Source organism: Oncorhynchus keta, chromosome 14 (genome assembly GCF_023373465.1).
Source record: "Oncorhynchus keta strain PuntledgeMale-10-30-2019 chromosome 14, Oket_V2, whole genome shotgun sequence".
Taxonomy (NCBI): Eukaryota; Metazoa; Chordata; class Actinopteri; order Salmoniformes; family Salmonidae; genus Oncorhynchus; species Oncorhynchus keta.
This window is the reverse complement of record NC_068434.1, coordinates 51,430,466-51,988,854: the sequence shown is the minus strand read 5'-3', so window position 1 is coordinate 51,988,854 and position 558,389 is coordinate 51,430,466. Positions and strand designations below refer to the sequence as shown.

At 42.6% G+C, this 558,389-nt stretch overlaps 9 protein-coding genes across 15 annotated transcripts; 2 read left to right on the top strand and 7 right to left on the bottom strand.

The window, feature by feature from the left end:
- Positions 1–37,760: 37,760 nt before the first annotated feature.
- On the bottom strand, positions 37,761–111,137 carry ogdha (oxoglutarate dehydrogenase a). Of its 2 annotated transcripts, none has more exons than XM_035786422.2 (23): positions 111,019–111,137; positions 95,655–96,039; positions 80,753–80,929; positions 79,877–79,970; positions 65,600–65,715; positions 65,302–65,456; positions 54,461–54,607; positions 54,265–54,355; positions 53,943–54,122; positions 53,516–53,644; positions 53,191–53,370; positions 51,552–51,704; positions 51,353–51,455; positions 51,141–51,269; positions 50,790–50,940; positions 50,484–50,611; positions 49,925–50,103; positions 44,634–44,705; positions 40,431–40,556; positions 40,275–40,347; positions 39,996–40,159; positions 39,639–39,793; positions 37,761–39,541 (listed from the first exon to the last, which is right to left on the bottom strand). In XM_035786422.2, the coding sequence occupies exons 2-23, from the start codon at positions 95,877–95,879 to the stop codon at positions 39,421–39,423; spliced, it is 3,048 nt and encodes a 1,015-aa protein (XP_035642315.1). In that variant the 5' UTR covers positions 95,880–96,039; positions 111,019–111,137; the 3' UTR covers positions 37,761–39,420. The 2 variants fall into 2 exon arrangements, with proteins under 2 accessions (XP_035642315.1, XP_035642314.1); XM_035786421.2 differs by lacking the exon at positions 79,877–79,970 and adding an exon at positions 79,562–79,664.
- Positions 111,138–119,411: 8,274 nt separating this feature from the next.
- Positions 119,412–197,305, bottom strand: adam9 (ADAM metallopeptidase domain 9). 2 transcript variants are annotated; one of them, XM_035786419.2, is made up of 23 exons: positions 196,649–197,257; positions 186,609–186,712; positions 182,788–182,846; positions 171,757–171,835; positions 156,496–156,572; positions 148,452–148,668; positions 148,288–148,353; positions 145,020–145,091; positions 142,995–143,164; positions 142,531–142,612; positions 135,372–135,505; positions 134,946–135,117; positions 133,949–134,041; positions 129,282–129,477; positions 128,960–129,065; positions 128,646–128,829; positions 128,285–128,365; positions 128,084–128,189; positions 127,582–127,723; positions 126,219–126,297; positions 123,444–123,473; positions 122,124–122,191; positions 119,412–122,029 (listed from the first exon to the last, which is right to left on the bottom strand). In XM_035786419.2, exons 1-23 carry the CDS (start codon positions 196,731–196,733, stop codon positions 121,969–121,971), a joined length of 2,463 nt encoding a protein of 820 aa, XP_035642312.1. In that variant the 5' UTR covers positions 196,734–197,257; the 3' UTR covers positions 119,412–121,968. The 2 variants fall into 2 exon arrangements, with proteins under 2 accessions (XP_035642312.1, XP_035642313.1); XM_035786420.2 differs by lacking the exon at positions 123,444–123,473 and having other exon boundaries at positions 196,649–197,305.
- A 13,607-nt stretch (positions 197,306–210,912) lies between these two features.
- On the top strand, positions 210,913–218,389 carry nudt18 (nudix (nucleoside diphosphate linked moiety X)-type motif 18). 3 transcript variants are annotated; one of them, XM_035786417.2, is made up of 4 exons: positions 210,913–211,080; positions 213,784–213,967; positions 216,422–216,635; positions 216,969–218,389. In XM_035786417.2, the coding sequence occupies exons 2-4, from the start codon at positions 213,818–213,820 to the stop codon at positions 217,568–217,570; spliced, it is 966 nt and encodes a 321-aa protein (XP_035642310.1). In that variant the 5' UTR covers positions 210,913–211,080; positions 213,784–213,817; the 3' UTR covers positions 217,571–218,389. The 3 variants fall into 3 exon arrangements, with proteins under 3 accessions (XP_035642310.1, XP_035642311.1, XP_052318605.1); XM_052462645.1 differs by lacking the exon at positions 210,913–211,080 and adding an exon at positions 216,267–216,317 and having other exon boundaries at positions 213,831–213,967; XM_035786418.2 differs by lacking the exon at positions 213,784–213,967 and having other exon boundaries at positions 210,920–211,080.
- On the bottom strand, positions 218,297–231,655 carry fhip2b (FHF complex subunit HOOK interacting protein 2B). 2 transcript variants are annotated; one of them, XM_035786416.2, is made up of 18 exons: positions 231,468–231,638; positions 230,704–230,959; positions 230,441–230,519; positions 230,077–230,246; positions 229,885–229,989; positions 228,457–228,576; positions 227,997–228,212; positions 227,688–227,884; positions 224,160–224,277; positions 223,981–224,057; positions 222,721–222,913; positions 222,334–222,506; positions 221,958–222,098; positions 221,673–221,763; positions 221,431–221,574; positions 221,047–221,187; positions 220,845–220,945; positions 218,297–219,263 (listed from the first exon to the last, which is right to left on the bottom strand). In XM_035786416.2, the coding sequence occupies exons 2-18, from the start codon at positions 230,734–230,736 to the stop codon at positions 219,137–219,139; spliced, it is 2,226 nt and encodes a 741-aa protein (XP_035642309.1). In that variant the 5' UTR covers positions 230,737–230,959; positions 231,468–231,638; the 3' UTR covers positions 218,297–219,136. The 2 variants fall into 2 exon arrangements, with proteins under 2 accessions (XP_035642309.1, XP_035642307.1); XM_035786414.2 differs by lacking the exon at positions 230,704–230,959 and having other exon boundaries at positions 231,468–231,655.
- An 878-nt stretch (positions 231,656–232,533) lies between these two features.
- Positions 232,534–355,803, bottom strand: si:dkey-220o5.5 (actin filament-associated protein 1-like 2). The gene is made up of 16 exons (XM_035786407.2): positions 355,385–355,803; positions 303,574–303,702; positions 281,929–282,012; positions 281,710–281,792; positions 266,969–267,065; positions 266,291–266,502; positions 264,993–265,169; positions 264,339–264,425; positions 264,109–264,199; positions 248,317–248,528; positions 246,253–246,362; positions 245,917–246,037; positions 245,432–245,522; positions 234,536–234,702; positions 233,500–233,610; positions 232,534–233,338 (listed from the first exon to the last, which is right to left on the bottom strand). Exons 1-16 carry the CDS (start codon positions 355,398–355,400, stop codon positions 233,312–233,314), a joined length of 1,815 nt encoding a protein of 604 aa, XP_035642300.1. The 5' UTR covers positions 355,401–355,803; the 3' UTR covers positions 232,534–233,311.
- A 978-nt stretch (positions 355,804–356,781) lies between these two features.
- On the bottom strand, positions 356,782–449,667 carry LOC118393595 (dematin-like). Its single transcript, XM_052460765.1, has 17 exons — positions 449,411–449,667; positions 441,496–441,633; positions 398,562–398,614; positions 396,442–396,522; positions 395,932–396,087; positions 395,101–395,145; positions 386,615–386,759; positions 386,457–386,501; positions 386,151–386,300; positions 384,903–385,042; positions 384,662–384,767; positions 378,629–378,693; positions 377,609–377,657; positions 360,970–361,085; positions 360,830–360,895; positions 360,380–360,460; positions 356,782–359,575 (listed from the first exon to the last, which is right to left on the bottom strand). The coding sequence occupies exons 2-17, from the start codon at positions 441,569–441,571 to the stop codon at positions 359,462–359,464; spliced, it is 1,488 nt and encodes a 495-aa protein (XP_052316725.1). The 5' UTR covers positions 441,572–441,633; positions 449,411–449,667; the 3' UTR covers positions 356,782–359,461.
- Positions 449,668–492,289: 42,622 nt separating this feature from the next.
- rsph14 (radial spoke head 14 homolog) lies at positions 492,290–512,464 on the bottom strand. 2 transcript variants are annotated; one of them, XM_052462644.1, is made up of 7 exons: positions 512,336–512,464; positions 511,791–511,992; positions 511,141–511,243; positions 510,194–510,312; positions 509,136–509,361; positions 508,646–508,782; positions 492,290–494,903 (listed from the first exon to the last, which is right to left on the bottom strand). In XM_052462644.1, exons 2-7 carry the CDS (start codon positions 511,987–511,989, stop codon positions 494,665–494,667), a joined length of 1,023 nt encoding a protein of 340 aa, XP_052318604.1. In that variant the 5' UTR covers positions 511,990–511,992; positions 512,336–512,464; the 3' UTR covers positions 492,290–494,664. The 2 variants fall into 2 exon arrangements, with proteins under 2 accessions (XP_052318604.1, XP_035642298.1); XM_035786405.2 differs by lacking the exon at positions 512,336–512,464 and having other exon boundaries at positions 511,791–512,125.
- A 1,899-nt stretch (positions 512,465–514,363) lies between these two features.
- dok2 (docking protein 2) lies at positions 514,364–534,498 on the top strand. The gene is made up of 5 exons (XM_035786404.2): positions 514,364–514,522; positions 520,711–521,019; positions 521,746–521,857; positions 532,490–532,665; positions 533,076–534,498. Exons 1-5 carry the CDS (start codon positions 514,463–514,465, stop codon positions 534,066–534,068), a joined length of 1,650 nt encoding a protein of 549 aa, XP_035642297.1. The 5' UTR covers positions 514,364–514,462; the 3' UTR covers positions 534,069–534,498.
- Positions 534,499–536,602: 2,104 nt separating this feature from the next.
- LOC118393591 (kazal-type serine protease inhibitor domain-containing protein 1-like) lies at positions 536,603–557,497 on the bottom strand. Its single transcript, XM_035786403.2, has 4 exons — positions 557,401–557,497; positions 538,272–538,432; positions 537,876–538,023; positions 536,603–537,742 (listed from the first exon to the last, which is right to left on the bottom strand). The coding sequence occupies exons 2-4, from the start codon at positions 538,377–538,379 to the stop codon at positions 537,654–537,656; spliced, it is 345 nt and encodes a 114-aa protein (XP_035642296.1). The 5' UTR covers positions 538,380–538,432; positions 557,401–557,497; the 3' UTR covers positions 536,603–537,653.
- Positions 557,498–558,389: the final 892 nt, after the last annotated feature.

The window sequence follows — 558,389 nt, the reverse complement described above, 5'->3', positions numbered from 1 at the left end:
CCAAACAAGGGCACTGCGTTCATCCACCTCTGGCCTGCTCGCCTCCCTACCACTGAGGAAGTACAGTTCCCGCTCAGCCCAGTCAAAACTGTTCGCTGCTCTGGCTCCCCAATGGTGGAACACACCCCCTCACGACGCCAGGACAGCGGAGTCAATCACCACCTTCCGGAGACACCTGAAACCCCACCTCTTTAAGGAATACCTAGGATAGGATAAAGTAATCCTTCTCACCCCCCTTAAAAGATTTAGATGCACTATTGTAAAGTGGCTGTTCCACTGGATGTCATAAGGTGAATGCACCAATTTGTAAGTCGCTCTGGATAAGAGCGTCTGCTAAATGACTTAAATGTAAATGTAAATGTAAACAAATAGTGTAAGACAACATCCAGTAGAAAACATTGCTACAGCAGACGGCCACATTTGAAATATTTTAACTTGGCGCCAAGTCCCGTCTATTTGTAGCGCTGAATGTAATTTGCCGTCGTTCTCTCACTGAAAACAACGACATTCGGTTTTATCGTTTACTTCGTGGCATCTGAACGCAGTAGTCATGTGGTCACCATAGCAACGTATACCATCGTGCTGGCTTGCTTTTGCTGTCAAAATACTTTTGCTTTCTTGTTCCGCTATGCTGACTGATATGACGGTTTTTGCGTCCCTCGTCTAAATGCAGTATAAAATACAGAAACCAAAAGAACTGGGGCGTTTTCATTACGCCGAATCTTCTGCAAAACATTTCTTAAACGGAAGCAAATGGGGCGGGACCGACCTGAATTTGTCCAATATAAACTATCGTTTTGTTCTGTTTGCTTCCGGTTGGTTGGGAACGGTAAACGGTTTTCGCAATGAATACGCCCCTGACTGGGAGGAGAGAGAGAGCGCGTACTATGGTGTGATCAAAATACGATATGATATGAGTAGCCTGCTTATGTACATTTCTGGACCTTGTAAACTCTCGAGAATAGACCAATAACTGATCCAAATGGTTGGATAATCAGGCATAGGATGGTTGCTATTCCCTGTGTAAGGCTCCATTCTTGTGTATTTTATTTTATTCCTCGTGTTACTATTTTTTTTCTTATTTTAAACTGCATTGTAGAGAATGGCTCATAAGCAAGCATTTCATGGTAAAGTCTACAGTTGTATTAGGCGCATATGACAAATACAATTTAATTTGATTTTATGCAATTATTTCAGCATTCACAAAGGATGCTTGAGCGGTTATTGTCTTGCTCTTCACTGAATCAGAGGGCTAATATCAGTACTATGCATGCCAGTCTCTCTTGGCAAAAAGTAAAGGTGACTGACTGCAGCACTTTTTGTTTTAATATAAGAAGCAAATGTGTTAAATTCTAAATTGTTTCCATAGTCACAGTACACACACACTTACCCCACCAGCTATGTGTGACATTTTACATATATGTAGTTCTGTCCTTAATCTGTTCTTGTCTATTAATTATGTAATGTTTCATGTTCTGTTTGGACCCAAGGAAGAGTAGCTGCTGCAATCGTCACAGCTAACAGTGATCGTAATAATACATTTTTTTTTTAAATAGCGGATCTTTGCGTGCCCAACTGCTGTAGAGCAGAGGAATGCACAGAACTGCCATTTCATATTCAAACGTTTTTTCTTGTACTTTATCAGGTAAATATTTATAGCCCGTAATATTTAGCTAATGAGTGGCCTAATATTTAGCTTGATTTCCTGAAATCCCAGGAAAAACTATAGGCTACAAAATCTATAGGAGATACATGTTTTATAAGATGCCTAATAGGTTTGCTCTTACTAATTGCTGAATGTAAAATAGGCCTTTAAACCAAATGAACTGTCAGGGAAAGTTACGGAGAGAGTGCATCACTGGCTGCCAGTGGCGATAGCATTGTTGCACTGATGTATTATGGAAATAACTTGCAAGCCACTTGAGCAATGAGGCAAGCAATGACATGATGTAAAAGATGCGCAGGCTAAACAGCGTTTGTTGTTGAATAGCCTATCGACATTTAATTTAAATACAAGTTTCTATATTATATTTATGATTAGTCTACATGTAGCCTATATTGAAGTATGATTTGCAGTTGTCACTATGACAATGACCACACCCTGAAGAACTGAATGGTCTGTGTTACCACCTTAATAATAGGCCTATTGGCGTGCAGTAGGACTCTTTGATTAGTTGATTGACAGGTGTAGGCTACTGTTGAACGATAAGCTTTCCTCTAGTGTGGATGCTCGCCAATGTTTTATAGTTATGTATAATGCAGAAACTTGGTAATTAACTACAATGACCATAGTCCATTGCGCCTTATCTACTTTGAAGAACTAGTCAAATGATTTCGTCAGACAACTCTGCAGCATGCTTAGGCATGCTAGCCTAGCTAAATAGGATGCCAAAAGATGGTACAGTATGGGGAGCACAGATATTTATAATGAGGGATATCTGGAGAAAATCGGATCTCTCTGAAATTAAAATGTATGGCCAGTCAAATGTATGGCCAGTCAAATATATTTTTAGCCAACCCTCCCTAAAACTCTTGAAAAAAAAAAACAAGTGACTCTGTAACGGTTTTCGTTGGTGGAAGGAGAAGAGCGTGGTAAGTGTCCATGTTAAATTTATTCAATAACTGAACACTGAAACACACCGTAAACAAAAGCACAACAGAAACAGTCTTGTCTGTTAGAGAGACAGAAAACAATTACCCACAACCCATAGTTGAAAAACAGGCTGCCTAAGTATGGTTCTCAATCAGAGACAACGATTGCCAGCTGCCTCTGATTGGGAACCATACCAGGCCAAACACATAGAAATAGAAAACATAGAATGCCCACTCCAACTCACGCCCTGACCAAACTAAAATAGAGACATAAAAAAGGAACTAAGGTCAGGACGTGACAGACTCTCCCCTATACCCAAATGAATAATTAAAACATAAAGTGGATAGCAGAGAACATGCCTACAGTTTAACCTAACTCCTAGGACATTCCAGAGCTTTAGATATGCAGTTTTATAAATTATTTTTTGTTTTGAATTCATTACATACAGTGGCAACCCGTCATTCAGGGTGGGTCTGTTCACCTGTTTTGAGCCCCACATGTTTAGCAAAAAATATATACAATACCAGTTTGGACACACCTACTCATTCAAGGGTTTTTCTTTATTTTTACGATTTTCTACATTGTAAAATAATAGTGAAGACATCAAATCTATGAAATAACACATGTGGAATCATGTAGTAACCAAAAAAGTGTTAATCAAAATATATTTTATATTTGAGATTCTTCAAAGTAGCCACCCTTTGCCTTGATGACAGCTTTGCACACTATGTATTCTCTCAACCATCTTCATGAGGTAGTCACCTTGAATGCGTTTCAATTAACAGGTGTGCCTTGTTAAAAGTTAATTGTGGGAATTCTTTCCTTCTTATTGCATTTGAGCCAATTAGTTGTGTTGTGACAAGGTAGGGTTGACATACAGAGGATAGCCCTATTTGGTAAAAACAGCTCAAATAAGCAAAGAGACATGACAGTCCATCACTACTTTAAGACATGAAGGTCAGTCAATCCAGAAAATTTCAAGAACTTTGAAGGTTTCTTCAAGTGCAGTCACAAAAACCATCAAGCGCTATGATGATACTGGCTCTCATGAGGACTGCCACAGGAAAGGAAGACTCAAGAGTTACCTCTGCTGCAGAGGATAAGTTCATTCGAGTTACCAGCCTCAGAAATTGCAGCCCAAATAAATGCTCCACAGAGTTCAAGTAACAGACACATCTCAACATCAACTGTTAAGAGGAGACTGCATGAATCAGGCTTTCATGGTCGAATTTACAAGCATTACGCTACACCCGCAATAACATCTGTTAAATATGTGTATGGGACCAATACAATTTGATTTGATTATATTATATATTTTTTTATTTGGAATTGCTACAAAGAAACTTTGCTGGTGACATTGTTAGTGATTTATTTAGAATTCAAGGCACACTTAGCTACCGCATCATTCTGCAGTGATATGCCATCCCATCTGGGACAATATATATTTTTTCAACAATGACCCAACACACCTCTAGGCTGTGTAAGGGCTGTTTGACCAAGAAGGAGAGTGATGGAGTGCTGCAGTAGATGACCTGTCCTCCACAATCACCCGACCTCAACCCAATTGAGGTGGTTTGGGATGAGTTGGACTGCAGAGTGAAGGAAAAGCAGCCAAAAAGTGCTTAGCATATGTGACTCGTTTCAGGAAACTAGGCGTATGTCGCGATGCACTACTTCACAGGAGAGCCAATTAGACGTAAACTTGTATTTTATTTTATTCTAAATACGTTTTTTGGCAGATATGCCTTCTAGAACATGTAAACTTTCATGTGCCTCAATAGCAAACTTGTATGACATCTGTAAATACGATTAAAATTGTTAAATCATGAGACTAGTTGGTTTAGCCACAGAAAAAACAGCAACCTTTCATGATTGATCTGAGTTAATGAGTGGGTTGGATATGACAAGAGATGAGTACGGATTAGTTTGCCATATAGCACACTTCTGTCTATTTTAGCTGGTCACTATGTGTAGGTAATCCTGTCGAATGCAGCTTTTAAAAATATATACTGCATATATAGTGTTGCTCTCCACTTTCTGGAGGACAGACTTTTGAAATCAGTGGAATTATGAGTGTTATGAATGATGAATAGTAGTATGATTTAGTATGATAGCTAAGAGGATGGAGAAAACACCTGTCTCCGGATTACATCTTCAAACTAAGGGCAACCATGGCATCTGTGACAGGGATAAGCTATCAGAACTCAGGATAAGACCCAGATGCAGACAGCTAGAGTCACCGATGTTTATTGAACCAAACAGGGGGCAGGCAAAAGACGGGTCAAGGGCAGGCAGAGGTCCGTAATCCAGGGCAGTCAGTAAGGTACAGAATGGCAGGCAGACTCGGGGTCAGGGCAGGCAGAGGTTCGTGATCGGATCAGAGTCAGGCAGGTACAGAATGGCAGGCAGGCTCAGGGTCAGGGCAGGCAGAATGGTCAGAACCGGGGAAACTAGAAAACAGAAACTTGAGAAAACAGGAAGAAGGGAAAGCACACTGGTAAGACCTGACAAGACAAGACAAACTGGCAACAGACAAACAGAGAACACAGGTATGATGCACAGGGGATAATAGGGAAGATGGGTGACACCTGGAGGGGGGTGGAGACAAGCACAAAGACTGGTGAAACTGATCAGGGTGTGACAGAAGCGTCCAGATAGTCTAGCAAGATACATTTTCAGATATTACACGTTTCTAATTTCGACAGAAAGTCATTTCAAGTTAAAGTGTATTAATAGGTAGCAGGCTAACGTTAGCTGGCTGGCTTGCTAGCTAACATTACGTGTATGATCTTATTATTTGTATCTCAGAGCCATTTGCTTTGCTAGTTATAGCCTAATGTTAGTTTGCTAACATCAAACCTGGTTTGTCAGCTACCTGCGGATTCATGCAGGGTAGTAACATCATGAGTTGGGATTATGGTTCATTGTTTAGCTAGCTAGCTAGTATCCATTTCGATAGAATGTAGCTGTGACAAATGTATCTGGTAAATTCGCTATGGCTATCTACTCTGATTTCAGAGCACGGGAAAGATAGTCTAGAATCTAGCAGCAACGACAGAGCCGAAAATGTCCTCGGCTGTTGTGGTGTCCATCATTGGCACCAACTCAAGAAACTCTTCAGTAACAGTCAATGTCTCATCAACTCCTCGAATAAATATGGCCAGTTGGGCCACGTCTGTGATGTCAGTGCTCTCGTCAATTGCCACGGAAAATGCAATAAATGACTTGACTCTCTGTTTCAATTGACTGTCTAAATCTGCCGATAGTTCCGAAATCCTCTCTGCTATAGTATTCCTCGTCAGGCTAATATTGGCAAAAGCTTGTCGCTTCTCGGGACATACAAGTTCAGCCGCCTTCATCATGCATCGTTTAACAAAGTCACCGTCGGAATACGGCTTCGATGCTAATGCTATTTCGCTAGCAATTAGGTAGCTGGCTTTTACCGCTGCTTCACTGACTTCTCGGCTCTGGATGAAAGTTGACTGCTGTTTCCTCAGACCCGCCAGCAATTCGTTAATCTTATCTCTTCTCAGTTGTCCTTGCAAGCCGTCATATTTTTCGCTGTGATGAGTCTCGTAGTGGCGTCGAATATTATATTCCTTCAATACCGAAACTTGTTGCAAACACACCAAGCACAAAGGTTTTCTGTGCATCTCTGTAAATAAATAGGACGTGGTCCATTTTTCTTTGAAAATTCTACACTCCTTATCTACTTTTCTCCGTTTGGATAACGACATTTTGGCTAATGAGGGTGTAGCGGAGAGGTAGAGACCAAGGTATTAACAACGTCGTAACAAGCAGCAGATGGCGCATTGATACCGTCTGCTGTTTTCAGTCTGTCTCAGTGATGCGGCTTGTCTTCTACTCTGATGGAAAGAGTGCGCCCCTTAGCGGATAATCCATGAATTGCAGCGAATTAAAAATATGAATTCCATGTCTTTTATGCATTTTTTCCACTTTCAAATTATCCTGCGGGCCTGATCGAACCTCCTTGGGGGCCGGTTCCGGCCCGCGGGCCGTATGTTTGACACCCCTGGTCTAGATAGTTACATTTTCAAATATTACACGTTTCTAATTTTAACAGAAAGTCATTTTCATTTCAAGTTAAAATCGACTGTTAGCTAGCTAGCTAACGTTACGTGTATGATCTTATTATTAGTATATCAGAGCCTTTTGCGTTGCTATTTATAGCCTAATATTAGCTAGCTAACATTGAACCTGGTTGGTTAGCTACCTGCAGATTCATGCAGGGTAGTAACGTCATGAGTTGGGAGGATGGTTCATTCTTTACATAGCTAGCTAGCTATAGGTCTTAACAAAAGACTCCACTATGCAAGTAACCATTTCAATAGAATGTCACTGCTACAACTGTTGATATAAGTAGCTGGTAAATTCACTCTGGCTATCAACTCCTATTTCAGAGAACTCAAATCTGAGTGTGCCAGAGCGCAGAATAACTGAAAAATTGACAAACACCCGGTGAATATGGCCGGTGTCAGTAAACGTTGCCAAAAATGGTAAATTGTTGCCAGCAGCTCAGTTGCAGTAATCATCCCTCTGGATAACATAAACACAGCCTAACCAGCTCTGCTAGGGTGAGTAAAATGGTCAGTGAGCTGTTCTCTAATTTGTGGCTGGAAGTAGCTAGCAAGCTAGCCAGTTAGCTTGGATGCTTGACTGCTGTTGTTAGGATAGAAAGCTTCAAGAGATTGGTGGGGCTAAAGCTTAAGAGGGTGTGAATGATGCTGAATGGGTGTAGACAAAGAAGAGCTCTCCAGTAGGTACCAAAATATTCAAAAGCCATTTTCTCAAATCTGAGGTTGAAAGTTTATCAACTTTCAAAGCACAATAGCTTTCCCATTGTTCCGCAAATGCAGTGTATGATATACCATTTTGTAGCTCTGTGCCTCTGCTTTTATCAAATGTAAAAAACACAATTTCAAATGTTGTTACATAAGGCTGAATCAAGGCGGCCGGGCACATATGTGGAAAATCAAGACTGTTGGAAAAGCATTCCAGGTGAAGCTGGTTGAGAGAAGGCCAAGTGTGTACAAAGCTGTCATCAAGGCAAAGGCTGACTGCTTTGAAGCATATCAAATATAAACTATATTTTGATTTGTTTAACAGTTTTTTGGTTACTACATGATTCCATATGTGTTGCTTCATAGTTTTGATTTCTTCGCTATTAGTCTACAATGTAGAAAATAGTAAAAATAAAGAACAATTTGAATGGTGTGTCCAAACTTTTGACTGGTACTGTAGGTATTCATACCCCTGAGTCAATACTTTGTAGAAGCACCTGTGGCGGGTGATTACAGCTCTGAGTCTTTCTTGGTAAGTCTCTAAGAGCTTTGCACACCTGGATTGCACAATTCTGTTGCGGTCTGAAATACAGTACCGGTTAAAATTGTTAAACAAATCCAAATGTATTTTATATTCTTGAAAGTAGCCACCCTTTGCCTTGATGACAGCTTTGCACACTCTTGGCATTCTCTCAACCAGCTTCATGAGGAATGCTTTTCCAACAGTCTTGAAGGAGTTCCCACATATGCTGAGCACTTGTTGGCTGCTTTTCCTTCCCTTTGCGGTCCAACTCATCCCAAACCATCTCAATTGGGTTGAGGTTCAGTGATTGTGATTGTGGAGGCCAGGTTATCTGATGCAGCACTCCGTCACTCTCCTTCTTGGTCAAATAACTGTTACACAGCCTGTAGGTGTGTTTTGGGTCATTGTCCTTTTGAAAAACAAATAATATACCTACTAAGTGCAAACCAGATGGGATGGCGTATCGCTAAAGAATGCTGTGGTAGCCATGCTGGTTAAGTGTGACTTGAATTCTAAATAAATCACTGACTGTGTCATGAGCAAAGCCCCCCCACACCATCACACCTCCTCCTCCATGCTTCATGGTGGGAAGCACACATGCGGAGATCATCTGTTCACCAACTCTGCGTCTTACAAAGACGCGGCGGTTGGAACCAAAAATCTCAAATTTGGACTCATCAGACCAAAGTACAGATTTTCACCGGTCTAATGTCCATTGCTCGTGTTTCTTGGCCCAAGCAAGTCTCTTTTTATTATTGTTGTCCTTTAGTAGTGGTTTCTTTGCAGCAAATCGACCATGAAGGCCTGATGATTCACGCAGTCTCCTTTGAACAGTTGAAGTTGAGATGCATCTGTTACTTGAACTCTGTGAAGCATTTATTTTGGCTGCAATCTGAGGTGCAGTTAACTCTAATGAACTTGTCCTCTTAAGCAGTGGTTACTCTGGGTCTTCCTTTCCTGTGGCACTCCTCATGAGAGCCAGTTTTATCACAGCGCTTGATGGTTTTTGCAACTGCACTTGAAGAAACTTTCAGTTCTTGACATTTTACAAATTGACAGACCTAATTTTCTTAAAGTAATTATGGACTGTCGTTTCTCTTTGCATATTTGAGCTGTTCTTGCCATAATATGATCCAAGATGGCGTAGCAGTCTTGTCTTGTCCCCTGTAAATATAGTTTTTTTTCCCTCGTCTTTTTTTGTATATATTTTGTATATATTTTAATTTCACTTTCCATATACGGACTGAATATACTCTCTTGCACCCCATCTCACCCAATGTGTTGTGGATCTGCTATTTTTATACTTTTGAACCGGAACCCCCATGAGAAGCTAGCCAGCTAACTAGCTACTAGCGAGTAGTCAGTTAGCCACTGCTAGCGGTCTTCCGCGGTTAACTCTGACACCAGCCAGCGTCAGCTCGATCAATACCTGCCAGTCTGCACAGCGCGATATCAACTCAGAGCAATATCTGACTGCTTTTTCTCTACCACGTCTCCGGATTCCTACCACAAGCTCTGAACCTTTACACCGGATCATCGTAGCTAGCTAGCTGCAATCCGAGTGGCTACTCCTAGATAGCGTCTATGTCCCGAAGCAAGTACCAGTTAGCCTTGAGCTAGCCTCGAGCTGGGCCCATCTCCTGGTTAGCCGAAGAGTTCCACCAGCCAATTCTTGGGCTACAATACCTCTTTTGCCAATTGACCCTTTACTGCCAACACGGAGCCTCGCCGATCCATCACGACTGGTCTGCCGACGTAATTGTCCGAAGTGGTTTCAAAAGGCTCTTCTGTTGCAATGTCGACAGAGGCCCACCTGCTAGCCCGCTAACTGTCTGAATCGCAGTGTCTCCAGCTCGCCTAGAGTAGTAGCGACTACTCAATCGGCTCCCTGACTCATCTATTGCTACTCATTTGGACCCTATGATCAGTCGGCTACACATGCCTCTCCCTAATGTGCTTTGTCTATTGCTGTTTTGGTTAGTGATTATTGTCTTATTTCACTGTAGAGCCCCCCAGCCCTGCCCAATATGCCTTAGCCCTTTTGTTCCACCCCACACACATGCGGTGACCTCAGCTGGCTTAACTGGTGCCTCTAAAGGCAAAACCTCTCTCATCGTCACTCAAGGCCTAGGTTTACCTCCACTGTACTCACATCCTACCATACCCTTGTCTGTACATTACGCCTTGAATCTATTCTTCCACGCCCAGAAATCTGCCCCATTTACTCTCTGGTTCCGAACGCACTAGACGACCAGTTCTTATAGCCTTTAGCCGTACCCTTATCCTACTCCTCCTCTGTTCCTCTGGTGATGTAGAGGTTAACCCAATTACAACATTTTCCATCAAGACAGAACTGCCAAAGGGTGCGGAATTGCAATCTACTGTAGAGATAGCCTGCATAGTTCTGTCATACTATCCAGGTCTATGCCCAAACTGTTCGAGCATCTACTTTTAAAGATCCATCTCTCCAGATATAAGTCCCTCACTGTTGCCACTTGTTATAGACCCCCCTCAGCTACCAGCTGTGCCTTGGACATATTATGTGAGTTGATTGACGCCCATCTATCGTCAGAGTTCGTACTGCTAGGTGACCTAAATCGGGATATGCTTAACACCCCGGCCGTCCTACAATCTAAGGTAGATGCCCTCAATGCCCTCAATCTCACACAAATGATCAAGGAACCTACCAGGTACAACCCCAAATCTGTAAACATGGGCACCCTCATAGTTATCATCCTGACCAACTTTCCCTCTAAATACACCTCTGCAGTTTTCAACCAGGATCTCAGCGATCACTGCCTCATTGCCTGCGTCCATTATGGGTCCGCGGTCAAACGACCAACCCTCATCACTGTCAAACGTTCCCTGAAACACTTTGACCTCATCCCGTCAGTAGAGGATGTCTGGTTGCGCTTTAAAAGTGCTTTCCTCCCATTTTAAATAAGCATGCCCCATTCACAAAATGTAAAACTAAGAACAGTTATAGCCCTTGGTTCACCCCAGACTTGACTGCCCTTGACCAGCACAAAAACATCCTGTGGCATTCTGCTTTAGCATCGAATAGCCCCCGCGATATGCAACTTTTCAGGGAAGTCAGGAACCAATATACACTGTCAGGTAGGAAAGCTAAGGCTAGCTTTTTCAAACAGAAATTTGCATCCTGTAGCACTAACTCCAAAAATGTTGGGACACTGTAAAGTTCATGGAGAATAAGAGCACCATAAGAGCAATAACAGCTGTCCACTGCACTGAGGCTTGGAAACACTGTCACCTCTGATAAATCTATATATATCAATGATGTTGCTCTTGCTGCTGGTGATTCTCTAATCCACCTCTACGCAGACAACACCATTCTGTATACATCCCCAGTGTATAAATAAACTAGGGATAATGAGGAAGATGGGCGACACCTGGAGGGGGGTGGAGACGAGCACAAAGACAAGTGAAACAGACAAGGTGTGACGATCATCTTATTTGCTGTCTGAGAAAAAAATGCTTTTTATAAACATATTTAATGCAATTCTACATACTTTTACATGACTGGAGACAAGCAGAATCATTTTTAAAACCACAACAGAGCATGACAATAAATGAGCGCATGTTGCAGCACTGGAGACACTGGTGTTGATTTCTATTGTTAAAAAAGAGGATAGTCTAAGTTTGGAACAGAGCTAAAGTTGTCTATCAACTTTAAAAATTGAACACAACAGAACCAGTTACAACTGAAGTATCTGATCATCAATGAAAAAATGTGGTCCTTCTGTAGCTCAGTTGGTAGAGCATGGCGCTTGTAACGCCAGGGTAGTGGGTTCGATTCCCGGGACCACCCATACGTAGAATGTATGCACACATGACTGTAAGTTGCTTTGGATAAAAAGCGTCTGCTAAATGGCATATATAATGAATTTGAGAAAAAGCCATTCTTTGTTTAATAAAGCAACCACAAATCATCAGGTATGCACTTGTATCTTTGTTTAAGTTGGGAAACTATAATTTTCTAATTTAGTATTTTTTATTCTATGATATTGTTGTTACAAAATAGATTTGAGTTTACTGTGATTAGGGCATGGGAATATAAGAGCATATGCCAAGCTAAATTAACAAACTAGGCATGCATAGCTCACCACATGATCCTCAAAACCTAAGACTGGCCGAACCTGTTTCTAAAAGTGAATTCAAAAGCACTGTATAGCCTAATAAGGCATTTTTCGTTTAATGATTATTTAATTCTAAGTAATAACGTTTTAACATTTTATTTTATACATCCTAAATGCTACATTTATAGGCATGTTGTTGAAGTGCTGTTGTTGATGTGTTGCTGAAATGCTGAGCGTTCCTGCCAGCCTGTAGCGTGTCACAAATGCTTCACAATTGATTTATTAAATGGCAGGCTATAGCCTGGAATAATAATAATGTAGCCAATATAATTAATAATAATAATAATATAGTAATATAATTCATTTTCATTCCTTAAGCCACCTGTTTTGCTCCTGACTGATTTAGAGTTAGTATGTTGTTTAAACCCTAACCCTAACCCTAACCCTAACCCTAATAACCTGTTGAAATGTGGAATGTCAGTTGACAGTGACAGAATCATTACTTCCCAAGCAAAGTAAATGTTTTGCCTCCTCATCTATATAGCTCAGCCTCTGAATGTCATAGAGATAAACCAAATGTATCCCATATGCATCGATTCTTTCCCTGGCATTTCACAGCTTATTTCTAGCATTGCGGACTAAAGATTTGTTGTAGATCGCTTTAATTAATCAGGTCCATTCAAATGTTTTCACAATCTTAAGTTAACAAAGGGTAGGCCTATGCCTTTAGCCATTTTCTTTAACAAGAGCCACAATACCCACAATACCCCCTCAATTCGAGCCCTGGTTTTAACTAAACACACCAAGCTCTTCACTGACACAGATATTTAAGGAGTGAATGATGACAAAATCTATGGATAGTTGACTATAATTTTGTCTGTAAAACAGTAGGTCTACCTCTTATTTCTTGAATAGGAAGAAATAGGCTCCAACACAAAGCCCTCTTGTTGTTAGTAGCCTGAAGTCAAATTAAAATGAAGACTTTTTCAATGAATTAGGTCTTCTCCAATTAGCCTACTTTCAGCACCCATGCGCTGTCCATCTCTGCGACTGTCGCTTCATAGTAATGTATGTAAATGACTGAAATATGGCTGATTGTGAGGTCAATAACTCTGATAAATAGCTTCATTATGGGCAACGAAACATAGTTTTTATTCAAATCAATTATAGCAATAACAAGCTTACCTCCGGTCCTCCTTCTTATCTTCACTCTCTCCCTTTCAAGCTGAATAACACATTTGGTTTTTACTGACAATTGAGATGTACAAACTCTGGCATAAGGGGACGACAAGTGTATAAGAAGCGATCCGTAATTTCGATGAAGACATTAATGAGCAAGCAACGATGTACGTAATCAATAGAACTATTAATTCAGCACTTTTGAAATGTACAGCGACATAATTCAGAACATGGGCCATTCTAACAGTGTAAAAGTTAGAACCATAGGATAAATAAATGGGGCATATAAACAGACAATGAAAGCTCTTACAATATTCGACGATTACATTTCTCTAAAACAGGTTATAGGCTAACAGTAGGCGAAATTAAGAGATGAAAATATACCAAATTATTAGGGTGAGGCACATTGAACGCTGCTTAGGTCTTTTGCGTGTCAAAAAAGATACACGTCAAATAACACAATTCTATTATAGAATGTTGTCTGTCTTGAATTTGCACGTGCAAGTCAAGCACCACCAATATTATCAGTAGCACTGTCAAAGCTGTACAAAAAAGGAGCCAACAAGCACACAACCGGCCACAAACGATGTGTTTACAAAACCTTGTTGGTGAAAATAGACCAAATTATTAGGGTGAGGCACATGCGCAAATAACAGCTTACTATACAATATACATTTAGTATTACTTTCTTAGCTACAGTATACATGTATACATGTATCCCTTGCATATTACATAATTTATGCAGCAGCATACAATACATTTTTGGACTCACTTTGTCAAGCCCCTCTCAGTCTATTGCGGACAGTCTGAGCACTGATGGAGGGATTATGCATTCCTGGTGTAACTCGGGCAGTTGTTGTTGCCATCCTGTACCTGTCCCGCAGGTGTGATGTTCGGATGCACCGATCCTGTGCATGTGTTGTTACACGTGGTCTGCCACTGCAAAGACAATCTTCTGTCTGTCCTGTTAAGGCACGTTCATGCAGATGAACAGGGACCCTGGCCATCTTTCTTTTGGTGTTTTTCAGAGTCAGTAGAAAGGCCTTTTTAGTGTTCTAGATTTTCGTAACTATGACCTTAATTGTTAGTGTCTTAATGCAACCGCTAAGTCAGATTTCAAAATGCTTTACGGCGAAAAAACACTTTGCGATTATGTTAGGTCAACTCATAGCCACAGAAACCCATACAGCCCGAACAAGGAGAGGTGTCACCAAAGTCAGAAATAGCTTTAAAATGAATCACTTACCTTTGATGATCTTCATCTGGTGGCACTCCCAGGTCTCCATGTTAGACAATAAATGTTTGTTTTGTTCGATACTGTCCCTCTTTATGACCAAAATCTCCTTTTTATTTGCGTGTTTTGTCCAGTAATCTGAATGCAAAAGGCGCTAATTCCGGATGAAAAGTTTTTTTAAAGTTAGTAGAAACATGCCAAACGATGTTAAAAATCAATCCTCTGGTTGTTTTTGTCATAAATAATAAATAATATTTAAACCAGACAAAAGCTTCGTCAATAGGAAAGGAGAAACAAGAAAGGCGCATTCACGATCAGATACATGGCTGATGAATGGAAATTTCCACTGGCCACTGATTGAAAGTGGTGTATCTCCCTCACTTTTCAGAGTAAAAGCCTGAAACAATGCCTAAAACTGGTCACATGTTGAGGAAGCTATAAGAGCTCGTGAACAGTCTTTGTAAGGTGGTTAGGCTTTCAATGGAAAAACAGCCTTTCAAAATAATAGTACTTCCTGGTTGGATTTTCCTCGGGTTTTCGCCTGCCATATCAGTTATTTTATACTCACAGACATTATTTTAACAGTTTTGGAAACTTTAGAGTGTTTTCCATCCATATCTACTAATTATATGCATATCCTATCTTCTGGACCTGAGTAGCAGGCAGTTTAATTTGGACACACTTTTCATCCAAAATTCAGAATGCTGCCCCCTACCCTAGTGAAGTTAACATCTCATAAGGTGCCTTGTTAAGGCTGCTGCGCATTTTCATGAGGACAAGAGGCAAGCATTCCACCCAGCTCATTTTTTGTGGAATGGCAGGCATTTGCAAGCCCCCCCTTTGATCATTTGATTAGCCCTCTCTGTAATCTTGTTACTCTGCCGGTGATAGAGGGACACAAACTTCTGGTCAACACCCATCAATTTGGCCACTTGGGCAACCACATCTCCTGTGAAATGGGTGCCATTGTCTTCAGACAAAACCAAACCTGGGTATGATTTCTCTGACTAGCAATTTTGCAACTGTTCGCGTATCACAGGAAATGCTTCCACCCACCTGATGAATCTGTCAATTATCACCAGGCAGTATCTCTTTCTTTCTTTTCGCTCTACCATGTCTATGAAATCCATAGCAAGGTGGACAAAAGGTACTTTTGGTGTGGGGAACTTCGCTGGTTGCAGTGGAGTTCCCTTGTCAATGTTATATAATAAACATGTCGCACAACGGTAAATTAACTGTTTTTTTTGTGTGTTTTTTTTTACCCCTTTTTCTCCCCAATTTCATGGTATCCAATTGTTAGTGGCTACTATCTCGTCTCATCGCTACAACTCTACAGGCTCGGAAGAGACGAAGGTTGAAAGTCATGCGTCCTCCGATACACAACCCAACCAAGTCGCACTGCTTCTTAACACAGCACGCATCCAACCGGGAAGCCAGCCGCACCAGTGTGTCGGAGGAAACACCATGCACCTGGCAACCTTGGTTAGCGCGCACTCCGCCCGGCCCGCCACAGGAGTCGCTGGTGCGCGATAAGACAAGGATATCCCTACCGGCCAAGCCCTCCCTAATGACGCTAGGACAATTGTGCGTCGCCTCACGGACCTCCCGGAAGGAGCCAATCGGCAAACAGTAAAGATCATGGTGGAGGGTAAAAATGGTTTACCTGTCAAAACATGTAACCATAATCCAGACTTAGGGCAAAGACCATTCATTGTGTAACAATGAGCATTTGGATTGCAATCAGAGGAAGATCGTCAAAAGTAAACTATTTATTTTATTGCAGTTTGTGATTTTGTTACACCTGTGCTGGTTGAAATAGTTGTTTTTTATGGGGCTCCTATCCTCAGATTATCGCATCATATTCTTTCGCAGTAAATGCTTCTTTAAATCTGCTCATTGTTACACAATGAATGGTCTTTGGTTTGATAAAATCCATTTTTATAGCCTAACGCGAAACATTTTGTGAACCGCTTGTGACGTGAATTCCGTCTCATTCCATTTTCGGCGACACATTCGATGTAAATACACACTAAACGTGACTTTTCCAGTCATGTTTGGTTTCATTGCAATCAACTGGTTTGTTTGTAACACAGCCAAACCTGATGGGTTATTTCGCGGGACGTATTGACTGAAAGAAACCGATTTGAAGAGAACAAGTAATGACATCATTGTGCACCAATGATAAGACCGCTGTTTCGTTGATTGACTGTATTTTAACCCAATGACCACTGATCGTCTTGAAATATAGCTGGGTAGATAGGCAATGAGCTGAGGTAAACGGCAATATGTAATGTTTATGTGTTGGAAGACCAACCCATGTAGTAGTAAACTCCGGCGTAAAGAGGTTAATTTGCCATTGAAGATTCATACCGGAAGGAGCCACGCATGTTACGCACAGCTTTGTGTTGGTAAAGCGCATCTTCAGCTGTTTATATATCAATCAGTATGGCGACTAAGTCGGGGAAAGCTAAATCTAAGTCTAGATATACAGATGTACACACAATTTTAGAAGAAATTGATCGGGAAAGTGAGACAGAGATTGTTGGAGGACGATTCATTCAGCAATTCCCAAATGGAGGAATATTTTTTTAACGGAGAGGACATCGTTTTGAACTGGTAAGTTCTTCTCATGCTAATGCCGTTGTTTGAAATGAATAATATAAAATATTATTTGTGAAATGAAATAGCCTATTTGAGGCTGTTGAGGGGAGGGCAGAGTGAAATGGCCAAAGTGAAATGGAGACAGTAGATACAGCTGGTCTGTTGTAATATAATAAATACAGTAGATCTAGCTGGTCTGTCATAATATAAAATAGACAGTAGATCTAGCTGGTCTGTCATAATATAAATGAGACAGTAGATCTAGCAGGTCTATAATAATATATTCAACCTTATGTTCCCTGTACTCTATATATACAGTATCTGTTTATTATACCTGTTGATACAGGGCTCATAAGTGAAACTATTCTAACTGAACATTTTCTTTCACAGTGACACTGCCCCCGAATGGGAGCCCCCAGTGCCAGGGTGTCCATCCCCCACTGAAGCTGGTTCATCCAGCTCCTGCCACAAGTGGTGTTCATCTGCCCAAATGTATTTCTGCAGGCATGGATGTGCCTCAGGGCCAAAAGGGCACAGCTGTGTTCTTTGCAAAATGAAGTCCCCCATCACCTGCACCATATGCTTGGTGACCCTCTGCTTTAAAGTCGAAAGAGACAGCCATCATCAGCACAATATTGTGTAGAGGACTGAGGGTCTTCCAAATATTGAAAGTGTTATTTTGTAAATGTATATATATATTTTTCATGTGCACACCTTATCTCTGCTGTCACATCTAACCTGCATTGATATTTGGTTTTAATTCAGAAGAGAGAACTGAATCCAGCTTCACACAGATGTGAGCTGGCGAAGGGTACCATGAGTTCTATGGTACTTTCAAGACAACTGGGAACTCTGAAGAATACGAGGTCAAATCATGACATCAGTGAGCTTCAGGTTGGAAAGTCGGAGCTCTAGAAAGAGGCCCGAGTTCCCGAGTTGGAATTCTAAGTTGGATCACCATTCAAAAAAATAATCCCAGTCGGAGCTCGTTTTTTCCCCCTGAGTTTCCAGTTTCCTTGAATGCACCGAAGTCAGAAGTCTGAGATTTCCAAGTTCCCAGTTCAGAGTTCCCAGTTGTTTTGAACACCTCATTAATGCTCAGCGGGAGACAGAAGGGTATTCCCTTTAATCAGAAACCAAAACTCCTCTGTAGTGACCCGTGAATGTGTTGTCTGCAGCATTCGGTCACATGACAGCTCGAGCAACTGTTCGATTTCACGGACCTGCGTGTCAACTGAGCCAGGATCACAGTCAAACGGATTGGGAAGTAAGTCCCAACCCAGCTAGCACAGTGGATCTGGGCCAATTTTGGCTGAGAGTCAGACTCGGTCGACGTCATGTGGCCCGAGTCTGGGCTGCCTTCGGCAATATTACTTACAATATGGCTCGGATGCGTGGATTGAGCTGGGGCCCATTCCGGTGTGAGTTATCTGGCCCAGATGTATTACTTGGGGCTCGGGCCAATTGGGGCTACTCTCTGGCAGATGATTACGCGGGGTGCTTGATAATTAACATTTCATTATTTATTTTTTCCATATTTTCTCATTGTTTCTGTGATCAAAAAATACAATTAACATTTAAATGAAATTATTTTAGAGTCCTGTAGTATTTTAGTATTTTGATAATTTATGCAAGGCAATTGATAAGTATTAAAAACTTTGGGGATGGAGCCTCCTGAGTGGCTCAGCGGTCTAAGACACTGTTTCACTGTGCAAACTGCGTTGCTACAGATGCAGATTCGAGACCCGTGCTGGCCTTGCCCAGGAGACCCATGAGGCGACGCACAATTGGCCCACCACAGTCCGAGTTAGGGGAGGGTTTGGCCGGCCGGGATGTCCTTGTCACAACGCGCTGTAGCAACTCCTGTGGCAAGCCAGGCCCATGCACAGAGTCACGGTCAACAAGTGTATGGTGTTTCCTCCCACACAAAATGTTTTTTTATGGAGGGGTATAATTTGTATGTAGAAAATGTATAATAGTAATATTTAAAATTACTAAATCGGGTCATTTTAATGACATTTTTTAGAATTTGCATCAGGCTGCTTGTTACGGATACAAGTATCCTGTGTGTGTATCCTGTGTGTGTGTTTCTTTTCTCTCTTTCTCCCCTCACAGGTGAAAATCATCACTCCCCAATCAGTCACCAATCATCAGTCAGAAGACACACCTCCTCCTGTTTCCTACCCAATCACCATTCCTTTCCCTTTGTTTAAAAACCCTGTCAGTTGTTTGCTGTGGAGCTCAATCTCTCTGTAAATGCCATGTCTGTAGAAAGTCTCAGTCCCCGACCGCAGTTATGAACCGTTAATTTTCGAGGGGTTGGTGTCCCTAACGAATGACGATGCGTCTCAGCGTCCGGTTAACATCCTTAGAGATACTGGTGCGGCGCAGTCGTTTATATTGTCTGATGTGTTGCCCTTATCTGACGATACATACTGTGGTTCCAGTGTGTTAGTGCAGGGTATTGAAATGGGTTTTGTCCCAGTGCCATTGCACTTCGTGAAAGTACACCCTGAGTTAATCAGTGGAATATTCAGAGTGGGGGTACGTCCTATGTTGCCAGTGAAAGGTGTGACCTTTATAATGGGTAACGATATTGCCGGAGGAAAGGTAGTATCCGTATTGGAAGTATTGGATAAAAGTGACCACTCTCTCTCGAATGATCTGGCGCAGAGTTATCCACATGTGTTCCCCGCTTGTGCTGTCACTCGTGCTCAGGCACGACAAGAAAGTGACGTGATAGATTTGTCGAACACTGTTCTGTTCAAAGAGGTTGATCAAGAGGATGGATTGTGTGATACCTCTGAGAAGCTGATCACCTCTGACAAACAGTCCAGGAAAGAATCAAAGAACGTTGAACTTATTGCTGACCAATCACTCGTGAGCAGCTGATTGCTAACCAAAAGGTTGACAACAAGCTTGATAAATGTTTTTCTAGTGTTGTCTCATTGGAAGATGTGAAGAAGAAGAACGTGGCTTAGGTCATTGATGGTAATCTCCTCATGCGTAAATGGAAATCCCATGTTGATGCGTGTGGAGATTGGAATACTGTCTATCAAATAGTGATTCCTACAGCCTTTCGACAAAATGTGTTATCCCTTGCTCATGATCACCAGTGGTCTGGTCTTTTAGGAATCACAAAGACTTATGATCGGATCCTTCGAAATTTCTTTTGGCCGGGTTTAAAACCAGATGTGGCTTAGTTCTGTCGGACATGCCACAAATGTCAGATAAAAGGAAAACCAAATCAGGTTATTCCTCCCGCTCCTCTTTGTCCCATACCTGTCATAGGTGAACCATTCCAGCATGTGGTGGTTGATTGTGTCGGACCGTTACCGAAGACAAAATCGGGTAACCAGTTTTTGTTAACGATTATGTGTATGGCTACAAGATACCCCGAGGCCATTCCTCTGCGAAGGATTACAGCCCCGGTAGTAAGTAAAGCCTTAATAAAATTATTCACGACATTCGGGTCACCTAAGGTGGTACAAAGCGATCAAGGTACCAATTTCCTATCCAAGCTCTTCAAGCAGGTGTTAAAATCCTTGTCAATTACGCACCGTGTGTCAAGAGCCTATCACCCAGAGTCTTAGGGTGCGCTTGAAAGATGGCATCAGACACTGAAGTTTATAAAAATATATATATTTTGTATTTCACCTTTATTTAACCAGGTAGGCTAGTTGAGAACAAGTTCTCATTTGCAACTGCGACCTGGCCAAGATAAAGCATAGCAGAGTGAACAGACAACACAGAGTTACACATGGAGTAAACAATTAACAAGTCAATAATACAGTAGAAAAAAGGAGAGTCTATATACATTGTGTGCGATAGGCATGAGGAGGTAGGCGAATAATTACAATTTTGCAGATTAACACTGGAGTGATAAATGATCAGATGGTCATGTACAGGTAGAGATATTGGTGTGCAAAAGAGCAGAAAATAAAATAAATAAAAACAGTATGGGGATGAGGTAGGTAAAAATGGGTGGGCTATTTACCGATAGACTATGTACAGCGGCAGCGATCGGTTAGCTGCTCAGATAGCAGATGTTTGAAGTTGGTGAGGGAGATAAAAGTCTCCAACTTCAGCGATTTTTGCAATTCTTTCCAGTCACAGGCAGCAGAGAACTGGAACGAAAGGCGGCCAAATGAGGTGTTGGCTTTAGGGATGATCAGTGAGATACACCTGCTGGAGCGCGTGTTACGGGTGGGTGTTGCCATCGTGACCAGTGAACTGAGATAAGGCGGAGCTTTACCTAGCATGGACTTGTAGATGACCTGGAGCCAGTGGGTCTGGCGACGAATATGTAGCGAGGGCCAGCCGACTAGAGCATACAGGTCGCAGTGGTGGGTGGTATAAGGTGCTTTAGTGACAAAACGGAAGGCACTGTGATAAACTGCATCCAGTTTGCTGAGTAGAGTGTTGGAAGCAATTTTGTAGATGACATCGCCGAAGTCGAGGATCGGTAGGATAGTCAGTTTTACTAGGGTAAGTTTGGTGGCGTGAGTGAAGGAGGCTTTGTTGCGGAATAGAAAGCCGACTCTTGATTTGATTTTCGATTGGAGATGTTTGATATGAGTCTGGAAGGAGAGTTTACAGTCTAGCCAGACACCTAGGTACTTATAGATGTCCACATATTCAAGGTCGGAACCATCTAGGGTGGTGATGCTGGTCAGGCGTGCGGGTGCAGGCAACGAACGGTTGAAAAGCATGCATTTGGTTTTACTAGCGTTTAAGAGCAGTTGGAGGCCACGGAAGGAGTGTTGTATGGCATTGAAGCTCGTTTGGAGGTTAGATAGCACAGTGTCCAAGGACGGGCCGGAATTATATAGAATGGTGTCGTCTGCGTAGAGGTGGATCAGGGAATCGCCCGCAGCAAGAGCAACATCATTGATATATACAGAGAAAAGAGTCGGCCCGAGAATTGAACCGTGTGGCACCCCCATAGAGACTGCCAGAGGACCGGACAGCATGCCCTCCGATTTGACACACTGAACTCTGTCTGCAAAGTAATTGGTGAACCAGGCAAGGCAGTCATCCGAAAAACCGAGGCTTCTGAGTCTGCTGATAAGAATATGGTGATTGACAGAGTCGAAAGCCTTGGCAAGGTCAATGAAGACTGCTGCACAGTACTGTCTTTTATCGATGGCGGTTATGATATCGTTTAGTACCTTGAGCGTGGCTGTTGGCCGAGGTTGGAGTAGCCAGGCGGAAGGCATGGCCAGCCGTTGAGATATGCTTGTTGAAGTTTTCGATAATCATGGGTTTATCGGTGGTGACCGTGTTACCTAGCCTCAGTGCAGTGGGCAGCTGGGAGGAGGTGCTCTTGTTCTCCATGGACTTCACAGTGTCCCAGAACTTTTTGGAGTTGGAGCTACAGGATGCAAACTTCTGCCTGAAGAAGCTGGCCTTAGCTTTCCTGACTGACTGCGTGTATTGGTTCCCGACTTCCCTGAACAGTTGCATATCGCGGGGACTATTCAATGCTATTGCAGTCCGCCACAGGATGTTTTTGTGCTGGTCGAGGGCAGTCAGGTCTGGAGTGAACCAAGGGCTATATCTGTTCTTAGTTCTGCATTTTTTGAACGGAGCATGCTTATCTAAAATGGTGAGGAAGTTACTTTTAAAGAATGACCAGGCATCCTCAACTGACGGGATGAGGTCAATGGCGAGTATTATCCATGTAAAAAAAAACTGGCTGGCTGTGCAGAAGGTAAAGCCGCTAGCAGTGGCTGACAATGACTAAATAGCTTGTAGCTGGTTAGCTTCTGGAGGTTCTTGAGTGTGTTCTAAAAATAAAAAATAATAGCGATTCCATATCACATTGGGTGAGGCAGGTTACCGGAAGGTATAATCGAATTAAAAATCGAAACGAGATTGAAAGTAAATATGGGTCCAGTGAGTGGTTGGGCTGGCTGGGGACGCGGCGATTCAGACAGTTAGCAGGCCTGTGCTAACAAGCTAACAGTTAGTAGGCCGGGGCTGAGCAAGGTAGCAGTTAGCGGACCGGGGCTAAACAAGCTAGCAGTTAGCAGGCCGAATTAGCAAGCAAGCAGATAGCAAGGGCTAGAAAGTTAGTCTTTGGGGGCCGTCGCGATGGGGTGAGTCTGTTTATGCTTCTTCATGCGGTGACATCGATAGACCGGTCGTGGGTCCGGATATTGTTGCCCAGGAGTATGCTTCGGTGGTAGCACAGGAGCTTTGGCCGGGCTAGCTTCAAGCTAAGTGGATGGAAACACTAGCCAGGAGTAATCATCCGGGGTTGCGGTTAGCTAGTTAGCTAGTTGTGAAGATCCAGCTGAAAATGTTCCGTTTGCGGTGGGAATCGGGGGATAAAAAAATAAAAAAAGAATAGGTCCGTTATGCTCTGGTTAGAGTTGCGTTGTTCGAACTGGCGAGAGCTTTCCGAGCTAAAGATTAGCTGATGACCAGTTACCTGATGACCGCTAGCAATGGTTTGCTGGTAGTTAGCTGGCTAGCTTCAGTTGAGGGGTTCCGGATCCGAAGTAAATATAAGTACTTTAGAAAAAAAAGCAGATCCTCGCTACATTGGGTGAGGCGGGTTGCAGGAGAGTATTTCGAAGTTGAGGTTTAGCAAAATGTTTTAAAAGATATGCGAAGAAAAATATGTAAAAAAACTATATATACACAAGGGACACGACACGACAAGACGTCCGACTGCTACGCCATCTTGGAAGATCAGAGTCTATACTACATAAATATTGTTTGGAATCTGAGAAAGATTGGGATGAGGGTGTTCCTCTAGTTTTGTTTGCTGCTCGTGAAACTGTGCAGGAGTCCCTAGGTTTCAGCCCGGCTGAACTAGTGTTTGGTCACACAGTGAGAGGACCAATGAAAGTCCTTAAAGAACAGTTCTTGTCCCAAGAGTTGTGTACAGGAGACGAGAATGTGTTGGACTACGTTAGTCGCTTTATTGAGCACCTACACCAAGCTTGTGCTCTCGCAAAGGAAGCTCTGTCTTCCTCACAGAGGAGCATGAAAAGACATTATGATAAAGAGGCTGTTTCTCGTCCACTACAGCCAGGTGACCAAGTACTGGTGTTATTACCTGTTCTAGGATCTTCACTGTCAGCTCATTTCTCTGGTCCTTATTTAATTGAAAAGAAAATAAGTGAAACTGACTATGTGCTTCAAACTCCTGATAGACAACGCCAATCTCAAGTGAGTCACATTAACATGTTGAAAGCTTACCACACCCGACCCATCACACAGTTAGAGAGTTCAAAAACAGAGGAAGGTACTGCTGTCTCCTCTGCTACTACTGCTATCATAGTGGACTGTCATATTGATGATGTTGATGGATTGGAGTTGCGCAATACTCAGCAGCAGTGTGTTAGATTGCCCAACTCAGAAATGCTGCTGTCTATCCAACGGACAGGCCGACGATATTGTGAGGCTACTACACAGTTTTCCATGTCTCTTTAATGACGTTCCTCCTCGCACAAACGTGTTGGAACATGACATTAATGTTGGAAATGCTACACCTATCAAGCAACACCCATATCGTATCAATGCTTCCAAGAGGAAGATAATGAGGGATGAGGTGAGATATTTGTTGGAGAATGACCTGGCTAAACCAAGTTCAAGCCCTTGGAGTTCTCCTTGCATTCTGGTTCCTAAACCTGATGGTACGTCCAGGTTATGTACGGATTATCGAAAGGTAAATTCTGTCACAATGCCAGATTCGTACCCGTTACCCAGACTGGACGACTATATCGACACTATTGGTGCTGCTAAGTATGTAACTAAGTTGGACCTCTTAAAAGGTTACTGGCAGGTTCCGTTAATTTCACGTGCTTCTGAGATTTCTGCCTTTGTGACCCCAGACAACTTCCTACAGTACTCAGTCATGGCTTTTGGGATGCGAAATGCACCAGCCACTTTCCAACGACTGGTTAACTCCGTATTAGCTGGCGTTCCTAATTGTAGTGCACACCTTGATGACCTAGTGATTTATTCGTCTGAGTGGTCAGATCATGTTGACTCTCTAAGGGTAGTATGTGAACGGTTGGCAGCTGCTTCTCTAACCCTGAACTTGGCAAAGTGCGAGTTTGGGAAGGCTACTGTTACCTATCTCGGTAAAGAGGTTGGCCATGGACAGGTGCGCCCTGTTGATGCCAAGGTCTTGGCTATAACTGCATTCCCTGCACCTACCACCAGACAAGAGCTACGCCGCTTTTTAGGGATGGTTGGCTACTACCGTAGCTTCTGTAAAAATGTATCTGCTGTAGTTGCTCCATTGACCGATTTGCTCAGTCCGGCTAGATCATTTGTATGGTCCCCTGATTGTAAGAGAGCTTTTGAATCTGCGAAAGCACTCTTATGTAGTACCCCTGTACTTGCTGCTCCGGATTTTGAACAACCATTCAAACTTGAGGTAGATGCTAGTGCCAGAGGTGCTGGTGCTGTTCTACTGCAGCAGGACAAGAGTGGAGTGGATCATCCTGTTTGTTATTTTTCCCGTAAATTTAATAAATGTCCAACCAACTATGCGACAACAAGAAGCTCTTGCTTTGTTGTTGGCTCTGCAGTACTTTGAAGTATATATTGGTTCCAGTGCCCTACCAGCAAATCATCACTCCCCAATCAGTCACCAATCATCAATCAGAAGACACACCTCCTCCTGTTTCCTACCCAATCACTGTTCCTTTCCCTTTGTTCAAAAACCCTGTCAGTTGTTTGCTGTGGAGCTCAATCTCTCTGTAAATGCCATGTCTGTAGATCGCTCTGTTTTACTCTTTATGTATTGAGCTGTTAGTGAGGTTATGGTTTGGTTATGGTTTGGTTATTGTGTTTGTTTGCTGGTGGGAAAAGGGGGAACCAAGACAAGTCGCCCATGGGCATACACTACCCGTAAGTAAACATTGTTAAATACCCTAGTTAGAACTGGGCGGACCACCCACTGTATTTTTGGTTAGTTAGTTACGCGTTGTTGAAATAGTCTAGTCTAGCTTAGGGGTGTTTTTGAATACGTATTATTTATTTCCTTGGGTCCAGCTCAGCCCCCTTTCCTGCTCCCCCCATTACCGTGTGTTTTCCAATAAACCCAGAGTTTGACGGTAGATTTCAGTAGTCGTGGTTATTTCATTCTCACTTTTACTTTGTCATTATTATAAATTGCATGAGTTATGTTACGGGTCTCATTACCATCCCCCCTAGACTGTCAGACCAAAAGGGATTCGTAACACCGCTGCTGGGGAGATTCTGGTAAGATGCCGGAAATGTCGGCTGAATTCCGGTAGACCAAAACAGCCTGATGTACTTGGGCCGATTCTGGGCAGTCATTCATTTTGATTCCGGGCCGAGTCTGACACCCGATTCCGGGCAGATTCAATCAGTTCCGGCCCCCCTAAAGAGGGCCGCTTCTGGGCCGATTCCTCATTGCTAGCTGGGAAAGTGCTCTTCCAGGTGTTGTAGATGAGCAGTCACCACTCATGTGGGACAATAACAGCTGTTTTCTGTGCACAGCCTAGGGAAGGGGGCATGGTTTGCTTTGGAAAGACTCTCCAATAAGAATTCTTTCCTCTGATCTGAATCCACTGATTCGCTACTCATCTAAAGAATGTTTTTGTATTTCCCCTGCATGCTTGTGTTCGGTTCATTAAGTTTACCAAATTACATAGGCAAGGAGACACATTTTCTTACACAGAAAGTCAACCAAGTCTTTAAAAAAATATCCACTGTGAATGACAACAGTTCCTCTCTCAATGCTAAAAATCTTTCCAACACTCACCCTCAATAACCACCCAACCTCGGTGTAAAATAGAACATTTTCATGCTCTGATCCCATTTCTCCACATAGTTTTGCCAACAGGCGTTTGCTCAGTGGATGTGGTTTGATGTAGTTAACAATCGAAGTTGCCTACTGCAGCATATCTCAGAGTTCTGTGCTCAGTTCTTTTGCTGCCAGTTGCTCTACGTGTATCATATAATGCGTCCTTATGGCAGAGGGAGACACATTCATAACTAGAGTGCAGAGGCCTGCCCGCCGTCCCGCCATAGATGGAGCATCTGTGCAAAAGCCCACCATTCGATCCCATGGAATCAGTTTTCCGTCAATATGGCCACGCAGCACACAAAACATCCCCTGTGCCTTTTCATGCTCGGGAATCGTGAGACAGACCAATTATCTCCTCGTGAATTTTCGTGATTTTGGAAATTCTCCCGCGACCCCATTTTCACATCAAGCGACCCTGACCCCTAGTTTGGGAACAGCTGTGTTAACCACTATTATTGAACACGGAATGAGTTCATGCAACTTATTATGCAATTTGTGCAGCACATTTTTATTCCAGAACTTATTTAGACTTGCCATAACAAAGAAATTGAATAATTATTGACTCAAGACATTATAGCTTTTCATGTTTTATTACTTTCTAAAATGTTCTACGAACAAAATTCCACTTGGTATTTTCCACTTGGGTATTGTGTTGATCAGTGACACATATTCTCAAATCAATACATTTTAAATGGCTGTAATACAACAAAATGTGGAAAAAGTTAAGGGTGTGAATACTTTCTAGAGGCACTGTAAATGGATACATGTGGCATTCCGGCAACTTTGAGAAAAATACTTTGTGTGTTTGTTGTTCACATGCGTATCTATCTGCCTTCTCATTGGCTAGAATGGCCCCACCTGATCCTGCCTGCCTTCGATCATTGACGACATGTATTTCTATAGTTAGAGCAGTCACTTGGTTATCTTGTCAATATAATAGATTATCTTTGACTGAACTGAAAAGCAGAAGGGAATGACATGACTACTTTAGGCAGCCCACCTTCCACTGATTCATGAAAGCTGAGTTAGCCAGCCCACTTTTAAGGGTGGTAATAGGACTCCTCAATAAGTCCCAATGTAACGTTAAAGATTTTATTAATGGAATATGGACATCAATACAATGCTATTTGTTTTTCTTATAGAGTATGGAGGTGCCTAAATAACAGAAGGATTAACTTGACATGATTTCAATGGTCGAAATGGAATGAAATGCAAATCAGAGGTCGCTGACATTTTCACCCAAACACTGTAATAAAGTCTTGGGTGAGCTTGCTGCAAAACATGCCAATTCCCTTGTTTGTGTAGTGGCTTCCGACAACCCATTGCCCTCAGTCAAAATTAAAATCCCTGATTGCAGTCGTTCATTTGCTCTTGGGAACTCACTGAAACGCACAAGAGACTGGCGCTTATTTGAACGAGGTGGTGAGGTGGCATCATTTGAAACAGATAGGCATGTTTTGCTTTGAGTGATTTTAAAAATATATATATTTAAGGTTGTTGCCACTATAAAAACACAATTATCTGTAGGAGAATGACAGCATATCATAGCATTCATAATGGGTCCAGACTCAGAGCTCACCATGGGTTTATTCTGCAGACCACCACCCTGATAATATTCTATACTCAAGCACCATCTAGTGGTCAGTTAACAGACATATCTTGTCTTGGATGGTCTTTAATTCATCTGAGACCTCAAGAGCACAGCCCTTTTAGGTGTGAATAGTTCTCTGCCCGTAGTACAATGTCTGTTAGCAGGCCTATAATTGGCAATTATATACAGATATAGCATTTCTACAGACCAGTCCTATTAATACGATTGAATTGGTAGGGACCAAATAAACAATATTTACTGTAAATCAGGTATTTAGTTTATTTTATCATATCAATAGCTGTGTTCATATTTTTCATCAGTTCCAACACATTTATGACACCGTTTACATTTTTTTTGTTTTGTTGTTGCCTGAATTAAGGTGTGATAACGGGGATATTGACATATTCATTGAAAAATACGTGATCAATGTGGGCAACATGATATCATTGTGTCGATTATCCTTTTCTTTTTATTCTCCCATAGAAATTACAATGAATAATGTTAATGAATTGATTGAATGAATGTTGAAGAAACTTGGGCAATTACCGAGTTTATAAAAGAGATAGACAAACAGGCAGGCTTTGTGCACGAAGCCCACAATTATGCACCTTTCAATAATTATTTCCAGATCTTTATCGAAATCCCAAGGTGGAATGTACAAGAAATGCAGCTAGGCCAACTGAACGTGTAGTTGATAAACTCTGAAAAATCAAGTGAATAAATGGCACTCTGGCTCTACCGGTGCCCTGATGGATGTTCCATTGATGTTAGAAGTCGTTATAAACTGTAACGGTCTGCGTGTAGTGGGTGAGGAGTCAGGCGCAGGAAGCAGAGAGTTCAGGGGAGTGCTATTTTAATGCACAGATAAACGGCGAACATAAGCCAACCCTCACGAAAACACAGGGCGTGATGAACAAACAAATGCCCCAAACAGGGGGACTTAAACTGTCCGGAAAAACCCACAAAATGGGAAAACACAACCCATAGACGTGCACACAAGTACACCAAACAGACGGTCACAATAATTAATCCCGCACAAGGAACCAGGCGGGGCGGGCCGGGCCGGCTGACTAATAAAGCCTTACTACTAACTACCTAACTCAAAACAGGTGCACTCAATAAACACATAAGGAGGGTGAGGAAATAATCAGTGGCAGCTAGTAGGCCGGGGACGACGACCGCCGAGCGCCACCCGAACGGAAAGGGGAGTGTCCTTCGGTCGGAGTCGTGACATAAACTCTGTGGTTTGAGCCCAGAACGCTGATTGGCTGAAATCAGTTTTATATCAGACCTATACCACAGGTATGACCCAATTCTTTTTTTTTTTTTACTGTTCTAATTACATTGGTAACAACTTGACAATAGCAACAAGGCACCTACCTAGAGGTTTTGTGGTTTATGGCCAATATACAACGGCTAATGGGGAGGCTGTATCCAGGCACTCTGCATTGTGCATAAGAACAGCCCTTAACTGTGTTATATTGGCCATATACCAGACCTCCTCGGGCCTTATTGCTTAATTATACCACCCTGCTTTTAGTGATCTGCCCTCCTCTGTGCCCCGGTGGGTCAAGACGAGAGTGCCCCACGTGGTTGCGTGCAGTACAACGGAACTGTAAGCTACTCCAGTGGTTAGGCCTATATCTGTTTGCAACAATTCCGAACAATTCCGGTTCCGGGTTGAAGCGAGCGGTCGCATTCGCACTTCGCTCTGCAGGTTGTATAACTTTTTCATTACATTTCATTATAGTACAACGGTTGATTTGTCTAATCTTAGCAATTCTTCTTAGCTAGCTACATAGCTGTCCTTGTATCAGAGATAATTGCATAATTATCGTATTTCGTCGCCCTAACGTAGCCTTCACTGCTATTCGCCCAGGAGCTAGCAAGCGCTAGCTAACGCACACAGATTAGCATCACTGTAGTGCTATTCACTCAACTCAACGACTTGATTAGTCTAGTGTTAGCTAGCTACATAGCTGTCTTTGTTTCCAAGATAATTGTGTAGTTTAGTGTGTGTAGCCTTGGAGTGATTATCTTAATTCACTGAGGTTCGCTAGCCAGCTATTTGTCGTCCTTACGTAGGAGACTCTGCTAGCTAGCCAACAGCTAACAGCTAACAGCTAGCCAACGTCTACTGTTTCGAATTCAATCACCGGTCAGGTAGTGTCACATTTTCATTTCATTTCATTACAGTACAACGGTTTGATTTGTTTGATCGTAGCTAGCTACATAGCCGTCTTTGTTTCAAAGATAATTGTGTAGTCTAGAGCGATTTCCTAGGTTAGCTAGCCAGCTATTGTCGTTCTTTTAACGCAACGTAACGTAAACAACACTGCTAGCTAGCCAGCTAGCCCCCCGTATAGTAGCACTGTAGAAACTATTACACTCAACGGAACGACTTGATTAGTGTAGTGTCAACAACGCAGCCACTGCCAGCTAGCCTACTTTAGCAGTACTGTATCATTTTAATCATTTTAGTCAATAAGATTCTTGCTACGTAAGCTTAACTTTCTGAACATTCGTGACGTGTAGTCCACTTGTCATTCCAATCTCCTTGCATTAGCGTAGCCTTTTCTGTAGCCTGTCAACTATGTGTCTGTCTATCCCTGTTCTCTCCTCTCTGCACAGACCATACAAACGCTCCACACCGCGTGGCCGCGACCACCCTAATCTGGTGGTCCCAGCGCGTACGACCCACGTGGAGTTCCAGGTCTCCGGTAGCCTCTGGAACTGCCGATCTGCGGCCAACAAGGCAGAGTTCATCTCAGCCTATGCCTCCCTCCAGTCCCTTGACTTCTTGGCACTGACGGAAACATGGATCACCACAGATAACACTGCTACTCCTACTGCTCTCTCCTCGTCCACCCACGTGTTCTCGCACACCCCGAGAGCTTCTGGTCAGCGGGGTGGTGGCACCGGGATCCTCATCTCTCCCAAGTGGTCTTTCTCTCTTTCTCCCCTTACCCATCTGTCTATCGCCTCCTTTGAATTCCATGCTGTCACAGTTACCAGCCCTTTCAAGCTTAACATCCTTATCATTTATCGCCCTCCAGGTTCCTCGGAGAGTTCATCAATGAGCTTGATGCCTTGATAAGCTCCATTCCTGAGGACGGCTCACCTCTCACAGTTCTGGGCGACTTTAACCTCCCCACGTCTACCTTTGACTCATTCCTCTCTGCCTCCTTCTTTCCACTCCTCTCCTCTTTGACCTCACCCTCTCACCTTCCCCCTACTCACAAGGCAGGCAATACGCTTGACCTCATCTTTACTAGATGCTGTTCTTCCACTAACCTCATTGCAACTCCTCCAAGTCTCCGACCACTACCTTGTATCCTTTTCCCTCTCGCTCTCATCCAACACTTCCCACACTGCCCCTACTCGGATGGTATCGCGCCGTCCCAACCTTCGCTCTCTCTCCCCGCTACTCTCTCCTCTTCCATCCTATCATCTCTTCCCTCTGCTCAAACTTTCTCCAACCTATCTCCTGATTCTGCCTCCTCAACCCTCCTCTCCTCCCTTACTGCATCCTTTGACTCCCTATGTCCCCTATCCTCCAGGCCGGCTCGGTCCTCCCCCACCCGCTCCGTGGCTCGACGACTCCTTGCGAGCTCACAGAACAGGGCTCCGGGCAGCCGAGCGGAAATGGAGGAAAACTCGCCTCCCTGCGGACCTGGCATCCTTTCACTCCCTCCTCTCTACATTTTCCTCCTCTGTCTCTGCTGCTAAAGCCACTTTCTACCATTCTAAATTCCAAGCATCTGCCTCTAACCCTAGGAAGCTCTTTGCCACCTTCTCCTCCCTCCTGAATCCTCCCCCCTCCTCCCTCTCTGCAGATGACTTCGTCAACCATTTTGAAAAGAAGGTCGACGACATCCGATCCTCGTTTGCTAAGTCAAACGACACCGCTGGTTCTGCTCACACTGCCCTACCCTATGCTCTGACCTCTTTCTCCCCTCTCTCTCCAGATGAAATCTCGCGTCTTGTGACGGCCGGCCGCCCAACAACCTGCCCGCTTGACCCTATCCCCTCCTCTCTTCTCCAGACCATTTCCGGAGACCTTCTCCCTTACCTCACCTCGCTCATCAACTCATCCCTGACCGCTGGCTACGTCCCTCCCGTCTTCAAGAGAGCGAGAGTTGCACCCCTTCTGAAAAAACCTACACTCGATCCCTCCGATGTCAACAACTACAGACCAGTATCCCTTCTCTCTTTTCTCTCCAAACTCTTGAGCGTGCCGTCCTTGGCCAGCTCTACCGCTATCTCTCTCAGAATGACCTTCTTGATCCAAATCAGTCAGGTTTCAAGACTAGTCATTCAACTGAGACTGCTCTTCTCTGTATCACGGAGGCGCTCCGCACTGCTAAAGCTAACTCTCTCTCCTCTGCTCTCATCCTTCTAGACCTATCGGCTGCCTTCGATACTGTGAACCATCAGATCCTCCTCTCCACCCTCTCCGAGTTGGGCATCTCCGGCGCGGCCCACGCTTGGATTGCGTCCTACCTGACAGGTTGCTCCTACCAGGTGGCGTGGCGAGAATCTGTCTCCTCACCACGCGCTCTCACCACTGGTGTCCCCCAGGGCTCTGTTCTAGGCCCTCTCTTATTCTCGCTATACACCAAGTCACTTGGCTCTGTCATAACCTCACATGGTCTCTCCTATCATTGCTATGCAGACGACACACAATTAATCTTCTCCTTTCCCCCTTCTGATGACCAGGTGGCGAATCGCATCTCTGCATGTCTGGCAGACATATCAGTGTGGATGACGGATCACCACCTCAAGCTGAACCTCAGCAAGACGGAGCTCCTCTTCCTCCCGGGGAAGGACTGCCCGTTCCATGATCTCGCCATCACGGTTGACAACTCCATTGTGTCCTCCTCCCAGAGCGCTAAGAACCTTGGCGTGATCCTGGACAACACCCTGACGTTCTCAACTAACATCAAGGCGGTGTCCCGTTCCTGTAGGTTCATGCTCTACAACATCCGCAGAGTACGACCCTGCCTCACACAGGAAGCGGCGCAGGTCCTAATCCAGGCACTTGTCATCTCCCGTCTTGATTACTGCAACTCGCTGTTGGCTGGGCTCCCTGCCTGTGCCATTAAACCCCTACAACTCATCCAGAACGCCGCAGCCCGTCTGGTGTTCAACCTTCCCAAGTTCTCTCACGTCACCCCGCTCCTCCGCTCTCTCCACTGGCTTCCAGTTGAAGCTCGCATCCGCTACAAGACCATGGTGCTTGCCTACGGAGCTGTGAGGGGAACGGCACCTCAGTACCTCCAGGCTCTGATCAGGCCCTACACCCAAACAAGGGCACTGCGTTCATCCACCTCTGGCCTGCTCGCCTCCCTACCACTGAGGAAGTACAGTTCCCGCTCAGCCCAGTCAAAACTGTTCGCTGCTCTGGCCCCCCAATGGTGGAACAAACTCCCTCACGACGCCAGGACAGCGGAGTCAATCACCACCTTCCGGAGACACCTGAAACCCCACCTCTTCAAGGAATACCTAGGATAGGGTAAGTAAGGGTAAGTAATCCTCCCCCCCCCCCAAAAAAAGATTTAGATGCAAGTGGCTGTTCCACTGGATGTCATAAGGTGTATGCACCAATTTGTAAGTCGCTCTGGATAAGAGCGTCTGCTAAATGACTTAAATGTAAATGATTTATTTAATTTGATAATTATATGGAGAGTTGAACAAATGTCTCTTTAATATACTATACTACCTAAACAATCAAATACTATTCTCAGTTAACACAGTGATGGCTTTTGATGTTGTTTTCCCTTGTTATCGACCCTGAGAGAACCTATTCCTTTGGCTTAAAATAAATTGAGGTGGGCCTATCACGCTGGCCAGGACAAATGATTAATGTATACTTTAGAAGTGTCTCATCTAGAGGTCGACCGATTAATCGGAATGGCCGATTATATTAGAGCCTATTTCAAGTTTTCAGAACAATTGGAAATCGGTATTTTTGGGCGCTGATTTGTAATAAAAATTATTATTATTTTTATTTAACTAGGCAAGTCAGTGAAGAACACATTCTTATGTTCAATTACGGCCTAGGAACGGTGGGTTAACTGGCTTGTTCAGGGGAAGAACGACAGATTTTTACCTTGTCAGCTCGGGGGATCCAGACCTGCCTCTCTCTTGTTGCACTCCACGAGGAGACTGCCTGTTACACGAATGCAGTAAGCCAAGATAAGTTGCTAGATAGCATTAAACGTATCTTGTAAAAAACAATCAATCATAATCACTAGTTAACTACACATGGTTGATGATATTACTAGATATTATCTAGCGTGTCCTGCGTTGCATATAATCTGACTAAGCATACAAGTATCTAAGTATCTGACTGAGTGGTGGTAGGCAGAAGCAGGCACGTAAACAATCAACTCCCGAGATGAGGCTTGTATAACCGAAGTGAAATGGCTAGCTAGTTAGCACGCGCTAATTGTCGGTGTGTTGCTGGTTCGAGCGAGGAGAGGGACGGAAGCTATACTGTTACACTGGCAATACTTAAGTGCCTATAAGAACATCCAATAGTCAAAGGTTAATGAAATACAAATGGTATAGAGGGAAATAGTCCTATAATTCCTATAATAACTACAACCCAAAACTTCTTACCTGGGAATATTGAAGACTCATGTTAAAAGGAACCACCAGCTTTCATATGTTCTCATGTTCTGAGCAAGGAACTCAAACGTTAGATTTCTTACATAGCACATATCGCACCTTTACTTTCTTCTCCAACTCTTTGTTTTTGCATTATTTAAACCAAATTGAACGTTTCATTATTCACTTAGGCTAAATTGATTTTATTGATGTATTATATTAAGTTAAAATAAGTGTTCATTCAGTATTGTTGTAATTGTCATTATTACAAAAAAAAAAAAAAAATCAGCCGATTAATCGGCATCGCCTTTTTTGGGACTCCAATAATCGGTATCGGTATTGAAAAATCATAATCGGTATTGAAAAATCATAATCGGTTGACCTCTAGTCTCATCTATCTCAGAAGTTAGAACTAGCCATAGACAGGAGTCCTTAATAATAATCAGTATATTTACTTCACAAACACTAATTATACTAGTTGACTGCACAAAGCATGGACACATAGAAGACACTCTGCAGTGGTTTGGAACAGGTATGGGAGCTGAACACCAGGGCCCAGAACCCTTTACTATAGGATATTACACATACTGACTACCAACATTTAAAAAAAGTGTTTCATTTAGTCCTAGTTGGGCATTACCAATGGAATGATAAGTATTATTATTATACACTGCTCAAAAAAATAAAGGGAACACTAAAATAACACATCCTAGATCTGAATGAATGAAATATTCTTATTAAATACTTTTTTCTTTACATAGTTGAATGTGCTGACAACAAAATCACACAAAAATTATCAATGGAAATCAAATTTATCAACACATGGAGATCTGGATTTGGAGTCACACTCAAAATGAAAGTGGAAAACTACATTACAGGCTGATCCAACTTTGATGTAATGTCCTTAAAACAAGTCAAAATGAGGCTCAGTAGTGTGTGTGGCCTCCACGTGCCTGTATGACCTCCCTACAATGCTTGGGCATGCTCCTGATGAGGTGGCGGATGGTCTCCTGAGGGATCTCCTCCCAGACCTGGACTAAAGCATCCGCCAACTCCTGGACAGTCTGTGGTGCAACATGGCGTAGGTGGATGGAGCGAGCGGGCCAGTCCATAGCATCAATGCCTTCCTCTTGCAGGTACTGCTGACACACTCCAGCCACATGAGGTCTAGCATTAAGAGGAACCTAGGGCCAACCGCACCAGCATATGGTCTCACAAGGGGTCTGAGGATCTCATCTCGGTACCTAATGGCAGTCAGGCTACCTCTGGCGAGAGCTTGGAGGGCTGTGCGGCCCCCCAAAGAAATGCCACCCTCGTGTAGTCTGTTTCTGACCATTTGAGCAGACACATGCACATTTGTGGCCTGCTGGCGGTCATTTTGCAGGGCTCTGGCAGTGCTCCTCCTTGCACAAAGGCAGAGATAGCGGTCCTGGTGCTGGGTTATTGCCCTCCTACGGCCTCCTACATGTTTCCTGATGTACTGGCCTGTCTCCTGGTAGCGCCTCCATGCTCTGGACACTACGCTGACAGACACAGCAAACCTTGCCACAGCTCGCATTGATGTGCCATCCTGGATGAGCTGCACTACCTGAGCCACTTGTGTGGGTTGTAGACTCCGTCTCATGCTACCACTAGAGTGAAAGCACCGCCAGCATTCAAAAGTGACCAAAACATCAGCCAGGAAGCATAGGAACTGAGAAGTGGTCTGTGGTCACCACCTGCAGAACCACTCCTTTATTGGGGGTGTCTTGCTAATTGCCTATAATTTCCAACTGTTGTCTATTCCATTTGCACAACAGCATGTGAAATTTGTCAATCAGTGTTGCTTCCTACGTGGACAGTTTGATTTCACAGAAGTGTGATTGACTTGGAGTTACATTGTGTTGTTTAAGTGTTCCCTTTATTTTTTTGAGCAGTGTATATACAGTGCCTTCAGAAAGTATTTCCATTCATAACAGTAGAAAAGGGCTGTTCCATGACGCCAGATCATGTCTCACGGGGGGTGGGCCAGTGACTTAGTTTAATGAAAGAGAATTTAATTCCCTTTAAAGTTTAACATCCTTACATAATTTCACAAATAGTTTCATCTTTACTCATTTTTATACAATAATTAGATGCAAACCCCATATTTGAGGATTGTACATTTCAGAGATATAGTCGTGCGTTTCCTGTCCTCTCTGAGGTCACCAAATGAAACACACTCCTCATACCCATCCCTTAAGTGTCCACAGACCATTCCCACCTTCTCGCAAGTGGACATTTTGTATCAAATCCTCATTTTGGGGATTTAGGAGTTTGCCATGTGAAATCCTATGTTCTCTCTATGTGTATATTTCTGCATGGCCAGGAGATTCCTCCAGGAATTTACAACCAGAGATAACAGAACCTGGGTGTAGGAGAGAGGGGGAAGCCACTAGCTATACCCAAAAAGGGCCACGTCATGACAATGATCAACAGATCATCTAGGTTTAATTGCTGCAAAGAAATGTATAGCCATCAATTGGAAAGCCTCAATAACTGGAGAACTGAACTATCTAGCTACTGTACATACTGTTGGATTTTGTATATTCTAAAGTTAAACTAAATCTGGAAGCGTTTAATGAAATTTGGAAACCATATGTTGATATCACCTTGGGTAATGTGTTGTATAGTGGGCGTTTCGTTTTGTTTGTGAGGTGCAATGTAAAAACAAAACACTAATTGTAAAAAAAATGTATTAAACCATTCACTGATTTGGGAAGATAGTCTTTATTGAATGAAGCAAAAATAATTAAATGGAAAGAATCTTAATCCACTATATGAAAATAAATAAATCATTTGCTTTCTCGTGGAGCCATCCAAACAAAAGGTGATGTCCTGTTTTTTTAATTAGCTATGCAGCTAAAAAGACTCCTCTGGCAATTCATTCATACACCCTCAAAATAATGCTAAATGCTTTAAAACAAATTTGGCACAGGGGTTGCAAGAGGAAAATGAGTACATGAATTGTTGAGAGACATCTAGAGGTGCCAGGTCTAGTTTATGTCATCTGGATGAGATCAGTGTTTAGCTAGAGTCATGAGAAGACTACATGTAGGGGGGGGGGAAAATCAGCTCCAACCTGCTTGCCCTGTTCTGCAGTAGGACAACAGAGCTAGGGGCCATGTATCTAAAGACAGAAGTTGCCCTGACATTGCTATATGAACAATCCTTTACAAACTTCTCCTATGTGGATTTATATACAAGTGCAAACATGGAACTCATTTGACCAGTTCGACACTCATATATAAATGCAAATATGGTACCAACTCATCTCACTGGTTCATCACTCCAATTTCCCTTATCTAAGTCTCAGCCTCTTTCGTGAGAAATGGTGCAAGATGGATAAAAGAGCATTTGTCATGTTAAATGTACTAGTATTTCACTGAAGACAATGTGACAGTGAAAATATTTCCCATTTCCCGCATTCAATACCTCATATTTTAATAGCCATTACAAGAATGAGAAAGTTGATTTGAAAGGCAAAAAAACCTAACACACATACAATCAATAAACAGACAAATGTAAAGCAGTTGCAGATGGTGATGTCAGTAGCACTCACCAAGGAGATAGATAGCCCTGGAGAAGAGAGACAGAGGGGTAGAGACCAAGACAAGTTCATCCCTGCAGTGTGCTCAGAGCAGAGAACAGGAGGGGGGCACCTGGTTCTCCTCGAAATTATGTGGTCTGATCGTTGACATTGAACTAACCGTTGTGTGTTTTGCCAAATACCAGCAGTACATATCTTAAACTGGTTGCAACAGTTGCCCCGTCCTTTGGCTATGTAAGGAGACCTGCGATGAAACATGTAAGGAGACGCTTTTCAAAAGGATAGCAACAGAATGAAACACACAGAAAAATATATAAAGCTTTATAAACAATGTGCTTTGGTTACACACACACACACAGAGGGCTTAAGCAAAACCCAACACAAGAAGGTTATAGTGTTGGTGAGTGGAGTGTTACCCAGACAAATACAGGTAGAGAAAATAAAAACCAAGCTAAGGATCACTGACTGTACAAAGGTTCTCTTTCCTGACCCCTGACTGGCTGGCTGGCTGGTTGTCTACTGCTAAATGTAAGGTCTTGAGGCATGTGTCTGATGAAGGTGGGCTAGGGCACGCTGAGACAGGACCAGGGGGAGTCGATGAGGGAGGGCCTGGGTAGGGGAAGATAGCAATGACTTAAATGAACAGGACTGTTGCCTTTGTGGGCAAGAGACAGAGACACCCACCAGGAGAGTAGGCTTGCTCTAAGCTCCAAGTCCAGGGGGTATGTGGGCATATGGGACGGAGGAGGAGGGGCCTCTGGGTTGCAGTGGAGGTTGAAGGCTAACCCTTATCCTGGGACAGAGGAAGCGGGAAGAAAGAGTTACATCTGGTCCTTGAAGGCGTCCAGATCGAAGGCAGTGTCCAGGAAATTCTTCAGCTCCACCAGGTGGGCCTTCTTGTTTCCTGTGGCTGGGGCCGCAGCAGGAGGGCGACCAGCATACCTGAACACACACGTAATGGGAGAGAGTTTAATAAGAGTTTAACTAAACACAGACACACTTAGGAGTGAGGATAAGAGCAGATGAAGGGTTTGTTTACCAGACTGGCTTGGCACGATCGATGGTGGTGCGCATGCGGGGTTTGACGTAGTCATAGTAGCCCTGGTTCTTATGCTCCTCTTGGCACCACACCAGGTCGGCATTGGGGTACTTCTCGCTCTCAGCCTTCACCAGGTCGAAGGGGAAGGGGGACAGCTGCAAATTGAGAGACCACGTCATGTCATGAAGAAGAGTAAGGTAGCTCGGAAAGCCAAAGGGAGCACCAGTGGGGTTAGGGTGCTGTACACATAGAGAATGTGTCAAACGCGTTAGGTCAGGCAAAAGTTTGGCTAAGCATTTTTCTAGTGCATACCGCTCTGTGTGGGAGCCCTGAGGTGTTGAGTGTGTGTGTAGCTACCTGCTCCATGCGAGCAATGGCGACCGTGTCCTCCATGCCGTGGGCCTTGCGTTCCTTGGTGAGTTCGTAGTACACCTTCCCTGTGCAGAAAACGATGCGCTTCACCCCGGCTGGGTTCTGGGCCACTGGGCCATTATCTGGGATCAGGCGCTGGAAGTCTGTGCCTGGAGCACAGCAGGAAGACACAGCAACACTCACCCACTGCCAGACATACAGAGGGCATATACACCAGCACTGTCCTTCACAGACATACACACGCCCACACACACACAGTCTTACCTGGCAGCATCTCGTCAAAGTTGGACCTCGCCTCGGGGTGGCGCAGCAGGGATTTGGGGGTGAAAACGATGAGCTAGGAAAAGAGGACAGATCAGAGGACAATGAGCTGTAATAAGCAGCTTTAGGGTAAAAATTTTGTTATTGACGGGGACTCACAGGCTTCCTGAAGGGCGCCAGAATCTGCCTCCTCAGCACGTGGAAGAAGTTGCCAGGGTTCGAACAGTTGACCACAATCCAGTTGCAGTCGTGGAGCTGGCGAATGGCAAAGTCTTCTGTGATGATCTGGTGGAGAGGAGGAGGTTGAGAAGAAAGGGTAAGGACTAAGGCTGTTACGGTGATTCCACGTTACCCGTGAGTCACGGTAACTAGGCTTCTCAAAAACTGTGCTTTGATGCCGCTGATGGTCATTAGTAGCTTACCAAACTTGCTAACGGCCAGTCGCTAATGCTGGTACTCAGCACTATTGTCTATCTAATCACTAAGCTGCAAATACCAAATCAAACACTTCATGAGACTCCTGGCATTGAGTTTGAGTGGAATAGGATCACCTGTTGCGCAGCGAGAGCGAGCTCCTCATAGCTGGTTGACACATGGAATAAAATAAGTGTTCCTGTTAGGCAACATTTGTACAGGCAATGCTATGCAATTGCATGATAAAACAGAGTTGACGACCTCTATTAAAAAGAGGAGGAACCCATCAACTAGGCCTACTATATTTATTTCTCAACTTTTCATATATTATTTCACATTTACTTTGCTTTTCAACTGGAGTAGCCTACATGGCTGCCATGAAAATGAACTGCGGAGAAAAGCTTTCTTCAAATACTATTCAAGTGCATATGGATGATGTCTTTTTACCCTGTCCCTGTGCCAACAGGTGCATGATAATGGCCCATTCTAAATCAAAAACTAATTTCACACAGTGCTTTCGGAAAGTATTCAGACCCTTCATTTTTTCCACATTGTTAGTTTACAGCCTTATTCTAAAATAGATTAAATATATATTTTTTACTCAATCTACACACAATACCTCAATGACAAAGTGAAGAGTTTATTTTTACATTTGCAAATGTTTAAAATGAAAGAGTGTTCTTTGCTATGACACACGAAATTGAGCTCAGGTGCAACCTGTTTCCATTTATCATCCTTGAGATGTTTCTTGGACACCTATGGTAAATTCAATTGATTGGACATGATTTGTAAAGGCACACACCTGTCTATACATGGTCCCACAGTTGACAGTGCACGTCAGAGCAAAAACCAAGCCATGAGGTCGAAGGAATTGTCAGTAGAGATCCTTGACAATATTGTGTCAAGGTACAGATCTGGGGAAGGGTACCAAAACATTTCTGCAGCATTGAAGGTCCCCAAGAACACAGTGGCCTCCATAATTCTTAAATGGAAGAAGTTTGGAACCACCAAGACTCTTCCTAGAGCTGGCCGCCCGGCCAAACTGAGCAATCGGGGGAGAAGGGCCTTGGTCAGGGAGGTGACCAAGAACCCAATGTTCACACCCTGAAAGAGCTCCAGAGTTCCTCTGTGGGATGGGAGAACCTTCCAGAGGAACAACCATCTCTGCAGCACTCTACCAATCAGGCCTTATGGTAGAGCGGCCAGACGGAGGCCACACTTCAGTAAAAGGCACATAACAGCCAGCTTGGAGTTTGCCAAAAGGCACCTAAAGGACTCTGACCATGAGAAACAAATTTCTCCGGTCTAATGAAACCAAGATTTAACTCTTTTGCCTGAATACCAAGCGTCATGTCTGGAGGAAACCTGGCACCATCCCTACAGTGAAGCATGGTAGTGGCAGCATCATGCCATGGGGATGTTTTTCAGCAGCAGGGACACTAGTCAGGATCGAGGGAAAGATGAACGGAGTAAAGTACAGAGATCCTTGATGAAAACCTGCTCCAAAGTACTCATGACCTCAGACTGGGGCAAAGCTTCAACTTCCAACAGGACAACGACCCTAAGCACACAACCAAAACAACGCAGGAGTGGCTTCGGGACACATCTCTGAATGTCCTTGAGTGGCCCAACCAGAGCCCGGACTTGAACCTGATCAAACATCTCTAGAGACCTGAAAATAGCTGTGCTGCAACACTCCCCATCCAACTTGACAAACCTTGAGAGGATCTGCAGTGAAAAATGAAACTCCCCAAAACACAAGTGTGCCAAGCTTGTAGTGTCATACCCAAGAAGACTCGTGGCTGTAATCATTGCTTCAACAAAGTACTGAGTAAAGGGTCTGAATACTTATGTAAATGTGAGTTTTTTAAAAATTTGGAATAAAATCGCAAAGAAAATCTAAACACCTGTTTTGGCTTTGTCATTATGGGTTATTGGGTGTAAGAACAAACAATACAATCGATTTTAGAATAAGGCTGTAACATAACAAAATGTGGAAAAGGTCAAGGGGTCTGAATATTTTCCAAATGCACTGTAAAGGCGAGATTAAATTGAGAATAATCTTAATGGTGAGAATATTAGAACATGTGAATGTTTTCCAGTGTTTGCAGTCTAAGACTAGCTAAAATCAGGCATCATGTAGCCTAGCCCATAAGGCCTGTGTGTGTTGCTAAGGTTTGCATCACAACTGAAGTGGCTAAATAAGTCCAAACGTAGCCTATAGGCCCAAGACACCTGGAACACAGTTGGAGAGCCCATAGCCTACAGTAACTAGCTCACGTCAGAAGTAGATGTTAATTTATGTTTCTAAAATGTCAAAATTCAACGTTATTGAAAACATCAACGTTTAAGGTTAAGTTTAGACATTAATGCCACATTTTTAAGGTTAGGGATATGTTTAGGCATTAACTCAGAAGGGTTTAGTTAAGGCTTAAGGTTTAGGATAAGTTTAAAACAAAAATCTCAAAAACAACTTATAACCTTTGGAGGCAGATGCTTCCAGTGGCATTAAGTCTGAATGGTCAAGGTAAGGGTTAAGGATTGGGATAGGCTTAAAACAAACATGGAAAGGTGGCATCCTATGAAGGTGCCACACTGAAAGTCACTGAGCTCTTCAACAAGGCCATTCTACTGCCAATGTTTGTCTGTGAAAATTGCATGGCTGTGTGCTCGATTTTATACAACTGTCAGCAACGGGTGTCTGAAATAGCAGAATCCACTAATTTGAAGGGGTGTCTACATACTTTTGTATTAATAGTGAATATTAGTAGGCTATATGTAAAGACCAGATTAAATTGAGAATAGTCAGTGAAAATATTATCAAGTGCTTGTCAAATTGTGAATGATTGTGTTTGTGCAGCCCGCACAAGAAACAGAGCAGAGCGCTTGTCATTCATGACTCTTTTCAAATCATCATTAGTCGCAAAATATCCTTTCTATTATATTCAGCTCATGTTCAATTGTATTGGTCTTACTATAAAATAATAACACGGGAATTAAGCAAATAATACCTGCTAAATGAACTAGTGTAGCCAACATATTATAATGTTTCTTTACAACTGCCTAAAATAATGGAGTTATTGTGATAGTGTAGGCTATATTAAATTGATTTATTAGACTTAAAAAATGTAGATGTTGAAAAAGGTACGCATCAGTGGCTTATAGGCTATAGTGGGAAGCTGGAAATGCTAAATGTGTTTTTATGTTCATTAATGGTCAATTACCGTGAGACTGGTATTTATTTGCATGACAATCACAGACTGACAAAATTTCAGAACCTCTACAGTCCTAGCAAGGACCAGTTCGGTTTCATCTCACATTAAGTACCATGCCACTGAAGCTTTGGGGGTGTTTAAATTTGAATTTCACATTCTGTTTATGTCTATATTGTACCCCCTCAGTAGATGTGACCGACGTATACATTTGCTAGTACACAGTGTGCCGGAGACACTTCAACCATCTGTTTCCGTTGCAAAATTACCTTAATGTTACCCTAGAGCAGTGGTATACAAAGTCTTGGTCACGACCCCCCCCCCAAAATATAGTAATAATAATTTTAAAAAAAAATACACATTCCATGGGAAAATATACAAATGTTTTTGAACAGAATCTGAAAAATATAATTTTATTGAGTAAATGTATTTATTGGATTATTTTCATGTTGATAAGAGATGAACATGCAATAAATCGAAGGCTATTTGTTGATGTAAAAATAGAAATGTATAGATTTTAAGGTTGTGTCATTATATATGGGTTGGGAGAATTTCTTGGGGAAAAAATGTGGTCCCTGCTGAAAAAGTTTGAATACCACCACCGTAGACATAGATTCCACTCTATTTGGAAGAAAATGTCAAGATATGTCAATGTCAGGCATGAACTAGAATACATGAACAGCCCTTTGGGTACAAAAGGCAGTGCAGAATGATTAGAAGTGAGGGTTTGACCTACCGGGAGCACGTCAGGATCATCGTTGCACATCTGGAGAAATCTCTCTGGACGAGCAGAGGAGTGTTCTGGGCCCTGTGGAGGAGAGTAGTGAGGTCACTAGGGCTGGCACAGAAAATCAACGATTATGGAAGCATAAAATAACCGTCATATTAACAATGTTTTTAATCAACTATTTTCAAGTACAGTACCAGTCAAAAGTTTGGACATCTACTCATTCAAGGGTTTTTCTTTTTCTTTTTTACTAATTTCTACAATTGTATAATAATAGTGAAGACATCAAAACGATGAAATAACACATATGGAATCATGTAGTAACCAAAAAAGTGCTAAACAAATCCAAATATATTTAAGATTCTTCAAAGTAGCCACCCTTTGCCTTGACAGCTTTGCACACGCTTGGCATTCTCAACCAGCTTCACCTGGAATGCTTTTCAAAAAGTCTTGAAGGTTCCCACATATGCTGAGCACAAACCATCTCAGTTGGATTGAGGTCGGGTGATTGTGGAGGCTAGGTCATCAGATCCAACACTCCATCACCGTCCTTCTTGGTCAAATAGCCCTTACACAGCCTGGATTTGTGTTGGGTCATTGTACTGCTGAAAAACAAATGATAGTCCTACTAAGCCCAAACCAGATGGGATGGCATATCACTGCAGAATGCTGGTTAAGTGTGCCTTGATTTCTAAATAAATCACTGACAGTGTCACCAGCAAAGCACCCCCACACCATTACACCACCTCCTCCATGCTTCACAGTGGGAACCACACATGCAGAGATCATCCGAACCAAAAACCTGTAATTTGGACTCATCAGACCAAAGAATTTCCACTGGTCAAATGTCCATTGCTGGTGTTTCTTGGCTCAAGCAAGTCTCTTATTATTGGTGTCCTTTAGTAGTGTTTTCTTTGGAGCAATTCAACCATGAATGCCTGATTCATGCAGTCTCCTCTGAACGGTTGACATTGAGATGTGCCTATTACTTCAACTCTGTAAAGCATTTATTTGGGCTGCAATTTCTGAGGCTGGTAACTCTAATGAACTTATCCTCTGCAGCAGAGGTAACTCCGGGTCTTCCTTTCCTGTGGAGGTCCTCATGAGAGCCAGTTTCAATATAGCGCTTGATGGTTTTTGCGACTGCACTTGAAGAAACTTTCAAAGTTCTTGAATTTTTCCGGATTGACTGACCTTCATGTCTTAACCTCTCTGAGCACGGAACACGCTGGCGGGCTGAAATTCCACAACATACGGTGATCGCTACATAAATAGTCATATACATTCATGAAAATACAAGTGTCTCACATGTATCGAAAGCCTAGAATCTTACTAATCCAACTGTGTTGTCAGATTTAAAAAAAGGATTTACTGCGAAAGAATACGATGCGATTATCTGAGCATAGAGCCCCATAAAAAACAACTATTTCAACCAGCACGGGCGTAACATAATCACAAACTGCATTCAAATAAATTGTTTACCTTTGACGATCTTCGTCTGTTTGCAATTCCAATGCTCATTGTTACACAATGAATTATCTTTTGTTTGATAAAATCAGTTTTTATAGCCTAACATGAAACATTTTGTGAACCGCTTGTGTCGTGAATTCCGTCTCATTCCATTTGACGACACATTCCAGGTAAATAACCCACACAGAACGTGACTTTTCCAGTCATGTTTGGTTTCACTGCAATCAACTGGTTTGTTTGTAAACACAATCAAACCAGATGGGTTATTTTGAGGGACGTATTGACTGAAAGAAACCGATTTGAAGACAACAAGTCATGACATCATTGTGCACCAATGATTTGCCCGCTGTTTCGTTGATTGACTGTATTTTAACCCAATGACCACTGATCGTCTTGAAATCTATCTGGGTAGATAGGCAATGAGCTGAGGTAAACAGCAATAGGTCATGTTTATGTGTTGCAAGACCAACCCATGTAGTAAGCTCCAGAGTAAAGAGAGTCATTCGCTATTGAAGTTTCATACCGGAAGGAGAAACACATATTACGCACTGCATTGTTTGGTAAACTCACAGATTCAGCTGTTTATATAGCAATCAGTATGGCGACTAAGTAAGGGAAAGCTAAATCTAGATACACAGATGTACACACAATTTCAGAATAAATTGATTGGGAAAGTGAGACAGAGATTGTTGTAGGACGATTCATTTAGCGATTGTGGAGGAATATTTTTTTTGAACGGGAGAGGACATCGTTTTGGACTGGTAAGTTCTTATCATGCTAATGCCCTTGTTTGGAATTAATAATATAAAATATGTTATTTTTTATTTATTTTTAGAAGCAATATATAAATATATAAAATATATAATGTAATGAAATGTGAGATGCGTGTGTCTGCCGCCCCACCCCAACCCACATGAAATAGCCTATTTGAGGCTGTTGAGGGGAGGGCAGGCCCACAACAATGGCCAAAGTGAAATGGAAACAGTAGATACAGCTGGTCTGTTGTAATATAATAGAGACAGTAGATCTAGCAGGTCATAATAATATATTCAACCTTATGTTCCCTGTACTGTACTAATATACAGCAGAAAGAGTCCTTCTGTAGCTCAGTTGGTAGAGCATGGCGCTTGTAACGCCAGGGTAGTGGGTTCGATTCCCGGGACCACCCATACGTAGAATGTATGCACACATGACTGTAAGTCGCTTTGGATAAAAGCGTCTGCTAAATGGCATTTTTTATATATATATATATATATATATATATATATATATATATATATATATATATATATACACACACACATACATACATACATACATACATACATACATACATACATACATACACACATACATACATATATATATATTATACCTGTTGATACAGGGCTCATATGTGAAACTATTGTCGTGGAAATGTCCTGTATTTACCAAATCATGAGAGCAAACCACACACAAGTCAGAGTTATCATAAAGTCCATCTTTAATTATATGAGCTCCATCACAACCCTGTGACTCTCAGATCAATTCAGTGTCTATCAATGAATACTCTGAGAGTCCTTACACATTGCAACAGAGATCCTTTATAGCAAAGACACACATAGCCAGACAGCATTGGCTATAAATTATCGTTCAGATTTGTCTCCTAAACTATGTTCTTATCTCGCTCTCAGGACCATAAAACAAAACCTATCAACAGGCATATATCAAATGCACCCCTCTTTGACAAGATCACAGAAAATCAGTGACTGGCACACAGACATTGTGGAGCCAAGAGATAATTGATTTAAAAGATATGTTTACAGATGAAGACAAGCTTGACCCCTCCCCTCTCTGCGGCCCAAGTAACTCAATCCTGACAGAGAACAGATAACTGCAAATGGCCACCACTATAGTACAACAAGATACATTCTGATGAGAAGTAACTCATAAGCATATCATGAAAATAAAACATCTTATCTATGTTATCCAACTAATTCTGATTATTCCCCAACACTATTCTAACTGAACATTTTCTTTCACAGTGACACTGACTCCGAATGGCAGCCCCCAGGGCCAAGGTTTCCATCCCCCACTGAAGCTGGTTCATCCAGCTCCTGCCACAAGTGGTGTTCATCTTCCCAAATGTATCTCTGCAGGCATGGATGTGCCTCAGGGCCAAAAGGGCTCAGCATGGAGGCATTGCTGTGTTCTTTGCAAAATTAAGTCTCCCATCACCTGCGCCACATGCTTGGTGACCCTCTGCTTTACAGCAGAAAGAGACTGCTATGGCACCTGGCATCAGCAGCACAATATTGTGTAGAGTTTTGGCAAAGTGGGTGGGGTTAGATCCTTCTGTTTGGCCCTGTCCAGGGGTCTCATCGGATGGGGCCACAGTGTCTGCTGACCCCTCCTGTCTCAGCCTCTAGTATTTATGCTGCAGTAGTTTATGTGTCGGGGGGCTAGGGTCAGTTTGTTATATCTGGAGTACTTCGGTCTTATCCGGTGTCCTGTATGAATTTAAGTATGCTCTCTCGAATTCTCTCTTTCTCTCTCGGAGAACCTGAGCCCTAGGACCATGCGTCATGACTACCTGGCATGATGACTCCTTGCTGTCCCCAGTCCACCTGGCCTTGCTGCTGTTCCAGTTTCAACTGTTCTGCCTGCGGCTATGGAACCCTAAACTGTTCACTTTTACTCTTGCGGTGCTGTCCTGTTGCACCCTCTACAACCACTGTGATCTCCACCCGGCACAGCCAGATTTGATTTGAGGACTGAGGGTCTTCCAAATATTGAAAAGGTGTGTAAATTAGTTACCCATGTTATTTTGTATATATATATATATATCATCAACAATTTTTTCCCCCATTTTTTCCTTCATTTTTTCCCCCTCAATTATTTTGGGGGGTGTGTGTTAGAATACCATTTTGGTATTTTGTATGTAGTTATTTGTTTCAAAATGTATACCGTCACCAATTTGGCAACTTGGGTACATTTAGGCTACTTGGGTGGGACACCTGGGTGACTTCATGATAAATGTCATGTAGCACACTCATTTTGGAAGTTATCATTTTGAGAATTTGCACAAGTACTGTTGCCCTCTTATATTTTTCACTGAAATTGTCCCCATCATCCTATCTGAATGTTTGTTTTATCTTCTTCATTTGAAAGAGGATACAAAAATAAAAAAAACAAATGTTTATTTTTTCATTGTTTTATCTAAACCAGATCTATTGTTGTTATATTCTCCTACATTCAATTCACATTTACACACACTTCAGAGTGTTTTCTTTCAAATGGTACCAAGAATATGCATATCCTTGGTTCTGTGCCTGAGCTCCAGGTTGTTAGATTTGGGTATGTCTTCAGGCGGAAATTGCACAAAGTAGGGGGGTAGCTCTAAGAGGTTTTAAAGTAATGGACTGTCGTTTTGCTTTGCTTATTTGAGCTGTTCTTGTCATAATATGGACTTGGTCTTTTACCAAATAGGGCCATCTTCTGTATACCACCCCTACCTTGTCACAACACAAACGATTGGCTCAAAATTAAGAAATTCCTAAATTTAACTTTTAACAAGGCACACCTGTTAATTGAAATTACATTCCAGGTTGCAGAGCTGTCATCAAGACAAAGGGTGGCTACTTTGAAGAACCTCCAATATAGAATATATTTTACTACATGATTCTGTATGTGTTATTTCATAGTTTTGATGTCTTCACTATTATTGTACAGTTAATAAAAGAGTAAAAATAAAGAAAACCCTTAAATGAGCATGTAGTGTAAAGGAATGATTATGAACAATTGTTTGAAACGCCATCTCCGCCCTTCAACTGGTGCTATGGGGTACTCACCATGCCCTCCATGCCGTGGGGCAGCAGCAGGACTATGCCATTCTGGCGGACCCACTTGGCCTGGCCGGGGCAAATGAACTGGTCGATTATGCACTGGGCTGTGTTGTGGAAGTCTCCGAACTGAGCCTCCCACAGGACCAGGGCATTGGGACTGGCCATGGCAAAGCCCAGCTCGAAACCTGACAACAGAGACCGAGGGAAAGAAAGAAAGAGAGAACGAGAGAATGAGTGAGAAAGAGAGGTTCCTAACTCAGGACTCATTTGCCGAGATAGTCAGCGATCAAGGTTAAAATCTCTCCGGGTTGGTGTATCGTTGTGAATGTTGGTTGCTTGCGCTCTCGTCGCGGACAATTAGGTCGCTGTGTGTCTCCTTTCATACAAAATGACTGGTCGCTAGGTCCCCGGTTATCATGCCAAGTGTGAGTCCCCAGTTAGTAGCGGGTGGAGATAGTAGTAAGGGATTATTTGAATGAGAGTTCCTGTGATATTTCCCAGTTTCTCTGAATCTGTTTCCATAGTAAATGTTTTCACAGTAATTGTGAGGTGGAGAGTGACTGACCCAGCACGCCGTACTCCGACAGGGAGCTGTTGCAGACGGTGTAGGGGGCCTGGTTGGGGGCCACGTGGTTCATGGGGATGCAAACTCTCTTGTCCACGTTCTGGTCGTGCAGCACATGGTGTCGGTGACTGGCAGGGAGGGAAACACACAGCAGGGACAATGAGGGACAAGAGACAAGATCTGCATCCCAAATGGCAGCCTGTACCCTACTTTTGACCAGAGACCATCATTTGGGACACACTCAAGATGACATGCTCAAAAATGGAAACATTTTATTTGCCTGGGACTGAAAGTCCCTCTCGTCACCTGAAGGTGCCCCTCTCCACGTCCTGGCCACTGAGGCGAACGTGGATTCCCTCTTTGAGCAGAGAGCCAAAGGCCATGTATTCTCCCAGGGCCCAGTCCACCGTGCGGTTCTTGATCATCTCCCCTCGGGCCTTCAGGATACGGCTCAGACCTACGGAGGAGTGCAAACCAGACACTTGTCACCGGGTGAAAAATCTCACCGGGTGAGTCAATAAAAGAGCCATGTCTTCACTCTGCACTTTGGCTCTTTTGCTTTTGACTCTCCCGCCATCAGAGGATTTAAAAGTTAAAAGGCATAGAGATCCATAATATTATTATGTTCTTAATTCTATGGTTTAGAATAGGGTTCACCTCCATGGATGGTGAAGTCTTCGACTGGCACTGAGGAGGCCACCTGACCGATGTGGGTCAGCTCCTCCTCAGTCAGGCCAGTGGACGGGCAGGTCAGGCTCTTGGGCTGGCCATCCAGGTTGAAAAAACCTACACACACACACAGGTCCATTATTTACAACACACACACACGGCATTGTGTATGTGTGTCTGTGAGCTGTTAACCCACTCACCAGGCCAGGGAGAGTCCAGCCAGTGTTTGATGTGGAGGATCTTCTCATCCTTGGAGCGAACATGTGCCTCCTCACAGATCTTATCATACTTTGCAATCTCCTCCTGTAGAGAGAGGGAAGGTAGAAGTGGAGAGGGTGACTCCTCGGCTCTACTCTATGGAGAGTGTGAGAGATATGGTCGAAGTGGTTGAGCTCTGACCTCGTACTCCTGTCTCGTGACGACCCCCTCTGCAATAAGTTTCTCGCCATACTTCTGCATCACTCCCTTCTGCTTCTTGATCTGCTTGTACATCAGGGGCTGAGTGAACATGGGCTCGTCCATCTCGTTGTGTCCCAACCGCCGGTAGCACACCTGCCGACACACAAACATTGTTAATAAACACACACCCAGACAGACCTGCCAACCTGATCAACGCCGTGGCGGTACCCCCCACGACGGCATGCACGACACCCACACTGCCCAAATAATAGGCATTTTTTGGGCCTAATAAGGAGGTTGGCAGAAGACTGCCTCAGTAGGAATTGTAGGCTATAGACTTTATGGGTTCTTGATAATTAGTTGCTCTTCAGTAGCTAACTAGAAAACGGTTTACATGTACAAATCAGGGCTCTCACTAGGACTTTCTGGCAAGGTGGTGCTGATGTAGGACTAAGGTTGGGTAGAGGAGAGGTCCAGAGGGGGTTAGTCAACTGTAACGGCTATTTCCTGAAACCCAAGGTCTTAAATTATATCAAACAACGTAGCCAACACAGAAGACTTGTGTATGATCCTAAATTAAATTGAGGTGGTCTCAATGACACATTTTTCTAGGTTAAATGTAGGGGTAATGACTATTCTAATTAATAGGTGTCCATGTGGATAGTCTAGTATACTATGAAACAACTGAACTAGGCCCATTAACCTGTTTTAGATCTCCATCCCTGACCTAATCCATCAAGTTAGGTCTGACTATTGGCTACCATTCATTCAACATTTGTGAACGGACTAATATCACATCATTAGCAGTCTACTGTTGACATACAGATATATCAAGAGGACAGATCAAGAACTGATTAATTAACATTTGCCTACTAATCTTTAACAGTCCAATATAACTTTCTGTGGACACCGTGAGCGGAACAGGTCTCAGGGCGTGTCTGTTTTCATCCACGCAGTGACGCACACTGAACTACCGCAACAGCGCACATGTTTCCATGCCCGTAAATGAGCTCGCTCCTACTACCTGGCAAGAAAGTGTTCTCGTTTGGTGACTAAACACTGTAGCTAACTACCATGTCGTAATGACGCCTTAGTTAACCATTATTATTTCATAGTTAACACCTTATGTGCTTGACAAACACATACAATTTAGAAAAATGTATTTAGCAAACAGTCATTCTCCATTTTCCCCACCCTTTTCCCTCACACATCAGAGGTATCAGACGAAGTGAGGAACTGCCATCCAGTTCGAGGGAAGAAAATAGTACGAAGACGACGGGGGTCAGGCTGGAGCAGCTCAGCTCTAACTTCAGAATACCACAATGTCCCAACTAAAAACCTATTTTTGTGTATTTTAAATCAAACTTTGTCACATGCGCCGACGACAACAAGTGTATACCTTACAGTGAAATGCTTACTTACATTTGCTAACTTATTTTAGGATAGTTTTTCGTATCAGCATACTTTAACCTCAAATTACGTGCATGGTACACAAAATGCGTGCAAGTTGGCAGGTCTGCACACACAAACACAGCCCGTGATCTTGGGCCAGTTATTAATTTCCCCCCATGAATGGTTAAGGTTAGGATTGGGGGAAGGGAAGCTGATCCTAGATCTGTACCTAGGGAACTATACTCACCAGGTCCACCACCACGTCCTTGTGGAAGGTGGCTCTCCACTCGGCGGCCACGTTGCACACGTACACCACAGCCTCAGGGTCGTCAGCATTCACGTGGAAGATGGGAGCATTGACAACCCGGGCAACGTCAGTGGGGTACGGAGAGGAGCGCGCCATACGGGGGTCAGTGGTGAAGCCAATCTGGGGGAAGTTAGGGGTTGTGAGGGTTAGCACATCAGCCATTCACACAACCACTGGTTTTCTACCATGGCTGGAACAAAGATGATTTGTATCTTCTCCAGACCAGGTGTGGTCAGTTGTTAGATTGGCGTGTGTGTGCGCACACCTGGTTGTTGACAACCACATGCACCGTGCCGTGGGTGGAGTAGGACGGCAGGTCGCTGAGATGGAAGGTCTCGTACACAACGCCCTGACCGGCAAAGGCAGCATCACCGTGCATCAGGATGGACATCACCTGGAACATAAACAATCCAACGTCAAATGCAGAACACTTACAATACATTCTTGCTTGAGGTAATAACTCATAAAATAAAGTCAGATTGGTGAAAGCGATATGGTGGAAACCATAGTTCCACTTATCCGGTACAGATCAGTGTGTAAGTGAAGGGCAGAAAAAGGGATCGAACCGAAAGGGCGACTTTCTACAGTACACAAAAGGACTATGATCTCTGCAAGTACTCCTTTGTCACTTTGAGAAAAATAAATACGCCGGTATTCAAACCGTGTTCAAAACCAGCGGTGTCGGTCCATACCTTGTGTCCCTCGGTGTCTCCGCAGTAGAACTGCTCGGCCTTGGTCTTGCCCTGCACCACGGGGTCCACAGCCTCCAGATGGGAGGGGTTGGCCATAAGGGACAGAGTGATGTTGCGGTCCGTCACACGGTTGATCCTCCTGTGGTACATCCCCAGGTGGTACTTGACATCACCAGAGCCCTGCAACAACAACAGAGTCAAACATACTAGCAGTAGAATACCGCTAGGCATCTACAATAGAGCCACACATTCAGGCAATTCAATAGTTGTGTTCCAATTAGTGCAGTCAAGAATTGCAGTGGGTGGGCTAGATGGGACTCGCCTCATCAGCAGCCTCCAGCTTAGAGTCAAACTGGCAGAAGATCTGCTCCAGCTCCTTGCGGATGACGTTGGCCAGCACGTTCAGACGACCCCTAGGAGATTGTGAGCATGTGTCAGAGGACAGAAGGCTGAAAGTCAAACCATGTTGCAGAAACTCAAGCATCCCCTCACCTTGTGCTCCTTTTGTTATTACCCACCTGTGTGGCATGCCCATGACGACGTTCTCCACACCCTTCTCGCTGGACTTGTCGATGATAGTCTTGAGGGCGGGGATCAGAGACTCGCAGCCCTCCAGGCCGAAGCGCTTCTCTGACGACCACTTCCTCTGGAGGAACTCCTCGAACCTGCGGTACACAAAGCACGTCGTCATCACATGGCCATATCCCTTTGGAGAGAAGGACTCCAGAAATCTCCTATGATATTAGTTTGCAGGATTGGTCCAATGCAGGGCTCCAGAGAAGAAAAAAAGCACCTGGTGGCACTAACTTTTTGGTGGTGCCACCCCATGATTTGTTCACACCAAAAAAAATGATCTGTGGCGTGACGCAATAGAAAAATGTGTAATCATTTTATAAAGTCATTCACTGTGCTTTATTAGGGGTGGAAGACTTAAGATGCTATTCAAGAAATATGTTGTTTCATCTAACATGTCCATGCAGGAATACATGACCAACAATATTTTTATGTGCAACCTAATCCAGTGACTCGTATTTTGGATTGACAATTAGGCTATTGATATTACATTTTTTGTTCAATAACGATTAATTTGCCTACATCTTTATTTGCACTATTATCATAGGCTAATTGATTTGGGGCTAATTCACCTCCTGAGTAAGTAAAACTCAAAACACATTAGCTATATTGCTAACTCTAAACATAATACCCACTGCTGGTAGCCATGTATTAATAAAACAGTCAATTCAATATCCAAAAAAAAAAAAAACTTGGCTACTGCCCAATGACACCTGCACTCGCAAGGGCCGAATCAATTATCTTGCTTGTAAAATAGCTGCTAGAGCTCAATATTTAGAGTTGAGAAATAAAAATGATTGACAGAAAGTTGACTTTCCCATCATCAACATTGACAACAGTAGTTGCTTCTAGGGCTGCACAATGAATAGAATTGTAATCGAAATTGCAACATTGATGTGTGCTACTCTGTTCATTTTTTATAGTTTATTCCAGTCTCCACGTCTCTCAACTCAATTTCACTTTAAGGGGCTTTATTGGCACGGGAAACATATGTTTACATTGCAAAAGCAAGTGAAATGTATAATAAACAACAGTAAAATAAACAAATAATTAACAGTAAACATTACTCACAAACGTTCCAAAAGAATAAAGACATTTCAAATGCCATACAGTGTTGTAATGATGTGCAAATAGTGAAAGCACAAAATGGAAAATAAATAAACAAATATAGGTTGTGTTTACAATGGTGTTTGTTCTTCACTGGTTGCCCTTTTCTTGTGGCAGCAGTTCACATTTTGTTGCCATGATTGCACACTGGTATTTCACTCAATAGAAATGGGAGTTTATCAAAATGTGATTTTTTCTCGAAATCTTTGTGGATGTGTGTCGTCTGAGGGAAATATGTCTCTCTAATATGGTCAAACATTTGGCAGGAGATTTGTAAGTGCAGCTCAGTTTCCACCTCATTTTGTGTGCACATAGCCTGTCTTCCCTTGAGAGCCAGGTCTGCCTTTGGTGGCCTTTCTCAATTGCAAGTCTGTAAGTAGTGTCAAAGATCCCCATAATTATGGGTCAGTCACAGTGGTCAGGTATTCTGCCACTGTGTACTCTGTTTAGGGCCAAATAGCATTCTAGTTTGCTCAGTTATTTTGTAAATTCTTTCCAATGTGTCAAGTATTATAGAAAGCTGTCGATGACGTGGCAGGTGGCAGCGTGGTAGGCACAGCTTGTCCCATGAATTAATCACAAAAATTAAGGATTAAGTGATAACTACGAAACATTCTGTATAATATAGAGAATCAAACTATTTACTGATCAGCTAGAAAAAATAAATGGATATCGAAGTGAACACGAGGAGACCTTTCCTCGAGTTCTGCGAGCGAAACGGGAGGAAAGCCGCAGTCTAAAATTACGAACTTAAAATTGGAGGGGGACATTTTTATAACCATGTTTCCAGAAGATAGAGCATTGCTTACAAGCAAGCAGCTAAAAAAAAACAGATTTATTGCCTGGGCAACTGGGGGAGGCTGAGACCTTAAAAACAGGAATGGATTGCAGTAATACAATGGAAGAAATACGAGCGGAAAATAAGATATTGAAAACTACCGTGGACTCCCTAAAAGACACTACAGAGGCGCTACGGTATGATAAAACGAAAGCCGAATTACTTGATCTAAAGTGCAGAAGTATGAGAAATAATATTGTGATAATGGGAAAAAAGGAGGAAAAAGTCAGGGTGTTCATGAAACAATCTCAAGATGACAGACGAACAGGTGCAAACAACTGATTTTCAAAGAGCACACCAGTTGGTGGCAGAGTAGAGGGAAGGCCCCGTCCGATCGTAGCTATGCTAACCCACTACAAAAATAAATTTGCCTTGTTGCAACAGGGTAGAGAATTGAAAAACACCCCATTCTCTATTAATGAACCATTTCCTCATGAAATAGTGGAGAGACGACGTGCCCTGTACCCCACTTCAAAAGGCTCCGAGCAGAGAAGCAGTGGTTGTGAGTGATAGCTGTCTCCTGCGGAAGTAGTCCCCGATACATACAGTGGGGCAAAAACGTATTTAGTCAGCCACCAATTGTGCAAGTTCTCCCACTTAAAAAGATGAGGCCTGTAATTTTCATCATAAGTACACTTCAACTATGACAGACAAAATGAGAAAAAAAAAAATCCAGAAAATCACATTGTAGGAAAATAAGTATTTGGTCAATAACAAAAGTTTCTCAATACTTTGTTATATACCCTTTGTTGGCAATGACAGAGGTCAAACGTTTTCTGTAAGTCTTCACAAGGTATTCACACACTGCTGCTGGTATTTTGGCCCATTCCTCCATGCAGATCTCCTCTAGAGCAGTGATGTTTTGGGGCTGTTGCGGGGCAACACGGACTTTCAACTCCCTCCAAAGATTTTCTATGGGGTTGAGATCTGGAGACTGGCTAGACCACTCCAGGACCTTGAAATGCTTCTTACGAAGCCACTCCTTCGTTGCCCGGGCGGTGTGTTTGGGATCATTGTCATGCTGAAAGACCCAGCCACGTTTCATCTTCAATGCCCTTGCTGATGGGAGGTTTTCACTCAAAATCTCACGATACATGGCCCCATTAATTCTTTCCTTTACACGGATCAGTCGTTCTGGTCCCTTTGCAGAAAAACAGCCCCAAAGCATGATGTTTCCACCCCTATGCTTCACAGTAGGTATGGTGTTCTTTGGATGCAACTCAGCATTCTTTGTCCTCCAAACACAACAAGTTGAGTTTTTACCAAAAAGTTATTTTTGGTTTCATCTGACCATATGACATTCTCCCAATCTTCTTCTGGATCATCCAAATGCTCTCGAGCAAACTTCAGACGGGCTTGGACATGTACTGGCTTAAGCAAGGGGACATGTCTGGCACTGCAGCATTTGAGTTCCTGGCGGCGTAGTGTGTTACTGATGGTAGGCTTTGTTACTTTGGTCCCAGCTCTCTGCAGGTCATTCACTAGGTCCCCCCGTGTGGTTCTAGGACTTTTGCACACCGTTTTTGTGATCATTTTGACCCCACGGGGTGAGACCTCGCGTGGAGCCCCAGATCGAGGGAGATTATCAGTGGACTTGTATGTCTTCCATTTCCTAATAATTGCTCCCACAGTTGATTTCTTCAAACCAAGCTGCTTACCTATTGCAGATTCAGTCTTCCCAGCCTGGTGCAGGTCTACAATTTTGTTTCTGGTGTCCTTTGACAGCTCTTTGGTCTTGGCCATAGTGGAGTTTGGAGTGTGACTGTTTGAGGTTGTGGACAGGTGTCTTTTATACTGATAACAAGTTCAAACAGGTGCCATTAATTACAGGTAACGAGTGGAGGACAGAGGAGCCTCTTAAAGAAGAAGTTACAGGTCTGTGAGAGCCAGAAATCTTGCTTGTTTGTAGGTGACCAAATACTTATTTTCCACCATCATTTGCAAATAAATTCATTAAAAATCCTACAATGTGATTTTCTGGATTTTTTTTCTCCTTTTGTCTGTCATAGTTGAAGTGTACCTATGATGAAAATTACAGGCCTCTCATCTTTTTTAAGTGGGAGAACTTGCACAATTGGTGGCTGACTAAATACTTTTTTGCCCCACTGTACTTACACCACATTACACAGGACAAATATGGATTCAGAGTTATTTTTATACAAAAACACATTTTTTTGCATTAACAACTTTTTTGTTGTTTTTATTCATGCATTATGGAACCATGGACTTAAAACAAGGTTGGCTTTATGGTAATGCAGAATGGGTATGATGAACTTATCCTTTTTCTATTTTAGGCAATATGGAACTTTGGACTATATGGATGTAATATCAGGTTTCGATTTAGGGGAAGGCGAGGATGGGTAATGCATTTATGCATTTAATTTGAAGATTGTACATTAGAAATACCAAGGTACTTTGTTTGTTTAATATGATATGTCCTAATTGTAGAGGTCGGGTATATTATGACTTAAAAGCTGTTATATAGTGCGGCCCTTGTTTGCCGATGTGAATCGGAATGATTAGCTTTTAAGATAACATTTTATAAATACATGTATTATAGGGCTAGGATAAAGGATTATATAATTAAAAACCTGCATAGGTTCGCTATTAGAATAGGCCTACACAATCCTAAAATAATTGGTTGGGCCAGTACCCGAAAGGTTGCTAGATCGAATCTCTGAGCTAACAAGGTATAAATCTGCTGTTCCGCCCCTGAACAACCCACTGTTCCTAGGCCATCATTGGAAATAAGAATTTGTTCTTAACTGACTTGCCTAGTTAAAGGATTAAATAAATAATAATTAAAAAAATAAACATTAAAAAAATTATTCTCAATTTAAAAAAATATATAAAACAGATGACACAAACTGGATTTGTTATCCCTTTCTTGCCCTGCCTCCAGTCCACTTACTGATATCTGAACAAGAGAGCCTCATCGAAATTGTAGCAAGCGGTTCTGTGAAAACGGAATGAAATCAGAAGCCACTGGATTAGGCTGCGCTAAGAGTATTAAATTGCGCTGTTAAGACACTGATGCCCTTCGCAACCGCGTACCGATGTGAGAGTGGATTCTCGGCCTTCACTAGCATAAACTAAATAGACAGACAGACTGTGTGTGGGAAATTATTTAGGACTGAGACTCCAATACAACACAACATTGCAGAGTTATGTGCATCCTTTGAAGCACACCCTTCTCATTAGGTTATTCACAATTTTTGATGAACAAATAAGGTTTTATATGTAAGATGGTTAAATAAAGAGAAAAATTATTGATAAATATTATTTGTCACTTGCCATGAGCTGGGTTGTGACAAAAACCTCACATGCATTCTTATGTTGAATAAATGTATCGTATCGTGTGTGGCAGGCTTAGAATTACGGGGAATAAACAACATTTGAGAATGTGCTGACACTGGTACGCAGCTGGAGGTTGAATGTTTTAAGGGGTACGGGACTATAAACCATTTGGAAACCACTGCTCTAGGGCAGCAGTGTCTAGATGGAATTTGTATTCGTAGTCCTGACAACTGGACCTTTCATGGAACACCATTATTTTTGTCTTACTGAGATCTACTGTCAGGGCACAGGTCTGACAATCTGTGCAGAAGATCTAGGTGCTACTGTAGACCCTCCTTGGTTGGGGACAGACGCACCAGATTATCAGCAAACAGTAGACATTTGACTGCAGCTGGGTGCTGCAGACTGTTCTCTAGTGCCCTCGCCAATTCGTTGATATATGTTGAAGAGGGTTGGTTTTCACCTGCATCCCTGTCTCACCCCCTCGGCCATTTGGAATGAAAGTTATTTGTGGCAATTATAACCGCACACTTGTTGTTTGTGTACATAGATTTTGTACTGTGTTTTTCCCCCAACACCACTTTCTATCAATTTGTATAGCAGACCCTCATGCCAAATTGAGTCAAAATATTTTTAGAAATCAACAAAGCATGAGAAGACTTTGCCTTTGTTTTAGTTTTTGTTTGTCAATTATGGTGTGCAGGGTGAATACGTGGTCTGTCATACGGTAATTTGCAAAAAAGCCAATTTGACATTTGCTCACTACATTGTTTCTGCTGAGGAAATGTCTGCTGTTTATGATAATGCAGAGGATTTTCCCAAGGTTGCTGCTGATGCATTTCTCCCGGTAGTTATTGGGGTCGAATATGTCTCCACTTTTGTTGATTGGGGTGATCAGTCCTTGGTTCCAAATATTGGGGAAGATGCCAGAGCTGAGGATGATGTTAAATAGTTTAAGTATAGCCAATTGGAATTTGTGGTCTGTATATTTTATCATTTCATTTAGGATACCATCAACCCCACAGGCCTTTTGGGTTGGAGTGCTTTGTATTTTTTTTCCTGTAGTTCATGCAATGCAATTGGAGAATCCAGTGGGATCTGGTAGTTTTTAATAGTTGATTCTAAGATTTGTATTTGATCATGTTCATGTTTTTGCTGTTTGTTCTTTGTTATAGAGCCAAAAATATTGGAAAAGTGGTTTACCCATAGATCTCCATTTTGGATAGATAATTCTTTGTGTCGTTTGTCCAGGAAATTGTCAAGAAGGGATTGAATTTGTTGTTGCCGAATAGTTTGGTAGATTTCCACACTATTTTCCTTCTGTAGCTCAGTTGGTAGAGCATGGCGCTTGTAACGCCAGGGTAGTGGGTTCGATCCCCGGGACCACCCATACGTAGAATGTATGCACACATGACTGTAAGTCGCTTTGGATAAAAGCGTCTGCTAAATGGCATATATTATTATTATATATATTATAGCATTTTTTAATATTATTCAGCCTCATGATTGAGCACAGCTCTGTTCAAGTTGAGTGTGATTTTGCTGTGATCTGATAGGGGTGTCAGTGGCCTGACTGAACACTCTGAGAGACTCTGGGGTCACTGATAAAGTAGTCTACTGTACTACTGCCAAGCGATGAGCTATAGGTGTATCTACCATAGGAGTCCCCTCAAAGTTTACCATTGACTATGTACATGCCCAGCTTCCGACAGAGCTGCAGGAGTTGTGACCCGTTTTTATTGGTTATGTTGTCGTAGTTGTGTCTTGGGGGGAATATGGAAGAAGGAATGCTATCACCTCCATGTAGGTGTTTGTGTGTTGAGTTCCCTGAGCCTGGAAATTGTTGATCTCCCCGTCTCTTCACTGCTTTCCCCACACAGAGAATGAGAATGCAGGGTTCAGAAATATGTTGAAAGTGGTTCACTATTCCTTCCCGCACACATTTTGCCCAGACATAAATACCTGCTTTATACAAAAAACAAAATAACGACTTGAGAGTGAGTTGTCATAAACGAAGTCTGTTGCTCTAACAACAGACAGTTGGACGTCTAGAGCTACCTAACTGTAAAGGCTCATTTAATTTCGGCTGAGTGGGAGATAAAAAGCCATGTCCTTCAAACACGTCCCCATGAGAGTAGCCACACCAGTGAATCCAATCTCTCGCCTCCTAGCAAAGATCAGGAAGGTGGTAACCTTCTTTCATGAAAGCACAACTGATGCACATGTTTTCAAGACAAAACAGCAGATGGCGGAGCTGCCAAACCACAAACTAATCCAAAATGTCCCTACTAGATGGATTCAAGCGAGAGATACCTTGAGAGAAAGCCATGACATCATTTTCTGGAATGTTCCAAGCTGTTTAAAGGCACACTCAACTTAGTGTATGTAAACTTCTCACCCGCTGGAATTACAAGTGAAATAATCTGCCTGTAAATAATTTTGGGGAAAATGACTTGTGTCATGCACAAAGTAGATGTCCTAACAGACTTGCCAAAACTTTAGTTTGTTAACAAGAAATTTGTGGAGTGGTTGAAAAACGAGTTTTAATGACTCCAACCTAAGTGTTTGTAACCTTCCGACTTCAACTGTACACACACTATCTAACTAAACTCAGCAAAAACAGAAATGTCCTTTAACTGTCAACTGCGTTTATTTTCAGCAAACTTAACGTGTAAATATTTTTGGAGCATAACAAGATTCAACAACAGACAAACTGAACAAGTTCCAATAGTACCCGCAAAACATCAGTCTCAACGTTAACAGTGAAGAGGTGACTCTGGGATATTGCAAAGAAAACGCCATATATCAGACTGGCCAATAAAAATAAAAGATTAAGATGGGCAAAAGAACATAGACACTGGACAGAGGAACTCTGCCTAGGCGGCATCCAGGAATCGCCTCTTCACTGTTAACATGGAGACTGGTGTTTTGCGGGTACTATTTAATGAAACTGCCAGTTGAGGACTTGTGATCTGTTTCTCAAACTAGACACGCTAATATACTTGTCCTCTTGCTCAGTTGTGCCCCGGGGCCTCCCACTCTTTCTATTCTGGTTCAAGCCATTTTGCTCTGTTCTGTGAAGGGAGTAGTACAGAGCGTTGTACGAGATCTTCAGATTCTTGGCAATTTCTCGCATGGAATAGCCTTCATTTCTCAGAACAAGAATAGCCTGACGAGTTTCAGAAGATAGTTCTTTGTTTCTGGACATTTTGAGCCTGTAATCAAACCCACAAATTCTGATGCTCCAGATACTCAACTAGTCTAAAGAAGGCCAGTTTTATTAATTATTTAATCACATAAGTTTTCAGCTGTGCTAACATAATTGCAAAAGGGTTATCTAATGATCAATTAGCCTTTTAAAATGATAAACTTGGATTAGCTAACACTGGAACACAGGAGTGACAGTTGCTGATAATGGGCCTCTAGATATTGCTTTTATCTTTTTATCTTTATCTTTTTTCCCCCCATGCTTGTTCAATGAACCATAAACAATTAATGAACGGTCATTAAAATACTAACATCTTTACAGACAGTAGGCAATTAACCTTTTTGGGATAGGGGGCAGCATTTTCACTTTTGGATGAATAGCGTGCCCAGAGCGAATTTCTTCCTACTCTGTCCCAGATGCTAATATATGCATATTATTATTAGTATTTGATAGAAGACACTGAAGTTTCTAAAACTGTTTGAATGATGTGTGTGAGTATAACAGAACTCATACGGGAGGCGAAAACCTGAGAAAATCCAACCAGGAAGTGGGATATCGGTGGTTTGTAGTTTTCAAAGCTTTGCCTACCGAGTACACATTGAGATATGGATAAAGTTGCACTTCCTACAGCTTCCATTAGATGCCAACCATCTTTAGAAACTGGTTTGAGGATTCTACTATAAAGGAGGGGCACATGAGACCTCAGATTCTACTATAAAGGAGGGGCTCATAAGAGCTCTCGGTCTCATGACGCGCGCTCCCGACAGTTACCTCTCGTTCCAGTGCTTTTCTGAAGACAAAGGAATTCTCCGGTTGGAACATTGATGTTTTATGTTAAAAACATCCTAAAGATTGATTCCATACATCGTTTGACATGTTTCTAAAGGTCTGTAACGGAACTTTGTGAGTTTGTGTCTGGATAAGGGCCTAAGCCTCATAAAGATGGATTACTGGGCTGAACACGCTAACAACAAGTGGCTATTTGGACACGATGGAACAAATCAGTAATTTATTGTCGAACTGGGATTCCTGGGAGTGCCTTCTGATGATCATCAAAGGTAAGTGAATATTTATGGTGTTGTTTCTAACTGTTGATTCCAAAATGGCGGATATTCCTATGGCTGTTTTGGGTTTGGAGCGCCGTTCTCAGATCATGCTTTTTCCGTAAAGTTTTTTTAAAATCTGACAGTGGTTGCATTAAGGAGAAGTCTCTTTCATTATGTGAATAACACTTGTATCTTTTATCAATGTTTATTATGAATATTTCTGCAAAATCCCCGGATGTTTTGGAATCAAAACATTACTGCACGTGAGGCGCCAATATAAACAGATTCTTGGATATAAATATGCACATTATCGAACAAAACATACATGTATTGTGTAACGTGATGTCCTATGAGTGTCATCTGATGAAGATCATTAAAGGTTAGTGATTAATTTTAACTCTATTTCTGCTTTTTGTGACTCCTATCTTTGGCTGGAAAAATGGCTGTGTATTTTTTCGACTTGGCTATGACCTAACAATCATGTTTTGCTTTAGCTGTAAAGCATTTTTGAAAATCGGACACGACGGGTAGATAAAAAATATGTTTATTTTTCATTTGCTGTATTGGACTTGTTAATGTGTGAAAGTTACATATTTCTAATAAATATTTTTGAATTTTGCGAGCTGCCTTTTCAGCGGAATCTTGTCGAGGCCTGCGCTAAGAAAGGTTAAGGTCACAGTTCTGAAAATGTGGACACTAAAGAGGCCTTTCTACTGACTCTGAAAAACACCAAAAGAAAGATGCCCAGGGTCCCTGCTCATCCACGTGAATGTGCCCAAGGCACGCTGCAAGGAGGCATGAGGTACAGGATGGACACAACAACTGCCGAGTTACACCAGGAACGCACAATCCCTCCATCAGCGCTCAGACTGTTCGCAATAGGCTGACAGAGGCTGGACTGAGGGCTTGTAGGCCGGTTGTAAGGCAGGTCCTCAACAGGCAACAACGCCGCCTATGGGCACAAACACACCATCGCTGGACCAGACAGGACTGGCAAAAAGTGCTCTTCACCGACGGGTCGCAGTTGTCTCTCACCAGGGGTGATTGTAAGTGTTAATAAATGTTTTCACTTGCACAGCTAAGTCAAAGGGTCATAAAATGTGTCAAAATGGTCGCAGTCCAGAGCCCTGCAATGACTGAAATCTGGGCAAGCACTATGACAAGGTGGACTGTGAAAGCAATTTGTGACAACTGCTGACGTGAAAAGGACTTTATAAATGCATTTGATTAATTGATATTATTTGAGAGGTACGTGGGGGATGGAACTTTTTTGGGGGGCGTGGCTCTGACCTGGTGGAGCGAACCATGCGGGCCAGCAGGGTCCTCTTCTCCTCCAGGGTGAACTGCATGACGCCGGGCTTCTCAAACTTTTCCCGGATCCACTGGCACTGGTCTAGGTCATTGATGAACATGAACTCAACCCCAATGTGCTGGCAGTAGGCCATCTGAAAAAAATGGGACAGTGTGTCTTGTCACTGACCATGAAAATGAGCCTGAATGTACACTTTTCACTCGTTCAAGACAAACGATTGGCAAGAACCCAACTTCTTTGAGAGACAGACCGGTGTGTGCGGTTTAGTTTGGATACCTCCAGGCGGCGGATTATCTCCCTCAAGGGCAAGGCGGTCTCAGTGCCCCCGATAAAGGTGGTGGTAGGCAGGCGGAACACTTTGTCCAAATCCGACTCGTCCAGTCCATAAAAGCCTGTTCAGCACGCAGGGGCAGCAGACCATCCAGAAGGGCAGAGTGGCAGGAGGGAGGGGGTGGCGGGGGTTGAGGGGGGCAGATGCGGGGACAGTTAGCACAGAGGAGAAAACAAAGCAAACAGAAACACAGGGGAAAGAATGTAGGCCACAAAGACATTCCCCATGAAAGAAAACAAAACAACAAAACAAGCAGAGACATTAGGATGTAGGGAGAAAAAGGAGCGCAATGGATGAAAACACAGGAATATGTCATATGGTCGATGGCACCATAACAGCAACATGGAGGCAATGCAGCAAAATCAAATGTGGTGCAGCATCACAGGCAAACAAACAGGACAACGGTGGAGGCATGCAACATGAATGGATACACCGTGGATAGGAAAAGTAAATGAAGGGGTGAGACATGAGCAGAGGGGAGCAGTGGGTAAAAACAAGCACCGTATATTTGTGGGGTCCAAAAAAAGAAAAACAAGAAAATATCATTAGTGTCATTGAAACAAGAGTACTATTATCAATCTGATAAATGTTATCTATTCTAAAGTGGAATTATCAAGCAAACTGCCCTTCCTGAACTAAAGGAGGTGGCAGACAGATGCGTCATTGTGATCTTAACACAGATGTAAACAGTCACTATTCTGGTATTTACAAGGTATAGCAGAATGTACATGACTTAGGAAAAATAGAATTTAAATGATCAATGTTCTTCTACACTTTAAGATCCAGTGAATCACGTAGGCCTTTATGTGTCCTGAAAATAGTGGTAACTGTCATTTACATTTACAAAGCTAATTTCAAAATGGTGTTTCCGGTGATGAGTCTGAGCCCATGTCTATGGTTTCAGTGCTTCTCTGTTATATGGCCATGATTTCTGTTGATTTGCATTGAAAGCATATTAAAGAGAGGGTATGGAGTGGGTGATAGCATCTAAAATACGCAGATTGTCAATGAAGTAATGGAAGGCTACCCCAGTTTTAGGTCAGCAGATATCCACTTTAGGTTATGTTCTTCAAAGATATTAGCCTACCCTGGATTAGTACCTTCTCTCAGACACTTTGAAAATCTGTTATTAAAACACTCACCAGGCAAACAATAGCTGGTAGGGGAAACATGAATGTGTTAAAACTCTAACCAACAATGCAAGCGTGGGGGGAAAACACACCTAACCAGCCACACACACACACACACACACACACACACGTCAATGCCTGCTTAAAATGAACAATTTAGATTTACCCATATTTTTATGGGGACTAGATTCTCCAGGAGTTAAAAGCCAATTAAAGAGATCTTTTGAGGCAGTCAAGAAAGCATGAGATGTCATGAGCGGAATTTGTAGTGTGGCAGCTATGTGCCAGGAGGATAACTATAATTCAATTGATTGTTGTTTTATGGGAGAGGTGACTCTAAGTTAACCTGTTACTCCTACCCCCTACTTTTTCAAACATTGTCAAAAATCGCGCAACATTTCAGCGCCCTGCTACTCATGCCAGGAATATAGTATATGCATATGATTAGTATGTGTGGATAGAAAACACTCAGACGTTTATAAAACTGGTTAAATCACGGCTGTGACTATAACAGAACGTGCGTTTCATCAAAAAGTGCAGGAAAATCTGATCACTGAAAATGGAAAAATATATCCATGCGCCACTTCAACCGATTGATAAAGGTGATCCACATTACATGGGGCCGAGGTTGCAATACCTACAGCTTCCACACGATGTCAACAGTCTTGTCATTTGCCTAGGCTTTGTTTCTTGGTCAAACGAAGAAGAGACAGCCTATTTCTTCAGTTCTCCGACCGGATATTTTGGTTGAGATTTACCCGGACATTATTTCCAGACGTACAGCTATAGAATATACATCGCCTCGTGATCAATTTGATCGCTTATTAACGTTTACTAATACCTAAAGTTGCATAACAAAAGTATTTCAAAGTGTTTTGTGAAAGTTTATCGTCGTCTTTTTTAATTTAAAAAAATTACGTTACGTTATAAAACGCTATTTTTTTCGTTGATCACACAGTCTTCATAGATCGATATCTAGGCTATATATGGACCGATTTAATCGAAAAAAAGACCCAATAGTGATTATGGGACATCTAGGAGTGCCAACAAAGAAGATGGTCAAAGGTAATGAATGTTTTATATTTTATTTGTCCGGTTTGTGTAGCGTCGACTATGCTAATTATTTTGTTTACGTCCCCTGCGGGTCTTTTGGGGTGTTACATGCTATCAGATAATAGCTTCTAATGCTTTCTCCGAAAAGCATTTTAAAAATCGGACTTTTTGCCTGGATTCACAACGAGTGTAGCTTTAATTCAATACCCTGCATGTGTATTTTAATTAACTTTTGAGTTTTAACGAGTGCTATTAGCATTTAGCGTAGTGCATTTGCATTTCCAGATGTCTAGATGGGACACCTGCGTGTCAGTTAGGAGCAAGAAGTTAAAATGCTGGTGCCAAAAAAGGTAGTGAAATAGAAGTCAGGGCAATCTAAGATAAACAGAGACACTTCATCTGATTTGATTGCCTCAAAAAAAACAAGAGAAAAGCAACAATGTTGCAATCCCAAAATTAACAACTATGGAGTAGGCTAGTCGACGAGTCAATGGATGTGTGAGTATTGGTAATACAGGAAATGAGAGTTTAATAAATGTTAATAGCTCCAGCTAGAAAAGGTTGGCAGTAATAGGGATTATATTAAATAGAATAGAGAAGAGCTCAAAGAAAAGAGAAATGAAAAATGTGTGTGTGTGTTTGTTCATGTGTGTTACTGAAAGTGTGTGTGTCAACAATGGAGACTTGAGTGATAAAGAGTATCCACACAAAGAAGAATAAGTTGAATGACAGAACAAAGCTTCAAATGACTGGACATGAGGCAGGAAAAACTATGGGTATCCTAGAACGCTGAGACATCAGAAAAAAAACAGCAATTAGCTGACCTGACAAGTAGAGCTAGAGTTTCTCCAAGGACATGGAGAGCAGCTTCTTGCAGACTCTGCACACTCACTAGCAAATTCACTTCCAACACCAACACTGCCAGCCCACAAGGCAACAATATGGCTGTTCCTAAATGCCTCCTAAACGCCACAGACAGCAGCACACTGCAAGGAATACACACTCCCTCGCTACATAGTGGAGAGAGGTGGCTCCCCTATGACCAGGTCATTGCCATCACCAGCCTGACGGCACACGCCATCTAAATACATTGTGTATCATGGGGGTTCCATGGAAGCCATCGCCTCGCATTAGTCTGGACCCAAGAATCATGCAGGAGTGCAAAAGCATCTCAGAGGTGCACTCAGATGTGGGTGATGATTTTATCGTCACAGGGTGGCTGGTATCCTAGCGGTTAAGAGCGTTGGGCCAGTAACCAAAAGGACGCTGGTTCATTTCCCAGAGCCCACTAGCTGAAAAATGCCCTTGAGCAAGGCACTTAACCCTAATTACTCCTGTAAGTCACTTTGGATAAGAGTATCTGCTAAATTAATGAGATGTAAATATTCAAAACATTATTGAGGCAGAATCCTGCTTTTCTTCAGTATGTCATCTTACACCAAGCACAAGAAGTAAAGTACAAGAGCTTTAGTGTACATTTCCAAAAACAAAGCATCAACAGCATTTGGATGCATGTTATGAGTAAGGAGTTGATTATACATAGAAACAAAAATCTAAAAGGTAACATGTAAAGTGTTGGTCCCATGTTTCATGAGCTGATATGGAATAATCACAGACATTGTCTATACACACAAAAAGCCTATTTCACTCAAATGTTGTGAACCAATTTGTTTACATCCCCGTTAGTGAGCGTTTCTCTTTTGCCAAGATAATCCATCCACCTGACAGGTGTGGCATACCAAGAAGCTGATTAAACAGCATGATCATTACACAGGTGCAACTAGTGATGGGTACCAATATAGACCACTTTAAAATGTGCAGTTTTGTCACAACACAATGCCACAGATGTCCCAAGTTGAGGGAATGTGCAATTGGCATGCTAAATGCAGGAATGTCCACCAGAGCTGTTGCGAGAATTTAATGTTAATTTCTCTACCATGTGCTGCCTCCAATGTTGTTTTGGCAGTACGTCCAACCGGTGTCCACATACTTTTGTTAATGTATTGTAAATATACATTACACAATCTACATGATCCAAAGTATGTGGACACCTGCTCATCTAACATCTCATTCCAAAATCATGGGCATTAATATGCAGTTGGCCCCCCCTTTGCTGCTATAACAGCCTCCACTCTTCTGAGAAGGCTTTCCACTCGATGTTAGAACATTGCTACGGGAACTTGCTTCCATTCATCCACAAGAGCATTAGTGAGGTCAGGCACTGATGTTGGGCGATTAGAACTGGCTCACAGTCGGCAATTCATACCAAAGGCGTTGATGTCAGGGATCTGCCCAGGCCAGCCAAGCTCTTCCACACGGGTCTTCACAAAACATTTCAGTATGGACCTCGCTATGTGCACAGTCATGCAGAAACAGGAAAGAGCCTAATATATACACACACGGTCAAAGGTTTTATAACACCTACTCATTCAAGGGTTTTTCTTTATTTTTATTAAATTTCGACAATGTACAATAATAGCGGAGACAACAAAACTATGAAGTAACACACATGGAATCATGTAGTAACCAACATTTTTAAAAACAAATCTAAATATATTTTATATTTGAGATTCTTGAAATAGCCACCCCTTTGCAAACTCTTGGCATTCTCTCAACCAGCTTCACCTGGAATGCTTTTCAAACAGTCTTGAAGGAGTTCCCACATATGCTGAGCAATTGTTGGCTGCTTTTCCTTCACACTGCGGTCCAAATTATCCCAAACATCTCAATTTCGTTGAGGCCAGGGGATTGTAGAGGCCAGGTCATCTGATGCAGCACCCCATCACTCTCCTCATTGGTCAAATAGCCCTTACACAGCCTGGAGGTGTGTTGGGTCATTATCCTGTTGAAAAACAAATGATACTCCCCCTAAACGCAAACCAGATGGGATGGCGTATTGTTGCAGAATGCTGTGGTAGCCATGCTGGTTAAGTATGCATTGAATTCTAAATAAAATCAGAGTGTCACCCGCAAACCACCCCCACACCATAACACCCCCTCCGACATACTTTACAGTGGGAAATACACATGCGGATATCATCCGTTCACCCACACCATGTCTCACAAAGACACAGGAGTTGGAACCAAAAATCTCCAATTTGGACTCCAGACCAAAGGAAAAATTTAAACAGGTCAAATGTCCATTGCGTGTGTTTCTCGGCCCAAGCAAGGCTCTTCTTATTGGTGTCCTTAAGTAGTGGTTACTTTGCAGCAATTCGACCATGAAGGCCTGATTCACACAGTCTTCTCTGAACAGTTGATGTTGAGATGTGTCTGTTACTTGAACTCTTGTCAAGCATTTATTTGGGCTGCAATTTCTGAGGCTGGTAACTCTAATGAACTTATCCTCTGCAGCAGAGGTAATTCTGGGTCTTCCATTCCTGTGGCGGTCCTAATGAGAGCCAGTTTTATCATAGCGCTTGATGTTTCTTGCGACTGTACTTGAAGAAACTTTCAAAGTTAATGAAATGTTCCGTATTGACTGAATTTCATGGCTTAAAGTAATGATGGACTGTTGATTCTCTTTGCTTATTTGAGCTGTTCTTGCCATAATATGGACTTGGGCTTTTATACCAAAGAGACATCTTCTGTATACCACCCCTACCTTGTTATAACACTACTGATTGGCTCAAATGCATTGAGGAATGAAATTCCACAAATTAACTATTAATTACTACCTCATGAAGCTGGTTGAGAGAATGCCAAGAGTGTGCAATGCTGTCATCAAGGCAATTGGTGGCTATTAGAAGAACCTCAAAGATAAAATATATTTTGATTTGTTTAACACTTTTTTGGTTACTATATGATTCCATATGTATTATTTCATAGTTTATGTCTTCACTATTATTCTACAATGTTGAAAATAGTACAAATAAAGAAAAACCCTTGAATGAGCAGGTGTTCTAAAACTTTTGACCGGTAGTGAATATGCGCACACACACACACACACACACACACACACACACACACACACACACACACACACACACACACAGAGAAAAGTTTTAGAACACCTGAATACTTTCCAAAGGCACTATAATAAACAAACAAATAAATAAATAATAGTGCCTTCGAAAAGTATTCAGACGCATTGACTTATTCCACTTTGTTACGTTACAGCCGTATTCTAAAATTTATTAAAAGCTATCTACACACAATACCCCATAATAACAAAGCAAAAAGGTTGTTAGATTTGTTTTGCACATTTATTTAGAAAAACTGAAATACCTTATTTACGTAACTATTCAGGCCCTTTGCTATCAGACTTGAAATTGAGCTCAGGTGCATCCTGTTCTAATTGATCATCCTTGAGATGTTTCTACAATTTGATCGGAGTCCACCTGTGGTAAATTCAATTGATTGGACATGATTTGGTGGGGAAAAAAGTAAAGGGTTTTTAATACCTTCCGAATGCACTCCATCTATAATGCGTGGGAATATTTTTAAATGCTTGAGAAATATTTGGAACAGATTTCCTAAATAAACATTTGAGCTGATTTGCTGGTGTCTTTACAGTCTTGTGTCAAAACTATTTGAAATAATAATTGAATTTGTTTTTGCTTAAAACCGGTGGGGCAAAATAAAAATCACCCACAGGACACCAGATGGGGAAACCTGACCTAAGAATGGTGAAACAAACAAAAAAATATCCAGTCAGGGCAAAAACAGCTAGTTGATGTTATTTTGAAGGAGAATGGCAAGAATCGTGCAAGCTAACAGGGTGGTCACAAAGAGGCAAATAACGGCGCAGTACAACAGTGGTGTGCAGAACGGCATCTGGGAATGCACAACTCGTTGATCCTTGTCACAGATGGGCTATTCCCGCAGACGACCACACCTGATTATACTTTATCAGCGAAAAACAACAAATTAGTGGCTCCAGTTGGCACACGATCACGAGCACTGGACAATTGAGTCTTGGAAAAATATTGCCTGGCCCGACAAATCAAGGATCCTGTTGCGTCATGCTGATGGCAGAGTTAGGATTAGGCATAAGCAGCATGAGTCCATGGCCCCATCCTGCTGGTGTCAACAGTACAGGCTGGTGGCGGTGGTGTAATAGTGTGGGGAATGTTTTACCGGCACACGTTAGGTCCCTTGATACCAATTGAGCAATGTTTCCATGCCCCAAAGAATTCAGATGGGTTTACCTAATAAACAGACCACCGAGTGTATATATCTCCCAATGTTTGTCAGCCCTGAAATGTGATATGCAATCTGATTCTGAAACAGTTGTTTTACATTCAAATAAATGTATCATCATTTTTAAAAAACTGCAATCCAACTGGGACTTTCAGTGGTTGAAATATTCTGCCAGATAATGTAACCAAATTTCACCACCGTTTGAGAGGAATACGACGAGGTACTGTACCACTACACTAAACACTTTTGTAGTTTGAAATACGCTTATCTATTGCCTACTACTCCAACACTGTCTACTCAGCTAGATCTACAACAGGAAAGCACTAAAAGAGTACACTGACATATAGAGGAACCTATTCTCTTAAGATGGTCGTGTTCTCCGACACCCACACACTGGGGCTGCTAGAGAGAGGCTCTATCTTTCTCCTTTATTTCAGGGCAGCTGATGGCTTAGAATCCGATCATGTGATAAATAACCAAACATTCCAACGAGAACACTAGCAGTTGTTCATCAAGTGTATTCCATTGAAAAGCCAACAAAAAAAGATGTGAGAAAGATACAGCAAGAATTCCTACGCAAACAATACAAAAAGCAAATATTCAGGCACAGAGAAAGGGACAAAACTACAGGGAGACTTGTGTTGCCATACCTCCGACAGTTAGAATACTGAGACGGTCCTTGAACAATGCCAGGTCTGGAGGAGGCATCAGGGGGAGAGAAACCCGGAAAAGGTTAGTGACCCATGCCCCCATTCTCCATCATGGACATCAGGGTCATCTCTACCACTACTCAAACACATTGAAGGGGTCAGCAAACTAGAATCGAAGTGGAACTTTGGGTGGTTCTCGCAGACAATAAGAAGTCGTTCTCTCGAATTATACTCTCAGCGGAGCAGAGTTCTCGCCTACCACACTCAAGAGTAAATGGCACTACTGGCGCCGCTATTATCTCTTGCCGGTGATGTGTGTTCGTACGTAGCTAATATGACTTGGTACTATTTAATTGATTTCTTGCCGTAAACCCAGTAGGTGTGTTGGTAGTTTGTTAAACAAAATGGGATTTGCTACTAGCAAAATAAGCTAAGTATGCACATTTATGGAACATTACGACGCCAGCTAACTATGGCTAAAGTTAGCTAATGTGATTAAAAAAATATATACGGTGAGATGTAACCAACAACAAAGTAGGCCGCTAGCTAGCTTGCCAATACCAAGTTTACGTCCAGTCAGTTTTCCAAAATACTATAACTCGGAGCAACGAAATACGTCCATTCATGCGCTTCAAACTTGTTGAGAACGCTAAAGTACTGCCAAAGTAATTTCCTTAGTAGGAGACATTAGATTTTAGCATGTTGAATAACTCTGGGTACAGAGATGATTCCAACTTGTATTTACAACTCGTAAGCTAGTGAATGGTTTTCCAGACGGCCATAAGCTGATTTTGGCATTTTCCAACTAACTACATATAGCTAGCTAGCTATGCAGAGTGGATAACAAAGCAAACAAAGCAAAGTTAGCTTGAAAGACCATAGCTAGCTACCTAGTTATGGAAAACTGCTTGTGTGAATGTAACACAGAGATAGTTTGATAATGTTTCCACCGTCTCTGCATACCAGAGGCCACCATCGTGATTTCTGCAGCCAGGGACGGCAGAAACCACCTGGAACCCTCCCACCACACATGGTGGTGGGTTGGCGTTTACAAAGTAAAATTTCAGCTGCGCCCTCCGCTGCGAGCAAACACCTATGGCACTTTATGAAGAGAGGACGACAGTGGGGAAAGATAGGAGAGGTTGTGTCAAAGGGCAGTAGGCCGGATTCAAATTTATGCAGACACTATAGATGTGTGCCGGAGGAAGCGGTTTAGACCTCTAGACCACTGGCTTGTTCTTTTAACTTCGATTTGTTTGCGAGAATCCCCCCCCTCACAACGTCAATCACCACTGACTGACTGCTTCTGAACTCTAGCGACAGCGCAGCACCAACCACAACAAGGGTGGCAAACACAGCTTTAAGTGCAAATTACATCTAGAAAATGATGTACCTGCCTTGCTGCAGAATGCACAAACACAAACACCACACCCGGATCACAGCCAAACTGAAAAATGCCCCATGCAGACCGAGACGTGCTCTACTGGAACTAATAACCATCAGACATGCAGAAAGTATACAGATCTTGAGAGCACCACTAATTAGACTATTCAGTCACCAACAAGAAGAGGGGTACAAGGTTTAGGGGTATGCTGGTTCATAGAAATGTCCCTTCCCTCCCCTTTTTTCTTATAATCCAAGTTGAAGGTGATTTACCTTCCCAAACAGTTAATATCTTACTGTTAGGAGTCATACTGTAGCTGTTGTGAACAGTAAGAACTAAGGCCTAAAAGTTATAGTTGGCAGAAGAGACAACTCCTGTCCCCCTATACCATACTTCAGGAGGAAACTACAAATGCGTTGAATAGCTGTTAATTTTTACTGAGAAGTATATTAAAAGAGGGGATTTTTGGCCATACCCAAGAAAGGGTGCGAGTAATGTGAGGGAGAATGTGGTCCAGTCAAGCAAGATGGTTAGTAGATTTAGGAGATACGCCAGAAAATCTAGGAAAACTCCAAATATGTCCCGCCACTGATAGACAGTAGTGTAATGGGACACTTAAATCATGTCATTAAAACCAGTGATGCGACATTGGCTTCAAACTGGGGATGTAGCGGTGTCACTCAAGAAGGCTACTATGTATGTATGTATGTGAACTTAAACAGAGCACTCCAGAAAATATTGTTTGTAACAGCATTTAACTTTAATTTCAATTTGTGCTTGGCTGCCTGCAGACAGAGAAGTCATACAGTACAGATCTGTCCTATAAAGAAGTAGTACCTAAGAAACTGCTATTTGTATTGATGCTTTTTGGACTGTCACTTTGTCGTGGTAAGAGGGCTTGTGTACCTCAACGACCGCTCAGAGCTATGCCAGTGGGAGACAACTCCCGGTAGGTCCAGACAAACTGGACAGGTCTAGGGCGAGAGGTCAGACAAAGCACAGTCTTGATCATAGAGCATTGTCGAAAAATGATCAACTACCACTTCGGATAAGTTTTAATGTCACATTCACAAGTACAGTGAAATGCATTTCTTGCAAGCTCTAAACCCAACAAAGCAGTAATCAATATACTACTAAAAATAACATTGGGTGGAACAAAAACACACGAGAACTAAAAATAAGAACATGAGAAAGCAAGTAAGCTATATACAGGGTCAAATCCATTACCATATTTACCATGTGCAGGGATGCTGGAGTGCTAGAGTTAGATATGTATAGGGTTAAGGCTCCCTGCCTGTGCCATTAAACCCCTACAACTCATCCAGAACGCCGCAGCCCGTCTGGTGTTCAACCTTCCCAAGTTCTCTCACGTCACCCCGCTCCTCCGCTCTCTCCATTGGCTTCCAGTTGAAGCTCGCATCCGCTACAAGACCATGATGCTTGCCTACGGAGCTGTGAGGGGAACGGCACCTCAGTACCTCCAGGCTCTGATCAGGCCCTACACCCAAACAAGGGCACTGCGTTCATCCACCTCTGGCCTGCTCGCCTCCCTACCACTGAGGAAGTACAGTTCCCGCTCAGCCCATTCAAAACTGTTCGCTGCTCTGGCTCCCCAATGGTGGAACACACTCCCTCACGACGCCAGGACAGCGGAGTCAATCACCACCTTCCGGAGACACCTGAAACCCCACCTCTTTAAGGAATACCTAGGATAGGATAAAGTAATCCTTCTCACCCCCCCCCCTTAAAAGATTTAGATGCACTATTGTAAAGTGGCTGTTCCACTGGATGTCATAAGGTGAATGCACCAATTTGTAAGTCGCTCTGGATAAGAGCGTCTGCTAAATGACTTAAATGTAAATGTAAGGTGACACGGCATCAGGATATATGACAGAGTAGCAGCAGTGTATATGATGGTTGTATGTGAGTAGTGTGTGGAGTCAGTATACATGTACACTACATGAACAAAAGTATGTGGACACCTGCTCGTCGAACACCTCATTCCAAAATCATGGGCATTGATATGGAGTTGGTCCCCCCTTTGCTGATATAAAAGCCTCCACTCTCCTGGGAAGGCTTTCCACTAGATGTCAGAACATTGCTGCGTGGACTTGCTTCCATTCAGCCACAAGAGCATTAGTGAGGTCAGGCACTGCTGTTGGGCGATAAGGCCTGGCTCGCAGCCAGCATTCCAATTCATCCCAAAGGCCTTCGATGGGGTTGAGGTCAGGGCTCTGTGCAGGCCAGACAAGTTCTTCCACACCAATCTCAAAGCATTTCTGTATGGACCTCACTTTGTGCACAGGGGCATTGTCATGCAGAAACAGGAAAGGGCCTTCCCCAAACTGTTGCCACAAAGTTGGAAGCACAGAATTGTCTAGAATGTTATTGTATGCTATAGCATTACAATTTCACTTCACTGGAACTAAGGGGCCGAGCCCAAACAGCCCCAGACCATTATTCCTCCTCTACCAGACTTTACAGTTGACACTATGCATTTAGGCAAGTAGCGTTATCCATGCATTCGTCAAACCCAGATTCGGACCACGAGATGGTGAAGCGTGATTCATCACTCCAGAGAACGCGTTTCCACTGCTCTAGAGTCCAATAGAGATTAGCTTTACACCACTCCAGCCGACGCTTGGCTTTGTGCATGGTGATTTTAGGCTCGTGTGGGACTGCTTGGCCATGGAAACCCATTTCATGAAGCTCCCAACGAACAGTTGCTGTCGTTGCTCCAGAGGCAGTTTGGAACTCGGTATTGAGTCTAGCAGCAGAGGAGAGATTATTTTTTACACGCTCCAGCACTCTGTGGTCTCGTTCTGTGAGCTTGTGTGGCTTACCACTTTGCGGCTGAGCCGTTTTTGCTCCTCGAAATTTCCACTTCACAATAGCAGCACTTACAGTTGACTGGGGCAGCTCTAATATGACAGAAATTTGACAAACTGACTTGTCATCCTGTGATGATGCCATGTTGAAAGTTACTGAGCTCTTCAGTCAGGCCATTCTACTGGCAATGTTTGTCTATGAAGTTTACATGGCTGTGTGCTCGCTTTTATACACCCGTCAGCAACGGGTGTGGCTGAAATGTCCAAATCCACTCATTTGAAGGGGTGTTCACATAGTTTTGTATATATAGTGTGTGTGCATGTTATGTGTGTGAGCAAATTAATTGAGGGTGTGTGAGTTGAAGTATCAGTGTGTGAGTGGAGTGTGCAGAGTCCTTTGAGTGTGCATAGAGATGGTGCAAAAATATAAATAAAAGACAAGGGTCAACTCAGATCGTCCGTGTAGCCATTTTGTTAGCTGTTCAGCAGTCTTATGGCTTGGGGAACAAGACGCTGTTCAGCAGCCTGTTAGTGTCAGATTTGATGGAACGGTACAGCTTGCGGTACGGAAGCAGAGAGAACAGTCTATGGCTTGGGTGGCAGGAGTATTGAATTATTTTCCAGACCTTCCTGATATGGAGGTCTTGGATGGCAGGGAGCTTGGCCAAAGTGATGTACTGGCCTGCCGCACCACCCTTTGTAGTGCCATGAGATTGAGGGCGGTGCTGTTGCCACACCAAGCAGTGATGCAAACAGTCAAGATGCTCTCAATTGGTAGAACTTTTGAGGGCCCATTCCAAACATTTTCAACCTCCCAAGGAGTGTTTGTGGACCATTTTAAGTCCTTAGTGATTTGGACACCCGAGGCTCCCGAGTGGCGCAGCGGTCTAAGTCACTGCATCTCAGTGCAGAGGAGTCACTGCAGTCCCTGGTTTGAATCCAGGCTGCATTACATCCAGCCGTGATTGGGTGTCCCATAGGGCAGAGCGCACAAATGGCCCAGCATCGTCCGGGTAGTCATTGTATTTGTTCTTAACTGATTTGCCTAGACAAATACATTTTTATGAATAAAATGTACAAAAATAAACTTGAAGCTCTCGACCCGCTCCCCTCTCCTGCAGCCCCGTCAATGTGGAATAAGCAAAGTTTGGCCGGAGCTCACAAAACGGCGGCCATACAGTACGGCGACATCTTTATACAGAGGAAGGCCGGTATAGGCCATACAAAAACCACCATTTCATGCCAAACCGAGCTTGCTTAGCTACCCAGTCGACGGCGGATCTGTAGTGAGTGGCTCATTCTCCTCACTGAGTTTATCCGAGGATGTTATAATGTAAATGGGGACATGAGAGTCCAGACTGGAATCCATAATCCCCAGAGGATACAGCTGAGCAACATAACAGTGGCACAGCTGTCTTGGCTAATCATCCACCCAACGGTTTAAAAAATTACTACAAAAACCGAACCACGGATACTCCCATGGTGGACGCCCTATACTCCCAAGGTGGCAAAGAGATTTAAGTCAAGTAAGTCAAAAAGCATCAATGCAAATATGTGGCATTTCAGGAAAACAAGGGGCAAGGAGCCCTTTCAGGGACAAATGGGCACATGTTTACAGAGGTCAGTGTAGACTATACATAGACCAGCATGTCATGCCAAACAGATTGCTCAGCTACCCAGTCGCCAGGAAGATCTGTAGCAAGTGGCTCATTCTCCTCACCGAGTTTATCCGAGGACGTTATAATGTCATTGGGGACGTGAGAGTCCAGATCGGCATCCATAATCCCCAGAGGGTCCAGCTGAGCAACATGGTGCCCACGGATCTAAAGAAACAGGTCCGAGGGGAAATGGAACAAAACATCCGATAGGTGGGGATGAGAGGGGGGAGGGGTGTGAGTGTAGAGACATAGAAGTGTTGAAAGGGATTTGAAAGAAAAATAAAGAGAAGAGAAAAAGGAGGGAGGAAATGGGAAAGCAACATTAACACAAACAAGCTCATTATTGTCTCGCACAGCTGTGAGGGAACATTTCTCACCGACATTCTGAACCCCAGTTGGTACTGGGACATCATCAAAATTTATACAACTGATGCCAAGAGGATCGAGATCTGCGTTGTGATGGCCATTCAACTGGAAATAAGGTAACATTAGTCACATGGTAAAACAAGGTTTCAAACAAAACCACAACAATACAACAAAATAGAAATAGGAAACATTCAAGTGTACATTATAATAGGCATTTCAGTTAACATCATGAGGTCACAGTTCTTTATGGTATAAAAAGACATCTCACCTTTGTCCCAGCTTTTAAATGTCAACCATTTCAGCACAGGTACTGTATATCACTAAAATGTTAGTCCATTATCAGCATAGTTGGTATCATTAAGTCTGACGGTCAACTATGTGGAAATATTTAGCTATGCTCACAGACAACAAAGACTGTCTATTTTAAACCTCAAACTCAAAAAGGTAGAGATTACTCAAATAGCGAGGAGGCAATATGGGTTATTTTTTTTGACTACAATAGTTTACTAACAATAGGTTCTGTGTTCTTATATTGTGTGCCACCACTCTAGATGCAATTTACAATATATTTTGGTTAAACAGTCACAGCTTTCTGGCTGCTGAATGTTTTGTAATAGTAAAACTACTTGGCATGCTTACTTGTTGGCTCCCGAGTGGCGCAGCGGTCTAAGGCACGGCATCTCAGTGGTAGAGGCATCACTACAGACCCTGGTTCTATCCTGGGCTGTATCACAGCCAGGGTAGGCCATCATTGTAAACTAAGAATTTGTTCTTAACTGACTTGCCTAGTTAAATAAAAGGTTAAAATACTAAAACTTTAGACATGGTTATCCTTGTTTTCAAATGTTGTAGCTTTGTGAGAGTCAGTGGTGGCTGACTGGTCTGACCTGGTAGGCACGAATGAGGGATTGGACAGCCAGGTGATCCTCCACCAGCTTCTCCACGTTGGGCTGAGCCCCTGCCAAAGACTGGGCTTGAGGGAGACCGGCCAGGCTCAGAGGGCTCTGGTGGGCCATGCCCGGGGGAGCACCTGCATTGGCATTGCGAAAGAAAACGTCCCAAGACTGCAAGCAAGAAAGGAGGAGAAATATTGTTATGAAAGGAGATAGCCAACAAATCCATCTATGACAAATATACATTTTATAAGAAGGTATAGCTTCATGATCTTGAGCAATGCTAGAAATATTAAATAAAAGTAACCTTATGTTACAGTTTCCATTTTCCCTTTGTGATGAAAACAACCTGTGTGATCAGTCTTATGCCATTCAAAACAACAATGGACGGCAAATACCAACATTCCTGTCAGAGCTGTTCCCCAACTGATTTTGTCATTCTAAAAAATGTCAATCTCTTCTCATATTAAGCAGCCAACTCCTTCCTTGGGGAAAATCTACTTCAATGTTTTATGGTAAACTGACAAAACTAGTAAGGTCATCACTGATTCCACAATGTGAAAACCAAAATACAATGCCATTCTCTGAGATTAGTAATTGACTTCATACCAAAGGGATACTTGAAACTAACGCTAGTCACAAGATCCTTCATAGTAAACCTATATTTACATTTTAGAGATGCAGGAATGACAGTCCCCGCCCCGCACCTGAATTACCACACACCTGGTCAAAGATTTATACCAGTGCGATTAATGGTCAGCTGTGGTTGAAGTGATAGCATTTCAAGTGGAAAGATTCCCTGGGGGAATCGTATAGGGTCAGCGTCACAGCCTCAGCTTCAATCAGTATCCTACAGAAATTTCCTCTCAAGTGGCTTGAAAACATGATGAGCTGGAACCATGTAAGGGCTTTACAAGCTGTGCATGAATCAAACTGAATTAAGAGTTTTGAAGTTGGAGTCAAGAAAGTGGGTGGTGACATCACACACATTTGCCAACTTTGTGTTGAATCATTTACACTACCTAAGAGTGAAGAGAGCCAAGAGCTGCGACCCAACTGACACGTTCTTCCATATAGACTGCAATACTTTGATCAGGGCCCATAAAGGGATAGGGTGCCATTTGGAACACACACGTGATATTCATCTTCCTCAGATAATAGGCCAACTGACCATCCGCTATGCCCAATTCTATCGTTAAAACATTTGGCAGGTTTTTTCTGCGTAGAAAAGTATTGACAGGCAGCATAAGTGTTTTTCGGGCCACCTACGTCCACCCCCCAAAAAATGCAGACCTTTTCTCAAGACAAACCAGATAAAGGGTGCAGAAATTATAATTGACCTGTGTGTATGTGTATGTGTATATATATATATATATATATATATATATATATATATATATATATAAACATTTCCTCTCAAGTATATATATATATATTTTTTTCTTTTATTTTATTATTATTATTATTATTTTTTAAATAAGATATTTTAGAACCAAATAAAAGTTAGTCAGGGAGAATCTAATTCCAAAACTATGCATTCAGGATAAAACATGTTATGGCATGAGTCCCCAACTATACATTTCTCTCTCAGCCCCAGTGCTTGGAATTCACTTTAACCAACTGTCCTTTGGACAAGTAGGAACAATTTTTTTTTTTACTAGTCCAAAAGCTCTAGTCACTTGCCCCCTCCCCCACAAAAAAAATGGTCTGTAACATCTAGGGCTGTGGCGATTACAAAACGGTTCATTAACATAGACACATTTAGTATCTCTTGGCTTCCACACTGCCTACAAGCCATTTTAAAAAGTCTAATAAATCCATGTATTATAGCCTACACCTTCACAATCATTTACATTTACATTTAAGTCATTTAGCAGACGCTCTTATCCAGAGCGACTTACAAATTGGTGCATTCACCTTATGACATCCAGTAGAACAGTCACTTTACAATAGTCCATCTAAATCTTAAAGGGGGGTGAGAAGGATTACTTATCCTATCCTAGGTATTCCTTAAAGAGGTGGGGTTTCAGGTGTCTCCGGAAGGTGGTGATTGACTCCGCTGTCCTGGCGTCGTGAGGGAGTGTGTTCCACCATTGGGGAGCCAGAGCAGCGAACAGTTTTGACTGGGCTGAGCGGGAACTGTACTTCCTCAGTGGTAGGGAAGCGAGCAGGCCAGAGGTGGATGAACGCAGTGCCCTTGTTTGGGTGTAGGGCCTGATCAGAGCCTGGAGGTACTGAGGTGCCGTTCCCCTCACAGCTCCGTAGGCAAGCACCATGGTCTTGTGGCGGATGCAAGCTTCAACTGGAAGCCAGTGGAGAGAGCGGAGGAGCGGGGTGACGTGAGAGAACTTGGGAAGGTTGAACACCAGACGGGCTGCGGCGTTCTGGATGAGTTGTAGGGGTTTAATGGCACAGGCAGGGAGCCCAGCCAACAGCGAGTTGCAGTAATCCAGACGGGAGATGACAAGTGCCTGGATTAGGACCTGCGCAGCTTCCTGTGTGAGGCAGGGTCGTACTCTGCGGATGTTGTAGAGCATGAACCTACAGGAACGGGCCACCGCCTTGATGTTAGTTGAGAACGACAGGGTGTTGTCCAGGATCACGCCAAGGTTCTTAGCGCTCTGGGAGGAGGACACAATGGAGTTGTCAACCGTGATGGCGAGATCATGGAACGGGCAGTCCTTCCCGGGAGGAAGAGCAGCTCCGTCTTGCCGAGGTTCAGCTTGAGGTGGTGATCCGTCATCCACACTGATATGTCTGCCAGACATGCAGAGATGCGATTCGCCACCTGGTCATCAGAAGGGGGAAAGGAGAAGATTAATTGTGTGTCGTCTGCATAGCAATGATAGGAGAGACCATGTGAGGTTATGACAGAGCCAAGTGACTTGGTGTATAGCGAGAATAGGAGAGGGCCTAGAACAGAGCCCTGGGGACACCAGTGGTGAGAGCGCGTGGTGAGGAGACAGATTCTCGCCACGCCACCTGGTAGGAGCGACCTGTCAGGTAGGACGCAATCAAGCGTGGGCCGCGCCGGAGATGCCCAACCCGGAGAGGGTGGAGAGGAGGATCTGATGGTTCACAGTATCGAAGGCAGCCGATAGGTCTAGAAGGATGAGAGCAGAGGAGAGAGAGTTAGCTTTAGCAGTGCGGAGCGCCTCCGTGATACAGAGAAGAGCAGTCTCAGTTGAATGACTAGTCTTGAAACCTGACTGATTTGGATCAAGAAGGTCATTCAGAGAGAGATAGCGGGAGAGCTGGCCAAGGACGGCACGTTCAAGAGTTTTGGAGAGAAAAGAAAGAAGGGATACTGGTCTGTAGTTGTTGACATCGGAGGGATCGAGTGTAGGTTTTTTTTCAGAAGGGGTGCAACTCTCGCTCTCTTGAAGACGGAAGGGACGTAGCCAGCGGTCAGGGATGAGTTGATGAGCGAGGTGAGGTAAGGGAGAAGGTCTCCGGAAATGGTCTGGAGAAGAGAGGAGGGGATAGGGTCAAGCGGGCAGGTTGTTGGGCGGCCGGCCGTCACAAGACGCAAGATTTCATCTGGAGAGAGAGGGGAGAAAGAGGTCAGAGCACAGGGTAGGGCAGTGTGAGCAGAACCAGCGGTGTCGTTTGACTTAGCAAACGAGGATCGGATGTCGTCGACCTTCTTTTCAAAATGGTTGACGAAGTCATCTGCAGAGAGGGAGGAGGGGGGAGGGGGAGGAGGATTCAGGAGGGAGGAGAAGGTGGCAAAGAGCTTCCTAGGGTTAGAGGCAGATGCTTGGAATTTAGAGTGGTAGAAAATGGCTTTAGCAGCAGAGACAGAGGAGGAAAATGTAGAGAGGAGGGAGTGAAAGGATGCCAGGTCCGCAGGGAGGCGAGTTTTCCTCTATTTCCGCTCGGCTGCCCGGAGCCCTGTTCTGTGAGCTCGCAATGAGTCGTCGAGCCACGGGGCGGGAGGGGAGGACCGAGCCGGCCTGGAGGATAGGGGACATAGAGAGTCAAAGGATGCAGAAAGGGAGGAGAGGAGGGTTGAGGAGGCAGAATCAGGAGATAGGTTGGAGAAGGTTTGAGCAGAGGGAAGAGATGATAGGATGGAAGAGGAGAGAGTAGCGGGGGAGAGAGAGCGAAGGTTGGGACGGCGCGATGCCATCCGAGTAGGGGCAGTGTGGGAGGTGTTGGATGAGAGCGAGAGGGAAAAGGATACAAGGTAGTGGTCGGAGACTTGGAGGGGAGTTGCAATGAGGTTAGTGGAAGAACAGCATCTAGTAAAGATGAGGTCGAGCGTATTGCCTGCCTTGTGAGTAGGGGGGGGAAGGTGAGAGGGTGAGGTCAAAAGAGGAGAGGAGTGGAAAGAAGGAGGCAGAGAGGAATGAGTCAAAGGTAGACGTGGGGAGGTTAAAGTCTGTGAGAGGTGAGCCGTCCTCAGGAAAGGAGCTTATCAAGGCATCAAGCTCACTGATGAACTCTCCGAGGGAACCTGGAGGGCGATAAATGATAAGGATGTTAAGCTTGAAAGGGCTGGTAACTGTGACAGCATGGAATTCAAAGGAGGCAATAGACAGATGGGTAAGGGGAGAAAGAGAGAATGACCACTTGGGAGAGATGAGGATCCCGGTGCCACCACCCCGCTGACCAGGAGCTCTCGGGGTGTGCGAGAACACGTGGGCGGACGAAGAGAGAGCAGTAGGAGTAGCAGTGTTGTCTGTGGTGATCCATGTTTCCCTCAGTGCCAAGAAGTCGAGGGACTGGAGGGAGGCATAGGCTGAGATGAACTCTGCCTTGTTGGCCGCAGATCGGCAGTTCCAGAGGCTACCGGAGACCTGGAACTCCACATGGGTCGTGCGCGCTGGGACCACCAGATTAGGGTGGCCGCGGCCACGCGGTGTGGAGCGTTTGTATGGTCTGTGCAGAGAGGAGAGAACAGGGATAGACAGACACATAGTTGACAGGCTACAGAAGAGGCTACGCTAATGCAAAGGAGATTGGAATGACAAGTGGACTACACGTCTCGAATGTTCAGAAAGTTAAGCTTACGTAGCAAGAATCTTATTGACTAAAATGATTAAAATGATACAGTACTGCTGAAGTAGGCTAGCTGGCAGTGGCTGCCTTGTTGACTTTGTAGGCTAGCTGGCAGTGGCTGCGTTGTTGACACTACACTAACCAAGTCGTTCCGTTGAGTGTAATAGTTTCTGCAGTGCTGCTATTCGGGGGGCTAGCTGGCTAGCTAGCAGTGTTGTTTACGTTACGTTGCGTTAAAAGAACGACAATAGCTGGCTAGCTAACCTAGAAAATCGCTCTAGACTACACAATTATCTTTGATACAAAGACGGCTATGTAGCTAGCTATGTAGCTAGCTACGATCAAACAAATCAAACCGTTGTACTGTAATGAAATGAAATGAAAATGTGATACTACCTGTGAATGCGACCGGGTTGTTGAGTCCTATTCGGTAGACGTTGGCTAGCTGTTGGCTAGCTGTTGGCTAGCTAGCAGAGTCTCCTACGTTAAGGACGACAAATAGCTGGCTAGCTAACCTCAAAACAGTAGGCTAACTGCATATCGGTCTCTCACTGTGTGGTGACTTAAGTCCCTCTTTGCCATGCAAATGAACTGAATCCCAAAAACACATTTCCACTGCATTTCAGCCCTGTCCCAAAAGGACTAGCTGACATCATGTCAGTGATTCTCTCGTTAACACAGGTGTGAGTGTTGACGAGGACAAGGCTCTGTCATGCTGATTGAGTTTGAATAACAGACTGGAAGCTTCAAAAGGAGGGTGGTGCTTGGAATCATTGTTCTTCCTCTGTCAACAATAGGTACCTGCAAGGAAACACGTGCAGTCATCATTACTTTGCACAAAAAGGGCTTCACAGGCAAGGATATTTCTGCCAGTAAGATAGCACTTAAATTAACCAATTATTGGATCACCAAGAACTTCAAGGAGAGTGGTTCAATTGTTGTGAAGAAGGCTTCAGGGCGCCCAAGAAAGTCCAGCAAGCGCCAGGACCGTCTCCTAAAGTTGATTCAGCTGCAGATCGGGGCACCACCAGTACAGAGCTTGCTCAGGAATGGCAGCAGGCAGGCGTGAGAGCATCTGCATGCACAGTGAGGCGAAGAATCTTGGAGGATGGCCTGGTGTCAAGAAGGGCAGCAAAGAAGCCACTTCTCTCCAGGAAAAACATCAGGGACAGACTGATATTCTGCAAAAGGTACAGGGATTGGACTGCAGTCATTTTTTCTGATGAATCCCCTTTCCGATTGTTTGGGGAATCCGGAAAAAAACTTGTCCGGAGAAGACAAGGCGAGCGCTACCATCAGTCCTGTGTCATGCTTCTCAGCCAAGGGACTGGGCTCACTCACAATTTTGCCTAAGAACACAGCAATGAATAAAGAATGGTACCAACACATCCTCCGAGAGCAACTTCTCCCAACCATCCAGGAAGTTTGGTGATGAACAATGCCTTTTCCAGCATGATGGAGCACCTTGCCATACGGCAAAAGTGATAACTAAGTGGCTCAGGGAAAAAAACATCGATATTTTGGATCCATTCCCAGGAAACTCCCCAGAACTTAATCCCATTGAGAACTTGGTCAATCGTCAAGAAGAAGGTGGACAAACAAAACCCCACCAATTCTGACAAACTCAAAGCATTGATTATGCAAGAATGGGCTGCCATCAGTTACAATATGGCCTAGAAGTTCATTGACAACATGCCAGGGCAGATTGCAGAGGTCTTGAAAAAGAAGGGTCAACACTGCAAATATTGACTATTTGCATCAACTTCATGTTATTGTCAATAAAAGCCTTTGACACTTATGAAATGCTTGTAATTATACTTCAGTATTTGATAGTAACATCTGACAACAATATCTAAAAGACACTGACATGCTGACCAGACTGGACACTTCGCATGCGCGAGCATTGAAGAATAAATGTAGAAATCCATATTATTCAATTAATGCGCCAATGAGCGTCTTTATTGCCAAGGGCTAAAATAGGAAGATCTTCTATTTCTGACGCAGACCGCGCTGCAAGTCCTGCCTCTCCCATCTCCTCATTGGTTTATAGAAGCAGGTACCCTGATTGAAAGACAAACTGTTTTTCCAGTTGTCGTGGTAAACTTTTATGTAAATATGAAAGTATAGATGCCAATCACCATATAAGTTCAAAGACGAAAAAAGCCTGGAAGGAGGTGAGGGGACTAGAAACGATTTGGTTGACCATTATGTGTGGATTAATTGTCGGAGTAGAGGACCTTGTGCATTTCAGGTAAAACAACAACCTAATGTTTTTTCTCAGGACAATTTAGTTAGCAACAGCAAGCTAGCTAAATAGGACAAATTAGCTAGCATGTGCAAGCTAGCTAGCTAAATTGCCATACGCCACTGCCCAGGAGGAACCCTATGACAGCTTCCGGGGTATTGGTTGGAGGGGGGGGGGGGGCAGCATTTCGCTTAGTGTGATCAGTATCACATAGAGCCTATGTTACTGTGCATGGTATATGGTTGTCCTTGTTTGATAGGGCAATTGGACGTCTTTCAGTGATATTGCTAAACACACAAGCTGACACATTTCTCCAGGCTCTGAAAGACTACAACTGGGGTGGGGCGTTGCGTCAAGCTCTGGCCCCTTCCCCCCCCAAGGCAATTTTTTTTGAATGGGGGCGTACACTAACAATCTTTTGGGCAAAACTGAAACTGAGCAGACAATGGCTTCAAGTGATTCCTCTAAACAAGGGTTGACAGTGGTTATGATTATGCACATGGATGCATTCCAAAATCACGAAATTATAGGCATGACGCAAGAAAGGATTCCAAACAAACAATTATTGGCTATGCAGCAAGCTAAGTTTAGTAGCTAACAGTGAGTGAGGAGAAACAATACAACAATTTAACTGTTGTAAATCTCAAACTGATACTACTATAAAAAAGATATATATGCCTGTTAAACATGGCTTTAGCTAGATACTAACTACCTACTTACCTATGTACATTTTTAGGGTCTGTTCACTGTGCAAAGGTTCAGGTTATGCCATATTTCTTCCTATGAGGCTACATATTGTTCTAAATGCAATCTCTGTGCCTACGTACTTTCACTAGTCTACCCTAATGTTGTTATGCTTGCTCAGTCTTACAGACTACAACGTGTGGTGCATGGGATTCTTTCTGGAGTGGATTCTTGGGAGAGAAACAATTCCTTTTCCTGCATGTGTCATTGTAGCAAAACTGTATCCCGTGAACTGTATCCCTCTTGATGGACTGGACATGCTGGACTTCAAGCAGAAGATGACTCGAGAGGACCTGAATGTCAGCCTGATCATGACAACACTCCAACAACTTTACAAGTGTTCCCTGAACTTAATGTGTTTCTTTGGAAAAGCAATTTCATCATGACCACCTCTCCCCATCATCTGCTGATTGATGTTATCAGTTATCTTAGCTACAGCTGTGATTTAACACCAGATGTGATTTAACCAAAGATTTACTGGCGATGCAGTCTTGGTCCTCGGCGTAGACTGACGGATTACTTCATGAAGCAACAAAAAAGCTTTTTAATAATTGAGCATTTTCTAAAATTCAAAATGGACACCCTGCAACTGGACACGGACATTGAGACTCCAGTTTCCACTAATCGAAGACAAAGACTGCATCGCCAAGCAAAGGATGGTAGAAAATTATCTGTGCTACAACAAACAGGGCCTATCCTGTAACTCCCAGTATTTGAGTCATTAAATATTATACACTCCTGTATTTTAGATTGCCAAATCAACATTTGGATATATCTGAAACCAACATCTTGTTGATGGTACAGCTCACATAAATACACTGCTCCAAAAAAAATGAAGGGAACACTAAAATACCACATCCTAGATCTGAATGAATGAAATTCTTATTAAATACTTTTTTCTTTACATAGGCGAATGTGCTGACAACAAAATCACACAAAAATGATCAAATTTATCAACCCATGGAGGTCTGGATTTGGAGTCACACTGAAATTTAAAGTGGAAAACAACACTACAGGCTGATCCAACTTTGATGTAATTTCCTTAAAACAAGTCAAAATGAGGCTCAGTAGTGTGTGTGGCCTCCACGTGCCTGTATGACCTCCCTACGGCGCCTGGGCATGCTCCTGGTGAGGTGGCGGATGGTCTCCTGAGGGATCTCCTCCCAGACCTGGACTAAAGCATCCGCCAACTCCTGGGCAGTCTGTGTTGCAACGTGGCGTTGGTGGATGGAGCGAGACATGATATCCCAGGTGTGCTCAATTGGATTCAGATCTGGGGAACAGGCGGGCCAGTCCATAGCATCAATGTCTTCCTCTTGTAGGAACTGCTGACACACTCCAGCAACATGAGGTCTAGCATCGTCTTGCATTAGGAGGAACCCAGGGCCAACCGCGCCAGCATCATGGTCTCACAAGGGGTCTGAGGATCTCATCTCGGTACCTAATATGAGGATTATGTGTTATGCACTACAGCCCGTTACCATATATGTGATTGAATATTATCTGCTGTTGGCTTGTGTGGATGTATGTATGTGTTCTGCAACATAGCTGACTTGAAACATTGTCAACAGTTTCAGGGCCATGGGCCTTTCTCATGATGGAAAAATACAGAATAACATGAAGACAGGAACTGTGCAATGAGTTGGGGGGGCCACATTCAGAACGTAGTGTTGCGAGAACAAACGGTCTTTTGTTAGATAACAGGAGCCACGTGCGAGATAACAGTATCGAGCATGAGCGCATAGATATTCTTCACAGCAACAGTTACATCCATCAACTGAAGCGCTTAGGGTGCTGGGACCAGCCTCTGCGCCAACAATCAACAATAGGCTGGGTGAGTTTAAACCACGCCCAGTCTCTACTCTGACAGGCCTGCTCGGAAGCAGGAACTATTTCTGTCAGGGTATATTTATAATATCTTTGTCAAGAACATGTCTGTTTGCCCTGCGAGGTGGGACAGAGAGCCCGTATATACGAAACTTGCAAAAATTGCATTTACCACTTATTGCTTAGCTAATAAAAAACACATAGTATACAATCAGTGACTAAGTCATATTTGTCCTGATACCAGATTCGAATTGATGCAACTCCAACACTAATGGCAGTCAGGCTACCTCTGGCGAGCACATGGAGGGCTGTGCGGCCCCCCAAAGAAATGCCACTCCACACCATGACTGACCCACCGCCAAACCGGTCTTGCTGGAGGATGCTGCAGGCAGCAGAACGTTCTCCACAGCGTCTCCAGCCTCTGTCACATGTGCTCAGTGTGAACCTGCTTTCATCTGTGAAGAGCACAGGGCGCCAGTGGCGAATTTGCCAATCTTGGTGTTCTCTGGCAAATGCCAGGGCTGTAAGCACAACCCCCACCTGTGGACGTCGGGTCCTCATACCACCCTCATGGAGTCTGTTTCTGACCGTTTGAGCAGACACGTGCACATTTGTGGCCTGCTGGAGGTCATTTTGCAGTGCTCTGGCAGTGCTCCTCCTGCTCCTCCTTGCACAAAGGCAGAGGTAGTGGTCCTGCTGCTGGGTTGTTGCCCACCTACAGCCTCCTCCACGTCTCCTGATGTACTGGCCTGTCTCCTGGTAGCGCCTCCATGCTCTGGACACTACGCTGACAGACACAGCAAACCTTCTTGCCACAGCTCACATTGATGTGCCATCCTGGATGAGCTGCACTACCTAAGCCACTTGTGTGGGTTGTAGACTCCATCTCATGCTACCACTAGAGTGAAAGCACCGCCTGCATTCAAAAGTGACCAAACATCAGCCAGGAAGCATAGGAACTGAGAAGTGGTCCGTTGTCACCACCTGCAGAACCACTCCTTTATTGGGGGTCTTGCAATTGTAATTGCCTATAATTTCCATCTGTTGTCTATTCCATTTGCACAACAACATGTGAAATGTATTGTCAATCAGTGTTGCTTCCTAAGTGGACAGTTTGATTTCACAGAAGTGTGATTGACTTGGAGTTACATTGTGTTGTTTAAGTGTTGCCTTGATTATTTTGAGCAGTGTATATTCTGTCAATCGATAAAGGCAGACACATTGAGGTTTGATCGAAAATATCCATATTTATTTTATGGTCCTTTATCCAGCTTCGGTACAATGGCAATGGTGTTTGACTTGGTGGGCTGTAGAAGCCAAGTGCTTAGGGGGAATGGTCTTGTCCCGTCTGTGGTGTACAGCCAGCTGGATAAGACTGGCTTAAGTGGTGTAGGGCTCGTAGATCTTAACCACAAACTGTTTGGACCTCCCGCAGAAGATTCGCTGGTAATGCACGTCCACTGGAAAGACATGGTTGTGTTGGTACCGTTTTACACTTTTTGTGGAAGGGACGTAGGGCAACACACCATTGTTGGTAAAGGTGTCAACCGATTGGGAGACAGACTAGTGTTTAGGGACAATGAGGGACATTGGCAGCTACTTTTGAGAGGAAAGATCATTCAACAAAGTGAATGGGCTGGGGGGCTGCAGAAGGAGTGAAAAGTCTTAGTAGTGCAGTTCTTAAACAGTATGTATTTATTAACTTCTTCGATATAGGGGGCACTCTTAATTTTCAGATAAAAAAACGTTCCCGTTTTAAACAAGATATTTTGTCACGAAAAGATACGACTATGCATATAATTGACAGCTTTGGAAAGAAAACTCTGACGTTTCCAAAACGGCGAAGATATTACCTGTGAGTGCCACAGAACTGATGCTACAGGCGAAACCAAGATGAAATTTCAAACAGGAAATGCCCCAGATTTTGAAAGCTCTGTGTTCCAATGTCTCCTTATATGGCTGTGAATGCGCCAGGAATGAGCCTACACTTTCTGTAGTTTCCCCAAGGTGTCTGCAGCATTGTGACGTATTTGTAGGCATATCATTGGAAAATTGACCATAAGAGACTACATTTACCAGGTGCCCGCTTGGTGTCCGTCGAAATTATTGCGTAATTCTCCAGCTGCGTGCATTTTTCCATTTGCTTCAGAGGAGAAATCCAACTGCCACGAATGACTTATCATCGAATAGATATGTGAAAAACACCTTGAGGATTGATTCTAAACAACGTTTGCCATGTTTCTGTCGATATTATGGAGTTAATTTGGAAAAAAGTTTGGCGTTGTAATGACTGAATTTTCAGTTTTTTTTCTTAGCCAAACGTGATGAACAAAACGGAGTGATTTCTCCTACACAAATAATATTTTGGGAAAAACTGAACATTTGCTATCTAACTGAGAGTCTCCTCAGTTCTTCAAAGGTAAATTATTTTATTTGAATGCTTTTCTTGTTTTTGTGAAAATGTTGCCTGCTGAATGCTAGGCTTAATGCTATGCTAGCTATCAATACTCTTACACAAATGCTTATGGTTTGAAAAGCATATTTTGAAAATCTGAGATGACAGTGTTGTTAACAAAAGGCTAAGCTTGTGAGTGAATATATTTCTTTCATTTCATTTGCGACTTTCATTAATAGTTAATGTTGCGTTATGGTAACGAGCTTGAGGCTATGATTACGCTCCCGGATACGGGATTGCTCGACGCAAGAAGTTAACTTCTTAGAGATAGGGGGCAGCATTTCTACTTTTTGATAAATAGCGTGCACAATTTTAACTTCCTGCTGCTCATGCCAGGAATATATTATATGCATATGATTAGTAGGTGTGGATAGAAAACACTGAAGTTTCTAAAACTGGTTCAATCATGTCTGTGACTATAACAGAACTTTTGTAGCAGGCAAAACCCCAAGGAAAAACTGTTCAGAATAAAAAAAAAAACATGTTTTTTCCCCCCCCTGACAGTTCCCTCAATTGTCTTTGGCAAGGGAAATTAGATAGCACCCATTTTACAGTTCCTACGACTTCCACAGGATGTCAGTCTTTGGAATTGGGTTGAAGTTAATCATTGGTGAAACGAAGAAGAGGCACTTCCTGGAACAACGTTACACTTTTGATAGTTACGCAAGAGGGAAAAAGGAGCATGTTTTGTTTACTTTCTCTATCGAATACAGTTTGCCCCGTCTATAATTTGATCGATTATTAATGTTTAAAAATACCTAAAGTTGTATTACAAAAGTAGTTTGAAATATTTTGGCAAAGTTTATAGGCAACTTTTGAAATGTTTTGTAGTGATGTTGTGTTTTGGAAAGCTGTTTTTTTCCGGATCAAACCTGCTTTATGAAATGGACATTTTGGGTATACATGGACGGAATTAATTGGAAAAAAGGACCAATTTTGATGTTTATGGGACATATTGGAGTGCCAACAAAGAAGCTCGTCAAAGGTAATGCGTGTTTATATTTTATTTCAGCATTTTGTGTAGCGCTGGCTACGCTAATTCTTTTGTTTATAACTCGTTCAGGTGGTTCAAGGGGGGGGGGTGCATGCTATCAGATAATAGCTTCTCATGCTTTCGCCGAGAAGCATTTTTAAAATCTGACATGTTGGCTGGATTCACAACGAGTGTAGTTTTAATTGAGTACCCTGCATGTGTGATTTAATGAAAGTTAGAGTTTTATCGCGTTTTATTTGAATTTGGCGCTATGCATTTCCCGAGGCTATTGGCCACCTGACTATCCTTAAGAGGTTTTAATGACAAAAACGTAATGTTGCTAATTTAGTAGGGACTAAATGCCATGGCAGAGCCAGGGTAAAATTCACCTTTAACTAATTTCCTGCATGGTGATGTCACCATGGAACGCCAAAACTCCATTCCACCGAAGTAGGCTGAAATTTCAGGCCGTCTATTCGAACAGCTCTTACACTAAAATGGCATTATGTTCACAATTTTCCAGCATTATTCCAACCTCAGTGTGAAAATATATATTTTTTAAACCATGAAGTTCACTGACTGCACTGGGCCTTTAATATCAAACTTGTATGCCATCTGTACATACGAATAAAATGGTTACATTAAGAGCCTAGCTGGTTAGCCACAGAAAAAGTGAGCAGCCTTCCCGCTAGCCATGATTGGCTGAGATGAGTGGGCTGGATTGGTCTGCCACATAGCACGCATCCGTCTATTGGAGCTGGTCAGTATGTTTAGGTAATAGAGTCAAACGCAGCTTTAAAAAATATATATAATTCCACATTGTAAATCTGCATAAACCTAATGTCAAGTTAAAGTGTAATGTTAGCTAGCTACGGTTAGCTTGCTGGCTCGCTATCTAACGTTGTGTATGCTCTCCACTTTCTGGAGAACCGAGTTTTGAAAGTGGAATTCGAGTATTATAGCAAAGGAGATGGAAAAAACAACAGTCTGGATAACATCGTAAAACTAAGGCAACCATGCATGGCATCACACAGGAGAGGCGTCCAACCATGATGTATACTGGTAAGATTCAGATATTTCACATTTCTAATTTTGAAAGAAAGTGGTTTAATTTCAGGTGTACTGTTAACAAATTAACATTAGCTGGCTGGGTCGCTAGCTAACGTTATGTGTAATATCTTATTCTTTGCATCTCAGACACATTTGCTTCGCTAGTTATAGCTATAGAATCTGGTTGGTTAGCTACCTGTATTCATGCAGGGTAGTAACATCATGAGTTGTGATTATGGTCCATTGTTTAGCTAGCTAGCTACATATCTTAACTAATTTTGACAAAGTATTTTAATTTGAAGTTACAGTGTACTGTTAAGCTAGCTAGCTAACATTAGCTGGCTGGCTTGCTAACTAACGTTACGTCATGCATTGGGATTCATTGTTTACCTAGCTAGCTATCTAGCTAAATTTCTTAACAAAAGACTTGCGTCTTAGTGTGCCAGAGAGCAGAATAACTGATGCCTTTTTGAAAGCGCAACACCCGTTGAATATGTCTGGTGTCAGTGAACACCCCCCCCAGAAACAGAAAGATCTCACTCTGTAGGAGCTGAATGCCCTGAGAACACCCCACTCCTCTGGGGGTAAAGGGCCTTACCTTATGAACACTCTTGGGGTCCTCGAGCCACGAATAGTACATCTCCTCCACATAATTGGAGCTTGTTCCATTGAGGAAAGGCTCGGCAGCCACAGGCGCAGTGTAGCACCTAAATGGCTGAAAAGTCCTTGGTACGGCCACACGCCTCTGCTGTGAAAAGTTCTGAGCAGTCTGAGAGGCTGTCAGCGGCCGCAGCCGGGCAGCGCAAGTCCTTAAGCGATGCATCGCAGTCCTTTAACACACAACTCGCCTGTCTCTCCAAAACAATCACAGAGTGGGATGGAGACTCCTTTCACTTCAACCAAACTGCAGTCAAATAATCCTCAGGAAAACTTTTTCCAGGGGGCCTTTGGTTTTCACTTGTCAGCGGTGTTTGTTTCCTAACCTGCAAAAGATTGAGAGGTTGTGTGATTATATAGGCAATGTGTAATGAGTTAACAGAGTGAAAGGGACAGCTTGATGCATAAAAAAAAAACAGGGTAACGCAAACATATGTCACAGCCAGCACCTGCATATACACAGAGTAATGACAACTGTCAATATTAAATTGGTTTTAAAGGAATGAAAGTACTATTTAATGAGTGTCATCACTGATCCTCCAGGGATGTGAATACTGCATGCACAATGTTGAACTGTGTTATGTTTGCTTTACTGGTCAAAGAGATGACTGAGCGCTCTGGTTAATGCGAGTGTTGGCAATGTTAGTCTAGTATGTGTTTTGTAGCATCAGAATCGTCATTACTCATGACAACATACACAGGTTGGGCTCAACTATGCCGGTGCAGCTGGATGTGAACTGTTGGGCATTTGCAATAATACATGGCCAATTTAAGCAGTGAGTTGTGTAAAAATAGTAATATGCGGGTGGGCTATGAAGGACACAGGGATTCTTATGTTTATCCGATCGCTAAAGTGTGTTATTCTAGACAGAAACTGATATGTTTGTCTTATCATAAGCAGGATAAATTGATGGAAGGGTAATCAGTCAGTGTAAAATGAATCTGCCTGCTTATTTTCATCATAAAATTGAGGCAACTACTCCCACCTCAAATTAAATACAGGAACCTGCTCACATGAGTGACAAGCTAGCTGCATGCTTAGCTAGCTAGCTACTTCTTGACAAGTTAGATATCATGTTAGCTAGTATGGAAATAGCTGGAGAGAACGTTATGTGTAAACAAAAAAAGGTAGTTAAGAACCCATTTTAACAATATATATATATTCCTCTATCTACAAGAACATGTATCCCTTCCTGAAGCTACACCTATGTTTTGAGCATATCCATACTTGTAATCTAACATAGCAGGACCACTGTGAAGCAGGCGAGAATAACTAAGTACTTCTGGGTCATGGATTTTTAGATTCCTTCAGAATAAAATTCTTGACCTGTGTACATTGTAAATTAATAATTAGGGTGAAAATTATGGACAATGTGCACAATTATCGATATATGTTATACTAGTTTCATAGAGAATCATTTAAAGTATATTATAAGCGATAAAGATGTATTAACGTATTTGTTTTGGTGTGAAAATTTTGCATATAGGCTCTGTATTTAAATATAATTAAATACAAAAATTCAACAAAAAATAACTTGTTGATGCCTTTGAATTCATTTTTAGAAACACAGGTTTTGCCAGTCTGTGGCTTCAGGCTAATGCTAATGCGATGGTGCCTGGAGAGCCGGCCAGCAGCGGAGAATATCCTCTCCACACTTGCAGAGCCACTGGGGATGTGTAACACCATTTTTGCCAGTCTGGGCAAAGATTATTTTTCTATAGGTAGGCCTAAAAAAGATTTTTAGGCAAAATAACTCGATCAAAACAGAAAACTCCTTGAACGTGGGAATACGCCAGGCCTAATGGGCCAAAATCAATAATGGCCTATTGTATAGATAGAACAAAACGTTTGTTTATAAAAATCGTTGCTACAATGACAATTATCTACCCACCTAATTTATTTTAGCATGCGCAGGTACTAAGTACACCATCATACTTTGGGGATAAGTGTCTTTTCAGATCCCACAATGATTCTTTAGTTGTGGACACTCTTGCTCTTTGTCCTTAACTTTGTAAGGTCACCTTGATATAACACCTGTGTGTTTTATCAGTTTCTTTATGAAAATATTTAGCGAACTCCATGACTGTGGCTAAAGCAATCTAATTCCATCTGCATGCGTTTCCAACCCCTAGCTCTGCACAAGGTGAAGGTAAATTGGCAAAAATATTTACAATCTGACAGCTAAGATCGCTCAATTACAGTATGAAAAAAACACATTTAACTTGGAACAACTACCCCACCAAGTGTCCATTTAAAAACAACTAATGATGGAATTGAACTCACCCCTAGGTCCCTAGGTGGCCCATAAAGGGTGGGAAATCAGCTGAAAAGCAGTCATTTTGGCAAAATGGACTTTGAATATATGGTTTGTTGCTGTTGCATTTTATTGTGTTGTAACATGCGGTTGGCTACCTGCAAGGCCTGGGAAAGGATAAGATAGTTGGTTGTGGGTGATTGGTGTTGGCCTATGTATTATAGCCAAATTAAGAGTTTCTACTAGAGGTCGACCGATTAAATCGGAATGGCCGATTAATTAGGGACGATTTCAAGTTTTCATAACAATCGGAAATCGGTATTTTTGGAAACTGATTTGGCCGTTTGTTGTTTTTTTTACATCTGTATTTAACTAGGCAAGTCAGTTAAGAACACATTCTTATTTTCAATGACGGCCTAGGAACGGTGGGTTAACTGCCTCGTTCAGGGGCAGAACGACAGATTTCCAGACAGTCAGCCCGGGGGATTCAATCTTGCAACCTTACAGTTAACGAGTCCAACGCTCTAACCATCTGCCTCTCATTGCACTCCACGAGGAGACGGCTTATTGCATTCGCATAACAAGCAAAGGTAAGTTGCTAGCTAGCATTAAACTTATCTTATAAAAATCAATCAATCATAATCACTAGTTAAACTAGTGATATCGTCAACCATGTGTAGTATCTAGCGTGTCCTGCGTTGCATATAATTGATGTGGTGTGTATCGTTGCTCCAATGTGTACCTAACCATAAATATCAATGCCTTTAAAATCAATACACAGAAGTATATATTTTTAAACCTGCATATTTAGCTAAAAGAAATCAAGGTTAGCAGGCAATATAAACCAGGTGAAATTAATTATGACATAACATTGAAAGTTGTGCAATGTAACAGGAATATTTAGACTTATGGATGCCACCCGTTAGATAAAATACAGAACGGTTCTGTATTTCACTGAAAGAATAAACGTCTTGTTTTTGAGATGATAGTTTCCAGAATTGACCACATTAATGACCTAAGGCTTGTATTTATGTGTGTTATCATGTTATAACTAAGTCTATGATTTGATAGAGCAGTCTGACTGAGCGATGGAAGGCACCAGCAGGCCCGTCAGCATTCATTCAAACAGCACTTTTGTGCGTTTGCCAGCAGCTGTTTATGACTTCAAGCCTATCAACTCCCGAGATTAGGCTCGTTGTAACCGATGTGAAATGGCAAGCTAGTTAGCGAGGTCCACGCTAATAGCGTTTAAATCGTCACTCACTCAGAGAATTGGACTGGTTGTTCCCCTTGCTCTGCAAGGGTCGCGGCTTTTGTGTAGCGATGGGTAGTGCTGCTTCGAGGGTGGCTGTTGGTACACTGGCAATACCAAAGTGCCTATACGAACATCCAATAGTGAAAGGTTAATGAAATACAAATAGTAGAGAGAAATAGCCCAACCTAAAAACTTCTCACCTGGGAATATTGAAGGCTCATGTTAAAAGGAAACACCACTTTATATATGTTCTCATGTTCTGAGCAAGGAACTTAAACGTTAGCTTTCTTACATGGCACATATTGCACTTACTTTCTTCTCCAACACTTTGTTTTTGCATTATTTAAACCAAATTGAACAGGTTTCATTATTTATTTGAGGCTAAATTGATTTTATTGATGCATTATATTAAGTTAAATAAGTGTTCATTCAGTATTGTTGTAATTGTCATTATTACAAATAAATAAAATGTAATATTTTTTTTTAAATGAAATTGGCCGATTAATCTGTATCGGGTTTTTTTTGGTCCTCCAATAATCGGTATCGGCGTTGAAAAATCATAATTGGTCGACCTCTAGTTTCCACTCTATAAATTGATGCGTTTCGGTAAAAAAGTGTTTCTTAAACATACAAACAAAAATGTCTATACCTTTCAGCTCTTTAATACTAGGGTTGGGCATCGTAACACCATCAAGGGATTTACACTATTAACAGCTTAGTACACAAGGGGGCGCCCAAAAAATGCCAACAAGCCCGTTGGGCATCTATTACCAGAATGCTAACAAAATTAGCACAATAGTGAATTTCCAAGGAGGCTGTTAGTTTGATATGCTAACGAGGGAATCCAGCGCATAAAGTTATACCTATAAGTAGAAGCTATTTAAAATGTAATTTTTTGGTGATTTTGGACATTTACAAGCGAATGTGAATGAGAGATAATATGCAAACGAACAATGATTTGACGCATTAATGGCTATCCAGCAGCATGTCTACAACCTGTGTCTTTGTGGAGTCTGGAGTTGCTGGTAAGTGAATGAGCTTACGATGGAAAAGCATTTTTTTCCTAAATTGATGCATGGCTATCACATTTCTAATGTTTAGGCCTATCAAAGAAAGCTACATTTCCTAATGTTTTGCTTAAAGTTAATCTTGCAATTTACCTGAGAAAGATTTCTCGTGTTGCCAGACTATAACAGAAAAGTAGCTACACATCATTCAGAGCCCCGTCTGCTGATAGAATGCAATTTGTGAATTGTTGTGAATTGAGTTTAGAAGTACAACTGAAGCACAAACTTAGTCTGATGCCGAGCAGAAATTGCAAACATTTAAAATCAACATTTACAAAACTCAGCAAGACAATTCTGCATTAACACGACTCCACCCCACAGGGCCGACATCCCTGTTATTTACAAGAGGACGCGACGCAGGTACAGAGGACAAAGAGACAGATGCCTGGTCAGGACCTGGAGAAGGCGAGTGGGACAGCTGCCATTACAGTCAATACTACGCGCCAACGGGCAATCATTGGACAATAAATTAGACAAGGTACGAAAACGATTATCCTACCAATGGGACATCAAAAACTAATATCCTATGTGTCACGGAATCGTGGCTGAATGACAACATGGATATTCAGCTATCAGGAGACACTGCACCGGGAAGATAGAACAGCACACTCCGGTAAGACAGGGTGGGAGGGGGGTGGTCTGTGCATATTTGTAAACAACAGCTGGTGCACGAAATCTAAGGAAGTCTCTAGATGTTGCTCGCCTGAAGTAGAGTATATTGTGATAAATTGCCTAGAGAGTGCTCAGCTATACTTTTCGTGGCTGTTTATTTACCACCACAAATAGATGCTGGCACGAAGACTGCTTATTTCCTTATACAGCTGACTGAATGCAAACAGGAAACCACTCAGAGGCAGAGCTCCTAGTGGCCGGAGACTTTAATGCAGAGGAACTTAAATCAGTTCTACCAAATTTCCATAACATGTTAAATATGCAACCAGAGGGAAAAAAATTCTAGATCACCTGTACTCCACACAGAGATGCGTACAAAGCTCTTCCACACCCTCCATTTGGTAAATCCGACCACAACTCTATCCTCTATCCTAATCCTCCCGATTCCTGCTGACAAGCAAAAATGAAAGCAGGAAGCACCCGTGACTGTCTATAAAAAAAGTGGTCAGATGAAGCAGATGCTAAACGACGGGACTGTTTTGCCATCACAGACTGGAACATGTTCCGAGATTCTTCCGAGTACACCACATCAGTCACTGGCTTTATCAATAAATGCGTCGAGGACATCGTCCCCACAGTGACTGTACGTAAATACCCCAACCAAAAGCCATGGATTACAGTTATCATTCGGACTGAGCTAAAGGGTAGAGCTGCCGCTTTCAAGGTGAAGGACTCTTACCCGGAAGCTTACAAGAAATCCTTCTATGCCCTGCGACGAACCACCAAACAGGCAAAGCGTCAATACAGGGCTAAGATTGAATCATACTACACCGGCTCCGACGCTCGTCTTGTGGCAGGGCTTGCAAACTATTACATACTACAAAGGGAAGCATAGTCGAGAGCCGCCCAGTGACACGAGCCTACCAGATGAGCTAAATCACTTCTATGCTCGATTCGAGGCAAGCATGAGCATCAGCTGTTCCGAACGACTGTGTGATCACGCTCTCCATAGCTAACGTGAGTAAGACCTTAAAACAGATCAACATACACAAGGCTGCAGGGCCAGACTACCACGACGTGTGCTCCGGGCATGTGCTGACCAAATTGCAGGTGTCTTCACTGACATTTTCAACATGTCCCTGATTGAGTCTGTAATACCAACATGTTTCAAGCAGACCACCATAGTCCCTGTGCCCAGGAACACAAAGGTAACCTGCATAAATGACTACAGACCCGTAGCACTCACGTCCGTAGCCATGAAGTGCTTTGAAAGGCTGGTAATGGCTCACATCAACACCATTATCCCAGAAACCCTAGACCGCACCCCAAATTGCATTACAGCCAAACAGATGATGCAATCTCTTTTGCACTCCATACTGCCTTTTCCCACCTTGCCAAAAGGAACACTTACGTGAGAATGCTATTCATTGACTACAGCTCAGCGTTCAACACCATAGTGCCCGCAAAGTTCATCACTAAGCTAAGGATCCTGGGACTAAACACCTCCCTCTGCAACTGCAACTGGATCCTGGACTTCCTGACGGACCAACCCCAGGTGGTGAGGGTAGGTAGCAACACATCTGCCACGCTGATCCTCAACACTGGAGCGTGCTCAGTCCCCTTCTGTACTCCCTGTTCACCCACGACTGCATGGCCAGGGACAACCAACACCATCAAGTTAGCAGACGACACAGCAGTGGTAGGCCTAATCACCGACAATGAGACAACCTATAGGGAGGAAGTCAGAGACCTGGCCGGGTGGTGCCAGAATAACAACCTATCCCTCAATGTAACCAAGACTAAGGAGAGGATTGAAGACTACAGGAAAAGGAGGACCGAGCACACCCCCATTCTCATCAACGGGGCTGTAGTGGAGCAGGTTGACAGCTTCATGTTCCTTGGTGTCCACATCAACAACAAACTAGAATGATCAAAAAATACCAAGACAGTCGTGAAGAGGGCACGACAAAGCCTATTCCCCTCAGGAAAATAAAAAGATTTGGCATGGGACTTGAGATCCTCAAAACGTTTTACAGCTGCAACATCGAGAGCATGTTGCATCACTGCCTGGTATGGCAATTGCTCAGCCTCTGACCGCAAGGCACTATAGAGGGTAGTGCGTACGGCCCAGTGCGTCACTGGGGCTAAGCTGCCTGCCATCCAAGACCTCTACACCAGGCGGTGTCAGGGGAAGGCCCTATAAAAACCCAGCCATAGACTGTTCTCTACTACCGCATGGCAAGCGGTACCGGAATGCCAAGTCTAGGACAAAAAGGCTTCTCAACAGTTTTTACCCCCAAGTCATAAGACTCCTGAACAGGTAATCAAATGGCTACCTGGACTATTTGCATTGTGTTCACTGTAAGGTCTACCCGTTGTACTCGGCGCACGTGACAAATAGACATTGATAAGTTTAACTTGATATACATGGAGACTTGATCAAGCTAGACCGATTGACTACCTCCTTGTCTGAATCAAAATGTTTTAAAAAAGTATTGATAGGAGAGCATGCAATCTGATCATCATCTAATTGGCCTTCACATAACTCACAAGAAATTCCGTGCGGACGGGGATATCGGACATTTAAAGAAAGTCTACTGGAGGACAATTTATTCTTAACTAGGACAAAATCATTTATAACTGCATTTTTTTCAGTACAATATAAACTCAGCAAAAAATAAATGTCCCCTTTTCAGGACCGTGTCTTTCAAAGATAGTTTGTAAACATTCAAATAACTTTACAGATCTTCATTGCAAAGGGTTTTAAAACACTGTTTCCCATGCTTGTTCAATGAACCATAAACAATTAATGAACATGCACCTGTGGAACGGTCATTAAGACACCAACAGCTTACAGACTGTAGGCAATTAAGGTCTCAGTTATGAAAACATATGACACTAAAAGAGGCCTTTCTACTGTGCTCAGATCAGTGCTCAGATTGTCCACAATAGGCTGAGAGAGGCTGGACTGAGGGCTTGTAGGCCTGTTGTAAGGCAGGTCTTCACCAGACATCACCGGCAACAACGTCACCTATGGGATCAAACGCCAGACAAGACAGGCAAAAAGCACTTCACTGATGAGTTGTGGTTTTGTCTCGCCAGGGGTGATAGCCAGATTCGCGTTTATCATCGAAGGAATGAGCGTTACACCGAGGCCTGTACTCTGGAGCGGGATCGATTTGGAGGTGGAGGGTCTGTCATGGTCTGGGGTAGTGTGTCACAGCACCATTGGACTGATCTTGTTGTCATTGCAGGCAATCTCAACACTGTGCATTACAGGGAAGACATTCTCCTTCCTCATGTGGTACACTTCCTGCAGGCTCATCCTGACATGACCCTCCAGCATGACAATGCCACCAGCCATACTGCTCGTTCTGTGCGTGATTTCCTGCAAGACAGGAATGACAGTGTTCCGCCATGGCCAGTGAAGAGTCCGGATCTCAATCCCATTGAGCACGTCTGGGACCTGTTGGATCGGAGCGTGAGGGCTAGGGCCATTCCCCCCAGAAATATACGGGAACTTGCACATGCCTTGGTGGAAGAGTGGCGTAACATCTCACAGCAAGAACTGGCAAATCTGGTGCGATCCTTGAGGAGATGCACTGCAGTACTTAATGCAGCTGGTGGCCACACCAGATACTGACTGTTACCCCCCTTTGTTCAGGGACACATTACATTTCAGTTTGTCACATGTCTGTGCAACTTGTTAAATTGATATCTCAGTTGTTGAATCTTATGTTCATACAAATACTTACACATGATAAATTTGCTGAAAATAAATGCAGTTGACAGTGAGAGGATGTTACTTTTTGTTGCTGAGTTTAGGTTCAGCAAATCCCCTTGTTTGGGGGTACCTCTAAATGTACCTTCAGAGATCATTCAATTCAATATTCATCATATTACGTATTGGATCTTTAAAAAATACAACTTTTGCATTACCCTGCAGTTTACCTATAAAATGGTGAAGTAGACATACTTGGTATTCTTATCACAAAATATATAAATGAGCGCTCCACAATGAATTTCAATAAACAAGATCCTGCAACCATGGAGAGTTAAATACCTGTCTATTTATGGAAAAATTACACAGATTAACTCCTTAGTCATATCATAACTCGGATTACTCACTTATGGCGCTGCCTAATCCTGATGATTCGTTTTCCAATCACACGAGTAAAAAATATTTCGCTTCAACTGAGATGCTAAACCAGACAAGAGCGTGTCTATCTATAATGAATATGAAATGGGTGGGTTGAGATTATTAAATATAAAAGCAATAAACCTCAAAGCTTCACTTATACAAAAGTTTTACTTGAACCCAAAATGGTTCTCAAGTAGATAACTGAGAGAAATAATCCATTGTTTAAAAATTGCCCTTTCGTGCCACTTACCACGTCTCATTTTCGATTAATTGAAAATGAAACCTTTACAAAATCTCTCCTTTTCAAACAAGCATTGAAGAGCTGGTTACAATTTCACCCCCCTGAAAAGATAACAAATATTATAGTTGAACTGAAATGTGATGGTTGAAAAAAAACTATTTATGGAAAAGATGTTTGAAAAAACTGTTCTGTTTTTAAACGATATTGTAAATTGGAATGGTAGAGTTGTCTTTTATGGAGTTACCGGAATTGTATGTGAAGGTCGGCTCAATCCAAGATAATCAATTGATTAGAGGATTACTCGAAACATGGAGGAATTCGTGGCAGTGGGAGGATGTAGGGAACTGGTCTGTGTGTCCAATTCAAGGATCAAAACTGGCGGAAGAATACAAATAGCATAAATAGGACGGTTGAGGTGCAACACTAATAAAAATGATATTTTTATAACAAATGCACTTTCTCCAGCGGTGGAAAGCGGTCGGAGTTTCTCTGTTATTTGAGCGGTTCTTGCTATAATATGGACTTGGTCTTTAATCAAATTGGGCTCTCTTCTGTATTCCACCCCTACCCTACAACACAACTGATTGGCCCAACCACAATAAGGAAAGAAATTCCACAAATAACATTTAATAGAGAAATCAAAACAATGAAATGACATACGAATGAATCATGTAGTAATCAAAAAAAAAAAAAAGTGTTAAACAAATTAAAATATATTTTATTTGTGATTCTTTCAAGTAGCCACCCTTTGCCTTGATGACAGCTTAGCACACACTTGGCATTCTCTCAACCAGCCTCATGAAGTAGTCACCTGGAATGCATTTCAATTAACAAGTGTGCCTTGTTAAAAGTTAATTTGTGGAATTTCTTTCCTTCTTAATGCGTTTGAGCCCATCCGTTGTGTTGTGACAAAGTAGGGTTGGTATACAGAAGATGGTGCTATTTGGTAAAAGACCAAGTCCATGTTATGGCAGGAACAGCTCAAATAAGCAAAGAGGAATGACAGTCCATCATTACTTTGAGGCATGGTCAGTCAATGTGAAAGATGTCAAGAACTTTGAAAGTTTCTTCAAGTGCAGTCGCAAAAGCCATCAAACGCTAGCTATTATGAAACTGGGTCTCATGATGAAACTGGACCGCCACAGAAAAGACCCAGAGTTACCTCTGCTGCAGAGGATCAGGTCATTAGAGTTACCAGCCTCAGCCATTGCAACCCAAATAAATGCTTCAGAGTTCAACTAACAGACACATCTCAACATCAACTGTTCAGGGAGAATCTGTTCTTTGGTCTGATGATTCCAAATTTGAGATTTTTGGTTCCAACCGCCGTGTCTTTGTGAGATGCACCGTAGCTGAACAGGTGATCTTCGCATGTGTGGTTCCAACCATGAAGCATGGAGGAGGTGGTGTAATGGTGACACTGATTTATTTAGAATTCAAGGCACACTTAACCAGCCTGGATACCACAGCGATACGCCATCCTATCTGGTTTTTGCACTTGGTGGGACTATCATTTGGTTTTCAACAGGACAATGACCCGAAATACACCCCGAGGCTGTGTTAGGGCTATTTGACCAAGAAGAGTGATGGAGTGCTGCATCAGATGACCTGGTCTTCACAATCACCTGACCTCAAACCAATTGAGATGGTTTGGGATGAGTTGGACTGCAGAGGGAAGGAAAAGCAGCCAACAAGTGCTCAGCATGTGTGGGAACTCCTTCAAGACGGATGAAAACTGACTTCCTCATAAAGCTGGTTGAGAGGATGCCAAGAGTGTGCAAAGCTGTCAAGGCAAAGGGTGGCTACTTTGAAAACACTAAAATATATTTAGACGTGTTAAACACTTATGGGTTACTACAGGGATCCATGTGTTATTTCATAGTTTTGATGTCTTCACTATTATTCTACAATGTAAAAAATTGTTTAAAAAAAACAAACTCTTGAATGAACAGTTGTCTAAACTTTTGACTGCTATTGTATATTCATGTACTATTATAGACAATTGTATGCTGCTTTTGTTGTTAAGGGGAGTGAGGTGTTTCCACAAGTATAGGGTATAAAAGGATGTATCTGTTCCATTTGTATTTCTTTATATGTCCAATAAAAATATTAGGGATGCACGATAAAAATCGGTGAACATATTGGAATTGGCCGATAATAGCTAAAAATGCCAAAATCGGTATCGGCCGATGTTAAAAACAGATGTCCCAGCTGCCATGTGTATAACGTTGGTACATGACGTAATAACAGCACGTAAAATGTTGCATTGCATATGCAACACAGCATTCCTAACCAAGTCCACACAATGTCTGCTGTGTGGATCGAGCAGTCATTTGAAAAATAACATTTCAGCAAGACAACTCAAAGGCGAAATCCATTAAAGCCAACATAATGGAATTCATGCCCTTGACAATCGATCGTTCTCTGTCGTAGGTGATGTTGGTTTTCGCCAACTAGTCGAGCACCGGTACACACTACCAACTGGGCTATTTTTCAGATGTTGCCCTACCGGAGTTACACAGTAACAGTGTCACTGCTATTAGCTTCACAACATATATCCTACGGAACGCTGTTTGCGTCTTTGTGTGTCAAAAAAAATAAAGTAGCACTGTCAAAGTGGTGCAAAAACATCTGCAAACAAGCAAACACCGCCCACAAACCGCGTTGGTAATAAAGCATAATTTGTTCGACCGCAACTTCTGGGGTAGATATTTTTAGCTTGGTACCTAGCTAACACCAACACAACCAGCCTGAAAACAATGATCTAAAGAAACTGCAGTAATTTTCATTATTCTTAGCAATGATTTAGGAATCCCTGTGAGTAACTATTAGCTAGGTTGCCACTTATCGCTCACCTATTGAAATTTAACTTCAGTTCATGAAAATAAATAGCTGGCGGGCTACTTAACCCTGTTGCCCAAAGCTAATGTTATAAACAGCCAGCGAGCTTCATCTGGCTTACTGAGGGTCAATGAACCGAGTTAAGTGTTGTGAAGCTAGCCACAATGAGGAATTTGCGGTTAGCCTTCAAATGCAATTCTTGAGGTGGAGTAACTCTGCAAGATCACAGTCAAACCTGTTTTTTATTTTCTTTATGGGGGCATGTTTGTTAACAATACCACTGAAAATATAAAGGTCCAAGCTGATCATATACCATTTAACAGAGGCCAGTTCATGAAGGAAGGCTTGCTCATTAAAGTTTGACAAATCAGAACAGGTTGTTTCACTGAGCAGCCATTACAAACACAGGCTGTAAAACAGTGATCACTAAAGTCATTACAGAAAACACCAGACTGATTATTTGTGAGGATAACAGAGGTGAGTAGCCTTTTCTGAGTGTTTAGAGTCAACCAGTGCTCCAACCAGTGCTCCCGCACATTGGCTAACCGGGCTATCGGCAGTGTCCCACCACCCGCCAACCCCTCTTTTTACGCTACTGCTACTCTCTGTTCATCATATATGCATAGTCACATTAACCATACCTACATGCACATACTACCTCAATAAGCCTGACTAACCGGTGTCTGTATGTAGCCTTGCTACTGTTATTTTCAAATGTCTTTTTACTGTTGTTTTATTTCTTTACTTACACCCACACCCACCTTTTTGTCGCACATTTGGTTAGAGCCTGTAAGCATTTCACTGTAAGGTCTACACCTGTTTTATTCAGCACACGCGACAAATAAACTTTGATTTGATTGGTAATAATCTGAGAAATATTCAGGGAGTCCCATTGCTTTAAGACTTGGTCAGGTGGTTTAAGCATGTCCCAGTTTAAGTCACCAAGCAGGACAAATTCAGACTTCGTGTAAGGGGCCAGGATAGAGCTTTAGGGCAGATAGAGTACAGGCCAGTGCTGATGGAGGACGATAAGCACCCAGCAACAGATAAGTTATTTGAAAGTTTAATGCATAAAACCAGCTAATCACATTTTTAGTGTACAGACTTGGTTGAGACAACCGAGCACTGAAGGTGATCCTTGGTAAAGATTGCCACTCCCCAAACATTTGGAAGATCTGTCTTGCCGAAAAAGGTTATAACGTCAGAAAGGTTAACGTCAGTATTCAAAACACTCGTCTCAGTAATGACCAACACATCTGGATTGGAGCTGTGAACACACTTTCAATTGATCTATTTTAAGTAATAAGCTTCTAGTGTTAACGTGCAGGCCCAAAATGAAAAACATACGGAACATAGTGTAATACAAATGGGCTAAATAACAATGGGATTTAAAATGTATAATAATAGCAATATTATTATAAATTATGTTTTGTTATTTTAATTACTGTTAACATAACTCCAGTAATCTGTCATTTTAATGCTGTTAAAAAAATATGTCAATGTTATAATATTATTTGTGCTATTATGACTATTCACTATGATATTGTTAAACATTTCAAGTCTGCTAACATTTCCTAATAAAATGTTACGTCGGCCATTTGTATATATTTTTTAATCATCTTTGCGTGACTTATATTTTGAAGGGAAATCGCCAAGGTCAGCGCTTTATTCTTGCAAGGTCTTGCTATGACCTCTGAGAAGCCAGCAAGAATAAGCAAGTGTAGAATGACGCCTACGCAGAGTCCCTACTTCCGTTTTTCAGTGGAAACGGAAGTTGTAAAATACTTAGAGATATTAGAGAAATGAGATAGATATCACATTGGATGACAGGAGAAACATAACGCCTCAGCTAGCAGACTGTTGATCAATCGCGTTCACATTGTCATGCTGCGTCACTTGTTGATAAGAACATCGTCACGCACTCACTTCTCAAAGTCAGGCTATGGATCAAGAAACCTGCCCATTTTTCTCAAAAGTAGGTAATGTCACGTCCAATTGACTGCCATTCCCTCCTTGAACAAGAGCTCGCCAAGTCTCGGAATCTCCCAGAATGCACCACTCAGCCCGTGGCCGACGCATGGGCAAAGTAGACAACGGGGCGGGGGCTTGTATGATTAAAATTAAGTTTCCCTATCTCCTCAAATGTATCTCTGACAGCAACCCTGAAAACCGGATGTTAGCGCTTTTGTGGAGCCGCATAGGTTACCATACTTCAAACATTCTCCACTCCCCTTCATCGCCCAATGCGAACCCGCCCAAGTTCTTTTCTGAGGAGCCTACTGGTTCTCTAAACGAAATCCCGGTTAAAAATAGGACCAGACCATGTACCAGTCGTCCTGCAAAACGTCAATCACTTTATCCTTTAGACGTTGGTTTCCAAAAATATTTCTAGCTAACAAGCTAGAAACTGCTTTATTCTCACAACTGTTGGTCTGTAACTTCATATGAGTTATATAGTCTACTAGATAACTTGACTAAGCTATTAAACAAAGAGGAAGGACCTGCTTCAATTACATTCTCACTCACACCAGATAGCTAGCTTGCTAACTATCCAGCTACTACGCTAGCTAACCAACGTCGTTACCTAGCAAGGTTGTAGCCACTAACTATTAACGTTAGTTATCTACTATGACTGACCACAAAACATAACGTGTGAATGTTTCTAATTAAAAGATCCAACATTTTCCAATTGTAAAAAAATATGACTTTGCTAGGCTCTTTTGATTCGCTAGTTTAGCTAACGTTAGCTAGCCAACTCCTCGAGAAACGCTAACGTTAGTTAAGCTAACGTACTTTATGGCAATGACTGCCGGGCCGACAATGTTCCTCTTTCAAGCAACAAAAGCACTTAATTCAAATATCCAGACGTTTAAAGATTTAAATCACGGCTCACCAAGTCTGTTCTGCCGCGTTGCCCTCTGTCTTAATGGAAATGACAGCGAGTAGCCACACCAAAAGCAACTGCGGTGTGAGAGTCGAGACACCTATGTGAAGCTAGCCACAATGAGGATTGGCCACAGTTGTACAATTTGCGGTTTGCCTTCAAAATAAAAGTTCCTCAAAGAAAGTGATGCAAATGATTAGAAAAAGTGGAATCATTCCATATTTGGACTAGAATATGCTGAACAAGGTTGGAGTGTTATATAAATTCAACAAAATATAATTAGTTAATTTGACAAAAGAAATCACACTGTGGCTGTGACTTCAGATTTGCATTGTGGGCATACTATTTCATTTACATTACATTTACATTTAAGTCATTTAGCAGACGCTCTTATCCAGAGCGACTTACAAATTGGTGCATACACCTTATGACATCCAGTGGAACAGCCACTTGCATCTAAATCTTTTTTTTTTTTTGGGGGGGGGGGGGTGAGAAGGATTACTTACCCTTACTTACCCTATCCTAGGTATTCCTTGAAGAGGTGGGGTTTCAGGTGTCTCCGGAAGGTGGTGATTGACTCCGCTGTCCTGGCGTCGTGAGGGAGTTTGTTCCACCATTGGGGGGCCAGAGCAGCGAACAGTTTTGACTGGGCTGAGCGGGAACTGTACTTCCTCAGTGGTAGGGAGGCGAGCAGGCCAGAGGTGGATGAACGCAGTGCCCTTGTTTGGGTGTAGGGCCTGATCAGAGCCTGGAGGTACTGAGGTGCCGTTCCCCTCACAGCTCCGTAGGCAAGCACCATGGTCTTGTAGCGGATGCGAGCTTCAACTGGAAGCCAGTGGAGAGAGCGGAGGAGCGGGGTGACGTGAGAGAACTTGGGAAGGTTGAACACCAGACGGGCTGCGGCGTTCTGGATGAGTTGTAGGGGTTTAATGGCACAACAGCGAGTTGCAGTAATCCAGACGGGAGATGACAAGTGCCTGGATTAGGACCTGCGCCACTTCCTGTGTGAGGCAGGGTCGTACTCTGCGGATGTTGTAGAGCATGAACCTACAGGAACGGGCCACCGCCTTGATGTTAGTTGAGAACGACAGGGTGTTGTCCAGGATCACGCCAAGGTTCTTAGCGCTCTGGGAGGAGGACACAATGGAGTTGTCAACCGTGATGGCGAGATCATGAAACGGGCAGTCCTTCCCCGGGAGGAAGAGCAGCTCCGTCTTGCCGAGGTTCAGCTTGAGGTGGTGATCCGTCATCCACACTGATATGTCTGCCAGACATGCAGAGATGCGATTCGCCACCTGGTCATCAGAAGGGGGAAAGGAGAAGATTAATTGTGTGTCGTCTGCATAGCAATGATAGGAGAGACCATGTGAGGTTATGACAGAGCCAAGTGACTTGGTGTATAGCGAGAATAGGAGAGGGCCTAGAACAGAGCCCTGGGGGACACCAGTGGTGAGAGCGCGTGGTGAGGAGACAGATTCTCGCCACGCCACCTGGTAGGAGCGACCTGTCAGGTAGGACGCAATCCAAGCGTGGGCCGCGCCGGAGATGCCCAACTCGGAGAGGGTGGAGAGGAGGATCTGATGGTTCACAGTATCGAAGGCAGCCGATAGGTCTAGAAGGATGAGAGCAGAGGAGAGAGAGTTAGCTTTCGCAGTGCAGAGCGCCTCCGTGATACAGAGAAGAGCAGTCTCAGTTGAATGACTAGTCTTGAAACCTGACTGATTTGGATCAAGAAGGTCATTCAGAGAGAGATATAGCGGGAGAGCTGGCCAAGGACGGCACGTTCAAGAGTTTTGGAGAGAAAAGAAAGAAGGGATACTGGTCTGTAGTTGTTGACATCGGAGGGATTGAGTGTAGGTTTTTTCAGAAGGGGTGCAACTCTCGCTCTCTTGAGGACGGAACGGACGTAGCCAGCGGTCAGGGATGAGTTGATGAGCGAGGTGAGGTAGGGGAGAAGGTCTCCGGAAATGGTCTGGAGAAGAGAGGAGGGGATAGGGTCAAGCGGGCAGGTTGTTGGGCGGCCAGCCGTCACAAGACGCGAGATTTCATCTGGAGAGAGAGGGAGAAAGAGGTCAGAACACAGGGTAGGGCAGTGTGAGCAGAACCAGCGGTGCCGTTTGACTTAGCAAACGAGGATCGGATGTCGTCGACCTTCTTTTCAAAATGGTTGACGAAGTCATCTGCAGAGAGGGAGGAGGGGGGGGGAGGGGGAGGAGGATTCAGGAGTGAGGAGAAGGTGGCAAAGAGCTTCCTAGGGTTAGAGGCAGATGCTTGGAATTTAGAGTGGTAGAAAATGGCTTTAGCAGCAGAGACAGAGGAGGAGAATGTAGAGAGGAGGGAGTGAAAGGATGCCAGGTCCGCAGGGAGGCGAGTTTTCCTAATTTCCGCTCGGCTGCCCGGAGCCCTGTTCTGTGAGCTCGCAATGAGTCGTCGAGCCACGGGGCGGGAGGGGAGGACCGCGCCGGCCTGGAGGATAGGGGACATAGAGAGTCAAAGGATGCAAAAAGGGAGGAGAGGAGGGTTGAGGAGGCAGAATCAGGAGATAGGTTGGAGAAGGTATGAGCAGAGGGAAGAGATGATAGGATGGAAGAGGAGAGAGTAGCGGGGGAGAGAGAGCGAAGGTTGGGACGGCGCGATACCATCCGAGTAGGGGCCGTGCGGGAGGTGTTAGATGACAGCGAGAGGGAAAAGGATACAAGGTAGTGGTCGGAGACTTGGAGGGAGTTGCAATGAGGTTAGTGGAAGAACAGCATCTAGTAAAGATGAGGTCGAGCGTATTGCCTGCCTTGTGAGTAGGGGGGAAGGTGAGAGGGTGAGGTCAAAAGAGGAGAGGAGTGGAAAGAAGGAGTCAGAGAGGAATGAGTCAAAGGTAGACGTGGGGAGGTTAAAGTCGCCCAGCACTGTGAGAGGTGAGCCGTCCTCAGGAAAGGAGCTTATCAAGGTATCAAGCTCATTGATGAACTCTCCGAGGGAACCTGGAGGGCGATAAATGATAAGGATGTTAAGCTTGAAAGGGCTGGTAACTGTGACAGCATGGAATTCAAAGGAGGCGATAGACAGATGGGTGAGGGGAGAAAGAGAGAATGACCACTTGGGAGAGATGAGGATCCCAGTGCCACCACCCCGCTGACCAGAAGCTCTCGGGGTGTGCGAGAACACGTGGGCGGACGAAGAGAGAGCAGTAGGAGTAGCAGTGTTGTCTGTGGTGATCCATGTTTCCGTCAGTGCCAAGAAGTCGAGGGACTGGAGGGAGGCATAGGCTGAGATGAACTCTGCCTTGTTGGCCGCAGAACGGCAGTTCCAGAGGCTACCGGAGACCTGGAACTCCACATGGGTCGTGCGCGCTGGGACCACCAGATTAGGGTGGTCGCGGCCACGCGGTGTGGAGCGTTTGTATGGTCTGTGCAGAGAGGAGAGAACAGGGATAGACAGACACATAGTTGACAGGCTACAGAAGAGGCTACGCTAATGCAAAGGAGATTGGAATGACAAGTGGACTACACGTCTCGAATGTTCAGAAAGTTAAGCTTACGTAGCAAGAATCTTATTGACTAAAATGATTAAAATGATACAGTACTGCTGAAGTAGGCTAGCTGGCAGTAGCTGCGTTGTTGACACTACACTAATCAAGTCGTTCCGTTGAGTGTAATAGTTTCTGCAGTGCTGCTATTCGGGGCTAGCTGGCTAGCTAGCAGTGTTGTTTACGTTACGTTGCGTTAAAAGAACGACAATAGCTGGCTAGCTAACCTAGAAAATCGCTCTAGACTACACAATTATCTTTGATACAAAGACGGCTATGTAGCTAGCTATGTAGCTAGCTACGATCAAACAAATCAAACCGTTGTACTGTAATGAAATGAAATGAAAATGTGATACTACCTGTGACTGCGACCGGGTTGTTGAGTGCTATTCAGTAGACGTTGGCTAGCTGTTAGCTGTTAGCTGTTGGCTAGCTAGCAGAGTCTCCTACGTTAAGGACGACAAATAGCTGGCTAGCGAACCTCGGTAAATGTGTTATGCTATGAGACGCACGGTGTCCCCAGTACGCAGGCATAGCCCGGTGTGCTACATCGCAGCGCCTCGTATCGGCCGGGCTAGAGTGGGCATCGAGCCAGGACAAATGAAGCCGGCTCAGCGTATCTGGTCTCCAGTGCGTCTCCTCGGACCGGGGTATATGGCACCAGCCCTAAGCACGGTGTCCCCGGTTCGCCAGCACAGCCCAGTGCGGTCTGTTCCACCCCGCCGCACTTGCCGGGCTACAGGGTATCCAGCCAGGACAGGTTATTTTTTATTTTTTTACACCTTTATTTTATCTTTATTTAATTAGGCAAGTCAGTTAAGAACACATTCTTATTTTCAATGACGGCCTAGGAACGGTGGGTTAACTGCCTCGTTCAGGGACAGAAAGACAGATTTTCACCTTGTCAGCTCGGGGGATCCAATCTTGCAACCTTACAGTTAACTAGTCCAACGCAATAACGACCTGCCTCTCTCTCATTGCACTCCACAAGGAGACTGCCTGTTACGCAAATGCAGTAAGCCAAGGTAAGTTGCTAGCTAGCATTAAACTAATCTTTTAAAAAACAATCAATCATAATCACTAGTTAACGACACATTGTTGATGATATTTCTAGATATTATCTTGCGTGTCCTGTGTTGCATATAATCTGACTGAGCATACAAGCATACAAGTATCTAAGTATCTGACTGAGCGGTGGTAGGCAGAAGCAGCTGCGTAAACATTCATTCAAACAGCACTTTCAAACAGCACTTTCGTGCGTTTTGCCAGCAGTCTTCCTTGTGCTCAAGCATTGCACTGTTTATGACTTCAAACCTATCAACTCCAGAGATGAGGCTGGTGTGACCGAAGTGAAATGGCTGGCTAGTTAGCGCGCGCTAATAGCGCTTCAAACTTCACTCGCTCTGAGCCTTGGGGTGGTTGTTTCTCTTGCTCTGCATGGGTAACGCTGCTTCAATGTGGTGGCTGTTGTCGTTGTGTTGCTGGTTCGAGCCCAGGGAGGAGCGAGGAGAGGGACGGAAGCTATACTGTTACACTTATCTACTTGAGGCTAAATTGATTTCATTGATGTATTATATTAAGTTAAAATAAGTGTTAATTCAGTATTGTTGTAATTGTCATTATTACAAATACATATTTTATTTTAAAAACAACAACATTAAAATCGGCCGATTAATCGGTATTGAAAAATCATAATCGGTCGACTTCTAGTGTCAATCGTGGTTTTTACTCAGGCTACTGTAACAAGGCATTTGCCAGCATTACCGGCCTACTGCCTCTGCTCAGAGACCTACTAGGATTTCATGGAAATGGCTGTTCGAGCCCACTGCGCCACTCGGGAGGCCATCCATCCTGTTCTGATCTAATGAGACGGATGTAGGATTTTCTATGGCCTAGAATCGAGGCCTTTCCCAGTCATGAAGGACGAAGCTAGGCCCCTCTTGGTTCTCAATGGCGAAGAGTGAACTCAAGTTGGGGTTATATGTCAGATTCTCTTATACCACTTTGCCCAACATGTTATACCCCAGAGGTTGTAAATAAACCCTTATAAAGGTGATATAACTTGTATCGTTATTATAGGGCTATGAAACCCTTAGCTGAATGGCTTTAGACTGAGCATTTCTCAACATAGCCTTGTATAAAATGCATAATAAAGAAAACATTACCGACTACCACTCTATATTTTCAAGCATAGTGGTGGCTGCATCATGTTATGGATATGGTTGTAATCTTTAAGGAACTGGGAGTTTTTCAGGATAAAAAAGAAACGGAATGGAACTAAACACAGGCAAAATCCTAGAGGAAAACCTGGTTCAGTTTGCTTTCCACCAGACACTATGAGACAAATGAACCTAAAACACATGGCCAAATCTACACTGGAGTTGCATACCAAAAAGACAGTGAATATCCCGAGTGGCCGAGTTACAGTTTTGACTTTAATCTCCTTGAATATCTATGTCAAGACCTGAAAATGATTGTATAGCAATGATCAACAACACATTTGACAGAGCTTGAATAATTTTGAAAATAATAATGGTAAAATGTTTCGCAATCCAGGTGTGGAAAGCTCTTAGAGACTTATCCAGGAAGGCAGCTGTAATCACTGCCAAAGGTGCTTCTACAAAGTATTGACTCAGGGGTGTCAATACTTACACTACATTCCACAATCATGGGCATTAATATGGAGTTGGTCACCCCATTACTGCTATAACAGCCTCCACTCTCCTGGGAAGGCTTTCCACTAGTTGGAACATTTCTGCAGGGACTTGCTTCCATTCAGCCAAAAGAACATTAGTGGCACTGATGTTCGGCGATTAGGCCTGGCTCGCAGTTGGCATTCCAATTCATTCCAAAGGCCTTCGATGGGGTTGAGGTCAGGGCTCTGTGCAGGCCAGACAAGTTCTTCCACATCGATCTCAACAAACCATTTAGGTATGGACTTCGCTTTGTGCACAGAGGCATTGTCATGCTGAAACAGGAAAGGCCCTTCCCCAAACTGTTGCCACAAAGTTGGATGCACAGAATCGTCTAGAATGCCATTGTACGCTGAGGCGCTAAGATTTCCCTTCACTGGAACTAAGAGGCCTAGCCCGAACCATGAAAAACTGCACCCGGACCATCATTTCTCCTCCACCAAACTTTACAAGTTGGCACTACGCATTGGAGCAGAGTTCTCCTGGCATCCGCCAAACCCTGATTCGTCTGTCAGTCTACCAGATGGTGAAGCGTGATTCATCATTCAAAGAACGCGTTTCCACTGCTCCAGAGTCCAATGGCGGCAAGCTCAACACCACTCCAACTGACGTTTGGCATTGCGCATGGTGATCTTAGGCTTGCATGCCATGGAAACCCATTTCTTGAAGCTCCCGACAAACAGTTATAGTGCTGATGTTGCTTCCAGAGGCAGTTTGCAACTCGGAAGCGAGTGTTTTTTACGCGCTACAGCACCCGGCGGTCCTGTTCAGTGAGCTTGTGTGGCCTACAGTACCACTTCGCTGCTGAGCTGTTGTTACTCCTAGACGTTTCCACTTCACAATAACAGCAGTTATAGTTAACCGGGGCCGCTCTAGCAGGGCATAAATTTGACGAACTGACTTGTTGGAAAGGTGGCATCCTATGACGGTGCCAGGTTGAAAGTCACTGAGCTCTTCAGTAAGGCCATTCTTCTTGCAATGTTTGTCTATGGAGATTGCATGGCGGTGTGCTCGATTTTATACACCCGTCAGCAACGGCTGAACTAGCCAAATCCAGTAATTATTAGGGGTGTCCACATACTTATGTATTTAGACAGCTTCACTTTTTCCACATTTTGTTACGCTACAGCCTTGTTCTAAAATGTATCGTCCCCCCCATAAATCCACACAAAAATACCCCCATAATGACAAAGCAAAGAAATGTTTTTTAGACATTTTTTTCAAATGTTTATAAAAACATTTACATTTACATTTTACATTTAAGTCATTTAGCAGACAAAAAAACATCTGATAAACCATTTACAAAAGTATTCAGACCCTTTCCTTTGTACTTTGAACACCTTTGGCAGCGATTATAGCCTGGAGACTTTTTGTCCTTACGGAAGGTTATCCCATCTCCACAGAGGAACTCTGGAGCTCTTTCAAAGTGACCATTTGGGTTCTTGGTCACCTCCCTGACCAAGGCCCTTCTTCCCCGATTGTTCAGTTTGGCCGGGCGGCCAGCGTAAGGAAGTGTTGGTGGTTCCAAACTTCTTCCATTTAAGAATGATGGAGGCCACTGTGCTCTTGGGGACCTTCAAGGCTGCAGACATTTTTTGGTCCTCTTCCCCAGATCTGTGTCTCGACACAATCCTGTCTCGAAGCTCTACGGACAATTTCATCGTCCTCATTGCTTGGTTTTTGCTCTGACAACTGTGGGACCTTATATAGACAGCCTTTCCAAATCATGTCCAATCAATTGCATTTGACACAGATGGACTCTAATGAAGTTGTAGAAACATTAAGGATGTTCAATGGAAACAGGATGCACCTGAGCTCAATTTCGAGACTCATAGCAAAGGGTCTGAATACTTACATAAATATCATTTTTTATATATACACACATACATTTGCAAAAATATCAAAAACCTGTTTTCACTTTGTCATTATGGGGTATTGTGTAGATGGGTGAGAAAAACAGGTAATACATTTTGAATTCAGGCTGTAACAACATCATCTGGAATAAGGAGCATGAATACTTTCTTTAGGCACAGTATATGGGGAAATCTTGTTTGACGTTATCATGGAATAACCACACACATTCAGCGGTGTGAGAAGGCACAAGGGCCTTCTCAGTCATTAATATCATAGACATGCTTTTAGTACAAAGCTTAAAACACATAATGTTATACATTTAAATGATGGCTGCATTTATGTGAGTATGTGGATTTTTATTTCATATGCATTACAAAAAATCACCACCACCAATTAGTCCAATCAAGGCAGTCATGACTTTCTTTGAATCACAAAGTGTCAGACATTTTCACTATTGCCAGCTATATCACATCATCATAATCATATACAGAGAACCTGGAAGATTTAGGAAATGCAGTTCTATCAGGCCAATCAAATCATTTTCACATTATGCAAACATAAAACATGAAATGTCAACCACATACGTACATGATCCTCAAACAAACTTTTGTTAAAATTCTACTTCAGCATGTAGCCTACACATGACACATGACATTTGTTCTTGAAGAAGTCAGTCTTTATTGTGGCAAAGGAAGTTGGTTGTTGTATGCACCATTAAAGAGGTGGGAGGATTGCCATATTGCTATAGGATGCCTCAGTAACGTTTATGCAGGCAGTGTCTTTCAAATGTCTGAGACAGGATGCTTCTAAAGCCACTTGACCTGCCTCCTTCCCGTCATTGGAAAATCATCATGTCCGGATATAAGTAAACACATTTCAGAATGTTCACCAGTTTTCAATGCATAGGCCATTGACCTCGATATAGTTTCTCAAAATGCATACATGGCATGATCACATGAAAGGTTACATAGCCCTTAAATATTGACTTATTTTATGTAATATTTTTTTTCAAACAAATCAGGGATACAACAAAACCAGTCAAATAAAATGGACACACATTAAAGTGGCAAACAGCAGCTGAAACAATTAAGCGAACAATGGGTATATATAATTAATTCATAACTCAAAAAATGTGTGTAGCTTGGGTCTAAGGGAATTCCATAGCGACAGCTTGCGAGATAAGTCATGCACTAATGACGGTACCTGTTGGGGCTCCCAAGTGACGTAGCGGTCTTAGTACATTTTGGGGCTCCCGAGTGGCGCAGTGGTCTAAGCCACTGCATCTCAGTATGAGAGGTGTCACTACAGACCCTGGTTCGATTCCAGGCTGTATCGCAATCGGCCGTGATTGCGAGTCCCATAGGGCAGCGCACAATTGGCCCAGCATTGTCCGGGTTAGGGTTTGTCCAGGGTAGACCGTCATTGTAAATAAGAATTTGTTCTTAACTGTCTTGCCTAGTGATTGGTCACTGTTTGCATCGCAGAAAAGTGAATAAAATATTAAATCCAGTTTTTAGATGCTACCTCCCACCTCCTCAAATCAAAACCAATTCTGGATTCTATATTGTGTTCTCATTTTGCGTGAACACATGTCTGTGTTTCACACCTGTCTGTCAAGCTAATCAGCCACGGAATATAGGCACCCTGCGGGAAGTTGAGGAAATGTGCACGCACAAAGCGACAACAAAACATTGGCATCCATATTAGATTTTGATTTGGTGAGGGGGGTTAGCATCTAAAAATGCGATTTGATAGTTTCTTCACTGCTCGGCGATGCAAATGGCAACCTATGAATCAGACCCGTCTACCGATTATGGATGTCATTTCGGACGCCGTCACGCATGCTACTAGCATGTACGTTCATTGGACCATGGATTATCTCACAAGCTGTCGCAACGGAATGCCCTTAGACCCGGCTTATTAATCAAATTATTAATAAAGGTGTCTAAATTTGGGGAATCCATTGGGGGGTAATGGCTAAATTGGAAAATATAAGTATCCTATAAAATGTATTGAGTAGAAGAACTGTAACAAAGGGACAGGCTATGAATATCTGTATTGGGTCACCAAATGCAGAAACCATTTATCAGTCAAAAGGTCCAGGTATAATCTAGCTCATCATCCAATATATCCACGATATTGTCTTCATTTCCAAAAGGTGAAAAATTAAGATGGATATCCAGCATGGTTTTTAAGCTAAATTAACAGCAACATAAGATTAAGGTTGTAAGAGCAACATTATTGTACTGTATGGGACACACTTATAAGACAACTGATTCAAACCAGATTTAATACTGCAAAACTTTAAATATCTGAGGGTTATCAAGTGATGAAAGGCTGCATATTACCATTAACCAAGTGAAAATTAAAAAAAAGTTTTATGTTAAACTCATGTGGCCTGAATCTGATAAAAGCATCTGAGTCGTCAAAACTGTTTTCAGGGAATAAAGAACACAAATCATCATACAGTAGGACCAAAGAGAGGGTAAACTGCAGGCAGTATGATCCAAACCAGATACATTTCTGCAGTATCAGTTAAGCCGGCGCATGGATTACATTCCCACCAGCACCATCAAGTTTGTCTAAAATGTGAATTAAAATGTTTTACTTAACCAACACAAACTCCCCACTATGATCATCAAGGGCTTGTGTGTCATCATCTTGACATTCCTATGACAGTTGCTCAAGGTGAAGTGAAGTGTATGCAATTGGTAGTAGCGGTCTTATGTAGCCAAACATCATCTCTGCTTCTTGCAACAACAACAAAAAAGACACCTTGGAGTGGATCAGAAACTGGTCTGGTTCGTTTTACAACTCTGTATTGCAGGTGTGCCTCTTATGTCAAGTGACTGCATTTCCTGTGTGGATGTTGGCTGACCGTGTTTCCATGGGCTAGACTGGGGGTGGGGGCGCAGGTCTTTGAGGCACAAGTTGTGTTGCAGCAGGTGTTGGTCTAAGAGAAAAATAAACAAACATTTGTCAATTGAGGGCTGACACTTACATCATATAAAAAGGTAGGCCTAGTAAGTAGTAAGTACAATCTTTACTTTGAGTAGGGAGGAGGTGGTCTGACAGCATAAGACGGCACAGAGACGGTCCTGCTCGTCTGCACAACCTGCAATGAACAAATATCACTCTCAGTGGAAGGTAACACAAAAACAACTTCAGCATAACAATTGTGAGCCTATGTATCGGGTGCAGGTAATGGCAGCTGTGGGTGGGTGTGAGGGTTAGGAATCATAACTGAGGAAAGATTGTAAATGCAGGGATGAATACATGAGTAAACTCACTAAATAGTAGGATTCCCCAAACTAACATTCAATAAATGCAACATACCCTCAAAACACCTATTATTTGTCTATTTCAAGTTTACTAACATATTTGACTCTTATGTGAACAGAAAACTCCATTCCATCAAGATGAACAGAAAGTCTGCAATTGAAGTGAATAAATGTCTGTATCCTGCTTTGAATTTGCCCTGAAAATGTGCAGCTATTTTCCACAACAGACAGAAGAGGTGGTAGAGAGACAAAAGGTGACAGAACAGAAAACCAATAAACACAAAGCAACTTGCTGTGATCTTACCACCAAACCTGGGTCAAATATAAAAGTCAAATACTTCCAAATGAGGTGCGCTTGTTTTGGCTTTGACTGTACACTTTTGGGACTATTCCATTGGTATAATTGTACCAGGCAAACTAAATAATGTGCAGCTCAAGCACTTTAAATGATTTTTTATATATTTTTAAAGATGTTCTATATTTTATTATACAGAGGAGAGATAGTGGGAAAGATAGATGTAGTGTGTGTCACAAAGGCATTGTGCCAGATTTGAACCCATGCACATGTGCAAACAGGTGTTGGTGGCAGCGGCACTAACTGCTAGATCGCCCCAAACATGATAACTGAAAGTATTTTACATTTGTATGTGACCCAGGTCTGGTTACAACATTGATTAGTATGGGAGTAAATGACTAAGGTTAGGATAGAATAGGACAGCATGCGCCCTACAGCAGAACAGCGGCAATTCAAAACTCCTCAGTTGAAAAGGCTATACTGAGCCACGTTGCATTACTGCTGTGTTTCGGCCACTCCAGTGGGCTGAGAGAGAATCCTCTATTTAAGTTGGGTACAGTAGATGCCAAAACATTTAGCATGTATAGTTACATAAGCACATTCATCATTTTTAACTTTTCTATAGAAGAAAAGCCCAGAATAACACAGAAAGCCCAGAATATTCAAGTGGTGTTCAAATATTTGTGTTGTGTCTTATTCAGAGCCCCAATGATTGGTAGAAAAGAAGAATAAAAGGGAATACAGAAGCAATGCCCCACAGACCCTCTTAAGAGCAAATATGAGTATTTTACCTCCTCTGGTGGTAATAACTGAGCTTGGTGCTTTACATGGGGAAAGAAGAAGGAGCCTCGTCATTACCAAACAAAGAATCCATCAATACAGGTCTGCGTCACAAATGGCACCCCATTTAGTGCATAAAATTTGACCAGGGCCCATAGGACTCAACCAAAAGTTGTGTGTGTGTAGGGACCCTGATCAAAAGTAGTGCACTATGGGTACTATTTGGGACTCAGATTAGGTCTGACTTTCAAGACTCACATTGAGGGAGAGGTTGTTGTCCTGGCACCACACTGCCAGGTCTCTGACCTCCTCCCTGTAGGCTGATCGGTGATCAGGCCTACCACTGTTGTTGTTGGCAAACTTGGTTTTGGAGTGTGTGGCCACGCAGTCGTGGGTGAACAGGGAGTACAGGAAAAGACTAAGCACGCACCCGAGGGGCCCCCATGTTGAGGATAGCATAGCGTAGCAGATGTGTTGTTGCCTTCCCTTACCACCTGGGGGCAGCCTGGCAGGAAGTACAGGATCCAGTTGCAGAGGGAGGTGTTTAGTCTCAAGGTCCTTAGCTTAGTGATGAGATTTGAGGGCACTATGGTGTTGAATGCTGAGCTGTAGTCGACGAACAGCATTCTCACTTAGGCGTTCCTTTTGTCCAGATAGTAAAGGGCAGTGTGGTGTGCAATAGAGAATGCATCATCTGCGGACCGGTTGGAGCGGTATGCAAATTCTAGTGGGTCTAGGGTTTCTGGGATGATGGTGTTGATGTGAGCCATGACCAGCCTTTCAAACAATGTTGACCTGTTTAAAGGTCTTACATTGGCTACAGAGAGCATGATCACACAGTCATCCGGAACTGCTGGGGATCTCATGCTTGGTTCAGTGTTGCTTGCCCCGGAGCACAGAAGGCATTTAGCTTGTCTGGTAGGCTTGCATCACTGGGCAGCTCGCGGCTGGGTTTCCCTTTATAATCCGTAATAGTTTGCAAGCCCTGCCACATAAGACACGCATCAGAGGTGGTATAGTAGGATTCAATCTTCGTCCTGTATTGACGCTTTGCCTGTTTGATGGTTCTTTGTGGGGGCATAGCGGGATTTCTTATCAGCGCCCAGATTAGTGTCCCAGATTAGCGGCAGCTCTTGCCTTTAGCTTGGTGCGGATGTTGCCTGTAATCCATGGCTTCTGGTTGGGATATGTACGTACGGTCATTGTGGGGACGACATCGTCGATGCACTTATTGATGAAGCTGGTGACTGATGTGTTATACTCCTCAATGCCTCCCAATGAATCTCAGAATACATTCCAGTCCGTTCTACCAAAACAGTCCTGTAGTTTAGTGTCCGCATCATCTGACCGCTTCCGTATTGACCGAGTCACTGGTACTTTCTGCTTGAGTTTTTGTTGTAAGCAGGAATCAGGAGGATATAATTATGTTAAGATTTGCCAAATGGAGGGTGAGCAAGAGCTTTGTACGCATCTCCATGTACATATTTTCTCCTCTTGTTGCACGTGACATGCTGTTAGAAACGGATTGAGGTTTTCCTGCATTGAAGTCTTCAGCCACTAGGAGCGCCACTTCTGGGTGAGCATTCTCTTGTTAGCTTATGGCCTTATACAGCTCGTTGAGTACGGTCTTGGTGCCTGCATCAGTTTGTGGTGGTAAATAGCCAGCTATGAAAAATATATAAACTCTCTTAGTATATAGTGTGGTCTACAGTTTATCATGAGACTTCCTTAATATTAGAGATTGCGAACCAGCTGTTATTGACAAATAGACACAGACCACCCCTAGTCTTTCCAGAGGTAGCTGTTCTGTCTTGGCGATGCATGGAAAACCCAGCCAACTGTATATTATCCATGTCCTCACTCAGTCAAGACTTCTTGAAACATAAGATATTACAGTTATTAATGTCCCGTTCGTAGGATAGTCTCAAATGGAGCTCATGCAGTTTACTCTCCAGTGATTGCACGTTCACTGTTGGACAGTAGGTAAAGGCGGATTATCCACTCGCGGACAAATTCTCACCAAGCACCCAGATCTGCGGCCCGTGTATCGGCGTCTCCTCTTCATGTGAATGACGGGGATTTGGGCCTGGTCCAGAAGGAGCAGTAAACCTTTCACCTCTGATTCATTAATGGAACTGAGAGTCATGATCAAGGGCTAGCTCTAGTCCAACATTAGTTAAGCCAACGCTCTGAAGTTCAAAGACATTCAAAGTTCCTTCATAGAAGCCGCTCTCTCCGTAGGTATAATTCTGTGGGTCTAATTCAGACTTGGCATGTCATAACATCAAGATGCCCAGCGCTTCATACACAGAGCGCTCCTCGCCGGCAAAATTTCAGTCGCACCCTATGCAAAACACTTGTCTGTCCAATGCATGTACATAGCTTTCCCGCTCCATAGCAAGCTGATCTATCCATTGGTGAAATAATTTAATGTCGAACTAAGTGAACAAACAAAAAAATATTTAAAAAAGGAACGATATAAACATACTTTTTTGGTGTTTAAACCGTCTCAAAATGGAACAAAAAAAGATTGGTACTGTTCAGAACAAAATGATTGGGAAATTATTTTGGTTGCAACCTCTGCTTTTCAGACAACCTGGTGCAAAGCCTGTTTAATGTTTCTCAGTCAAAGACAGACAGATGATGAGATACAGGGCGAGAATCTACTAGACTCAACTCTGTCATTTATGGGTTAGAGAATTATTTTTTACATTTTTGTGGTTTTAAAGATTACATCCATGCCACCATGAAACTTTCATGGGGAAAGTTTGGTGACTGAGACTCACTCTGTCTTTGACAATGGTGTTGGGGTTGGCGCTCGGAGGAGGGCCCCGGCTAGTGTTGGGCTGAGGTCTGCTGTCGGCCCTGTGCACAGGAGGTAAAAAACAAACAAGTATTTCCTATTATCAAGTTTTGTGTTAATTTCAGATACAAATGCAAGATATAGATCTGCCATTCTCAGTAGCTAGGTTTCCATCTGATTGGCAACAGATTTTCATGCAAATATTCTGCAATCTGCATCAAGAAAATATGAGCATTTTCCCACCAGTGGTATGTTAACACTAAATAGACTTGTTGCGGATAAAAATCAGTGTGTGATGAAGAAGTTCACACATATTTTACTTTCACACTCAGGTTTTCTTGTACAGAATAAACATTTAAAGTTCAATGTGTTTCCATCGCGTTTTCAACTGTACTGTTAGTTTTGTAACAAAATCTATTGCGTTAAATAGCAAATGTGCCTACTCTGGTCTTGGCACCTGCGCTCTAGTCAACAGCTTGCAGATACAGTGCGGGTATGCTGTGAGGGTTGGCTAGTCTACATGACAAGATTATTACGGATAAGAGCGAGAATATTTTTATTTGTCAAACGGCAGTCAAGCATCGGTCACCATGTCACCAGTAGAAGAAACTTCAGAATTGTTGAAACCTGTAATCGTCAGAGCTAAATTCTACATATTGCATCTTTAAAGTAAGGCAAGGGCAATCATGAAATAAATATGGTGTATATGGCAAAAATTCTGAGTATAGAATAGAATAACATTTGGGACGCTGTTAATGGACTTTATAGGTTTAAATGAACGATTAGAATATTCCACCCTGAAACCATATAATTGTATGAAATTGATTAGGATCATAAAATTATTATTAATGATGTGTGTAGTTTTAGTCAGAATTAGGGTAAAACAACAATTGTACAAAATGTCTCTATAGTATCTTAAACACAGACTGTCTGGGCAAAATTCAGTGCTGACCTTGGCTAGGGGCCACAGAGATTTGGGAGAGGGCAGGGAGTACTTCTCACGGCCTCCCCAATCTTGGGGGAAGACAGGGAGTGCTTCTCACTGTCTCCATAATATATGTCGGCTGGGTAGGGAGACAGTATGTGCGTAGGATACCTTCTGTTTGTGTGTGAAAGTATGTGCGTAAGGAGCCAGTATAAAATGAATGGTTTTGTACAATGAACTGGCGCTCTCGTGAATATTTTTTTTTGCTATCATAGCTGGGCCTCCGTCTGTTTCAGTCAACCAGTATCTTACAAATCCCTGGGTCGCAGACTGAGTAGTTTAATTGAATTGGGTTATGAAAATTGAGAACATATTTCTCATAACAGACACAGACTAAGAAAAGTTGATGAAGTGGCCTCACTCGTAGCCCTGGGATCTTTTCCTCCTGCAGAAGCGCCTCTGCAGCTCATTCCTCCTGAAGAAGACGAAGAGGCCCAGCGCCATCAGAGGCAGTACCAGAAAGAAGAAAACCAGCAGCCCATCCCTTGTGGCGGTGTCCTTGTCTGTAGGGGGTAGGAACCAACCGTCAGGGGTAGGGACCAGCAGTCCCAGTCAACCTGTCTAACAATACTGTACTTGAATGTATCCTGGGAAATAACATAGACTGACAAGGTCTTGCATCTCAACTGGCTTCAAGTAGCGTCTTATTGTCCTCTGTGAAAAATCAATTTTTAATCTGGACAGGTAAGACTAAATGAGTAAATTCTCATAGGCCATATTGCTTACACCCATTTGGTATCCAAAACACACAGATGTCTTCAGATCATAGCAGGTAGATTAGGAGAAGAAGATTCTTCTTTGGACTATGATTCAGATGCGCCCATGGAGTCTGCTCTGAGAGGGCCTTTGTGCTGGTCACTCACCGTTCCACGTAGGGCCGCTGTCCACGCTGCCGCCGTAACCTTTAGCTTCGCAGTAGGGCGGTGCCCAGCCGTTCTCACAGTGGCAGTTCCTGTTGCTGTTACACACCTAAAAGCGGAAAAGGCAAGCGTATTAGACAAAGCCCAGACACCTGTAGGACACACCCCGGGAGACGATTAATTTAGTAGTAGTGAATGACCTACCCCGTGACTGTGGCATTTCTTCTGGATATCACAGTCGTAGTTGAGCACATCGGCGCTCCGACAGTCGTAATTCAAACAGACCTGTGGAGCGATAACGTGAGAAGTCGCTTAGCTAAACGCTCCTACGAGAATGGAGAACAGCGTACCTAATTCTGTACGCAGACGCAAATAACTGCAACTGGGCTTTGCAACTACTGTATCGCCTGGAAATGGTCTCTAACAAAGATAAGACTATGGAATTGAATGGAATTTATTTGGGCGAAAAAAATTATACAATGTACAATGGCTCCCCAGAGGATAGCTCCTAAAACCAACCCATTTCCAAAGTGGTCCTGCAACTGGTTCGACTGGCACCTCTTACCTTGTTCTCCCCACACTTGGTCCCCTCGTTCACCATGCCAGGGTCTGGAACGTCCGAACCCAGCAGAAAGTCAACACCCCAGCACTTGATTCCGGCGATGGGCGTCTGGATGATGGAGGGCTCTATGCCAAAGACGGTGACTGACTGGACGTTCTCACACTGTAGCTTCCCACACATTGCATTCCTATACAGAGTGACAGACAGGTGCACACACAAGTACACATTTTCCTCATGCCATCAACATACATGGTTGACAACTGTATTTGCTGCCAATTATACATTGACAAGAATGCAAGTCACAGAATTTGTCTGACCTGCTCTCACACTTCTTGTAGCCATTGTTCTGGTAGCCGCAGTTTCCAAAACGATCCCCCTTGGAGTTGACATCTTTGAAACACACCTCTGGGGCAGCCTTTGCCTCTGTACAACAAGTGGGAAATGGATGAATTTACAGTACAGTGTCCATTGATTTATTTGCACTGATTTGTCTATAAATATTGTACTACCAGGAGAAAGAGAGTAGGAACAGCAGGGAGAACAATTGTATCACTAGAGGGCACTCATAAGCAATTGTTCTGGACATTGTGATTTAGAAGGCAGCAGAATTCCTCTTATGCAGAGCAAAGGGGAACTCACTTGGGCCAAAGATTGCCCGGCATTGTCCATCATAGTGCTGGCACTTCCCATTGTAGCAGTAGGCCTTATCCACTTTGCAGGGGTGGCCATTCTGCTTGAAGACGTCGCTTGGACACAGTGCAGATGAGCCGTTGCAGTACTCCGAGAGGTCGCACTCATCATTGCTACCTCTACACACTGAGCCCCCTGGCAAATACTAAGAGAGTAAAGGCATCACATGAACAGTGTGAATATTATGAACAGTTCAAACTAACTTCAGTACTTTAGCTGGGCTTGACTGAGTTTGCCTGCTGCAATGAAAGTAAATGAAATGGTTGCAAAACTGCAAACCCAGCCTACAGTGCCATCAGAAAGTATTCACACCCCTTGACTTTCCCCACATTTTGTTGTGTTACAGCCTGAATTTTAAATTGATTAAATGTAGATTTGTGTCACTGATCTACACATAATACCCCACAATGTCAAAGGGGAAATGTGTTATTAGAAAGGTTTACAAATGATTAAAAATGAAAAGCTCAAATGTCTTGAGTCAATAAGTATTCAACCCCTTTCTTATGGCAAGCCTAAATAAGTTGAGTAAAAATGTGCATAAGAAGTCACATAATACGTTGCATGGACTCACTGTGTGCAATAATAGTGTTTAATTAACATGATTTTTAAATGACTACCCCATCTCTGTACCCCACACATACAACTATCTGTAATGTCCCTCAGTCAAGCAGTGAATTTCAAGCACAGATTCAAGACCAGGGAGGTTTTCTAATGGTTCGCATAGAAGGGCACCCATTGGTAAATGGGTAAAAAAACGAAGCCCTTTGCGCATGGTGAAGTTATTAATTACACTTTGTATGGTGTATCAATACACTCAGTCATTACAAAGATACAGGCTTCCTTCCTAACTCAGTTGCTGGAGAGGAAGGAAACCACTCAGGAATTTTACCATGAGGCGAATGGTGACGTAAAAACAGTTACCGAGTTTAATGGCTGTGATAGGAGAACACTGAGGATGAATCAACAACATTGTAGTAACTCCACAACATTAACCTAAATAACAGTGAAAAGAAGGAAGCCTGTACAGAATACAAGTATTCCAAAACATGAATCCTGTTTGCAATAAGGCACTAAAGTAATACTGAATTATTTTTAGCAAAGAAATTAACTGTTTCTCCTGAATATGAAGCATTATGCTTGGGGCAAATCCAATACAACACGTCACGGAGTACCAGCCTTCATATTTTCACGCCTGGTGTTGGCTGCATCATGTTATGGGTATGTTAGTCATCGGCAAGGACAAGGGAGTTTTTTTAATATACAAATAAACGGAACAGAGCTAAGCACAGGCAAAATCCTACAGGAAAACCTGGTTCAGTCTGCTTTCCAACAGACACTGGGAGACACATTCACCTTTCAGCATGACAATTACCCAAAACACAAGGCCAGATATTCACCCGGAGTTGCTTACCAAGACAACATTGAATGTTCCCGAGTGGCCTAGTTACAGTTTTGACTTAAATTGGCTTAAAAAAATCTATGGCAAGATTTGAAAATGGCAATGATCAACACCAACTTGAAAGAGCTTGAAGACTTTTTGAAAGAATAAATGGACAACTATTATAAACTCAGCAAAAAAAGAAACGTCCATTTTTCAGGACCCTGTCTTTCAAAGATAATTCGTAAAATCCGTACAAATCCAAATAACTTCACAGATCTTCATTGTAAAGGGTTTAAACACTGTTTCCCATGCCTGTTCAATTAACCATAAACAATTAATGAACATGCACCTGTGGAACGATTGTTAAGACACTAACAGCTTACAGACGGTAGGCAATTAAGGTCACAGTTATGAAAACTTAGGACATTAAAGAGGCCTTTCTACTGACTCTGAAAAACACCAAAAGAAAGATAACCAGGGTCCTTGCTCATCAGCGTGGACATGCCTTAGGCATGCTGCAAGGAGGCATGAGGACTGCAGATGTGGCCAGGGCAATTAATTGCAATGTCCGTACTGTGAGATGCCTAAGACCGCCTTACAGGGAGACAGGACGGATAGCTGATCATCCTCGCAGTGGCAGACCACGTGTAACAGCACCTGCACAGGATCGGTACATCCAAACATCACACCTGCGGGACAGGTACAGGATGGCAACAGCAACTGCCCGAGTTACACCAGGAACGCACAATCCCCTCCATCAGTGCTCAGACTGTCCGCAATAGGCTGAGAGAGGCTCGACTGAGGGCTTGTAGGCCTGTTGTAAGGCAGGTCCTCAACAGAAGTCATCGGCAACAACGTAGCCTACGGGCACAAACCCACCGTCGCTGGGCCAGACAGGACTGGCAAAAAGTGCTCTTCACTGACGAGTCGCGGTTTTGTCTCACCAGGTGTGATGGTCGAAGGAATGAGCGTTACACCGAGGCCGGTACTCTGGAGCAGGATCGATTTGGAGGCGGAGGGTCCGCCATGGTCTGGGGCGGTGTCTCACAGCATCTTTGTCATTGCAGGCAATCTCAACGCTGTGCATTACATGGAAGACAGCCTCCTCCCTCATGTGGTACTCATTCTGACATAACCCTCCAGCATGACAATGCCACCAGCCATACTGCTCGTTCTGTGCGTGATTTCCTGCAAGACAGGAACGTCAGTGTTCTGCCATGGCCAGCGAGGAGCCCGGATCTCAATCCCATTTAGCACGTCTGAGACCTGTTGGATCGGAGGGTGAGGGCTATGGCCATTCCCCCCCAGATGCTGACTGTTACTTTTGATTTTGACCCCCCCCCTTTGTTCAGGGACACATTATTCCATTTCTGCTTGTATCACGTCTGTGGAACTTGTTCAGTTTATGCCTCAGTTGCTGAATCTTATGTTCATACAAATATGTTAAGTTTGCTGAAAATAAATGCAGTTGACAGTGAGAGGACATTTATTTTTTTGTTTAGTTTACAATCCAGGTGTGCAAAGCTCTTAGAGACTTACCCAGAAAGACTCACAGCTGTAATCATCAAAGGTGATTCTAACATTTATTGACTCAGGGGGATGAATACTTACCTAATCTAGGTACAGGTGCATTCATGAAGTATTCAGACCCCTCCCCCCTTTCCACATTTTGTTACTAATAGCACTATTCAAAAAAATAAATACATCTACATTAAATCTACACACAATACCCCATAATTACAAAGCCATATTTACATAAGTACTCAGACCCTTTGCTATAAAATATGAAATTGAGCTCAGGTACATTCTGTTTCCATTGATCATCCTTGAGATGTTTCTACAACTTGTTTGGAGTCTACCTGTGGTAAATTCAATTGATTGGACATTATTTGGAAAGGCACACACTTGTCTATATAAGGTCCCACAGTTGACAGTGCATGTCGGAGCAAAAACCTAGCCAAAAACCTAGCCATAATGTCGAAGGAACTGTCCGTAGACAGGATTGTGTCGAGGCGGAGATCTGGGGAAGGGTACCGAAAAATGTCTGTAGCGTTGAAGGCCAAGAAAACAGTAGCCTCAATCATTCTTAAATGGAAGAAGTTTGGAACAGCCGAGACTCTTCCTAGAGCTGGTTGCCCGCCCAAACTGAGTAATCGGGGGAGAAGGGCCTTGGTCAGGAAGGTGAACAAGAACCCAATGGTCACTGACAGAGCTCCAGAATTCCTCTGTGGAGATGGGAGAACCTTAAAGAAGGACAACCATCTCTGCAGCACTCCACCAATCAAACATATATTTAATTAAGTCCTGAGCGCCCTGGAGCAGGTTCTCAGACTGGGGGGAAGAAGGTTCACCTTCCATCAGGCCAATGATCCTAAGCACACAGCCAAAACAACGTAGGAGTGGCTTCGGGACAAGTCTCTGAATTTCCTTGAGTGGCCCAGCCAGAGCCCGGACTTGAACCCGATCGAACATCTCTGGAGAGACCTGAAAATAGCTGTGCAGCGACGCTCACCATCCAACCTGACAGAACTTGAGAGGATCTGCAGAGAAGAATGGGAGAAACTCCCCAAATACAGGTGTGCTAAGCTTGTAGCGTCATACCCAAGAAGACTCAAGGGTGTAATTGTTGCCTAAGGTGCTTCAACAAAGTACTACTGGCTCTGAATACTTATGTAAATGTGATATTTCTTTTATACACACATATTATATATATATAAAAAATGTTTTTGCTCCATCATTATGGGATATTGTGTGTAGATTGATGAGGGAAAAATAAATGTAACCAATTACAGAAAAGCTTTAATGTAACAAAATGTGGAAAAGGTCAAGGGGTCTGAATACTTTCAGAATAAACTGTATATTAGTGTTTTATTTTCCGTAATTAAAAAGTTTGACATTTTCTTCCACTTTGACAGAGTATTTTGTGTAGATCGTAGACAGATAATTATAATTAAATCAATTTTAATCGCACTTTGTAACAACAAAAGGTGGAAAGTTCGAGAGGCATGAATACTTTTTGAAGGCACTGTATCTAGCAAATTAGGTAGACGAAAGCAAACGCTAAAAGTATTTGAAAAAAGCTTAATCGTATTTAATTATCGAAGTATCTGGTGAATATTGCTGCTGTTCAAACTCCTGTCCCTAAGTTGTAGTTCATGTAAAAAGAATCTGATGGTTGACTTGGTTTTTAATACCAAATAACATAGACAGCAGTGCTACACTAAACGGAAGTTACCTGACAATTTTTACAGCACTCTCCATAAGCACACTGTGCTCCACCCTTGAGCTTACAGGTCTTGGCTTCACAGCACGGATCCTTCTCACATTCCTGTAGGGGGAGAAACAAACACCATGAACAATCAGTGAGCAGGAGGCCACCATCACAGACTATTACGGCATTCTTCAAAAATACTGCTGTAGTCCGAAACGGCACCCTACTCCCTATATCAGGGATCGTCAACTGGCGACAGTAGTTCTGAATGGGGTTAAGGAGAAAAAGAGCTAAATGTGTCCTTAATTAGCTGGCTTGCTTAGCTAGCTAGCTTCTCTAGGCTACTCCAGTCAATTCAGGCACTGTTATATGGGATGGTAAATAACATTGTGGCTGCTACAAGTTAGCTAGTCTTGGCTGTAGCCGATTATCATCTCACTCTCTATGTCTCACTCTCTATATGTTTTTTAAAGTAGTCAAATGTCCCATATTCCTAGCACGCCTTGTGACTTTACAAACTTGTTGAATACATTATGCAGTATGTTTTGTTTGTGTTTTAGATGATGTTGTGACCAGTAGTAATTAATGGTAAATAATGTATTGTGTCATTTTTATTTTGCATAAGAATATATTTCTGAAAACTTCTATATTAATGTGAAAGATAATCATGAATGAATCTTGAATAATGATGAGTGAAAAAGTTTGAGGTCATACCACCAAGATATGCGAATCTCTAACCATTACCAATAACAGGGGAGGTTAGGATTTTTGGAGAGTATGATATTAATCCCTCTAACTTTCTCACTCATCATTCATGATTATCTGTAATTATGGTAGCACTTTAGAGCCCTGTCTATGGGCCTATCATCATATCAGGGTTGGAGTATATTCAATTTTAAATTTAGTCAATTCAGGAAGTAAATGGAAGTTACAATTCCTCTTTTTCAGTTTACTTCCTGAATGGACTTACCTGAAATGAAAATGATACCAACGTTGCACCATATCACTTTGTAACGGTCACCTTGTCTGAGCCACAGTCACACTCCTCTCCCATGTCCACCAGTTTGTTGCCACAGTAGGGGGCGCTGTAGCCCTCTTCCGGACGCGGGATGTTAAGCAGGCAGCTTCCCCCCGTGTTCAGGATCATCTTCTCAAAGTCGTCGGCGCTGCAGCTGCTGAAGTTCCGCGAGCCACTGAGAGGGAGTAAGAGACAGAAGAAGCTGGGTTAGTACCAGGATATGTGATGGTGTAGAGTGAAGCTTCCCCGAGACGACACTGATGCATTTTCCCCACTAATGGTTAAAGCTAGGATTGGGGCTGGGGAAGCTGATCCCAGATATGTTCTTTGGGTAAACTTTGCACCACAGCAATATTTGACCCTCCTTATGTAAGGACAGATCAGATGGGAAAAGTGGTGAAATTAGTCTGAGGGTCGAGGAAAACTCACGTGGCGCCCGAGTTCATAATACAACTGGTGACCCCGCAGTGGCAGTTACGCTCGTTGTCGTGGTTCATGCCCAGGTTGTGGCCCAGCTCGTGGGCCACGATGGACGCAAAGGACGGGATGTTGTTGTTGGTGAACTGAAGGCAGAGAAAGACAAAGAACACTCATTAGAAATCAAATGAGGGCTATAGGCTAAACAGCGTGGACACACAATTCATACATCCCAAATGGCACCCTATTCCCTATATAGTGCACTAAATTTGACCAGGCTCTGGTCAAAAGTAGTGCACTACATAGGGAAAAGGGTGCCATTTGCAACACACACCCTGCCCATCTTTACTCTAATCGCGTGTAAGACCAGTTCAACTTGACTTGGGTGTTTAAGGGCTGTCCACACCAAGGATGATAACTATAACAATAATGAGTGAACAAGAGTGTTCACACTACAGCGGTAACTACAAAAGCAGTTGAGAATGATAACAAGAGCCAATGTTTGGATCACTTTCAGAGAGATTCTTTCCCTGACCCTCCGACGATAAAACATTGACAACCAATCAAAAACGCATTCTATTGAAGTGTTCTTGGTTGTAGGTGCGCGAGGATGCTCGAAGAGGAGAGAGTGGAGTCAATAGTGGAGCTTTGATTCTTGCACGTTGACAGGTTAATATTTTTAGCACTAATAAACTTCTTAATTTGGCTACACAACTATAGCCTCTATCTTCCAGCGGTTACAGTGCGCAATAGACTAACGTAACCTCACCCCATTCCGTACAAATGTGCGTAACCCCGACATTCAAACGAGGCTGCATTGAAAACTAAATGGGACTGTAGTGACTGTGTTGGCATCAAAATCCGGGGTGTAAACTACGTTTCGATTCAGCGTTGATTGACATGGTAATGGACTAACAGTATTGGAGAAAAGATGAGAAAACTGACCCCTCTGACGCTGTACGTTACATTGTGACGTGTCACTACGTAACGTATAGCTTGCATTTGCAACTCATTATTTAAAATCCTCATCCCTACTCCGTTCTCGTGAAATTCCAGGAAAAGCTATAGGCTACAAAAGCCTTAGGACTTTTATTTCATGTATTTTTTATTCTAGTCCTAATAGCCTTCACATGGAGAGAAGCAGGCTTGCTGCTGTTAATTGCTGAATGTAGGCCAAATGAACTGTCGGGGATCACTTTTGGCAAGGGATAACATTTTTGCAATGGAAATGGTTGCACAGACAGAGATGAGCAGAGTGAAAAAGATCCAAACAAATTGACAACCAGCAGAAAAATAGAATAGAATCACTTGCAAACCACTTGAGCAACGAGGAAAGTAATAACGTTAAAAAAAGGTGGAGACTTTCTTATAGCGTGGATGCTTGCCAAAGTTTTATAGTTCAATTATACCTATCATCCTTAGTGTGGATGCTCGCCAACGTTTTATAGTTAAATTATACCTATCATCCTTAGTGTGGATGCTCGCCAACGTTTTATAGTTAAATTATACCTATCATCCTTAGTGTGGATGCTCGCCAACGTTTTATTGTTAAATTATACCTATCATTATAGTTATCATCCTTAGTGTGGATGCTCACCAACGTTTTATAGTTAAATTATACCTAATCATTATAGTTATCATCCTTAGTGTGGATGCTCACCAACGTTTTATAGTTAAATTATACCTAATCATTATAGTTATCATCCTTAGTGTGGATGCCTGCAAAAAATAAATGCATCAGTTTCTATATGATGAAAGGCTGTTTAGTATCTATCGAACAAGAAGCAACTACGCAGAGACATGCACGGAGTGTGAGGTGAGGATATTAAAGGAATACTACACTCAAAAACTATATCTGTTAGTATTTTGGTCATTAGTCCACTGTTAATGCAATCCCCCAAAATGTTGCATGTCAGCAGTTAAGATGGAGCACTTTCAGTACAAAGAAATAACAGGTATGATGATGTGTTTTACATGACATGATGCATTTGGGAGAGTAATCAGTGGAGTCCCAAGGGAGCAACTGTTAATTGGAAACACAACGACAAGGTTCCAGTTTAACAAACTTTACTATACCATATGAACACACTACAAGGTAGCCATCGCACTCCAGGCTAGGTCCATCAACAGCAAGACTTCCTGCGCAGGCGCACACTTGACAGAGTGATGGCACCATAATAACAGAAATATAGGGATACTTAAAACATGAACTAAACAATCTCCTACTTTTCTTTAAAGACAAATAAAACAACATAATTAAATGTCCAAGATTATTCAAGTTCCCCATTACAAATGGGTTGTGTGACAAAGTTTTTATTTGTTTTACTCAAGCTTCCACTTTCCATTACTGAGAGCTTGTAGTAGCACAAGACTGGATGCTCCTTTTTTAGTCAGACAGTGGTCGACCATAGCATCCGCTGGATTCTCTGTGCTTGAATAAGTTCCTTGATGCTGCTAATCTCAAGATTAAGTATTTTCTCTGTGACAGACTTGGTTAACTTCACAGCATCAAATAATGAGTAGTTGTCAGTGACACAAACTACAGGTAGAATGTGCCGTTTTGTCTCATCAGTGGTAAGCTCTGAGAAGAGAGCTGCAAGAAAGATAACATTGTCAATTCCATCCGCAAGAGCAAGAGTTTCTCCAGCAAGTGTGCTTCGGACAACCCTTCTTATCCTTATCCTGCCGTCAGGAAACAGCAGAGGGAACACCCCCCTATCCACATCGATGGAACAGTAGTGGAGAGGGTAGTAAGTTTTAAGTCCCTCGGCGTACACATCACAGACAAACTGAATTGGTCCACCCACACAGACAGCATCGTGAATAAGGCGCAGCAACCCTAACCCAACCTCAGGAGGCTGAAGAAATTCGGCTTGTCACCTAAAGCACTCACAAACTTCTACATGTAACAGAATAACTTTACGTCCCCTCGCCCATACCCGGGCGCGAACCAGGGACCCTCTGCACACATCGACAACAGTCACCCTCGAAGCATCGTTACCCATCGCTCCACAAAAGCCGCGGCCCTTGCAGAGCAAGGGGAACTACTACAAGGTCTCAGAGCAAGTGACATAACCGATTGAAACGCTATTTAGCGCACACCGCTAACTAAGCTAGCCGTTTCACATCCGTTACATACAGATGCACAATCGAGAGCATCCTGTCGGGCTGTATCACCGCCTGGTACGGCAACTGCTCCGCCCACAACCGTAAGGCTCTCCAAAGGGTAGTGAGGTCTGCACAACGCATCACCGGGGGAAAACTACCTGCCCTCCAGGACACCTACACCACCCGATGTCACAGGAAGGCCATAAAGATCATCAAGGACAACAACCACCCGAGCCACTGCCTGTTCACCCCGCTATCATCCAGAAGGCGAGGTCAGTACAGGTGCATCAAAGCTGGGACCGAGAGACTGAAAAACAGCTTCTATCTCAAGGCCATCAGTGTTAAACAGCCAACACTAACATTGAGTGGCTGCTGCCAACACACTGACTCAACTCCAGCCACTTTAATAATGGGAATTGATGGGAAATGATGTAAATATATCACTAGCCACTTTAAACAATGCTACCTAATATAATGTTACATACCCTACATTATTCATCTCATATGTATATGTATATACTGTACTCTATATCATCTACTGCATCTTTATGTAATACATGTATGACTAGCCACTTTAACTATGCCACTTTGTTTACATACTCATCTCATATGTATATACTGTACTCAATACCATCTACTGTATCTTGCCTATGCCGCTCTGTACCATCACTCATTCATATATCTTTATGCACATATTCTTTATCCCCTTACACTTGTGTCTATAAGGTAGTAGTTTTGGAATTGTTAGCTAGATTACTTGTTGGTTATTACTGCATTGTCGGAACTAGAAGCACAAGCATTTCGCTACACTCGCATTAACATCTGCTAACCATGTGTATGTGACAAATAAAATGTGATTTGATTTGACTGCCAAAAGAGGTGAGAATCTTCCTCCTTCACCCATTAACACTATTAGATGTCCACCTTGTGTGCCTCCATCTGTAAGGTTCCCTAGGGAAGCATCAATGAAGACAACTAGTTTCAAATAGTCACCTTTTCCAACAAGCTGAAACTTTAAAGTCACTTGTTGTAATTTCAGTTTACTAACAACTTTGTTTGTCTCGAATGGTTTGTACAGTGGCGTGTTTTGTGTTAGATGCCAAGTTGCAACCATCAAATATCAGGTCTACTCTGTCTAGCAACCTGTAGGACAATTTCTATCTTTGACCTAAATTGATCAGCTTCAATTCTACAGAGAGGGGAATTCCTTTGTACGGCTCTTGATGAATCTGTGGATGGGTTGAAGATTCTTGATATAGCTCTCCTGTTGCATCAGTATTGCTCCATTAACTGTAATAATCTCTATGCCAACACAACAAAAGTTATCATGCTCCTCACGGCCGACCTGGAAAACAGCTTTGAGGTGTGGAGTCACAGTTGTAGCAAAGGTCTGTGAGCCACCCCTGATAAAGTCATCAACATGACAGGCAAGTACTCCAGTCACATTGCAGTCTTGATCAAGCCAATAGAAGACAGCAGGATCCACTTGTGACATTTTCCCACCTCTATTCAGCATTGTTGCCTTGACTTTGTTGTACCAGTAGAGTGATGCATCTGCCAGGCCATACACACACTTGTTTAGTTTCCACAGTGTTCCTTCGCTCTTAGCTTCAGGCGGAGGTCGGATGTGAATGTCCCTTGACAGCTCTGTTCCCTGCAAAAATGCAGATTTGATGTCTATGGGAATTAAGTTTACATTTTTTTCTGGCAGATCACTGTCATCAGCAATCGGAGTGACTCTGAGGCGCATGTCGGTGACTCTTTTGGGAGCTCTTTAGCAGCCAGCTCCTCAAAACCTCTAGCCACTAGACGTGCTTTAGGCACTATTCCAGTTAAGGATTCTTTAAGGGTACACATCCACCTTGTTGAGACACATTTTTGGCCAATGTCTTTGACTTCCTCAAACACTCCAATTTTTCCTCCAATTACTAGCTTTGCTGAGTCAAATGACACGTCCTTTGTTTCAAGAACATCATCATTTGAATGTCATTCTGTTTTTCTCTATTTTAAATTGGTTCAATTCTGAGATTATCTACAAGTGACGGGTCAGCTGACCCTGTTGTACCAGAAAGTGTAGCTGGCTCAGAGTACTGCATGTTGTACCAGTTCTGGTGTTTTCCTTTTGCTTTTCCTGCTCGTCCAATGGCGGTTGCTGTATGTGGAATACCACTTTCTCTGTCCATGTATTTAACAGTTTGTCCAGTTTTCAGATTGGAACAACCATGTCTTAACACGTGGCTGTTGTTGAATGTTTTCCTCATTTGAACGCTCAACAATATTATCTGTGGCATGGTTGAAGTGCTCTGCTCCATTTCCTGTGGCAGTTTCAGTGTCCACATCATTGGACGCGACATCTGGTAGGTTTGTGTCTGTTACTGTGTCCTTTTTGTAATTTTCATTAGGAGACTGATTCTCAGCAACAGCCCCTCTATCTTGTTGATCATTTACTTTCCGCAATCTTGAGTGATGCACCCTGACAATGGTGCGTCCGTGCCTCACAAATATACCCACACCATCTTGGCCAATGACTACTCCCGGTCCTTTCCACTCGACAGTCAACTCGTTTGTACTACACTTGGTTTCCAGTTTCATACTTCTCATATTTACATGGGCTCTGTGTGATGTCTTTGTCTAAAATGTTTACACAATTGTGGCCTGAGGTAGTAAGTTCAAAAGTCACTGGTTGTTTAAACATCACTGCCTTGTCATTTTTTATGTCTAGTACAGCCAATCCGTTCTTGAGGGAAGCTTTGCATAATAGTAAGGGGATATCTGTAGGGACCACCTCTGTTTCAATGTGACACTTAGTCTGAACAATTTTTGCTGGTATGTTAGCTCTCTTGGTAGAATGGACGACTCCCCCATCTCCAAATTTGAAAGCTCTGTTGCTTGGTGTGTCAATCATATTGTGTACTTATTTCATATTTAGTTCACCGACATAGCTATCAAGCCATTTTGCACCACACACTGTCTGTGTACATGCATTATCAATCACAGCAGATTCTAAAGATTCAACTATAAAAATCTCAGTATCAGAAGCAGATTCGTTTGAAAACAGTGTAATGTTACACTGCTCTATCTCTTGTGTTTACACTGCTCTTCCTCTGTTAGTTTAACTTGTTCATTTTTATGAGGACAGTCTTTAAACCAATGATAAGGGCGTTCGACAAATAGCACATTTTGAGCTTCCATATTTGTCCAGCGGATTTGTGCCGGGCAATGGCGCCCTCTTCTGGTTGTCTTGAGAACGTGACTTGTTGGCGCCTTTTCTCTGCTGCTCGGTGTAATATGCTGCGTCACTCACTTGCATTCCATCTGTTATTGGCGCGACAGACGTCTTCACCTGATCCTAGAAACAATTTTTAGTGCCGACTGCATTGATGCAAAAGTCAGCACAGTACAGTCAAAGCCAACTGTTTGTCCCTACCATATAGACAGGCAGTATCTAGCAACTTGAAAGCTAACACCGCATCCGGGAGAACCATGTCGTACTTGCGCATCCTATTGTACCTCTGTTCGAAATAAAAGATGTAGTCCGTCATTGCAACCAAAATATCTCTCGTAACATTGTCAAAGTTTGAATATGCCTCGAAGGCACGGTCTTTCTCTTCTTTAAGAAATACAGAATCCAGTGCTCTGATCAAAGTTCCTATACCATCCTCCTTGTTCAAATCCTCAACGGATATTTCCAGTGCTGTATCTCTCGCTACTGATAATAACACCACAAGTGCTTGCTATTTCGCGTCCAGATTAGTAACCCGTGTCCAGATTCCAAGTAAATTTTTCTAACTTTCGTACGACCTCTTCTCGTCGAAGCGAGGTGGCACATTGTAGTTATTAGCCATCCTCCGCTACCAATGTTAACTCGAAATGACACAACGACAAGGTTCCAGTTTAACAAAGTTTACTATACCATATGAACACAATACAAGGTAGCCATCGCACTCCAGGCTAGGTCCATCAACAGCAAGACTTCCCGCGCAGGCGCACACTTGACAGAGTGATGGCACCATAATAACAGAAATATAGGGATACTTAAAACATGAACTTAACAGCAACTTACTGCGTTGATCCCTCCCCCGTGACTCCGCGAGCAGACAGTGCTGACAAAGGCCATCCCAGCAGTGCCCCCAAAGCTCTTCTTCCTGGAAAGACAGAAAATACAGAGAGACTATGTAGCGAGAGACATAATAAACCCAGTGAAAAATGACTATTTTGTCTCTCCTGGGCCCATGTTCATCAAGTGTCTCAGAGTAAGACTGCTGTTCTAGGATCAGGTTCCCCTGCCCATGTAATCTTACTTATTATGATCGTAAAGGCAAGACTGGTCCTAGATCAGCACTCTGACTCAGAGAAGCTGAATATGAACCCTGTATTCTATGAGGTTAAAGGATAACTACACTCAAAAAGGATTATTAACATTTTTTTTTTTTATGTCAGTAGTTAAGTTGAAGCACTTACAGTAGAGAGCAAAAACTATGATGATGTATAATGCCTCATATGATGCAAAACTGTACAGGGACTCACAGAATGAGCTGGGCGCTGTCGTGGCGTTGCCGTGGCACCAGCTCCTTCTCCCTCCACTGGACAAAGCGGCTGAGCACCTCCCCGGCGCTGCCCTCAATGCTGATGGGGTTCCCGCTGGTCCAGATGTCCAGGCCCACCAACACCACACGGATGTTTAGCTCCATGTACATCTGCATGTTACAGAGAAATGGGAAGAGTGTCACAAATTGAGGCAGATCTATAGACACATCTAGGGTGTCATTTTCGTGCAAAAAATACTGTGTCATGACGTGGCTCTCCCCCTCACCACCCCTCTCTCCCTCCCATATTCCTGGAGGAGACTCTCCTCAGGGCCAGGCAGTATAGAGAGAGAGTTTCACAGTAGAACAAAGGAACTTCTTCTACATCACAGAACTTGAGAACTGAACAAAATCCATGTTTTGGAGAATGTGTAAACGGTCGGTGGAGAAGACAGCTACGACCGGTCTGTTTTGTTTCATGTTGTGATCTCATGGAAAACGATACAGCTCATTACCATAACTCTGTTTATACAGGAGCCTCCGTTATGAGATTCGCATCTAATTATTGTATAAAATGAATGAGTAAAGATGAAACTATTTGTGAAATTATGTAACGTAATTTTAAAACGTTAATGTGAGAGAATTGTATTCCCTTTAAAGTTAACTAAGTCATTGGCCCGACCCATGAGCACAGACATTGATCTGGCGTCATGGGACAGCCCTTTTCTACTGTTTTCCGAATAAATCCTCTTTAGACCATGCGTACCTCGGTAAGCTGAGGGGCCAAAGGTTTGAGTAGAGACCACAAAAAACTTCAGTAGAAGCTAAGGTTGTAATGGTTGTTGAATTCCTAACCAAACCATGTGGAGCATTGGCTACACTGGTGGAAATGGTTAAACTCAGACTATTGATACCGACAGAATAAGAGCAAATCTTCAATACTAATTACTAGTCTGCAGCTTCGAACATCTATTCTATAAGAACATTTCTGAATGGGACTCTGAAGAATCCATTCTAACCACGAAAGACTTCTTGGAAGCAGATAGAGAGACGAGCGGATGAACTTTCCAACAGAAAGACGGACGATTCCAACAGAGATCTCTGACGACACACTGAGCGTAAATATATATTGATTGCAATGATTCCCGAATGAGTGAGCGTTCATGTGCAAAGAGTTAGCATTTCAATTTTTAATTATCAACTTTGTAGTGACTCGTCTTTCCCGCCCTTCTCAGTCCACACCCACTTCCCTTTGTCCATCAAGCCGTCATATCGGCTTAGCCCACTAGAGAACCACCCCTATCATTTCCTTTTAACTATATCTACTGTTTGTTTATGCATTTGTGTGATTATTTAGTTAGTAAATAAATTATTAAGACAATTTATGTATGGATGATTATATAGTAAAGGCTGGGTTCGTGCAGATAACCAACCATTTACGACGTTTGGAATGAGACCAACGTGAGGTAAAGAATAATTCATTAAATTACAAGACTAATTGATCAGATATTAAAATATCTGAAGTTATATTAGGAAAATTATAACTTTGTAATCTGAAGATTTTCCTTGGTCCCCCGACTTTCTAGTTAATTACATTTACATGATTAGTTTAATCACGTAATAATATTTGATAAAATAACAATCTTCACTGTAATGATGCCAAAGACATGACAACTGTTAACATTTATCTCGTAGTGTGATCAAGAATTAAAATGAGAATTTTTTTACTATACTAGCATTTATTAAACTTAAGTAAAAAAAAATAGATATCCCCTCTATATAATGCAGATTGTTAAAGAAAAGTTTCAATCACACAGCCAGATTATAATGAGGTTTATATTATGTTTTGCACTATGCACAATTCCTATCCAATATGAAACAATCTATGAAGAAATCATTGCTGTATATTCTTGGAATTGGCTTGTTTGGTATTGCAAACGTTGACTGCAACTCATACCATACTGTGTCGGAGGGTATTTGACCCTGATTGAGCACTTGTAGTATGCATACTTTTTTGTATACTTACACTGTCAACGTAGTTTGCAAGATGAATCATCTCTTCTCGCACTGCAGTCTCATTCCCGTGCATGTAGGTGAACTGTAGAGGGAAAGGACAGAAGTAAGCATTGGCTAGAGTTTCCTTTAGGCCTCATTCAAAACGTTTAAAACGGACTGGACCAAAAGTTCTTAAGCCCAATGGATATTTCAATTAGCCTGGGCATCATGTTTGTGCAATCATGCCACTCCTTGTCATATCTTTGGCATTTGGCATATGATAGCAAAAATAGGTCTGGTACTATAAAGCTAGAATTCACACAGGCCATCAAGAAATTCATTTAAGGGTTTTTCTTGATCAAAAAGGGGATTAGGTGGTGGACGTGGTAATGGGTGCGGTCGGCCAGTCGCTGCAACTGAATTTGCTCCGGGCCCTTGGCAAGAAAACTTAAGGCCCCCACCTTGGCGAAGTTGAGAAACGCTCACATTTTTAAGCCAATTCACTGAAATTTTACACATTTCTCCATGGAGCTGAGAAAATGTTGCCGTTTTAAAGCTAATTGCCTGTAATTCTACATATTGTGCCTTGGAGTCGAGAGAAAGATGTTATGCATGATGTCATGGCTAACGTTGTGTTCTGATGCGCAAACATTTTAAATTCTCCCCGGCTTTAATTTTGGTGATAGTTCTCAAATAAACTCTGCAAAAAAAGAAACGTCCTCACTGTCAACTGAGTTTATCTTCAGCAAACTTAACGTGTAAATATTTGTATGAACAAAACAAGATTCAGCAACTGAGGCATAAACTGAACAAGTTCAGTCCTCGTGGACTGCACCAGATTTGCCAGGTCTTGCTGTGAGATGTTACCCCACTCTTCCACCAAGGCACCAGCAAGTTCCCAGACATCTCTAGGGGGGAATGGCCCTAGCCCTCACCCTCCAATCCAACAGGTCCCAGACGTGCCAAATGGGATTGAGATCCGGGCTCTTCGATGGCCATGGCAGAACACTGACATTCCTGTCTTGCAGGAAATCACGCACAGAATGAGCAGTATGGTAGGTGGCATTGTCATGCTGGAGGGTCATGTCAGGATGAGCCTGCAGGAAGTGAACCACATGAGGGAGGAGGATGTCTTCCCTGTAACGCACAGCGTTGAGATTGCCTTCAATGACAACAAGCTCAGTCCGATGATACTGTGACACACTGCCCCAAACCATGACGGACTCTCCACCTCCAAATCGATCTCGCTCCAGAGTACAGGCCTCGGTATAACGCTCATTCCTTCGACGATAAGCGCAGCTCTGACCATCACCCTGGTGAGACAAAACCGCACTTTTTGACAGTTCTGTCTGGTCCAGCAACAGTGGGTTAGTGCCCATAGGCGATGTTGTTGCCGATAACTTCTGTTGAGGACCTGCCTTACAACAGGCCTACAAGCCCCCCGTCCAGCCTCTCTCAGCCTATTGCGGACAGTTTGAGCACTGATGGAGGGATTGTGCTTTCCTGGTACAACTCAGGCAGTTGTTGTTGCCATCCTGTACCTGTCCCGCAAGTGTGATGTTCGGATGTACCGATGCTGTGCAGGTGATGTTACACGTGGTCTGCCACTGCGAGGATGGTTCAGATGTCCGTCCTGTCTCCCTTTAGCACTGAATGGACATTGCAATGTATTGCCCTGGCCACATCTGCAGTCCTCATGCCTCCTTGCAGCATGCCTAAAGCACATTCACGCTGATGAGCAAGGACCCTGGTTATCTTTCTTGTGGTGTTTTTCAGAGTCAGTAGAAAGGCCTCTTTAATGTCCTAAGTTTTCATAACTGTGACCTTAATTGCCTACCATCTGTAAGCTGTTAGTGTCTTAACAATCGTTCCACAAGTGCATGTTCATTAATTGTTTATGGTTCATTGAACAAGCATGGGAAACAGTGTTTAAACCCTTTACAATGAAGATCTGTGAAGTTATTTGGATTTTTACTAATTATCTTTGAAAGTTAATTGTATATTTAAAAAAAATACAGATCTCATACTACCCCCTTCACAGAACAGAGCAAAATGGCTCTAACCAGATAAGAGGAGCCGTATCTCAGACTGGCCAATAAAAAGCGAAGATTAAAATGGGCAAAAGAACACAGACACTGGACAGAAGAACTCTGCCGAGAAGGCCAACATCCCGGAGTAACCTCTTCACTGTTAACATGGAGACTGGTGTTTTGCGGGTACTATTTAATGAAGCTGCCAGTTGAAGACTTGTGAGGTGTCTGTTTCTCAAACTATACACTAATGTACTTGTCCTCTTGCTCAGTTGTGCACCGGAGCCTCCCACTCCTCTTTCTATTCTGGTTAGATCCAGTTTGCGCTGCTCTTTGAAGGGAGTAGTACAGTACGAGATCTTCACTTCTTGGCAATTTCTTGCATGGAATAGCCTTCATTTTTCAGAACAAGAATAGAAGAACGAGTTACAGAAGGAAGTTATTTGTTTCGGGCCATTTTGAGCCTGTAATCGAAAACACAAATGCTGATGCTCCAGACTCTCAACTAGTCTAAAGGCCAGTTTTATTGCTTCTTTAATTAGGACAACAGTTTTCAGCAGAGCTACTATAAATGCAAATATTTTTTGTAATGCTCAATTAGCCTTTACATTTAAAAAAAAAACTTGGATTAGCTAACACAACGTGCCATTGGAACACAGGAGTGATGGTTGCTGATAAAGGCCCATGTACACCGATGTATATATTCCATTTAAAAAAATCAGCTGTTTCCAGCTACAATAGGCATTTACAACATTAACAATGTCTACACTGTATTTCTGATCAATTTGATGTTATTTTAATGGATTTTTTTTTTGCCTTTCTTTCAAAACAAGGACATTTCTAAGTGACCCCAAACTTTTGAACGGGGTAGGGTACATTATCTTACCAACATAATTTGTCAGATTTGAGTAGTTTAAGTTTACACTGAAATTGTTCTTCCATAAAAATAAAATACAAATACATTGTTTTGTTTTACACTGTATTGAGTAAGCCAGCCCAAAAAAACAAGTATGTGTAACTGCAGTCCAATACGGCGACCGAAGTTTGGGCGAGTGGGTGTATGGAAAGCGAATCAGCTAATTGGACAGATTTGTTGTCACTCAAGACTGTTTTGTGGTGTAAGATGTGGAATTTAAAAAAACACTTCAATCAAAACCGCTTTAAACACAACCACATCCACTGCTTTCCAAAATGTACTGTTGAGGGAAGAGATTTTAAATGATGTATAAAACACAGTCTAGGTTTATCAGTCGTTGGACATTCACTCACCCTCTCATGATCCACCACCAGGAGCAGCTCTACATAGTGTGGCTGGAGAAGCACTGCCCGCTTTCTCTGAAGGGAGAGAAAGCACATACAGTACCATAAGCAGAAAATCAGCACGAAGGCACAGGCACACTTAGCATGCACACATACACACTGTGGTAACTCACCCTGAGGAGGTGGCTGACAGGCTGTTTGTGTGTGTCAGAGTGGGTGTGATGCTCTGAGTGGTCCTGTTCAGATGGGGCTAGTTGTTCCGTGTGTGGAGTGCCACACACCAGCGGCTCCGACACCACGTCCTCCAGCCGGTACACTAGGTGCTTGAAGTCCGAGGAAGACACCAATGGCTCAATCCCATAGCTGGAGTTGTCCATGAGGAGCACCCCTCTGGAGGTTCAAACACAAAAGGCTGATCACACCAGAGTCATAAGGGGTCAATATTATTCATTATAAACTAAATGCTGATTGGTTAAAAGGCTGTGGGATATCAGATCGTATACCATGGGTATGACAAAACATGTACTTTTACTCTTCAAATGATGTTGGTAACAATATTATAATAGCAATAAGGCACCTCGGGGTTTGTGGTATATGGGCAATTTACAACGGCTAAGGACTGTTTCCAGGTACTCTGTGTTGCATCCTGCACAAGAACAGCCCTTGGCCGTGATATATTGCCCATATACCACACTCCCTCGGGTCTTATTGCTTAATTACACCATGGCATTGTTAAATACTAGTTTCTGATTGGCTTGAATGGCATTCGAGAGTGTCCATTTTTTTCCCCTATAATGCATGGTATATCAGCATGGTACAATTCAATGGCTATAGTTCATTGTTACATGTTCAATGTTTGAGCTGTTTTTGAATGCAAAAGTCCAAATGAAAACATTGGCATTGTTTAAGTAGATGTTCATAATAGCAAACAAGGACTGATATTTGGTTAGCAAAACTAGCAAGTATGTTTGTTTGGTTACCAGGGAAACTACTGCAGCTATATAGTAATCTCTCAAGCAACTTCAGTGGATGTTAACAAGTCTGGGTAGTCCCTCCCCGTTTCAGTTAGTTTAGTAGGGGAATGGCACATACATTTAGAACAGAATAATTGGCAGTTTTAAGAGGAAGGATGGTTCAGGGACAGGTTCTTTCCTAAAGATAATCAACTAACAGTCATTTAACTAAAATGCTAAATGTTCCACACCCACAAAACATTGCATGAACTGGCTTGTCCTTGCTGTGATACGAAAGCATGAAAGCATGATCATATGGTGTGTGGGACGTAGGTGAAAAAAGACAAAAACAAAACAGCTTGAAAACTGAGCCTGTTAATTACAATTTAGGCCAGGCACTACAAACTGAAATGACATTTTTGCCTCTACCTATACATTATGAGATTGGTTGGTATTCTGGTCCATTAATATTAGTATTTTCAAAAAAGTACACATTAAAAAAAGGTCAAACACTTGATGAAAATGTATATTTTCTTTAGTTAATCATACTATCACCAACATTGTAATGAATGTTAAACATTTTAAAATGGACATCAACTCAGCAAAAAAAGAAACGTTCCCTTTTCAGGATCCAGTCTTTCAAAGAATTCGTAAAAATCCAAATAACTTCAAAGATTCTTGAAATTTTCGGGACTGACTGACGTTCATGTCTTAAAAGTAGTGATGGACTGTCGTTTCTCTTTGCTTATTTGAGCTGTACTTGCATTAATATGGACTTGGTCCTAAACCAAATAGGGAGATATTCTGTATACCAACCCTACCTTGTCACAACACAACTGATTGGTTCAAACGCATTGAGGAAAGAAATTCCACAAATGAACTTAACAAGGCACACCTGTTAAATGAAATGCATTCCAGGTGACTACCACATGAAGCTGGTTGAGAGAAAGTCAAGAGTGTGCAAAGCTGTCATCAAGGCAAAGGGTGGCTACTTTGAAGAATCTCAAATATTTGATTTGATTTGTTTAACACTTTTTGGTTACTACAGGATTCCATGTGTTATTCTCATAGTATGATGTCTTCAATATTATTATTACACTAGAAAAAAGCCTTGAATGAGTAGGTGTGTCCAAGTTGCAACTGATGCACCTCACACACAAAAGTTTGGGGTCCTTGTTTTTGAAAGAAAAGCTATTTTTTTTGTAAATGACTATTGTAGCTGGAAACGGCACATTTTTTATTAAATATCTACATAGGAGTACAGAGGCTCATTACCAGCAACCATCACTCCTGTGTTCCAATGGCACGTTGTGCTAGCTAATCCAAGTTTATAATTTTAAAAGGCTAATTGATCATTAGAAAACCCTTTTGCAATTATGTTAGCACAGATGAAAACTGTTGTGCTGATTAAAGCAGCAATAAACGGGTCTTCTTTAGACTAGTTGAGTATCTGGAGCATCAGCATTTGTGTGTTCGATTACAGGCTCATAATGTCCAAAAGCAAAGACTTTCTTCTGAAACTCGTCAGTCTATTCTTGTTCTGAGAAATGAAGGCTATTCCAAGCGAGAAATTGCCAAGAAACTGAAGATCTCGTTCAACGCTCTGTACTACTCCCTTCACAGAACAGCGCAAACTGGCTCTAAACAGAATAGAAAGAGGAGTGGGAGGACTCGGTGTACAACTGAGCAAGAGGACAAGTACATTAGTGTCTAGTTTGAGAAACAGACACCTCACAAGTCACAGACGTTTTTTTGGTACCCTTTCCCAGACTTTCGCCTCGACACAATCCGGACTTGGAGCTCCAAGGACAATTCCTTTGACCTCATGGCTTGGTTTTTACTCTGACATGCATGGTCAACTGTGGGACCTTATACAGACAGCTGTGTACCTGTCCAATCAATTGACTGTACCACAGGTGAACTACAATCACGTTGTAGAAACATCAAGGATGACCAATGGAAACAGGATGCACAGGAGGTCAATTTCAAGTCTCATAGCAAAGGGTCTGAATACTTGTGTAAATAAGATATATTTTTACAACTGCTTTTGCTTCATCATTATGGGGTTTGAACCCCGCTCTCCGGTGGGGAGGCCTATTTGAGAGCACCTTGTTTTGCTACTAAACCACAGGCTTTGAACACCGTCCTGGTAATCTTGACAGCTTAAATCCCCCCAACCTCTCAAGTCCAGAGTGTTGTCACTTTATCATTTACATTTACATTTAAGTCATTTAGCAGACGCTCTTATCCAGAGCGACTTACAAATTGGTGCATTCATAACCGAACGCAAAAAAAAAAAGTATTTGTTATTGCAAACTTGCTGCAAACTACATTGAAAAATATAAGCAAAACATGCAACAATTTCAGTTCATATAAGAAAATCAATTGAAATAAATTCATATTCATAACACTATGGATTTCATGACTGGGAATACAGATATGCATCTGTTGGTCACAGATACCTTAAAAAAAAAAGGTGGTGTGACCTCATGCAGTGCAACATCGTCGCATATAGTTGATTATGGCCTGTGTAATGTTGTCCCACTCAGCTTCAAAGGCTGTGCAAAGTTGCTGTATATTGGCGGGAACTGGAACACTTTCGTACATGTCAAGCCAGAGCATCCCAAACATGCGCAGTGTGTGACATGTCTGGTGAGTATGCAGGCCATGAAAGAACAAACATTTTCAGCATCTAGGAATTGCGTACAAATCCTTGCAACATGGGGCTGTGCATCATCATGCTGCAACATGAGATGATGGCGGCGGATGAATGGCACAACAATGAGCCTCAGGATCTTGTCACGTTATCTCTGTGCATTAAGGCTGCTATTGATAAAATGCAAATTGTGTTTGCAATTGTTGTCCATGGCTTTTGACTGCCCCATACCATAACCCCACCACGGAGAACCCTGTTCACAACATTGACATCTGCAAAACGCTCACCCACATGACACCAGACACTATGTCTGTCTGCCATCTGCCCTGTACAGTTGAAACTGTGAATCATCCATGAAGCGCACACTTCTCCAGCATGCCAGTGGCAATCGAAGGTGAGCATTTGCTCACTGAAGTCGGTTACGACGCCGAACTGTAGTCAGGTCAAGACCCTGGTGAGGACGATGAGCCTGCAGATGAGCTTCCCTGCAATGGTTTCTGACAATGTCAGAAATTCTGAGGCAACAATATTTATTGCCACTAGTAGGAAACATATTACCAGAAGCCATTTCTTGTGATCACGAGTTTGAAAACCAGTAACTGTTAACGACCAGTCAGGTGGAGATGAAAAATCAAGAGGCTAGCAATGTCATGTTTTATGGGATAGAGTGCAACACTTTTTGTTGCTATATCAATCTGTCACCACCACTAACTGGCTAGCTGGTGTTAACATATTTCAAGTTTCAAATGTTATTAGTAGTATGTAAAGATACGCATGGTATACATCGTCCAACAAAATGCGTTTTTTCAGATTCCTCAACAACGCAACAAAATTATGGACAATAAAAATACAAAATGTTGCAAAATGTATGTGATAACCAGCTAACTAACTAATGATTTGCTTAAAACACTGATATTTGTAGGTGTTAAGTTGCTGTCTTTAAGCTAATACCAATAATATGCATGCCAATATGCTAGTGTCACTGTTCAGTAGCATGTTAGCTCGCACAACAGCTAAGGTAGCAACAATATGAGCTGACTTGACATCAAAGCAAACTTTCACTTTTGCAGATGGATACTCTCCCCCTACCCGTGGTGTTGGAAGAGGCTGTATTGGGAAGAGGATGCATCAACAGCCCGGAAAAAAGTTTGTGGTGCACTTACTCTTAACACTTTTTTGAGTGATACATTTGTACCGTCTCAAGCTTGATAAGGTAAGTAAATGCAAGTATCTCATAAATGTAGCCCATACATCCATTCTTTGTAACAATTAGATATTTTATTGCTTTAATTACACTAGTAGCTAGCGCATCTTGATCATGTGTTGTTCCTTCTCTCTTACTCGAAGCAATCAAGCCAAAAATTCAGATTGAGGCCTTCAATCAAACTGAGGACAGAAATGTGCGCACCAGGTCATGGCTTCTTGCATGCTTGGCTTTGAGATGTAAGTCAACAATACATTTTGGAAAAATAATATGAATGGCCATATTACGCATAACTCATTGTCAGGAAAAAGAGACAACTAGTAGACAACTGGCTCATAATGATGAGGTCCCCAGTCTAGACTGAAGATCATAGTTAGTTGATTTGTTTGAATCAATTGTGTTGAGGCTTGGCTGGAGAAAAATCTTGTATACTCTCTAGGAACAGTTGACCACACATTTAAAGGTAGATTTAGTAGGCCTATATCCCAGTTTATGCTAGGTACATTGTTTGTTTATATAGCATTCATACAAGGCAGAAAGATTGTTTCCTTGCTGAAAAATATGTAGAAAGCCAGTTTCAGTGAGAAGCATAGCAACATCAAGGCCCCGTTTTTCCAAAGCCAAACCCACCCATTATCTGCTGAGATGCAAAAATATAAAATGTTTTCAGTAACTGATTTCAGTACCCTAATGTTTTTTTCTGATTGTTTCTCAAGGACTTCAAAAGTTCACCCAAAAAGGCAATAGTTCTAAACTGGGTTTGATTTCTTTATCTCGTAAACATCCATTGGTTGAAAGCTCATTGCTCAGTTATCACTTAGAATGTTTAAAGGAACTACAGAATTTACATGAGCTAAGGTCAACGTTCCCAAAAAGTGGTGGGGAGAAGTCTACCGTCTCCAGAAGCGTCTTCACCATTAATTTTGTGTATTCAGGTTCACGTAAACATTTAGTATTGATAGTTACAACTGATTTCAGGATTGTATATCGATTCGCTCTCCTTAAATATTTGTCATCTAATATATTAGTTTGAGTCTCTAAATTGTTTACTCAAAATTTTCAGGGCATAAAAACTACAATCGGTGTCCTGAATTAGCCTAGTGTGCATGTGCGCCCAGCTAGATCTCGTTTTCCCCGGTTTTCCCCTGACTAAATTAGCTGGCAAGCTGAAAGTTTAAATCCTCATTGCCAAACTTAAAACTGCACCCTCAACTTCAAAACTCCTTTGCTAGTTATACAATCGTGTAAGTAAAACAATTGCTGGAAAGAAACTTAAATTATTTATTGAATAGTCATGAATGGTTCGAGCTATCTGTTGTGTCATAAGACAACAGTTGCTACTTAACGCAAATCCAAGTTCAGTGTTGAGATGCACTGGTGTCATCGGCGTAGGGTTAGCTGGGCGTTTCTGACTTGTCTTGGAACTGTGGCAACGGTCAGCCTCTCCCCCACTTGGCTCAATGGGACATGTAGTGATTTTGCCAACACAGCCAGATATGTACAATCTTGTACCCTTAAACTTTTTTAAACTGACTATCGTATTTGTTAATTAAATCATTGTTGATTAAATCATTAGTATAATGAGTCATTCAAGAATGGGTTGGGGTTCGTTCCTTGTTCCTTCTCAATCATTGGTGAAATTAGCATTCTGACAATATATTAAATTAAATTATTCAAAAACCTTTATTAATGCAATTGCAGACAGAAGTTGACAACAGGAACATACACATGTTTCCGAGTAAGTTATGAATAAAATAAAAGGTCAAGTTATTTTATTAAACCCGAAGTCCAGCCCTAGCGATGTCACTGTCTATGTCATTATATTTTACTCATGAGACCAAAACCATGGCTACTCAACACTAAAACTCTTGTTTATATAGCTATCTAAAAGCTTAGCAGTAAATGTCCAAGTTGATTTATAGTGGAATGTCTGAATAATCTCTTGTCTCTTACACTTCCCTGCAGAGTTCTGTCTTCAGTCACACATTTCTCAGAGGGGTCTCTTTATAGGAGGCAAAGAGACCATAAAAAAACTGTGGAACAATACTAAACCTCTATAATGAATATCTTTATTGTCAATCTGTAGTCTAGGACCCTGAGGACGGGGTCTTATAACCCCTCCCCTTCTATTAATACAACATAAGTTTAATCAATTATTATAATACATCAAACATATGGATAGCCCCTATCATGAACCCTAGGTGAACCTCTTTCAAATGTCACGAGTTAATTTACATGATAAAACTCTACAGAGAGCCAAAGACTACAATAAACGGCTAAATTACTTCAGTGAAAGGGTACACAGAGCTACTCCTCACCACTCTACGATGTTCACATTTCTCTCATGTAAATGTTTGCTCGTAAAAAGATCAAGCAAACAATTTATTTTGGAAGAATCCAGTCTTTGCTCTTTTCTTCATTAGCATGCTGATGATTTAAAGATTTATTTGTATCTGTTAAGACATTGAATACATGGATCCCGAGTGACCCTTCGGTCTAAGAAACTGCATCGCAGTGCTTGAGGCGTCACTACAGACACCTGGATTCGAACCAGGGTATCACAGCCTATTTCTCAGATGCTAGAATATGCATATAATTGACAGATTAGGATAGAACACACTCTAAAATTTCCAAAACTGTAAAAATATGTTATGTGGGTATAACAGAACTGATATAGCAGTCGAAAGCCTGAGGATAATCCAATCAGGAAGAGCCTCTTATTTTGAAAAGTCTATGTTCCTATGCGTGCCTGTCCTCCATTTAAAGGGATATCAACCAGATTCCCTTTTCTGTGGCTTCCCTAAGGTGTCAGTCTTGGCAACCTTGGTTAGCGCGCACTGTGCCCGGCCCGCCACTATTTTACCACTAACTAGCTACTTTCCATTTTTATATTGTCTTTGGTATTATTGTGTGTAGCTACATTTGCTAGCAAGCTAGTCACCTAGCCAGCCCATAGAGAGAGCATTGCAGATTTTGTAGTCAACCTGAGCTGCAGATTTCCACAATGATTTTCCATGTTGCTACCAACCTTATTATAAAACGGCAAAATGAAACTTTTGTTCAACACTCCTTCCGTGGTCTCCAACTGCTCTTAAACGCTAGTAAAATCAAATGCATGATTTTCATGCATTTGGCCAGGTCGCAGTTGTAAATGAGAACTTGTTCTCAACTAGCCTACCTGGTTAAATAAAGGTAAAATAAAAATAAATAAAATAAATTGTTAATACACAAAGTAACCAAAAACCTGATCTAATTGGCATATCCATAATGAGTTTGCAGCAAATTTTCAGCAAACAGAATGTTTGGCACAAATTTGCCGCAACAGTTTGCCACAAAACTCATATTTTTACATGCAAATTGGCAAAACATTGGCCAGAAACCTGTTTTTTTTTGGTAAGGGTTACCTTAGTCCAAAGCAGATACTCATGGCCACAGATGATCCCTCCACGCCCTCCACATAGCCCCGATAGTGACAGTGATCCTGCGGAAGGGATAAAAGAGAATGGCGGCTCAGTAATGTCTTAAAGAGTCAAACAACCACATGTATCAAGAGAGGCTATAGGGGAGATGCTAGAAGGCAAAGATGACACCCGGGCCCCTACATGAGGTAATGTCAACCTGGCAAGGCCATTGTCAGTGTTACAATTGGCTCAAATTGCATTGCAAGTTATATCATCGTGTTAGCCACAGTCAATGTAAGAGCCTAATTTCTTGTGACAGAAAATGTGAAATCTTTGGGTGAGGTGATGAATCTTTATTTGGTGCAGCGCCAGGCAAGCGCGTCACTCAATGTTGACGATTCAAGATGGGGCTTGACGTGGAGGTAGAGATTTGGTCCTGAGTTCATGTCGAGGTTTGCAAATAAATTATGAGGCCTACTTCTAACCCATGCACATATTGCAGAGCAATGTCCTTTCAAAGTTAGAAATTATTTTAAAAAGTCTACTGGAATGGTTTCACGTGAATTGACAGTGTTGTAGGGGTTAATAGAGGTCCAATTTAAATAACACCATTAAACATGTTTGGCGTTTGTCTGTAATCTCCCCCTGGCTATCTATAGGGAAATGCTGTGTCCTATCCCTTTAAGCATTCTTGGCAGCACCCTGCTCTCTTACAATAGCATTAGCTAATTGTCTTAGCCTTGATGCCCAACATGTAGAGAATTAGAACTCTGGGAGCTCACTGAAACAAAGTAAAGTAACAAAGGTTCAGAGAGTTTCCTCTGAGTATAGGGCAATCGGATGGTATGGTAGACCCATCAATAATTCTGTCCATATAATCTTAAAGGCAAAACGGATCCTAGATCTTATACAGACACTTTAGGGATATACACATGACCAAATGTATCAAGACACATTACAAAATCATGGGCATTAACATAGAGTTGGTCCCCCCTTTGCTGCTATAACAGCCTCCACTCTTCTGGAAAGGGCTTCCAATAGATATTGGAACATTGCATGGTTTCTAAGCTAATGGTGTTGATGTGAGCCATTACCAGCCTTGCAAAGCAATTCATGGCTTCGGACGTGAGTGCTACGGGTCTGTAGTCATTTTGGCAGGTTGCCTTTGTGTTCTTGGGCACAGGGACTATGGTGGTCTGCTTGACACATGTTGGTATTACAGACTTAATCAGGGACATGCTGAAAATGTCAGTGAAGACACTTGCCAGTTAGTCAGCACATGCCCGGAGCACACGTCCTGGTAAGCCGTCTGGCCCCGCAACCTTGTATGTGGACCTGTTTAAAGGTCTTACTCACGTCTGCTATGGAGAGCGTGATCACACAGTCGTTCGAAACAGCCGATTCTCTCATGCATGACTCAGTGTTGCTTGCCTCGAAGCATAGAAGTGATTTAGCTCATCTGGTAGGCTCGTGTCACTGGGCAGCTCGCGGCTGTTCTTCCCTTTGTAGTATGTAATACGACAAGCGTCGGAGCCGGTGTAGTATGATTCAATCTTAGCCCTGTATTGACGCTTTGCCTGTTTGATGGTTCATTGCAGGGCATAGCGGGATTTCTTGTAAGCTTCCGGGTTAGAGTCCCGCACCTTGAAAGCGGCAGCTCTACCCTTTAGCTCAGTGTGAATGGCTTCTGGTTGGGGTATTTACATACAGTCACTGTGGGGACAATGTCCTCGATGCACTTATTGGTAAAGCCAGAGACTGATGTGGTGTACTCCTCAATGCCATCGGAAGAGTCCCGGAACTTGTTCCAGTCTGTGATAGAAAAACAGTCCTGTAGTTTAGCATCTGCTTCATCAGATCATTTTTCTATAGACCGAGTTACTGGTGCTTCCTGCTTTAATTTTTGCTTGTAAGCAGGAATCAGGAGGATAGAGTTGTGGTTGGATTTACCAAATGGAGGGCAAGGGAGAGCTTTGTATGCGTCTCTGTGTGTGGAGTACAGGTGATCTAGAATTTCTCCCCCTCTGGTTGCACATTTAACATGTTGATAGAGATTTGGTAAAACTGATTTAAGTGAATAACTGATGAATTTACAAACGCTCAACATCCCGTTAAAATATGGTTGTGTCAGTAAAAAGCGTAATTCAATTGTTGCCAACATCAGTCACCAAAGCTCTGGATAACATGAAAACAGCCTAACCAGCTTTGCTGGTAAAATGGTCAGAGTGAGTTTCTCTCATTTGTGTCTGGAAGTAGCTAGCAAGCTAGCCTGTTAGCTTGGGTGCTTGACTGCCATTGTGAGGTCAGAACATTCGGATCAACCCTACTCATCGGCCAGAGTGTCCGGTGTGCATGCTCAACGCTCCGAGAGCGAAACGCTTTGAATTTACGAACGGACAATATGACAGCACAGTTGCAGTCACCAACGGTCTGGATAACATAACAGCCTAACCAGCTCTGTAAGGGCGAGTAATGTTAAATGTGAGCTGTTCGAGCATTTGCATCTGGAAGTAGCTAGCAGGTTAGCTTGGGTGCTGTTAGTACAGAACGCTCAGATAAACCTTTAAAAAGAAGGGTGGGGCTAAAACTTAAGAGGGTGTGAACGATGCTGAATGGGTGTAGACAAAGAAAGGCTCTCCAGTAGTAGTACCAAAACATTCAAAGGCCGTTTTCTCAAAAGTGAGTTTACAAGTTTATCAACTTTCAAACCAAAATTATCTTCCCATTGTTCCTCAACTGTAGTGTATGATATACAATTTCCTAGCTCTCTATCTACTGTTATCCAAAGTAAAAAACAATTTCAAATTTGGTTACATAACACCGATTTGAGCCGGATGGTCACATTTCTTACTTCCTGTGACTCGCTCGGTGTAAGGTTTGTTAAAATAACAAAACAATACGAAGGTTAACAAATCGAGCAGAATAGAGCAGAATTTTCCCTCTCAATTCTTTGACTTCATTTAAAAATGTTCTCATTTGTATCACATTTTCACTAACAAATGTTAGACTATTAAAAATATTGAGAGCTGAAATACTAGAATTAGGGTGCCCAATCAAAAACACATTTTTACCAATGGGTAAAATAATATGGTCGTTGTGTCAATAATCCTAAGACTCATGGTCCAAGCCTCATGTATTGAGCATAATCCGTATTTCAGAGGAAAAAAGGAATAATGCACCATGTCAGCTGTGTTGGATTCTGTGCAAGAATTAAAGGCTACCTGACAAGCTCACTTTCCCGTTACACTAATCGTTCTTCTTGAATCCGCAGGACAAACTATAAAAAGGTAAGATGGATATCGATTGAGACATTACATGTAGCATTTTAGTATATGCTTTTCATATTAGAAATTCCTGTAATTCTTAGATTTCTCACAAAAACAAGAGTATCTGAAATTTCAACGGAGCTCTGAGCGTATACCAAGCTTTTTAGTTAATTCAGCTCGTGTCATGCACATTTTTCGACCCACAAAAACAACTTTGACCACAAAATGTAAAATCCTCAAAAGTTGTTACAAGAAACTTGCACTGTCAGAGCTTGGTGTTTATTATTAGATGGTTAAGAAATTAGGTGACGAAATCTGACTTTTTGGATATAATGTTAATGATACAGTATGTTAGAGGAAGACCCCACTGAAAAATATATGAATAATCATATTTGACTTGGTAAAATGTATAACATAAGGAAGTGAAGTTACCACCAAAGTGTGTTTTCACCCACTCTGGGTAGACATCATACTACACTGACAGTATCCAACACAAACATCTATTTCTTGAACCTGATCAACCTTGTCCTACTATTTCGCCCCAGTTCCAGTGACGAGAAAATACACCCTTAAAATTCATGACTCTGGTTTGCTCGACAACTTCGAAATCACTCATTTTTGTGGCACAAAAAAAAGTCAGTCGTAGAGCAGGGAGGACATTGCTAATTTCCTATGTGCATAGTTATGGAATATGTGAACTATATCAAGGGAAGGGATCCAAGTTAAAGCATGACAGGAAAATCCCCTCTTTTCCAAACATCCTCCATTGACTTCTTCCCAGTAATACCAAAACAAAAAGTCCTCCAGCATGGCTGAGGAAAATGTATTGTATAATAAAAATAGTATATCAGAATATAGTAAGTATAGGCCAAGTATAGGCCACCACAGGAGTGTCATTTTTAAACTGCCAAAGTGAAAAGGTCCGTATTTAGCACTGTACCCCATTTGTCTAAATCTCTGCGCTTTGAGATGTTTAAACAGAAAAGACAACTGAAAAATATCCTAAAAAAAACTCTAGTCGTATGTTGCAACTGAGAATGTCACATTGCGCCATGGCCCTGCCCAGTGTCTGTGAGAGGGTTCTCCAGGTGTTGATAATAGGAACAGCCTTCTACAATAGACAGAATATGGCAATTTTTGTCATTCTAGGCTCTTGCTAACATTTTCACGACAGTCTGCACAATTAGATTATATCGCTCATCTCCCTTATGGCTCAGGAATCATAATTTGGTTGCATTTGAAATGTAGGCAATGGCATTCATGGAGGCATCAAACAGACCAGTTCCAACATAGGCTTGATGTAGAATTGAATGAGATTGGCAATACAAAAAAAATGATAGGCCATTTCTTGCCTCCTGCTGTGAACAAAGGAACATGTGAGACTCCCGATTGTCAATTACAATAACATTTGACTGACTTGATCACAACAGTACTGATTTTAATTAAAATATTTAAGTGTGTTTCCTGTTACTCAGCATTTGTCATTAGACAGCGATGTCACAACATGCCAGTACGACCATGAGCCTTTAATCCAGATCCACAAATCCCCCTTTCTGATAGGCTCCCTGGGGATCCTGAGTCAGACGACGGGGGATCATGACAACCGGACAGCACAGCCTTCTACAGTCCCACCCTCTAGGGGTCAAAACAAATGCCAAAGAGTCTACAAACGTCCTGCCCCCATCTCTGTAATGTCTTGTGATATACTGTTAGCATGGCAAGATTACCATCTCTGTGACCTTCTCAATGTAAAACAAATGCAGAAGATGGACGTCTTCACACACCACCCATATTTCATCTGTCTAGCCAAAAAGGAGAGAAAGTGCTGGGGATGGTCTAGTTCTATTCTATGTCCCTCCCCATCACTTCTTCAGTGTATTGATCAATAAAATAGACTACACATTTAAAACATTTAAAACATGTTTTATTTCAAATTAAATAGTTTAAAGGCATTCCTGACTGTACAGTAGGTCTGTATGCCAGACGGTTACATCATCTTCCCAGAACTGCTGCTCTTAGTCATGATTTTTGTGAGCTAAGTTTGGACTCATTATGAATATGCAGAGGGGGAAACCAGTGCTTAAAGTAAGAACGCGCTATATGCTTTCTTCTGCAAAATGCATACATTTCCACAAAACATAGCTGATACCAGTACTAAAATGTCAGCATCATACAGGAAGTAAAACAGAGTCAGCAGTAAATAGTGTGGAGGACAACTGAATGATGACGTGATGAATGTGTGCGTCTTTAACCCAACAACTCCCTTCCTCCATCACAATGGGAGTTGCTTCCGCCTGTTCTGGCTCCATCCAAACAGGAAATTAATAGTGTCGCACCAATATTACATTTTTGGCCGATACCGATATTTTCCTTGCCAAAAAAAAACAATAGCTATAACCGATATTTAAAATTTTAGTGGCTTTTAAAGCATTTTAGTACAGTTAAATAGTCACACACACACGGACGCAGCGGTCAAAGGCACAGCATCTCAGGGCAAGAGGTGTCACTATAGTCCCTGATTCGAATCCAGACTGTATCACATCTGGCTGTGATTGGGAGTCCCATAGGGCGGCAAAAAATTGGCCCAGCGTTGTCCAGGTTTGGCCGGGTTAGGCCATCACTGTAAATAAGAATTTGTTCTTAACTGACTTTCCTAGTTAGAGGTTAGACACACCATATTTACCAAAAAGTTATTTTGGCATTTACGTATGTCCCCATTTCTTTCACTTACTTGCTGTGCTGTTTCGTTGTTAATTTGTTCAGTCGTTTCATTCTCAATCAGGATTTCTATGGAACACCGTTTGGGTCTTTGCATGTCAAAAAAGATACATTAACAATAAGCTTGTTGACCAATCAGGACCGGAATATGACTGCACATAATTTAACACATTCATACATTGTTTACGTAGTTATTACACATTGATTACACTATCAATTGTATTTCAGGTGTCTCGCTGGTGCTGGTCATAAAAAGTTTGTTAGCTCATAGATGCAAAGAATGTTCTCCAAAAACATAGCAAAACGACATCTGTTTTAGTAGCTATATAGTTAGCTAGCTAACGATATAGCTAGGTGTCATCTAAAATAACCCTAATTTATAAGACAGTTCTTATTCGATTAATGGTGGTCGGACCCATCTAGTTGAAGGTAGCCACAATAAGGATTAGCCACAATAGTGGACTTTGCGGTTAGCCTTCAAAAAAAGTGTCATTGACAGATGCATACAAATAGTAGAATTAAGCAATAATTGAAAAGATCATGCTAAATGAGGTTGGAATGTTGTTACATAAAATCAACAAAAGGCAATTTGTTAATTTGACAAAAGTCTTGAAATCACACTGGATGTAATTATACTTTAGAATTTAATTGGGGGCATACTTATTTCACTGTACAGCCTTACCTATGGATTGTGTATCAATGACATGGGGTTTCAGTCTACTCAGTGACACCCAGAGAACATTGGCATCGTAGCTCTTATTGTGGGACTGAAACAACTGTTTATTGAGCTATATTTATTGTCAACCTATGTGTATTGAACACTATTCCAGAGGGAAAACAATACTGCATGGATATTTTGGAGTCCGATAACTCTGAGGATGTTGGGGAAAAATATCTTGGGTATTGAGTAGAGGTCGACCGATTATGATTTTTCAACGCCAATACCGATTATTGGAGGGCCCAAAAAAAAAGCTGATACCGATTAAAATTGGAAGATTTTTATATACATGTGTAATAATGGCAACAATACTGAATGAACACTAACATTAACTTAATACATAAATAAAACCAATTTAGTCTCAAATAAATAATGAAACATGTTCAATTTGGTTTAAATAATGCAAAAACACAATGTTGGAGAAGAAAGTAAAAGTGCAATATGTGCCATGTAAAAAAGCTAACGTTTAAGTTCCTTGCTCAGAACATAAGATATAAAAGCTGGTGGTTCCTTTTAACATGAGTCTTCAATATTCCCAGTTAAAAGGTTTTAGGTTGAAGTTATTATAGGACTATTTCTCTCTATACCATTTATATTTCACATACCTTTGACTATTGGATGTTCTTATAGGCACTATGGTATTGCCAGCCTAAATCTTGGGAGTTGATAGGCTTGAAGTCATAAACAGCGCTGCGCTTCAAGCATTGCAAAGCGCTGCTGGCAAACGCAGGAAAGTGCTGTTTGAATGAATGCTTACAAGCCTGCTGTTGCCTACCACCACTCAGTCAGACTGCTCTATTAAATATAATAGACTTAATTATAATATAATTAACACACAGAAATAGGAGCCTAGGTCATTAATATGGTCAAATCTGGAAACTATAATTTCGAAAACAAAACGTCTATTCTTTCAGTGAAATACGGAAATATTGCTGTTACATTGCACAACCTTCAATGTTATGTCATAATTATTTCAAATTCTGGCAAATTAATTACGGATTTTGTTAGGAAGAAATGGTCTCCACACAGTTCGTAACGAGCCAGGTGGCCCAAACTGCTGCATATATCCTGACTCTGCTTACACTGAACGCAAGAGAAGTGACACAATTTCCCTAGTCAATATTGCTTGCTAACATGAATTTATTTTAACTAAATATGCAGGTTTAAAAAATATATACTTCTGTGTATTGATTTTAAGAAAGGCATTGATGTTTATGGTTAGGTTACATCTGTGGGACGAATGTGTTTTTCGCGAATGCGCTTTTGTTAAATCATCACCCATTTGGCGAAGTAGGCTGTGATTCGATGATAAATTAACAGACACCTCATTGATTATATGCAACGCAGGACAAGCTAGTTAAACCAGTAATATCATCAACCATGTCTAGTTAACTAGTGATTATGTTAAGATTGATTGATTGTTTTTTTTATGAAAAGTTTAATGCTAGCTAGCAACTTACCTTGGCTCCTTGCTGCTATCGCGTAACAGGTGGTCAGCCTGCCACGCAGTCTCCTCGTGGATTGCAATGTAATCGGCATCCAAAAACGCAGATTACAGATTATGAAAATTTGAAATCCGCCCTAATTAAATCAGCTATGACGATTAATCGGTCGACCTCTAGTATTGAGTAGACTGTTACCCCATTTCATTGATCCCCAATCCTTTGGTAAAGCTGTACAATGTGAATGTCAATACACACAATAGGCTGACTGGGGAGGTGGTCATGCGAAAAGAGCTACAACGCTAATATTTGGGTAAACTCTTCAGTTGTGTTCTGTGGGTGTCACCGAGTAGACGGATACCCCATTTCATTGCTTCACATTCCAATCGTGTTTAACATTATCTAGTCTAAATATGGCATGATTCCACCAATTGTAACCTTCATCACTTTCAAAGAGGTACTTTAATTTTGAACGCAAACCACAAATTACCCTATTGTGCCTAATCCTTATTGTGGCTAGCTTCACGACACATAACCCGGTCAGGACGAGCCTCACAAGCAAGCTGCCTGCTTATAACATTGGCTTTGGGCAACAGGGTTAAGTAGCAGGCTAGCTATGTATTTTCATGAACTGAAGTTCATTTGGCGAACAACAAGTGGCTACCTAGATTCCTAAATCATTTCTAAGAATAATGAAAACGACTGCAGTTTCTACTGGGCATTGTTTTCAGGCTGGTTGTATTGATGCTAGCTCGGTACCAAGCTAAAGCTAGCTAGCTACTCCAGAAGTTGCGGACGAACAAATAATGCTTTATTACCAACGTGGTATTGTAAACACATAGCTCATGGCCGGTGTTAGCTTGTTTGAATAATGTTTTTTACAGCTTTGACAGTGCTACTGATAGTAGTGGTGGAGCTTGGCTTGCATGTGCAAATAGTGTTATTGCCAAATAGTGTCATTTGACGTGTATCTTTTTTGACACGCAAAGACCTAAACGGCGTTCCCATAGTATGTCGTGAAGCTAATAGCAGTGACACTATTACTGTAACTCCGGTAGGGCAACATCTGAAAAATAGCACACTTAGTAGTGTGTACTGGTGCCCGACCCCATTCACGAAAGCCAACTTCACCCACGACAGAGAACGGTTGATTGTCAAGGGCAATGAACCCATTATCTTGGTGTTAATGGATTTCGCCTTTGAGTTGTCTAGCTGAAATTCTTACTCTTTCAAATGACTGCTTGACTGCTTGATCCACACAGCAGACGTTGTTGGCTAGGTTAGGAATGCTGTGTGGCAGGTGTAGTGCAACATTTTACGTGGCATCATTACCTCATGTACCTACATTATATAGGTATGCACGTCAGCTTTGACATCGGCGTTAAACTAGACATCGGGACGATACCGATGCTGGCATTTTTAGCTAATATCGGCTGATTCCGATATACCGTGCATCCCTAGAAATGAACGCCAATTAATTAGTAGATAGAACTATTTCATTGTACCTTCACGATCCTGACAGCAGGGCTGTAACAGTCTTGTAGTGCACAGGAGACCCAAGTTCAACCCAGTCGGTCTCATACAAATAGGACATCCAATCAAAAAGACTAAGAATTCATTGTGGATGGTTGTACTGAAGTGACTGTTTTTATCGGATAGTATGATACTTTTAACATGAGTTTCTGTTTTAAAGAAACATAGTTATCCATTAAATCAAACAAAAACAGGTTGGGTAGAAGAGGCCATTTCCACAGCACATGTTTCTATACAAGGCAGTCGCAAATCAGTCAATAAAAAGCTATGAGAAAGAAGTGCATTTGAGAGATGTTAAATGGGTGATACATTGTCAGTGCCCTGTTGGGTTAGGTGATGAGCATACCGGTATTATCCTATATCCATGATATCACGATAAATGATAAATGATAGTCAGGTCCAAAATTATTGCCACCGATTATAAAGATGAACAAAAAAGATTGCATAAAATAAATAATTAAAATACTGAGCTAAAATGTATTTTTATTATACTAATACAATTGCTCATGAAAACAGAGCTCTTTGGCCATACATACCAGTGGTGGGTTTTGGGTTGAAAAAAATCCATACCTACTACAAAACATGGTGGTGGATATTTGATGTTATGGGGCTATTTGGCTTCCACTGGTCCTGGGGCCCTTGTTAAGGTCAACAATGGCCTCATTAACTTTTTCCAGTATCAGGACATTTTATCCAAAAACCTGGTTGCCTCTGCCAGGAGGCTGAAACTTGGCCACAAGTGGATCTTCCAGCAAGACAATAACCCCAAGCACACATCAGAATCCACAAAGAAATTATTAATTGACCACATAATCAGATTTCCCTTCAGTGGAACGAAGAAAAAACTCCAAAGACCATTATTCCCCCTCCACCAAACAATACAGTTGCCACTATGCATTGGGGCAGGTAGCGTTCTCATGGCATCTGCCAAACCCCGATTCAGACTGCCAGTTTGTGAAGCGTGATTAATCTCTCCAGAGAACCCGTTTCCACTGTATACCTCCACTACACTACTTTGATACACATCCATAGGGATTAAGAAGTGAGTATAAGCAAGGCCCACTGAATGAAATGTGGGTATACGGATTATACCTACGTCTACAACACTGGCCCTTGGCGTTTTACAAAAAGTGCACTCCTACATGAGTGCGCTGGTATTATGGTTTCTGTCCTTTCAGAATCAAAAACCTGTCACACACTGAAGGCCTATTGGTTCGCCACTGTGCAAACATGTCTATAATAACAGATAGGCTGTTAAGATATTCATGTTTCAAGTAAGGATTATATACATTATATATAGGTGCCTTCAGAAAGTATTCAGACATTCACTGTTAGCACATTTTGTTATGGTACAGCCTAACTCTAAAACAGATAAAACATTTAAAAATCCTGCGCAATCTGCACACAATACCCCACAATAACAAAGCAAAAATAGGTTGTTCAACATTTTTTCAAATGTATTAAACAGAAATACCTTATATAAATAAGTATTCAAACCCTTTGCTATGAGACTCGAAGTTGAGCTCAGGTTCATCCTGTTTCCATTGATCATCCTTTAGATGTTTCTACAACTTGGATTCCACCTGTGGTAAATTCAAATCAAATTTTATTTGTCACATACACATGGTTAGCAGACGTTAATGCAAGCGAAATGCTTGTGCTTCTAGTTCCGACCATGCAGTAATATCTAACCTAACAATTTCACCACAACTACCTTATACACACACAAGTGTAAAGGAATGAATAAGAATATGTACATAAAATATATATGAATGAGTGATTGCCGAACGGCATAGGCAAGATGCAGTAGATGGTATAGAGTACAGAATATACATACGAGATGAGTAATGTAGGGTATGGAAACATTATATAAAGTGGCATTGTTTAAAGTGGCTAGTGATACATTTATTACATCAATTTTCCATTATTAAAGTGGTATGTTGATCAGTATGGCTGCTGTCAACATAAGTCAGTATGCTGGCAGCAGCCACTCAATGTTAGTGGTTGCTGTTTAACAGTCTGATGGCCTTGAGATAGGAGCTGTTTTTCAGTCACTTAGTCCCCGCTTTGATGCACCTGTACTGACCTCGCCTTCTGGATGATAGGGGGGTGAACAGGCAGTGGCTCGGGTGGTTGTTATCCTTGATGATCTTTCTGGCCTTCCTGTGACATCGGGTGGTGTAAGTGTCCTGGAGGGCCGGTAGTTTGCCCCCAGTGATGCGTTGTGCAGACCTCACTACCCTCTTGAGAGCCTTACGGTTGTGGGCGGAGCAGTTGCTGTACCAGGCGGTGATACAGCCTGACAGGATGCTCTCGTTTGTGCATCTGTAGAAGTTTGTGAGTGTTTTTGGAGACAAAACAAATTTCTTCAGCCTCCTGAGGTTGAAGAGGCGCTGCTGCGCCTTCTTCACGATGCTGTCTGTGTGGGTGAACCAATTCAGTTTGTCCGTGATGTGTACGCCGAGGAACTTAAAACTTTCCACCCTCTCCACTACTGTCCCGTCGATGTGGATAGGGGGCTGCTCCCTTTGCCGTTTCCTGAAGTCCAAAACCATCTCCTTTGTTTTGTTGACATTGAGTGTGAGGTTATTTTCCTGACACCACACTCCGAGGGCCCTCACCTCCTCCCTGTAGGCCGTCTCGTCGTTGTTGGTAATCAAGCCTACCACTGAAGTGTCGTCTGCAAACGTAATGATTGAGTTGGAGGCGTGCATGCCCACGCAGTCGTGGGTGTACAGGGAGTGCAAGAGAGGGCTGAGAACGCACCCTTGTGGGGCCCCAGTGTTGAGGATCAGCGGGGTGGAGATGTTGTTACCTACCCTCACCACCTGGGGGCGGCCCGTCTGGAAGTCCAGGATCCAGCTGCACAGGGCGGGGTCGAGACCCAGGGTCTCGAGCTTAATGACGAGTTTGGAGGGTACTATGGTGTCAAATGCTGAGCTGTAGTCGATGAACAGCATTCTTACATAGGTATTTCTCTTGTCCAGATGGGTTAGGGCAGTGTGATTGCTATTGCGTCGTCTGTGGACCTACTGGGGCGGTAAGCAAAATGGAGTGGGTCTCGGATGTCAGGTAAGGCGGAGGTGATATGGTCCTTGACTAGTCTCTCACAGCACTTCATGATGACGGAAGTGAGTGCTACGGGGCGGTAGTCATTTAGCTCAGTTACCTTAGCTTTCTTGGGAACAGGCTTCAATAGGGCCACCATTGTTCATGTGTGGACAGGAGACTGGTATAAGGATTGATTGAATATGTCCGTAAACACACCAGCCAGCTGGTCTGCGCAAGCTCTGAGGACGCGGCTGGGGATGCCTTCTGGGCCTGCTGCCTTGCAAGGGTTAACATGTTTAAATGTTTTACTCACGTTGGCTGCAATGAAGGAGAGCCCACATGTTTTGGTAGCGGGCCGTGTCAGTGGCACTGTATTGTTCTCAATGCGAGCAAAGAAGTTGTTTAGTCTGTCTGGGAGCAAGACACCGTGGTCCGCAACGGGGCTGTTTTTTCTTTTGTAATCCATGATTGACTGTAGACCCTGCCACATACCTCTCGTGTCTGAGCCGTTGAATTGCGACTCTACTTTGTCTCTACACTGACGCTTAGCTTGTTTGATTGCCTTGCGGAGGGAATAACTATACTGTTTGTATTCGGTCATGTTTCCGGTCACCTTGCCCTGATTAACTTCATTGGGATAGGGGGCAGCATTTTCACTTTTGGATGAATAGCGTGCCCAGAGTGAACTGCCTCCTACTCAGTCCCAGATGCTAATATATGCATATTATTATTAGTATTGGATAGAAAAAAACTCTGAAGTTTCTAAAACTATTTGAATGATGTCTGTGAGTATAACAAAAAAACTCAAATGACAGGCAAAAACCTGGGAAAAAAATCAAAACAGGAAGTTGGGAAATCTGAGGTTTGTAGGTTTTGAACTCACTCCTATTGAATACACAGTGGGACATGGGTTATTTTGCACTTCCTAAGGCTTCCACTAAATGACAACCGTCTTTAGAACGTTGTTTGAAGCGGGGCCAGATGGGAGCTGTTTGACCAAGGGGTCTGCCTGCAGCCTCATTCTCAGTCACGCGCTTTCACTTGAGAGGTAGCTCTCGTTCCATTGCTTTTCTACAGACAATGGAATTCTCCGGTTGGAACGTTATTTAAGATTTATGATAGAAACATAGTAAAGATTGATTCTATACTTAGTTTGACAAGTTTCTTCGACCTGTAATATAACTTTTTGAATGTTTCGTCTGAATGTGGACCAGATCGCGCTTTTGGATTTGTTTACCAAACAAAAAAAGCTATTGGACATAAATGATGGACATTATTGAACAAAACAAGCATTAATTGTGGAACTGCGATTCCTGGAAGTGCATTCTGATGAAGATCAAAGGTAAGTGAATATTTATAATGCTTTTTATGAATCATGTTGACTACCCAACATGGTGGATATTTCTGTCAGGTTTGGGCTCTGAGCGCCGTTCTCAGATTATGCTTTTTCCGTAAAGTTTTTTTAAAATCTGACACAGCGGTTGCATTAAGGAGAAGTGTATCTCAAGTTCCATGTATAATAGTTGTATTTTCATCAACATTTATTATGAATATTTCTGTGAATTCATGTGGCTCCCTGCAATATCACTGCATGTTTTGGAACTACTGAACGTAACACGCGAATGTAAAATAAGATTTTTGGATATAAATATGAACTTTCCCAAACAAAACATACATGTATTGTGTAACATGAAGTCCTATGAGTGTCATCTGATGAAGATCAAAAGGTTAGTGATTAATTTTACCTTCATTTGTGCTTGACTCCTCTCTTTGGCTGAAAAAATGGCTGGGTATTTCTGTGAGTTGGTGTTGACCTACATAATCTACATAAACAGCTTTCGCTGTAAAGCATTTTTGAAATCAGACGCTGTAGCTGGATTAACGAGAATTTTATCTTTAAAATGGTGCCTAATACTTGTGTGTTTGAGAAATTTGATTCATGGGATTTCAGTTGATTTGTTTTTGGCGTCCTGCAATTTCATTGGTTGTAGGCGAGGGGTTCCGCGAGACAGGTTAAAAGCAGTGGTTCGCTCTTTCAGCTTTGAGCAAATGCTGCCATCAATCCACGGTTTCTGGTTGGGAAATATTCAAATAGACTGGACATGATTTGGATAAGGCACAAACATGTCTAAGTAGTTAAAACACTGTCAGTTACACTACAAACTTTAGGTCACACTATTACTGCCTGCAGATGATATTCCGCTGAAACTAGGCAGCACGCATGTGAATATATTTCACATGCTTTGCGATGGTGTAGGGTAATTTATGCATGATTTCACGATGTACTACATAATTGATCAGTTATAAGGCTTAAAAATCCTTCTTTAACTTGTCTCCTCCCCTTCATCTACACTCATTGAAGACAATTTAACAAGTGACATCAATAAGGGATCAGACTGACCAGATGAAAGCTATATAATGGAAAGAGCAGGTGCTCCTAATGTATACCACAATATTTAACAAGGGCATATCATTGATATGAAAATATGGATATCGCCAAGCCTTAGTACCCCTAGGTTATCTTAAATGGTCTTACCTGCATTGGAGGTCTGTTGGTTATTAGAGATCCATCCTTGGCATGTGTGTACACAGTGAAGTCCTCGGGGAGCAGTAGCCTTCAAAACAAAAACACACGCTGAAGTTACACCCTCAGTCAGGAATTACACATCAGAACATAAGTATCAGGGCCGGGCAAATAGTCAACATCATAAAGTCGGATTAAAAATGTATGGTAATTTTAAATGAAGTAAAATTGTGAGACTTGCTTTACCTGTTATATTTTGTTGTTGTGGTAGTTAAAGCAGTTAATATTTACTTGAACCCTCGACTTTATCCATATTTTGTTATGTTACAGCCTTATTCTAAAATGGATTCAAATGTTTTCCCCCCTCAATCTACACACAACACCCCATACAAAGCAAAAAAAAGTTGACATTTTTGAAAATGTATTAAAAGTTTTTAAAAAATGTAATATAACATTTACACAAGTATTCAGCCTTTTACTCAGTACTTTGCTGAAGCACCTTTGACAACGATTACAGTCTCAAGTATGACGCTACAAGCTTGGCACACCTGTACAGTCGTGGCCAAAAGTTAAGAATAACACAAATATTAATTTTGCTGCCTCAGTTTGTATGATGGCAATTTGCATATACTCTAGAATGTTATAAAAAGTGATCACATGAATTGCAATTAATTGCAAAGTCCCTCTTTGCCATGCAAATGAACTGAATCCCCCCAAAACATGTCCACTGCATTTCAGCCCTGCCACAAAAGGACCAGCTGACATCATGTCAGTGATTCTCTCGTTAACCCAGGTGTGAGTGTTGATAAGGACAAGGCTGGAGATCACTCAGTCATGCTGATTTAAGTCAAATAACCTCACAAGGAGGGTGGTGCTTGGAATCATTGTTCTTCCTCTGTCAACCATAGTTACCTAAAAAGGAAACATGTGCCATCATTTCTTTGCTCAAAATGGGCTTCACAGGCTTTTTTGGGCGCCCTGAGGCCATTTTCACATAATTGAACCACTCTTCTTGAAGTTCTTGACGAACTGATAAATGGTTCATTTAGGTGCAATCTTACTGGCAGCAATATGCCAGTAAGATTGCACCTGAATCAACCATTTATCGGTTCGTCAAGAACTTCAAAGGAGAGTGGTTCAATTGTTGTGAAGAAGGCCTCAGGGCGCCCAAAAAAGTCCAGTAAGCGCCAGGACCGTCTTCTAAAGTTGATTCAGCTGCGGGATCTGGGCACCACCTGTACAGAGCTTGCTCAGGAATGGCAGCAGGCAGGTCTGAGTGCATCTGCACAAACAGTGAGGCGAAGACTTTTGGAGGATGGCCTGGTGTCAAATAAGGGCAGCAAAGAAGCCACTTCTCTCCAGGAAAAACATCAGGGACGGACTGATATTCTACAAAAGGTACAGGGATTGGACTGCTGAGGACTGGGGTAAAGTCATTTTCTCTGATGAATCCCCTTACCGATTGTTTGGGGCATCTGGAAAAAAGCTTGTCCGGAGAAGACAAGGTGAGCGCTACCGTCAGTCCTGTGTCATGCCAACAGTAAAGCATCCTGAGACCATTCATGTGTGGGGTTGCTTCTCAGCCAAGGGAGTAGGCTCACTCACAATTTTGCCTAAAAACACAGCCATGAATAAAGAAGGGTACCGACACATCCTCCGAGAGCAACTTCTCCCAACCATCCAGGAACAGTTTGGTGACGAACAATGCCTTTTCCAGCATGATGGAGCACCTTGCCATAAGGCAACAGTGATAACTAAGTGGCTCGGGGAACAAAACATCGATATTTTGGGTCCATGGCCAGGAAACTCCCCAGACCTTAATCCCATTGAGAACTTGTGGTCAATCCTCAAGGCGGGTGGACAAACCAAAACCCACCAATTCTGACAAACTCCAAGCATGGATTGTGCAAGAATGGGCCAGCAGTTAATTGACAGCATGCCAGGGCGGATTGCAGAGGTCTTGAAAAAGAAGGGTCAACACTGCAAATATTGACTCTTTGCATCAACTTCATGTAATTGCCAATAAAAGCCTTTGACACATATGAAATGCTTGTAATTATACTTCAGTATTCCATAGTAACATCTGACAAAAATATCTAAAGACACTGAGGCAGCAGACTTGGTGAAAATTAATATTTGAGTCATTCTCAAAACGTTTGGCCACGACTGTATTTGGGGAGTTTCTCCCATATTTCTCTGTAGATCCTCTCAAGCTCTGTTAGATTGAATGGTGAGCGTCGCTGCACAGCTATTTTCAGGTCTCTCCAGAGATGTTCGATCGGGTTCATGTCCGGGCTGTGGCTGGGCCACTCAAGGACATTCAGAGACTTGTCCAGAAGCCATATAATGGACGACCAAAAGTCATCGGTTCTTGCAACGTATCGATTGGTTATCATTTTTTAAACATATATTTTTCCATATATGGACACATCCTATGTGTTTTAATCAAATCAAATATATTCACTGAGCTTGTCTGATTCTTTAAGCTCAGACTTGCGCTATATAAAATATATATATCTTTTAAAGACAGCAAGTGACTGACTATCACCCGTTGTCTGTCTCGCTCTCCTCCCTGCTCCAGCGATCACCACAGAACATCAAAGTGTTAAACGCGCTGTCCGTGTTGCTGAAGCTGGAACCTAATTACAGCCATTTGTGACTGAAAAGTTGTTACCGAAATCTCTAATTTGTTTGGAAAAATACTCCTTATTCTCTCAACTCTTGCCCAGTTTACGTGATACATGTATGCGTCTCATGCACGTGACCAAAGACATATAGCATGGGAATAGTATTACTAGAGAACGTTGGTAAGGTAATTATTAGGGATGCACAATGGGGTATCCGTCTACGGTGACACCCACAGAACACAACTGTGAAGAGTTTACCCAAATATTAGTATTGTAGCTCTTATTGCGGGACTGTGTGAAATCACCTTCCCAGTCAGCCCATTGTGTGTATTGACATTCATATTGCACTGTACTGATCAATTAAATGGGGGATCAGTCTACTCAATACCCAATATATTTTTTCCCAACGTCCTCAGAGTTATCAGATTCCAAAACATCCACGCAGTATTGTTTTTCCTTGGGAATAGTGTTCAATACACATAGGTTGACAATAAATGTGGATCAATTCACATTTGTTTCAGAGTCCCGCAATAAGAGTTACGACGCTAATGTTCTCTGGATGTCAGTGAGTAGCCTGATAGCTATGGATTGTTGATCAATGCCATGGGTTAAGTCTGTACAGTGAAATAAGTATGCCCCCAATGAAATTCTAAAGTATAATACATCCAGTATGATTTCAAAAGATAAGTCAAATGAACAAATTATTGTCTTTTGTTGATTTCATATAACAAAAGTCCAACCTCGTTTGGCATGATCGATTCAATTATGGCAATTATTTCACATTTTTATTTTGAAGGCTAACTGCAAAGTCCACTATTCTGGCTAATCCTTATAGTGGCAAGATCACATAGATGGGTCCGACCACCATTAATCAAATAAGAACTGTCGTATAAATTAAAGGTTATGTTAGATGACACCTAGTTATATAGTTAGCTAGCTAACTATAGCTACTGAAACAGATGTAATTTTGCTATGTTTTTGGGGAAGAACAATGTTTACATCCATGAGCTAGCTAGCTTTTTTTTAATGACCAGCACTGTTGGTGCGCGAGACAACTTTACCAGCATCATAGCATACGTATCAATGAATCGTTGTGACATATGAAATATGAGTGAGTGTAATCAATGTGTAATAAGTAAGTAAAAATGTATGAACGTGTTAAATTATTATGTGACCTGCAGTTATATTCAGGTCCTGATTGGTCAAATAGTGTTATTTGACGTGCATCTTTTTTGACACACAAAGACCCAAACGGTGTAGAAATCCTGGTTGAGAATGAAACGACTGAACAAATGAACAACGAAACAGCACAGCAAGTAAGTAAAATAAATAGGTTTTGATTATGTTTTACTGGTAATGGGGACATGCGTAAATGTCAACAAAATAACTTTTTGGTCAGTGTGGTGTGTGTAACCTTTATTTAACTAGGCAACTAGGTCAGTTAAGAACAAATTCTTATTTACAATGACGGCCTACCCCGGCCAAAACCAGACGACGCTGGGCCAATTGTCCTATGGGACTCCCAATCACGGCTGGATGCGATACAGCCTGGATTCGATTCAGAGACTGTAGTGACGCCTCTTGCCCTGGGATGCATTGCCTTAGACCGCTGCGTCCGTGTTAACTATTTAACTGTACTAGAATGCTTAAAAGGCCGCTAAAATTTAAAATATCGGTATCTGGGAGTTTTTGGGGCAAGGAAAATGTCGGAATCGGCCAAAAACATCATATCGGTGCATCACTAGTAATTATTACTCCAGAATGTCCGTATTCCCGAGGACGATCCGGACGGGATTCGTTTTTAAAAATAAATAAATTGACAGTTATGAAGGAAGCCTGGAGGTTTTTATTCTAGGCACGAAGATAGTATTTCAATATGTCCAGGTGATCAAGTTAAACAGTCTTGGTTCCCAAGTTTCTAAACCATATTTCCTGTAGTGTCACCGCAGTACGTCCTAAATGCCCTTCAAACAAAAAATTCAATTCAATTAATCAAAATAATTTATTGTTTTCTTGCACAAACCTCGAGCAACACCTGTCAAACTCAAGACATTTCTCTCAAAACAGAGATTTCGATTTGCACCGGATTTAATACTATCAAAGGACATTGGCGTTTTCCAAAAAACAGTAGGTTATTCTGTCTGGAATTGTTTCTCTCCTGCCATGTAAAAATGACTGACATGGCTTATTCGGACAGCACTAAAATTACTGATGTCGGATTTTGTGCTTGTGCACAGAATTACATTACCTGACCTCCCCCAGCACAACTCATCCCACCCGGATAAGGCACAACAGGGCCTGACCTATAGCCAGGACCGATCTTTGCCATTCTGCTGCCATGGGCAAGACCAAAAAATCCGGCCCTGTAATACTAGTGTATTTTAGACATATTTTCCAGACGTTGAAGTTAAGTTCAATTTAGGTTTTGAATTAAAGTTGAAAAGCTATTTTCCCTATGTTAAAAATATTTTTCACATGCTTAAAAATATATACTTTCTAGACACTGAAATCAGGTTAATTTTAGGTTCTAAATTAAATTTGAAAAGAAGTAATTTATAGAGGTCTATGTTTGGACCAAATCAAGGCTGTTCCAGACAGGACAACAGTCATTGTCCTGTTGGAAGGTGAACCTTTGCCCCAGTCTGAGGTCCTGAGCGCTCTGAAGCAGGTTTTCATCAAGGATCTCTCTATACTTTGCTCCGTTCATCTTGCCCTCAATTCTCACTAGTCTCCTCAGTCCCTGCCGCTGAAAAACATGCCCACGGCATAATGCTGCCACCACCATGCTTCACCGTAGGGATGTTGCCATGTTTCCTCCAGACGTGACGCTTGGCATTCAGGCCAAAGTTTCTCATGATCCGAGTCCTTTAGGTGCCTTTTGGCAAACTTCAAGTGGGCTGTCATGTGCCTTTTACTGAAGAATGGCATCCTTCTGGACACTGCCATAAATGCCTGATTGGTGGAGTGCTGCAGAGATGGTTGTCCTTCTGGAAGGTTCTCCCACCTCCACATAGGAACTTTTGAGCTCTGTCAGAGTGACCATTAGGTTCTTGGTCACCTCCCTGACCAAGATCACTCAGTTTGGCCAGGTGGCCAGCTCTAAGAAGAGTCTTGGTGGTTTCAAACTTCTTACATTTAAAGAATGATGGAGACCACTGTTTATGGAAACCTTCAATGCTGCAGACATTTTTTGACACAATCCTGTCTAGCTCTGTGGACAATTCCTTCAACCTCATGTCTCAGTTTTTGCTTTAACATGTACTGTCAATTGTGGGACCATATATAAACAGGTGTGCCTTTCCAAATCATGTCCAATCAATTGGATTTACCACAGGTGTACTTGAATCAAGTTGAACATCAAGGATGATCAATGGAAACTGGATGCACTTTAGTTCAATTTGAATCTCATAGCAAAGGGTCTGAATATGTAAACAAAAGGTATGATTTTTTATTTGAAATATATTTGTATATGTATATATATATATTTGATTTCTTTATATTAACTGTTACTCAGTAAAATCTTGGAAATGGTTGTTTATATTTTAGTTCAGTGTACTTTGGATGTGGGGCACATTATTAGAAATGACTACATTGACTACATGATTATACACTCTCCTACTAGAATACCACAGTATAAGCAGACTAATAATAGAGCACAGAAAACAATGAGGCATTGTTGTAGTTTTAAATAAGCTTTGAGTATTTAAAAAAAAAAAAACATATTTGGACGATAGCGGCATGTTCATGAAGTCCTCTCTGGGCTGGAGGGGAATAAGTGGGAAGAGGGATCCAATGACCGTAAAGGGGAACCCCTTCCCTTGGAGCACTTCTTAGGGGAACACAAAAGTCGTGAGACGGTCCTGCCAGTAGTGAGACAGGTTAGTTTTACCCCACTGATGATGTGTTGTTGCATTAGTAATAGTAAGGTAAGACTACCACATCGACATCATACATGAGTTCATGTGTGGTTCCCACCGTGAAGCATGGAGGTGGTGGTGTGATAGTGCTTGCTGGTGACATCGTCAGTGATTTATTTAGAATTCAAGGCACACTTAACAAGCATGGCTACCACAGCATTCTGCAGCGATATGCCATCCCATCTGGTTTGCGTTTAGTGGGACTATAATTTGTTTTTCAACCGGACAATGACCCAAAACACACCTCTAGACTGTGTAAGGGCTATTTGACCAAGGAGAGTGGAGTGTTGCATCAGATGACCTGGCCTCCACAATCACCAGACCTCAACCCAATTGAGATGGGTTGGAATGAGCTTGACTGCAGAGTAAAATAAAAGCAGCCAACAAGTGCTCAGCATATGGGAACTCCTTCAAGACTGTTGGAAAAGCATTCCAGGTGAAGCTGGTTGAGAAAATGACAGCTTTGAGCACTCTTGGCAAGACAAAGGGTGGCTACTGAAGAATCTCAAATATATTTTGATTTGTTTTAACACTTTTTTGGTTACTACATGATTCCATATGTGTCATTTCATAGTTTGGATGTCTTCACTATGATTCTACAATGTAGAAATAAAGAAAAATCCCTGAATGAGTAAGTGTGTCCCAACTTTTGACTGGTACTGTATATCTGCCGTTGATATGGCAATGTATTAGGATAGAGTACTTTGGAGCAGCCAGGAACGAGTCTTTGGTAATGGGACGAAGGGCACTCTTTGAAAACAAGAGAAGAACAAGCAAAACACAGGTACAAGCAAAATGCAGGTACAGTAATGCATGAGAATAATGAAAACAAATTTGGGGGAAAAAAACAAAAATATTTCAATGCACGCTCAGTAGACCCTTTAAAAACCATTTATTCATAGGCTACTTTTGGCTGATGACCAGGATAAAAAGACGCACCTATGTGATGCTGCTAAACCAGCCTTGATTAAGGGGAGGGTAGGCTGTGATTGGTTTTTAAATCAATATAAACAAAAATGGGGGGAAAGCAATCGTTTATCAATATTCAAAAAGGCACTCGCACATCTGAGCAATCTTTTTTTTTTTGGTTGAACAAGATGAAGGAAAAAGGAAACTGCACACTGCTCTTGATAGTATCTCTGATCTTTAATAAGCTTACGTTTCGGCCTTTATCCAGCTCTGATGAAGGCTGTGAGGCCAATACGTAAGCTTATTGAAGATCTGTGATACTATCAAGAGCAGCGTAATGTTTATCAATATGGAATTCACAGGCCCAAAAGGCACAGCTCTCCTTCCATGGGAACTGTGCATCATGGTTGGATAGGCTGCACTTCCTCGCTCAAAATCCATGTCATTATCAACTGCGTTACTGTTAAGACCTGTTTTTTGTGGCTCTACATTCGCACAGCCCTCCATGTGTTCGCCTTTTGCGCTCGTTTTTAAGGACACACGTCAAATATTGTCACACCTCCCACCTCGCAATAGCAGACAATTAGCATACGCTCTTTGGCAGGGTATTTTTTTTTATTAACAACAGAGCCTATAAGAACAGAACTATCATTTAACTGCATCTGTAACTTCTGGCCATGTCCTTGGCTGACAACATTTGAGCTGACAAACTTAGTCTCCTAAGCGAGTAGTGTTAACAACTGGAAAATTGTCAACTCTGCATTTCTCTGTCAAAGTGCACAATTTCAGAAAACCCTCAAGTTTGCCGTGGGGGCAGCTCTGCAAAAGACAAACTACAAGTGTACCTTTGGATTCCGATATCACTGTGAGGAAAGCATCACTGTAGCTTTAACAGACTGGTAGTAGAGCACTGTGCCTCTTAGCCACGCAGTGTGCAGGATAACATGGCATAATGGACCTAGCCACAGACCAGCCTAACACTAATTAATTTGGGGGCTGCTCCGAAACTTTTATAGATTGAACAGAAATGCTGCGGTGTATATTGAATTTCTTCATAAACCATTCCCTTCAAAAGGTCTAATGGGCTGCAGGCCGAGTTGCCAACGCGTAGGCCCTTGTACTCTGTCTGTCATTACTGCACCTTGACTTCTAAATAAGCTAGGTTGAGTTTAAATATTGCTAATACTAACTATGAGAGAAACACAACAGAACAGTGGCCGAGTGCCTCTGACCAGAATATCGTCTGCCAAATTCGGTTCATTTTCCAACAAATCCTACATGCAGGGGATTAGGGGCTAGAGGTAGATTTGAATTCAGTGTGTGATACTGCTATACTAAAACCCTGTCAATAATCATCAGCATGACTGTTGTTAAAGATACTTAAGGAACACCATTACATTTAATCACTTTAAATTAGATCCACAATTTCGACAAGTAGGCTTGTATACCGGGATATTTGGAAATAGCCACGGGAAGGTATTTTTAAAAAATAAATTGCAATATTTGTAGATACTTTAAGTAAATACCTGCAGTCAATTTGTGCAATATGTTAGGAGATAAAGTTGATTGCGTTCTTCATTTCACCTGTCACATAAGCTTCATAACGAAAAATCATTGGTACTCCCAGTCACGTGGTGTTTGTTAACAAGCACATAACGACGAGATCGGAGCCTTGTGAGTCACTCACTGTTGTGCAGCACTCACCAGGTGATAGTTAGAATATGGAATTCACAACTAAACGTTTGCCAGCTAGATATCTTATACCTATTAGGTTAACTGTCAAAAATGTGCTAACTGCTCTACAGTTGTGCATTTGGTTTGTTAATTTAGTAGCCAGATCGCGATCTAGCTAAGTGGTTAGCTTCTTCCAAAATCAAGCTTATTTTGGTAACAGTAAAGAATCCCATCCTGGATCAAGAGCCTTGCTGTCTAATATACTGCTCAAAAACATAAAGGGAACACTTAAATTATAGGCAATTAGCAAGACACCCACAATAAAGGAGTGGTTCTGCAGGTGGTGACTACAGACCACTTCTCAGGTCCTATGCTTCCTGGCTGATGTTTTGGTCACTTTTGAATGCTGGCGGTGTTTTCACTCTAGTGGTAGCATGAAACGGAGTCTAAAACCCAGACAAGTAGCTCAGGTTGTGCAGCTCATCCAGGATGGCACATCAATGCGAACTGCGGCAAGAAGGTTTGCTGTGTCTGTGAGCGTAGCGTCCAGAGCATGGAGGCGCTACCAGGAGACCAGGCCAGTACATCAGGAGACGTGGAGGAGGCCGGCCGTAGGAGGGCAACGACGTTCACAGGTGGGGGTTGTGCTTACAGCCCAACACCGTGCAGGACGTTTGGCATTTGCCAGAGAAAACCAAGATTGGCAAATTCGCCACTGGCGCCCTGTGCTCTTCACAGATGAAAGCAGGTTCACACTGAGCACGTGACAGATGTGACAGTCTGGAGACGCAAGGGAGAACGTCCTGCTGCCTGCAACATCCTCCAGCATGACCGGTTTGGCGGTGGGTCAGTCATGGTGTGGGGTTGCTTTTCTTTGGGGGGCCGCACAACCCTCCATGTGTTCGCCAGAGGTAGCCTGACTGCCATTAGGTACCGAGATGAGATCCTCAGACCCCTTGTGAGACCATATGCTGGTGCGGTTGGCCCTGGGTTCCTCCTAATGCAAGACAATGCTAGACCTCATGTGACTGGAGTGTGTCAGCAGTTCCTGCAAGAGGAAGGCATTGATGCTATGGACTGGCCCGCCCGTTACCCAGACCTGAATCCAATTGAGCACATCTGGGACATCATGTCTCGCTCCATCCACCAACGCCACGTTGCACCACAGACTGTCCAGGAGTTGGCGGATGCTTAAGTCCAGGTCTGGGAGGAGATCCCTCAGGAGACCATCCGCCACCTCATCAGGAGCATGCCCAGGCGTTGTAGGGAGGTCATACAGGCACGTGGAGGCCACACACACTACTGAGCCTCATTTGGACTTGTTTTAAGGACATTACATCAAAGTTGGATCAGCCTGTAGTGTGGTTTTCCACTTTAATTTTGAGTGTGACTCCAAATCCAGACCTCCATGGGTTGATAAATTTGATTTCCATTGATAATTTGTGTGATTTTGTTGTCAGCACATTCAACTATGTAAAGAAAAAAATGATTTAATAAGAATATTTCATTAATTCAGATCTAGGATGTGTTATTTTAGTGTTCCCTTTATTTTTTTGAGCAATGTATTTGTTTTGTACATGATGCAAACTGTGTGTAACATGTTTTATTTACTTGTATAACTTAATGATCTGGGATATCTGTCCTGCAAATACTTGGGTCAGAGGATGGATAAAATGTATGCAAAGTGCTTGTTAGTAGTTAGTTAACATTCTCCATTGGATGTGTACTTGTTAGCATTGCTAAGCTTTGGATTAGAGGATCAGTGGGGTTTGAAAATAGCGCCCCTTGTGTTCAGTGCCGGTATTAACGAATATCCCGTTATGGAGCAAGGTCGGTATGAAGGTATGACAGGCTTAGGCGGTATCCAGACTATCTACAAGAGAAGACAAAGGAGAACATGGGAGGGCAATACGTACTCATTCTTCTCCAGGACAACAACGTGCTCTTTTCCCATGGCACTGATGATATAGGACACCTGTAAAAGCAAAGACAACTGGAGTCATTTCAATGCTAGATTTGGATGGACAAACAAAGCGGAGTGGCAGGGTAACACAGTCATTGGGTGCATTCATTAGTGCACACAGTAGCAAAACATTTTGCAATGAGAAACACGCTGCAACAAAAACAAGCATTTCTTATCGAAAACGCTAGTTAGTACCTCCCTGTTTCAGGCAGTTTGCTTTCAATTGGTTCCTAGTGAATGAACCCAGTACTTCGGTGTGTAACCAACAGACCCCAGAGGAATGAAAGCAAGCAAGTAGTACTTGGATGCCTGTTGATGTATAAACATGGGCTATATGACTCACCAATCAAGGCAAACCAAATAAAAGCAAGACCAAAGCTATTTGTAGATGTCTTCAAGATGCTGTCATTGAAGCTGAGAAAATAGTAGGCAGCCAGTCAGTGCCCTCGGTCTGGAGTCAGAATTTCTTAATAGGTTAAATGCTGTCTAGCCTAAAAGGACATTGACAGTGCCTCAGAGGCACTGTGTGTTGTGAAACCCTGTGAAGAGACTAATTTTGACACAGTTATTCCAGTGAATCAGAATCGTCTCTTGGTTACAGATTAATCACTTTCATCGAGGCGCAAACCCTTGAGATGCATTTGAAGGCTGAAAACAGTAAACACTGGTCATCTTGAATGCTCCACCAACAATTTAATAGTTCTTGTTTTTTTGAAACAGTGTTTTGGTCAATAGACCTTCATCAGGGTTTACAGAGGCTGCGTCCCAAATGGCACCCCTTCCTCATTCCCTACATAGTGCACTACTTTAGACCAGGACCCATATGACTCCGGTAAAAAGTAGTGTACTATATAGGGAATAGGGTGTCATTTGGGAAGCAGCCTCAGAGGCATGACAGATGGTTGAACTGTGTAATTGTGCCACTAGTCTCTGACCTTTTAATCATGACATTAGGAGGCTGCAGAGAGGAAGACCAGTTGTAACTGGAGGCAGATTAGTTAGTTTAGTTCTGCTGATGCCAGTCAGCAAGCGTGTGTGCTTGTCTGAGTGAGTGAGTGAGTGAGTGAGTGAGTGAGTGAGTGAGTGAGTGAGTGAGTGAGTGAGTGAGTGAGTGAGTGAGAGAATTAGTGACAAAAACATATCTTTCCTTGTTGACAGAGGTAGATGATGAGGTTGGGGTAGGGCAGGGAGATAAGGCCGAAATATAGTATGGTATTTTTCAAATATGATGGTGTTTTATGTTTTTGATTAATAAAAGCTCTAAATTTGCTTTATGAGTAGTGCGTGACCCTACAGTGGCAACACATTCTAAATGATTTCAAATGGGTCTTTCTCCATTCGGATTGTTTTATACTGTTCAATTCAACTTCAACCTAAAATAATTTCCTGCATTTACATCCATTTCTGCACTCACTTGGAAACATTTCCACACTGCCACGATATGGGTAAAAATACTAGGCCTTAGTTTTAACCAAATGTTGCAATTGCGATTTAGATGAAAACACTTGGGTGAACTTATGTAATCATGGAAATAGAATGTTTATTTTAATTCTATAGTTAAAATATAAATAATGGTGGGCACTTTGATTAGTGTTGTTTGACATGACAACAAATGAAAATACCATGGACGAGTTATTGTGATAGGGTAGGATCCAAAGTGATGTTCAGTGTTTCCTAGGGGACCCTATAGATATTTGGCCAAATTAAATCTTTATTTACATAGCCAACATATTCATGCTTCGCCTATTCCTCTTTGATTTAGAAGATACTGTTGCACAAACAACATGCTGATTTAAGCCTCCACCAGTACTGGTATCAGGCTGTATTAGCTAGTTACGTTTGCTCTGACACAGTACTTTTATTAGCTAGTTAGCTAACTGGCGATTAGCATTAGTGGCTAACATGATTTAGCTTAACTTGCTAAGAAAATACAAACTTGTTGTTTGCAGGAGTTAGAAACACAATCTAATATTGTAATTATAGAATGCTTATGGATTTATATCGTCATCGACATTGTTGCATTGACCATGCAGAATGAAATAATGTGTCTCGTGGTCAAGCAACAACAAATGTGTGTGTGTGTGTGTGTGTGTGTGTGTGTGTGTGTGTGTGTGTGTGTGTGAGAGAGAGAGGACTCAAGTAGTGGAGTAAACTAACCATGGACGTTAGACACAGCGTATCACATTTAACAAACCAAACATTCAAATACCGTTATAGAAGGTGAAGTAAAAACCCAAATCGGTCTGTGCATAAATACCAGTATATAGTAAAATACAGTATACTGCCCAGCCCTAGGTTGGGTGTAGGGGACCAATAAAGACAGGGCCAGGTCTGCAGCTGTCAACTTGATTCACTGGCCTTGTATTTACTTGGAAAAATGTTCTTAACTGACTCGCCAGGTTAAAAAAAAAAATAAATATACATTTTTTTAAAAACTCGAGAAAACAGGAGAAAAAAAGCCCTTGTTTGTTTGTGCCATATAGCAGGTGTGACATGAGGTGGAGGCTAACCACAGGTGTTGGTGCTTTTTTAGACTCCTCCTACCCCCCCATAGTGTGTAGGCATCTGTTTCTCACAGATGGTTCCTGTGAAAAATCCACAGCACGGCTGGAGGGATAAGTTTTGGGATAGGCTAGAGGTGCTCTGGACTGGTGTTCTAGATGCTGTCAATTCCATTCCTTCAGCCATTTTGAGGCTGACTGACATTCCCCTAGCACTGTCGAGCACGTACCCCCTCCCCACCCCAGTGCCTTCTAGTCCCAGGATAACTGAGGCCAACACCCATCCATCCATCCACACACCACTGCCAAAAACAGATATTCACCCTCTCATCTTCAACCACCCAGGGTTTATGACTGCAATGCCTTGAGTTAGCAAATTCACCATATTTTAGGGAGTGGGAAGAGATAGACAAGATGACAGAGAGGGTAGAGAGAGAATGTGTCACAAGGCAGTAGGCCAGGTTCGAACCCATGCCGACCGCTAGAGGCTAGACCATCCAAACCATGCAAATGAATAAACTCCAGTCACTTATGTAAGGGTGCACATACACTACATTTGAGTCATTTTTAAGAGTGACTTACAGGAGGAACTAGGATTGAGGAACTAGGGTTAAGTGCCTTGCTCAAGGGCAGAGATTTTTCACTTAGTAGGATCGGCGATTCAAAGTCCATTGCAAGCGCAAAGATATGACAGAGCTCTTTTGTCTGAACACACCCTCAACTTTCACACTCCTTCATACGGAATTCTCACATTTCACCCACTCCTCAAAGTCACTACGAAAGGGGGGGAAGGGGGGCTGTCTGTTTGGAAGGCAACATGCTCCAACACGCTATCCAGGAAGGAAAAGCAGCTAAGAATACACAACCATAGTAAAAACTCTGGTTCATCTACTGTCTTGAGAGTCTAGAACATAAAACCGGCGACTCCCAGAATTCTCGAAGATGTGACATCACAGACAATCTACAAACAAAATGTGGAGGATGGCTTTTCACAGTACAAATACTGTAGAGTTCTTTCTTATGCAGAGTTTTCAGAGGTCAGAGTGAATAGGAAGTGGCAGCGGGCTACCTAGAAATATTACCACGCTGACATTTCCTGCCAGAGTTGTTAGAGAGCTGGAGAGGAGAGGGAGAGACAGGGATCCCAACACAGGGAGGGAAGTCAGGAGGAAACTAACTCACTATCAGCACCACACACACTGATAAACGCTGACAGCAAGGACTGAACAGCAGCAACAATGCTTTCTCTCTGTAATGTATTGCCGTGGTTTACCTGGTTAGAATCTGAACTATCCATGTCTCTCTTCTGCTTCCCAAAGCGCTTGGGTATGGTGACTTCATATGAGGAGAACTGCGAGGTCTGATGCGATGCTGACCCTACAAGAGGAATAACACCATTATGACTGTTATATTGTGCATAGTATTGCAATAGATCATCAACAGACAGTTAGTCATTTCAGAGGACCATAACAGTAGTCAAAGAGTAGTGTGGTATCAAAGCAGTGATACCTTAGATATACCACTACATTGCCAATGTGAGAAATATTTTTCAGTCTACGCTACTGTATATGGTCATGTTTATAGCAAATCATTTATTTTCATTCAACTGCTACGTGACCTACTGAGGCTATGTGAGTGAGAGGGAGAGACCACTGTTTCACTGGAGGCTTGAGATCAGGGCAAAGAGCAGGGAAAAATACAGGCATCTTCCATCCCCCTCACAGTCAGGAAAACTGCTCTCTGAAGATATGAGATAGAAGTGCTGATGATGCTAACCCCACACAGTCTCTCCGGCTGCCCGACGTCAAGCATACGTTTGGGCCTGGTTGCCAACACTGCGCTGGCTCACAGCCTGGCCCCTCCTGTGTGAGTGTCCTTCCCAAACACAAAAGGACAACTGACTCTTTTACTTCTTCTCACCTGAGCTGCCTTGTGGGGTGGCCTAGTCGTAGAACAAATAGTACTATAAATATTTGCTCAAACTTAACATCTAGCAAATTGATTAATTATTCTTTGAGTCGAAAAACAACAGATTATATAGTACGAAGATGTACCATGTCTGGTTTTGGGAAAATATTGGTAGATCGTCATCTTAGTTCGGGATGAGAGCAATCCTACACGGAGACACACTTTGTGAGAGATGGACAACAAACAATTACAATCTCTTCAAACAGTGGCCAAATAATTTCTGTTGTAGAGATTAGCAAGAAAATAGGCATTCTTTTGTTTATTCTGTCACCTGGCTTGTGGGGGTCATTGGTGTTTCCTGAAAGGCTAAATGGAAGGAAAATGCCACACAATCCCACAGGGCTACATGATGTACAGTAGAGTCCAAACACTCCGTTCAAGGAAAGGCTAAACTCACTGACGGGGAAAGATGTTTGTAATTAAACAGTGACTCATACATAAGCAGCTGAGCCCCTAGGACATGTTGCTCAGTTTACAAAAACACTGGTGGATAACAAATATGTGCATAGGGCCTACAAACATGAAATAGGGACTATTATCTGACATATCCTATTAGTTAATGTTAGGCCGAGATGCTGTTTTCCAAACTCTCCAGGTTATATGACAACATAAAAGACAGTGGGTTGTGTGTGAACAGCAGACAGGAATATGATGAGCCTGGTCAACAATAACATCACTGTCTCTTTGGTTCTTTTGTCTAGTAAAGGCCAATGGGTGTGTGGAGATGTAACTGTGTAGTGAAACTCCGCCTGTCACACTTTCCATGGAGTGTCACCTCGTTGCTTCGTGTGTTGAAGCAACGGGCCACGGTTCTGGTCTAGAATCACGGTTTTGACTGCTCCTACAGTCTTGCGTCGGTACTGCACTTTAACTGACGCCCAGTCTAGAAAAACAATTTCCATAGATAATTTATATTAAGATGGCATATAGGGAAGTCAGATAAACTTTCTTATGTATATTTTGTGCAGAAAGGTGATGACTAGATTTATTCCCCATCACTCACAGCCGAAGATATTAACATTTGATAATCAGCCCCAGGCTGTGTCACAACCAGCAGTGATCGGGAGTCCCATAGGCCCAGCGTCGTCCAGGTTAGGGGAGGGTTTGGTCATCAATGTAAATAAAGAAAGTTAACTGGCTTGACTAGTTAAATTAAATAGAAAGCCAATGTCTGCCATGTTTTTGGACAACGGAATGTTATCACTGTTCACGCTGCTCCCTGTGCGCATTGAGTGCTAGTGCATGTGAAGTTGTTTATATGCAACCCTGATATAGCCGGCCCCTGAATCGGCATACGCAATCGAGAGTAGACTACGTTGAAAACAATCTCCAGTTCTTTATACCTCAGTGGGTTGGAGGGGATGGTGAGGTCTGTGTTGACGAGTAAAAATGGCAACCTTGTCACATCCTGTTGGAGTGTACATCTGTGCTGGATTTTGAACAATCTACATCTCAATTACTCAACATCCTTACAGGTTTTGAAACGATCAAGTTGCCCAGACTGGTCTACTATGGTTGCATCTTGGACACACAAAAAAAAAAAACCAACCAAGGTCGATGTAACATACAGTAAGGCCTTTGTCCCTGCTCAACACACACTTACATAACCACAATATGCCACTAGGCTTGGTTTATTTGTCACAGAAAGGGGACCTTCACCATTAAATTAATTTGCCTGGCTACAGCCAAACTCTACGCCACACCCATGAACGTTAGTTTCTTCTCCACAATGAGTATTGATCTAGGTACCTCCGACCCTTCAAATGTGAACACGTTGGGGCCATCTGGTTGGTTCAGAAACTAATGGGTTAGGCCAGAACACGTGGGTAAAGCAATGGTTTGAAAATTTGTCATTGGCTTTCATACTCTGATTGGTTAGACAATCCAATCGCTGATTACTTTTTTTTTTATATACATCACCCCTCGTCACCACATACAACTTCAATGATGGCAGTCTAACACAGAACCCAAACCGGCTGCGCGTGTGCGCCATCGTCCATAAATTTATTTTGTCCCCCCACACCAAACGTGATCATGACACGCAGCTTAAAATATCAAAACAAACTCAACCAATTATATTCATTTGGGGACCGATCGAAAAGCATTAAACATTTATGGCAATTTAGCTAGTTAATTTGCACATGCTAGCTAATTTGTCCATTTTAGCTAGCTTGCTGTTGCTAGCTAATTTGTCCTGGGATATAAACATTGAGTTGTTATTTTACCTGAAATGCACAAGGTCCTCTACTCCGACAATTAATCCACACAAAAAACGGCCAACCAAATCATTTCTCGTCATCTCTCTTCCTTCTGTACTCTATATCATCGACTGCATCCTTATGTAATACATGTATCACTAGCCACTTTAACTATGCCACTTTGTTTCCATACTCATCTCATATGTATATACTGTACTCGATACCATCTACTGTATCTTGCCTATGCTGCTCTGTACCATCACTCATTCATATATCTTTATGTACATATTCTTTATCCCCTTACACTGTGTATAAGACAATAGTTTTGGAATTGTTAGTTAGATTACTTGTTGGTTATTACTGCATTGTCGGAACTAGAAGCACAAGCATTTCACTACACTCGCATTAACATCTGCTAACCATGTGTATGTGACAAATAACATTTGATTTGATTTCCAGGCCTTGACTCTTGACTTGATATTGCGATTGGCATCTTCCATAAATTAGGTGCATTACCGCCACTGACCTCATTCCTCTTTCAGTCACCCACGTGACTATAACCAATGAGATGGGACGTGGGTACCTGCTTCTAAAAACCAATGAGGAGATGGGAGAGGCAGGACTTGCAGAGCGATCTGCGTAAGAAGTAGAACTGATTCTATTTTAGCCCATGGCAATGCAGACGCTGGTTGGCGAGCACGAGCAGTGTGGGTGCAAAGCAAAAATTTAATGATATAGATTTCTAAATTGATTTTGCAAAGCGACGCGCGCAATGTAGTCAGCCTGTAAGACTAAAGTATGTAGCGAACGACAGAGCAGCGGAAGAATAAAGTGTGAGTCGTCAAGCTATAAATGAATTCCCTGCATCTAGGAAATTAACAACTGTATGGTAGGCCAATTAGCTCTCTATATCATCACAAACACTGTCCCTACACACCTCCAGTCCCTGCTCACTCCAGTGCCCATGCCATCTGTCCATCCAATGATATTATCTGATTTTATTGATAGTTTTTCCTGCGTCAGTGTTTCCTAAAAGTAATAGCTGAACACTCCCATGACCCACCACCACTTCCTGTTGAGGATGCGGACCCAAATGGCATCCCACTCCCTTTAAAGTACAATACTTTTGACCAGAGCCCTCTGGACCCTGGTCAAAAGTAGCACATTACATAGGGAATACAGGGCCATTTGGAACACGTCTCAATGGGCATAGTCGTGTCTGGCTTTGAAGCAAAAGTGGCATTAAGTCTGCAACAAATGAAATTGGCACATTTATGGTAGACAGATAACGGAGACAGATAATATTGAGACGGAATATAATATTGAGACGGATGTAGGCTAGACAGAAGATCCGATCTATTTGCTTACAGCTGCACTAGGTTCAGACAGGCCTCCTGTTTAGATTAAGACACTGCGGAGCTGGCACTAGACATGGCTCAGAAAACATACCTGAATTGTCCCATTATCCCCCAAAGATTGAACGACGGCAGTTTTCTGGAAAAACGAGCACTTTGTCATCATGCTAAGTAGCAGAATCCACAGCAGCCATTTTTGGAATGGCACTAGAACATAGCGTTGAACAACAAAAGGATAGTCAGCCAATCAAATCAATTTTATTTTGACATTTCCACAGATGTAGTCCGCACGGAGCCTGATTGGCTGACTATACTTTGTAGATCAACCCAATATGTTTTAGTGCGGGGGTCTTAAACATTTTCTTGCCCAGGGACCCCCTCTCCCTGGCAAACCAGCAACCACAATCATACATTAGTCAAAAAAAATAAAAATTCCACATCTTTTATCATCAGGTGAATGATAATAGCAAGGAGAAGTAATCAACATATTAAAATGAATAGATTTGGGGAAGTGTTGGGGAAGCTACTGTAAAAATATAGTTTAACAAGCTACCAATTACTTCACACTGGAAGAAGTTAAGCTACAATTAAGAAAATATACTCTTTTTTTTAAAGTAGTTCACTACATTAAACTGTTTTGTGATAAATTCTTAAATCTAAACGTGAAATATCAAAAAGACTATAAATTGCAATAACAGATCACACTGGAATAAGATGTTAAAATAGTGTAATTAAGCCTATTAAAACACAAACGGTTTCAAGTGACAATTATGCAGGTCTGAAGCAGTTTAAACAAAGGTTAGCCATGTGTTTGCAAAAATGTATGTCCAAGTCAAGAAAGCATACCAGCAGCACTTGCCACACTGGTAGCCTATTCGCAGGTGCTTTTTCAAAGCCTATATCAGATACTGCAGTGAGTAATTTTCTCAACATTATTGCAGAGAAGATATTCCATTTTCTACTGTAGGTATGGAATTCAAAATGTTTTAATTGAGTTGTTGCTAGCAATATTCATTAAAAAAAACATACACACATTTTCTTGTAGTCCCCTAGCCCCCGGTTAAATACCCCTGTTCTAGTGCCATTACAAAATGACTGCTGTGGAATCTGTTACTTAGCATGAGGATGAAAAGTAGGGTTGGGAGATATGGCCTGAAAATCCTCAACATTTCTTCCAATTTACGGGCAAATCACAATATATTTACAGTACCAGTCATTCAATTGTTTCTTTATTTTTACTATTTTATACATTGTATAACAATAGTGAAGACATCAAAACTATGACAAACACATACGGAATCATGTAGTAACCAAAAAAAATAAAGTGTTAACCAAATCAAAATATATATTATATTTGAAATTCTTCAAAGGAGTCACCCTTTGCACACTGTTATTTCATAGTTATGGCTTCACTATCATTCTACAATGTAGAAAATAGTAAAAATAAAGAACACAAGGATTTAAAACTTTTGACCAGCAGTGTGTGTGTGTATATAGAACCAGCATGGATTTAAGTATGAATTGGATTGAGCAATGAAAGCCCCACCTTTATTCCGTAGGCTTGGATCTGCACTATGCAGCTGTTGCAAGAGCACATTTTTCACTGGCTGTCCACTGTTTTCAAAAACAATGATTGATAGGCAGCTTAAACTTCTTGAATTCAACCCATTATTGGGTTCAAATACACATTTAGATTTGTGAACAGCCATCCACAACAACCACAATCCATAAGGCGCAAATAGCTAAATGAGAGAGCAGCAGAGTGATTCACATCAATGCGCTATGTAGATATCAATATTAAGTGATATCAGTATCGCCGTAGACTACACCATTGCAGTCATCCTTACCTCAGAGTTTATTGAAGTTGGATAATCTTTGGATGCCGACAGCAGTCGCAACTTTGGAAGACATAGCTTGGACTGTGGCCTAATAAAGCCTATAACTGTTATTTTCCCGCAATCCATCAAACCCATTTGGTGCGTCATCATAGTGGTCTCTGACTTGTGGTAAGACTTGCTCAGGTGGAACAAACTTAAACTTGCGCCTTTTTTCAATGCTGATTTGAATGTCATTGAGAAAACAGAATTTAAAAGTAATCCTCTAGTTTTTCAAAAGTATTTGTAATCTTATTACAATATTTTTTACTGGTAACATAGTTACCATTCTTTGGTAATCCGTTACTCCAACCCTGATGCTCCTAACAGTACTTAGTACCGCAATGCTGTGCTCAACAAGCTGAGCATTCATTTTCCAGAATCAAGGTTCATAGATACTCTCGTTTTAGTAGTATGCTCTGCACACAATGAGTTGTGTGACATAAAAAGGTATCGTTAGAAAGGTTAACTTCTATTTTACAGTAAAATAATGTCTCAATGTGCTTCAGTGTTCATATGACCGATTCTGTTAGACCAAACCTCAAATAGCAAGTTGAAACAGCTTGTCAGAGAGGAAGAATTCCTCTCATCATTGTTGTTGTGAGTGGCAAGGGCTTGGTGTGTGCATGTAAACAGAGAGGAAGAGGCAAAGCGAGAGGTTTCACTCTCCCTAAAATCTTTCCAAAACAATCCCAATGCATTTATATGGGTTTATTTTAGACCTAAGCTTGTCGCCTGCCTTAGGGACAACAATTCCCATTGTTAGGCCGGAGACATATGCATCTCATCCTAATATACAGATATCTCCTGTAAATGGGAAGGTACACACAGCACAGAATGAGCGAAGGAGATAAGACATCGTGCTTCTACACCTGCATTGCTTGCTGTTTGGGGTTTTAGGCTGGGTTTCTGTACAGCACTTTGAGATATCAGCTGATGTACGAAGGGCTATATAAATAAAATTTGATTGATTGATCATGAGTGAAAAAAATAAAACAATAACACTCTTGATTCTTACGACACAGGCATTTGGAATACCGTGAAAAAACAAATTCTAATGAATCTAAGTAATTCAATATAAATCACCCAGCCCTAACAAAGAGGGAAGTACATTTTTTTTTACAGTCTTTCAATCTTCTCTGTGTAACAGTTGAGTTAATGGGACATTTCAACGCCATTTCTCAACCCTGGATAGAGGTATGTTTTACGACCCATATCTCGCACCATTTCCACGGTGTGTTAATCTAAACAGGAGGCTTGTTCAACCCTAGTGCAGCTGTAAGCAAGTGGGTTGGATATGCTAGCTAGATGTAAGTCCTTACAAAAGGTGGTAAGATGGTTAAGTGTGTACACAACCCTGTCCAGTCCAACATAGCAAGCTTGGTAATATAGGCCTAAGTGCTGACAGTAGCCTACAGATTATTGAAAGTGGACTAATATCACACCTGACCAAGATACCTGTTGAAAATGTTCACTTGTGGGAGTTTGTTAGCTATATCAGGGGTCTTCAACCTTTTCTTGTCAAGGGACCCCCTCCCAGGCAAACCGGCAACTCAGGGACTGTATCACACTTCAGCAAAAACATGAAGTCTTGTCTATACAGGTGTATGACAATGGCAAGGAGAAGTAACTAACATTTTAAAAAAAATATATATATATATATATGGTAGACAGTTGGAGAAGCAGCTCTAAAAAAATATATACATAGTTAACCAAGCTACCAATTACTTTACACTGGAAGATACGCTACACTATATATAGTTTACTTAGTTTCTTTGAAAAGGTTGTTCACTACATCCAAACTACTTTCTGATAAATTATCATATCAAAATCTAAAATAAATTAAATAGACTATAAATTGCATTAATAGATCACTCTGGTGTCAGGTGTTAACAGAATGTGTAATTAAGCCTATTAAAACACAAACATGGGCAGGTCTGAAGCCAAAAAATAAAAAGGAAATTGCCTACTCACCCAGATCTTATTTTATCAAAACAAATAGCATGCAGTTCCAGTATTTAGCTACACCACAACATAACATGTATTAACTACTGAAAACCATTGCAAGATTTGAATTTAGTTCAACTAACACCAAGCTACTGCAAAGTGTAGTTATATTACAAGTTGAACTACATGCAGTTTACTACTATAACACCGGTAGACAGTTTATTTTGACTTCTCCCATAATTGGAATTGGAAGTGTAAACTAACATATCTTTCTAACTAATAGACTAACTCAAAACACATTTTCACTGAGAGCAGCCGTTTAAACAAAGGTTACCCATGTGTTGCCAAAAATGTATGTCCAAGTCAAGAAAGCTTACCAGCAGCCAGCAGCACTTGCCACACTGGTAGCCTATTCGCAGGTGCTTTTTCAAAGCCTATGTCAGATACTCCAGTGAGTAATTGGCTCTAATGAAGCTAATTTGGTAAATATTAAGAGTTGATAAATAAAGTTGACATTATTAGAAATAAGATCATCCTGTTTTCTACTGTATGTATGCAATTCAAAATGTTTTTTTTTTCTGTTATTGCTAGCGATATTCATAAAAACATTCAAATAAAATATTTTTTGCATACCCCCAGTTGAATACCCATGAGCGATGATTGGGTTTATGAGGTTTCAAAACTTTTGATAGCCTTGGGCTACTATAATTGTACCAATGACACATGGCAATACTCATAAGGCCTTGGTGGTTAATTAAGGTGTTACTAATATAAAACAGCAGTGTAGTTTAAAATAACTTGATTCAACTAATTCAGGACTTTTCTTTTAAAGGTGAAACACCAATTCCACTATTGTTGCTCACGCTCATGTTGTAACCAACACACTGGTCAAATAATGACGTCTAGGAAGTAGAAAGCTCATGGTAGCGGAGTTAGCACTTCTATTTACTAGACTGAGCCAACTACTTCCATTACTAGAGTGGGCCGTGTATCTGTCTGGATTGAGAAAACATTCAAAGCACGTGCAGTGATGTAGTTCAATTGTGTGCAACTGCAGCCCGCAATTCGGGGTGCTCCTGCATGTGGGCATTTATGAATCTGCAGGAACACCCCCTCGCGCATCCCATTGGTTCCTTCATAAACTCCCCGCCTCGTGCGCAACATCTTCATGCTTGTGTGACACTTTTGAATGTGGATCAAAAGGGAAGTAAAAAAAAAAAACATTCACCACCGCCTGACGTGTAACGGAGTCCTCTTTGCTAGCGAGTGGGAGCGATACCGATAGACAGCGTCTTTCGCTCCCGCCTTCACAGGACAACTGGAAAACAGTGCCCGAAAGGCGGAGACGAAGGTCACCCTCTTCCGGTCGCCCCCTGCCTCTCGCTAGTACAGCAGGCAGGGGGCAGGAGCGACACTGTGTGCTAGCTTACGGTGTCTCCCCCGCTTACCGCTAGCTACGCAGGTATACAGGACGCACGGGCCACACCATTTGTTAGCGACACGTGAGCTAGCTAGCAGTACTAGCACACAATGTTACCCTCGCTCCCCACCTGCTGTGTACCAGCGGTTGGCATCCAACATTATGGTGCATTAGCGTCATCTACTGTAGTGGAGCGTCCATGTACTGGTGTCATACAAGTTACCAATATTAGTATAAAGAGGGGTCCCAACAGATGCAGGAACGCCCCTAATAGCGGGCTGCAGTTGCACCCTTCTCATATAGTTAGCCAAATTCTGGAATCCCTCTTGCGACATAATAGTGGTCGTTACCACATTAACAAAGTAATAAACAACGACTATTACCCCTCTTAAAATTATGACCCAAAAGCAACATTTTATATAATATTTTTTACGATAGACAATTTGGACTTTGTGACTGTGCCATCGACTGGAAACCTAGAATATCCGAGAAGCAAAGCCGCTCGGGCTATGTTGTAGCCGTTACTCGCTTATAATGTAACGATCACTCACCCTCGTTGCAGTCGCCAAGCCCATTGAGTAAAGCGATGACACAAATTGCTTTAAAGCACGGATGGGACAATAATGGCATACCCATGTTTATCTAATTGTCAACAAAATATCGAAGTAGGGATCTTCTTATCCAGGCGTTGCCTTCCAAGCAATTACGAAGTGCCTTCTCCACATTCTGTAAAAATCCTTTAGACAATTACCTTGCCATATCGTAACAACTATTGCTAGCTCACCAACAAGCAACTGCTTTACCGCTGCTGGCTTTGGCTCTTTTCAGATGATAGATCTAGCAGGATCGCATGATCAGTGACTATAATAGTGAACAATAATGCAGATTTACTAATCTTTTTAAATGAGTTTAGTTTTCGATCAAATGAGTCCTAATGTCATATCCAGTAAACCCGAATAGAATGGATAAAACAGCGCATGCGTGTTGATGCGTCAGACTTTGTAGTGCGGTCGTCACTTGCTGCCAGGAAGTCATATCCCTCCCATTTTATAACCCATAACGCTGATCTCAAATGAAGACCAAAAAGTATTTTTGTTTTTCCTTGAAATTTTACGATATACAATTTGACTTTGTGGCTGTGTTATCTAGTGGAACTCCCTAGGCGCGTACCAACCAAAATAACATAGCTCGCCTGTGACAGTTGCATGCACTAAATTATGCACTCCTACGTGCATACTATAACTACTATTAAAGGTTTAGGTAACAGTGATCCTCCTGGAGTGTCGCTGGCACTTGATCGTTTTGATATAACCATCCTGAAAAACCATGTGTGTTGAATTTAGGCAATTAGAGAACTGATCAATAAGCCCAGTTTGTCTGGTGCGTTGCTTAGTTGGAAGAAAACTGCAATACCTGCGACACTCAAGGAACAGGGATGCCTACCACAGAAATATCTACGTGTTTAGTAGGACCAGTTCTTTATTCCTTGTCCCTTGAACTCAGCCAATGGCTGAGCAGAGCAGATGTCAGAGACATTTTGTGATTCTCCTGCCGGTTTCCACTAGATAACACAACCACAAAGTCATAATTGGCTACAGAAATGTACTGTTTGGTGAGGTTTAAAATCTGATTTTAAGGAGATCATTTGTAGAAATGGGCGGAGTTTAGCCATAATTATGACTTGTGGCAACGTTAACTCGTGACGTCCTTCTCTGCCTCCTTTTTTGTCTTTATTTATTAACAAACATCAACAAAACAAAAGAGGAATAGTCACATGCAAAAACGCATACATAACATTTGTCACATTGCCAGGAATCCTACACAAACAAATCATATTAATGAATAATACTACAGGTTGATTGCCTTGTTTTTCATTTTATTTAAACTAGTCCCATATTGTTTAAACTAATTTACAAAGTGAATCAGACCATTTACATTTGTGAATATGAAATATACCCATTATTATTAGCAGTTTAAATAAATATACATCCTTTATCAATATCAGAATTTCTGAAATAAATCATACCAAAACAATTAAATTGTATATGTTGTATAAGTTGTGTATATCGATCCAAAAATTCTACTATAAAATATAGAAATCACACAGTATCAAAATTCAGCTTGACTCTTTCCTAACAGGTTTCACAGGATACATTTTATGTAACATTTTAAATGAAACTTCCTTTACCTTGTTACTGATACAATATTTTTTAGGAATCTTCCATTCTTTAGTCAAGTGATTTTTTAATGTTTTATTTCATCTTTATTTAACCAGGTAGGCCAGTTGAGAACAAGTTCTCATTTACAACTGCGACCTGGCCAAGATAAAGCAAAGCAGTGCAACAAAAACAACACAGGGTTACACATGGGACAAACAAGCGTACAGTCAATAACACAATAGAAAAATCTGTATACAGTGTATGCAAATGAAGTAAGGAGGTAAGGCAATAAATAGACCAATAGTGGCAAAGTAATTACAATTTAGCAATTTACACTGGAGTGATATATATGCAGATGAGGATGTACAGGTAGAAATACTGGGTAGCAAAAGAGCAGAAAAACAAAAACAAATATGAGGATGAGGAAGATAGCTGGTTGGATGGGCTATTTATAGATGGGCTGTGTTCAGCTGCAGCGATCGGTAAGCTGCTCTGACAGCTGACGCTTAAAGTGAGGGAGGGAGATCTAATTCTCCAACTTCAGTGATTTTTGCAATTCGTTCCCGTCATTGGCAGCAGAGACCTGGAAAGAAATGCGGCCAAAAGAGGTGTTGGCTTTGGGGATGACCAGCAAAATATACCTACTGGAGCGTGTGTTACGGGTAGGTGTTGCTATGGTGACCAGTGAGCTGAGATAAGGCAGAGCTTTACCTAGCAAGGACTTATAGATGACCTGGAGCCAGTGGGTTTGGCGACGAATATGTAGCGAGGACCAGCCAACGAGAGCATACAGGTCTCAGTGGTGAGTAGTATATGGGGCTTTGGTGACAAAATGGATGGCACTGTGTTAGACTGCATGCAATTTGCTGAGTAAATTGACATCGCCGAAGTCAAGGATCAGTAGGATAGTCAGTTTTACAAGGGTATGTTTGGCAGCATGAGTGTTTCGAAATAGGAAGCCTATTCTGGAAGGAGAGTTTCCAGTCTAGCCAGACACCTTGGTATTTAGAGTTGTCCACATATTCTAAGTCAGAACCGTCCAGAGTAGTGAAGTAGTCGGGTGGGAGGGTGCGGGCAGCGAGCAGTTGAAAAGCATGCATTTAGTTTTACTAGCATTTAAGAGCAGTTGGAGGCCATGGAAGGAGTGTTGTATGACGTTGAAGCTCATTTGGAGATTTGTTAACACAGTGTCCAAAGAAGGGCCAGATGTATACAGAATGGTGTCGTCTGCGTAGAGGTGGATCAAAGAATCACCAGCAGCAAGAGCGACATCATTGATATATACAGAGAAGACAGTTGGCCCGAGAATTGAACCCTGTGGCACCCCCATAGAGACTGCCAGAGGTCCAGACAACAGGCCCTCCAATTTGACACACTGAACTCTATCTGAGAAGTAGTTGGTGAACCAGGTGAGGCCATCATTTGAGAAACCAAGGCTGTTGAGTCTGCCGATTAGAATACAGTGATTGACAGAGTCGAAAGCCTTTTCCAGGCCAATGAAGACTGCTGCACAGTACTGTCTTTTATCAATGGAGGTTATGATATCATTTAGGACCTTGGGTGTGGCTGAGGCACACCCGTGACCAGCTCAGAAACCAGATTGCATAGCGGAGAAGGTACGGTGGGATTTGAAATGGTCAGTGATCTGTTTGTTCACTTTGCTTTCGAAGATTTTAGAAGGGCAGGGCAGGATGGATATAGGTCTGTAACAGTTTGGGTCTAGAGTGTCACCCCCTTTGAAGAGGGGGATGACCGCAGCCGCTTTCCAATCTTCAGGAATCTCAGACGATACGAAAAAGAGGTTGACAGACTAGTAATAGGGGTTGCAACAATAGCGGCAGATAATTTTAGGAAGAGAGGGTCCAGATTGTCTGGGAATTAGTGCTGCAGGATGCAAATTTCTGTTTAAAAAAGCTTGTTTACAATGAGATATAAACCAACCTGGATAATCCTTCTGCTGTGGACAATAAAACACAACCACATAACCTAGCAAGCAGATGAAAATTAGGGTTGGGCGATATGGCCTAAAAATTATATCTCAATTTTTTCTCATTTATGGGCGATTCACAACTTAGATAAACCTTTAGCTTCGGACAATAAAACCTGAAATTATAATGAAATATCTCTCAGTAACCAGAGGTTACATTTATTTGTTTTCTCAATTGAGTACCACAGTATGAGTTATAATACCCATAAAACCAAATGGTTTTTTTTCACCATACATTTTTCCATCTGGGATTTTAGAACTACTTCATACCAGTGTTGCCAACTTAGCGACTTTGTCGCTATATTTATCGAGTATTCAGACCCCTCTAGCGACACATTTTCAAATAAATCAACTAGCGACAAATCTAGCCACTTTTTCGGGTGTTATTGGAGACTGAAGTGAAAGCACATATTTGTTTTACTCTTTTCAACGAGCAGCGGGTGTCAGTCCTCATGCAGCAGTCCCTCCCAGCTGCAGTCAGAGCAGGAGATGTTCACCCCTCCAGGTCCAGACTGCAAATGAATCGCGCATGCGGGAATCCGCTGATATGGCTGATCCCGCACTTACATTCAGGGCGGGATGTAAATTTAAAATGTTTGTCTAAAATAATTCACTGCACAAAAATAAATCAATGCATTTGACTCACACACCCTCAGTCACTTACTCACCTTGGCTCTCTGTGAGATAAGCTAAACATCTAGCTCATCATGTCTCAGTCTAAACTGTACACTCAAAAATACAGAAATGAGTGGGAATCAAACCCTGAATTCAACGGCTGGTTGAAGCCGTTTATTGGAGATGATACACGGGCATATTGCCTGTATTGTAAGGCTGATTTCTACGCCAAACCGACCGTGGACAATGTGTTTTCTGTCCAGATAAATATTGTGATACTGCATTGAAAAGACCTACCACTGACCAAATGTCTTTGTTTTCCAGTCCCAACCGGAGCGCATACTCAGACCAGCCGGTGCATGGACATCCTGTGCCAGTGTGATCCGAGCGCGAGCGTCCAGTTGTGGAGACTACAGCACATCGAGCCTATGGATTGACAGGTCAGTAACTCATCAAGTATGATACAATATTGTGTAAAACATTGAATTTGTAAATGCATCAACATTTTTACTTTATGTCCCCTTTTCGCAATGTTTTAGACATGAGGTGTAATATGCGGAACATCAGGCTCACACCACAAGAAGCAGTGCATGAGCAACTCCACCTTCAGCAAGGAGATCTGCTGGAAGTGGTGTACTCGCTCTCTCACTCTCGGGGTAAGACATAATTTAAAAACATCACAGTTAAAGTTAACTACATTACTTCAGTTGGCTGCTTTGAACAAAACTTGTATGTAATATAACCTATTATGGGAGCCTAGTGTGTGTGTATGAACTATGAAAACAGGTACTGACAGGAGGAGCAATATGAGTCTGGCAGAGATCATCACGCTGGATGGGGATGGTGATGGAGGCTTTGGTGGTTCACACAATAAAGAAGCAGTGTCCCTTCCAGTGAAGTGGAGCTGACCTTGGACCTGGTGCCAGTAAGGATGGTCTCCTTGATATAGAAATCCTTCAACTTCAATGCCTCTTCAATGTTAAGGTCCACCGCACCATCGGGAGACTTGTCGTCCACCACTGCTGTGATGCCCACTAGACCATCCGGTGAGGCAACCAGGATCCCAGACCCCATGACCCAAAGCCCTGACTCCTGCACATCCATTCCTGGAGTCATTTTGAATGCCTTAATGTCCTCCTCTTTGTTATCTGTGCCCCACTTTACAGACAACACCCCATCCAACAACTGTGATCTGAGAAACCTGTTTAGCAGTGGAGTAACGCGCTTGGCCCTAACCACTGCTCCATATTTGCTGGCCATCAACCTCCCTCTCCTCATGGTGTGCCAGTTGGGGTTGGTGTGCTCACCAACTGTTGCCTGCCGAATAGCCTCCTGCTGCTCCACCGACAGTGCCATGCCAGCCAGGATGCTCAAAGTGGTCGTTCTGGATCCAGTTCAAGGACATATGCCATTCCAGTTAACCTGGCCAGGAGACTGTTCCGTAGCCACTGAAGATCCTCCTCTGTGGGCTCTCGGGACAAGTCTTTGTAGTCTTCAGCCGGGTACAGCTCCTCCACGGACTGCTCCTGGTTGGGCACGGTTGCCTTCCTCACCCCGCATTCCACGTCCAATATTGTGAACTGCTGAAATATGTTGCATGGCTACACTTATGAGCTCCAGTGAGACATTTGCATGTGATAGAGAGAATCCCCTGGCCACCTATAGAGACCTGCCAAAAGGAAGGATGTTAAGTGCCTCATGCCTTTCAATGCATGACTTTGAACACCTTGAAATGCATCTAAAATCAAATCCAATTGAATTTTTCACATGCGCCGAATACAATCTTACCGTGAAATGCTAACTTACAAGCCCTTAGCCAACAATGCAGTTAAGAAAAATAGTTAAGAAAATATTTACTAAATAAACTAAAGTAAAAAAGTAACAATAAAATAACAATAATAACAGTACAGAGTCAATGTGCAGGGATACAGGTTAGTTGAAGTAATATGTACTATAGGTAGGGGTAAAGTGACTATGCATAGATAATAAACAGCGAGTACTGTCAAATTTTCTGAATGGTTCAGATAAACAAATGATCACTTAAATAAAAAAAAATCAACTTTATTTTATTCACTATTAAGAATAAGAAATATTGTTTAAAAAATGACCCAGAATCTCAATTCATGAGAAAGAAATGGAACAAGTCAAATCCACTAGATTCCTCAGTGTTCTAATTGATGAAAAGTTCACCTGGAAAGATCATATTCCATTTGTCTGCAGCAAAGTGATGAAATCTGTTTGGTATATTCAGAAATATTAGTGGGTTGGTTCATCAGGCTTGCTTCCTAATGTCATATATATATATATATATATATATATATATATATATATATATATGTAAACATTCATACACGTAGCTCATATAATATACAGCGCCAAGCCAAACCGCCTGACTCAAGTCATCTTACGTACCCCTGCTAAAACAGGAACTAGCTCACACAGCCAGCAATAAAACTACCCCCCTAAAACTACCCCCCCTCAGCTCTGTTGTCTCACCACCCCAGGAAACAAAGATCTTCCATCGCAAGAACACATACACCCAGCCATAAAACTGACCCCCCCTGCTCTCCTGTATCAGATTTCCTGACACACAAATACCTTCTTGAATGAACACACACACCTTACTCCCCCCTCTACTGGTCGGGTGCTCAGAACAAGAAGACTCTGATGTGCACAAATGGGGCTCCTGCTCTGGCAAGAGCAGGTCCGCCTTCCAACCCTTTCGGGACCAGTCAGAAGACCAACACGACAAGACTCCACCTACATATTCCATGTATAAAATCTGCTGTGACCAATGTCTAAGTCTCTTTTTCACCTGACTTCTTACCGAGTTATATGAACTAGATCCGTGCACGTAAAACTGCGGGACAAGATATCTTTTAACTCATTAAAACTGCCTTTTGTTACAACTGAAATCCACTCTGTCCAGCGCCCGTGATTTGGTCTCGACTCTCCAGTATTTAAACACTAACACTAACTCTATACTATAGCTTAATTTACCCACATCTCCGGGCCAGTAAATATGCCTCCAACCTATGCAAATTACTCATCATACAAATTAAATTTGCAAGGCTAGCCACCTCCTCTAATTACCTGGCTCCATCTGCACCTTTTTTTAAGAAACTCTATATCTGGTCTATTTACAACTTTAATGTACGCCAATGATGCACTTTCATCTACAAATACTCATACCTCCCAGAGTGTTTACCTAAACCCTGAAATGGATTCTTCCAGTTTAATTCTGAAATCCATCTATATCACAAGACAATGTGATAACCACCCTTTCCACTATCGCACCTCACATAGTCAATTATCTATCAGATATAGAGGTACCATACTCTGGAATTCTTATCTTCACATTGACAAAACATCATTCCTCAGTGTAACTTCAAGCGAAAACTGGGGGTCAGCCTGATAAACCAAACAACTCAATCTCCTCCATATAGCCCAACGCTCACGTCTACACACACATTTGATTGCTTATCGGTTCATTTGTACATTTATGATTAGTGGGTTTTGTTATGTGTTTTAACAAATCTTATTTATTTTTGCACTTACATACACATACACATACATCCAAAGTTCGGGGTCACTTGGAAATGTCCTTGTATTTTGAAAGAAGAGCACATTTTTTTTAAATACAGTGTAGACATGGTTAATGTTGTAAATTACTATTGTAGCTGGAAACGGCTGATTCTTTTAATGGAATATCTACATAGGTGTACATAGGACATTATCAGCAACCATCACTCCTGTGTTCCAATGGTACGCTGTGTTAGCTAATCCAAGTTTATAATTTTAAAAGGCTAATTGATCATTAGAAAACCCTTTTGCAATTATGTTAGCACAGCTGAAAACGGTTGTCCTGATTAAATAAGCAATAAAACTGGCCTTCTTTAGACTAGTTGAGTATCTGGAGCATCAGCATTTGTGGGTTTGATTACAGGCTCAAAATGGCCAGAAACAAAGAACTTTCTTCTGAAACTCATCAATCTATTTTTGTTCTGAGAAATGAAGGCTGTTCCATGAAAGAAATTGCCAAGAAACTGAAAGTTTCTTACAACGCTGTGTACTACTCCCTCCACAGAACAGAGCAAACGGTCTAATCAGAATATAGAGGATTGGGAGGCCTCGGTGCACAACTTGAGCAAGAGGACAAGTACATTAGAGTGCCTAGTTCGAGAAACAGACTCCTCACATGTCCTCAACTGGCAGCTTCATTAAATAGTACCCGCAAACACCAGTCAGTCTCAATGACAACAGTGAAGAGGTGACTCCGGGATGCTGGCCTCCTAGGCAGAGTTCCTCTGTCCAGTGTCTGTGTTCTTTTGCCCCTCTTAATCCTTTCTTTTTATTAGCCAATCTGAGATATAGCTTTTTCTTTGCCACTCTGCCTAGAAGGCCAGCTAGCAATGACATGCAGGAGCTTCCTTCAGGAATTTGTAGTCTTGCTGAAGTCTTCTCTTTTGCTAATTAGCATTTATTTTTTATTTTTAGTAAATTGACTATATTGATTAAAACTCACCTTGTCCGAGACAGAATTCGCATGGTTATCAATACGTCACGCCAAGGTAAGCCTACAACAAACACATACTTAGTTTGAAGTGTTTATAAAATTCACAATGTAAAGAATTATTGGTGAAAAATATTTATGGAACCATTTCCGTGTTTGACTGCTAGTGTTTATGGGTATTCTGACGTGTCCATGGCGGAGGACTTGGGCTCATAAAACAAGAGGTTAGCTCTAATTTTGAGTGACTTTTTGATTGGTTGTCATATGCATGCGATTCCTCATCAATTTGCTACGCCCCACGAGAGGTAAACAAGCCAACCTAAAGTTAGCTAGGACTAAGACATTAATGAGTGAGCTAAGACGGACGTAGTCAATATAACTACTTGTTCAGCTCAGAAATGTACAGCATCAGAATTCAGAACATGGGTCGTTCTTACATTATTATCCCTGTACACCACGTCAGAACCGTAGGATAAATAGAGAGGGCATATAAGCAGACAATGAAAGCTCTTATAATATTCAATGATGACATTTCTCTAAAACAGGCTAAAGGCTACATGTGCACCACCAAGTCAGAACAGTAGGCTAAGTTATGAAATTATAAGGGTGAGGCTAACAGCTTAGTACACAACTACTAATAGCTTACTACACAACAGACTTAGTATTATCTTATTAGCTACAGTATACTGTACTTATCTCCCTGGCATATTCCATAATTTATGTAGCAGCATACAAGACATTTTTGGACTCGCCATTGTTGTGCTCACTTGAACAGGAAGGTGGTGCGGCGGTCCTTGATGTCATCAAACTTTGTCATCAAAGTCTGGAATTCTCTGGATTTATGGTGCTTTCAAGACAACTGGGAACTCGGGGGGGGTTGATCTTCGAGGCTATTCCATGATCTTCGAGTCGGAGCTCTAGAAAGAGGCCTGAGTTCCCGACTTGGAATTCGATCACTGAAAACGTATTTTTGCAGTCAGAGCTCCCAGGTGACTTGAACTCACTGAAGTCAGAGATTTCCCAGTTCTGAGTTTCCAGTTGTTCTAAAAGCGGCAGAAGTCATGCTGGTTTGACAGCATGTCCAATGTATTCAACCTTTTCTGGCCCATGGTGTTGCATGTGAATGTTTATCCTTTTAAAGCTTGGAAATGAGACCCTTAAACCCAGACTTGGACCACACACCCTTTCCACTGAAGAGCAGGCTAGTGATAGCTTTGCAACACAGTTAGTTACTGATTCCTTCCAAACCACTCATTGTTAAATTTGAAATTTCCAACTTGTTGTGTAATGTTTATGTCTAATGGCTGATGAGCAATGATACGTTTATCTATAATTTCTCTTTATGTGACAAGGATTGAAAATGATTTTCCAATAGATTGTCAAATTGATTCACGATGATGGGTTGTCTAGCTTGCTAGCTAAGATTTTGAAAGTATGATGTTGACATGTTCAGTCAAATCAAAGCAACGGTAGATACGTGATTTGACGTCATTTCATCTGTGGCCATTGACTTTGAGCCTTCTTGGATGGGCACTTCTAATGTAACTCTATGGCAGCACCCAAGGGGCTTGAATTTTCGAGCTCTTCCCATATATTTGGCAGTGACGCTGTGTCCCTATGAGTGACAGAACACTGAGCCAATCACGGCGCAACGAGAGAAGATTACCAACCCCTACGCTCTGGTTTTTCCCCACCTGCCCTGAATGACGGGTCGCCACTGATGGTATGTACTATGACTGTATAGAATGGCACTGCAATGCATTCATGTAATGTTGGAATGGAAATTATAGTGATGACACACCAATGAATGATATACATTTTTGTATTTGTACAAATGTAATAAGTAAGAAGTGTTGGTTAGCATGAAATGTTTGCATGATAGGCCTATGAGACATTGAGTAGCCTAAATAAAGTCATACAACTGCATCATAAATGACTCGGTGACAGGCAGCATAAGATCTGAAAGAGGCACTACAGAAAGTACTTTTACTGGATTAAACTGTTAAATTCTGGGTTAAACTTGGAACATTATTATACTCAGAAGGATAGTGTCTAACAGTGAACGAGACTGGTTTTTACCTCAGAAGTTACTGGTTATCTGTAGGAGTCAGATGGCTTTGGAATGTGTAGCGGAGACGGGTGGAGATCTTAGAACCTAATAATGTCACTGATGGAGAGAGGGTAATGTATAACGTTTACATTATGTCAGGATATGTTATGGTTAGCCATCAGGGATCCTCTGGGAGGAGAAGAGACACAGTCTGGTATCAATAACCATGACAGCCTTGAGTTGGGGAGGAGTAAGCCCTTTGGGGGTCGAGGTCAGGTCTGATGAAGTGAGGAAGAACAGATATCACTAAGGTTGTGTCTAGCAACAGAGATGCATTGGCTGTACAGTTGTGGAGGAGGAGACTCAGCCTAGGAGAAAGGGTTAAATATCAGTGCTTGTCTGAAATGTTTTGTCTGAATGCAGCTGTATCGACCCTTTGGGAAGAATTAAACTTGGTTAAGCTTTCCTATAGTCTGTGGAGTCATTTACTCATAAAATTAGAACCTTACAAAACTAAGTGAACCCCACACATCGTTTTCTTATGTAAGAACTACTAGCATACTAATCAAACGTGCTTCAATATCTTTTATATTGTTACCAATTTCACATTTATTCTGAATGAGGATGGGAATTAAGAATCTATAGCAGTCAGCGTTCTAACATCTTTCTGTAGGGTTCAGGGCTCAAAATGAAAACCTGCCTTTCTGGCGAGTTTCAGCAAATTTGGAGAACTGCGTTCTTTGGTAAAATAATATTATTCATATACATTGGCACATGATGTTAAAAAGTTGTATCAGGCAACATTATTTGAGTGACAGAGAGAGTTACATGAGTAGCCACGTTGAGAAAGCATCCCTTACTACAGATCATAGTCCACTGTCTACTTTACTAGGGGCCATAGCGACTCATAGATAGTGTCTTCAAAGTGAAACACAATGTCTGACAAAAAGCTCTAGGTCTTTTAATGAGGTATTCATTATGTAATTTACAAATGCAAGCAAATTATATTGTTGGTAAACAATGTCTTAATGCCAGCATAACCTAGTGACATACACTGTATATACAAAACTGTGTGGACATCTCTTCAAATTAGTGGATTCGGCTACTTCAGCAACACTCATTGCTGACAGGTGTATAAACTACAGCACACAGCCATGCAATCTCCATAGACAAACATTGACAGTTGAATGGTCTTACTGAAGAGCTCAGGGACTTTCAACTTGGCACAGTCATAGGATTCCACGTTTCCAACAAGTCAGTTCGTCAACTTTCTGCCCTGCTAAAGCTGCCCCGGTCAACTATAAGTGCTGTTATTGTGAAGTGGAAATGTCTTGGAGTAACAACGGCTCAGCTGCGAAGTGGTAGGCCACACAAGCTCACAGAACGCAGAGTGCTGTAGCTCGTAGAAACCATCTGTCCTCGGTTGAAACACACTACTGAGTTCCAAACTGCCTCTGGAAGCAACATCGGCACAATAACTGTTCATAAGGAACTTCATGAAATGGGTTTCCATGGCCGAGCAGCAAGCCTAAAATCAACATGCGCAACGCCAAGTGTCGACTAGAGTGGTGTAAAGCTTGGCGTCATTAGACTATGAAGCAGTGGAAATGTGTTCTCGGGAGAGATCAATCACAATTCATGTACGTACATACCTACACATACACTACGGTCTCAAGACGCAGGCCTCCTAATTGTCCCTAGAATTTCTAAGCAAACAGCTAGAGGCAGGGCTTTCTGCTATAGAGCTCCCTTTTTATGGAATGGCCTGCCTACCCATGTGAGAGACGCAGACTCGGTATCAACCTTTAAGTCTTTACTAAAGACTCATCTCTTCAGTAGATCCTATGATTGAGTGTAGTCTGGCCCAGGAGTGTGAAGGTGAACGGAAAGGCCCTGGAGCAACGAAACCGCCCTTGCTGTCTCTGCCTGGCCGGTTCCCCTCTCTCCACTGGGATTCTCTGCCTCTAACCCTATTACAGGCGCTGAGTCACTGGCTTACTGGTGCTCTTCCATGCAGTCCATAGGAGGGGTGCGTCACTTGAGTGGGTTGACGTGATCTTCCTGTCCGGGTTGGAGCACCCCTCGGGTTCGTGCCGTGGGGGAGATCTTCATGGGCTATTCTCAGCCTTGTCTCAGGGTAGTAAGTTGGTGGTTTGAAAATATCCCTCTAGTGGTGTGGGGCGAGGTAGTACCTGCAAGAGGGTGTTGTGGATGACAATGGAAAATCTCAGAGACACAAGCCGTCCGCCACTGACATACAAGGTGTGCCACAAATGCGCTGGCTTGGCTACCTAGAACTTTTCATTCCACATTATTGATGGAAATTATATTTTTAATTACAGATGCACCCTTTATTACAGATGCACCCTGCATAAAGCAAGCTCAGCCCTATTTGTTCTATTGTCCAATTGCAGTTGTTGTGCAACCCCCTGCTCTTTTAGTCTCAAATTCATTCAACAATTACAAGATTGCTGTAGTTCGACAGGTCTTTCATCTGCCCTCGGGTTTCAAGTTGGAAAAACTCATAGCCCAGAGTGTTTTACAATGTTATGGTTGGAAAACTGTCCAATAGAGACCTTTCACTATTTACAGGAGTTCAGCTATCCATACATCAGAACCAGCATCATGCCACTATGAGGCTGAACAAGAATTGTTCCACTGCACCAGGTTACAGAGGGATGACACATTCACTCGACATCTAGACTGAGTACACTTTTAGTCATTCCATGTTTGCTTCATGCAATATCATCCTGTAAAATAAAGTAAATTTTTGACATGCTCTTGGTTTTCTTTACCTTTACATTAGTAAATGTTGGATTTACATTGACATTTTTTGTTGACTTATTCTTATTTCTTTTGGTTTTGTTGGTGATAGTCCTATTTTTTGGGCCAGACTATGATCTACTATTAATGTTTAGGGTATTTCGTGTACATGCATTGCCTAAATTAGTGCGGGAAAAACATGGGTGGTACAGTAGTAGCTAGCTACAATGCATGGATGACTCACAGTATTGCTATACTATGTAAACAGAGGAACTCGCAAGAAAGAAAAATGGTTAACTTCAGTGGGGTAAGGAAATGTTCAGCCTTAAATACATTTGATTAGCTAGCCGATTTTGAGTTTTGTTCGGCTTTCTATGGGCCGAACAATGCTAAATAACGTTAGCTATGCTAACTAACATTAGTTTCTACTTGGTAGCCACAAGATTGTAACGTTTCACAGGTTACAGTTGTCTAATATGTTACTCGTTTTAGCGTAGACGAGTTGTTATAACGTTTTGAAATGTGTGTGATGATTTATGCGCACTATGCATAATGTTAACTGCAAACGAAGTCGGAACTCCAAACGTTTGTGCTTGTTAGCTACTGTGTGAGTTATCCCGGAAGGGCTTGCTGGAACTGAAAGTGCTGGGGCGGTCCTTTGTAAAAACAATAGGTCATGATTCGTTGAAATCGAAACCGGGATATCCAACCAGTGTAGGGTGCCGCCTTGAAGTCTGAGGCACAGATTCAATATTAGCGTTTCTTGCAACACATCAAAGCCTCTCAACTAGTCAAGGACGTAAAGAGGCCGATGTTAGTAAGATTAGCTGAGCTCACCTGTCAAGTAAATACGCCAGCCGAGTCCGACGGTCAAAGTTGATGTCACTTCAGTGAAGGTAATTGGTATAAATACCACCAAATGTAATTTCTAATTGTTACTTTGGTAATGTCGAGACGTTAATTTGCACACCCATTCAACCGCGACATCAAAACAATGCTAAATGGCTGTCCTAGCTACAGTAGCGCACCAACGATATGTTTTTAAATATACCAGATAGGTACAATGTAGTGTTTTTATAGGGGCATCCATAATAATACGGCGCACCTGGAGAAATTAGGGTCACGTAACTTGCCCAAGCCGACAGTTTTGACCTTGTCACACGTGTATTCGAACCAGTGAACTTTAATTAGGACACTGGCCCACTGCGACAGGCTGGCTTACTTGCCGCCGTTAAAGCGATACTTGCATGCGAAAGTTTAGCCACTGAATATTAATTAACATGTCATTGGTAATATCTGTACAAGGAAAGATTTGTCAAAGGGTAAAATCTACTAAACTTAGTCCACTCTGTTAGCAACCGATTATAGTTTTGGAAACGGAACTGTATTGGCCAAAATCCATCTTCTCCTTTCCCACTGCCGGTCACTGGGCTTCCTCTTACCACCATATTTGGTAGTGAGTGGAAACGCCAACCGGATGCTTCACATTTATACATCCAGTGAAATGTCTCATTATAAACTGGGTGGTTCGAGCCCTGAATGCTGATTGGCCGACAGCCGTGGTATACCACGGGTATGACAAAACATGTATTTTTACTACTCTAATTACGTTGGTAACCAGTTTATATTAGCAATAAAGCATCTTGGGGTTTTGTGACATGGCCAATATACCACAGCTAAGGGCTGTATCCGTTGTGCGTAAGAACAGCCCTTTAGCCGTGATATATTGGCCATATATCAAACCCCCAAGGATGCCTTATTGCTTAATTGTTTGAAAGGGATAATCAACGAGGGGATATGCAGTCTATGGAAAATAATGAACTACATGGAAAGTGAGTTCTAAGACCCGCTGGCGGAGTGGAACTGACCTTCCATGGAGTTGCATTATTTTCCAGAGTACACATAGAGCCCCGAATTTATTATACCCTTTAATACCATGGCTATAATTTAACACATTTGCCAGTAGAAATGTGTTCAACATCCACTGAAGTACATAGCAAGTTTACTAGATGGCTAAAGTAGTCCCCATGGTAACCAAACAGACTTGCTAGTTGAGCTAACCAATCGATCAGTCCAAGCTTGCCACTGACAATCAAATTCAACAATGCTAATAATGTTTTCAATTAGACTTTTTCAAACGCCGCTCAAACAGAACATTAAGAATGAACTCTAGCCATTGAAGTATACAAATATAGTGTCTGTTATAGGATGTTATACCATGGCATTGTTGAATACTCATTTCTTATTGTCTTGAAGGGCATTCTAGAGCGTGCATTATTTCCCTATAACGCATGGTATATCGGCACAGCAGAATTCAATGGCTATAGTTCATTCTTACAACATTTTGTTTGAGCTGCTTTTTAAAGCAAGTCTAATTGAAAACATCGGTATTGTTGAATTAGATTTTCATAATAGCAAGCTAGGACTGATGGTTTGGTTAGCCCAACTAGCAAGTGTTTGGTTACCATGGCTACTACTGTAGCTATCTATTTAATTTGCCGGCTACTGCAGTGGATGTTGAACAGATTTCTAGCAGCAAATGTGTTTATCACTTTTATTCCATTGCTATAATTTATCAACAAGGGGCTATGCATTCTATGGAAAATAATGAACGATGTGGAAGGTGTGTTCCACAACGTGCTAGCTGATGTCAAAATTATTTCTCAACTCCTAATATTGAGCAAATTACTCATTGGAGCCAATTACTCACCGGAGCATCTGACATGAGCTTTGAAAAAGCACCCGCCGGTAGGCTATCAGTGTAGCAAGTGCTGCTGGTAAGCTTTCTTGACTTGGGCATGGTTTATAGATAGCGCCATGCCTCATTCATTAAACATTAGCTTACATTCTGTATCATCTGACTCTTTCTGCCAACTGACACACCTGTCACCAACCTAAACAAAAATGTACCTTTTTTTCTTGAGCTTACACCTGATCTTTCCATGAGACTGACCAGGTGAAAGCAATGATCCCTTTTTGATGTCGCTCATGAAATCCGCTTCAAATCAGTGTAGATGAACGGGAGGACAGGTAAAAAACGAATATTGAGACAATTGAGAATGTGGGTCATTGAGAATGGGGCAAGGAAAAATATTTAAAGTGCCTTTGAACGGGGTAGGGTAGTAGGTGCACGGTTTGAGTGTTGAACTAACGCTGCTGGGTTAAGTTTCCCTTGTATCATGAATGGTCCACCACCCAAAGGAAATCCAGCCATCTTGACAACTGTGGGAAGCATTGGGGTCAACATGGGCCAGCATCCCTGTGAAATGCTTTTGACACCTTGTAGAGTCCACGCCCCAGTGAGTTGAGGCTGTTCTGAGAGCAAAAGGGGGTGGGGGGGGTGCACAACTCAATATTATGGTGTTCCTTATGTTTGGTATGCTCAGTGTATGTCCTAATGTTACAATAATTCAGTGAAAAGCATTAGCTGACACACCCAAAAAATGTTTGGAGGTATTGATTAACAGAAGATAAACTGAAAATAAATGCTCCAAAAATGTTATGAATAAACTGACATTTTGAAACGGTGATTGAGATTTACCCATTAAATTGTTGGGAGCATAGATGGGATGTGCAACTTTCTATGCATCTCTTTGCAGGGACCAGGCTTGTCCTGTGGGGTCACCTGCAGTTATGAATGTGAACAATGATGTGGAAAAGCTTTTAAATGGTGAAGGACTAGAAGTGAACGACGAGTTCGATTCGGCACCCGCAGAGGTCCAAGCAGTTGCCTTGAGGAAAACGATAACCTACATCGTCAGCGCTGTCATCTTCAATGAAAAGGTAGTGAGCAATGAACTCTGTAAGGACAAGGGATTAATTCACCAAGCTAAAGAGCTAAATTAGTTAATTAGGTCACTTACTAACCTGACACGTTACTATTATATCATGCAGAAGTCCACATGGCCTAAGGACATTAGACTTCTGTGGCCTTTGTCTAAAATAAATGTACAGTAGGAATTGATACCCCTTGACTTAACACATTTTGTTGTTACAGCTTGAATTAAAAATTGATTTCTCACCCATCTACACACACAATACACCCAAATGACAGTGAAAACATGTTTAGAAATTAACACAGAATGAAATAATTGACATAAGTTTTGATTTGAGTTCACGCCCCTTTGCTATGACACTCCAAATTGAGCTCAGGTGCATCCATATTCCTTTGATCATCCTTGATGTCACACTAAACTTTGAGTCCACCTGTGCCAATTCAATTGTTTGGACATGATTTAGAAAGACACCTGTCTATATAAAGTCCCACAGTGCACATCAGAGCAGAAACTATACCATGAAGTCCAAGGAATTGTCCATAGATTTCAGAGAGAATTGTGATGAGGCATATCTGGGAAAGGGAATGTCGTGTCTTTACCATCATTCAATTTTAGACTTCGTTTTTATCAACGATTCTCTATAATTATTATTACGCGATCTAACTGATTAATCATGTAACTAAGAAGTCGGGGCACCAAGGAAAATATTCAGATTACAAGGTTATAATTTCCCAATAACCTTTCAGATATTTTCATATCTGATCAATAGTCTTCTGATGAATTATTTACGTTACCTCACGTTAGTCTCATTCCAAACGTCGTAAATTGTTGGTTATCTGCACAAACCCAGTCTTCACTGAGTCATCCATATATCAATTGTCTTAAATAATTTATTTATTACTAAAGTAATTCACAGAAATGCATAAACAAACAGTAAATATGGTTACAAGAAATGATAGGAGAATGTGCCCTAGTGGGCTAAACCGGCATCGCGGCTTGTTAGACAAAAGGGAAGTGGGGGTCGACCAATTATGGGGGGGAAGTGGGGGTCGAGTTAATTATAACAATTGAAATGCTAATCCTTTACACCTGAACACTCACTCACTCATTCGGGAACAATTGCAATCAATGTATACATTTACGCTCAGTGTGTCGTCTTGATCTTTGTTGAAAAGTTAGTTTCTCTCCTCTCTCTCTGTCATGGTTAGAGTGGGTTGTTCAGAGTGACATTCATACATTGTTATAGAATGGATGTTTCGGCGGTTGTCGTTCTTCGCGTTCAATGATACCGAATTCCTAGCTGCAGACAAGTAATTAATATCAAAGACTTGTTCTTATTCTGTTGGTATCGATAGTCTAAGAGTTTCACCACGTGGTATGGTTAAAATATTCAGCAATGGTCTGCAACCTTTGTCCCCTCGTAATGGAGGAAAACATGGCCTGATTAGAATTTCTCCAAGTTGGTTGTATTCAGAATTGCAGAAAAGGGCTGTCCCAGGATGCTTGACACTAAACTGGGCTCATGGGCGGTCCTTTGATTTAGTTAAGCTCAAAAGGGAATTGGAGTTTCCTTCATTACAGTCCAAAATCACATTACACAATTTTAAACAGTATCATACTCATTCATCTTATACAACAATTAGATGTAAACCTCATGAGGCTATTATATAAACATAGTTATGGTAATGTGGCCACAGTCTCCCATGAGCTTCCCCAAGTTGTAACAAACGGACTAGTTCGTAGCCGGATTCCTCACGATCTTTATTTTTTCTTTAAATTTTACCCCTTTTTCTCAACAATTTTTTTTTTTTTAGTAGCTACCATCTTGTCTCATCTCTACAACTTCCGTACGGGCTCGGGAGAGACGAAGGTTGAAAGTCATGCGTCCTCCGATACACAACCCAACCAAGCCGCACTGCTTCTTAACACAGCGCGCATCCAACCCGGAAGCCAGCCGCACCAATGTGTTGGAGGAAACACCTGGCAACCTTGGTTAGCGCGCACTGCACTCGGCCCACCACAGGTAAAATAACAACTCAATGTTTATCCCAGGACAAATTAGCTAGCAACAGCAAGCTAGCTAAATTTGACAAATTTAGCTAGCAAGTGCAAGCTAACTAGCCAAATTGCCATATGCTTTTTGACTTGTCCCCAAATTAATATAATTGGTTGAGTTTGTTTTGATATTTTAACCTGCGTGTCATGATCGCGTTTAGTGTGGGGGGGGGGGGGGGCAAAATGCACGATGCCACACAAATGTTTGTACATTTGAACAGAAGTAGAACCAATCTACCTTGTTTTATTAGAGCTCCCCATGGATTTAACATGCCCCCTCAGGAATGTAAGGTCTGCAAGGGGTAAGAATAGTTCCTGGTACTGTTTTAAAATTATTTTTTTAAAGACATCTCATTACACTTTTCATCAAAGTGCATCCTATTGTGTGTGTCACCTGTATTTGCAGAATGAGGTGCTCATGGTGCAGGAGGCCAAGGAGAATTGCTACAAACAGTGGTACCTTCCAGCTGGCCGTATGGAAGAGGGAGAGGGCATTGTGGAGGCCATGAGAAGGGAGGTGAAGGAAGAGGCTGGATTCGACTGCAAACCCATTACCCTGGTTCTGGTCCAAGAACAGGGGCCGCAGTGGATCCGATTTGTTTTCTTGGCGGAGATTACAGGTAAAACAGTTTATCCACGTATTTCAGCTTTTCATACAAATAGCAGGCTTGGTTGTGCTCAGCTTATATTCTTCAAGAATAAGTGGGTGGGTATATACACACACACACACACACCTTTCAGCCACACCTGTTGCAGGTGTATAAAACCAAGCACACAGCCATGCAATCTCCCTAGCCAAACATTGGCAGAATGGCCTTACTGAAGAGCTCAGTGACTTTCAACGTGACTTCCAACAAGTCAATGTCAAGTTTTGAACTTCTTGTATTTCTCAGGAGTCGGCAGCATTGATTAGTTACTTTTCACTGCTATTCCTGCATATTTTCCTCCCTTAGGAGGCTCCCTGAAGACGATGGCAGAGGCTGATGCAGAGTCTCTCCAGGCTCAGTGGTGGGACCAAGACTCCCCACTCACCTTGAGGGGTCGTGACATCCTCAGACTCATCGATACCGCCCTGAAATACAGAAAGAAGCCCTGGCATCCTGTGGCTCACCCTATAGACATGTGCTGCCATGTTGTTGTACAGCGACTTCTCCTCACTTTCAGCAGCTCTGATGGGGTGCTTTGGCTCCTTTTGGGCAACATTAAGGACCTGCACCTCCCTGTGGCAGTGTCTGTGAAAACCCACACAGTCACATGGGCGGCCAACACATTGGTACAAGAGGCCATGCCCTCCTCCTACTACGACCTCAACGTCAACACAAGGGGAATCCTGGGACTACAGCACAATGGAAGGGTCCCTGGGAAGACAGATGGACTCTGCTTCAACACAGTGGTGTCTTTGGAACACACTGGGGAGGGGCCACACACCAGTCAACCACCACTGATCGAGAGCCCTCGCTTTCAGTGGTACAAAGTGGAGAATCCTCAGCTAAGAGACAAGATTCAACAGAGAATAACTACTGGGTCCTTCCTTCCAGTGCATAGTCTCTACTAAGGAGGTGGTGAAATGACATTCCAAAAACAATACACTTTTTACTTGAAGATGATTTTGGGAATACGTGGGGCAAGTACCTGTCTATGAGCGGCCAAAAGACATGTACCTTACAACGTTTATAAAATTTGTACATCTTTTGTCATTTAGCAAACACTAATCCAGAGCGACTGACATAAGTGAGTACATTTGGACTTTTTCATACTGGTCCCCCATGGGAATCAACCCACAACCCTGGCGTTGCAACAGCCACACAGGACCACCATTCCGAAAACTGCTGGAAAAGATTGCAAAAGAAATTCAGAAATAATTTGTGAAAAATGGACTGTAATACAGAATAGGGTCTAACCTTTTGATCAAATGTTCAATCAAGTCTGCTATTCAAAAACTACATTCAGCTACCAATAATGATCTAGCTTCATATGATCCATTTTAGATAAGCTGCATGAAATCTAATACCCATGGCAGAAAAATCAAATTACTGTTATGACAGTTTGACTCAGCAATATGACTTTGTGGCTTCTGAAAGAGTACGAAGCAAAAATATTCTCTTCAGCCATCACATTGTAGGAGAGGGACGCAAACTTCAATGCAGATACTCTCAGCATTATATTTGGTTGCACTGCTGCTCATGTCGCCGAGTCTATTTAAAATTCAAGCTAAATACTTTGAGGCTCATCTCAATTGTTAAGTTGCATGATCATACTTTACAAAGGATTGTACAGAGACTGATGTTTAAAACAATGTATTGTGACCCTGGTCCCCATAAGACACCAGACATCACCTCAACACAGAAATAAAACGTGAGAAAAGGCAAGCACAGGTTAGTGTTTTTTGTCGTGAATCTTGTCTGGAAGCAACTCCAGAGTGGTTGCTAGCTGGCACAGCCACAAAGTACAAATCTTTTAAACCTAACCTTGTATTAAAACATTAGCTTTGGGGTATTAATTTATTTAGACTTTGTACCTGGCCCATCTAGCGGAAACCGCTCAGTTCTGCCTCCAGGATGGACTCATCGCCATGCAAACAGAAAGTATCAATAATTAAACTGGATGACGCACAGTTTTAGGTTGTTTCAACCAGTCTCACAGCCCAGATGATCATGTATCAAGCTTCATTAAGTGCTGACCCAGGATCAGTTTAGTCCATAATGAACATGATCCTACATAAGCACTGAATACCGGCTCAATCCTCATTCTAATACATGTTTTAATATCTCAAGAACCAGGGATAGCCTACAGCAATCTTATATATGCAACTGTTACAAAGACAAGATGAAACGCAACCTTTTACATTGATTTGACCTACTGCATACATTACTTCCAGGTATGATAATTTGCTTAAGATAGTCATTATGTAACATAAGCTAAACTCAAAGCAAAACATTTCAGCATTTACAATAAACTTAAAAGGAGATTAATTTTACATTTGCTTTTCTCCTAAGTACCAATGCTTCATCTTTGGAGAACAATTAATGCCCCTGTACCTCCGGTCATCTATGGCTTTGTTTACTCGTGTAAGCAGCTGTGACTGGTGTCGTCCGTCTGACTGAGTGTTCCGTTCAAGGATTCACAAGGTGTCAGTGTTCTGCAAGTTTGTGTTGTTGGCAGGAAGTTTGACAAAGGCAATGGCTGCCAGCTCCTTACAAAACTCCTCCAGGATGATCACTCCCTTAAGCAGGGGCATGTGATCCACTCTGGGGAGGCAAGATCCACACAAAATCATTGTAATTTCCTCAGTCTGCTTCTCAGGAGGGTGGTTTTTGTTATTAGGAAGAACACATGTATTGGTGTAGTGGCCGGTCAACGCACATGAATGGCATTTACACCTTTTTTATATTGCACAAGTGTTTTACGCACATATTGCATTGAAAATACAACTTCATTCAGCATGCATGGTGATCAGGTTAACCACTACATCACATTCAGGACGCACACACTTACCAAATAATTAATTTAAACTAATATATACAGTGTGTAGTCAGACCCCTTTTCCACATTGTTACATAAGCCTTATTCTAAAATTGATTTTTTTTGCGGAAAAAAAAGGTCCTCAATCTAAACACAATACCCCATAATGACGAAGCGAAAACAGGTTTAGACATTTGTAAATGTACTAAAAATAAAACTTATTCAGACCCTTTGTTACGAGACTCAATTGAGCTCGGGTGCTCCGAGAGAGGATTATGTTGAGGTACAGATCTGGGGAAGGGTACCAGAAACAAATTGTCTGTAGCATTGAAGGTCCCCAAGAACACAGCGGCCTCCATTAAATGGAAGAAGTTTGGAACCACCAAGACTCTGGCCAGCCCAGCTTAACTGAGCAATTGGGAGAAGGGCCTTGGTCAGGGAGGTGACCAAGAACTCGATGGTAACTCTGACAGAGGACAGAGTTCCTCTGTGGAGATGGGAGAACCTTCCAGAAGGACAAGCATCTCTGCAGCATTCCACCAATCAGGCTTTTATGGTAGAGGCGCCAGACAGAAGCCACGCCTCAGTAAAAAGGCACACGACAGCCTTTAGAGTTCGCCAAAAGACACTTAAAGGACTGACGATGAGAAACAAGATTCTCTGGCCTGAATGCCAATCGTCACATTTGGAAGAAACCAGGCACTGCTCACCTGGCCAATACCATCCCTACGGTGAAGTATGATGGTGGCAGCATCATGCTGTGTGGATGTATTTCAGCAGCAGGGACTAGGAGACTAGTCAGGATAGAGGGAAAGATGAACGGAGCAAAATACAGAGATCCTTGATGAAAACCTGCTCCAGTGTTCTCAGGACCTCAGAAGGGGGAAAACGTTCAGCTTCAAACAGGACAACGACCCTAAGCACAGAGAAAAGACAATGCAGGAGTAGCTTCGAGACAAGTCTCTGAATGTCCTTGGGTGGCACAGCCAAAGTCCGGACTTGAACATAGCTGTGTAGCAACACTCCCCATCCAACCTTACAGAGCTTGAGGATCTACTTTGAAAAATGGGAGAAACTCCCCAAATACAGTTGTGCCAAGCTTGTAGCGTCATACCCAAGAAGACTCGAGGCTGTAATCACTGCTTCAAAGTACTGAGTAAAGGGTCTGAATACTTACGTAAAATGTCAGTTTTTATAAATTAGAAAAAAGGTATAAAAAAAGTTTTTGCTTTGTCATTCATTGTGTGTAGATGAGGGAAAAAAAACATTTAAATTCATTTTCGAATAATGCTCTAATGTAACAATGTGGAAAAAGTTAAGGGGTCTGAATACTTAACAAATGCACTTGGTTTCTCTATGGCACTTACCCAGACTCCCCATCCAGGCCCATCAGCTGCCTTCGGACATGCACAAGCTTCTCTGTGAAGTTTGGGATCACCTCGATCCTCTGCATCAGTTCTCCTATCACCTGTCAAACCAGGAGAAACATAATTAGGAATGTATTTGTGAAAACTATAGCTCGGTAAAACATCAAAGACAAGGAAGGAGGTGAGTGTAGTGGTCACCCACCCTGATGAGCACAGAGAACAGGGAGCGGGCTCCAGGGGCCAGGATGATGTAGGGGTCCAGCAGGTACTCATGAAGGTGGGGGTGAGGGAACACGGCCAGCCTGGACAACACCGATGTCACCTGGAGGTTCAGCTCATAGGGCTAAGAGAGAGAGAGACACACACACACACACGTCACAAGTGAGGGGATGTTTGTGACTAAACACAGCACTCATGGTGGTCACTAATGTATTATGACTATGTAATAATTGTACCATATACAAAACACAGTTGTACTGAAAGTGTGTCATCTTGAGAGCTTGATTGCAGACATGCAAAACATTTTGGGATAGTATCAACAGTGGACCACTGAACAAAATACAAAAGTAAATCCCTTGAAGTCTACCTGCTCAAGGATCCGGCCTATTCTGTCAAACAGGACTTTGAGGAAGTGGCCTTCGAAAAAGTCAGAACTGGATACAGACAACTCGGTTGGTTTGCGGGACTCCGGCCAATCCCAATTGAGCAAGAATGCAGTGCACTCTTTAAACTAGGTGTAAAAAAAAAAAAAATGTGGATGTTTTGCATTAGATCTGAGACCTCAATTTATGCAATTATGCTACTCGTGGTAATGAGTTCTCCGCTCACCTGCTCATGAGCATCATGGACATAAGTTTCATATCGGGCACCTTGGACATGTTGAGAGGTTTTTGCTTCTTGAGGGACCAAACACAGAAAACTGCAAAACAAAACGACAGTGTAAAGTTTAAAAACTGTAAAGCGAGTTATAGCTGCTAAAATACAAAAAGTAGTTCCTTCATGACCCGAATGAGGGGATGAATGTTGTGCCTAGACTCAATTAACCACATGTAATAAAATTAACTGCATAGAGAAATGTATCCGTGTTCTATTTCATTCTGTGTTTAAAGGCACCTGTTTACAATGTCCAATGCTTGAGTTTGCCCACTGCAGCGATGTTCTCTGATGAGCTGTGGTCGATGCAGAAGATGCTCTGAGCTGTTGAATTCATCCTCGCCGTACATGTCAGTGAAGAAAGGGTCCTCCTCTAGTTCTCTGTTCAGGTACAGGGGGAACACAAAAAGATATGAATAGTATAGAAGCCATTCCTGAGTGGTATTGATGACTGTATACTCCATTTGGTCTGTCATGAACTATTCATAGTCATGATTAACCATGCAATTAACACAATTACAATGTTACAATGGCTCATAACAACCTTGATTTCTATTAGCCCCTACAGAGAGGTCATCTGTCCATTGGAGCTCTACCTCTGGATGAGTTAACTCACTCATTCTCCTCCACGGGATCTGTGTCAGTGAAATGCCTGGAATCATCCCCTCCCCCGAGAGTGCGTGTCACATAGCAGCGGTTCTCCAGGTTCCTCAGGACCAGGTTGAAGAGAATGTCCCCGTGAGGCTTCTGTAGGAGCTCTTCAAACAGGAGCAGAGTAGTGATACTGATCTAGGAGGCAGAGAGAAAGTACAGCACGTCACCAGCATTAACCAGAAATAACACGGGTACTTCCTTAGTGTTGTATGCCAAACGAAGAATAAGGGAATAAAAATAGTTTAACTATATTCATAGTAGCAACATGAGAGATGTGAACTCCAGTTGTCTCGTCTTTAGTCATGTTCAGCCTTTACTGAGGGCTACAGTAGCAGCACCGTCGGCTTACCTCATCGGAGATGTGGTCACAGTGCTCTATAAGTTGATAACGCAGCACATGACTCTCTGTGTCCAAGCGCTGCTCGCTCTGTGTTTGTCTGCCTAGGAGGAACGAGACCAGCTCTTCCACCATGGCAGGGGATTGGATGTGACGCACCGAGCAGCACAGCAGCGCAGTGTTCACCAGCACGCCCATCTCAGACCTAAAACACAAACCACTGTTTAATAATAGTCCATATGTCCCAGGTACAGTGCTTTCGGAAAGTATTCAGACCCATGGACTTTTTCCACATTTTGTTACAGCCTTATTCTAAAATGGATTAAATAATTTTCCCCCATCAATCGTCATACAATAAACAGAAATACCTTATTTACACAAGTATTCAGACCCTTTGCTATGAGACTCAAAATTGAGCTCAAGTGCATCCTGTTTCCATTGAACATCCCTGAGATTTTTCTACAACTTCATTGAGTCCACCTGTGGTAAATTCAATTGATTGGACATGATTTGGAAAGGCACACACCTATCTATATATGGTCCCACAGTTGTCACTACATGTCAGAGCAAAAACCAAGCCATGAAATCGAAGGAATTGTCCGTAGAGCTCTGAGACAGGATTGTGTCAAGGCACAGATCTGTGGAAGGGTACAAAATAAATTATACCGCATTGAAGGTCTCCAAAACCAGTGGCCTCCATTCTTAAATGGAATAAGTTTGAAACCACCAAGACAGTTCCTAGAGCTGGCCGCCCGGTCAAACTGAGCAATCGGGGGAACATGGCCTTGGCTGATGGTCACTCATTACAGTACTCCAGATTTCCTCTGGAGATGTGAGAAATTTCCAGAAGGACAACCATCTCTGCAGCACTCCACCAATCAGGCCTTTATGGTAGAGTGGACAGACAGAAGCCACACTAAAAGGCACATGACAGCCCGCTTGGAGTTTGCCAAAAGGCACCTAAAGACTCTCAGACCATGAGAAACAAGATTATCTGGTCTGATGAAACCAAGATTGAACAAAGTACTGAGTAAAGGGTCTCGATAGTTATGTCAATGTGATGTTTTTAAAAAAAAGAATAATTTGAGAAAAAATGTTTTTTTAAATTTGATATGTCATTATGGGGTATTGTGTGTAGACCCTATGTAATCCATTTTAGAATATGGCTGTAATGTAACAAAATGTGGAAAACGTGAAAGGTTTGAATACTTTCCAAATGCACTGTATATGTACAAAACCCCATTGGAGAAAATGTAAGTGGGGGTCACTTACATTTGGAGCAGCTCATGCTGTAGAACACCGACGAGCCAGCAATGGTGAATTTCTTTGGCTAATTTCACAGCGAGGCTCTACAAAAACAGCAAATATAATGCACTCGACATCCTCTCTTGGTGGAAATTCAATTAAATAGTCAAGTATTTCTGCTTTTTAATTATTATTTTATTTTTTACCTTTGGTGCCTCCCTCATCAGATGGTCAAGGAAGTCCAGCCAAGCGAAAAAGCTCTCCATGTGCTCACTACCAGGAAACGACTGGCTTTCCTGCATACCGCTCTGAGAGAATGGAACACTGCACAAGACATCAGGTCCATTACTAAATCAAAACCAGATGATAACTGTACAAGTAAGGTTGTAGGGCTTGCTTTATCTCTAAGTATTTTTGTGGTAATGGAAGAAGTTCAAAAGTTTTACTTAACTACTTTAAAACAAAGCAGTTACATAGTCAAAATTTGTAAAATAATTGGTCTGATTACTTTGATAGATGATAATCAACATTATTTTGGATTGTGGGGCAGTTAGACCATAAAAATGTCTAAACTTTGTTGTTGTTGCATTTGAAAACTGCAAGACAGGACAAAGTGATCTGTCAGAAGAATAAAAGGCAGGATCAAGTGGACAACACTTAGGAAAGCAAAGCAACTGAATCATTCATTATGTGAGTTTCAGATAAATAGATCCACGATTTACTTTTGTAAAATGTGTAATGAAAATTAAGTTTTAGTTTAATGATAATTTAATGAACGATTCATTTTTCTGAGTGACTTGTTTATTTTAGCAGTTTGTTTGACCTGTTGGCTGTAATGAATTCTACAGCATGATTAATATGCGCACCTCTGGTGTCTCTGGAGACGTATTCTGAACAACTGTCTGTCCTATATGAGTGCAGGTAAAATAGATCATGCTACAGACAGTAAAAAAAAAAAAAATTACCACATTTAGAACTGATAATTGATCACATGGTGCAAGATTTCATGTAATTAATTGATTATTGAACATTATGATGGACACAGCTTTGTAGAACCAAAACATAAACAGCCCATCTGCTCAACAAACTCAAGAACAAATCATTTGGGGTGCTGCAGTTCGAACGATAATGAACTTATCACCCATATGGTAGTCAAGCAATGCATTCCAAGTCATTCAAAATTTAGTCCGGTTGCGGTCACAACTAGACCTTGTTTAAAATGTACCAAGAAATAATCCTATTTGTATTAGATGTCGACCGATTAATCGGAATGGCCGATTAATTAGGGCCAATTTCAAGTTTTCATAACTAGTCCAAAGCTCAAACCACCTGCCTCACGAGGAGCCCGCCTGTTATGCGAATGCAGTAAGAAGCCAAGTTAAGTTGCTAGCTAGCATTAAACTTAATCAATCATGATCAATCATGGTTCATGATATTACTACACTGCTCAAAAAAATAACAGGAACACTAAAATAACACATCCTAGATCTGAATGAATGAAATATTCTTATTAAATACTTTTTTCTTTACATAGTTGAATGTGCTGACAACAAAATCACACAAAAATGATCAATGGAAATCAAATTTATCAACCCATGGAGGTCTGGATTTGGAGTCACACTCAAAATTAAAGTGGAAAACCACACTACAGGCTATTCCAACTTTGATGTAATGTCCTTAAAACAAGTCAAAATGAGGCTCAGTAGTGTGTGGCCTCCACGTGCCTGTATGACCTCCCTACAACGCCTGGGCATGCTCCTGATGGACAGTCTGTGGTGCAACGTGGCGTTGGTGGATGGAGCGAGACATGATGTCCCAGATGTGCTCAATTGGATTCAGGTCTGGCGAACGGGCGGGCCAGTCCATAACATCAATGCCTTCCTCTTGCAGGAACTGCTGACACACTCCAGCCACATGAGATCTAGCATCGTCTTGCATTAGGAGGAACCCAGGGCCAACCGCACCAGCATATGGTCGGTCTCACAAGGGGTCTGAGGATCTCATCCCGGTACCTAATGGCAGTCAGGCTACCTCTGGCGAGCACATGGAGGTGTGCGGCCCCTCCCACATGGAGCTGTGCGTGTTCTGACCGTGTTGTTTAAGTGTTCCCTTTATTTTTTTGAGCAGTGTAGTTTATCTAGCGTGTCCTACGTTGCATATAATCGATGCAGTGCCCATTCGTGAAAAAGGACTGTCGTTGCTCCAACGTGTACCTAACCATAAATAATGCCTTTCTTAAAATCATTACCCAGAACTATACATTTTTAAACCTGCATATTTAGCTAGAAGAAATCCAGGTTAGCAGGCAATATTAACCAGTTGAAATTGTGTCACTTCTCTTGCGTTCATTGCACGCAGTCAGGGTATATGCAACAGTTTGGGCCGTTTGGCTCATTGCTAACTAATTTGCCAGAATTTTACGTAATTATGACATAACATTGAAGGTTGTGCAATGTAACAGGAATATTTAGACTGATGGATGCCACCCGTTAGATAAAATATAGAACAGTCCCGTATTTCTTGTTTTCGAGATGATAGTTTCCAGATTCGACTATATTAATGACCTATGGCTCGCATTTCTGTGTGTTATTATGTTATAATTAAGTCTATGATTTGATAGAGCAGTCTGACTGAGCGATAGTAGGCACCAGCAGGCTCATAAGCATTTATTCAAACAGCACTATCGTGCGTTCTGCCAGCAGCTCAGCTGTTTATGACTTCAAGCCTATCAACTCCCGAGATTAGGCTGGTGTAACGCTGTGATGTGAAATGGCTAGTTAGCGGGGTGCGCGCTAATAGCGTTTCAAATGTCACTCGCTCCAAAACTTGGAGTAGTTGTTACCCTTGCTCTGCATGGGTAACGCTGCTTTGAGGGTGGCGGTTGTCGTTGTGTTCCTGGTTCGAGCCCAGGTAGGAGCGAGGAGAGGTACAGAAGCTATACTGTTACACTGGCAATACTAAAGTGCCTATAAGAACATCCAATAGTCAAAGTTAAATGAAATACAAATTGTATAGAGAGAAATAGCCCTATAATAACTATAACCTAAAACTTCTTACCTGGGAATATTGAAGACTCATGTTAAAAGCTTTCATATGTTCTCATGTTCTGAGCAAGGAACTTAAACGTTAGCTTTCTTACATGGCACATATTGCACTTACTTACTTCTCCAACACTTTGTTTTTGCATTATTTAAACCAAATTTAACGTGTTTCATTATTTATTTGAGGCTAAATTGATTTTATTAATGTATTATATTAAGTTAAAATAAGTGTTCATTCAGTATTGTTGTAATTGTCATTATTACAAATAAAAACATTTTTTTTTATTTTTATAATCGGCCGATTAATTGGCATCGGCTTTTTTTGTCCTCCAATAATTGGTATTGGCGTTAAATTGTTTAAAGCACACTCTTACAAGTTTCACAAATTACAGAGCCAATTGTGGTGAACTGAACGAGAGGCTTGTAGAATCAGGAGTATTTTGTGCTTCCAGCACATTGGGGCGGCAGCGTAGCCAAGTGGTTAGAGCGTTGGACTAGTAACCGGAAGGTTGCGAGTTCAAACCCCCGAGCTGACAAGGTACAAATCTGTCGTTCTGCCCCTGAACAGGCAGTTCCCAGGCAGTCATTGAAAATAAGAATATGTACTTGCCTGGTTAAATAAAGGTAAAATTAAAAATAAAAAAAATTGTTCGCCAGTAAGGGCTCATGCATGCTCTGGGCCACTAAACTCACTTCCAGTGGGTCTGGGGGAAACTGTGTATGTCTGCAGGCTCCAGCGTAGCCGGGAGCTGGCTGAAGAGCTCACACAACCTCTCAGCTAGTAGCTGACACAGTGGGGTGCTTTCAGCCAGGCACACTGCAGTATCTTCCTTTGGTATGCTGACAAGGAGCAGCAAGCTCTCAAAGGCTTTCAGTGCAACTCTGCTTTTCTGAACAAGGAGACAAAGAAAAACGTGGCAAATTATTGATAGCGTGTTCATTTACAAGCCTCAAATTCATGAATTATGTATTGGTTTGTAAAATAGTCCTTGCTGAACACACCTGGCTTCTGCTCAAGTGGACCAAGACATGGATGAGGCCTGCATTGGCTGGGAAAATAGTTGAGGGAGAGTCAGTGGGTGAGTGCTGTTGAGGACTGGAGGTGGAGGCAGGGTTGGAAGCTGTGGGGTAATTGGAAGACACAGTTTCTCCACTTCTCTCTTTTTCTGTATCCCCAGAGGTAGAAATAGACTTCTTGGAGTGATTATCCTTTTTAATCTACATGACAAGTAAAACAGTGTAAAAAATAAAAAAATATATCCATCATACATTGACATTACTTCAGATGATGCAATGAAATCAACTAGATCTAGTCAACTACTGTCAAACTAATGACGTGATAAAGTACTACTACCACTACTTTTAATTTTCGAACTTCTACCATTAGTACTACTATTCAGTATGCCCCTTGCCTACACATGTTTAGTGCTTGAAAATGCACGACCAAATAAAAAAGAAGTACCTCTAAAATGTAGTTGAGAACATACGGATCTCGTTTCACCCTGGAGCAAACAACAAACATAAACTGAGCCTCCTCTTTCTCAGTCTGCGATCCCGGAAGACCACACAGACGAACCAGCTTCTGTTGAGAAGAATGTCAGGAATTTTGGGAGGACAATTTTACAGTTAAGGAAAGCACATTTAAAATATCACTTTATCTTGATAAAGAGAACGATAGATAATAGTATTTCACAGAATAAGGTGGTAGCCATGCTGGTTAAGTGTGCCTTGAATTCTAAATAAATCACAGCCAGTGTCACCACCAAAGCACCCCATCACACCACCTCCTCCATGCTTCACGGTGGGAACTCTGCGTCTCACAAAGACACGGTGGTTGGAACCAAAAATGTCAAATTTGGACTCATCACACCACAGATTTCCACCGGTCTAATGTCCATTGCTTGTGCTTCTTGGCCCAAGCAAGTATCTCACTCTTATTGGAGTCCTTTAGTAGTAGTTTCTTTGAAGCAAATCAGCCATGAAGGCCTGATTCATGCAGTCTCCTTTGAACAGTTAATGTTGAGATGTGTCTGTTACTTGAACTCTGTGAAGCATTTATTTGGGCTGCAATTGCTGAGGCTGGTAACTCTAATGAACTTATCCTCTGCAGCAGAGGTAACTCCGGGTCTTCCTTTCCTGTGGCGGTCCTCATGAGAGCCAGTTTCATCATAGTGCTTGATGTTTTTGCAACTGCACTTGAAGAAACTTTCAATGTTCTTGAAATCGCCTAGATTGACTGACCTTCATGTCTTAAAATAATGATGGACTGTCGTTTCTCTTTGCTTATTTGAGCCGTTCTTGCCATAATATGGTCTTGGTATTTTACCAAATAGGGCTATCTTCTGTATACCACCCCTACCTTGTCACAACAACTGATTGGCTCAAACTCTAAGGAAAGAAAGAAATTCCACAAATGAACTTTTAACAAAGCACACCTGTTAATTGAATTGCATTCCAGGTGACTACCTCATGAAACTGGTTGAGTGAGAGAATGCCAAGAGAGTTCAAAGCTGGCTACTTTGAAGAATTTCAAATAAAATATATTTTGATCTGTTTAACATTTCTTTTGGTTACTACATGATGTCTTCACTATTATTCTACAATGTAGAAAACAGTAAACATAAATACAACTTTTGACTGGAACTGTATATAAATAAGGTATTTATTTTTAATACATAACCAAAAATGGCTAAAAACCTGTTTTCGCTTAGTTATTATGGGGTATTGTTCTGTAGATTGAAGGATTTTTTTTGTTTTTTGAATAAGACTAATGTAACAAAATGTGGAAAAATGGGTATGAATAGTTTCTGAATGCACTGTATATCAAATTTCCAACAGCCATAGACAACAACATAGTGACAAACAATAACCAGAACGAATGACTCCTTACCTGGACTGGCCTATACACATTGAGGATGTGAAGCATTGGCTTTTGGATTTGTACCAGGATCTTGGAGAAGAACACCAGGACCTGCTGGTTCATTCCTGGGGGGTACTGTTAGGACGAAGAGATCAGTGTCGAAGAGAGTGTTATCAAAACGTACCACACATGACAACATTTCACCTGCTGTGTGTGTGGTACCTGTGCTTTGCCTAGGGTGCAGAGGGTCTCCAGCAGTTTGTGCTGTAGGAGGTACTCCATACAAGGGCCCATCTCCTCCTGCCCCTGTTGGGCCTCTTCGTAAACTAAGATATCCAGCATCTGCTTCAATCGCCATGGGATGTCTGTCTGCTTTACAGGCCTCGTTTGACCTGGAAAAGCATCACAGTTGAATGCACTCTCAACCTAGGCCATTATGAACGCATGCCGAATATGACAGCAGTATTAAAAGGAAATCGACCTACTGCCGACAAGTTAGTTCGCAATGTAACTCAGGCCAAGTTTGCTTGGTGGCACATCTGGGGTATTCAACATTTTCTTAATTTCAACAGTGTCTCAATCTCACCAGTAGTTTCAATGTAATAATTGGTTATCCCTTTCCAGTGGTCCACAAAAGAGTCCAATAAATTTACTGACGGCTCCCTCTAGAAAATAGAAGATTGGAAACATGAGATGATTCAGCTCAAAGAATGTGCCTAAATACTAAATAATTATGTCCTATCCAGCACAAAACATATTCCATTGATCAGTTGCGCTTTGTCCTGTCTTGTATGAGCTCGTCACTCTACCCATCCCCCAAGAAAGTTGCCCACTGATGGAATGTGGTACCATATGTCTGTGGAATTCCACTTGAGCAAACATGGAGTCAGGTCAGTCCATAGAGAATGTTAGACGTCTCCAGTGGCCAAAAAGCCATAATAGCATGGCCAAAGCCAATGAGGGCTTCCACTATTTTAATGTCGTTAACTGGTTGTGACTTCCAACTTCATTGGCTGATCTCTCCTGGTGATTATGTTGGAGTCATGTCCAACCGGGTCATCAGCCAATCGTGAAGAAGAAAATTGCCTACTTGCTTTCACAGGCGCTATAATATCAGAGATACAAAGATGAGTAATCTATCTATCTCTACGGGATAGCTGGAAATCTTTATCAACAAACATTTCAGACGCCATGGCATATGTAGTTTTAAGGTAGCAAGTTAACTTTAGATACTTGCCGAATGATTAACACATATACACAACTTCATAATAACATTGGCATTGTTCAAAATGCATATTACACCAAATCAATTAATCTAGATAGCTTGCCACCATCTTGTTAGCTAGTATTGAATACTTGGCTAGCTAGCTAACGCGTTGGATTAGACTGCAACTTGTTATTTGGCGCTTCATTTAACTAAATGTTAGGCCTGTAAATAGTTAACTATTAGCCGCTAACTAACTTGTTTAGCCGTTGGCTAACTTTATATGGAACAAAGTCAAAGAAAAGTAAAGTTAGCTGCTGCTAGCCAATGAGCTTGCATCATACAGTATCTACCCAGCTAGTTAAATCCAGGAAGTGGAGTACGAAAACGCTTGTCAACCAATACTTACAGTCTCCAACGCCTGTTGAAAGAGATGTGTCAGTTTACTGAACATATCCATTATTTTCGTCGAATTAATAAAAAGTTTTACAAAATATGGTAAACATTTTCCCGTTTGCTAGCTCCAAATACGATATTGCCACAGATAGAACAACTAGCCAGACGTTTCACCGGATGTATAAATGTGAGGCATCCGGTTGGCGTTTCCACTCACCACCAAATATGGTAATGAGAGGAAGCCCAGTGGCGGGCAGTGGGAGATGTTTCCTGCCGACATTCTGCTCATTTTCTCTCCAATAATATATTTGATCTCAGTACAGTTCTCTCCCCAAAACTAAAATCTGTTACGAACATTGTGTACACAACAGTTGTTTAGACTTTACCCTTTGCCAAAGTTTAAACATTTATGCATTGTTTAGAAGGAGTGGAAGGGCATTTCAGTGTGGGCGTTCCCTAACGGAAATATGCAAATACATACTATAAAACACCAACAGGATCTCGCGAATGGCTCTGCTCACCTCCATGCTTGGTCTGCCCTCTAATGATTAATTTGCTCCCATTGGAAACGACAATGGGTTAGTTATAAAAAAAAATCTTTGATATAGCTGACCTGACTGAGATTCCCTAATAACACTCCACTTCCATACAGCTATGACTTTCTCATATCAGGTTAGAAGAACTGTTAAATGTTTATTTGCACTTGTATCGAAATGGCAGTCCTGACCCATGTTGTTGTTCTTGTCAGTCATTGGCTCGCCTTGACTAGGGGGGAATGTGTACTCCCAAAGGTATATTGCCAGCCTCAGAAGATGATTTCCAGACAAATCACACTTTCTTTTACCTGGCCTTAACACATTGTTAATCAGAATCATAATATACAGTGTTTACAGATGGTTTATACACACTTTTATTTCTCATGACCAGTTTACTATATGAAGTCATCTGATAGTCAACTAACTGATAACTGTTTTTTTTTATGATTGCATTCAACATGGAAAAACAAGCAACTACACTTCCACAATGTACATTTATCCAAAACATTTCCCCCCAGAAACACTTTATTGAGCAAACACAGATGTTTTAATTACTGTTTTATTACCACAGTTGTCAGTTTACAGCAAATAGTAGGCCAACCTAACATTTAATACACAAAGTCTTTATTAATAAAAACATGGGAACATTACAATAAATGTCACTGTATCACAACATATTTCAGGAATGTAAAACATCTCAGTGATACTAAGTACAAATATCATGGTAAAAACACTTTATAAAAAGATATCTGCAACTATGTTTAAATTATACCACAGAACTGTATACGGTGAACATGACTTCAATTCATATCCATATATAATGTATTTTTCATGACTTCAACATTGTGTATTTATTGTAACTCAATTAGTGATGAAAACAGTGCAAAGTTAAGTCTGATGAATTGCAATACATACATAGACAAATTAGACCATACAAACTGTTCTTTAAGAAATGAAAGACAGAAAAACAATGAAAGTGTTACACCTCAAACTGGGAGACATTCCTGAGTTCCTGAGTCAGGCTTTACACGGTTTTCAATTGAATTACCTTCACAGGAATCTCTTATTAATGCAGCTGTTTTAATGGAGAAACAAGCCTGTTTATCTAAGGGCCTGTTGCAAATGGCACCCTATTCCCTATATAGTGCACTACTTTTCACCAGACCCTTATGGGCTAAATAGAGAAAGGGGTGCCATTGGGGAAGCAAGTATAGTGTATTGTATTATCATCAAGATGGATGACATTTCTAATGACAAAAATGTTTGGTAGAAAATAGGAAATGTATACAAGATAATTGTTACCGAAACAGCTAGTAGAGTACTAAGTAGAAGGCATTGTCTCCCACTCCTACAAAAATAATGAGAAAAAAAGAACACATGGTACATTTAATTTAACAATTATACTTACTTATATTCCTTAATTTAATTGTATTGATATGATTATCTCATTGGGGCAGAGTGATGTTCATAATAGATTCCTTTTATCAGACCATTTAGGCCAAGACGTACCTTCTTTCTCTGAAACACCTTGCCATGCTCAATAAATAGGGCAGAAGGGGCTCTTTTCAGTGAGTTTTTAGCGGAGGCAGTCCTTCGCAGTAGTGGGGTAAAAAACCCACCCTGTGGAGACAAGGCCAATAAAATGAGCACAGACCTTAGAAAAGACCCATGGTGGCAGGAGCATGGGGGCCACAGTAGTCAACTTCACCACAACATCAAAGTGACCCAGCCAAGAGGATATAAAACACATACTCCAATACAATGACGTACTGGTAAGAAGAGTAGTAGCAGGTGATTCCCTTTTCTTCTTCCTGGAGCTTACCAAGTTCTGATATGCTGATTGGTATTGTTGAGTTGGATTTGTTTACAATGTGTCAAACAACTTTGGTCAGCCAACTTTGGTCACCCTTTCAAGCTCTGTAGGAAAATGATTTATTTGAGGCTAATGATTGCAAAGACCTCATCTTTGAACTGCCCCTATGGTCATTGTATCTAAAGAGGGGGATAGCCTATTTATGTGCACTGTATGCTAATTGCTTCTCAACACACAGGCATCTGTACAAACGAGGGGGAAAGGCATTTTACACAGACATTATGTTAATGTCAAGAATGGAATAAAGGGAGAAAATGTGTCCAACCTACAACAGGAGAGAAGATTAAAAATTTCCTTGAAGTTTCCCCCCTGATTTATTAACGAGTCACCTTAATAATTAGACAAATTCTGTTTGGATACCATGTCACATTATGAAGCCTTATGTATTTTCAGTTTAACACACCAGTGTTGTGTTGAGCATTCTGAACAGCAAGTGGCAGCATTGTGCCACAAAGCTTCTCAGAGAAGGAGTGCTGATCTCAGATTTAAAAAAAAAATCAATTCTAGATCAAAATGAACAAGATAACATGGACAGGTGAAAATGTGGGACCAGATCCTACATCAGCACTTCTAGTCTGAGACACTTTATGAATATGTGCCCTGGATATTTTCATGGATAAGACCTCTGGATGGTATAACAGGGTTGTGGGTGGCAGCGTAGAGTTGTGTTACCTGTGCCCGTTCTGTACAGAAGGCCAGAGACTGTCTGAAGGAGGTACATTTGGCGGTCTTCCCTGCAGTGATGAGGTTCATCTCTGACCCAGCTCTCAGCTGTACCCTTCTCTTCCCAGTCAAGTCCAGTTTCTGAACCCCCCGCTCCACCTCACACGATTTCCTACCTGTTACAGAGCAGTCACTGTCACAAATCTGGATTAAATACCTACGTTAAAGACTATATATATATATATATATATTTACTAACAATGAATGAAGTTAGTTATAGCACCAAATTTTAAGGTGGAACTCAACTTTGTCTCAAAGACTCGAATGATGGCAGTTTTGTTGAGAGGAAAACATGATATCATGTGTTTCTAAGAAGCCCTTACAAGGACCTTCTGCCATGAGGCGAGATCCTGCTGCCATGACCAAACCACCAGAAACGACGGCTTCGCATCAGCACTCTCCAAACTCCGAGCACATAGGATCATTTCCCTCCACAACTCCAAGAAGGAATCCAATCTCACTTCTTAATAGTGAGTAAGAACTGGAGTAACTGTGGCAGTACATTCCCTCTTGGCCTGCACACTCTTTTCAGCAGTTTTCACATGTCCCATGTCTTCAGTAGCCTTGTCCAAGATCTGTTTGTGCTACCATGTCAACTCCTTGTGATGTTTGGCCTGAAAGCACAAACAGATCTGGTAACAGGCTATATCTTCAGGCCTCAGCACTTCAATAACCCATAGCCCGGGGGTGTTATATGAATTAGTCCCAGACTTTTCTTCTTTAACTAAACTGCTCAAACTTAACAAAAACAGGGGGGTAGACCAGAGTAACCGTGTTCCCACCACTATAATTATAAAGTGCTATGCGTTTGTGTCTGTGTAGTGTTTTACATTGATGCAACAGCACGCAACTGCAACATAAAACTATGGGATGATGGAAAATTCTGTTCAGAGAATCTGTTATAACATATCATTATGTAGACACTTTTATAATGCAAGCCAGATGTAGTGGAATTGTTTCACTTAAAAGTCAAAAACTTTAATGCAGGAGAATGATAATAATATCCAAAGTTACATATTCTTCCCTAATCATATTCTTTGCACAGATTTGGGGAATAACCTCCATACAAACATATTTAATTTTCTATTTGGCTCCCGTTCAAAATAACAGATGGAGTGGCAAAGAGATTGGACAGAAATTGGTCTTAAAGTACATATTGATGTGAAATCTAGGCAAACCCTCGTCTCTTTGCATTTCGAATGTGGAATACAATATGTGTTCGGTACTAGCTAGTAGCCGGCTACCACCAAGTACTCTACCTTGCACGTTAGAGACTGCTGCCCTATGTACATAGAGTCATTGAACACTTGTTCACTTGAATAATGTTTGCATACTGTTTAACCTCTTGAACCTCTGGGGGCAGTATTTCATTTTTTGATGAAAAACGTTCCCGTTTTAAACAAGATATTTTGTCACGAAAAGATGCTCGACTATGCATATAATTGACAGCTTTGGAAGGAAAACACTCTGACGTTTCCAAAACTGCTAAGATATTGTCTGTGAGTGCCACAGAACTAATGCTACAGGCGAAACCAAGATGAAATTTCATACAGGAAGTGAGCCATATTTTGGAGGCGCTGTGTTCCAATGTCTCCTTATATGGCTGTGAATGCGCAAGGAATGAGCCTACACTTTCTGTCGTTTCCCCAAGGTGTTTGCAGCATTGTGACATATTTGTAGGCATATCATTGGAAAATTGACCATAAGAGACTACATTTTCCATGTGTCCGCTCGGTGTCCTCCGTCGAAACTATTTAGCATTTTTTGAAAATCTGAGATGACAGTGTTGTTAACAAAAGGCTAAGCTTGTGAGCCAATATATTTATTTAATTTAATTTGCAATTTTCATGAATAGTTAACGTTGCGTTATGGTAATGAGCTTGAGGTTATAATTACACTCCGGGATACGGCTTTTTTTCTTAGCCAAATGTGATGAACAAAACGGAGTGATTTCTCCTACACAAATAATCTTTTTGGAAAAACTGAACATTTGCTATCTAACTGAGAGTCTCCTCATTGAAAACATCTGAAGTTCTTCAAAGGTAAATTATTTTATTTGAATGCTTTTCTTGTTTTTGTGAAAATGTTGCCTGCTGAATGCTAGGCTTAATGCTATGCTAGCTATCAATACTCTTACACAAATGCTTGTGTAGCTATGGTTGAAAAGCATTTTTTGAAAATCTGAGATGACAGTGTTGTTAACAAAAGGCTAAGCTTGTGAGCCAATATATTTATTTCATTTCATTTGCGATTTTCATGAATAGTTAACGTTACGTTATGGTAATGAGCTTGAGGCTATAATTACGCTCCCGGATACGGGAGTGCTCGTCGCAACAGGTTAACCCACTTTATATGTAAAAACTGTATTCCAGTCAAACCTCAAACCTATACACATTTTCTATTCAGATACCATTCACTCTAGTCTGGAAGCTAATTTCCTGCAATTCTATCCATTTTGACATGGGGTTTTGTACTGTGTATTGAAATCCAATAAAATTGTATTGGTCACATACACATGGTTAGCAGATGTTAATGCGAGTGTAGCAAAATGCTTGTGCTTCTAGTTCCGACTATGCAGTAATATCTAACAAGTAATCTAAAAATTTCACAACAACTACCTTATGCACACAAGTGTAAAGGAATGAATAAGAATATGTACATATAAATATATGGATGAGCGATGGCTGAACGGCATAGGCAAGATGCAGTAGATGGTATAGAGTACAGTTGTCACGACTTCCGCCGAAGTTGGCTCCCCTGCCTGTTCAGGCGGTGCTCAGCGGTCGTCGTCACCGTCCTACTAGCCGCCACCGATCCCTTTTTCGTTTGTCTTATTAGTTTCACCTGTGTTTCTGTTGTTTGGTTTAATGAGCTTCCCTATATTTAGTAGGTAGACCCGCCCTTGTTTTGTGCGGGATTGTCTTTATGTTACGTGTGTGCATTTTAGGTAGAGGTGGATTTATTTTCTTAACTTGGCACCCTGTGTTTTTTGGGTTTTCACGTTGTATGTTCGCACCCTGTATTGTTGGGCTTATCATTCATCATCATTTTGTGTGCCGAAGTAAAGAGCACTTTTCCCCAGTGGAACTCTCTGCGTCTGATTCCTTCACCCACCTAGTCCCGTGTGACAGAATCCCGCACCGCATATGGAATCAGCAGGAGCAGCCGCACCTCCTCTCCCATCGATGGAGGAAAGGGTCCTCCATCATACCAGTGTTCTCCACAGGATTGGTTCTGCAATGGATCAAATGATGGAGAGGATGGATCGATGGGAGAGGAGTGGCCTTCCCACCTCATCTCCAGCACCCCCTGTTCCTGCTACCGCATCCGGATCCGGGGTTCTTCGGCTGGCGCTCTCACGGGAGTATGATGGAACGGCGGCGGGGTGTCAGTGTTTCCTCCTACAACTGGAAATTTACCTGGCGACCATTCGTCCTACTCCCTCCGGAGAGGAGAGCGTGAGCGCCCTCGTCTCCTGTCTGACTGGACGAGCCCTAGATTGGGCCAACGCAGTGTGGAATGGTCCAGACTCGGCGAGGGATCATTACCCAGAGTTCATTACCCAGAGTGAACGGCTGTTCCACCTGCCTCAGGAGACAAGGAGCGCGCAGGACTTTGCCCTGGAGTTCAGGACCTTGGCCGCAGGAGCAGGGTGGAACGACAGGACCTTGATAGACCATTGATAGACTTGATAGACCAGCCTCAGGGAGGACGTCTGCAGGGACCTGCAGGGACCTAGCATGTCGGGACACCACCCTCACGCTGAATGAGCTCATCGACATGGCCATCCGTCTGGACAACCTGCTGGCTACCCGCGGGCGTTCGGAACAGGTCCTGTCGTTTCCACCTCCCGGCCCTCCTGCTCCTATCCCTATGGATTTAGGAGGGGCGGCTTCGAGGGGTACCGGAGGAGGAGTGTCCTCCTGCACCAGTAGTGGTCGGCGAGGACACAGGGCCGACCGGTGCTGGAGGAACTCGTCTGGGAGTCGGGAGGGCAGGCGGAGCACTACTCGATCACCCCGGGTGAGTCAGCACCAGACTCACCCAGAGCTTCCTGTCGGTCATATGTATGTGTTAACCTCTTTCCCTGGGTTTTCTCCCTCTCTACAGCATAAGGCGCTAGTCGATTCAGGCGCAGCTGGGAATTTCTTGGATCGGGGGCTCGGGTTAAGGCTAGGGATTCCCCTTGTGTCGTTAGACCTACCTTTCCCTGTGTACTCCTTAGATAGCCGACCATTAGGGTCAGGAGTGGTCAGGGAGGCTCGGGTGCCGCTGGACATGGTAACGCAGGGGAGTCATAAGGAGCAGATTAGTCTGTTCCTTATCGATTCACCTGCGTTTCCAGTGGTGTTGGGAATTCCCTGGCCCGCTCAACACAATCCGGTGATTTCCTGGCGACAGGGGGCTCTTAAGGGGTGGTCAGAGGAGTGTTCAGGCAGGTGTATAGGAGTTGCCATTGGTGCGACTACGGTGGAGAGTCCAGACCAGGTTTCCACCGTGCGCATTCCCTCTGAATATGCTGATTTGGCTATCGCCTTCAGTAAAAAGAGGGCGACTCAATTACCACCCCATCGTCGAGGGGACTGCGTGATAGACCTCCTGGAGAACGCTGCACTTCCTAGGAGTCACATGTATCCATTGTCCAAATCAAATCAAATCAAATGTTATTTGTCACATACACATGGTTAGCAGATGTTAATGCGAGTGTAGCGAAATGCTTGTGCTTCTAGTTCCGACAATGCAGTAATAACCAACAAGGAATCTAACTAACAATTCCAAAACTACTGTCTTGTACACAGTTGGTGTAAGGGGATAAAGAATATGTACATAAGGATATATGAATGAGTGATGGTACAGAGCAGCATAGGCAAGATACAGTAGATGGTATCGAGTACAGTATATACATATGAGATGAGTATGTAAACAAAGTGGTATAGTTAAAGTGGCTAGTGATACATGTATTACATAAGGATGCAGTCGATGATATGGAGTACAGTATATACGTATGCATATGAGATTAATAATGTAGGGTAAGTAACATTATATAAGGTAGCGTTGTTTAAAGTGGCTAGTGATATATTTACATGATTTCCCATCAATTCCCATTATTAAAGTGGCTGGAGTTGAGTCAGTGTCAGTGTCAGTGTGTTGGCAGCAGCCACTCAATGTTAGTGGTGGCTGTTTAACAGTCTGATGGCCTTGAGATAGAAGCTGTTTTTCAGTCTCTCGGTCCCAGCTTTGATGCACCTGTACTGACCTCGCCTTCTGGATGATAGCGGGGTGAACAGGCAGTGGCTCGGGTGGTTGATGTCCTTGATGATCTTTATGGCCTTCCTGTAACATCGGGTGGTGTAGGTGTCCTGGAGGGCAGGTAGTTTGCCCCCGGTGATACGTTGTGCAGACCTCACTACCCTCTGGAGAGCCTTACGGTTGAGGGCGGAGCAGTTGCCGTACCAGGCGGTGATACAGCCCGCCAGGATGCTCTCGATTGTGCATCTGTAGAAGTCTGTGAGTGCTTTTGGTGACAAGCCAAATTTCTTCAGCCTCCTGAGGTTGAAGAGGCGCTGCTGTGCCTTCTTCACGATGCTGTCTGTGTGAGTGGACCAATTCAGTTTGTCTGTGATGTGTATGCCGAGGAACTTAAAACTTGCAACCCTCTCCACTACTGTTCCATCGATGTGGATAGGGGGGTGTTCCCTCTGCTGAAGTCCACAATCATCTCCTTAGTTTTGTTGACGTTGAGTGTGAGGTTATTTTCCTGACACCACACTCCGAGGGCCCTCACGTCCTCCCTGTAGGCCGTCTCGTCGTTGTTGGTAATCAAGCCTACCACTGTTGTGTCGTCCGCAAACTTGATGATTGAGTTGGAGGCGTGCGTGGCCACGCAGTCATGGGTGAACAGGGAGTACAGGAGAGGGCTCAGAACGCACCCTTGTGAGGCCCCAGTGTTGAGGATCAGCGGGGAGGAGATGTTGTTGCCTACCCTCACCACCTGGGGGCGGCCCGTCAGGAAGTCCAGTACCCAGTTGCACAGGGCGGGGGCGAGACCCAGGGATTCGAGCTTGATGACTAGCTTGGAGGGTACTATGGTGTTGAATGCCGAGCTGTGGTCGATGAACAGCATTCTCACATAGGTATTCCTCTTGTCCAGATGGGTGAGGGCAGTGTGCAGTGTGGTTGAGATTGCATCGTCTGTGGACCTATTTGGGCGGTAAGCAAATTGGAGTGGGTCTAGGGTGTCAGGAAGGGTGGAGGTGATATGGTCCTTGACTAGTCTCTCAAAGCACTTCATGATGACGGAAGTGAGTGCTACGGGGCGGTAGTCGTTTAGCTCAGTTACCTTAGCTTTCTTGGGAACAGGAACAATGGTGGCCCTCTTGAAGCATGTGGGAACAGCAGACTGGTATAGGGATTGATTGAATATGTCCGTAAACACACCGGCCAGCTGGTCTGCGCATGCTCTGAGGGCGCGGCTGGGGATGCCGTCTTGGCCTGCAGCTTGTTTGATAGCCTTGCGGAGGGAATAGCTGTAGTATTTGTATTCGGTCATGTTACCAGACACCTTGCCCTGATTAAAAGCAGTGGTTTGCACTTTCAGTTTCACGCGAATGCTGCCATCAATCCACGGTTTCTGGTTAGGGAATGTTTTAATCGTTGCTATGGGAACGGCATCTTCAACGCACGTTCTAATGAACTCGCACACCGAATCAGCGTATTCGTCAAGGAGGAGACAGTAGCTATGGAGACATATGTTGCTGAATCGCTGGGACAGGGGTACATTCGGCCCTCCGCATCACCCGTCTCCTCGAGCTTATTTTTTGTGAAGAAGAAGGAGGGAGGTCTGCGTCCGTGCATTGATTATCGAGGTCTAAATTCCATCACAGTGGGGTTTAGTTACCCACTACCTCTCATCGCTCCGGCGGTGGAATCATTTCACGGGGCGCGCTTCTTCACAAAACTGGACCTGAGGTGTGCGTATAATCTGGTGCGTATCCGGGGAGGAGATGAGTGGAAAACCGCATTTAGTTCTACATTATGAGTACCGCGTCATGCCATATGGGTTGAAAAATGCTCCAGCCGTCTTCCAATCCTTCGTAGATGAGATTCTCTGAGACCTGCCCGGGCAGGGAGTGGTAGTGTACATCGATGACATCTTGATCTATTCTGCCACACGCGTGGTGGCGCATGTGTCTCTGGTGCGTAAAGGTACTTGGGCGACTGCTGTAGCATGACCTGTATTGCAAGGCGAAGAAATGTGTGTTCTTCAAACAGGCCGTCTCCTTCCTGGATTATCGTATTTACACCTCCGGGTGGTGATGGAGGGTGACCGCGTTACAGCCGTGCGTAATTGGCCGACTACGACCACGGTGAAAGAGGTGCAGCGGTTTTTAGGGTTTGACAATTACTACCGGAGGTTTATCCGGGATTTTGGTCAGGTGGCTGCTCCCATTACCTCACTGCTGAAGGGAGGACCGGTGCGCTTGCGTTCAGTCGTCTGAAGGAGCTGTTCACCAATGCGCCCGTGTTGGCACATCCGGACCCCTCTTTAGCGTTCATAGTGGAGGTGGACGCGTCCGAGGCGGGGGTCGGGGCCGTGCTGTCCCAGGGCTCGGGTGTGCCACCCAAGCTCCGCCCCTGTGCCTTCTTTTCGAGGAAGCTCGATCCGGCGGAGCGGAACTATGACGTGGGGGACCGGGAGTTGTTAGCTGTAGTCAAGGCTCTGAAGGTGTGGAGACATTGGCTTGAGGGGGCGAAACACCCTTTTCTCATCTGGACTGACCATCGTAATCTCGAATATATCCGGGGAGCGAGGAGACTAAATCCGCGTCAAGCTAGATGGGCCATGTTTTTCACCCGGTTTCGGTTCACCATCTCGTACCGGCCAGGCTCCCAAAACACCAAAGCCGACGCGCTGTCCCGCCTCTATGATACCGAGGAGCGGTCCTTTGAGCCAACTCCGATTATTCCACCTTCATGTATCATGGCACCGGTAGTATGGGAGGTGGACGCGGAGATAGAGAGGGCCTCACGGTTAGAAGCGGACCCCCCTAACTGTCCAGCGGGGGCTCAGTACGTGCCGAGGGGGGTCCGGGATAAGCTAATCCGTTGGGCTCATACTCTCCCCTCCCGTTCCCCAATGGCCGTGGACACACTTATTGGTGGACTTTCTTACCGACCTTCCCCCGTCCCAGGGAAGTACTATGATCCTGGTCGTTGTCTATCTAAGTCCTGCCGTCTCATCCCGTTGCCCGGTCTCCCTACGGCCCTGCAGACTGCGGAGGCGGCCTTGTTTACCCATGTCTTCCGGCACTATGGGGTGCCTGAGGACATCGTTTCTGATCGGGCCCCCAATTCACATCCAGAGTTTGGAAGGGGTTTATGGAGAGACTGGGAGTCTCGGTCAGCTTGACCTCGGGTTTCCACTCCGGGAGTAATGGGCAGGTGGAGCGCGTAAACCAGGATGTGGGCAGGTTTCTGTGGTCATATATTGCCGGGACCGGTCTTGTGAGTGGGCGAGGTATGTTCCTTGGGCTGAGCTCGCTCAGAACTCCCTCCACCACTCCTCAACGAACATGTCCTATTTTGAGTGTGTGTTGGGTTACCAGTCGGTCCTGGCCCCATGGCATCAGAGCCAGACAGAGGCTCCTGCAGTAGAGGAATGGGTACAGCGCTCCAAGAATACCTGGAAAGCCGTCCAGGAATCGCTAAGGTTAGCGGGAGAACGGCAGAAGAGGAGCGCTGACCAGCACTGCAGTGAGGCCCCCGTGTTTGCACCGGGGGACAGGGTCTGGCTCTTGACCCAAAACCTGCACCTCCGCCTGCCCTGTCGGAACCTGGGGCCGCAGTGTGTGGGGCCGTTTAAAGTCCCGAGGAGAATAAACAAGGTGTGTTACAACTTCCTAGGTATTACTGTATTAACCCCTCGTTTCATGTTTCTCTCCTCAGGCCGGTGGTGGCTGGTCCCCTGCAGGAAGGTGAGGTGCCTGAGGTCTCTCCGCCCCCTCTGGACATCGAGGTGTCCCCGGCGTACACAGTACGTGGCATTCTGGACTCGAGACGCCGGGTGATAGTCGTTTAGCTCAGTTACCTTAGCTTTCTTGGGAACAGGAACAATGGTGGCCCTTTTGAAGCATGTGGGAACAGCAGACTGGGATAGGGATTGATTGAATATGTCCCTAACACACCAGCCAGCTGGTCTGCGCATGCTCTGAGGACGCAGCTAGGGATGCCGTCTGGGGCGGCAGCCTTGCGAGGGTTAACACGTTTAAATGTTTTACTCAAATACTGTATTCTCGACATTGCTCATTCTAATATTTCTGCATTGCATTTTAGTTACTGTTTATACACACCAAATATTATTTATTACTGGACACAGCTCAATCTATTATATCTACTACTGTACATATCATTCTTAGTATATCTTGTCTAAATTCATCCGGTGTATATACATATAGATTGCATTTGGATTTCTGTTACAGTGCTATTTGTGTTGTTAGTTGGATTCGTTCTGACATTTCTTGATTTCTTGTTGTGTTTTTTAATTTGTATTTTATTATTTGTGTACTTTTACTACATTGTTAGGAGCTAAGAATGTCACTGCATCTGCTATAACATCTGCTGAACTGTGTGTGTCACCAATACATTTTTATTTGATTTGACTATAGTCTAGTGCAGGGATGAGCAACTGGCGGCCCGCCCCCCTTTTGAAGGCCTTCAGGCGAGGTCTCAACTTACCCTTACCCAAGTTAGAATAGTAGAATACACAAGGTGCAATTTCAAAATTTGGTTGTGTATCATCAGTTTTTCTCTTGTTATGTCAGTCACTGATAGTCAGTCAATTAGCCCATGTCAGCAAACATTTTTTAGATTGCTAAATTAGTTTAGTGGCCAGCCACTGCAGCCCTTCATGATGAGTTCAGTTTTTTGTGGCCCCCAGCCCCATCAAAGTTGCCTATCCCTAGTCTAGTGCCTGATAAATTGCAGGATATGTCCAAATGGCAAAATCGAGAGCATCCTGACTGGTACGGCAATTGCTCTGCCTCTGACCGAGGCACTGCAGAGGGTAGTGCATCACTGGGGCTAAGCTGCCTGCCATCCAGGACCTCTCCACCAGGCGGTGTAAGAGGAAGGCCCTAAAAATTGTCGAAGGCCCCAGCCACCCAGTCATAGACTGTTTCTCTCTGCTACCGGATGGCATACCGGAGTGCCAAGTCTAGGACAAAAAGGCTTCTCAACAGTTTTTACCCCCAAGCAATAAGACTCCTGAACAGGTAAACCCTGACTATTTGCATTGTGTCCCCCCCAACCCCCCTCCCCCCAACCCTTCTTTTTACTCTGCTGCTACTCTCTGTTTATCATATATGCATAGTCACTTTAACTATACATTCATGTACATACTACCTCAATTGGGCCGACCAACCAGTGCTCCAGCACATTGGCTAACCGGGCTATGCATTGTGTCCCACCCACCACCCGCCAACCCCTCTTTTACGCTACTGCTACTCTCTGTTCATCATATATACATAGTCACTTTAACCATATCTACATGTACATACTACCTCAATCAGCCTGACTAACTGGGGTCTGTGTGTAGCCTCGCTACTTTTATAGCCTCGCTACTGTATATAGCCTGTCTTTTTACTGGTATTTTATTTATTTACTTACCTATTGTTCACCTAATACCTTTTTTGCACTATTGGTTAGAGCCTGTAAGTAAGCATTTCACTCTAAGGTCTACCTGTTGTATTCAGCGCACGTGACAAATAAACTTTGATTTGATTTGATATGTCTGTGGTGTCTCCTACAGAGGAACACCTGAAGGGGTGAACATTGAATCCGACTTACTGTGATTGTTAAAGATATCAGTGTTGCTGTAGTTGACTGAATCCTTCGATGACACTGAGTCTCCCCTGGCGACGTTATGGGAATTCTGGAACTGATGAGAGCAAAACAAAGGAAATCCATTGAAATATTAACAGCTAACAGTAGGTCCATCAAAGTCACACTGGCTTCTTTTGACTGTTCAAGTCTGAAGGTACAAATGCTCTCTTGACCCTGGACACACAATGTATTAGGCTGGAATTCAAACCAACAAAGAATAACGAACTGTGCACTACAATAGACTTCAAAGGCAATTTCCCAGACATTTGTGGAGATCGCTTTCATAAAATCAAGATTCAAGCATAAAGCACCTTTAAAAGTTAATTAACATTGGTTTGAATCCCAATCTCACAGAACCCAGGTGAAGAGAACGGTAGCAAAGGAGTTAAGTCAGAACAAAAAAATGTCCCTATACAACATAACCCCCCCACCCCGAGAATGGGCCGTACCATGTGCTCCAGTATGGCCGTGTTGGAGTAGATGGGTTGTGAGCGGCCGCTTCCACTGTGCTGGTGAAAGGGGTCATCTATGTACATGTTTGAGGTTGGGAACCTTTGCTCCTTCAAACCACTGATGGTTGGGGGAAAAAATGTAAAAACATTGTTCTAGGTCCGTATGTATCAAGTGTCTCAGAATAGGAGTGTTGATTTAGGATCAGTTTAGCTTTTTAGATCACAATTAATAAGATTAAATAGACCGGGGAGAGCTGATCCTAGATCAGCACTCCTACTCTGTTTTGTAGATCCAAACCAAGGGATCTAGTGATCATCAAAAACATTTATTACCTGAGGGCTCCAGCAGGCTTTGAGTCATATAGAGAGTCAGCCTGATCCTGGCTTACACTCCCGTCCTGTAGGAGCTGCAACCACTGCTCTTTCTCATCTGCACAGCTGGCCTGGACAGAGACATGGACGAACACAGAAAGAGAGGGATAGAGAGAAAGAAGACAGGAGAAGGGCCATTTCAACAACACACAATGCTCTATTCCAGGAATTAATTGGTGAATTTTGAATTTTGATTTTGGAGTTTTGACTTGTTTTATATTGAATATAAACCTGTGGGAAATAACTTGATCACCTTTGGTAGTCATCGCATAATAACAAGATTTTCTTTAAAGTTTTTGAAGTGTGAAATATCTTTCCACTATGATCTATAATAACTATAGTGATGTAAATGAATCGGCAGGTAGCCTAGCGGTTAAGAGTGTTGGGCCAATAACCGAAAGGTTGCTAGTTTGAATCCCTGAGCTGACTAGGTGAAACATGTGTTGATTTGCCCTTGAGCAAGGCACAACCCTAATTACTCCTGTTTCAACATACCCTAATTTCTCCTGTTTCAACACACCCAAATCTGCCGTTCGCAAATTGATTTTGTCCCCCCCAAGCTAAACGTCACGACACAACCAATTATATTAATTTGGGGACTGGTCGAAAAGCATTAAACGTTTATGGCAATTTAGCTAGCTAGCGTGCAGTTGGTAGCTAATTTATCCTATTTAGCTAGCTTGCTGTTGCTAGCTAATTTGTCCTGGGATATAAACATTAGGTTGTTATTTTACCTGAAATGCACAAGGTCCTCTACAATGACAATTAATCCACACATAAAATGGTCAACCAAATCGTTTCTAGTCATCTCTCCTCCTTCCAGGCTTTTTCTTCTTTGGACTTTATATGGCGATTGGCATCTAACTTTCATAGTTACCACGATGACCGACCAAACTCAGTTCATCTTTCAATCACCCATGTGGGTATAACCAATGAGAAGATGGCAAGTGAGTATCTGCTCCTATAATCCAATGAGGAGATGGGAGAGGCAGGACTTGCACCGCGTTCAGTGTCACAAATAGAAATTACTTATATTTTAGCGCTTGGCAATGCAGATGCTCATTGGCACGCGAGAGCAGTGTGGGTGCAATAATTGAATAACATGTATGTTTAAATTTATTTTGCATGCGTGCAACGTGAACGGTGTGGTCAGCATGTAAGTCGCTCTGGCTAACATGCTGACCAGACCGGACACGTCACGTGCGCGAGCGTTGCAAAATAAATGTAGAAATCCATGTTATTCAACTATTGCACCCACACGGCGCGCTAACGAGCATCTGCGACGCCAAGGGCTAAAATCAAACTCCTTTCTATTTCTGACGTAGGTCGTGCTGAAATTCCTGCCTCTCCCTTCTCCTCATTGGTTTATAGAAGCAGGTACCCACGTGCCATCTTCTCATTGGTTATACCCACGTGGGTGATTAAAAGACAAACTGTTTTGCCCGGTAGTCGTGGTAATACTATGAAAGTTTAGATGCTGATCACCATATAAGTTCAAAGATGAAGGAAGGAAGAGAGATGACTATAAACGATTCGGTTGGCCATTTTATGTGTGGATTAATTGTCATTGTAGAGGACCTTGTGCATTTCAGGTAAAATAACACAAATTACCTAGCAACAGCAAGCTAGCTAAATTGGACAAATTAGGTAGCAAGTGTAAGCTAACTAGCTAAATTGCCATACATGTTTATTGCTTTTCGACCTGTCCCCAAATAAATGTCATTGGTTCAGAGTTTGTTTTGATATTTTAACCTGCATGTCGTGATCGCGTTTGGTGTAAGTGGACAAAATTAATTTATGCACGATAGCACACGATGGCGCACGTGCGCATCCGGTTTAGGGTTCCGTGTAAGAGCATCTGCTAAATTACTATAAAATAAATATAATAAAGTCATAGTGATCCATGAACTATTCCTGACCCCGTTATTTCTGCATACAGTCTAGTCTGTCTATATCCTTACCAGGGAGAAAGGGTGATGTTGATCTGTCTGTACCTAGGGGGGACTTCACCCCCGGAGCCCTTACCTCCAGTACTGCCACCTGGTCTCCGTGTTGAACCACAGTGATGCGGTAGGCCTGAGGTGTGTCGGGGCCAGGTCGAACCTGGCAGCCTTTCAGCTGCACCGTGTACTGAGGGCACTCTTCACAGCCCTCGTCTCGGAACATTTTCAGCACCCCGCCCTGTACCTGGCACAACAGGCTCTGCCACTGGCAGTTCATCAGCACATTCAGGAACCCTGCAGCCCAAACAGGAATGGGGTCAAAGGTCACGAGAGTCTTGAGATCGTGCCAGACCAGGCTATCATCTAACTATTATGGTCAGGACTGTCTGGCACTAACACCTATGGTCAGAACTGTCTGGCACTAATGCCTATGGTCAGGACTGTCTGGCACTAACGCCTATGGTCAGGAGTTAGCAAGACAGCACAAACAGATCCAGCGCAGGCTACCAGACAGAGGGCGGAAAAAGAACACATGACAACAGAAATAAACTGTTTGGTGGAAAATTTCAACCTGGTCTGAGGTCAAACTCTTACACAAAGATGACAATATCATGAAGAGGTATGCATGTATGTGGTGTGACTTCCATCACCTTCTCTATCCCCAGTTATCTAATTGTACAATCAAGGCTACAAACAATAATAATAATATAATATATGCCATTTAGCTGACGCTTTTATCCAAAGCGACTTACAGTCATGTGTGCATACATTCTACGTATGGGTGGTCCCGGGAATCGAACCCACTACCCTGGCGTTACAAGCGCCATGCTCTACCAACTGAGCCACAGAAGGACCACAAGCTGGGCAGGGCCTATGGCTGTGTCTGAAATGGCTCCACATTCCTTATAGAGTCCCCTACTTGTCACACTGGTATAAAGGATTTGGAGACAGGCGCAGGAATACATAACAGGGGTTTTAATACACCCAAAACAAACACGTATACAGACCACTGGGATGTACCCAAACAAAAGAGCGAGGGTAAACCTCATAGAACGACACGAGACCCTTAATACACAAATGATGCAGCACAAAAGCTGATACAACTCACACGACCAACAGAAATGGGAAAAATAATTGACAATACAAGGGTGAACAAAAGGCACACTTATACAATTACTAATCAGGGGAGAATGGTTACCAGGTGTGCGTAATCAAACAGTTCAGTGACACCTAGAGGGCAGTGACATAGATCTCCGGAACTAGTGCACAGAATGAGCAGCAGTACCAGGGGGATCCGTGACACTACTGTTGACCAGGGCCCATGGGGCTCTGTTCAAAAGTAGTGCACTATGTAGGGAATAGAGTGTCACTTCAGACATAACCTATCCTCCAACTGCTCTTAAACGCTAGTAAAACCAAATGCATGCTTTTCAGCCGATCGCTGCCTGCACCCGCATGCCCGACTAGCATCACCACCCTGGATGGTTCCGACCTTGAATATGTGGACATCTATAAGTACATAGGTGTCTGGCTAGACTGCAAACTCTCCTTCCAGACTCATATCAAACATCTCCAATCGAAAATCAAATCAAGAGTCGGCTTTATATTCCGCAACAAAGCCTCCTTCACTCACGCCGCCAAGCTTACCCTAGTAAAACTGACTATACTACCAATCCTCGACTTCGGCGATGTCATCTACAAAATTTCTTCCAACACTCTACTCAGCAAACTGGATGCAGTTTATCACAGTGCCACCCGTTTTGTCACTAAAGCACCTTATACCACCCACCACTGCGACTTGTATGCTCCAGTCGGCTGGCCCTCGCTACATATTCGTCGCCAGACCCACTGGCTCCAGGTCATCTACAAGTCCATGCTAGGTAAAGCTCCGCCTTATCTCAGTTCACTGGTCACGATGGCAACACCCATCCATAGCACGCGCTCCAGCAGGTGGATCTCACTGATCATCCCTAAAGCCAACACCTCATTTGGCCGCCTTTCGTTCCAGTACTCTGCTGCCTGTGACTGGAACGAATTGCAAAAATCGCTGAAGTTGGAGACTTTCATCTCCCTCACCAACTTCAAACATCAGCTATCTGAGCAGCTAACCGATCGCTGCAGCTGTACATAGTCTATTGGTAAATAGCCCACCCATTTTCACTTACCTCATCCCCACACTGTTTTTATTTATTTACTTTTCTGCTCTTTTGCACACCAATGTCTCTACCTGTACATGACCATCTGATCACTCCAGTGTTAATCTGCAAAATTGTAATTATTCGCCTACCTCCTCATGCCTTTTGCACACAATGTATATAGACTCTCTTTTTTTCTACTGTGTTATTGACTTGTTAATTGTTTACTCCATGTGTAACTCTGTGTTGTCTGTTCACACTGCTATGCTTTATCTTGGCCAGGTCGCAGTTGCAAATGAGAACTTGTTCTCAACTAGCCTACCTGGTTAAATAAAGGTGAAATAAAAAAAATTAAAAAAAATTAAAATAAAAGTAATGTGTGCGCTGAGATTGAGTGTTTTAAGGGAGTGAGTGTTTTAATAAATAAACATAACGTAATACAAAACAAGACAACACACAGATATGACACTGGAACAGAAACAATGACGCCTGGGGAAGAAACCAAAGGGAGTGACATATATCAGAGTCCAGGTGTGTGATGACGCGCAGGTGCGTGTAATGATGGTGACAGGTGTGCGACATAACGAGCAGCCTGGTGACCTCGAGGCCGGAGAGGGAGCACACGTGACACCTATATCTAAAACCACCAAATTTGTACCCCGCAAAAACAGCAACAAAAAATATAATAATATAATTAAATATAATGTTGGCCTGGCACAGTTCATGGAGTTTGCTAACCTGTTGAGGACACCTCCAGACTCTAATGGTGCAAAAGGTGACAATCCAATTCCCCAGGAATCCCCTGTTCACAATGAGCCAGTATTACACCAACAATGTGCCTGTTATGACTTAAAGCTAGACCAAACAAGGTTAACAATACCACACTTCACCACAGCAGTGACGTGCGGTAAGGTCTGAAACCGGGTAGGCACTTTTGGTATTTATCGGTGTCATGCCGTTGGCTTGGGGGTAGGTTTATGACAGTCATAAATACCTCTTCCCCCCTTTTTCCTCTCTCTACCCTACTGATGTTACATTTGCAAAACCGTTGGTTAACATGGAGATTCTGGGAACCTCAGAAGGTGGGGGGAAATGAACTATATTCTGGTAATCCGACCAATTGAACATATGCGGTGGTACTTAATGAATATGATGTCAGTTCGGGTTGTCATCTGAGACATTCTCATCAATGATAATATGACAAACTCTACAGTGGAAAGTCTACACATCAGAGTTATCGGATTCATATGGAATTGTTGTTCAATTTCAATGTTTGAAATTCTTAATTATTCGTGATGGGATGAAATGTGATTTTAGCTTCTAAAATGTGAGATTTGGGTTTTCATAAGATAGGACTCTGCTCAATCAGTGGACCGCCCATGTGAAGGGACATGGACTATAAAACTTTTCAAATACGCCCTCCTCTCCCTTTCTATATAAGCCCTTGACGACAATATAACCTCCTGTTCCGAGGACGACGGTCCGATGTCAGAATGGTTCAGATAATGACTACAGAACAAAGCCAACATCAGCGTGAGCCTTGGTTGCAAATGGTATGAACTTTGAACTCTTATTCACTACAGAAGTGATACCTCCTCGCCAACCCCTTTTCTTTTGTGTAACAAGCTGTCATATTTGTTCCGCCTGCTAGGGACGTTTTCCTTCATAACGTAATTTGTAATCAAGTTATGATTTAATTATGAGCATGTGTAATTCTGTGTGATTAGTTAGGTATTTAGTAAATAAATAATTAAACCCAATTTTGTATTGCTGATTCAACTTGCTAGCCAGGGTTCGTGCAGATAACTAAGAATTTACAACTTTCAGATGAGACTGAATTAAGATGATGATTAATATTGACTGCTATTGATGTAAAATATTACTAGGTCTTTAAGAGTTTATTCGGAAGATAACAGCTCTATACATTTTATTTTGTGGTGCCAGACTCTCTAGTTAATTACATTTACATGATTAGCTCAATCAGGTAATATTAATTACGGAGAAATTATTTTATAGAATAGCACGTCATATCACTTAATCCGGCATAGCCCAAGACGCGACATCGGTTTGACACGATCACAAAGATAAGCTATAAAAATAGAGTCGCATGCTCTATATATAAACTCCAAGTCATTTATTGGGTAGATCACCAACGTTTCGGGAAATCACTATGCACAGTAATGCAGAAACGCTGCAAAAACATTGGTGATTTACCCAATAAATTACTGGGAGTTTATATATAGAGTATACAACTCTTTAATTTTTATAGCTTATAGTTTATTCAACGTTAGTCAGCACCTCTACATCATGTTATTTTCTCTGGGTGTGCGTCAGCTCATGTTTTTTATATGATCATAAAGATAACAAACAATCACAACCAACCATCAAACAGGAGCAAGCAGGCAGCGCAACCATTAGACACACATTCACAGGCCCTAATAGCTTGTGCCCCACGCAACTGCCATGCACGAACAGGTGACTTTCAACACCACAGATAGCGACCCAGATGCCAGCGAGTAGGCCGACTTTTAGTCGCAACATACGCAAAATTCCTAATAGTCAGCGCTACCATAGGCGGCTGAGCAAACGGAATCGCTGCATCACCACATTCAAAATAAGGGTGCAAACATATGTTTTTGCACCCTCACTTTTTTTTAACCAAAAAAGTATCATGATCCATTGTGTAATTTGACATTTTCAATTAATAGTAATGTTTTGAGCTTGTCTGTATTAAAATAGATATGTCCATTTTAGAAACGTAACAATCCAAATAACTTCACAGATCTTCATTGTAAAGGGTTTAAACACTGTTTCCCATGCTTGTTCAATGAACCATAAACAATTAATGAACATGCACCTGTGGAATGGTCGTTAAGACACTAACAGCTTACAGACGGTAGGCAATTAAGGTCACAGTTATGAAACTTAGGACACTAAAGAGGCTTTTCTACTGACTCTGAAAAACACCAAAATAAAGATGCCTGCTCTTCTGCGTGAACGTGCCTTAGGCATGCTGCAAGGAGGTATGAGGACTGCAGATGTGGCCAGGGCAATAAATTGCAATGTCCGTACTGTGAGACACCTAAGACAGCACTACAGGGAGACATCGGTACATCCGAACATCACACCTGCGGGACAGGTACAGGATGGCAACAACAACTGCCCGAGTTACACCAGAAATGCACAATCCCTCCATCAGTGCTCAGACTGTCCGCAATAGGCTGAGAGAGGCTGGACTGAGGGCTTGTAGGCTTATTGTAAGGAAGGTCCTCATCAGACATCACGTCAACAACGTTACCTATGGGCACAAACCCACCGTTGCTGGACCAGGCAGGACTGGCAAAAAGTGCTCTTCACTGACGAGTCGCGGTTTTGTCTCACCAGAGGTGATGGTCGGATTTGCGTTTATCGTCAAAGGAATCAGCGTCACACCGAGGCCTGTACTCTTGAACGGGATCGATTTGGAGGTGGAGGGTCCATCATGGTCTGGGGCGGTGTGTCACAGCATCATCGGACTGAGCTTATTGTCATTGCAGGCAATCTCAACACTGTGCGTTACAGGGAAGACATCCTCCTCCCTCATGTGGTTCATCCTGACAATGCCACCAGCCATACTGCTCGTTCTGTGCGTGATTTCCTGCAAGACAGGAATGTCAGTGTTCTGCCATGGCCAGCAACGAGCCCGGATCTCAATCCCATTGAGCACATCTGGGACCTGTTGGAATGGAGGGTGAGGGATAGGGCCATTCCCCCCAGAAATGTCCGGGAACTTGCATGTGCCTTGGTGGAAGAGTGGGGTAACATCTCACAGCCAGAACTGGCAAATCTGGTGCAGTCCATGAGGAGGAGATTACATATTATTTGAGCTGCATGCACTACGAGAACATGTTTTAACTTCCCTTTACCTTTTTAAACCATGGGCATGTGACAGTAGGCTTAATATTACATGACTCAATCTGTGAATTTGTCTTCTCCCCAAGCTGTTTTAACTCCATTTTTGCCATATATTTTCCCAACATCAATCGGTTAAATCACTTACAAGAACAAACCGTCTTGGCTGAGCCCCATATGCAAGCACAACTGTGGTCACTTTTTAAAATTTATTTAACTCAAAATGAAAAAGCACAGGGTATTTGTACCTTCATAAAACAGCTCTGCTTGGTAAGTAATATTGTCCAAATAAGCTATTTCTTCCCTCCTTGCATCACATATGTATGCTGTTGAGACAAGTTGTAAAAATGTTCAAACATGTCAGAGGTAGGGATGGGCATGAATCTTGACGGACGTCAAAACTCGATCTTTAACCAGAGATCATAAACATTTTTGGTGAATTGTGCATAGAAAACATTTGACATTTTTTTCTTGAAGTGTTCCATAGGCCTGCATTTACCAGACATAAGAATGAAACCAAGCCAAGCATCACGTAGTTATTTTCCCTAAATTCCCTTTCCCATCTGTCTCACTCAATTGGGTTCTGACTGCTCCCTCTACAAAAGCGTCCTGAGTGTGCACACAAGCTCCCATTAGGCCTACAGAAATACATGTCTATGAAAACATATCTAACTGATGGGATACACAAGCTACATTCCTTGCCAAATGATGACAGTTGTATCACATTCAAAATGTGTTCCAACAACGAGCTGTAGTTTTGGAATAATTGTGTCTCGTCTATTTTCCCGCTTAGGCTACTTTGCTACTCAGAATCATTAAGCCTACTCACCAAACAGATGTGGTAGCTGTAATACATCCCCATGCAATGTTCAATCTGGAATTGCCCATTTAGAAAATAACAGGAGGAATAAACTGTACCGAACATGTGTATATTAAAAAGAAGAAAGATTTTTGATTGTCACGCTGACATTTTTTTATTCAACTCGTCAAATTGAGTCCCGTTTCAAATGATCACTCTTTGAGAATAACTGTTCCAGGCATGAGATGAGCATCACTTCACACTGCCAACTTTTACAATTTGGAAAAATATTCTGTTCTATTTTATTTTGTTACATTACATAGTTTTTTTTACTATGAAATAGTTGTGTCTTGACTGTGATAAGGGCTCGGGAAATAAGAGTATTGTCTGCTAAAGCAAGCGCCACTACTGAGGTTACTGCCTTTTGAAGATTGTGTTCCACGATATAATATAACCAGTTTATATTACGGTTTCAATAAATCAATCTGAAATGGTACTTGTTTTTCTATTATACACTGCACAAAAAACCCTAACACCTAACCGTAACCCTAAAAACATGTAAAGTGTTGGTCCCATGTTTCATGAGCTGAAATAAAAGATCCCAGAAATGTTCCAAATGCACAAAAATATTATTTCTCTCAAATGTTGTGCACAAATGTGTTTACATCCCTGTTAGTGAACATTTCTCCTTTGCAAAATAATCCATCCACCTGACAGGTGTGACATATCAAGAAGCTGATAATGGGGACAGTCCCCAATTTTGGTGGCCTGTCCCCGGCTGGAGCTGTCCCCGGAAATGTCCCCGTTTTTAACTGTGCATTAACCTCTTGAAGCTAGGGGGCACTATTTTTATGTTTGGAAAAATAATGTTCCCAAAGTAAACAGCCTATTTCTCAGGACCAGATGCTAGAATACAGTGGGGCAAAAAAAGTATTTAGTCAGCCACCAATAGTGCAAGTTCTCCCACTTAAAAAGATGAGAGAGGCCTGTAATTTTCATCATAGGTACACTTCAACTATGACAGACACATTGAGGGAAAAAAAATCCAGAAAATCACATTGTAGGATTTTTAATGAATTTATTTGCAAATTATGGTGGAAAATAAGTATTTGGTCAATAACACAAGTTTATCTCAATACTTTGTTTATATACCCTTTGTTGGCAATGACAGAGGTCAAACGTTTTCTGTAAGTCTTCACAAGGTTTTCACACACTGTTGCTGGTATTTTGGCCCATTCCTCCATGCAGATCTCCTCTAGAGCAGTGATGTTTTGGGGCTGTTGCTGGGCAACGCGGACTTTCAACTCCCTCCAAAGATTTTCTATGGGGTTGAGATCTGTAGACTGGCTAGGCCACTCCAGGACCTTGAAATGCTTCTTACGAAGCCACTCCTTTGTTGCCCGGGCGGTGTGTTTGGGATCATTGTCATGCTGAAAGACCCAGCCACGTTTCATCTTCAATGCCCTTGCTGATGGAAGGAGGTTTTCACTCAAAATCTCACGATACATGGCCCCATTCATTATTTCCTTTACCCGTACGGATCAGTCATCCTGGTCCCTTTGCAGAAAAACAGCCCCAAAGCATGATGTTTCCACCCCTATGCTTCACAGTAGGTATGGTGTTCTTTGGATGCAACTCAGCATTCTTTGTCCTCCAAACACGACAAGTTGAATTTTTAACAAAAAGTTATATTTTGGTTTCATCTGACCATATGACATTCTCCCAATCTTCTTCTGGATCATCCAAATGCTCTCTAGCAAACTTCAGACGGGCCTGGACATGTACTGGTTTAAGCAGGGGACAAGTCTGGTACTGCAGGATTTGAGTCCCTGGCGGCGTAGTGTGTTACTGATGGTAGGCTTTGTTACTTTGGTCCCAGCTCTCTGCAGGTCATTCACTAGGTCCCCCCGTGTGGTTCTGGGAGTTTTGCTCACCGTTCTTGTGATCATTTTGACCCCACGGGGTGAGATCTTGCGTGGAGCCCTAGATCGAGGGAGATTATCAGTGGTCTTGTATGTCTTCCATTTCCTAATAATTGCTCCCACAGTTGATTTCTTCAAACCAAGCTGCGTACCTATTGCAGATTCAGTCTTCCGAGCCTGGTGCAGGTCTACAATTTTGTTTCTGGTGTCCTTTGACAACTCTTTGGTCTTGGCCATAGTGGAGTTTGGAGTGTGACTGTTTGAGGTTGTGGACAGGTGTCTTTTATACTGATAACAAGTTCAAACAGGTGCCATTAAAACAGGTAAGAGTGGAGGACAGAGGAGCCTCTTAACTTCTTGGATATAGGGAGATATTTTGTCACGAAAAGATGCTCGACTATGCATATAATTGACAGCTTTGGAAAGAAAACACTCTGACGTTTCCAAATCTGCAAAGATATTATCTGTGAGTGCCACAGAACTGATGCTACAGGCGAAACCAAGATGAAATTTCAAACAGGAAATGCCCCAGATTTTGAATGCGCAAGGAATGAGCCTACACTTTCTGTCGTTTCCCCAAGGTGTCTGCAGCATTGTGACGTATTTGTAGGCATATCATTGGAAGATTGACCATAAGAGACTACATTTACCAGATGCTCCGGTTGGTGTCCTCCGTTGCAATTATTGCGTAATCTCCAGCTGCGTGAATTTTACCATTTGCTTCAGAGGAGAAACCAAACTGCCACGAATGACTTATCATCGAATAGATATGTGAAAAACACCTTGAGGATTGATTCTAAACGTTTGCCATGTTTCTGTCGATATTATGGAGTTAATCTGGAAAAAAGTTCGGCATTGTAATGACTGAATTTTCTGTTTTTTTTCTTAGCCAAACGTGATGAACAAAACGGAGCGATTTCTCCTACACAAATAATCTTTTTGGAAAAACTGAACATTTGCTATCTAACTGAGAGTCTCCTCATTGAAAACATCCGGAGTTCTTCAAAGGTAAATGATTTTATTTGAATGCTTTTCTTGTTTTTGTGAAAATGTTGCCTGCTGAATGCTAGGCTTAATGCAATGCTAGCTATCAATACTCTTACACAAATGCTTGTGAAAATGGTTGAAAAGCATTTTTTGAAAATCTGAGATGACAGTGTTGTTAAAGAAGAAGTTACAGGTCTGTGAGAGCCAGAAATCTTGTTTGTTTGTAGGTGACCAAATACTTATTTTCCACCATAATTTGCAAATAAATTCATTAAAAATCCTACAATGTGATTTTCTGGATTTTCTTCATAGTCATAGTTGAAGTGTACCAATGATGAAAACTACAGGCCCCTCTCATCTTTTTAAGTGGGAGAACTTGCACAATTGGTGGCTGACAAACTGTTTTTCCCCACTGTAATTGACATATTAGGATAGAAAACACTCTAAAGTTTCCAAAACTGTCAAAATTTGGTCTGTGAGTTAAACAGAACTGATTTTGCAGGCTAAAACCTGAGGGAAATCCAATCAGGAAGTGCCCCTGTTTTTGAAACATCTCTGTTCTTAAGCATCCCTATTGCCCATTTAAAGGGATATCAACCAGATTCCTTTTTCTATGACTTCCCTAAGGTGTCAACAGCCTTTAGACATAGTTTCAGGCTTTTATTTTGAAGAATGAGCGTGAACGACCACATTGCGTAAGTGGATAGGTGGGGGCTCTCAGAGTGAGTTGTGCGCAAAAGAGAAAGTGAAAAGCCAACTGTCCCGGTTGATATATTATCGAATAGATATTTGAAAAACACCCTGAGGATTGATTATAAAAAACGTTTGACATTTTTCTGTGGACATTATGGATATAATTTGGAATTTTTGTCTGGGTTATAGTGACCGCTCTTTCCGGTGGATTCCTGGGCATAACGCACCAAACTAAGAGAGGTATTTGGATATAAAAAATATCTTTATGGAACAAAAGGAACATTTGTTGTCTAACTGGGAGTCTCGTGAGTGAAAACATCCGAAGATCATCAAAGGTAAACTATTCATTTGATTGCTTTTCTGATTTTCGGGACCAAGTTACCTGATGCTAAGTGTACTTATTGTTTTGTTGAGCGATCGATAAACTTACACAAACACTTGTATCGCTTTTGCTGTAAAGCATAATTTCAAAATCTGAGATGACAGGTGGATTAACAAAAGGCTAAGCTGTGTTTTGCAATATTGCACTTGTGATTTCATGAATATTAATATTTTCCACCTATATTATTTGACTGTGGCGCTATGCTATTCAGCGTTGCTGATGACAATTATACCGGATCCGGGATTGGTGGTTCAGAGAGGTTAAAAACAGACCGCAAAGTGAAATAATATTTTACGTGGCAAGAAAGACCGTGCAGCAGAGCCTACCGGTTGACGTCTCAATCACGTTGTGCTTGTGTTGCTCGCTATATCAGCTTCATTCACACTCTTCTTTTTCTACTAACTACTTGCTTGCGCTAGTTTTAGAGAAAGCTGCTGTGGAAAACGCATCCAGAAGCTAGCAAGTGTCAAGTGAAACCACAACATCACCACAAATGTCTTTTCTTGCCAGGTAAGTTACAATCGTTTGAGACACTAGCTACAGTAGTGATGTATATAATGTCACAATGTATTATATAGATAGATGATCTGCACTATAAGGTTTTAAATAGGCTATTATAGATAACCTAGCCATGTAGACTAGGTTAGCTAGCTACTGTGATGGTAGCTAGGTTATAAAACATTCACATGTAAACATTCAGCAGACGGGCTATTTTGAAAATATGATTATATTAAACTAATGCGATATATGAGAATATTTATTTGTAGATTACAATTTTAATAGTGTGAAAATGTATTTTGAAATTTTTATGGATTACATCGGCATAATGTTTTCTGTTAGAGAGTGGAAAGGAAGGAGAGGATGAAGACTGGATAGGAAGAACTGTGAAGGAGATATTTTCATTTTATTCATATTAATTTTAATTGAAACTGTATTTAACAAGGCAAGTCAGATAGAGGAGGAAATGTAAAGATATGATTACAGAGCCTGCCAATTTATTATTCCAAACAATGTTTTTGAGAGAAAATACAAAAATGAGGCAACCAATGGGAATCTGTTAACCAAAGTATTTTATCTAATAGTGTACTATTTATTATTAAAGATTGGAGAGGAAGGAGAAGATAGTGGAAAGGAAAAATTAAGGGAGTAAAAAGAGTGAAGCGATTAGAGTGTTGAAGAGTGAGGTGGAAAGGTAAAGAGAGAGAAGGAAGACGAGTGAAGAAAGAGAAGGAAGACGAGTGAAGAAAAGAGGAGAAAGATTTGAGGAGAAGAAAAAGGTAAGAGTGTATGGAGAGTGACTCAAGGAGAGTGAAGAAGAGCAGATGGAGGAGGTACAATGGCTCTTTCCAAGAAACGGAGATGACATTTTAAAGGCAACATGATGAGAGAATTTCCATTTATACACTCAGGTCAAGACAATAGAATGGTTCACTGCACCCTTTGTAATTCCATTTTTCAATTGGCAGCGGGGGAGGAACGACAGTGGTAGAACATCAACAGACGAAAAAGTATAAAGCCTCTCTGATTGCCCGTGTTAGTATGCCCTCTGTCACCACAATCTTCAAGGTAGAGCCTTTCCAAGAAGAATATGATTTAGCTGTGCAGGAGGGTGTCTTTGCATTCCACACTATGCGACACAATCATAGTTACAGATCTATGGACAGCAGAGCACAACTCACACGGAAGCTTTATGAGCCAAAGTCTACATGTGCTAGGACAAAATGTGAAACAAAACTGATTGATTTTGTTGAATTGAAAGGAGAAACAGCAGAGGAAATTGCAGCTGAGGTCCTGGTGGTCATCCAACATTTTTACCTGGAAAACAAAGTCGTGGCATTCTCTGCCGATAACACAAATACCAACTTTGGAGGACTGAATAGGCTGGGGAGGGTCAATGTCCATACCAAAGTTAAAAATGCTCTGCAGCGGGAGGTGATTGGCTTAGGTAGTCCTGCCCACAGCATTCATAACACGGCCAGAACAGCTTTGGATATGATTCCCCTTGATGTTGAGTACCTGCTCGCAAAGATATTTTCAGATTTTCATATTTTTACCGTCAGAGTAGAAAGACTGAAGAGCTTTTGTGAGTTTGTTGGCCAGGAGTCCCATAACATTTTAGGACACCGCAATGTTCACTGGCTGTCCATGAGCCCTGCTCTAGAAAGAGTACTGAAAATGTACGTGCCATTGAAATACTATTTTCTTTCTGAAGACAAAAGCCCTGTTGTCCAGCGAACAATGTTCGAAGATCCACTGACTGAACTTTGGCTGGCCTTTGTCCATGAAAACCTGACCGTATTCAGTGACACGATCAAGATGCTTGAAGGCCAGGACCGCTGTGCGGTGGAGTCAGCTGCAATTCTGGGAAACGTTGAGGCAAAATTTACTGCAAGACATGATGACAACTTCATTCCAGTGTTGGTCAGAGGACTTCTCAAAGAGCTAGAGGAAAATGGAAAGAGAGCTTTCTGAAAACATCCCAATCATTCTTCACTACGGCTGTGAAATTACTTGCAAGAATGGGGAAAGCACACAGATAATCTATGAGATTTACATTGTCTCCTTTAAAAAGGAAACCTCAGTGTGAAGAGATCCAGAAGGCAGCAGCCACACTGCAGAAAAAATGCTCCAATGTGACCATCAATGAGGATGCATTGTTTGATGAGGTTACTGGCCTGCAAGAGTTCTTAAAGGGGGGATCGCTTGAAGAATGGAAAACATCTGAGACACCGCTTAGTCAAAGATGGGGCAGGGTGGTTACCCACTTCAAAGAGAATGACATCCCACACACTAACCTGGCTAGATTAGCGTCTGTTGTCATGTGCTTACCTGGAAGTAATGCACCAGTCCAGAGAGTGTTCTCCCAAATGAATGATATATGGACAGCAGCAAGAAATAGGTTCACTGTTCCTACCATCAAGGCCATGCTTATTGTGAAGACAAACTCCAATCTCCCCTGCCAGGAGTTTATGGAGAAGCTGGCCAAAAACAGAGCAATCCTGAAGAAAATACATTCTTCTGAGAAATATACAGATTAGGTTGGTATAAATGTATTATATAGTTACCAATCTCATCATCATCTTATTTCTTTATTATTTTGTAAATTATTTCACAGATACTATTGTTTCTGTTTTTCCAATTTTGCTCATGCTCTCTTCTGCTCTTATTCTACCCAGACTACAGGACCACTGAATGGCTGTTCAGATTGGACAGTTCTGTCTTGTCTGTAGTGTTTCTGTAATATAGTTGTTTTCTCTGTCTATCACAGTGTGCCTGTTAGACTAAATACTTGCAACTGGAATTGTCCCCCTTTTTATTTCATAGTTATTAACATTAGATATTTGAATGATATATTGACCGCCGAACTGGAAATGTCCCCGGTTTTTAATTCCAGAAATCTGGTAAATGTATTGTTGAATGCTATTGGTAAGTTGTTCAAGTTGCAGTAACCGGCTTTTGTCCACCGCTTTTACTGGTGGAGAACAGCAGGCAGGGGAAGCTGTAGAGTCGGCTGCTAGCAGCGAAGCCACAGAGCCAGCTTATCCGTTGATACCACTCAGATTGAAATGATCGTGTATCTTCTGTCCCTTTCTTTGATGTAGGTCAGGTGTTGAACTTCCATCTCTTATCACACCCTGTTTCACTAGAAAATACAACTTTGAAAACGGTTTCAGATGCAATATGTTATCCATCCTGATCAGCTTACAGTACCATAGCTATCAGCAAAACTAACGTAACCGTCAAAAGGCAACAGATGACTTGTGATGTCCGTAGGCAGGAGCGAGCTCTGCCTATCCTCCTGCCTATCCCATTACTTTGTTCACACCAATACGCATGCATGCAATATGCGTGTATTATTTGAGTGCAATGAAAATTAATGAGACATATTGACACATGAGAAGGCAGCGAAGCTATCTGCCCGCCTTTAAGCATCCGTTGGTTGTCAGTATAAAGTAGACACACATGCGCAAGTCATGTCAATGCCTTGAATTGAGTTTGAAGGGCTGGAGAAAGTCACATGGCGAAGCACGGCAAATTTGGGATGTACTGTACACAACATGCAACGATTTCAACAATTTGAATGAGTTACAGTCAATTGAAATAAATTAGGTCCTAATCTATGGATTTCACATGACTGAGCAGGGGCATAGCCATGGGTTGGCTTGGGAGGGCATATGCCCACTCATTTGGGAGCCAGGCACACCCACTGGGGAGCCAGGCCCAGCCAATCAGAATGAGTTTTCCCCCATAAAAAGGGCTTTATTACAGACAGAAATACTCCTCAGTTTCATCAGCCGTCCGGGTGGCTGATCTCAGACGATCCCGCAGGTAAAGAAGCCGGATGTGGAGGTCCTGGGCTGGCGTGCTTACACATGGTCCGCGGTTGTGAGGCCGGTTGGACGTACTACAAAATTCTCTAAAACAACGTTGGAGGCGGCTTATGGTGGAGAAGTTAACATCAAATTCTCTGGCAACAGTTCTGGCGGACATTCCTGCAGTCAGCAACTGCATGCTCCCTCAAAACTTGAGACATCTGTGGCATTGTGTTGTGTGATAAACTGCACATTTTAGAGTGGCATTTTATTGTCCCCAACACAAGGTACAACTGTGTAATGATCGTGCTGTTTAATAATCTTCTTGATATGCTACACATGTCAGGTGGATGTATTATCTTGGCAAAGGAGAAATATTTGTGCACAAAATTTGAGAGAAATAAAGCTTTTTGTGCATATGGAACATTTCTGTGATCTTTTATTTCAGTTCATGAAACATGGGACTAACACTTTACATGATGCGCTTATAATTGTGTTCAGTATAGTTCAAAAATCGATATTATCATGCAGAAAAAACATACAATGATTATTGATAAAATGTATATTTACTTACTTTTCATTACAGTTATTTTTTCATTCATTTTCACATTTAATACTGACCGCACTTCACTGCTTCACAGAGTCCTCAGTGACTCATTCAGTCCCTACAAAGCAACTTAAGATGGAGCTATTGATAGTCTTTGAAACAGAGCAGCATTTGTTAATGTTGACAAATGGGGGAATTGGCTTACCTTTATCCTTTATTTCCACACTGCTGGGAGCAGAGGGCAGCGCCAACATTTTCTCTTCATCCGAGTCTGAAGTCTGAATGACTGTGCTTGACTGCGAGGGAAACAACACATGAAAGAGCAGCATTGAAAGAAAACCTGAGCCACCTTATTCAGTCAAATTGAGTTAATTTAATGTTAATGTTAACTAGGGGCAGGAGTAGCTTTAATTCTTATAGTGGCAGAAGACTTACCCTGCAAGAGTCCAGTCTGTCACATTTGAGTAACAAGGAGAACCTTTGGGACTCATAGTAGGAGGAGCCCTTCACCTCCTCAATGATCTAGGGGACCAGCCGGACAACCAGTAAGAATTGAAAACACATTACACACAACATTTTTTGGTGCAGTTTCCCAAACACAGATTAAGTCTAGTCCTGGGCTAAAAAGAAAGATTCATATTTTTAGCCCAGGACTAGACTTATTCTTACAGGACTATGCTTAATCTGTGTCCAGGAAACTGCCCCATAACACCTACAGCCATACCCCATAACAAACATACCCTATATCTCCCAATCCTACTGTCCATTTCTCCTATCCTGAAAATAACCTGTTAACAACCACCATTTATCTCAGATAGGCTAAGGCATGCCTGTTTGGACAATCATGGGTATTACACATCCAAAAAGGCATTTCCTCTTACCCCTCCCTTTGCTCTCTTTCAGTCAATTGCTGTGTCAAACCGTGGGACTATATTCGCTATGTCTGAGCCAGAACGGCCCATAGGGCAGGAGCCCTCTCCTGTTTCTATAGTATGAGGCAGTTTGATGTACATGTACACCCCTTGGACAGGACGCTAGTCTATCGCAGTCCTCTGTGGGACTATGCTGTAATGACAAACACCTCCAAACCTTCCTCCATTCCTCCGCCTGGTGGCAGCTCTGGAAGCCCATCACCACTGTGTCGGAACCAGTCACAACTTTGAGCTCGTGCTGCATCTTCTTGTTGTGCTTGGACTTGTAAACCACCTGGCAGCCCCGCAGGTCGAGCTCCAGCAGCGGGTAGAGGTCCTTGGCACATTTGTAGCACTGTGATTCAAAATAGGAAAAGGATACCTGAGCTTGTTGCAGGTGTGTGGGAGTAATTTGATGATATCTTCAAAGAAAAGGAAAACCCACACAACGCTCTTGCCAGTAACACTTTGTCTAACATTTGACTAATTTAGCAGCCACTCTTATCCAGAGTGACTTACAGGCACAATTAGGGTTAAGTGCCTTGCTCAAGGGAACATCGGCAGGTTTTTCACCTAGTCGGCTCTGGGATTCGCCCCAGCAACATTTTGGTTACTGACCCAACACCCTTAAGCACTAGGCTACCTGCCCCTCCATTTGTAGCACTAGAAGCAACTTGAAACAGTCAAATAGGACAAACAATTTATGGGTTATTCTGTAAATAAAAAGCATGAGCTGGCGCACACCCAGAGACAATGATTTAGTGTAGAGGTGCTGACTAATGGTGAATAAACTGTAAGCCATAAATTATTGGGTAAAAAACACCAACGTTACAGCATCAATGTGCCTTTTTCAGGGTAATGTCATGAATGCTTGAACCAAGTTATGTTATGTTGCAATTAGTGCAACCAATGACAATAGTGAGGGATGTGTCGTAATTGCTAGGTTGATCAGAATGAATTTTAGCGAAACTGTTAAAAGACAACAGTCCACAGCACATTGAATATTTTATGCCATTGTTATCATTAGTATTAGCATAACATCAGCATCAACATGCATCAATATTCATCGTTTCATTTAATTTCACCTATAAATTTAAATATTTCCAATTTAATTTAATGTTTGTGTAACAGTTAATCTTTTGGTTCAACCATAATGCATAATAAGCATCATGAACAGGGGGAACATAAGCTGTAGAAAGAATACATTAATTTACAAGACCTGTTCACAGAAAATATAATTGGTCATAAGAAGGGTCTGAGATCAGTCAATATTCAGAACACTAGGGGTCAATGTTTTTTTATTCTGTGAATACTACATAAAACAGAGCCATACAAACCCTTCCTTCCTTCCAGACATTTCAAGGTTAATGCATTTTTATGGCTATAGTAAGCTACATGGATGAAACATGTTCAAAACACATTTGTCGACACCGAGCAGATGATCGTACAGTGTTTTGTCCTTAGGAATGTGCTTACCAACAGCAGATTGTTGCGGATGAGAAAGAGTTGTTTGGTCCATTGGCCCAGCCATTTCTTCCTCCACAGGTAGCCACAGATGCGTGACTCAGAAGTAGGCCGCAGACAGGTCTGGGAGGCACTCCACTGGATGTAGTGGGCCCGGTCCTTCACAAACTCCTCATCTTCCTCACCGTATGACTCGTAGTGACTGCTGTCTGAGTCACCTTTGTCTGGAGAAAACACAGACACTCACGCGAGCACACATGTACACACAGATGATGCATTTTTATTTTTTTGACACACCTGTTTGACACCACTTTTCAGAATGTGGTAAAAAGACATACTCTGGGTTTTTACGTAGATTAAAATCCACAGTACACAACTGTGGAAGTTTGAAGGTTTGAGGATGAAAAATAGCACAAATACATGTATAACACATGAATGGAACTTTATGATGTAATTCTTTGCCTGTAGAAATGGCACAAGGTTACATCTATCCCATTGTGAAAGTAACCCAAGTTGCTGGCAATGGCTCTTGACAGAGAGAGAGAGAGAGAGAGAGAGAGAGAGAGAGAGAGAGAGAGAGAGAGAGAGAGAGAGAGAGAGAGAGAGAGAGAGAGAGGGAGAGGGAGAGGGAGAGAGAGAGAGAGAGAGAGAGAGAGAGAGAGAGAGAGAGAGAGAGACTGCTGTATCTACCTGTGGAGGGATTGTCTGGAACAAAAGGCTCAGCCTCCTCGTAGCAGTCCTCATCTAAACCTTCTGGAGGTTGGGGGGGTACCGCTGGCTCCTGGCTCTGAGTTAGGAACACAACTAGTGGTAATGACAGGGAGCCTTCATGACTCACAGGACTGTAGTAGGGCAGTGAGACATGACCTGATCCATGGCTACGTCCCAAATGGCACCCTATTCCCTATATAGTGCACTACTTTGGACCGGGGCCCATGGGTGGGGAAAAGGGTGCCATTTGAGACACAGACGAGATCTATCTGTGCTTCAATGCCTTCGCAATAGGGCTGTTGATTGGCCTACATTTTTAAACGTGTATTTTTCCATATATGTTTGAATAAAATCAACTATATGGAGGTTACTTTGCCTGATGCTTTAAGCACTGCACTTAAAAATCAAGACACACAAATAAATAAACAGGGAGCCAGAGATTAATATATCTTAACCAGAAGAAAAATATCTGTTCCCGACCCTCCTCCCGCTGCCTGCTGCTGCTAGCCTTCACAGATTCTGCCATTAACCTCCTGAAGTTGCCGGTAATAGGCTACACCAGCAGTAGGCAACCTTTTCCATTTGGAGTGCCAAGTTATGGTACCATTTCTACTAATCTGCGTGCCAGTTATGATTTTCATATGCACATTTTCGTGGAACAGTTTAATTTAATTTATAATAAAGTCTTCATATCTCAAAACCAATATCATGTGGTTTAATAAAAATGATATCTAAATGAAAATGATACAAATCTAAAAGTAACTTCTATTGCCATTGCCAATATGTAAAAATAGCCTACATAAAGCTAAAAAATAAAAACATTGCAGCCAGCAGGTAGAAAATATCCAGATAAAAATAAATATCTTATAAAATTACATAGGCTTATGCATAGCCTGTCTGCAAGGAACTTGAAATATTGTTTCAACTATTAACTTGGGTCTGGCCTGCTAGCAACATTGTATAAACTATTCTGGGCCTTTAGTGCTTGTGCCAGTGAGTTCCGGACAGACAGATACAGCTGTATGCTATTTATGCAAGGATAAAAAATAAATCAGGTAGGCCTTTTTTATGACATTACCAATGGATCAGAGCATGACATTTTTTCACCTTTCATGCTGAGTGGTTATTGAAAGTGAGAGAGCTGGATTTTTTTCTCTCAAATAGGCTACGTTGAGGAACTATGTAATTCTCAATGAATCTAAAAACAGACTGTTTACTTACTTCAGCGGTTGTTGATTACTTACATTACTTTGAGAAGCTAAGTTAAGACAATCAGAAATAGTATCAGATCCCCAAATGGGCTCATTTATAAGCCTACATTTGCGTGCAGGCCAGGTAGCCTAGACCTAGTTCTATGCGTAATGAGGAGCATGTCCTTACTCAAGATTGACAGCCAAACAAAAGACAATGGATAAATTGACAACTCGTAAATGGAATGAAATAAACCAAAACTTTTCCCTCACAAGTGTATCATAGGCTATGCGCTCTACAGACATGTCCAATCCTACAATGGCAATGGTAAGACTGTGTCGTGACTTTACTTTCATTAGTCTGATGAATTTACACTCGCAGCTGCAGCATGGCAATGTTCTGGTCTAGTCTGGGAGTTTATTTTATTTTCTTCACATTACATTACATTTAAGTCATTTAGCAGACGCTCTTATCCAGAGCGACTTACAACGTGTAGAGGTTCCAAGTTCCAACCATTTCCAACATGTAGCGACCACTCTACGCTTTTCTGGTGTAATGTTAATTTCCAATTGTTTTATGCACTCTCTGGAAATGGGCGGTTCTGTCAGGCTGACATGCTCTTTGAACTCACTCGAGGCGTGGCAACTTACTGTGCACAGTTTATAGAAGACAAATTATCTTATGGCTCCTAAAATCACATTCCTATATTAACATAAATACTTTCATAACTTGTTATATTTCATATACAACGTTAAGGATGGAAACTTGACAGATAAAGGGCATATACTTTTCAAGTTACAGTATATCCTTTATAACCTTTTTAATGACATCACAAAATAAAAACCAATATGACATTAGTTTTCTATAGATCATCTCTGACCATTCCCCACTTTCTTATGTTAGAAGACCTCTCTGGATCTTCTCTGCTATAATTTAGGACAGGTTGTGAGCTGTCAAACCCGGCCCAGTTCCCTCCTCCCCTCTTCTGTTGGTGAGAGAAGGTCTGGTTACTGTCATCCATTGCCAAGCTGATCTGACCCATTCTGATCCTCACAGGACAATCATGACAACTGTAATAATAATAAATTAAATGCGTGAAGAAATTACCGTAACCAAACAAACATTTTAGATGAGAAATGATGGTAATTATCGATAAATGTACTACTAGCGATACTGGTATGCCATCCCCGCGGACTCCGCAATGGATTAGTCCACTCAGACAGGCGTGAATCAGACAGGTGTCTCGTGCCATATTAAAAAATATATATATTTGCCACTGCTTGACTAAGAATCTTGGTGGGCCAACAACCTATCAACCAAACAATCGACCAGTCGACTAAATGGGGTCAGCCTTACTTCGCACGCTAATAGAATACATACAAGTAATTTCCAAAATAAAGGAAACACGTTGTCACGCCCTGGCCATAGAGAGGCTTGACTGATTTCTGTATTTTAACTGTAACTCAGAAAAATATTTGAAATGGTTGCATGTTGCATTTATATTTTTGTTCAGTATAGTTGAATCCATCTGCATTTCATACATGTATTCACAGGTAAATGCTAATTGAAGCTTTCTAAAATTATTAATATAATTCAAGTTTAAAATCAGAAAATGTATTTCATTTTTGATTTGCATATGATAGCCACATTTTTAAAATACAACATTATTGACACCTTGACACTGAAATGTTCCTGCTAATATTTATATTTTTGGAGGGAAAATATTTGCCTATAAATATTGATTTCATTCACATATCTCCATTTCCACCATGAATCGGAAACTGAGGAAACTCCTGGCTATTGCGGCAATCTATCAATTGTGGAACCTACAACGACGGCGCTCCATGTGGGTTCATCCCATCCTGATATCCCGTAGCCGGTATGGAGAATACCATCATCTGGTCCAGGAGCTGCGGTTTGACGATGTGTTGTTCCAGGGCTATTTCAGGCTTGATAAAGCCCAGTTTGATGACCTGCTATCCAGGATGGGACCTCGTAATGCAAGCACAGACACAAAATTTGCAAGAGCAGACACGACAATGGTGAGCTGAACATCTCGCCATTTGTCTGAGGTAAATATTGTCAGTCAATTCTAGAATCCTGACAAGTTATTATCAATTGATAAATATATAATGAGTGAGACAATACCCTCTATGAATAGATCAGAACAACAACAAAAAGCATTGTAATGCTATGTTTCATAGCCTACTTTGAACACATTCTTTATGGGAATTACAGTGCATTCGGAAACTATTCAGACCCCTTGACTTTTTCCACAATTTGTTATGTCACATCCTTGTTCTAAAATAGATTTAAATAAAAACAAGTCCTCATTAATTTACACAAAGCGAAAACAGGTTTTAAGATTTTTTTGAAAATGTATTGAAAATGAGAAACAGAAATACCTTATTTACATAATTATTCAGACCCTTTACCATGAGACTTTTCAGCGGCAGGGACTGGAAGACTCTTCAGGATTGGGGTAAAGATAAACGGAGCAAAGTACAGAGATCCTTGATGAAAACCTGCTCCCCTTGAGTGCTCAGGACCTCAGACTGGAGCAAAGTTTCACCTTCCAACAGGGCAACGACCCTAAGCACACAGCCAAGACAATGCAGGAGTGGCTTTGGGACAAGTCTCTGAATGTCCTTGAGTGTCCCAGCCAGAGCCCAGACTTGAACCCGATCTAACATTGCTGGAGAGACCTGAAAATAGCTGTGCAGCGACGTTTCCCATCCAACCTGACAGAGCTTGAGAAGACCTCCAGAGAAGAATGGGAGAAACTCCCCAAATACAGGTGTGCCAAGCCTGTAGCGTCATACCCAAGAAGACTCAAGGCTGTAATCGCTGCCAAAGGTGCTTCAACGAACATCCGCACTGAGCTAAAGGGTAGAGCTACCGCTTTCAAGGAGCGGGACTTTAACCCAGAAGTTTATAAGAAACCCCGCTATGCCCTCCAACAAACCATCAAACAGGTAAAGCGTCAATACAGGACCAAGATTGAATCGTACTACACCGGCTCAGATGCTCGTCGGATGTGGCAGGGCTTGCAAACCATTACAGACTACAAAGGGATGCACAGCCGCGAGCTGCCCAGTGACACAAGCCTATCAGACAAGCTAAATTACTTCTATGCTCGTTCCGAGGCAAGTAACGCTGAAACATGCATGACAGCATCAGCTGTTTTGGATGACTGTGTGATCCCGCTCTCCATAGCCAATTTCAGTAAGACCTTTAAACAGGTCAACATTCACAAGGCCGAAGAGCCAGACAGATTACCAGGACTTGTACTCCAAGCATGCGCTAACCAACTGGCAAGTGTCTTCACTGACATTTTCAACCTCTCCCTGTCTGAGTCTGTAATACCAACATGTTTCAAGCAGACCACCATAGTCCATTTGCCCAAGAACACGAAGGTAACCTGCCTAAATAACTACCAACCTGTAGTACTCACATCTGTAGCCATGAAGTACTTTGAAAGGCTGGTCACGGCCCACATCAACACCATTATCCCAGAAACCCTAGACCCACTCCAATTTGGATACCGCCCCAACAGATCCACAGATGAAGCAATCTCTTTTGCTCTCCACACTTCCCTTTCACACCTGGACAAAAGGAACACCTATGAGAGAATGCTATTCATTGACTACAGCTCAGTGTTCAACATCATAGTACCCTCAAAGCTCATCACTAAGCTAAGGACCCTGTGACTAAACACCTCCCTCTGCAACTGGATCCTGGACTTCCTGACGGGCCGCCCCCAGGTGGTAAGGGTAGGTAACATCACATCCGCCATGCAGATTCTCAAAACGGGGGCCCGTCAGGGGTGCGTGCTCAGTCCCCTCCTATACTCCCTGTTCACTCATGACTGGACTGCCAGGCACAACTCCAACACCATCATTAAATTCTTATGGCTGCAGGGGCAGTATTTTATATTTTTTTATTTCACCTTTATTTAACCAGGTAGGCTAGTTGAGAACAAGTTCTCATTTGCAACTGCGACCTGGCCAAGATAAAGCATAGCAGTGTGAACAGACAACACAGAGTTAAACATGGAGTAAACAATTAACAAGTCAATAACACAGTAGAAAAAAAGGGGGAGTCTATATACATTGTGTGCAAAAGGCATGAGGTAGGCGAATAATTACAATTTTGCAGATTAACACTGGAGTGATAAATGATCAGATGGTCATGTACAGGTAGAGATATTGGTGTGCAAAAGAGCAGAAAAGTAAATAAATAAAAACAGTATGGGGATGAGGTAGGTAAAAATGGGTGGGCTATTTGCCGATAGACTATGTACAGCTGCAGCGATCGGTTAGCTGCTCAGATAGCAGATGTTTGAAGTTGGTGAGGGAGTTAAAAGTCTCCAACTTCAGCGATTTTTGCAATTCGTTCCAGTCACAGGCAGCAGAGAACTGGAACGAAAGGCGGCCAAATGAGGTGTTGGCGTTAGGGATGATCAGTGAGATACACCTGCTGGAGTGCGTGCTACGGATGGGTGTTGCCATCGTGACCAGTGAACTGAGATAAGGCGGAGCTTTACCTAGCATGGACTTGTAGATGACCTGGAGCCAGTGGGTCTGGCGACGAATATGTAGCGAGGGCCAGCCGACTAGAGCATACAAGTCGCAGTGGTGGGTGGTATAAGGTGCTTTAGTGACAAAACGGATGGCACTGTGATAAACTGCATCCAGTTTGCTGAGTAGAGTGTTGGAAGCAATTTTGTAGATGACATCGCCGAAGTCGAGGATCGGTAGGATAGTCAGTTTTACTAGGGTAAGTTTGGCGGCGTGAGTGAAGGAGGCTTTGTTGCGGAATAGAAAGCCGACTCTTGATTTGATTTTCGATTGGAGATGTTTGATATGAGTCTGGAAGGAGAGTTTAGTCTAGCCAGACACCTAGGTACTTATAGATGTCCACATATTCAAGGTTGGAACCATCCAGGGTGGTGATGCTGGTCAGGCGTGCGGGTGCAGGCAGCGAACGGTTGAAAAGCATGCATTTGGTTTTACTAGCGTTTAAGAGCAGTTGGAGGCCATGGAAGAGGAGTGTTGTATGGCATTGAAGCTCGTTTGGAGGTTAGATAGCACAGTGTCCAAGGACGGGCCGGAAGTATATAGAATGGTGTCGTCTGCGTAGAGGTGGATCAGGGAATCGCCCGCAGCAAGAGCAACATCATTGATATATACAGAGAAAAGAGTCGGCCCGAGAATTGAACCGTGTGGCACCCCCATAGAGACTGCCAGAGGACCGGACAGCATGCCCTCTGATTTGACACACTGAACTCTGTCTGCAAAGTAATTGGTGAACCAGGCAAGGCAGTCATCCGAAAAACCGAGGCGACTGAGTCTGCCGATAAGAATATGGGGATTGACCGAGTCGAAAGCCTTGGCAAGGGTAGCTTGGATGAAAAGGTGCCCAGAGTAAACGGCCAGCTCCTCAGTCTCAGTTGCTAATATATGCATATTATTATTAGTATTGGATAGAAAACACTCTAAAGTTTCCAAAACTGTCAAAATATTGTCTGTGAGTATAACAGAACTAATATTGCAGGCGAAACCCTGAGTAAAATCAAACCAGGAAGTGGCTTGTATTTTGAAAACTCCATGTTCCATAGCCTGCCTTTGCTCCATTTCCTATCGCTTCCTCAAGGTGTCAACAGTCTTCAGACATAGTTTCACGCTTTCATTTTGATAAAATGAGCGAGAACGATAACATCGCGTCATTGTATGGCCGGGTGCCAGCAGCGTTTTGTATGCATAACAGAGTTTTGGCTGCCATTGCCTTTCCCTCTCCTACTGATAAAGACAGTTGCGGTTGATATTTAATCGATTACATATTTTAAAAACAACCTGAGGATTGATTATAAAAAACATTTGACAGGTTTCTGTGGACATTACGGAAACTATTTGGAATTTGTCTGCGTTGTCGTGACCGCTCTTTCCTGTGGATTTCTGAACATAACGCGGCAAACAAACGGAGGTATTTTGGATATAAAAATCATCTTTATGGAACAAAAAGAACATTTATTGTGTAACTGGGAGTCTCGTGAGGGAAAACGATTAATTTGATTGCTTTTCTGATTTTCGTGGCCATGCTACTTCATGCTAAGTGTACATAATGTTTTGTCGGGTGATTCGTAAACTTACGCAAACGCTTGGATTGCTTTCGCTGTAAAGCATATTGTCTAAATCTGACACGACAGGTGGATTAACAAAAGGCTACGCTGTGTTTTCCTATATTGCACTTGTGATTTCATGAATATAAATATTTTTAGTAATATTGTTTGAATGTGGCGCTCTGCAATTCAGCGGTTGTTGATGACAATTATCCCGTTAACGGGATTGCAGCCATAACAAGTTAAGTTTGCTGATGACACAACAGTGGTAGGCCTGTGATCACCGACAACCTTGAGACAGCCTTGGAGGAGGTCAGACACCTGGCCGTGTGGTGCCAGGACAACAACCTCTCCCTCAACGTGATCAAGACAAAGGAGATGTTTGTGGACTACTGAAAAAGGAGGACTGAGCAAGGCCCCATTTTCATCTATGGGGCTGTAGTGGAGCAGGCTGAGAGCTTCAAGTTCCTTGGTGTCCACATCACCAACAAACTGTCATGCTCCAAGCACACTAAGACAGTTGCGAAGGGGCCACTACAAAACCTATTCCCCCTCAGGAGACTGAAAAGATTTGGCATGGGTCCTCAGATTCTCAAAAAGTTCTACAGCGGCACCATCTAGAGCATCCTGACTGGTTGCATTACTGCTTGTTATGGCAATTGCTTGGCCTCTGACCGCAAGGCACTACAGAGGACAGTGCGTAGGGGCCAGTACATCACTGGGGCCAAGCTTCTTGACATCCAGGATCTCTATACCATGCGGTGTCAGAGGAAGGCCCTAAAAATTGTCAAAGACTCCAGCCACCCTAGTCATAGACTGTTCTATCTCCTACCACACGGCATGCAATACCGGAGCGCCAAGTCTAGGTCCAAAAGGCTTCTCAACAGGTGCTACTCTCAAGCCATACGACTCATGAACACCTGAACATCTAATCAAATGGCTACCCAGACTATTTGCATTGCCCCCCCCCCCTCTTTTACACTGCTGCTATTCTCTGTTTATTATCTATGCATAGTCACTTTAACTCGACCTACATGTACAGGAAGGAGTCTATAGATATAGGATATTTTGCCTTTAAATGATTGTGCTGTAGCACAAAGTGTTTCCACTTCATTCAGCTGAGCTCTAAACCTCCTCTTGGAAGTAAATGAGGAAATTAAATGTAAATGTAATTTGAAATGTAATTTGAAGATATAAAAAAAAATCTTGGCACATTGAATTCACTGCAGAGCTCTTGAAAGGATTTCAGTGTAGTGGTTTTCTGACGAAATAGGTCTGAAAAGGTCCTGATTCCTAGAGTATGCCAAAGATTAAAGTTGGCATCATTCAGGGCTTTTGGCAAGTCTGGGTTGCATACTATAGGTGAGTGAGAACATATTTGGGAGGAAATGCCCAGGTATTTCTTACAGTCCCTCCATGCTAGTAGGGTGCTGTAAATCACAAAGGTGTTGGCTATGTTGCCCACTTCACTAGTTATTAATGAATATAATTGAGTTTAGGAGCAATGAACCACGGGATTGGGCTTCTATCTGAATCCACGTTGAGTCTTTTTGTGATCCATGTTAGCATGTTGCGGATTTGGGCAGACCAGTAGTACAATTGAAGGGAGGGAAGGGCAAGACCACCCTTAGATTCAGGTTTTGAAAGAGTGGAGAACTTGATCCTAGGTTTTTTATTGCCCCATATAAATTTGTCTGATGCTTTGGTTAGTTGTTTTGAAAAAGGAAATCGGGAGATAGCATGGGAGCATCTGAAATAAATAGTTCAATCTAGGGAGGATGTTCATATGGATGACATTAATTCTTCCGACTAAGCTAATTGGGAGGGAGATCCAGGTTTGGAGATCGTTCTTGATTCGATCCAGGAGTGGAAGATAATTTTCCTTGAAAAGGCTATTCAGATCTGGTGTTGAAACCCCTGTGTTTTCCATTGGAATGGACAGTGTGTCTTCATAGAGCTAGTGAGTGTAAGATTGAGAGGGCAAACAGTGGATTTCTTCAAAGTTATCTTATATTCTGAAAACTTAGCATACTGAGCAATTGTGTCTAAAATGGGAGGGATTTCTCAGGGTTGGATATGTAGAGCAAGACATCATCCGCATAGAGAGAAATCTGCAGAAACACCCATAATACTTGGATTGCTCCTTATCAACTCTGACAGAGGCTCCACCCCCAACAAGTAGAGCAGGGGGGACAGCGAGCACCCTTGTCTTGTGCCCAGTCCCAAAGGGAACCTGTCAGAGTTCAGGGCGTTAATAGTCACCATGGCACTTGGATGAGAGTTAGGGACTTAATCCATTTAATAAAGTTTGGGCCCATTTTGAACTTTTCTAAGACTGAGAACAGAAAGCTCCACTCCAACGCCTTCTCAGCATCCAGGGAAGCCAGCAGGACAGGGCTCTTCTGTGCGTTTACTTGATCAATAATATCAAAAAGACGGAGAATGTTATCAGAAGAGTACCTGTCTCTAATAAATACAGTTTGGTCTGCTTTTATTATTTTGGGAAGAAGAGTGTTGGCGAGCAATTTGGTAATTATTTTGTAGTCGAAATTCAACAAGCTTATGGGCCCGGAAGGACGAGCAGGATAGAGGGTCCTTTTTTGAGCAACACTGTAATGTGAGCTGTGTGCATAGAGTCTGGGAGAGCTCCGTTTTTGCAAAAATCATCCAGCATTGGCATGAAAATAGGGCTAAGCTGGTGCCAAAAAGCTTTGTAAAACTCTCTGGGGAATCCATCTGGGCCTGGGGACTCACTAGGTGGCATGGAGGTAATTGCCTCCAGGATTTCCTCAGGAGTGAAGGGGGAGTTGAGATCTTCTTGGTCGGTCTCTGATAGTTTAGGTAGCGAGATTCCCTCTAAGATGGAATGGTGTTCTGCCTCCGTATGTTTTCTCTCAGAAGTATATAGTTTGCAGTAAAAATCATGAAAAGTTCAATTGATCTTTTTTGGGTCATGTGACCTCGTCCTCTGCTGTTCGGATAGCCATGATTGTATGTTCTGACTGCTCTTTTTTTAAATTGGTAAGCAAGCAATTTACACGGCATATTGCTAAACTCATGGTATTTCAGTTTAGTAAAGAATTGTTTTTTTTTTATCTCCCGATTATAGTCCAAGTTCAGTTTGGCTTTGGCTGCTTTAAGTTGACTCTAGGAGGTGCTCTCTGGGGATAGTTTATTTACCTTTTTACAGAGTTCCAGCTCCCTCTCAAGATCTAGCATGTGTGCTTCCATTGCTTTTTTCTTAGAGGAAGCATATACAATTAGATTACCTCTTAGTATGGCTTTGGCAGCTTCTCACATTGTGGCCGGAGAAACAGGAGAGTCTTTGTTGTCTTGTGTGTAGTTGTCTATCCATGTAGTTACCAATGTATGGAACGCTTCATTTGATAACATGGAGGTGTTGAATTTCCAGCTCGTTGACCTCTGAATATTTTTGCAGAGGTCAAAGCGGAGGTGGACAAAGGCGTGATCTGAAAGTGCTATGGGTTCGATTGTACACGTGGCTGAATTTTTGAAAATCTTTGGGATAAAAATGTAATCTATACGGGAGTAGGTGTTATGGACATTAGAGTAGTATGTATATTCCATAGATGAGCTATTCGTCTCTCTCCAGATATCTATCAGTCCCATCTCTTTAGTAAGAGAGTTCAACATCTTTGCAGATCTAGGATTTGTGGAGGGGATTTGAGATTATTTGTCCAGGTTTGGGTTGAGGGTACAATTAATATCTCCAGCCAGCACTCCAAAGGAAACACAATGCTCATTGAGCAGGGATATCATTTTTTACATGAAAGCAGTAGTATCTGTGTTAGGGGCATATATGTTTAAGATAGTAATTGGTTGCCCATACAGTGACCCAGTTATCAAAATAAATCACCCCTCCGGATCAGAAATGTTTTGGTAAATTATGAATGGAACATTCTTATGGATAAGTATGGCTGTACCTCTACTGTTTGACTTGAAAGATGAGAAATACACCTGTCCCACCCAAGCTCTGCGGAGTTTGGCATGTTCGGCATCACAGAGGTAATAGTGCAATGTCTGTTTTTACCTTTTTTAGAGCACATAGTATCTTTTTCTGTTTTATTGCATGACCTAGACCATGGCAGATCCATGTCAGTAGATTTAAGGTACTAGTCATCATAATCAAACAGTAATCGAACTCTAGTGCAAGTCATCTCTGGGTAAAGGTGGATAATAGTTACAGCTGCTATCACATAAAATTAAAATAAATGGTGTACATAAAAGAACCATCTCTGAACAGCCCAGCCGAGTTCCCAAACAACTCGACACATCCCGTTGGATCTATTACCCCCACGCTCAGTCTCAATTCTGTGTTCCGAATTACCAAAAGAAACCGAGAACAGTTAGCAACGCACAACATCTCCCCCTCCCCACCAAAGAAATGCCTCATCCTCTCCGCCCCGCATTTGAGTGACAACGTAGCCCCCGCCCAGACCACATTAAAAACAAGGAAGAAAATAAAAATCAATAGCCCAGCCTACATATACCTCCTCCAAAGGACATAGGGCTAATCGTTTGGACCAAATAAAACAGAAATGTTGGGGCAAATCCTGAAGAGGGATCTATAGGATAAGTTGTTCGTTTTTATTAAAACGTAATATCAACAGGATAAGGCCATAGGCATAAAATTGACACATTGAGCTTCTCGTTAGGTCTGTAAATGTGTCGTAATCGACAGCCTATGAATGGTAGAGGCTTATGTGAAAATGATAACTACAAATAATAATATTAATAATAATAAAAAATGGGAAATAAAAGTAGGCTGAAACGTTAGTAGGCCTAGGTTAGGCTATAGAGCCTATCCCTCTCAGCTAAAAGAAAATAAATATAAATTAGAAGGATATAATGACATCTTTGGATGGTCTTTGGATGGCGGCTATTTGTTTGTCTTACCTCCTTTAGTAATAACAGTAATCGCTTTTAGTCATTGGTCCATTTCTCAGTGACCAGGATTGTCCTTCAAAAAACGTTTTGCCTCTTCGGGAGTTTTGAAGTGTCGCAGGGCTCCTTGGTGAAGAATCCTGAGCTCGTTTGGGTATTTGAATCCCCTAAATATTTCTTCACCTCGTCAAACTCTCTGCGCTTTTGGCGTATTCCAGCTGACAGGTCCTGGTGTAAAGTGAGTTTGGCATTTCCCACTGTAATGGTGTTGATTTTCGCCACCTGTAGGACTCGTTCCTTGTCGGTGAATCTCAGGAAACGTATGGTGATTGGGCGCGGTGGTTGTCTGGCTGCTTGGTGGGGGCCTCAGTGCTCAATGGGCCTGTCGGTGGACAGGTGGAGCCACTCGGGAAGTTTGTCTTGCAGGTAGTGGGTCAGTGGCATGTTTTCCCTCTTATTTTTCACCCATATTTAACAGAACACAATTACGACAGAGTGTGAGTTTGGCATTTGTTGGGCCCACTTAACACGGAAGCCTGCCGCACCAATGTGTCGGAGGAAACACCATACACCTGGTGACTGTGTCAGCATGCACTGTGTCAGGCCTGCCACAGGAGTCGCTAGTCGCTAGTGCGCGATGGGACAAGGGGAGGCCAAATGGGGATAGGGGAGGCCAAAGGGGGTACATCAGCTTTAATATTGCAGGTAGAATGTAGCTTCCATCAATATAATTGTCTGCATCACTTCCAATCCCCCATATATCTTTTTGCAATTACGTTCCTATAGTGTTTGAGGAACTTGTTTGCTGGCCTCATAAATGCTAGCTAATATTTCGCTACGAAAGTGAAAGAGAGTCTTAAGTGGATTTGCGAGAGAATTATGGGCAGAGTTTGATGGTAAACACAGCAGCCTCCTATGGGTTCTTCAAAAGTGCTATTTCTCTTGGGGTTCTGGTCCGACTTCCTGCCTGTGTGTGTGTGCATTAGTGTGTCTGTGAGTGCGTGCGTCCACAGAGCGGAAGGCTACCGCTGAGCTCATGGTCTCCGGGGGGTTCTGACTCAGACCGTCGGACTTCCTCCTCTCTTCTTCTGTGTGGGTATTCTATCACTCCATCTCGTAGACAAATGTAATTGCGACATGAACATCCACTTCCTCTACTCTGGCTCCATCTCCACCAATGGCATCATTGATGAAGAGGAGATGGCCTCTCGCATAAACAGAGCATTTCCTCTTTCGCTGATACTACCCCTGGTTCCCTCAACTGTTCATTCCCACTTTGATCCTCAGCATAAACCCTGATTATGAATCCCCATGCTGGGATTCTCTGTGAACCTGTCAATAGGCCGGAGGAGGCCGTAGGAACAGAGTTCCATACAGCAGAGGAGAAGGGAGGCTCAGTTTACAGTGTCTGAGCTGATTATCTCTGGAGTAGGCTACACCCTTTTTGTTGTCTATTTTGGGTTGCTCCCCCTGCCAACTTGAAAAAGCCCCCGTTTGAGGCAGTAGCGTGCCCTCTGACCTTTTGTACTCCTCAACCCTCGACGAGACATGCCTGGACCTCACCAAACCTCAGCCGGGCCAGGGACTCTCTCATTAGCAGCCCACATCACAGACTGCCACCCCCTTCCTCCCCCTCGTTCCCCTCATGCCCCTCAGCTACTAATGCTGCATGGCCTAGCACTTTCCCTTGTCATTATGTTCACTTGCTCTAGCAAAGGCCCTGTAAAGAAATGCTGTCACTGGATCTTTACCTCCCTGCTGCAACTTTCTCTCCCAGTCATCTGAAGAGGAGCACAGGACCCAGAGTATCTTCGTCCCACCTGAATTTACTCCCAACATTCAAAAATGTCTGCCGCGTCACATAATCAAAACGGTTAACTTGTGCTGCAGATATTTTTTTGTGACACAATAACAGTTCTCTGAATTTAGAAAGCAACCTATTCTTACAATGTCACACAGGCATGTGTTTCCCTTTTAGTTGAAATATTTTATAAAGCAGGCCAAATGAGTCCTGTGAATGTTCGTCTCACATTCTTGTGTGATAAAAGCACACTACATTGTACCTGAGGCAGCTAATTACAACATCTTAGGACTCCAACAACAAGACACCCCTTTTCACATATCTGTCCCAACACAGTTGAGCAGCCCTATGCACACATGACTGTAAGTCGCTTTGGATAAAAGCGTCTGCTAAATGGCATATATATATATATTAAATGGCCAAATGTCCAGTTGATTTCAAATGCAATGGAAAAAAATATCACAAAACCAAAGATACACATCCTCAACTATAATGTATCACATATACCAAAAATACCCTGGCAACTGTGTAGCTCTGGCCAAGCTCATTAGTGCACGTTTTTGTTTTGAATCCAGTCACTAAACAAATTGGTGAATCATTTTGTCTATGGAGTTCAATACAGGGAGTTAGTGGAGGAATGTGCACTAACGCCCTGGACCAAAGCTAGCAACAGCCATGGCAGGTGTTATGATAAGCACTTACCCCTTTCCGTAGCCATTCGGTAGAGGCAGAGGACAAGGTCTCCTCGGCTGAGTCCGGGTCTGGTCCTGACTGGAACAGACCAACTGGGGGTAAAGGTCACAGCCAGGTCACAGGTTAAATGTCAGATATCACAGGAAATTGCACCTGTATCACCTCCACCTCAATAAAACAGTGACAAAATCAAATGCACATACTGAGGAGAGAAATGCATTCATGTACCTGTGCCTGACAGCTGGGTTTCCCTGAGATCATTGCTTGGGGACCCTGATGGACAGCTCATGATCATATACTCAGCATCCTCAACTGGAACACAGGAATACAGACACACAAAATATCTCAATGGATGGGTCATCAGATCTAAGTCCTACTTCTGGTCAGATGTTTCCAAAATATGTCAGTATCCAGAATTCCAGCTATTCAAGACTCTATTTGACAGTTTGTTCATAGTTTTTGGGCCATATACTGAACAAATGTATGGTGCATCCTTATTAACCTTGTGTAGCACCATGTGATAAATCATCCACATATTTTTATTCTTCGGGCAAACATGGGCCTGTCTCTTAAAATGATAAAACAGACATATGTTGCATCCCAAACAGCACCCTATTTGCTTTATAGTGCACTATTTTTGACCAGAGCCCTATGTGCCCTATATAGTTCCTATGTGCAGGGGGCCAAAAGTAGTGCACCATAAAGGGAATAGGGTGCCATTTGGGATGCAACCATGGTCCACGGAGTTTAGTTTAGATGACTGCACTCAGGCAGATTCATCTGCTGGCCAGAGATGAGAGGCTAGGTCCCAGACACACTTCCCATGATTCTGCATGGGAGCTGGAAAAGACTTGGAGCGTCAGGAATCCTGCTGGTTGCGCTACAAGAAGCGTGCTCTGTCATCCATGGCCCAGATTTCCTTCCACACCGACATAGTGGCCAGCAGATTAACAGAGACACAGCAGTACTTTACAAGGACAGCGGAATCTCCTATTAAATTAAGCAGATATCTGAACTATGTTGTCATTACAGCCACTTCCAGATACAACAGTGTGTTTATTGAATGGTCAGATGCATGATGATTGCATTCTAATTAGCATCAGCGTAGGTAAAGGTAGCAAGAGTGGCAACAACAGTAGAATAGTAGTTAGTATTGTTTTGTTAAAAGGGCGGTTAACTAACATTTGCTGTTGGGCAACACAGAAAGATTGGCTACTCCTGGAATCAACCATAAAACACTGCCCAAGGTCGAGTTAGCTGGAGAGGCGTTGTTGATGGCCTATGCTCCACATGGGACAATGAACCTACATGTAAAGTGCCAAGTGAAAGTCTACACACCCCTTGCACAGTCTTCACATTTTCTGCCTTAAAATATTATCTAAAAAGTATAGTTTTTTTTCTACAGATCTTCACAACGGTCGGTAAAAAATATAGACATGTACTTTTCTTAAATGTAGTTTTGTGATTGACTTAAACAAGAAAATTGCATTTGAAAAAGGTCAAGTATTTGCTATGAGCCAATGGGGTAACTTAGGTAACCACAGGTTGTTTTCCCCACAGGCTATTGAGCCCCACCGTGGACACGTCAAAATTCCCATAAAACCTAGCGGTCAAACACAGAAATGGTTCCAATCGTTTTTTCACCATTCATTGTATCCATTGTGGATTAGAAACACTTTAAACATTGTTATGAATTTTATATTAGAATATATAATGTGCAAAAACTCATATCATATCTCATTAACCCAGCATCAATAACCCAGCAACCAGCATAAATAGCCCAGCAGTTTTTAAAGAAAGCAATCCAACTAAGTGACCCAATATCTGCAACCCAGCAGTTTGGTCAACCAAACAACCCAGCATTATTAATGTAATATGGAGTGAATGCAATGTTGTTAATCCTTTTTTATTTTCAATGATCGTGCTGGCAGCATCATGTTATGGGTATGCTTGTCACTGGCAAGGACTGGGGAGTTTGTTATGCTTAAAAGAAACATGCCCAGGTAAAAAGTTACAGGAAAACCCACATCAGTATTCTGAAAACCTAACCCTGGGATAGGGATTTATTTTTTCCATGGGACAATAACACATATGTTTATGCAAACGAAACACCAGAATGGCTTTGCAAGAGGTGTTGAATGTTCCTGACAGTCTCAGCCCTGACTTAAAACTGCTTTAAAAAATCAAAGGCAAGGTGTAATATTGCTGTTCATTAGTGATTCCCAACCAAATTTTACGGAGCTTGAGCAATTTGACGAAAAAGTTTTGTTGCCTTAAGAGTTGTGCAAAATTGGTAGAATCGTATTCCAAATGATTCACAGTTTTAATGTACGGAAACCCTTAAGGGACAACTAGAAAACAATTATTAAGGTCGTTATCCTATGGTTGACCCAACTGAAACTTAAGAGAGTGAGTGCATTCCTGGGTTTCTGTTAATTAAAACGGTCCCGTCAATAATATAATAATATTTGCCATTTAGCAGACGCTTTTATCCAAAGCGACTTACAGTCATGTGTGCATACATTCTACGTATGGGTGGTCCCAGGAATCGAACCCACTACCCTGGCGTTACAAGCGCCATGCTCTACCAACTGTGCTACAGAAGGACCAGTGGTGATCGATAATGTTGAGGGGTCAAAAGTTATCTGGGAGTGTGTTAGTAAGTTAGAATGAACTTTTCACCTTACTTTGTCCCGGTCGAGAGGAGGGGATTCTGTTAAAGCAGTGAAATTACGTCATGATCTGTATATAAGATGCTGCACGTGTTTAAGTGGTAGCGCGCTCCGAGAATAAATTCTATTACCTATTATTTAAAGACTGGTCTGCGTCTATTTTATGCAAACAAGAAATCTTACAAATTCTCATAAAATAGAGTAAGGGCTTTCAATTGATGAAAGCACATTGGCATATTTAAATTATAATAACTAAACATTTTGTCATGGTTCCACCTGTCACCAGAGGGCGGGATAGACCGTCCTAGAGACATTAATGACACTCAGGTGTTGTCACGCCCTGGTCGAAGTATTTTGTGTTTATCTTCATGTATTGGGTCAGGCCAGGGTGTGGCATGGGGTTTTTGTATTGTGGTGTGTTTTGTCTTGGGGTTTTGGTGTGTATGTATTGGGATTGTAGCTAGTGGGGTGATCTAGCAAAGTCTATGGCTGTCTGGAGTGGTTCTCAATTAGAGGCAGGTGTTTATCGTTGTCTCTGATTGGGAACCATATTAAGGCAGCCATATTCTTTGCGTTTGTCGTGGGTGATTGTCCTTAGTGTCCTTAGTGTCCCTGTTTCGGTTTTCGTTACGTTCTTTGTTTTGTAGTGTTTGTGTTTTAGATTCGTGTTACGTTTTTTGTTCATTAAACATGGATCGCAATCTACACGCTGCAGTTTGGTCCGACTCTCCTTCACCACACCTAGAAAACCGTCACAGAATCACCCACCACAACCGGACCAAGCAGCGTGTCAACAGGCAGGAGCCGCAGGAGAGGCAACAGAGGCAGCAGCAGCAGGAGCAACAGCAACTACAGTGGGAGAGGCTGCACTACTTGGAGAAATGGACTTGGGAGGAGATTCTAGACGGGAAAGGACCCTGGGAACAGCCTGGAGATTATTGTCGCCCCAAAGCCGAGCTGGAGGCAGCAAAAGCAGAGAGGCGGCATTATGAGGAGCTAGCACGGCAGAGCGGATGGAAGCCAAAAAATGTCTTGGGGGGGTGGTGCTCAGGGAGAGTGTGGCAGAGACAGGAGTCAGACCTGAGCCAACTCTCCCTGTTTATCGTGAGGAGCCAAGGAGGAGACCAGAACCGGTGTTGGAGGTGAGCGAAGCAGAGACTGTGAATGAGTTTATGGGGAAATTGGAGGAGAGAGAAATGAGGGAGTTGCTGTGTTGGTACTTTTTGCATGGAATTCGCCCGACGGAACGTGTCGGGGATTTGATGGCACCTGGGTCAACGCTCCATACTCGTCCTGAGGTGCGTGTTAGTCGGCTGGTGAAGTTGGTGCCAGCCTCACGCATCAGGCCTCCTGTGCACATCCTTAGCCTTGCACGTCCTGTGCCAACACTGCTCTCAAGATCTCCAGTACGCCTTCACGGTCTAGCCCATCCTGTGCCACCTCCACACACCAGCCCTCCGGTAGCAGCTCCCCGCACCAGGCTTCCTGTGCGTGTCCTCGGCCCAGTACCACCAGTGCCAGCACCACGCATCAGGCCTACAGTGCGCCTCGCCTCTCCTGCGCTGCCGGAGCCTCCCGCCTGTTCAGCGCTATCAGAGCCTTTCTCCTCTCCTGCGCTGCCGGAGCCTCCCGCCTGTTCAGCGCTATCAGAGCCTTTCTCCTGTCCTGCGCTACCGGAGTCTCCCGCCTGTTCAGCGCAGCTAGAGCCTTCTTCCTCTACAGCGCTGCTGGAGTCTCCAGTCTGCATGAAGCAGCCAGAGCTGTCAGTCTGCAAGGAGATGTCAGTCTGCAAGGAGTTGCCAGTCTGCAAGGAGCTGCCAGTCTGCAAGGAGCTGTCAGTCTGTAAGAAGCCGCCAGAGCTGTCAGTCCACATGGAGCAGCCAGAGATGTCAGTCTGCATGGATCAGCCAGAGATGTCAGTCTGCATGGAGCAGCCAGAGCTGTCAGTCTGCATGAAGCAGCCAGAGCTGTAAGTCTGCAAGGAGCTGTCAGTCTGCAAGGAGCTGTCAGTCTGCAAGGAGCTGCCAGTCTGCAAGGAGCTGTCAGTCTGCAAGGAGCTGTCAGTCTGCAAGGAGCTGTCAGTCTGTAAGGAGCTGCCAGTCTGTAAGAAGCCGCCAGAGCTGTCAGCCCACATGGAGCAGGCAGAGATGTCAGTCTGCATGGATCAGCCAGATATGTCAGTCTGCATGGAACAGCCAGAGCTGTCAGTCTGCATGAAGCAGCCAGAGCTGTCAGTCTGCAAGGAGCTGTCAGTCTGCAAGGAGCTGCCAGTCTGCAAGGAGCTGCCAGTCTGCAAGGAGCTGTCAGTCTGCAAGGAGCTGCCAGTCTGCAAGGAGCTGCCAGTCTGCAAGGAGCTGTCAGTCTGTAAGGAGCTGTCAGTCTGCAAGGAGCTGCCAGTCTGTAAGAAGCCACCAGAGCTGTCAGCCCACATGGAGCAGCCAGATATGTCAGTCTGCATGGATCAGCCAGAGATGTGAGTCTGCATGGAGCAGTCAGAGCTGTCAGTCTGCATGAAGCAGCCAGAGCTGTCAGTCTGCATGAAGCAGCCAGAGCTGTCAGTCTGCAAGGAGCTGCCAGTCTGCAAGGAGCTGCCAGTCTGCAAGGAGCTGTCAGTCTGCAAGGAGCTGCCAGTCTGCAAGGAGCTGTCAGTCTGCAAGGAGCTGTCAGTCTGTAAGAAGCCGCCAGAGCTGTCAGCCCACATGGAGCAGCCAGAGATGTCAGTCTGCATGGATCAGCCAGATATGTCAGTCTGCATGGAACAGCCAGAGCTGTCAGTCTGCATGAAGCAGCCAGAGCTGTCAGTCTGCAAGGAGCTGTCAGTCTGCAAGGAGCTGCCAGTCTGCAAGGAGCTGCCAGTCTGCAAGGAGCTGTCAGTCTGCAAGGAGCTGCCAGTCTGCAAGGAGCTGCCAGTCTGCAAGGAGCTGTCAGTCTGTAAGGAGCTGTCAGTCTGCAAGGAGCTGCCAGTCTGTAAGAAGCCACCAGAGCTGTCAGCCCACATGGAGCAGCCAGATATGTCAGTCTGCATGGATCAGCCAGAGATGTGAGTCTGCATGGAGCAGCCAGAGATGTCAGTCTGCATGAAGCAGCCAGAGCTGTCAGTCTGCATGAAGCAGCCAGAGCTGTCAGTCTGCAAGGAGCTGCCAGTCTGCAAGGAGCTGCCAGTCTGCAAGGAGCTGTCAGTCTGCAAGGAGCTGCCAGTCTGCAAGGAGCTGTCAGTCTGCAAGGAGTTGTCAGTCTGCAAGGAGCTGCCAGTCTGTAAGAAGCCGCCAGAGTTGTCAGCCCACATGGAGCAGCCAGAGATGTCAGTCTGCATGGATCAGCCAGAGATGTCAGTCTGCATGGAGCAGCCAGAGCTGTCAGTCTGCATGAAGCAGCCAGAGCTGTCAGTCTGCAAGGAGCTGCCAGTCTGCAAGGAGCTGTCAGTCTGCAAGGAGCTGTCAGTCTGCAAGGAGCTGCCAGTCTGCAAGGAGCTGTCAGTCTCCAAGGAGCTGTTAGTCTGTAAGGAGCTGTCAGTCTGCAAGGAGCTGCAAGTCTGTAAGAAGCCGCCAGAGCTGTCAGCCCACATGGAGCAGTCAGAGATGTCAGTCTGCATGGATCAGCCAGAGCTGTCAGTCTGCATGGAGCAGCCAGAGCTGTCAGTCTGCAAGGAGCTGCCAGTCTGCAAGGAGCTGCCAGTCTGCAAGGAGCTGTCAGTCTGCAAGGAGCTGCCAGTCTGCATGAAGCAGCCAGAGATGTCATTCTGCAAGGAGCTGTCACTCTGCAAGGAGCGGTTAGTCTGTAAGGAGCTGTCAGTCTGCAAGGTGCTGCCAGTCTGTAAGAAGCCGCCAGAGCTGTCAGCCCACATGGAGCAGCCAGAGCCACCAATCAGCGTGGAGCAGCCAGAGCCGCCAGTCAGCGTGGAGCAGCCAGAGCCGACAGTCAGCATGGAGCAGCCAGATCTTTCAGTCTGCCCAGCGCCACCAGTGCCGCCAGTCTGCCCAGCGCCGCCAGTCTGCCCAGCACCGCCAGTCTGCCCAGCACCGCCAGTATGCCCAGCGCCGCCAGTGCCCCCAGTCTGCCCAGCGCCGCCAGTCTGCCCAGCGCCGCCAGTGCCCCCAGTCTGCCCAGCGCCGCCAGTACCGCCAGTCTGCCCAGTGCCGCCAGTGCCCCCAGTCTGCCCAGCGCCGCCAGTACCGCCAGTCTGCCCAGCGCCGCCAGTCTGCCCAGCGCCGCCAGTACCACCAGTCTGCCCAGCGCTGCCAGAACTGCCAGTCGGCCAGGATCCGCCAGTCTGCCAGGATCCGCCAGTCTGCCAGGATCCGCCAGAACTGCCAGTCAGCCAGGATCCGCCAGTCAGCCAGGATCTGCCTGTCAGCCAGGATCCGCCAGTCAGCCAGGATCTACCAGTCAGCCAGGATCCGCCAGTCAGCCAGAATCTTCCAGATCTGCCAGTCAACCAGAATCTTCCAGAACTGCCAGTCGGCCAGGATCTGCCAGTCGGCCAGGATCCGCCAGTCAGCCAGAATCCGCCAGATCTGCCAGTCAGCCAGGATCTGCTGAGAACACCAGCCAGCCAGGATCTGGTAGATCTATCTACCTGCCTGAGCGTCCTCTCACTCCTGAGCTTCCTCTTACTCCTGAGCTTCCTCTTACTCCTGAGCTTCCTCTCACTCCCGAGCTTTCTCTCACTCCCGAGCTTTCTCTCAGTCCCGAGCTGCCTCAGTCCCGAGCTGTCCTTCAGTCCCGATCTGTTCCTCAGTCCAGTGGGGTTCTGGGTGAGGACTACTAGGCCATGGTCGGCGGCGAGGGTGGACTATCCAGGGACGCAAGGAGAGGGGACTAAGACATTAACTGAGTGGGGTCCACGTCCCGCGCCGGAGCCGCTACCATGGACAGACGCCCACCCGGACCCTCCCTATTGTTTTGAGGTGCGTTCGGGAGTCCGCACCTTAGGGGGGGGGGGGGTTCTGTCACGCCCTGGTCGAAGTATTTTGTGTTTATCTTCATGTATTGGGTCAGGCCAGGGTGTGGCATGGGGTTTTTGTATTGTGGTGTGTTTTGTCTTGGGGTTTTGGTGTGTATGTATTGGGATTGTAGCTAGTGGGGTGATCTAGCAAAGTCTATGGCTGTCTGGAGTGGTTCTCAATCAGAGGCAGGTGTTTATCGTTGTCTCTGATTGGGAACCATATTAAGGCAGCCATATTCTTTGCGTTTGTCGTGGGTGATTGTCCTCAGTGTCCTTATTCCTGTCTATGTTAGTTTTCACTAGTATAGGCTGTTTCGGTTTTCGTTACGTTCTTTGTTTTGTAGTGTTTGTGTTTTAGATTCGTGTTACGTTTTTTGTTCATTAAACATGGATCGCAATCTACACGCTGCAGTTTGGTCCGACTCTCCTTCACCGCACCTAGAAAACCGTTACAGGTGTGTCCTATTTACTCATTATGATTTCCCTGTTAGAAGAGGTGTGTTTTCTATTGTCCTTTGCAGAAGCTTGAATTGTTCACCGTGCATTGTTGTTTCCTGGGGGAGTTTGAGACTTAGTGTTTGTTGTTTTTTCAAGTGTACTGTGATCCTGTGGCTAACGTTTCTCAGTAAAGTATTACGTTTATCCTTAACCACTGATTCCTCGTCTGGTCTCTTCTCTGCACCTGGGTCCAACCTCACCACGTCACAGCAAGCTTCTGCCTCAACATGGACCCAGCAGAGATCACCCACATTCAGAATGCTACAACCCACCAAGGAGCACTGCTGGGGTGGCAGCAAGAACAACTCTCCCAAATATCAGAGACCCTCCGGGAACTTACAGATTCCCTCCAACCAAGGCCCAACCCCAACACAAGGAGGAGCCAATGCCCAAGTCTCATCACCCAGTGCTACAGGCGTCACCATAGTTCCTCCAGGGAACCTGCACCGGGACCCAAGATCCCAGCCCCTGAGCCGTATGACGGCCACCCAGGAGGATGCAAGTGATTCCGCCTACAGTCCTCCTTGTTCCACACCGATCATGCCATGATCGACTACATCATCTCTCTACTCTTGGGCAAGGCCCTAGCGTGGGCAATGGTGGTGTGGGAGCAGCCACCATCCTGCAGCTCCATATTATCCTTCACTACCGAGTTGCGACAAGTTTTCAATCACCCAGTTAGTGGAAGAGAAATGGCAAACAGACTGTTCAACCTCCGCCAAAGGGTCAGACCAGTCTTCAATCATTGAGTTCTGCACCCTTGCCGACGAGAGTGGGTGGAATACTGAAACACTGGTCACAGCTTTCCACCAGGGTCTGTCTAACTCCATCAAGGATGAACTGGCCGCTCGGGAACTGGGAGAGGACCTCGAGTCCCTGATAACGCTAGCCATCAGGGTTGACAACCGCATCCGAGAATGTGTGAGACAACGCCTTTTTGACACCACCACCGTATCCCGGTTTCCGGAGCACCCCAAACTTAGCACACATCTGAGCCCACAGGAACGTGACAGGTGAATGCGCGACGGCTGCTGCCTCTACTGCGGAGGGCTCGGCCATCTCCGTTCTACATGCCCAGAGTTGACGGGAAATGCCGGGGCTCGCTAGGACAAGGGGAGACCCTGACGAGCTATGCAGTTGCACCCCAGCTACCCGGTCAATGTCTGACACTACCCGCAACCCTCCATTTGGACAACCGTCAGCACCACATTCAATCCTTCATGGACTCCGGGGCCATGGATAATTTCATTGACCAAGACATCGCCAAAGAATTACAAATTCCCTGCATGAAATGTCCCATCCCACTGCAGATTCAAGCCCTCGATAGACGCCCCATCGGCTCTGGCCAGGTGGAATATCAGACCAAGGCCATTCTACTGCAGGTTGGAGTGAACCACTCAGAGACTTATTTTTTTTGGATCATTGCTCCTGAGAACCCCCTTATCCTAGGGTACCCCTGGCTAGTGCTACATAATCCACTATTCTCCTGGTCCACGGGACACCTACTAGACTGGGGTAAGAACTGCCAGACTAAATGCCTAAGACCCCCACCAAGAGCCTCGTGGTGTTCCCCGGCATCCATTGAAGACCAAGATTTTTCCGCTTTCCCTCCCAAGTATTTCGACCTCCGGTAAGAGTCAATCTGCCACCCTCCCTCCTCATCGTCCATAAGACTGCGCCATGGAACTTCTACCCGACAACTACGTTCGGGGGTCGCTGGAGGCAGGTTTAATTCCCTCCTCTACATCCCCAGCTGGTTCTTAGTGGGAAAGAAGGATGGAGGTCTGTGTCCCTATACTGATTACAGAGGGCTGAACAAGATCACGATTACGAATCGTTACCCCCTAATTCCTGATGTCCGCCGCCTTGGAATTGGCCCATGGTGCCGAATTCTTCACCAAACTGGACCTCCGCAATGCTTACAATCTGGTGAGATTCAAGGAGCGAGATGAATGCAATTCTGCCTTTTACACCCCGAGTGGCCACTATGAGTATTTAGTCATGCCCTTTGGATTATCGAACTAGCTGGCAGTCTTCCAAGCATTGGTCACACTTAGGGATATGTTGAATCGGTTAGTCTTTGTTTTACCTCAACGACATCCTGATCTTCTCCAAGATCCTTCTGGAACACATCCTGCATGTCTGCCAAGTCCTGAGAGGCCTCCTGCAGAGTCAACTATACATAAAGATAGAGAAGTGTGAGTCCTGTGTATCCCAAGTTTCTATCCTGGGCCACATTATCTCTGCCACCGGTATCCAAATGGACCCCGTAAAGGTGAGGTGTTAGTGTCGGGCACAGGAGTGGAGCAAGGAGGATCGCGCTCTGATCCAGGTGCTTCAACATCGTAAAATGAACGCCCCGTTTCAGCCTCTTGTTCAACTTTGGTGCGGTGGCAGCGTGTCTCACGGCCCTAACTCGCAAGTCCCAGAACCGTTTGTGCTGGACCCCCGAGGCTGACAGAGCATTCGGGGAGCTCTAGGTACGTTTCCTCTCCGGACCATCCGGATCCTACCCATCTCTTCGTGGTAGAGGTGGACGCCTCACCTCAGAGCATGGGCGGTCCTTTCACAGTGGAATGAAGGGGACAAGAAACTGCACGCATGTGCATTTCTCTCCAAGCGGTTCTCAACAGTGGAATGCAACTATGATGTAGGCTACCGGGAGCTCTTGGCAGTTAAGTGGCCCTTGAGGGGTGGGAGACACTGGTTGGAGGGGGCACCTCATCCTTTCGTATTCTGGACGGACCATAAAAACTTCAAGATGGCATAGCTGTGCAAACGTTGTTTGCTGTTCTCCCGTGTAAATGTTGTATTTATTGTCTTTTAAAAATATATTTCAATTTATTTTCATGTTTTTTTTATTTGCTAAATTGGCCTATCTATTGCCTTACCTCCTCACGCCATTTGCACACACTGTATATAGACTTCTTTCCTATTGTGGTATTGACTGTACGTTTTTTCATTACATGTGTAACTCTGTGTTGTTGTTTGTGTCGCACCGCTTTGCTTTATCTTGGCCAGGTCACAGTTGTAAATGAGAACTTGTTATCAACTGGCCTACCTGGTTGAATAAAGGTGTTATAAAAAAAAATTAAAAATAAAAAAGAAGCTTAGAGGTTGATAAAATAAAACCCTAACCTTTGAAGATCTTCTTCTGTTGGCACTCCAAAAGGTCCCAGCTACATCACACATGGTCCTTTTGTTCGATAAAGACCTTCTTTTATAACCCCCAAAAACTCAGTTTAGCTGGTGCGCTTCATTCAATAATCCACCGGTTTCCCTCCTTCAAAATGCATACAAATAAACCAATAAACCAATTACCAATAAACTTATCCAAACAAGTCAAAAAACGTTTATAATCAAACCTCAGCTACCCTACTAAATATATAAACAACACAATTTAAGACGGACAATCGTTATTGTCTTTACCCGAGATAAACAACAAAGAACATCTCATCCACGAGCATGAAAACACTACAACCAAAATGGGAGCCACTTAGAAAAACTACAAATTGTAGCTCATTTTTCCAAAAACAAGCCTGAAACTCTTTCTAAAGACTGTTCACATCTAGTGGAAGCCCTAGGAACTGCAATCTGGGAGGATTTAGCCTCATAATAAACATGTTAGACATTGAAAATAGTGGTAGGCTGAATTATTTTTTTGGCATGGTTTGTCCTCGGGGTTTCGCCTGCCATATCAGTTCTGATATACTCACAGACATTATTTTAACATGTTTAGAGTGTTTTCTATTCAAATCTACCAATTATATGCATATCCTAGCTTCTGGGCCTGAGTAACAGGCAGCTTACTTTGGGCACACTTTCCACCGGATGTCAAAATACTGCCCCCTAGCCCAAAGAGGTTAATGAAGCTGCCAGTTGAGGCCTTGTGAGACGTATGTTTCTCAAACTAGACACTCTAATGCACTTGTCCTCTTGCTCAGTCATGCACCGGGGCCTCTCACTCCTCTTTCTATTCTGGTTAGAGCCAGTTAGTGCTGTTCTGTGAAGGGAGTAGTACACAGTGTTGTACAAGATCTTCAGTTTCTTGGCAATTTCTCGCATGGAATAGCCTTCATTTCTCAGAACAAGAATAGACTGATGAGTTCCAGAAGAAGGTTATTTGTTTCTGGTCATTTTGAGCCTATAATCGAACACACAAACACTGATGCTCCAGATCTCAACTAGTATAAAGAAGGCCAGTTGAATTGCTTCTTTAAGCAGCACAGCCATTTTCAGCTGTGCTAATATAATTGCAAAAGGGGTTTCTAATGATCAATTAGCCTTTTAAAATGATAAACTTGGATTAGCTAATACAACGTGCCATTGGAACACAGGAGTGATGGTTGCTGATAATGGGCCTCTGTACACCTATGTAGATATTCCATTAAAAATCAGCCGTGTCGAGCTACAATATTAACTGAACAATGTCTACACTGTATTTCTGATCAATTTGATGTTACTGAAATAGACAACAAAATGTGCTTTTCTTTAAAAATAACGACATTTCTAAGTGACCCCAAACTTTTGAACAGTAGTGTACATATCGTTAGCAGATGTTAATGCGAGTGTAGCGAAATGCTTGTGCTTCTAGTTCCGCCAGTGCAGGAATATCTAACAAGTAATCTAACAATTTCCCAAACAACTACCTAATACTCACAAATCTAAAGGGATGGAATAAGAAAATATGGATATATGGATGTGCAATGGCCGAGCGCCATAGTCAAGATGCAATAGATGGTATAAGATGCAGTACATACAGTTGAAGTTGGAAGTTTACATACACCTTAACCAAATACATTTAAACTCACTTTTTCACAATTTGTGACATTTAATCCTAGTAAAAATTGAGGTCAGGGCTTTGTGATGGCCACTCCAATACCTTGACTTTGTTGTCATTAAGCCATTTTGCCACAACTTTGGAAGTATGCTTGGGGTCATTGTCCATTTGGAAGACCCATTTGCGACCAAGCTTTAACTTCCCGACTGATGTCTTGAGATGTTGCTTCAATATATCCACATAATTTTCGTTCCTCATGATGCCATTTATTTTTTGAAGTGCACCAGCCCCTCCTGCAGCAAAGCACCCCCACAACATGATGCTGCCACCTCTGTGCTTCATGGTTGGGATGGTGTTCTTCGGCTTGTAATCCTCTCCCTTTTCCTCCAAACATAACGATGGTCATTATGGCCAAACAGTTCTATTTTTGTTTCATCAGACCAGAGGACATTTCTCCAAAAAGTACGATCTTTGTCCGGCTAATTAATGGTGGTTTTGGAGCAGTGGCTTCTTCCTTGCTGAGCGGCCTCTCAGGTTATGTTGATATTGGACTCGTTTTACTGTGGATATAGATACTTTTGTACCTGTTTCCTCCAGCATCTTCACAAAGTCCTTTGCTGTTGTTCTAGGATTGATTTGCACTTTTTGTGGAGGTCTATAATTTTTTATCTGAGGTCTTGGCTGATTTCATTTGATTTTCCCATGATGTCAAGCAAAGAGGCACTGCGTTTGAAGGTAGGCCTTGAAATACATTCACAGGTACACACCTCCAATTGACAATTAGCCTATCAGAAGCTTCTAAAGCCATGACATCAATTTCTGAAATTGTCCAAGCTGTTTAAAGGCAGTCAACTTAGTGTATGTAAACTTCTGACCCACTGTAATTGTGATACAGTGAATTATAAGTGAAATAATCTGTCTGTAAACAATTGTTTGAAAATGACTTCCTAACCGACTTGCAAAAACTATAGTTTGTTAACAAGATATTTGTGGAGTGGTTGAAAAACTAGTTTTAATAACTCCAACCTAGTGTATGTAAACTTCCAACTTCAACTGTATGTCTTTGCTTATTTTGTAAACGTTTTTTATTATGTTTACATTTACATTTAAGTCATTTAGCAGACGCTCTTATCCAGAGCGACTTACAAATTGGTGCATTCACCTTATGACATCCAGTGGAACAGCCACTTTACAATAGTGCATCTAAATATTTTAAGGGGGGTGAGAAGGATTACTTTATCCTATCCTAGGTATTCCTTAAAGAGGTGGGGTTTCAGGTGTCTCCGGAAGGTGGTGATTGACTCCGCTGTCCTGGCGTCGTGAGGGAGTTTGTTCCACCATTGGGGGGCCAGAGCAGCAAACAGTTTTGACTGGGCTGAGGGGGAACTGTACTTCCTCAGTGGTAGGGAGGCGAGCAGGCCAGAGGTGGATGAACGCAGTGCCCTTGTTTGGGTGTAGGGCCTGATCAGAGCCTGGAGGTACTGAGGTGCCGTTCCCCTCACAGCTCCGTAGGCAAGCACCATGGTCTTGTAGCGGATGCGAGCTTCAACTGGAAGCCAGTGGAGAGAGCGGAGGAGCGGGGTGACGTGAGAGAACTTGGGAAGGTTGAACACCAGACGGGCTGCGGCGTTCTGGATGAGTTGTAGGGTTTAATGGCACAGGCAGGGAGCCCAGCCAACAGCGAGTTGCAGTAATCCAGACGGGAGATGACAAGTGCCTGGATTAGGACCTGCGCCGCTTCCTGTGTGAGGCAGGGTCGTACTCTGCGGATGTTGTAGAGCATGAACCTACAGGAACGGGCCACCGCCTTGATGTTAGTTGAGAACGACAGGGTGTTGTCCAGGATCACGCCAAGGTTCTTAGCGCTCTGGGAGGAGGACACAATGGAGTTGTCAACCGTGATGGCGAGATCATGGAACGGGCAGTCCTTCCCGGGAGGAAGAGCAGCTCCGTCTTGCCGAGGTTCAGCTTGAGGTGGTGATCCGTCATCCACACTGATATGTCTGCCAGACATGCAGAGATGCGATTTGCCACCTGGTCATCAGAAGGGGAAAGGAGAAGATTAATTGTGTGTCGTCTGCATAGCAATGATAGGAGAGACCATGTGAGGTTATGACAGAGCCAAGTGACTTGGTGTATAGCGAGAATAGGAGAGGGCCTAGAACAGAGCCCTGGGGGACACCAGTGGTGAGAGCGCGTGGTGAGGAGACAGATTCTCGCCACGCCACCTGGTAGGAGCGACCTGTCAGGTAGGACGCAATCCAAGCGTGGGCCGCACCGGAGATGCCCAACTCGGAGAGGGTGGAGAGGAGGATCTGATGGTTCACAGTATCGAAGGCAGCCGATAGGTCTAGAAGGATGAGAGCAGAGGAGAGAGAGTTAGCTTTAGCAGTGCGGAGCGCCTCCGTGATACAGAGAAGAGCAGTCTCAGTTGAATGACTAGTCTTGAAACCTGACTGATTTGGATCAAGAAGGTCATTCTGAGAGAGATAGCGGGAGAGCTGGCCAAGGACGGCACGTTCAAGAGTTTTGGAGAGAAAAGAAAGAAGGGATACTGGTCTGTAGTTGTTGACATCGGAGGGATCGAGTGTAGGTTTTTTCAGAAGGGGTGCAACTCTCGCTCTCTTGAAGACGGAAGGGACGTAGCCAGCGGTCAGGGATGAGTTGATGAGCGAGGTGAGGTAAGGGAGACGGTCTCCGGAAATGGTCTGGAGAAGAGAGGAGGGGATAGGGTCGAGCGGGCAGGTAGTTGGGCGGCCGGCCGTCACAAGACGCGAGATTTCATTTGGAGAGAGAGGGGAGAAAGAGGTCAGAGCACAGGGTAGGGCAGTGTGAGCAGAACCAGCGGTGTCGTTTGACTTAGCAAACGAGGATCGGATGTCGTCGACCTTCTTTTCAAAATGGTTGACGAAGTCATCTGCAGAGAGGGAGGAGGGGGGAGGGGGAGGAGGATTCAGGAGGCAGGAGAAGGTGGCAAAGAGCTTCCTAGGGTTAGAGGCAGATGCTTGGAATTTAGAGTGGTAGAAAGTGGCTTTAGCAGCAGAGACAGAGGAGGAAAATGTAGAGAGGAGGGAGTGAAAGGATGCCAGGTCCGCAGGGAGGCGAGTTTTCCTCCATTTCCGCTCGGCTGCCCGGAGCCCTGTTCTGTGAGCTCGCAATGAGTCGTCGAGCCACGGAGCGGGAGGGGAGGACCGAGCCGGCCTGGAAGATAGGGGACATAGAGAGTCAAAGGATGCAGAAAGGGAGGAGAGGAGGGTTGAGGAGGCAGAATCAGGAGATAGGTTTGAGCAGAGGGAAGAGATGATAGGATGGAAGAGGAGAGAGTAGCGGGGGACAGAGAGCGAAGGTTGGGACAGCGCGATACCATCCGAGTAGGGGCAGTGTGGGAAGTGTTGGATGAGAGCGAGAGGGAAAAGGATACAAGGTAGTGGTCGGAGACTTGGAGGGGAGTTGCAATGAGGTTAGTGGAAGAACAGCATCTAGTAAAGATGAGGTCGAGCGTATTGCATGCCTTGTGAGTAGGGGGGGGGAGGTGCGAGGGTGAGGTCAAAAGAGGAGAGGAGTGGAAAGAAGGAGGCAGAGAGGAATGAGTCAAAGGTAGACGTGGGGAGGTTAAAGTCGCCCAGAACTGTGCGAGGTGAGCCGTCCTCAGGAAAGGAGCTTATCAAGGCATCAAGCTCATTGATGAACTCTCCGAGGGGACCTGGAGGGCGATAAATGATAAGGATGTTAAGCTTGAAAGGGCTGGTAACTGTGACAGCATGGAATTCAAAGGAGGCGATAGACAGATGGGTAAGGGGAGAAAGAGAGAATGACCACTTGGGAGAGATGAGGATCCCGGTGCCACCACCCCGCTGACCAGAAGCTCTCGGGGTGTGCGAGAACACGTGGGCGGACGAAGAGAGAGCAGTAGTAGTAGTAGCAGTGTTATCTGTGGTGATCCATGTTTCCGTCAGTGCCAAGAAGTCGAGGGACTGGAGGGAGGCATAGGCTGAGATGAACTCTGCCTTGTTGGCCGCAGATCGGCAGTTCCAGAGGCTACCGGAGACCTGGAACTCCACGTAGGTCGTGCGCGCTGGGACCACCAGATTAGGGTGACCGCGGCCACGCGGTGTGGAGCGTTTGTATGGTCTGTGCAGAGAGGAGAGAACAGGGATAGACAGACACATAGTTGACAGGCTACAGAAGAGGCTACGCTAATGCAAGGAGATTGGAATGACAAGTGGACTACACGTCTCGAATGTTCAGAAAGTTAAGCTTACGTAGCAAGAATCTTATTGACTAAAATGATTAAAATGATACAGTACTGCTGAAGTAGGCTAGCTGGCAGTGGCTGCGTTGTTGACTTTGTAGGCTAGCTGGCAGTGGTTGCGTTGTTGACACTACACTAATCAAGTCGTTCCGTTGAGTGTAATAGTTTCTACAGTGCTGCTATTCGGGGGCTAGCTGGCTAGCTAGCAGTGTTGATTACGTTATGTTGCGTTAAAAGAACGACAATAGCTGGCTAGCTAACCTAGAAAATCGCTCTAGACTACACAATTATCTTTGATACAAAGACGGCTATGTAGCTAGCTATGTAGCTAGCTACGATCAAACAAATCAAACCGTTGTGCTGTAATGAAATGAAATGAAAATGTGATACTACCTGTGGAGCGAAGCGGAATGCGACCGGGTTGTTGAGTGCGGAAGTTCTATTCGCTAGCTGTTGGCTAGCTAGCAGTGTCTCCTACGTTAAGGACGACAAATAGCTGGCTAGCTAACCTCGGTAAATTAAGATAATCACTCTAAGACTACACACTCTAAACTACACAATTATCTTGGATACAAAGACAGCAAAGACAACTATGTAGCTAGCTAACACTACACTAATCAAGTCGTTCAGTTGAGTGTAATAGTTTCTACAGTGCTGCTATTCGGTAGACGGTGGACGTTTGCTAGCTGGCTAGCTGCTGGGCAGATAGCAGTGTAGACTACGTTAGGACGACGAAATACGATAATTATGCAATTATCTTTGATACAAAGACGGCTATGTAGCTAGCTAAGAAGAAATTGCTAAGATTAGACAAATCAAAACGTTTATTTCATTAGCTGTTGTATTTACAATTTGACTTTTGAACACTTGTTTTTTTTACCCCTTTTTCTCCCCAATTGGTAGTAGTTACTGTCTTGTCTCATCGCTGCAACTCCTGTACGGACTCGGGAGATGCGAAGGTCGAGAGCCTTGCGTCCTCCGAAACACAACCCAACCAAGCCACACTGCTTCTTGACACAACGCGCATCCAACCCAGAAGCACCAATGTGTCGGAGGAAACACCGTACACCCAGCGACGTGGTCAGCGTGCACTGCGCTCAGCCCGCCTCAGGAGTCACTAGTGCACGATGAGATAAGGATATCCCTGCCGGCCAAACCCTCCCTAACCCGGACGACGCTGGGCCAATTGTGCGTCGGCCCATGGGCCTCCCTGTTGCGGCCAGGTGCGGTGGAGCCTGGGCTCAAACTCAGAATCTCTGGTGGCACAGCAAGCACTGCGATGCAGTGCCTTAGACCACTGCGCCACCCTGGAGGCTACTTGTTTTTCTTTTGGATAAACAAAAGCATGTTAATTAAAACTTCTTAGGGCTGCAATCCCGTTAACGGGGTTGATATGACAACAGCCAGTGAAAGTGCAGAGCGTCAAATTCAAACAAGAAATCTCATAATTAAAATTCCTCAAACATACATGTATCTTATACCATTTTAAAAGTAATCTTGTTGTTAATCCCACCAAAGTCTCAGATTTCAAATAGGCTTTACAGCGAAAGCACCACAAATGATTATGTTAGGTCACCGCCAAGTCACAGAAATATTCAGCCATTTTTCCAGACACAAAAAGCACAAATAGAGATACATTTAATCACTAACCTTTGATGATCTTCATCAGATAACAGTCATAGGACTTCATGTTACACAATACATGTTTGTTTTGTTCGATAAAGTGCATATTTATATTTAAAAAATCTCTCAGTGTACATTGGCAGGTTATGTTCACTAGTTCCAAAAACATTCGGTGATATTGCAGAGAGCCACATCAATTTACAGAAATACTCATTATAAATGTTGATGAAAATACAAGTGTTAGACATGGAAATATAGATAATGCCTTAATCCTTAATGCAACTGCTGTGTCAGATTTCAAAAAAGCTTTACGGAAAAAGCAAACCATGCAATTATCTGAGAACGGCGCTCAGAAAACAAATAGATATATCCGCCATGTTGGAGTCAACAGAAATCAGAAATAACATTATCAATATTCACTTACCTTTGATGATCTTCATCAGAATGCACTCCCAGGAATCCCAGTTCCACATTAAATGTTTGATATGTTCGATAATGTCCATCATTTATATCCAATTAGTTACTTTTGTTAGCGCGTTTGGTAAACAAATCCAAAGTCACGAAGCGCGTTCCCTAGCTGCAGAAGAAATGTCAAAAAGTTCCGTTACTATCCGTAGAAACATGTCAAACGATGTATGGAATCAATCTTTAGGATGTTCTTAACATAACACTTCAATAATATTCCAACCGAAGAATTCCTTTGTCTTCAGAAAAGTAAAGGAGCGCGAGCTACCTCTCATGTGAAATGCGTGTGACCAGCACGTGACTGCTGGCAGACCTCTAACTCAATCTTCTCTCATTCTCTCCCCCTTCAGAGTAGAATCCTCAAACAAGTTTCTAAATACGGTTGACATCTAGTGGAAGCCTTAGGAAGTGCAACATAACCAATGTGTATATTCAATAGGGGCTGAGTTGAAAATCGACCAACCTCAGATTTCCCACTTCCTGTTTGGATTTCTTGTCAGGTTTTTGCCTGCCATATGAGTTATGTTATACTCACAGACATCATTGAAACAGTTTTAGAAACTCTGAGTGTTTTCTATCCAATACTAATAATAATATGCATATATTAGCAACTGGGACTGAGGAGCAGGCAGTTTACTCTGGGCACCTCTGGGCACCTTTTCATCCAAGCTACTCAATACTGCCCCTGCAGCCATAAGAAAGGGAGAGGGGAGCTGGGGCAAAGGCAAGATGTGAGTATCAGGATAACTACATAAAGCCAAAGATAGTGGATCAATTAAGATACTTTAGTTCACTCAGGCCGTTTACCATTGCCGATTTAAAGGGGTGGCTCTCCCATAGACACCAATGTGATAGCAGCTGCATCTGGTCTACTTACACTAAACACAAATATAAATGCAACATGTAAAGTGTTAGTCTCATGTTACATGAGATGAAATCAAAGATCCCAGGAATTGTCCATACGCACAAAAAGCTTATTTCTCTCAAATTTTGTGCTCACATTTGTTTCTATCCCTGTCAATGAGCATTTCTCCTTTGCCAATACAATCGCTCCACCTGACAGGTGTGGCATATCAAGAATCTGATTAAACAGCATGATCATTACACAGTTGCACCTTGTGCTAGGGACAATAAAAAAACATCATAAAATGTGTAGTTTTGTCACACAACACAATAGCACGTATGTCTCAACTGTAAAATCTTTGAAGTTGTTGCATGATGTATTTATATTGTTGTTCAGGGAAAGGGAAAGGGAGATATCTAGTCAGTTTTACAACTGAATGCATTAAACTGAAATGTGTCTTCCACATTTAACCCAACCCCTCTGAATCAGAGAGGTACGGAGGGCTGCCTTAATTGACATCCACGTCTTCAGCGCCCAGGGAAAAGGACAGCAGGGGTTTAGTCTAGATTACATTTCTAAAAAGTAGGCACATGTTTAGTAGGACACAACTTTGCAATTGTTATCATGTCATCAAATTTACCTAAGACAGATGGCAATGTTGTCATTTGCTAGAAAAGTTTGTCAAAAATAGCTAGCAATGCTAACATTAGGTAGCTAAAATCCAGTGGTCTTCCGTCAATCTTAGCTAGCTACCTAACATTACACAGCATCTAAAGTCAATCTGGCAACAACAAAATGATGACAAAAGGTTTTCCTACACTCTTAGAAAAGAAGGCTCCATCTAGATCCTAAAATGGTTCATTGGCTGTCCCCATAGGAGAACCCTTTCCACAGAGGGGTCTACATGGAACCCAAAAGGGTTCTACCTGGAACCAAAAATGGTTCTCCTATGGGGACAGTCGGAGAACCCTTTTTTAAAGAGTGTACAAATTATTTGCCTCATTTTTAAATGTAATTGTACTTTCAAACCACTGTTAATGCACTTTTGATTAAATCAGCACTCCTTCAAAATGCATTGAATAGAATGCTTGATCAATCGGACTTGCTCCTCGGATAAGGGTTTGCTTGTTCTTGAGAATAGCCAAAGCTATTAGTCAGTACATCATTCAAATAGTCAGCTTGCTAGCTAGATAGTTGGCTGTGCTAGAAATTATATAATCATGCCAGCTAATTGTTTCAATGCACCTTCCAAATGTGAAATTATAAGACAAAAGGACACTTATATTGAAAAGGCTGTTCCTTTATGTCCTCTTTATTTTGAAGGTTGCTAGCTAGCTAGCTAATCTCGTTCCCAGAGACTTCCGCCCAAATACGTTGTGCGCAATAGCCTGTGGAGGAGGTTACTAGCTAACAAACTGTTTGCGAGGGAACGCAAAACATATTGTGCAGGAACGTAAAGCATGTTACGAGGGAATGCAAAGCATTTCACGAGGGAACGCTAAATAATCAGCTATTTTTTGTTGTGTCCCTTCAGATGTTCTGTAGTAATGGCTGCCAAAGGTCACCAAGTATTCTCTGGGGTGTGAAGACATATGCAATAAAGACATCTTCTGTCTTTTTTAGTTAATTTGGAAGATATTTTTCACTTGAAAATGTGGAGTAGGTTGTGTAGATCTACAGGGGAAAAAATCAAATTGAATCTCCTTTTAAACTTTATTTTAAGGCTCCAAAATGTGAAGGGGTGTGTGTAAGCTCACTAGGTACTGTAAATAAGTAACAACAACAGTGTCCTACCAGGGGTGTCTTGCAGCTTGGATAGCAGCTCTGAGATAGACTTCTTTTGGGCCTGAGCGATGTAGCTGAGGTTCTCACTGTCCAGCACCACCAGGAAGGAGTGCAGATCTGTGATCAGACGGTTCAGCACTGCGGACACAATAAGGGTGTATTCATTAGTGCACAGGAAAACGTTTTGCAATGAAAATTATTGTTTATTGTTGGACAAGTTCATGTTAGTCCCTCCCCATTTCGTCTGTTTGCTTCCATTTGGTTCCTAGTTTTTACACCCCAGACGTCAACAATGGCTCAATCCCAAAACTCCCCCTTAGCCCTCCCCCTCTGGTTTGTGGGCCGCATCGAGTCGGAGTGGTGTTCCAATTCAACTTTGATCGAGGAGTAGTGCCATTTCAGCCCTCTAGTTGGCCCTCCAAACCAAGCAAATCGAGATGCAGACTTCCTATCGAGTGGTTATCAAAACACCCATGATGCTCTACGACCTAAGATTCTATAGTTGCTTCAGGAAGATGGATGACAAAATTAGGATGGAAGAAAATGTAAGTAAGTATAAATTCATAACAAATCATGTACAAAAAAATAATACAGTTAAGAGGAATATGTTAGTTAATGTAAAGACAAATGATTCTCCATATTGTTTGGTAATAAAGTTAATTTACGAAAATAGCTATTTAACAAGCAAGCTAACTAGCTAACGTTTGCCAACTAGCTACCGGTATACATTTATCTTTAAACAGTTGAAGTTGGAAGTTTACATAAACCAAATACATTTAAACTCAGTTTTTCACAATTCCTGACGTTTAATCCTATTAAAGATTCCCAGTCTTAGGTCAGTTAGGATCACCACTTTATTTTAAGAATGTGAACTGTCAGAATAATAGTAGAGAAAGTGATTTATTTCAGCTTTAATTTCTTTCATCACATTCCCAGTGGGTCAAAAGTTTACATACACTCAATTCGCATTTGGTTTGTAGGCCTCCTTGCTCGCACACGGTTTTTCAGTTCTGCCCACAAATGTTCTATAGGATTGAGGTCAGGGCTTTGTGATGGCCTCTCCAATACATTGACTTTGTTGTTCTTAAGCCATTTTGCCCCAACTTTGGAAGTATGCTTGGGGTCATTGTCCATTTGGAAGACCCCATTTGCGACCAAGCTTTAACTTCCTGACTGGTGTCTTGAGATGTTTCTTCAATATATCCAGATAATTTTTTATTCCTCATGATGTCATCTATTTTGTGAAGTGCACCAGTCTCTCCTGCAGCAAAGCACCCCCACAACATAATGCTGCCATCCCCGTGCTTCACGGTTGGGATGGTGTTCTTCTGCTTGCAAGCCTCCCCTTTTTCCTCCAAACATAACGACGATCATTATGGCCAAATAGTTATATTTTTGCTTCTCAGACCAGAGGATATTTCCCCAAAAAGTATGATCTTTGTCCCCATGTGCAGTTGCAAACCGTAAACTGATTTTTTTTAATGGTGGTTTTGGAGCAGTGGCTTCTTCCTTGCTGAGCGGCCTCTCAGGTTATGTTGGTATAGGACTTGTTTTACTGTGGATATAGATACTTCTGTACCTGTTTCCTCCAGCATCTTCACAAGGTCCTTTGCTGTTGTTCTGGGATTGATTTGCACTTTTCGCACCAAAGTACGTTCATCTCTAGGAGACAGAACGCGTCTCCTTCCTGAGCGGTATGACGGCTGCTTGGTCCCATGGTGTTTGTACTTGCGTACTATTGTTTGTACAGATGAACATGGTACCTTCAGGCGTTTGGAAATTGCTCCCAAGGATGAACCAGACTTGTGGAGATCTACAATTTTTTTTCTGAGGTCTTGGCTGATTTCATTTGATTTTCCCATGATGTCAAGCAAAGAGTCACTGAGTTTGAAGGTAGGCCTTGAAATACATTCACAGGTACACACCTCCAATTGACAAAAAATAATGTCAATTAGCCTATCAGAAGCTTCTAAAGCCATGACATCATTTTCTGGACTTGTCCAAGCTGTTTAAAGCCAGTCAACTTAGTGTATGTAAACGACTGACCCACTGGAATTGTGATGCAATGAATTAGTTAAAGTTAAATAATGTTTGTAAAAAATTGTTGGAGAAATTACTTGTGTCATGCACAAAGTAGATGTCCTAACCGACTTTGCTAACAAGAAATGTGTGGAGTGGTTGAAAAATACGTTTTAATGACTCCAACCTAAGTGTATGTAAACTTCCGACTTCAACTGTATGTGGGCGTTTGACATTTGTATGAATTGTAAATGGTCTTATTTCACGTTTTACTGACTCCCGAGCAAATCAGCAAACCAGGCTGTCATCTTGTGAAACCAGTGGATTCAAATATCCTAGCTAGTTAGCTAACTAAAGCATCTACTACAAATGAAATGTACAATTTTGTTCTTTGTTGTAGTAATGTAACGTTAATTGAAGATATTTGCCAATGCAGCTAACATAACAGTTCCTAACTCTTGTTTATTGTGGAGGATAAAAATGCCTGTATGCTTTGGACCCTAAAATATTTGGTATAAATATTGTTCTAGCTACAATTATTCTCCTGGTAATGACTGAGTGAAGGAAATGCGGCTGTTACATGTCAAACTGTTATGGAGTGAAAGTACTGCTTCCGTAGGCTACTACTCCACATGAACCACAGGCAGAGGATGGGTACATTACAGGCACATTGTTGTTCTGCTGTTCTCATTTGTTACTCATATGTTAAGTATGTATTTGTTGCATGAGAAATATAAAGGAAATATATTACTGCCTCCAGTACAGGCATTGAGAAAAACACAAGGCTCGTTGTCAAAGAATTGTGTGGTATCTGTTGGAAGTTTCTGATGTGCGGGAGTGATGTAGCGATGTCCCATTCCCTAGGCCAGGGGTTCCCAAACTTTTTTGGCCTCCGACCCCATTTTGATATATGAAAATTCTCAGGACCCCAACCATGTGAAAATTACATAATTAACAGCCAATGTTTACTTTTTTATTTGGGGCTATGGCAGTCAATTGAAAAACATTCTAACAGTATTTCAGATTTACTCAACTCACCATCACATACTTTTAATGTGGGGCTATAACAGTCAATTTCAAATTAGTCTGACATAATGTCCCTTATCTCACCACCACTAATGAGACGAGTGTGCTTAATGCATGACGCGTACTAGCTTCTCAAAGTCAGGGGGCATGGTCGACAGTACATACCTCATCTCTGCTTTCACATCCATATTTTATCGATATTTGGTTTTAATGCAGACGAGAGCACTGAATCCAGCTTTACACAGATATGAGCTGGCAAAGGTTACCATGAGTTTTAATGCTCAGATGGAGACAGCAGGGTATTCCCAAGCCTCGGCGTGCATCTTGGTCAGCGTGAAATAGAATATTGTCTTGCTCTGAGCCTAAATTTCCACATAGTTTTGTGAGCAGGTGTGCGGGCAGTGGATTTGCAATCAAGTTACCTGCTGCTGTATATTTTATCTCAGAGTTCTGTGCTCCACTCTGTTGCAGGCATTTTCTCTCAGTGTATCATACAATGCGTCCATATGGCAGAGGGAGACACATTCATAACTTGAGTGCAGAGGCCTGTATGCCGTCCCAACATATGTGCAAAAGCCCACTATTCGATCCCATGGAATCTGTTTTTTGTTAATATAGCCACACAGCACACTGAACATCCCCTGTGCCGTTTAATGCTTGGGAATCGTGAGACAGAACAATTTGTTCTCGGGAATAGCATCCCCCGACATGTATAGCTAGCCCTCACTAACCCCCCCCCCATATGCACTGAGGTTGTCTGATGCTTTAAGCAAACTGTTTGATTCAATATTTAAGACACACAAAAGACTCAAGAAAGAGCTTGATAGTCACACTATGCAAAAAAAATGACAGTGAGTGCCTGTGTGACAGGCGCAAGTTGTCTCGCACTCCTCCCTACTGCAGGGAAAAGGCACCCCAGCACAACAAGTGTTAATGGCGCTGTCCGTGCTGAAGCTGCAGCATCATTTTAGCTAAGTAGTTTCTTACTTGTTTCTGACTGAAAATTTCCGTTAACGAAATTACTAATTTGTTTAGGAAGAACATTCCCTATTCCCTCAACCCTTGCTATTTTTATGTGAAACATGTAAGCATCACATGTGACCAATAGGGCCTGACCTATAGCCTATCATAATCACATCAATAAATTGGTTATAACAAACTCCGAACACAGTCATGTCGACAGCAAAATGGAAGAGGAGGACGTGAAAAAAAAACTTGAAACGGGCGAATATTTATTGGTTGCTTAGGAGGGAAAGGGGAAGTCAGATCTGTGGAAGACATTTGAATTAGTTGTGTAAACTACTGGAGATGAAGAAAAATAAGGGTATAGGAGCACGCGTTGCATGAGTATTATGTGTGCCAAACAGTTGTTGTTAGATTACATTATAATATTTTTCTGACCATTTGGAACAGTGTAAACAACACTAAATAAATAAGTGTCCTAAAGAGTATTTTCTAATGGAAAAATATATAAAGTCTTCATTAAGGCAGACTAAGAACACGTTTGCGGTTTGTTTATTGTTTAGGCTAATTATTCAAAGCTACCTTTTGTTATTTCATTTTAAACCTAAAACACTTGATTGCATTTCAAAGCATGAATGTATGTGATTGCATGAACAAATTAATGATTGATTGATTGATTGATACAATAGCCTATAATGAAATATAGGCCAAAGTAAGTTACAGTATTAAGACTTTGCAGGATGCACTCTTAGGCCTACAGCTTGTTGGTGGTGATACAAGGCTACTATACAAAGACTTACTTTTATAAAGATGACAATAATAATAATTGTAACAATAACAATAACAATAAGAAGGAGATCAAGAAAAAGTAGGGTATAGGAGCGAGAGCTGTGTGCATATTATGTGACAAACAGGTGCTATTAGATCCCAATATTACTTTTCTGCCTGTTTGGAGCAGTGTGAACAACACTAAACAAATTACAAGTAATGTATCTGTTCTAACAAGAAAACAAGTTGTAACGCCTTTATTACAGCATAGCAAATATTTAAAACAGACAAATCTGTGAAATTGCTTTATCCAATATATTTGCCATTGTATGGGGAATGGTGCTCATGGAATCATTAGGCTTTTAAGCAAATACTCAAGCAGGCAACAGAAGCAACTTCTGTCTTATTTCTATGGATATATACATTGCATTCGGAAAGTATTCAGACCCCTTGACTTTTTCCACATTTTGTTAGGTTACAGCCTTATTCTAAAATCATAAATCTACACACAATACCCCATAATGACAAAGCGAGAACACATCTCAGTATTCAGTATTCAGACCCTTTGCTATGAGACACAAAATTGAGGTCAGGTGCACCCTTTTTCCATTGATTCCATTGATCATCCTTGAGATGATTGGAGTCCACCTGTGGTAAATTCAATTGATTGGACATGATTTGGAAAGGCACACACCTGTCTATATAACATCCCACAGTTGACAGTGCATGTCAGAGCAAAAGCCGAGCCATGAGGTTGAAGGAATTGTCTGTAGAGCTCCGAGACAGGATTATGTCGAGGCACAGATCTGGGGAAGGGTACCAAAAAATGTCTGCAGCATTGAAGGTCCCCAAGAACACAGTGGCCTTCATTCTTAAATGGAAGACTCTACCAAGAGCTGGCCGCCCAGCCAAACTGAGCAATCGGGGGAGAAGTGCCCGATAGTCACTCTGACAGAGCTCCAGAGTTCCTCTGTGGAGATGGGAGAACCTTCCAGAAGGACAAAAGGTACTGCAGTGTGTTAAACCACTGCGCCAGTTGGGAGCCCAATGTGTATTGTATGTTGACTTTGACATGTTGTGGCTTTCGAGTGCCTTGTTTTCTATTCATACACATATTTCATTAGGGATTAGATATACACACACACTACTGTTCAAAAGTATGGGGTCACTTAGACATTTCCTTGTTGTTGAAGGAAAAGCACATTTTTTTGTCCATTAAAATAACATCAAATTGATCAGAAATACAGTGAGACATTGTTAATGTAAATTACTATTTTAGCTGGAAACGGCAGATTATTTATGGCATATCTACATAGGCATACAGAGGCCCATTATCAGCAACCATCACTCCTGTGTTCCAATGGCACGTTGTTAGCTAATCCTAGTTTATAATTTTAAAAGGCTAATTGATCATTAGAAAACCCTTTTGCAATTATGTTAGCACAGCTGAAAACTGTTGTCCTGATTAAAGAAGTAATAAAACTGGCCTTCTTTAGACTACTTGAGTATCTGGAGCATCAGAATTTGTGGGTTCGATAACAGGCTCAAAATGGCCAGAAACAAAGACCTCTCCTGAAACTCGTCAGTCTATTCTTGTTCTGAGCAATGAAGGCTATTCCATGCAAGAAATTGCCAAGAAACTGAAGATCTCATACAACTCTGTGTGCTACTCCCTTCACAGAACAGTGCAAACGGTCTCTAACCAGAATAGAAAGAGGAGTCGGAGGCCCCGGTGCACAACTTAGCAAGAGGACAAGTACGTTAGTGTCCAGTTTGAGAAACAGACGCCTCACAAGTCCTCAACTGGCAGCTTCATTAATTAGTACCCGCAAAACCCCAGTCTCAACGACAGTAGTGAAGTTATATGATTAGTGAGAATTAGGTAGACTTATAGGATTATTGTTCAACCCCTATGAATTAAACTTGAATATGACAACTTTCAGGATGAATCAAACCACTATTTTTTATCCATGATATTGTCACGTTCTGACCTTTATTTCCTTTGTTTTGTATTTATTTAGTATGGTCAGGACGTGAGTTGGGTGGGCAGTCTATGTTTTGATTTTCTATGATTTGGGATTTCTATGTTTTGGCCTAGTATGGTTCTCAATCAGAGGCAGGTGTCATTAGTTGTCTCTGATTGAGTAGCCTGGGTTGCACTGTTTGTTTGTGGGTGATTGTCTATGTTAGTGGCTTGTGTCAGCACAGGTCTCATTTGTAGCTTCACGGTCATCATTGGTTTATTGTTTTTTGTATAGTGTTACAGTGTTCAGTGTTTTCTTTATTCAAATTCACCATGAACACATACCACACCGCATTTTGGTCCTCTGATCCTTCTCAACTCTCCTCTTCAGATGAAGAGGAGGAAGACCGTGACAGATATAGACTGACCATGTGAAAGCTATGACCCCTTATTGATGTCACCTGCTAAATCGGTGTAGATGAAGGGGAGGAGACGGGTTAAAGAAGCATTTTTAATCCTTGAGACAATTGAGACATGGATTGTGTATGTGTGCAGTTCAGAGGGTGAATGGGCAAGACAAAAGATTTAAGTGTCTTTGAACGGGGTATGGTAGTAGGTGCCTGTGTGTTTCAAGAATGGTCCACTTCCCAAAGGACATCCAGCCAACTTGGCACAACTGTGGGAAGCATTGGAGTCAACATGGGCCAGCATTCGTGTGGAACACTATTGACACCTTGTAGAATCCATGCACAACGAATTGAGGCTGATCTGAGGGAAAAGGGGGGTGCAACTCAATATTAGGATGCTGTTCCTAATGTTTTGTACACTCAGTGTATTTCGTGCATAAAGGCTCTCCAAACCAGTTTTTGAAATGATTCATACATGCTTTCCTAACCCAAATATTTGCCTAAATAATCTACAAGATCAGAATGTTTTTTATTTACGCCTTTCCTACGCACTTACGCCTTCCTTCGCACTTATCTACGCCTTTCCTACGCACTTCTCAGACTTACCTTAAGCAGGTGCGTAACGAGCTTTGCAGGCATGGTTCGCTTGCCTGCACTGAATAACTCAACTGATGAAAATCATCCCACTTGCTGGCCAACAAATTTTATTTTTCAATCAATAGGTTATTCAGTACATTTATCTAAAGCCATCCCTTCGAATTTGGTGCATCTTTTAATTTGAATGTTCTCGACTGACTCACTAGAATATAGGGAGAGAACGATTCAGAATACTAGGGATCAATTAAAGAAAACCATGTAAATACATGCATATCCGTAAACTTTCCAGCACCAATTGGTAGATTTAAAAAATACTCTGATCTTGCATATTATTTATTGTTAAGAATTTATTGATGAATAATCTTTTTTTTTAACGGTTTGGAGAGCCTTAACAAACTAAATACAATGGGGAATAAAAAATACGGTGGTTTGATTCATCTTGAAAGTGGGACGATGCACTATTGGCCTAGCGTCGTCCGGGTTCGGGAGGATTTATCCTTGTCTTGTCGCGCACCAGCGCGACAAGTGGCGGGCCGCTAACCAAGGTCGCCAGGTGCACGGTGTTTCCTCCGACACATTGGTGCGGCTGGCTTCCGGTTTGGATGCGAGCTGTGTTAAGAAGCAGTGCGGCATGGTTGGGTTGTGTTTCGGAGGATGCATGGCTTTCGACCTTTGTCTCTCCCGAGCCCGTACGGGAGTTGAAGCGATGAGACAAGATAGTAACTACTAATAATTGGATACTATGAAATTGGGGAGAAAAAGGGGGTAACATTTTTTTTTTAAAGAAAGTTGCCTTATTCAATTGTTCAATCCATGAAATATTGGAAGGTGAGAAAAGTGTACAAAATCTACCCTAATAATCCTCACTAAACATGGAACTGTGATGACAATGTAAAGTTGTCTTTAACCGTGTGCAGGCTCCAGGTTTAAACTGATATGTATGGCCTGCATTCCATAATGATTCAAATAGGCTACATGTCCCAAAGTATTGCACAACTTGTAATACGTTAGCCTAATATGATCCACTATTGCTAGCGATCCTCAGGAACAACTACATGAACGTGACAGAGAAAAGAACAGTGAACTAACAATGTAATTGAATAATGCAAAATCTAAGGAAACTAACACTAAAGTGACAGTTCTATAACTGATAGTTGTTAATATTTAACAATACATATTGTTAAAAGTAATACAGTGAAAAGTCCGGGCAAATAATTCAACTGTTCAAGAAATCATAAATCAACTTGGTAGTGTCATGACTGTCGTATAAGGATCAAATGGTTCAGATTAGCTTGGCAAGGGTTGACAATAACCAGAACCTCTCCCACCCGCAAAGCAGGGGAGGAGGGAACTGCCGGGTTGACAGCTCACAATCAGTTGTAAATTAAGTAGCAGAGGACTCTCTCTTTTACCCTCCAGTATTGGATAAAGGAATGTCCTTTGTCTCCAGAGACTTTTTCCCGCACAAAACTCTAACGTCCAAAAAGTGAATACCGGAACAATATTTCTAACATAATGTGGGGAATGGTCCGTGGGAACTTCGTTTGATGTCATTAAAAACTGTATGGACTAAATACTGTAACTTGGAAAGTATATCCACTTTATCTGTCAAGTTTCCATCCAATACGTTGTGCATATAATAAAAAATATTAAATGCGATTTTAAGATGTATAAGATCATCTATCTCCTATAAACTGTGAATAAGTAAGTAGCCATGCCCCGAGTGAGGTCGGACAGCATGTCAGACAGACGGAGCCATCCCCTTTGGCCAGAATGCATAAAAAGCCTTGGTAACGAGAATAACATTACACCAGAAAAGCGTGGAGCGGTCGATACACATCTGAAATGGTTGGAACTTTGAATCTCAACAAGGGGTGGAGAAAATGAACTCACCTATCAGACCAGGACATCGCCAGTCTGCAGCTGTGCGTGTAAAGTGGTTCAAACTCTGATTATCCACATAGGTGGAGAAAGGAGAGAACTCCCCTCTCAGACAATCGCTGGTACGGCTAAGAAGTTCTGCGGAAACCAATGGAGACCGGACAACTAAGGATATTCAAATCAAATCAAACTTTATTTATCACATGCCGAATACAAGTGTAGACTTTACCGTGAAATGCTTACTTACAAACCCTTAACCAACAGTACAGTTCAAGAAGAAAATATTTACCAAGTACTAAAATAAAAAGTAATAATAAAAGTAACACAATAAGAATAACGAGGCTATGTACAGAGGGCACCGGTACCGAGTTAGTGTGCGAGCATAGTTGAGGTAATCTGTACATGTAGGTGGGGACAAAGTGACTATGCATGGGTAACAAACAAACAGCGAGTTGCAGCAGTGAACAAAAGCGAGGGAGGGAGGGGTCAATGTAAATTGTCCGGTGGCGATTTTATGAATTGTTCAGCAGTCTTATATTTTGGGGGTAGAAACTGTTTTGGTCCTAGACTTGCTGCTCCGGTACCAGAGAAAACAGTCTATAACTTGGGTGACTGGAGTCTCTGACAATTTCTTTGGCTTTCCTCTGACACTGCATGTTAAGTAGGTCCTGAATGGCAGGAAGCTTGGCCCCAGTGAAGTACTGGGCCATTCGCACTACCCTCTGTAGCGCCTTACGGTCAGATGCCGAGCTGTTGCCATACCAGTCGGTATGAGGATCTGGGGACCCATGCCAAATCTTGTCTCCTGAGGAGGAAAAGGTTTTGTCGTGCCCTCTTCACAATTATCTTAGTATGTTTGGACCATGATAGTTTGTTGGTGATGTGGACACCAAGGAACTCAAAACTCTCGACCCGCTCCACTACAGCCCAGTCGATGTTAATGGGGGCCTGTTTGTGACCTCTTGTGGTCACGAAAAGGCCGCCCTTGTGACCTTTATGGACAATCAGAGCCTTACACGTGAGACCCAACCAAACCCTTTTCCAAGAAGGCTTGGTTTTCGACAGAGATAGATGACCGAAGGCATTCACACGTAAATACAGTCATGATTTGTTACTCCAAACGGGCAGTGGTTCGTGTGCAAAGTAAATGATAACTGTGAGAGTAGTTTCCAAATGTATCAACAATAAGTCTCTTTCTACCCCTCTCTCTTTTGGTAAACAAGCAGTCATGTTAGTCCGCTAGGGACTTTTTCCTCATGTATTAGGTGTGTGTTTGTTCAGTGTTATTATTTAGTTAACTAGTAAATAAATAGTTAAACCAATGTGTAGTACTGAATCATGAGTAAGGCTGGGATTTTACAGATCCAAGAAAGGTTGACTGTTCAGAATGATAAGGTTATGATTAATATGTTGACAGTTTTATGGACGTTATAGGTAAAGACCTGAGTTTAATTTGGGAAATGGTAAATCTTTAAATAACTTAATCTGTGGTGCCCCAAATCCTGATGAGTTAATTGTTACATGATACCATTCAATTGGGTAACAACAAACATAGTGGATTAAATAAGTACTCAGATTAATGAAAGTAAAGCCACGACAGTAGGTTTAGCTCTATAGTATAATTTGTGCATGGCGACAGAAGCCTATAGCTTGGGTCTCCAAATGTTATAAGGTCAGCATTTTATAAACTTCACTGTGGAAAAGGTGATATGTTAATATGCTTCACTTTGCTGTCATATGACTGAAACAATTAATTTATATATAAATTCCCCTTATCCAAACAACTGTCATTTACCTAGTTCTTATCCATCAATAGAGCTTATCAATTTCTAAATTTACAGTGAATTGTGTGGTGGTTTCAGCAGCATCATCTTGGTAAGGCAGGATTTACACATTCAAACACACACCACCAGTCCACGTGAAGGGTAAACAGTTTATTTTTTATCAGGTACTGACAAACAAAGTAAATATTGTTGTCACCAGTGGAAGGTCTGGTCTTTGGCTTTCACTCCATGTTGAAATCTTCAGTTCGGTTATACCTCTTTCACTACCATATGCTCAGTCTCGCCAATAGTCTCCGTCACCTGCTGAGGGTCAAAGGAAAGACAAAGAAAGCAAACCCAGGGCGCGGTTAAGTAGAGGCCCTGAGTGGTTTCACCTGTCTGCAGTTTAGTCTCGATTACAACTGGAGACAGATGTGGCTGTTCTGCTGCAGTCTGGAAGTTTCCCCTGAGCTGTCCCTGGTCTTGCCTCTGGGGAATTACTTCCCATTGCTGTCCGTGGTCCTGGCAGCCAGAAAACACAGAAACCTCGACAGGTTGCTCGAACTTATTCATTGCTTCATCGCATGTAAAATTGGTGGAATTATGAGGGAATTAAGTCAAGGTCAGAATACGGTGGATCTGTAGACACCCCCACTACACCTTAATTTCTTTAATGTCCAGCCCAAACTAATAGCAGGTGAATATCATGCTATTTTAAATGCTTAAGTTCAAAGTAAGAATACGGGTAGAGGGAAAAGTGCATAAAAAGGGAACTACATTCCATTTATGCATGCTTACCTCGGGTTGAAATCCCCCCTAAGAGACTTAACTAAAAAGATTCACAGCTGTAATCGCTGCCAAAGATGTTTCTAATATATATTGACTTAGGGGGGTGAATACTTATCTAATGAAGATATACAGTGCCCTCCTTGATTGTTGGCACAGTGAATATTTTTTGGGACTGATACAATGACTATAAGGTTAATTTGTCATTTGTGCCATTTGTCTGCTTTAATTTGAAGGTCTTTTCATCCACATCGGGTGAACCATTTAGAAATTAAAGATATTTATCTGTCTGTAACTTTCTCACTCATAAATATTCACGATACATTCACGACTTATCTGTAATCAAGGCATCCAGATTAATGTAGAAGTGTTTAGAAACACATTATAATCTTATTTACAATAAAAGTGACTCCAAAACGACACAAATGATTTACCATTCAATTCTATTTGGGCACAAAATAATCTGAAACAACCAAGAGAGAGAGTCACAAACTTGATGTAATCATTGCGCTCTAGGAATATGGTATGAAATATAAAACCTTTTACTATTGTAATACACATTGTAATACACAAAGATAATTCATAAAAATCCAAATAAATTCACAGATCTTCATTGTAAAAGGTTTAAACACTGTTTCCCATGTTTGTTCAATGAACCATAAACAATTCATTAATGAACATGCTTACAGACGGTAGGCAATTAAGGTCACAGTTATGAAAACTTAGGACACTAAAGAGGCCTTTCTATTGACTCTGAAAAACACCAAAAGAAAGATGTCCAGGGTCCCTGCTCATGTGCATGAATGTGCCTTAGCCATGCTGCAAGGAGATGGCCAGGGCAATAAATCGCAATGTCTGTACTGTGAGACGCCTAAGACAGCGCTACAGGGAGACAGGACGCACAACTGATCGTCCTCGCAGTGGCAGACCACGTGTAACAACACCTGCACAGGATCGGTACATCCGAACATCACACCTGCGGGACGGGTACAGGATGACAACAACAACTGCCTGAGTTACACCAGGAATTCACAATCCCTCCATCAGTGCACAAACTGTCCGCAATAAGCTGAGAGAGGTTGGACTGAGGGCTTGTAGGCCTGTTGTAAGGCAGGTCCTCACCAGACATCACCGGCAACAATGTCGCCTAAGGGCACAAACCCACCATCGCTGAACCAGACCGGACTGGCAAAAAGTGCTCTTCGCTGACGGGTCACGGTTTTGTCTCACCAGGGGCGATGGTTGTATTTGCGACATCCTCCTCCCTTATGTGGTACACTTCCTGCAGGCTCATTCTGACATGACCCTCCAGCATGACAATGCCACCAGCCATACTGCTCGTTCTGTGTGTGATTTCCTGCAAGACAGGAATGTCAGTGTTCTGCCATGGCCAGCGAAGAGCCCGGATCTCAATTCCATTGAGCACGTCTGGGACCTGTTGGATCGGAGGTTGAGGGCTTGGGCCATTCCCCCCAGAAATGTCCGGGAACTTGCAGGTTCCTTGGTGGAAGAGTGGGGTAACATCTCACAGCAACTGGCAAATCTGGTGCAGTCCATAAGGAGGAGATGCACTGCAGTACTTAATGCAGCTAGTGGCCACACCAGATACTGACAGTTACTTTTGATTTTGACCCCCCTTTGTTCAGGGACACATTATTCCATTTCTATTAGTCACATGTCTGTCGAACTTGTTCAGTTTATGTCTCAGTTGTTGAATCTCGTTATGTTCATACAAATATTTACACATGTAAGTTTGCTGAAAATAAATGCAGTTGACAGTGAGATGAGGGTTCTTTTTTTGCTGAGTTTATAAGTGAATTTGTCCCAATAGTTTCGATCACCTAAAATGGGGACTACGTAAAATGGGGACTGTTCACCCAATATGAATGAAAATACATTCAAATTAAAGCTATCATTTCAAATCCAAAAGTGCTGGACTAAAGAGCAAAAATAAGAAAAAAAAAATGTCCCAATAATTACGGAAGGCATTGTATTAGTATTATTAAAAATGTGTCCTCCAGTATTTTGTGTAGATCGTTGACAAAAAAAATGGCAATTAAATCCATTTTAATCTCCACAATAAAATGTGGAGAAATCCAATGGCGTTGAATACTTACGATATGCACCGTGTGGCCAAAAATAACTAGACTCAAGAATATAGACGAGCTATGTGACTATGTGTTGATACTGTATGTGCGATGATGACAATGTATTTTTATGTAGAAAATAATCAAAGGGAATGGAGCAGAGCTTCTGTTCTAGCCCAACAGTTCTGCCACCACAGAGCTGCAGCCTGCAGTATGTGGGCGCTGCAATCAGAGGCCCTTTGTGCTGCAGTAGTCCCATTATCTCTCTACGTGTTAACAAAAAGAGAAAATGACGTGAGGGGTTCGGGTCTTTCTACTCTGAACTGCCACTGCAACATGGACCACATAAAACAAGTCCCTTGTTATGTCCTCAAAAGTTTTTAAATGACTTCATGAAAAGGATGCCTTTTTGCCTGGGCGGCATTGAGGATTATTAGTCTTGAATGAAGTCGTCTCACTCACTAGCTCAGTTGTTTTGATTCATAATTCATGCATCACTCCAGGCAGGCACACAGTGAAAACAGAAAGTCAAAGAGTTCCTCTCATAGTGGGAATTACACAGAGACCAAATACATGCAGGGCAATCATCATTTTTCACAATGTCCTCCAACTATGCCACTCTCTCTTTAACTCCTCTGTGTTTGTTTTTCCTGTAGGAATCAATGCTTTACAATGATGCTTTGTTTCATGATGCCCCCCACCTTTGCCAGCAGCTCTTTGTTCAAAAACATAGTTCTTTCATATACAAGGTCACGTGCACAGTCACAATTATTATTGAGACAACATACATTAATAATCTAGTAATCTTATTCTAGTAAATCTTCATTGCCAGCAGAGAAATCAACCCTTCAATGTGGTATTATATTAACCCTCTGAGATAAAGTGCTTCTATTGTTACCTCATTGGTGTGAACTGCACATAGTGACCTTCAGACAAGACAGATTCGACAAGAAAGCGCTAAACCAAGTCACTAAACAAATACTGTCTGTTAACCTGGTGGCAATGTTTAGCTGGTAGGGCAAACAAAGATTAAAGAGGTACTGTGTGACAGCCTCTGGCTCTTTTGGACCTGATCTTAGGCAGCAGGCTCTGAGGGCCTATATAGTGCACTACTTTTGACCAGGGCCCATGGGGCAAGTCTCCCTTATGACGTCTTCTCATATACCACCGCGCCTGCGGTTCTTCCCTAATAGCCTAAACTTTCTATTACCGCAGTACCCTACCCTATGTAAAGGAATAGAACGGTGATTACTTTGAATCTTTGCATGGAGACTAAGGGGATCACTGAGTATATAAAACATTAAGAACATTGCTCTTTCCATGACATAGACCAGGTTTATCCAAGTGAAAGCTATAATCCCTTATCAATATCACTTGTTACATCTACTTAAATCAGTGTAGATGAAGGGGAGGAGACAGGTTAAAGAAGGATTTTTAAGCCTTGAGACAATTGAGACATGAATTGTGTATGTGTGCCATTCAGAGGGTGAATGGGCAATACAAAATATTTAAGAGCCTTTGAATGGGGTATGGTAGTAGGTGCCAGGCGCACCGGTTTGTGTCAAGAACTGCAACGCTGCTGCGTTTTTCACGCTCAACAGTTTCCTGTGTGTATCAAGAATGGTCCACCACCCAAAAGACATCCAGCCAATTTGACACAACTGCGGGAAACATTGGAGCCTACATTGGCCAGCCTCCATGTGGAACACTTTCGACACCTTGTTGAGTCCGTGCCACGACAAAGTGAGGCTGTTCTGAGGGCAATAGAAAGTTTGCAACCGCACCAAGTGCCATGCTGGAAGACCATACTCAGTCTGTTGAAAGTCTTCCAATCGTACACATGGCAAGCTGTGTTTTGCTACCACCAGAAAGATTGACCATTATTTAGTTTGTCCAAGGACAAAGAAAATGGAGGCTGTAGGAGAAGCTATTCAAGTAAGTAAATATATGTTTAAAGTTATCAAAAACTATGTATTATTAGCTAGCTTGCTACAAAAACGTAGTGTGCAGTCTTACTAAAATAAGCTGCTAACGTAATGATTGCTAGATAGCTAACATACATACTGTATAGCAGATGTTTGCTTAATTCGCTACCGGGCCACACAGAAAGGATAAATAATGCATTTTTAATTTTCTTAATTGGTAAAATAAAATAAAATGAGATACAATTTTAGGCTATTTGTGCAGTCATTACATTGAACTTTGTGCAGTCTGTTGGTCCTTTTCTCACCACTCTAATATCTCTGTCACGCCCACAACAGTTTACAGATTTTGAACTCGAGTAATGCGCGCACGGAAAGTTCATCACGGTCTGCGTGAGTGGTGTTGCCCGTCAACTTTGTACTAGCTAGCTACATTAGCTGACATTATTAAAAACAAACAAACGTCGCTGGAAAGCTTCTTCGGAAGGGGTAAAGGAGATAAAAGGACCAACAACAATGTCGATAATACAGAGACAGCAGAGCCCAAGACTGCAAAAAAAAGAAAATCTCATTCAATAGAAAATACATTACCAGTGCGACATATTCAACCTGCTCAACGAACTCAATCTGTCACTTCAGGGGAGAATGACAACTGTCTTTAAGTTGGTAGATAAAGTGGCTACAATCAAAGCCAAACTGGAACTGAGGGGACGGCAAGTGGACAGGGGCATATTTGACATGTTCCAAACATGCAGTGATTTTGGCAGAGACTGAGAATGGGCCGTCCTTCTCCCAGCTGGTGTGAAATGTTTTGTTATTTAAATGTTTATTTCACATTTATTTAACCAGGTTTCCAGTTCTCATTTACAGCTGCGACCTGGCCAAGATAAAGCAAAGCAGTGCGACAAAAACAACACTGGGTTATACATGGGATAAAGAAACATACAGTAAATAACACAATAGAAAAATCTGTATACAGTGTGCGCAAATGTAGTAAGATTAGGGAGGTACGGCAATAAATAGGCCATAGTGGCGAAATTACAATTTAGCAATTAAACACTGGAGTGATAGATGTGCAGAAGATGAATGTGGAAGTATAGATACTGGGGTGCAAAGGAGAAAGAAAAGAAAAATAACAATATGGGGATGAGGTAGTTGGGTGGGCTATTTACAGATGGGCTGTGTACAGGTGCAATGATCGGTAAGCTGCTCTGACAGCTAATGCTTAAAGTTAGTGAGGGAGATATAAGACTCCAGCTTCAGTGATTTTTGCAATTAGTTCCAGTCATTGGCAGCAGAGAACTGGAAGGAAAGGCGGCCAAATGAGGAGTTGGCTTTGGGTATGACCAGTGAAATATACCTGCTGGAGCGCGTGCTACGGTTGGGTGCTGCTATGGTGACCAGTGAGCTGAGAAAAGACGGGTCTTTACCTAGCAAAGACTTAGACTGTAGATGACCTGGAGCCAGTGGGTTTGGCGACGAATATGAAGTGAGGGCCAGCTAATGAGAGCATACAGGTTGCAGTGGTGGGTAGTATATGGGGCTTTGGTGACAAAACGGATGGCACTATGATAGACTACATCCAATTTGCCGAGTAGAGTGTTGGAGGCTCTTTTGTAAATGACATCGCCGACGTCAAGGATCGGTAGGATAGTCAGTTTTAACGAGGGTATGTTTGGCAGCATGAGTGAAGGAGACTTTGTTTCCGAAATAGGAAGCCGATTCTATATTTAATTTTGGATTGGAGATGCTTAATCTGACCAGACACCTAGGTGTTTGTAGTTGTCCACATACTCTAAGTCAGCATCGTCCAGAGTAGTGATGCTAGACAGGCGGGCGGGTGCCGGCAGCAATCGGTTGAAGAGCATGCATTTAGTTTTACCTGCATTTAAGAGCAGTTGGATGACACGGGAGGAGTGTTGTATGGCATTGAAGCTCGTCTAGAGGTTTGTTAACACAGTGTCCAAAGGGCCAGAAGCATACAGAATGGTGTCGTCTGCATTGAGGTGGATCAGAGAATCACCAACAGAAAGAGCGACATCATTGATATATACCGAGAAAAGAGTCGGACCGAGAATTGAACCATGTGGCACCTCCATAGAGACTGCCAGAGGTCCAGACAACAGGCCCTCCGATTTGACACACTGAACTCTATCTGAGAAGTAGTTGGTGAACCAGGCGAGGCAGTCATTTGAGAAACCAAGGCTGTTGAGTCTGCCGATTATAATACAGTGATTGACAGAGTCGAAGCGTTGGCCAGGTAGATGAAGACGGCTGCACAGTATTGTCTTTTATCGATGGTGGTTATGATATCATTTAGAACCTTGAGCATGGCTGAGGTGCACCCAGGACCAGCTCGGAAACCAGATTGCATAGCGGAGAAGGTACAGTGGGATTCTAAATGGTAGGTGATCGGTTTGTTAACTTGACTTTCGAAGACTTTAGAAAGGCAGGGTAGGATAGATATAGGTCTGTAACAGTTTGGGTCTTTGAAGAGGGGGATGATTGCGGCAGCATTCCAGTCTTTAGGGATCTCAGACGATACGAAAGAGAGGTTGAACAGGCTAGTAATAGGGGTTGCAACAATTGCAGGGGATAATTTTAGAAAGAGAGGGTCCAGATTGTCTAGCTCAGTTGATTTGTAGGGGTCCAGATTTTGCAGCTCTTTCAGAACATCAGCTATCTGTATTTGGGTGAAGGAGAAATGGGGGAGGCTTGGGCAAGTTTCTGTGAGGGGTGCAGAGCTTTTGACCGGGGTAGGGGTAGCCAAGTGGAAAGCATGGCCAGCCGTTGAAAAATGCTTATTGAAATTCTCGATTATCGTAGATTTATCGGTGGTGACAGTGTTTTCTAGCCTCAGTGCAGTGGGCAGCTGGGAGGAGGTGCTCTTATTCTCCATGGACTTTACAGTGTCTCAGAACTTTTTGGAGTTTGTGTTGCAGGATGCAGATTTCTGTTTGAAAAAGATAGTCTTTGCTTTCCTAACTGCCTGTGTACATTGTTTCCTTCCCTGAAAAGTTGCATATTGCGGAGGCTATTCGATGCTAATGCAGTACGCCACGGGATGTTTTTGTGCTGGTCAAGGACAGTCAAGTCTGGAGTGAACCAAGGGCTATATCTGTTCTTAGTTCTACATTTTTTGAATGGGACATGCTTATTTAAGATGGTGAGGAAAGCACTTTTAAAGAATAACCAGGCATCCTCAACTGATGAAATGAGGTCAATATCCTTCCAGGATATCCGTTGACAGCGATCACTTAGCTTCGCTGTCAACAGAGTTCGAGTGTGACTTCCCAACCGCCAAAGACCCACGAAGTGCGAAGGAATGGATCCGCGACCCATTTGTGATGTCCCAGATGAATTGTCCATGTCCGTGCAGGAAGATCAACTCATTGAGGTTGCAAATGATGGTGGCCTTAAAAGTATGTTTGAGAACTTAATCTCTGCCGACATCCTGGATTAAAATCAAGGCTGAATATCCTGAGATAGCCACAAAAGCACTGAAAACATTGCTTCCATTTCCAACATCCTATCACTGCGAAGCGGGATTTTCCGCAATGACGGCAACAAAAACGAAAATAAGGAGTAGACTGGACATAAGGAACACACTGTCTCCCATCACCCCTAGATGGGACTCAGAGCTCCCATTGATTCAGTGACATGGTGAGTTGCAATGTTTTTATTATATGGTCTCTAGAGAAAAATATGCACTGTTTTTATAATATCATCACGTTAGCCCTACTTAAACTAAAATGTTATGAAAAGCAGCTATACTAAACATATAGGCCTAATTGTTTATATGAGACCGGTCCGTGTTGCAAAAAAAGGTTGGGAACCACTGCTGTATAGCTCACCAGCTTACAAACTTCATATTAGCGAGTTAGCTATCTTGATGTATTTATCGTTGTAACTCTAAATGCATTTGGAGCTAGGTAGCGAACAGCCATGGAAGAGGGTGAAAGGATTAGCTAGCACTTCCAGCTGTCAGAGAAGCTAGAGTATAGGAGTATAGTATAGACTCTGGATAGGGCAGGTAAATGTGTGGGACATTATGAAACTATTCTCTAGTTCCAGTCCCTTGGTGAGGAAAAACTGAGGACAGAGAAATCTAGCAACATAATATTCAGTGCTGTCTAATTTGAGTATAATACAGCCTGTTTCTTTGTTATGTTTTATGTCGTTATATACAGAGATCTGTCAAACCCTGTCTGTAGAAGAAGAGGTCCCAATGAATGCCCCAAGAGAATAAGGGAACATCCTTGTATACCATGGCTTATATGTTAGCAAATTTTGTGAACAAAAATACAGTTTAAAAGTCACACAATGTATAAACTTATTACAACTGGAGCAGGCCAGCCCTGTTGGGTGTGCAGGCTTCTGTTCCAGCCCAGCACTAACACACCTGATTCAATGTAGCAAACCTAATTAGTTAATTTTCAAGTGTTCTATTTTTGGGCTGCAACAGAAGTCTGCCGCCCCACCTTTACATATGAGTTAGCTTACTTGTACACTTGATATGATGATATGAAAGCAATGATATGAAAGCAACTTAAGTATTATTCAATATGAACTGTTGATTGTTCATGTTGATTAATGACAGTTCACAATCCAGCAATAAAGAGGGGAGGAGAATCTGTTTCTAATTTGTCTGTTTCTGTGTTTTTTGTTCAGTCATTAGCTCTCCAATTAGTTTTATTTGATTGTCACAATCAGAGGCCAAATTGAACTCCACACTACATTGCCTTGCGCCTCTCAAATGTTGTAACAATATTAACATCCACAAGTCAATAACTCACAAAATTTAAACCTATGTATGCTGCAAAATGTGTATAATTAAAATTAACCTTGTAATTTAGTGATTCTAAATTCTTTAACCTTTGCATTCCTGTCTTGAAGAACCATCTTGGACTCTTCTTTCAGGCTTTTCTCACAGACAAGTTGAGCCTCAAGCTCTTTCTCTTTCTCCTTCAGCACTATCGTCAACTTGTTGAGTTTTGATCTACCTATTGATCTGATTGGTTACTGATCTGATTGGTTACTAATAATATCATTTAAAATCCCTCAAATTGTGTTCCATATGGGTTTAGACACGGTGACCATTTACGGCTACCGAGTGGCTATTGTGGCTAATGCCCTTGTCCAGAAGCACGCACCAGTTAGCCTCGAGCTAGCATCAAGGTAGGCCCATCTCCCGGCTAGCAAATGAAGTACACCAACTACAATATATCTCTTGCCAATTGGCCTGGACCCTTTGTCAACACGGAGCCCCGCCGATTTATAACGACTGGTCTTCTCTAGTAATTCGGCCAATGAGCTCTCAACGGCCTCTGCGTGCGTCATGGATGTCGGTGAAGACCCATCTGATAGCCCCGGCCCACTAGCGCCCTGAACACAGTGTCTCCTGCTCACCTAGCATAGTAACGACTACCAAATGGCTCCCTGTTTCATCTATTGCTGCTCATTGGACCCTATGATCATTCGGCTACACAGCTGATGCCTGCTGAACTGTTCATTAACACCGTACTTAATTTTTCCTCCAGAGATGCAACCTCTCTCATTGTGACTCAATGCCTAGGTTTTCTCCACCCTACAATACCCTTGTCTGTACAGTCGTGGCCAAAAGTTTTGAGAATGACACAAATAATAATTTCCACAAAGTTTGCTGCTTCAGTGTCTTTAGATATTTTTTGTCAGATGTTACTATGGAATACTGAAGTATAATTACAGGTATTTCATAAGTGTCAAAGGCTTGTATTGACAATTACATGAAGTTGATGCAAAGAGCCAATATTTGCAGTGTTGACCCTTCCTTTTCAAGACCTCTGCAATCCGCCCTGGCATGCTGTCAATTAACTGCTGGGCCACATCCTGACTGATGGCAGCCCATTCTTGCACAATCATTGCTTGGAGTTTGTCAGAATTTGTGGGTTTTGGTTTGTCCACAAGTTCTCAATGGGATTAAGGTCTGGGGATTTTCCTTGCCATGGACCCAAAATATTGATGTTTTGTTCTCCGAGCCACTTAGTTATCCCCTTTGCCTTATGGCAAAGTACTCCATCATGCTGGAAAAGGCATTGTCCGTCACCAAACTGTTCCTGGATGGTTGGGAGAAGTTGCTCTCGGAGGATGTGTTGGTACCATTCTTTATTCATGGCTGTGTTCTTGGGCAAAATTGTGAGTGAGCCCACTCCCTTGGCTGAGAAGCAACCCCACACATGAAAGGTCTCAGGATGCTTTACTGTTGGCATAACACAGGACTGACGGTAGCGCTCACCTTGTCTTCTCCGGACAAGCTTTTTTCCGGATGCCCCAAACAATCGGAAAGGGGATTCATCAGAGAAAATGACTTTACCCCAGTCCTCAGCAGTCCAATCCCTGTACCTTTTGCAGAATATCAGTCTGTGCCTGATGTTTTTCCTGGAGAGAAGTGGCTTCTTTGCTGCCATTCTTAACACCAGGCCATCCTCCAAAAGTCTTTGCCTCACTGTGTGTGCAGATGCACTCACACATGCCTGCTGCCATTCCGGAGCAAGCTCTGTACTGATGGTTCCCCGATCCCGCAGCTGAATCAACTTTAGGAGATGGTCCTGGCGCTTGCTGGACCTTCTTGGACGCCCTGAATCCTTTTTCACAACAATTGATCCGCTCTACTTGAAGTTCTTCATGATCCGATAAATCGGATCAGCAATATTCTTGCCTGTGAAGCCCTTTTTGTGCAAAGCAATGATGACGGGCACGTGTTTCCTTTTAGGTAACCATGGTTGACAGAGGAAGAACAATGATTCCAAGCACCACCCTCCCTTTTAAGCTTCCAGTCTGTTATTTGAACTCAATCAGCATGACAGAGGGATCTCCAGCCTTGTCAACATTCACACCTGTGTTAAAGAGAGAATCACTGACATGATGTCAGCTGATCCCTTTGTGGCAGGGCTGAAATGCAGTGGAAATGTTTTTGGGGGGATTCAGTTCATTTGCATGGCAAATAGGGACTTAGCAATTAATTGCAATTTATCTGATCACTCTTCATACCATTCTGGAGTATATGTAAATTTCCATCACACAAACTGAGGCAACAGACTTAGTGAAAATTAATATTTGTGTCATTCTCAAAACTTTTGGCCACGACTGTACATTATGCCCTGAGTCTATCCTACCACGTCCAGAAATCTGCTCTTTTTATTCTCTGTTCCCAACACACTCGATGACCAGTTCTTATAGCCTTTAGCCGTACCCTCATCCTACTCCTCCTCTGTTCCTCTGGTGATGTAGAGGTTAAGCCAGGCCCAGGCGCTCTCATCTGTTGATTTATGTAACCGTAAAAACCTTGGGTTCATGCATGTTAACATCAGAATCCTCCTCCCTAAGTTTGCTTTATTCCCTGCTTTAGCACACTCCGCCAACCCTGATGTCCTAGCCATGTCTGAATCCTGGCTTAGGAAGGCCACCAAAAATTCTGGAAATTCCATCCCCAATTACAACATTTTCCATCAAAATAGAACTGCTAAGGGGGTATCTACTGCAATCTACTGTAGAGATAGCCTGTAGAGTTCTGTCATACTATCCAGGTCTATGCCCAAACTGCAGCATACCACCCTGCATACCACTGCTGGCTTGCTTCTGAAGCTATGCAGGGTTGGTCCTAGTCAGTTCCTGGATGGGAGACCAGATGCTGCTGGAAGGGGTGTTGGAGGGCCAGTAGGAGGCACTCTTTCATCTGGTCTAAAAAAATATCCCAATGCCCTGTGTAGGGTGCCGTCTTTCGGATGGGACGTTAAACGGGTGTCCGACTCTCTGAGGTCATTAAAAATCCCATGGCACTTATCGTAAGAGTAGGGGTGTTAACCCTGGTGTCCAGGCTAAATTCCCAATCTGGCCCTCAAACCATCACGGCCACCTAATAACCCCCAGTTTACAATTGGCTCATTCATCCCCCTCCTCTCCCCTGTAACTATTCCCCAGGTTGTTGCTGCAAATGAGAACGTGTTCTCAGTCAACTTACTTGGTAAAATAACAGATAAATAACAGTTTGAGCTTCTACTTGTAAACATCCATCTCTCCAGAAATAAGTCCCTCACTGTTGCCGCTTGTTATAGACCCCCCTGAGCTCCCAGTTGTGCCCTGGACACCATATGTAAATAGATTGTCCCCCATCTATCGTCAGAGTTCATACTGTTAGGTGACCTAAACTGGGATATGCTTAACACCCCGGCCGTCCTACAATCTAAGCTAGATGCCCTCAATCTCACACAAATTACAAAGGAACCTACCAGGTACACCCCCAAATCCATAAACATGGGCACCCTCATAGATCTCATCCTGACCAACTTGCCCTCTAAATACACCTCTGCAGGATCTCCATGATCACTGCCTTATTGCATGCGTCCGTTATGGGTCCGCGGTCAAATGACCACCCCTCATCACTGTCAAATGCTCCCTAAAACACTTCTGCAAGCAGGCCTTTGTAACTGACCTGGCCCGGGTATCCTGGAAGGATATTGACCTCATCCTGTCAGTAGAGAATGCCTGGTTGTTCTTCAAAAGTGCTTTCCTCACCATCTTAAATAAGCATGCCCCATTAAAAAAATTTAGAACTAAGAACAGATGGTTGGTTCACTCCAGACTTGACTGCCCTTGACCAGCACAAAAACACCATGTGGCATACTGCGCTAGCATCGAATAGTCCATGCGATATGCAACTTTTCAGGGAAGTCAGGAACCAGTACACATAGTCAGTTAGGAAAGCAAAGGCTAGCTTTTTTAAACAGAAATTTGCATCCTGCAGCACTAATTCCCAAAAGTTTTGGGACACTGTAAAGTCCATGGAGAATAAGAGTACCTCCTTCCAGCTGCCCACTGCACTAGGGAAACACTGACACCACTGATAAATCCACGATAATCGAGAATTTCAACAAGCATTTCTTTACGGCTGTCCATGCTTTCCACCTGGCTAACCTAACCCCGGCCAACAGCTCTTCACCCCCCACAGCAACTCCAGCTGTACACAGCCCATCTGTAAATAGCCCATCCATCCAACCAACTAACTACCTCATCCCATATTTGTTTTTCTGCTCTTTTGCACACCAGTATTTCTACTTGCACATCCTCATCTGCACATATATCACTCCAGTGTTAATTGCTAATTTGTAATTACTTCGCCACTACGGCCTATTTATTGTCTTACCTCCTTACTTCATTTGCACACACTGTAAACATATTTTTGTATTGTGTTGACTGTATGCTTGTTTATCCCATGTGTAACCCTGTGTTGTTGTTTTGTCGCACTGCTTTGCTTCATCTTGGCCAGGTCGCAGTTGTAAATGAGAACTTGTTCTCAACTGGCCCACCTGGTTAAATAATGGTGAGGAAAAAAATCATGTAGCCTACATTTTCTAGTTTGGATGATTGTGTTACACTGATGCACTTCCGTGAATGTCTGAACATTGCATCCCAAAATAAAGTGGTCATATTCAGGACATAATGTTGTAAGGACTGTTTGAGCCAAATCTTTCTGTGAAAAAAACAGTGTTGCCAGCTCAAATGCTGACTGTTGCATCAATCGAAATGGGACGTTATAAATAAGCTTTCTAATCACACTGGTTTGAGCATATGCTGCAGGGACCACTGTTGAATGATCACACCCATGTGTTGGTACGCTTCAAAAGGCTAGAAGAGACACAGCTTTTGTCAAATTAACGTCACATTTCGTAGCAGATTAGGATAATTTAGGCAGAAGGTTATGAGAATTAGGTTATGGTTAGGAAAATAGTTATGGTTAGCTAACCCCCCCCAACGTTTTTTTTGGGGACAAATTGACAAAAACTGGAACCTTTTAGCCAGGACTCCTTTTTCATAGACCTAGATTACAAGGTTGCATTAAAGACAATATTGTTTTTATTGATCCGTTGTCAGTGTCAGTAGAGTAGACCCAGGCTATCATCATATTGAAAAAGATTCTATGTTCTCCAGTCATATAAAGTGTAGTAGAATTGCATGAAATATTTATCAAATGCCACATTGCCTTCCACCAGCATCCCACAATAAGTTGGGTAAATGTAGGCCCATTCCTCCTGACAAAACTGGTGTAACTGAGTCAGGTTTGTAGGCCTCCTTGCTCGCACACGCTTTTTCAGTTCTGCCCACACATTTTCTATAGGTTTGAGGTCAGGATACCTTGATTTTGTTGTCCTTAATAAGACATTTTGCCACAACTTTGGAAGTATGCTTGGAGTCATTGTCCATTTGGAAGACCCAATTGCGACCAAGCTTTAACTTTCTGACTGATATGTTGCTTCAATATATCCACATAATATTTCCTGCCTCATGATGCCATCTATTTTGTGAAGTGCACCAGTCCCTCCTGCAGCAAAGCACCCCCACAACATGATGCTGCCACCCCCGTGCTTCACGGGTGGCTTGCAAGCCACCCCCTTTTTCCTCCAAACATAACGATGGTCATTATGGCCAAAAAGTTATATTTTTGTTTCATCAGACCAGAGGACATTTCTCCAAAAAGTATGATCTTTGTCCCCATGTGCAGTTGCAAACCGTGGTCTGGCTTATTTATGGCGGTTTTGGAGCAGTGGCTTCTTCCTTGCTGAGCGGCCTTTCAGGTTATGTCGATATAGGACTCGTCTTACTGTGGATACAGATACTTTTGTACCTGTCTCCTCCAGCATCTTCACAAGGTCCTTTGCTGTTGTTCTGGGATTGATTTGCACTTTCCGCACCAAAGTACGTTCATCTCAAGGAGATAGAACGCATCTCCTTCCTGAGGGGTATGATGGCTGTGTGGTCCCATGGTGTTTATACTTGCATACTATTGTATGTACAGATGAACGTGGTACCTTCAGGCGTTTTGGAAATTCATTGCTCACAAGGATGAACCAGAATTGTGGAGATCTACAATTTTTTATCTGAGGTCTTGGCTGATATTTCTTTTGATTTTCCCATGATGTCAAGCAAAGAGGCACTGAGTTTGAAGGTAGGCCTTGAAATACATCCACAGGTACACACCTTCAATTGAATCAAATTATGTAAATTAGCCTATCAAAAGCTTCTAAAGCCATGCCATCATTTTCGGTCATTTTCCAAGTTGTTTAGAGGCACAGTCAACTTAGTGTATGTAAACTTCGGACCCACTGGAATTGTGATACAGTGAATTATAAGGGAAATAATCTGTCTGTAAGCTATTGTTGGAAAAATTACTTGTGTCTTGCACAAAGTAGATGCCCTAACAGACTTGCCAAAACAATAGTTTGTTAACTTCTTGGTGACAGGGGGGCAGTATTGAGTACCTTGGATGAATAAGGTGCCCAGAGTAAACTGCCTGGTACTCTGTCCCAGATGCTAATACATGCATATTATTAGTAGTATTGGATAGAAAACACCCCGAAGGTTTTAAAACTGTTTGAATGATGTCTGTGAGTATAACAGAACTCATATGGCAGATGAAAACCTGAGAAAAATCCAACCACGAAGTGGGAAATCTGAGGTTTGTAGTTTTTCAACTCTTTGCCATTCCAATATACAGTGTAAATTGGGTCATATTGCACTTCCTAAGGCTTCCACTAGAGGTCAACAGTCTTTAGAACGTTGTTTGAGGCTTTGAAGGGGTGCTGAATGAGAGGGGATTGAGCCAGGTGTCTGGCAGAGTGCCACAGGCTTGTGACGCATGGTCACGAGTTAGCTAGCTCTCGTTCCATTGCTTTTCTACAGACATAGGAATTCTCTGGTTGGAACATTATCGAATATTTATAATGATAACATACTAAAGATTGATTCTATACTTAGTTTGACATGTTTCTATGACCTGTAATATCACTTTTTGAACTTTTCGTCCGACGTTCGGCTAGACCTGCACGCGCGTTTGGATTTGTTTACCGAAAAGGAGAAGCTATTTGGACATAAATTATGACCTTTATCGAAAAATATCAAACATTTATTGTGGGACTGTGATTCCTGGGAGTGCATTCTGATGAAGATCATAAAATGTAAGTGAATATTTATAATGCTATTTCTGACTAATGTTGACGACAAAATATGGCAGATATCTTTTTGGCTGCTTTGTCTGAACACTGTACTCAGATTATTGCATGGTTTGCTTTTTCCGTAACGTTTTTTTTTAAATCTGACACAGCGGTTGCATTAATGAGAAGTGTATCTCTAATTCCATGTATAACACTTGTATTTTCATCAACATTTATAATGAGTATTTCTGTAAATTGATGTGGCTCTCGCAGCAGAACTAGGAAGCAGTGTTGGGAAAAGAGGGTGGCAAAGAAGGGAGTTGCAAACATAGGATCTGTGCTCCAGTATTCTCTTAGGGAGTTATTCTTTACTATCCCCATGATAATATGAAGGACTGTCACCAGGAAGGTATACATTTCACTAATTGTGGTTGTCCCAGCCACTCCTGGCTCTCTCTTCTCCTGTAGCTCCAAGGCATAGCGATTGGTCTCTGCTATGTCTCCCACCAGCTCCTCTGTCAGAAACAACCTGAAGCACTCTGCCTTAGATGGAAATGGCAAGGGGCGTTGCACTCCAGATTGGGACTCATCAACGCAAACAGCAGTGCCAAAAGGGGTGAAATGGCTAGCAGCCTTCCAGCTACCACAGAACTCCTGTACTTCATCCACTGTCGGTCTGCCTCCATCACCACCAGCATCTTCAAAGGGAACAGGGACTTTGTCAGTGGACAAGGGGTCCTCAGATTCGGGGTTCTCAATGGCTGGGGGGCAGTTCCTCACTGTCACTGTCAGAATCTGATTCCTGACTTTCAGACTCATTGTCAGAATTTTTTTAAATCTCCAGAATTTCCGCATTTGTGAGTTGTCTCCTTTTGAAAGACATTGCTAATGCTACAGCTTAGCTCACTAGCTATATACATAAACAGCAACACTGAATGGCTCAGAGTGGGAGTGAGAGGTTACGTGATTGACTGCCTGCACGTGCCATTTGTATCAATAAATCACTATCAGAAAATGTTTTGTTTGGTAATTTATATATTTACTGTTTTTTTCACGTTTTTCAAGTACCGGTGATGAATCATGCATTCCGATTCTTGCATAGATTATAATGGGCACATATGTGTGTAAAACACTTTTTTGAAGGTTGTACTAATTATGATGAGCTAAGCTAATTCCAGCTATGTGTGTGGAGCCATGTTTGTTGACATACAATGCATTCTTGGTTTCACGTCTGTCGGACCAAAGATGTTATAACAAAATGAGGTGAGTAAGGGTTCACTCATTTTTTGAGAACTTCAGGAAGTGAATGGTGGGATGTGAACGATGGTAGATGACACACCCCTTCAAAATGCATACTATAAACAGACCAAACACACCTTGTCTTCTCTGATTTTCTTTGGTTTCTGTGAGGGAAAAAAGAATGGCGGCGCACTGAAACTAATTGTCGGATTACTTTCGATTTCTAGAAAGTGTTTTACTCAATTATTTTGATCAATGGGGAGCTCACCCGTGATCTGATTAATTATAAATAGTAACTGCTATTAGCTAATTCATATTGTAGTTTGTCAGCCGAGAGTTATATAAATATGACCGCTTGTGTCTTTCCTCAGTTAGCGCTAGGACAAATGTAGCCTACATTTTTCCGGTTTGGATGATTGTGTTATGCTATAGATACTTCTGTGAATATCTGAACATTGCATCCAGAAATAAACTGTTCACATTCTGGACATAACTTTGCAACGACTGTGTTTGCGTAAATAGTTTCTGAAAAAAGTGTAGCTCAAATGTGGATTGTTGCGCCATTCGAAACTGGCCGCCCTAAATAAGCATTCTAATCACATGGGTGTGATCGTATGCTTCAGGGTCCACTGTAGAATGATCACACACGTGTGATGGTACGTGTGAAAGGGTTAAATGTCACACATGAAACCATATTTTCACGTATTAAATGTTGAATTGCATTTTCACATGTGAGATTTGCAGTTTCACATGGGAAAATCAGATATGCAGTTTCACATGTGAAAAACATTCATGTGAAAATCTCACATGTAAAAATTCTATCAATTGAAAATCTAATGTTCAGGTTCACACGTAAGAAAGCATACAGTGCATTTGGAAAGTATTCAGACCCCTTCACTTTTCCCACATTTTGTTACATTACAGCCTTACTCTAAAATGGATTTTTTAAAATAATCTCAATCTACACACAATACCCAATAATGACAAAGCAAAAACAGTTTTTTAGAAATGTTTACAAAATATTCTACTTACATAAGTATTCAGACCCTTTACTCAGTACTTTGTTGAAGCACCTTTGGCAGCGATTACAGCCTTGAGTCTTCTTGGGTATGACGCTACAAGCTTAGCACACCTGTATCTGAGGAGTTTTCTCACATTCTTCTCTGCAGATCCTCTCAATGTAAGTACTGACGCTGGAGAAGAAAATCAGGTACGGGGATTTGAACATTTAATGTGGAACAGACATCGAACAGGACAGGAACAGCGTCAGAACCAGGTAACAAAATGACAAACGAACATTGATCTTGAAGCGGGGAACAGAGCAAGGGAACAGACAAATGTAGGGGAGGAAATAAACACAAGTGATTGAGTCCAGGTGAGTGCAAGGAATTGCTGACGAGGGGAGTAGGTGTGCGTAATGATGGTGGCAGGAGTGCATAATGCTGGGGAGACTGGCGCCTTTGAGCGCCAGGGAGGGAGAGCGGGAGCAGGCGTGACACTCAAGCTTTGTCAGGTTGGATGGGGCTAGTCGCTGCACAGCTATTTTTAGGTCTCCAGAGATGTATCATTGGGTTCAAATCCGGGCTCTCGCTAGGCCAATTAAGGACATTCAGAGACTTGTCCTGAAGCCTTGGTTGTGTGTTTAGGGTCTTTGTCCTGTTGAAAGGTGAACATTCACCCTCTGTCTGAGGTCCTGAGCGCTCTGGAGCAGATTTTCATGAATAATCTCTATGTTCATCTCTCCCTCCATCCTGACTAGTCTCCCAGTCCCTGCTGCTGAAAAATATCCCCACATGATGCTGCCACCACCATGCTTCACCGTAGGGATAGTGCCAGGTTCCCTCCAGACGAGACAGTTGGCATTCAGGCCAAAGACCTCCATCTTGGTTTCATTAGACCAAATAATCTATTTTCTCACGGTCTGAGAGTGTTTTAGGTGCCTTATGGCAAACTCCAAGCGGGCTGTCATGTGCCTTTTACTGAGGCCTGATTGCTGGGAGTGCTGCGGATATGGATGTCCTTCTGGAAGGTTCTCCCATTTCCACAGAGGAACTCTAGAGCTCTGTCAGAGTGACCATCGGGTTCTTGGTTACCTGCCTGATTGGAGGCCACTGAATGATGGAGGCCACTGCGTTCTTTGGTGACCATCAATGCTGGTCACCAGATCAGTACCCTTCCCCAGATCTGTGCCTCGACACAATCCTTTCTCGGAGCTCTACGGATAATTCCTTCGACCTCACGGCTTGGTTTTTGCTCTGGTGTGTGCTTTTCCAAATCATGTCCAATCAATTACATTTCCAAAAGGTTGACTTAAATCAAGTTGTAGAAACATCTCAAGGATAATCAATGAAAACAGGATGCAACTGAGCTCAATTTCGAGTCTTATAGCAAACGGTTTGAATACTTATGTAAATAAGGTATTCCTGTAAAAAAATATATATTTTAAAAATTACCAAAAAAAAATGAAAAACCTTTTTGCTTTGTCATTATGGGGTAGTATGTGTAGATTGATGGAGAAAATCACTCTAAGCACACACCCAAGACAACGCAGGAGTGGCTTCGTGACAAGTCGCTGAAAGTCCTTAAGTGGCTTCCTTCTTTTCACTCTGTCATTTAGGTTAGGATTATGGAGTAACTACAATGTTGTTGATCCATCCTCTGTTTTCGTCTATCACAGCCATTCAACTCTGGAACTGTTTTAAAGTCACCATTGGCTTTACATTTAACCAATTTTAAATTCAGGCTGCAACATAACAAACTGTGGGAAAAGTCAAGGTGTGTGAATACTTTCTGAAGGCACTGTATGTGAGCTTAGTTCAACTGTCGTACCCCATCAGAACCCAAAATATAAGCTTGTTTAATTCCGTCTTTAAACTAATGAAATGCAAACAGCCTAAAAATATGGTTAAAAGTATCATTTTGATATCATGGGATAGTCAGTACATAGCAACTAACTGTGGCACGGAGTACACTTTTAATGTTTCAATGAAGAATTGCCGCTTCCAACACCTTTAACCTGTTAGTCCTATAGGGGCAGTATTTCATTTTTGGATAAAAAGACGTGCCCGTTTTAAGCGCAATATTTTGTCACGAAAAGATGCTCGACTATGCTTGGAATTGATAGTTTTGGAAAGAAGACACTCTTACGTTTCCAGAACTGCAAAGATTTTCACTGTGAGTGCCCTAGAACAAATGCTTCAGGCAAAACCAAGATGTTTGACCGACCAGGAAATGAACAGGATTTCTGAGGCTACGTTTTCCATGATCGCCTTATATGGCTGTGAATGCGACAGGAATGAACGGACACTTTCTCTTGTTTCCCCAAGGTGTCTGCAGCATTGTGACGTATTTGTAGGCATATCATTGGAAGATTGACCATAAGAGACTACAATTGCCAAGTGTCCCGCACGGTGTCTGCGTGGAAATTGGTGAGCAAAAGTCAGCTACCAGTATTTTTCCATCCGAATCAGAGAAGAATGCAGGCTTCCAGGGACGGCATTTCAATGAAGAGATATATGACAAAACACCTTGAGGATTGATTCAAACAACGTTTTCCATGTTTCAGTCGATATTATGGAGTTAATTCGGAAAAAAGTTTTGACGTGTAGGTGACTGAATTTTCGGTTAGTTTCGGTAGCCAAATGCATAGTAACAAAACGGAACGTTGTGTCCTACACAAGAATCTTTCAGGAAAAACTGGACATCTGCTATGTAACTGAGAGTCTCCTCATTGAAACATCTGAAGTTCTTCAAAGGTAAATTATTTTATTTGATCCCTTTGCTGGTTTTTGTGAATATGTTGCGTGCTAAATGCTAACGCTAAATGCTAAGCTAGCTATCACCACTCTTACACAAATTATTGATTTTCTCTGGTTCTAAAGCATATTTTGAAAATCTGAGACGACAGGATTGTTAAGAAAAGGATAAGCTTGAGAGCAGGCATATTTATTTTTAGAAATCGCTAACGTTGCGTTATGGTAATGAGCTTGAGGCTGTAGTAACGCGACCGCATGCGGGGTGGGGCGGACTATGAGGTTAATAGAGTAATAGTGTTATTATATGAGAATAGTGTTATTTTATGGTGTAACAATAATGATTGTACAAACTTTAACCCAGGTACAGAGAAACACAGCCAGCAGAGGTAAGGATAAATCCAGATCTTTTACTTAGAGAGTCTTGACAGAAACAAGGCAACCGCACAAGAGCACACTAATAAAACATGAGACCTAAGCACAGATACAGGCCAACTGAGGAACCTAAATAACATGGCAACCAGGTGAACAGAGAAGTTAATTAAACACAGGTGAATCTAATAAGTAATACTCAGGGTAACCTGGAAACTAGAAAACAAGGTAAGAGTGCCCTCCAAAGGTAACCTATGGAAACAACAATCAAATAAAACAGAAGCTGTGAAAATATGGTGCAATTCTCTTGGGAGTGAGTTACTTTTGTTCCATTAATATCAAGAAAAACTTCTGAAGTCGAGAACAAAATTATTGGTATTGCAAACAAAAATAATGATATTGAAAGCTAAAAAACATAAATCCCAATGTTTTGATAGCAAAAACAAATATTGCAACAAAATATTTTGTAAATGTAGTTAGGTTTCCATCCAATATGCAGAGCCGGGCGGCCCTATACAATCACTACGCAAAGCTGCGTAGGGCCCCGCAAATTATGCAAGGGCACTGCATCCCCCTTGTGTCAAATCAGGTGTCCATGTTTATAACTTAGATGAGAGCATGAAACGGAACTATCCTTCTGGTCACGAAAAGAGAAAAAAAACGAGTGAATTGTAGGAACAGCAATCAGGTAAACTTGTGCTCTCTCCTCTCCATGTTTGATGTCAGCAAATAACAGTAACATTAAGTTGATTTGCTAGCTTGCAGTGCATCTCTCTCTCGTCTGTCTGTCTGTCTCGCTAACCCAGCTGGGCAGTGCATCTCTTGGTCTGTCTGTGTCTTGCTTGCTTGCCAGCCACTTCCAGGGCTGTGTTCTGTGACTTTTTGTCTGACAAAAGTGAGAGTGAAATACAACTATTTATTATGTTTGATAAACGCCAATGGGCAACGGTGTTTAAAAACTGCAGCTCGGAAAAGATAACTGCGACGCGTGTAAACATGCGTTCATATGCGAGTGCACGAAATGAAACTCTCTCTTCAGCAGCAACCTCTGTGGGGACCAGTTGTCACGCCCTGACCTTAGTTATCTTTGTTTTCTTTATTATTTTTGGTTAGGTCAGGGTGTGATGAGGGTGATATATGTGTTTTTGTCCTGTCTAGGGTTTTTGTATGTTTATGGGGTTTTTCCAGTCTAGGTGTTTCTATGTCTATGGTTGCAGAGATTGGTTCTCAGAGGCAGCTGTTCATCGTTGTCTCTGATTGGAGACCATATTTAGGTAGCCACATGCCTTGGATAGTTTGTGGGTTATTGTCTATGTATAGTTGCCTGTGTCAGCACTCGATGTTTACAGCGTCACGTTTGTTTTGTATAGTTTTTTAACCTCTAGCGTCGAGCAATCCCGTATCCGGGAGCGTAATTATAGCCTGTTGTGGAAGATTCAGAATTTGTTGGTAACATATTTAAGATGTTTTATATTCATCAAATGTGTGAAAGTTACTTCTCAATCAGAATGGTATTTTTGTATAATACTGTGGCGAGGTTGCAGTTATCTGTTCTATGTCAAGACTAAGTTGCATGGGCCGCGGAGAGGTCAAAGTGTCATCATGTGTAAACATATCTTTTACTCCCTACCTTTTTCTAGTGGGGAAAGGAGGGTGGCAGTGTCTGGAAACATTCTCATGCTCCCTTTTATCTTAACCTATAGCCTCATTCTCCTCTCCGTGAGCTTGTCCAGGATTGGTTGTATTTAGAGTTGGTTGTATCTAAATGACAATTTGATATATGCCTGTTGATATGGGGGATTGGTTTATGGTTCTGGGGTTTGAGTAAGGAGACAAAGCTGAACGATTTATTATGTCTATGCTGTCTGACTATGTGTGTTCTTTGCTATTAAAGGATCTCAGTTGCATTGTAAGGGGGCTCTCAGAGGATTCATTGAGAGACACTGAATTTATCTGAGAGTCACAGGATTGTGATAGAGCTCATATAATTAAAGATGGACTTTTATAACTAACTCTGACTTGTGTGTGTGGTTTGCTCCCATGATCTGGTAAATAGAGGAAATTTCCACGACAAGCCTCAAGCTCATTACCACAACGCAACGTTAACTATTCATGAAAATCGCAAATGAAATGAAAGAAATATATTCACTCACAAGCTTAGCCTTTTGTTAACAACACTGTCATCTCAGATTTTCAAAATATGCTTTTAAACCATAGCTACACAAGCATTTGTGTAAGAGTATTGATAGCTAGCATAGCATTAAGCCTAGCATTCAGCAGGCAACATTTTCACAAAAACAAGAAAAGCATTAAAATAAAATAATTTACCTTTGAAGAACTTCGGATGTTTTCAACGAGGAGACTCTCAGTTAGATAGCAAATGTTCATTTTTTCCAAAAATATTATTTGTATAGGAGAAATCGCTCCGTTTTGTTCATCACGTTTGGCTAAGAAAAAAATCTGAAAATGCAGTCTCTACAACGCTGAAATTTTTACCAAATTAACTTCATAATATCGACAGAAACATGGCAAACGTTGTTTAGAATCAATCCTCAAGGTGTTTTTCACATATCTATTCGATGATAAATAATTATTGGCAGCTATGTTTCTCCTCGAAGCAAACGAAAAATACACACAGCTGGAGATTACGCAATAATTGCAACGGAGGACACCAAGCGGCCACCTGGTAGATGTAGTCTCTTAAGGTCAATCTTCCAATGATTTGCCTACAAATACGTCACAGTGCTGTCGACACCTTGGGGAAACGACAAAGTCTAAGCTCATTCGTGACCCATACACAGCCATATAAGGAGACATTGGAACACAGCGTATTCAAAATCTGGGGCACTTCCTGTATGAAATTTCATCTTGGTTTCGCCTGTGGCATTAGTTCTGTGGCACTCGCAGACAGTATCTTTGCAGTTTTGGAAACATCAGAGTGTTTTCTTTCCAAAGCTGTCAATTATATGCATAGTCAAGCATCTTTTCGTGACAAAATATCTTGTTTAAAATGGGAATGTCTTTTTTATCCATAGATTAAAAGAGCGCCCCCGATATCCAAGAAGTTAAGTGTTCTTCGTTCATTAAAAGAAGAAGGTATTCTAATCACGCTGCACTTTGGTGTCCTTTATACGATGAACGTGACACCAGTCCAGACAATATATGGGCGTGATGGCACTCCTCATAGGCGCACATAATTTTCAAACAAGACAAAGACTATCTAAACTCAGCAAAAAAATAAACGTCCTCTCACTGTCAACTGAGTTTAATTTCAGCAAATTTAACATGTGTGAACATAACAAGATTCAACAACTGAGACAGAAACTGAACAAGTTCCACAGACATGTGACTAACAGAAATTGAATAATGTGTCCCTGAACAAAGGAGGGGTCAAAATTCCAAAATAACAGTAAGTATCTGGTGTGGCCACCAGCTGCATTAAGTACTGCAGTGCATCTCCTCCTCATGGACTGCACCAGATTTGCCGGTTTTTGCTGTGAAATGTTACCCCACTCTTCCACCAAGGCACCTGCAAATTCCCGGACATTTCTGCGGGGAATGGCCCAAGCTCTAACCCTCCGATCCAACAGGTCCCAGACGTGCTCAATGGGATTGAGATCTGGACTCCTCGCTGGCCATGGCAGAACACATACATTCCTGTCTTGCAGGAAATCAGCCAATCTGCCTGTTCTGTGCTTGGTGGCATTGTCAAGCTGGACAGCCATATCAGGATGAGCCTGCAGGAAGGGTACCACATAAGGGAGGAGGATGTCTTTCCTGTGACGCACAGCGTTAAGATTGCCTGCAGTGACAACAAGCTCAGTCCTATGATGCTGTGACACACCGTCCCAGACCATGACGGACCCTCCACCTCTAAATCGATCTCGCTCCAGAGTACAGCCCTCAGTGTAACGCTCATTCCTTCGACGATAAACGAGACTCCGACCATCACCCTTGATGAGACAAAACCGCGACTCGTCAGTGAAGAGCACTTTTTGCCAGTCCGATCTGGTCCAGTGACTGTGGGTTTGTGCCCATAGGGGACGTTGTTGCAGGTGATGTCTGGTGAGGACCTGCCTTTACAACAGGCCTACAAGCCCTCAGTCCAGCCTCTCTCAGCCTATTGTGGACAGTCTGAGCACTGATGGAGGGATTATGCATTCCTGGTGTAACTCGAGCAGTTGTTGATGCCATCCTGTACCTGTCCCGCAGGTGTGATGTTCAGATGTACCAATCCTGTGCAGGTGTTGTTACACGTGGTCTGCCACTGTGAGGACGATCAGCTGTCCGTCCTGTCTCCTTGTAGCGCTGCCTTAGGAGTATCACAATACAGACATTGCAATTTATTTCCCTGGCCACATCTGCAGTCATCATGCGTCCTTGCAGCTAGGCTAAGGCACGTTCACACAGATGAGCAGGGACCGTGGGCATCTTTCTTTTAGTGTTTTTCAGAGTCAGTAGAAAGGCCTCTTTAGTGTCCTAAGTTTTCATAACTGTGACCTTGATTGCCTATCGTCTGTAAGCTGTTAGTGTCTTAACGACTGTTTAACAGGTGCATGTATATTACTTGTTTATGTTTCATTGATCAAGCATGGGAAACAGTGTTTAACTTCTTATGGGCAGGTGGGATGGTAGCATCCCACCTGGCCAACATCCGGTGAAATTGCAGAGCGCAAAATTCAAATTACAGAAATATAAATATTTAACAATCATGAAAATACAAGTATTATACATCAAACTAAAGCTTAATCCAGCCGCTGTGTCAGATTTCAAAAAGGCTTTACGACGAAAGCACACCATGCGATTATCTGAGGACAGAGCCCCGCATACAAAAGCATGAAAAACATTTTTCAACCAGGCAGGTGCGACACAAAAGTCAGAAATAGCTATATAATAAATGCCTTACCTTTGAAGATCTTCTTCTGTTGGCACTCCAAAAGGTCCCAGTTACATCACCAATGGTCCTTTTGTTCGATAATGTCCTTCTTTATATCTATAAAATCTCAGTTTAGCTGGAAGCGCCAGATTCTCTCCTTCAAAATGCATACAAAATGAATCCCAAACGTTACCAGTAAACCTATCCAAACAAGTCAAACAATGTTGATAATCAAATCTCAGGTACCCTAATACATAAATGAACTAAATTTAAGACGGAGAATAGTATGTTCACTAACGGAGATAAATAACAAAGAACGCACTTTCATCCACGAGCATGGAAACACTATAACCAAAATGGGAGCCACTTCGAAAAACTTCTAGCTCATTTCCCCAAAAACCAGCCTGAAACTCTTTCTAAAGACTGTTGACCTCTCTTGGAAGCCTTATGAACTGCAATCTGGGAGGACTTTGCCTCATAATAAACATGAAAGCCATTGGAAACAGTGGTAGGCTGAATTGTTTTTATTCTATGGTTTGTCCTCTGGGTTTCGCCTGCCCTATCAGTACTGTTATACTCACAGACATTATTGTAACAGTTTTAGAAACTCTAGAGTGTTTTCTATCCACATCTACCAATTATATGCATATCATAGCTTCTGGGCCTGAGTAACAGGCAGTTTATCTTCGGTACGCTTTTCATCCGGACGTGAAAATATGCCCCCTACCCAAGAGAGGTTAAACCTTTTACAATGACGATCTGTGAAGTTATTCGGATTTTTACCAATTATCTTTGAAAGACAGGGTCCTGAAAAAGGGACGTTTCTTTTTTTGCTGAGTTTCATCTCTCAGTCAATTTTACTCCAGACAACTCTGGACTAATGCAAGATGGAAAGCAATGGATTTACATTGACTACTGATTTATATATTGATTCACTGGGCAATATGGATGCACATCCATCAGTAAATAATAACCATCAAGTATTCAGCCAAAACATAGCATAAATAGTATTTTATATTTGAAAATGTATTGAAAGGAAATCTGGTGGGAGCCAGTTTGAATGGGCCTGATGCAGCTGATAAAATTAATAATAGTATTGCTATCTATAATTTACAGGTGCTATTCTTACATTTGTCAGTAGAGGAGATGCTGGATCATCTGCCAGTACAAGCAGAAACTCAGTAGATCCACATCCAGCCTCAGCCAGTACGAACACAGACCCAGTACAACCGGCTTCAGCAAATACTAACACAGACCCAGCACTGGCAACTTCAGCAAGTACTAACACAGACCCAGGTGAAGTACAGGCAGCCTCAGCCAGTACTAGCACAACCAGAGGTGTACAGCCAGCATCAGATACAAGCAGCTCAGACCCTAATAGAACAGTTGCTGCTCCACCAAATTATCCAGCAGATTGGCCCCCAGTCTTAAAATACTTTATGAGGACTGAGTTAGTGTGTAAAGATCCACTCAAACCAGGACTGGATTTGTTTTACCCTAAAGGCAAGTCTAGAAGAGGTTTCCATTCAGGCCTAATTACAGAGACAGCTGTCAAATGGTGAAAAGATTACCAGGAGCTGGCTTTCATACTCAATCAAAAACAACGCAGTGTATTGTTTTTGTTGAAAGCTCTTTTCTACAAAAGACTGCACAATCATAAAGGAATGTGAATGACTGGTCAAATATCAATGCCATTCTGAAACACCATGAGGGTAGTCCTGAACACCAACAATATGATTAAGTGGAGAAAACATGATCTGCGCCTAAGTCGGTGACAGACTCTTGACCAGAATCAAATGACAATTTTGGAGGCTGAAAGAAAGAGATGGCGGGATGTCCTTACTAGAGGTCGACCGATTATGATTTTTCAACGCCGATACCGATACCGATTATAGGAGGACCAAAAAACAAAGTGTTGGAGAAGAAAATAAAAGTGCAATATGTGCCATGCAAAAAAGCTAACGTTTAGGTTCCTTGCTCAGATCATGAGAACATATGAAAGCTGGTGGTTCCTTTTAACATGAGACTTCAATATTCCAAGGTAAGAGGTTTTAGGTTGTAGTCAATATAGTATTTATAGGACTATTTCTCTCTATACCATTTGTATTCCATATACATTTGACTATTGGATGTTCTTATATGCACTTTAGTATTGCCAGTGTAACAGTATAGCTTCCGTCCCTCTCCTCGCTCCTATCTGGGCTCGAACAAGGAACACATCGACAACAGCCACCCCCGAAGCAGCGTTAGCCATGCAGAGAAAGGGGAACAACTACTCCAAGTCTCAGAGCGAGTGACATTTGAAATGCTATTAGCGCGCACCCCGCTAACTATCTAGCCATTTCACATCAGTTACACCAGCCTAATCTCGGGAGTTGATAGGCTTGAAGTCATAAACAGCTCAATGCTTGAAGCACAGCGAAGAGCTGCTGGCAAAACACACGGAAGTGCTGTTTGAATGAATGCTTATGAGCCTGCTGCTGCATACCACTGCTCAGTCAGGCTGCTCTATCAAATATCAAATCATAGACTTAATTACAACATAATTACAACATATTGCCTGGTTAATATTGCCTGCTAACCTGGATTTATTTTAGCTAAATATGCAGGTTTAAAATCAAATCAAATCATCAAATCAAATTTTATTTGTCACATACACAGATGTTAATGTGAGTGTAGCGAAATGCTTGTGCTTCTAGTTCCGACAATGCAGTGATAACCAACAAGTAATCTAACTAACAATTCCAAAACTACTGTCTTATACACAGTGTAAGGGGATAAAGAATATGTACATAAGGATATATGAATAAGTGATGGTACAGGGCAGCATACAGTAGATGGTATCGAGTACAGTATATACATATGAGATGAGTATGTAGACAAAGTAAACAAAGTGGCATAGTTAAAGTGGCTAGTGATACATGTATTACATAAGGATGCAGTCAATGATATAGAGTACAGTATATACGTATGCATATGAGATGAATAATGTAGGGTAAGTAACATTATATAAGGTAGCATTGTTTAAAGTGGCTAGTGATATATTTACATCATTTCCCATCAATTCCCATTATTAAAGTGGCTGGAGTTGGGTCAGTGTCAATGACAGTGTGTTGGCAGGCAGCCACTCAATGTTAGTGGTGGCTGTTTAACAGTCTGATGGCCTTGAGATAGAAGCTGTTTTTCAGTCTCTCGGTCCCAGCTTTGATGCACCTGTACTGACCTTGCCTTCTGGATGATAGCGGGGTGAACAGGCAGTGGCTCGGGTGGTTGATGTCCTTGATGATCTTTATGGCCTTCCTGTAACATCGGGTGGTGTAGGTGTCCTGGAGGGCAGGTAGTTTGCCCACAGTGATGCGTTGTGCAGACCTCACTACCCTCTGGAGAGCCTTACGGTTGAGGGCGGGTACAGCCCGCCAGGATGCTCTCGATTGTGCATCTGTAGAAGTTTGTGAGTGCTTTTGGTGACAAGCCAAATTTCTTCAGCCTCCTGAGGTTGAAGAGGCGCTGCTGCGCCTTCTTCACGACGCTGTCAGTGTGAGTGGACCAATTCAGTTTGTCTGTGATGTGTATGCCGAGGAACTTAAAACTTGCTACCCTCTCCACTACTGTTCCATCGATGTGGATAGGGGGGTGTTCCCTCTGCTGTTTCCTGAAGTCCACAATCATTTCCTTAGTTTTGTTGACGTTGAGTGTGAGGTTATTTTCCTGACACCACACTCCGAGGGCCCTCACCTCCTCCCTGTAGGCCGTCTCGTCGTTGTTGGTAATCAAGCCTACCACTGTTGTGTCGTCCGCAAACTTGATGATTGAGTTGGAGGCGTGCGTGGCCACGCAGTCGTGGGTGAACAGGGAGTACTGGAGAGGGCTCAGAACGCACCCTTGTGGGGCCCCCGTGTTGAGGATCAGCGGGGAGGAGATGTTGTTGCCTGCCCTCACCACCTGGGGGCGGCCCGTCAGGAAGTCCAGTACCCAGTTGCACAGGGCGGGGTCGAGACCCAGGGTCTCGAGCTTGATGACGAGCTTGGAGGGTACTATGGTGTTGAATGCCGAGCTGTAGTCAATGAACAGCATTCTCACATAGGTATTCCTCTTGTCCAGGTGGGTTAGGGCAGTGTGCAGTGTGGTTGAGATTGCATCGTCTGTGGACCTATTTGGGCGGTAAGCAAATTGGAGTGGGTCTAGGGTGTCAGGTAGGGTGGAGATGATATGGTCCTTGACTAGTCTCTCAAAGCACTTCATGATTACTGAAGTGAGTGCTACGGGGCGGTAGTCGTTTAGCTCAGTTACCTTAGCTTTCTTGGGAACAGGAACAATGGTGGCCCTCTTGAAGCATGTGGGAACAGCAGACTGGTATAGGGATTGATTGAATATGTCCGTAAACACACCGGCCAGCTGGTCTGCGCATGCTCTGAGGGCGCGGCTGGGGATGCCGTCTGGGCCTGCAGCCTTGCGAGGGTTAACACGTTTAAATGTCTTACTCACCTCGGCTGCAGTGAAGGAGAGACCGCATGTTTTCGTTGCAGGCCGTGTCAGTGGCACTGTATTGTCCTCAAAGCGGGCAAAAAAGTTATTTAGTCTGCCTGGGAGCAAGACATCCTGGTCCGTGACTGGGCTGGGTTTCTTCTTGTAGTCCGTGATTGACTGTAGACCCTGCCACATGCCTCTTGTGTCTGAGCCGTTGAATTGAGATTCTACTTTGTCTCTGTACTGACGCTTAGCTTGTTTAATAGCCTTGCGGAGGGAATAGCTGCACTGTTTTTATTCGGTCATGTTACCAGACACCTTGCCCTGATTAAAAGCAGTGGTTCGCGCTTTCAGTTTCACACGAATGCTGCCATCAATCCACGGTTTCTGGTTAGGGAATGTTTTTATCATTGCTATGGGAACGACATCTTCAACGCACGTTCTAATGAACTCGCACACCGAATCAGCGTATTAGTCAATATTTTTATCTGACGCAATACGAAACATGTCCCAGTCCACGTGATGGAAGCAGTCTTGGAGTGTGGAGTCAGCTTGGTCGGACCAGCGTTGGACAGACCTCAGCGTGGGAGCCTCTTGTTTAAGTTTCTGTCTGTAGGCAGGGATCAACAAAATGGAGTCGTGGTCAGCTTTTCCGAAAGGGGGGCGGGGCAGGGCCTTATATGCGTCGCGGAAGTTAGAGTAACAATGATCCAAGGTTTTACCACCCCTGATTGCACAATCGATATGCTGATAAAATTTAGGGAGTCTTGTTTTCAGATTAGCTTTGTTAAAATCCCCAGCTACAATGAATGCAGCCTCCGGATAAATGGTTTCCAGTTTGCAAAGAGTTAAATAAAGTTCGTTCAGAGCCATCGATGTGTCTGCTTGGGGGGGGATATATACGGCTGTGATTATAATCGAAGAGAATTCTCTTGGTAGATAATGCGGTCTACATTTGATTGTGAGGAATACTAAATCAGGTGAACAGAAGGATTTGAGTTCCTGTAAAAATATATACTTCTGTGTATTGATTTTAAGAAAGGCATTGATGTATATGGTTAGGTACACGTTGGACTGTCCTTTTTCCGCGAATGCGCACCGCATCGATTATATGCAACGCAGGACACGCTAGATAAACTAGTAATATAATCAAACATGTGTAGTTAACTAGTGATTATGATTGATTGATTGTTTTTTATAAGATAAGTTTAATGCTAGCTAGCAACTTACCTTGGCTTCTTACTGCATTCGCATAACAGGCAGGCTCCTTGTGGAGTGCAATGAGAGGCAGGTGGTTAGAGAATTGGACTAGTTAACTGTAAGGTTGCAAGATTGAATCCCCGAGCTGACAAGGTAAAAATCTGTCGTTCTGCCCCTGAACAAGGCAGTTAACCCACTGTTCCTAGGCCGTCATTGAAAATAAGAACGTGTTCTTAAACGACTTGCCTAGTTAAATAAAGGTGTAAAAAATAAATAATAATAATAGGCCAAATTGGTGTCCAAAAATACAGATTTCCAATTGTTATGAAAACTTGAAATCGGCCCTAATTAATCGGCCATTCCGATTAATCGGTCGATCTCTAGTCCTTACACGTTTAATAAGTATCACCCAGTCTCTGCTTGAAAGAAACCTAGCATTCATGGGTTCATCAGACAAACTCTTCCAACCAGATAATGGAATCTTCCTAAAGGAGGTTGAATTACTGGCTAAATTTGACCCCGTTATGGAAAATTGAAGATGGAGAGACACATGCTCATTACCTTGGGAAGTGCAAATAGAATGCACTGATACAGATTGTGATAGACAAGATTCTGGAAGCAATAGTGACTCAAGTAAGAGACTCAAAGTACTTCTCCATTATCTTGGACTGTACACCTGACATTAGCCAGGAGCAAATGTCCATTTATTCTGAGAAGCGTGGCTTTAAAGGAAAAGCCAGAGATCAAGGAGCACTTCCTCTGCTTTGTGAATGTTGAGGTTACAACAGGCTTGAATCTGTCCACTGTCATCTTAGATAAGCTGAACGAGCTGAAGATTCCATATGAAGATTGCAGAGGGAAAGTTTATGATAACGGGGCCAACACGAAGGGCAAGCACCAAGGGATACAAGCCAGACTGCTAAAACAAAATCCCAGAGCTGTGTTCGTCCCATGTGGAGCACCTACCTTGTCATTGCAGATTCTGCCAAATCTTCAAAAGATGCAGTTGGGTTTTTTGGGCATGTGCAAAAGCTCCTCACCTTCTTTTCAGCTGGCATACAAAGATGGAGGTGTTTTGAAAAACACAGGAACATAAATGTGAAGTCATGGAGTGACACAAGATGGGAGAGTAGGCTCCAAGGTGTTCATGCAATCAGGTATCAGGCTTCTGAGGTTTGGGAGGCTTTACTGGAAGCCAGACAGACGGTCAACGATCCTGTGACCAAAGTGGAGGCACAAACACTTGGGTCCTACCGCTTCTTGATTTGCTGTGTCATATGGTGTGAGTTACTGACAATGACAAACAAGGTAAACAAGCACCTCCAATCCGCCTCAATGCAGTTGGATATCGCAATGAATTTGATCTCAAATGCAAAGGCCTCCCTCACAATATACTGGGAAACTGGATTCTCTGAGGCCCAGACAACAGCCAAAAGCATTTGTGAAGAAATGAATGTGGAGGCTGTTCTGAAAGAGAAGACACTGGGAAACAGCAAGAAGCATTTCGGCTACGAGGCTCCTGATGAATCAGTGACTGATGCACTGAAAAACCTTGAAGTCAACTACTTCAACACTGTAGTCAACTCTGCTGTGACATCCATGGATGTTTACATTATATAGCCAAAGCTAATCACATAGCTGTATAGGTTTTATTTGACTATTTTAAGACATATATCTGTAGCCATTTCCTATAGGCTTATGTTTATATTGTATAGACAAAGCTAATTATATAATATTATGAGGACTGGACTTGGGATGCACTATATATCGGTGAACAAATCGGACGATATTAGATAAAAATGCCAACATTGGTATCGGCCCGATGTCTAGTTTTACATCGATGTGAAAAACCGATGTCAAAGCTGACGCGCATACCTATATAACGTAGGCACATGACATAATGATACCACGTAAAATGTTGCGCTACATGTGCAATACAGCATTCCTAACCTAGCCCACAAAGTCTGCTGTGTGGATCGAGCAGTCAACAAGTTGATCAATCATTTCAGCGAAACAACTCAAAGGCGAAATCTATTAATGCCAAGATAATGGGATTCATTGCCCTTGACAATCAACCGTTCTCTGTCGTGGGTGATGTTGGCTTTCACGACTGGTCAAGCACCGGCGGAACACACTAACGTTGCCAAGTGCGCTGTTGTTCAGATGGTGCCCTACCGGAGTTACACTGTGATAGCAAACAAGCAAACACCGGCCACGAACAATGTGTTTACAATACCGCGTTGGTAATAAAGCATAATTTGTTCGACCACAACTTCTGGGGTAGCTAGCTAGCTTTAGCTTGGTACCTAGCTTGCACCAATTACAACCAGCCTTAAAACAATGACCAGTAGAAACTGCAGTCATTTTCACTATTCTTAGCAATGATTTTGGAATCCTTGAGAGTAAGTATTAGCTAGGTAGCCACTTGTTATTCGCCTATTGAAATTGAACTTCAGTTCATGAAAATAAATAGCTAGCCAGCTACTTAACCATACATAACCCTAACCCAAAGCTAACGTTATAAGCAGCCAGCTTGCTTCATCTGGTGAGTGAGGCTTGACCTGACCGGGTTATGTGTTGTGAAGCTAGCCTCAATAAGGATTATGCACTAAGGATTACAATAGTGTAATTTGCAGTTTGCCTTCAAAATAAAAGTACCTATTTGAAAGTGATGAAGGTTACAAATGGTGGAATTATGCCATATTTAGACTAGATAATGTTAAATAAGGTTGGAACGTGAAGCAATGAAATGGGGTATCAGTGTCATGTCATTGATTCACAATCCAAAGGTAAGGTTGTACAGTGAAATAAGTATGCCCCCAGTGCAATTCTACAAGTACAAAACATCCAAATTGATTTCAACAGATTTTTGTCAAATTAACTAATTGTTATCTTTTGTTGATTTTATATAACAACATTCCAACCTCGTTTTGCATAATCTATTCAGTTATGGCATAAATCTAATATTTCTATTCAATTGCATCTGTGTCAATGACATACTTTTATTTTGTAGACTAACCGCAAACTCCACTATTGTGGCTAATCCTTATTGTTGCTAGCTTCACATAGATGGGTCCAACTACCATTAATCAAATAAGAACTGTCTTACAAATTAAGGTTATTTTAGATGATGACACCTCGCTATATAGTTGCTAAGCTTTTAGGGAAGAGAATTGTTTGCATCGATGAACTAGCTAGCTTTTTTTATGACCAGCACTGTAGGTGCGCAAGACAACTTTACCAGTATCATAGCATACGTATCGGTGAATCTCTGTGACATATGAAATACGAGTGATAGTGTCGTCAATCTGTAATAACTACGTAAAAATATTATGAACGGGTTAAATTATTATGTGACGTGCAGTCATATTCAGGTCCTGATTGGTCAACAAGATTGGTCAACAATTTCACATGTACCTTTTTTGAAATACAAAGACCCAAACGGCTTTCCATAGAAATCCTGGTTAAGAATGAAACAACTGAACAAATGAACAATGAAACAGCACAGAAAGTAAGTGAAAGAAATAGGTTTTGATTATGTTAGACTGGTAATGGGGACATATGTAAATGCCAACAAAATAACTTTTTGGTCAGTGTGGTGTGTGTGTAACCTTTATTTAACTTGGAAAGTCAGTTAAGAACAAAGTCAGTTAAGAACAAAGAATATAAATTCTACATTTATATTTAACACAATTTCTTATTTATGTTAATGTTAATATTCACTTATCTTAAGATTCTATTGAAAATATTATATTCAATAAATATTTTTTGTTTATACCTCATTCTGTTCTGTATACACTACCAGTCAAATATTTTAGAACACTCATTCAAGGGTTTTTCTTTATTTTGACTATTTTCTACATTGTAGAATAATAGTGATGCAATTTTTTTTTGTAGTAACCACATTTCCAACCTTTTTACGTGAGTAAAATACTTTGGATAAAACATTTCATGACAGGCCTGATGGAAACAGAACATTTATTTTTGTGAGAAAACCATCAGTATAGTTGAAAAGGTCATGGAAACCCATTTAACTTGTATGTTTTATTCAGTACATGGAAATTTAACCGCAAAAGGTTTTTTTCTGTGCACTATGTCATCATACACATCACATCTTCAGAAGAGGGAAAAACACACATGAAACTACACACGTGTCTGAAAACCACGTTATTTTCAAATGTGGTGTTTTTAGAAAGGGGAAACATGGGCCAGTATTCATAAAGTATCTGAAAAGGAATGCTGATCTAGAATCAGTTCCCCCTTATCCATGTAATCATATATATTATGATCTAAAAGGCTAAACTGTTCCTAGATCAGCACTCCCACTATAAATACAGTCCCTGAAGGATTGTTCACTGAAACCATCCCAGAGGTGTACAAGGCTTGGGGAAAACTTATTTAATTTGCATTGAGATCACTGGCCCTGTTGTTTCTGGTCTTCAAAGTAGGTGACCATTCATTTCAAACCACACAGAGAGACCATTGACAGAATATGCTAAATCAGTGGACTTTGAAGTTCATTATACATAAGTCATGTTTTCAAGTGGGAGCTTTTCAACTATATATTTACAAAACTAAATGCTGCTTTAAACTGGTAGCATTTTCCACATTTAAAAATGCTTGAGACCTCCACTCCACAATGTAAAATAAGGGACTAAAGCAGTGGTAGTCACAAAAATTTCTGAGGGAATCACTTTTGTAAAGCAAAATCACTGGGCGACCTGTCATACCATTCAAAGAACGGGGTCTGGGGGGGTCACAAAGTCAAATTGACTCAGACGTTATATTAAATGGGTTTATACATGATATTTAAGATTCTATTAACATGGACCATCAAGCTATTTCATTATCCAACTCTATTTTAGGACAATTGGGTATCAAAAACAAATGTGCAATATATTTTGATGAATCTTTAGAATTTGACCTTATTGCCATTATTTCAATCAAAGTTATAGCACAAGATACACTACCGGTCAACATTTTTAGAACACCTAGGTGAAGCTGTTTGAGAGAATGCCAAGAGTGTGCAAAGCTGTCATCAAGACAAAGGGTGGCTATTTGAATCATCTCAAATATTGTAACGTTCGTCGTTAAGGGTAGACCAAGGCGCGGCTTGATTTGAGTTCATCATATTTTATTAAAATGTAAACCAGCAAAAAAAACAATGAACTATACAACGAACGAAAAGCTTTGTCGTGAGAAAATACATGCAACCAAATAGAGACAAGATCCCACAACTGAAGGTGGGAAAAAGGGCTGCCTAAGTATGATCCCCAATCAGAGACAACGATAGACAGCTGCCTCTGATTGGGAACCATACTAGGCCAAAAATGAAAAAGCAAACATAGATATACAAAAACTAGAGTACCCACCCTAGTCACACCCTGACCTAACCAAAATATAGAGAATAAACAGGGATCTCTAAGGTCAGGGCGTGACAAATATAAAATATATTTTGATTTGTTTAACACTTTTTTGGTTACTACATGATTCCATATGTTATTTCATAGTTTTGACGTCTTCACCATTGTTCTACAATGTAGAAAATAGTGCAATTAAAAAAACAAAAAACTTGAATTAGTAGGTGTTCTAAAACTTTTAACCGGTTGTGTGTGTCAAAACAGGTAATGGCACATTTGTGTCTGAAAGAAGTTTGGTTTGGAGTGATTAAAATACATCAGAATGCTATTGGAAAGTTCAGAAAAACATCAGGGATGATCATCAAACAATCTTATTTATGATCGTTTGTGGAGAATCAGTTAATTTCCCTCAGTTACTCTGCACAGCTTGTGTCGTAGGTGGAAACAGAAGACATGTACGTGTTCCTGAGAGTCCTGGCTTTCAGGGATGTGGTTATAGTTGCTAATAGCTCCTTAAATTCCAGAGCCAAATTCATAGGAAGGAAACGATTTTGAGATGCCAGAAGCGCTACAATCCACTTTTCCCGCTTTGTTTGTCCCAGCCGCTAATAAGGCTACTCTGGGGTTACTCACATAACCAAGGTTCTATGAACTAAGCGGCACATTCAGCTGACTGAGGAAAACACAACACATTATTTTTGATTACACGCAATGACTATGCCTGGGCTAAAGCTATGGTAGGACATTCATGTGTTGTTGATGTAAAGCTATGAAAAGTCTTCAATGGTGACAGAAGAGTTCCTGCTCTGTTGTGCCTAGTCTCTAAATGAGGGACTCTGTAATGGGGTCGGTGGGTTGAGGTGTGTGTGTGTATGCGTGCTCTTTAGAAGCGGCAAGATGGTGAAAAGTAGATGTGTCTTAATGAGGAATGTTGATCTCCTAAATTAAAGAGGTCTCTATCCTACCATCAACACAACATCCTGTTCCTGGGCTGCTATGGGCTTGGCACAGCAGCCTTTGAAGTTGCTGTGTGTTTGCCACACATATGTACACATGATCAAAACTGAGATCAGCAATATATACAATCTGTGGCTATGGGGCAATGGCTGACAGACTGTCAGCTTTGGCATGATGGCTTTAAGCTGTACACAATCACCTACCTTAAGAACAATTCACTCAAGCTGTGTGAATGTTGAATTTCATGGGTAAAGTCTATTTCTGGTCAAGACTGAAGAAAGGCTGAAGTGTTTAATGCCACCCAAATGCAATTTGTGTGTGCGAGAGAGAGAGGGACAGAGAGAAGACAGAATGTGAGTGGGTGAGTGTGTCTTGCAGCTTGTCTGTTTTGGGTGGAGAGCCTGCGCTTGTTTTCCTTTTCATCCAGTGGTGACCAGATAATGACAGCAATTGGGTAGAAGGAAAGCGGTGAAGAGAAAAAGCTGCTCTGATTAGCATTTGTGGAGCAGTGAAAGAGATGCAGGCCATGTGTCTGGTCAGGATGTAATATTATCCATGATGTAATTTTGTTTCCAAACAGGGTGAGTTTTGGAGCACTGAAAGCTAAATAAAAAGCCTGTTAATTCAAGGTAAAACAAGTTGCTTCAGTGCTTCTGAGAACTCCTTTAACTCTTTGAGAATTTAAATGGGCCAGACTTTACCCTTAAAATAAACAATCCTACTGGTTTTTCTCTCTGGAGATTTCGTAGTTGTTGGGAAAACAGAGTAGGGTATTTCCGATTGCTATTCCATGATAGAAACCACCGAGTCACATTATCTCACTGAAAAACACGATGGACTCAAGGCCACTCACATGAGCTCTTTTTTTTGGACTTCCATGGCGTCAATACAACTTCCTGCATTAGCCAATGAGTCCAGTGTCACTAAATTCCAAATAGCTAAATTCATGGACTGATTATTAACTGTTGGCCTAATTAAGCAGGTGGTGCGCACTCATGTTAAACAGGAAGAGCAGGGCTCTACTTTCACATTTCTCTTCGCTACATTTTGTAGCATTGCGGCTGCACTGTTGCGCGCAAAGAAAATGCCACAACGTGGAAAAAATGTATATGCATTTATGTAATATCATAGTAATATATAGGCTAGTAGCTTGCGTTATATCCCAATCAGTTAACCTACTTGAAGACCTAATGGTTATGCATATAATAAGAAAGTGATAGCCCATAAGTCATGTCAGGTAGGCTAGATGTTGATCAAAATTAATACAGCTTGGAAGAGAATTTACTAGAACGTTTAAACCTCATACAATGAAGTATGCCGTGTGACGTATCCTGGTAGCCTACTTAACAAAAACAAATCGGTGCAATGAATGCCCATGGTTAGGTATTGCTGTCTGTATTTATTGAATAAATGGATAGTCCCCTTGCATCCCACTGATGTTCAGCCTACCTTTTTGTTTGTCCATCCCTGGAAATGCTCAAAGCGTCCCTGGGAAGTTTATTTTTCCCCCGATATCATAGCTGTGTCCAATATGAGCCACAGTTCTCTCCGACGAGAATATCTTAGCTTGAGGTTCTATAGGTTGAGGTGATGAGACTAGGCTAGTCAACAGTGAAACTCCAGCTCAACTCGTCGACCAGCAAAAACCATAAGAAAAGTCACTCCCCTTCTCACTATTGCAAAAAAAATCTACATAAAGCGACCACTAGGGGCGGAGGACCACTGGGGAGGTGGCGTGTGTGTGTGTATGTGTGTGATGGGTGGGTCATGCACCCCCAAAATCTGAGGGAGCACAAAGTATGTGAGGATGATATCCTGAAGTTGGAGAATTTAGCATTTTTCAAACACCTGAAATAGCTTTCCCTGCAATCTAGAGCGATAATCATTATGCTTAATTCTATGTCAAAAATATATGTATTGTTCTACATTTCTAAGCATCCCTCTTGAGCTGTCTGTATCCTCCTGACTGGTGTTTTTTTTTTTTGGGGGATATGCTTCTCTACATCTCTGCTAAAATCTGGGTAAAAAGATTGAAAGGAAGGTTATGCTTATTCAGTACATTTACTAATTGATTGCTTTTCTAAAGTCTACCACTTTTGCCAGCTAAAATAGTTAGACAAGCAATCTACTCTAACTTTATTGATGGCCTGAAATGGCTTATTGGTACCTAGTTATGAGGTTGGAAGATTGGGAATCTATCTGGGCTAGCTAAAGCCAACTTCATAAAATGTATAGGTGGCTAGTGGCTAATTACAAATCTGAGGGGGCAGGTGCCCCCTATGGGCATGACGCGTGTGTGCTAAAGTAAAGATAAATGGATAGTTCACCCAAATGACAAAATTACATATTGGTTTCCTTATCCTGTAAGCATTCTATGGACAAGGTATTACAGCAATCCTCGCTTTGGTTTGGTTTTGTTTACCTGTTTTCTTTTGTGCATTTGTGGCACAAATCCAATAAAAGTCCATGGGAACAACATAAGCATTTTCACACTTCATGTCCAAATCATTGCTAAGTAACTTAATTGAGGTACAAAAATCTTTTTATTTAATACTTTAGGATGATTTGGACATGAATATTTTTCCCATTGACTTCCATTGGATATGTGCCACGAATGCTACAAAGTTAGTATTTGAAACAGTGGCCAGGTAAACAAAACCAAAGCATGGATTGCTGTCATACATTGTCCATAGACTGCTTACAGGGTAAGGAAATTCGTGTAATTTTATAATTTGGGTAAACTCTCCTTTTAAGTTAAGGCCAGACATAGCAAACATGTTTCAATCACCCTTACTGGAGATGCCAACGACCAACAATATATAGCCTACACAAAGATGGAAAATACATTTTCCTCAAACCAAAAAATGCATTTTATTTCCACTCACCATTGATCATTTCAGTCCTCTTTCACCTTAGTTTAAATGAGAAAATATGCTTGTGTGCATTCATTGCTGTGTATGTTTTGCACCCTAGTTGCATCAGAATACACAAAACAATGTACAATATCTGAGCTCAATCTTGCAATGGTACTAATCAATTTGTAAGTCGCTCTGGATAAGAGCGTCTGCTAAATGACTTAAATGTAAATGTAAATGTAATCAATCATATACACTTTTGTCATTATATTAGTTATCAAATCAGGTTAATCTAAAACTACATAAAAAAACCTCAGTATTTTAATGACTTACAGATTCAAAAAACCTAGGAAGTGAGGTACAAACCAATCACTCTAACTCAATATTTCCTTAAAATGTTTCCCCAGCCCACTTTCACATACAAAGCATGAAGATAAGCTTAGATGATGCTGTGACAATGTCTTAACTACCATGCTTGATACAGTGAGAGCATTTGAAAGCATTATGAATAGGGTGTATTCTCAGTATCACATTGGTAAAGACAATGTCATCAATATTATATACTGGAGCATGGAATCTAGAAGATTGTCTATTACCCTCACCATCGAGTGAACAGTTTCCAGCTCAAGGGCTTGTTCATAATGCAATCCTTCCGGGCCCCTTGTCTTTCAAAAACACAGGCAGAACTAAAACCAAAAGCAAAGCAGTCACAAAGTGGATATGTGCAATGACCACTCAAAAATGTTCTTAGATAGAATACACTGATGCTCCATGGTTGACATTCATACATCCCTAGTTGGGGCTCTAGAGGCACATCAGATGTGTGCCAACTCAAAACATTTTGTGACAGTGTCTTTGCTACCACCTCACCTGATGATAAGAAAAATGACTGGAGTGAGGCCTGACCAGGACCTTAACAGGCTCCACACTGTAACTATGTCCCAAATGGCACAATATGTAGTGCACTACTTATAGTGCACCTAAATAGTGCACTACTTTTGACCAGAGTCCTATTGGTCCTGGTCAAAAGTAGTGCACTATATACCAAATAGGGTGCCATTTGGGAAGAACTCGACTGTAGCATTCAAGGCACAGGGAAAGTGGACAGAAAGGCTGGCCTCGGATGGATGTAGGCTAAATGACTCAAATATTTTTTTTTTTGTGCCATGACATTGTCAGTTAGGGGGTATAAGAGGCCACACCTCCACCCGGCCACTGCTTCAGTCCAATATGGAGGTTGATGTGGTCATAGCGGAACACAGGAAGCAGCCCCTTGTGTCTCTTGCTCTCAACTCCTTCTGTTCCCCCAGTGGTGACCCTCCTAGTCCATTGTCCTCCTGTCCTCATTCCAATGTAGTGCATTTGTAAGGGAGGTGGTTATCTTCCTTCTTTTTAATGATGAATGTGTTTATTTACCCTACATTCTTGTATTGATACATGAAAGGATTTTTTTCTAATAAAAAAATAGCTGTACATTATTTGGTCACAAAAGCAACATGTCTAAAACCCTTCTGGAGTGGTGTACAAACTTGATATATAAACAGGTCAGTGGCCAGTGTTGTAAAGGTAAGCGTCCAACAAGATTTTGAAGCTAACTTATTCTATGAATACTCCTTAATGTTCTCACCTTTTAAAACAGGAAAACTACACTTCATCCAACATACCAGTAGTAAAATAATAAGAGCACACTTTTTTTCAAGTGGGCAATATGTACTGTTTAGACAATCATTCAGCAAGAAACCTATATTGGCTATAAGTCGTGGATGATTTTGATCATTTGTATGTTTGCATGTCTGGATAGGGTTAAGATGCAGACATCTTGGAGGTAAGGTTTTATGTTCTATAAATCTACACCTGATGTGTAGAGTGACTGAGTCTGACAGATTGTATTGTGCATCACAAATGGCACCCTATTCACTATGTAGTTCACTACTTTTGACCAGAGCCGTATGGGAGCCCTGTGGGCCCTGGTCAAAAGGTTTGTACTACATGAGAATAAAGTACCATTTGGGACACAATAGTCACTAAACCAGCACACCTTAAAAAACTTTAACTATTGATTTACAAATTATTGATTTACACTTCAAATTGTTATTTATTTAAAAAAATAAGTGGACTATTCAGCTTAGTGCAATGTTTGTATTTTGAAATAGGGAATTTTTCAAGGTGTATTGAAATTGAGGCATCCATCTTGTGCTCCAATTCTATAAACGAAAATATTTTATTGGTATTTGTGGTTTAATTAATAAATCGATATGGCTTCACATGTGGCAGTGCTCTAGTAACTGAGAATTAGCCATCCATAACTTTGATTAGCAGTAAAACAGCTTACTGTAGGTATATGTGGGCAGTCCAATCTAACTCTATTGGTGGGCCTGTCAGTACGGACCAAATACAAAGACTTCATGAAATCTCTACTTGGCCCAAGCCTCTGTCCTCTTATTAGGTTTCTTCTCTGCTGCTGCAACTACAATTCAAGAGTATATGAAGGCTCTGACCCTTTATAGAGTTGTTATAGAGTTGATATAAGGAATGGGGATTCAAAGCATCCGATTTGGCAAAGATATGACAGACATTAATTTAATCTCCCTTCCTGGGTTGTTGCATTGGACAGTTTATCTAATTCCCCAAGGAAGTGCGGTGGCTTTTGATGTGTAGGTAGGTCTCCTCACTAAAAAAGGGAAACCCTCTTCTTCAAGTCATTCCGCTTCCAGAGGGAGAGGCGATCAAATTCCTCAATGGGCATCCCAAATAGATTCTGGAATTCCTCCATGGACAGATGCCTCTACAAAGGAGATGGCCAGATCATATATCAGACAGACTTCACAATCTACAGGTAACTGCCAAAATAATGAAAATGCAAGTAAATGATGATACAAAGTATTTTGAAAGCAGGTGCTTCCACACAGGTGTGGTTCCTGAGTTAATTAAGCAATTAACATCACATCATACTTAGGGTCATGTATAAAATAAATGCTGGGCAGGACATTATTTTGTCTACCATGGCTATGCCCCCATAGGATGACAATGGCTCCATCCACAGGGCACGGGTGGTCACTGAATGGTTTGATGAGCATGAAAATAATGTAAACCATATGCCATGGCCAATTTAACACTTACGGAAGATTCTGGAGTGGCCCTTGAGACAGTATTTTCCACCACCATCAACAAAACACCAAATTATGGCATTTGTCCTGGAAGAAAGGTGTTGCATCCCTCCAATAGCCTTCTAATCACTTGTAGAATCTATGCCAAGATACATCGACGCTGTTCTGGCTCGTAGTGGCCCACTTATTAAGACACTATGTTGGTGTTCTCTTTATTTTGGGAGTTACCTGTACATGCTCCACATCACAAAACCTGCTCTGGGGTTAAGTTTCCCCAAGGTACAGATCTAGCATCATCTTCCCCTCCCCCAATTCAAACCTTAACCAATAGTGAAGAAAAGGCTAAACTGACCCAAGATTAGCAACTAGAGGCACCCCTACACCCAAGACCCTAACTGTAACTAATGTGTTAAACGACATGGCCAGCGGTTTGCACAATTAAGTTATTCTAGAGATATAAAGCAAGGGAGTACTGATCCTACCTCCAGTCTCATCCTGTCTACTCCTGGTGGGAGTTTATTCCTTCTCCTGTGGGTCACTAGGAGCATTTCATATGGATATATCTATGGAAAAATTGGTCAGCCATCTCAGAAGGAAGGTCAAAGCCATAACTCTGCATCTATAGAGGCTTATACTGTCAGCACAAAGCTTGCCATTGGATGTGTCCCAAATGGCACCCTTTTCCCTACATAGTCCACTAGTGCACTATATAGGGAAGAGTGTCATTTGGGATGTAAACATTAATGTACAGTATCTACAGATGTCCTTCTGAATTGTAAAGATATGGATAGGTTTGTATCTGACATTAAAGACTGCTTATTGTACTTATGCAATTATAAGAATAGTGGAAAAACAGATCAACATTAGGGAAAACACATTTCTAGCATTTCAAGTCTGATCAGAAATGGATGTCAAACTGCAGATGTCCTGACCTTCTCAGCCAGCACACTTGGCAGTGAGTTTCCCCTGTCCATTCTTCCTCTCCGAGAATCTCCATTCTAAATTACAACAGCCAAAACAGCACAACTGTTAACATGTTACACACAATGAACTAACCATTCACAGTATTCACATCAGTGTAAAACCAAGATGGCAAGATGTTTTGATCCAAATGTAGACAAATGGCTCGACACAAGATTAATATCATGTTTTCAGATGGCATTGGTACAAACATTCTTACCTGGAGGCCTGTGGAGAAAGAGAAATGCTGCGTTAGAATGTGCTTGACATACAGTCCACTGTTTCATGCTTTAAATGCTTACATACAGATGTCGGATAATAAGATGATCACTCTTTCTTGTGGAGAATTGTCCTGCTGCATCAGGACATTCAAATGAGCCTCATGATTGCATACAAATGATCAGTTCTCTTTATCTCCATGCGGGGGTAGTCGAGTCATTGGGATCAGGCCTGCTATCAAATAATATTCTCTCTCACTCGCTCAAACGCTAGGCCTAGGTCCTATTACTGCAACATTCAAATGTACAGTGCATTCTGAAAGTATTCAGACCCCCTTCACTTTTTCCACATTTTGTTACGTTAAAGCCTTATTCTAAAATTGTTTTTTCCTCATCAAACTACACACAAAAGATTTTTAGAAATGTTAGTCAATTTATTACAAATAAAACCCAGAAATATTACAAAAGTATTCAGAACCTTTACTCAAAAAAAAAAAAATTGGTTACATACACATGGTTAGCAGATGTTATTGCGAGTGTAGCGAAATGCTTGTGAAGCACCTGTGGCACCGATTACAGCCTCGAGTCTTCTTGGGTATGACACTACAAGCTTGGCACACCTATATTTGGGGAGCATCTCCCATTCTTCTCTGCAGATCCTCAAGCTCTGTCAGATTGGATGGGGAGCGTCGCTGCGCAGCTATTTTCAGGTCTCTCCAGAGATGTCCGATCGGGTTCAAGTCCGGGCCACTCGAGGACAGAGACTTGTCCCAAAGCACTCCTGCGTTGTCTTGGCTGTGTGCTTAGGGTCATTGTTCTGTTGGAAGGTGAACCTTCTGTCTGAGGTCCTGAGCACTCCGCATCAAGGATCGTTCTGTACTTTGCCCCATTCATCTTTCCCTCATTCCTGACTAGTCTCCCAGTACCTGCCGCTGAATAACATCCCCACAGCATGATGCTGCCACCACCATGCTTCACAGTAGAGATGGTACCAGGTTCCCTCCAGACGTAACGCTTGGCATTCAGGCCAAAGAGTTCAATCTTGGTTTCATCAGACCAGAGAATCTTGTTTCTCATGGTCTGAGAGTCTGTAGGTGCCTGTCACATGCCTTTTACTGAGGAGTGGCTTCCATCTGGCCACTCTACCATAAAGGACTAATTGGTTCTCCCATCTCCACAGAGGAACTATGTCAGAGTGACCATCTGGTTCTTGGTCACCTCCCTGACCAAGGCCCTTCTCTCCCAATTGCTCAGTTTGGTGGGGAGGCCAGCTCAAGGAAGAGTCTTAGTGGTTCCAAACTTCTTCCATTTAAAAATGGAGGCCACTGTGTTTATGGGGACCTTCAGTGCCACAGATCTTTGCATTGACACAATCCTTTCTTGGATCTCTACAGACAATTCCTTCAACAAAATAGCTTGGTTTTTTGCTTTGACACTCACTGTCAACTGTGGGACCTTATGTAGACAGCTGTGTGCTTTTGAAAATCATGTCCAATCAACTGATTTTACCACAGGTGGACTCCAATCAAGTTGTAGAAACATATCAAGGATGATCAGGATGCACCTGATCTCATTTTCGAGTCTCATAGCAAAATATCTGAAAACCTATATAAATAAGGCATCCGTTTTTTTATTTTTATACATTTGCAAAAATGTCTAAAAACCTGTTTTTGCTTTGTCATTATGGGGTATTGTGTGTATATTGATGAGGAAAAACAAACATTTAATACATTTTAGAATAAGGCAGTAACGTAACAAAATTTGGAAAAAAGGGAAGGGGTCTGAATACTTTCGAATGCACCGTACAAAAATGTATTTGAAATGCAGCCATACACATTATATAGCTTAATAACACAAAATAGATATTGGTCTCAAGTAGGCTATGACATACAAGTGTGAATTGTATCCTAAGGTTACGAATGAGCTGTCAAAGGTTTGTTCAACCATGGCCTGTGGTGGTCTAGTGGTTAGTGGCGATGCCTTCAGTGCGCACATAGGTCTACCATGTCAGCATGGGTTTGATTCTGGCCCACGTCCTTCTGGCACAAATAACTCAAACCCCCTGATACACTTTTTAGTTACACATTTCAAATATGGACAGTCAGGGATATTTTACCCATGATATTGGTAAGAAATGACCAAACACCCACCAGATACTTTTAGATAATATAAATAGCAAACAAATAAAATAATCACAGTAGGCTTACTAGGTTACACCAATATTTCCATTCATAGAAAGTGTTGGGTAAATAGCCACAGTAGAGGAAATCCTTTGTCAAATACTTGTCAAATAGATAAATCACCCGTAGTCTGTTCAAAAAAGGACGGTTGTTCTGATGACAATACCAATCAGAGGGTGAACATATCTTGAAAGACTGGTTGCAAGCAGGACTAAGGCAGAGGGGAAGAGGCAGAGTGAGAGTGCTCACTCTCGCACAAAATCTGTCCTGAATAAGCCCAATGCGTTTTTATGGGCTTAACATGCAGACCTAGAGACTTATTGCCTGCCTTCCTTTCCTGCCTTTTGGAAAACAACTCCCATTGTTAGTGCGGAGACATGAGCATCTCGTAATTTTACAGATCTCTCACTAAGGTAAACACTGACATCTTTTAGGGAGCGGTAATGAGGTGACCAATAATGGTTGCAATTGAGATCAGCTGTGGGTGAATTTAGCACATGGATGGTTTAACAGGACATCAACTGGCGATAATCTAGTTCCATCGATGGTTGCAATAGGCCCTTGTTATTTAATTATACTCCAATAAGAGTACATTTTGTATGCTATGCTTCATTGTCACATAATAAAATGTGTAAAAAAACAATAATAGGCTACTGTTTGTTTCCCTGGCTGAGTTGATGAGCTGATTTGGGTAATCAGTTGTTTGACAGATGTACGCCTACTGTAGAACGATAAACTTTCCTCGGAGTGGAAGCTTGCCAACATTTTATAGTTAGGCTATGTATAATTTGCAGAGGTGGGTAGAGTACTGAAATTCTGTACTTAAGGAAAAGTAGTGCTACTTAGATTGTAATTTATTCAAGTAAAATAAACTACTCAAGTATAGAAAAAGTATCCGGTCAGAAAACGACTTAAGAACTAGTTATAAATTTAGTTTGCATTTTTTTTTACACCTTATGGTAAACTGTGACAGCAAACAAAAAGGACAACAACTTTGTGCAATTGATTTGACATTAATTTATTATTTAATCCTGCCAGCGCCATCCTGCAAACGTCCTCCTGCACAGGTAGTCTCCAAATAAGACTGTCAAAGTCTGTAGACTGTACAGTTTCAATTACAGTCTTATTCAAAGTTGACTTAAAATCTATCAATGTGATCAATTTCATAAAAAGGTCAATGGTACCAGACATTGGAATCATTTTATATTTTCAATAGCATTTCTGAAAATGTATTTCCCAATATAATTTCAAATACATGTGATGGTGTTTGACAACTAAAAAGATTTACACCAAGTGTGATGTTTTATTTTTCACTCAGAATGAAATAAAGGAGGATCAGGTATGTGTTGCAACAGTCAAACAAGAATCAATATCGAAATACTAGGGTAAAGATACCTTGATAGAAAATAACTCAAGTAAAAGTGAAAGTCACCAGTAAAATACAACTTGAGTAAAAGTTTAAAAGTGTTTGGTTTTTTAAAAAAAAGTTCCGGAGTTCTAAATTGAGCAGCTGCTGAAAAATGAGCTCCTGTATATATTGAAATTTAAATAGTTTTTTAGAGTGAAGTACATCGAAAAAAATCAAGAGAAAACTGCAAGACTCAATAGAAGACAAAACAAGGAACAAACCAAAAAAGACAGGCTTTTGAAAAAGTAACTATTTTTCATAAAATTGTACAGTTATCTTAGCTAGATGAATTGCTAGCAGAATTGTTTACTTGTTGCTAAGCAGTTGCTAGGGACTCTCCTGGAAGAAGCTAGCTAGCTTACAAAGAATAACAACAAAAAATATCTAGTTAACAGAAGAAAGGAAGATAAAATAAGGACAAAAGAAGGACAGAAGAAAAAGGAAAAGAAAGAGGACAACAAAGTGAAACAGTCAGCACTTCTATTGCAACTTCGTATTTCGTCGTCCTAACGTAGTCTACACTGCTATCTGCCCAGCAGCTAGCCAGCTAGCAAACGTCCACCGTCTACCGAATAGCAGCACTGTAGAAACTATTACACTCAACTGAACGACTTGATTAGTGTAGTGTTAGCTAGCTACATAGTTGTCTTTGCTGTCTTCGTATCCAAGATAATTGTGTAGTTTAGAGCGTGTAGTCTTAGAGTGATTATCTTAATTTACCGAGGTTAGCTAGCCAGCTATTTGTCGTCCTTAACGTAGGAGACACTGCTAGCTAGCCAACAGCTAGCCAACGTCTACTGAATAGAACTTCCGCACTCAACAACCCGGTCGCATTCCGCTTCGCTCCACAGGTAGTATCACATTTTCATTTCATTTCATTACAGCACAACGGTTTGATTTGTTTGATCGTAGCTAGCTACATAGCTAGCTACATAGCCGTCTGTGTATCAAAGATAATTGTGTAGTCTAGAGCGATTTTCTAGGTTAGCTAGCCAGCTATTGTCGTTCTTTTAATGCAACGTAACGTAATCAACACTGCTAGCTAGCCAGCTAGCCCCCGAATAGCAGCACTGTAGAAACTATTACACTCAACGGAACGACTTGATTAGTGTAGTGTCAACAACGCAGCCACTGCCAGCTAGCCTACAAAGTAAACAACTCAGCCACTGCCAGCTAGCCTACTTCAGCAGTACTGTATCATTTTAATCATTTTAGTCAATAAGATTCTTGCTACGTAAGCTTAACTTTCTGAACATTCGAGACGTGTAGTCCACTTGTCATTCCAATCTCCTTGCATTAGCGTAGCCTCTTCTGTAGCCTGTCAACTATGTGTCTGTCTATCCCTGTTCTCTCCTCTCTGCACAGACCATACAAACGCTCCACACCGCGTGGCCGCGGCCACCTAATCTGGTGGTCCCAGCGCGCACGACCCACGTGGAGTTCCAGGTCTCCGGTAGCCTCTGGAACTGCCGATCTGCGGCCAACAAGGCAGAGTTCATCTCAGCCTATGCCTCCCTCCAGTCCCTCGACTTCTTGGCACTGACGGAAACATGGATCACCACAGATAACACTGCTACTCCTACTGCTCTCTCTTCGTCCGCCCACGTGTTCTCGCACACCCAGAGAGCTTCTGGTCAGCGGGGTGGTGGCACCGGGATCCTCATCTCTCCCAAGTGGTCATTCTCTCTTTCTCCCCTTACCCATCTGTCTATCGCCTCCTTTGAATTTCATGCTGTCACAGTTACCAGCCCTTTCAAGCTTAACATCCTTATCATTTATCGCCCTCCAGGTCCCCTCGGAGAGTTCATCAATGAGCTTGATGCCTTGATAAGCTCCTTTCCTGAGGACGGCTCACCTCTCACAGTTCTGGGCGACTTTAACCTCCCCACGTCTACCTTTGACTCATTCCTCTCTGCCTCCTTCTTTCCACTCCTCTCCTCTTTTGACCTCACCCTCTCACCTTCCCCCCTACTCACAAGGCAGGCAATACGCTCGACCTCATCTTTACTAGATGCTGTTCTTCCACTAACCTCATTGCAACTCCCCTCCAAGTCTCCGACCACTACCTTGTATCCTTTTCCCTCTCGCTCTCATCCAACACTTCCCACACTGCCCCTACTCGGATGGTATCGCGCCGTCCCAACCTTCGCTCTCTCTCCCCCGCTACTCTCTCCTCTTCCATCCTATCATCTCTTCCCTCTGCTCAAACCTTCTCCAACCTATCTCCTGATTCTGCCTCCTCAACCCTCCTCTCCTCCCTTTCTGCATCCTTTGACTCTCCATGTCCCCTATCCTCCAGGCCGGCTCGGTCCTCCCCTCCCGCTCCGTGGCTCGACGACTCATTGCGAGCTAACAGAACAGGGCTCCGGGCAGCCGAGCGGAAATGGAGGAAAACTCGCCTCCCTGCGGACCTGGCATCCTTTCACTCCCTCCTCTCTACATTTTCCTCCTCTGTCTCTGCTGCTAAAGCCACTTTCTACCACTCTAAATTCCAAGCATCTGCCTCTAACCCTAGGAAGCTCTTTGCCACCTTCTCCTCACTCCCGAATCCTCCTCCCCCTCCCCCCTCCTCCCTCTCTGCAGATGACTTCGTCAACCATTTTGAAAAGAAGGTCGACGACATCCGATCCTCGTTTGCTAAGTCAAACGACACCGCTGGTTCTGCTCACACTGCCCTACCCTGTGCTCTGACCTCTTTCTCCCCTCTCTCTCCAGATGAAATCTCGCGTCTTGTGACGGCCGGCCGCCCAACAACCTGCCCGCTTGACCCTATCCCCTCCTCTCTTCTCCAGACCATTTCCGGAGACCTTCTCCCTTACCTCACCTCGCTCATCAACTCATCCCTGACCGCTGGCTACGTCCCTTCCGTCTTCAAGAGAGTGAGAGTTGCACCCTTTCTGAAAAAACCTACACTCGATCCCTCCGATGTCAACAACTACAGACCAGTATCCCTTCTTTCTTTTCTCTCCAAAACTCTTGAACGTGCCGTCCTTGGCCAGCTCTCCCGCTATCTCTCTCAGAATGACCTTCTTGATCCAAATCAGTCAGGTTTCAAGACTAGTCATTCAACTGAGACTGCTCTTCTCTGTATCACGGAGGCGCTCCGCACTGCTAAAGCTAACTCTCTCTCCTCTGCTCTCATCCTTCTAGACCTATCGGCTGCCTTCGATACTGTGAACCATCAGATCCTCCTCTCCACCCTCTCCGAGTTGGGCATCTCCGGCGCGGCCCACGCTTGGATTGCGTCCTACCTGATAGGTCGCTCCTACCAGGTGGCGTGGCGAGAATCTGTCTCCTCACCACGCGCTCTCACCACTGGTGTCCCCCAGGGCTCTGTTCTAGGCCCTCTCCTATTCTCGCTATACACCAAGTCACTTGGCTCTGTCATAACCTCACATGGTCTCTCCTATCATTGCTATGCAGACGACACACAATTAATCTTCTCCTTTCCCCCTTCTGATGACCAGGTGGCGAATCGCATCTCTGCATGTCTGGCAGACATATCAGTGTGGATGACGGATCACCACCTCAAGCTGAACCTCGGCAAGACGGAGCTGCTCTTCCTCCCGGGGAAGGACTGCCCGTTCCATGATCTCGCCATCACGGTTGACAACTCCATTGTGTCCTCCTCCCAGAGCGCTAAGAACCTTGGCGTGATCCTGGACAACACCCTGTCGTTCTCAACTAACATCAAGGCGGTGGCCCGTTCCTGTAGGTTCATGCTCTACAACATCCGCAGAGTACGACCCTGCCTCACACAGGAAGCGGCGCAGGTCCTAATCCAGGCTCTTGTCATCTCCCGTCTGGATTACTGCAACTCGCTGTTGGCTGGGCTTCCTGCCTGTGCCATTAAACCCCTACAACTCACCCAGAACGCCGCAGCCCGTCTGGTGTTCAACCTTCCCAAGTTCTCTCACGTCACCCCGCTCCTCCGCTCTCTCCACTGGCTTCCAGTTGAAGCTCGCATCCGCTACAAGACCATGGTGCTTGCCTACGGAGCTGTGAGGGGAACGGCACCTCAGTACCTCCAGGCTCTGATCAGGCCCTACACCCAAACAAGGGCACTGCGTTCATCCACCTCTGGCCTGCTCGCCTCCCTACCACTGAGGAAGTACAGTTCCCGCTCAGCCCAGTCAAAATTGTTCGCTGCTCTGTCCCCCCAATGGTGGAACAAACTCCCTCACGACGCCAGGACAGCGGAGTCAATCACCACCTTCCGGAGACACCTGAAACCCCACCTCTTTAAGGAATACCTAGGATAGGATAAAGTAATCCTTCTCACCCCCCCCCCCCTTAAAAGATGCACTATTGTAAAGTGGCTGTTCCACTGGATGTCATAAGGTGAATGCACCAATTTGTAAGTCGCTCTGGATAAGAGCGTCTGCTAAATGACTTAAATGTAAATGTAAAATACACTTAAGTATCAAAAGTATAAGTAAAAGTATAAATCATTTCACATTCCTGATATTAAGAAAACCAGACAGCACGGTTTTCTTGTTTTAAATTTACGAGTAGCCAGGTGCACACACATCATTTACAAACAAAGCATTAGTATTTAGTGAGTCTGCCAGATCAGAGGAAGTAGGGTTGACCAGGGATGTTCTCTTGATAAGTGTATGAATTGGAAAATGTTTCTCTCATGCTAAGCATTCAAAATGTAACAGGTACTTTTGGGACTCAGGGAAAATGTATGAAGTAAAAAGTAAATGATTTTCTTTAGGAATGTAGTGGAGTAAAAGTAAAAGTAATCAAAAATATAAATAGTAAAGTACAGATACCCCAAAAAACTGCTTAAGTAGTACTTTAAAGTATTTTTACTTAAATACTTTACACCACTGTCAATGTCACTATCAATCATGTTACTAGTACGCAAATCAGACACATTTTAGCATGGAATTAAACATCAAGGTAGGTATTCAGGTAAGAATCATGTAAGTAATACTGTAAATAATCAATTGCCATAGTCAACTCAATCATCTTTTCCCTGCCAAGGTAGGATTTACCCTCCATCCTCCTCATCTCAACCTCTCCTTTCCACTTTGAAGGGTCTTTTCTTTTATTGGCAGGCCCATTTACCTCCCCCTCGGTTGTGCCACTACAAACTGTATATTAAAAAAAACACACAAATGTATTTCTAGTATATGGCACAAAAAGCTTACTGAGATGATACACGGACAGATGTGCTTATAGACCCTGTCATAAAAACGGAATTACATTTAGACACACACGAGAGAAAGAGAGAGAGAGCAAAGTAGTGGGAGGATGCTGTGCTGGACTGACCGGATGATCTAGCTAACGTTAGCTAGCTGCATGGTTGACACTGCAGCTAGCTTAGACAGCTTATCTAGTGGCAACCTAATGTGATAGCTAGTTAGCTATTGCCACACACATCTGATTAATATGTTCACTCTTTATGCCAATGACAAGTTGGCTAGTGAGCCAACAAGCAGAGATCATATGGGGAGCTAAAAACAGGAGATTCAACTTAGTCAGATTCTGGGTTACCCAAAGTGAACTAACTAGCTAGTTAGTTACAGTACCGAGCCATTTGATTTGCACTCACCCTCAAAACAAAATTTCAGGAGAGATCACGTGACCCTTGAACGAGATGGCCGCGTGAACTAAGAGCTCCGCACAAGTAATTTCCAATTCCTAATCTTACCTCCACTCCAAGTTCACACTCATTTAGCTTTAGTAAGAAAAAGTCATGGCGGCTACAAAAGGCGACACTACAGGTGACATTTTTACCCGGACTCGAGTATTAGCGACGGAAAAAGCCTCCAAGAAGAAGCTAGCTTCAGAAAAAACTAACGCCATTAGCCAGGAGCAAGAGAACCCGCTCCCCCACGAGGCACAACGAACGCCAACCTCGTACTCTGTCGAAGACATCCTTTCTGAGTTGAGATCCCAACGTACAGAACTAAACACCAAATTAGATGCCATTAACTCTCAGCTCAGTGTGATAGGGGGCAAGGTGACAATCCTGGAAAACGCATTGCCTGACATCAACAACAAGATAACCATAAACGCGGGGCGCCTGGACGAGGCAGAGGGGCGAATCCTATCCATGGAAAACTTATTGACAGATGCCATGGAAACAATAGCATATGCTAAAAAGAAAATTGAGCATCTGGAAGAGAAAACAGAGGACCTGGAAAACAGGGGGCAAAGGAATAATTGTGTTCTATTCAATCTGGGCGAAAAAGAAGAGGGAAACATGCCACTGATCCGCTACCTGCAAGACAAACTTCCCGAGTGGCTCCACCTGCCCACCGACAGGCCCATAGAACTCGAGAGAGCTCACCGAGCACTGAGGCCCCCACCAGCAGCCAGACAACCACCGCACCCAATCACCACACGTTTCCTGAGATTCACCGACAAGGAACAAGTCCTACAGGCGGCGAAAAACAACACCATCACAGTGGGAAACGCCAAACTCGCTTTACACCAGGACCTGTCAGCTGGAATACGCCGAAAGCGCAGAGAATTTGACGAAGTGAAGAAATACTCCATTGACCGAGGCATCTTCAGGGGATTCAAATACCCAAACGAGCTCAGGATTCTTCACCAAGGAGCCTTGCGACACTTCAAAACTCCCATAGAGGCAAAACATTTTTTGAAAGACAATCCTGGCCAATGAGAAACAGACCAATGACTAAATGCGATTAATGCCATTACTAAAGGAGGTAAGACGACATATAGCCGATATCCAGAGACCCACCCCCTAAATGTCATTATCGCAAATTTATATTTGTTTTCCTTTAACTGAGAGGGATGGGCTGTATAGCCTAACCTAGGCCTACTAATGTTTCAGCCTACTTTTATTTCCCAGTTTTTTTTGTTGTTGCTATTATTACCTGGGGTTCCCTATGTCCCTTGGGGGAGGTATATGTAGGCTGGGCTAGTGATTTTATTTTTCTCCCCTCTTTTACGGAGGTCTGGACGAGGGCAACTGTGTTATTTACTCAATGCGGGGTGGAGAGGATGAGGCATTTCTTTGGTGGGGAGAGGGAGACGTTGTGCGTTGCTAACTGTTCCCGGTTTTTGTTTTATTCGGAACACAGAATTGAGACTGAGCGGGGGGGGTAATAGATCCAACGGGATGTGTCGAGTTGTTTGGGAACTCGGCTGGGGTGTTCAGAGATTATTATTTTATGTACACCATTTATTTTACTTTTATGTGAACGCAGCTGTAATTACTATCCACTTTTACCCAGCGATGACTTGCACTAAAGTTTGATTACTGCTCGATGATGATGACTAGTACCTTAAATCTATTGACATGGAACTGCCATGGTCTAGGGCATGCAATAAAACGAAAAAAGATACTATGTGCTCTAAAAAAGGAAAAAGCAGACATTGCGCTATTACAAGAGACACACCTCTGTGATGCTGAACATGCCAAACTCCGCAGAGCTTGGGTGGGACAGGTGTATTTCTCATCTTTCAAATCAAACAGTAGAGGCACAGCCATACTTATCCATAAAAATGTTCCATTCATAATAGACAAAAACATATCTGATCCGGAGGGGAGATTTATTTTGATAACTGGCTAAACATATACGCCCCTAACACAGATACTCCTGCCTTCATGTCAAAAATTATAACCCTGTTCAATGAGCATTGTGTCTCCTTTGGCGTGGTGGCCGGAGATTTTAATTGTACCCTTAACCCAACCCTAGACAAATCATCTCAAGTCCCCACCACAAATCCTAGATCTGCAAAGATGTTGAACTCTCTTACTAAAGAGATGGGGCTGATAGATATCTGGAGAGAGAATAATAGCTCATCTATGGACTATACATACTACTCTAATGTCCAAAACACCTACCCCCGTATAGAGTACATTTTTATCCCAAAGAGTTTCATAAATTCAGCCACTTGTACAATCGGACCCATAGCACTTTCAGATCACGCCTTTGTCCACCTCCGCTTTGACCTCTGCAAAAACATCCCGAGGTCAAAGAGCTGGAAATTCAACACCTCCATGCTATCAAATGACGAGTTCCATACATTGGTAACTACTTGGATAGACAACTACACACAAGACAATAAAGATTCCCCTGTTTCTCCGGCCACAATGTGGGACGCTGCTAAAGCCACACTAAGAGGTCATCTAATTGCATATGCTTCCTCTAAGAAAAAAGCAATGGAAGCACACAGGCTAGATCTTGAGAGGGAGCTGGAATGCTGTGAAAAAATACATAAACAATCCCTAGACAGCACCTCCTGGAGTCATCTTAAAGCAGCCAAAGCCAAACTGAATTTGGACTACACTCGGGAGATACAAAAAAAAGCTTTCTTTACTAAACAGAAATACCATGAGTATAGCAGTAGGCCCAGTAGATTGCTTGCTTACCAATTAAAAAAGGAGCAGTCAGAGCGTACAATCATGGCTATCCGAACAGCAGAGGACGAGGTCACATATGACCCAAAAAAGATCAATTTAACTTTTCATGATTTTTACTGCAAACTATATACCTCTGAGAGAAAACACACAGAGGCAGAACTCCACTCTTTCCTAGAGGGAATCTCGCTACCTAAACTATCAGAGACCGACCAGGAAGATCTCAACTCCCCCTTCACTCCTGAGGAGATCCTGGAGGCAATTACCTCCATGCCACCTAATAAGTCCCCAGGCCCAGATGGATTCCCCAGAGAGTTCTACAAAGCTTTTTGCCCCCAGCTCAGCCCTATCTTCATGCCAATGCTGGAGGATTTTTGCAAAAACGGAGTTCTCCCAGACTCAATGCACACAGCTCGCATTACAGTGTTGCTAAAAAAGGACAAGGACCCCCTATCCTGCTCGTCCTTCCGGCCCATAAGCTTGTTGGATTTCGACTATAAAATAATTACCAAATTGCTCGCCAAAAGACTAAACACTCTTCTTCCCAAAATAATAAAAGCGGACCAAACTGCATTTATTAGAGACAGATACTCTTCTGATAACATTCGCCGTCTTTTTGATATTATTGATCAAGTAAACGCACAAAAGACCCCTGTCCTGCTGGCTTCACTGGATGCTGAGAAGGCGTTTGACAGGATGGAGTGGAGCTTTCATTCTTAGAAAAGTTCAATATGGGCCCAAATTTTATTAAATGGATCAAATCACTATACTCTCACCCAAATGCCATGGTGACTACTAATGGACTGAACTCTGACAGATTCCCTCTGGAACGGGCCACAAGACAAGGGTGCTCGCTGTCCCCGCTGCTCTACTTGTTGGGGGCGGAGCCTCTGGCAGAGCTGATAAGGAGCAATCCAAGTATTATGGGTGTTTCTGCAGGTGGCCTGCAGCACAAGATTTCGCTTTACGCGGATGATGTCTTGCTCTACATATCCAACCCTGAGAAATCCCTCCCTCTCATTTTAGACACAATTGCTCAGTATGGCAAGTTTTCAGGTTATAAGATCAATTTTAACAAATCCACTGTCTGCCCTCTCAATATTACACTCACCAGCTCTATGAAGACACTTTGTCCTTTCCAATGGAAAACACAGGGGTTTCAATACCTCGGGATCTTCATAACACCAGATCTGGATAGCCTTTTTAAGGAAAATTATCTTCCACTCCTGGATCGAATCAAGAACGATCTCCAAACCTGGATCTCCCTCCCAATTAGCTTAGTAGGAAGAATTAATGTAATCCGTATGAACATCCTCCCTAGACTGAACTACTTATTTCAGATGCTCCCATGCTATCTCCCAGTTTCCTTCTTCAAAACAACTAACCAAAGCATCACCAAATTTATATGGGGCAATAAAAAACCTAGGATCAAGTTTTCCACTTTATCAAAACCTGAATCTAAAGGTGGTCTTGCCCTTCCCTCCCTTCAATTGTACTACTGGTCTGCCCAAATCCGCAACATGCTAACATGGATCACAAACAGACAAGAGTCAACGTGGATTCAGATAGAAACCCAAACCTGTGGTTCACTGCCCCTAAGCTCAATTATATTCATTAATAACTTTAGTGAAGTGGGCAACATAGCCAAAACCTTTGCGATTTACAGCACCCTACTAGCGTGGAGGGACTGTAAGAAATACCTGGGCATTTCCTCCCAAATATGTTCTCACTCGCCTATAGTAGGCAACCCAGACTTGCCAAAAGCCCTGAGGGATGCCAACTTTAATCTTTGGCATACTCTAGGAATCAGGACCTTTTCAGACCTATTTCATCAGAAAACCACTACACTGAAATTCTTTCAAGAGCTCTGCAGTGAATTCGATGTGCCAAGATCCCATCATGTAATTTCCTCATTCACCTCCAAGAGGAGGTTTAGAACTCAGTTGAACGAAGTTGAAACCCTTCTTGTCACAGCACAATCCATTAAAGGCAAAATATCTTACATCTATAGACTCCTTTCTGAGAAAGGAAGCTCCTCCTTTACTCCTTTGAAAATAATCTGGGAAAAGGACCTTGGTCTGACTATTAGTGATGAGTTATGGGCGGAGGTTTGCGACTGGGTATACTGCTCCTCTATCAGTGTAAAAATGAAAGAATCTAATTACAAATTTTTGTACAAATTTTATTATACTCCTTTGAGACTCCATAGAATGAAAACAGATATGTCTCCTAACTGTAAAAGATGTACCTCTGAATGTGGAACCTATATGCATGTATTTTGGAGCTGTAGGGAGATTGCCAGATTCGGGCAATCTGTACATACTGCTGCACAGAAAATACTAGAGGTACAGTTTGATATGACTCCGTGTATCTATCTTCTTAATGCCCAGCAGGACTTTGTTCTTGATCCTGACAGAGAAAATTTGCTTATGACTATTACATACTTTGCTAAGAAATGTATTCTTCTATTGTGGGCCTCTAATACCCCCCCTACATTTAAAATGTGGATTGACCAGATTGTTGACTTTCTTCCTCTTGAAAAACTCACTTATGACCTCCACAAGAGACAGCCCAGTTTGATAGACTCTGGTCCCCACTATTCAACTATATTTCAAACTGGACAGAGTGAACGGGGTGACTAGGGAAATGCGCAGATACATTTTGTGTAAGGTACTGTAAAACCTAAAAACGAATTATTGGCCCGTCGTCTCAGCGAATGCTTGAAATAGCTGATAAGAACCTTGATAGTGCTGCTGCAAGTGTTATATGTTTTGTTTTTCTTTGTGTGTTCTTATTTTAATTTAGTTTTTGAGTATGTGTGCGTATGTGTGTGTGTGTGTGTGTATGTATATGTGCGTATGTATGTATGTAGGTATATATATGTACCAAGGAAAATATATAGATTAAGAAAAATGGGTGCTTTTGTTTGTCATTCATTTTGGTTGTGTTTTTATTTTTTCAAATTCATTATTATTTTTTGACTTTTTGAAGCCTGTCACATCTGTGAATGTGGAATGTGTTTTGTTGGTTGATTGAAAAACAAACTTAATAAAACTTTAAATTGAAAAAAAAACAACAACAAAAAAAAACACAATTTCAACAGCAGAATTATATCTGAGAAACATATAATATTACAAAGGCAGAAGGTAATTAAAGTGCAACTTACCTCTGAACCTACGATCAAAAATATCATCAGGAGTATCCAAAATATCCTTAAGAGTGAAGACCTGCGCTTCACTTCAAGAGCTGTGGTGGAGATACGGGATTTGACGGACAACTTTGAGAGCCAATGAACTTAAGAATTTTGATGAAAAGCTATATTACATACATTTCATTTGTCAAGGGGCGTGAATGTTCATACAGAGACGGAAAGGGGAACCAATCACACGAATTAATGTAAAAATATGAAAATCACCTAATTTGGAGTTACAAGGTTTTCATCTGACAGCGACGATATAATAATATAAACCTATGTAACTGAAGTGATTTGGTAAAAATGTAATGGAGTTAAAAGTAAGTAACTTCGTTCCTAAATTACTTGAGTACATGTAAAGCCTGCAGTGAGTAACTAGAAAAGTACTAGTTCCTCCAAAAATGTAAAGGGTAGTGGGCCAGATTCAAACCCATGCTGACTCTGGCATATGTGTGCCAGGGTCAGCGGCTGCAACTGCACACAGGCAGTGAGGCAACCAATAATTTATTCTGCCTATTCTGCCTATTTCCCTTTACTAAAAATACATCTACCCCTACAAATATGTCAATTTATTATCATCCACATAAGAATTCACGAGACGCGCTGTAGCTTGCACCTAGCCTACATTGGCTAATATGGTGGAAATTACAAGATTATGATAATGCTTTTATTGCATCAAATGGTTGTTTTATGCAACATAATAGAGGGTTCTTATAACTATATTGTGTCTGTGTGAACAGAAAGTGGGCCTCTGGGAGATAACACTGACAGGAGATTTAAGATGTCTTTGGGGATACAGCATTCCAGAGCATGAGTTAATGTTTCTGTTCTATATGGTACCAGGGAGAGATGGCTCCAGTATGGAGTTTGGGGGCCAGACACAGGTCTCTACACAATGAGAACTGTTTTTACAGGATATACTGTCTGCTGTGAATTACAAGTATCTTTCATACAAATCTTTACCTTGTGACCCATTCCATACATCTGTTGTGTGTCATGTAGACTGAAGGAGGATGCTGTGGCTCAAACAAGCTCATTGAGTTCTCAATAATCACCTCCAGGGGTGATTACCAACCAGCTCCATTACTGCAGTAATTAAATAATAAAGTTGGATTGTTTTGAAGAAATCTAAAAGTCTCCTTTTGATTACAATAATTCCACCACACTACTTGAACGGACTCCCAGTGGACTTGTAGTCTAAGTTATTGTTTAGCCTACAAACACCGCTTCCAGCTGCTCTCTGGCGGCGATTCTAAATATTCATTCAAATTCTCCTTCTGCAGGATTATTTTCCTCCTGTGACTAGGTGGGTCATACTAAGATCCGACATCTGTATGACTGGTTGGGTTCTGATATTGTAACAGTATAGGAAGTCAACCAATCATATTGAACCACCAGGCCTTACCTGGTCCTCCTCTGTCACTGTCAGATTGGGTGAACTCGGCAGACTGGAGCTACACACAGAATGGAACAAACCATTAGAAGTGCTGTGAGAAACACTGGTTTTGGTGTTAGTCAATTTAGAATAATGCTATGAACTTCAGTCAGCAGCGATATAATGTCCAGGGCCCGGTTTCCCGACAGCGATGGAACATAGGTTTACGAGTGTTTTAACAATGCATTTTTCCTACAATGGCCAAAGATGTAGCATCCGTTTCCCATAAGACCACGCAGAGAGAATATATTTGAGAGATATTATCTCCTATGGCTACGAACATTGAGGTGGCTTATTCTAATGATTACCCTATAATAATGCACTAAATCAAGATTTGGCACAATATCATCATGAAATTACAGACAGTAGCATACAATTAGCAAAATAAAACTACATTGAATTAACATGCAATTGATTTCAATATCATTTGAAAATATAGGTCTATTGGATGTATCTTTTAATACAGTCATCTCGGTTTTCACCGTCTTTATATCTTTCGCTTGTTGTGCAAAGAAATGGGCCACTTCGTATTTGTAGTCACAGTCATATTCATTCTGAAGTTATTGGAGATCACAGAAAGACAAAGATTTTGTGTTTTAGCGGAGATCTTCTGTGTATAAAGTGATGCGGAAGGGCAAAAAAGCATCTAACAACATACTAAGCTGTTCCAAAAGTGGTCTGAGGCAGCCATTAAATAACAAGTGTTTTCAAAAGCAACTTTAGTAATGATGGTTTTAAGAAACAGCTTGGAGATCTAACAATGCTCCTACGGAGGTTCAAACGATGAACATAGCCTTAACATGCTTTTGTGAAACCGGGCCCTGGCAGGTGTTCACAGTGTCTCACAATAGTGCTGATCTAGGATCAGTTTTGTATTTTAAATCATAATTAAAAAATGTATGGAGAGTGGGGACCTGACCCTAGATCAGTTATTCCTACTCTGAGACACTTTGTGAAAACTGGCCCAGATGCTTTGCACCCTCTACTCACCCTGGTCTGACCACTCCTACTGGTTGCTCGGAAATGTATGTTTTTGGAGGCATTGGAGGATGACCCTAGGAATGTAGATCACATGTATGTCTATCAATATCATAGGCACTGCATTGCGTAATCAAGGAGCGATGATATTGAATACTGCATTTTATACAACCCATATCTTCACTTGGCCACTTGAGAGGCCCCGGGGTAAAGTGTCCCCTATGTACAGATCTAGAATCAGCTTCCCTCCACCATCCTAACCTTAACCTTGAGAGGGCTAAATGCAAAACTGATCCAAGATCAGCATCTAGGGGCAACTTCACCCTACTCCAAGCACTGAGGAATATATTTGTATTTATTTATTTAACCTTTATTTAACTAGGCAAGTCATTTAAGAACAAATTCTTATTTACAATGACTGTCTACCAAAAGGCAAAAGACCCCCTGCGGGGACGGAGGCTGGGATTTTAAAAATAAAACATTTCAAAAAGAACATTATAAATATAGGACAAAACACACATCACGACAAGATAGAGAACACTACATAAAGAGAGACCTATAAGACAACAACATAGCAAGGCAGCAACACATGACAGCACAGCATGGTAGCAACACAACATAGTAGCAACACAACATGGTAGCAGCAGAAAACATGTTACACACATTAATGGGTACAGACAACTGCACAAAGGGCAAGAAGGTAGAGACAACAATACATCACGCAAAACAGTCACAATTGTCAGTAAGCGTGTCCATGATTGAGTTTTGAATGAAGAGATTGTGATAAAACTGTCCAGTTTGAGTGTTTGTTGCAGCTCCTTCTCGTTGCTACCTGCAGCCAACTGAAAAGACGAGCGACCCAGTGATGTGTGTGATTTGGGGACCTTTAACAGAATGTGACTGACAGAAGGATGAGGGCTGCAGTAGATATCTCAGATAGGGGGGAATGAGGCCTAAGAGTGGGGTTTTATAAATAAGCATCAACCAGTGGATCTTTTGCGACGGGTCAACAGAGATGACCAGTTTTACAGAGGAGTATAGAGTGCAGTGATGTGTCCTATAAGGAGCATTGGTGGCAAATCTGATGGCCGAATGGTAAAGAACATCTAGCCGCTCGAGAGCACCCTTACCTGCTGACCTATAAATTATGTCTCCATAATCTAGCATGGGTAGGATGGTCAGGGTTAGTTTGGCAGCTGGGGTGAAAGAGGAGTGATTACGATAGAGGAAACCAAGTCTAGATTTAACTTTAGCCTGCTGCTTTGATATGTGCTGAGAGAAGGACAGTGTACCGTCTAGCCATACTCCCAAGTACTTGTACGAGGTGACCTCAAGCTCTAAACACCTTAGAGGTAGTAATCACACCTGTGGGGAGAGGGGCATTCTTCTTACCAAACCACATGACATTTGTTTTGGAGGTGTTCAGAACAAAGTTAAGGGTAGAGAAAGCTTGTTGGACACTAAAGAAAGCTTTGTTGTAGAGCATTTAACACAAAATCCGGGGAGGGGCCAGCTGAGTATAAGACTGTATCATCTGCATATAAATGGATGAGAGAGCTTCCTACTGGCTGAGCTATGTTGTTGATGTAAATTGAAAAGAGCGTGGGGCCTACGATTGAGCCTTGGGGTACCCCCTTGGTGACAGGCAGTGGCTGAGACAGCAGATTTTCTGACTTTATACTTTATACTCTTTGAGAGAGGTAGTTAGCAAACCAGGCCCGAAGACCCCTCAGAGACACCAATATTCCTTAGCCGGCCCACAAGAATGGAATGATCTACTGTATCAAACGCTTTGGCCAAAATATACCCAGCTAACAACTTAATGTTCCCTCTAATGTTTAAGTCTCCAGTTTTCCGTTAGTTAGGGGAACATTGTATCTATATTAGCAAAATCCTTCTGAGAACCTTTTTTAGCATGTTTTGGTGTTAAAGTTAGGAGAACATTCCCTTAATGTCAAGCAGAACTTATCTAGAACATTGTTACAATGTTCACAGAATATACTGTACAACATTAATGTCCTAGATACGTTTTATGGGACGTGGCAAGAACATTCATGTGTCCCACCAAATGCCCCACCAAACATACACAGGACATTGGTTGCCATGTTCTCACAATATTAGATATATATTTTCTAGACATGTTCCATGAGAACGTTGCAAGAACATTCCTGTGTCCAGTTTTCTAAGGGTTAGGAGAATATTCCATCAACATCCCACCAAACATACACAGAATATGGTTGTTAAGATATTAATGTTCTAGACACATTTCATGGGAACGTTGCAAGAACATTTCTGTGTATCAGTTGTCAGGACGCAGCTTGAAGGTCCCAAAGAAGCACCCCCATGTTACTGTTGCCAAGCCCCTAATTGGTGAACCACTAATCCAATCACAGCTGTTTTTGTCTGTTGGCAAGTTCAGGGATACTCATACACACAGTGTTTTAAATGTACATATTTGACACACTTCGACAACATTGTGCATGTTCATTAATATAGTAATTATTATTCAACATGTTCTCACCTGGGATTTGAACTCAACCTCTTGGTTTACAGCATTTTCCTCCTACACCACCATGTCTCTGTCAATTATTGATTTGATTGACTTGTTTCCACAATTTAAGGACTTTCTGTATCGTTGTCTGGGGCAAATGAACCTGTTTTAATGATACACCTGAACAGTGGTGACCTCTTGTTTTAAAAACAAGACGGGGCTTGCCTGTTTTGCATGTTATTTTACCATTAATAAGTGTCACATATCAGTTTGCAAACAATGTATCATTGAGTTAATAAAGCTGCATACAAACATGGCCTCTTTTTTTGTTTTCTTGATTAAGGCAGCTCCAAAATGTAGCCTAGCTCAGTGCTTTCTGTGGTGGTGGGGCAAGCCAGCAGAAAATACAGTGTCACGCCGTGATTGGCTCAGTGTTCTGTCAGTCATGGCGACACTATGTCACCGCCAAGTCTATGGGTAGAGGTACAAAATTCTAGCCCCTTGGGTGCTACCATAGAGTTACATTAGAAGTGCTCATCCAAAGCTCAAGGTCATTAGCCACAGATGAAATTATGTCAAATCATGTTATATGTACAGTAGCTTTGATTGGACTGATCATGTCAACATCATACTTTCAAAATCTTAGCTAGCAGTCATCATCATGAATCAAGTAGACAATCTACTGGCAATTCCTTTTTAAACCTTGTCATATGGCGAGAAATAATGAATAGAAATTATAGATAAAACGTATCGGTGCTCATCGGCCATTGGACATAAACATTACACAAGAAGTTGGAAATCGCAAATTCAACAATGAGTGGTTTGGAAGGAATCAGTGACATTGGCTAACTGCTAGGATTACAAAGCAATCACCTGCCTGCTATTCAGTGGAGTGGCTGTGTGGTCCCAATTCTGGGATTAAGGGTCTCTTTTCCAAGTTTAAAATTCTAAATATTGGCCATGCTGTCAATTAAGCATGATTTGTGCCGCACTCAAAACAACTGTTAACTCGGAACTGGGAAAACGTAACTTCAGTGAGTTGAAGACGACTGGGAAGTCTGGAATAAACGAGCTCCGACTGGGAAAATACGTTTTGAACGGTCATCCAACTCGGAATTGTAAATCCGGCCTCTTTCTAGTGCTACGACCTGAGGATCAATGACATCATGATTCAACCTTGTTTTTCCCCGAGTTCCAAGTTGATTTGAAGCACCGTAAATCCAGAGAATACCAGACTTTGACGACAAAATTTGCTCACAAAGGACCGCCGTGCCACCTTCCTGTTCAAGTGAGCACAGCACAACAAGGTGAGTCCAAAAATGTATTGTATGCTGCTGCATAAATTATGTCATATGCCAGGGAGATATGTATACTGTAGCTAAGAAAGTAATACTAAAGTGTATGTTGTGTAGTTTAGACGTTTTTCCAAATGTATTGAAAATGTAATGCAGATATCTAATTTACACCCCTCAGTCAATACATTTTAGAATCACCGTTGACAGCGATTACAGTCTTTTGGGGTAAGTCTGGATCTTACAATATTTGCACATTACTCTTTTTTAAATTCTTCAAGCTATGTACAGTTCCTTGTTGATAATTTTCAAGTCTTGCCATAGATTTTCAAGCCGATTTAAGTCAAAACTGTAACTAGGCCACTCAGGAACATTATATGTCGTCTTGGTAAGCAACTCCAGTGTATATTTGGCCTTGTGTTTTAGGTTACTGTCCTGCTGAAAGGGGAAATTGTCTCCCAGTGTCTGTTAGAAAGCAGACTGAACCAGGTTTTTCCCTCTAGAATTTTGTCTGTGGTTAGCTCTAGTCCAATTCCTTTGATCCCCCCCCCAAAAAAATTCCTTAGTCCTTGCCGATGACAAGCATACCCATAACATGAAGTAGCCACCACCATGCTTGAAAATATGAAGAGTGGTACTCAAGTGATGTGTTGTGTTTGACCCAAACATAATGCTTTGTATTCAGGACATAAAGTACATTTCTTTGGAACATTCTTTTGCAGTTTTACTTTAGTGCTTTATTGCAAACAGGATGTTTTTTGGGGGGAAAAACGACAGATTTCCTTCTTTTCTCTGTCATTTAGGTTAGTATTGTGGAGTAACTACAATGTTTGTGAGCCATCCTCAGTTTCCTCCTATCACAGCCATTACACTCGAACTGTTTCAAAGTCACCATTGGACTCATGGTGAAATCCCTGAACAGTTTACTTCCTCTCCGGCAACTGAGTTAGGAAGGACACCTGCATCTATGTAATGACTGGGTGTATTGATACACCATCCAAAGTGTAATAATAAGTTCACCATGCTCATATTTCTGCTTTTTAAATTACCCATCTACCAATAGGCGCCCTTCTTTGCAAGGCATTGGTAAATCTGCTCGACTGCTCGACTGAGGGACCATACAGATAATCGTATGTGTGGGGTAGAGATGAGGTAGTCATTCAAAAATCATGTAAACACTATTATGGTACACAGTGTTATGTGACTTGTTTTTTACTCCTGAACTTATTTAGGCTTGCCATAACAAAGGGGTTGAAGACATATTGGCTCGAGACATGTCAACTTTTCATTTTTGTATTAATTTGTACAAATTTCTACAAACACTGACATGATGGGATATTGTGTGTGTTGGCCAGTGACACAAATCAATTTTAAATTCAGGCTGTAACACAACAAAATGTGGAAAAAGTCAAGGGGTGTGAATACTTTCTGTAGGCACTGTATACTCTGAGAACATGGAAACCATGTTCTGTGTGTTAGGTGGGATGTTGATGGAATATTCTCCCAACCCACAAAAAACTGGACACAAATGTGTTTGCCAACATTCCATGAAACGTGTCTAGAACATGAATATCTTATGTTCTGAGAACATGTCTATATGTGTATGTTTGGCTGTCCTTTGATGGAATACTCTCCTGATCCACAGAAAACTGGACACATTGTTCTTGAAATGTTCTCATTTAACGTGCCTAGAACATTGTCAGAAACTAGCTGTGAAGGCGGATGAGCGATATGCTTTTACAGGCTAGTCTGTCTGGCATGTCAATGTTTACTTATAGAATATAAAAGGCTGTCACGGAGAAGAGAAGATGCAGGACAAAGTCGGGGGTGGATGATTTTCGTCCCTAATGCCACACTATTCCCCATATAGTGCACTACTTTTGACCAGGGCCCATGGTCAAATGCAGTACACAATGTAGGGAATAGGGTGCCATATGGGGGACACAAGCGATGTTGTAGGTGGAGGAAGTGTGGAATCTTTACCATTTCTACAAAGAATTTTAAATGGAGCATATTTGTGATTTTGTGTTTCTTTCTCGTTTCCACCACACTCACAAGGTCACAATCTAACACAGTGTTAGTCAACCCCTACACTGGGGATTAGCACCGGTTACCTGGGATGTTGCTTGTTGGTCAAACAAGTTAAATTGTTAATATAAGTAGTCCTTCGAAGAAGAAGGACCTTAGTTTCCTGGTCTCTTGAACATAAAAGGTTGATAAACATACTTTCACGGATACATAGTGAATCTGCCTCTCTCTTACCCATGTGCATTGCTGTCCGGTCAGGCAGTGAGCGAGTTTTCCTGCGGATGGGCACAGCTTTATCCAGCTCCTCTTTCAAGATTATCTTTCCCAAGTTCGACTGAATCTGCAGGGTAGACATATAGAATGTCAAAAGGTTTTCAAAGCAACCACTATCATTGAGTTACACTTAAGAAAACACTTAGGTGTGTTCAGTAGCCAAATTTGGGAGAATTTGTTACAAAAAAAACCTGTTCCGTACTTTGTTGAGCTCCTGCTTCTGCAGTTGCCGTAGTCCCCACATATCATCGGACAGGTCTCCATTGTCATATTCATCGTCCTCCTCATCCCTCTCTCCCTCCTCCCTCCTCCGGGACTCAGCCTTCTTCCTCCACTCTGTCTCTGTGGTAGAGGGGAGGCAAGTGTTCGAGGAAACCCTGGTTCTACTAAGCTCTATTACTCTATTACTCTCCACTACCAACCCTAACTATACCTCCTCATTGAAGCTTAGTAGCTCATCAGCGGCCCGGCGTCGGCAATGTTAGCAGCCCACTGCCAATTTTAGCCATCAGCTTTACAGCGGTAGCCGACACTTCAGGCTAAGAGCAGCATTAACTGGCGGAACTGCTAAGGATGGTCGGTGTGCTGTTGTGTTGCTAGAGGCATGCCACCATGACGGTTAGCGACACTGGTCCGATATCAGTTTACTGTACCTACAACTGTGTGCTGCCTCATAGCCACCAATGTTTTATAAGTGCTTGCTGGCTGGAATCGTTCACTATTAGGGTTGCAAAAGGAGAGTATATTACTGGAAACTTTCAAAGTTTGCCAGTAAACTAACAAAATGTTGGTAATTTTCTAGATTTGGGGGAATTTTATAAGATGACATATCTTATAAAACCTTTTTGGGTACTTGAGATTATCACAGGCAACTAATTATCTTTGACCTTATCACATGTAAAGTATATAACATTTTAAAATACAATTATTTAAAAATATAAAACTGAATTACAAAGCTGTAAAACATTATTCTAAATATAAACCATCAACTTATTGAATACGATTGGTGTTTAATATGAAGGTTTCAACATGAAGTTTATTTTACTACCTCAATGTGTTTTGTTGTAAATGTTTTGGCACCAAACTGGTGGCATTTGTAAAAAAATTAATAAAAAAAAAAGTAAATGCATGAAAGAGTTTCAGAGTTAATAAAAAATCATCCCATTATTGATTAGATGCTTTTTTCATTAAATTAGGCTATTTTCTCTTGAACCATATGGTCTATCCACCAAAAACTCATGGACCATATGGACACAGATATTCCCAAAAAATGATACTATATATGAATACATTTTTTCAAAGTTATTCAAGTATAAATTACCTAAATTACCATAGATTACCTGTCAATTAGCAAAATTACAGAAGATTACAGTTACTTTGTTAAAATACCGGTGGCTTTGCAACCCTATTCATTACTATTCACAGTTGTGATTAATAGTGTGAGACATACCAACTGCAGCCAGGGAGGGGGGGCAGGGCCAGTAATCTGTCTCAATCTTGGAGGGTTTGTTGGGATCAGGTGGCTGGGCGGCAGGGAATTTAGATGACTCAATGATGAGATCCTCTATGTGTTTCCCCTGGGGGATGGATGCTAATACATCTAGAGACACACACACACACACAAACACAAGGATATATACAGTAAATGTGCACAGAAAAACATCCAATGTTACCTCTTAATGTCAAATATTATGCCAGTATACAATAAATGACTAAACTGTCAACACACAGACATCAATTAAGTTGCATGAAATACCTTGTTTGTAAATTGGTGGCTTCTTGTATATATTCATTCCATTATCTGCAATGAAAAGATAAAATGAAGTCCCAGATGAAAAGCAAAGCACCCTGAGAGGAGAAGGGTGCAGAGAAGACAGAAGAGAATGGTATAAGTGTGCTGATGGATTACAATACCTGGCCTGTGAAAGTGCTGTGTGGGGAGCTTGGTGGCGGTGTCTAATGCAGAGCTGGTTTTGAGCTGGAGGTTTGAACCTGCTGATGACCCTCCAGGTGACTCCCTGCTCTCCAGCCACTCCTTGGGATCCTTGAAAAGAATGGTCTAGGGACACGAGATTAACATTACCGTCCGGATCCTAATTGATATTCAAACCGTAACCCAAGCACATATTGGGAAAGTGCATGAAAAGGAGGGTTCTGTGTACATTAGATTTCATCCCTGAGTGAAGAAGCCAGTGAGGTCACAGCAAACAATAAGAGTGTAACAGATGCTCATTGTTCCCATGGTAACTGCTTTTTGCAAACATGCTTGTGTGGAGTCGTGGGCTTTTAGACAATGGATGGGTCTAATCCTGGATGCTGATTGGTTAAAACTGCATTCCTGCCGGTGTCTTTTCCACAAATAAAAAACCTGTTGAAATACCTATTTGAATCCAAGATGGCGTAGCAGTGGGATGTTTTGATTGTCTTGTCCCATCCCTTGTATATATTGTTTCCTTCTTCGTATACATTTAGTATATATTTTTAATCTAATTTTTCCATCTACGGACTGAACATACTCTCCTGCAACCCGCCTCACCCAATGCGGTACGGAAACTGTAGGAAATAAGTCCCAAAAAGTGGCAACAATAATAAACAAGAAGAAATATGAGCAATAACAGTAGTGTGCTGTGCAAGCACAGAAATAATAATCACTTTTCATATGTTATAACTGAAAATTGGACTAATATAATATACTGAATAGCCAGCATCTTACCATCACAACATAAGGTGAATGCACCAATTTGTAAGTCGCTCTGGTTAAGAGCGTCTGCTAAATGACTTAAATGTAAATGTAACAAACACCCCACAGTTGTTTGTGAAACCTTGCGTTGGTAGACCCTGTGGTGTGAACAAAGGTACCATATTCAATAAAGGAATGACAATCAAGACTTTTGGTCCAGTTCAGTGGAATCCTTGTGGTCCTTCTGTAGCTCAGTTGGTAGAGCATGGCGCTTAAGGACCACCCATACGTAGAATGTATGCACACATGACTGTAAGTCGCTTTGGATAAAAGCGTCTGCTAGATGGCATATATTATTATTATTATTATCTGCTATTTTTTATACTTTAGAACCGTAACCCCCTTCAAGCTAGCCAGCTATAGCTAGTAGTCAGTTAACCACTGCTAGTTAGCCAGCACCGTTAACTGGGACATCTGCCAGCTTCAGCCCGGTCAACTTCTGCCAGCCAGCACATCACGATATCAACCCAGAGCATATCGGACTGCTTTTCTCCACCATATCTCCGGATTCCAACCGCAAGCTCTGAACCTTTACTCTGGATCATCGCAGTTAGCTAGCTGCTATCCAAGTGTCTACTCTTGGCTAACTCTTGGCTATCTCTGTCCCGAAGCAAGCACCAGTTAGCCTGGAGCTAGCCTCGAATCCAGGCCCATCTCCTGGCTAGCCGAATAGATCTATCAAGAATTCCTGGGCTTCAATTACCTCTTTGGCCAATTGGCCTGGACCCTTTGCTGCCGACAAGGAGCCCCGCCGATCCATCACGAGTGGTCTACTGGCGTAACCGTCCGAGGGCGTTTCTGTCCCGAAGCAAGCACCAGTTAGACTGGAGTTAGCCTCAAGCTAGGCCCATCTCCCGGCTAGCCTGAAGAAATCCATCAGATAATCACTGGGCTTCAATTACCTCTTTTGCCAATTGGCCTGGACCCTCTGCTGCCGACACGGAGCCCCACCAATCCATCGTGACTGGTCTGCCGACGTAACAGTCCGAGGGGGTTTCAACGGGCTCACCCGTTACGACGTCCCCCTGAGGACCATCTGCTAGCCTGCTGCTAGCTGTCTGAATTTGTCTGAATCTCCGTGCCTCCAGCTCGCCTAGCTACTCACTGGAACCTGTGATTACTCGGCTACACACGCCTCTCCCTAAAGTCAATATTCCTTGTCTATTGCTGTTCTGGTTAGTCATTTTTGTCTTATTTCAATATAGAGCCTCCAGCCATGCTCAATACGCCTTAGCTGTTGTTCCACCACCCACACATGTGGTGACCGCACCTGGCTTAAATGGTGCTTCAAGAGACAAAACCTCTCTCATCGTCACGCAATGCCTAGGCTTACCTCCACTGTAGTCACATCCTACCATACCCTTGCCTGTACACTATGCATTGAATCTATCCTTCCGTGCCCAGAAACCTGACCCCTTCACTCTCTTTTCCGAACACACTAGACAACCAGTTCTTTTAGCCTTTAGCCATTCTCTTATCCTACTCCTCCTCTGTTCCTCTGGTGATGTAGAGGTTAACCCAGGCCCAGCAGCCACCAGCATAACTCCCATTCCCCCGGCGCTCTCATTTGTTGACTTCTGTAACCGTAAAAGCCTTGGGTTCATGCACGTTAACATTAGAAGCCTCCTCCCTAAGTTTGTTTTATTCATTGCTTTAGCACACTCTGCCAACCCGGATGTCCTAGCCGTGTCTGAATCCTGGCTTAGGAAGGCCACCAAAAATCCTGAAATTTCCATCCCTAACTATAATATTTTCCAACAAGATAGAACTGTCAAAGGGGGTGGAGTTGAAATCTACTGCAGAGATAGCCTGCAGAGTTCTGTCATACTATCCAGGTACGTGCCCAAACAATTCGAGCTTCTTTTAAAATAACCTTTCCAGAAACAAGTCTATCCCAGTTGCTGCTGGTTATAGACCCCTTCAGCCCCCAGCTGTGCCCTGGACGCCATAAGTGAATTGATTGCTCCCCATCTATCTTCAGAGTTTGTACTGTTAAGTGATTTAAACTGGGACATGCTTAACACCCCGGCCGTCCTACAATCTAAACTAGATGCCCTCAATCTCACACAAATTATCAAGGAACCTACCAGGTACAACCCAAAATCCATAACCATGGTCACCCTCTTAGATATTATCCTTACTAACTTGCCCTCTAAATATACCTCTGCTGTCTTCAACCAGGATATCAGCGATCACTGCATCATTGCCTGCATGCGTAATGGGTCCGCGGTCAAACAACCCCCCCCTCATAACTGTCAAACGCTCCCCAAAACACTTCAGCAAGTAGGCCTTTCTAACCGACCTGGCCCGGGTGTCCTGGAAGGGTATTGACCTCATCCCGTTAGTAGAGGATGCCTGGTTGCTCTTCAAAAGTGCTTTCCTCTCCATCTTAAATAAGCATGCCCCATTCAAAAAATGTAGAACTAAGAACAGATTTTGCCCTTGGTTCACCCCAGACTTGACTGCCCTTGACCAGCACAAAAACATCCTGTGGCGTTCTGCATTAGCATTGAATAGCCCCCGCGATATGCAACTCTTCAGGGAAGTCAGGAACCAAACAGAAATTTGCTTCCTGTAGCATTAATTCCAAAAAGTTTTGGGGCACTAAAATACATGGAGAATAAGAGCACCTCCTTCCAGCTGCCCACTGCACTGAGGAGCGGAAACACTGTCACCAATGTCGTGACGTGGCCCTCTTTGGGTATAGCGTGCCTTCCCCCTCTCTCTCTCGCCTACACCCAGGCTGCTGTTATCTCAGGTTGTAAATTCCTGGAGGAGACTCTCTTCCTCATGGCCAGACAGTATATATAGAGAGAAAAGGTTTCACAAGAGAACAAAGGAATTTCTTCCACATCACAGAACTTCATAACTGAACAATATTCATGTTCTGGAGAATGTATAAACGGTCGGTGATGTAGCCAGCTACAAAATGATCCATTTTGTACAATTTCATGAAACTCATGAGAGACAATACAGCCACATTACCATAACCCTGTTTATACAAGTGTCTCAGTTATGAGGTTTGCATCTAATTGTTGTATAAATGAATGAGTAAAGATGAAACTATTTGTGAAATTATGTAATGTGATTTTAAACTGTTTAATGAAGGAAACTCCAATTCCCTTTGGAGTTTAACTAAATCATTGGCCCGCCCCAAGAGCACAGACATTGATCTGGCGACATGGGACAGCCCCTTTCTGATCTTCCAAATATAACCCGCACCTTGGGAATTCATCTTCAGACCATGCTTCTCTCAATTGCGAGGGCTAGGGTTTGAGTTTAGAGACCAGCTTACCTTGATAACCACGAGAGGGCTAAGGTTTGAGTGGATTGCTGAAATCTTAACTATACCACGTAGTTAAACTCTGAGACTATCGATACCGACAGAATAAGAACAAATTTTTGATACTAATTTACTAGTCTACAGCTAGGAAATATGTACACGTTGAACGTGAAAGCAACCGCCGAAACACCTATTCTATAACAACTATTGCTGAATGTTACTCTGAACTATCCATTCTAACCACGGCAGAGAGAGAGAGGGCGGACAAACCGAGATCACGACGGCACACTGAGCGTAAATATACATATTGATTGCAATTATTCCCGAATGAGTGAGCATTCATGTGCAAAGGATTAGCATTTCAATTGTTATAATTATCAACTTTGTAGTGTCTTACCTTTCGCGCCCTCCTTAGGTACCTTTGTCTAACAAGCCTCCATGCCGGTTTAGCTATCATTTCCTTGTAACTATATCTATTGTTTGTTTGTTTACGCATTTCTGTGATTATTTAGTTAGTAAATAAATGATTTAAGACAATTGATGTATGGATGATTCATAGGTAAGACTGGGTTCGTGAAGATAACCAACAATTTACAACGTTTGTAATGAGACTAACGTGAGGTAAAGAATAATTAATTAATTAGAAGACTAGTTGATCAGATATTAAAAATTATTACTCTGTAATCTTAACATTTTCCTTGGTGCCGTGACTTCCTAGATAATTACAGTTACACGATTAAGTCACGTAATAATAATTACAGAGAATTTATTTGATAAAAATAAGTCTTCAGTTTAATGATGCCAAAGACACGACACCACCGATAAATCTATGATGATCGAGAATTTCAATAAGTATTTTTCCCCAGCTGGCCATGGCTTTCCACCTGGCTACCCCTACCCCGAACAACACCTCAGCACCCCCTGCAGCAACTTGCCAACCCCCCACACACACTTCTCCTTCACCCAAATTCAAACAGCTGATGTTCTGAAAGAGCTGTAAAATCTGGAACCCTACTAATCAGCTGGGCTAGACAATCTTCACCCTCTCTTTCAAAAATTATCTGCTGAAATTGTTGCAACCCCTATAACTAATTCAACCTCTCTTCCATCAGTCTGAGATCCCCAATGATTGGAAAGCTGTCGCGGTCATCCCCCTCTTCAAAAGGGGGAGACACCTTAGACCCAAACTGTTACAGACCTATATACATGCTGCCCTGCCTTTCTAAAATCTTCAAAGCCAAGTTAATAAACAGATCACCGACCATTTCGAATCCCACCGTACCTTCTCCACTATGCAATCTGGTTTCCGAGCTGGTCTTGGGTGCATCTCAGCCACGCTCAAGGTCCTAAACGATATCATAACCACCATCAATAAAAGACAGTACTGTACAGCCGTCTTCATCGACTTGGCCAAGGCTTTCAACTTTGTCAATCACCACATTCTTATAGGCAGACTCAACAGCTTTGGTTTCTCAAATGACTGCCTCGCCTGGTTCACCAACTACTTCTCAGACAGAGTTCAGTGTTACAAATCGGAGGGCCTGTTCTCCGGACCTCTGGCAGACAGTCTCTATGGGGATGCCACCGGGCTCAATTCTCGGGCCGACGCTTTTCTCTGTATATATCAATGATGTTGCTCTTGCTGCTGGTGATTCTCTGATCCACCTCTAACACAGACAACACCATTCTGTATACATCTGGTCCTTCTTTGGACACTGTGCTAACAAACCTCCAAACAAGCTTCAACGCCATACAACACTCCTTCCGTGGCGTCCAACTGCTTTTAAATGCTAGTAAAACTAAGTGCACGCTCTTCAACCGAATGCTGCCCGCACCCTCCTGCCCAACTAGCATCACTACTCTGGATGGTTCTGACCTAGAATATGTGGACAACTACAAATACCAAGGTGTCTGGTTAAGACAGTAAACTCTCCTTCCAGACTCACATTAAGCATCTCCAATCCAAAATGAATTCTAGAATCGGCTTCCTATTTCGCAACAAAGCCTCCTTCACTCATGCCGCCAAACATACCCTCGTAAAACTGACTATCCTACCGATCCTTGACTTCGGTGATGTAATTTACAAAATATCCCCCAAAACTCTACTCAGCAAACTGGATGTAGTCTATCACAGTGCCATCCGTTTTATCACCAAACTACCCACCACTGCAACCTCTATGCTCTCGTTGGCTGGCCCTCACTAAATATCCGTCGCCAAACCCACTGGCTCCAGGTCATCTATAAGTTTTGCTAGGTAAAGCCCCGCCTTATCTCAGCTCACTGGTCACCATAGCAACACCCACCTGTAGCACGCGCTCCAGCAGGTATATTGCACTGGTCATCACTTACTTTGGCCACTTTTCCTTCCAGTTCTCTGCTGCCAATGACTGGAACGAATTGCAAAACTTTCTGAAGCTGGAGTCTTTTATCTCCCTCTCTAACTAAGCATAAGCTGTCAGAGCTGCTTGACCATCACTGTACCTGTACACAGTCAATCTGTAAATAGCACACCCGACTACCTCATCCCCATATTATTACTTACCCTCTTGCTCTTTTACACCCCAGTATCTCTACTTGCACATCATCTGCACAAATATCTCCAGTATTAATGCTAAATTGCCTATTTATTGCCTACCTCCCTACTCTTCTACATTTGCACACACTGTACATAGATTCATTCTATTTTTCTTTTGTGTTATTGACTGTATGTTTGTTTATGTGTAACTCTGTGTTGTAGTTTTTGATGCACTGCTATGCTTTATCCTGGCCAGGTCGCAGTTGTAAATGAGAACTTTTCTCAACTGGCCTACCTGGTTAAATAAAGGTTAGATAAATAAAAAATATTTTTAAAAGTACTCTATTCCATCTTATTGCGCAAACCACTGTCTCACCAGCACAGCCATGCAATTTATATACTAGATCTACACCGTAAAAACATACATTATTTTCAATTTCTTTTAAACTAGCATTTGGTTTTCAACAGTGGAGATTTGTAATAACCTTGCTGTCTGTCTCTGCCATTTGTAACATTGTTTCAATATTGAAATTCAATCTCCAGCTGTCCTATGGTAATGAACATGTGGGGACGAGACAGACAGTGTCACACCCTGATCTGTTTCACCTGTCCTTGCGATCGTCTCCACCCCCTCCAGGTGTCGCTTATTATCCCCGGTGTATATTTCCCTGTGTTTCCTGTCTCTCTGTGCCAGTTCATCTTGTTTGCCAAGTCAATCAGCGGTTTTCCTTGCTCCTATATTTTTCCCCAGTCTCTTTTGGTTCCTCCTGGTTTTGTCCTCCTGGTTTTGACCCTTGCCTGTCCTGACTCCAAACCCGTCTGCCTGACCACTCTGCCTGTTCTGTCTTCAAGTCTGCCTATCCCCTTGTACTGTTTGGACTCTAATCTGGTTACTGAACCCCTGCCTGAACCTCTGCCTGGCCTGACCTCGAGACTGCCCTTTGTCTGGAACTGTGTCTGCATTTGGATCTCCCCTTGTGTCCTTATACACCGGCAGGCTGGAAGCTTTTCTCAGTCAGTCGAAAACATGAATCGGCATAATTTTTATGGATATACAATATAAAAAAAATTCAATAGAAAAACACAAAATGCAGCTGATTTGCTGTCATTCCAGCTTCAGTTTGAAATAAGTGTGTTTGCTGTGTAGTTGGCTCTCTCTTCTGAGCAGTGGCCTGGCAAAATCGCACATCATTAGCTCATTGTAATGGATAATAATTCGAAAACAGCATAAACAAACGCAAACGCAGCTACCTTGCTGTTATTCTGGCTACACTGTTTGACGTGACTGTGTTAGCCACAGTTGGCTAGCTAGCAAGCAAGGGGTAAGAACATTGGCAGCCATCATGGCAAAGGAACATTTAGAATGAACTACTTAGAACAAAAAGTCTTAATGACTGGGTCGCGTCTCTGGCGACCGAACTGATAGAACGAACGACCAGCCAGCTTGGTTAGCAACCCTAGATTTGTGTTGGGTAATAGTATGAATAAATTAATGAAAACGTTTTTAATTAAAATATGTCAATCATTATTGGAATATGTTGGTAACACGTTGTATAAAAGCAAGAATGTTCTCGAAGCCGGTGTTTAGAGGATAAATTGGCATGGTGCGAATATATCCTCCAAATACTTGCTCTGGGAGCATCATCACTTAAGTGTGTGTGAGTGTGTTTTTAACCATACCAGTGGAGCACAAAACCTTTCAATAACGATTCCATAATTATAAACAGTAGGTGTGTGTGACTGTATGAGAAGGAGATAGGAGAGGAGATAGAGCTCTTTATGGGGTACTGGGCAGTGGACTGACAATTAACAGCTCAAATGATTCCTCATCCGAGTGCACAGACCCCATCCATCCATCTTACCTCAGGAGAAGCCGGGTGGGAGAATGAACACGGAGACATGGACCTCTGAAGGAGAGAAAAGAAACAGAGGGCTGTTTGATCAGTTGAATTTTCTCCCAAGGCTGCATTCTTCTTTGTGGGCTTAGTGAGACAGACATTGTTTGACAGACAGTGTTACAAGCCTAATCGGGTAGAGTCAGTTTTGACAGATAAAGGGAAATGACAAATTCTTATCACATCACAATTTCTAGAAAGCCCTTACTGAGTTCCATTGATCTCTGTAATAAGTCTGTGTCCCACATAGCACCCTTTTCCCTAAATAGTATAGGGCTCTGGTCAAAAGTAGTGCACTATATAATAAGGTGCCAATTGAGGCTCAGCTAAGTGTTTGCATGGGAGAGAACACTACACGCAGGTCAATCAGGCTAAATGTACCTGCCCTGCATTTCAATGGTGCAGCTAAGTGTTTGATGGATATGCATACGCGAGTATATATTAATGCATACATTGTATATAGTCTATATATAGTGGAGTTATATCCTATCACACACAGAGTTAATAGGACAAATATTAGAATCACTTAACTAGTCAAACAGGTTAGCTAAAAAAGTGTAATCAATGACAATTATATTATGTTTGTCTTGATAGAACACCACTTGTGTCATAGTAGGACAGACAAAAACTCATACGATCTTTAACTGTTAATCATATAAATACATCCTGAATACAATAGGGCCATTCCAAACAAGAGAAGGATATCCGCGCCTTAAAACTTAATGGTAAACCACTAGGATAGAGAGGAAACCCTTAGCGCTGTAATATGATGGAGGGTGGTGTGCTGTGCCCTATGACCTCTCTGCTTCGGGGCACCTCCGATAGTTCCAGAGGCGTGTAATTGAAATGGGGTTCGTAGATCATTAAGTCCGGCCTCTCGATGTCCAGTATCGCCTTGTCTTTGGGGATGGCTGCCAAGTCCTTATAGCCAATGACCTGATTGTCCATTTTGGCCTGGAAAGAGGAATATAAGAAGAGGGAGAACATGACATGGGATTGCATTGTCATGTGAGGTGTGTGTGGTCTTGTTCTTCTATCCTTGTGGGGACCTGAAATCCCCCAAAGTCCCCACCAGGATAGTAAAACAAAAATAATTCTCCATGCGAGGATAAAGGCTATTTTCAGCTTAGGGGTTAGGTTAAGGGTTCAAATTATTGTTAGAATTAGGGTAAGGGTTAGGTTTATGGTTAGGGGTTAAGGAAAATAGGATTTTGAATGGAAATACTTTTTAGGTACCCACAAGGGTGTGTGTGTGCGCGTGTGTGTGTGTATGTGTGGAGGAGTGGCTGCCTTATGGTGCAGACTCACTGTGATGGCCACGGCTAGGGATCCTGGGATGCTGATACCACGGAGGGAACACACACTCCCAGGTGAGGTGCGGGCCAGCTGCTGCTTCCAAACACACAAATTGTCAAAGGTCATAGGGTTTGACACACAGCAACAACATTGAGATTGTGGCTCAGTTAGTAGAGCATGACACTAGCTACTTCCGGATCATATGCACTCACTCTGGATACAAGTGTTTGCTACCTGGCATATACAGTACCAGTCAAAAGATTGGACCCAACTACTCATTCCAGGGTGTATCTTAATTTTTACTATTTTCTACATTGTCGAATAATAGTGAAGACATTAAAACTATGAAATAACACATATGTAGTAACCAACAATTTTTTAAAACAAATCTAAATAGATTTTAGATTTGAGATGCTTCACAGTAACAACCCTTTGCCTTGATGACAGCTTTGCATGCTCTTGGCATTCTCTCAACCAGCTTCATGAGGTAGTCAACTGGAATGCATTCCAATTAACATGTGTGCCTTGTTAAAGGTTCATTTGTGGAATGTCTTTCCTTCTTAATGCGTTTAATCCAATCAGTTGTGTTGTGACAAGATAGGGGTGGTATACAGAAGATAGGGCTATCTGGTAAAAGACCAAATCCATATTATGGCAAGAACAGCTCAAATAAGCAAAGACATGACAGTCCATTATTACTTTAAAACATGAATGTCAGTCAATCCGTAAAAAGAACTTCGCAAAAACCATCAAGCGCTTTGATGAAACTGGCTCTCATGAAGACCGCCACAGTAAAGGAAGACTCATAAATACCTCTGCTGCAGAGGATAAGTTCATTAGAGTTACCAGCCTCAGAAATTGCAGCCCAAATAAACGCTTCAGAGTTCAAGTAACAGACACATCTCAACATCAACTGTTCAAAGGAGACTGCGTGAATCAGGCCTTCATGGTCAAATTGCTGCTGGAAAAAAATAAACACTACAAAAGGACACCAATAATAAGAAGACACTTGCTTGGGCCAAGAAACACAAGCAATGGACATTAGCCCAGTGGAAATCTGTCCTTTGGTCTGATGAGTCCAAATTTGAGATTCTTGGTTCCAACCGCAGTGTCTTTGTGAGACACAGAGCAGGTGAACAGATGATCTCCAAGTGTGGTTCCCACCATGAAGCACGTAGGAAGAGGTGTGCTGGTGTGGGGGTGCTTTGCTGGGGATACTGTAAGTGATTTATTTAGAATTCAAGGCACACTTAACCAACACGGCTACCACAGCATTCTGCAGTGATATGCCATCCCATCTGGTTTGCGCTTAGTGGGACTATAATTTATAATATAACAGGATAATGATCCAACACACCTCCAGGCTGTGTAAGGGCTATTTGACCAAGGAGAGTGATGGAGTGCTGCATCAGATGACCTGGCCTGCACAATCACCCAACCTCAACCCAATTGAGATGGCTTGGGATGAGTTGGACCGCAGAGTGAAGGAAAAGCAGCCAACAAGTGCTCAGCCTGTGGGAACTCCTTCAAAAGCATTCCAAGTGAAACTGGTTGAGAGAATGCCAAGCGTGTGCAAAGCTGTCATCAAAGTAAAGGGTGGCTATTGGAAGAATCTCAAATATAACATGTATTTTGATTTGTTTATTTCATAGTTTTGATGTCTTCACTATTATTCTACAATGCAGAAAATAGTTTTAAAAAATAAAGAAAAACCCTCGAATGAGTAGGTGTGTTCAAATTTTGGACTGGTATTGCACCATACTGTATTACTTGATATGAAAAAAATATATGACATGTCACATTTGTCCATTTTTATAATTTATTTTTTACATATATGGTTCTTCATCTGTAGGATTCTGTGTAACATAGATCAACACACTTAACTTATACTGTTTCCAGATAAATAGTCTGTGAAAACTTTACGAGTTGGGAAATTGAACTACCTCTAAAACATGTATGTGCACTCTAATTTGCCTTGCTTCCCATCTATATTACTAGGGAAAAATGCCACATCCACTGACATTTCTTCTCCTCGATGAATGTATGTAGAGACATATAGAAAAGCATAATTCAATTCTGTATGATTCGTCAGGCAACGCTCTAATACCAACCACGATCAATAAAAACCATACCTTTGGCATCATTTTATAGGATGACAAAAAAATGTTCTCTTGATGAGGCTTCACTGAAAGAAAGAGAGTCAGTGTTAAACAATGAGAGAGATGATCATAAAATAGAGGCACATAAAAGTTGCAATTCAATAATGCCCACTCAGTGGCAAGGACAATTGAAACATCAATTCACAAAAGTGTCACTCAAACGAGTACCGAGCAAATCATCCTTGAAATGTGTTAAGAGTGAAGTGCCATTGGACATTGAACAAGGCATTCAGAGAGATCATTGGTTGCTCATAGTACCAGTAGTAGTTCTTTATTAGTCTCAAATTGCACAATACAGTGCCCATCACATTGCTGTATAATGTGTCTATATATACTACCGTTTAAAAGTCACTTAGAAATGTTCTTGTTTTTGAAAGAAAAGCACATTTTTGTCCATTAAAATAACATAAAATTCATCAGAAATACAGTTTAGACATTGTTAACGTTGTAAATGACTATCGTAGCTGGAAACCGCAGATTTTTATGGAATATCTACATAGGCGTACAGAGGCCCATTATCAGCAACCATCACTCCTGTGTTCCAGTGGCACGTTGTGTTAGCTAATCCAAGTTTATCATTTTAAAAAGGTTAATTGATCATTAGAAAACCATTTTGCAATTATCTTAGCACAGCTGAACACTGTTGTGCTGATTAAAGAAGCAATACAACTGGCCTTCTTTAGACTAGTTGAGAATCTGGAGCATAAGCAGAAATTGCCAAGAAACTGAAGATCTCCTACAATGCTATGTACTACTCCTTCACAGAACAGCACAAACTGGCCCTAACCAGAATAGAAAAAGGAGTGGGAGGCCCCGGTGCACAACTGAGCAAGAGGACAAGTACATTAGAGTGTCTAGTTTGAGAAACAGACGCCTCACAAGTCCTCAACTGGCAGCTTCATTAAATAGAACCTGCAAAACACCAGTCTCAACGTCAACAGTGAAGAGGCAACTCTGGGATGCTGGCCTTTTACACTTTTTTGGATACTACATGATTCCATATGTGTTATTTAATAGTATTGATGTCACTATTATTCTACAACGTAGAAAATAGGTAAACATAAAGAAAAACCCCAGAATGAGTAGGTGTGGACAAACTTTTGACTGGTACCGTGTATATATATATATATATATATATATATATATATATATATATATATATATATATATATATATATACACTGAGTGCACAGAAATTTAGGAACACCTTCCTAATATTGACTTGCACCCCCTTTTGCCCTCAGAACAGCATTAATTCATCGGGACATGGACTCTACAAGGTGACGAAAGTGTTCCACAGGGATGCTGGCCCAAGTTGACTCCAATGCTTCCGACAGTTGTGTTAAGTTGACCATTCTTGATACACACAGGAAACGGTTGAGCGTGAAAAACCCAGCAGCATTGGAGTTCTTGAAGGCACTTCAATCTTTTGTCTTGCCCATTCACCTTCTGAATGGCACACATACACAATCCATGTTTCAATTGTCTCAAGGCTTAAAATTATTCTTTAACCTGTCTCCTCATCTTCATCTACACTGATTGAAGTGGATTTAACAAGTGACTTCAATAAGGGATCAGAACTTTCACTTGGATTCACCTGGTCACTCTGTCATGGAAAGAGCAGATTTGTATACTCAGCGTGTGTATATATACGGTTGAAGTCAGAAGTTTACATACACTTCGGTTGGAGTCACTCGTTTTTCAACCACTCCACAAATTTCTTGTTAACAAACTATAGTTTTGGCAAGTCGGTTCGGACATCTACTTTGTGCAAGTCATTTTTCCAACAATTGTTTACAGACCAATTATTTCACTTATAATTCACTGTATCACAATTCCATTGGGTCAGAAGTTTACATACACCAAGTTGACTTTGCCTTTAAACAGCTTGGAAAATTCCAGAAAATTATGTCATGGCTGTAGAAGCTTCTGATAGGCTAATTGACATAATTTGAGTCAATTGGAGGTGTACCTGTGGATGTATTTCAAGGCCTACCTTCAAACACAGTGCCTCTTTGCTTGACATCATGGGAAAATCAAGGAAATCAGCCAAGACCTCAGAAAAAATTGTAGACTTCCACAAGTCTGGCTCATCGTTGGGAGTAATTTCGAAAAGCCCGGAGATACCACGTTCATCTGTACAAACAATAGTACGCAAGTATAAACACCATGGGACCACGCAGCCGTCATACCGCTCAGGAAGGAGACGTGTTCTGTCTCCTAGAGATGAATGTCCTCTGGTGCGAAAAGTGCAAATCAATCCCAGAACAACAGCAAAGGACCCTGTGAAGATGCTGGAGGAAACAGGTACAAAAATATATATATCCACAGTAAAACGAGTCCTATATCGACATAACCTGAAAGGCCGCTCAGCAAGGAAGAAGCCACTGCAACACAACCGCCATAAAAAAAGTCAGACTACGGTTTGCAACTGCACATGGGGACAAAGATCATACTTTTTGGAGAAATATCCTCTGGTCTGATGAAACATAAATATAACTGATTGGCAATAATGACCATCATTATGTTTGGAGTAAAAAGGGGGTGGCTTGCAAGCCAAAGAACACCATCCCAACCATGAAGCACGGGGGTGGCAGCATCATGTTATGGGTGTGCTTGCTGCAGGAGGGACTGGTGCACTTCACAAAATAGATGGCTTCATGAGGTAGGAAAAGTATGTATGTGGATATATTGAAGCAACATCTCAAGACATCATGTTAAAGCTTGGTCACAAATGGGTCTTCCAAATAGACAATGACCCCAAGCATACTTCCAAAGTTGTGTCAAAATAGCTTAAGGACAACAAAGTCAAGGTATTGGAGTGGCCATCACAAAGCCCTGACCTCAATCCTATAGACAATTTGTGGGCAGAACTGAAAAACCGTGTGCGACAAGGAGGCCTACAAACCTGACTCAGTTACACCAATGCTGTCAGGAGGAATGGGCCAAAATTCACCCAACTTATTGTGGAAAGCTTGTGGAAGGCTACCCGAAAAGTTTGACCCAAGTTAAACATTTTAAAGGTAATGCTACCAAATACTAATTGAGTGTATGTAAACTTCTGACCCACTGGGAATGTGATGAAACAAATGAAAGCTGAAATAAATCACTCTCTACTATTATTCTGACATTTCACATTCTTAAAATAAAGTGGTGATCCTAACTGACCTAAGACAGGGCATTTTTACACATATTTACTGTCAGGAATTGTGAACAACTGAGTTTAATTTTATTTGGCTAAAGTGTATGTAAACTTCCTACTTCAGCTGTATGTGTGAAAAAAAAAATATATATATATATATATACAGTGGGGCAAAAAAGTATTTAGTCAGCCATCAATTGTGCAAGTTCTCCCACTTAAAAAGATGAGAGGCCTGTAGTAATTTATCATAGGTACACGTCAACTATGACAGACAAAATTAAGAAAAAAATCCAGAAAATCACATTGTGGGATTTTTAATGAATTTATTTAATTATGGTGGAAAATAAGTATTTGGTCACCTACAAACAAGCAAGATTTCTGGCTCTCACAGACCTGTAACTTCTTCTTTAAGAGGCTCCTCTGTCCTCCACTCGTTACCTGTATTAATGGCACCTGTTTGAACTTGTTATCAGTATAAAAGACACCTGTCCACAACCTCAAACAGTCACACTCCAAACTCCACCATGGCCAAGACCAAAGAGCTGTCAAAGGACACCAGAAACAAAATTGTAGACCTGCACCAGGCTAGGAAGACTGAATCTGCAATAGCTAAGCAGCTTGGTTTGAAGAAATCAACTGTGGGAGTTATTAGGAAATGGAAGACATACAAGACCACTGGTAATCTCCCTCGATCTGGGGCTCCACGCAAAATCTCACCCCGTGGGGTCAAAATGATCACAAGAACGGTGAGCAAAAATCCCAGAACCACACGGGGGGACCTAGTGAATGACCTGCAGAGAGCTGGGACCAAAGTAACAAAGCCTACCATCAGTAACACACTACGCCGCCAGGGATTCAAATCCTGTAGTGCCAGACGTGTCCCCCTGCTTAATCCAGTACATGTCCAGGCCCGTCTGAAGTTTGCTAGAGAGCATTTGGATGATCCAGAAGAAGATTGGGAGAATGTCATATGGTCAGATGAAACCAAAATATAACTTTTTGGTAAAAACTCAACTCGTCGTGTTTGGAGGACAAGGAATGCTGAGTTGCATCCAAAGAACACAATACCTACTGTGAAGCATGGGGGTGGAAACATCATGCATTGGGGATGTTTTTCTGCAAAGGGACCAGGACGACTGATCCTTGTAAAGGAAAGAATGAATGGGGCCATGTATCGTGAGATTTTGAGTGAAAACCTCCTTCCATCAGCAAGGGCATTGAAGATGAAACGTGGCTGGGTCTTTCAGCATGACAATGATCCCAAACACACCGCCCGGGCAACGAAGGAGTGGCTTCGTAAGAAGCATTTCAAGGTCCTGGAGTGGCCTAGCCAGTCTCCAGATCTCAACCCAATAGAAAATCTTTGGAGGGAGTTGAAAGTCCGTGTTGCCCAGCAACAGCCCCAAAACATCACTGCTCTAGAGGAGATCTGCATGGAGGAATGGGCCAAAATACCAGCAACAGTGTGTGAAAACCTTGTGAAGACTTACAGAAAACATTTGACCTCTGTCATTGCCAACAAAGGGTATATAAAAAAGTATTGAGAAACTTTTGTTATTGACCAAATACTTATTTTCCACCATAATTTGCAAATAAATTCAATAAAAATCCTACAATGTGATTTTCTTGATTTTTTTTCTGTCATAGTTGAAGTGTACCTATGATGAAAATTACAGGCCTCTCTCATCTTTTTAAGTGGGTGAACTTGCACAATTGGTGCCTGACTAAAGACTTTTTTGCCCCACTGTATATACCCATTGGTTATTGAAGAGTAACTTATACCTCATGTGTAACGGCTTTCTTTATAGGTGAAGTAGAGGAGGACCAAAATGCAGCGTGGTGGTTATTCATGTTCTTTAATTTATAAAGAAACTACACATAAGATAACTAACAAAAACAACAAACGTGAGAAAACCTAAAACAGTCCTATCTGGTGCAAACACAGAGACAGGAACAATCACCCACAAACACACAGTGAAACCCAGGCTACCTAAGTATGATTCTCAATCAGAGACAACTAATGACACCTGCCTCTGATTGAGAACCATACTAGGCCGAAACATACAAATACCCCAAAACATAGAAAAACAAACATAGACTGCCCACCCAACTCACGCCCTGACCATACTAAAATAAATACAAAACAAAGGAAATAAAGGTCAGAACGTGACATCATGATCTTAGTTCAATTGTCTTACCCCATCAAAACCCTCTATCTCTTGATAAGAGTTCAGATTATGACACTGATAAAGCTGCTATCCTTCAGGCTTACAAGCTGTTTTTTCATATCCGTCTGTTTGTCATTACTGCTGTGAGAAAATACACATGGTCTCTTTGTGTCCTAAGTTGAAACATATCAAATATTCTTCTGGGAGCACTCTAGTCCATTAAGTCTATGGTTGGGACTAGTGTATCTCCTAAACAAGATTTTGGATCAGATGTGTATGAATCCTTTGTTTCAGGTAGGTTCGTGTCTCTGCAGAGCAGCGATGATGTTAAACAGCCGGTGAAGATACTGCAAGACACTGGGGCAGACCAGGTCTTCATTTTGGTGGGTGTTTTGCTTTTGTCTGACTAATACAAGGCGTGGAGATGGGTTGCATGGAAGTTCCTTTGTATAATGTGGAACTCGAGTCTGATCTTATTTCTGGATCTGTTGTCATTGGAGTGAGGCCTAGCCTACCGGTGAAGGGGTCTCATTCATTTTAGAAAACGATTTGACTAGAGGGAAGGTCTTGCCAAATCCTGTCGTTATTAAGGAACCCAGAGTAGAGCAACCTGATTGGTTATCAGAGAAGTACCCTAGAGTGTTCCCAGCATGTGGCGTTATACGTGCTACGTCTAAGAAAGGCACCAGGAGCAAGTCTATAGTTGAGGAGGATGTCAGCGATCACACCATGGTTGATTTGTCTGAGACATTTATGGGTGATTCTGATTTCAGTAAACCTCCTTAGTTGACTTCTCCTTTGAAAAAACCCCAAAAGTGAATGACTTTGTAGGACCGCTGAAGGAAGAGAGGGTTCCTACAGTTCACACTTCAATGGGTTACTTTGACAGAGATGGTGTTCTAATGAGGAAATGGCATTCTTGCGCCACATCTCAGCAAGAAGATTGGCCCAGTGTATCTCAAATTGTTGTTCCAGTTACGGTTCGACAAGAGATACTGAGTTGGCTCACGATGGTAGCATAGCAGGCCATCTTGGCGTCAACAAGACATATGAACATCTTTCACTCGTTCTCTGCGCAATCAGGTTTGAGACACATCAGTAGCCAGTACAACTCAGATCCTCTGCAAACATGTCTGACAAGCCAGATCTCACTGAAGTCACAAACTTCAACAAGACCAAGTTGAAGAAGACCGAGACACAGGAGAAAAATCCCTTGCCCACCAAAGAAACCATCGAACAGGAGAAGCAAGCAACAGCATGAAGCCCAATCCTCTGCTATGCACTGTACATTCCCCAAGCATTGCCTTTTTCACCTCTTAGCTGTGTAACCCAAAACCTAAGTTGCATTGTGATTGGACAAAAGCAATGACTGTACAGCACCTCCCTAGAACATTTTGACCAATGTTATTGCGAGTGTGGTGAAATGCAAAAAACTACCCAATACACACAAATATAAATAAAGGTGAAAGATTAGTGGAATCTGTGTGGGTAGCTGGACAGGTAGGATGACTGACAGTGAAGGTGAACAGGTGCTCACGTGTCAGGTGACAGAGGAATGTATGAGACTGAGGCAGGAAATCCTTTAACCATAAAGTGGTATATTTACTGAGTAGTCTGTGCTACATCACAAAGGAAACAAATAACATGTATCCAATCAAATTCATAATCAAAGATCAAATCATATCAGTCATTATTAACATAAGTTAGGGAGTTCAACAGTTCAGTTCATTAAGTTAATAGTAATCATCCGCGAGTCATTTAGGCTCGTAACTATTTAACATAAATTATGAAAGAATACAAACAGTGAATGGTGATACAATCTATAATCCCAATGATCAAAGTCAATCAGTTAGCAAACTATGACGTTTCTCATTTCACTCTTTCAATTGTCTTCATGTGTACATATAATTAATTTCAATACACATGAACCATATCGATTGCATAATTGGCCTATGAGGATCCGTAGGGCCGTGATCATTGACAATTCACATTACACAATATGTTTGAAGCTGCGCTCCAAGCCGCACTCCGCGGTAATAACTATTAACAATTACTGAATGGCCCACTCTCCCGATCGCCACAGATAATTCAGATGAAAGGTAACATAGTCGGTGGATTTACGTGGATTCATGGACGCACAGAACTTCTGGATCAGATGGAGTTAAGGAAGAGAAAGCAGCGAGATCAGGCGATGGCAATTTCCTCCTTTTATGGAGTTGAGATCTGTCGGACATTTTCACCTGACCTAATTAAAGTGCCCCTGGCCCAGCTGAGTAAATGGCAATGAATTAAAGGATTATTCCACCAACTCCATGCGCCTTTTCTACAGCCACCCCGGAAATTTGTTAAATTCCACACTTCTCAAAAGGCTCATTGCTCCCCGTCCTCTGTCATCTCAGGGAGAAGAATTAGTCAGGCAACTGGCCGGATATATGTCCGGTTCTTCACCTGGATCTCCACTGATCTAACACGACCATCGGTCCCAGGCATGGTCTTAGTTATACGGCCCACCGGCCAGGAGGCTCGAGGCAGCTGAGGGTCCACCATCATTACTACTTGGCCAGTTTCCAGGCTGGCCATTTCTCTCCGCCATTTCCCTCTGTGCTGTAGACTTGGTAGGTAATCCCGAATTAATCGGGCCCAAAAATGGTCAGCTAAGATCTGGCTGCGTTGCCACCGGCGTCTGCCTACGAGGTTTGTATCAGCATACATGGCTTGAGGAAGTGAAGCATCTCGGAATGCCATCAAGAGCATATTCGGTGTAACCGGATCGGGGTCAGCGATGTCTGCAGAGAGAGGGTTTGGAGTTCAGAATCCCTTCCACCTCTATCAGGACGGTCGTCAAGACAGTTTCAGTGCCAGTTTGGTCCCCCAGGATGACTCGTAAGGCCGTCTTTACAGATTTGATCTCTCGCTCCCATGTTCCTCCAAAATGAGGAGCGCCTGGAGGGTTAAATTTGAATGAGATTTGTTGGTCCATCAGCTGATCCTGGAGGCTGGGTTCCATGGCTTGGAAGGCTTCCTCCAACCTGGCTTCTCCTGCCTTGAAGTTCGTACCTCTGTCAGCCAGGATCTCGTAGGGTTTCCCCCGTCGGGAGATAAACCGCCGTAGGGCCATGAGGAAGGCTTCCGTATCCAAACTCTCCAGTAGGTCCAGGCTGACACATCTGGTTGTCAAACACTTGAATAGAATGCCCCAGCGCTTTTCCACATGACGACCAAACTTGATCATCAAGGGGCCAAAGCAATCTACTCCTGTTGACCAGAAGGGTGGTTTAAGGAGGCGCAAGCGAGAAGGGGGTAGATCTGCCATTTTGGGCACCGTAGCTCCGGCCCGCCATCTCTGACATTCTACGCAGGCGTATTGGTGCTTACGAATGGCTCCTCGTCGTCCAATTATCCAGTATTTCCGCCTCATCGCCCCATAGACCCTCTCTGGCCCTGTGTGGAGAAGCCGCTCATCATAACTCTTGATGAGGAGCCTGGTAAAGAGGGTGTCTGGAGTCAAGGATAATTGGGTGGATAGCATCTGGGTCCAAAACCTCTGCTTGGCGCAGCCTCCCTCCGACTCTGATCACTCCAAGGATTGGATCATATTCTGGGGCAAGAGAGAGAAGACGGCTGTCCTTAGTCACTTCCCTACCGGCTTTCAGAGGTGGGTATAGAAGAGGTGGGTATAGAAGCCACCCCATCTGAGGTCTGGTCTGTGTCGGCGATCAGATCCGGCAGTGTTTGGGATTGTGTTAGGTCAGGGAGAGCCGTTGTTGGTTCCGTATAAATGCTGTAGCATTGGGCGGACTTCCTTAACTCATGAGCTTCAGTTGGTTGCGGAGGGGCCGCACGCCTGGGGGCTGTCGGCCACTCGTTCTCTGGTTGGGACAAGAATGGTGGTCCCAAGCTCCAGTGATGGGGTTTAGCCAATTCCTGAAGGGTTTTACCTCCAGTAATGTCATCAGCAGGATTGTTTATGCTATCAACATACCTCCAGTCCTGGACTTCTGTTAGGTCTTGGATTTCCGCGATGCGAGTTCCGACAAACACCTTATACCTGCAGGACTCCGACTTGAGCCAGGTCAATACAGTGGTCGAATCACTCCAGTAGATGACCCGTTGGCTTGACAAGGTGATATTTTATGGAGTTGAGATCTGTCGGACATTTCCACCTGACCTAATTAAAGCGCCCCTGGCCCAGCTGAGTAAATGGCAATGAATTAAAGGATTACTCCACCAACTCCATGGGCCTTTTCTACAAAAGTAATGGAATAAGAATATATACTGAACATATAAATACAGTTGAAGTAGGAAGTTTACATACACCTTAGGCAAGTACATTTAACTCAGTATTTCACAAATCCTGACATTTAATCAGAGTAAGAATTTCCTGTCTTCGGTCAGTTAGGATCATCACTTTATTTTAAGAATGTGAAATGTCAGAATAATAGAAGAGTGATTTATTTCAGCTTTTATTTATTTCATCACTTTCCCAGTGGGTCAGAAGTTTACATACACTCAATTAGTATTTAGTAGCATTTCCTTTAAATTGTTTAACTTGGGTCAAACGTTTCGGGTAGCCTTCCACACGCTTCCCACAATAAGTTGGGTGAATTTTGTTCCATTCCTCCTGACAGAGCTTGTGTAACTGAGTCAGGTTTGCTCGCACACGCTTTCAGTTCTGCCCACAATTTTTATATAGGATTGAGGTCAGGGCTTTGTGGTGGCCACTCCAATACCTTGACTTTGTTGTCTTTAAGCCATTTTGACACAACTTTCGAAGTATGCTTGGGGTCATTGTCCATTTGGAAGACCCATTTGCGACCAAGCTTAAACTTCCTGACTGATGTCTTGAGATGTTGCTTCAATATATCCACATAATTTTTCGTCCCTCATGATGCTATCTATTTTGTGAAGTGCACCAGTCCCTCCTGCAGCAAAGCACCCCCACAACATGATTCTGCCACCTCTGTGCTTCATGGTTGGGATGGTGTTCTTTGGCTTGCAAGCCACCCCCTTCTTCCTCCAAACATAACGATGGTCATTATGGCCAAACAGTTCTATTTTTGTTTCATCAGACCAGAGGACATTTCTCCAAAAAGTAGGATCTTTGTCCCCATGTGCAGTTGCAAACCGTAGTTTGGCGGTTGTGGAGCAGTGGAATCTTCCTTGCTGAGCGGCCCTTCAGGTTATGTAGATATAGGACTCGTTTTACTGTGGATATAGATACTTTTGTACCTGTTTCCTCCAGCATCTTCACAAGGTCCTTTGCTGTTGTTCTGGGATTGATTTGCACTTTTCGCACCAAAGTACGTTCATCTCGAGGAGACAGAACGCATCTCCTTCCTGAGGGGTATGACGGCTGCGTGGTCCCATGGTGTTTATAAACTCAACATGAGTGAAAACAACACAGACAAGGACAAGTTTTTCGAGATATAAAAACTACTGTATGGATGAAGAAAAGGTAGGTTAAATGACACAAAATATTTGGGAATGTAACTAAGGAAAACGTCATTAATAACATAGGCTATTGCAAAACAAATGTATAATTCTCTCTATTATGTCAATCACCAGTTTAGCTCTGATATGGCTGTAGCTCTATGATGTCCTTTGCAATAATCTAATCTGACATTGACATGAAATTCCTATGTCCTTCAGGTAGTACAGAGAGATGATGATGATCCCTAGAGGGAGGGGAGGGAGGTTGTTGAGGAAGAACCAGTGGCCCAGCTCAAGAAGGAGCCCAAGAAGACAGGAAAGGTAAAATGGCAGGAGTGACAGGGCAACTACTAGACTAGTAACACTTCAATTGTCACAATAGCTGCATTGACCTGATGTAACATGTCTATTATTTGTGATCTGGAATCTATTCTATTATATTATATTCTATCCAAGGCAAAGAGGAAAAGTAGTGCCAAGAAGTCAGGGGAGCAGGGCACTGATACGGATGCAGGTCATAGATTTTCCCTCTGTAGTATGTTGGTTCTCTAAACCTGCATATCATAGATAAAGGTCATGTTAGACACTGTAGTCAAACTGGAGTCAGTAAGAAATGTTGCATGGATAGTTTTATTCAATAGTCCTATTGTAGCAATTTTATCGAAGTATTGTATTAAGAGAAAAGCGTCTGACTTATCCTGAATTGTCCTATACGGTAATAACATATTTAGGATTGAGGAATAAACACCCGGACAGAGGATCTGTTATTGAGCTCTTGGAGAAGAATGATCTTAACTTAAGGCTGCATTCGGCCCAGGCAACAAAGATGAGATGGAGGACTGCTACCCAATCCTCATCTCATTTTATGCAAAAGTAACTAAAACACTTTTATTTTTCTTTTGCTCCCAAGGATGAACCAGACTTGTGGAGGTCTACCATTTGTTTCTGAGGTCTTGGCTGATTTCTTTGATTTTCCCATGATGTCAAGCAAAGAGGTACTGAGTTTGAAGGTAGGCCTTGAAATACATCTACACCTCCAATTGACTCAAATTATGTCAATTAGCCTATCAGAAGCTTCTAAATACATTTTCTGGAACTTTCCAAGCTGTTTAAAGGCACAGTCAACTTAATGTATGTAAACTTCTGTCCCAGTGGAATAATCGTTTTGTAAACAATTGTTGGAAAAATTACGTGCGTCATGCACAAAGTAGATGTCCTAACCGACTTGACAAAACTAGAGTTTGTTAACAAGAAATGTGTGGAGTGGTTGAAAAATGTTTTAATGACTCCAACCGAAGTGTATGTAAACTTTCAACTTCAACTGTATATACGTAATATGTCTTACAGAGCCTTTCCATAAGTCCACTCAAGTTTCTTCAACTGTCTTCTGACAGCGATATCGATGTTGTGCTGTGATGCCAGCAGATTCCAGACTGCATTTGCCGCTCGCCCATCATCTTCAACCAAGTCGATGGCTTGAATAGTCTCGCTGGAAATTGAATACAATGTAAAAGTGATGACCAGCAGGGTCAAATAATATAAACAGTGGTTATAGAAGGTGCAACAGGTCAGCACCTTAGGAGAAAATGTCAGTTGGCTTTTTATTGCTGAGCATTCAGAGGTCAAGACAGCAAGTGTGTGAGAGAAAATATCGAAACACACAAAGTAACGTGTTAATGAGTTCCGATAGCCAATCTATTATCCAACGATTAGTTTAACATTCAGACTATTGTAGGTGTGAAAATTCCCCCCAACAAACAATACCCTACCTGCGTGTGGTCAACTATTTCAGCACCGTTTCACGCTGCTCTGAGACAAGCATGGGGACTGGTCTTGATAAATCAATGACATTTTTATTTTCACTTAATCTCCGTTTGGGTATTGGTTAGACTACAATTAGGGTGTGCAAATGTTAGGATTATTTTGCTCTTAGTGCTGTAGCCTACTCCCGACCGGTCACGTTGTACAGCGCCATATTTTCCTAATGGAAACCCTGAGGTTTTCGTTTTTCTTGGAATAGAAACACCATAAAAATCTCTTCAAATCAATCCCATACACTACGTTCTTACAAAAAAAGGTTTTAAATGATCTAGTACAGCCAATATTAAAGATTGTCAAATGCTTCTCAAAGATGCCCACTGGTGGTCAAACTAGCACTAACTAGCATTAATGGCAACAATGGCTGACACTTAAATAACCTGCCATAGAATTCTGCGGCAGCCCGCACGGTGTGCTGCAGTGTGATTTAACTTCACAGGAAGTTGGCTCTCACTAAGTTGGCTCTCATTATTTGATTTCAAGAAAAACAAATCGCTTTTCTCGATCATTTTGGTTTGGTTTGTTTTTAAGTATGGTGTGGGTTTTTATTTTGTTTGCCTCTTCTTGGGAAAATGTAGTGGTCTCTCATGGTGGGTTCTAGTTGTTGTTGCTAGTCAACTTTCAGTGGACACCCTCATGAGTGTCTTTCAGAACCCATCCTAAAACCCCACCTGTTTCGTTTTGGTTGTGGTCAGTGACTTAGTTCCCCCTTCTGTTAGAGCAACATTATTTGGTTTTCTTGCTGGGGAGTGTAAAAATGTAACAACTGCAGATTTCCCCTTTAAATGGATACTTCTGGATTTTGGCAAGGAGGCCCTTTATCTATCAGATGAAATTGTGGATACCACTTGTATGTCTCTGTGTCCAGTATGAAGGAAGTTAGAGGTAGTTTTGCGAGCCAATGCTAACTAGCGTTAGCGTAATGGCTACAAGTCTATGCGTATCTGCTAGCATGATAGTAGATACCCATAGCATAGCCTTCCAGTCTGAGTTAATAACTTAAAAGTTATGTTTCGTAGGACCATATCTATAAATGGCATACACTTTTCTAAATAACAGAAGTCTTACCTCAGACAAGAAAAGGAATCATTTCTGTCACTTTGGGGTTATTCATCCCAAGCTCTGACCTAGAAGACAAAATAGAAATGTGATTATATAACAAATTGCTAAATATTCTCAGATTTGGGGTATTCCTATTATTTTGTGATATTTATAGCTTTTGAGAGTAAACCAGCAAAGAATATTAAGAGATTTAAATATATACAGCCTTTTATAGTCCAATTTTGTAGTATGGTTTAGAAAAGCAACTCAGAAGACCCTAAATACACAACATAGCCTGTTCTCTCAATGGGAATTCACCATTGATCATCTGATCAAATACGGATCCCATTGAAATAACTCAGAGTTCGAGATAACAGAGACAAGCAAAAGACATCAGGTCGTATATATGCACTGAGCAAAATATGCTATTATTTTGATATACAGTACTGTAGAAACCTCTACTAATCACTACATATAGCATACATTATGCACAGTTATGATTGCAAAGTACAAATCATTTTAAGTCATTTCACATGCCATGGTGAGAATATCAGTTGGTACAATGGAAACCAATCCTAACCTTAACCATTAGTGGGGGAAATACAAAATGGACCCAACATCTGTGTCTAGTAGCAACTGAAGAGCATGCAGTAGAGATGCTGGTTCCAGATAACCAATGGGATTTCACAGGAGACATGGAGGTGGTGTTCTGTAACATTTGTCTTTGGGATTCTCTTTCTGCTTAGGATCAATCAATATGGGGATCAAGTGTCTGGTGCTCCAATTTTCCTTTGTGGCCATCCACCCTCCCCAAATAGAGGACAGCCATCGCATCTGCTAAATTACATTGTTGGTTTTAAAATATTAGAACATTCCAGAGAGACAGGAGGAATTATGGCCATAATCCACAAAAACTATAATAAAATAAAAACGTATTTGTTACATATGCCAAATAGAACAGCTGTAGACCTTACCGTGAAATGCTTACTTACGAGCCCTTAACCAACAATGCAGTTCAAGAAATAGAGTAAAGAAAGTATTTACTCAATAAACTAAAGTAAAAAATGATATAAAAACACAATAACTGCCTTTCTGAAGAAAAACAATGTATACAAAACTGTATACGAAACGCTTCAGTCTGGTTTTAGACCCCATCATTGCACTGAGACTGCACTTGTGAAGGTGGTAAATTACCTTTAAATGGCGTCAGACTGAGGCTCTGCATCTGTCCTCGTGCTCCTAGACCTTAGTGCTGCTTTTGATAAGATCGATCACCACATTCTTTTGGAGAGATTGGAAACCCAAATTGGTCTACACGGACAAGTTCTGGCCTGGTTTAGATCTTATCTGTTGGAAAGATATCAGATCAACTGTAAAGTTCCTCAAGGCTCTGTTGTAGGACAACTATTGTTTTCACTATATATTTTACCTCTTGGAGATGGCATTCGGAAACACAATGTTAACTTTCACTGCTATGCGGACGACACACAGCTGTACTGTTCGATGAAACATGGTGAAGCCCCAAAATTGCCCTCCCTTGAAGCCTGTATTTCAGACATAAGGAAGAGGATGGTGGCAAATGTTCTACTTTTAAACTCGGACAAAACAAAGATGCTAGTTCTAGGTCCCAAGAAACAGAAATATCTTCTGTTGAATCTGACAATACATATTAATAGTTGTACAGTCGTCTCAAATAAAACTGTGAAGGACCTCGGCGTTACTCGGCAGGTGGCCTAGTGGTTAGAGCTGTGGACTAGTACCTGAAAGGTTGCAAGATCGAATCCCCGAGCTGACAAGGCTCCTAGGCCATCATTGAAAATAAGAATTTGTTCTTAACTGACTTGCCTATTTAAATAAAGGTTCAATAAAAATGTTTTTTTTTTTTAAACTCTGGACCCTGATCTCTCTTTTGACGAACATATCAAGACTCTTTCAAGGACAGCTTTTCTCCATCTAAGTAACATAGCAAAAATCAGAAACTTTCTGTACAAATATTATGCAGAAAAATTTATTCATGGTTTTGTCACTTCTAGGTTAGACTACTGCAATGCTCTACTTTCCGGCTACCCGGATAAAGCACTAAATAATCTTCAGTTAGTGCTAAACACGGCTGCTAGAATCTTGACTAGAACCCAAAAAGTTGATCATATTACTCCAGTGCTAGCCTCACTACACTGGCTTCCTGTTGAGGCCAGGGCTGATTTCAAGGTTTTACTGCTAACCTACAAACTGCTAACCTACATGGGCTTGCTCCTACCTATCTTTCCGATTTGATCTCTGCCGTACATACCTACACATACGGTACAGTCACAAGACGCAGCCCTCCTAATTGTCCCTAGAATTTCTAAGCAAACAGCCGGAGGCAGGGCTTTCTCCTATAGAGCTCAATTTTTATGGAATGTTCTGCCTATCCATGTGAGAGACGCAGACTCGGTCTCAACCTTTAAGTCTTTATTGAAGACTCATCTCTTCAGTAGATCCTATGATTGAGTGTAGTCTGGCCCAGGAGTGTGAAGGTGAACGGAAAGGCACTGGAGCAACGAACTTCCCTTGCTGTCTCTCTCCACTGGATTCTCTGCCTCAAACCCTATTACAATAGCTGAGTCACTGGCTTACTGCTGCTCTTCCATGCCATCCCTAGGAGGGGTGCGCCACTTGAGTGGGTTGAGTCACTGATGTGATCTTCCTGTCCGGGTTGGCGCCTGCCCTTTGGGTTTGTGCCGTGGGGGAATTCTTTGTGGGCTATACTCGGCCTTGTCTCAGGATATTAAGTTGGTGGTTGAAGAAATTCCTCTAGTGGTGTGGGGGCTGTGCTTTGGCAAAGTGGGTGGGTTTATATCCTGCCTGATTGGCCCTGTCCGGGGGAATCGTCGGATGGGGCCACAGTGTCTCCCGAACCCCTCCCATCTCAGCCTCCAGTATTTATGCTGCAATAGTTTGTGTCGGGGGGCTAGGGTCAGTCTGTTATGGCTGGAGTATTTCTCCTGTCATATCCAGTGTCCTGTGTGAATTTAAGTCTCTCACTCTCTCTCTTGCTCTGGCCTGATGACTCTCTCTCTCTGGCCTGATGACTCCTTGCTGTCCCCAGTCCACCTGGTCATGCGGCTGCCCCACAGTTTTGCCTGCGGCTATGGAACCCTGACCTGTTTACCGGACCTGCTACCTTGTCCCAGACCTGCTATTTTCAACTCTCTAGAGACAGCAGGAGTGGTAGAGATACCCTGAATGATCGGCTATGAAAAGCCAACTGACATTTACTCCGGAGGTGCTGACCTGTTGCACCCTCTACAACCACTGTGATTATTATTATCTGACCCTGCTGGTCATCTATGAACATTTCAACATCTTGGCCATGTTCTGTTATAACCTCCACCCGGCACAGCCAGAAGAGGACTGGCCACCCCTCATATCCTGGTTCCGCTCTAGGTTTCATCCTAGGTTCCGGCCTTTCTAGGGAGTTTTAACTAGCCACGTGCTTCTAAACCTACATTGCTTGCTGTTTGGGGTTTTAGGCTGGGTTTCTGTGCAGCACTTTGTGACATCAGCTGATGAAAGAAGGGCTTTATAAAAATGTCTGATTGAATAACATAACAATAACAAGGCTATATAGAGGGGGTACCGGTACCGAGTCAATGTGCGGGGGTACAGGTTAGTCAAGGTAATTTCTACCTGTATGTAGGGGTAAAGTGACTAAAGATAATAAACGGTGAGTAGCAGCAGTGTAATAACAAAATGGGGGGTGTCAATGTAAATAGTCTGGGTGGCCATTTGATTAATTGTTAACTTGTTTGGGATGGGGGGCAGTATTTTGACATCCGGATGAAATGCGTGCCCAAAGTAAACTGCCTGTTACTCAGGCCCAGAAGCTAAAAAAAAAAAGATGTCTGTGAGTATAACAGAACTGATATGGCAGGCAAAAACCAGAGGACAAACCACCCCCAAAAAGAAATCAGCCAATCAATCATCACTTTTATAATAAGGCGAAGTCCTCCCAGATTTCAGTTCCTATGGCTTCCATTAGATGTCAACAGTCTTTAGAAAGAGTTTCAGGCTGGTTTTTGGAAAAATGAGCCAGAAATTGAAGTTTTTCTAGGTGGTTCCCATTTTGGCTGTAGTGCTTCCAAGTGCGTGAATGAGTGCGTGTTCTTTGGTATTTTTCTCCGGTAAAGACAATAACGACTCTCAGTCTTAAATTTGAGCATTTATTTACGTATTAGGTACCCTAAGGTTTGATTATAAAAGTTGTTTGACTTGTTTGGAAAATTTTATTAGTAATGTTTGGGATTAATTTTGTATGCATTTTGATGGAGGGAAACTGGGTGGATTATTGAATGAAGCGCGCCAGCTAAACTGAGTTTTTATGAATATAAAGTTGGACATTATCGAACAAAACGACCATTTGTGATGTGACTGGGACCTTTTGGAGTGCCAACAGAAGAAGATCAAAAGATAAAGCATTTATTATATCGCTATTTCTGACTTTCGTGTCGCACCTGCCTGGTTGAAATATGTTTTTCATGTGTTTGTATATGCGGGGCGCTGTCCTCAGATAATAGCATGGTGTGCTTTCGCCGTAAAGCCTTTTTGAAATCTGACACAGTGGCTGGATTAACAAGAAGTTAAGCTTTATTTTGATGTATTACACTTGTGATTTTATGAAAGCTAAATATTTATAATATTGTAGTTTGAATTTGGCACTCTGCAATTTCACTGGATGTTGTCAAATCTATCCCGCTAACGGGATTCGAGCTTAAGGGATCCCTAAGAGGTTTAAGCAGTCTTATGGCTTGGGAGTAGAAGCAGTTAAGGAGCCTTTTTGGACCTAGACATTGCTCTCCGGTACCACTTCCCGTGCGGTTGCAGAGATTCGAGTCTTTGACTTGAGTAACTGGAGTCTTTGACAATTTTTTGGGCCTTCCACTGACACCGTCTAGTATATAGGTCCTGGATGGCAGGAAGCTTGGCCCCAGTGATGTACTGGGCGTACGCACTACCCTCTGTTGTGCATTACAGGTTAGATACTGAGCAGATGCCATACCAGGCGGTGATGCAACCGGTCAGGATGCTCTTGATGATATAGCTGTACATTTTTGGTATTGGTCCCTAGATCATCAAAAAAATGCTACAATCTCCTGAGGGGGTAAAGGTGTTGTCATGCCCTCTTCACAACTGTCTTGGTGTGTTTGGACCATGATCATTTGTTGGTGATGTGGACACCAAGGAACTTGAAACTCTCGACCCGCTCTACTACTTGATCAGCAATCATTTTCCTGAAGTCTACGAGCAGCTCCTTTGTCTTGCTGACATTGAGGGAGAGGTTGTTTTCCTGGCACCACACAGGCAGGTCTCTGACCTCCTTATAAGCTGTCTCATCGTTGTCAGTGATCAGGTCACAGTTGTCTTCAGCAAACGTAATGATGGTGCTGGAGTTGTGCTTGGCCACACAGCCGTCGGTGAACAGGGAGTACAGGAGGGGACTAAGCATGCACCCCTGAGGGGCCCCATGTTGAGGATCAGTATGGCAGATGTGTTGTTGCCTACCCTTACCACCTGGGGGTGGCCCATCAGGAAGTCCAGGTTCCAGTTGAAGAGGGAGGTGTTTAGTCGCAGGGTCCATAACTGAGTGATGAGCTTTGTGGGAACTATGGTGTTGAACGCTGAGCTGTATAGTCAATGAATAGCATTCTCACATAGGTGTTCCTTTTGTCCAGGTGGGAAAGGGCAGTGGAGATTGTGATTGAAATTGTGTCATCTGTTGGGGCAGTAAACGAATTGGAGTGCGTCTAGGGTTTCCGGGCTGATGTTGTTGATGTAAGCCATGACCAGCCTTTCAAAGCACTTCATGGTTACTGGTGTTAGTGCTAAGGGGTGGGAGTCATTTAGGTAGGTTACCTTTGCTCTCTTGGGCACAGAGACTATGGTGGTCTGCTTGAAACCTGAAGGTATTACAGACTCGGCCAGGGAGAGGTTGAAAATATCAGTGGAGACACTGCGCAAGCGCATGCTCTGAGTACACCTGGTAATCCGTCTGGCCCCGCAGCCTTCTGAATGCTGACCTGTTTAAAGGTCTTGCTCACATCGGCTACAGAGAGTGTGATCACACAGTCGCCCGGAACAGCTAGTGCTCACATGCATGCTTCAGTGTTGCATGCCTCGAAGCGAGCATGAAAGGCATTTAGCTCATCTGGTAGGCTCGCGTCACTGGGCAGCTCATGACTGAGTTTCCCTTTGTAGTCCATAATAGTTTGCAAGCCCAGATGGTTCATCTGGGGGCATAGCGGGATTTCTTATAAGTGTCCGGATTAGTGCCCTGCTCCTTGAAAGCAGCAGCTCTAGCCTTTAGCTCGGTGCGGATGTTGTCTGTAATCCATGGCTTCTGATGAAGGCAGTGACTGATGTGGTATACTCTTCAATGAATCCTGGAACATATTCCAGTCTATGCTAGCAAAACAGTCCTGTAGCATAGCATCCGCGTCATCTGACCACTTCCATATTGAGCGAGACACTGTTACTTTGTGCTTTAGTTTTTGCTTGTAAGCAGGAATCAGGAGGATATAATTATGGTCAGATTTGACAAATGGAAGGTGAGGGAGAGCTTTGTATGCGTCTCTTTGTGTGGAGTAAAGCTGGTCTAGTTTTTTTCACCCTCTGGTTGCACATGTGATATGCTGGTAGAAATGAGGTAACATGGATTTAAGTAGTGGAGTGATCATCAAATATCATATTGTTCCTTATAAACCAGTGCATTATTCACAGCAATCTCAAATAGATGAAAATGTGACAATCTTGAGCTATGTTGAAAACCAAATCCTGAAAGTGATATCTTGTTGACAAATACTAGCAATCACTTCTGAATAGCTCCTGTGGACAATTCTCACATATGATGTCTCATGATGGCAGACCAAGATATAATGCATCCTTTATCCAAACGTGATAAGAGAAAAAGGCAATATTGTTGCCAAACAGCTTGCAATGGAGACTCTGTTGCCTGGGGCATAGTTACTGTATCAATAGGAGAGGGAGTGTGGAGGAATGGCCTCTGAAGTGTGTGGGCACAGGCAGGCTTGTACGAGGTTACGTTTCCCCATGTGTGCTGCTCAATGCATGTGTAGGTGACTGATGTTCATCCCAAATGGCGTTAAATGGCACCCTACTTCCTACATAGTGCACTACGTTTGACCAGAGCCCTAAGGAACCTGGTCAAAAGAAGTGCACTATATAGGGACTAGGGTGCCATTTGGGACACATTAAGAGACATGTGCCACATCTGCCATGCTTGCATTGTTTTGGCATTGATTTGGACCGCAATGTGTTCTGCAGAGGCTTTACCTGCTCAAATTGGGGAGGCCTTTACACAGCAAACACCTACAGTACCCAGCTCACAGAGAGGGTGAGTCAGCCTTTTAAAAACCTTGAATTCACTACAAGTTTGCATTTCTTGCTGTGCAGGAAAATTCTCAGCAACAAAAGAGTGATCAAATTAAGATCCTACGTTTCATAAGGGGGCATGAGAAAGCAGCTATGCAAAATAGTGCATCCACTTAACCAACCCTCCCTTCTTCCCCTGCATAGAAAACAACAACAATAAGGACACAAGCATTTTTCTGCATGGTTGTACTCCTGTTTTAGTTGTTGTTTTTCATAGTGCATTTTACAGTCTTAACAATGATACATGTATTGAGATGGGATGTTGTGTTCTGCGGAAGGCAATTGCTCGGTGAACAGGGGAACTTTTATCCTTTCATATACTCTACTGTAACGGTCACCATTAGCGCTCTACAAGGACAATGATGATGCTTTCTCACAGTTAATATAGTACCATGAAACGGTACGTGTATTCGTATTGAACCGTTCGGTACAGGGTCCATGGTGCACGGTTCGGTACGCACTGTGAACCGAACAATACATTAATTCGTATATAAAAATGGCGTATAAATGAACGTGGGAATAATATCCACATAGTAATAAAGTTGTCTTTGAAAAAAAAAAGTTGTTTTGTCTCGTATGCAGCTCCGCTCATTAGTTATAATCCTCCAGCGAGAACAGAGCTGAGACCTTCGTAGCAGCAATTAGCTTATGAAGGAATTAGCAGTTGGCTAAATGCAAAGGAGCAATATGGCAAGCATTGGCGAGCCAGAACTAGAAGACCATTCAGGTACCATTCAGGTCTGCCGTCTGGGAACATTTCGGTTTCCCTGCAAACTATAACAGGCATTGCCAACGAGTGGTGGATAAAACTTCTACAACATGTAGGCTCTGTTCATTGCCGATAGCCTATTTGAGTGTTGGATAAAACTTCTACAACATGTAGGCTCTGTTCATTGCCGATAGCCTATTTGAGTGGCAATGTGAGCCACATGACTACTTATTTGCGCCAACATCACCCCAAAGTGCCAATCGGTGGGACTAGGCAAAAAACATTTTCGGCAACCACTTCTCCCCACACACAGCCTTCAGGCAACAATATGAGGCCGACTCCGGTAGGACTAAAGAAATCAACACAGCGATAGCAAAATTCATAGCGACAGATATAAGACCCTTCTCTGTGGTAGAGAATGCGGGTTTCAGAAACATGTTTAAAAAGTGGTCATGCCACGCTTCACTATTCCTTCCCGTACACATTTTGCCCAGAAAGTTGTCAGAAACGTGGTCTGTTGCTCTAACAACAGACAGTTGGACATCTAGAGCTACAGAATGCTATCTTATTGTAAATGCAGTTGCATTAGCTGGATTGGGGAAACATATAGGATGCTTTGCTCACGTTATTAATCTAGCATCTCAAAAATGCAATGTCAGTGAATCCAATCTCTCACCTCCTAGCAAAGATCAGGAAGGTGGTATACTTCTTTCATAAAATAACAACTGCTGCACATGTTTACAAGACAAAACAGAAGATGCTGGAGCTGCCAAACCACAAACTAATCCAAGATGTCCCTACTAGATTCAAATTCAAGCCATGACATGGAATTCAAGCCATGACATGGTCGAGAGATACCTTGAGCAGACGGTTGCAGTGTTTTCTACACTGACGGATCAACCTGTGAGGAAGAATGTCAAAGATATTGTGACTTTGTCTGAAAATAACATAAGACTAACAGAGGAAGTTATCAAAGTGTGCAAACCTCTCAAAACAGTCATAACACTGATATGCACAGATTATTCCATCAGCATCCATGGTCCTGCCTATGAAAACAATGATCCTGAAATCAATAGTGGCATCTGATGAAGATGAACCCACAGTAAGGAATGTCAAGACTGCTATCAGAGTTAACCTGGAGCCTAGATATGCTGACCCTGGAGTCCAAGACTTCTTACACAAGAGCACCGCTTTGGACCCCCGGTTCAAGACCCTTCTGCACCTGGATGCTGCTGCTCGTCTGAGAGTCTACAATGAACTCACAGCAGAGATTGTGACAAATATACAACAGGTACAGTAAGGAATTCACTTTGTTAATGTGACATTTATTATTTTATTAATAAGTGATAACAATTAATTATAAAGTAATAATTGTAATTGTCAAAATAGTGTCCGATATACAGTGGGGCAAAAAAGTATTTAGTCAGCCACCAATTGTGCAAGTTCTCCCACTTAAAAAGATGAGAGAGGCCTGTAATTTTCATCATAGGTACACTTCAACTATGACAGACAAAATGAGGGAAAAAAATCCACATGGTAGGATTTTTTATGAATTTATTTGCAAATTATGGTGGAAAATAAGTATGAAAATCTGATATATATATATATATTTTCTTTCAAGTAACCAGTCTCAAGTGGTCCTATTTTGTTTAAGACACTGCTATGTGACTTAATTTTGATATATGCTGCTGGACTATGCACTCTTGTTGAAGTTCTGTTTTAAATTACTATTTTATTTAATGTTATAAGGAAGGCACTGCTGTTTTTTGTTGTCCCTTTGTTTCCATATCCTCCTGGGAATTCAAGATACCCATATTAACTATTATAATAAATGGAAAAAAAAAAAAAAAAAACATATTTCTCAGGCATTTATTTTGTGGATGTATCGAAACCGTACCGAACCGTGACAACACTGTACCGTATCGTAGCAAACTGAGTTTTGTGAACCGTTTCACCCCTATTAAATTCCCTTCAACTAACAAAAGCTAATCCAAGAGGTATAAACTACTTAATATATGCCATTTAGCAGACGCTTTTATCCAAAGCGACTTACAGTCATGTGTGCATACATTCTACGTATGGGTGATCCCGGTAATCGAACCCACTAACCTGGCGTTACAAGCGCCATGCTCTACCAACTGAGCTACAGAAGGACCACAAAGCAGCATTTGATTCATTTCACGTCCCCTCTGCTAAAGCTCTTTGATGATGGCAACATGGTGATGGCAGAGAGCTGTGAGAAAGGGACAGGCAAGACCGGGCGGGACCCCCACCAGAGAAAGGACCACCTCTCTCTGTGGGACTCAGAGGATGGATGAATACAGCGGAGCTGGCCCACTTGAGTCGTATGTCTTTCCCCCTTTTTGAGGCAAATGTCAGGGCCTGACAAGGCCTGGCAAGGGCCTGGTAGTTTGTGACGCCCTCCAACACAAGCCTCCAAACACAGTGCTCAGGGATTAAATCGGGCCTGCACTGAGCTGCCCATTGTGTTTTCTCCAGAGCTGCACATTACATAGATTTATTGACGGCCAGGTGGGGGGTATGAGCCTGGTGTTTTCCCTCCAAGTCAATTGTCAATAGCTTGTGTTCAGTTTTTTTCTGCTGACTGCTCTATTCAGCACAAACACTAAACAGGGCCAGTTTCAAGTGCAAAGGGCCAATGGGTTGACTTTTATGGGGGCATCTCTTTTCTGTCATTGTTTTAGGGGGTGGTGCCTGTCAGTGAGGGTAATTACTATCACTCAATGCACACAACTATCCGACAAAGGGGTGAGAAAAGTAGGGGATACTTCAAGTGAAGACCACAGGAATGTTTGCCCAATAAAGAATGATAGATTCCATTACATAGAAAAGAGAAAGAGGGAATGGGAAACCAACAAATCACACATCATCATCCATACCTGACATGGTTTTCGAAGTCCTGATTTCAGATACATCTCCAAGTTGAGGCTGAATGACGAGCATGCCTGCCAGTAGAATAACCGGCCTCGTTTCTTTGTCACATGAAGCATGTTTGATGTTGACTAGATATGAGGCAGTTAATTTGGGTCGTAAGGACAATAATGGTGGCTTTCTACAGTCTAGTCATAAAAGCTTGGTGCACTTGACTGAGCAGCAGCAGCAGAGAAAAAAACACTGCTGCAATATCTGCAGTGGAAGAGGAAAATATAATCAAAAACGGAAAAGGACAGATTATGACCTCGCCAGTGTAATCCACCGAGTTGATATAGGCCTAGAGCTTGCTAAGAAAAAAATTGCATGCTGTTGTAGGGGCTAATAGTCTCTGACTATGAGAAAAGTCTCATCACTCACAACACATCAGAGGCAAGTCTCTGTTTGTGGTGTAGGCTTGTTCTGTATTCTTTCATATCTAGGTCAATTGCATCAGTAAGATATTTTCTAGTGGTTTTTTACTTAATCTCATACAATGCGTCAGCATTTATAATCCAAGTAATTTTCCAAAATTTATGTCCCACTCGATTGTTATAATTGTGTTTATAATTGAAATTTGCAAAAGGCAAGTGAATCAGTTGTATGGGCTGAAAAGTCCCAATCCCCTCAGTCTGGCCCCATGTCAGGGTATGTCCACGGCCCTAGACTTTTGGGCTTTTTTGGGGCCTCGGAGATGGAAACATAAACTACTGATGACACGGGTGCAAAGTCTGACAGTGGAAAAACAGAGCTCCCATAGCCCATCAACACTTACACTGGCAACTGATCTGGTCTGACGCATTACTGCAAGGGTACGGGGTTATCAAAATCATGTCATAAACAACCCAACAAGATACAGTATGTGAGGTAATGTGAGCATATGTGAGGTAATATTATCATTCAGACAAACCATGATTGCACTGGTAGATGCAACACATTTTATGCTCTATCCAGACAGGGCTACAAATGAGAGAATTGGTATCCATGATTCTGGCTTGTCTCGGAAAGTATCTGTACCAAGGAAATCCTGAGTTGTGACACCCACTGGTATTGACAAGGTACAGAGTGCTCTGTATCTGTGTTTATTGGTGTTGTTGTGAACAACCTCAGAGTCTTCCTTGAGAGAAACACACTTATCTCAGCAAAGCAAGATCAGCCTACACCCAGTTGGCCTGTTCTCGTCGCCATGGCAACGCTCTCCGGATTGGCTCCGTCAGCCAGCAAAAAGTGTTCACATCACCTTGGCCTGGCCTCCTTTCATTCTGATGGCACACATGTGCTCCATATGCAAACCAGCTGCACTCATAGATAAGGCATTAGTCTGGCTTCCATGAAACCACAATGACGTAGGGCTCTTGAGTAACAGCAGAACGATAGACAAACTCAATAAGAACAGAGAACAGACAACATACTTAAATGTGACAATCGCACGCATGTACACACACCAACACGCACACACCTACAGACTTCAGAAAGAATTCATACCCACTTGACTTATTCCGCATTTTATTGTGTTACAGTCTGAATTCAAAATGGAGGAAATTATTTTGTATATTTTGCGTTGTGCTTTAGGTTTAAATTCAGGCTGTAACACAATAAAATGCAGATAAAGTCAAGGGGTGTGAATACTTTCTGAAAGCACTCTATTTAGAGTACACATGCACAGACACCCTAATGAAAAAAACACGTGACATTTGTTGATTCACATGTGAAAATTGCATTTAAATGGCTATTTTCACATGTTGAGCTAAAACTTCACATGTGAAACCATATTTTCACGTGAGGAGAATAACATGTTTTCACCTCATGTGAAAAACAAATCACATATAAAAGTCACATTTGCGGTTTACCGTGTTAGAAAACTCCACTTTCAAACTTTCACATGTGGAGATGCAAGTTCACTTCACATATGAAAATCCCCTTTGCAGTTTTAAATATAAGAAAACTCCACATTTTTAAATCAAATTAACAGTTTTACATGTGGAAATCTAACTTTCACATGTGGAATTAAATGCAAGTTCATATATAGGGGTTAAATAGTGTTATTCTACTCACATGTAAAAGGTGGTGTTGACATGTTGCAGTAGCAAAGTTTCCACATGTGGAATTTCAAATAATGTAATGCAATTATGTAAAAAATTAACTTAGCCTACCTGAGTGTAATAAATCAACCCATACACTCCATTAATAGTGTAGTCCTCCATGATATATTGCATTGATATAGTATAGTATAGTACAGTACAGTCTTGGCCAAAAGTTTTGAGAATGACACAAATATTAATTTTCACAAAGTTTGCGGCTTCAGTGTCTTTAGATATTTTTGTCAGATGTCACTATGGAATACTGAAGTATAATTACAAGCATTTCATAAGTGTCAAAGGCTTTTATTGACAATTACATGAAGTTGATGCAAAGAGTCAATATTTGCAGTGTTGACCCTTCTTTTTCAAGACCTCTGCAATCCGCCCTGGCATGCTGTCAATTAACTTCTGTGCCACATCCTGACTGATGGCAGCCCATTCTTGCATAATCAATGCTTTGAGTTAGTCAGAATATGTGGGTTTTTGTTTGTCCAACCACTTCTTGAGGATTGACCACAAGTTCTCAATGGGATTAAGGTCTGGGGAGTTTCCTGGCCAAGGACCCAAAATATTGATGTCTTGTTCCCCGAGGCACTTAGTTATCACTTTTGTCTTATAGCAAGGTGCTCCATCATGTTGGAAAATGCATTGTTTGTCACCAAACTGTTCCTGGATGGTTGGGAGGAGTTGCTCTCGGAGGATGTGTTGGTACCATTTTTTATTCATGGCTGTGTTCTTAGGCAAAATTGTGAGTGAGCCCACTCCCTTGGCTGAGAAGCAACCCCATACATGAATGGTCTCAGGATGCTTTGCTGTTGGCAGGCTAGTTAGTGCTTAGCACTAAGATACAGTTGAAAACAGAGGTTTATTTATTTTTCCAACAATTATTTACATAAAGATTGTTTCACTTATAATTCACTGTACCACAATTCCAGTGGATCAGAAATTTACATACACTAAGTTCACTGTGCCTTTAAACAGCTTGGAAAATTCCAGAAATTTATGTAATGGCTTTAGAAGCTTCTGATAGGCTAATTGACATCATTTGAGTCAATTGAAGGTGTACATGTGGCTGTATTTCAAGGCCTATCTTCAAACTCAGTGCCTCTGCTTGACATCATGGGAAAATCAAAAGAAATCAGCCAAGACAACGGTTTTCAACTGCACTTGGGGACAAAGATCATACTTTTTGGAGAAATGTCCTCTGGCCTGATGAAACAAAAATAGAACTGTTTGGTCATAATGACCATCGTTATGTGTGGAGGAAAAAGGGGGAGGCTTGCAAGCTGAAGAATACCATCCCAACCATGAAGCACGGGGGTGGCAGCATCATGTTGTGGGTGTGCTTTGCTGCAGGAGGGACTGGTGTACTTCACAAAATAGATGGCATCATGAGGGACGAAAATTGTGGATATATTGAAGCAACATCTCAAGACATCAGTCAGAAAGTTAAAGCTTGGTCGCAAATGGGTCTTCCAAATGGACAATGACCCCAGGCATACTTCCAAAGTTGTGGCAAAATGGCTTAAGGATAACAAAGGCAAGGTATTAGAGTGGACATCACAAAGTCCTGACCTCAATCCTATAGAAAATTTGTGGGCAGAACTGAAAAAGCGTGTGCGAGCAAGGAGGCCTACTAACCTGACTCTGGCTCTGTCAGGAGGAATGGAACAAAATTCACCCAACTTATTGTGGTGATCCTAACTGATCTAAGACATGGGATTTTTACAAGGATAAATGTCAGGAATTTGTTTAAAACTGAGTTTAAAAATATTTGGCTACGGTGTATGTAAACTTCCAACTGCAACTGTAAAAAATAATGTTAAATTACAGATGTGGTTCACAGACGTGTTAAGTTTCAAATGTTAATTTTTCACAATTTTCTTTTGTGAAAAAAATTCCCATGTGACATTCTTTTCACACTATTACTTCACCTCTTCCAACTACATCTGGTCTCTCGTCTAGGGACAGACCAGGACCAACCCTGCTTAGCTTCAGAAGCAAACCAGCAGTGGGATGCAGGGTGCTATGTTGCTGGGAAAAGGCCTGGGTAACATATCCATAGCATTTTTATTTAATTTCATTATCATTTTTTTTTACTGAATACATTTTTTTGGGCTTTCGCATTTAAAAACTATTGCCTTACAATATTTTGTTTTGCTGTAAATACTTTTTGGTTTATGTTTCGCTTTTAATATTCTTTTGTTTGCAATTTTATTCTCGACTTCGGAAGTTTTGCTTGATATTAATGGCACAAAAGTAACTCACTCACTAGAAGATTACATTTTTAATTATTTAGCAGACACTTTTATCCTATTAAAAGGTGTTTAGTGCGTCAATCGTTAATTGAAACATTAACAGTGTTCTCCCTGCCACAGCTTCTGTAAAAATTTGAGGGATGGGGTGGACAAATGCAATCATTCAAATCCATAGACTACGCTATAGATGCAATTACTGATAACAAAAAATTACAGTTTTAACCATGTTTTTAGGCTATACAGTGTTTTTTTACATTTACTTTGTTTACATGTGAAACTGCAAATTAGATACACAGCTAAAAAATCTAATTTGCCGTTTCATATGTGAAAATCTCATGAAAATCTTAAAATCTTGCAAGTTCACGTGTAAAAACAACAATCACGTGTAACTTTTTCAACATATGAAACTTTTTTTACACCCCAATTTCGTGGTATCCAATTGGTAGTAAATACAGTCTTGTCTCATCGCTGCAACTTCCGTACAGACTCAGGAGAGGCTTAGATCAAGAGCCATGCATCCTCTGAAACACAACCCAACCAAGCCACACTGCTTCTTGACACAATGCACATCCAACCCGGAAGCCAGCCGCACCAATGTGTCTGAGGAAACACCGTACACCTGGCGACCTAGTCACCGTGCACTGCGCCCGGCCCGCCACAGGAGTTACTAGAGCACGATGGGACAAGGACATCCCGGCCAGCCAAACCCTCCCTAACCTGGATGACGCTGGGCCAATTGTGTGCCGCCCCAGAATCTCTGGTGGCACAGTTAGCACTGTGAAGCTGTGCCTTAGGCCCTTTGTGATTGTTTTTCACATGTTAAAATGCATATCTGATTCTCACGTGAAAGTTAACATGTGAAACAGAACATTTCACATGTGAAACTGCAATTTGAGTCGAAAACATGTTATTCTCAACAGTTGTGAAAATGTGGGGTTAACATGTGAACTCAAAAAAAAAATTAAAATATGTTTTCACGTGTGAAATTTCATCTCAACATGTGAAAACAGCTATTTTCACATGTGAAACTGCAAATGTTGCTTTTTTTGTAAGGGTATCCACATCCCCCTTCTGTCACACCTCTGTGAAACATTGGGTGCTGTTGTGGTGATATCCTGTAGGTCTGATGGTGTTCTGATTGGAGGTTAACTTTACAGTATCCTATTGGTCAACCACTCAGATTTTCAATCCAAACAACTCAGATGTTATAAAAGCGTATTAGATTAATTTCTCTTTCTCTTTGTTCCTCACCTGCTCTGGTGAGATACACAATGGCTAGGCTATGACTTCTCTCTTTCTCTCCCTCTCTGATCATGGCTAGATTAATAATGCCTTGTAATGCTGATATTGCCTTCTAACTTAAGCTTCATTCATGCCTTGTATAAGGTAATAATTTATTTTACAATTATATTAAATATATGCCTTTGATACAGTATAATTAAACTCTGAGACCTTTCTTGATACTGTAGTTTATTCCTGTAACTCACGATTGGTCCAGCTCAAGGGTTAAAACCAGTTCAGGACACAGAACTGGAAACTGGAAAATGAAAAAATGATTTGAGGAACAAAACCTGAACCGAAAACAAATATGATCTATACTGTTCCAGAACAGAAACTTTATTTTAAAAGCATGGGAACTGGTTAATAATGTTATTTTATGTTCCAAGCATTTTGTTCCAGTCCCACAAAAATCGCAACGAAGCGCCTATGCAAAGCCCTCACTCTGTCACTCAGAAATGTATTCCAGCGTCTGCCTGTCAACTGGAAGTCTTTGCCAGAGGGTGTGCGTGTGTGTGTAGGCTACCTTCCCCTCCCCTCTGAAGCATAGGTTACTGTAGTCTACTGACAACGTTACAAGAGTAATTCAGAAATTAGGGAGAGATGTTTAATTAGAGAAGAATGGATTGACTTTTTCAATGCTAGGTTAAGGATACTATAGTTATCACATTTCACATTGGATTTATTAACTACAAAAAGTTAAGAAGTGTTTTTCATTCTAGTGCTGCTTTGCACACACAAGCTTGTTAGCTAGCTAGCTAACATTTTCTCTGGTACAACTTGTGTTAAACCAACTCAGAAGATCAAGGACATTCAAAGATCCTCCATAGAAGCTGCTCCTCTGTAGGTGTAATTATGTGGGCTTAATTGCGATAACGCATTTCATAACAAGATGCCCAGCGCTTCATGAAATTCTTCATCCATCCTGTCTTGCTCTCTCCTCACCCTCAAAATTTCAGTTGCATCTCGCGGCCTACACTGTGACTGGAACTGATTGGTGAAGTAATTTAATGTCGAGCTAAATAAAAAAAAGTATATTTCAGATCTTTAAAAAGGAACGATATAAAACGTTACTTTTTGTGGGTTTGAACCGATTCAGAACTTTATTTTGTTGGTCGGAAAAGTGGTAGAGAACAAAACAAATGGTTCTGTTGAGAACTAAACGACTGGAAAAGGATTTTGGTCCCAGCGGGGGAAAAAAGTATTTAGTCAGCCACCAATTGTGCAAGTTCTCCCACTTAAAAAGATGAGAGAGGCCTGTAATTGTCATCATAGGTACACTTCAACTATGACAGACAAAATGAGAAAAACAATTCCTGAAAATCACATTGTAGGATTTTTAATGAATTTATTTGCAAATTATGGTGGAAAATAAGTATTTGGTCACCTACAAACAAGCAAGATTTATGGTTCTCACACACCTGTAACTTCTTCTTTAAGAGGCTCCTCTGTCCTTCACTCGTTACCTGTATTAATGGCACCTGTTTGAACTTGTTATCAGTATAAAAGACACCTGTCCACAACCTCAAACAGTCACACTCCAAACTCCACTATGGCCAAGACCAAAGAGCTGTCAAAGGACACCAGAAACAAAATTGTAGACCTGCACCAGGCTAGGAAGACTGAATCTGTAATAGCTAAGCAGCTTGGTTTGAAGAAATCAACTGTGGGAGCAATTATTAGGAAATGGAAGACATACAAGACCACTGATAATCTCCCTCGATCTGGGGCTCCACGCAAGATCTCACCCCGTGGGGTAAAAATGATCACAAGAACGGTGAGCAAAAATCCCAGAACCACACGAGGGGACCTAGTGAATGACCTGCAGAGAGCTGGGACCAAAGTAACAAAGCCTACCATCAGTAACACACTACGCCGCCCGGGACTCAAATCCTGCAGTGCCAGACATGTCCCCCTGCTTAAGCCAGTACATGTCCAGCCCTGTCTGAAGTTTGCTAGAGAGCATTTGGATGATCCAGAAGAAGATTGGGAGAATTTAATTTTACCTTTATTTAACTAGGCAAGTCAGTTAAGAAAAAATTCTTATTTTCAATGACGGCCTAGGAACAGTGGGTTAACTGCCTGTTCAGGGGCAGAACGACAGAGTTGTACCTTGTCAGCTCGGTGGTTTGAACTAGCAACTTTCCAGTTACTAGTCCAACGCTCTAGCCACTAGGCTACGCTGCCGCCCCTGTCATATGGTCAGATGAAACCAAAATAGAACTTTTTGGTAAAAACTCAACTCGTCGTGTTTGGAGGACAAAGAATGCTGAGTTGCATCCAAAGAACACCATACCTACTGTAAAGCATGGGGGTGGAAACATCATGCTTTGGGGCTGTTTTTCTGCAAAGGGACCAGGACAATTGATCAGAGTAAAGGAAAGAATGAATGGGGCCATCTATTGTGAGATTTTGAGTGAAAATCTCCTTCCATCAGCAAGGGCATTGAAGATGAAACGTGGCTGGGTCTTTCAGCATAACAATGATCCCAAACACACCGCCCGGGCAACGAAGGAGTGGCTTCGTAAGAAGCATTTCAAGGTCCTGGAGTGGCCTAGCCAGTCTCCAGATCTCAACCTCATAGAAAATCTTTGGAGGGGGTTGAAAGTCCGTGTTGCCCAGCAACAGCCCCAAAACATCACTGCTCTAGAGGAGATCTGCATGGAGGAATGGGCCAAAATACCAGCAACAGTGTGTGAAAACCTTGTTAAGACTTACAGAAAACGTTTGACCTCTGTCATTGCCAACAAAGGGTATATAACAAAGTATTGAGATAAACTTTTATTATTGACCAAATACTTATTTTCCACCATAATTTGCAAATAAATTCATAAAAAATCCTACAATGTGATTTTCTGGATTTTTTTATTCTCATTTTGTATGTCATAGTTGAAGTGTACCTGAAGTGTACATATGATGAAAATTACAGACCTCTCTCATCTTTTTAAGTGGGAGAACTTGTACAATTGGTGGCTGACTAAATACTTTTTTGCCCCACTGTCACACCTTGGTCTTAGTATTTTGTGTTTTCTTTAATTATTTGTTCAGGCCAGGGTGTGACATGAGGTTATTGTATTGTTGTGTTGGGGTTTTTGTAGGCATTGGGATTGTGGTTGATTAGGGGTGTGTCTAGTATAGGCTTGGCTGCCTGAGGCGGTTCTCATTCAGAGTAAGGTGATTTTTGTTGTCTCTGATGGGGAACCGTATTTAGGTAGCCTGGGTTTTGCTTTGTATTTCGTGGGTGATTGTTCCTGTCTCTGTGTGGTATTCACCAGATAGGCTGTATTAGGTTTCACGTTCCGTTTGTTGTTTTTGTATCTTTCAGTTATTTTCATGTAATCGCTATTCTTTCATTAAAGACATGAGTAACCACCACGCTGCATTTCGGTCCGACTCTCTTTCAACAAACGAAGAACGCCGTTCCACCCACTGTATATATAATAGATATATAGACTCACCTGCCAGAACAGTCTGAATTCTTCAGGAATTGATTCAACAAGTCGTAAATGTTCCACAGGGATGTTGATCCATGCTGATGCGATGGCATCATGCAGTTGCTGCAGATCGGACGATGGCACACCACCGCCATCAGCCTGTACTGTGGATACCAGGTAGGATGGTCCATGGACTCATGCTGCTTCCGCCAAATCCCGACTCTGCCATCAGCATGACGCAACAGGAAACGTAATTCGTTAGACCAGACCAGGCAATGTTTTTCCACTACTCAATTGTCCAGTGTTGCTTATTCTTGCCTTTAGCTGATAGTATGGTCTTCTGCTGCAATAGCCATCCGTGACAATGATCGATGAGTTGTGCTTTCCGAGATGTGGTTCTGCACACCACTGTTGCACTGCGCCGTTATTTGTCTGTTTGTGGCCCGGCTGTTAGCTTGCATGATTCTTGAATTTCTCCTTGGACCTCTCTCATCAACTGCTGCTCACTGGATGTTGGTTTGTGGCACCATTCATGGGAAATCCCTAAACACTGTCATGCACGAAAAGCCCAGGAGGGCAGCTGTTTCTGAGATACTGGATCTGGCGTGGCTAGCACCGAGAGTCATATCACGCAAAGTCGATCAGGTCACTTGTTTTGCCAATTCTAACATTAAATCAAACACTAACTGAATTCCCCGATGCCTGTTTGCCTGCTTTATATGGCAAGCCACGGCCATGTGACTCACTGCCTGTAGGAGCAATCCATTTTCATGAACTGAGTGTTGTACCTAATAAACTGGCCAGTGAGTGTACATCAAATATTACTTCACTACAGAAAATGGTGAACTCCTAGCGATATGTGACTCGTTTCAGGAAACTAGGCGTATGTCGCGGGTCACTACTTCACAGAGCCATTTGAACGTAAACCTTTTTCTTTACACGTTAACATCCATGTGCCTTAATAATAAACTTGTATGCCATCTGTAAATACAATTGTTAAATTATGAGCCTTGTTGGTTAAACCATAGAAGAAGTCAGCAACCTTCCCACTAGCCATGACTGGCTGAGATATTGAGTGGGCTGGACATGCCGAGAGAGGAGTTCGGATTGGTCTGCCATAGAAGCTCAGTTGGTAATCCTGTCGATTTGATGATTTAAAAAATATATATTGTGTAGTGGAGCTACATAAGTGTGGCTCTACACTTTCTTGAGGATCAAGTTTTGAAATCAGTGGAATTAGAGTATGATAGCTAAAAAGATGGAGAAAACACCTGTCTCCGGATTACATCTTCAAGCTAAGGGCAAACATGGCATGGCATCAGTGACAGGGAGACACGTCCATCATGCATGATGATGTACACAGGTAAGATAGTCTTAACTAGCTACATTTAGATATTACACATTTCAAATTCTGACAGAGAGTTGTTTAATTTCAAATGAGCTATACTATCTAAGTGTACTGTTAGCTAGCTAGCTAGCTAGCGGACGTTAACTGACTGGCTCCCTAGCTAACATTTGCTTGGCTAGTTAGAGCCTAATGTTAGCTAGCTAACATTGAACCTGGTTGGTTAGCTACCACTACCAGCAGATTAATGCAAGGCGTAGTAATGTCATGATTTGGCACTATGTTCAATGTTGTTTAACTAGCTAACGTTAGCTGGATGGCTCGCTAGCTAATGTTACGTGTATGATCTTACACATTGTTTACCTAGCTAGCTACATGTCTTAAGCTAAAGTGTACTGTTAGCTAGCTAGCTAACTTTAGCTGTCTGGCTAGCTCCCTAGCGAACGTTACGTGTATGATGTTATTATTCGTATCCCAGAGCCGTTTGCTTGGCAAGTTAGAGCCTTATGTTAGTTAGCTAACATTGAACCTGGTTGGTTAGCTACCAGCAGATTCATGCAGGGTAGTAGTGCCAAAACATGTTGTTATGTTCATTGTTGTTTAACGAGCTAATGTTAGCTGGCTGGCTCGCTAGCTAACATTACATGACATGTATGATCTTACACGTTGTTTATCTAGCAAGGTTCATTGTTTACCTAGCTAGCTAGATGTCTTAACAAAAGACTCCACTATGCAAGTAACCATTTCGGGTGTGTTCGTAAATTCAGTCTGAGTATGCCAGAGCGCAAAATAATTCATGAATTTACGAATGCACAACACCCGTTGAATATGGTGTCAGTAAACGTCGGCAAAAAAGAGTAATAAAATTGTTGCCAGCGGAGCTGGTTAGGCTGTTGTATGTTATCCAGATGTAACAGTTTAGCTTCCATCCCTCTCCTCGCCCCTACCTGGGCTCGAACCAGGGACCCTCTGCACACATCAACAACAGCCACCCTCGAAGCATCATTACCCACCGCTCCACAAAAGCCACGACCCTTGCAGAGCAAGGGGAACAACTACTTCAAGGTCTCAGAGCCAGTGACGTCACCAATTGGAATGCTATTAGCGCGCACCCCGCTTACTAGCTAGCCAGTTCACCTCCTCCTTTTCCGCAGCAACCAGTGATCAGGGTCAACAGCATCAATGTAACAGTATAGCTTCCGTCTCTCTCCTCACCCCTACCTGGGCTCAAACCAGGGACACTCTGCACACATCATCAACAGCCACCCTCGAAGCATTGTTACCCATCGCTCCACAAAACCCACAGCCCTTGCAGAGCAAGAAGAACAACTGCTTCAAGGTCTCAGAGCGAGTGACGTCACCGATTGAAACGCAACTGCTCCGCCCACAACCGTAAGGCTCTCCAGAGGGTAATGAGGTCTGCGCAACGCATCACCGGGGGCAAACTACCTGCCCTCCAGGACACCTACACCACCCGATGTCACAGGAAGGCCATAAAGATCATCAAGGTCAACAACCACCCCAGCCACTGCCTGTTCACCCCGCTATCATCCAGAAGGCGAGGTCAGTACAGGTGCATCAAAGCAGGGACCGAGAGACTGAAAAACAGCTTCTATCTCAAGGCCATCAGACTGTTAAACAGCCATCACTAACATTGAGTGGCTGCTGCAAACATACTGACTCAACTCCAGCCACTTTAATAATGGAAAAATGTATCACTAGCCACTTTAAACAATGCCACTTAATATAATGTTTACATACCCTACATTACTCATCTCATATGTATATACTGTACTCGATACCATCTACTATGCCGTTCTGTACCATTACTCATTCATATATCTTTATGTACATATTCTTCATCCCTTTACACTTGTGTGTATAAGGTAGTTGTGTTGAAATTGTTAGGTTAGATTACTCATTGATTATTACTACATTGTCGGAACTAGAAGCACAAGCATTTCGCAACACTCGCAATTAACATCTGCTAACCATGTGTATGTGACAAATAAAATTTTATTTGATTTATTAGCATGCACCCCGCTAACTAGCTAGCCATTTCACATCGGTTACACAGAGCTAAACAAATATATTGGCCAGTGTCAAGTGTGTGCTCTGAACCCTCCAAAAGCGAAACGAGATGGGTGGGGCTAAAGCTTAAGAGGGTGTGAACGATGCTGAATGGGTGTAGACAAAGAAGAGCTCTTCACTAGCTACCAAAACATCCAAAAGGCAATTTTCTCAAAAAGTGAGTTTATAAGTTGATCAACTTTCAAAGCAGAATTACTTTTCCATTGTTCCTCAAATATGCAGTGTATGATATACCATTTTGTAGCTGTGAGGCTCTACTTTTATCCAATGTAAAAAAACACAATTTAAAATGTTGCTACATAAAACCGATTTGAGCAGGTCGGTCACATATCAATAGGATCTTGCGCAGGTGAGTTTTTTTTTTTTTCTAGTTTTTTCTAGTTTTTTGCATTTTGGAAAAGTCCACATGGGCATGCATGTAATATAGTCTAATGTAGTCTAATGTAGAGGAATGTAGAGGTATCCTTCAATGTTGTATACCCGCTGGTCTATAGAACGTTTTGATTGTTATATATCAGAGAATCAAGTGGAATTATCAAATATATCCAAGATGGAGAATATGCAAGCAACCAATCTTTTTGAGCCATGGAAAATCAACCCACTTCAATTATTTGGCTCAAAGGCTGATATAAAAAGGCAAGAAAGGTCTCACATTTGATTCCACTAGGGATTCACTGCTTCACTGATTCACTTAAACACTGCTTTGGTAGTGGCCAAAATCTAAATTGCGCCTAAGCTGGAATAATACATTGTGACCTTTCTCTTGCATTTCAAAGATGAAAAAAACCTGCATGTTTTTTTCTTTATATTAACTTTTACCAGATCTATTGTGTTATATTCTCCTACATTAATTTCACATTTCTACATACTTCAAAGTGTTTCCTTTCAAATGGTATCAAGAATGTGCATATCCTTGCTTCAGGTCCTGAGCAATAGGCAGTTAGATTTGATCAACTTGTAAACTCACTTTTTGATTATCTGGTCAAACACAATATTTTCCATAAGTTAGCTAAGAACTGGCAGCAAGCTTATTGACCGTTAGAGACAGCAAAGGTAGCTTTACCATTTTTGGGTAATGCAATGACATTAGCTTCACTCCAGGTCTGTGGACAAACACTTTTTTCTCCAGGCTCAGATAAAAGATGTGGCAAATAGGAGTGTTAATATAGCCTTCTACCATCCCTAATAGCTTTCCATCTAGTTTGTCAATCCCAGGTGGTTTCTCATTATTGATGGACAGCAATAATTTCCCACTTCTCCCACACTAACTTCACAAAATTCTTAAATCACCATGCTTTTATTCCATTATTAGGACTTTTTGCATGAATATGATGGCTCTTTATTCATTAATTATTTTAAGGTTTGCAACAAATCAAGATATTTAATGAAATTGCGATGCTGACACAGACCAATCACGGGCCGGCAGGCTAAGAGGAGGCTTGCGCCCTCATGCCATTGACATTAAGGTTGACTCTCGGGCAGGGTGAAAACCACTACATCGACCATGGTCCTTTGCCAGTTACGGACACTTTTACCATGATCCTTAATGATGTTTTTGGGAACATTCAGCCCTATTCAGCAATAGGGCACACTTCAAATTGGGAGTTTTTATACAGGAATACCCAGATGACATCAGCGCTATCACTATCTACTTGTTTTAATGTCTATGGCCACATAATTTTTCAATTTACAAAATATATGCATGACCAATGTCAGAGCAGCATAGACTAAAACACAGTTGTTGTCCTTGATGATCTTTTTGGCCTTCCTGTGACATCGGGTGCTGTAGGTGTCTTGGAGGGCAGGTAGTTTCCCCCCAGTGATGTGTTATGTAGACCGCACAACCCTCTGGAGAGCCCTGCTGTTATGGGTGGTGCAGTTGCCATACCAGGCAGTGATACAGCCCAACATTATGCTCTCAATTGTGCATCTGGGGGTGATCCCTTTTGCTGTTCCCTGAAGTCCACGATCATCTCCTTTGTTTTGTTGACATTGAGTGAGAGGTTATTTTCCTGGCACCACACTCAGAGCCCTCACCTCCTCCCTATAGGCTGTGTCGTTGTTGGTAATCAAGCCTCCTCCTGTTGTGTTGTCTGCAAACTTGATGATTGAATTGGAGGCGTGCATGACCACACAGTCATGGGTGAACAGGGAGTACAGGAGAGGGCTGAGCATGCACCCTTGTGGGGCCCCAGTGTTGAGGATTAGTGTGGCGGATGTGTTGTTACCTTCCCTTACCACTTGGGGGTGGCCCGTCAGGAAGTCCAGGATCCAGTTGCAGAGGGAGGTGTTTAGTCACAGGGTCCTTAGCTTAGTAATGTGCTTTGAGGGCACTATGGTGTTGAACGCTGAGCTATAATCAATGAATAGCATTCTCACATAGGTGTTCATTTTGTCTAGGTGGGAAAGGGCAGTGTGGAGTGCAATAGAGATTGCATCATCTGTGGATCTGTTGGGGTGGTATACAAATTGAAGTTGGTCTCGGGTTTCTGGGATAATGGTGTTGATGTGAGCCATGACCAGCCTTTCAAAGCACTTCATGGCTACAGATGTGAGTGCTTCGGGTCGGTAGTCATTTAGGCAGGTTACCTTAGTGTTCTTGGGCAGAGGGACTATGGTGGTCTGCTTAAAACATGTTGATATTACAGACTCAGATAGGGAGAGGTTGAAAATGTCAGTGAAGACATTTGCCAGTTGGTCAGTGCATGCGCGCAGTACACGTCCTGGTAATCTGTCTGGCCCAGCGGCCTTGTGAATGTTGACCTGTATTAAGGTTTTACTCACATTGGCTGCGGAGAGCGTGATCACACAGTCTTCCAGAACAGCTGGTGCTCTCATGCATGTTTCAGTGTTGTTGTCCTCGAAGCGGGCATAGAGGTAGTTTAGCTCATCTGGTAGGCTTGTGTCACTGGGCAGCTCTTGGATGTGTTTCCATTTGTAGTCTATAATGTTTTGCAAGCCCTGCCACATCCAACGAGCGTCAGAGCCGGTGTAGTACGACTTGATCTTAGTCCTGTATTGATGCTCTGCCTGTCTGATGGTTCGTCGAGGGCATAGCGGGATTTCTTATTAGCTTCCGGGTTAGAGTCCCACTACATGAAAGCGGCAGCTCTAGCCTTTAGCTCCGTGGGGATGTTGCCTGTAATCCATGGCTTCTGGTTGGGGTATGTACGTATGGTCACTGTGGGGGCGACATCATCGATGCACTTATTGATGAAGCCAATGACTGATGTGGTGTACTCCTCAATGCCATCGGAGGAATCACGGAACATATTCCAGTCTGTGGTAAAATGGATTTAAGTTTCCCTGCATTAAAGCCCCGGCTACTAGGAGCGCCGCCTCTGGATGAACGTTTTCTTGTTTGCTTATGGCGGAATACAGCTCATTCAATGCGGTCTTAGTGCCAGCCTCAGTCTGTGGTGGTATGTAAACAGCTACGAAAAATACAGATGAAAACTCTCTAGGTAGATATCATGAGATGCTCTACCTTAGACGAGCAATAGCTTGAGACTTCCTTAGATATTGTTCACCAGCTGTCATTTACAAAAATACATAGTCCACCGCCCCTTGTCTTACCAGATGCCCCTGTTCTATCCTGCCGGTACTGAGTATAACCAGTGTCGTCATTCAGCCACGACTCCGTGAACCATAAGATATTACCGTTTTGAATGTCCAGTTTAATCTTGCGCGTAGGTCATCAATTTTATTCTCCAAAGATTGCACGTTTGTTAGCAGAATAGAAGGAAGTGGGGGTTTATTCAATCTCCTACGAATTCTCAGAAGGCAGCCCACCCTCTGGCCTCTTTTTCTCTGCGTCCTCTTCACGCAAATCCTGGGGATCTGGGCATGTTCCCGAGAAAGCAGTTTAAAGTTTGTGTTGGGCTCGTCAGACTTATTAAAGGAAAAAAAGGATTCTGACAGTCCGTGGTTGTCACGCCCTGACCTTAGAGAGCCTTTTTATCTCTCTATTTGATTAGGTCAGGGTGTGATTTGGGTGGGCATTCTATGTTTTCTATTTCTTTGTTTTTGGCAGGTATGGTTCCCAATCAGAGGCTGCTGTCTATCGTTGTCTCTGATTGGGAAATATACTTAGGTAGCCTTTTTCCCAACTGTGTTTGTGGGTAATTATTTATTTTCTGTGAGTGTTTGTGTGCTCCACGGTTGCGTCACTTTTGGTTTCTGTTTACCTGTTTTTTTGTGACGGTTTCACTTCAATTAAGGATGTGGAATTACATGTACGCTGCACCTTGGCTCATTTATGACAGGGAGTTTGAAGACAGTGAACGTGACAGTGATGAGTTATCGCAGTCCTGATGTCCAGAAGTTATTTTTGGTCATAAGAGACAGTAGCGGCAACATTATGTACAAAATACGTTTATTTTTATTTTTTACAAACAACGCAAATAAACAAACAAAAAACAATTGGTTGGGGACACGTAAAACGTCTGCCTTCTTCTCCGGCGCCAATTCTGCTTTGAAAGTTGATCAACTCACTTTTGAGAAAACCGTCATTCAATGTTTTGGTACTACTATTGAAGAGCCCTTTGTCTACACCCATTCAGCATTGTTCACACCATCTTAAGCCTTAACCCCACCCATCTCTTTTTGGGTTGATCCAACCGTTCTGTACTATCTTGCCAGCTACTTCTAGACATCAGAGAGAGAGAACAGCTCACTGAACATTACTCGCCCTATCTGTGGTTTCACGTTCAGAGCACACAGTGAACGCTCTGGACAAATAAGTAGGGTTGTTCCGAAAGCTCTGAAGTCACAACTACAGTCAAGCACCTAAGCTTAAAGAGAGAACACCCAACTCTGACCATTTTACTCACCGTTGCAGAGCTGGTTAGGCTTTTTTCATGTTATCCAGAGCGTTGGTGACTAACAGTGCTGCTGGCAACAATTTAATTACGCTTTATTGCTGACGTTTACTGACACCGAACATATTCAACGGGTGTTGAGCTTTCAAAAAAGGCATCAGTTATTCTGCGCTCTGGCACACTAAGACGAGAGTCTTTTGTTAAGAAATTTAGCTAGATAGCTAGGTAAACAATGAATCCCAACGCATGATGTAACATTAGTTCGGAAGCCAGCCAGCTAACTTAAACTATAACCTCTCATCCAGTGAAAGTACAGGGCGCCAAATTCAAACTACAGAAATCTCATAATTAAAATTCCTCAACCATACATGTATTATACAACATTTTAAAGATACACTTGTTGTTAATCCCACCACAGTGTCCGATTTCAAAAAGGCTTTACGACAAAAGCATACCATGCGATTGTTAGGTCAGTACCTAGTCACAACAAAAGTCATTTTTCCAGCCAAAGAGAGGAATCACAAAAAGCAGAAAGAGAGAATTAATCACTAATCTTTGATCTTCAGATCTCATAGGACTTTGTTACACAATACATGTATGTTTTGTTCAATAAAGTTCATATTTATATCCAGAAATCTCAGTTTACATTGGCGCGTTGTTTTGCCTCCAAAACATCCAGTGAAAGTGCAGAGAGCTATGTCAATTTACAGAAATACTCATCATAAATGTTGATGAAAATACAACTTATGCATGGAATTAAATATATACTTCTCCTTAATGCAACCGCTGTGTCAGATATCAAAAAAGCTTTACGACAAAAGCATGCCATGGAATAATCTGAGTACAGCGCTCAGACCAAAACAAGCAATACAGATACCCGCCATGTTATGGAGTAAACAAAAGTCAGAAATAGCATTGTAAATATTCACTTACCTTTGATCTTCATCAGAATGCACTCCCAGGAATCCCAGTTCCACAATAAATGTTTGTTTTGTTCGATAAAGTCCATAATTTATGTCCAAATATCTCCTTTTTGTTCGCATTTAGTACAGTAATCCAAATGCGCAGGCACTAGGTCCAGACAAAGTCAAAAAAGTTATTACAGTTCATAGAAACATGTCAAACAATGTATATAATCAATCTTTAGGATGTTTTCATCATAAATCTTCAATAATGTTTGAACCAGAGAATTCCTTTGTCTTTAGAAATTAAAGGGAACGGAGCTAACTCTCACGGGCGTGTACCTGACTGAGCACATGGCCTTCTGGCAGACCCATGACTCAATCAGCTCTCATTCTCTCCCATGTCACAGTAGAAGCCTGAAACAACATTCTAAAGACTGTTGACATCTAGTGGAAGCCTTAGGAAGTGCAATATGACCCCACAGACACTGTATATTGGATAGGCTAAGACTTAAACCTAAAAACCTCAGATTTCCCACTTCCTGGTTGGATCAGGTGTTTGCCTGCCATATGAGTTCTGTTATACTCACAGGCATCATTCGAACAGTTTTAGAAACATCAGTGTTTTCTATACACATCTACAAATAATACGCATATCCTAACATTTGGGCCTGAGTAGCAGGCAGTTTACTCTGGGCACGCTTTTCATCTGGATGTGAAAATACTGCCCCCGACCCCAAAGAACTTGAAATGAAAATACTTTGTCAAAATTAGAGTGGAGTCTTTTGTTAAGATATGTAGCTAGCTAGCTAAACAATGGACAATAATCACAACTCATGACGTTACTACCCTGAATGAATGCAGGTAGCTAACCAACCAGGTTCTATGGCTATAACTAGTCAAGCAAATGTGTCTGAGATACTAAGAATAAGATCATACACATAACGTGAACTGAAACACTCAAATCAACCTACGACATTGTTTTACATGTCAATGCTAGGTAACCTTGTTGAACGTGACATTATGAAATACTTTTAGAACATAATATTAGACGTTGAGTGCCTAGTACCAGCTTAGATAGATGTGGCCGCAACCATATTGAAACAACGTCATGGGAATGCGTCCGCGCGCCTACTGTTCATGGCTTTTTGACAAAGACTAATCAAGAAGTGAACAAACTATAAGCTAAAACTACCAATTTGAGAGGGAACAATAATAAAATACTCACAATCATGTTAACAAGCCTATATAGTCCGGTCAAAAATACACTTTTTTGAGCTCGTTCAGCTGTATGCTACATTAGTGATTTTCACATGGGCAGGGGCATCGGATCTACTGTTAAATGCATTATATCCACAATAACAAAGCAGTTAGCTAGAATAAAATAAATCTGTATAGTTCAGTCAAAAACCCACTTGCACATGTTTTCGTGTTCATTCAGTGAGCAAGTTCTAGCTGTGTTAAATAGGTTTGACATGGGCATCGGATCGTACTGTGTTAGCTAGCTTTTTGGATAACTTTGACTAACAGCAAACAAGGTTATTAAGCTAACTGCATGGTAATACCAACAATAATAAAGTCACTTTTACAGGAAGATTGTGGAAACTATGCATAAAACAGTATTCAATATTGTTTGCAGTGAGGGACTTAAGATGTGCCAAACCTGGGAGAGGATAGCTAGCTAGCTGGGCTAGAAAAAGCTGTCTAGAAATTGAGTATTCAGTCAATGCAAGTTAGCTAGCCAACTAGCTAGGTGTCTGTTCTGAAAGTGTTAGCTACAGATACAGTGGGGAGAACAAGTATTTGATACACTGCCGATTTTGCAGGTTTTCCCACTTACAAAGCATGTAGAGGTCTGTAATTATTATCATATGTACACTTCTACTGTGACAGACGGAATCTAAAACAAAAATGCAGAAAATCACATTGTATGATTTTTAAGTAATTCATTTGCATTTTATTGCATGGCGTTTAAATCAAATCAAATTGTATTTGTCACATACACATGGTTAGCAGATGTTAATGCGAGTGTACGAAATGCTTGTGTTTCTAGTTCTGACAAATGCAGTAATAACCAACGAGTAATCTAACCAAACAATTCCACAACTACTACCTTATACACACAAGTGTAAAGGGATAAAGAATATGTACATAAAGATATATGAATGAGTGATAGTACAGAACGACATAGGCAAGATGCAGTAGATGGTGTAGAGTACAGTATATACATATGAGATGAGTGATGTAGGGTATATAAACATAGTGGCATAGTTTAAAGTGGCTAGTGATACATGCATTACATAATGGCAAGATGCAGTAGATGCAGCAGTTTAAATGAGTACAGTATATACAGTGGAGCAAAAAAGTATTTAGTCGGCCACCAATTGTGCAAGTTCTCCCACTTAAAAATATGAGAGAGGCCTGTAATTTTCATCATAGGTACACTTCAACTATGACAGACAAAATGAGGAAAAAAAATCCATAAAAAGAGGTGTCTTTTATACTGATAACAAGTTCAAACAGGTGCCATTAATACAGGTAACGAGTGGAGGACAGAGGAGCCTCTTAAAGAAGTTACAGGTCTGAGAGCCAGAAATCTTGCTTGTTTGTAGGTGACCAAATACTTATTTTCCACCATAATTTGCAAATAAATTAATTAAAAATCCTACAATGTGATTTTCTGGATTTTTTTCTTAATTTTGTCTGTCATAGTTGAAGTGTACGTATGATGAAAATTACAGGCCTCTCTCATATTTTTAAGTGGGAGAACTTGCACAATTGGTGGCTGACTAAATACTTTTTTGCCCCACTGTACATATACATATGAGATGAGTAATGTAGGGTATGTAAACATTATATTAAGTTGCATTGTTTAACCTGTTAAGTCGACCCTCTACTTTTTCGAACATTCTGTTAAAAATCGCTCAACATTTCAGCGCCCTGCTACTCAGGCCAGGAATATAGTATATGCATATGATTAGTATGTGTGGATAGAAAACACTCAGACGTTTATAAAACTGGTTAAATCACGGCTGTGACTATAACAGAACGTGCGTTTCATCGAAAAGTGCAGGAATATCTGATCACTGAAAATGGAAAAAAATATCCATCCGCGACTTCAAGGAATTGTTCAAAGTGAATCGAATTAAATGAGGCCGAGGTTGCAGTGCCTACAGCTTCCACACGTTGTCTAGAGTCTTGTCATTTGATTCGCTATTGATTCTTGGTCTAACTGATTCAAGGGAATCGATTCCCTCCGGTCTCCGACCGGATGTTTTGGTCGAGCTCTCTCCAAGACATTTTTTCGAAACAGACACCTATAGAATTGACATCGCCTCCTGATGAATTTTATCGCTTATTAACGTGTACTAATACCTAAAGTTGCATTACAAAAGTATTTCGAAGTGTTTTGTGAAAGTTTATCGTCAACTTTTTGAATTTTAAAAAATGACGTTACGTTATGAAAAGCTATTTTTTTCCGTTTATCACACAGTCTTCATAGATCGATATCTAGGCTATATATGGACCGATTTAATCGAAAAAAAGACCCAATAGTGATTATGGGACATCTAGGAGTGCCAACAAAGAAGATGGTCAAAGGTAATGAATGTTTTATATTTTATTTGTGCGGTTTGTGTAGCGACGACTATGGTAATTATTTTGTTTACGTCCCCTGCGGGTCTTTTGGGGTGTTACATGCTATCAGATAATAGCTTCTCATGCTTTCGCCGAAAAGCATTTTAAAAATCTGACTTGTTGCCTGGATTCACAACGAGTGTAGCTTTAATTCAATACCCTGCATGTGTATTTTAATGAACGTTTGAGTTTTAACTAATACTATTAGCATTTAGCGTAGCGCATTTGCATTTCCAGAGCTCTTGATGGGATGCCTGCGTGCCAGGTAGGACCAAGAGGTTAAAGTGGCTAGTGATGCATTTTTACATCAATTTCCATTATTAAAATGGCTGGAGTTGAGTCAGTATATTGGCAGCAGCCACTCAGTGTTAGTGGTGGCTGTTTAACAGTCTGATGGCCTTGAGATAAAAGCTGTTTTTCAATCTCTCTGTCCCTGCTTTGATGCACCTGTACTGACCTCGCCTTCTGGATGATAGCGGGGTGAACAGGCAGTGGCTCGGGTGGTTGTTGTCCTTGATGATCTTTATGGCCTTCCTGTCACATCGGGTGGTGTAGGTGTCCTGGAGGGCGGGTAGTTTGCTCCCGGTGATGGGCGGAGCAGTTGCCGTACCAGGCGGTGATACAGCCCAACAGGATGCTCTTGCATCTGTAGAAGTTTGAGTGCTTTTGGTGACAAGCCGAATATCTTCAGCCTCCTGAGGTTGAAGAGGCGCTGCTGCGCCTTCTTCACAACTGTCTGTGTGGGTGGACCAATTCAGTTTGTCCGTGATGTGTACGCCGAGGAACTTAACTTACTACCCTCTCCACTACTGTCCCGTCGATGTGGATAGGGGTGTGCTCCCTCTGCTGTTTCCTGAAGTCCACAATCATCTCCTTTGTTTTGTTGACGTTGAGTGTGAGGTTATTTTACTGACACCACACTCCGAGGGCCCTCACCTCCTCCCTGTAGGCCGTCTCGTCGTTGTTGGTAATCAAGCCTAACACTGTAGTGTCGTCCGCAAACTTGATGATTGAGTTGGAGGCATGCATGGCCACGCAGTCGTGGGTGAACAGGGAGTACAGGAGAGGGCTCAGAACACACACTTGTGGGGCCCCAGTGTTGAGAATCAGAAGGGTGGAGATGTTGTTACCTACCCTCACCACCTGGGGGCGGCCCGTCAGGAAGTACAGTACCCAGTTGCACAGGGCGGGGTCGAGACCCAAGGTCTCGAGCTTGATGACGAGTTTGGAGGGTACTATGGTGTTAAATGCTGAGATGTAGTCGATGAACAGCATGATTACTGAAGTGAGTGCTACGGGGCGGTAGTCGTTTAGCTCAGTTACCTTAGCTTTCTTGGGAACAGGAACAATGGTGGCCCTCTTGAAGCATGTGGGAACAGCAGACTGGGATAAGGATTGATTGAATATGTCCGTAAACACATGTCCGCACTGAGCACGCGGCTGGGGATGCCGTCTGGGCCTGCAGACTTGCGAGGGTTAACACGTTTAAATGTTTTACTCACTCGGCTGCAGTGAAGGAGAGTTTTGGTAGCGGGCCGTGTCAGTGGCACTGTATTGTCCTCAAAGCGGGCAAAAACGTTAATTAGTCTATCTGGGAGCAAAACATCCTGCCTGGTCCGCGACGGGGCTGGTTTTTCTTTTTGTAATCCGTGATTGACTGTAGACCCTGCCACATACCTCTTGTGTCTGAGCCGTTGAATTGCGACTACTTTGTCTTTATACTGACGCTTAGCTTGTTTGATTGCCTTGCGGAGGGAATAGCGACACTGTTTGTATTCGGTCATGTTTCCGGTCACCTTGCCCTGGTTTATATTTTTGTTCAGCGAACTCAGTTTTTATAGTCATCATCTCATCTCTGCAAAGATTAGCAGAGATGAGATGATGACTTTACTCTCCATACTGTTCTGTCATCCTATTTAGCTAGGCGAGCTGCAGAGCTGTCTGGAGAAATCTTTATTCTAGTTCTTCAAAGAAGATGAGGCATACTTTCACAAACTGTCTCTATCCCGCTCTCTAGTCGTTATGTTGTGCACATTCCTCTCTCATGCGGTTTATGTGTATCTAACATTGCAGGCGTAAAAGTGTATTCATCTCTGCCTGAGCCGGAAAAAACAAGCACAAGGTTGAATATTTGCTTAATGAAAACTACAACTCCCTTCAGCCCAGCATCCCACATAGTTCTTGAGTTGATTTCTCTTGTGAATTATTTGATTTCTCTCGAGAGAAAAGGCGCGTTGGGCTCACAAAAAATAAATAAACCAATGTCGGTCAATTATTTGTTTAATAACGCAAAAACTAAATGTTGGTTTATCACTCAGAACTACCTCTAGGCCTCTATGGAGAGACGATTTTGGAGCAGAGCCATGAAATAAAACACATCTAACATGTTATGCAACTGAAACTGCTCTGAAATAAGTGCAATGCAACGGGTGTGGCTGAAATAGCCGAATCCACTCATTTGAAGGGGTGTCCACATACTTTTGTATATATAGTATAGTATGTATTGGATTCGGCTATTTCAGCCACACCAGTTGCTGACAAGTGTATAAAATCGAGGACACAGCCATGCAATCTCCATAGACAGACATTGGCAGTAGAATGGCCTTACTGAAGAGCTCAGTGACTTTCAACATGGCACCGTCATAAGTTGCCACCTTTCCAACAGTTCATCAAATTTCTCCCCTGCTAGAGCTGCGCCGGTCAACTGTAAGTTCTGTTATTGTGAAGTGTAAACGTCTAGGAGCAACAACGGCTCAGCCGTGAAATGGTAGGCCACACAAGCTCACAGAATGGGACCGCAGAGTGCTGAAGCGCATACAAATCGCCTGTCCTCAGCTGCAACACTAGTTCCAAACTGCCTCTGGAAGCAAAGTCAGCACAATACCTGTTCTTCGGGAGCTTCATGAAACTAGTTTCCATGGCCGAGCAGCCGCACATAAGCATAAGATCACCATGTGCAATGCCAAGTGCCGGCTGGAGTGGTGTGAAGCTCACCGCCATTGGACTCTGGAGCAGTGGAAATGCGTTCTATGGATTGATGAAGATGGAAGAATCTGGGTTTGGTGGATGCAAGAAGAATGCTACAGTACCTGCCCGAATGCATAGTGCCAACTGTATCTTAACGCTACAGCATACATTAACTTTCTAGACGATTCTGTGCTTCCAACTTGCAGCAACAGTTTGGGAAAAGCCCTTTCCTGTTTCAATATGACATGCCCCTGTGCACAAAGTGAGGTTCATACAGCAATGGTTTGTCGAGACCGGTGTGGAAGAACTTGGGCTCCCGAGTGGCACAATGGTCTAAGACACTGCATCTCAGTGCTAGAGGTGTCACTACAGACCCTGGTTCAAATCCAGGCTGGATCACAACTTGCTGTGCACAATTGGCCCAGTGTTGTCTGGGTTAGGAGTAGGCTGTCATTGTAAATAAGAATTTGTTCTTAACTGACTTGCCTAGTTAAATAATGGTTTAAAAAACTTGACTAACCTGCACAGAGCCCTGATCTCAACCCCATTGATCACCTTTGGAATGCTGAAAGCGAGCCAGGCCAAATGGCCCAACATCAGTGCCTGACCTCACTAATTATCTTGTGGCTGAATAGAAGCAAGTCCCTGAAGCAATGTGGAAAGGGGGGACCAACTAATGCCCATGATTTTGGACTGAGATGTTCGATGGGCAGGTGTCAACATACTTTTGGTAATGTAGTGTATAAAATAATGCATACATATCAAATCAGCTATATGCTTTTATAAAAAGGCAATTGAATGATTTAGAGCAAGAAGGCATGGCCCGGGATACAAGCTCGGTTAAAAGCTGAAGCTTTCTCGCTGCTTCATAACATTATTTCAAGAGCCTGGCTAACCATTGAATGGGACCTGTACCGATCTCTCCGTCGCTTATGTTGTTATGTAAAAGCAGAGAAAATGTCTCGCATAATCCATCCACCATAATCGCACAACAGTACATCGACGATTCACGACTTTACATCGACTTACCATTGTCTATTTATTAGGTCAAAAATAGTAACACGAGTTATGTAAAATTTGTGAATTATACCTATAAATTGTTGCATCTCCTATTGTAGGCTCTTGTAACATGTCTGCATGATGTGCGCCTCGGCGACCTGTATGACAAGCAGCAGTATCCCATTAATCCGAAACTGGGTACCACAATCCGCACCCAATGTCAGAATGAGAATTCTGAGCTAAATGTAATGTCAGTCTCCTGCAAAATAATATGACAGACTATACTGGCTATGCATGATAGACACATTTGATATGGATACAAAACATAAAAAGCGCTCTCGCACCTGAAAATTGTCCTCTTCCAGATGATCAGTTTCCTTCCACAGTTTATTAAAGCAGACTAATGTATTCCCTTTTCATTAAATTGTATTATCAAAAAGCTACAAAAAAATCGAAAGTTCTCGACGCAGTAGTTTCACCTAACAATATTTGTGTCCAGCAGCTGCGCCTGGCAACGGGGACAAACTGAGGCTGCTGTGACTGACAGCAAGCTAGTTTTTCGTTGCTCCCCCCTCGCGCCGCTGGTCCAATCCACTTTCAGTAACGGGGGATTTGCTGTATCTGTAGTCTGAACATGACATCGCACTCTAATATTGGCATATGGCGCGTGCTTGAAATATCGACCGATCGTCACAAATAAATGTATACCGATCGTCACAAACGTCGAAATGGCAACTGTTGCGCAATGTATCCTTTCATAATTCTATCATTTGCAAAATAATTGTAACAGATTATCCTCAACACTGCACCTTGCCACATTACAAAAAGGTAAACACCGAAGCAAAATAATCTCATGATATTAACACTTGATTTCTATCAAATAGGAGGTTCTTATATTTGTCCTGTTTCACTGAATGGACAAATGTGAGATAGACATGTAATTTTTCATGTCACAACAACCCCGGAGAGACTGGGGTCAAGGCTAGGTATTAGCCATTACTAACAACAATCCTGGAATAATTAGAGTTAAGTGCTTTGGTCAAGGGCAGATCAACACATTTTTTACCTTGTCAGCTCAGGGATTCAAACTAGCAACCTTTCAGTTACTGGCCCAAAGCTTTAACCACGAAGCTACCTGCCACCCAATGAGATTTATGTAATGCTCAGCTATATGTCCATGATGTCAACATTACTTTGTTAGTTCGCAACAATTGCTTTTGCAAAAGGTCCTTATAATAATAAGATCTATGCACTTTTGTCATCATTTGACACGACTTCTGCCGAAGTCGGTTCCTCTCCTTGTTCGAGCGGTGTTCGGCGGCCGACGTCGCCGATCTTCTAGCCATCACCGATCCATTTTCCATTTATTTGGTCTTTTCTCACACACCTGGTTTTCATTCCCTCATTACCTGTTGTGTATTTAACCCTCTGTTCCCCCCATGTCTTTGTGCGGTATTGTTTGTTGTAAGTGCTTGTGCACATGTTTGACTGGTGCGTGACTGGTTTTGTACCCATTTATTTTGTATTCTGAGGCTGTTGGTTTTATTATTAAACTTCTCCGGCTACTACCGTTCTGCTCTCCTGCGTCTTACTTCCCTGCCACCAGTTACGCACCCCTTACATCATTACTGTCACACCCTGACCATAGTTTGCTTTGTATGTTTCTATGTTTTGTTTGGTCAGGGTGTGATCTGAGTGGGCATTCTATGTTGTGTGTCTAGTTTGTCTGTTTCTGTGTTTGGCCTGATATGGTTCTCAATCAGAGGCAGGTGTTAGTCATTGTCTCTGATTGGGAACCATATTTAGGTAGCCTGTTTGGTGTTGGGGTTTGTGGGTGATTGTTCCTGTCTCTGTGTTTGCACCAGATAGGGCTGTTTTGGTTTTTCCACATTTCTTGGTTTTGTTAGTCTACATTTACATTTACATTTAAGTCATTATTCATGTATAGTTTCTTTATTAAAGAACCATGAATAATAATAATTTGTTTTGGTCCGCCTCTCCTTCGACACAAGAAAACCGTTACAATTACGTTATTTAAGGTAATTTTCTTTCAAATCAAAGGGTAGGCTATATTTTATTAAATTAAGTCAGATGTGTGGAAACACCTGTTTCTATGTGTTTCATTTTAAACTGTAGAAATGTAGCTGTAGGCTACTATTTCATTTACACGCTTTAAAAAAATATAATTCAGAAAGACATTAGGGGCTCAATTTTAACAAACCTAACGCAATGGTAAAGCAATAGGTCTGGACGTGTATCAGAAATATTTTTTGTATTTTCACAGACGGAATTAGGAGTGCAATACCTGGCAGTGGTGAAAAATGAGCTGGGTTTTGATGAATAAACAAGTTGTAGGTGTGAGGAGGGCTTGGCCCCTCACTGGCCAATCAATGCATTCAAGGGCTTAAAATGCATGTGTTTCTTTCAAATTATGTAAGTTATTGACAGTCTTTGCATTGTCATCAACTCTAATTCGTCTGGGGTCATGAATATTCTCATCCTCTTCCATTGTGGATTGGTACTACAGTTTATTAAATAGTATAGGCTTTAGTAACGAGTATTAGCAACAGTAAAACAAAAACATCCAAGGTTCTATTTTAACAAACCTAACGCAATGGTAAATCTAAGTGTTGGTGGTAATGCCACAGGTCAGGGGTGTGTCAAATAGCTAGCGGTGGCACAGACGGGCTGATTTTGATGAATAAATCAGTTTTAGGTGTGACGAGGGCTTGGCCACCCACTGGCCAATCATTTATTTGTCTCAAGTTCCGTAGGTTAACAGTCTTTGCATTGTCAACTACAATTTGTCTGGGGGGCACTTAATATTCTTGTCCTAGTCCATTGATTTATTGTTTCTTAATTTAACTAGGCAAGTCAGTTAATAACAAATTCTTATTTTTCAAAGACTGCCTATCCCAGCCAAACCCTCCCCTAACCCGAACAGCGCTGGGCCAATTGTGCGCCGCCCTATGGGACTCCTGATCACGGCCGGTTGTGATACAGCCCGGAATCGAACCAGGGGCTGTAGTGACACCTCTAGCACTGAGTTGGCGTGCTTTAGACTGCTGCGCTACTCGAGTTTCCACCACTATTTGGAAGTAATATACTGTCATAAAGAGGAAATGTACGTTTAGGTTCCACTTCCGAGGAATGACGAAGGCTACTTATACATATTCACAAATTCGATGTGGGAATTTCCATGTGGAGTTGATAAACATCAACAAATAGGGCACTGACAGCTGCTGTAGCTACAGTATCTTGCTAATGTTACAGCGCCTTCAGAAAGTATTCATACCTCTTGACTTTTTCCACATTTTGTTGTGTTACAGCCTGAATTTAAAAAGGATGAAATTTAGATTTTTTTTTGTCACTGGCCTACACAGTACCCCATAATGTCATGGTGGAATGATGTTTTTCGAAATTTGTACAAATGAATTGTAACGGTTTTCTTCTGGGGAAAGAGAGGCGGACCAAAATGCAGCGTGGTTAGTTTTGTACGTCTTTAATAAAGATGAAAGTACAACAATCTACAAAACAAGAACCGTGAAAAAACCAAAACAGCCTTATCTGGTGCCACAAACACAAAGACAGGAACAATCACCCACAAGAGACGTAAAGAATATGGCTGCCTAAATATGGTTCCCAATCAGAGACAACAATAAACACCTACCTCTGAGAACCACTCTAGGCAACCATAGACTTACCTAGAGTACTACTCTAACCACAATACCATAACTACAAACAACCTCAGACAAAACAAACCACATAAATCCCCATGTCACACCCTGGCCTCACCAGAATACTAACGAAAACACAGAATACTAAGGGCAGGGCGTGACATTAATAATGAAAATATAAAATGTCTTGAGTCAAGTATTCAATCCCTTTCTTGTGGCACGCATAAATAAGTTCAGGAGTAAATATTTAAATACCTAAACAAATCATATAAGTTATATGGACTCACTCTGAGTGCAAAAATGGTTTAACATGGTTTTATAATGACCGCTTCAGCTTTGTACCCCACACATTATCTTTAAAGTCCTTCAGTGGAGCAGTACATTTTAAACACAGATTCAACCACAAAGACCAGGGAGGTTTTTGAATTTAGGGCAACTATTGGTAGTTGGATACAACACTTTGGATGGTGTATCAATACACCCAGTCACTACAAAGATACAGGCTTCCAACATAACTCAGTTGCCAGAGAGGAAGGAAGCAGCTCAGGAATTTCACCATGAGGTTTTAATGGCTGGTTTTGGGCTCCTGCGTTGCACAGTGGTCTAAGGCAATGCATCTCAGTCCTTGGTCCGAATCCAGCCTGCATCACATCCGGCTGTGATTGGGAGTCCCATAGGGCGGGTTTGGCCGGGGTAGGCCATCATTGTAAATAGGAATTTGTTCTTAACTGACTTGCCTAGTTAAATAAAAGGTTAAATTAGAAAAATGTAAAAAAAGATGGATCAACAACATTGTAGTTACGCCACAATACTGACATAATAGACAGAGTTAAAAGAAGGACACCTGTGCAGAATAAAAATACTCCAAAGCATGCATCCTGTTTGAAACAAAGCACTAAAGTAATAGTGCAAAACATGTGGCAAAGCAATTCCGTTTTTCTCCTGAATACAAAGTGCTATATTTGAGCCAAATTCAACAAAACACATTACCCGAGTAACACTCTTCATATTTTCAAGCATAGTGGTGGCTGCATCATGTTTTAGGCATGCTTTTAATCATTAAGGACTTGGGAATATTTAAGGATAAAAAAATGAATGGAATGGCGCTAAACAAAAGCAAAATCCTAGAGGAAAACCTGGTCTAGTCTACTTACCACCAGACACTGGGTGTCACGTTCGTCGTATGGATCGGACCAAGGCGCAGTGTGGTATGCGTACATTCTTTAATAAATTAAGCATGAACCCTGAACAAACTAACCAAAATAACAAAACGACACATGAAGCAATACAAATGAGTGCTGACAGGCATAGAGTGCTGACACACATAGACAAGAACCCACAAACACCAAAGGGAAATGGATATCTAAATATGATCCCCAATCAGAGACAACTAAATTTGAGGAGCTGGAATAGAGAGCACTGGGCTATGAATGCAAACTGGAGACACCGTGTGCATCACTGCATAACACGTGTCTGACCAGTCACATGCTCCCCACGGTAAGCACGAGGAGTTGGCTCAGGTCTCCAACCTGACTCAGCCAATCTCCTCGTGTGCCACCCCTCAAAAAAACGTATTGGGGCTGCCTCTCGGGCTTCCGTGCTAACCATGTCCCCTCGTATCGTTGCCGCTCCTCCTGCGCTGTCTCCCCTTGCTTCCATGGCAGGTGATCCTTTACTGCCAATATATCCTCCCACGTCCAGGATCCTTTACCGTCCAAAATCTCGTCCCATGTCCATGATGTCTGCTCCTCCTGAACACGCTGCTTGGTCCTTTTATGGTGGGTTCTTCTGTCACGTTCGTCCTATGAATCGGACCAAGGCTCAGCTGTCACACCCTGACCATAGTTTGCTTTGTATGTTTCTATGTTTTATTTGGTCAGGGTGTGATCTGAGTGGGCATTCTATGTTACATGTCTAGTTTGTCTATTTCTATGTTTGGCCTGATATGGTTCTCAATCAGAGGCAGGTGTTAGTCATTGTTTCTGATTGGGAACCATATTTAGGTAGCCTGTTTGGTGTTGGGTTTTGTGGGTGATTGTTCCTGTCTCTGTGTTTGCACCAGATAGGGATGTTTTGGTTTTCCACGTTTGTTGTTTTGTATTATGTTCATGTTTAGTTTTGGTCCGCCTCTCCATCACACCAAGAAAACCGTTACATCAGCGTTGTATTCGTACGTTCTTTAATATACTCAGAATGAACACTGAACAAACTAACCAAAATAACAAAACGACACATGAAGTGCTGACAGGCAACTACACATCGACAATAACCCACAAACACCAAAGGGAAATGGCTACCTAAATATGATCCCCAATCAGAGACAACGATAAACAGCTGCCTCTGGTCGGGCACCATATCAGGCCACCATAAACATACAAATACCTAGACCTACAAAACCCCTAGACAATACAAAACCCAAAGCACTGCAAAACCCCTAGACAATACCAAAAACTAGCGTATCCACCCTAGTCACACCCTGACCTAACCAAAATGTAAAGAAAACAGATATCTCAGGTTAGGGCGTGACACTGGGAGATTAATTGACCTTTCAGCAGGACAATAACCTAAAACAAAGTTAAATCTACACTGGAGTTGCTTACCAAGAAGACAGTGAATGTTCCTGAGTGGCTGAGTTACAGTTTGACTTAAATCTGCTTGAAAATCTATGGCAAGACCTGAAAATGCTTGTCTAGCAATGATTAACAACCAATTCGACAGAGCTTGAAGAATTAAAAATAATAATAATGGACATGCTGATTGCAGGAATGTCCACCAGAGCTGATGCCAGAGAATTGAATGTTCATTTCTCTACAATAAACCATCTCCAACATCATTTTAGAGAATTTGGCAGTATGTCCAACCGATCTCACAACCGCAAACCACGTGTAACAAAGCCAGCCCAGGACCTCCACATCCGGCTTCTTCACCTGAGGGATCGTCTGAGACCAGCCACCCGGACAGTTGATGAAACTGTGGGTTTGCAGAACCGAAGAATTTCTGCACAAACTGTAAGAAACCTTCTCAGGGTAGCTTATGTGTGTGCTTGTTGTGCTCACCAGGGTCTTGACCTGACTGCAGTTCGAAGTAGTTACAGACTTCAGTGGGCAAATGCTCCCCTTCGATGGCCGCTGGCAGGAATAAGCTACGGACAACGAACTCAATTGCATTTTATCAATGGCAATTTGAATTGCCAGAGATACCGTGATGAGATCCTGAGGCCCATTGTCGTGCCATTCATCCATGCCATCACCTCATATTTCAGCATAATAATACACAGCCCCATGTCGCAAGGATCTTTACACAATTCCTCTAAGCTGAAAATGTTCTTCCATGGCCTGTGTCACGTTCTGACCCTAGTTCTTGTGTTATTTGTTTGTTTTAGTTGGTCAGGACGTAAGTTGGGTGGGCATTCTATGTTTTGTGTTTCTAGGTTGGTTTTCTGTGTTCGGCCTAGTATGGTTCTCAATCAGGTGTCGTTAGTTGTCTCTGATTGAGAATCATACTTAGGTAGCCTGGGTTTCACTGTTGTTTTGTGGGTGATTGTTTCCGTGTCTGTGTTTGTTCGCCACGCGGGACTGTTTCGGTTTTGTTCACGTTTATTGTTTTGTATTTCATTGGGTGTTCAGTTTATGTTTTTAAATAAACAACTATGGACACTAACCACGCTGCGCATTGGTCCTCCGATCCTTCTCGCCACTCCTCTTCAGACGAAGAGGAGGAAAACCTTTACAGCCTGCATACTCACCAGACATATCACCCATTGAGCATGTTTGGGATGCTCTGGATCAACGTGTACAACAGTGTGTTCCAACTCCCGACAATATCCAGCAACTTTGCACAGCCATTGAAGAGGAGTGGTAGCCACAATCAATACCTAGGATCAACTCTCTGCAAGGGGGATGGTCACACCAGATGGTCACACCAGATGCTGACTGGTTTTCTGAAACCCTTTTTTACGGTATCTGTGACCATTCCCATTCATGGGAAATCCATAGATTAGGCAGGGGTGTCAAACATACGGCCCGCGGGCCGGAACCGGCCCCCAAGGAGGTTCGATCAGGCCCGCAGGATAATTTGAAAGTGGAAAAAATGCATAAAAGACATGGAATTAATATTTTTAATTCGCTGCAATTCATGGATTATCCGCTAAGGGGCGCACTCTTTCCATCAGAGTAGAAGACAAGCCGCATCACTGAGACAGACTGAAAACAGCAGACGGTATCAATGCGCCATCTGCTGCTTGTTACGACGTTGTTAATATCATTAGCCAAAATGTCGTTATCCAAACGGAGAAAAGTAGATAAGGAGTGTAGAATTTTCAAAGAAAAATGGACCACGTCCTATTTATTTACAGAGATGCACGGAAAACCTTTGTGCTTGGTGTGTTTGCAACAAGTTTCGGTATTGAAGGAATATAATATTCGACGCCACTACGAGACTCATCACAGCGAAAAATATGACGGCTTGCAAGGACAACTGAGAAGAGATAAGATTAACGAATTGCTGGCGGGTCTGAGGAAACAGCAGTCAACTTTCATCCAGAGCCGAGAAGTCAGTGAAGCAGCGGTAATAGCCAGCTACCTAATTGCTAGCGAAATAGCATTAGCATCGAAGCCGTATTCCGACGGTGACTTTGTTAAACGATGCATGATGAAGGCGGCTGAACTTGTATGTCCCGAGAAGCGACAAGCTTTTGCCAATATTAGCCTGACGAGGAATACTCGGCAGATTTGAAGGGCAAATTTGCCTCTAGGTCTGGACAGATTTTATCAGTATCTACTACCAGGGTACCCCAAATTAACAGCCCTGGCTGCTAAAATTGTGTGCATGTTTGGGACAACCTACCTTTGTGAACAAATTTTCTCAGTGATGAATATCAATAAAACAAAAATGCGTTCAAGGCTCACAAACAAGCACTTAAATGACATTCTGAAAGTGACAGCTAGTCAGGACATGACACCTGGTGTTGATGCACTTGTACAGGCCAAAAGATGCCAAGTTTCAGGTACAAATACAAGTCCAGACTAGACTAACACCTTTAAAATGCTGCCTTAGATACTGTTTGCATTGAAAGAATACAGCTCTGTGAAGATGAATCCTTACTGTGGTGATTTAAAAATGTGCACTTTAATGTTAGTCAGCAGCTTCAAAACAAAAGTTGTGTGATGGAATTCTACTGTTCATACAACTCCATACATTTTCAGTATGTATTGTATGTGTATGTATGTTTCATGTATGAAGTTTACAGATTTACAGGACAGGCGAACACTTTCTTCATTACACATTTAAAATCACTCTCCTTAGTTTGTAAGGTGTACGCAGGGATTACATTTAGATTTTATATGCGTATGTGTAAGTGGTTTAAAAATTCCTTTCTTTAAAAGTCTCATTTAATCTTAAAGTGCATTACTATATTTTTCAGTACCAATTAAAGTTTTGTGCCTTTGTACAATCAGTGGGATCAGTTGCAATGCATATTTGTGAATGATAAAAGTAAATTGCACATTTGTCTAAGGAAATATGAGGTGTTTCATGAAATGTTTTGTAAAAGGATAGTTCATTAAATTTCAATATTTTCCTAATGTTCTTGTGCTTCTTTACACCAAAACAAAGGAAAGACATGATATTTTGGTTATTTATAGCAGAGTATGGTATAATTTTAATGGTCCGGCCCACTTGACATCTCCCTAGGCCGTATGTGGCCCACGATGCGAAATGAGTTTGACACCCCTGGATTAGGGCATTATTTATTTATTTATTTATTTCAAATGACTGATTTGCTTATATGAACTGTAATTCAGTCAAATCTGTGAAATTGTTAAAATAGGCTTTTGGCAGCAAAGCCAAGTCAGCTCGTGCTCATGGTTCTCACAAGGGAAGTGAAAGGATAGTCTATAATGCCTTTGCTCATGACCATGCACACTGCAAATAACATGTAATATGTAAATAAGTTCCTTGAACTTTCTTTTGTGGGTGCCTTTTCATTTTCTGGATAGACACTTGTGGTTTCTAGCTTCTGTCACACCCTGATCGGTTTCACCTGTCGTTGGCCTCGTCTCCACTCCCCTCCAGGTGTCGCTCATCTTCCCCATTATCCCCTGAGTATTTATACCTCTGTTCTTGGTTTGTCTATTGCCAGTCCGTCTTGTCAGGTTTAACCAGCGTGCTTTCCTGTTATCCTGTTTCTAAAGTGTTTGTTTCCTAGTTTTCCAGGTTCTGACCATTCTGCCTGCCCTGACCCCGAGCCTGCCTGCTGTCCTGTACCTGCCTGACTCTGACCTAATTATGAACCTCTGCCTAGCCTGACCCCGAGCCTGCCTGCCGTCCTGTACCTGCCTGACTCTGACCTGATAACGAACCTCTGCCTGAGAACTGTACTATCCGCCTCCTGTGTCTGCATATGGGTCATATCCTGAGTCGTGATAGTACGAACTGGCCATGACTGATCCAAGCAGACTCAGACCAGCTCCACAATGTTGTCTTCCAGCAAGGAGCCACCATTGGAAGACACGAGGAGTTACTGCAATGCCTTATGGAAGGACTCCATACCCTGGCAGAACGACATGACCATGCGTTCAATACATTGCTGGAGCAATTCCGTGGATTCCCCTCAAGGCAGCAAGCCACACCAGTAATTCCCCAGACTCTCAGCAACACAACCACCAGCGGTGCTTCTGCCCAGCCTACCCCAGTGTCCCAAGAACCCCTCTTACCACCTCTGGAGTGCTACGCTGAAGATTCTGGAAACTGCCGGGCCTTTCTCTCCCAGTGCTTCCTCACCTTCGAGCTGCAGCCTTCGTCGCTCCCCTCGGACCACTTGAGGATAGCGTACCTCATAATGCTGATGTCCAGGAGGGCAATTGCCTGGGCTACAGCGGTATGGGAGCAACAGTCTGCCGTCTACCTCAGTCTGGAGGAGTTTGTGGCGGAAGTACGGAAGGTGTTCAATTCTCCATTGTCCGGGTGAAAGGCTGCTCGTAAACTGCTCCAGCTACGTCAAGACTCCCGTAGTGTGGCAGACGACACAGTGGATTTTTGTACGTTGGTGGCTGAGAGTGCCTGGAACCCAGAAGCATTGTTCAACATGTTCCTTCACGGATTATCAGAGTTGATCAAAGATGGGCTCGCTGCTCAGGAGCTGCCCATGGACCTCGACTCCCTCATAACCTTGACCATCCGGATCGATGGGCGGCTTAGAGAATGTAGCAGGGAGTGGGAATCTGTTCCCTGACGCCCTCGATTCCCACCTTGCCTCCGAGGAATCTCGGAAACCCACAAGGTAATCTCTGAGAGAATCAGATGTCACCCGAGTGCTCACGGGAATCTGAGAGGGTGGTTGACTCGCCTCCTTCCAAGCTACTGGCAAGGGCTCGATAGTCTCTGGGTGAACGTTTACTCAGACTGAACACCGGGAGCTGTCTGTATTGTGGGACTACAGGACAATATATTTCCACCTGTCCATTAAAAAGACCTGGCTCATCAGTTGGTACGATGAGTCGTACGGGGATTTTTTCAATCCCCCATTCTCGCACCTCTCTCCATGCCACCCAGTTGTGGGGTGACCAGGCCAAATCACTCGGGTGCTCATTGACTCTAGGGCCCATGAGAGGTTTATCAATGCTACCTTGGTGTCGGAGCTGGGCATCTCCACTCGACCCCTCTCCATTCCCATGGACCGGTGCTCTATTGGCAGAGTCACCCTCACTATGATTCCGATTGACCTACGAATATCAGGAAATCACAGTGAGTGTATGCAGTTCCTGCTCATAGAATCTCCCCATGTACCCGTGGTTTTGGGATATTCATGGCTCCAGAAGCACAATCCCCTGATCGACAGGACTACTGGTTCTATTGTGGGTTGGAGCCCGTTCTGCCATGCTCATTGTCTTAAGTCGGCCCAGCCTGCCCCGGGACGTCTTCCTGCAAGCCTGAGAGAAGCCTAGGTTCTCTCCTCCATTCCTGCGGAGGACCTGGACCTCTGGGAAGTCTTCAATAAGGCCCGCGCTTCATCTCTCCCTCCGCATTGACCCTACAACTGCGCCATTGACCTTCTCCCTGGCACCACACCTCCTGGGGAGCAGCTTTACTCCCTGTTTGGTCCGGTGACCAAGGCTATGGAGGAGTACATTGAGAACTCTCTAGCTGCAGGGTGTATTTGTCCATCGGCCTCTCCCGCCGGCGCAGGACTCTTCTTTGTGGAGAAGGACAAAACTCTGCACTGTATTGACTACAGGGGCCTTAATGACATCATGGTTAAAAAACGTTACCCTCTAGCGCTCATCTCCTTGGCTTTCGAACCTCTTCAGAGAGCGACCATCTTCTCAAAGTTGGACCTTCGGGAACGCCTACCATCTGGTTCGGATATGGGAGGGAGATGAGTGGAAAACTGCCTTTAACACAGCTAGCGGGCACTATTCGTACTTAGTTACAGTGGGGAGAACAAGTATTTAATGCACTGCCGATTTTGCAGGTTTTCCTACTTACAAAGCATGTAGAGGTCTAAAACAAAAATCCAGAAAATCACATTGTATGATTTCTAAGTAATTAATTTGCATTTTATTGCATGACATAAGTATTTGGTACATCAGAAAAGCAGAACTTAATATTTGGTACAGAAACCTTTTGTTTGCAATTACAGAGAAGGGGTGCACATCTTTGTTTATGCCTTAGCACTACACAGCTGATTCAAATGATCAACTCATCAAGCTTCAAGTGGTATTTATGTATACATTTGTGATGCTATCCTTGATATGATCCTTCTGTTGTCACATGCTAAACTTGCACGTGTGTGCACATGCATCTATCTATCTATCCAATGTTATCATGATTTGTTATAAGAGATATTATACTTTAGTAATCGACAATGACCTGGTGATGTAAAAGTCTAATAGTGATATTATCTTCTATATTCCTACAGATACAGTACCTTGTAACTGTAGATTCCTTCAAAGTAATTGCTTACAGTTATTGTGTAGAGCACTGTACGGTTGGGTGACCAGGGCCATCTGGGACTGCCTCATGGGGGAATTCAGGCATGTGTAAAGGCTACCTGTGTCCTGCATAACTTCATGAGAACCAGGAGGGGACCTGCAGCTTGCCGCCGTGTGTCAGAGGAGAGGTCTAATGCTCTGCAGGATGTTGGAAGGATGGGGGCCAACAAACACAGCACAGGAGACAATCCGTGTGCGGGAGATCGTCTCCAATTACTTCTTCGAAGCGGGTGCTGTTCCCTGGCAACACCATAGACTACAATATGCACAACCAAAGACTATTTTAAGAGCCACCCACATTACAATAAGAGTATTCATTTATGTCAACTGCAGTTATTCAATTACCAGTTTCTCACCTTTTGATTTCTACTTCTCAGGTGAGGGTGCCAACATCCTGTGCTGTGTTGTTGGACCCGATCCTTCCAACATCTTGATATTAAGATGGCACCAGAGCAGAAGGCTGACGTTTTACGTGTCCCCAACCAATTGTGTTTGTTGTTTCTTTGTGTTTGTAACTTATTTTAAAATTGATTTTGTACATAATGTTGCTGCTACCGTCTCTTTTGACCGAAAATAACTTCTGGACATCAGAACTGCGATTACTCACCACAGACTGGCAGAATACTTTTTTATCATTTAGCGAGTCTGATGGGCCCGACATGAATGATATACTACTCTCCCGGGAACAGGCCCAGATCCCTGTGATTTGCATGAAGAGAATGTGGATAAAAGTTTGGACTGCCTTCTGAGAATTCATAGGCGATCGAATAAACCACCACTTCCTTTCATTCTGCTAGAAAACGTGCACTCTTTGGAAAATAGAATAGATGACCTATGCAGAAGATTAAACTACCAACTGGACATTCAAACCTGTAATATTTTATGCTTCACGGAGTCTGGGATGAACAATGACACTATCAACATACAGCTGGCTGGTTATACGCTGTACTGGCAGGATAGAACAGCAGCGTCTGGTAAGACAAGGGACGACGGACTATGAATTTTTGTAAATAACAGCTGTTGCACGATATCTAAGGAAGTCTCGATCTATTGCTCGTCTGAGGTAGAGTATCTCATGATAAGCTGTACAACACACTATCTACCTAGAGTTTTCATCTGTATTTTTTGAAGCTGTTTACATACCACCACAGACTGAGGCTGGCACTAAGACCGCATAGAATGAGCTGTATTCTGTCATAAGTGTAACGACGTTCGTCTGTTGAATGAAGAGAGTCAGACCGAAATGCAGCGTGTAGGTTACTCATGACTAATGAAATATATCGTGGTACATGAAATAACTGAATACGAAAACAACAAACGAAACGTGAAACTAATTACAGCCTATCTGGTGACTACTACACAGAGACAGGAACAAACACCCACAAAATACAACGCGAACTCAGGCTACCTAAATACGGTTCCCAATCCGAGACAACGAGAATCACCTGACTCCAATTGAGAATCGCTTCAGGCAGCCAAGCCTAACTAGACACACCCCTAATCATACACAATCCCAATTAATACAAACCCCAATACGAAACCCAACATATAAACCCATGTCACACCCTGGCCTACCCAAACATATAACAAAAACACAAAATACAATGACCAAGGCGTGACAATAATAATAATAATAATATATGCCATTTAGCAGACGCTTTTATCCAAATCGACTTACAGTCATGTGTGCATACATTCTACGTATGGGTGGTCCCGGGGATCGAACAAGAAAATGCTCACCCAGAGGTGGCGCTTCTAGTAGCTTGGGACTTTAATGCAGGAAACTTAAATACGTTTTACCAAATGTATATCAACATATTAAATGTGCAACCAGAAGGAAAAAACTCTGGACCACCTTTACTCCAAACTCACCCTCCATTTGGCAAATCTGACCATAATTCTATCCTCCTGATTCCTGCTTACAAGCAAAAATTAAAGCAGGAAGCACCAGTGACTCGATCAATAAAATAGTGGTCAGATGAAGCAGATGCTAAGCTACAGGATTGTTTTGCTAGCACAAACTGAAATATGTTTGAATTCCTCCGATGGCATTGAGGAGTACACCACATCACTTATTGGCTTTGTCATGACTGTCCTGATCAGGTCAGGTTACAGGAGACCACAACCCTACAGATTATCTCTCACCCCCAACAGAGGAGGAGAGATCTAGGGGTCTGAAGATGGGGGGGTTTTATGACCCCTCACGCCCATGGTAAACCTTAGGCCACAGACAACATTCCTTTGTCCTCTCACTATGGAGAACCAGCCTCAGAACATTAAACATGCAATAAAGGGACTTTGGAACAATGGTTTCCGTCAGCCACAATGGTGGTCATGACGATAGATGGAATATGGAAATGTATGTCATTTTTGTTTTGTTATTAAAGGTTAATAGATTACGTTATTACGAAAACATTGTAACTGTAAGAGTTTTCCTAGGATATGATTGATGTTTATACATTGTACGTTGTGTGGAAAATGTCCAAATCAAAGAGAATGTTTTGGTAAAGATGAAATGTGAAGTTAGTTGTCTAAATTGGATTTGAGTAAAATCTAGACCTTGCGTCTTAACTTGGTACGTCCAGAGAATTGCCCTAAAGGCGGTTACGCCCACTTCTGACCCGAGGGTATAAGACCTGTGAGTTAAGAATGAACAGATCAGACTAAGTGACCCAAGATGCAGCCAAGGTCTAAAAAGTCAATGAACCCAAAACTCAACCCAAGGTTGAAGAGAAATAAATATTTTTCTACCCATGCTACTGATGAGTAGCTGTGTCTAAGCGGGTGAATTCCAGCCGGACCACCTAGCCTCCACTCTCCATCAAATCATGGTATCTACACTGTTTCATTTTCCTATGCTGTGAGCTCTGAGCTACAGAGCTGTCTGTCCTCAGAAGACCGAAGAATCAGACCACTAAACCAAAAGGACACTGACATCGTGAGGACAACCAGAGAGTTGCGCCGGAAACGACCCATGCGGAGCTTCACATCTGAGACCTCCAACACGTAATTACATCATAATATTCTGACCCATAAGAGCGACGAGGGTTAAATGGCGAGGGTTAAAATAAGCATAGCTGACAAATGCACCCAAATGTATATTTCTCTCGTGTACTTTCTCTTTTTCTCTCTCTTTTAAATCCCTATTTTGGGTAACACGTGTTATAGTGTGTTGGCCCATTAAACTAAGTTATAATCAATAGCTTTGACTGTGTTTTGTGTATGTGTATCTTTTATCATAATTTTAGCTTTCTAGTAAATAAATAATCCACTAAGATTGGTGTGGTACGAACTCATTGGTGGGACCTGGGCCTATGCAGATTCCCGGATTATGCGACGTTCAGAATGAGATTGTAGAGGAAACGGATTAATTAGCGACTGTTGTAAAATCGATATTCCGATGTTCTTTGAGTTAATTTGGGAAATAGAAACTCAATAAAAACTAATTTTCCCATGGTGCCCCAGGTTAATGAGTTAATAATTGCTTGATTCATTTAATCACGCAATTAGAAACCTTTAATAATTCGATGAGCAACAGTCTAACAGTCTAACTAATACAACGTCACGACAGCTTCATCAATAAGTGCATCGATGACGTTGTCCCCACAGTGACCGTACGCACATACCCCAACCAGAAGCCATGGATTACAGGCAACATCTGCACTGAGATGCCAACATCCGGCGAAAGCTGCCATTTTCAAGTAGTGGGACTCCAACTCAGAAGCTTATAAGATATCCCGCTATGCACTTCAACGAACCATCAAACAGGCAAAGCGTCAACACAGGACTAAGATCGAATCGTACTTCACCGGCTCTGACGCGCGTCGGATTTGGCAGGGCTTGCAAACCATTAAAGACTACAAAGGGAAGCACAGCCAAGAGCTGCCCAGTGACACGAGCCTACCAGACAAGCTAAATTACTTCTATGCTTGCTTAGAGGCAAATAACACTGAAACATGCATGAGAGCACCAGCTGTTCTGGAAGACTGTGTGATCACGCTCTCCGCAGCCGATGTGAGTAAGACCTTTAACTTCTTTGGGGTAGGCGGCAGTATTTTCACGTCAGGATGAAAAGCATGCCCAGAGTAAACGGCCTGCTACAAAGCCATAAAAGCTATAATATGCATATTATTAGTAGATTTGGATAGAAAACACTCTGAAGTTTGTAAAAATGTTTGAATGATGTCTGTGAGTATAACGGAACTCATATGGAAGGCAAAAACCTGAGAAGAAATCCAACCAGGAAGTGGGAAATCAGAGGTTGGTCGATTTTCAACTCCGCTCCTGCTGAAGATACAGTGGGATATTGGTAATGTTGCACTTCCTAAGGCTTCCACTAGATGTCAACAGTCTTTAGAACCTTGTCTGATACTTCTACTGTGAAGTGGGGCCGAAGGAGAAGGGAATAAGTAAGGTCTGCCATGGGCTAACCATGCTCTGACCATGCGCGTTCACATGAGAGGGAGCTCTGTTCCATCGCACTTCTGAAGACAATGGAATTCTCCGGTAGGAACATTATTGAAGATTTATGTTAAAAACATCCTAAAGATTGATTCCATACATAATTTGACATGTTTCTACTGACTGTTACGGAACTTTTTGACATTTCGTCTGCTTTTAGTGAACGCGCTTCGTGACTTTGGATTTGTTTACCAAACAAAATGATGGACATTACTGAACAAAACTAACATTTCTTGTGGAAGTGGGAGTCCTGGGAGTGCATTCCGATGAAGATCAGCAAAGGCAAGTGAAGATTTGTAATGCTATTTATGACTTTTGTTGACTGCATAATATAGCGGATATATTTGTGTCTTGATTGGGCTCTGGGTGCCGACTCAGATTATTGCATGGTTCGCTTTTTCCGTAAAGTTTTTTTGAAATCTGACACAGCGGTTGCATTAACCTCTTCAACCTATGGGGGCGCTATGTCATTATTGGATTTTTAAAAACGTGCCCATTTTAAGCGCAATATTTTGTCACGAAAAGATGCTCGACTATGCATATAATTGTCAGCTTTGGAAAGAAAACACTCTGACGTTTCCAAAACTGCAAAGATATTATCTGTGAGTGCCCCAGAACGGATGCAACAGGCGAAACCAAGATGAAACTTCAAACAGGAAATGAGCAGGATTTTTGACGCTCTGTTTTTCATTGTCTCCTTATATGGCTGTGAAAGCGCCACGAATTAGCCTGCCCTTTCTATCGTTTCTCCAAGTTGTCTGCAGCATTGTGACGTATTTGTAGGCATATCATTGGAAGATTGGCCATAAGAAACTACATTTACCAGGGGTCCGCCCGGTGTCCTTTGTTGAAATTGTTGCGTAATCTCCAAGCTGCTCGCATTCATCCATGTGATTGAGACAGAGAGGAGACTTCCAGGAATGATATATCATGAAGAGATATGTGAAAAACACCTTGAGGATTGATGCTAAACAACGTTTACCATGTTTCAGTCGATATTATGGAGTTAATGTGGAAGAAAGTTTGGCGTTTGGATGAATGAATTTTCGTTTTTTTTTGGTAGCCAAACATGACGCAGAAAACGGAACGATTTCTCCTGCACAAATAATCTTTCAGGAAAACTGAACATTTGCTATCTAACTGAGAGTCTCCTCATTGAAAACATCCGAAGTTCTTCAAAGGTAAATTATTTATTGAATGTTTTTGCTGGTTTTTGTGAAAATGTTGCCTGCTAATGCTAATGCTAAATGCTAACGCTAAATGCTAAATGCTAGTTTGCTATGGTTGAGAAGCATATTTTAGAAAATCTGAGATGACAGTGTTGTTAACAAAAGCTTGAGAGCTAGCATATTGATTTCATTTCATTTGCGATTTTCATGAATAGTTAACGTTGCATTATGGTAATGGGCTTGAGGCTGTAGTCATGATCCCGGATCCGGGTTGGCTAGACGCAAGAAGTTAAGGAGAAGTGCATCTAAAAGTCCATGCATAACAGTTGTATCTTTTAGCAATGTTTAATATAAGTATTCCTGTAAATTGATGTGGCTCTCTGCAAAATCAAAGGATGTTTTGGAACTTCTGAACTTCTGGATTTACAACAAGTGTATCTTTAAAATGGTGTAAAATACATGTATGTTTGAGGAATTTTAGTTATGAGATTTCTGTTGTTTTGAATTTGGCGCCCTGCAGTTTCACTGGATGTTGAAGAGGTGGGACGCTACCGTCCCACGTTACCCTAGAGAGGTTAAACAGGTCAACATTCACAAAGCTGCGGGGCCAGACGGATTACCAGGACGTGTACTGTGAGCATATGCTGACCAACTGGCAAGTGTCTTCACTGACATTTTCAACCTCTCCCTGTCCGAGTCTGTAATGCCAACATGTTTTAAGACAACCGCCATAGTTCTTGTGCCCAAGAACACTAAGGTAACCTGCCTAAATGACTACCGTCCCATAGCACTCACTACTGTAGCCATGAAGTCCTTTGAAATGCTGGTCATGGCTCACATCAACACCATTATCCCAGAAACTCTAGGACCCACTCCAATTTGCATACTGCCCCAAAAGATTCACAGATGATGCAATCTCTATTGCACTCCTCACTGCCTTTTCCCACCTGGATAAAAGGAACACGTATGTGAGAATGCTATTCATTGACTACAGCTCAGCATTCAACACCATAGTGCCCTCAAAGCTCATCACTAAGCTAAGGACCCGAGGACTAAACACCTCCCTCTGCAACTGGATCCTGGACTTCCTGACGGGCCACCCCTAGGTGGTAAGGGTTGGTAACAACACATCGGCCATGCTGAATCTCAACACAGGGACACCTCAGTGGTGCACGCTCAGTCCCCTCCTGTACTCCTTGTTCACTCATGACTGCACGGCCAGGCACGACTCCAACACCATCATTAAGTTTGTCGATGACACAACAGTGGTAGGCCTGATCACCGACAACGATGAGACTATAGGGAGGAGGTCAGAGACCTGGCCGTGTGGTGCCAGGACAACAACCTCTCCCTCGATAACTTACCAGCTACCTATCTAGACACAGTACCTCGGTCCTCCCCTCCCGCTCCGTGGCTCGACGACTCATTGCGAGCTCACAGAACAGGGCTCCGGGCAGCCGAGCGGAAATGGAGGAAAACTCGCCTCCATGCGGACCTGGCATCCTTTCACTCCCTCCTCTCTACATTTTCCTCCTCTGTCTCTGCTGCTAAAGCCACTTTCTACCACTCTAAATTCCAAGCATCTGCCTCTAACCCTAGGAAGCTCTTTGCCACCTTCTCCTCCCTCCTGAATCCTCCTCCCCATCCCCCCCCTCCTCCCTCTCTGCAGATGACTTCGTCAACCATTTTGAAAAGAAGGTCGACGACATCCGATCCTCGTTTGCTAAGTCAAACGACACCGCTGGTTCTGCTCACACTGCCCTACCCTGTGCTCTGACCTCTTTCTCCCCTCTCTCTCCAGATGAAATCTCGCGTCTTGTGACGGCCGGCCGCCCAACAACCTGCCCGCTTGACCCTATCCCCTCCTCTCTTCTCCAGACCATTTCCGGAGACCTTCTCCCTTACCTCACCTCGCTCATCAACTCATCCCTGACCGCTGGCTACGTCCCTTCCGTCTTCAAGAGAGCGAGAGTTGCACCCCTTCTGAAAAAACCTACACTCGATCCCTCCGATGTCATCAACTACAGACCAGTATCCCTTCTTTCTTTTCTCTCCAAAACTCTTGAACGTGCCGTCCTTGGCCAGCTCTCCCGCTATCTCTCTCAGAATGACCTTCTTGATCCAAATCAGTCAGGTTTCAAGACTAGTCATTCAACTGAGACTGCTCTTCTCTGTATCACGGAGGCGCTCCTCACTGCTAAAGCTAACTCTCTCTCCTCTGCTCTCATCCTTCTAGACCTATCGGCTGCCTTCGATACTGTGAACCATCAGATCCTCCTCTTCACCCTCTCCGAGTTGGGCATCTCCGGCGCGGCCCACGCTTGGATTGCGTCCTACCTGACAGGTCGCTCCTACCAGGTGGCGTGGCGAGAATCTGTCTCCTCACCACGCGCTCTCACCACTGGTGTCCCCCAGGGCTCGGTTCTAGGCCCTCTCCTATTCTCGCTATACACCAAGTCACTTGGCTCTGTCATAACCTCACATGGTCTCTCCTATCATTGCTATGCAGACGACACACAATTAATCTTCTCCTTTCCCCCTTCTGATGCTCAGGTGGTGAATCGCATCTCTGCATGTCTGGCAGACATATCAGTGTGGATGACGGATCACCACCTCAAGCTGAACCTCGGCAAGACGGAGCTGCTCTTCCTCCCGGGGAAGGACTGCCCGTTCCATGATCTCGCCATCACGGTTGACAACTCCATTGTGTCCTCCTCCCAGAGCGCTAAGAACCTTGGCGTGATCCTGGACAACACCCTGTCGTTCTCAACTAACATCAAGGCGTTGGCCCGTTCCTGTAGGTTCATGCTCTACAACATCCGCAGAGTACGACCCTGCCTCACACAGGAAGCGGCGCAGGTCCTAATCCAGGCACTTGTCATCTCCCGTCTGGATTACTGCAACTCGCTGTTGGCTGGGCTCCCTGCCTGTGCCATTAAACCCCTACAACTCATCCAGAACGCCGCAGCCCGTCTGGTGTTCAACCTTCCCAAGTTCTCTCACGTCACCCCGCTCCTCCGCTCTCTCCACTGGCTTCCAGTTGAAGCTCGCATCCGCTACAAGACCATGGTGCTTGCCTACGGAGCTGTGAGGGGAACGGCACCTCAGTACCTCCAGGCTCTGATCAGGCCCTACACCCAAACAAGGGCACTGCGTTCATCCACCTCTGGCCTGCTCGCCTCCCTACCACTGAGGAAGTACAGTTCCCACTCAGCCCAGTCAAAACTGTTCGCTGCTCTGGCCCCCAATGGTGGAACAAACTCCCCACGACGCCAGGACAGCGGAGTCAATCACCACCTTCCGGAGACACCTGAAACCCCACCTCTTTAAGGAATACCTAGGATAGGATAAAGTAATCCTACTCACCCCCCCCCCCTTAAAAGATTTAGATGCACTATTGTAAAGTGGCTGTTCCACTGGATGTCATAAGGTGAATGCACCAATTTGTAAGTCGCTCTGGATAAGAGCGTCTGCTAAATGACTTAAATGTAATGTAATGTAAATGTACCTGAGTTCAAAGGTTAGATAACTAGCTAGCTAGCGTGCTAATCCAAAAACAGCTTGCAAAACAAATTGCATGGAAATTATGTCATGTCGATGTTAGCTAGCTAGCTGGCAGCTAATGTTTGCTTGCTAGAGAAGCTAACTAGCCAGCAAATGTGATCTACTTAGCTAGCTAACTATATTACGCCACAGATTATCTTGTGCTAAATTGTCTAGTAGAATTTCTATATTCAAAAATACATGTTAGTTTTTACTTAAGGCTAACTAGCTAGCTAGCTAACATTTCCTAGCAAACATTAGTTTGCTAGCTCTCGATACTGAGCTTGCTGAGCAGCTTGCTAAATCATTCAGCAGAACTTCTGTATACAAAAGTTAAATAAATTGCATTGAGAATTTCTATCAAAATGTTTATCTTGTGAACAACATTTCTCTCCTGTCTTCTTCTTCTTTTATGATATCATGGTGGACCGAAAACGTTTATAGTGCATGCCGCCACCTAATGTGCTGGAATGTACGATCAATCATGAACTGGCCATTTCTGTACCACCATGAAAATAAAATTCAAAACCAAATAAATCCCTAACTTCTACCACACCCTCCCTATCATGCTGAAGCACTCCACCCTGAGGATTGTTCAGAATGCCAACAACCATTTCAACAGTAACGTCTGTTACCCCAAATATCTATTTTGCAGTCTCCACAATAACCTTGAATCTGGCATTTCTGCTTTACATAACACGAGTTGGATTGATAACCTTACCAATAAAAGCTATGAAGTCAACTTTATTCATTATCAAAGTGTCCTTTGACACTGCACATTCATTTGCACAAGATTTCTGAACAAGCCTCGAAACCGTGCCAGGACCATCAGAAGAACCAACTCCGACAGTAGGTACACTTGCTACAGGTGCATCCATGTAAGCTCCATCAGTTCGCACTGTAGTTCTGCCAATCTGTTTTACGGCCTCCGCATATGATATATCATGACTGATCCGATATCTCTGAGCCTCTCTCTGTACTTGGCATCCACCAAATGCTGCACTGTGTTCTCCCCCATAATTACAACACTTAACCTTCACATTGCTTCCACATTCACTGTAGTCATGTGACCCTCCACACTTGGCACATATTTTCCTTTCCTTTACACTCCCATTCTATAGCATTTAAAACCCTGCATTGCATATGGGACAAATTCTCTTAACATTGAAACTAAGAAATCCAATCTGTACTTTTCCGGCAAGACATTTTTAAACCTCAGCATCACTGATAAGTTTTTACTTCTTTGACCCTCTTTCCTTCTGATCAACCTTTTGACTTGAATCACTCTGCCTCCCTTCAAATTTTCTTTAATATCATCTGTGAACATATTGGGCCCCCAGCCTTTCTATTTTCCCCATCTTCTCTCGCTGAGCCCACATATTAAGAATACTACAATTTCCAAAGAACCAAGCTAATTTAACTTCACCCACCTCTTTCTTTACAGCATTAGTTAGTCGGATAGGGTGCAAGTGAGGCTCTGTGTTCTCATCAACTACCAACACAATTTTACACTCTGACACATTATTACTCTTGCTTCCTACCTTGGCCCCTTTATGCTTTCTATACGAGATGCTCCACTGCTTTCTGTATGATGATCTCTCTTCTTCCTATGTCTTTCCACTACTGACCATTCCGACCATTCTGGTCCTTGACCCTCATCCTCCCTCTCCATATCATCCAAACTGACACCTATATCGTTTGAATTCCAGCACAGCTGTTGCTTCACCAACTTTTTCTCCATTTCTCTACTCATTGCCATTTCCGACCAACCCCCCCTTTTTCTTCAATCTCTTCTATCTGGCCTTTGTACACTTATCATAGCCACCTCCATCCTGATTCTTCTCGACTCACAGTCACATGATATCAGTGTGAACACAAAATCCTGGGCACATTCCATGTCGTCTTTATTTCAAGCGCGTTTCACAGATGGGCAAATCTCAGAAAGTCTGGGGAAATTCTCAGAAACCAGCAAACCACATCAGATGAGGCCTTAATTCCTGTAATAAATAAGTGTACCAATGCATAATCAAGGTTTCAAACGTGCGGCAAGACACATCATGGGAGTTCTATAGCTAGACGACTCCTGATCCCCAGAAGTGATAAGTATAATTTTTTGTTGTCTTTATCTGTTGTGGTATAGTACTGTCTTTTTGCTAGCTTGGGAAGTCTACTTTAAGTGCTGCCTGTTTTCCCAGTGGCCTACTTGGTGTGTGAACTGCAGACTGCTCATAATTTGCAGATACAGTGCCTTGCGAAAGTATTCGGCCCCCTTGAACTTTGCGACCTTTTGCCACATTTCGGGCTTCAAACATAAAGATATAAAACTGTATTTTTTTGTGAAGAATCAACAAAAAGTGGGACAAAATCATGAATTGGAGCGACATTGATTGGATATTTCAAAATTTTTTAACAAATAAAAAATTGGGCGTGCAAAATTATTCAGCCCCTTTACTGTCAGTGCAGCAAACTCTCTCCAGAAGTTCAGTGAGGATCTCTGAATGATCCAATGTTGACCTAAATGACTAATGATGATAAATACAATCCACCTGTGTGTAATCAAGTCTCCGTATAAATGCACCTGCACTGTGATAGTCTCAGAGGTCCGTTAAAAGCGCAGAGAGCATCATGAAGAACAAGGAACACACCAGGCAGGTCCAAGATACTGTTGTGAAGAAGTTTAAAGCCGGATTTGGATACAAAAAGATTTCCCAAGCTTTAAACATCCCAAGGAGCACTGTGCAAGCAATAATATTGAAATGGAAGGAGTATCAGACCACTGCAAATCTACCAAGACCTGGCCGTCCCTATAAACTTTCAGCTCATACAAGGAGAAGACTGATCAGAGATGCAGCCAAGAGGCTCATGATCACTCTGGATGAACTGCAGAGATCTACAGCTGAGGTGGGAGACTCTGTCCATAGGACAACAATCAGTCGTATATTGCACAAATCTGGCCTTTATGGAAGTGGCAAGAAGAAAGCCATTTCATAGATATCCATAAAAAGTGTAGTTTAAAGTTTGCCACAAGCCACCTGGGAGACACACCAAACATGTGGAAGAAGGTGCTCTGGTCAGATGAAACCAAAATTGAACTTTTTGGCAACAATGCAAAACGTTTTGTTTGGCGTAAAAGCAACACAGCTCATCACCCTGAACACACCATCCCCACTGTCAAACATGGTGGTGGCAGCATCATGGTTTGGACCTGCTTTTCTTCATCAGGGACAGGGAAGATGGTTAAAATTGATGGGAAGATGGATGGAGCCAAATACAGGACCATTCTGGAAGAAAACCTGATGTAGTCTGCAAAAGACCTGAGACTGGGACGGAGATTTGTCTTCCAACAAGACAATGATCCAAAACATAAAGCAAAATCTACAATAGAATGGTTCAAAAATAAACATATCCAGGTGTTAGAATGGCCAAGTCAAAGTCCAGACCTGAATCCAATCGAGAATCTGTGGAAAGAACTGAAAACTACTGTTCACAAATGCTCTCCATCCAACCTCACTGAGCTCGAGCTGTTTTGCAAGGAGGAATGGGAAAAAATGTCAGTCTCTCGATGTGCAAAACTGATAGAGACATACCCCAAGCGACTTACAGCTGTAATGGCAGCAAAAGGTGGCGCTAAAAAGTATTAACTTAAGGGGGTTGAATAATTTTGCACGCCCAATTTTTCAGTTTTTGATTTGTTAAAAAAGTTTGAAATATCCAATAAATGTCGTTCCACTTCATGATTGTGTCCCACTTGTTGTTGATTCTTCACAAAAAAATACAGTTTTATATCTTTATGTTTGAAGCCTGAAATGTGGAAAAAGGTCGCAAAGTTCGAGGGGGCCGAATACTTTCGCAAGGCACTGTAGTTGTTGACACATCAACCAGGATCAAATCAACCAGGGCAATTTGTGACTTGTTTTGGTAAGTCAGGAACCAATACACGTAGTCAGTCAGGAAACAAAGGCTAGCTTTTCCAAACAGAAATTTGCATCCTGTAGCTCTAACTCCAAAAAGTTTTGGGACACTGCAAAGTCCATGGAGAACAAGAGCAGCTCCTCCCAGCTGTCCACTGCACTGAGGCTAGGTAACACTGTCACCAACGATAAATCCACAATAATCGAGAATTTCAAAAAGCATTTCTCTACTGCTGGCCATACATTCCTCCCTGGCTACCCCAATCCCGGCCAACAGCTACTTGCCCAAGCCTCCCCAACTTCTCCTTCACCCAAATCCAGATAGCAGGTGTTCTGAAAGAGCTGCAAAACCTGGACCCTTACAAATCAGCTGGGCTAGACAATCTGGATCCTATCTTTCTAAAATTATCCGCCGCCATTGTTGCAACCCTTATTACCAGTCTGTTCAACCTCTCTTTTGTATTGTCCGAGATCCCTAAAGATTGGAAAGCTGCCGCGGTCACCCCCCTCTTCAAAGGGAGTGACACTCTAGACACAAACTGTTATAGACCTATATCCATACTGCCTTGCCTTTCTAAAGTCTTCGAAAGCCAAGTTAATAAACAGATCACTGACCATTTCGAATCCCACCGAATCTTCTCGGCTGTGCAGTCCGGTTTACGATCTGGTCACGGGTGCACCTCAGCAACGCTCAAGGTACTAAACGATAACATAACCGCCATCAATAAAAGACAGTACTGTGCAGACTTATTCATCGACCTGGACAAGGCTTTCGACTCTGTCAATCACCGTATTCTTATCGGCAGACTCAACAGCTTTGGTTTCTCAAATGACTGCCTCGGCGTGGTTCACCAACTACTTCTCAAACAGAGTTCAGTGTGTCAAATCGGAGGGCCTGTTGTCCGGACCTCCAGCAGTCTCTATGGGGGTGCCACAGGGCTCAATTCTTGGGCCGACTCTTTTCTCTGTATATATCAATGATGTTACTTTTGCTGCTGGTGATTCTCTGATCCACCTCTACGCAGACTACACCATTCTGTATACATCTGGCCCTTCTTTGGACACTGTGTTAACAAACCTACAAATGACCTTCAATGCCACACAACACTCCTACCGTGGCCTCCAACTGCTCTTAAATGCTAGTAAAACTAAATGCATGCGTTTCAACTGTTCGCTGCCCGCACCCGCCGACCAGCGTCACCATGACGGTTCTGACTTAGAATATGTGGACAACTACAAATACATAGGTGTCTGGCTGGACTGTAAACTCTCTTTCCAGACTCATATTAAACATCTCCAATCCAAAATTAAATCTAGAATTGGCTTTCTAATTTGCAACAAAGGCTCCTTCACTCACGCTGCCCAACATACCCTCGTAAAACGGACTATCCTACCGATCCTCGACTTTGGCGATGTCATTTACAAAATAGCCTCCGACACTCTACTCAGTAAACTGAATGCAGTCTATCACAGTACCATCCGTTTTGTCACCAAAGCCCCATATACTACCCACCACTGCGACCTGGTCCTCGCTACATATTCGTCGCCAGACCCACTGGCTCCAGATCATCTATAGGTCTTTGCTAGGTAAAGCTCCACCTTATCTCAGCTCACTGGTCACGATAACAACACCCACCGTAGCATGCGCTCCAGCAGGAATATCTCACTGGTCCTCCCCTAAGCCAACACCGCCTTTGGCTGCCTTTCCTTCCAGATCTCTGCTGCCAATGACTGGAACGAATTGCAGAAATCGCTGAAGCTGGAGACTTATATCTCCCTCACTAACTTTCACTTCTTGGTGACAGGGGGGCAGTATTGAGTAGCTTGGATGAATAAGGTGCCCAGAGTAAACTGCCTGCTACTCAGGCCCAGAAGCTAAGATATGCATGATTATTATATTTGGATAGAAAACACTCTGAAGTTTCTAAAACTGTTTGAATGATGTCTGTGAGTATAAACCTGAGATAAATCCCACCAGGAAGTGGGAAATTTGAGGCTTGTAGTTTTTTTTTAAACTCAGCCCTATTGTAGATACAGTGGGATATTGGTTATGTTGCACTTCCTAAGGCTTCCAGTAGATTGGGGCGGCAGGGTAGCCTAGTGGTTAGAGCGTTGGACTAGTAACCGGAAGAACTGTCGTTCTGCCCCTGAACAGGCAGTTAACCCACTGTTCCTAGGCTGTCTTTGAAAATAAGAATTTGTTCGTAAGTGACTTGCCTAGTTAAAAAAAAAAAAAAAAAAAAGATGTCACCAGTCTTTAGAACTTTGTTTGAGAATTCTACTGTGAAGTGGGGGCTCATAAGGGCTGTTTGAGTCAGGTGTCTGGCAGATTGCCACAGGCTCTGAGGCGCGGTCACGAGAGTTAGCTCTCGTTCCAATGCTTTTCTACAGACAATGGAATTCTCCGGTTGGAAACTTATTGATGATTTATGTTAAAAACATCCTAAAGATTGATTCTATACTTAGTTTGAGAAGTTTCTATGGGCTGTAATGGAACTTTTTGAACTTTTCGTCCGACGTTCGGCGGGATCTGAACGCGATTTTTAGATTTGTTTGCCCTAACAAAAGAAGATATTTGGAAATAATGATGGACGTTATCGAACAAAACAAACATTTATTGTGGAACTGCGATTTCTGGGAGTGCATTCTGATGAAGATCATCAAAGGTAAGTGAATATTTATAATGCTATTTATGACTAATGTTGACTTCCCAATATGGCGGATATCTTTTTTTCTGCTTTATTGTCTGAAAGCTGTACTCAGATTATTGCATGGTTTGCTTTTTCTGTAAAGTTTTTTTTAAATCTGACACAGCGGTTGCATTAATGAGAAGTATATCTCTAATTCCATGTATAACAGTTGTATTTTCATCAACATTTATAATGAGTATTTCTGTAAATAGATGTGGCTCTCTGTACAATCACCGCATGATTTACTGAACGTAACGAGCCAATGTAAAATAAGATTTTTTTATATAAATATGCACTTTAGCGAACAAAATATACATGTATTGTGTATGATGAAGTCCTATGAGTGTCATCTGATGAAGATCATCAAAGGTTAGTGATTCATTTGACCTCTATTTGTGATTTTTGTGACTCCTCTCTTTGTCTGGAAAAATGGCTGTGTTTTTCTGTGAGTTGGTGGTGACCTAACATAATCGTTTGTGGTGCGTTCCCTGTAAAGCATTTTTTAAATCAGACATTGTGGCTGGATCAATGAGTATTTTATCTTTAAAATGGTGTAAAATACTTGTATGCTTGAGGAATTTTAATTTTGAGATTTTGTTGTTTTGAATTTAGCGCCCTGCACTTTCACTGGCTGTTGGCGAGGTGGGACTCTACCGTCCTACATATCCCAGAGAGGTTTGAGCATCTTGTTCTCAACTAGAACTTGTTCTCAACTAGACTACCTGCTTAAGTAAAGGTGAAATTTAAAAAAATTAAATGTAAAAAATTCTAGGCAGTGTTCTCTGGCAGTGTTTGGAACTGCCTACCTGCAGTCAAGAATGCTGAGTTCATCTTCAGAACCTTTACTTTTTGGCCCTGACGTAGACATGGATCACCCCAGAGAACACTGCTACTCCAGCTGCTATTTCTTCATCTGACTATGTATTCTCTGACTACCATCTCCGGAGACCTCCCATTCCTCACTTCCCTCATCAGCTCATCCCTGACCATTGCCTGCTGCCCCCTCTGACTTCAAAATGGCATGAGGTGCTCCCCTCCTCAAGAAACCAACACTCAACATAAAAAATGTCAAACTATAGACCTGTTTCCCTTCTTTCTTTTCTTTCCAAAACACTTGAGCGTGCTATCTCTGATCAACTTTATCGTAATCTCACTCAGAACGATCTTCTTAACCCTATCCAGTCATGCTTCAAGACAGGTCGCTCAACCGAGACTGCTCTTCTCTGTGTCACGGAGGCTCTCCGCACTTCCAAAGCTGGCTCTCTCTCCTCTGTTCTCATCCTCCTAGATCTATCCACAGCTTTTGACACCGTGAACTATCAGAACCTCTTCTGATACCCAGGTAGTGACACACATCTCTGCGTGCCTGGCAGGTATCTCAGCTTGGATGTCGATGTCAGCCCACCATCTCAAGCTCGACAAGACGGAACTGCTCTCCCTCCCGGGGAAGGCCTGCCCGCTCAAATACCTCTCCATCATGGTTGACAACTCCAGTGTCACCCTCCCAGAGTGAAATCTGAAACCCTACCTCTTCAAACAGTATCTTAAATAATTATTCTCCTCCTAATTATTCCTCCCTCCCCCCCCAAAAAACACTTAACCAGCACTTGCACTTCATCCCTCCCTTCTAGCTTTGACTCTACTGACAGCTACATTATTGAGGAAAAATGTACTTTCAATGCCTGTTGTATTTGTTTGTCCCAACTAGCTTTCTTAAGTCGCTCTGGATAAGAGCGTCTACAAAATGAGTAAAATGTTGACCATTTGTCTGAAAACCAACCGTTTTTGTTCCTGGGACAGAATAACAGTTCCTCACAGCCAAAAGTGAGAAAATAACTATTGTTTAACTGTGTAACCATTGAAAATAAGGTTGCATGAGGATAGACAAGGGTTTGATATTATACACATTCGTAAGTGCATTTATAAATGGTTAATGGCTGGACGTAAATAGTGGCTCACTATTTGGAAAGCATTGACTGGCCATCATGAGGCCTCTGATATTGACCCAAGTTACTGCCCCGATGACACAGACGGCTTCATCAACAACGACAGGTAATATGTGTTATGTGAAGTTGAATAAAAAAAATACCCAACCTGATAAACTAGCAGTCTTAATTCCCCAGCCAAGCAGATACAACTAGTAGAGTCATTTTGGTTTTGAAGTACATTAGGAAAAAGTTTTGTCCTTTCATTAGAACAAAATGCAATCGCTGTGAGCAGTCCTATGAATGGAACAGTCAGCCACATGTTGGCAAGTGTCCGGCCAGCAACTTTGACCTGTCAGCATCAACAGCTTTCATAAGATCATAATTTGTACAAATACAGAAGGCAACCCACTTAATTACTTTGATAACCCAATTGTGAAACATAATTTATGTAAACTGACATTATTTGTTGCTCATTTTCTACTTCTGAGATGCATGTAATGTCCAGGACATAACCTAGCCTGGTGGAACCAGCCTGATCGCTGTGTTCACCATTTCAATTTCACTTAACATTTTCTGATATCTGAAGTAAAATAAAAGGTGAATGCAGCGATAAAGTTGGTTCCACCAGGCTAATCATAATCAGCATTGATAATGTAATTCGTGTGTGTGTGTATATTTATGTGTGACCAACCCTTATCTTTGAGGGGTCAAGAGCTGATCTACGCTGCTATGACCATCTGGCAAAGACCAAACCTCCAGACTCACTGTCACGTTTTGATCATAGTTCTGTTGTGTTTTCCTTGTTTTAGTGTTGGTCAGGATGTGAGCTGGGTGGGCATTCTATGTTGTGTGTCTAGTTTGTCCATTTCTATGTATGGCCTGATATGGTTCTCAATCAGAGGCAGGTGTTAGTCATTGTCTTTGATTGGGAACCATATTTAAGTAGCTCGTTTTGTGTTGGGGTTTGTGGGTGATTGGTTCCTGTCTTTGTGTCTATGCACCAGATAGCACTGTTTTCTGTTTTCACATTTGTTGGAATGTAAATTGAAGTGTTCAGTTTGGATTTATTATTAAATAAGATGAACACGCACCACGCTGCGCTTTGGTCCTCTCCTTCACAGGAAGAAAGCGTTACAGAATCACCCACCACAATAAGACCGAGCGGCGTGGTAAGCAGCAGCAGGAGAGGCAGCAGCAGCAGCAGGAGAGGCAGCAGCAGCAGCAACAGCAGGAGAGGCAGAAGCAGCAGTGGGAGAGGCAGCACTATTTGGAGAAATGGACATGGGAGGAGATCCTAGACGGGAAAGGACCCTTCTGCCCAGGGGAATATTGTCGCCCCAAAGCAGAGCTGGAGGCAGCGAAAGCAGAGAGGCGGCATTATGAGGAGCTAGCACGGAAGAGCGGCTGGAAGCCCGAGAGGCAGCACCAAAAATGTATTGGGGGGGGCACGGGGAGAGTGTGGCAGAGTCAGGAGTCAGACCTGAGCCAACTCCCCCTGTTTACCGTAAGGAGCCATGGATGGAATCAGAGCAGTCGGCGAAGTTGAGGTGTGCGTCTGGGAATGTTGAGGAGGTATTGGACAGAGTAGAGAGAGAGCTGTTGGTTTGGCATAGTATGCACGGCATTCGCCCTGAGGAGCGTGTTAGCTGTCCAATGCCACCTGTGTCAGTTCCTCGTAATCAGCCTGAAACTTGTGTTGGAGTTCCGGAGGATTTGATGCCGGCGATACACAGCAGGTCTCCAGTACACCTTCACAACTCGGTGTGCCCTGTTCCTTGCACTCACCCTGAGGAGCGTGTCCCCAGCCTGGTACCACCAGTGCCGGCACCCCGCACCAGGCTGTCTCTCCGTTCTTTGGCTACAGGTGTTCCCGCCTGTCCAGCGCTGCAAGAGCCTTCATACTCTCCAGAGCTGCCGGACTCTCCGCCTGTCTGGCGCTGCCGGAGTCTCCCCTCAGTCCAGAGGAGACTCCCGCCTGTCCGGCGCGCCAGAGCCCCTCTGTCCAGCGCTGCCAGAGCCTTCCTCCTCTCCAGCGCTGCCGGAGTCTCCCGCCTGTCCGGCGCTGCCAGAGCTTCCCCTCCTCAGTCCAGAGGCGCCAGAGCCCCTCAGTCCAGAGGCGCCAGAGCTCCTCCTCTCCAGCACTGCCGGAGTCTCCAGTCTGCCCAGCGCCGCCTGAGCTGCCCGTCTGCCCAGCACCGCCTGAGCTGCCAGTCTGCCCAGCTCCGCCTGAGCTGCCAGTCTGCCCAGCGCCGCCTGAGCTGCCAGTCTGCCCAGCGCCGCCTGAGCTGCCCGTCTGCCCAGCGCCGCCTGAGCTGCCGTCTGCCCAGAGCCGCCTGAGCCTCCCGTCAGTCCAGAGCCGCCTGAGCTGCCGTCTGCCCAGAGCCGCCTGAGCCTCCCGTCAGTCCAGAGCCACCTGAGCCTCCCGTCTGTCCAGAGCCGCCAGAGCCTCCCGTCTATCCAGAGCCGCCAGAGTCTCCCGTCTGTCCAGAGCCGCCAGAGTCTCCCGTCTGTCCAGAGCCGCTAGAGTCTCCCGTCTGTCCAGAGCCGCTAGAGTCTCCCGTCTGTCCAGAGCCGCTAGACTCTCCCGTCTGTCATGAGCCGCCAGAGCCGCCAGTCAGCGTGGAGCCGCCAGAGCCGCCAGTCAGAGTGGAGCCGCCAGAGCCGCCAGTCAGTGTGGAGCCGCCAGAACCGCCAGCCAGCGTGGAGCCACCAGAGTCGCCAGGAGCCGCCAGAGCCGTCAACCAGCCTGAGCTACCTCTCAGTCCTGAGCTACCTCTCAGTCCTGAGCTACCCCTCAGTCCTGAGCTACCCCTCGGTCATGAGCTACCTCAGTCCCGAGCTGCCCCTCAGTCCGGAGCTACCCCTCAGTATAGTGGGGCCCTTTGTTAGGGTTCCTAGGCCAAGGTCGGCGGCGAGGGTCGCCACTCAAAGGACGCTAAGAAGGTGGACAAAGACAATAGTGGAGTGGGGTCCACGTCCAGCGCCAAAGCCGCCACCGCGGACAGAAGCCCGCCCAGACCCTCCCCTATAGGTTGAGCGGAGGGGGGGGGGTGTACTGTCACGTTCTGACTATAGTTCTGTTGTTTTCCTAGTTTTAGTGTTGGTCAGGACGCGAGCTGGGTGGGCATTCTATGTTGTGTGTCTAGTTTGTCCGTTTTCTATGTATGGCCTGATATGGTTCTCAATCAGAGGCAGGTGTTGGTCATTGTCTCTGATTGGGAACCATATTTAGGTAGCTTGTTTTGTGTTGGGGTTTGTGGGTGATTGATTCCTGTTTTTGTGTCTATGCACCAGATAGGTCTGTTTCCACATTTGTTGTTTTGTAAATTGAAGTGTTCAGTTTGGATTTATTATTAATGAAATAAGATGAACACTCACCACGCTGTACTTTGGTCCTCTCCTTCCCAGGAAGAAAGCCGTTACACTCACCTCTTGCCTGCTTACCAATGGTCACAGATGGGAGAACAGAATTAAGTAGGTTAAGTCTGACCTGTTTAAACTTCAACATGGTATATGTTTGTGTCAGATATCACCTATCCTTAACTGGAATTGGTAATAGAACAGTGACAGTGTGTTTGTTTTCACAGTTGCATGAGATGCAGTGAGACCTGGCCCTCAACACATCTACAATAAGATGATTACTAATAATACAGTAGGGCACAAATGTCCAGCAATAGCAACAGCCTTTTCATTCCACGTGTCATTGATGAACTCTGCCTCAACTCTGCCTATTTCTTCAGGTGGACTGGAGATGCTTTTGCCAGATGGCAGCCTCAGTTGTTTGATTTGGAGGCCATAATTGGGAATGTTTTATCTGACCTGTTCAAACTTCAACATAGCACCTGTTTGTGTGTCAGATATTACCTATCCTAACTGCCGTTGGTAGTGACAATGTGTGTATGTGTTCACAGAAACATGTATAGAGACGGGCTTGATATTGATGTCTCTGAATGGAGAGAGACCTGACACTCAGTATACATTTTTTAATAGACACAACTTTTAATTGTATTGACTTTTTAAATTATTATTGTATTGAATGGTATCAGTCAGTATGGGGAGGGAAAAACCCTGTGTATTCTGCACCCGGATCAGAAGAGATGGGACTCTGAGCCCAAGGGTTGGCATAGTGGACAAAGATTCAAAGGTCAGATTAGGAAGGAAGAGGTGGTGTTTGCTTGATTGCGTCTAGGACATTGTACATTGAACTCATCATTAGATCTGGTTGGCAAGCATGTGGATGGTTTGCGTCTGGAGTGTATGGCCGATAACAAATGTGGAAGAAGTTAATGGGTCTGAATACTTTCCGAAGGCACATGCTCCATCTTTTCATGTTACAGCCTTATTCTAAAATGGATTAAATATACATTTTTTTCTCATCAATCTATACACAATACCCCATAATGACAAAGTGAAAACAGGTTTAGATATTTTTGCAAATGTATTAAAATAAAACCAGAAATACCTTATTTACATAAGTATTCAGACCCTTTGCTATGAGACTCGAAATTGAGCCCAAGTGCATCCTGTTTCCATTGATCATGCTTGAGATGTTTCTACAACTTGATTTGAGTCCACCTGTGGTAAATTCAATTGATTGGACATGATTTGGAAAGGCACACACCTGTCTGTATAAGGTCCCACAGTTGACAGTGCATATCAGAGCAAAAACCAAGCCATGAGGTCGAAGGAATTGTGCGTAGAGCTCCAAGACAGGATTGTGTCGAGGCACAGATCTGGGGAAGAGTACCAAAACATTTCTGCAGAATTGAAGGTCCCCAAGAACACAATGGCCTACATCATTCTTAAATGGAGGACGTTTGGACCCGCCAAGACTCTTCCTAGAGCTGGCCGCCCGGCCAAACTGAGCAATCGGTGGAGAAGGGCCTTGGTCAGGGAGGTGACTAAGAACTCAATGGTCACTCTAAAGATCCTCTGTGGAGATGGGAGAACATTCCAGAAGGACAAGGAGCCAGAGCCCATTCTTGAAGCTGATCGAAAATCTCTGGAGAGACCTGAAAATGCATGTGCAGCAATGCTCCCCATCCAACCTGAGCTTGAGAGGATCTACAGAGAAGAATGGGAGAACCTTCCCAAATACATATGTGCCTAGCTTGAAGCTTCATACTCGATGCCGTAATCGCTGCCAAAGGTGCAAACAAAGTACTGAGTAAAGGATTTGAACACTTACGTAAATGTGATATCAGTTTTTTTAATTGAATAAATTAGCAACAATGTATTTTCTTTGTCATTATGGGGTATAGTATGTAGATTGAGGTGGGGAAACAATTTTATCAATTTTAGAATAAGGCTGTAACGTAACAATGTGGAAAAAGTCAAGGGGTCTGAAATACTTTTTGAATGCATTGTATATTGCTGTAACTATGTTGAAGAGTGAGAAGGCTTGAAGTGAGGGATCATTGAGGTCAGACAGGGTTGGAGGGGTTTGGAAAGGATTTTTGCGATGGGGGAGGGTCTATTAGAAATTAGTAGGGCCCTTTTTTTCAGAAGTACTGAGTTAGGCAGGATTTAGAAATGTGGAACTAACGTTGTAAACCGCGATTGACCACACTCCAGCACAGTAGATGGCGGCATGCACCTTTAACGTTTGTTTGCGGACTGCCATGATATCATAGAATAAGTACTACTACTACTACTACTACTACTACTACTACTACTACTACTACTACTACTACTACTACTACTACTCATGTTTGGCTTCTGTCATAGCCACCAGCATTTCTTTAGGAACAAGCCAAAAAACGAGTCCAAATCAGAGGGTGAAGTTCCGCTTTAATTAGATGAGATAGGTGTGTTGTAACTTTTGCTAAATACTGACCTTAACATATATTGCTAAGAATGTGAGAGCAATGGAAGACCTCGTGGGCTTCAAACCCAATGATGATGAGCACCAATGATGACCACTCTAACCACTGTCCCAATAAGGGTTATCTCTAGGCTATGTGCTTATTGGGCCAGTATAGTTAGGGCCCAGTGAATGTTTTTGTAACGTTCTCATGAAACATGCCTTGAACAGTAATAACTTATGTTCCGAGAACATGTCAACCATGTTCTGTGTATGTTTGGTGGGACATGGATGGAAAATTCTCCTAATCCTTAGAAAACTGGACACGAATGTTCTTGCAACGTTACCAAGAAATGTGTGTAGAACATGAATATATTTTGTTGTGAGAACATGGTAACCATGTTCTGTGTATGTTTGGTGGGACGTTAATGGAATATTCTCCTAACCCTCAAACTGGACACATAAGATGTTCTTGCAACGTCCCATGAAACATGTCTAGAACATTAATATTGTATATTCTGAGAACATGGTGACCATGTTCTGGGTATGTGCTGTTTGATATTAAGAGAATGTTCTCCTAACTCTTAAGCAAAGACATGCTAAAATGGTTCTCAGAAGGTTTTTGCTAACATGGATAAAATGTTAGCAAAAAAGGAAAACTGGACACTCAACATTACGGGTAACAATTACAAGCAGGTAACAATACAAGTTCTCTCTCCCTATAATTATTAGCTGGGCTGGAACTGGGTAAAGTTCATGATGCAGTCAAACTTAAAAGGAAATTAAAAAATTGTTCTACTTAATATTCAGCATCTCCAGCAACATCAACATACAGTGAGCTCCAAAATTATTAGGACTCTGTATGCCAGCACTTTGTATTTGAAATAATACACTAGGAGGTTAAAGTGCAGACTGTCAGCTTTAATTTGAGGGTATTTTCATCTATTTCGGGTGAACCGTTTAGAACCTCCTTGTTGTTCATAGTCCACCTATTTTAGGGGACCAAAAGTATTGGGACAAATTCACTTACAGTGCATTCGAAAAGTATTCAGACCTCTTGACTTTTTACAAGTTACAGCATTATCCTAAAACTTTATCCTAAAACTGATTAAATTGTTTTTATTCCCTCATGAATTTACGTACAATAACCCAATTTGACTAAGCTAAACAGGTTATTCAAATTTCTTATTAAAAAAATATAAAAAACTGAAATGACATTTACATAAGTATTCAGACCCTTTCCTGAGTACTTTTTATGAAATACCTTTGACAGTGATTACAGCCTCGAGTCTTCTTGGGTATGGTGCTACAAGGTTGGCACATCTGTATTTGCCGACTTTCTCCCATTGTTCTCTGCAGATCCTCTCAAGCTCTGTCAGGTTGGATGGGGAGCCTCGCTGCACAGGTCTTTTCAGGTCCCTCCAGAGATGGATCAATTCAGTTTTTTAAAGTTTTTTATTTCACCTATATTTAACCAGGTAGGCCAGTTGAGAACATTTACAACTGCGACCTGGCCAAGATAAAGCAAAGCAGAGCAACAAAAACAACAGAGTTACAACAGAGTTACACATGGGAAAAATTCTCTACTTACACATGGGAAACAAACGTACAGTCAATAACACAATAGAAAAATCTGTATACAGTGTGAGGCAAATCAAGTAAGGAGTTAAGGCAATAAATAGGCCATAGTCGCAAAATAATTACAATTTAGCATAAACACTGGAGTGATAGATGTGCAGATGATGATGTGCAAGTAGAGAATACTGGGGTACAAAAGAGAAAAAACAAAAAACAATATGGGATGAGGTAGTTGGATGGGCATTTACAGATGGGCTGTGTACAGTGATCGGTAAGCTGCTCTGACAGCTGATGCTTAAAGTTAGTGAGGGAGATATAAGTCTCCAGCGTCAGTGATTTTTGCAATTCGTTCCAGTCATTGGCAGCAGAGAACTGGAAGGAAAGGCGGCCAAAGTAGGTGTTGGCTTTGGGGATGACCAGTGAAATACACATGCTGGAGCATGTGCTATGGGTGGGTGTTGCTATGGTGACCAGTGAGCTGAGATAAGGTGGGGCTTTACCTAGCAAAGACCTATAGATGACCTGGAGCAAGTGGGTTTGGTGACCGATAAGTAGCGAGGACCAGCCAACGAGAGCATACAAGTCGCAGTGGTGGGTAGTATATGGGGCTTTGGTGACAAAAGGGATGGCACTGTGATAGACTACATCTAATTTGCTGAGTAGAGTGTTGGAGGCGATTTTGTAAATTATATTGCCGAAGTAAAGGATCGGTAGGATAGTCAGTTTACTAGGGTATGTTTGGCAGCATGAGTAAAGGAGGCTTTGTTGCGAAATAGGAAGCCGATTCTAGATTTAATTTTGCGTCGGGCCATCCCGGATCCGGTATCGTGACTACAGCCTCAAGCTCATTACCATAACGCAACGTTAACTATTCATGAAAATCGCAAATGAAATGAAATTAATCTATTTGCTCTCAAGCTTAGCCTTTTGTTAACAACACTGTCATCTCAGATTTTCAAAATATGCTTCTCAACCATTGCAAAACAAGCATTTGTGTAACAGTATTGATGGCTAGCGTAGCATTTAGCATAGCATTTAGCTTTAGCATTCAGCAGGCAACATTTTCACAAAAAACAGAAAAGCAATTCAAATAAAATAATTTACCTTTGAAGAACTTCGGATGTTTTCAATGAGGAGACTCTCAGATAGCAAATGTTCAGTTTTTCCTGAAAGATAATTTGTTTAGGACAAATCGCTCCGTTTTCTGCATCACGTTTAGCTACGAAAAAAACCTGTATCCAGGATTGTGTAAATCTATCCGCAAGCTCATTAGCATAACACAACGTTAACTATTCATGAAAATCGCAAATGAAATTAAATTAATCTATTTGCTCTCAAGCTTAGCCTTTTGTTAACAACACGGTCATCTCAGATTTTCAAAATATGCTTTTGAACCATAGCTAAACAAGCATTTGTGTAACAGTATTGATAGCCTAGCATAGGATTATGCCTGTCTTTCAGCATGCAACATTTTCACAAAAACCAGAAAAGGATTCAAATAAAAACATTTACCTTTGAAGAACTTCAGATGTTTTCAATGAGGAGACTCTCAGTTAGATAGCAAATGTTCCGTTTTTACAAAAAATATTATGTGTGTCGACTAATCGCTCTGTTTTGTTCATCACGTTTGGGTAAAAAAAAATATAAAAAATATATATATTAAGTCATTAAAACGCAAACTTTTTTCCAAATTAACTCCATAATATCGACAGAAACATGGCAAACCGATGTTTAGAATCACTTCTCAAGGTGTTTTTCACATATCTATCGATGATAAAATCCTTCGAGGCAGTTGACTTTCTCTTCTGAAGAAATGGAACGCGCATGGACCTACAGATTACGCAATAATTTCGACACAGGACACCAGGCGGGACACCAGGTAAATGTAGTCTCTTATGGTCAATCTTCCAATGATATGCCTACAAACACGTCACAATGCTGCAGACGCCTTGGAGAAACGACACAAAGGGCAGGCTCATTCCTGGCGCATTGACAGCCATATAAGGAGACATTGGAACACAGCGCCTTCAGAATCTGGGGCATTTCCAGTATGAAACTTCATCTTGGTTTCGCCTGTAGCATTAATTCTGGGGCACTCACAGATAATATCTTTGCAGTTTTGGAAACGTCAGAGTTTTGTCTTTCCAAGGCTGTCAATTCCATGCATAGTCGAGCATCTTTTCGTGACAAAATATTGCGCTTAAAACGGGCACGTATTTTTATCCAATAATGACATAGCGCCCCCATAGGTTGAAGAGGTTAATGTAAGTCTGCAAGGAGAGTTTACAGTCTAACCAGAATCCTAGGTATTTGTAGTTATCCACATATTCTAAGTCAGAACCGTCCAGAGTAGTGATGCCAGTCGGGTGGGCGGGTGCGGGCAGCAATCGGTTGAAGAGCATGCATTTAGTTTTACTAGCATTTAAAAGCAGTTGGAGGCCACGGAAGGAGTGTTATATGGCATTGAAGCTCGTTTGGAGGTTTGTTTACACAGTGTCCAAAGAAGGGCCAGAAGTATACAGAATGGTGTCGCCTGCGTAGAGGTGGAGAGGTGGATAATTACAGCAGCAAGAGCGATATCATTGATATATACAGAGAAAAGATTCGGCCTGAGAATGAAACCCTTTAGCACCCCCATAGAGACTGCCAGAGGGCCGAACAACAGGCCTTCCGATTGAAACACATGGAACTCTGTCTGAGAAGTAGTTGGTGAACCCGGCGATGCAGTCATGGCCAGGTCAATGAAGACGGCTGCACAGTACTGTATTTTATCGATGGCGGTTTTGATATCGTTTAGGACCTTGAGTGTGGCTGAGGTGCACCCATGACCAGTTCGGAAACCAGATTGCATAGTGGAGAAGGTACGGTGGGATTCGAAAATGGTCGGTGATCTGTTTGTTAACTTGGTTTTTGAATACTTCAGAAAGGCAGGGCAGGATGGATATAGGTTTGTAACAGTTTGGGTCTAGAGTGTCACCCCCGTTGAAGAGGGGGATGACCACGGCAGCTTTCCAATCTTTAGGGATCCGACGATACGAAAGAGAGGTTGAACAGGCTAGAAAAAGGGGTTGCAACAATTTTGGCAGATCATTTTAGAAAGAGAGGGTCCAGATTGTCTAGCCCAGCTGATTTGTAGGGATCCAGATTTTGCAGCCCTTTCAGAACATCTGCTGTCTGTATTTGGGTGAAGGAGAAGCGGGGGGGGGGTCTACAGTATAATTGACTATGTTTTGTTAATTCCATGTGTAACTCTGTGTTGTTGTATGTGTCGAATTGCTATGCTTTATCTTGGCCAGGTCGCAGTTGCAAATGAGAACTTGTTCTCAACTAGCCTACCTGGTTAAATAATGTTGAAATAAAATAAAACAAATTAAAAAGAGGGCAAGTTGGTCAGGATGATATCTATGAGGGTGCCCATGATTACGGATTTAGGGTTGTAGCTGGTAGGTTCCTTGATAATTTGTGTGAGATTGAGATTGTAGGACAGCTGGGGTGTTAAGCATATCCCAGTTTAGGTCACCTAACAGTATGAACTCTGAAGATAGATCAGAGAAGATAGATCAGAGAGCAATCAATTCACATATGGTGTCCAGGGCACAGCTGGGGGCTGAGGGGCTGAGGGGGATCTATAACAAGGGGCAACAGTGAGGGACTTATATCTGGAAAGGTGGATTTTTAAAAGTAGAAGCTCGAACTGTTTGGGCACAGACCTGGATAGTATGACAGAACTCTGCAGGCTATTCTCTGCAGTAGATTGCATCTCCGCCCTCTTTGGCAGTTCTATCTTGACGGAAAATGGTGACGTGGGGGATGGACATTTCTGAATTTGTGGTGGCCTCCCGAAGCCAGAATTCAGACACAGCTAGGACATCAGTGTTGGTGAGTGTGCTAAAGCAGTGAATAAAACAAACTTAGGGAGAAGGCTTCTGATGTTAACATGCATGAAACCAAGGCTTTTACGGTTACAGAAGTCAACAAATGAGAGGTGTAGTACTGGGGGCTACAGGGCCTGGGTTAACCTCTACATCACCAGAGGAACTGAGGAGGAGTAGGATAAGGGTACGGCTAAAGGCTATAAGAACTGGTCGTTTAGTACGTTGGGAACAGAGAATAAAAGGAGCAGAATTTTTGGCATGGTAGAAGAGATTCAGGGCATAATGTACAGACAAGGGTATGGTAGGATGTGAGTACAGTGGAGGTAAACCTAGGCATTGAGTGACCATGAGAGAGGTTTTTATCTCTGATGGCACCAGTTAATCCAGGTGAGGTCTCCGCATGTGTGGGAGGTGGGACAAAAGAGCTATCTAAGGAATGTTGAGCGGGACTGGGGGCACTACAGTGAAATAAAACAATAAGAACTAGCAGAAACAGCTGTAGACAAGACATATTGGCATTAGAGAGAGGCATAAAGCAATCACATATGTTGATCGGGAGAGCTAAGACAACAATAGGTAAATGGCGATGAACGGGCAGAGAGGTTCAGTTAGGTATACACAGGACCTGAGTTCGAGGCTGGGGCCGACAGATAAACAAAATGAGGTACCGTGTTAGTGAACTGTCCAGCAGGCATCAGCTGTATAGCCGAGTGATCATAGGGTCCAATGAGCAGCAATAGGTGAGTCAGGGAGCTACTACGGTAGGTGAGCGTGAGACAAAGCGTTCAAAAAGCTAGCGGGCCGGGGCTAGCAGATGGGTCTTCGGCGACATCGCAATGGAAAAGCCTGCTGAAACCACATCGGACAATTACGTTGGCAGACCAGTCGTGATGGCTCGGAGCGTTTCCTTGTCGACAATAACGGGTCCAGGTCAATTGGCAAAAGAGGTATTGTAGCCCAAGAATACTTTGTCGGCTGGCGGGAGATTGGCCTAGCTCGAGTCTAGCTCAAGGCTAAATGGTGCTTTCTTCGGGACAGAGGTGTTATCCAACATTAGCCACTCGGTTGCAGCTAGCTAGCTGCGATGATCCGGTGTAATGGTCCAGAGCTTGCGGCAAGGTCACTGATTAGTTAGGAACTCCCCTCACCTGGGTGTCTAGGTCTTAATTGGACACATTGAAAGGAAATAACGAAAACCAGCATACACTCGGCCGGCCCTCCATGGAATGAGTTTGACACCCCTGGCCTAGGCTATATTTTGCTTATTGAGAACGTGGCTCACTCATACAATACAATTTATGGGAGCCTCTAGTATGTTTTATTTTATGAGAAATGCGATGTGTAACGACATGTCGGCTAGGCTCATTGAAGCCAATTACAACAACGTTGACTGCCAACAATCCAAACAACTGGATGTTGTTTTTTTATTTTTTACTCTTGCGATTACTCATTGCTGTAGCCTCTGCGATTTAATACACTCTAGTTATCAATCCACAATGGACCAGGGCGAGAATTTTCTGTGCCCCCAGCCGAAGTGGAGCTGATGACAACGCAAAGACGTCAATAACCTATAAAACTTGAGACAAACACATGCAGTATTAAACTGTTGAGTGGCCAAGCACTTGTCACATCTACAACTTGTTTATTTATCAAAACGCAATTCTTATTCAAAGCCCCTCACAATACATTTACAGATGTACAGGTGAATGTAGGCTAGTAATTAGTAGGCCAACATCTGTTTCTGCCTTCGCTGATACATGCAGTTGTATGATTATCATAACCCTGGCTGGCTGTCATGTTGTGCAGTATGGATGGAACAGAGGATGTTGTGTAACGAAAGGGTGCCATGACTGATTTTTTTTTGAGTGGATGGACAGGGTGCCGGAACATAATTTCAAAAAAATTGTAGACGACAAAATTATATAATATTAGACTAAAACATGATCATTTCAAACCTTGCTTACATTTGTATATGATCACATCCACAGAGTGTACAAAACATTATGAACACCTCTTTCCATGGCAGACTGACCAGGTGAATCCAGGTAAAAGCTACGTTCCCTTATACAGTGGCTTGCAAAAGTATTCACTCCCCTTGGTATTTTTCCTATTTGGTTGCCTTACAACCTGGAAATCTACCTAAAATTGATTTTTGAGATGTTTGTATCATTTGATTTACACATTACCACTTTGAAAATGCAAAATATCTTTTATTGTGAAACAAACAAGAAATTAGACAAAAAAAACAGAACTTGAGCCTGCAATAACTATTCACTCTGGCCAAAGTCAATACTTTGTACAGAGCTACCTTTTGCAGCAATTACAGCTGCAAGTCTCTTGGGGCATGTCTCTATAAGCTTGGCACATCTAGCCACTGCATGATGCTGCCACCATGCTTCACCGTGGGGATGGTGTTCTCGGGGTGATGAGAGGTGTTGGGTTTGCGCCAGACATAGCATTTTCCTTGATGGCCAAAAAGCTCAATTTTACCAATCTGACCAGAGTACCTTCTTCCATATTTTGGAAGAAGGTGTTTGCTTATTTTTTTATTTAACTTCTTATGGTATAGGGGACGCTTGCGTCCCACTTGGCCAAAAGCCAGGGAAAATGCAGCGCGGCAAATTCAAATAAAATTATATAAAAATCTAACTTTCATTAAATCACACATGTAGGATACTAAATTAAAGCTACACTCGTTGTGAATACAGCCAACATGTCAGATTTGAAAAAGGCTTTTCGGCGAAAGAATAAGAAGCTATTATCTGATGATAGCACAACAGTAAACAAAGAGGGTAGCATATTTCTACTCTGCAGGTGCTACACATAATGCCAAAATAAAATATAAAACATGCCTTATCTTTGACGAGCTTCTTTTGTTGACACTCCAATGTACCATAAACATCACAATTGGTCCTTTTGTTCGATTAATTCCATCCATATACAGTGGGGAGAACAAGTATTTGATACACTGCCGATTTTTGCAGGTTTTCCTACTTACAAAGCATGTTCAACTGTGATTCTGTCATTTTTATCATAGGTACAGTTCAACTGTGAGAGACGGAATTTAAAACAAAAATCCAGAAAATCATATTGTATGATTTTTAAGTCATTAATTTGCATTAATGGACTATTTTGTGTATGTCCATTACATGAATTCCAAATAAAAATCAATTTAAATTACAGGTTGTAATGCAACAAAATGGGAAAAATGCCAAGGGGGATGAATACATTTGCAAGGCACTTACGTGTCACTTGTTAAATTCACTTCAATTCATGTAGATGAAAAGGAGGAGACAGGTTAAAGAAGGATTTTTAAACCTTGAGAATATTGAGACATAGATTGTGTATGTGTGCCATTCAGAGGGTGAATGGGCAAGGCAAAACTATTTAAGTGCCTTTGAACGGGGTATGGTAGTAGGTGCCAGGCTCACCGGTTTGTGTCAAGAACTGCAACGCTGATGGGTTTTTTCTCTACAGTTTCCAGTGTGTATCAAGAATGGTCCACCACCCAAAGAACAACTTGACACAATTGTGGGAAGCATTGGAGTCAACATGGGCCAGAATCCCTGTGGAACACTTTTGACAACTTGTAGAGTCCAGGGTGAACTGAGAGCCAGAACTTGTGGGGCCAAATAAAATCACCCACGGACCATCAGTTGGGGAACCTCTATATACAGAGGAGCTGAAACTTGCCACTGTGCTCAGTTTTAATCACATTAATAGAATAGATGACACAGACATGATGAATAAGTGGTGGGTCTACTAGTCTGGTAAATGTACACCAGCATACATTTACATTAAGGAAGTGTGAGTGTCTGTAGTAGAAGAAGGACTGTGTGTGTGGTGTGTCTGGGAGAGCACATGTGTGCCTGTGTGTGTCAATGTGTGTGAGGGAGAGAGAATAGGGGGAGGGGCGAGGGAGAATCAGATAATGAGAGGTATTTGTCTCTTCTTCCCTTGCTCTCTCTTTCTCTCAGGGGGTCCAGGAGATCACGCGGATGGCAGTGGCTGCTGCTCGGCAGATGATGGAAGCTGGGTGATTGAGTCTTGTCTTTAATAGTGGCAGGTGTTCCAGTAGCTGTTCCCGAGCGCATGGGGCTTCAGCCAGGGTGGTGAGGGCACGCAGCGCGTTAGCACACACAGCTCTGTCCTCACTGCCCACCAGCTCCAACAAGGGGGGAATGGCACCTGCCTTTAAGGCCTGGTACTTCCCTGTGGAAGACAGAGGGGAGAAGTGAGCATGAGTGAGTTAATGATGAGGTTCACACTATCTGTTGAGACGCTTCTGCATTAGGGGAAATAGCACCACTGACTGCCCCACCGTTGTTGTTATTGTTTTGTTTTGTTGACTAAGAATAGATGGGGAGCATCACGCAACGTGGTGAAAAAATAAATCTGTATATATTCTGCTGTTCTATCACATGTGCAATGATGTCCAAGGAAAAAAAACTGTGCTCGTTGTTTGCAGTAACTTCCTTGTTGATGTAATATCGCAAATGGACGTGGCAGTTTTACAATGTAAGTAACATAATAAAAAATTCCCCATCAAAACCCTTCAGTTGAAGCTAGAGATATGGGCTGTGTCTCAATCCACCACATCCGCCCATGTCGGCCTTCCCATCTGCGGTGGAAGGCAAAGGTTGGCTACTTTAACTTCTTGACGCTACCCATCCCTTATCCCTTAATTGTCATCAACAACTGCTGAATAGCATAGTGCCTCAGTCAAATAATATTACTAAAAATATTCATAATTCATTAAATCACAAGTGCAATATTGCAAAACACAGCTTAGCTTTGTTAATCTACCTGTTATTGTCACGCCCTGGCCTTAGTATTCTGTGTTTTCGTTAGTATTTTGGTGAGGCCAGGGTGTGACATGGGGATTTATGTGGTTTGTTTTGTCTGGGGTTGTTTGTAGGTATGGGATTGTGGTTAGAGTAGTACTCTAGTTAAGTCTATGGTTGCCTAGAGTGGTTCTCAATCAGAGGCAGGTGTTTATCGTTGTCTCTGATTGGGAACCATATTTAGGCAGCCATATTCTTTAGGTCTATTGTGGGTGATTGTTCCTGTCTTTGTGTTTGTGGCACCAGATAGGACTGGTTTGGTTTATCACGTTTTGTAGATTGTTGTACTTTCATCTTTATTAAAGACGTACAAAACTAACCACGCTGCATTTTGGTCCGCCTCTCTTTCCCCAGAAGAAAACCGTTACAGTTATCTCAGATTTTGAAATGATGCTTTACAGCGAAAGCAATCCAAGCGTTTGTGTAAGTTTATCGATTGCATGACAAAACATTAAGTACACTTAGCATCAGGTAGCTTGGTCACGAAAATCAGAAAAGCAATCAAATCAATTACCTTTAATCTTCGGATGTTTTCAATCACGAGACTCCCAGTTACACAACAAATGTGTTCCATAAAGATTATTTTTATATCCAAAATACCTCTGTTTGTTTGGCGCATTATTCTCAGAAATCCACAGGAAAGAGCGGTCACGACGGAGACAAATTCCAAATAATATCAGAATATATATATATATATACTGTATATAAATATATAATCGATAATATATCAACTGCAAATGTCTTTCACAGTAAGAGAGGGAAAAACAATAGCTGTCCAAATTCTGTTACGCGAGCAAAACTCATGTGACCACTTGACGCAATGTTATCGTTCTGGCTAATTTTTCTAAATAAAAGCCTGATACTATGTCTGAAGACTGTTGACACCTTGAGGAAGCGATAGGAAAAGGAATCTGGTTGATATCCCTTTAAATGGAGCAATGGGAGGCTATGGAACATGGAGTTTTCAAAATAGAAGCCACTTCCTGGTTTGATTTTCCTCAGGGTTTCGCCTGCAATATCAGTTCTGTTACACTCACAGACAATATTTTGACAGTTTTTGGAAACTTTAGAGAGTTTTCTATCCTAATCTGTCAATTATATGCATATTCTAGCATCTGGTCGTGACAAATAGGCCGTTTACTTTGGGAACGTTATTTTTCCAAACATAAAAATAGTGCCCCCTAGCTTCAAGAGGTTAATTAAAGAATATCAAATATAAAATAAATGTTGATTTGTTTAACCTCTCTAGGGTAGGGGGCAGCATTCGGAATTTTGGATGAAAAGCAAGCCCAAATTTAACGGCCTGCTACTCGGGCCCAGAAGATATGATATGCATACAACTGGTAGATTTGGATAGAAAACACTCTAAAGTTTCCAAAACTGTTAAAATAGTGTCTGTGAGTATAACAGAACTGATTTAGCAGGTGAAAACCTGAGAAAAATCCATTCAGGAAGTAGTTTTTGTTTTGTAGTTTTCTATTCAATGCCATTACAGTATCCATTGACATAGGACTCCATTTGCAGTTCCTATGCCTTCCACTAGATATCAACAGTCATTAGAAATCGTTTCAGGCATGTAAATCTTATAAATGAGTGAGTAAGACCAGTCTGAACGAGTGGACCCAAACGTGACGCAGAGTTTTTCAGGCGCATGTTGCATTTCTTGTTTACCTTTTATATTGACAACGTTATTGTCCGGTTGAAATATTATAGATCATTTAGGCTAAAAAACAACCTGAGGATTGAATATAAACATTGTTTTACATGTTTCTATGAACTTTACAGACACAATTGGGATTTTTTGTCTGATTGTTTTGACTGAGTTTGAGCCTGATTACTGAAGAAAACGCGCTAACAAAACGGAGGTTTTTGGATATAAAGAGACTTCATCGAACAACAGGAACATTTATTGAGTAAATTAATGTCTTCTGATTAACACCATATGAAGATCATCAAAGGTAAGGGTATCTCTATTTCTGAGTTTTGTAACGGTTCTGCTTGGCTGGTTACTGTTTGTAATAATTTGTCAACTGGGCTATGTTTTGGGCTAGGTATGTTCTGGGCTAGATATGCTTTCGCCGAAAAGCATTTTATAAATATGACACTGTGGTTGGTTTAACAAGAAGTTCATCTTTAAACCTATGTAAAATATTATTTGTTTTCTGAATTTTTATCATGAGTATTTCTGTAATAGAATTTGCCGCTCTGCAACCCTCACTGGATGTTGGCCAGATGGGACGCTAGCGTCCCACATACCCTAGAGAGGTTAGCACTTTTTTGGTTACTACACGATTCCATATGTGTTATTTCATAGTTTTGAAGTCTTCACTATTATTCTACAATGAAGAAAATAGTAAAAATAAAGAAAAACCCTTGAATGAGTAGGTGTTCTAAAACCTGACAGGTAGTGTACATAAAGTGCCTACGCAAAGTTTTCAGACCTATTGACTTTTTCCACATTTTGTTACATTACAGCCTTATTCTAAAATGGATGAAATAAAAACATTTCCTCAGCAATCGACACACAATACTCCATAATGACAAATCAGGTGTTAAGAAATGTTTGCAAATGTATAAAAATAAAAATAAACTTATTTGCGTAAGTATTCAGACCATTTGATACGAAACTTGAAATTGAGCTCAGGTGCATCCTGTTTCCATTGATCATCCTTGAGATGTTTCTACAACTTGATTTGAGTCTACCTGTGGTAAATTCATTTGATTGGACATGATTTGGAAAGGCACACACCGGTCGATAAAAGATCCCACAGCTGACAGTGCATGCCAGAGCAAAAACCAAGCCATGAGGTCGAAAGAATTGTCCATAGAGCTCCAAGACAGGGTTGTGTCGATGCACAGATCTGGGGAAAGGTACCAAAACATTTCTGCAGCATTGAAGGTCCGCAAAAAGCCAAGACCCTTCCTAGAGCTGGCCGCCTGGCGAAACTGAGGAATCGGGGAGAATGGCCTTGGTCAGGGAGGTGAAGAAGAACCCAATGGTCACTCTGACAGAGCTCTAGAGTTCCTCTGTACACATGGGAGAACCTTCCAGAAGGACAACCATCACTGGAGCACTCCACCAATCAGGTAATTATGGTAGTGGCCAGAAGGAAGCCACTCCTCAGTAAAAGGCACATGACAGCCCCTTAGTTTGCCAAAATGCACCTAAAAACAGACCATGAGAAACAAGATTTTCTGGTCTAATAAAACCAAATGTCAATCGTTACAGAGATTGAGAGGATCTGCAGAGAAGAATGGGAGAAAATCTCCAAATACAGGTTTTAGCGTCAAAGGTGCTTCAACTAAGTACTGAGTAAAGGGTCTGAATACTTATGGAAATGTAATATTTCAGTTACAAAAATTATACATTTGCATACATTTAAAAAGAAAACTGCTTTTGCTTTATCATTATGGGGTATTGTGTGTAGATTGAGGGAGAAAAAACGTATCGATTTTAGAATAAGGCTGAAACGTAACAAAATGTGGGAAAAGTCAAGGGGTCTGAATACTTTCCGAATGCACTGTATCTACCTCAATTACCTCTTACCCCTGCACATCGACTCGGTAGTGGTACCCCTTGTATATAGCCAAGTAATCGTTACTCATTGTGTATCTATTAATACTTTTATTATTACGTATTTTACTTTACTATTATTTCTCTTTTTTTCTCTCTACATTGCTGGGAAAGGTGTGTTAGTAAGCCCATGTCTATAGACCCCATGGATGCAAGAACAATACTTATCTTACAAGCCTGAGAATCATGGGAAAATCTAAAGAAATCAGCCAAGACCTCAGTAAAAGAAATGTAGACCTCCACAAGTCTGGTTCATCCTTGGGAGCAATTTCCAAATGCCTGAAGGTACCACGTTCACCTGTACAAACAATAGTACGCAAGTATAAACACCATGGGACCATGCAGCCATCATACCGCTCAGGAAGGAGACGCGTTCTGTCTCCTAGAGATGAACGTGGTGCGAAAAGTGTAAATCAATCCCAGAACAACAGCAAAGGACCTTGTGAAGATACTGGAGGAAACAGGTACAAAAGTATCTATATCCACAGTAAAACGAGTCCTATATCGACATAACCTGAAAGGCTGCTCAGCAAGGAAGAATCCACTGTTCCAAAACAGCCATAAAAAAAGTCAGACTACGGTTTGCAACTGCACATGGGGACAAAGATCGTACTTTTTTGAGAAATGTCCTCTGGTCTGAAGAAACAAAAATAGGATCCTTTTGGTCATAATGACCATTGTTATGTTTGGAGGAAAAAGGGGGAGGCTTGCAAGCCGAAGAACACCATCCCAACCGTGAAGCACGGGGGTGGCAGCATCATGTTGTGGGGGTGCTTTGCTGCAGGAGGGACTGGTGCACTTCACAAAATAGATGGCATCATGAGGCAGGAAAATGATGTGGATATATTGAAGCAACATCTCAAGACATCAGGAAGTTAAAGCTTGGTCGCAAATGGGTCTTCCAAATGGACAATGACCCCAAGCATACTTCCAAAGTTCTGTCAAAATGGCTTAAGGACAACAAAGTCAAGGTATTAGAGTGACCATCACAAAGCCCTGACCTCAATCCTATAGAAAATTTGCCGGCAGAACAAAAGAGTGTGCAAGCAAGGAGGCCTACAAATCGGACTCAGTTACACCAGCTCTGTCAGGAGGAATGGGCCAAAATTTACCAAACTTATTGTGGGAAGCTTGTGAAAGGCTACCTGAAACGTTTGACCCAAGTTAAACAATTTAAAGTCAATGCTACCAAATAATAATGTAGTATATGTAAACTTCTGACCCACTGGGAATGTGATGAAAGAAATACAAGCTGAAATAAATCATTCTCTCTACTATTATTCTGACATTTCACATTCTTAAAATAAAGTGGTGATCCTGACTGACATAAGACAGGGAATTTTACTAGGATTAAATGTCAGGAGTTGAAATGTGAGGTGTATGTAAACGTCCGACTTCAACTGTACGTAAATGCAATATTTAATTTCATAAATTTGCATCATTTAAAAAAAACAACAACGGTTTTTGCTTTGTCATTATGGAGTATTGTGTGTAGATTGAGGGGGGGAAACTATTTCATCAATTTTAGAATAACGCTGTAACGTTAAAAAAATTGGGATCTGAATACTTTCCAAATGCACTGTATGTGGTAGTGGAGTAGGACCTGAGGGCACACACCTAGTGAGTAATGAAATCTGTTATGAATGTTTTGTAATGTTTTTAATATTGTATAACTGCCTTAATTTTGCCGGACCCCAAGATGAGTAGTTGCTCCCTTGCTAGTTTCAGGCGAGAGAAAGACAACGTCTCTCCCTGCCTGTTGATTAACACCACCGACGTCCTGTTGTCGGACCTTACCAACACATACTGGACCTCCAATATCAGAAAAAAACAGCAGAAAAACAGCCAGTAGCTCCAGGTAATTGATATGCAGTGCCTTTAGCACTGTCGACCAAACGCCACCTTCCTAGTAGCCCACACACAGCACGCCCCATCCCAGTGAGGCTGTGTCTGTCGTGATCACCCTGCGGGACACTACCCGGCCCATGGGAACCCCCTGTGACAACAGTCGCGGGTTTCTCCAAGGAGTTAACGCCCTCAGGCACGACAGGGATAGATTGAGCAACAGATGGCAATGGCGAGATGCATCCAGACACGTAGTTACGTGAACCAATCGCTGGGAATCACCGACTATATTAGCCGCCAAAACATGAGCAATTTGAACTTGTCCAAATCATTCAAGTACAGGATGGGATGCAGCATTTCATTACTGTTAAGAACGAGGAAATACCGGCTGAACCAACCGCTTCCGAGACGGGAACACCCCGAATAGCCCGCTTCCAAAGAAGAGAGAAAATCTCCTCTCTCAAAACAGGGGCTAGGACACACCCACTGTGAGACCTCCCATATATTGTCATCTGAAGGGGCGAAAACAGCACGAGTACTGGGATAATGTGGTTATTTTGTCATGTCCTCTCACACCAGCCACTCCCGACAACCTTGTGTTCAACTGTGGGGATACCCTTGGACACCATACGCCCTTGGGTAGAAGCACTTCACTCTGGAGAAGAGTGTCCACCAAATGACAAAAATACTAATGCACAATGTCACCATTGACAGCCTAAAAACTTGTCCCAGTTTGTCATTCTCAGTGGTGCATGACATCGAAGCCCCACATATGAAAAAAATTGGCGTCCAGATATCATACCCAAGACTCCTAGTCATAAACCTGAGTTGGACGTGTATTTTCCCAGCAGGAAGGTCGTATTGCCAACATTACTTGAATGCAGCAAGAAAGCATTGCTACTTCCTGCTTTCGCGTCTCCTCGGAACGGGACTGCATGAACTCCATAGATGAGCCAAACACTCCTTCTGCGAAATTGGCTCACCCAAATATCATTCACCACTCAGGTAGGCTATTTGTGACAAAGTCAACCAGAGAGACACTGGTCCACCGGAACCAGCCATGCTTTTTCGGGAGTTTAGGACTAAGAATAGCCTCTCTGTTAGCCTACAAGACCAGGTGGCTAACTAGCTTCCCATACCAACATGCAAGCTAGCTTCCCATACCGGCATGCGCCCCTTCTAAAACAGTTCCACATTCATGCAACTTGGTTGAATGTGAGTTATTCCAGGTAAAAAAATGGAAAAAGAGTCAAGCAACGCTTTACCGCAGTCATCACAGGTGGTAAAACATTCCTCAACCTGGGCTAACTCCATTGCAAAGGAGAGGAGAGCTATACCGTTGTGCTGCTGCTCTGCAGCCCAGCGCGATATCTGTGGCAGAGACATGAGGTTGCTGGAGTTAGCTCATCCATCTCTTCCTCCGAAACCCCCCCAAAACCAGTCAAGAGACACCACATCCTTTCCAGAATGTGGTTTCTGAACACCTTCAGGGAAGCAGAGAACTGGAATGCCCATAGGGGAATTGAACCCCCGCATGACAGGTGAGGAACTACTCCGTAACAGTTATTTTCAAAGAAAGGGCCGTCTCCAGCATAGGAGGTTGGTGGCACCTTAATTGTGGAGGACGGGCTCATAGTAATGGCTGGAACACAATACTATTACTATTCCAATTAATGGAATGGTTTTGAACTCAAACACTGGTTTCAATGTGTTTGATACCATTCCATTCACTCCATTCCAGCCATTTTTATGAGCTCTCCTCCCCTCAGCAGCCTCCTGTGTTCCTTCAATAACCACAATTTTCCTAAGAAGTCAACATACAAGAGATTCTGAACTCAGCCGGTGACACCGGTCACAGGAACTGTTCCGAGCCAAAGCAGCCTGAGCGTTTATCCACCCCAGGCAAACAGGATAGCACTTGTGAGTATATTTTCATTGTGGGCAGTCAAGATCAATTTTGAGTCAAAATGCAAGCTGAGTCTAATTTGGTGAATTACTTGTGAGCCACAGCTGAACATAATAATTACATATTTTTTTACTGGACTGATGGCCTGCATCTGAGGGTCAGTCTGAGGGGAGGGAGCAGCGGTGAGGTTGCCTCTCACCCAGCTCACCGTCCCTCCTCTCTCCTTCCACTGAGAAAAGGGGACACAGTCTTCCAGCTGATGGCGAATGTCGATCTGCATTATTTCTGCCTCATGCACCTATTTATGTTGTTAGTCCTATGAGCAGAGAAAGTGGAATATTCCTTGATATTAAAAAAGACTCAAGCCGCTAATGATAACAACACAAGAACGGCTCATAATAATGGCTGGAACAGAGCAAATCGAATGGCATCAAACACCTGGAAACCATGTGTTTGATGTATTTGATACCATTCCACTAATTCAGCTCCAGTCATTACCACTAGCCCGTTCTCCCCAATTAAGGTGCCACCAACCTCCAGTGATAGGGAGAATGCGCATTTTATGGCTTATAAAAGTGTTGAACAAAGTGTTGACAGTGCTGAATAACAACTTAAACATTAAAACAGCTGCTCTTTGCTGTATTCGTTGAGTAGTCATGGTTTTAAAATATTTGAAATCTCACATTATTAACTTTGCTGTGCGATCGAGGCTTCTTTTTTACAGTCTATGGCGCGAGGAAACTGTGCAGACAAAGTGATCTGAGCTATCTGATTGGCCAGTAGTAGGCCTATAAGTGCACTTGATTTGTTCTCTGGGCCTGCCGGGTAGGTGGACATATCAAATGGTTCAAAATGGGAACAATTTGCCTTCTCGATGCTAGGGCTGCTGATTCAAGTGCACCTACCGCCAATAGCGGTGAAACAAATACAACAAATATTGTTTTTACAGAAATGTTTGGTGATTGACTAGGAATGCCTTGGAGATCAACCAGTTAATCGCGATCAACCCAGTGGTGACCATTGCCCTAGTAGGGCATGGTCGGCGGTTCAAATCCGGCCTGTTAGTCTTTTTGAACTTATTCTTACCACAGGCCATCTTACACAAGAAAGGAAGCACTGGCTAAACAATCAGAGCAGAGGTGGTAGGCTTTTAGCAAACATTAATCCTACCCAAACAATGAAGTATTAGCTCTTTAAGCAGAGCAGAAAATAGTTTGCTTTTAGCAAACACAAAACACAAAACCTGAGACCAAGACCCAAAACTAGCAACATCTAGGGGGACGAGTATTCTCTCCCCACTAACAGACACCTAAGTCGGCGCCAAATCCAGTAGTCTTTCTGTGCTTGTAAATTGCGTGACAAGTTCTTCGTCAGGCGAGCTGTAGAGCGAAGAATTTAGGAAATTAATGCGAGCCCCGGTGTTATAGCCAGATAGGTGGGGCTTCCGAGGGCGGGCTCTGCATTCATTTGCCCATTGGGTGTGTTTTTAGTTTTCTTCAGGTGAATGTGATTGGTCATTGACACCCTATAGTATGTTATGCTGAGTGACTGACTGAAAGAGAACCCACAGACACTCCCCACTGGGCAAAACACTGGTTGAATCAACGTTGTTTCCACATAATTTAAAACACAAAAATCTATGTGATGATGTAGAAAACAAATTGGATTTGTAAAAACTCATCAACGTAAGGGCAATTCGTCTTTTTTTCACACCACATTTTAACCTAAATCCGATGACATGGTGATTTGATTAGTTGATTTCACATTGATTTCAAGTTAACAACTCAACCAAATGTAAATCAAAACTATACATTGAACTGAAGTCTGTGCCCAGTGGTCGGCCCTGTTTGACACCCTTCCATTTTAGTGTGTTAAAGAGACGCTCCATTTGTTTTGTAGAATTTCAGCCAGTAGTTTTGAAAGTAGCGCTCACAAGTTAAAACGAGTCCCTGAAAATTGTGCACGATTGTGTACAACATCATAACGTCATTGTTCTCTAGCCTCTGTAGCGTGTGCACAAAGATACATTTTTAAAAACTGTGTTGAGTGTGCATGTTGGGCTCACCCCGCAACCTAATTGGACAATACTGTGCTGGCCTGATCCAACCTTCCATTTTAATCTTGCAACCTCATTGGACATCATTCCACCTGCCAATTAACATTTTCCATCATGTTTGGTTGTTATCCCATTGTAAGCGCATGCTCTCAGCAGACTAGTATGTCAAACCAGCAAGTGAATGTGATAATGTGAATGTGATCGCTGGCAATCAACAGCTGCAGTGTTGCCCACATTGGATTATCCCATATTATGGAATACATGGGTAAAAGTTTATGAAGACAAAAGGTGAACACATGGAATTTGGATGGATAGTTGACACAAGATAAAGGTAGGCCAATATTTCCTAATCTTAAAAGTGGGTTTGCAGTATACATTTCTCAAGTGCATCAAAGTTACGTATGTTGTGTCACGATTCACGTTAAAATAAAGGTTAAATAAAAAATAAAAATAAATCACGGATTGGATAAATGGATGGATGCGCGCCTTGTAAAAAAAACACGCAGCCTATTGCACAATATATTCCAAAAGTCAAACAAAATGCACCAGAAACACAATTTAGGAGATACAGGTTGTGAGCATAGTGTTTATGATCAAGTTGATAATTGTGACTCACCACCTGTATTTGGTCTTATGTAGCAAAATTTGAAATGTTTTTTTTTTTTTTTACATTAGATAAAAGTAGAGACTCAGAGCTACAAAATAGTATATCATACACTGCATTTGAGGAACAAACGGGAAAGTTATTCTGCTTTGAAAGTTGATCAACTTGCAATCTCACTTTTGAGAAAATTGCCTTTGAATGTTTTGCTGTCTAGTGAAGAGCACTTCTTTGTCTACACCCATTCAGCTTCGTTCACACCCTGTTAAGCTTTAGCCACACCCATCTCGTTTCGCTCTCGAAGCGCACACTTGACACTCTGGCTGATGATTTGTTTACCTCTGGATAGCATGCAAACAGCCTAACCAGCTCTGCTGGCAACAATTTAATTACGCTTCTTTGCAGACGTTTACTGGCACCAGCCATATTCAACAGGTGTTGTACACACGTCACGTAACGTTAGCTAACAAGCCAGCCAGCCAACGTTAGCTAGTTAAACAATGAACAGTGCCAACAATGCCACAGTGCTAGGAACTAAACAACCATGTTCAATGTTAGCTAGCTAACATTAAGCTCTAACTAGAACAGCACACAGCTCTGGGAAACAAATAATAACATCATTTAGCTTGAAATCGAACCACTTTCTGTCAAAATCAGAAAACGTGTAATATCTGAAAATGTAGCTCGCTAATGCTAGACTATCTTACCTGTACATCATCGTGCATGGACGCGTCTCCCTGTCAGGAATGCCATGCCACCGTTGCCCTTAGTTTGAAGATGTGATCTGGAGACAGGTCTTTCCTCCATCTCTTTAGCTATCATACTCTAATTCCACTTATTTCAAAACATGATCCTCCAGAAAGTGGAGAGCCACACTTATGCAGCTTTTTTTTTTTAAAGCCACGTTTCGACAGGATTACCAACACAGACTGACGAGCTTCTATGGCAGACCAATCTGAACTCCTCTCTCAGCATGTCGTGCCCACTCATTATCTCAGCCAATCATGGCTAGTGGGAAGGTTGCTCACTTTTTCTGTGGCTTAACCAACAAGGCTCGTAATTTAACAATTGTATTCGTATTTACAGATGGCATACAATTTTGTTATTAAGGCACATGGAATTTCACATGTTCAAGAAGGCATTTTGTCAAATACAAATTTAGATTTTTTTATTTTAATTACGTTCAAACGGCAATCCTGTGAAGTCGTGACTTGCAACATACGCCTAGTTTCCTGAATTGGGTCACAATTATCTTCTAATGTATTTGTTTGGCTACAATGCACACAACATTTTCTGGTTTGCAGAGAAATGCATTGAAAGAGATACAGTACCAGACAAAAGTTTCATGAGCTAGTCACCTGGAATGCATTTCAATTCAATTTGGGGTGGCAGGTAGCCTAGTGGTTAGAGTGTTGGACTAATAACCAAAAGGTTGCAAGATCAAATCCCCAAGCTGACTAGGTAAAAATCTGCTGTACTGGCCCTAAACAAGGCAGTTAACCCACTGTTCCTAGGCTGTAATTGAAAATAAGAATGTGTTCTTAACTGACTTGCCTAGTTAAATAAAGGTTAAAACATTTTTTTTTAAAGCCAGCATCCCGGAGTCGCCTCTTCACTGTTGATGTTGAGACTGGTGTTTTGCGGGTACTATTTAATGAAGCTGCCAGTTGAGGACTTGTGAGGTGTCTGTTTCTCAAACTAGACACTCTAATGTACTTGTCCTCTTGCTCAGTTGTGCACCGGGGCTTCCCACTCCTCTTTCAATTCTGGTTAGAGCCAGTTTGCACTGTTCTGTGAAGGGAGTAGTACACAACGTTGTACGAGATCTTCAGTTCCTTGGGAATTTTTCGCATGGAATAGACTTCATTTCTCAGAACAAGAATAGATTGATGAGTTTCAGAAGAAAGTCTGTTGTTTCTGGCCATTTTGTGCCTGTAATCGAACCCCCAAATGCTGATGCTCCAGACACTCAACTAGTCTAAAGAATGCCAGTTGTATTGCTTCTTTAATCAGGACAAGAGTTTTCAGCTTTGCTAACATAATTGCAAAAGGGTTTTCTAATGATCAATTAGCCTTTTAAAACAATAAAATTGGATTAGCTAACACAATGTGCCATTGGAACACAGGAGTGATGGTTGCTGATAATTGGCCGCTGTACACCTTTGTAGGTATTCCATAAAAATCTGCCGTATCCAGCTACAATGGTCATTTACAACATTAACAATGTAGACACTGTATTTCTGATCAATTTTATGTTATTTTAATGGACAAAAAATATATGCTTTTCTTTCAAAAGCAAGGACATTTCTAAGTGACCCCAAACTTTTGAACGGTAGTGTATGTAGGAACTCCTTCAAGACTGCTGGAAAAGCATTCCTCATGAAGCTGGTTGAGAGAATGCCAAGTGTGTGCAAAGCTGTCATCAAGGCAAAAAGAGTGGCTACTTTGACAAATATTTGTATTTGTTTAACACTTTTTTGGTTACTACATGATTCCATATGTGTTATTTCATAGTTTTGATGTCTTCACTATTATACTACAATGTAGAAAAGAGTAAAAATAAAGAAAAACCCTGAAATTAGTAGGTGTCCAAACTTGACTGGTACTGTACATTAAACTACTACCAAGGTCTTATAAATCTAATTTCAGATGTTTTCTACCTTATGCATGGATTTGATAGACGTATGCAATGTATTTTCACTGTTATGAAAATAACTAATGGTATGCGCATGCAGCAATTCATAAGGGCATGCAGCCATTCACCCCATCTTGCTTTAAAACGCGCAATACTTTACAGGGAACAAGCACGTAGATCTCATGCACTAAATGATGGCAGGTTTGAATGTAAGGATTCTGTGGGTTTTTCCACTGGGAGAGCACTGTAGATTGTTTATTATGCATGTATGAGCGATACATTTAACACAGAGTCCAAAACGGGAAGTTTAAAAAATAACGAGGTAGTTTTGAACCCTCCAGAATGTCTCTATAATGTAAGTTCCCTGCAACATAGAGATACGCCTATGTTGTTAACATTGTTCACATGCAAACTTGCACCCTAACTCTAAACTATTACTTAAGATAATAGATATCTAAAATATCCTTTCTTTCACATCCATTCCCCTCCTTACCTTCAGTGATAATAGCTGTGTTCATAATAGTCCCAGCAGCACTGGCAGTCACTCCTGGGTCACAGTCTGATAGCAGCTTCACCAGGATTGGGAGAACTCCCTCCTCACATACCTTGTGCTTTCCTTCTGATGGAACACTAACAGGACAAACAGGGGTCTTCAAATGGAATCATAACTTAGTTCAAAGCAAGCTTTTTCCACTTAAATTGAATTAATTTTCATTTTGCATGCACATATTACTAGAGTGCATTTTTTCTAGATGACACCTATCATTCATGAATATTGAAAGCCTCAAATTCCAAATATTTAGATTTTTTTTCAGTATTCTTTCCTGTCAGTAAGTAGAGCATGGCTGCGTACCAAATGGCTCCTAATGGACCTAATAAGGCACTACTTTGACCTGGGCCAATAGAGCGCTGGTCAAAAGTAGTGCAGTATGTAGGGAATAGGGTGTCACTTGGAACATATCCATGTTTGTGCCTCTGCTCACCTGATGCCCATCATGGCGGAGGCTGCGGCCCGGCGGATGTCAGGGGAGGGGTGAGAGAGCTGGTTTCGCAGCATGGGAACTCCGTCACTGGCCAGGGCCGGCAGGGCATCCACCCTCACACAGTAGCTGAGAGTGGCCAGGATAAGGGCCCGGATCTCCTCCTGCTCAACAGGCAGCTTCATCACCAGCCGGGGAACCAGGCCCAAAGTTACGATACACACTGCACCTGACCAGGAGACAGAAGGTCATAAGGTCATAAGGCCCTAAAACATGTCCATCATCTAAAGATTTGGATTCTCTTTCATTGAATCACTTGTTTCGTTAATAATTGTTACATTTAGAAGATCTTATAAGATCAAAACGTCTGCAAAAAATAGTAATTAAATTGTTGCCAGCCGCACAGTTAGTCACAAACACTCTAGATAACATCAAAACAGCCTAACTAGCTCTGCTAGGGCAAGTAAAATGGTCAGAGTGAGGGGTTCTCTCATTTGTGTCTGGAAGTAGCTCGCAAGTTAGCCAGTTAGCTTGGGTGCTTGACTGCAGTTGTGAGTTCAGAACGCTCGGATCAACCCTACTCCTCAGCCAGAGCGTCCAGTGAGCGAAACGCTCTGAAATTACAAAATGACAATCTGACAATGCTCTGAATTTACGAACGCCCAGAGCGCACTCTTGCACCGCAGATTGAATTTACAAATGCACCTTTAATAACACACACAAAGTCGTAAAATGTCTAGCTAGTAATATTATGCTAACAAGCTAGCAAGAACATCAACTTCCGGTAGACAGGCGAAGAGCCAGTTATGCTCAACTGAAAGGATACCATTTGTTTACAGTATACTAAAAGGAACTAATAGCATATAGTATGTAGTATATACTCATTAAGTATGTAGTATACAGTATATTAGTATGTGTATTCGGAACACAGCTATAGTGTTTGAATAGTGTCTAAATCAAAATACATCCAAATGTCATGTGTAATGAGTCCTTCAGCTTGCCTGGAGTGTCACTGTAATTGGGCAGCTGAAAACCAAAGACTAAAGCCTAGGCATACGTACCTGCAGGAAACTCAGCCACCATCTTCAGTGCACGGTGCATGTTTTTACGACAGGCATCAACTGGCTCGTCTAGAAGATCAGACAGTGGAGCCACCACATCCCACGTGAGGAAGGCTTCTCTAGGGACATACACTTATGTCACTCACACCAATCGCCACCCAACCCAAGATTCCCTCCACTCATTTGCAAGTCCACAAGTTTAGTTGTGTCTACTATTTATTGGTGTGAAATAAGTACCCCAAAAAATGTTTTACTAAGGATTGTTTCCTCATCCGGATAACTTGCCATACAGAAGTTGACTGTTGCAGAGATACTTGATATAATGACAAGATGCTTGTGTCGCCGCCCTAATAATGGGATTCGTTGTCCACAGAGTGGAACCGCAGGATGTCAAGCACATCTCTTTGGATTGATGGATACATCTCGTTATTTAAATACTTTTTGAATATGCGATGAGAGGTGGTGATGTCATCTGCCTGTATTCAATGGAGAATGAGATGCTATGCTAACCTCATGAATATGCATAGACATTTCAAATTTCAACTGGGACAACTCAAAACTAAAGTGTTTTTTTCTCAAATTGGCTGAGATGTCAGGTGCATCACACTTATATAAGTACACTCGTAACAACCTAAGAATTACAAAACATATATTAGATCAAATAAGCCTCACGTATCAATAAAGCAATACATTTTTATCTTAACTAAATTTGACACTCTCATTGCCCCCATACAAAAACTCTTCACTTGTTTAATAATTAATGATCTGCTTAACATGGACATATTTTGGGTGGAGTAAACGACCTCGCTTCGCCTCTTCCTCTTTGGCTGTGGTCATTGACATTGTTGGTAAAACCATATTGTACTAGGCTGCCACCTACTGTCTGCAGTAACCATAGCATTGACCATTGGGTAGACAAAATGATTCCTGGGAATGGGATTGCTCACCTCCCCACATTATGGGCAGCTAGTAGGTAAAATACTTCTGTAGTTTTGATTCTCACTGAGCTGTCTCTGTCTTGCAGCAGGACCTTCAGCCTCTCCAAACAACCTGAAACAAATTCAAAGAGGATATATCTAGTTTGGAAACATTTACTTCCCGCTAGTTAAGAGAAGGCTTTGTGAAGAATATAGCCCAAATAATTTACAGTACTCAGAAGGATACGCCTTGTTGTCCCCTTTTGTTGACTATTGTGCGATTAACAGGCACACTTCTAGCTTCTAGATGTTGTGCGTGGGTACGAACTGAGTCCACGACAAAGATATTCGTTCAGGCGGTCAGCTTCCAAGGTAAATAATACAGAACCGTCTTATTCGGAGTGTAAGGTCCAGCGTCCATGCAGTGAGATACCAGCCAACTAAGTTAACAATGGGCAACCGTGGGAACATAACAATAGTGAACAGTCCTGCGTTGTCTAGCTAATAACACGTGTGTATAGCTGCCGTATGCAGGTGAACGTATTATCTCCCAAAACCATTACAATGCAAGATTTGTGACTCGTGAAACAGATGCAGCAATTTAAAAATGACATTCCACAAATGTTTTGTTTAAGAAAGCAAGGATTTTATACAATGCAATAATGGAATATGCATCTTACCTTTGTGAATAGCCTCATATGCCCTCTTTGGGTCATGAACCAGGTCGCAGAGGGCTGCAAGAGCTCTCTGTCGTATGCACAGCTGTGGATCTTGCAGTTCCAGAGAGAGCCGCGGAAGGGCTCGGTTGCCGAATGCAACAGGTGCTTGAGTCGGGTCAAAATGCGGAGGCAATTGCTCCGAAATCCTTGTGCTAGCCATACTCTAACAAAATAAGAATTGTTGTTATTAAACGACTGTTGATTATAGCTAACCTTATTTCGCTATATTGTAACAATAAGCTGCCTGCCACTAGTTGTTTGCCAGCGAGCAGAACAGTTATTTAGCTACTACTTCCCACTCCACCAATCGTTGCTTAGTAACTAGCTATCTGTACACAATACACATACCTTTTCCCCTTTTTTTCCATTTTTTTTACAGGGTATATATTTGTAATATTTCACTAGTTGTTTGAGTCAAAAAAAGGTGATTAACATAAGTACAATACATTACATCACATTCCCCTTTCCCGTCCTTCTCAAGCTTTTTTTCTTCTTTTTTTTCTTACCTTTATTTAACCAGGCAAGTCAGTTAAGAACACAATCTTATTTTCAATTACGGCCTGGGAACAGTGGGTTAACTGCCTGTTCAGGAGCAGAACGACAGATTTGTACCTTGTCAGCTCGGGGGTTTGAACTCACAACCTAGTCCAACGCTCTAACCACTAGGCTACGCTGCCGTCCCGAGCTTGTGCGTTTCTATACGAAAATTACCTTAGGCAGGCCTAGACCATTACCTCTCTTTCACTGACCTTATTATTATCGAATTTTTTATTATAACAAAACAAAACAATAAAAATGTGTTTATTGGATTCATTTGTTGCCCTTATTTTAATTGTCATTGACAACAGGGCCTCTTTCCAGAACAACCAGTTGCCCATCACAAAGAACACTATGCTGCATGTTTTCCCTGACCAATACAGGTGATGTAGGTCAGTGGCTCCAAAAATGTGGGGCTGCCCGCATATATATATTTATAAACTGGGTGGTTCGAGCCCTGAATGCTGATTGGCTGACAGCCGTGGTATATCAGGTCGTATACCACGTGTATGACAAAACATTTTATTTATAATGCTCTAATTATGTTGGTAATCAGTTTATAATAGCAATAAGGCACCTTGGAACAGCCCTTAGCCGTGGTATATTGGCCATATACCACACCCCCTCGTGCCTTATTGCTTAAATATATACAGTACCAGTCAAAAGTTTGGACACACCTACTCATTCAAGGGTTTTTCTTTCTTTATACTATTTTCTACATTGTAGAATAATAGTGAATACATCAAAACTATGAAATAACACATATGGAATCATGTAGTAACCAAAAAAAGTGTTAAACAAATCCAAATATATGTTATATTTGAGATTCTTCAAAGTAGCGACCCTTTACCTTGATGACAGCTTTGCACACTCTTGGCATTCTCTCAACCAGGTTCACCTGGAATGCTTTTCCAACAGTCTTGAAGCAGTTTCCACATATGCTGAGCACTTGTTGGCTGCTTTTCCCCAGAAATGTGTCACTCAAATATCACATGAATACACATTAGACATGGCAAAATGTATAGAATTGCAAGAAAATTAGCTTTAAACTAAAAAAAAAATTGCACACCATGAAAAAATGTGTAGAATTGCAGAAAATAAGCTTTAAAACTGCACCAACAAGATGGGTGTGAACAGTTTGTGTCACGAACAGTGCCTTTTCCCATAAAAATAGATGTGGCGCGCACGCAGGGTCGAGGAGCAGGATGTTCCCTAATGCTGGAAGGGTGGGCCCGAGTGAAAACGTTTGTAAACCCCTTACAGTTTTTTGCTAACATGACCCAAATATGGCCAACAAGTCTATTTTGCATTTATTCAAATGTTGCTTAGGTGATGGAAAATGGACACAGGAAGGATGCACTAATTTGACCACAAAGTCAGACGGGCTGTGAAATGAAAATAATTGGACAGAATTGACTAAATGTAGCCTATACCAATAAGGCTATAAGATTATTTTATTTTTTTTTTATTTTTTTTTTTGAATGGTGACACTTGTACATTTATCGTACTCTTGATATTGTTTTTATATGCAAAACATGTAATATGTAACATTCAAAACAATTGCGCCTCTTGTGATTGAGAAACAAGAGGTTCACACAACAAAAGGCCACACACACACACACACACACACACACACACACACACACACACACACACACACACACACACACACACACACACACACACACACACACACACACACACACACACACACACACACACACACACACACACAGAGAGGGTGGCAGATAGCCTAGTGGTTAAAAGAGTTGGGCCAGTAATCGAAGGTTGCTTTTTCAAATCCCCGACTAGGTGAAAAATCGTTGATGTGCCCATGAGCGAGACAGTTAACTCTAATTGCTCCTTTAAGTCGCTCTGGACAAGAGCGTCTGCTAAATGACAAAAATGTACCACACACACACAGTGTTTTAGTACTGAACTGCTGTGTTCTGTGATGCAGCTGCGCATACAGGAAGTCAACATGACAGGGAACTTGAGGTGTTTGCGTCATTTGTAGATAAATACCACAAGCAGGGTGTCGTGTTGAACAGAGAGATAAAAGTGGAGAGGAGTAGGGGCAACAGAGCTGGTACACCATGGAGGAGGACATCAGGAAGAAAGGAATGCTCTACTTACAGCAACATAGGTTTGGCAAGGTAAGATCTGCCACAGCTCCTTTGTATCACTCTCCTCAGAGTCTCTGTGTGGCCTGAACACACTATTAATATGTGTTGCTTACTCACACACATAAACTCAATGGCTTCTGCCTTCTCGATATCATGAGCATGAGTCATCCATCAATCTAATAGTGGTATTGTTATCATGTAAGAAACAGCTGCTAATTGATCGAGGTTGTCAAATCATCTACACTGTAAAACAAAAAATATTGTTGTTTCAAGTAATTATTATTTAGTAAATGGTTCCACAGCCCTTTTTTGGTTTACTCCACTTTTTGGTCCGAGTGTTACCTGAACAAAAAAATAGTTGGCCCAAACTTGACAAAACGTAGGCAAAAATTCAGCCAACTTAAATTTATGTATGCTCAAATTGCCTCATATGTTCATTAAACTACAAATTATTATTTGTGCGTCTAACCTAAAAAAAAAAGCTGTGGAATGAACTATACAAACACACAGTGTTTTTAACATTAAAACAGAGTCAAATGCCCCACCAAAATTAGACAACTATAAAGAAAACCCAAAAATTGCTGAAATAAGTAAATCAAAACAATGATGAGAGAATAGTCAGATGAACTGATAATTGACAGACATGGTGGCGTAGCAGGAAGATCTAAATGCCATGTGAGTTCAAATCCCAGGTTAGGACATTTTGAATAAAATAATTACTATATAATTGAGCATGCACAATGTAATCATGTATGTCAAAGTATGTACAATGTGAAAGTTAAAAGCACTGTGTGTGTGTGTGTGTGTAACCAGTTGCACAGCCTTTTTTAGTTTTGATGTCAAAATAATAATTTATAGTTGAATGAACATATGAGACAAGTTGAGCAAACACATACAGTTGAAGTCGGAAGTTTACACCTTACACCTTATCTGAATACATTTAAACTCAGTTTTTCACAATTCCTGACATTTAATCCTAGTAAAAATACCCTGTTTTTGGTCAGTTACGATCACCACTTTATTTTAAGAAAGTGAAATGTCAGAATAATAGTAGAGAGAATGATTTATTTCAGCTTTTATTTCTTTCATCACATTCCCAGTGGGTCAGAAGTTTGCATACACTCCCTTGGTTCACTCCAGATCTGACTGCCCTCAACCAGCACAAAAACATTCTGTGGCGGACAGCACTAGCATCGAATAGTCCCTGCGATATGCAACTTTTCAAGGAAGTCAGGAACCAATACACGCAGTCAGTTAGGAAAGCAAAGGCTAGCTTTTTCAAGCAGAAATTTGCATCCTGTAGCTCTAATTCCAAAAAGTTTTGGGACACTGTAAAGTCCATGGAGAATAAGAGCACCTCCTCACCACTGATAAATCCACGATAATCGAGAATTTCAACAAGCATTTCTCTACGGCTTGCCATGCTTTCCTCCTGGCTACCCCAACCCCAGCCAACAGCTCTGCACCCCCCGCAGCTACTTGCCCAAGCCTTCACCCAAATCCAGATAGCAGGTGTTCTGAAAGAGCTGCAAAACGTGGACCCATACAAATCAGCTGGGCTAGATAATCTAGACGCTCTATTTCTAAAATTATCTGGCGCCAGTGTTGCAACCCCGATGACCAGTCTGTTCAACCTCTTTTTCGTATCATCCGAGATCCCTAAAGATTGGAAAGCTGCCTGCGGTCATCCCCCTCTTCGAAGGGGGTGACACTCTAGACCCAAACCATTGTAGACCTGCATCCATCCTGCCCTGCCTTTCTAAAGTCTTCCAAAGCCAAGGTAACAAACAGATCACTGACCATTTCGAATCCCACCGTACCTTCTCCGGCTGTGCAATCTGGTTTCTGATCTAGTCACGGGTGCACCTCAGCCACGCTCAAGGTACTAAACGATATCATAACTGCCAATTATAAAACACTATACTGTGCGGCCATCTTCATCGACCTGGCCAAGGCTTTCGACTCTGTAAATCACCGTATTCTTATCGGCAGACTCAACAGCCTTGGTTTCTCAAATAACTGCCTCGTCTGGTTCACCAACTACTTCTCAGATAGAGTTCAGTGTGTCAAATTGGAGGGCCTGTTGTCCGGACCTCTGGCAGTCTCTATGGGGGTGCCACAGGGTTCAATTCTCGGGCCGACTCTTTCTTTGTATTTATCAACTATGTCGCTCTTGCTGCGGGTGATTCCCTGATCCACCTCTACGCAGACAACACCATTATGTATACTTCTGGCCCTTCTTTGGACACTGTGTTAACAAACCTCCAAATGAGCTTCAATGCCATACAACACTCCTATTGTAGCCTCAAACTGCTCTTAAAAACTAGTCAAACTAAATGCATGCTTTTCAACCGATCGCTGCCCGCACCCTCCAGCCCTACTAGCATCACTACTCTGGACGGTTCTGACTTAGAATATGTGGACAACTACAAATACCTAGGTGTCTGGCTAGACTGTAAATTCTCTTTCCAGACTCATATTTAACATCTCCAATCCAAAATTAAAGAATCAGCTTCCTATTTTGCAAAACAAATCCTCCTTCCCTCACGCTGCCAAACATACCTTCGTAAAACTGACTGTCCTTCCGATCCTCGACTTCAGCAATGTCATTTACAAAATAGCCTCCAACACTCTACTCAGCAAACTGGATACAGTCTATCACAGTGCCATCCGTCTTGTCACTAAGCCCCATATACAACCCACCACTGCGACCTGTATCCTCTCGTAGGCTGGCCCTCACTACATATGCGTCGCCAGACCCACTGGCTCCAGGTCATCTATAAGTCATTGCTAGGTAAAGTTCTGCCTTACCTCAGCGCACTGGTCACCATAACAACACCCACCCTTAGCACGCGCTCCAGGTGGTATTTCTCACTGGTCATCCCCAAAGACAACACCTACTTTGGCCGCTTTTCCTTCCAGTTCTCTGCTGCCAATGACTGGAACGAATTTCAAAAATCGCTGAAGTTGGAAACTTATATCTCCCTCACTAACTTTAAGCATCAGCTATCTGAGCAGCTTACTGATCGCTACTGCTGTACACAGACCATCTATAAATAGCCCATCCAATCTACCTACCGCATCCCCATATTGTTATTTTTATTTACTTTTTTGCTCTTCCGCACACCAGTATTTCTACTTCATCATCTGCACATCATCATCTGCACATCTACCACTCCAGGGTTCATTTGCTAAATTGTAATTACATTGCTACTATGGCCTATTTATTGCCTTACCTCCTCACGCCAATTGCACACACTGTATATAGACTTTTTCTATTGTGTTATTGACTGTACGTTTTTTTTCCATGTGCAACTCTGTGTTGTTGTTTGTCTCACTGCTTTGCTTTATATTGGCAAGGTCGCAGTTGTAAATGAGAACTTGTTCTCAACTGGCCTACCTAGTTAAATGAAGTTAAATAAAAAATCAATCAATCAAACAAATGAGCATTTGGTAGCATTGCCTTTAAATTGTTTAACTTGGGTCAAACATTTCAGGTAGCCTTCCACAAGCTTCCCACAATAAGTTGGGTTAATTTTGGCCCATTCCTCCTGACACTGGTGTAACTGAGTCAGGTTTGTAGGCCTCCTTGCTTGTACACGCTTTTTCAGTTCTGCCACAAATTTTCTATAGGATTGAGGTCAGGGCTTTGTGATGGCCACTCCAATACATTGCTGTCCTTAAGCCATTTTGCCACAGCTTTGTAAGTATGCTTGAGGTCATTGTCAATTTGGAAGACCCTTTTTTGACCAAGCTTTAACTTCCTGACTGATGTCTTGATACAATATATCCACATAATTTCCCTTCCTCATGGAGCCATCTATTTTGTGAAGTGCACCAGTCCCTCCTGCAGCAAAGCAGCCCCACAACATGATGTTGCCACCCCAGTGCTTCACAGTTGGGATGGTGTTCTTCGGCTTACAAGCCTCACCCTTTTTCCTCAAAACATAACGATGGTCATTATGACCAAACAGTTCTATTTTTGTTTCATCAGACCAGAGGACATTTCTCCAAAACGTACGATCTTTGTCTCCATGTGCAGTTGCAAACCGTAGTCTGTCTTTTTTTATGGCGGTTTTGGAGCAGTGGCTTCTTCCTTGCTGAGCGGCCTTTCAGGTTATGTTGAAATAGGACTTGTTTTACTGTAGATGTAGCTACTTTTGTACCTGTTTCCTCCAGCATCTTCACAAGGTCCTTTGCTGTTGTTCTGGGATTGATTTGCACTTTTCGCACCAAAGTACGTTCATCTCTAGGAGACAGAACACGTCTCCTTCCTGAGCGGTGTGACAGCTGCATGGTCCCATGGTGTTTATACTTGTGTACTCTTGTTTGTACAGATGAACATGGTACCTTCAGGTGTTTGGAAATTGCTCCCGAGGATGAACCAGACTCGTGGAGGTCTACCATTTTGGCTGATTTCTTTTGATTTTCCCATGATGTCAAGCAAAGAGGCACTGAGTTTGAAGTTAGGCCTTGAAATACATCCACAAATACACCTCCAATTGACTCAAATGATGTCAATTAGCCTATCAGAAGCTTCTAATGCCATGACATCATTTTCTGGAATGTTCCAAGCTGTTTAAAGGCACAGTCAATTTAGTGTATGTGAACTTCTGACCCACTGGAATTGTGGTAAAGTGAATTATAACTGAAATAATCTGTCTGTAAACAATTGTTGGAAAAATTACTTGTGTCATGCACAAAGTAGATGTCCTAACCAACTTTCCAAAACTCTATTTTGTTAACAATAAATTTGTGGAGTGGTTGAAAAACAAGTTTTAATGACTCCATCCTAAGTGTTTGTAAACGTCCGACTTCAACTGCAGTTTTAATTTGACTGAATTTTAGGCCAACAATAATTTTCTAGTTCAGGTAACACTTGAGTAAAGTTGAGTAAATAAAAATATGGCTGTGGAACCAGTTACTTATTAATAATACTTTGAATCAACTTGATTTTTTTGTACAATATAGCTAACGCTCATCAAGAAAGACAGTATAATGATGTTGCCACACATGACTGAAGAGAGAGTGTTAAATACCCTGCTGTGTTGTCCAGACTTTGCCAGCTTGTAGTCCAAGAACTGGGAAATGAGTTAACTCTGGTTCGTTCAGTCATCCCTATGGTGAAAAGTAATGGGGAAAGAATAGGGTTTTGTGATAAACTCCTAAAATAAGATCTGAGGTTAACACAGGCTGAGGAGATCTTATACGTTTTGTTTTATGAGATAATATCAGCAAGTTAACATGACCTTTATGAATTATGAAGGCTTTATGTTATTTTTTTAATTGACAGAAATGCTTCAAAATTTACAAAAAGTTACATTAGCTGATGAAAATGATCTCAGAACAAAACGTATAAGATCTCCTAAGCCTGTCTTTACCACAGACCTTATTTTCGGCATTTATCCAAAGCCCCTAAAACAATGACGTTCATTTCTCCATGGCAGAGTTAGTTAATACAAAAAGATGCAATTACTATCTCTCTCTTTTACACACATATTTCTTTTTTCACCGTTTTCAATCCCCTCACGACACGTTTTGATTTGAGATAGTCGTCTGTTGGCATCACCAGCGGTATTTATCCAGTTATAAAGGCAAACGGCAACCAATAACTTTTATGTGCTACAGCTAAAGAGTTCCATAGTTCAGTACCAGAGACTTATGTAGATTAAGGAGTCTTTGTTTAGTTAAACCAGGGGGAATAACCTATAGTTAAGGTCAATTTCCTGTCAGGCTAGACTTTCCTGATGTGTTTGTATTTGCTCCAGGAGTAGTACTGCGGGTCTCAGACCAGTCTCGAAATCCCTCATAGAGGGTTTTGTTTTAATGGTGCAATAGCAGCAGTAGCAACCAATCTGCAAAACCCATCTCCACTGTGGTAGACTGAATTAATCGCATGTCTTTGTTGTAATTGCAAAATATTTAATTTTTTTAAAGGAATTTCACAGAGCAAAGCATCCAAGTTATTCCCCTTTCGACAGTATTGAGCAATGCCATATGAAGAGCAGTGTTGACAATGGATTCACTTTATCTTCCTCTTTTCACCTGCTGAACCAGTTGGATACTGTCAAACCTATTCCAGGCTATAGGAAGTGAAACTAGTAATAGGGCTTACCAGTAGCCTCATGAAACAAGCAGAGACATCCCTTAAAATATGAATATTGGCCTTCTGTGCCTCTGTTGCTGTCTGACCCCATGCTTTGTCTACTCCCCTACAGAAATGGAAAAAGGTCTGGTCGATCCTGTACAGGGAGAGTACCTGCTCCATCTCACGCTTGGAGTTCTTTGAATGCAAAGATGGTGCGAGCACCCTGGAGAAATCAGACAAAAACCTCCGCAAGCAGCAGGAGAGCAAGAAGGTGATCAAGCTAAGCGACTGTATCCGGGTGTCAGAAGTGGACATGGAGGGCTCCCCGAAAGACTGTGGCCAGTTCCATGTGGAGACTGCAGACAAACTTTTTGTGTTTGCTGTGGAGATGGTCGAGCTGGACGACTGGACACAGAAACTGTGCGAAATTGCATTCCCTGTACGTTCAGTCAGATCCCTTTTTCTGTCAGGTTTGATTCTGCTTAAAAGTAGAGGGATCGCACTTCATATGATGCTGCATGTCCAGTTCATGTACAGTTCAACATAGGGCTGGGGATCTAAATCATAACTGATATACTGTAAACATACATACAGCAATATATGACATTACACTTATGACAACAGATATGACATTACACTTCAAAATATTTTTGAAAAGCAAGCAGATAACTCAGGAACTCAAAACTGTCACGCTATATAGAAAAAATACTCTGTCACACACTGACTTCTGAGAGTTGACACTACCATCATGTGATGAAAAACAGTATCAGGGTTTACCAAAGAAACCCACTAATTTGAGCTGTTTTTAGCTGACTGTTGAAGAGTAATGGCTCACTCAGCTTGTGTTTTGAACTTAGTTAACAGTCTCTCCCTTATATGCTTTGTATTAGCAAAATACAATTCAGGAGGAAAAAAACAGTGCATAAGCAGTAGCTAGCCCACATTATACATCATCCAACTAACACTGGTGAAACAGCAGGTACAGATCTAGTGCTTAGTACACAAGTGAACACTGCTAAGTACACAAGTGAACACTGTTATTATTACGCACAAGCACAACCAACAATACAAACATTCCAAGGCCCTGCAGTCTGTTTTCTTCTTCCAATATGTGGAAATGTTGACGTTCACAGTATGTTTATGATGGTATATTTGACCAATGCAGATGAACTGGGGTGAGAAAGGAGGGATGAAACGTAACAGTATGCAGCGATCAAAGGAAGATGCTGCAGAAATGGGGATGGAGGACAACTCTCTGTACAGCAGAAGAGACAGTGGTAAGTCTTGCTATTTACCCCATGAAGGAAAACAAAATAATTTTATATAGCAAGACACATACACCCGTGCAAGCACATTTACATTTTACATTTAAGTCATTTAGCAGACGCTCTTATCCAGAGCGACTTACAAATTGGTGCATTCACCTTATGACATCCAGTGGAACAGCCACTTTACAATAGTGCATCTAAATCTTTTAGGAGGGGGGGGGGTGAGAAGGATTACTTATCCTATCCTAGGTATTCCTTAAAGAGGTGGGGTTTCAGGTGTCTCCGGAAGGTGGTGATTGACTCCGCTGTCCTGGCGTCGTGAGGGAGTTTGTTCCACCATTGGGGGGACAGAGCAGCGAACAGTTTTGACTGGGCTGAGCGGGAACTGTACTTCCTCAGTGGTAGGGAGGCGAGCAGGCCAGAGGTGGATGAACGCAGTGCCCTTGTTTGGGTGTAGGGCCTGATCAGAGCCTGGAGGTACTGAGGTGCCGTTCCCCTCACAGCTCCGTAGGCAAGCACCATGGTCTTGTAGCGGATGCAAGCTTCAACTGGAAGCCAGTGGAGAGAGCGGAGGAGCGGGGTGACGTGAGAGAACTTGGGAAGGTTGAACACCAGACGGGCTGCGGCGTTCTGGATGAGTTGTAGGGGTTTAATGGCACAGGCAGGGAGCCCAGCCAACAGCGAGTTGCAGTAATCCAGACGGGAGATGACAAGTGCCTGGATTAGGACCTGCGCCGCTTCCTGTGTGAGGCAGGGTCGTACTCTGCGGATGTTGTAGAGCATGAACCTACAGGAACGGGCCACCGCCTTGATGTTAGTTGAGAACGACAGGGTGTTGTCCAGGATCACGCCAAGGTTCTTAGCGCTCTGGGAGGAGGACACAATGGAGTTGTCAACCGTGATGGCGAGATCATGGAACGGGCAGTCCTTCCCGGGAGGAAGAGCAGCTCCGTCTTGCCGAGGTTCAGCTTGAGGTGGTGATCCGTCATCCACACTGATATGTCTGCCAGACATGCAGAGATGCGATTCACCACCTGGTCATCAGAAGGGGGAAAGGAGAAGATTAATTGTGTGTCGTCTGCATAGCAATGATAGGAGAGACCATGTGAGGTTATGACAGAGCCAAGTGACTTGGTGTATAGCGAGAATAGGAGAGGGCCTAGAACAGAGCCCTGGGGGACACCAGTGGTGAGAGCGCGTGGTGAGGAGACAGATTCTCGCCACGCCACCTGGTAGGAGCGACCTGTCAGGTAGGACGCAATCCAAGCGTGGGCCGCGCCGGAGATGCCCAACTCGGAGAGGGTGGAGAGGAGGATCTGATGGTTCACAGTATCGAAGGCAGCCGATAGGTCTAGAATGATGAGAGCAGAGGAGAGAGAGTTAGCTTTAGCGGTGCGGAGCGCCTCCGTGATACAGAGAAGAGCAGTCTCAGTTGAATGACTAGTCTTGAAACCTGACTGATTTGGATCAAGAAGGTCATTCTGAGAGAGATAGCGGGAGAGCTGGCCAAGGACGGCACGTTCAAGAGTTTTGGAGAGAAAAGAAAGAAGGGATACTGGTCTGTAGTTGTTGACATCGGAGGGATCGAGTGTAGGTTTTTTCAGAAGGGGTGCAACTCTCACTCTCTTGAAGACGGAAGGGACGTAGCCAGCGGTCAGGGATGAGTTGATGAGCGAGATGAGGTAAGGGAGAAGGTCTCCGGAAATGGTCTGGAGAAGAGCGGAGGGGACAGGGTCAAGCGGGCAGGTTGTTGGGCGGCCGGCCGTCACAAGACGCGAGATTTCATCTGGAGAGAGAGGGGAGAAAGAGGTCAGAGCACAGGGTAGGGCAGTGTGAGCAGAACCAGCGGTGTCGTTTGACTTAGCAAACGAGGATCGGATGTCGTCGACCTTCTTTTCAAAATGGTTGACGAAGTCATCTGCAGAGAGGGAGGAGGGGGGAGGAGGATTCAGGAGGGAGGAGAAGGTGGCAAAGAGCTTCCTAGGGTTAGAGGCAGATGCTTGGAATTTAGAGTGGTAGAAAGTGGCTTTAGCAGCAGAGACAGAGGAGGAAAATGTAGAGAGGAGGGAGTGAAAGGATGCCAGGTCCGCAGGGAGGCGAGTTTTCCTCCATTTCCGCTCGGCTGCCCGGAGCCCTGTTCTGTGAGCTCGCAATGAGTCGTCGAGCCACGGAGCGGGAGGGGAGGACCGAGCCGGCCTGGAGGATAGGGGACATAGAGAGTCAAAGGATGCAGAAAGGGAGGAGAGGAGGGTTGAGGAGGCAGAATCAGGAGATAGGTTGGAGAAGGTTTGAGCAGAGGGAAGAGATGATAGGATGGAAGAGGAGAGAGTAGCGGGGAGAGAGAGCGAAGGTTGGGACGGCGCGATACCATCCGAGTAGGGGCAGTGTGGGAAGTGTTGGATGAGAGCGAGAGGGAAAAGGATACAAGGTAGTGGTCGGAGACTTGGAGGGGAGTTGCAATGAGGTTAGTGGAAGAACAGCATCTAGTAAAGATGAGGTCGAGCGTATTGCCTGCCTTGTGAGTAGGGGGGGAAGGTGAGAGGGTGAGGTCAAAAGAGGAGAGGAGTGGAAAGAAGGAGGCAGAGAGGAATGAGTCAAAGGTAGACGTGGGGAGGTTAAAGTCGCCCAGAACTGTGAGAGGTGAGCTGTCCTCAGGAAAGGAGCTTATCAAGGCATCAAGCTCATTGATGAACTCTCCGAGGGAACCTGGAGGGCGATAAATGATAAGGATGTTAAGCTTGAAAGGGCTGGTAACTGTGACAGCATGGAATTCAAAGGAGGCGATAGACAGATGGGTAAGGGAGAAAGAGAGAATGACCACTTGGGAGAGATGAGGATCCCGGTGCCACCACCCCGCTGACCAGAAGCTCTCGGGGTGTGCGAGAACACGTGGGCGGACGAGGAGAGAGCAGTAGGAGTAGCAGTGTTATCTGTGGTGATCCATGTTTCCGTCAGTGCCAAGAAGTCGAGGACTGGAGGGAGGCATAGGCTGAGATGAACTCTGCCTTGTTGGCCGCAGATCAGCAGTTCCAGAGGCTACCGGAGACCTGGAACTCCATGTGGGTCGTACGCTGGGACCACCAGATTAGGGTGGCCGCGGCCACGCGGTGTGGAGCGTTTGTATGGTCTGTGCAGAGAGGAGAGAACAGGGATAGACAGACACATAGTTGACAGGCTACAGAAGAGGCTACGCTAATGCAAGGAGATTGGAATGACAAGTGGACTACACGTCTCGAATGTTCAGAAAGTTAAGCTTACGTAGCAAGAATCTTATTGACTAAAATGATTAAAATGATACAGTACTGCTGAAGTAGGCTAGCTGGCAGTGGCTGTGTTGTTGACACTACACTAATCAAGTCGTTCCGTTGAGTGTAATAGTTTCTACAGTGCAGCTATTCGGGGGCTAGCTGGCTAGCTAGCAGTGTTGATTACGTTACGTTGCGTTAAAAGAACGACAATAGCTGGCTAGCTAACCTAGAAAATCGCTCTAGACTACACAATTATCTTTGATACAAAGACGGCTATGTAGCTAGCTATGAGCTAGCTACGATCAAGCAAATCAAACCGTTGTGCTGTAATGAAATGAAATGAAAATGTGATACTACCTGTGGAGCGAAGCGGAATGCGACCGGGTTGTTGAGTGGGAAGTTATATTCGGTAGACGTTGGCTAGCTGTTAGCTAGCTAGCAGTGTCTCCTACGTTAAGGACGACAAATAGCTGGCTAGCTAACCTCGGTAAATTAAGATAATCACTCTAAGACTACACACGCACACACACGCACACACACACACACACACACACTCACTCACTCACTCACACACACACACACACACACACACACACACACACACACACACACACACACACACACACACACACACACACACACACACACACACACACACACACACACACACACACACATACACACAGGACATTCTCAGATAACTGCAGAGAAAAGTGTCACTGATACTGTATGTCTACATACATAGCACTTGCTGTGGCCTACTGTATTTAATACAGCCCTGAGCTCTTTCAGGTCACAGGTCACAGGTTCTTTGACATTCATCTAATGTCTTGTAATGAGAGGATAAATGTGCCTGACGTGACTCAACTCATCACTACTCTGATCAGTTACTGGAGTGTATACTGGAGTGTATACAGAGCTCAAGTTGAGGAACCTAGGGCTTTAAATAAGTAAGTCATATTGGGGTGTATACATTGGAGCATTACAGTAATAGGACTTCAGATTAATTTGAATAAAGGAAGTGCTTCTTTATATTTTCCATTTGAGGTAAATGTTCAAAAAACTTGACTATACAGTATATAAAATAAAATAAAATATAAATGTCAATATATAATATAAAACCAAAACTCATTTTGTAATACATTTTCTGTGGCCTCTTACACACAGACACATTGTGTACATCTCTGTCTTATTTTGACTGTTATACATAGTGGAAAATTGTGACATATTTTCCTGTCTTGTGGTTGATGAGCATTGCACCACCAGTGTCCGCATGTTTGCACATTGACCACTTACTTATCAGTCAGAAGAGTTACATCCTGTTCTCTACTGTTTTCTGTTCTCTCCATGTCTTAAAAGTACAATGAGGCACTGACTTTTGACATATACATTTGATCTGTTAAATATCACATCCTTTCAACCAACAACATTTAGGGCTGATTTCTCAGACATAGGTGAATAGAAGCCCTGGACTAAAAAGCTATTTCAATGGAGATTCTCCATTGAGCATGCTTTTTAATCAAAGACTTAATCTGTGTCTAGTTTTTAGCTTTGTTTTTCTCATCCTGGATCTTGGATATTCTTGTCTACAACTGTCAGTTCATTATTGATAAAAACTAGAACAAGATGTGTCCTTAGCAGCAACATCGTAATAGCTACAGCATTGTGGCAGTGATTTGAGTTAAGTATACCAGTATGTCTATTTCTGAGGGGCTGTAATTATTAGTAGATGCATGTGAGGTAAACCAGAGCCTGCATTTGAGATCACAAGCTTAACAACTTCAGCATGCAATTTTCAGCTGACAGGCCTGCAGCCAGTGTATTGTTCTGAGGGTAAAACACACACTCTGATTCAGATTGTTTATGGTATTTACTGTTGGATTACAAAAATGTAACAGGATCCCTGTGTGTGATATGAATAGGCATATCTCCACTGAGCTGATCGTAGCCAGATACTGTATGAGCCAAAGCAAGAATAGTTGTATAATGTGAAATTAGTGCTTGGGCTTCAAAAATATTTTTTTCTATCAGCATTACACAGTATATGTAAGTAGTCATGGCACCTTGAGTTGAAATGTCTGCAGTGACTGTGTAGTCATCCATCCTGAATTCTCTTGTTTTTTATTTCATGTGCCATTTTCAGTCATGCAATCCCATGCCTCTCATAAACAAACAGCAAATGCATGTGGTGCACCAGGCAGAGGAAGCAACTCCTCAACCTCAACCTTCTGAAACAAGCAACTGGGAAGATATTAACCCAAAAACCAAAACACTTATCCATAGCATTTTACCGGGCCATGGTTAGTTCAATGTGCCTCCAAATAGACCTACAGACAGACTGCAAAGTATGTAGAACGGAACATTTTTTTAAAAATACATTTGGGTGAGAAACTGGTTTAGTGGTTTAGGCTCATCCACCAGTGGCAAAGAGGTGGAGCTGAGCTACTGTATAGAGAAGTCAGCGAGTTTATTTTAAGAACAGGGTATTTCTGTCAGATAGGGCTTGGATGTAACAGGAAGTCAATAGGCTCTTCTCTCTTTTTGTTGGTTGAGGAAGTCCTAAGAGGTTACAAGCCAGTGCATCTTTTCAACGAAACATCCTCTACTCAGTGCAGCAATATATCTGTGGCTTACTAAGACATATTTTACAAACATGCTGCTCTGCTCAGCTCTGTTACAGAGTCTCTCTCTCAGGTGCTGCTCAAAGGCGCTACAGTGAAGATCCAGCTCAGTCAAGGGTGCTTTCAAAACATGACAAACGGATCTGTAAAAAAATACAGCAACGCAATGGTTTTCAATGGGAGCAGTGCGTTGGGGGAGGGCCTAGGGTTGTGGTGTGCTGTCAATAAGAAAAGTTGCCAAGATATGTCCGTCACTACCAATTAAAAATGTAGAACACCGTTTCTTGCTAACTATTTCTCCCCACCCTACTAAACCGCTGTGTTTGACATGTCCCAGCTAGCAATGAGGAATCGGCCCAGAAGCGGCCCTCTGATTGAAGGGGCCAGAACTGATTGAATCGGCCCGGAATCCGGTGTCGGACTCGGCCAGGAATCAAAATAAATGACTGCCCAGAATCGGCCCAAGTACATCGGGCCGTGTCCGTCTACCGGAATTCAGACGAATTTGCTGGCATCTTACCAGAATCCCCCCAGAAGTGGCCCGATGCTAATTTAAATAAATGTATACAAAATTACCCGATTTAGTCATTTTAAATATTACTATTAATTCATTTTATACATACAAATATACCCATCCACAAAAAAAAAAAAAACATTTTGTGTTGAAGGAAACACCATACACTTGGTGAACGTGTCAGTGTGCATGCTCCTGGCCCGCCACAGGAGTCGCTACAGTGCGATGGGACACAGCAACAATGACAAAATATGGAAAAATAAATCATAACATGTTAATTATATAAAGCATATGTAATCATCTGCCAGAGAGTAGCCCTAATCGTCCCGAGCCCCAAGTTATACATTTGGGCCAGATAACTCTCACCGGAATCGGCCCGAGCTCAATCCTCGCATCCTAGCCATAAGTAATACTCAGGCCACATGAGTAATAAGTAATACTCGGGCCCAGACTCAGGCCACATGACGTTTGACTCTCAGCCGAGTGCACCTACTCTCAGCTGGAATCGGCCCAGATCCACTGTGCTAGCTGGGGTGTTTCATGCATTTTGGTTTGAAGGCACCCTAAAGGGAAGGGATAGTGATGGATGTGACAGGTTTTCACAAGTGTCGGTTTTCATCCTTTTCATCCATGAGTGGGAAGTATTTTCTTTGAAACCATGCTAGCACATTGTGAGTCTGATCTACAGTATATTCAAACTCCCATTACATTAGCTCTCTCTAAAGGGATTTGGAAAATGTACGTACAGCAACTTCAGAAAATATTCAGACCCCTTGAATTTTACCACATTTTGTTAGGTTACAGCCTTATTCTAAAATTGATTCAATTGTTTTTTTCTTCTCACAATACCCCATAATGACAAAGCATGATGTATGGTGCTGCCACCACCATGCTTCACTGTAGGGATGGTGCCAGGTTTCCTACAGATGTGACGCTTGGCATTCAGGCCAAAGTTAGATGCTAAACACATGGCACTGTGTAGGTCTAGGATTGGTAATGAGAATGCATTCCACTTTTCTCTCACTTAAAGACTGTTATCCAAGTGAATGGAAAACAGGAGTAATATGCCTCTGGCTGTGACTGGGATTTGATCTCCCTCCCACAGAGCAACTGACAAAGTGCAGTGCTCTCCCCCATAGCTTATGTTCATTGCACCGACTGTAACTTGGCTTGTTTCGTTCATCATGGGAACCACAGTAGCAGTGGGGAGGGGGTCCAGTACTGGAATGATCACTTTACAACTGGAATTTTGGGGGAAATCAGTTTAACCTGCAGTACAATATGCTAGGACCTGACAGAGAGTCTGGTGTTGTTTAACTCTATACTGTACAGTTGCGGCCAAATATATTGTCACACTTGCACTTTTCTAAAATAATTCACTATTTCTTTGAAAAAACACTTTTTTATTAGATTTTCAACATTGAAGAACCAATTACATTTCTGTAAACTTAAGTTTACATTTTTGATTGAGAAAATAAAGACAAATGGCATGGACAAAATTATTGCCACTCCCGGGCTAGTACTTGGTTGTGCAGCCTTTGACCAAGATAACTGCAGACAAACACTTCTTGTAACCATCAATGAGCTTGCTGCACCGTATACTGACAATTTGCTCCACTTCTTAACAACAAACTGCTCTAATTCTTCAAAATTTGAGGGATGCCCTCCACCAACTGCTGTTTTGAGATCTCGTTATAGCTTTTATATGTGATTCAGATCTGGACTCTTCGCTGGCCACTCCAGAACAGTCGAGCACTTCTTCTTAACTTCTGGCTGCTTTTTTATGTGTGTTTGGGGTTGTTGTCCTGCTGGAAGACCCACAATCTTCAATGTAGACCCATTTTTTGGACACTGCCCACTCGGCACAAACTGGTCGAATCAATGTTGTTTCAACGTAATTTGTCAACACATTGTGACGTTGAATCTACGTGGAAAAAATTAATCGACGTAAGCTTTTTTTTGACAGTGACATTTCAACAACAGGATTATAGTGTCTTCAGAAAGTATTCATATCCCTTGACTTATTCCACAATTTATTGTGTTAGAGTCTAAATTCAAAATTGATTAAATAGATTTTTTTTGTCATCCATCAACACACAATACGCCATAATGACAATGTGAAAACATGTTTTTAGAACATTTCAAATTGCAAACGTATAAAAAACGAAATACAGAAATGTAGTTTACAGAAGTATTCACACCCCTGAGTCAATACAATACATGTTAGAATCACCGTTGGCAGCGATTACAGCTGATGAGTCTTTCTGGGTAAGTCTCTAAGAGCTTTGCACACCTGGATTGTACAATATTTGCAAAACATTCTTCAAGTTCTGTCAAGTTGGTTGTTGATCATTGCTAGACAGCCATTTTCAAGTCTTGCCATAGATTTTCAAGCCGAATTAAGTCAAAACTGTAACTAGGCCACTCAGGAACATTCCATGTCATCTTGCTAAGCAACTCCAGTGCCTTGTGTTTTAGCTTACTGTCCTGCTGAAAGGGGAAATAGTCTCCCAGTGTCTGTTGGAATGTAGACTGAACCAGGTTTTCCTGCTTAGCTCTATTCCGTTTTATTTTATCCCCCCCCAAAAAAAAATCCCTAGTCCTGGCTGATGACAAGCATACCCATAACATGATGCAGCCACCACCATGCTTGGAAATATGAAGTGTGGTACTCAGTGATGTGTCGTGTTGGATTTGCCCCAAACATAACACTTTGTATTCAGGACATAAAGCTAATTTCTTCGCCACATTTTTTGCAGTTTGACTTTATTGCCTTATTGCAAACAAGATGCATGTTTATAAAAACAATTTCAAAAAATTGTTCAGGCATCCTTCTTTTCACTCTGTCATTTAGGTTAGTATTGTGGAGTAACTACAATGTTGTTAATCCATTCTCAGTTTTCTCCTATCGCAACCATTAAACTCTCTAACTGTTTTAAAGTCACCATTGGCCTCATGGTGAAATCCCTGAGTGGTTTAGGAAGGATGCCTGTGTATTTGTAGTGCCTGGATGTATTGATACACCCTCCAAAGTATAATTCATAACTTCACCATGCTCAAAGAAATATTCTATGTCGGATTATTTATTTTTTACCCATCTACCAATAAGTACCTTTCTTTGCAAGGCATTGGAAAACCTTCCTGGTCTTTGTGGTTGAATCTGTGTTTGAAATTCACTGCTCAAATTGAGGGAACTTACAGATAATTGTATGTGTGAGGTACAGAGATGAGGTAGTCTTTCAAAAATCATGTTAAGCACTGTTATCGCACACGGAGTGAGTCGAATGTATTATGGGACTTGCTAAACACATTTTTACTCCTGAATTTATGTAGGCTTGGCATAACAAATAGGTTGACATTTCAGCTTTGAATTTTGTATTAATTTGTAAAAATGTCTTAAAACGTAATTCCACTTTGACATAATGGGGTATTGTGTGTAGGCCAGTGATACAAGATCTCAACGGGTCAAGGGGTGTGAATACTTTCTGAAGGCACTGTATGTCATCATGGTAACCAAATTCCAACATAGACAAACTTTGTATATAATGTCAACGCAACCAAATATCAACATTTGAAGGACAGTTTGTATAAACTAATCATTTGTATGTAGGATTCACATCTCCATCAACCAAGAATGTAAGTCAAAGAATAGGACTAAATCAAATCAAACTTAATTTAAAGTGTATTTAAAGCTTGATTTGATTTAGTCCTATTCTTTAACTTAGATTTTTGTTTGAGATGGAGACGTGATCCAACAAATCCAGTAGTGTAGTGGAGGGCAAATGCAAGTAAGCACAGTTTACCCCTGTTTTTTTTGTCAAGTTTACCCACAATTTGCAGAAAAATACATTTAAAGTATAGGAAGAGTGACTTTTTTCCCTGCACTGGCGTTCAGTGAATTTTTTACCACTACATCACTGAACATATCAATTATTAATTTGTAGACACATTGGAATTAAAGCCAGACTAAGTCAGTGGCACAGATTGAACTATTCAAGCAAAAGATACAACTCCTTCGTATGTTGATATTTGGTTTCATTGACAACCAAACACAATGCAATATCACTTTTGATAAATACTATAAAAACTGTATATGGGTTTACATACTTTTATCACTAGGTGTAAAAATCCATGTGTAATAAGGACACTACAATTTGAGTGAGTGTGATACTGTTTGCCTTGAGTTAGAGGAGAGTGTCTGTCTGTTTCCCAGACTGTCTGTCTGTTACATCCTGTCTGTCTGTTGTCTGCTTCCCAGCATTGAAGGAGTTCAGGGTGGTGGTGAGGAGGACGGAGGCAGCAGAGCGATGCAAGCTGAGAGGCTCCTATGTTCTACGGACAGACTTCGACAGCCTCCTCCTCAAAGAGCCCAAGTCAGGAGAGGTTCTTTTCACCTGGCCCTACCGCTACCTCCGGAGGTTCGGACGGGACAAGGTGACCTTCTCATTAACTGTCAACTACAAAAGCCCAGTAATCACAACAACATCTAAAATCTCAACAAATCTCTCTTGGAATGGTTGAGGATAGGGTTGTAAAATTCCGGTAACTTTGCCAGTATTCCAAGGTTTTCAAGAAATCCTTGTTGGGGGATTCCTGGATATCCCGCTTTTTCCCTCCTGATTTCACTAATCTTCTTACTGGGACTTCTGGAAATTTTGGGCAATTTTTGCAACCCTAGTTGAGGACAATTATTTTAGTGTTAAAGAAAGGTGACCCAAATACAGTACAGTCTTTAAATAAAACATAACGAGGTTTCTCCCTATGAGTGAATAGCTGATAATTATATGTAAGAAGCTTTCCTTCAGAGTGAAGTTTTAACCAATCTCACACAAATTTCTTTACAGGTGACATTTTCTTTTGAAGCGGGTCGCAGATGTGACTCTGGCGAAGGTAGCTTTGAGTTTGACACCAAACAGGGCAACATGCTGTTCCATGCCCTGGAGTCAGCCATCAACCTCCAGAGGAGTGCAGGCCTACCCCTCCGACAGGCCTCAGGAGGCCAGGAGATGGACCCTGGGCCCAGGCTCCTGCCAGCAGGGGAGCCGGGTGTTTACAGCACCGTCAATGAAGCCCTGCAGAGGGACGGATCGTCTCCCCCACACCTCCCCCAGGCCAAATTGGAGCCCCCCCTTGAGAAACTCCTCACCGGGGTCAAGAGCCTGACACTGGACACCAGAGGCATTCCCTGCAAGAACCAGGTGAAGAACATCTCCAGCTGCCCTCTGATGAACAGCGAGAGTCAGACCTACTCTGAGATCAATATGCCTCTGGAGAGGAGGCAGCAGGAGGATAAGCCCTCCCACAGCCTCAGCGCTGGACCCAACCACTCCTCAAAGGACTCAGACTACTCTCTCCCCTTTGACACCATTGCCAAGAACCTGATGGCAGACATGCTGCTTAGTGTCCACCTCCCACTGGGGGTGGAGCCGCAAGGCTGTGAGAGGTCAGGCTGCCAGGGGGACGATGCTCCAGATCCCCTCTATGACAGCATTGATGAGTTGGCCATCCAATCAGGCCTAAGTAGGTCTGAGGGCACTAAAGTCAGATACACGAAGGCAGAGCACATCTATGATGAACCAGAGGGCTGTGCTGCAGCTATAGCTTTGGAGCCCAACTGCCCCACCTCTGTTTACGATGACCCGGAGGAGGTCAGAGGTCAGGCATGGAAAATCATGGGCACCATAGTTGACCCCAATGGCCACGAGTATCCATACAACCCTCACGTTGACGACTACGCTGTCCCCAAGCCACCTAAGAGAGCTTTTCCGCCGGATACACCCCAACATGAAGAGGAGGAAAACTCTCCGTATGATAACGTGAGGGTGAAAATTAACTAATGTGAAAAAAGAGGGTGCCCACATCAAAGATGTCATCATGAAAAGATCTGGGATACTGTGTGAGCCCATTGTAAACCTGAATTCAGAGGATTTCTCAAGATTTGTTGACTCCTGTTCCCTGATGCTTCATAAAACCACAATGCCCAACATATTTTATTTTAATCGTGGTTTATCATCTACCCAATTTCTGCTGTGAAGGCCTTGAATACACAATAACTACAATAACCTACAATAACTTATATATATGTTTTACACTGTATGCTGTTGTACAGTCTTTGGCCAGCAGGAGGTACCAACACAGCTTGACTCCAAGTTTTCTTTGTAAGTACTTTTTAATCTTTGAAGCAGGATGTTTTGTATAAGAAAGTTACTTAACTTGTAAATCTGAAAATAAATGTGATCTTTAAGTCCTATGGATTTTGATACTGAATCTGTCTGCTCAGCATCTATTTAAAAAATATAATTAGTAAGGGGTAAGAAGTTCTGGAATACCTTTGCATTATTTGAATCTCTGGAAAAGTATTTCCTGATGCTTCTCATGTGGTAGAAGTACAATGTGCCCCACAGAAATCCTGTACTATCCTGTATATTGTACAGTGGCTTGCAAAAGTATTCACCCCCTTGGCATTTTTCCTATTTTGTTGCCTTACAACCTGGAATTAAAATAGATTTTAATTGATATCACTTGATTTAAACAACATGCCTACCACTTTGAAGATGCAAAATATTTTTTATTGTGAAACAAACAAGAAATAATACAAAAAACGGAAAACTTGAGGGTGCATAAGTATTCACCCCCCCCAAAGTCAATACTTTGTAGAACCACCTTTTGTATCAATTACAGATGCAAGTCTCTTGGGGTATGTCTCTATAAGCTTGGCACATCTAGCCTCTGGGATTTCCCTGTATTTATCATTCCTTCAATTCTGACCAGTTTCCCAGTCCCTGCCGATGAAAAACATCCCCACAGCATGATGCTGCCACCACCATGCTTCATTGGGGGGAGGGTGTTCTCGGGGTGATGGGAGGTGTTGGGTTTGCGCCAGACATAGCATTTTCCTTGATGGCCAAAAAGCTCAATTTTAGTATCATCTGACCAGAGTACCTTCTTCCATATGTTTGGGGAGTCTCCCACATGTTTTTTGGCGAACACCAAACGTGTTTGCTTATTTTTCCTTTAAGCAATGGCTTTTTCTGGCCACTCTTCCTTAAAGCCCAGCTCTGTGGAGTGTATGGCTTAAAGTGGTCCTTTGGACAGATACTCCAATCTCTGCTGTGGAGCTTTGCATCTCCTTCTGGGTTATCTTTGGTCTCTTTGTTGCCTCTCTGATTAATGCCCTCCTTGCCTGGTCTGTGAGTTTTGGTGGGCAGCCCTCTCATGGCAGGTTTGTTGTGGTGCCATATTTTTTCCATTTTTTAATAATGGACTTAATGGTGCTCTGTGGGATGTTCAAAGTTTCTGATATTTTTTATAACCCAACCCTGATCTGTACATCTCCACAACTTTGTCCCTGACCTGTTTGGAGAGCTGCTTGGTCTTCATGGTGCCGCTTGCTTGGTGGAGCCCCTTGCTTAGTGGTGTTGCAGACTCTGGGGCCTTTCAGAACAGATCTAGATATACTGAGATCATGTGACAGATCATGTGACATTTAGATTGAACACATGTGGACTTTATTTAATTAATTATGTGACTTCTGAAGGTAATTGGTTGCACCAGATTTTATTTAGTGGCTTCATAGCAAAGGGGGTGAATACAGATGCACGCATCACTTTCAAAAAAAAATTTTTTGTTTTTTTTCTGAAACAAGTAATTTTTTGCATTTCACTTCACCAATTTGGACTATTTTGTGTATGTCCATTACGTAAAATCCAAATAAAAATCCATTCAAATTACAGGTTGTAATGCAACAAAATAAGAAAAACGCCAAGGGGGATGAATACTTTTGCAGGGCACTGTATATTTTCTTGCTTTGTCTCCTAATTCCTGCTACCTTTCAAGGAATGTCAATTTCCCTACTTTCTTTGCATCACTAAAACATAGCTCGGAAATAAAACTGGCCCTGAATGTTTATTATGTTTTCCACCCTGGTGCTGTCTGTGACTGTCAATCAAGCCAAGTAGCTATGTTTCAAGCAGACCTGAACTGCTTCCCTCAAACTTTTTTGCTTTCCTCCTTTGCCAGTAATGTATTTTCAGTGGACAGGATATTAGACGAGCTCGAGGGAACTGAAAGCCCCATGCCCATCTGAGCCTCAAACAATCCTCTTGATATCTAAAAGTTTTCCATACAGTTAAAAATAAATGGATTCCAAGAGTTGGGGAGTTACTCCTTGACTGGGGTTTTCCTCCAATGATGGGCTCTGCTTGAAATAACACAGCAAAAGAAAATGGAAGCAAACAAACAGGGATATTGTCTGGTTATTTCAAGAGTAGGGGTCCAGACCATGGCTTTGATTTACACCAGTATGACTGTAATTACTTTAACAGTCAGTGTTGCTGAAGGGACTTTGGCACGCAAATACATGCAGAGACTGTTTGTGATTACTGTTTTTCATTTATTGCATATTTCTTTCTTCTGGGAATGCAATATGTAACAGTAACAGTAACAGTAACAGTAACAGTATGTAGTAAGCCATCACCGCTTCAAAATGTACACATTTTACATTTAATTTTTTATCCAGATGAAAGCATAAATAATTTGGAAAAACATATATCCCCTTTGAGATGATTTGATATATTGTAATATTCAGAAGTAGCATAATATAACAAATCTTTGTAATATAATTTGTTTATTCATATTCATAATATATTCATAATATTCTTAGTCTGATGTTGCTTCCTTTGCGTAGATGTAGTAGGAATGCTATATTTAGATCAAGTCCAAGGTAGTCCATAATCTCTTATAAAAGGAAATAGAACCTTGTTGACACAAGAACAAAGGACATGGTGTTTCTCTTCATGTCTGAGCTGCACAAAAACATTAAAACCATCTGTGGGCTTCCCTCCACCATAACCAGAGCTGGGCTTGGCTTACTGACACATCTGCCCAAGCATTACAGCGATAGATAGAAACCTATAAACCAGCTAAATGTACATTCCAGTTCTGAGACACAACAATGCACCTAGACATTCCACATAGAGTACATCCAGTTGCACATATTGGTTGCACACATGCCAGGTTCATCCTGAGGGGATGGCTAAACCTTTTACCAGACAGTAACAGGACAACTTTCCTGCACTTTGGAATGTAGACTTATAGTCACAAGGAAAATGGGTTTGAACAGCTTTTGAACGAAGAGACATTCATTCCTTATGCTTTCAGTACTATATAGTGTACAATATAGACTTCAGGAATGATCAGACGCTTCCATAATCAACTTCCACACATATTCACCTATGCTTTTGTTATATATCACATCTCTACTTTCACCATCTTGACTACAGATGAAAGAGATGAAAACATGGGGTTAAGCTGAACAGTTGTACAAAATCTGCGTGTGCAACACTACAACAATTGTGAAGACTTTCAGGATGCCATCAGCACCTCCGTTAGTGAGGGCTGATTCTTTACAACGGAGGACATCACTAGTAGTAATCCTCATCATACTCTCTCTCCGAGTGGCCATACTCCAACATTTCCGTCACGTTCTCCGTCAAGTAGACGGACATCTCTTCTGAAAAAGTATTAGATGGGGTTATTAGCTTACGTAGTATCGTAACCAGAGGAGTCAATCTCACGTCTGTCATTTTGAGAGATTTATGTGACAGCTGAAGAAAAATGAAATAAAGCTCTAGAACTGTCATTACCTGGACCTAGAACTCCTAACACAGCCATTGCAGAGATACTGCCGAGCTCGTTCCGAGCGACACAGCGGTAGGTGCCAGCATCGGCCAGGCCAGCTTTCTCGATCTGCAGCCAGCTAGAGAGCTCATACTTCAGGGGACCACCCCGAGACTGTCCAGCACAGCGCAGACAAAGAACATGTTTAAGCATAGCCTATTGTTTAGGACTGAATGAAGTAATGTACATAATTTTATGACGCAATATATACAATGAAATACCAAGGACCTATGCATAATCCACCCAATATTTCTGCATCATCCAATAAGTAAGTATGTTGATGGGAACATTAAAGAATATACTAAGGAAACAGCAGAGGATGGTTTTCGAAGCATTGATTGAAGCCTCTAAACAAGGTTCACCTGGACAGATATGTGTGGGTCATCTCCTGGAAGAATAATGTCTCTGCCATCCTTCTTCCATTCAATCATTGCCATTGGAAAGGCAAAGACCTCACAGAGGAACACCATGCTACTACCCGTAACATTCACCAGGTTCTGGGGTGGGACCTTGATGATCGGCACTGAAAAAAAGAAGAGGTAGAGTTGGGGTGTTTACGAGCCAATTCCTCTCTCACACAGCTCCTGAGCAGCAAGCTTGGAACTGGTTAAAACAATACATCTTTCTCAATGCCTGTGCGGGAAGTACAGGCCAGCCCCAAAATCCTCAAACCTGGGGGTGGAGTAAAGATTCCTCTGGATCAGTCTCAGTGAGTTCTCTTGCTACTCTGTCAGAAAAATCTAAGACTGGTGACAGGAAACCACTTTGCCCTAATCCATATTACATGCACTCTTGCTGATTGACTCATGGTCTGTGTCAGTTTTTTTCCCCCACGTGGCAAAGTGTTACATGGAACAATAAAGTGTGTATTGTATGCAAAATTATCACGTTAATGATTATTTCGCTAGCAGATTGATTGAATAGGTTTTGTTTCTGTTTTGGCCATGATGTTAGTTTCCCCAAGTGATCTTTTGTCTACTGTCTGCCAATTTAATCACTGTTTATGAGCAATAACTGTAGATGAGTAATTGTACACTGACTGAGACAGCACTAGGCGCAAATCAAAGCCATAGCATCATAATAAGCGATTTACCTGTTTTGCATGGACCTTTGCGCTTTATCTTGAGTGATGAATTTGAGAAGTACGCTTCTTTAAACTGACAATTGTTCATGTATGTTCTGTCATCGGAACCACAGAGCGCATCTTGCGATTGACAGACGCACTGCGGCTCCTCAACTTCTCCATCTCCAACATCCAAATCGTCAATTTTGCATTGAAGATCCGTCCCACAGAGACCGTAAAACACATTAACGTCGCCAATATCACACGTCTGCCCCTCTAGATTTCCACACTCTTGGCAGCAACCACAACTGTCCAAAATGAGCCCAGCCCTGCATTCTAGTGCCACGGGACACAATTCAGGTGAGCACTCACCACAAGCGGTTACATTTCTATCAAACGGATCCTCAAGCCTATCATAATCTAATGGATCGATAACGTAATCTAATGGGTCTATACGTTTGTCAATGACCTCATCAAACTTGTTCGGGAAGCTTTCACAAGTTCTCATGTTCAGAAAAAGCATAATTCCGCAAAGTAATATTTCCCATGGCATTTTGACTGACTTGCTGGTCTTCTATGATTTTTTATAGCACTTTTCGTTACAGCACTTTAGCAGAAAAATATAATCCACTATAGGTCTAAAAAATCATTATACAGTCCACTTCAAAGTTTATCCTTTAATTTTCCGATATGAAAATTCCAAATACATTCCAATGGTTTGATTGGGGTTGTTCAACAACTGTTGGACAATATTTCTCCCGAAGATCGCTGAGAATGCACAGCCCAGTGCTTTACAACAAAAAACAGAATGTCATTCAACAAACCTGCATTGTAGCCTAGATTTAGGAAAAATATGATGACGTTTTAAAGCATCCAGCAATTCCCAAGAACAGTGAGAGAAGGAACAGGAGGATATCGGTCTATACAGTAATAATGACCAATGATTTGATAGCAACGCCCACAGACCCAGGGAAAAGTAGTTTTATATTAGATATTCGGTTTTCTCTCGCCAATTGAGCCAAGCTATGAAAATCATAAATTCTGAATTAGGGGAGAGCAATTGAAAATCCCAAATAAAATATAAAAAGAGTAATAAAAACAGGCCTGGAATTGTCTCCATCCTCCACTGATTCAGAATATAGCATTTCCATTGTCATGGTACACTTTGTTCATAGTACCATCAGAAAGTATTCATACACCTTGACTTCTTCCACATTTTGTTGTGTAACAGCCTGAATTCGAAATGTATTAATTTTTTTGCTTTTTCTCACCATTTGCCTTGATGACAGCTTTGCACACTTTTGGCATTCTCTTTGGCCAGAATGCCAAGCATCACTTCTGGAGGAAACCAGGCACCGCTCATCACTTGGCCAATACCATCCCTACGGTGAAGCGTGAGGGTGGCAGTATCATGCTGTTGGGATGTTTTTCAGCGGCAGGGACTGGGAGACTAGTCCGGATCAAGGGAAAGATGAACGGAGCAAAGTACAGAGAGATCCTTGATGAAAACCTGCTCCAAAGCTCTCAAGGCCTCAGACAGGAGCGAATGTTCACCTTCCAACAGGATAATGACCATAAGCACACAGCCAAGAAAATGCAAGAGTGGCTTTGGGACAAGTCTCTGAATGTCTTTGAGTGGCCCAGCCAGAGCACAGACTTGAACCCGTTTGAACTCTGGAGAGACCTGTAAATAGCTTTGCAGCAATGCTCCCCATCCAACCTGACAGAGGATTAAGAGGATCTGCAGATTGGAGAAACTCCCCAAATACAGTTGTGCCAAGCTTGTAGCATCATACCCAAGAAGACCTCAAGGCTGTAATCACTGACAAAGTTGCTTCAACCAAGTACTGAGTAAAGGGTCTGAATACTTATGTAAATGTGTAAAACGTTATTTATTTTTAATAATTTTGCAAAACAAAAATATTTTTTTCTTTGTCATTATGTGTAGATTGATGAGGGAGAAAAACAATTTAATCAATTTTAGAAAACGGCTGCAACATAACAAAATGTGAAAAAATACTGAATATTTTCTGAATGCCCTGTATACTATATATGAATACACTATATACATAAATGTATGTGGACAGCCCTTCAAATGAGTGGATTCGGGCTATTTCAGCCACACCCATTGCTGACAGGATTATAAAATCAAGCACGTAGCCATACAATCTCCCTAGCCAAGCATTGGCAGTAGAATGGCCTTACTGAAGAGCTCAGTGACTCAACGTGGCACAGTCATAGGATGCCACCTTTCCAACAAATCAGTTCTTCAAATATCTGCCCTGCTAGAGCTGACCCGGTCAACTGTAAGTGCTGTTATTGTGAAGTGGAAATGTCTTGGAGTAAACAACGGCTCAGCCTTGAAGTGGTAGACCACACAAGCTCACAGAACAGGCCGCCGTGTGCTGAAGCTCACAACGAGTAAAAAAATTGTCTGTCCTCGGTTGCAAAACTCCCGACCAAGTTCCAAACTGCCTTTGGATGCAATGTCAGCACAATAACTGTTTGTCGAAATGGGTTTCCATGACCGAGCAGCCGCACACAAGCCTAACATCCCCATGTGCAATGCCAAGCATCAGCTGGAGTAGTGTAAAGCTCACCGCCATTGGATTCTGGAGCAGTGGAAATGCGTTCACTAGAGTGATGAATCACGCTTCACCATCTGACAGTCCAACGGACGAATCTGGGTTTGGCAGATGCCAGGAGAACGCTACCTGCCCGAATGCATAGCGCCAACTGTAAAGTTTGATGGAGCAGGAACAATGGTCCGGGGCTGTTTTTCATGGTTTAGCCTGGGCCCCTTTGTTCCGGTGAAGGGAAATCTTAATGCTACAGCATACAATGACATTCTAGACGATTCTGTGCTTCCAACTTTGTGGACATTTTTGGGGGAAGGCCCTTTCCTGTTTCAGCATGACAATGCCCCCGTGCACAAAACGAGGTCCATACAGAAATTGTTCGCCAAGATCGGTGAAAAAGAACATGACTGGCCTGCACAGAGCACTGACCTCAACTCCATCAAACACGTTTGAAATTAATCGGAAGGCCAACTGTGAGCCATGTCTAACCAACATCAGTGCCGGACCTCAGTAATGCACTTGTGGCTGAATGGAAGCAAGTCCCTGCAGCAATTTTCCAACATCTAGTAGAAAGCCTTCCCAGAAGAGTGGAGACTGTTATAGCAGCAAAGGGGGGACCAACTCCATATTAATGCCCATGATTTTGTAATGAGATGTTCGAGGAGCAGTTATCCACATACTTTTGGTCATGTAGTGTACATATATACATATACATATATATATATCTATATATACAGTGGGGCAAAAAATTATTTAGTCAGCCACCAATTGTGCAAGTTCTCCCACTTAAAAAGATGAGCGTGGCCTGTAATTTTCATCAGAGGTACACTTCAACTATGACAGACAAAATTAGAATAAAAAAATCCAGAAAATCACATTGTAGGATTTTTAATGAATTTATTAGCTAATTATGGTGGAAAATAAGTATTTGGTCAATAACAAAAGTTTATCTCAATACTTTGTTATATACCCTTTGTTGGCAATGACAGAGGTCAAACGTTTTCTGTAAGTCTTCACAAGGTTTTCACACACTGTTGCTGGTATTTTGGCCCATTCCTCCATGCAGAGCAGTGATGTTTTGGGGCTGTTGCTGGGCAAAACGGACTTTCAACTTCCTCCAAAGATTTTCTATGGGGTTGAGATCTGGAGACTGGCTAGGCCACTCCAGGACCTTGAAATGCTTCTTACGAAGCCACTCCTTCGTTGCCCGGGCGGTGTGTTTGGGATCATTGTCATGCTGAAAGACCCAGCCACGTTTCATCTTCAATGCCCTTGCTGATGGTAGGCTTTGTTACTTTGGTCCCAGCTCTCTGCAGGTCATTCACTAGGTCCCCCCCGTGTGGTTCTGGGATTTTTGCTCACCGTTCTTGTGATCATTTTGATCCCAAGGGGTGAGATCTTGCATGGAGCCCCAGATCGAGGGAGATTATCAGTGGTCTTGTATGTCTTCCATTTCCTAATAATTGCTCCCACAGTTGATTTCTTCAAACCAAGCTGCTTACCTATTACAGATTCAGTCTTCCCAGCCTGATGCAGGTCTACAATTTTGTTTCTGGTGTCCTTTGACAGCTCTTTGGTCTTGGCCATAGAGTTTGGAGTGTGACTGTTTGAGGTTGTGGACAGGTGTCTTTTATACTGATAACAAGTTCAAACAGGTGCCATTAATACAGGTACTGAGTGGAGGACAGAGGAGCCTCTTAAAGAAGAAGTTACAGGTCTGTGAGAACCAGGAATCTTGCTTGTTTGTAGGTGACCAAATACTTATTTTCCACCATAATTTGCAAATAAATTCATTAAAATCCTACAATGTGATTTTCTGGATTTTTTTTTCTAATTTTGTCTGTCATAGTTGAAGTCTACCTATGATGAAAATTACAGGCCTTTTTAAGTGGGAGAACTTGCACAATTGGTAGCTGACTAAATACTTTTTTGCCCCACTGTATACAGTATCAGTCAAAAGCTTGGACACACCTACTCATTCAAGGGTTTTTCTTTATTTTTTTCTATTTTCTACATTGTAGAATAATAGTGAAGACATCAAAACTATGAAATTACAACGGAATCATGTAGTAAACAAAAAAGTATTTATATATTTTTTATATTTTATATTTCAGATTCTTCAAAGTAGCCACCCTTTGCCTTCATGACAGCTTTGCACACTCTTGGAATTCTCTCAAACAGCTTCATGAGGTGGTCACCTGGAACGCATTTCAATTAACACGTGTGCCTTGTTAAAAGTTAATTTGTTAAAGCCAATCAGTTGTGCTGTGACAAGGTGGCCCTATTTGGTAAAATATCAAGTCCATATTATGGCAAAAACAGCTCAAATAAGCAAAGAGCAATGACAGTCCATTTTTACTTCAAGGTCAGTCAATACGGAACATTTCAAGAACTTTGAAAGTTTCTTCAAGTGCAGTCGCAAAAACCATCAAACGCTATGGATGAAACTGGCTCTCATGATGACCGCCACAGGAAAGGAAGACACAGTTACCTCTGCTGCAGAGGATAAGTTCATTAGAGTTCCCAGCCTCAGAAATTGCAGCCCAAATAAATGCTTCACATCTCAACATCAACTGTTCAGAGGAGACTGCGTGAATCAGGCCTTCATGGTCAAATTGCTGCTAAGAAACCACTACTGAAGGACACCAATAAGAAGAAGAGATGTTGTGGAAATTTCCTCTATTTACCAAATCATGGGAGCAAACCACACACACACGTCAGAGTTAGTTATAAAAGTCCATCTTTAATTATATGAGCTCTATCACAATCCTGTGACTCTCAGATAAATTCAGTGTCTCTCAGTGAATTCTCTGAGAGCCCCCTTACAATGCATCTGAGTTCCTTTAATAGCAAAGACACACATAGTCAGACAGCATAGACATAATTCACCGTTCAGCTTTGTCTCCTTTCCAAAACCCCAGAACCATAAACCAAATCCTCCATATCAACAGGCATATATCAAATTGTCATTTAGATACAACCAACTCAAAATACAACCTCCTGGACAAACTCACGGAGAGGAGAGTGAGGTTATAGGTTAAGATAAAAGCAACATTAGAGGGAGCATAGAATGATTCCAGACACTGCAACCCTCCTTTCCCCACTGGGAAAGGTAGGGAGTAAAAGATACGTTTACACATGATGACACTTTGACCTCTCCCCTCTCTGTGGCCCATGCAACTTTGTTTTGACATAGAACAGATAACTGCAACCTCGCCACAGTATTATACAAAAATACCATTCTGATGAGAATTAACTTACACATATTTGATGAATATTAAACATCTTACATATGTTACCAACAAATTCTGAATCTTCCACGACAGAGACTTGTTTGGGCCAAGAAACACAAAAGCAATGAACATTAGACTGTTTTTGTGAGACGCAGATGATCTCCACCTGTGTAGTTCCCACCGTGAAGCATGGAGGGGGTGTGGAGGTGCTTTGCTGGTGATTGAGATTTATTTAGAATTCAAGGAACATTTAACCAGCATGGCTACCACAGCATTCTGCAGCGATGATCTATCCCATCTGGTTTGTACTTAGTGGTAATATCATTTGTTTTTCAACAGGACAATGACCCAACACACCTCCAGGCTGTGTAAGGGATTGTAGAAAAGGCCCATGGAGTTGGTGGAATACTCCTTTAATTCATTGCCATTTACTCAGCTGGGCCAGGGGCGCTTTAATTAGGTCAGGTGGAAATGTCCTACAGATCTCAACTCCATAAAAGGAGGAAATTGCCATCGCCTGATCTCGCTGCTTTCTCTTCCCTAACTCCATCCGATCCAGAAGTTCTGTGCGTCCATGAATCCACGTAAGTCCACCGACTCTTACCTTTCATCTGAATGATCTGTGGTGATTGGGAGAGTGGGCCATTCAGTTATTGTTTATAGTTATCACCGCGGAGCGCGGCTTGGAGCGCACGCTTCAAACATATTGTGTAATGTGAATTGTCATTGTTTGCTAACTGATTGACTTTGATCATGGAGATTATAGATTGTATAACAATTCACTGTTTGTATTCTTTCATGATTTGTGATAATTAGTTATGAGCCTAAATGACTCGCGGATGATTACTATTGACTTCTTAATGAACTGGACTGTTGAATTCCTTAACTTGTGTTAATAATGACTGATATGATTTGCTCTTTGATTATGATTTTGATTGATTCCACATGTTATTTGTTTCCTTTGTGATGCAGCACAGACTACTCAGTAAATATACCACTTTATGGTTAAAGGAATTCCTGCCTCAGTCTCATACATTCCTCTGTCACCTGACACGTGACCACCTGTTCACCTTCACTGTCAGTCATCCTACCTGTCCAGCAACCCACACAGATTCCACTAATCTTTCAGTGGTCCTTTGAGCCGGATGATGACTGAACCAAAGACAGGTGAAAAGGAAATGGAGCCGGAGAGGGAAGAATTGTCTCCACTGGAAGGAAGAAGCGAGGAGGAGAGAGCAGCTGAGGGAAAGGTCTTGGAACAAAGGAAATATCCAGGAGCTAAGCCTAAAGCAACAAAGGCTTCATCCTCAACCACCAGCAGCACCAGAAGAACCAGGCAAGCACCTGGTTATCTTAAGGATTATGTGGTCGAGGTTCCGACATCAAATGGCAAGCCCACCAGAGCTCAAAGAGTTGATGGATCAACTATACGTTTCAGCCATCAACCATCCCCTCTGAGCCAAGCACCGAAAACTGCTTTGGAGCAGGAAAGTGGTCTACGTGAAGAACCTATGGAAGAGGTAACTCCCACTGCACAGGTCGACCAGCTTCCAGAGGCAGGCTCCGCTCACCCCTTAACTAATGGGAAATCGTCGAAGCACTCTAGACGGAGTGGGAGTTCGACCAGTGGATACCCCTTTGGAAGTGGAAATGGCAGCCGCCATTCACTAGCCCTCAGCGATTCACAGACCGCTGTCCTACAAGAGAGGATGAAACTATTAGCTTTGGAGGAAATTGAGCGTCAGATTGAGGAGGAACGACAGGCTGACGAACGATGTCACCAATTGGATGTGCAGGCCCGTAGAGCTCTACAGGAAAGGGAATTCATTGCCAAGGACCTGGCACAGCAGCGACGGCACCGTCAAGCCAGAAGGGAATTAGAGGAGGCACGGATGGTCTCATCCTTCCTGGAGAGGAACGAACAGGGAGTTGACCTGACCACCCCTCCACATGGACCTGAACTGTCTGCCCTTCTTTCCCAATCTGCCCCTCTGGTACAACATGGCACACAGTCCTCGGAGGCTCCGGGGTCAACAGCCAACACGGAGCACGGGAGACGGGCAGCTCCGCCAACGCCCTCTATGCCAGTGACACAAGTTAGCATTCCTCCATCTGGACAAAGCATCACTCCTTCGCCTTTCCGCCAATTACCAACCAAGGCAAATCGTTCCTTTCGTCCAGGGCCAGGCCAGTCCTCAAACAACAGGTCGGAGGGCTCTCGCCCAATTCCGGCTGCCACAAATGGAGGGTCTGGGACAGTAGGGGACAGACCCAATAAGGCCACAGTGGGCTCATCAGAAGTCCCGGGTTTATCCTTCACGCAACCAGAAGAGGGAGCCAACATTATGAAACTTCTAGTAGCCTCAGCCTATGGAATTCCCAGACCCAAACTGCCATACTTTGAAAATGGAAAGGAGAGTGAATTTGTCCTTTTGGAAATGGCATTGGAGAGCCTACTGGGTATTCACGGTCATCTGTCAGAACGCTACAAATACCAAGTACTAATGGATCATTTGCGGTTTCCCAGTGCATACAGGCTGGCCCAATCCTTTATGCACTCCGCAACACCCTACACTGCAGCTCTCCAGGCCCTGAAGGCGAGATATGGTGAGCCACGTCAGTTAGTCCAGAATGAACTAAACAACATCCTGAACACGTCTCCAATTAAAATGGGAGACCATGCTGCCTTCCAAGAATTCTCCCTGGCTGTCCAATCCCTGACCTCGAAGCTCCAATCTGTTGAAGGAGAAGACGGGAACGAGCTGAAATGTGGCTCCCACGTGGACAGGCTTCTTAGCAAACTTCCAGTGTACCTCAGAGACAGTTTCATTGAACATTGTTTGAATAAGGGCATCCTGAAAGAGGGCTCGAGAAGCACCTATGCTCTCAGAGACCTGGCCACATGGTTGGAGGTGAAGGCAAAGGCGAAGAGCATCGCTCACCAGGCCACAATCTCCGCCATAGCCACCGGGGGAAGGAAGGAGTTTGAACGCCAGCAGGGACAGAAAAGGCAAAATCCCACTACCATATACTTAAATACTGAGGCCGGGGAAGAACCCGGGAAGAAGACCCCTCTCAAGAGCAAGAACATCAAATTCCAACCTTACTGCCCATATTGCAATAGTAAGGGGCACTTTCTTGGCTCATGCCCCAGAGTAAAAAAGCTCACTCAAACTCAATTGAAGGCCTGGATCACTTCAGGCGAGCGATGCTACAAGTGTGCCCGTAGCCATAAGGTGGAGACATGCACATTGAGGAAACCCTGCAACCGCTGTAAAGAAATCCATCTCACCGTGTTGCATGATCTAATTCCCCAAGCAAAGAAGGAGCAGAGTATGCTCATGGTAGGAGCTGCAAAGGAGCTGTATCTCGACCAGCAGAACCGGTCTCCAAGGGTCATGTTGAAGGTGGTCAAGGTCACTCTGCAAAGTGAAGGGAGAAGCATTGATACATTTGCCGTTCTAGATGATGGGTCAGAAAGAACAATCATTCTCACGGCGGCCACCCGTCAGCTTAACCTGGAAGGGACCCCCGAGACCCTTAATCTCCGAACGGTGCGACATGATGCTATCCAAATGAAAGGCTCTGCTGTAACCTTTAGCATTTCACCTTCAGGAAACCGGGACGTGGCCTATAACATCACCAATGCCTTCACGGCAGATGGCTTGAATCTCGCAGAGCACTCCTGCCCGGTAAGTGTTCTACAGAAACAATATCCTCATCTACGAGGATTGCCTCTTCCTAACCTGGCCAGAGTAGCACCACTTATCCTGATTGGGTCAGACCACCCACATCTCGTCACCCCGACTGAGCCTATACGAGCTGGACCAGAAGGAGGACCCATTGCTGTCCATACATCCTTGGGTTGGGCTGTGCAAGGTCCATCCCATCTACTTCTCTCCACCCAAGCTGTACAGTCACAGCAAGTCCTCTTCACCCGAAGCAATCCAGATGCAGCCACTGACCTCCTTCGGAATGTTGAGATGCTCTGGAAGATGGACACCTTCTCCAACCGGAAGCTACAGGAGGTCACTCGCTCGAAAAATGACTCCTATGCATTAGACCTCCTGGAGAAGAGCACCACCACCACTGAAATGGATGGCATTCGCAGGTATGCAACCCCACTGTTACGGGTGCCCAACCATCCTCCTCTGGCAACCACGACACGGGCTGTACTCCCACTACTGCGTGGAACGGAGCGACGCCTGGTGAAGAATCCTGAGCTTGCAGAAGTTCATAACCGAGAGATTCATAACCTTGTGAAGGCAGGCTACGTCACTGAAGTGACAGCTCATGAAGAGGAAAACTCACTCCGTGAATCCTGGTATCTCCCTCACCATGTAATCCAGCAACATGGTGGGAAGTATAGACTTGTCTTCAACTGTTCATTCCAAGCAGCTGGTCAAAGCCTGAATGACTGTCTACTCCCCGGACCAACCTTAGGTCCTTCCTTGCTCGGTGTCCTTCTCGGGTTCCGGCAGCACTCTACAGCCATCAGTGGAGACATCAAAGCCATGTTTCATCAGATTTGTTTACTGCCTTCCGACACCACACTGCTCCGGTTCATATGGCGAGATATGGAACGAGATGCAGAGCCCACAATCTATGAATGGCAGGTACTCCCATTTGGCACCACCTGCAGTCCTTGCTGTGCCATATACGCTCTGCAGAGACACTCACGGGAGCATCCAGACAGTGACCCAGAAGTATTGGATTCAGTGGAAAATGCCTTCTATGTGGATAACTGCTTACAGAGCATCCCATCCACGGCTGAAGCGAAATCACTCCTTGATAAAGTACGGAATCTCCTGTCCAAAGGGGGATTTGAGGTCCGACAGTGGGCTAGTAACAGAGCGGAGGTTATCCAGCACCTCCCGCCACAAGCTAGGTCCAGTAGCAGTGAACTATGGCTAAAGCAGTCTGGTGCTAACCCAGAAGAGCCCACTCTAGGACTGAGGTGGAGCTGCATACCGGATACCCTGGGGTATAAGCACCGCTCATCCCCGAGTACCGAAACCCCCACTCTGCGCACCATCTATCGGACCCTGGCCAGTCAATACGATCCCCTTGGGTATATCCTGCCATACACAACACGGGCCAAAGTCTTGGTCCAGGACCTGTGGCAGACCAAGAGGGACTGGGATGAACCAATCCACCCGGCTGAACTAGTGGAACGATGGATCTGTTGGGAAACTGAGTTAACGGAGCTCTCTGATGTCCAAATGCCAAGATGTTATGTGCTATGTGCATCCTGTGCTGACCAACCGGGATCATGCCTGGAACTGCATGTGTTCTGTGACGCTTCGGAGCGAGCTTATGGGGCGGTTTCCTATCTTAGAGTAGAGGATAAGGCAGGCCACACCCATGTCTCCTTTGTCATGGCCAGGTCCAGGGTCGCACCCAAGAAGCAGTTGTCAATGCCTAGGCTGGAACTCAGTGCTGCCCTTTCCGGAGCCCAGTTGGCCTCTACCTTGCGAGCCGAGCTCACCTTGCCAATCCAAAGGGTCATCTACTGGAGTGATTCGACCACTGTATTGACCTGGCTCAAGTCTGAGTCCTGCAGGTATAAGGTTTTCGTCGGAACTCGCATTGCGGAAATCCAAGACCTAACAGAAGTCCAGGACTGGAGGTATGTTGATAGCATAAACAATCCTGCTGATGACGTTACTAGAGGTAAAACCCTTAAGGAATTGGCTAAACCCCATCGCTGGAGCTTGGGACCACCATTCTTGTCCCAACCAGAGAAAGAGTGGCCGACAGCCCCCAGGCATGCGGCCCCTCCGCAACCAACTGAAGCTCATGAGTTAAGGAAGTCCGCCCAATGCTACAGCATTTCTACGGAACCAACAACGGCTCTCCCTGACCTAACACAATCCCAAACACTGCCGGATCTGATCACCGCCACAAACCAGACCTCAGATGGGGTGGCTTCTATACCTACCTCCCTCGCGGCAGAGACACTACTCCTCCAGCAAGCACAAGCAGTTAGCTTCCCTGAGGAGTTAAAAGCTCTGAAAGCCGGTAGGGAAGTGGCTAAGGACAGCAGTCTTCTCTCTCTTGCCCCAGAATATGATCCAATCCTTGGAGTGATCAGAGTCGGAGGGAGGCTGCGCCAAGCAGAGGTTTTGGACCCAGATGCTATCCACCCAATTATCCTTGACTCCAGACACCCTCTTACCAGGCTCCTCATCAAGAGTTATGATGAGCGGCTTCTCCACCCAGGGCCAGAGAGGGTCTATGGGGAGATGAGGCGGAAGTACTGGATAATTGGAGGACGAGGAGCCATTCGTAAGCACCAATACGCCTGCGTAGAATGTCAGAGATGGCGGGCCGGAGCTACGGTGCCCAAAATGGCAGATTTACCCCCTTCTCGCTTGCGCCTCCTTAAACCACCCTTCTGGTCAACAGGAGTAGATTGCTTTGGCCCCTTGATGATCAAGTTAGGTCGTCGTGTGGAAAAGCGCTGGGGCATTCTATTCAAGTGTTTGACAACCAGATGTGTCCATCTGGACCTACTGGAGAGTTTGGATACGGAAGCCTTCCTCATGGCCCTACGGCGGTTTATCTCCCGACGGGGGAAACCCTACGAGATCCTGGCTGACAGAGGTACGAACTTCAAGGCAAGGAGAAGCCAGGTTGGAGGAAGCCTTCCAAGCCATGGAACCCAGCCTCCAGGATCAGCTGATGGACCAACAAATCTCATTCAAATTTAACCCTCCAGGCGCTCCTCATTTTGGAGGAACATGGGAGCGAGAGATCAAATCTGTAAAAACGACCTTACGAGTCGTCCTGGGGGACCAAACTGTCGCTGAAACTGTCTTGAGGACCGTCCTGATAGAGGTGGAAGGGATTCTGAACTCCAAACCCTTGGGATATCTCTCTGCAGACATCGCTGACCCCGATCCGGTTACACCGAATATGCTCTTGATGGGACGCCGAGATGCGTCACTTCCTCAAGCCATGTATGCTGATACCAACCTCGTAGGCAGACGCCGGTGGCGACACAGCCAAATCTTGGCTGACCATTTTTGGGCCCGATTCATTCGGGATTACCTACCAAGTCTACAGCACAGAGGGAAATGGCGGAGAGAAATGGCCAGCCTGGAAACTGGCCAAGTAGTAATGATGGTGGACCCACAGCTGCCTCCTGGCCGGTGGGCCGTATAACTAAGACCATGCCTGGGACCGATGGTCGTGTTAGATCAGTGGAAATCCAGGTGAAGAACCGGACATATATCCGGCCAGTTGCCCGACTGATTCCTCTCCCTGAGATGACAGAGGACGGGGAGCAATGAGCCTTTTTTGAGGAGTGTGGAATTTTCCACATGTTATTTGTTTCCTTTGTGATGGAGCACAGACTACTCAGTAAATATACCACTTTATGGTTAAAGGAATTCCTGCCTCAGTCTCATACATTCCTCTGTCACCTGACACGTGACCACCTGTTCACCTTCACTGTCAGTCATCCTACCTGTCCAGCAACCCACACAGATTCCACTAATCTTTCAGGGATATTTGTCCAAGAAGGAGAGTGATGGAGTGCTGTATCAGATGATCTGGCCTCCACAATCACAAACCTCAACCCAATTGAGATGATTTGGGATGAGTTGGACCGCAGAGTGAAGGAAAAGCAGCCAACAACTGCTCAGCATATGTGGGAACTCCTTCAAGTCTGTTGGAAAAGCATTCCAGGTGAAGCTGTTTTAAAAATATATATATACATTTCACCTTTACCTTTATTTAACCAGGTAGGCTGGTTGAGAACAAGTTCTCATTTCCAACTGCGACCTGGCCAAGATAAAGCAAAACATTTCGACACATACAACAACACAGTGTAACACATGGAATAAACAAACATACAGTCAAAAAATACAATAGAGAAAGTCTATATACAGTCTGTGCAAATTAGGTAGGATAAGGGGGGTGAGGCAATAAATAGGCCATAGTGGCGAAATTATTACAGTATGGCAAATTAAACACTGGGGTGATAGATGTGCAGAAGATGAGTGTGCAAGTAGCGGTACTGGGGTGCAAAGGAAAATAAATAAAATAAATAACAATATGGTGATGAGGTAGTTGGATGGGCTTGTTACAGATTGGCTATGTAAAGGTGCAGTGATCTGTGAGCTGCTCTGACAGCTGGCTCTTAAAGCTAGTGGGGAGATATGAGTCTCCAGCTTCAGTGATTTTTGCAGTTCTTTCCAGTCATTGGCAGCAGAGAACGGAAAGGAAAGGCGGCCGAAGGAGGAATTGGCTTTGGGGGTGACCAGTGAAATATATCTTCTGGAGCGTGTGCTGCGGGTGGGTGCTCCTATGGTGACCAGTGGGCTGAGATAAGGCGGGGCATTACCTAGCAACGACTTATAGATGAAGCCAGTGTGTTTGGCGACGGATATGAAGCGAGGGCCAGCCAATGAGAGCATACAGGTCGCAGTGGTGGGTAGTATATGGGGCTTTGGTGACAAAACTGATGGCACTGTGATAGGCTACACCCAACTTGTTGAGTAGAGTGTTGGAGGCTATTTTGTAAATGACATCGCCAAGGATCAGTAGGACAGTCAGTTTTACGAGGGTATGTTTGGTAGCATGATGGAAGGATGCTTTGTTGCGAAATAGGAAGCCGATTCTAGATTTAATTTTGGATTGAAGATGCTTCCTGTGAGTTTGGAAGGAGAGTTTACAGTCTAACCAGACATCTAGGTATTTGTAGTTGTCCACATATTCTAAGTCAGAACCGTCCAGAGTAGTGATGCTGGACGGGTGGGTAGGTGTGGGCAGCGATCGGTTGAAGCGCATGCATTTAGTTTTGCTTGCATTTAAGAGCAGTTGGAGGCCACGGAAGGAGAGTTGTATGGCATTGAAGCTCGTCTGGAGGTTAGTTAACACAGTGTCCAAAGAAGGGCCAGGAGTATACAAAATGGTGTCGTCTGCGTAGAGGTGGATCAGAGAATCACCAGCAGCAAGAGCGACATCATTGATGTATACAGACAAAAGAGTTGGCCCGAGAATTGAACCCTGTGGCACCCCCATAGAGACTGCCAGAGGTCCGGACAACAGGCCCTCCGATTTGACACACTGAATATCTGAGACGTAGTTGGTGAACCAGGCGAGGCAGTCATTTGAGAAACCAAGGCTGTTGAGTCTGCCAATAAGAATGTGGTGATTGACAGAGTAGAAAGCCTTGGCCAGGTGGATGAACAGTATTGTCTCTTATCGATGGCAGTTATGATATCGTTTAGGACCTTGAGCATGGCTGAGGTGCACCCATGACCAGCTCGGAAACCAGATTGCATAGCGGAGAAGGTAGGGTGGGATTCAAAATGGTCAGTTATCTGTTTGTTAACTTGGATTTTGAAGAACTTAGAAAGGCAGAGTAGGATAGTTATTGGTCTGTAGCAGTTATTGGTCTGTCACACCCTTTAAAGAGGGTGTGACCGCGGCAGCTTTCCAATCTTTGGGGATCTCAGATGATACGAAAGAGAGTTTGAACAAGCTAGTAATAGGGGTTGCAACAATTTCGGCTGATAATTTTAGGAAGAGAGTGTCCAGATTGTCTAGCCCTGCTGATTTGTAGGGGTCCAGATTTTGCAGCTCTTTCAGAACATCAGCTATCTGGATTTGGGTGAAGAAGAAATGGGGAGGCTTGGGCAAGTTGCAGTGAGGGGCGCAGGGCTATTGACCGGGGTAGGGGTAGCCAGGTGGAAAGCATGGCCAGCTGTAGAAAAATGCTTCTTAAAATTCTCAATTATCGCAGATTTATCGGTGGTGACAGTGTTTCCTAGCCTCAGTGCAGTGGGCAGCTGGAAGGAGTTGCTCTTTTTCTCCATGGACTTTACAGTGTCCCAGAACTTTTTGGAGTTTTTTAAATGTATTTTATTTCACCTTTATTTAACCAGGTAGGCTAGTTGAGAACAAGTTCTCATTTGCAACTGCGACCTGGCCAAGATAAAGCATAGCAGTGTGAACAGACAACACAGAGTTACACATGGAGTAAACAATTAACAAGTCAATAACACAGTAGAAAAAAAGAGTCTATACACATTGTGTGCAAAAGGCATGAGGAGGTAGGCGAATAATTACAATTTTGCAGATTAACACTGGAGTGATAAATGATCAGATGGTCATGTACAGGTAGAGATATTGGTGTGCAAAAGAGCAGAGAAGTAAAATAAATAAAAACAGTATGGGGATGAGGTAGGTAAAAATGGGTGGGCTATTTACCGATAGACTATGTACAGCTGCAGCGATCGGTTAGCTGCTCAGATAGCAGATGTTTGAAGTTGGTGAGGGAGATAAAAGTCTCCAACTTCAGCGATTTTTGCAATTAGTTCCAGTCACAGGCAGCAGAGAACTGGAACGAAAGGCGGCCAAATGAGGTGTTGGCTTTCGGGATGATCAGTGAGATACACCTGCTGGAGCGCGTGCTACGGGTGGGTGTTGCCATCGTGACCAGTGAACTGAGATAAGGCGGAGCTTTACCTAGCATGGACTTGTAGATGACCTGGAGCCAGTGGGTCTGGCAACAAATATGTAGCGAGGGCCAGCCGACTAGAGCATACAGGTCGCAGTGGTGGGTGGTATAAGGTGCTTTAGTGACAAAACGGATGGCACTGTGATAAACTGCATCCAGTTTGCTGAGTAGAGTGTTGGAAGCAATTTTGTAGATGACATCGCCGAAGTCGAGGATCGGTAGGATAGTCAGTTTTACTAGGGTAAGTTTGGCGGCGTGAGTGAAGGAGGCTTTGTTGCGGAATAGAAAGCCGACTCTAGATTTGATTTTCGATTGGAGATGTTTGATATGAGTCTGGAAGGAGAGTTTACAGTCTAGCCAGACACCTAGGTACTTATAGATGTCCACATATTCAAGGTCGGAACCATCCAGGGTGGTGATGCTAGTCAGGCGTGCGGGTGCAGGCAGCGAACGGTTGAAAAGCATGCATTTGGTTTTACTAGCATTTAAGAGCAGTTGGAGGCCACGGAAGGAGTATTGTATGGCATTGAAGCTCGTTTGGAGGTTCGATAGCACAGTGTCCAAGGACGGGATGGAAGTATATAAAATGGTGTCGTCTGCGTAGAGTGCTACAGGATTGTCACGACTCCGACCGAAGGCCACCCCCCTTCCCGTTCGGGTGGCGCTCGGCGGTCGTCGTCGCCGGCCTACTAGCTGTTACTGATTATTTCCTCCCCCTCCTTATGTGTTGATTGAGTGCACCTGTTTTGAATTAGGTAGTAGGCTTTATTAGTCAGCCGGCCCGCAGAGTTCCTTGTGCGGGATTAATTATTGTGACCATCTGTTTAGTGTACTTGTGTGCACGTCTATGGGTTTTGTGTTTTTCCCATTTTATGGGTTTTCCCTAGACCGTTTAAGTCCTCCTGTTTGGGGGCATTTGTGTGTTCATTACGCCCTGTGTGTTCGTGAGGGTTGGCTTATGTTCGCCGTTTGTCGGTGCATTAAAATAGCACTCACCTGAACTCTCTGCTTCCTGCGCTTGACTCCTCACCCATTACACTCAGATCGTTACAAGGATGCAGATTTCTGTTTGAAAAAGCTAGCTTTTGCTTTCCTAACTGCCTGTGTATATTGGTTCCTAACTTCCCTGAAAAGTTGCATATCGCGGGGGCTATTCGATGCTAATGCAGTACGCCACAGGATGTTTTTGTGCTGGTCAAGGGCAGTCAGGTTAAGAGAATGCCAAGGGTGTCCAACGCTGTCATCAAGGCAAAGAGTGGCTTCGTTGAAGAATCTCAAATATAACACACATTTTGATTTGTTTTACACTTTTTTGGTTACTACATGATTCCATATGTGTTATTTCATAGTTTTGATGTTTTTACCATTATTCTGCAATGTAGAAAATAGTCTAAATTAAGAAAAACCCTTGAATGAGTAGGTGTCTCCAAACTTTTGAATTGTACTGTATATACACTAGAAATGTCCTTGTTTTTGATTTTTATATCTTTTTTTAAGTCAATTAAAATAACATCAAATTGATCAGAAATACAGTGTAGACATTGTTAATGTTGTAAATTATTTTTGTTGCTGGAAACGGCTGATTTTTTTATGGAATATCTACATAGGCATATAGAGGCCCATTATCAGCAACCATCACTCCTGTGTTCCAATGGCACATTGTGTTAGCTAATCCAAGTTTTTCATTTTAAAAGGCTAATTGATCATTAGCTAACACAACATGCCATTGGAACACAGGAGTGATGGTTGCAGACAATGGGTCTCTGTACGCCTATGTAGAAATTCCATTAAAAAGTCTGCTGTTTCCAGTTCCAATAGTAATTTATAACATTAACAATGTCTACACTGTATTTATGATCAAGTTGATGTTATTTTAATGGTAAAAAAAATGATTTTCCTTAAAAAACAAGAACATTTCTAATGACCCCAAACTTTTGATTGGTAGTGTATATTTACAGTACATGTGTGGATTGTTCTCCATCTACCCCTAATTCAGAATATAGCATTTTCCTAGTCATGGCATGCTTTGTTCAATAGCTATTGACGAGAATATATATCCACTGAATGTAAGTCGCTCTGGATAAGAGCGTCTGCTAAATGACTTAAATGTAAATGTAAATGTATCCCATATTAAATTAATTTTACCTCGCCCTTTCGATGTCTCTAGGTCCAGGGTCTCCAGCTGTGTCTCTCTATCACGCGTTGTGTCTTCACCCAGCCTGGTTTCATAGATAAACTTGAATTAATCTGGGACACCCAAATTAGTGTGATATGTTAAGTTGGTACGGTTACATAAGACAGCTGGTTACTTAAGACAAAAATGAAAGTAGGGTGGTTGGTCAGGGAGGATGGGTGAGCGTCTAACATGGGTGGGTGTCTAGCGACCCGATGGTTGCGAGTTCAAATCTCATCAGGAAATTTTTTAGCATTTTTGCTAATTAGCAACTTTTCAACTACATACTACTTTTTAGCTACTTTACAACTACTTAGCATGTTAGCTAACCCTTTCCTAAGATTAACCCTAACCATATCCTTAACCGTAACTCTTAAACTTAAGCCTAACCTTAACTCTAACCCCTACCCTACTTAACGTTAGCCAGCTAGCTAATGTTAGTCACCTAGCTAGAATTCATAACACATCATATGTTCTGCAAATTCATATTGTACGTTTTTTAAATTTGTAACATAGAATATTAATTGTAATTCGTAACAGATCATACGAAATGGCTGATGGACACAAACAAATACATACCATACAAAATATAACATTTCATGGAGTATCTCAGATTTATGAAATAATACAAAATTCTCTGTGACTAAGTTGCAGAACCCCATCCCCCGCACTGCCCTACTAGTCTGGACAGAAGGGCGAGATGGGATGACTAAGACCAGCCTTCAAATGCATCTGTCAAGCTGGCGATCAACACATTGTGCTAAATGCTCTCTCTCCTTTAACCACACTTACACACCACATCCATCGACACTGAACAAAAATATAAACGCAACATGTAAATTGTTGGTTCCATGTTTCATGAGCTGAAATAAAATATCCCAGAAAATGTTCATAAGCACAAAAAGTACATTTCTCTCTAATTCTGTGCACAAATTTGCTTACATACCTGTGAGCATTTCTC

What these genes read in the sequence shown, in the direction of transcription:
- ogdha (XM_035786421.2), bottom strand. Translation starts at nt 95,879, where the DNA reads ATGCATCGCTTAAGGACTTGCGCTGCCCGGCTGCGGCCGCTGACAGCC. An exon ending in AGATAATCCGCCGCCTGGAG is followed by an intron (nt 65,457 to 65,599) that starts GTATCCAAACTA and finishes CATTTTTTTCAG; the next exon opens with ATGGCCTACTGCCAGCACAT. An exon ending in CCCACGGCATGGAGGGCATG is followed by an intron (nt 44,706 to 49,924) that starts GTGAGTACCCCA and finishes TCTCCTCCACAG; the next exon opens with GGCCCAGAACACTCCTCTGC.
- adam9 (XM_035786419.2), bottom strand. Translation starts at nt 196,733, where the DNA reads ATGGGTATGCCATTATTGTCCCATCCGTGCTTTAAAGCAATTTGTGTC. An exon ending in CTGTCAGCCACCTCCTCAGG is followed by an intron (nt 148,354 to 148,451) that starts GTGAGTTACCAC and finishes CTCTCCCTTCAG; the next exon opens with AGAAAGCGGGCAGTGCTTCT. An exon ending in ATTATGAACTCGGGCGCCAC is followed by an intron (nt 135,118 to 135,371) that starts GTGAGTTTTCCT and finishes ACTCCCTCTCAG; the next exon opens with TGGCTCGCGGAACTTCAGCA.
- nudt18 (XM_035786417.2), top strand. Translation starts at nt 213,818, where the DNA reads ATGAATGTGAACAATGATGTGGAAAAGCTTTTAAATGGTGAAGGACTA. An exon ending in CTGTCATCTTCAATGAAAAG is followed by an intron (nt 213,968 to 216,421) that starts GTAGTGAGCAAT and finishes CTGTATTTGCAG; the next exon opens with AATGAGGTGCTCATGGTGCA. An exon ending in TTTCTTGGCGGAGATTACAG is followed by an intron (nt 216,636 to 216,968) that starts GTAAAACAGTTT and finishes TTCCTCCCTTAG; the next exon opens with GAGGCTCCCTGAAGACGATG.
- fhip2b (XM_035786414.2), bottom strand. Translation starts at nt 231,518, where the DNA reads ATGGATATGTTCAGTAAACTGACACATCTCTTTCAACAGGCGTTGGAG. An exon ending in TTCCCCCAGACCCACTGGAA is followed by an intron (nt 224,278 to 227,687) that starts GTGAGTTTAGTG and finishes TGTCTTGTGCAG; the next exon opens with TGTTCCATTCTCTCAGAGCG. An exon ending in TCCATGATGCTCATGAGCAG is followed by an intron (nt 221,575 to 221,672) that starts GTGAGCGGAGAA and finishes TTTTACACCTAG; the next exon opens with TTTAAAGAGTGCACTGCATT.
- si:dkey-220o5.5 (XM_035786407.2), bottom strand. An exon ending in ACCAGGTGGCAGTACTGGAG is followed by an intron (nt 246,363 to 248,316) that starts GTAAGGGCTCCG and finishes GTCTCTGTCCAG; the next exon opens with GCCAGCTGTGCAGATGAGAA. An exon ending in TCTGTACAGAACGGGCACAG is followed by an intron (nt 233,611 to 234,535) that starts GTAACACAACTC and finishes TTGTCTCCACAG; the next exon opens with GGTGGGTTTTTTACCCCACT.
- LOC118393595 (XM_052460765.1), bottom strand. Translation starts at nt 441,571, where the DNA reads ATGGACTTTATCGAACAAAACAAACATTTATTGTGGAACTGGGATTCC. An exon ending in ACAGCACTTTCACAGGCCAG is followed by an intron (nt 386,502 to 386,614) that starts GTATTGTAATCC and finishes TTTTCATTGCAG; the next exon opens with ATAATGGAATGAATATATAC. An exon ending in GCCACCAATTTACAAACAAG is followed by an intron (nt 386,301 to 386,456) that starts GTATTTCATGCA and finishes GTGTGTCTCTAG; the next exon opens with ATGTATTAGCATCCATCCCC.
- rsph14 (XM_052462644.1), bottom strand. Translation starts at nt 511,989, where the DNA reads ATGGCTAGCACAAGGATTTCGGAGCAATTGCCTCCGCATTTTGACCCG. An exon ending in GGTGGCTGAGTTTCCTGCAG is followed by an intron (nt 509,362 to 510,193) that starts GTACGTATGCCT and finishes TCTCCTGGTCAG; the next exon opens with GTGCAGTGTGTATCGTAACT. An exon ending in CACAGCTATTATCACTGAAG is followed by an intron (nt 494,904 to 508,645) that starts GTAAGGAGGGGA and finishes TGTCTTCCACAG; the next exon opens with GGAAGTACCAGGCCTTAAAG.
- dok2 (XM_035786404.2), top strand. Translation starts at nt 514,463, where the DNA reads ATGGAGGAGGACATCAGGAAGAAAGGAATGCTCTACTTACAGCAACAT. An exon ending in AGCAACATAGGTTTGGCAAG is followed by an intron (nt 514,523 to 520,710) that starts GTAAGATCTGCC and finishes ACTCCCCTACAG; the next exon opens with AAATGGAAAAAGGTCTGGTC. An exon ending in GTACAGCAGAAGAGACAGTG is followed by an intron (nt 521,858 to 532,489) that starts GTAAGTCTTGCT and finishes TCTGCTTCCCAG; the next exon opens with CATTGAAGGAGTTCAGGGTG.
- LOC118393591 (XM_035786403.2), bottom strand. Translation starts at nt 538,379, where the DNA reads ATGGTGTTCCTCTGTGAGGTCTTTGCCTTTCCAATGGCAATGATTGAA. An exon ending in ACCCACACATATCTGTCCAG is followed by an intron (nt 538,024 to 538,271) that starts GTGAACCTTGTT and finishes TGTGCTGGACAG; the next exon opens with TCTCGGGGTGGTCCCCTGAA. An exon ending in GTTAGGAGTTCTAGGTCCAG is followed by an intron (nt 537,743 to 537,875) that starts GTAATGACAGTT and finishes ATACTTTTTCAG; the next exon opens with AAGAGATGTCCGTCTACTTG.